General features: G+C 49.4%; 15 protein-coding genes and 3 long non-coding RNA genes across 34 annotated transcripts; 9 read left to right on the top strand and 9 right to left on the bottom strand.

The window, feature by feature from the left end:
• Positions 1-2,601: 2,601 nt before the first annotated feature.
• LOC117001882 lies at positions 2,602-10,803 on the top strand. Its single transcript, XR_004419177.1, has 2 exons — positions 2,602-7,294; positions 9,243-10,803. It is a non-coding gene; the product is annotated as an uncharacterized LOC117001882 (long non-coding RNA).
• A 572-nt stretch (positions 10,804-11,375) lies between these two features.
• Positions 11,376-179,489, top strand: NEO1 (neogenin 1). Of its 7 annotated transcripts, none has more exons than XM_033070546.1 (29): positions 11,376-11,682; positions 65,114-65,431; positions 80,477-80,752; positions 85,928-86,081; positions 93,419-93,555; positions 117,744-117,898; positions 118,657-118,777; positions 136,353-136,572; positions 140,872-141,026; positions 141,510-141,658; positions 142,550-142,688; positions 146,235-146,284; positions 146,710-146,854; positions 148,604-148,714; positions 151,603-151,797; positions 152,368-152,463; positions 153,489-153,712; positions 156,820-156,958; positions 160,545-160,652; positions 164,020-164,214; positions 164,823-164,855; positions 168,405-168,473; positions 169,104-169,251; positions 170,742-170,980; positions 171,485-171,577; positions 173,459-173,617; positions 174,551-174,778; positions 175,287-175,423; positions 176,877-179,489. In XM_033070546.1, exons 1-29 carry the CDS (start codon positions 11,568-11,570, stop codon positions 176,958-176,960), a joined length of 4,392 nt encoding a protein of 1,463 aa, XP_032926437.1. In that variant the 5' UTR covers positions 11,376-11,567; the 3' UTR covers positions 176,961-179,489. The 7 variants fall into 7 exon arrangements, with proteins under 7 accessions (XP_032926437.1, XP_032926439.1, XP_032926438.1 ...); XM_033070548.1 differs by having other exon boundaries at positions 153,537-153,712; XM_033070549.1 differs by having other exon boundaries at positions 11,377-11,682; positions 136,413-136,572.
• Positions 179,490-190,548: 11,059 nt separating this feature from the next.
• On the bottom strand, positions 190,549-284,276 carry HCN4 (hyperpolarization activated cyclic nucleotide gated potassium channel 4). Its single transcript, XM_033070729.2, has 8 exons — positions 282,828-284,276; positions 254,454-254,877; positions 225,168-225,329; positions 217,311-217,529; positions 206,138-206,284; positions 204,778-205,018; positions 202,941-203,105; positions 190,549-193,122 (listed from the first exon to the last, which is right to left on the bottom strand). The coding sequence occupies exons 1-8, from the start codon at positions 283,529-283,531 to the stop codon at positions 191,516-191,518; spliced, it is 3,669 nt and encodes a 1,222-aa protein (XP_032926620.1). The 5' UTR covers positions 283,532-284,276; the 3' UTR covers positions 190,549-191,515.
• A 41,686-nt stretch (positions 284,277-325,962) lies between these two features.
• On the top strand, positions 325,963-343,229 carry REC114 (REC114 meiotic recombination protein). Its single transcript, XM_033070758.2, has 7 exons — positions 325,963-326,223; positions 326,562-326,699; positions 327,172-327,261; positions 336,962-337,045; positions 339,829-339,999; positions 340,651-340,719; positions 342,848-343,229. Exons 1-7 carry the CDS (start codon positions 325,963-325,965, stop codon positions 343,007-343,009), a joined length of 975 nt encoding a protein of 324 aa, XP_032926649.1. The 3' UTR covers positions 343,010-343,229.
• Positions 343,075-366,875, bottom strand: NPTN (neuroplastin). Of its 2 annotated transcripts, none has more exons than XM_033070931.1 (8): positions 366,311-366,875; positions 362,100-362,268; positions 358,768-358,862; positions 353,516-353,649; positions 352,595-352,868; positions 344,829-344,838; positions 344,447-344,520; positions 343,075-344,125 (listed from the first exon to the last, which is right to left on the bottom strand). In XM_033070931.1, exons 1-7 carry the CDS (start codon positions 366,858-366,860, stop codon positions 344,460-344,462), a joined length of 1,293 nt encoding a protein of 430 aa, XP_032926822.1. In that variant the 5' UTR covers positions 366,861-366,875; the 3' UTR covers positions 343,075-344,125; positions 344,447-344,459. The 2 variants fall into 2 exon arrangements, with proteins under 2 accessions (XP_032926822.1, XP_032926821.1); XM_033070930.1 differs by having other exon boundaries at positions 344,829-344,850.
• Positions 366,876-385,469: 18,594 nt separating this feature from the next.
• LOC117002061 lies at positions 385,470-387,474 on the top strand. The gene is made up of 3 exons (XR_004419206.1): positions 385,470-385,646; positions 385,769-385,918; positions 386,290-387,474. It is a non-coding gene; the product is annotated as an uncharacterized LOC117002061 (long non-coding RNA).
• Positions 387,475-399,366: 11,892 nt separating this feature from the next.
• CD276 (CD276 molecule) lies at positions 399,367-411,230 on the top strand. Of its 5 annotated transcripts, none has more exons than XM_033071128.2 (8): positions 399,367-399,438; positions 403,568-403,696; positions 405,014-405,364; positions 405,961-406,257; positions 408,043-408,183; positions 408,919-408,960; positions 409,405-409,440; positions 410,451-411,230. In XM_033071128.2, the coding sequence occupies exons 2-8, from the start codon at positions 403,657-403,659 to the stop codon at positions 410,471-410,473; spliced, it is 930 nt and encodes a 309-aa protein (XP_032927019.1). In that variant the 5' UTR covers positions 399,367-399,438; positions 403,568-403,656; the 3' UTR covers positions 410,474-411,230. The 5 variants fall into 5 exon arrangements, 4 of the variants coding, with proteins under 4 accessions (XP_032927019.1, XP_032927017.1, XP_032927018.1 ...); XM_033071125.2 differs by lacking the exon at positions 399,367-399,438 and adding an exon at positions 399,774-400,021; XM_033071126.2 differs by lacking the exons at positions 399,367-399,438; positions 408,919-408,960 and adding an exon at positions 399,772-400,021.
• Positions 411,231-413,108: 1,878 nt separating this feature from the next.
• Positions 413,109-420,990, bottom strand: INSYN1 (inhibitory synaptic factor 1). 3 transcript variants are annotated; one of them, XM_033071025.1, is made up of 4 exons: positions 420,932-420,990; positions 419,422-419,580; positions 418,734-419,239; positions 413,109-413,887 (listed from the first exon to the last, which is right to left on the bottom strand). In XM_033071025.1, the coding sequence occupies exons 3-4, from the start codon at positions 418,920-418,922 to the stop codon at positions 413,252-413,254; spliced, it is 825 nt and encodes a 274-aa protein (XP_032926916.1). In that variant the 5' UTR covers positions 418,923-419,239; positions 419,422-419,580; positions 420,932-420,990; the 3' UTR covers positions 413,109-413,251. The 3 variants fall into 3 exon arrangements, with proteins under 3 accessions (XP_032926916.1, XP_032926918.1, XP_032926919.1); XM_033071028.2 differs by lacking the exons at positions 413,109-413,887; positions 420,932-420,990 and adding an exon at positions 420,093-420,763 and having other exon boundaries at positions 418,919-419,239; XM_033071027.1 differs by lacking the exons at positions 419,422-419,580; positions 420,932-420,990 and having other exon boundaries at positions 418,734-419,414.
• Positions 420,991-424,262: 3,272 nt separating this feature from the next.
• PML (PML nuclear body scaffold) lies at positions 424,263-429,881 on the bottom strand. Of its 2 annotated transcripts, XM_033070999.2 has the most exons (7): positions 429,638-429,877; positions 428,478-429,036; positions 426,967-427,544; positions 426,405-426,442; positions 426,068-426,133; positions 425,799-425,991; positions 424,263-424,841 (listed from the first exon to the last, which is right to left on the bottom strand). In XM_033070999.2, exons 1-7 carry the CDS (start codon positions 429,675-429,677, stop codon positions 424,750-424,752), a joined length of 1,566 nt encoding a protein of 521 aa, XP_032926890.1. In that variant the 5' UTR covers positions 429,678-429,877; the 3' UTR covers positions 424,263-424,749. The 2 variants fall into 2 exon arrangements, with proteins under 2 accessions (XP_032926890.1, XP_032926891.1); XM_033071000.2 differs by lacking the exon at positions 425,799-425,991 and having other exon boundaries at positions 429,638-429,881.
• Positions 429,882-435,442: 5,561 nt separating this feature from the next.
• On the top strand, positions 435,443-441,347 carry ZP3 (zona pellucida glycoprotein 3). Its single transcript, XM_033070188.2, has 9 exons — positions 435,443-435,998; positions 437,161-437,279; positions 438,693-438,796; positions 439,392-439,569; positions 440,226-440,346; positions 440,437-440,528; positions 440,722-440,852; positions 440,963-441,046; positions 441,134-441,347. Exons 1-9 carry the CDS (start codon positions 435,645-435,647, stop codon positions 441,241-441,243), a joined length of 1,293 nt encoding a protein of 430 aa, XP_032926079.1. The 5' UTR covers positions 435,443-435,644; the 3' UTR covers positions 441,244-441,347.
• A 1,037-nt stretch (positions 441,348-442,384) lies between these two features.
• LOC117001736 (protein-lysine 6-oxidase-like) lies at positions 442,385-456,000 on the bottom strand. The gene is made up of 7 exons (XM_033070212.2): positions 455,600-456,000; positions 449,455-449,563; positions 448,013-448,150; positions 446,530-446,686; positions 445,252-445,347; positions 443,953-444,068; positions 442,385-442,502 (listed from the first exon to the last, which is right to left on the bottom strand). The coding sequence occupies exons 1-7, from the start codon at positions 455,997-455,999 to the stop codon at positions 442,496-442,498; spliced, it is 1,023 nt and encodes a 340-aa protein (XP_032926103.1). The 5' UTR covers position 456,000; the 3' UTR covers positions 442,385-442,495.
• An 80-nt stretch (positions 456,001-456,080) lies between these two features.
• On the bottom strand, positions 456,081-456,617 carry LOC117001989 (lysyl oxidase homolog 1-like; the record flags this gene model as incomplete). Its single annotated transcript, XM_033070759.1, has 1 exon — positions 456,081-456,617. A coding segment is annotated over exon 1 (537 nt), but the record flags the coding sequence as incomplete, so codon positions are not given.
• Positions 456,618-462,462: 5,845 nt separating this feature from the next.
• ISLR2 (immunoglobulin superfamily containing leucine rich repeat 2) lies at positions 462,463-465,441 on the top strand. The gene is made up of 2 exons (XM_033070966.2): positions 462,463-462,551; positions 463,240-465,441. Exon 2 carries the CDS (start codon positions 463,246-463,248, stop codon positions 465,358-465,360), a length of 2,115 nt encoding a protein of 704 aa, XP_032926857.1. The 5' UTR covers positions 462,463-462,551; positions 463,240-463,245; the 3' UTR covers positions 465,361-465,441.
• LOC117002130 (immunoglobulin superfamily containing leucine-rich repeat protein-like) lies at positions 462,480-475,479 on the top strand. Of its 3 annotated transcripts, none has more exons than XM_033070968.2 (2): positions 462,480-462,551; positions 473,252-475,479. In XM_033070968.2, exon 2 carries the CDS (start codon positions 473,261-473,263, stop codon positions 474,500-474,502), a length of 1,242 nt encoding a protein of 413 aa, XP_032926859.1. In that variant the 5' UTR covers positions 462,480-462,551; positions 473,252-473,260; the 3' UTR covers positions 474,503-475,479. The 3 variants fall into 3 exon arrangements, with proteins under 3 accessions (XP_032926859.1, XP_032926860.1, XP_032926858.1); XM_033070969.2 differs by lacking the exon at positions 462,480-462,551 and adding an exon at positions 472,377-472,409; XM_033070967.2 differs by lacking the exon at positions 462,480-462,551 and adding an exon at positions 472,543-472,933.
• Positions 475,480-476,633: 1,154 nt separating this feature from the next.
• Positions 476,634-495,509, bottom strand: STRA6 (signaling receptor and transporter of retinol STRA6). The gene is made up of 18 exons (XM_033070857.1): positions 495,495-495,509; positions 491,421-491,564; positions 490,096-490,174; positions 489,610-489,695; positions 489,090-489,229; positions 487,648-487,814; positions 487,147-487,269; positions 486,103-486,170; positions 485,949-486,025; positions 485,629-485,690; positions 484,559-484,739; positions 483,183-483,258; positions 482,297-482,430; positions 481,061-481,178; positions 480,046-480,147; positions 479,371-479,534; positions 478,489-478,626; positions 476,634-477,553 (listed from the first exon to the last, which is right to left on the bottom strand). Exons 2-18 carry the CDS (start codon positions 491,540-491,542, stop codon positions 477,375-477,377), a joined length of 2,016 nt encoding a protein of 671 aa, XP_032926748.1. The 5' UTR covers positions 491,543-491,564; positions 495,495-495,509; the 3' UTR covers positions 476,634-477,374.
• Positions 495,510-525,642: 30,133 nt separating this feature from the next.
• On the bottom strand, positions 525,643-527,392 carry LOC117002221. The gene is made up of 2 exons (XR_004419234.1): positions 527,106-527,392; positions 525,643-526,534 (listed from the first exon to the last, which is right to left on the bottom strand). It is a non-coding gene; the product is annotated as an uncharacterized LOC117002221 (long non-coding RNA).
• Positions 527,393-538,264: 10,872 nt separating this feature from the next.
• Positions 538,265-542,113, top strand: CCDC33 (coiled-coil domain containing 33). Its single transcript, XM_033070761.2, has 10 exons — positions 538,265-538,302; positions 538,384-538,417; positions 539,236-539,425; positions 539,984-540,072; positions 540,158-540,289; positions 540,419-540,482; positions 540,736-540,851; positions 540,965-541,048; positions 541,156-541,245; positions 541,749-542,113. Exons 1-10 carry the CDS (start codon positions 538,265-538,267, stop codon positions 541,809-541,811), a joined length of 900 nt encoding a protein of 299 aa, XP_032926652.1. The 3' UTR covers positions 541,812-542,113.
• Positions 542,114-550,879, bottom strand: LOC117002213 (cholesterol side-chain cleavage enzyme, mitochondrial). The gene is made up of 9 exons (XM_033071101.2): positions 550,798-550,879; positions 549,921-550,076; positions 548,316-548,515; positions 545,034-545,237; positions 544,797-544,957; positions 543,919-544,085; positions 543,732-543,810; positions 542,353-542,544; positions 542,114-542,245 (listed from the first exon to the last, which is right to left on the bottom strand). The coding sequence occupies exons 1-9, from the start codon at positions 550,833-550,835 to the stop codon at positions 542,123-542,125; spliced, it is 1,320 nt and encodes a 439-aa protein (XP_032926992.1). The 5' UTR covers positions 550,836-550,879; the 3' UTR covers positions 542,114-542,122.
• Between the last annotated feature and the right edge of the window lie 1,031 nt (positions 550,880-551,910).

Raw genomic sequence — 551,910 nt, forward strand, 5'->3', positions numbered from 1 at the left:
TCGGAGCTGCTTCTGCTGGACTGGCCGTGTGTCCCAGGGTTGGAGCAGTCCAGTCCCCAAAGCAAGCTCATGTTCTTGAAAAGGCCAAATGACCCCAAGTATGCTGTCCAGGAAGTATCCATCCTGGTCCATGCTCAAGGCCTGCCTTGGAACTCCTCCTAAAGCTCCTCTGAGGACCCTTGTGCTGCACCCCCTGGGAACAAGGAAGATTTCCATGACTTTTCAGCATCTCCTGCCCAGGGGTTCATGTGCTAACTCTGAGTGACATCATCACCTTGCTGCAGTTCGGGGCACCAGAGGGTCCCAAACTGCACCTGCAAACGGGGCAGATGGCATGAATGGAGCTGAGCAGTTTGGAGTTAAACAGTCTCAGTTATTAGGGAATTCATGTCCTGGCAGCCAGAACAGTAAAGACGGAGAGTTATCATTTCAAGGTGCTTGAAGCAGGATGGGGAGAGGAAAACTACACCCAGCTAAGTCTGTAAGTCAATACTAAATTACCTCTAATTGCAGCCAGGTGAAACACTCGAGTAGACAGTGCACAAGTGCTTTACAAAAAGTGGAAAGCAAAAGCTTTTTGTACAAGCATTAATCTTGATGCCTCACTGGGGTCAGCCGGGAGTGCAAGGAGAGAATTCAGCACAGTCAGCACCAGGCTGTAAAGATCTATGTCTGGCTTTGCATTTCATTCTGTTTATCTGGGCTATTAATTAGCTCCTTTCAGTTTCCCTGGGAAGATCTGTGTGTTAGGGCTCCTGAACACTCATAAAGATCCGTCATTGATTGCTTGGGCAGCTAAATTGGGTCGACTCTTCACTTCACTACTGTCCTAACTTTGCATCCTTTTCTGCTGGGGCAGGAATACTGGAGATGACTTCAATCGTCTTGGAACCTGCTTGTACACATTGCTTTCCTAATTTCATGCCTAGGTATGACATTTCCATTACAAAGGAGTTGTGTTGTTGAGCTCTGCATGTCTGGGTCTCTCAATAGCTGATCAGAGCTTCTGGTCATGTGCCTGTGCTCTTTTCCCTCAAAACAAAACATCCTCTACACAGACCCTGGGCTATCAAAGCCCCCGAAGCAGTTCAAGTGCCAAACACAACCCCAACGGCAGCCTGAGAAATGATGTCTCCCAGTGGGGTTGTTGAATATGCACAAACGTATGGTCTGTTTTCCAACGTGCCTGTCAAAGCCCTGCTGCTGTCTCCAGCAGAGAAAAATATTTGTCATAGGCCATTTCCCCCCAAACTTTACTCCTTGCAGGAAATAGAAAATATTCTTTTCCAACATATTTATTTGTGTTTGACTGTAATCACAAAGGGTTGCATTCTTCCCCTTTCTCTGGTGACCCACCAGTGTCTACTGCTGTCAGTTCTGTCATTATCTCTCACAGAGCTGTAAGCCTTTCAGCCTTTCCTCTGGTTTCAGTTGCACTCCAGGTAAAAATTCCATATAGGAGATTAGCTTTAAGGTGTGTGTGCTCCTTTCAGATTTACTGAGTGCCCTGTCCAGGTTTCCCTGGTTTTTATCATCCCCATTCTCTTGTTCAGGTACCTGGGGAAGGTGTTCTGATGTGAACAAGGCTTTCCAACACAACTGTAAATGCTGCTGATTTTCCACACCATCTCTTTTGCTGTCTGTGTTTCCATACATTGAACAAGGGATCCCTTTGGTCAGAGAGAAAATCTCCACTGGGGGAGCTGACTTAGAGCAGTGTCACTGCTCAGCCCCCAAAGTCTGTGCGTAGCTTTTTTTGGGGGTTAATTAAGTTCCTAGAAGTTCGTAAGTTGGTGTACAACTTGAATATTTGCTTATATTTGTGGTTTGGACCCTCCTGCTGCAGTGTCACCCTACTCACCCTGGGTCCAGGAACTCCAAACAGAGATTTTGTCCACGTTACAGGCTGTGTTGGCATTCTCACATTCTTGATCACAGAATCCCAGAAGTGTTTAGGTTAGAAGGGTCCTTAACGACCACCTTGTTCCACCTCCTGCCATGTGTGGGAACACCTTCCAGCAGCTGTCCAACCTGGCCTTGGACACTGCCAGGGATGGGACAGCCACAGCTGCTCTGAGTAACCCATGCCAGGGCCTCAGCACCAAACACAGCCAAGCATTCCTTCCCAATATCCCATTAAACCTACCCTTCTTCTGGTGTCAGTTTGAGGTGAAGCGCAAGACAGACCTTAGTCACTTCTAGCAGGACAGGCATCGTTCCCTTGTCACGACTGAGAATTATTGAAACCTTTTGTGTGTCAGAGCCTCCTGTAGCCAGGAACAAGACCAGGTTCTTCCTTTTCCTGCTGTGGAAATTGTTCACAGTGAAGTACCTGCTCTTGTGTCTGAGTTCCTACTGCTCCCTTCTGCTCCCTTCCCACAGCAGGAGCCTGTGCACAGCAGGCGCTTCTTTGGGAGCCTTCTGGAGACACCACACCCCAGGAACTGCTGCATTTGCCTGAAACTGGATGCAGAATTTAAAAAAAGAAAAAAAAAAGAAAAAAAAAAAAGTGAGTAAGAGACCAGGAGTGGCTTTGATTTTTTTTTTTTTTCCTGATGTCTTTGGTAATTTTTTACAGCTTTCTTTTTAAGCTGAGCATAATTCACAAACTCTGATCTTTAGGAAAAAACACACGTTAACAGTCTTGGTAGCAGTAAACATAAAAACAAATGTAAGTCACACTGTTCCTTGTGGTCCCCTGTGCTGCCTTCTCCAAAAGCAGTGGTTCCCAGAATGTCCTGGCAGTGTCAGGAGTGGTGGATACCGGGATGGCACCCCAGAAGGAGCAGCTGAGTGCTACTGATTGCCAGAGGTCAGCAGGAAATGCTGGAGTCCAGTCTGAAAACACAAACCCAACAGATCATGGACTGAGCTGCAGCATGGAAGGGTCAGAGGCAGATTGCAGCCCTTTGGGATTGGGAAAACAGACTTGTGAGACAGCTTTTCTCCCTCTGTCAAATCTCAGTTATTTGTTACCTGCCTCAGAGGGCTCATGGCTGAAAATACCATTGCTTTGCTTCATGGAATCTAAATGTCCACATGATAGAGACATAAACCTCAATTTCTTCTCAGCCCTCACCAAAGGTTTTTGGTCACAGAAGGAGAATCTTTTTGAAAAATTGATCTTTGTTGAATACCTACACTTCTGTGCTTTCAGAAATGAAGGATACTTCTGATAACAACTTCTGATAGCCTGAACATCTTTCTCTACCAATTCCCCTCTTTCAGCAATATAAGTTTGTTCCAAGCATCTGAATTCTCTCCAGTTTTTGGCAGTGATGCTTTTTAGCTGAATTCCTCTGGAAATGTGAAGACATATTGCTTGTGCACAAAATGTCCATTGCCTGTATAGCATAAGAGCATTTTCCTCCCAGATTCCCCTGCCAGCATGTGCCTTCCACTATGGGAGGAGGAGGAAATGCATTTCAACTTTTGGTCCTTCTAAGAGCATCCCTTAAAAAATGTGTATTAGTACAGAGGGAAGCAAGTGGAGCAACAACCTGGGCAACATTTACAGTTCCTGTAAATTTACATTTACAGTGTGGACATTTCTGGTCACAAGAATCAGACTTTCACCTCTTCTTGGGGCGGTGGTGTTCAAACCCCACTGATCCCTGTTGGAGTCAGCTCCCCACCTTTGGTGTCCCGCTGTCTCTCGGTGTTCAGTGCCTCTTAAGACCTTTGTGTCTCACTTGGAGACACAGAATCACATTCTGACCTCTCTGAGACACATTTCATATTTCCCAGAATCAATAACTTCCGATGCAGTTGCAGGAACACCGGGCAGTCGATCAGTTCCATCAGGTTCTGTAAGGAGGAAAAGCAGAGCAGTGCAAGGATGACATTTCTTAGGGACTGCTATCCAGGCATATTTGTTGTTTCAACTTTGGGGCTTAGACAGGGCTGCAGCCTGTAGCACACATATAATTTTGTTTTAAAGCTGCCACTCAGGTGCTGAGGGAATAGCACCAGTGTAGAGCCCTGGTGTGAGAGCAGGCCCAGCACACCTGATGTGCAAAGTGCACAGAGCTGTCAGGGAGATCCGAGGGCTCATGGCTCCATCACCCATGTCCCACATCCCATCAGAGCCCTGGTTTGTGCTCCTGGCTTTGATCACCAGTCCCCTGGGATGAGCATGGAAAGATGGGAGAACAGTGGTGTTTTTGCAGAAGTGTTGCCCTGAAGGGATGTTTGAACAACAACAACAACAAAGTGAAATTAATGTCTGTGAGAAGTGTCAGATTGGAGCTTGATGAGTCAGACTCTTCACCTGTTTGAAGGCTACCCACATTTTCCCTGCCAGAGCTCTCAGTGCAGCACCATTCCTTGGCACAAAGTGTGTTCTGTGATTTTTAAACTGTCCTCGTGTCCCTGTATTGCTCAGTCCTGCAGCAAAGAAAGAGTCAGACTGTGCTGATGGGGGTAAGAGGCTGCACTGGTAATGCTAGGAAGGAGTTTTGGCTAATTTACCCTGGTTTTAGAGAGGTTTAAGAATTGCAAGAGATTAGAATGATTTAAAAATAAAATTTATGTAGAATGGTCGAGGTGTAACTCTGCTTATAAACCGGGAGCTGCTGGGAACAGAAGCTTGTTTCTCTCCTTAGCAAACCAGGGCTGTACCCCTACTGCTGCTCTCTGGGAAGGGACTTCCCATGTTCTGCTCTGACAGCTACATCACCAAGGTCTTGTCCAGGTTTTTGCAGCGTTCCCAGGTGCTACAGCACAACCTTCCTGGCAGGAAGGTGATTTGGGATACACCATGATCACAGTGCACAGATCCTGTGGCAAAAGAAATCCCCCAGGGCTCCAGGCATCCTTCTGTGGCATGCTGCGAGCTTGGGGAATGAAAGCCCTTTGTAAATCAGGTCTTGTTCTGAAAAGTTTAATTTTACAACTGTTTGAGCTTGTCCCTTTGTAAGACTACCTGGTAAAAATGTAGAAGTCCAATATTTCCTCCGTGAAAAATCCAATATATTTATAGGAAATTCCTTTATAGCATTTGAAAGGGTGATGCAGTTTGTCTGAGCATTCCTATTGGAGGAAGCAAAGCCAAAACTATGACTTCAAAAGGCTGTCTGAGAGTGCATGAACAAGATTATTACAGCAAACAGGACTCTGTCCCTGTCTCAACCTATTGTCCAATACCTTTATTCCTTCCTGTTTCTGTGGCTCCTTGTCTCTCTCTTCGCTACATCACAGCAATGACTTGTTTTGAATTGTTGAATTAGCAGACTGAGGTAATTTTGTTCATATTTACTGTTTATCCCAAGGTTCTATTAGCACTCTGTGCCTTCAGTTTCTGCCATTGAAAGCAAAGGGACACTTCAGCCACTATGTCCAAGCAATGACTCCTGGAATCATTGTTTCTGCATACTCTGTTTTAAGCACCTAAAATCACAGTCTGGGATACAGACCAAAAGGAAGGAGTGGGAGTTGTTGGTGTTGGCACAAAAGTCAAGTCTATGTGGTCTCAAGTTTTGTGTGTGGACTTGCTCATCTAACTCTGGCTGATCTGTTTGTATCTCTCACAGATAATGTGGCTTTTTTTTCCCATTTCTAGGAGTCCCTCAACACATCTGATTCCAGCCGTATGATCCAACGCCTCAGATGACCCTTTCAGGTAACACACAGAAAGCGCCAGGCTCTGCTGCCATGGGCAGAGGTGAGCTTTGTGAGGTGTGCTGGGGTCCTCAGCAGTGATGGGCTGTGCTTTCCAGGCATCCTCTGCTGTTGGTCTTAGGTTATTTCTTCGATTTCCCAAGTCCAGAGGCAAATGACTGTTTCTGCGTGCTAAGCATCAATTCTTTTCCTTTTGTTCTTATCCTTTCTCCTCTCCACAGTTTTCCTCTCACTTTGAATTCTCTCAGACTGCTGCCATCTCAGTTTCCCTGGCACAGGAGAAAACGTGATGGTGTTTACAGAGCAGAAGCACTGGTACTCAGGAGATGTGAAAGGTGGCCCTGGTGGCTCTACCTCCAACACCTCTGCGTGGTTCTGCTTTCTGACTTCCTGTCAGGATAACTTGGACTAAAACCCTCTGCGCTTTTCCTGTGTGATCCTGCGGTGTCTGACACAACCTCAGGTAAGACCTTTAGGCACTCCCATTATATGAACGAGAACAAGATTGTTGGTGTCAGTAATTAACATTCTTGTGGGATTGTTGGAAATGCTTTGGGATAAACACCACCTGGAATCCTCGCCTGGTTTATGTGGTTTTTAAGATGCAGAGGAGACAGATCCTGTTCGCACAAGAGGGCATGGACCATCTGTCTCCTCTCTTACTGGATCTGCACAGAGTCTTTCAGTCCGAAGATGAGTTTCTGTAGCTCAGGGAGAAGTGGGACACTGGAAAAGTGAGAGCATGGACAGTGGAAAAGAAGAAAGGAGACTCAGTGGTCAGTGTGTCCCTGATAATGATCTCATCTGAGAACAATGACTAATGACAAGCACCAAAACAGGAAAATACAGTCACTGAGTATGCTGTGAGCACCTGTGGCACGGTGTCATCCCATGACAGGCTTCCAGAGATGAATGGATGACATGGATGGCAAAAATCCCGTTGACTGCAATGACATCAGGAAGTTCCTTTAATTTCTTTCCTTCTGGATGCCCAGAGACCCATATCCCACATCATTATGCATTTCCTGATCACAAATGCATTACTCTTTTCTTTTAAATTGTGGATTCGATTCCAGTAAACCCTGCATTTTGGATTCTAGGTTCTCTCCACCTACCTCAGAAAACCCTAAACAAACAAACATTGGATTTTTAAACCTCAGCAAGGGAAGCCTTTAAAAGCGTTTTACACCAACTGCCCTGCCTGTGTTTCAGACTCTGTCAACCTGGGACTCAAGGAGCTTCACCTTCCTCTCAGCCATCCCAGGGAACTCACCTCAGTGATAGGAAGTGCCTCCATTTATGACCCTCCCAGATTCCACTGAGGAGCTGGAACTGCTGTTGACCTCAGGAATGACAGAAGTATGTGCTGGGGTTAGAGGGTTTCTGGCATATGACCTGCTAACCTAGAATTTGCTCGGTAAAGTCCAGAGGATGACTTTTAACCTCAGAGCAATTTGCAAAACCACATCTGTGACCAATAAATGTGAAAAATAAATGAAAAAAACCCCCAACCTAGCCCCTATGGAAGGATGAAAGCCAGCACACCTTGCTGGGCACTGGTACTGGAATCGGGATGGAGATTGGGAATAATCGGACAGGCCATGTTGCCAGAAGCTGTCCATGAATGGAGCCGATGCCTCACACAAGGGAGGCAGCACAGCAGGTTAAACTGAAGGTATGTCACAGCTCTGAGTCTTAAACTTAACGAGCCACATCTTTATTTGTGCTGCAGCCCCTTCTTATCCCAAATTGCCTTTACCAGCTGCCAGAGGATGCCTGGTAATGGAAAATTCTCTGGATAACAATAAATTGGTGTAACGATTCAGTGTCACCTCACATCCTGCTAAGCAATAGAGAAATCACGATGAGAAAAATAGGCACGACCAGAGTGGCACTGAACAGTGCAATCCTAATTCCATAACCCTTCTTGTGGGCGACAGATAACCCAGTGCAATTTACAGCCGCTCTGAAGCGGCTCCAAGTCTCAGCAGGAGTCAGGAAAGCTCAGCGTAGCCTCGGGACTGAGGAGTCGGAAAGATCAGGGGAGTTGCTGTTCCATAACCTTGCCTCTGCACCAAAACCAGGGGGCTGGTTTGGATTGGGAAGCACTCCAAGCAAAACACAAAATTTTAATCACTGAAATGAAGGTCCTCCTCTGGATCCCTCTCTGGAGAATAGTCTGTCTGTGCTGATCGTGCACAGACTCGCAAAGAAGGGAAATTTTGGATTTAAATCTCTATGAGAGTTAAATCTTGGCTGTAAGATATATCCAAGAGAAGAAAAACACTTTTTCCACTTAAGTGGCTGAGGTAGAGCATGTAAATATATTGTCTACCACTTTTAAAGGGTGAGGAAATAATTTATACATGCGTATTACACCTTTGCACCTAACAGTGGAGGTTTTTTTAAATTCAAAAGTCTAAAAGTTTAGAAATACCAACATTAAGGTGGCCTGTGCAACTGTAATTTGTCCCTTCCATGCATTTGCATTATGATACAGTACTTAATTGAAATTAGATCACACGCTGTTCTTTCAACAGGTTTCTGGCCTCACTCATTTTACAGAATAGACTGTGCTCACTAAGTAATAATTTTATTTTCTCCTTGCTGTTCACTGTGTGGCCCATGCTTTATTTACAGCAGACTATTCAAATATTGTTCTGAAGACAGATTTATTCATTTCCTCCTGAGCTTTTCCATGGGACCCATCACTGTGGTATCCAAGTGCTTCACAAACTCTAATTCATTTTCTCAACAGGAGCAAGAACTGGTGTTGCCCTTATTTTACAGACGAGGAACTTGAGTGTACAGACAGAACAGTAAAAAATATCTTTTCATTCCAGAGATCCAATTAGGAATACTCAATGGCCTGATTTTGTCAGAAAATAGAACATGGCCAAGCATTTAATTGAGTCAGAAGTTGTATAAATTCTCAATTATTGCAGATTTAGCTCTTCACTTCTACAAGCCAGGCTTCAAAATGTCAGCCCAGGCACCTGGGCAATGCTGACTGCACAATTATTCTGTTTAGGGACTGTGCTTTGCATCCCACAGATTCCAGAGGCTAAAAATCCTTTCTGGGAGCAGCAGTCACCTGCCCCACTCAAGCACTGTGCTTGCTTGCCCTGCAGTTCCTCACGAGGTGCATAAAATACCTACCTCTGATTTTTACAGTAAATGTGGAAATTTCCCTCTATGAGGGATGTCATGGTTGGCACAACTTCCAGCACTCCAAGGGGGTGAGGTACATTCTCAGTGCATTTCAGGTACTTGCTGACTGTTTTCCAGGTGGTCTTCATTCCCCTTCCTAAATCCTCACCTTTCTGCTCTGCCCCAATTTGTGTCATTCCTGTTACTGTATCACTGTTTCTAGTGAATTCTCTCTTCCCAAAGGCCCTGTGCATCCCATACCCAGCCTTGGGGTCCTCCTCCCTTGCCCCACTCCAGCTCTTCCATCTGAGCTCTCCCTCAGCCCTTGACCAGACCATAGGCACAGCTCCCAGCCCTCTCAGGCTGCACGTCCTCCCAGCAACTTCTCCCATCCCCACTCTGTTCAAAGTCTTCTCCCAGCAGCCTGGCTTCCAGACTCTTTCTTATGAGCTTTGCTTTATCCTTCCCTCCAGGCAGACCTGTTTTTCCTTCTGGCTCCTTGTTCCCTTCCATCATCCTGGAAAACCTGTCTCTCTCCAGAACGTCTGTGCCTGCCAGCTTACCTGTTGCAGACCCAGTTCCCATCTCCACTGTGTGTTTTTCAAGGAGCTTTCTGCTGTTTCCCAAGGGGACTGGAAGGACAGGTTCACCCTTCCTACCTGCAGACATGGCATTGTCCAGAGCAGCCAGGAACTGGAGCTGCAGGTCCAGCTGTGATCCCACAGCCCTGGGCTGTGATGAGGACAGAGCTGCTGGAGTGGAAGTGCCAGGAAACCCCTGCCAAGAAGCAGCAGGACTTTCAGGAGGGTTTTCATAATGGAGTTTGAGGGAGCACCTCTGACAAAGTGACCACTCTTTTTCAGAGCAGAAAATCCTTCACAGAAGGAACAGAAGGAGAAATGTTTATACTTTAACCTAAGGTATGAACTTCAGATGCTTAAATTTCAGCACAGTGGTTAGTCTGGCCCTATTAAACGTGACTGAGGGCAGGATTTTATGATGGGAATTGCTAACCAGCTTTAATAAAAGCTACACTACCAGTCTTGCCTTTTAATCATCGCTTCCATTTTCAGGATAAATTGCAGCTGGTTGTTGGTAATCCTTGTGGCATATCAGATAGCAGCGTAACTCGGCAAGGGTAAGCTGGAGAAACCCAAACATCCTTCTGAGGAGGTAATTATTCCATTGTGAAAGTGCCCTGGGATATTTTTAGTGGCCAAACCCCCTGTTTCCTGACAGAAACATAAAATAATGAAGCAAGCTTCACAAGGAGAGACGCCTCAAACACCTGTATTAGCTCGTGCTTTGCAGTCACGTCAGCATTTAATTCGCTGTGCGCATCTCTGCAGCCCTGTACGGCAAAATCCACACCTGCGTTTGAGGCAATGCACACTCTGCCAGCGTCTGCCTCTCAGAACAGCCTCTCATAAACAAATCTGCAAATCCTGCTGGATCAAGAAGAATTTCACGGGAATATAGAGCTGCCTGCAACAAGAGGGAAACCCTTGCCACACACACCGAGGTGATCAAGGGAAACTTTCCTTAACAGGAGTCTCACAACCCGTGTAAAAACCGGGAGTTTTTTGGAATGAATTACTTAAAATTAATTCTACAACGTTTTGTAACATGTTTTGCAGGGGATGTACCCGTGTTTCACATCCTGTCGTGCCCCAGGACTCTGGTTCTCTCCTGGTTACTCCAGCCCTGGTCCCGTGTAATTTATGTCCTGAAAGAGACCATTCAATTAGTCCATATAAAATGAGCAAGGACACCGTGTGCGTTGTAAAAATATAATTTAGTAGGTAACAAGCTGAGATGGAAAAAATATTAGGGTACACTCCAGATGATTAATGAAGGAGGAATGCATATTTATAGCTTTTATTGTGTCCTTTGTAAGGAGACTGGATCCGGCAGTAGGGCTGGAATGGACTGGTAACGATGCGGCATTCCAGCGATTCGGATTTGAATAGCAAATGCTGTATAAAACTAATTACCCCCAGGAGGATGAAAATACATTGCATTTGCCTTTTCGGAGCATGTCTGGCGTTTTCTTCACGTTATTTTATCTTTGAGAAGCATGTTTACTGGGAGAGGCGACATCCCGAACTGAGCAGCAGAGTTGCTCCCCAAGAAAACAAGTTTCCACAAGTTATTTTTCTATATTTAGTTGGATTTCGGGTTCCCAGCACCACGGCAGAGCAGGGCTCCTCTTCCCACACCCTCCGGCTCGCCACATAGCGGGGATACCCGGATTGGTGCCGAACTGTTTGCTTTTCCACGTTTTTACGCCTGGAAAACGCGCAGCTCCCGCACCCACGCTGGGCTAGTCCTGCAGAGTGGAAACCATGGATTTATCGCGTTAAAACCCACCAACTTTCCGCACCGAACGCCCGACGGGCGCGGGGGGAGGGGGGAGCAGCGCAGCGCTCGTGAGGGGAGGGCGGCGGCCCCGCCCCCTTGCGCGCTCGCGCAGGCGCGGTGCCGCGCGGGGGGGCGGGCGCGCGCACACCTGGCGCGGGGGTCGGGCGCGGGAGGGGAGGGGCGCGCGCATGCGCGGGGCGGGGGCGGGCGGGAGGCGGCGCGCGCCCCGCGGGGTCCGTGTGAGGGAGGGACGGAGGCAGCGAGCGGCGGAGCCCGGCCCGCGATGGAGTGAGGGAGGGAGCGCGGCCGCTCCGCCCGCCCGCCCGCCGCTCTCCCTCCGCGCAGCCCACCCGGTAGGGAAGGAAGGCAGGAGGAGCCCCCCGGGGGAGGGGCTGGCGCTGGGTGCAGCCCGGCTGCCGGGCGCGGGGAGTGGAGCGATGGCGGCGCGGAGAGCCCGGCGGCTCCTCGGCTCCCTGTGCATCGCCCTTCTCTTCTCGCAGCCCCCACCGTCCGGCGCCGCGGCGCGGAGCGGCTCCCGGAGCCTCCTGACGGGTAAGAAGGCGGCGAGAGCTCGGGGGCGCGGAGGGGTCCCGGGGGCGGCGGGGCCGGGGCCGCCCCGGCAGAACGAGCGGTGCCGAGGGGCTGAGCCCGCTCCGCTCCCCCCGTGCGGGCACCGGCAGCGGCCACTGCGAGCCTCGGGCAGGGGCGGCGGTGCCTCCCCACGAACAAGGGACACCTGGAGCCTGGTCTGTGGGGGACTGAACGCTTCACCCACCTGTGCTCCCGGCTCGCTGGCACCCGGGAGGGGAGCCTGGCACACCTGAGGGGATCGGGCTTGCAGCTCACTCTTGAGGGGAGCCGGGCACGGGCGGGCTCTGCCCCGGCTCGGGAGCGGTGCTGGAAGCGGCACGGACTCGGTACCGTCAACCTGTGGAGAGAGAGGAACTTGCCTGGGAACTGCCGCAGTAGCCCAGAAATGAGCGGTCTGGCAGCGGTTCAGCCGCGGTAGTTCTCACACCTTTTACCATTGTTGTCTTTAATGGTCTATGATTGAATCCTGGTTCTTTATAGGCTACGGAAAACGTAATCTCACCCAGGTGAGGCAGGAGAAGGCTCTCTCAAAAGCCCTTGCATGAGACTATTAATACCACAGAAACCTCTTTAGTTTTTCAGCGATGTTATCTGTTCGTTATGCCAAATACTGGCTTTAAAAGTAACTTCTTTATTTCCTCCTTGCCATTAATAAGCTAGTAGGAAGCTTGAAAGGGAATCTGGTCTTGAATGCTGAGTGCTGGGATTAAAAAAAAAAATCCCCTGTAGGTTGATTGAATCCTGATATTTTAAGAGAGGCTCTGTGCAAGTGGAATATGGAGAAAACTGCTCGTCAAATGAGTGTTTTTTAGCAACCTGTTAGCAATTTGGGAAAGTGAGAATTCTGACACTAAATTGTGTAATTGTTCGGTTTCAAATCCCATTCAGCAGGATCTTCCACGGTGGTTCTCATCTTGGACACCACTGATGGAACCATGTGTACTGACTCCTGTTGACAGGGAGTATTTTTATTTATCCTCTTACACAAGCTTTGTAGATTCCAGGTCTGAAGCAGATTTTTTTTTCTTTTGAAAAATATTGCAGTTTGACTCAAAAATCTGCAGAACATGTGTAACAGATAAGTTATTTTTGATGTGTAAAATCTTGCCACGTGATGATTCTTTTCTGATATTCCTGCTCTCCTGACAGCTCAGTGGTCTTATGGTGGTGTTAGTAGCTTTTTGCTAGTTTAAAAGAATCCTTTAGGGTTTGAGAAAATTAAATTAGTAGATGAAGTTCTGTCTGTTGGAGCCAAATATGTGAATTAAGTCTGCAGAGGGGGAGTGATGTGCTGAAGTGATATAGAATAAAACCTTCACTGCAGCTGTTTATCAGAACAGGAATTTAGGAGTAGTATTGTGGAAATCTTGGAAGTTCTGGTGAACTCCTCCTCTCCCTGTTGTAGAAGTGCCTTTATGCTGTGTCCATGGATGCTGTCCTGTGGGATCCCTGAGGAGGGCCAGGAGCTGGGCTTTCCCTCTGAGGGTGTTTGTACCAGTTACTCAGAGGAAAGGGAGACTGGCTCTTAGGTTTTTGTCTCAATAAAGAGCAGATGCGTCATGTGTAGTGGATAAACTTCATTTTAATTCATACTATTTCCTGTCTAATTGCTACTAGTTTTTCTTAAATATGGGATGTTCCAGACACTTTTATATGAGCAGGTGCTCATAGGAGAGGGAGTTGGGTGCAGATGTTCCATGGCATGGAAGTTCTCCCCTTGGAATTTAGATGTGAGGGGGGTAGTGCTGTCTTCTGTTCCATGCTCTGGGTGAAGCTTGATCTCTTCAGGTTGCTGGGAAGAGCCTCCTTAGGCTGATGCTGAGGGCTGGAGAGGCTGAGGAACACCAGGTTTGCAGGTCCAGCTGGAGCTTTAGCTGTGGGACTCGCAGCTCTTATTGTCAAGGCTGAAGTGCTGCTTTCTGTGTCCAGGTCAGGGGGTTTTAATGCAACAAAAACCCCATGCTGGCATTTTGGTGTGGGTGAAAGTGCCATAAATGAGCAGAAGTTGCAGATTTGGAAGCCCATATTCTTTGTATGGAGTCGTGTGTTGGAGGGACATTTGATCCTATTTATAAATAGCTCATCATGGCTCTCTGAAGAAGAAAAGAGAGTAGCTGAATTATTTTCAGAAAAAGCTGTAAAACTTCATTTATTGGTGTATCTGCAAACATTAATGTGTTTTCCAGTCTAGGTGGTTGCTCTGCAGATAAGGTGAGATGAGCTGCTGATTTTAGAATTGGGACAACATTTCACTTAGTTGAGGGAATAAAACAAATCAGGAAAAAGCATCAAATTAAGTTAAATCCTGCCTCCTATAACTGTAACTGAGTTGAGCATAAAAACTTGGATCTATACAGTTTGTGTTATTAGAAATAAAAATGAAGCTGGTGTCACTTAATTTTTAATAGGAAAGCTGTGATAGTCTGTATACACCATTAAGATTGCAAATGAGATTATTGGAGAGCAGGAAATTTGTTCTGTCTCTCCCTGGTATTCTTGAAGTCCTTGGAGTCTATATGTATTTTGTTTTTAGAGGACAAACTGCTGGTTTGGGAAGTCCCAATGGAGCAGAGTTGGGTGGGCCTGGGGCTTGCAGGAGGAGCCCAGAACTGAAGGGGTCTGTGAGCAGCAAGTTGGGAACTGCATTCAGGTGCTGCTGCCAGGGATGCTCCTCCAGGGAGTGATGGGAGGTATGGAAAACTAAGGATGGCAGCACAGATCAGCTGGGGACCCTAGAAACAGCAGGTCATCATTTGTTTCTGTTTTGTGTGTGCTGCTTGATTATTTCTAACTATATCCCAAGTTAAAAATAGAGGAGAAATATTCAGGTCTCGGTTACATCCCGAGTCAGTTGAGCACCAGTGTCTCTGCCTGGTGTTCCTGTTCCATGTTCCAGGTTGCATTTGGCTTTTGCAGTGCATGTTTATTAGTCATCTAAGAAAATTACTTGACTGGCTTATGCAGCTTTCCTAATAAACTAACACTTCAGTTACCAAGTTGTTAGGTGTGTACACACCTGTGCCTAATGTTCATCACAGTGAAAAGCAGCAAACAAAAAGTGTCATAAAAAAAAAGCTTGGCTTGGTTACCTTGTGCTAACTTATCGGTGTAAGTAAGGAAGTTACATATGGTAGATATTTCCTTATACAAATAAGAGTATTTGGTTGTTCCTGATTATAGAATGCCCTTGTGATTTACATGATGTTAACCTTCAGCCAGAGATTGTCAGAGAAGTCTGAAGACTCTGTAGGCACCTAAGTGGGGTTTGTTGCATGGCAAGAAGAAGAGTGATAATAAATGAGTGAGGAAATAAAGTGGGAGTTTGAGAAAACTACACAAGGAGCAATGCAATATTCTGCTTGAGTTTTGCTTTCAAGCTATAAAAGCATTTAACTTAGGCAGCATCAACCTGAGCATCAGGGGGCATTTGAAAGTGAATTTTATTATCATCACCAGTTTCATGGAGATAATGTGCTGTGTAAAATCTATACTAATGCTTGTAGCCAGCTTTTCTAAACATGTAGTGGTTTTATAGATGCAGGATGTTTAAAGTTTGACTGTGCATGTGGAGGTATAACTGGAGTTGTTGCTAGTAACTAATTAGTGCTGGTGTCCCATAAGGAATCAGCACCGAGGTTGCAGTGTCACTTGGTGGAAGGGAAGCTCCACTTGTGCTTAGCTGGTTTGTAGGGGTCTGCTGCAACTTCCATGCTGGCTCCAGAAGGATTTTTTTACCTTCCTCTGAGGGTTGTGGACTAGGTGCTCAGCCCCTGAGGGCTCCAAAGTCTCAGTGCAGCTTTTGGGAATGGCCGTGGAGGCACAAGGCTGTTGTTTGCTTCTCCAGTGTGCTGGGCTCAGAGGGGTGAGCTGCCTCAAACTCTGGGGTACTGCTTGGATTGTCCTGCTGGAATACACCTCTGTGCCACCAATATTGAAACATAATGCCCGAGGCTATTGATTTTTTAAAAAGGTAGAATAGTTCTTAATAGGGAAAATGCCTCAGCGCAGTAGAAACAGTCATATTTTACTGATTGGGTGCTATTGATTTAATCCTCCAGTGAAATTGCCAAGATGAAAGTGGTAATCCTGATTAATTCCATATAAATAGATAAGCCTGATTTGTGTGTGTACAGTTGCAGGGTTCAGTAGAAAATCTGAAAACCTGCTTTATATGGTCTATTAGGTGCTTTAATTTCCAGGGTTTTTATCATTTAGTATTCATGCAGAGGAGTGTCTTAATTTTACAAAATAAGCAGACTATCAATTTATGAGAAATCCTTTTTGCATCAGTTATTTTTTTCTCTCATTAAAGCTGCCCTTACCAAAGGCAGTGAAGGAATTAGAATGTTCTGCTGCTAAACTTTCTTGGGATCTTGGGTAATTCCCTGGAGTGTGTAACAACCACAAGCTGTTTGGTTAGTGCAAAAAGAGAAGAGGTTTAATTTTAATAAAAAGTAATAAATTACTCTAAATGATTTTTTTTTTTTACATGATCCCTAAACTTACCGCTCCAGTTGTTGCTTCTAAATGTTTTGGGACTGGGTGTATTAGTAGGAAAAAAAATTACAGTTAAATCTCTAAAGGTACTGTTCAGACAGGACTGCCCCCCTTTGGAGCTCACTGGGGTCCAAATACACAAACTTAGGGGGTTTTTTTATGCCATCACTGATTCTCATTGCCAGTCTCTGAACTTTCCTGGTTTGCTGTTATGATATGACCAGGACTGAGTGTGGCATTTTTGGGAAGGAATGTACTGGTCATTCAGTCATGTAACAATGTTTTATTTTCCTATTCCTCTGACATTCTAGTCTTCATAGTTTTCCAGTGAGAAATCTCATTTTAAGTTGATTTAGAAACAGTGAATTGTACAATAGAGAGAGCTTTTCCCCCTCTCAAAATGTGTTGTTCTGCATATGTTAGCTATGAATTTTCTTCACTGTGGAGCTGTTTGTGCAGCTGGCTTGGTGCTGGTTACCACTGAAGAAATTCAGATGTTCTGCTTAGCCTGAATTTCTTCATTTGTACATTTTACTCTATTGATCTTCTTTTCCATAGTGCATTGCAGAGGTTTTGGCTCATATGACAGACTGTTGTTGATGGTGTGGATTTTGATTATTCAGTTCTTTTGGGTCTCATCAAAGCATGGCAGCTTGGTGATAATTTTGGGTATCCTGTAGTCATACAGTTTTGTCTGGAGATCTTTTGAAAGTGGAAAAGATGTTTTGTGATTAAATGACCCACTAATTCGTCTGTTTGCTCAAAGAATTTGTGCATTACTCTCTTTTCTAGTTAGATCAGATTTTAGTTGTTACATATATGGGTATGAATCTTACTGTGGTTTTATTATGTTTTGTTTCACTATTACCTTAAAACCCCATGTTTTTGTACTTCTGTCTGCTGATCCCTTAAAATTTCACTTTGTCTCTCCTAGTAGGCACCTATGTACTTGATATCCTTTGGAGTTTCAGTGCTTCATCAGTATAGCTCTGTTGGCCTTTGCCATCTGCTTATTTTTTTTTCAGCTTTCTATTTGGCTTAGAAGTTTGGGTAACTTATGAGGGGTTTTAATTCTAGCTCATATATTTGGAGTCCAAATACATTTTACCTTTGTTTTTGTCTGATGCCTGTCTTGGATGTCTTGAAGCTGTCAGGCTTTGTGACACTGGGTCAGAGCATGTGTCAGTAGCCAGCACAGTTGTCTGCTGTTATTATTACGATGTTTTGATGAATTTATCTTGTTTGATGTGTTTTTAACTCTTGTGCCATATGTCCAGTGTTGCTGCTGACCTCGGGGTGAGCAGCACAGAGCTCTCTGTGTGTTGGGCATGCAGCAGCCTGAGGGCTGTACCAGTGTAGGCTTAGCTGCTGTTTTTGCCTATTAACATATTTAAGTTAGACTTGACATTGTACTTATCTACAGCTTCCATTTATTTCATGTTCTGCATGGAGTTTCCAGCCATTTAACGAGTGCTTTTCTGGGGAACTTTTACTTTATTTATTGTGTTCCTTACGATGATATTTTGAGCCATGGTAAATCTCAATTTTCTTCATGTTTATATGACACCATGAATAGATACATCTTTCTATATTTTAGATTGTGTGTTTATAACAAAGCACTGCTCCCTACATTGTCTGGGAAGTAAAAGCTCCAGCTCTGATTGTGTTGGTCCCCTTTCTTCCTTTCATCTTCCTTTTGGCAGAGCCACCTTTGTGTTACTGCCATCACTAACAGATTTGAGCACTTGGAGGCAGCTTCCAGGTTTTTTTTTTCATACTCTAGTTCTCAGTGTAGTTGTCCCACAGTTTGCTTCCACTTGGGCTGAGATTGAGTCAAGCTCTGTATAAGTTTCATCTTTCTTGGCTTTCCTCTGTAGTTAATGAGCCTGGAACAGCTCCTCTGTGCTTCGTGCATTGAAACCTTATAATGTAACTGTAGTGAGGAAGGGAAAGCCACAAATAGAGGTGTTTAGATATTCCTTCTAAAAGTAGAACAGGCTGCCAAAAGTAATGTAACTCATTAGACCTGTCATGACTTTTAAAATTGAGAAGTGGAGTCTAACTTACCTTCAAAATTTTGAGAGGTCACATTGCTTTAAAAAAATAATCAAAGAATCACAGAATCATTTAGGTTGGAAAAGCCCTCCAAGATCGAGTCCAGTCATTTCCCCAGCAATGCCCAGTCCACCACTAAACCATGTCCCCATGTGCCACACGCACATGTCTTTTAAATAACTGAGTATCTGCTTGAAATTGTGGCTCTTGTAGTGTTGTGCATAGCAGTGAGGAAAGCTGGGTGTTAACAAGAAGATGAAATATTTCCAAAAATGATTTATAAAGCCAAATGTTCCTGTTTGAAAACAGGCAAGGAAGGAAGTATAAAAAACTGGAAATAAAGGAAAACTGCATCCAGAAACATTTTTTGCTGTGGTAGGACACCTCAGCAGTTTGTGTTACACTCTGTGCTGTTGGCGTTGGAAGTTTTAGTGGTGGGCTGTCAGTGCTCACCTTGCAGAAAATCCAGGTATTTTGTTACAGATTTTTGAATCTTCCATTAGAAATGTGCTTGGGCAGATAGGAAACACAGCCGAGATGAAGTTGCAGCCAAATGTTAATCCTATTTTGGTGTTTAGTTTGTGTTTCAAGCTGGCAGTGCCACTGCAGTGGGGGGGTACTGTGCCCTTCCATTGGCTTTCCTAAGTGTTTGTGGAGGATGGAGAGAATTGGATGAGATCCCTGCTCTTCTGCCTGCATCAGAACTCGTGCTGGCAGAAGGGAGAGGGTGACACGGGCACAGGGAATGCTGCCACCGGCAAACCAGGCTGCTTTTCTGGTGGGGGGAGGGCTTGGCATAGCGTGGTAGTATGAAAAGCACTGTAAGCAAAATAACTGTGTGTCTCATGTCACCATTTCAGTCTTTAGTATGATGTATTACAGCATATAAATTCCAGATGTATAGACTGAAACTTTATTGAAAAAGTCTGCACTATTTATTAGCAAATTCATTGAAAAACAAATGTTTCATAAAGGTTCATTTTCAGATTGGTAATGAATTCTCAGTTTGTCTTTCATTACTTAATTGCTTTTGTTTGTAACTTTTTTACCCACACTGAAATTTCACTTGTTTGTCTCATTCTGAAGTGGGAATAAAGCTACAGGTTTCATCTTAAAATACTTAGCCTTGAGGGGAAAAAAAAATTCCAAACTGCCCAACAGGTTGTGGTTTCAGAAAAGGATGGAGGCCTGACAGCTCTGAATACATTCACTTGCAGAAGTCCAGGGGGAACCTTGGTTAATGGTGCTTGTCTTGTGTAATGTATCATTTTTAACTGTACTGTGACTTTTTGGGGTCTGGACTTCCACAATCATCCCTGTATCAATAATGAAATCCTGTAAGGACAGCACTTCATGGAAACTTGGTTGGGAAGCCTAAGAAAAACTTAGATGTCATAGGGTGTGAGAATATGGTGGTGAAGGGACATGGGAAGCACCTTGACAGCCAAACTAGCCCCCAGCCAGAGTGAGGAGAATGCCAGCCAACTGAATGGCTCAGGATAAAATGAACATTGATATGGAGTGCTGTGGCTGTGCGTGTCCTGGAAGCTGGGGTTGCTTGGGGAGCATAGCTCAGGGGGTGGAAAAGTGCTCCCTGCCTTTGCTGTGTTCTTTCTTAGTGGTTCTGCAGAGCAGTTAAGGGACAAGGAGTTTTGAAATGTCTTGGTTTCCCTTTCTGTCTGAAGGAGGTGTTGGTAATGCACAGGTAGTAATCATGGGGCTGATAGAGCCACCTCTGCCAACCTGGGTAAGGGTGCAGTGCACCATGCCTTGTGTGTGGTGAGGGGACAGACAGCCTCAGGTATTCCAGCTGAAGTCACAGCAGTCTGTTCTTACTCATTTGCAACAGCAAATTACTACATTTTATGGGACACTATTTTCTTTAGCATTAAGAGCCCTTAGAGAGTGCACCACAAATTTTGGGTGGGACAGCCCTGAATCATATTCCCAAGTTACTTCCTTTTCTGGAATCTGACAAGGCTTGTCTTCTGTTTGAAGTGTAAAATAGCTGATTTATCCAAATCTTCACATGTTCTTGTTTGCTCTTACCTACTTCAGGTCTTTAGAGCCTTAATTTTAGGTTCTGTAGTTCTTTTGTTGCTATGGATTCTTTTTACTTATCTTCTTATTTGAAGTTATGGTGGGTTTTGAAAAATACCTGGATAGTATGAGATAAGAAATGGTTGAGATACCTGCAATGATTTAGTAACCAGCTTGTGTTGTGGTGTTCTGTAACTTTTTGGAGATGTGGATGAAAGAACCCACACAAACCATAGCTGCAGAAAATGGAGTGTCCTCTTGGCACAACTGGCAAACCTTGGCAGTTCCATTGAGTGTAAATTCGTGTTCTTCCCCTTTCAGTGTGTTGTCTGTGAGTGCAGATGTCTAGGGTTTCTTGTAGGTGATGTAAATATTGTAGCTCTACTCTAAACTGAGGGGCCAGAATCTGCAAGTCAACACCACAGCATGTGAATGGAGGTTTTTGTATTTCACATCTGAGACTTTTGGAGGGGAGAATTGACTTCTGAATGTGGAAAGAGGAGAACCAGGCATCAGTTGGACCCAAAGCAGGATCTGATACATTCCACATTCTAGGTAATGCTAGTTAAAGGCTTTTCCTGGTTCAGCTCAATTGGAATCTCGTGTGCTCATGGCAACAACATTAACAGCCTCAAATGTCAAGTGTTGATTTTCTCAAGTAATGTTCTCCAGTTGTTTTCTTTGCTGTTGTTGCCAGTTTTTCATGTCACTGAGGAAATCAGTGTAAATGGAAAAAGCCAGCATTCACAGGAGCTGGAAATACATCTGTGCTAGATCTGATCTCCGTGTGCCATTTGGTTTGTGCTGTTTTTTATTCACTCTGGAACTTCCTGTGGAGGCACCACTGCTCAGGGCCCTGCAGCAGAGCCTGAGCCTGTGCTTTGGGGTTTTATCTTTGCTTTCATGTTTATCCTGGGTGGATTTTATGACTTCAGCATTTTCAAACATGCCCTTTACTGATTTATTAAAATAAGGACCTGTAAGAAGAAGATTTTTGCCTTTACCTTTTTGTTATGTGATGTTAAAGAAACATTTTCTCCAAGTTTAGTCTATTCAAGGCATTCTTGTTTCTGCAGAAGGCTTTGAAAGGTTATCAAGTGCTTGTTTCTGTTATTGCAGATTAATATATGGAGCATATTGATTGCTTAAACCTAATTTAGCTCCTGTCACATGAGCGACTTTATCATTCTTAACTTGTGTGCTGAGTGGCTCTTGGTTATTGTCCATGAGCACAATGAGTGGAGGTGATGGTGCTCATTTAAAACAAAGTAATAACTGGCCTTTGTAGGTTGTGCCTTGCTGCTACTGGTGGTACTGAGAGCCTTGTGGAATCATTACCAAGTGCAATGCTGGATTCACTGCCCCTCTTGGCTGTGATTCCCTTGGGATGCAAAACTGGATTGAATTAGTAAACTGAATGTCAAATTACAATACGTTCAGTGAGGTAGCTATGTTACTGGCATCTAAGTTCTTGTAATTTTTGCAGTCTTTCAGTGTAGTAAGTGGATGGCAGGTTGAGTTGATGTTTTATATCAGTAACCCAAAGACTGAACGTTTATTTGGGTGACTCTTGTCATACAACAAAACCTAGAAGTGGTTTTAAGTTGTGAAGTTTTAAGTACCTGTCAGGTGCTGGTGGGATGGGGCAAGTCTGTTTCCTCCTAGCCAGGGAACTGTCCTGGATGTTACTGCTGATTTTCTTAAAAATTTCTTGTAAGTGCTTTCAGAAACAGGACTTCATCTTCTTTCAGGGCTTCCAGAGGTGCTGTGTGGGTAAGGAGCCATTACCCATCCTCTGCAGAGTAGCAGGGGTATTTCTGTTTTCAGGAAGCTGTTGCAGCTTTTTAGGCAGAGCTTTGGAATTCTGTGAACAAGAACACCATTTATTTTATCACCTGGAAATTCCTCTTTAGGCAGTTTTCCTAGAGATTGATAGGCAGGTGTTAGATGCTGACCAAACTGGGTGTCACTGTAAAAGCAGAGCCACATTTAATTCATTCTTCAGCCTTTAATGATAATAAGTTACATTTGTGCAGACTTACAGCAGTTGGAATCAGTAACATCCATGCTCCTGCTGTAATTGCTTCTATACCGTTCCAAGGCTGTAACACAGCCTTCAGTGGTGGCTGTGCAGATGTAATTTCATTTTGAGGTGCCATTTCCTAAATGCTTTTGGAATAAAAATATGTGATACTTGTTTCCAAGCCTTCTGATCTGCATGTGAAGTGAAAGATGGATTGAGGAATGTAACTGGAATGGTCTCTGCAGGTGTGTTAGTGCTCGTTGTGAATGAGGCAGGGTAATTAAAGAGTGATCCTGAATAGATCAGTAGGCAAAAACCAACTTTTAACCCCCCCAAAGCCTTTAGTTTATGTAACTGCCCTGCTTTTTTGTATACCAACGAGCACACACGTGACTCAAAACCTGATTAAGATGGTGTAAATATTTGGCAAAAACAGCTCATAAACGCTATCTTTGCACAGGCTTTTGATGCAGGAAAGGAGCAGCTGGACAAATTTGCATTTACAAATCATTTACCTTAGGAGAAAGCTCAAGTTCAGTGCCTTATCACAAAGGCATTGCACGTTAATTATTTATCGTGCGCTTTGATGCCGGGGTTCTTGCTTTAATAAACCATTCAGGGGGAGGTGGCTGCTGCTCCTTTTAGCTCAGCTCCTCCCTCCCCTACCCTCTGGGTAAACCCTGCAGTGCCTTTCCTCAGACTTTGCCTTCCAAGTTATTGCTAAGTTGGATTTCACAACTTTTTTTTGTTGAAATTAGAAACGTTTCTGTGATGCATATTTAATTGCTCTGGCTCTGTCATCCCCATGTCTAACTTTGTAATCTCTATAAAGATAGAGCTGGACCTGATTTAATTTCCCTCTTTAACATATGTTTTTCTGCTTTCAAACTTCGTTTTATAGAACATGATCAATAAAAATGTTTAGTATGGAAGTCTGATTAGAACTGTCTGTCCCATCTGTGCTTGGCTTTAAAGTAGAGATTTGGTGGTCTCAACACAGAAAGCGTAAACTGCTCTGGTCAATAGGACAGTCACTTGAAGCTTGTAAATTCTTAAGAAACTTGGGGATAATCTGGAGGTAGTTTTAAGCATGACTGTAGCACAATGTAAGATCTTTCTGAAGTTGCTTCATGATTTTTGGAGAACAAAAATAAAGATTTTTTTTTTAGACTGTACTTCTGGAATGTGGACATTTTGTGTCACAAGCTACACTTAAATGGCAATTAGGAAACTCTAAGTCTTGTAGTTAAAATCTGTGTTGTAGTTTTAATCAGAAATTCTCTGTATAGATCTGTTTTCTGGTGGCTTTTGTTTTCAACCCTGGAAAAATCCTGTATTTCCCTTTGCATCTCCCAGCCCACAGTGTCCTTGGAAAGGTGTATGAGATGGGTAATTTACACAGAGTCACGGAATTGTTTTGGTTGGAAAAGTCCTGTGCCATTGTGGACTCCAGCCGTTCCCCCAGCATTGTCAAGGCCACCACAGACCCGTGTCCCCAAGTGCCACATCCACACAGCTTTTAAATCCCTCTGGGGATGGGGACCCCACCTCTGCAGGGCTGGACAGCCCTGAAGTGAAGGAATTTTCTCTAATATCCAACATAAACCTCCCCTGGGGCAACTGGGGGCTGTTTCCTGGGGTCTCTGGGGACACTGCTTTGCCCTCCTGTCAGGGTGCTCTCGAGGGCAATAAGGTGCCCTCTGAGCCTCCTGTTCTCCAGGTTTTGTGTCTGACTGTCCATCCACAGGGCTCTGTGAGGATGTTGGAGCTCTAGGGCTCCTGAGAACTGCGATGAGGAGGGGACAGTACTCTCCCTCCACCCCAGAATTGTTATGGATCACATGTATGCTCCTCCTAGCTGTCAGCAATTAGCTTTTCAAGTAAACACTGAAAAGATTTTTAAAGATGTGAAAGAGTATAATTAAGGAGAACGTTATTGCCTTAATGTGGCCTGAAAGCCACAATGGGATTGAATAATTTTATTTAAATGTATTTTCTTGGCAAGGCAGGTGAATGTGAAATCCAAACCTGAGTGCTGTAGTGAGGGCCTCCTCCTTCAGGACCGTTTTCTTTGTTAGCCTTGTGCGTGGAGCCTTTCTCAAGTGTTCCCCATTGTAGAAAAATGTTTTTCCTTTTTAATTTTTTTAAAAGTACTTTAACCCTTGACCACTCTGTATGAAGTTGAATAGAAGACTAGAGTAGCTGCCTGTGCCCGGGTTGGAAATAGGAAGAGATGTTTTGCTTTCTAATTTTGCTTGTTCTCGTGGATGTCTTCCTTTAGTGTAAGTGGCAGAGTAGAGTCTGCACTCCTTAATGAACACTCCAAACGCTGGCTGCATCCCGCAAGAATGTGAAAATACCGGCGAATTTGTAGAGGTCTTAATTTGTCAGAGCTCAACCCCCACCATTAGCGGCTGTAATTGAGGGGCATTCCCGGTACTGTGACCGCCCCCCCCAAAGCCGTCGGTGCCTTTCGTGGGCTGGGGATGTTCGCGAGCCTTTCTCTTCCCGAGGGCCGCTTTAATCCTCCCGGGGATATTTTCATTGCCTGACAGAGCAGAGGAATGTCTGAGGCCGCCGCAGGGGGCTGGGGAGAGGCTCGGCCGTCAGCGGAGCGGGCTCCAGCCGTGCTGGGCTCGGCCCCTGCCCTGGGGAGCACGGCCCGAGCCTGGCACAGTGTCCTTGGCAGGAGGAGGAGGAACAGCCCCGGCCCGGCGGGGAGATGAGGATGGCTTTGTGCAGCCTGCTTTGCCTTCTGGAACGCTGAGCACAAAGGAGCACGATTACAGCCTTTACCTGCTGCCTCTCTTGCCCTGCCCGCCCATACCACGCTGGTGGGAGCAACAAACCCACAAGTTTTCAGTCTGGTAAATTCTAGAAAGGCTGAGAACTCAAACTACTGTTTCCAGCGTGGCTGTCAAAGACAAAGCTTTTCCCAATCCATTGTGGCAGCTTTTCTACGTGGTTATTGTTCTTCATGCACCCTTGCACTGGAAACGTTTGCAAGGGAAAAGCTGTTTCGTAGATCTATGCAGCGAAATAAATCCTGATTCTTACATGTTGGGGGAAAAAACTGTACACTATGAGAGCCAAGTGGGTTTTGTTACCCCAAAGTCAAATGTAGAAAAGCCTTGAGGATGTAAATATATTCAAATTACATTTTAGTCAACACAGTTGATTTTACACAGCTCCTTGATGTAGGCTTTGCTTGAAGAGTGTTCTGAATCTCGCTGTTAGCTGTTAATGATGCCAATATCAAGTCAATTTTTTCTGAGTAGCTAATCAATATACAGAATTATTTTTTTATGTGCCAACAATTGATTTTAACACTACTTTTCTGTCTATACCTTTCCTGGGTTCTCAGGACATTATTATGAGAAACAAAAATGCCTTTTACATGGGTATTAGTTTTGTGGCATGGTACAGATCTGACAAAGGATTTAAACTTACTACATGTATAGTCATTGCAAGGATTTTTCACGTGGGCTAGGCAATCTAGATTATAATATATTAAAACAGGTTTGTGGGAATATGGCACAGCAAACTACCTCGTGTCTTGAAAGCTCCACAGAAAACTCTGTAATTATGTTCACTAACTTAGAAGAAAGCAACCTGTGAATTTGACTCAACAGCTTCTGACATCTGTACCTGACAGAAAAATATCTAAGTCCCTGTTTTGGTACATTTGCTAGCTTTTGTTACCCATCCTAAAATCTCCATGGCATCGAAACTTTAAGGTCCTTCTTTAAAAGGCATCAGGTAGAGATAGAGGCTACTGTGAATACACATTTGTGCTGCTTAATTTAGAATAAACCCTAACATTAGCTCGAAGACTGGAATCAAACCAGTTTAAAAACCACTTGTGAGCTCACCTGGTGGGGTGCAACCTGTCTCCAGTGGCTGTTCTTGGGGTTGCCATGCTGTTCATTTATCAGAAAACTGGAAATGAAAATGTCAGTATTTTTGTAACCGTTCTCATATGGAAGGAAATCGACTTGGCTTGTTACTCTGACAAGTGGATTTTATTGTAATGTGTTGGTGCACTGTTGTTTTTTGTGCATTATACCATTCTTATGCATATAGTCTGGTCACATAATAGTTTATTCATCACTAAAATTGTTCTGGAAAGTGCGGAGCTACCAGCAATTGTCACTTCCCTGAGTCTTTCTGAATGGCTTGAAATCACTCTGAACTCTTGAACTGTCTTTTCTTGTTCCTCGGAATATTAACTTTATCACTTGAGAAACGAGCACAGTTTGTGTGCAGAGAATACTCAATATTTCATCCTTTCAATCCCCCAATTTTACTTTGCATGGAAATCAAAATACAAAATTCCAAAAGCTGAGTATTCCCACGTGACCACGGGGTGTAAGGTGACCTCCTTGGCTCTGGTCCCAGTCCAGGAATGTATCGTTTCTTTGAGCTAGACTTTGAAACAGGTATTACTTTACAATTTAATTGGCTGCATACATCTCGAAAAGGATATAAACCAGTGGGTTTTTCCACTATGGAGACATAAAGGCTTGTTTCACAGGAGAGGAGGCATAAACAAGCTGGTACAAGGAGCCCTGTATGAGCTGAGCTATACTGTATACTTCAGGGGGAAAAATAGTCGGATTTTTTTTTTTTTTTGCCTTGTGGGTTTTGGCAGTGTAAAACAAAACAGTCAGTGTTCTCTTATAAAACTGAAGAATTCTTTTATATCTTGAAAACATATTTAAAGACCCCCCCATGTCTTTGTGGATCGCTGCAGATGTTGTTCAGCCTTAATTTTGCTGGAGGTTCTTCCTCAGTGTGGGTCACTGCTGTGTTTGGTGTGTGCTGGTGACAACTTCAGAGCTAGGGCAGCAACCAGTTGCTTTGAAACCAAAGGCCACTGCCAATTAGAGACAAGAAAAAAGAGAAATTCAGAACATTTTAAGCAGTAAAACCTTTGTTTTGGAGGTTTTTCCCTTTTCTCTTTTTTTAATAACTGAAAGTGATCTAATTAGTGTCTGTAGCTGGATCTGAAAGGCTTGTGCTGACCTATATTCAGACCCCTTTCATCAGCTGCTGTGTGGGTAAGATCTCAGTAGCAGTTATTTAGCAGTAAGGAGCCAGACGTTGCAGGAAGGGTGGATAAGCCTCTTAGTTCTTTGAATCTTGTTTTGCTAGTTGTTTGTTCATTCTTGACTTCAATATTTGTGGCTTATCTGCAATTTTAATCCGACTTTGCTGTTTTGACCCTTCCTTCTTTTGTAATCTGTGGCTTTTAATGTCTAAAAGGTCCTAAATATTTGATCAAAATAAGACCTAGTTCTCCTTCTGAAGGAATAAATCACTTTAAAAGTGGCAGAAAGAGAAACCATATGCAGGGAAAATGTAGTTTGAGGGGAAAGACAGACCGTGCAAGCAGACCCAATCAATTACTGAGGCTTGGCACTAATGTTCCCTCCGCTCCCCACTCAGCCACTTGCAGGCTTCTGGTGTAACTTCGGGAGTTTCCATTAATCTGTTTAACGCTGAGAGCTCTGGGCACAGAGCTTGGGCCAGGCTTTTTCTGTACATCTCATTTTGTCCTGCCTGCTGCCATCCTGGGTGCCCCAGTGTGAGCTCCAGGTGCACTCGGTGTACTTGTTCCTGTGGCAGCTGCACCATTTGTTCGGGGTTATTTGGAGCAGAGAACAGAGATCTGTCTCTGTTAGTGCCTCTGTGGTACAGAATTCCAGGTCGGATGTGGAGATAACGTGTGTCCTTCCTAAGGCTGATTTAGCAGAGTCTTCCTACTCTCCACGTTTCACCAAAGAGAATTTGTTAAAATTGGTGGTGAAACCACCACATCTGGGTTATTCAGACAATCTTTGTCCTCTGAACTCCTAAGGGTTGCAGCACTTAACATCTTAAAAGCTCCTTAACAAAGGTGATAAGCAGCCTTCATCCTTGGGCTGAGTTAATCAAACTGATAAATGCCCAGAGGAGAGGGCAGGTTCGGGTAACATCCATGGCAAAACTGATCCCAGTTATCTGCTGGAAGAAAGGCTTTAAGTCATGAGGCTTTTCACTTGTGGATTTGGTTGCCGAGAACAAGTTGGAAAAAAATTATTAGAAATTATCAGTGTTCTCCCATTTTACAAAATGTAATTTTCAAGCAATTCCTTACCCATTAGCTCCTGGAAATTTTGTTTAATCTTATCTGAATATTTACTGGGCAAGTAGTTAAAATATTATTTAAACAGAGGCTATCATTTATAGCTGATTTTTTTTTTAAGTAAAAACTAAATGTTTAAAGTTGAGCCTGCTTTAAAGTCAACATTTGTATTAATGCATAACTAAATATTCTGGCAGTACAAGCCTGACATTTAAAAGAAATTCGTATGAGTAGGAGGGGGAAGTCACTGGATAAGCACTGGCAGTTGTGCTTAAGTAGTAGCTGGATTCTGACAGACATCAGGCTTTATGCTACTGTGGGGAAAGTTCAGTGGATACTTCATTCAACCTTAAAATATTCATCAGGAACAGAAAAATCGGGGCAACTGTGTTTTCTGCTCCAGTCTGGGAGTGAAGAGGAGTGTGTGGGAAGTGGAGATCAGAGCACCTCGTGATCAAAGCTCTGCAGCTCCCAACCAGAGAGGCTTTTGTTCAACATCTCACATCTACACAACACTGCAAAACTGGGAGTCAGGAGCCTTTAATGTGTGCTGTTTAAAAAGAGTCAAACAACACCCAAACACCTTCTCCCTGTGTTTACAGCATTCCTGTTAATTCTCCAGAAGAGCAGCTTGACATTGGTATTAAGTAATTTTATGTCATAAATATTTCTTTTGAATGTAATAATGTGTGGAAAGTAGTACAGATGAGCTTTAAGCGGTCTGATAAAATATCAGACATAAAATATCTTTCTCACCCCAAAGATTAAAGTTTGATGCTGTGATTATGGGTTATCATCTTGAAAATTATCAGCCTTGAGGGGGAAGAGCTTTCTGATAATAAAGTGGTGATTTTTAGAACAATCAGAGGATGGAATGACCAAATAAAACTTTTCTTGTTTTTTTCAGAGTAACAGGATTAACAGATCAATCCAAATAGATCAATTCTTTAGTCTGACTAAGCACTGAAAGGCCACCACCTGTGAAATCCCCACTTTGAAGTCCCGTGATTCTGTTGTTTTACTTTCAGGTGTAGCACTTCTGTGGAAAAAAGTCTGATGGAATTTTAGTAAGTAACTGATACACTATGCAATAAGATCAGTTGCAGGTGAAATTGTGTTATGTACAAACAAAACAAAAAGAGTCTGTTACATGTGCAGACTCGTGGCTGTTTTGGACTTGAAGATGGGGGAAAAACAGGGGTTTGGGCCATCGGGTTAAATGTGTCATGAAAGAAATGCCTTCTCCCCAAACTGACTGTGGTGATATACTCCACACTACCTTTCTCATTTCAGACTTGTTCTCCAGCCTGCTTTTCCATTTGTGATCTGACAGACAAATCAAAAAAAGCCTGAAACATTGGCCATACCTGACCAGTTCATTCTTTTTCTCCTCCTTGGCAAGAGGTTTGGCCAAAAGAAAAACCCATTGTTAGGTAGCCAGGAATGGGTCTGTGTGTGCTGTAGTAATGTGCTTTTAGTATTCTTGCCTCTCTACAAGAATTGTTGGTGTTGGAACTGCAAGGACTGAATCAGCTTCCTGAGGGGAAGCAATTGTAAAATATCCAGGAAGTTGTTGGGAAATGCAAACCTCTGCTCCTGTCTGCTTGCTCTGGAGTGCTCAGCTCTCAGTAGCACCAGCATGCACACCACACAGAAAACTTTGTTGTAGCATGGGTGTCAGAAATGTGGCATCAGGCACTGTTAAGCCCAGGCCCTTACAAAGGTTCGGAACCGCTCTGAGAACGGCTCCTGGCAGATCTCTGCAACCTGCAGGACTCTGCACTGCTGAGAAAAAGGAATCTCATTGTCATTATTTTTCTTGTTGGTCCAGTTTTGGTTTTGAACACCAACTTGTCAACTTCACTGTGCTTCTGTTTGGGAAAAACAGGCAAACCAGAAAAAACAGGCAAAGAAAGTACTGGGAGAGGCAGGTGTGAGAAGGGGCAGAAGTTATCGCTGCTGTGTGTGACATCTGCTCTGTCAGAATCCCCTGGTTCTCCTTACCTGAGCTTCACCTCATCTGGAAACAGCCTTACAGTATTGTGCTTTCTTCTCTAACATTTTTTATCGGTGGCAGAATGACATAAAGTGATTTTTGTTGGTTTTTTTCGCCTCCCTGCCTTGTCTCACCTCCCAGCCAGCCCTGGTTGGGCTGCAGCTGGGTGGGAGTTCCTGTGCTGCTGTCCCTGTGAGCTTTGTCCTCACTACATTACATAGATTTTAAAAGGGGAGATTCCTTTCATATGATTAAACACCTTTTTTTTTTTTTTAACTGATGTCTGTTAGGATAAAGAATGTCTTAAGCGATGAAATGTGTTCTTTGGCTGCTGTAAAGGGCATGAGTTCTTTTTTTGTGTTATTAAGGTAAATCAGATCTGTCAGTATGTAAGTACATAGTCCCAGGATAGAGTAGCAACTGCTGCAAAAGTGTTCAATCAGTCTATCCTTCTGCCTTAAGATCATGTAGACAAGGAATAACTTCTTTGTATTTGAGTGTGAGCATTTTCAAATTTGAGCAAGTTTGAGTTCAGATTTTTCCTAAGTCTTGATAACATATAAAATTGTCTCTTGAGGTTGAGAAAATTCGTGAGGAGAACTGAAAGGCTTGAGAAGTTCTCAGGGTTGAAAGAAAAGCATTAACATGAACTTTAAGGTGTATTTCGTGGCAGTGCCTGCACCATTTGACAGGTGAAAGTTAATTTGTCTGAGCTGTCAAAGGTCATTTCTGACTTGCTGTCCCTCAGGATTTCCCTCAGGAAATGAGGAGATAGACTCCATATCAGCACTGACCACCTCAAAGTACAGATTTCAGTGTTCCTGTTGCCTTGGCCTCTGTAACATAACTCTGTAAGAAGGGAGGGAAGTAATTAATTCTACAAACCATGGAATGAATACTTCTTGAACATTTATAATTAACATTGAAGTATTCTGTGGATATTTTCATGGTCTAAAAAGTGACTTTGTGACCATTTTCATCTTGAGAGCAGCATATCCTTCCTTGATTTGATTCAGTTTTTATTCATTTATGGGACCTCTTTGAAATGATCTTTGTAAAATATGCTCAAGATTTGCAAATAGACTTGGAGTTTCTGCAAGTAGGGACAGTGTGTGCTCATATATAACATAAAGGTACATAAGGATGTATATAATTGTTGTACATATATAAAAATGAGCCTTTTTAAACTTAAAATCAGCAGCAATATTGATACAAATATGGCTGTTTGGTGGACAGAAGGATTTTGGATTTGTCGTTTCCATCTCTGACATGCAGACCATTTTAACTGCTTGGCTAAATTACAGTTTGAACGTGGATTTTTTGGGCTCTTTTTTTAGCCTTGGCCTCTCAGTGGGTATGGACATTTTTAACAGCTTGTAGAATGAGTTAGCAAGTCTCAGTGTTGTTCTGTGCAGTCTCCCAGTAGCTGTCCTTGCCTGCTGGAACTGGACTAATTGGGGTCTGATTAAACTGATTTATTTCTGAAGAGAACAGAAGTCTAAGTACATCACTAATGAACTCTAAAAGGTCACTTAATTTGTTTCTTTTCCTTCCTTCTGTGCATTTTCCTGTATAAACTGGAAACTGCAGGACTTGCAGTATTTTTGGGCAGCAGCAAATGCAGTGATAGCCACACTTTTAAAGCTTTCAGGCACAGTGCAATGTAAGTGGTGCTTAAGCTTGAATGTGCAGGGTTGATCTCATCCTCCCTGCCCCTCTCAAAGGTTAGGAAATTATTTGATAAAAGAAAAGAATTTTGACAGTATTTTATTCTAGAATTAATAATGTAAGAAGTGGTGCTAGAGTTTGATCCAATATTTATATATTTCTCCTATTTAAGAGTTAGAACAGTCTCATGAGAACAGGCTAAAATCCACATTTTTAGTAATCTCTTAAAGCAGAAAGATTTGTAGAGTCCTCGAGAAAAGTTTTGTAAAGAATTCAGTAGTGAGAGTTGTGCATATTCCTGTTCTGTCTGGTTCTTGGTCTTTGCTGTAAATATTTTTTTCTGCTGCTTGAGAATTTTGCTGTTGTTCCTGCAATGTAATTCTCAGGGGAGGTAATTGGGGCATTGCAGACCAGGTGAAACTTTTGGCTGAGAGCTCTTGTACTCACCAAAACCCACCAGCTCGATCTTTGTCATGTCACTCATCGATGTCTCTTACTGAACCTTCTCCTTGAGGGCAGTCAGTGCTTTTAATGTTGTATTGCTGGGGTGTTGGTACCACTGTCAGCTGAAAGTGAGGAAGTTCTAATGTATCTAATGTATGGATTCATCTTTGCATGGATCTGATTTTTGGTCAAGGGTTGGCTTCTGTGGGAATCCTTACCCAGTCCCCAAACTGGGAGGTAAGGACTCACAATTGTAACATGCCGAGTATTTTCCACTCAGTTTTCTGACACTTTGCTCATAAAATTATTGCAAAGTATTGCTCACCTACATTCCAGGCTGGAGCTTCTCCTGTTAATGAATGCAGACCTGAAACCTGCTGGAAGAGGAGTCAGCTCTGCTGTTGGGACATGAGCTCTCCTAAGCCATCTGAGAGCCATGAGCACAGAGACATGGGACAGTGTTCTTCCCATGCTTTGATCCACAGTTTCCTTTGGATTACCCAAGATCTGGGGAGTTGCTGTCTCTTGGAATTGCACTTGTGATGTGCTGAGCCTTGTAGAATCCACTCTGACACATATCTGTGGATTTGGGATGGAAAAGCAAATCCCATATGCAGAAGAACCCATCAGTTGGCTGAGAGAGCCTGGTTAGTGCTGGCCAGGGCATTGCTTGGGCCCTGGGGAAGCTGCTGAGTGCCAGCAGGGACTCCCTGGGATGTGCCCTGTGGCAGTGCTGTATTTTCCAGGGCTGTTAGACCATGCTGGCTCTGGTGTCCTTGTGTGACTTGGAGCCTGGCTGTGTTACAGCCAGCACTGCCAATGCTGGTCCAGCACTGAGGAAATGGGCAGCAAACTTTGTCAGGACTATTTTTGGTAATTCTGAAGTAGAGAATGTCTGAGCATAAATAGACTTCCCCATGCCCTAATGAAAGCACTGGGCTTTAATTTGACTTAGTGTGCTTTCTGGTTATGCTAAATTACTTTTATGTGGCCCTTGTGGTTATGTATTGAATTTTTATTTATTTTTTTTTTCAACAAACTGGCTCCTCTGACTGTGTGAACCAATGCTGGAGCAGAATTTGCTGGTAAAGCCTCAGTAGGTGTAAGCACAAGAAAGAAGACTTTGATTTGTTCAATTGTAAGTCTTGTAAATGTTGACTGAATGTAGTTTGGGGCAGGGGTAAGGCTTTTGAATGAAGAGGCAAATTTCAGCCTAAAGGGAAATCTTAAATGCAGGCTCTAGTTGTGTTTAAACAAAACCTCCAATGGTATGTGGGTAGGTCTCCTTACTGTGCAGGATTTATTTTGAATTACCACTGGGCTGAAGTTTGCTGTGTGTTGGGTTCCCAACAGTGCCAGTGTTGGGACTGCTGATTATGAAAGTTTCTGTGAGGATGAAGTAAGCTTTAGTTGGTTTCCAAAATTTTTACCCAAAATGGCTTCAGTTTTCCACCTGTCTCTGTGTAAGAGTTTAACTTGCTGTTTTCCTCCAAGCTTTGTGCCCCTTTGGAAGCCCCCTTCATGTTTGTAGTGGTTTGTGTTTGAAAGTATTGGAGATTCTCCTTAGGCTCTTGTCCTTTTTTTGTCTCCATGTCAGAATGGTGCAAACGATGTCCTTCTCAAAGAGCAGCACTTCAGGGACAGTGTCAGGTGGGCAGGGAGCCCTTTCCCTGGAAAGGTGGTTTTGTAAAACCTCAAGCAACTGCTGTTGCTCCTCTGAGCTGTAAAAAGGCAAATGGATTCAATTTCTTCAAACTGTTTATTTATAGCATAATTCACTGAAATGTCCTGAAGTTTTAAACAGTCTTTCCTGGGATTCTCCATGAAATAGTGGCTTGCCTTTGGATCATATATGAATTGTGCCTCTCCTTATGTGCTATTCTTAATCATGAACACCATCAATTATTTGTTTTTGAACATCTTTAGCAATTCTCTGCCCTTCTGGTGTCTGAGTTCACCTGAGGTTAATTGAGAAGAACTGGTCCAGTCTTTATTCTTGCCAGGTGTGTGATGCACAGAGAGGTCCGAGCTTGCACCTTGCTCTGGTAGCTGCTGTAAAGGGGAAGCAAACCTTGCAGTGGAGCTGGAGGTTGAGTGAAGGGGTGGAAACACATCTGAAAGGACAGCCAGAGCTATGGGGTCTGTCACTTCATGGCTCTAGGAGCACAATGGAAATGTGTTTATTTCAGTGGGAACTCAGTGGTTAAGTTAATGCTTTGCTGCCTGGCCCTAAGTACCAAAACTGTCTTTATCTGGATTTGTCTCACTCTCCGTGAGAAGTCTGCTATTATCTAAGAAAATAAAAACAGTATGAACACCTGCCTTGAAGTTTGAAAAAAGAACCTTTATGTATTGCTTGTAGCAGTTGCACAGATCATGGCTGGAGTGCAGCATCTCACATTGCTTGAGACTAGCATTTTCCCCAACATCAATAGGTGCACAATGATGTCAAGCAGTTGGATTTAGTCATGCAAAAATTGAGGACTTTACCAGCTGAAGAACTTCCTGTCAAAATGGGGTGTCAGATGTGCAAACTCAATAAAAGTACTGCAGATTCAGTGCTTTTCTTGTGTCTCAGGGTGGAAATTTGTATTGTTCCAGTTCCACTGATAACCATTGACCTCAGAAGAAATCGGGTCGTGTCATTCAGCAGCAGTGGCCTCGTTAAGATGCGCTCTGAACAAAACAGCTGAAATCCAGGATTATCCGGGAGAGGGGTTGATTTAAGAAAAATGGCCTTGTGAAGGAATTAATTTAGGCTCCAGCTGATTGAATGTTTGCAATTTAGTTCATTGTTTGATACTTAGAATTGTTAAAATAATTTTTTAATCATCTGCCGATTTGCAAATGAGTTGTTTCACCTTGAAGCCTTTTGCAGATTTAATAACTCCAGTAGTTGTGCAGTGACAGCAGTGTAAACGTACAGAGAGAGGATGGGATAAGTGTCCAGATGCTGCCGTGGCTGTCCATGGTCTCTCCAGTGAGTGGCAACTCCATGTGATGGATATTCTGTAACTGGTCAGTGCCTTGGTGGTGGGGATGATCCCTGTGTGGAGGGTGTCACTGCTTCATCCCTGCTGTCTGGGGATGACTGGTCACAATGCCTGAGCCCATGGAATAGCACGGCTGCTGCCTTTGTTCATTGCTTCCCATTGGGTGCATTAGGATTCTGAAATCCCTAAGGCTTGAAAAGAACTTGTGATTAAGACTTTAGATAAGTTAGAGGCCAGTTTAAAAAGATATTTGCTGCTATTTCAATTTATTGAGTTGCTACAATAAAAATGCTTATTTCATAAGAATTTTTTTGTAAGGAAGAAAAACCCAATCCTGATATTCAGAAGTTTTACATTAAGGTCATAAATAATCTCGTCCTTTTTTAAGTCCTGTGTGTGCACATTCAGCAGGGGTAAAAGCTGGTGTCACAGCAGAAGGGATTTTGGTTAATCTAGTTTTTTCCTATGCTTTTGCTCTATGGAGCTGTATTAATTATTGACAAGACTGGCCTAATCCAAAGTCACTGCAGGCAGAAGCATTAATTTACCCTGTAGCCTGCTGTGAGCAGGGAAAAATGAAAATGGAGTCTTTCTATAAGTGAGTACCATATTCTTGAAGGCAGAAGCATGGCTTGATGTGGTGTTGGGTATAGGCCTGGGCTGGACTGGTGTGTCCATAGCCAAACTCAGCTTCTCTGGCAGAGAAGAACTTTCATGTTCACTGCAGAGCCAGCCATGGCAGCTACTGCTGCTGTGCTGGACGGGTGGGGAAGTTCAGAGAATCTTCTGCAGAAAGGGGGTTAAATATTGATTATTGGCAATTGTAGTAGCAACCAAGCTTTCAGCCATCAGCAGTCAAAGTCAAGGTAATATGATGTTTTGAGTCTTGGCATACCAGAGAGATGTTTAATTATGTTTGGAAGGTTGCTTTGCCTTGGGTTTTTTTTCTGTCGGGCTGTGCTATGTTCCAGAATCCCAGTGGCTTTAAAACACTTAATTTGCATCACTGAATCAGTTATCTTCTCGCTGACTTTTTAATTTGCTTCCTCCCCCCATCTTGTAGATTTGCTGCTAATCTGCCCTTCATTTTTGCACTCATCCCTTCAGTGTAGGATGCACATCAACTGATCAGTCATTTCAGTTACCTTTGTAAGAGCTACTACAGTACTGTCACCTACGGTTTTGGATTAACAGCAGGATATTTCTGTTTATATATGAATTTCAGAGAGTTCCATTGTTTCCTGTAAAGTATTTCTTAACATCTAATCCCCATCTGGAAAAAAAAAAAAAAAAAAAAAGGCTTTTTGTAGAGGCTGTCAATAAAGCATGGTGTATATTCTTTATTAGATCTTACAAAGGGATTTGGGCAAATTAGGGGAAACTGATTTGGTCTTAGTGATATTTCAATTATTTAAGTTCTTTGAAAAATTAGATTTGTAATGTGGAACTGGTGGGTGCCTGAGGGAAGTGAGCTGTTTGCAGGTGCCTGAGTAGGTTTTTAGATCCTTAGAGGACAAATAACTTGCTGGTGTGAGAGCTGTGGTGCTCAGGAGATGTTGCTGGTTGCACAGGGAGAGCTATGGGGAGAAATTGCTCTGGGCTGAAGAGGTGATGGGGGAAAATAAATGCTAAGTTTGTGCCAGGAAGTGTAAAGAGGAGGTGAATGGGTGTTGGAGCTGCTGCCTCCTGTTACAGTGTGGGTATGTGCTGCTCCACATATGTGATGCCCCTCTTGACCATGGACTCTGAATCTCAGTCTTCATCCCATTTCCACCCCCCTTCTAACAGCTGTTATGAAAGATCCTGTGCATGAAAGATCCAGCTCCTGCTTACTGGAGGTGGGAATGGGGTCTTCCAGCTGTGATTTTGGGCAGTGTGTAACTCTGGTGTTTGGAAGCCCCCCACACCACCCAGCCCCCTGGAGTGATGTTGCTGCCTCACAGAATGGTATCCTATGGTCTCTTTGCCTGTCTTTAACTTCTTGGTGTCCTGGGGGACTTCATAAAGATCACTTCCTTCAGCAAAGCTGCTGACATGGAGCAAAAGCCATCAATAAATTATTCATATGCTGTTCATTCTCTGTGTTTAGGAATTAATGCAGCTTCACTTCCATGGCTGAAGTTGAGTGAAATTGTTGCATGCTAAGTTACTGTGTTTTCATTTTGGGTGAATTGCTTTGCCTTTGGGAGCTGTGGTTTTGAGCCAAAGTTGCATAAAACCTCCCACCATAATGCTAAATACTGCTTGTAGGTTGTTTTTAGGAGGATTCATGGCGTTTACTTCAAGGAGGGCTTGGGCACTCGCTCATGTGAAGTGAAGTTGTGTACTGTTTGTAAGACAATCTGTGATACTTTGTGAAGCAGTAGCTTCAAACTAGATGATTCTGAAGTCCTAAGATGTGGCTTTTGTTAAAGAACGAAACAAAACCCACAAGCCACACACCTCAATGTCTCCAAATCCCTCAGGCCTGTGGTGACAATTGCTTCTATCACATTTGTCACGTTATTTTTCAGGAACGTGTTTTCTTTGTAATTTGAAGGAAGTGTGAAATTACGTTCTTTATCTCATTTTAGCAATTATCCAAGAGGCAAAGACATAGATATGTATATAACATGTATATAACAATCCTGTAATACTCTCACTCTTCACTTGTCTCTGGTTCTTTTTAAGTCTTGGATTGTGCTTCTGTACTTGTGGGAAATAATCACTTTTCTTTAGACTGCAGATTTAAAGAAAATGTTCAATTTTCTTCCGTAGGCACTTTATTTCGGGCACTGAAATGCCGGGAAGAATGCACTGTGGAGATAGATGGGGAATTTATGTCAAATTTCAAAAGATGTAACGATCTTTGAAAGCATCTTGCCATTTGCAAGGGCAGGAAGTGAGCAGTGCTATTGGCCTTGCTTATGGGAAGGAGTAACAAGCATTAGTGTTTCCTACCTGGTTACTAGAGGAGCACTTTGCAACAGCTCAGTCATTTCAAAACCACTTTTATTTTTCAGTGTTAGCACAACTTGTTATTGTAGTTTGCAGTGAATTATACAAAAGAAAAGAGAGTCGATGTTTAATTTCTGTGATGGCCCTAAAAGGGTTTCTGTGATTTGACAGCATTCAGTCCTGTTACTTTCTCTGGCGATGTTTTGCCTTGGGCAAAACATGTAATTCACTGTATCTTTTAAACCAATTTCCTTCTCTTGTCAGGCTGAGGCTGGAGAAGAGCCTGAGGTAGACCTGGAGTGGGATGAGCCACTTGGTGAAACCAATAGCCCTGTTAAGGAGGAGTTACAGAGAGCCACATCCCACAGTGGGGATGCAGCTTCTGGAACTTGCTGCCATGGGAGGCCCAGAGCAGGCGGGCAGAGGGGCTGGGGGTGGTGGGGAATGGCAGCAAAAGTGTGGGCAGTGATTCACCCCGGCAGTTTGTGTGTCAGCTCTAGGTTCTGGAGGAGTGCAAGGGGAACAACAATGGTCAGACTCTGGTGTTTTCACTTGCAAAGAAATAATAGAAAAAAGCTGCTACTGTATTGCTGGAACTGAACTGTAGGTCTCGCCCCGTGTGGTGTTACATGTGTTTTCTTAATCAAAGTTGAGACAACTCTAGGAAATGCATCCTGTTTAAACAAAAACTAGGATTCCAGCTGGTTCTCATGCATTTCCCTGCATCCTTTTGTGACACTGCTCCTACACCTCTCCATTCTGGAGTCATGTGTTTTACGAATTGCAGAGCTGTTGTGCCCTGGTGTGTAGGTTCTCTGCTGCAATTACAGTAATTTCACAATTATAAACCGCACCTGATTATTAACCGCATGTTACAATCCAGAGTGTGATAAAAGGTATCTATTCTATCACCATCTGTTCAGGGTGGGGGCAGTGATCCTTATCTCAACGGGAGATATTCTGCTAATGGGCATCCATTGAAACCAGGCAGGGCATTGTTCTTTATCTTTTCACAACCCATCCTTCCTCCAGCCAGTCATTTTCTGCTAATGGCCCATTGAGTCCCACTGTGGGACTGATAAAATTACTGCATCCCATTGGGAGTTGCTCCAGCCAGGGGGAAGAGCCCAACATTTCTTACCAAGATAAAAACAGAAGTTTTGGGACACTAAGGGAGCCCCTTTCTCCACTGGACTCCAGAGGAAAACCGGATTTCTCCACATCACCACTGGAGCTTCGGAGGGAAACTGCACCTTGTACAGGAGCACTGCTCCAACTGAGCCACATCTGTCACTGCAGGAGGATGCAGCCACCATGGAATGGGACTGCTGCCAACACCCTGCCTGACGGGGTGTCAGGTTGTACTCTGACTTTGTTTCTTTGGAGTTTGTTTCTTTGTAGTACTGTATTTCTATTTTAATTTCCCTAGAAAAGAACTGTTATTCCAAATTCCCATATCTTTGCCTGAAAGCCCCTTGATTTCAAAATTATAATACAGTAATTTCACGAATACAAGCCGCAGTAATTAGACAAAAATTTTGGTGGAAACCTGGAAGTGCGGCTAATATTTGGGTGCGGCTAATCTATGAACAAAAATGTGATATCTGCCCTTACCTAGTATCATACCAGTCCCGAGCCGAAACAGTTTGAAATCCATGGTTTCCCATTGTTCTGACGATGAACCAATCAGAGAACAGCTTATTGCCTGCCTGTGGATGGCGGCGTTACTGAGGGGCGGGGGTTGTTATCGGGGTGAGTTACCTCGGCGAGTTACCTCGGCAGTTCGATAAAAGTGTGATATTTCTCTGTACTTTTTAAAGTGTTTTCAGTCTTGTGCGGCTACGGGGCTGGCTGGGCTCGCAGGGAGAGGGCTGGGGGAGCTGCTCAGCCCGCAGGGAGAGGGGTAGAACGGCCACTCGGCTCGCAGGGAGAGGGCTACACCGGCCGCTCGCCCCTCGGGCCGCGAGGGCTAAAACGGCCACTCCTGTGCCAGCACGGAGATGTGGCTCCGCTCGGAGCTCAACTGCCTGCCCGCGCGGCTGAGCGGCTGTTTAAAGGCAACGCAGATCCATTGGGAATGCTCACAAAATGACCACACTATTGTTCCTGTCTTTTTCGGCTTGTAAATAAAGGGTGTGTCTTTTTTCACTTGGAAACAATGTTTCCGAGGTCGGCAGTAAACCAGTAAGCCCCGGCGATCCCGCGATTGTGTTACTAAATGACGACTTTGTGAAAGTTTGCAGCGAACTAAAGTGCGGCTAATATTCCGGGTGCGGCTTATCTATTGACAAAGACATCAATGTTGCCAACACACCGGATATGCGGCTTATACTCCGTGCGGCTTGTATTCGTGAATTTACTGTAATTTGGAGGGAGGGGGTTTACATTCTCCATTTCAAAGAGAGGCTCCTGCCTTTCTCAGCAGACACCTGTCCTCCAAACTAAAACAGCAACTTTTTGTTCTTTGTCCATATACAATCCGCACCTGATTATAAGCCGCACTTCGGACCAAAATTTTAGTCAAAATGGTGCGGCTTATAATCGTGAAATTACTGTAATGCTTTCTCCTTTTTTAGTGCACTGCTGTGCTGGATCACTCACAAACAGGAGTGGCACTCCCTCTTCTTCCTGACTAGAACTGGGAACTGTTGATAAGCTCCCAGCTTTAGAGTCTGTTTGCATTCAGTACCTGTTAACCAGCAGTTATCAGATTTGTGTATGATTGCTTCCAAAAAACTTCAAACCAGTGTGCCTTTTTAGGATGCAGCATGTTCTGTGATGGCAAATACAACCCTGAGAATTTCTCCAGTCTCAGTGATGGGGAGCTTTCCACACTTGTTGGTCATCCAGTCAAGTGGTCAGTTATGTGTGTTAAAACCAGGACTACTCTAATTAAGATTTATGGACAAAGAATTGAAATACATTGTAACATTTTATGGCATCATTCTGTGCAATTAGCTACTGCTTTTGAGTTACATTCAAATTCCTCAACCTAAAAATGAGGTTTGCTGGAGGGGCTTTCTGCATCACTGACTTTTGTAGGTATTTGTTATGTTGACTTCTCAGTTTGTAAGTTTGGGCCTCTGTTGAGGGAGTTGAAACTGAATATAGATTTCTAATAATCTTTTACTCAGAATTCATATATAATGTTGACTTTTTGTGGTGATGTGACTGTGGAGAGGGTTATGGCTCACACATTTCCATTTGAACTGGCAGCACTGGACTATGTGTCACTTGGGGACATGGTTTAGTGCTGGGTTAGACTCAGTCTTAACTGTCTTGTACAGCCTAAATGATTCTATGAATTTGATTGCTCAGGATTTGAGGTTTTTTGAGCAGTGGCAGATTGATGCCTATATTCTCCAAGTTAACATAAGAGGAGAAATGTGAAAGGTAGGCCATGGCTTTCATTGCATATTTTGAAACCTGTGTTTGTCTTAAGCACAAAGGTGTTATTTTGTGCCCCTTTCAAGGTGTTGAGTCTCTCACTGCCAAGTGCACCAGAGAACTCCCATGTCTGAGGAATGAGGCATTGGTACCAGGGGTTCTAAGGTTGCAGCTGAAGCTGGTGGGAGGGCTAGCATCATCCTGGGATCATCCCTGACACCAGCAGATCCCACACTGCCTTTGGCCGAAGCGCCTGTCAGGTTTTCCTGGGAGAGGGGCATGGAGATGGGCATTAGGAAGGTCTGGAATGGAGCTGTTCAGACCTGGAGCAGTGCTTAGTGCATAGGAGCAGGAGATAACATTTCCAGTGGTTGGTACTAATAACAGGGTGGATTTGAAAAGGAGCTTCTACGTCTAGACCAGGACGAAAAGAAACTTGTTTTTTTTTTCTCCGTGCACAGACACTTTACAGAGCTCAGAGTGATGGGAGGTGCAGAATCACTTGTGAACACCCAGCTGTAAATCAGGGGAGCTCAGTGTGTGCCCTCCTACAGGGGAGAAAGTGTGAGTCAGTTCTGAATTGGTTTTCTGGCAGAATTACCCACTGTGTGACCTCACTGAAGGACCACCACTTCCATGGTGGAGCAGTCTCTTTGTCAGGAAAACCAAGGTTCTTATTCTGAATTACAGGATAGATTTGCAGCTGAGGCCTGGGCTGTGTTAGACATGGTGCAATTTCATTGCATGAACGCATCACATCCCTGCCAAAGAGTTAAATAAGGGAAGAATAGGCCTTGGGAATGTCATTGAAGTTGTACAGGAGGGTTTAGCAGAGACTAAGCCCCCAAATCTTTCCTTTTTATGTTTAGAAAAATGCTGTTGTTTTTGTATAAACATCTGGCTGTTTTGTGTTGGCTGGTGCAGCCTCATAGATGCGGTGTCTGCTGCTTTTATTTAAATTTCCCCTGAAGACGCAAATTAAAATGAAAACCCCACAGGCTTCCAACCGTTTCTGCTGCAGTTGCTGTGGAATTCTGCTCTTGAAAAGCTCTCTCTTAGTCTTTGGTGAATTCTTTTCCTGCAGGGACAAAAGAACAGGCAAGTCTGAAATGCATGAGAAGTAGCTGGAGCAACTGCAGGAGCAGACCTGTGGGACTGAGAGTGTTCCATAGCAAACAGTCCCATAGTGGGAAGTGGGAAGGAATTAACTCACTTAGGGGACAAACTGGAGTGACTCAAAGGAGAGTTTGGGGTTAGTCTGGGGAGCCCTAATGCAAGCTCATCTTCGAGGGACTCGTTTAGCTGCATTTAGAGAGGAGATTTGCTCCTGGGAAGGGCAAGCCTGGCCTTGGAAAGAGCTGGGAATGTGAACTGCAGCAATGTCTTTCTAGCTGACACCAGATTAACTTGTCAACAGGAGCATTACAGAGCCCACTGTATTTTACAAAATTCTCAAGCTTCGAGAATATCTGTTTCCTGGATGTGGAGGATTATTGCTGTTTGTATTGGTGATGCCCATCTTTGCAGATGGCTTGTTTAAGAGCACTTGTTGGATTGATTTTAATTTTTGTTAAAATTGGTTAAATAATAGCTTCAGCTTTTTCAGTGAGACTCTTTTAAAGGCAAACTGTCATCCTGGGAAAATGAGCAGCTCACAGTAGTCTTCAGTTTGCACCCGGGAGTTGAGAAATTATTTTCCTTTGAGTGTGTAGTGGTGTTGTTAATCCACATCTGGCAGTTCCCTTCTGTATAGAGTTAAAATCCCATCACTGTTCTGTGGAGGATGGAAGCAAAGTATCCAAAACACCATTATTGAAACTCCTGCCATGGAAAGCTTGCTGCTGCTATCTCCTGATCTGTTATGTTCTTTCATTTTTTGAAATTGCACAGCTTAACCCCATTTTTAAAAATACTATTTGAATTATATAAACCTGTTAAACTTGCTAGATATCATTATAAATGTAATTTCAAATGGAAAATGCTCTAAGCTTTATCTTTTTTTTAAGAGTATCTTCTTATTTCAGTTTTATTCTGTCTTTCTCTTTTTTTTTAAATAGAAACCCAACAAACCAAATCGTTTGGTTTGGAATGAACCTGATGAAAGAGGGACAGATAAATCCACCACATAAAGCAGGTGAAGGGGAAAGTCTGATAAAGCAAACATGAGCATTTTAGGTTGGTATCTGCAGGAAGGTGACTATCAACAAGGAGTGCAAGTGCTGCCTCTCTGCAACCTCTTCTTTCTGCTCACACCTTGGGGAGAGGAGATTGTTGTCCAGCATTCGAAAGGGAGGATTGATTATTTTAAAGTGCTTAAAGCAGTCGCCTTTCGTAGCAGTAATTGGGATTTAGCTGAGTTTCCATCCAGTCTTACTGGCCCTGTGACATCCTGAGCAACTCAGCCAGGAAGGGTAGGGGAGGGGAAAAGTTGACCTTGATTTCATACACTAGATTTTGCCCTCAGCACCTTTGCTGTCCAGATCCATTCTCTTCCATGTTGTGGACCTGATTTTGTTTCTTTTGTGGTGCTGCAGTACTGCTCTCAACTGTGTCAGTTTTCAGCTGGAGCACTCTAAGTTTGCTAGAACATGTGGTCTGGGACTTCCTTCAAAATTTTTCAAAATTCTGAGTAAGTCTGGTTTTAATTTTGACTACTGGCTTCAGGTTGAGAGAGACAGGAATTCAGTCAAGTATTTAATTACTTTGTCCTCTTTTGAGACTGTCATGTCTCTCCTTGTTCTCTCAGTGTTGCCTTTCTCAAAATAAGATTACTTCTGGGAGACCTGCATGGCAAGAGGCCATGAGAGCCGCTGCCTGGAGATAGTTGGGTTTGTCAGCTGGAGTGTCTTGGGAAACACCTATCTATAACCCCCATTCCTGTATGTTTTTCAGCTTACAAGCTTCCCAAAACCAATAAAACACCGTCAATCTGTGAAGGCTCAATGTACAGAAATTGCAGGTGGCCTTGTGTCTGTAACAGGGAGTTGCTGTGTTTGAGCCCTGCAGCTGGGGTGGGGGAAGCAGTTTCCAGAATCCTTTTCCCCCAGGAGAGTTTTGCAGAAGGATGAGCATTGAGCATTCCTCACAGAGGGCACGGCCCATTGTGTTGTTGTTTTGTATTGTGGCTTGCAAAGTGCTCCGAGGAAGAGAAGAGCCAGAGCTTCCTGATGATCACGGCATCGAGCCCCTGGATGGCTCAGGTCTCAAAAGAGTCCTGTCTTTGCTATGGTATCATTTCTGTAGGAGGCCAGGCTGTTCCTGACCCGGGGCAGGCTGTGCTCACACACCACCAGCACAGGAGAGGGCTGCACAGGCAGTGCCAGCCGTGCATCTCTGCAGGAATGCCATGGAGAAGCTCCTCCCCGACCAGAATCCTCTTGCAGACACGACAGTGGGAGCTTGGTATTATTCCTCACAAGACAATTCCTAGGGTAGATTTCCTTTTCCTCCTTGCAGTTGCTAGAGCTGCATTTGTCATTCACTTGGGAGCTTTGGGCATCTTTGGGGAAAACCCAGCGTTTTTCTCCTAATGTTGCTGTGAGACACATTGGAATTGCTTTACATTGCTTAAAATAAGGAGCATAGGAAGTCTGCAGACTTGTGCTTTATTTTGGGTATGCTCTCCTGATCCTGGTGGAGTATCCCAAACCTCAGAGGAGTTAGATTTGTTTATTTTGAAGGGAATTTGCTCTCAGAATGTCTTCTGCTGTTGTTGTGCTTTGTGCAGACACAAAGAGGGATGGTGGTGGTGATCTGTGTTACAACTGCAGGGAGAAACTCCCCCCAGCCCTGTGCTTCCTGTGGGAAGGGATGCTGTGAGGAACTGCAGGCAGGGCAGAGTGTGTAATAACAGGAGAGCACATCAGCCTTTCCCAAGGATCTTCTGGAAATCACCTTCAGACGCAGCCGTGGATGTGAGGCTGGGGCTGCTCCAGTTTGAGCAGGAGGTGGAGACCGGGGGGATTGGATTTCCCTTAAAAGCTGCCAGGATTTCACTGAGTGGAGGTGTGGAGACTGAAAAGATGAAGGGATTCATTTTTCTTGCATTTTGTTGCTTTTCCTACTAAAGAGTTTTTTTGGGCAACCTTCCCAAAGGCTGTTAGTGTTAATAAAGTGGCCCTTGCTTTTTATCCCAGTTTGGAGAATTTCACTTTTTTGCTCTTAATGTTCTGTAAGAGAAACACTCTGTCTGTGCTCAGTCAGGGGATACCACCTTCCCTGCCTGCCATTATGAAATCATTAAATGTTCATATTTTATAGGTGACAGGCTAGAAAGGAATCTCCATGCTAGACAGTTCTAATAGTATGGAATCATCTCAGCTTAATTGAACTAGAAATATTTTTTCTTATTCTGGTATAGAACTTCTGAAACTTTACCTCGCTTCTCCTGCATAATTTATTGTTCATAATCGTAGGTAACCTTATGAAACAGTAAGGTTTTTTTGTAAGAGAATGGATTTGCTCCCATTTGATTTCCAAGGAGCTGCTTACACAATAACAATGTTCAATAAAACAATTCTGCATGAGTGTGAACTCATTATGCATCTGCTTTACGTGGGTTTATCCTAAAGGTTTATTCAAGTGTGTTTTATTATAGTTACTTCTTGTGCTGATGACTTCTGGTTTTTAATGTACTCACAGCATTGCAAGCTGATCTGTAGCTGTTTGGTGAGCTAAACTGTGCATGTTTTCTAATAGTGTTTTCAAAAAACTTAATTTTTATTATTTTTTGGTAAATAACGTGTGTGTGTGGTTTGTTTTATCATCCTCCTGGACTATAGCTTCTGTTATTATGCCTTTCTTCCAGTTGTAATGAATGAGTCACTTCTGTTTATAAGGATTTGGTTGTTTACTCTGACAAACCCTTGATAGGAGGCACTCGACAAGATCTCAGTAAATCAATTTGTTCAGGATCTATAAGCATCTCATTAGCATTTATTTGCAATGTTCATTGTAAGCTCAGCTGCAGCTGTTGAACACCCTGAATCTCCCAAAGATTTCCAGGATTGTAAGCATATGTTTTGAGATTGTGCTTTAAGTGGAGGAATTTTGTGGGCTTTTTTTCCCCTCTTTTCATTGCTGCTGCTAACAAAGATCTTTTTGAATGGAACTGCAGGCTCTGTGTCTATAATCTTTCCCATTTCTGACTGCTGAAAGCTTCATTGGAAAAAACATTATTGCTGGAGTGGCATGACTGAGAGACCATTCTTCTGCCCGTCTTGCTTTTCATTTCCCCATTGGCGGCAGGACAAGGCTCACGTTTTCGCTATAGTTTCTGCAATAATGGTTAAAAGGAACAGCAAGGCTTTTACCTTGCCCAAATGCTGTGTGGAACCAAGTGATGTCATTGTTTGGGCCGTGCAGCCGGGATTGCTGGGGCACCGGTGGCCGGCACCGCTTTGCTTCAGCTGGGCCCGTGTGCTGGCAACACAAAAGGAGGCCAGGGCTACCTGCAGCTCCTCACCATTGATTTCCTATACAAATTTCATAATGGGCTCTTGTAAAGGAGTGCAATAGAAAACCAGGCAGATCCCAGCAGCTCAAAGAGAACTAACAGCCCAAGTTCTCTTGCAAGATTTTTGTAAGGGGAAGTTATTCTCAGTTTTGTTTTCATTTCAGAAACGAGGCTGCAGGGAATGAGAAAATCAAGTGAAAAAACAAGCTTTTTAAGAGAGTGAGTGGGTAATTGAAATAGTGCCCAGCCCAGCTTGGAGCCAGTGCTGTGCCCAGGGCACTTAGAGATCACACTGATGTCTGTTAAAGCTTCCCTGTAACTTCTGGCAGTGCCAGTCCTGGGAAGGAATGTATGTGTGAAATGGTTCTGTTTTTTGCCACAGCAAATGGCAGTGCCTTACTAGCAAAGCAAAAGTGAGGATTTCACACTTATCCATAATGTTTAAATTCCCCTGACTCCCCACCATTCGTACCTCCACTTGACTGAGATAACCTGAGTTTATTTTCGTTTTCAGGCTGGGGAGCTGGGGTAGGCTGCCTGCTGCTCAGGGGGCAGGCTTCAAAAATCACCTTTGTTTCTGCAAGTGGGGATCACATTCTTTCACTGTAATCAGCACCCAATCTGCTGACGTTCTCTTACAAGTAGTCTGCACTCCAGCAAGCTGTTTAAATATTATTTTCTAAGTTCCTTTCCTTGTATGGCATTGGAAATACCATGGCTCATTCCAGATGCCTGCTTGTAGATTCCTGGTGCTCCATGTATCTTGCTAGGCTCGACCTCATTTGATCAATAGTTCAGTGAAAATTGATAGTGTGTTTTCAGCTTGCCTCAATAATAGATCAGTGATTTGGGGAGACTCAAAATACCACCTATACAAAATACTTCTCATGGAGAAAAATAGTATTTATGGCTATACCATTTATGCTGGAAAAGCAGTCTAATAGGAAGCTTGAGGCAGAATTGCAGGGCAGAATGCTGAATTCAAATGTACAGCTTTGGAGTGAAGAGGAAAATTTTTTTTACCTAGATTGTGTCAGTATTCCTTCTCTTGCAGTATGACACCAAAAATAGCAGAGTTTGGAATGGGCACAGAACTCCAAGTTTGTACTTCAGAAGATTGAACCAAGGTAGTGAAGACAAAGGGCAGGTGTCCATTTCTTGAACATGAAGAAATGAAGACCAAAAGGCCTGCCCTGAACCTCCAGGAATGGCCACAGGGGAGCCATTCCTGTCCCAGAGTGGTGCTCCCATTCACCTGAAGCACCAGAGGAGTTTTCCAAAGCCCTTCCCAAACCTGGAGCACTGTTCCCTGTTGCTCCGGTTCACTGGCCCCAATCCTTTCTCTTTGGGTCTCAGCAGGCAGAGGCTACAACCTCCTCCCATCTGGGAGCCTGCCTGGATTCCTGCCTGACCTCACATCCCCAGGCAGTCCTGCTTGGCTACCTGGCCTTAGCCAAGGGCTTTTCCATCCTGGAGGTTGCAGTAGTAACCTAACACGATCTTCCAGACTTGGGGAATAGCACACCTTCATAAACTCTATGGCCTCTTCTGCATTGCTGCTTTATTCCAGAAGTGTCTTTGTGTATTAAATTACCACTTTTTCAAGTCTCATTGTTAATTGTGAAATTTGTAGATTTGTCCCACCACCACCCACAAGTAACAGAAGGGTGGCCAAATCCAGCCATGGCATTCAGTGGTGGAGGTAAGCCTAGGAATTGTTCTCTCCTGACACAAAAAGCTAATGACAAGCATGTGGCTAAAAATGCAGCTTGAATTTAATTTAAATTTAAGCTTCAAAATAGTGTAGTTTAGTAGGATACTCTAACTGTAGTTTGAAATAATCTCCTTTTTTAAAGCCCCTTTGTCTTCCTTTAGTAGCTCCACCTGTCCTCTTCTCAAGGTTACTTGTGTAAGCGAGGGGGAGGAGCTGGCTAGTAGAGGAAATTTGGAGTGAATGAAATAGAGGGGTTTTTGTGTGGTGACTGAAAGTGAGGTTCTGAGGCAGTTCTTAACAGTCCTTGGTGAGCTGCAGTTTTAACCTTGAATTCTATAGTGGGGGAAGAGCTCCCATTTCCCATCTGATCACTTAATGAAGACTCAATTAGATTTTTGGCACAGCATTTAGAGAATGATCTATGAGTTGCATGCAAAATTAATGACATTTAATTTAATCGATGAGATATCAAAGACACCTTAGTCTAATAGTAAGTTTTCACCATGATTTTTTTCCCCTGTGAACTAAAAGCAAGTTCTGCAAACTTAATAATCTGCTCTAGCAGTGTTCTCAACTTGCTGCTTGGATGTGAGCGTGACATCTGCTGGGCTTTGGTTTGGTGGGGTGGTTTGCAGTCACCAGCCCTTCAGATAGTTTGGTTTGGTGCAGAAAGAACTTGGGACAGCTCATTGTGCCTTGTGCTTGTGAGATCTTGCTTTTCTCACTCACGTGTCCCAGACTGAGCCCTCATTACAGTGGCCTTATTCTCTGTTTTTTGCATTGTGTGGTCCTGCAGTGTAGCCCCAGATTTTCAGTATCTCTAGATAATTATTGTTCTCAGATCTCTGATTAAATATCCTCTGGTAAAAATAACTCACCTAGATTCCCAGTTTGAAGAGGTGGCATTGTTGTCCAGAATTACCTTTGTATCTTTTAACATTTAAGTGGGGAGATGAGCCCTGGCAAAGGTGCCAGAAGTGGGGCTGTGTGCTGAGAAGCCCTTGGCCAGCTCAGCTCCTACCTCCCTCAGGCTCAAGGGGAGCATTCAGACTGCTGGAGCAGGAAAATTAATTTGGATGCTGAAGTGGAACTAATGCCATTATTGGTTGAGTCTCAAATGATCTTGTCTACGCTGTATCAAAGCCCATGGGTTTATCAGCTGCCCCGTTGATAGGTCTAGCTTAATTTTTGCTTTAGAACTCAGCAGGTACATCCATTTGCACAGCTCTGCTGATGTGCATGCTTTTATATGTAGGTATATGAAAATAAATCAGTATATAACTCAGTGTAAGATGTTTAAGTGCTTGGATTTGGCTGTCTGCATCGTGTGCAGCTGGGGAGATGCAGGTGACCCAGCTCTGGGTGCCCACATTTGATACTATTATATAACAGCTCATTTCATAAGATTCCTGACACACTTCAGCTCATGCCTTGCTGAGCTCTGGCCCATCTGCCTGCCCTAGTTGTGGTTCCTTTTTTTTTTTTTTGTTATTGGCACAGACTCCAGTGACAAACATTTAACAGTCTCCTCATCCTCAGCCAAAGCAGGGCTGAAGCCCTGCATGCATTGCTGTGGCTGGGGAGGAGATGCAACTAGAACTGAAACTGCTGAACAGAAAAGTGGAGTAATTTTACCCTCCTTCTCCTACTTCATGTTTACAAAGATAAAAACAACTTCTATATATGCAAGTCATGTATTTGAAAACTTTGGGAGACAAAGTAATTACACTTTAATATTGGCTGTGAGAAATCTGTGCTGCAGAGAAACCCTAATCAAATAAAGGCAAAGCATCTTGCTTTGCTTAATATTCTGTGATTTATATTCCCTCTGATGTGCAAGCAAGGTAATAGTGCAGCAAAGCAAGGAGGACCTCAGTAGTGCCTGGTATCAAGACAAAGCCAGAAAATCCAAGAAAACCAATGTTTTATACCAACCTAACAGGTTTTGAATTAAAAAAAAAAATGAACACGGTCAGGTTTTGTTTGTATTTGCAGAATGTGCTGCTCAAGTGCACCACCTCACAGATGCTGCTGCTTGTGACCAGTTCCTGACCTGTTTTACCCCCTCCTCTCATAATCCCATCTGTAGCATGGATGTTCCTGTTATGGAGCCGAGACAATGATTTTACATGCTCTTGTCTGGGACTTTTTCATGGTTGACGGTGACACGAGTGCTTGGTTTCCTGGCAAGCTGCATTTCACCCTTCTTACAGCTGAAAGGAGCTGGTTCAATAGCTTTATTTTCTGCTTGTAGCTTTTAAAGCAAATAAAAAAGCAAGAAAAATTAGACATGAAAACCCCACCGCATATTATATGACAGTTTTTCTCTTGGAATTCTTTTGTTTAGAAAGTAAATTACTCTGCTGGAAGATAGAGCTTCCCCTTTGTGATAGTCATCATGTGCTGTGAATTACTTGAAATAAAGCTTTTTTATCCCCTTAAACATAGCTTGGAAGTGCTAATAGCAGACTTAAGGGACAGCAATCTAATTATCTGATTATGCTGTGATTTTAGGTAGGTTTAGGATGGGAGAGTTTCTCAGGAGAAGGCTGTACAGGCTATTTACATAAATCATCAGAACGGACAGGGAAAACGAGACCAAAGGAATTTTTAGGTCTCTGATGGTGTCTGGTGGTGGTCAGTGGTGACTCTGTGGAGGCTCTGCCCTGCAGCTCCCAGTGTTTGTGGCTGTCTCTGAAAGGTGCTGCTTGAGGACTGGGACAAATTACAGCAGACTTCTGACAGAACCTGGGAAAAGCTGTGCCGTTACATCTTCTGGAGCTGTGTAAACCCTTTGTATTTTAATGCAGTCCTAATGATGTGCAGTATTTAAAATAGAAAGCTTGTTGTGACAGGTGCTGACTTGGATGCAGATGGGAAGATTGTGCCCAAAACATTACATTGACAATGCCAGGGACCTTAAGTGGAGGAAAAAGGCTACCCTGGCAGTATGGGGAAGGTTAGAGTTAACGGGAATGAACCAAAGACAGCAGTGTAAGGTGTTGAGGTCCGTGTTCTGTGCTGCTAGCGATGACTCTGCTCACCTGGTGCAGTCACTTCAGAAGTTGCAGCAGCTCTCCCCAGATGTGCAGCTGAGGAGTGAGATCAGCCTGTGGTTTGGAGCTGCGCCAGAGTCCGGAGCTGAAGTGATGTTTGGGGATGCTGAGGGACACTACAGCAGTGAGCAGTTCCAAGTCAAGCTTCAGCCATGGCTTTGTGTGTCTCTTGATCACTGGACTCATGTGCTGGGCTCTGGGAGCCAGAACAGCCCAGGTTGCCTGGCTGGTGGTACAAACAAACCCATCATTGCAGTTGCAGCCAGCTCCACACCAGGCACTTCATGTAGCTTTTACTGCTGGATTCCTCAAAGCAATCTTTCCTAATGTTGCCATTATTGTGACTTTGGGACTTTTAATTTGTAGCTGCTTAACTCAAACTCAGAGTTACGATATGTCAGGAAGGAAATAAGGAAAAGCCAGTTTGGGGATGTATCCCTCACCATGCTTTGCTACTTTGGATGCTCACACACTTCTTGCTTGCTCTTTTCTGTTGTTGGGAAATTTTCTGACTTGGCTGACCAGATCCCTAAGCAACCTGATCTAACTAGACCTGCTTGGGACAGCTGGTTGGATTAAATGAGCTCCAGAAGACTCTTCCATGCAAAGAATTGCATTCAGATGATGTTTTATGACGTATTATCATCCAGAATTTTTGGTTTGGGCAGTGAGTTACCAGGTACTTTGCATCTGCTGTGCAAGCAGGTCAAAGAGTTTTTTATTTGCCGTGAAGGTAAATGTTTCTCTGGTGAAAACACTTGGATTTGATTGCAGTGTATGAAATGAAAGAACTAATGAGTAGTAGATGCTTTGTGTGCTGTCTTTCCCTAAAAGCCCTTGTTCAGTAGCTCACATGTAGGCTCTGCCTACCCAGGTGAGCCTTTACATCTTCCAACCAGGGAGAGCTGAGCCAAGGCTGGGAGCAGCACGGTGTGCCCAGGCCTCGGGAGCCATCTGCCACCCGTCTGGGACCCGGGCATTTGGCACTGCTGCCAACAGGTACTGCTCTGTTTCTGTGGAGTTGTTACTTCCTTCTGGAGTTCTGTTGCCATAATTAGCCAAATTAATATTTCATCAGGTCTGTCTGTTTGTTTAACAGTTTAGGAGTGAAGTGGTGTGAATGGAGTGCTGTTCTCCGATGCGATGCGCAGAGTGCAGGTCTGGGGCTTGTTTTGATGTTATTATTTCACCTGAAAAATTCTGCTTTGTGTTAAACAGAGCAAAACCTTGCAGAGGAACCTTTCAAATACCCACCCAGATAGCTGTCAGTCTGTGCCAATCCATAGCACAGCCAGGATTAGCTAGAGCAGAGGCTGAGGGAAGCAGCATATCCAGAGCTGTGCACCCAGTAATACCCATATCTATATGATAATTCAGTTAATGCATGCAGTAATTGTATTTCCACTCTTACATAAGTTCTTTTGAAACGCACTTTCCCACTTTGGAATAATCTGTGTTATATAAATGAACAGAGAAATCTGTTTTTCCCCTTCACATGTATAAAACATTTGCCAAGCTAATACTTGCAAATGTTTTTGCTAATATATTTGCAAAGCTACAGTTGAGCTTTTTCTTTCATTCTGACAAAAGCTGCGCCAGTCAAAGCTCCAGTGGTGCCTGGGAATCTGGGAGGTGAAGGCAGTAAACAGGGGAGATGAAAGGTGCTGCTTGTCTTCACACACTGCCACAGGAAGTGTTTTCATTAATGTGCTTTCAGGAGAGACAAGAATCTGTGGAAAGCTTTTAAAACTGCTCTTTCACTTAATTTTACTGTACTTTCAACTGACATCAAATGGGGCAGGGATGCTGGTTCCACATGCTCCAGTTACAGCCCAGGGTTGTGTTACCCATCCAAGTCAGACATGCAGTGCTTTGGGATGGTGTGGGAATGGCAGTGATACCCTGGGGCTTCCCCTTGCCCCTTTCCCTGCCAGAGAGGGGGAGATAACTGTGTACCACCCACTCCTCTTGGGCAAAAGGAGACACTGAGAATCAGGACTTAAATTGAGGCATTTGGCTCTTTTTCTTGTAGCTTTTCTTGGCTTATGAGGCTTATGAGCACTCACAGCTCGTAGGAATCTGTTAGAGAAAAATGTCAGCCGGGTAAAATAACACGGCTGCAAAGTTACAGTAAAGGATTAGTGCAATTAGATTTTTTTTATAGATCTGTTTAGAATACAAATACGCTGTTAATAGGCTGCAGTTGCCTTCCCAAAGTGTAGCTGCTTGATTTCTTATACAGCAAATAATAAAAATCCAGTAATTTTCTCTACTCCACACACATTCACTATACTTGAAATAATTAAGTTGCGGTAAATAAGACTTGGGGATATTTTGGATTTTATTCCAGATACTTTTTGTGCATTTCATGATGAAGGGTCGAGAAGATTTGTGGACACTCCCTCAGGGAGGGAGTGCTGGGCCAGGCAGAGCCTGGGGCATTGGTGAATGGGAGCAGCCAAAGCGTGTAAAAGGTATTAAACATTTCAGGATCAATATGCAGAATTCACAGCTGAGAGGATGAAAAAAAGCCAAACAAACCATGGTTTGTTGTGGAGGTGGCATAAATGGAGAACTTTATCCACTGCTCAGGGTAAAGAATGTGTAACTTGAAGGAGCTGTTGACTCCATAAGGCATGTTCAAGCTCCTGCCTAAACTGCTTTCCTGGTCCTGGTGGGCTCAGGTCTGAAATGTCATTTCTTTGCATTTTTTTTCTAATTTGCACCCTTAAATGGTGCTCATTTGAATACTGGAGCTGATCTGGATATCAGATTTAAATATTATATACATTTTTACCAGTTCTGCATTTGCCAAGTCTTCCTGAAATCTGATGCAGTAACATACTGGTTTTTGTAAGCCCATATTATTTCCTTTATATGAGTCATTGATTGATGATCCCACTAAGATGTTTGGCTGATATTTATGATGGGTGTTGTTATTATTAAAGGGTCCTGATGCTGTTCTATGATCACCTGACCAGAGTGGGCATCTCTGAGGGCTTTAGCTGTGCACTCTACAGCTTTTAGTTTGGGCTTTGCAGACACAGACACTAACCCTAATGCTTAGTGGAAACCCAAGAAAGCTGGGCATACTACTGGTTCTCTCTTGTTTCCTCAGCTTCCCCAGGGTATTACCTTGGTACTGGTGTGACTAAAATCTACCCTAGTTTTCCATGTCATTGAGGACACCTTCTGCATCCCTTTTTTCCTGTGACTGGTAATGTGTTCTGTCATCCCACTCTAACCCTTTCTGCTAAAAAAGTCTTAATTTGAGGCTTTCTAGTTGGCCAGCTCACTTTTACAGGAGGGTTACGAGTTAAATTCGTGAGGGGCAGGTTTTATTGCACCTGATTTGTCCCTGGGTTAAACCACAACAGCACCTAATGAACTCTGCAAATAACATTGAATTTTATGGGATAGAAAACTGGTGTAAATGTGTTCTTAAACTAAGATTCTTGGTAGCATTGTAGGATGTCTGTAGTAGAGTGTATGTGCATCATTTCCACCTTTCTGCTGTTCCTGTTTTCTCACTACTGCCCTGAAAGATCAATAAAACCCTCATTAACACATTGCTAAGGTTACTAGATTTTTATATATTGTGGATCAGTGGTGTGATTGGGCAGTGCTTGGTAGGAAACCAGAGAAGGGAAGGGGCTGCAGAGTTAGTTGTGCTGAGTGTACAGAATTTACTGATTATCCTGATCTTTCTGCACTAGTCCCTTAAATTAGGGACCCCCGAATCAAATGCTGAACTTGCATTTGTTTTCCCTCTCCCCTTCTCCCTTCCTTCTCTCCCTGAAGGCAGCTCTGAGGTGCTGGCAGAGGTTACTGGTTGTGCTTTCCCTCAGGAGCTGTTGAGCTGAGGAACAAGCCCTGGTGTCCCTGGGCTGTGAGAGGGAGGTGCTGGGGCTGACTCTGGGGAGCTTTGCTGTGTTGGTTGTGACCTTGGGTGCTCTCCAGCATCTGCTGTCGGCTGCTGTCACAGGATGCTGAGTTAAAGGGATTCCCTTTGCTCTGATCCAGTGCTGCTGTTCTGTTTCCAGGCCCTCTCAGATATTCCTTGTTTGATCTGGCATTAAAGGTATTTGTTAAGAATTTTTTCCTCTTTCATGAAGTGTGGCAAAGGTATGTCTTTAGAAAGACACTGGAAATGATGTTCAGCAACTTTCCATCTGATGCTTCCTTGCATATTTTTTTCATGTTCATCCTTTTCATTTTATGCTTCTTATAGAAACCAATTTTTTTTTCTTTTCCTCCCAGCATTTCTTCCTGTGTGGCTCTTTTGGCCATTGCTATGATTGGAGCCCCCCTGACTTGGTAACAGCATTTCCCTGTGCCCTTTACACTTGTGAGCATCCCTTAGCATCTCTGGTCTGCCTGGAGCCCTGGATTGAAGAGGTGGCCTGGGGGAGGGACAGCATTCACTCAGTGCAAAGCTTGTCTCACTTAAAGAGCATCTTAAACTGAATTAGTTCTGTTGGGTGCCCCATAACCTCATTGGCATGTGAGAAGTGGTAAAACTGCTTTCCCCTTGATGCACAGTTCTTGGATGCTGCAGCTTGTTTACACTTGGGAAATATTTAAGTAATTGGTTTCAGCAAATAATTCCCTTGTGATGTATGGGTACTTTTTTCTGTATTTTATATTCTAAACCATTTTTGAAATACCAGTCTGGCAAAAAACCCACCCTGTCTGAAGCAAGGAATCTGCTCCCTGATTGTCTGGGCTTGGTTTGCAAACCAGCAGGGCATCTCCATAGGGAGCTCAGCATCTTGTCTGGCCTTGGGAGGGTTTGGGAACCGGTTCTGTGGCTCTGAGCAGGCTGGTTTGAGTGGAGCCCAGACAGGGGGAGTAGGGCAGGATGAGCAACCTCCTTGCATTGTGTGCAGTGTGTATTTTGAGCCTTGAAAGTGGGTTTGCTGTTTGTCCTTAAGCCTTGGAAAGCCACTTTCTTTCACATCTCTCTGAGGAGGTAAATTAGGCATCTGAGTGCTCAGAAGACTGGAACTCTGGGAGAGGAAATCCATTATTCTAGGAAAAAATGGAAATTCCTCTTCACCTACTGTAACAACTGTAGCATCAGGAGCCAACATCTGGGAGCTATTTCTGGGGAAAAGTCAAAGTACTGTTGTTCACTGGGAGGAACAGAAATGCATTTTCTTCCTTTTGTAGGTGTCTTTACAGTGCCCTCTAGTAAACTTGTGGAGAAATGCTGGAGGGATCTTTCTCAGGCCAGGTGGAGAAAATAATGAAAACAGTCCCTGAAAGAATTAAAAATTAAATAAATAATGGAGCTCTGGTCCCCTGGGACTAAAGTGCTTTTTGAAGGAAGCTCTGCTGATATTAAAAACTGGTAGTTGCTTGAAATGAGAGAAATGCCTTTAGTATTCCACAAAAAAGGGAAAAGATGGATAAAATCCTTTAAGCTCTCCCTCTGAAATGGTTGCAAGAAGGAATTTTGCAGTTAGGACCTTCAGAGAGGTTCCCTCATTGGCTTTATTCAAATACATGGTGTTTGATAGTCTGACTTGTGTTTCCTTTGATTTGTAAAAACAAAATGGCCTTGAAAGAATGTTTCCTTGCCCAGGGTGAGAAAGGACCTCACCTTGTGATTTGTGGGGCTCAGCTGCTGTTTGCAAATTCTGTAAAACCCAAGGATATTGTAAAACGACCTGAAAGAAATCCATGTTTTTGGACTTGGTGCTTGTAAAGGATTTTTTTTCCTGGCACACCAGGAGGAACAAGATGTGCACCGGAAGTTGTTTTTGAAGCACAGCTGGTAGGCAGCTTTTTATTTCCCTTTTTTTTTTTTTGAGTGTGGATTTAAGGCAAGTGAATGAATTCTTGTGTGTAGGAAGCAGTTTAAGAATATGGACTGGACATGAGGAACACCTCCTTGGTGGGGTTTTTTTGGGACAAGGTGTAGAAGGGTACCACGAGAAGTGGTTCCAGTGAGCCCTGCTTTAGGGGAAGAGGAGTTGGTGCCATCTTTTCTCCTGCAGTTTTCCAAGCTGAACAGAACTGCATCCTGACAGTAAAGGGACAGAGAGCTTGTGACTTGGTGTCACAGTGCTTGGGAGCAGCTGCTGAAGGGAGCCATGGCACAGCACCTGGGACAATTCACTGTAAATAATAAAATCACTTCCACGTGTTCCAAATCCAGGTAAAAATGTCTAACTCTCTCAAGGCTGTGGAACTGAACACCAGATGAGTGCATCTCCACAGACATCTGATCTTGGAGATTACAATCTGTGTTTGGATGTGGCTGCTGATCATTATCGTGTTTTTCTTGCCATTATTTAATAATATATGAGGCAATGGTATCGCTTACAGACAGAATGGTTGGAGTAGATGCAGAGATGCTTCCTTGCAGTGATTAACTGCAGACACACCACACTATTTGGGGACTTCTGAATTCTATTCCTGCACACTTTTTTAATGAGCTAATTTTTTAAAATATAATTTTGTGCTTGAGGTCCATCAAGAAGGTCAGTTAAGATTAAACCAACAATAATTTGTTATTTAACAAATGAAAGGTAACTGGAAATATAAACAGAGCTCTAAAGGCACTGTTGCAAAATGTGGCTTACTCTGTCTGGTTCTTTGTTTATTGGCTGTGCTGTCTGGATACTCCCAAGTTACTAAGGCCAATATTACCCATATTACCTCTTTGTCTGTTACAGTAATGCTATTGTTATGGTGACTGTCTTGGTTTTTGTGTTCTTGTTGGTACATGATGTCAAAAACCTTCTCAGCTCAGTAACAGCATAGAATCTGGGAATGGTTTGGGTTGGAGAGGACCTGAAGGATTATCCACTTTGCTGGCCATGGGAAGTGCACCCTCCACTGTTCCAGGGTGCTCCAAGCCCTATTCCAACCCCTGCCAGGGGCGGGGCAGCCACTGATGCTCTGGGCAGCCTGAGCCAGGGCCTCACCACCCTCACAGGGAGGAGTTTCTTCTACCTGAAAGGATCTCTCTCCCTTGGGGATTTCAGAACAGCCCCTTTCCTTGTGGGTTGGTGGAGTTTGAGGCACCACAGCATTCCTCAAGCACCATTCCTAGCCCACAATTCCCAACCATACTGGGGTGAGGAGGAGTTACTCTTTCTGATGGATATCTTTGTTTCAGTGTATTAAATCATCAGAGGAGGAAATCTGCTTGAGCTGAAGAAGAAAGGAATCTACTAAGTCTGGGAAAGTCTGGATTTATACAAGGCATTACTTATCTTATAATGTTCCACCACTTGCTCTGCCAGGTTCTGCTGCCAGCTGCCGCTGGAGTTATGGAAGTACCAGCAGGATTTATACTGTACTCTGCAGTCAGGGCTAGCTCTTACACTCCCTCTTTTTTTTCTTGATGCTTAAGTGCAATTTAATTTTTGTCTGGTATAATTTGTGGATTGCAGAGTCTTTGTGAAGCAGGAGCCTGAAGTGGCATTTGGAGAGCACGGTTTAGAAATGTGACCTTGGTTTTTGAGTGTGGTGAACTTGCCAAGCACTGTGTGTTTGGTTGGGCTTGGGAACTGCTTTATGAAAGTAAAATCAAAAGATGTTTGGCTGGTGTATATTGCTGTTGTAGTTTAATTTGATCAGGTGGTCTGTAATCTCTATTGCCTATAGGAGAAAAATGTAATATTAAGCAGAAAATACATCTTTGTCTAAGCATTGGTGCATTGTGGTATCATAGATAAATTCTGCTTCTTGGAGAATGCAGAATGCTTTTGATATTGTCAAGGAAAATAAATTACCAAGCTGGTAATATATACATTTATTTAGAGATTACCACATGCAGCAATTTGCCCACATAGATAACGTGCTCCTCAGCCATGAATATGTGAACAAAACCACAGAACAAGTTCCCTGTGAGCTCCTGCTGGCAGCCTGCAGGGAATGGTATGGGGAACATCTTCACTTAAACTGCATCTGGCTGATTCTGGAGGCAGCTTTTTGTAATGATGTGGGTTAGGAAGGGCAAAACACTGTCTTTAGGATTATAGAGGCCATTGGGAGCGTTAATTAAATTCTGGGGAAAAGCCTTTTAAAAGTGCAATCCTGCAGCCAGAGAGCTTGGAGCTTTTATTGACTCGCAGCACATGAGAAGGGGCTGCCTAACAGTTCCTGCCAAGCTGATCAGGCTTTGTCAGATGCTTCTGTTTTACATGTCAAGCTTGAAGGGTGTCATAGCCATACTCCTAAATTGCCTTGGAGTCAGAAGGACAGGTATTGCCCCCAGTGCCATGTTGTTCTTCAGCTCTGAACAGTGAGTGATCTTCCCTCATCAAAGCCCAGTCTGACTCCTTCCAAACCAAAGCCTCATCTCAAGTCAGCTAATTGTGATGGAATATGTGTTTGGCTGCCTTAATTTATCATGTTTGGAAAAAGGAGTTCTGAAACCTATGCTGCACATTTTCCTTTTGGATGATTGTTGCATTTGGTCCTCGTAAAATGTGATGTGGTTTCTTTCCAAAGTGAATTACAGTGTTGGAGCCCTGTGCTTGGGCTGCAGGTGCTGCTCATCCTCAGGAGAACATCCCAGCTGAACAGTTCTGGTGGCAGCCCTGAATCCAAGGCAGGTCTGTGGCACTGCTGGGGAAATCTCGAGAGACATTGTCGTGCACCAGTTTGAGGTGATTTATGTGGAGTCAGTGGGACTGAGATGAGAGTGGTTTTGTCTGGAGTTATTTTCCTAAGTGCTGTGATTTCTGATGAGCTCGTGGCAGGTGGTTGTTAAAGGATGCATTTCAGTGATTTAAGGTGGATATTTGAGTGCTTGTGTCTTCCAGAAATTAACTGGATAACGAAGGAAAGCTTCTTCCCACTTGTGCAACTGCTTGGCATTTACTGTTCCACACATTGCTGTGTCTTATAAAGATGTACCTCTGCACAGAAAATGGTGCAGGACAGGCTGGAAGCACTTTGTGGTTAAATACTATCAGATCACTTTGAGGTGATGGGTTTTGTGTTGGCTGAAACACAAAACTGATGGTTAATTATGAGAATTTGGGGATAGAGGAGCTACAAGGAGGACTAGAATGCCCCAGAGTATTTTTAATAGTAGGGGATAGGAATGTATGGAAGTAGTGAATTTGGCATCAGTTCCTGGACAAATTGGGTGAGGTGAACATGCTTATGTTTCCCAAACTTAGAATCCTGGAATGATGTGGGTTGGAAGGCACCTTAAAGCTCATCCAGCCCCACCCCTTGCCATGGACAGGGACACCTTCCACTATCCTAGGGTGCTCCAAGTCCCAGTGTCCAACCCAGCCTTGGACACTTCCAGGGATCCAGGAGCAGCCACAGCTGCTCTGGGCAACCTGTGCCAGGGCCTGCCACCCTCACAGGGAACAATTCCTTCCCAATATTTAATCTAAACCTGCCCTTTTCCACTTTTTAGATATTCCCTGTGTCTTGCCCCTCCATTCCTTGTCCCCAATCCCTCTCCAGCTCTCCTGGAGCCCCTTTAGGCACTGGCAGGGACTCTGAGGTCTCCCTGGAGCCTTCTCTTCTCCAGGTGAGCACCCCCAGCTCTCCCAGCCTGGCTCCAGAGCAGAGGGGCTCCAGCCCTTGGAGCATCTGTGGCCTCCTCTGGACTCTCTCCAGCAGCTCCATGTCCTGATGTTGATGCTGGAAGCTCTTTTGTGGGGATTTTGCACTCAGGTGTTCTAAGTAAACTTGTGTTTGCTGTCTTTCAGTCCCAGAGTGGTTGATGGTATAAACTGTATTTGTTACATTTTCATACTTAAGGAAGAGCAAGGACAAAGATAGAGTTCAAATTTGGCAAACTGTTTCTTGGAAGATGGAAAAATTTTGGAGGACCGAAGTGTAAATTAATACAGTTAGGCAGGAATAATCAGCTAGTCTAACATTAAATTGAAAGTAGCAAGCCTTGCAACAGCTTCCAAGAACAGCATCTGGGGCTTATGGTAGTGATGCAGTCAGCAGTGCCATGATGCTGAGCTAAACCCGACTGCCTGTGCACAGGGATGGGCACAGGTGTGCTAAACCCGACTGCCTGTGCACAGGGATGGGCACAGGAGTGCTAAACCCGACTGTCTGTGCACAGGGATGGGCACAGGAGTGTTAAACCCGACTGCCTGTGCACAGGGATGGGCACAGGAGTGCTAAACCCGACTGCCTGTGCACAGGGATGGGCACAGGAGTGTTAAACCCGACTGCCTGTGCACAGGGATGGGCACAGGAGTGTTAAACCCGACTGCCTGTGCACAGGGATGTTAAACCCGACTGCCTGTGCACAGGGATGGGCACAGGAGTGCTAAACCCGACTGTCTGTGCACAGGGATGGGCACAGGAGTGTTAAACCCGACTATCTGTGCGCTGGCAGGGCTGAGGAAGGGAGTTGTGGAGCGTCCATGTCTGTGGCTCCCTGACATCTTCTCTGTGCCAGGGCATTCTGCTGTACTTTGGCCCATCTGGCTCCCTGCCACTCATCTCCAGAGCAGATCTGGAGAGAAATAAACTCCAGCATGGTGGGAATGAGTGAGATGTGTCTGTTCCTGTTTCTGAGCGGGGAGACAGCTTTAGCATGAGCTCCTTGGCCAGTGTTAGCAGAAATGGAGGCAGGGTGCACATGCCTGTGTGTGTTAGTGTGTGCAAAGGGATGGACTCCCTGCACCAAATACACACCCATTGTACCCAAAATAAGATGCTGTCCTTGAGCTGAGTAATCAGTAGGTTGATGGAGTGGGAGAAATGTGGCTCATTGGTAGAAATAGAAGTTTATTAAGGTGTACAAACCATTTTTGTGCAGTGTGGTTCTCCATAGTGCCCCAAACTCCAACTGCAGATCCTCTAAAAAACTGGTGTCCATTCTGGTTTAACTTCCTTCAAGCTGGAATGGAGTTATTTACCAATCCTTCACGTTTTGTCCCCACTGCATTCAGTGCAGGAGCACAGGGATATCCTGGGACAAAGCAGCTAGTGCTGTATCTTCCCAGGGCTCTTGGCAGGAGCTTGGCACCTCTGAAGCCTGGTTGAGAATCTGCTTCCCATTCCTCCTCAAGGTTTATGGTCCCTGTTGAGCTGCTCTCAGGTCTTGGTGTGACCTCCCTTGACATTCTCTGCTCTGCTCTATTTCCTTGGACCCCTTTGTTGCTTCCAGAGCAAGAATGATCTTACTCTATGGATGGATTGGATCTGCTCCAATCTGCACTGGGGACTGGTAGGGTAAACAAAAATATGCCATTCCCCTTTTAAAGGTTTTCTGGGTTTTATTTGAAAAGCCAGAGTGAAGCAAAACTCAAACCAGTGGTTGTGTTCTCATGGGGATCTGGATTTATACTAGAAAAACTTAGAGAAGCCTGTAATTGAGGTGGGGCAGAAATGCTTCCCTTGGAAAGCTCAGGGACTGTGCAGCTCAGTCTTTAATAAGAACTTCAGATTTCTGTGGCACTGGAAGAGATTATAGAGGTAAAAAGGTCAAAGGTTTTCCTGCTGCTCATGGCTCTTGTTTCTGCTCTGCCTTTTGCTGCATGAGAGCTGGCACTCGGGGTTTCAGAGGCGCAGGGAACATCCTGTACCTCACAGGGAGCATGTGAGAACATCCACACATAGGTGCCCTTGTACAAACCAGAGTAATGTAAGTAGCTCCTAAGAATTTTTCAAGTTTTATTGATTTTTTTTGTTCTGTATATTTGGTTTGGGTTGGGTTTCTTTTGGGATGTCTCTTATCCTAAGGATTTGGATCCCAACCTAACAGGTCTCCAGCCTGACACTGTCACTGGGGAAATGTCAGTCTTTCTAAAATGTTTTGCATTATTTCCTTTTTGAATTTTTGAAGGTAAGAGAGCGCTTGAGCGCTGTCAGCTGCTAAGGCAGTCGTTTATCTGTTGTTTCTTTCACACCACTCCTGCCTTATCTCCAAGTTGCTGTGAATTGTGAGTAGCAGACAATGGGCTCCGTGCAGGAAGGCTGGAGTCCCTCTGCGGGGAAGCTGGAGGCTCTTTGGAGACCAGGGACTCTCTGTGTAGTTCAAAGATAGAGGAAATCGTATCAATTTGTTAATTAAGGTCATTTTAGAAGGTAAATCCGATTTTAAAAACCCCACAAACAACCAAGCAATGGGAGAAGCTGCAATGCTTCCAGGACAGCCTTTGTTTGCAAGTAAAGGTCGTCTTCAGAGTTTGTGTTTTTTCCTCAAACCCCAGAACTATTCTGTGGCGTAATTAAACAAATCTCTCAATTAAATGAATATTTGTCTTCCAGGTGGTCTTAAAATATGTCACATTTTTTTATTGACCATGAGATGATGGTCAGTGGTGAGAGATGAAATGGTTTTGAGATGAGCAGTTTGTTATTGTCATATGAGTGTAATTTCTAAGGTAGGCTTCGAAAACCGAGGTGCCCTTTTTGCTGAACCCAGTGTCATGCTGATTGGAAAACTGTTCTTCTCTGGAAGAATTTGTCTTCTGTTTCCTACAGATGATTAAATTAAGACAAGTCAAAGTGATATTAACACACAATCATTCTGCTTGACCAAATACACCAGAAAGACAGTAATTAAAATTCACTTCTTAATGCAAACTAGATGTTAATTACAGAATTCTTTGGGGAATACTTAAAGTGGAAAAGTAATCATGTTTATTCTGGGATAGAATGGAAGTAAAAAAAAAACCACTGTAAAACGTTTGCAAGATGTTTTAAGCTCAGAATGGGAGACTTTCTCCTGAGGGCCGAATTGTTCTTGATGGTTCCCAGTCTTGGTTCCACAGACCAAAGGACAGCACTGCTGGGAGGGCACCCATGCCAGAGAGGCTGAGAACAGAGCAGGGAAATACATTTTAGGGTTTAAAATCTCAGAATTTGACGGTCCATGATGTGAATAATCAAAGCAGAAAACACTGTCATCCAGACCAGGTGTTTGAATCTGTTCAGGGGGAGGATGCGAGCAGTGATAGCGCTTGTCCTCATTAACTTCAAGGAGGGTGTGTTTCACATTAAAAACTATGCAAAACTAACCCAAAAATTCTGTGATCTTTTACAGAATCGCTTGTGAGAACCTTCACTCCGTTCTACTTCCTGGTGGAGCCCCTGGACGTGCTGTCGGTGCGCGGAGCGTCCGTGATCATGAACTGCTCGGCTCACTGCGAGAGCCCGCCCAGGATCGAGTGGAAGAAGGACGGAACTTTCCTCAACTTGGTGTCGGATGACCGCCGCCAGCTGCTGCCAGATGGATCTTTATTAATTAACAGTGTGGTGCATTCCAAGCATAATAAACCCGATGAAGGATATTATCAGTGTGTGGCAACTGTGGACAGCCTGGGGACCATCGTGAGCAGGACAGCAAAGCTCACTGTGGCAGGTAAGGCTCTGGGTGTGTGGGTGTGGCTGGGAACGTGCTGATGGAAGGGAATGCTCTTCTCAAGGAACAGAGCTGGTTCCATCAGCTGTCAGGGAAACTGGGAGTGTGGCTCTCATTTTACTGGCTGGGAGTTGGCATGTGTTCTGCTCCTCTAAGCAGCTTAATGTGGGGTATTTCTCAGGGAAAGCTGGAGATCAGGAAAGCTGCAATGAATGGATTAAGACAAGTGTCAGGTGTCTGAAATCACAATGGAGATTTACCACGGCTTAGAAGGGGGAAGAAAACAGGATTTTACTTTCTTTATGCATAAATAACCTTAAAATAACTTTCTGTGCTTGCATGTGGAGAATTACCTGCTCTGCCTGAAACATTGGGGGTGCTCCTAACAGCATCTCTTCAGGACTGGGAGATGGGTAGAGGATGGAGTGCTGGGGAGTTGGATTTTTCTGTTTCTTGAGTATCAGGTGTGAACCAGGAAGTTTGAAAAGTAACAACTGAACAAATGTGTACAATTTTCCATTAAAAAGCCCAAGTCATAACCTTGGCTTTGGTGTTTTGGGTACCTTTTAGACTTGATAGGTGATAGCTTTATTTTGGGGGGTAGGAAGCAGTGAGGGAATGAAGCTTGAAGGTAAAAAAAAGATGATGTCTGGGAAAAACGATCTGTCTCTTGCTTATTTCTCAGGGATTGGTATTGTCAGCTTGTGTCTTGTTAACAGTAAAGCAGGAAGAGACTTGTAATTACTGAGTGAGGGTGAGACTTCAAAAACCAACCAAAAGTAAAAAACAAGGTAAACTAAGGCACTGTAACTAGAAAAAAAGCCTATGAAGCTATTTTCCTTTGTTTCCCTAATGATGTTTGCCAGCCTTTTTCAAACAGTTGTTTTTGCTTTGCTTAATAAATGTCTCGGGGTAATGAATTCTTTCTGACTGGTGCTCCTGCATCTCCCAGAGCTGCTGCTCCCATCGTTTGTATTCAGATGTTGTTCCCATTAACTTGGCTTGTAGCATTGTTGTGAAACATCAGCAGTGTCAGAAATAGAAAAATTGGGGTTTAATACCTTAAAAGAGTGACTTTGAGAATCTCTTAATGAGGAATAGATTTCCAAGCTTCTCAGCAATGAGGACAATAAAGGCAGTTCTCCCACACTTCTCTGGAGCAATTACCACCTCCTTGCATTGCTGCTGTCGGGATTAATTCTGCTGCTTTCCACATGAGAGCCTTCAGCCTCCTGCCTCTGCCATCAGCCTGCTCTATATGATCATTAGGTGAGGTTAATGGGGTTAAAAATGAAGGTAAGCCAAAATGTCTGCTGAATTTCCACTTCCATTTTCTCCTATCTGGGTGGAAGATACTATTTCAGTTGATATTTTCTAAATTGATGGAACCTTTAAGAGCCTTTTAGTACTTGAAAAAGAACCCAAGTATTTAGAAAAAAACAAAACCCAAGAGCCTACTTAAAAAGAAAACCAAAAAATCCAAAAAAACCACAACAAACAATAATGCAGTTCTGGTGAGGTTTTTTTTCCTAACAGTCTTAGCTAGAAAACAGAACAAATACAGTCTGACCCAAGACAATAAGGACCTTCCCCACACAACCAGTTGCCCCTTTGGCACACATTGGCCTGACAGCTGGGTGTTAAGATTATTGATTGATTCCATGCAATAAAAATGGTACTTTTATTGCCCAGAACTAGAGGAAATACTGGTGACACATGTTGTGCATTGCCTTTTGCCATGCTGTGCCTTGGAAAACTGCCCCTCTGGCTGCACTGCTGCAGAGGCTTTGGCAGGTGTGGATGTGTGAAAACCTATTTACCACCCCAGTCAAGTGCCAAGAGCTGGGTAAGACCCTGCTGGGTTTAATCCCCTTGTAGGGGGAAAGGCACATTGGTTGCTGAAGGCTTTGGAATAAGAGGTGGAATATTCAAATTCTGGTTTAGCCTACTGCTTTGCTTTTCTCATTTGAATCCCTTAGTTTTAACAGTGGTTTTTAATATTCCTTCCCACTCTTTGTTTTAATTGGCATCTTTCAGGCTGTGGTGAGTGTGGGCATTGTTAGCATAGTAAGGGCTCCCCTTGGCCTCAAAATTCCAGTGGGAGGGAGCTAATTCCCCTCTTAATTGAGCAGTGGGGTTCCTCTACTGTGTGTGTGTGGTGCCATGCACCTGATTGCTAAAAGGGAACATGATGAAGTGTAGGTTACATGTTTTAACAGCTTCTTACTCATTAAATAACTCCTGAAAATGACAAGTTCTGGTTAGTCATGGAGGCCAGGGCAAGGAAATCCAGTAAAAACATGTTGTGTGCCATCATGTGGATACAGGGCTGGAATTTTGAGTCTTGCAGCTGCACAGCTGGTGGATGATGCTAAGTGATCTACCTGCAGGAAGGTGGCCCAATTTGGATAAGTGTCTCAAGTTGCTTAAAGGACATTCTGTGGAGAGATCTAAAATTGTTGGGTTTTGGAGTCTGAAGCTCTTTGGTTGCCATAGGTGATGGGGTTTGTTCAGTGAACCACTGTATGAAAAACTCAACCCAGAACATGTGCTCTGAGTGCCTGGGCCTGGAGTGTGGGTCAGGGATTGAAGGAATTGCATTAGAGACAGACTGGCTGGGGTTTGCATCAATTTGTGTGTTTGACCCAGCTCTGAACGTGCTGTGGCAGGGGAGCAGTGGCAGCTTTGCTGTGCACTTGGCAAGGTGCTTTTAAAGGACCTTTTCTGTGATGAATGGAGAAGACTTTGCTCTTTGGGTTTTTGGAGGTGTGAAGATCAAGAGGTTCTGTGGTAACTGAAACTCTGAAAGATCTTTGCTGCCTTTAGATTTTAAAAAGTCAAAGGATATGATAAAATATTCCATTGTGAAGAACACTTGAATTAGTCTCTAACTTGAAATTGTATGCTGCTGCACCTTGGTAGTGAAGTGTAGTAGTAAATCCTTGATTTTTAGGAACTCCAAACAACAATAAATGTTAATTTTCTTTAATGAACAGCAGTTTGGGGATATGAGTATCACTTTCCCATTCTGTGTGAGCCTCAACAGTTTGGTTCCTTCAAACAAATGAAGTTTAAGTTTGTCATGACCAGTTTCTAAGGGCAGTGGAGGGAGAAGGTGGTCATCCAAGTCCATGTAATGTGTAGGATTTTCCCGTTGTTATGATGGATTTGAAGTAGGGAAAGTCAAAGGAACTGCCTAATTTATGTAAAGCCACAACACTTTAATCAGTGCCTTGGTACAGTATGTTTTTTAATTGGCTTTTGAAATGCAAATCTGTCTTTGATACTTAAGTGCCAGTTAGATCTTAAGAAGGGTAGAGGGTTTAAAAAAGCTGCTGTAAAACATGGATTAAAAATAGATTTACAGAGTTTTGGAGATCTGTGTCTGTAATTAATCTTGGAAAAATAAATATGTATGTATTTTCATAAAAAGTATAATGGCATGAGCTGAAAATATTCCCAGGATGATCTTTCCCCAGTCACTGGTTACTATGGCTTGGTTAAAGCTTTTATTAAGAGAACAGATACATGAGGATCTAGAAGTTGGGATGTGTGGTGGGGCACTGAGTTTGATCGTGCAGATTTATTTGCTCTGTAAATCTCACTAAATTATTTGTTTCACCTCTTGTCATCTTCTTTCCCCAAGTGAATCCAGCTGTTGTTCTTCCTCTTCTTCCACTTACCCTTGCATTTGATAATTCTTGGCTTTGAGCTTTGTTTCATTTGCTTGGCTGTGATGAGGCAGGTGTGGCACTGCCTTAGTACAAACTTCAGGTGTGTCTGAGTTTCATTAATTTAATAGCACTTGCTGATAACTTCTGACTTGTTTTTTCTCACCTCAACTAATGACCTCCTTGAATTATTATTTCTCATTTAAATATCCACAGAAATTTTATTTTCAAGCCTTCATTTTGTAATTATTTTTAGAAAAAGTGGAGACAAATCACTTCTGTTAAGAAATGCTCCTGCCATGTAATGTCAAACTCTAAAATGGTTCAGAAACCAAGAAGATTGGTATGTACTCAGGAAAAGTGTAGTATCTCCTTTGGAACCATTGAGCACATTGCAGGGGCAGCACAGCCCAGGAGGAGAATATTCCTGAAAAGTGACTCTGGAAATGACATGATGAAGCTTCACGTGTTTTGTGTTGAAACTTTGGGTGACTTCCTGCTTAACACTTACAGCTGAGGATGCTGGAGTGGACTGAGGCCCATCGTGTCCATACCTGGAACAAGGATTTGGAGTTTAATTTCAGGCACTCTGTTCCTGAGCATGGTGTTCTCTGCTCTGCTAACCTGGGTAAATCCCCTTTTCCTGCTGGTTCATCCAGTTTATCCGTGCTCCTCCGGGCTGTTGTGCTGGGGCACAGAGCTTGGGGCAGGTCATGGACAAAATGATCTCAGAAGTGCACTGGGAGCTGCTGTAGCTGTTCTGTGTGTGGGGTCGGGTGTTCCCAGGTCAGTGTGACCATGGTGGGGGAGGAGGGGCCTGCCCTCACTTGGGGCTCACTGCTGAGAGTTCCTCCAGACATCAGATATAGGGAACAGCCTTTGCTTGGGAAATTGCTGAAGGTTTTAGCTGACCACATTGCCTTTCCAAGATTTATTTGCATCTTGTGTGTCAAGCTTGAGGCTTCCAAACTGATGATTGAGAGAGTTTTCCCTGGAATTGCAGGAGGCCTGGATGGATGGGCTATGGCAGTTCCTGAGGCTCAGAGGAGTTAACTGAGCTCTGAGCCAGGAGTTTCCAGGGTTTAATCCTGCTTCTGATGCAGCTCATGACACCAGCTCCAGATCTCCATGCTTTGCCTTTTCTCCATGGGCTAATAAAGAATTTTTATACTGCAAATTTAAAGTATTACTTTTTATAATGCACCAAGGTGCTGCAAATGAGGAGGACAGGTAGAGATAAGGAATTGTGAATCCATTACAGACTCTGGATGATATGCAGTAGGTGAAGTCGTGGCCAAGAAATGATTATCCAGGCCATTCCCTGAGCACAGTCTGTGGGAGGGAGCAGGACCTGGAGGGATGTGGGCTTGCAGTTCAAGGCAGACCTCTGCAAAGCCCAGCAGCAGAAGTGTGCTGTGTTTCCTTCTGGAGTGCTTAGCTATTGAATATCAATCACTTTCTGTACACAGTTGTATACAATTTCTGTTTAAATAATGGTGAGTAGATAAGGATTTTTTTCAAGCATTAAATTGAGCTGAAATTTTATCTTTGCTTTTTGTTATAACCACAAGGAGCTGCACGGAAGTAGGCAGATTGATTGATCCTGTTTGCTCATGTCCTCTGAGAAGTTTGGCAAGCTTTAAAGGTTACAGCTGAGCAGTGTATTTCTCACTAGACTCTATGTGCCATCTCAAAGGGTGAGAGAAAAGCTTAGGACAAACTGTCCCAGCTCTGCAAAGATGGGGTTAAATTAGAAATAACAGCACATTTTTACCCAGGATTGCACGTTTCCTTTAACAGCAAGGAGAAAAAAGTAATTTTAATCAGATCTTTGTGAATAAAAAACATTCTGTGTCTTGGAAGTAGAAAAAACCTCACAGCAGAGATGCTTCAGAGGAGAGTACTTAAGAGCACTTAGCCAGTAAGTGACATGGGGGATAAATTTTCCTTGCAGAAATATATTTTTCTATGAAAAAAGCATCTGTGTTTTTCATAAATTGACTTAGATCAAAATGCATTTCTTCATGACAGGTAAATGGCAAAGGTGGTTTTAACACAACTGCAGTTTGTACAGGTTCTGTCAACAGTTACTGAAAGTGTGAGAGTTTAGACACTTAAGACAATAAATGTTGTGTGTTATTTGTCATGCTCAGTTCTTGCTGTCCACATTTGTCCAGCTAAAGTAGCAAAGAAAATCTGTGTGAGCCTTTGAACTGGTATTCAGTTCTTGGAGTGAAGGCAAAGGTCCAGTTTCAAAACTATTATAAATTTTTAGTCTCAGATTGGGATTTAATACTAGATCCTCTTGCCATGTCCAGGGCAGAGAAGGACAGGACTTGCCTGCAACTGGATTACCATGAGAATCGTGGGGAAAGCCCCCAGCAGGGAATGTGACCTGCTTGTTCTGAATCTCTTCATTGACATCTAATGACCAAGTCAGAGCCCAGGTGAAGAGACTCTTAATTTGCTTCCTTAAAACTAGGTCCTGTTGAAAAATGCAGGTTTTGTTAAGCTTTTGTAGTTCAAATTTGTTTCACCTTATATCACACCAAATTCAGCAGCTCATTTTGACTAATACTATCCTTGTCCCGAATTCTGTGGGTCAGTGAGCCAGTTAAAGCTTATTTGTGCTTGCTGGAGGGTGACAAATGCTCTGCTGAAGCTGGAGTACAGGGGGCACAGGGAGATGTGTGGCACTTGTGCCTGAGCTTCCTGCTTTAGTAATGATGTAATAGCACTGCTCAGAAAAAACCTCGTGTTTTCTAGACTGAAATTCAAGTCCCATGCAATGCAAGTCTTGTAACTGGCAAAGGGAATATCCTTTGTGCATTTAGTTCATGGGTGAAGTCATGTTCATGTACTTCAGAATAATATAAACTTATGTAAATCATAAGAAATTGCAGCATACCTTTCCATCTTGACCTTTGTCTTTGAAAATATGATAATCTGTGGAGAAACAGGAATTCTGTGGAAGGGAACTGGGGGCCAAATCTCTGAAATCTCTCATGTTTGGCTGGGGATCTGGATGGTGAGACAAGGACAAGGTGATACCATACTGAGGGTGCATCAACACCCCTAAACAAGACACTTGGCTGAACTTTGGTTAGATTGGATTCTCATTTGTTAATATTTTGGCTCAGATCAGATTTTTCCCTCTCTCTGCTCTGCATGTCAGCACCAGCAATCCCTGTATAATTCTGTTTGACAAGTTTGCATAGAGCTTGCTTGGAATCCTGAGCTGTCAGCTGAGTGATGGTTACATCTGCAACCTGTGTTCCTCACCTCCTGCCTGCACCACTGTGCAATCAGCAAGAGATTTCAGCTTTATTAGTGTACAGTGAAGGCTCTGTGTGCTGACATTGTTCAGGTTTCTGATTGACTGAATATTGCTTTTTGAAAACGGTGAGAACCTGTGCTATTGCCCCAAGTGACAGGTGACACAAAAGCAGTGAGGGTAAGAAGTATCAAGCACAAGATCAATGTTTTATTTTTCTGTAACAGGAATTTAAGATGAAGTTTAATGACCCTGAAAAGGAAATGAAATTGAGAAAAATTATTTTGAATAAGGAAAAACAAGTTTATGACATTTGCTAGGGCTGATTTCAGTGAGGCTAGTTCTCAGTAACATTCTTAAAAGCAGAGGGTGTCTCATCATTTGCATAAATACACTGGAAATAAGGATGTTAAATTTTTTTTCAAAACTCTCCACGCCATATTAATTTGCCTATAGAAACCTCTGTTTTACAGGAACATGGGAAAATGTCTCTAGATAATTTATATGTTTCTGTCAAGATGTTGCCCTTCCTTCTGTAACAGCTTCTGAAGTCAACCCTGGCTTAAATGCACTGACAATCTGTTATTAAAAAGAGAATAAAAATAAACAAAGAAAGGCTCTATTGTGGAGAGACCTCTAAAAATCTGTTCCTGATAGTCTGAGGTTCATGGCCAGCAGCTGCTGGAGGAGTCAGTGGAGTGCTGATGCCACCTGAGCTGTGCTTGTTTTAGATAATTTGCAGTTACACGGCTTTTAGTGTTATCCTGCCACACACCCTTGTTGTCTCCAGACATCTCTTTGAGCTGCATGTTTGTGTCTTTAAAAGTTCTTTGTGCTTTGTGTTTGCTGTTTTGTCAGCCTTCAAGCACCTTGTTTTTTGGGCTTTCTTTGCTTTTCACGCATCCTGAGGAGTTCACAGTGAAATTGTTGGTTATTTCCTGTCTCTAAATGCCTGTTGTCAGGTACCAGCTGTCTTTGTCACTGTCTATAGACTTGCCTGCAAAAGTTTTTCAGATCTTTCCTTTCTTCCAGTTTTTTGATAAATTTATCCTGACAGTCCTCTCTGTGCATTAATCTTCTTTGAATAGCCTGTTCACATGAGCTTCCGTAATTGATAACCTCGCCTGGAACTAAAATTATTTAACCTGTCAAGCTCTTTTCTTTCACCACAACCCACAGATATTATTCTTCTTTTGTTATGGCTCTCGATTTTGTTTTAGAAAGAGTAATTGTGAGCCTGTAGGGTTCTTATTTTTAGGCAGTCTATTGATGAAGACCTGAAGTTCCTTAAATGATGAGGCAATCTGTGTGCCTTATATTTAGGGCTTCTCTTGAAATCCCACAGGGGTTTCATTGGTCTGTCTTGCTATTAGAATGATCTTCAAAAGCAGCAAATAAATGACTCCATGGTTTGCATGCCCTCAATTCATTTTTTCAGGCATTAGAATCTTGTTTTAGCTGTTTCTTGGTGTTTGTGGACATCAAATTCATTATGGCTGCTGCAGCTTTTCCTGCTACTGCTGGAGCTTTTATGTTGTTTGGCCCTTGAACTGCCAGTCCTGTCTCCAATTTCCATGATACTATTTCCCCTCCTCCATCAGCAGCTCTATTTTTTGTTTCTCTGTGCCATTCCTTGCAGTACTTCCTGAGCCTGACCACATGCTATGGACTGACACCCCTACCTCACTCCCACTGCATTTCCTGTAGTTGTGGTTGTCACTAGTGATCTCTGTGTTTTTGAAGATCTTCATTAAGTCATTTTGTTGCTCCCATTTCATTCCTGAAATAATATATTGATCTCTTGATATGACCTAACTAGAATTTGTGTTTGCTTGTTTTGCCAGGTAGAACATCAGGTTATGCTGATGTGTTTTCCTTGTCCAAACACCCTCTAAAATTGTTGGATGTGTAGTAGATATAAGGGAGAAATTGTTCCCTGTGAAGGTGGTCAGGCCTTCACACAGGTTGCCTGGGGAAGCTGTGGCTGCCCCTGGTTCCCTGGAAGTGTCCATGTCCAAGTTAGACAGTGTTTGTGCAATATTTTGTTATTTCTCATGATGGTTTTTTGTGTATCTTCCCTATGTCATCAGATAATTGAGCGTGAAACAGGTGTTCAGAACAGCTCTGAGGTGCCACCAGGTCACTCTGTGTCACTGTATGTGGCAGTACCTGTGTCTGTGTGTTACTGATGTGTCCAGTGACATTTTCCTCTCTCCCTTCACTCTGGTCAAGGGACACTGTATTTAATCAGGATGTACCAGGCTGTGTTTAACCAAGTCAGGATTCTGGTTATGCACTGACATTTCTCATTTGTATATTGTATTCCATATACTTCCCACTTCTGTTTAGCCAGCAAGGACATTTGGTTGGTTTTCCTCTCTCCATGTTACAGTCCTTGTAAAAATCCTTTTCCCTCCCCTGAGAATCTGTCTCCTGCCTGGATTTTTGGTTTCATTCTCTCCTGTCTGGTTTGCCTAAAGCAGAGGGGGAGAATGATGTGCTGCCTGGTGTTTGGAATCATCTGACCTTATCCTAATTCAGGTGATGCTGGACTTGTGTTCTGCAGGAGTGTTTGTAATTACAAAGTCTGCTCCATGTGCCAGTGAGTTCCAAGAAATATGTCTCATTAGCAGGAGTGTATTTTAAGCCATTTCACACCTCTGCCACTCCAACAAATGATGCTGAATAATGCTGGAGAGAAGGAGCTGTGATAATTTAATGAAGTGTCCACAGATGGCTGGACTTATTAATTTTTTAGCAGGGTTGGGGTGAGGAGCTGATGCACTAACAAAGTAGGCAGCATCTTTGTGGTCTGCTGTGTCACTGAAGGGTAGCAGATGTTGGAGCTGTCCTAACAATAGGGGGATCATGTTCCCATTCTCCAGTACCTCCTTGTGGTGCTGAAATCACCACACTTCCCAAGAGGCTATTTTGGGGGAAGGAGTCATAGTTATGGATTTGTCATGAGTTCAAATTCGATCAGGCAGACAGCAGTGGGGGAATAATTAGATGGCTAAAACTTGTGAGCAGTTTGTGGGATCATTCAGAGACTGCTTGGATGAATTTCAGATTGAGAGTGGAAGCTGTAGCCTGGAATGTTTGGAGCTGGTGCTGCTGGAGTTAGAGTTGGATAGGTTAGGAGAAACTTGAATAAAAGTTAACTCTGGGCAGCAAAGGCTTTTCACAGATGGTATCCAGGAGGGAACAGGATGGAAAACCTGCCAGCTGCTCCTGTGCTCTACTTTTTCCATATTTCAGGAGAAATGGCGGGGGGAAATGGGAAACATTTGCTGTGCACATCGAGATGTCACAAGAAGGCATGAAACCAGCTTTGGGAAAATGTTAATTGCACAAATGTGATGTGTGTGTTTACAGCAGTTTAATGCTTGTACAAAGTGTTATCTTAGATTCCAGTCAGAGCAGTGCCAACAGAGGGGACACATGGCAGGAAAACACTCGCAGAGGCTTGTGACCACTTGTACAGCCCTGCCACAGGCGGGAGAAGGGGATTCCTCCACAGCTTTCTCTCCCTTAGAGATGAGGAGATTATTCTCTTTCCTTGCTTTCCTTTTGTGGTGTTGATTTGGTGAGATGGGTCCCAGAGGGCTGGAGGACTCTGTGGGGATTAAATGCACGTGTGGCAATGGCAGCCACGTTAAACAGAGCAGTGTTTGCAGCGTTGCTGACAGGCTGCAGAGCACAGGCAGATGTGACTCTGCAGTTACCACACTCAGGTGAGAGAGTTGTTTAGTAATGGTTTATAATGAAAGGTTTTTTTCCTTTCAGTCTCCTTGGAAATGATTGGCACTGGCTGCAGTTGCAGGGAGGCTGCTGAACTAGATTGGGATCTGGCTCAGGGCAGTGAAATCCCTGATTCTGCAGACTCCAGGAGATGAAATACTGGCTCCATTGAGGGCAGGAGACTACAGCCAGAATTTTAACCATCTGTGTTTTCCAGGATCATGGGAATTACTGCTTTTCTAGGCACATCTTTTTCAGAAATGGAGACAATGGGCTACAAATCTCAATAATGCTGAGGCTGGGAATGCTGATTGGATGCACCACATTTGCATTAATGGATTGTTCATTCACATTTCTACCATTGCTCTGGGCTTGGATGAGGGGAAGGGAGAGACAAAGGGGAAGGAGAAAAGAGGGACAGAGTTGACTTCCCCACCTTCTCTGCCATTTGCATTGTCCTAGCAGAAATGAGGGGTTTGGGATGCATCTAATCCCTGTTATATGCATGTGAGTGCACTGTTGCTTATGTGTTCTCCTGCCTGTGTTTAGAGAACATTCCAAATGGAAAATCATCCTTCCTAAATTGAGTTTATTAACCTGCATTCTTGCTAGGTCAGTAGTATTTTCCTTTGGTGTCCTAAAATCGATACTTAATGTATGTGCACTGCCACAGAATGATTAATGTGTGTACAAACTTGAAAAAATTGTCTTCAATGTCAGAAGCCCAAAGTGTCATTTATCATGACATTCATTTACCAAAAGATGGACTGATGTCTTCAGCTGATTGCCCTGCAACACATGGGTGAGGAATGGGGGCTGCTTCCTCAATGAGGAATGTTTCTTCCATCCCTGGAAGTGTCCCAGGCCAGGCTGGATGGGGTTTGGAGCATCCTGGGATAGTGGAAGGTACCCCTGCACATGGCAGGGGATGGCATTGGAGGGATTTTAAGGTCCCTTCCAACCCAAACCATCCTGGGATCCTACTCATTGTTAGAACTTCTTGCTCAGCTTTCTTGGTTGAAGTTGTTTGGGAAATACAAACAACTGAGAAAAAAGTATCAACTTTTTAAAAAGTTAACTTTAAAAAATATTTTGAAAGTGTTTGTAGTTTAACTAGACTGAATTGGCTTACCTGGTAATGCCATTAAAAATTATTATAGAAAGTTCAGGAAATGCTGGCTTAGAAGTTGATAATTGGTGTTTTGAAGAGAGCAGCTCTGTAATGGAAGGGCTCTGGGCTGGGAGATGAAAGGGTATTTTCTAGTGGCTCTCTGCTGCAGGAGGTGTGCCAGCACTCTGGGACCTTCTCCTGGATTTATAAACAGATCTCCAAATTAATAGTAATTAAGGCCTAGATTTGGAGTGCTTTTTATAATGCATAGTGATTGTTTTGTGGTTGTTTGTTGGCTAAAGCAAAGGGTCCTCCTCCACAATAGAGGCTTTTAAGCAGTGCAAATTGCCAATAATTGTAGAATAAGAGAAAATTACTCTTTAGGACAAAATTATAGGCTAGGTTAAAATGTATATTTTAAAATGACACAGGACTATGACGAAATACAGGTTTTAGTGGCATTCAAGATGACTTGGAAAATGAACTGTAATTTCATTTCTAGTGAGTAATGAAACCATCTTGAATAAAGCTTATTTAACCTCAGTGGAACACCTGGAAACAACAGAAGGCACAAGGTCTTTCTTGTCTAGGAAATGAGCAGTACTTGTAAGGGATTAAAATTAAAGCATATTTGAGCTGTATGTGAGAAATTGCAGGGCTTTAGTCCTCCAGAAATATTCTTTCTTGTGCTTGAAGTGGCCACGGTGGGGCTGGCTGGGAGCAAAGAGATGGCAACAGGTGAGGTGGAAACAGAGTCATGGGGTCACCTGGCTAAAGGAGACCCAGGATTCTCTCCAAGGCTGGGCAAAGATCTGGCTCTTAATAAATGAGAATATTGAGAGAGATAAGAATCAGAGGTAATCATGAACATTTAATGGGTTCTGTCAAGAAGGAGATGTTCAGAAAGGACAGATACCTCAGAGACTGGAGTTGAAAGGCTCAGGGTTAACAGCCTCATCAGCTGTAAAAACAACCTGCTTACTCACTGTATCAGTGAGTGTGGAAATGAGGAGACCTTGTTACCCTTGCTGTGGCCTCCATGGTCTCCCAGGGAGAATTAAATAATGCTCCAGACTGACTAATGATGGCACTTCTGAGCACAGCATGCAAAGTCAAGAAGATGCAGAGATACCTGGGGATTGTGCTGGGACAGAGGGATGGGTGATTCAGGAGAGGAAAAGGTTGCTTGGGTTCTAGGATTGATTGTGCAGAGCCACTGAGATGGTTCCATCTTTTGGGAAGATCTTTTCAGTACACAGAGAAGCAGTTTTGTCATATTTCTGTGGATGTTTGTGATCCTAAATTACTGTAGGTACTGGGGTTTGTCTTTCTGCCAGGAGTGCTTTGTGGGAGAGCAGGAGACATTTGGGGGTCAGCTGGGGCAAGGGAGGTTCTGACTCGGTTTGAAGAGGGAATTCTGCTCCATGAGGTAGAAGAGGTTGCCCAAGAGTTGTGCAGTCTCCACCCTTGGGGATTTTTGAGGTCTGCCTGGACAAATCCTTAAGGTAACCAGCTCTGACCTTGTAGCTGATTCTGCTCTGTCTGGTCCCTTCCTTCCACAATTATCCTACCATTCTGCATCTTTAAAGGTGAATAGGGTGTTAGGGGAACGAGGCAGAGAAACTAAAGATGGTAGCTTCATTAACCAGAAGGAAAGTTGAAAGAAAGAAGTTAGATTTTTTTGTTCCTGTGAATACCTTGGAGGGACTGATGGATAAATATCAAAGATGCAAAACAATACCAAAACAAGGTATTATTTATTAACAAGTCAAGATCAAAGGACTGAAAGTTGGTTAGAAGTGGAACTGGGAGGGGAAACTAGAAATGGAAAGCTTCTCAGAGGAATGAAGTTATGGAAGGAATCCCCAGGTGGGACTCTGAGAGGGAAGAAAATAAGTTACAGTTGGGGATGAACTGTACATGGTTATGGAAGGAACTTGAGAGGACAGAAGTGTTATGAATATGTTAGCAACTTCCTCTGTTAGGATTGTCTGGCTGTCCTGCAGGATTGGTCCTTCTACTGATACATTCTCAGTGCAGTTGGGATAGGTATTAGTGAGATTTGTGAAAATAGGGGGTTGAACTGTGACAGATTTGATCTGTCTGTGCAGAATACTTTGGATGGGGTGACTGTGGCTGGCTGCCCATCCAGCTGTGCCCTCGCTCTGCTCCTCAGCAGGATGGAGAGGAAATAAGACTAAAGTTACTGAGTCAGGGTGAGATCACTCCCAGTTACTGTAATGGCAGGACAACCTTGACTTGTGGAATATTAATTTAATTTCTTGACAACTGAAGTAATTTGAGTGGTAAGAAAACAGAACCAAACTAAAGCACTTTCCCTGCCTGTTCCCCATTTTCCAGGTTCAACTCCCTGCCTTCGTTCCCAATTCTTCAGCCTTATGCTCTACCCTGGTCTCCCCAGGGTGGCACCCATAGCTACCCTTCCTCCTCTCCCTCCTCCTCCTCTGACCTGCCCACTCCAGGACTGTGCCTCACATTTCCATCACTGCTGTCCTGTGGTTTTCCCTATCTTGGATGTACTTCATGGGTGTGCCCCCAGCTTCACTGGCTGCCTCAGCTGTGGTTCCATGGAACCAGCTCCAACTGTGTCCCCAGCCTCTTCTGACAACTCTCCCAAGGGTTGGGCCTCCCCAGCACAACTGTGAAACCATTAAGTGGTCTCTGGGTGTTTCTGGAGAGCATTTTTATGGAAAAGGAGACATGGGCTGTGCAGTGCTGCTGGGTCAGCTCTGTGATATACCCTAGAGAAATTCTGGTCTTGGCCACACCTAGAATGCTCATATGCAAACACTTATCTCAATAATATTTATCTCAATATTTACCTTGTGGCACTGTACAGAGGCTTTTGTAGCTGGAGGTGGTAAGTGAAGGTGTTGTGTGGGCTGCATTGTAGAAGCTGTGACTGCCCTATCCCTGGAAGTGTCCAAGGCTGGACATGGCTTGGAGCACTCTGGGATAGGGGAAAGTGTCCCTGTCCATGGCAGAGGGTGGGACTGGATGAGCTTTAAGGTCACTTCCAACCCAAACCATTCCAGGATTCTGTTATTATTGTGTTTGTTTATTCCATCCATGTTTAGCATTGTCCTGTCAGCTGTTAAGGTTTTTAAAGAGTTGGAGAGCAGCTTAACCTTTCAAAAACTACATTCTTGAGTCTCGACTTGGACTTCCAAGCTTTGGCGTCACGGTCAGACCATCTCACCTTTGTTGTCCTTTTGTTTTTCTTGCAGGCCTACCCAGGTTCACGAGCCAGCCGGAGCCCACGTCTGTGTCCCGCGGCGGCAGCGCCGTGCTGGGCTGCGAGGTGACGGCGGAGCTGGCACCGCTGCTGCGCTGGGAGCGCGACCGCCAGGCGCTGGCCCCGGACCGGCGCGTGCTGCAGCTGCCCGGCGGGGCCCTGCTGCTCAGCAACGCCTCGGACGCGGACGCGGGGCTCTATCGCTGCGCCCTGGACAGCGGGGGCACCCCCAAGTACAGCGACGAGGCTGAGCTCAAAGTGCTGCCAGGTACCCACTGCTGCTGTCTGGGATAGCGTGGGGGAAAAAGTGTTAGACATGAGAAAAAAAAGTCTTAATTTTTAGCAAAATTTGGGTTGCTTTATTTTCTATAGACAGCAAAGCAGTGCTGGGGAGGCATGAGGGGTCACTGCCCACTCCACGCTCCATCCAATCTTGGTTTGCAGCTTCTTCTTATAGTGTGGTCTCTCGTGGTAATCAATAATTTTTGTTTTCTTGCTGTCATAATTTTGCCAGGCAAGCAGTGGTGGCTGAAACAAACATCTGTGTAAAGTGTCTGGGAGTCAGTCCCATAGATACCATCTGGTCTTGGTAGATAAAACTGGCAGAAATTGGGAAGTTCTGGTCTTTATAGATAGGCAGTCATTGATAAAACAAAGGCGGGAAATCTGATTTTGCAAAATCTATCGGACTATTGGAAAGTCTGATTTTACAAACTGGTAGTAGATACAAATTATTTAGAAACATAATATTCATAACAGGGGGATTTAAAACAGAATGATTTAATCACATTATTACTCCATCAAGTGTCACTTCAGACCTCAGTATTCTGGTTTATACAAACCTCAATACTTTTATGATTAACACAAATGTTTTATCAGTTATCACAAAAATGTTTCTAAAACCATGGGAATTGTATAGAACAGATTCAGGGGGTGGAAAGAAAGGTTGGGTCTGGTAGGCCTGGGAAAGGGAACCAGGCCCTGGGAGCGAATGTTGAGCTTTGTCTTTATTAGATCATGTGATACTGCACCTGTGTAACCATCATATGATAAATAATATGACTGTTAAATGCAATAATTGTTTGCTAAACTGAATATATTATTGTTTAATCATAATAAGAATAATGAGAAGCGATGTCATCGTAACAAGAGAATCATGAGGAAGAGTATTTTGGGAACCTGATGAAAATCCCAAGAATCCATGCTTGGATAAGATCCATGTATATAATAGAACAATATGGATTTAATAATTTTTATATAGTTACACAATGAAAAGGGTATAAACACATGTCCCTCTGGAATCCATGTGGGAGTCAGATTTGGGTTTGTATCCCTGATTCCCAGAGCTCTGCAATAAAATCACCTGCATACAATCATCCTGAGATTGTGTTTCTATGCTAACATCTGTACTGAGCTGATCCTGGGGCTCTGGGGCCTGAGCTCCTCAGGAGGCTGGAGACACTCACAGGCTGCCTTCCCATATCTAACGGTTCAGCTTTTAAGGCATTTTGTGGATAGATTTCTTTTAAAAAAACCCCAGTAATATACTTCCATTGTGACATGATACACAGAGGGAATTCACTGTTTCTGTGAGTATAAAAGTTTGGGGATTTCTAACTTTCTTGGGCTGACTTTCATGTTTCAAATGCTTTAGAACCTTTGCAAAGAAATTGGTCCTTAGTCCGTAGCTCTTGGGATTCTTAAGCTGATACGCTCTTAATTGTCCCAGTATTCTGGAAATTCTGACTGTCTAAGCAATGGGACCTTTTGGGAAGTCTCCAACCTCCAGAGGGGATGACATTTTATTTTGGAAGGCTCAGCTTTGCCTGTTGTGCTGAAATGTTGAAATTTTTGTTAGAACAGAAGTCCAGTGCTGATGTAAACTGTTGGCACAGTCAGTGTGTTCTGTTCCCAGTGACACCACCAGCTGTTCTAATATAAAGGTTTGAAAAATGACCAAAAATAGGACAGGAATGTGGGTCATGCTTTCCCAAACTAGGGAAAGACGGGCTGTGTTTCATATGAGGTTCCTTAATTGTTCCCAGCGCTGTCTCTTCAGGATTAGTCTCCATGTTGGAATTCTCATTCAGTTGTTACTCTTTGAGAGCTGCTGGAGGGAGTTGCTGAGTTTCCACCTCAGGAAGCTGACAGGCTTAGGCTGGGCAATGTCCTGGTTGGCCTGACCTGGTGTGAGCAGCAGGTGGACTTGAGGCAGGTGGGGGCACCTTCAGGGGTCCCTTTCAAGGAATAGTTCTGTTGTGACTATGGCCATTCTCTACTTAAAATACTAAATTGTTTTGTAAAATACCCCAATTTTTACAATTACAGCTCTCTTTTGGAATTGGGATGTTGGAATTAATAATTTTTTCAATGACTGTTCATTCAGTTTCATTCAGTTCTTTAGCCTTTCCAAAGTCTTGTCTTTTCTCCAACTAAAGATACAGGGTTTGAAGCAAAGCACTTTTGGAAAAGATGCTTGATTGAATTTCTATAGTTTGGATTGCCTTCATGTTTATGCAACCCTTCAAATGCTGAGGATTTTGCTGGTTGTTTTGGAAACTGAAGATTTCTTGAAAACTTCCATATTACACTGATCTTTTGAATTCTTTTTGGCTCCAGCTGTAGTTTCCTTGCTTTTGTAATGTATTGCTGAAAGTGATGAAACAGACTGTGTTAGGGAATTCAAATGATTCTGTTTCTTTGCTCCATTATGAATCTAAAAGTATCGATAGTGAGGTTTGGTGAAATCTCTCCCAGCAGGCTTTTTATAGAAAGTGGGATTAAGCTGTTGAAGGGAAAACTCCCTTAGTCTTGGGTGGCCCTGTGATTGATTGTTTGGCCTGAGAAGTATTTGAAAGAAAGATTTGAATTGATCTCTTCTTTATTCAGTTTATTCCCCTTTTAAATGGTTATCTGATGTGTGGCTGACAGTGAACCCATCACTGCTTCCCGGGCTTTGAAACACACCCAGCACACTCCTGCATCCCAGAGATTCGCATCTGCAGACACTGTTCTGCTGCTTAAATGTTCTGCTTCGTCTGAGACCAGGCTGCCACTGAGCAGGAAGATGCATTTCTGAGCTCTACCACTTCATAGTGGCTGCTTTCAAACATAGAGCTGCAAGGCAAAAGTGTCACTTAATTTTGGGATCCAGTTTCTCTGTGAGCTGAGCTCCTTTCTGGGAGCTCAGAACAGTTGGAGTCGTGTCTCCAGGGAATCATCCCAGCTCCCCTGTGTGAGGATGGCTGCCTGGAGGTGTTGTATCCCTGCTTTGCAGCCTGGCTGGCTCCACGTGCTGCTCCAGGTCCCTGTCATTTCGTTATTCCCCAAGCACAGCAGGGCAGGCAGAGCAGTTCCTGCCAGGAGCGTGGGCAGAGCCACAGGGATGAGGCTGGCTGATCCAGGACTGCTCAGAGCTTGGCTGCCTCTGCCTGCACCAACTCCCACATGGGATTTCCACCTGTTCTACTTCCCCCAAGTGTCCTGGCACCTCCTTATGTTGTGCCTTGGAGCTTGTGTGTGCCCTGAGCTCGGTGCTGTGAACACTTGGTATTATTTTTAGTGTTTTGAGCTGAAGAACACCAAAACAACAACTTCTGAAATCCCTGCGAGTATCACCGTGGGCCCAAGTGAGAGAGCAGCCAAATATGAGTGTAATGAGACCTAGAATGTGCTTCATTGAGGGAGCAGAGTAGAGTAGGTGCAGAATACTGTCCCCATTTTAGGTGACCAGAAATAGTTTGAGGCCTTGTCCAGTTGTGGAGCTTTGCTGCTCTAACACCTCCAAGCACCCCTCAGAATGCTGGCAATGTAGGAATTAGTGCAGGGTGAGCAGAAGTTACTCAACCCAAACTGCAGCTACTCTATAGAGCTCATTTCCTCTGGATACAGTGGCAGGCACAGACAGGGTACACACTATAGTAGGGACTGAATAAACATGCACTTGGCTTGTGATTCTTCTTAAGGGTGGGAAGACAAAGGAGCAAACACCCCTCTCTCTCCAGCTTAATCCAATGTAAAAGTACTTCAGAGGATTCCCTGTTGGTGGGGCATTTTTGTTTTGTGTTACTTCAATATGCACATTCCTTGGTTGTTGTATTTTACTTGGGGTCAGTCACTTCTGCAATAATTTAATTTTCCAGCATGTAAAAGCAGTTCCTCAGGCAGCTACCTGATGAAGCCCAAGGCTTGCTGGACAAACTAAAACCTGTTCCTTTCTTTCCTAAATCTCTGCAACCTGGTGGAAGTTCCAGTTTCAGGGCTGTAGCTTTGAGTGAAATAATTTCCCAGGGAGTTGGAAGAGTGAGAATCCCAAAAGTGGGGAATCACTTTGCATGTCTGGAGGAAGATGGTAACAAGGCTGGGAGAGGCTCTGGCAGAGGTTGTGGGTGAGGTGGGGATGGAATCCTCTGGAAGGGCAGGAAGGAAATTACAGTAATTTCGCGATTATAAGCCGCACCATTTTGACTAAAATTTTGGTCCGAACCCAAAGTGCGGCTTATAATCAGGTGTGGCTTATATATGGACAAAGAACAAAAAGTTGCTGGTTTTGGAGGACAGGTGTCTGCTGAGAAAGGCAGGAACTTCTCTTTGAAATGGAGAATTTAAACCCCTTCCCTCCAAATTATTGTAATTTTGAAATCAAGGGGCTTTCAGGCAAAGATATGGGAATTAGGGATAACAGTTCTTTACTAGGGAAATTAAAATAGAAATACAATACTACAAAGGAACAAACCCCAAACCCTGACAAAGTCAGAGTACAGCCTGACACTCCGTCAGGCAGGGTGTTGGTAGCAGTCCCATTAAATGGTGGCTGCATCCTCCTGCAGTGACAGATGTGGCTCAGTTGGAGCAGTGCTCCTGTACAAGGTGCAGTTTCCCTCGAGAGGTCCAGTGGTGATGTGGAGAAATCCGGTTTTCCTCTGGAGTCCAGTGGAGAAAGGGGCTCCCTTAGTGTCCCAAAACCTCTGTTTTTATCTTGGTAAGAAATGTTGGGCTCTTCCCCCTGGCTGGAGCAACTCCCAATGGGATGCAGTAATTTTATCAGTCCCACAGTGGGACTCAATGGCCATGAGCAAAAAATGACTGGCTGGAGGAAGGATGGGTTGTGAAAAGATAAAGAACAATGCCCTGCCTGGTTTCAATGGATGGCCCATTAGCAGAATATCTCCGTTGAGATAAGGATCACTGCCCCCACCCTGAACAGATGGTGATAGAACAGATACCTTTTATCACACTCTGGATTGTAACCCAAGACAGTTGCTGACACTCGGAAGTGCCGTTTATAATCAGGTGCGGCTTATAATCGTGAAATTACTTAGAGGTCTAATTTGTGATTTTCTTTGGCTGTTTGGGTTGTGGTTCAGGGGGGTTTTGATGGTTTTTAACGTGACCATCTTCTGATTTTGCCTCTGGTGCCAGCTGTGTCCTGTTGTGTTTGCAGAAGCAGAGGAGCCACAGAGCCTGGCACTGCTGAGAGCGCCCCAGTCCCTCACCCGGCTGCCGGGGCAGAGCGCGCTGTTCCCCTGTGTCGCTGCAGGATCCCCACCTCCCCAAATCAGGTGGACAAAGAATGATGAAGAGCTTCCCACAGATGGGTGAGTATAATGGCTGACAGCCCTGTCTTTGTGTAATGGCAGGAATCCAGCTGGAGTCAGGATTTGGGATCGGTGCACACCTTCCTTTGGGATTGAAACCTGGAGGGCAGAGGCTGATCCCAAATGCTGGGGAGCTCCAAGGCTCGGTGTTGGGATAAGGGAGGTAGTTCAGGAGGCTTTGGAACAGTTTCAGGGCGTTTTTTTGCAACCAATTTGAAGCCAAGAAATCTTGTCTGAAGCAGGGAGGTTATTAAGAATAGATAACTTTTAGACTGACAGTAGTAGAAGCAGCAATGGAGGGAGTAAGGATACTGCAGGAAAAGGAGGATGACGTGGGGTATTTGGAGTGCAAAGCCCTACACTCATTCTTTCTACAGTGGAAATGTCCTCTCTGTGTTAGAGTGTCCCACAGGAATTGAAGAGTAAGTGTTTAAAGCAAAATGACACATTTTCTCATTGAAATAAAATATTAAAGTAGTAGGCATGATGGCAAAAAATCAGTGAGCTTTCCAAGATGTTTCAAGTGAAAACTTCATACATTCATTGCTGACATAGTCAGAATAATGTGGTAGAAAATCAGTATAAAAAAAGCAGAACAAATCTTATCAAGGCCATTTTTGTCCATATAATGAACGCACTTCCTAGAACCAGGATTGCAAACAGATATTTGAATGTTTTCCATGTCCCTCGAAGTCAGCAGTGAGATTAATGGGGAGCCAAGTTAATCATGGGACAAGGAGAGGTAAATTCTGGTGTGGCTGACATAGAAAGCAGCCAGAACAATGCTCAAGTCTCTGCAGCACCAGGGATATAATATATCTCTTTTTTGGCAACTCTTAAATTAAAAGAATCCAGGGGCTGGTAATTTGAACTGTCTTTGATGGGAGACTGCTGTGGGAAATGACAAACAGCCCCTGAGAGATGGTGCTGTGTCAGTGTGAAGGCACATGATTTAAATTCTGGGGGTTTTACAAATGTAAGAACTCATTCCCCTATGAAAGCTGGTACAGACTCATTAGAGCAGCACAATCACATGGGGTGAAATGGCAGAATAAATGTGCCTGGTAAGATCTGAATTTGTTTCTCTTGTACGTAAGGTGATGTCATGTCATGTCTTTAGGAAGTTTTGCTGCCCTGTCCTTCTCTAGGTTGTGACAAATTCAGGGCACAGGGAGGTTAATGCTCTCCTTTTATGTTCTTGATTTTTGAGACATATAGCCCAGTTTTTCCCACCACTGAATACAGTGCTGTTAATTCCCTTTGGAATTCTCTTCCCTCATTCCCTGAGGTTGCCATGATAACTTCTTAGGGCTTCACAGGTATTTTCTTTTTCTCATAATTCAGAGTGAGTTCTGGAGGCTGGAGCATATCATTAGTAAATATACTTGATCTCCAAATGTACACAATTTGAACCAAGTCTAACTTGATTTTTCAGAATGTTTAGCATTAGTCTTTAGTATTTTGGCCCTTTGTTACAGGAACAGGTTCCAGTTGATGTTTTTTTTCTTGCAACACTTGGCTCTTCTTTTCTTAAAGTGAAACGTGTGCTCATTGTAGGCTTGAGTTTTAAGGTAGGTAAAGGTAGAAATTTGATCTTTTTCCCCTCTGTGGGGTAAACTTTTTTCATTGTTCCTTCAAGTGATCAAACTGAGCAAAGCTCCTAAGTCTGCTGCTTGTGACTGTGGCTGAAAAGGGCAGAGATTCAAAGAGCAGAGAACAGAAGCCTCTTAAACTCCATTTACACTCCAGCTATTGTGTTATTGGTGTGAATAGAATAAATGGAAAATCTCCAGAAATTAAGATTCTTTGTTGGAGAAAAGCCTGCAGTTACTGTTGCTAAATAGCTACCTTAGCTTGTTATGCATGGTCTGTTAATGTAATTACAAATTAAATCACATTTAATTTGTATTAAAATCCCCTTTTGATATAACTGTACGACTTTCTTAGTGCAGCTTTTCTGTATCCCAAGAAGAAACTGATTGTTTTCATCTGGGCAGATTTTCTGCCTGGGAAAAGCTCTGAAATCCCAGGTTTGTTTATGCACATCCCCACCTCAAACATTAACATACGTATGTGTAGGTATAGCCATATATAATGGGATTTTTCTGTATGTGTCTGGGCTTAGGAAACAAAACTCAGCATGGACAGATTATTCCCAATTCTGGCCCCCTGTTAGAGGGTTTTATACAAAACCTTATTTTTACTTTTGTCATGACTGTGGTAATTAATTAATGCAAAATAGAATGTTTGCCTTTCAAGTTGTATTCCTAAGAAGAATATGGATAGGAACCTGTATTTATAGGAAAATAGATTAACTTTAAGGATAGGGAGTGGTGGGGTTTTGGTATTAAATATTTTTATAAGATCTGGAGAACAGGGAAGGCGATTAAATTTGATGGATTATTTGTTGAAGACTGCAATAAGATTTATGTTAATGGATAAATATGAGTAAACTTGAGTGATGGCAGCCTTGGCAGTTGTTCAGACAGCCTGTAATGCAATATATTGTGAAATTAGTCGTTGTGTTAAAATATTTTCCAAATTAATTACAGTGTGAGAGAGGGAAGCTTTGGGTGTTGGTTGAGAAACGAAAGTTAACTCAATGCTCCAAGTTTCCATTGGAACAAAGCTCTTAGAACTCCAAGGAATCCTTCTGACTCACTAACTTGAAGATTTTTAAAGAAATCTGATGGAGAGACTGCTGACTTCTTGGTTCTCCGTAAAGAATGCCACTAAAGACTAAAGCTTTCCCTTGAATTGGTTCACTGGTCCAGCTTGTAATCTTCAAATTTTATAGTATTCCCAAAACTCCACTGTCTGTAAAAAAGGGAAAAGACTAAGCCCTGCTCTAGATTGAGATGTGGCTTCAATCTGGAGCTCCAGAATCCAAAGGAAGGTTCCAGCCTTGTGTGTGATCCATGGTGGAAAATGGATACTTGGTTGGTCTTTACCGTTGGCACGTGGACAGACATCATCCATGGGCTCAGCACTGGGAATATCCTTCTGCTTTTCCAGCTGTATTGGCTCCATGGACTGAGTCAGTAGTATCTCTACCAGGAATGTGGAGAATGCTCAGGGAAATAGAAGGAAGCAGGGAAGGCACTGAAGTATGAAGTTATTGGAATAAATCTTAGACCCTTTATGGAAAACTTCCTGAAGTGAAATCTGTAATGTCACCATTGGTTGGTACAAAAGGTTAGAATGGAGGTGTTATATTCAGGCTGAGTAGCTCTTCAGGTTTGAGCCAACTTGGAACCTTTCTTATCTAGTGAATATTTTTATTTCAGTCTCTAGTCTGGCTGAGGAATCTGTTGTGAGAAGGTTCTGTTCTTCAGCAAGCACAGGAATCACTTTGTGCTTTTGACAATTCCTAACTTGGAAAGGGAAGTTCCAGGTGGATTTGTCCCCAGAGCTTGGGACACAGGCACAGAGAAATATCTGGAAGATGATCTGCTCTGAAAACTTTGCAGTGTGTAGATCAGTATGTGCTCCAGCAGCATATATTGTGTATCTTCATTTATATTGGGACATTTCTGGAAGAGAGGGAACAAATGCACGTACCACAGGTTCTGAAAAAAATGCAGTAGATGAGATGGTTCATCTGAAACTAAACCACAGAAAGGACTTGAGCAATAATGTTTTAATGTCTGTAAAGTCCAGCAAACTCTACTGGAGTTTGCACTGTTCATTTTAGCAAAATTTCATGTAATTGAAAGACTCCTGCAGAAACATGATTGTACAGGTAATACTTTCCTGCAGTGAGGGGCTGACAGCTGAGGGCATTTGTGCCATGTTCATATCTGCTCTGCTGTCTGTGCTCTCATGAATCTGTGATTGTAAGATCACATCCCTAATGCAGGGTTTTCCTTAGTGCTCCCTGTGAATGTGTGATATTGCCATTAGTGCACATCTCTGTTTGCAGGGTTCTGAGTGATTGGTACCAAGTGAATTACTTGCCCAGCTCAGGAAAGGTTAAGCATAGCAGAGTAATTATGGAGATTTTTCTGTAGTAGATCCCACAAAATAATCTAATTTGCTGTCTAATTTTATCTGCTGTACTTACTGAGACAGCAAATAGATTATAAGATGTTTGGGGAATAGTAATTTAAAAGAGGGAAAAAAAGCCCAAACCTCAGGGTATAACTGACAGTTTGACTACAGTAAATTAATAAAGGCTCACTATATTTTGTGCTAATGAAACAAAGAGCCTGTGAGTGAGGCATCCAGAGTAGCTCAGTAATTGTATGTTCCAGGGTTGCAAGTGAAGGCTGTATGGAATGCATACAAAAGGCTGGAATTTGATTTTCCTCGTCCCTGACATATGAGTGATCAATCTTTGTTGTTTTTAATGACACTTCAAATTATGTTATCACTTTTATATTAAGCTGATTCTTTGTCTCCAGTGTCTGAAATCTGATTTCTTCACTCTTTTGTGAAAATGCTTCATTGTCCTTACAGAATTAAGATGTTATGCTTTATTACAAAAGCAGCTTTCCTTTAAGTGCAGGATTTCTCCACAGCTGATTCATACAGAGGGAATCACCAAGGAGTCTGGCAGATTGTTTTCTTCCATTAAACTTCCACTGAGTCACCTATTAGGAAATTGAACTCAACCCTTGGTTTTCTGGAGGAAAATAATCAAAGGGAATATAAACATGGCATATGTTGAGATGGCTGAACAGGAGAATTCCCATAAATATTCCAATGCTACAAGTAGTTTGTGAGATCCCCTAGGACAAACTCAAGTGACAAAGAGGAATAGTTTTTAATAGTTTTAGTAACATCTTAACTGCCATCCTAACTTCCAGAGGCTAGCAGTGGGAAAGGAGCATCCTAAGGCACATGTTGCTTTTAGAGGGTAACAATGGAAAAGGCATTAATGTCCTTAAAATGCCACGGACATGCTGATGGCCTCTGATCATTCCTGCAGGATGTGACAGTTGCAGTTCTGGGGCACAGCTCCTTCCCTGCTCCATGCCCTGCTGTCTCTGGCAGATCCAGCTCCCTGCTTTCATTCCAGCCCTCAGCACATTCTCTGCTGCAAGAACAAAAAGTCAAAGCAGCTCTTTTGCATAATAAAAGAGGGCAGAAAAATTCATGGGTGGACATGTCAAGGTCCAGGCTTGTCTCACTCTGTGTTTTTCTTTAGGCCTGGTTTTACAGCTGGTCTGATGTGCCATTCCCATGCAAGCCTGGGACATTTTTCCCAGCATTTGGGAAGCTCTTAATATGATTTTTCAAACTCATATCTTCACTCAAATTCCCTGCACTTCTTCCAAGCCAACCTTTCTGTACTCCTGGTGTTTCTAGTGGGAACAGTATGGCTTTTCTTACAGAACACCTAGATAGGGACATCTCTCTGGATGCTTTTAACATTTAATGCCAGTTATGGTTTTGTTTGCTCTGCTTTTAAATATATTAACCAGAAATTTGATCAGCAGTTACAGTAGAATAATAAATCAATATTTGTCTGATAAATAATAGTGTGAGATGAGGCAAAAGTCTGTGTCCCAACAATTTACCTGTCCCAAGCAGGTCAGGATTGTTTCTACTGTTGTAATTCTAGGAAAATTTCAAATGGAGGAAGCACAGAGGTTAATTTTTGGGCATTCCATTGTCCATTTCAAATAGAAAGCAAAAAGTGCAATGGTTGTAATGTTCATATATTGACAGAATTCAGTCCCTTCCTGCCCACAAACTATGGTTTGAGATGCCAGGCAGGAAGCCACCAGGTTCCTTTCCTTTCCCCAGACTCTTCCTTTTCCAGCTGCAAGTAAGAATGGCTCTGGGTCAGCATCCAGACACAACTTGTTGTCCTGGCTTAAGGTTCTTGGCATCTTCCTGGAAAGTGTATTTGGTATTTCATGTGGAAACTTGGAGTGTTGAAGGAACTTGCTGAAGTTGTGTACAAATTTGTATCAGGTAAAGGGGCAGTGGTGACTGCAGTGGGAGGAGGATGTGGCTGGAATCTGAGGGTGCTGCACTGAGCATGAAGAAGTGCCACGTTTATCTGCCCCATTTAGCAGCAAAAGCAGATAGATTGTAAGGGCTGGATTAGAAACCCTTCCCCACCCTTTGCAAGTGAGAGGGGAAAGTTCTGTACAGACCCTTTGTCACCTAATGAATCTGTATTTTGAATTTCTTTTAACCTGTGTCTTATTCTGAAGTATTTAATCTCTCAGAGATGGCTTACCTTTTCACAGAAATTGAATTCCTGTACATTGTATAATGTGCACTGCTGTCCTTGTGTTGTAAAGGCATAGTCTCTCCTGTTGTACTTCCCTCAGCTTTCCAAGCAGTCCTTCCAACTGGGTCTGCAAAATGCCTTTTTTAAAAATTATGTGATTAGTATGCCTCATTTTCTTCTGTTCTGACTGCTCTTGACTAAATATCTTGGATCACATTTAATAAAGAACAAGTGAAGCTGCAAGTGCAAAAAGATGAACTGCTCTTGTGGAATTGATAGGGTTGAACATAATTTTCAGTGTGGTATGTGATGATGTAATTATAACTCCTCTGTGTCCCACACTGTGGTGATGTCCATGGAATGACCCTGTTCTGTGTGTGCAGGTCTGGGATATGGCTGAGCCATGTCCATGAGTGACCCTGTTCTGTGTGTGCAGGTCTGGGATGTGACTGAACCATGTCCATGAGTGACCCTGTTGTGTCTGTGCAGGTCTGGGATGTGACTGAGCCATGTCCATGAGTGACCCTGTTGTGTCTGTGCAGGTCTGGCTGAACCATGTCCATGAGTGACCCTGTTGTGTCTGTGCAGGTCTGGGATGTGACTGAGCCATGTCCATGAGTGACCCTGTTGTGTCTGTGCAGGTCTGGGATATGGCTGAGCCGTGTCCATGAGTGACCCTGTTGTGTCTGTGCAGGTCTGGGATGTGACTGAGCCATGTCCATGAGTGACCCTGTTGTGTCTGTGCAGGTCTGGCTGAGCCATGTCCATGAGTGACCCTGTTGTGTCTGTGCAGGTCTGGGATGTGACTGAGCCATGTCCATGAGTGACCCTGTTGTGTCTGTGCAGGTCTGGCTGAGCCATGTCCATGAGTGACCCTGTTCTGTGTGTGCAGGTCTGGGATGTGACTGAACCATGTCCATGAGTGACCCTGTTGTGTCTGTGCAGGTCTGGGATGTGACTGAGCCATGTCCATGAGTGACCCTGTTGTGTCTGTGCAGGTCTGGCTGAGCCATGTCCACGAGTGACCCTGTTGTGTCTGTGCAGGTCTGGGATGTGACTGAGCCATGTCCATGAGTGACCCTGTTGTGTCTGTGCAGGTCTGGGATATGGCTGAGCCGTGTCCATGAGTGACCCTGTTGTGTCTGTGCAGGTCTGGCCGGTTCCAGCTGCTGGCTGGGGGAACCCTGGAGATCCGGGACGTGGCCGAGGCCGATGCTGGGACCTTCACCTGCATCGCCGAGAGCGGCAACGACACCCTGGAGGCCCAGGCAGAGCTGGCAGTCCAAGGTGAGTCACAGATTTTAATTTTCACAGAGAACACTTCTCCAGATGATTAAATACCAAGTTTATTCTATGATCAGTTCTGTGCCTTGTTAAAAACCGAGCCCTCTCCAGTACTGTTATAAATATTGTTGCTCTGATTTATTATTCAAAAAGCTTGTAATTCCCTAAATAGCCAAATGAGCAGTGTGCTTCTATAATACAACCTGAGGATGCTTAAAAGCTGCACTGTCTGCTGCTATAGTATTAAATGTGGTGGATGTCATACACTTGAAGAAGGGCCAAGGCCACAGTGTGGCTGACCCCGTCTGAAAGGCAGCTTGTAGTACTGCAGCCTGGTTTTCTTTGGAAAGGACATCTCTAATGTATTTTTCATAATCCTTAAATATGTTGTTGGTTTCAATGAGCTTGCAAGAAGATAAAACCAGAGATATTTGGTAATATGCTGGTTTATTGTGTGTGTAACTGTTTTGCTTACTCTTGCAAGCTATTTTTACTAGAAAAAGCACTGAAATATTGATAATGTAGCTTTAAAAGCATCTTACTATACATAAAAAAGTAAATGAAACAGACTGAGTAAGGAAAGAAAATAGGCTTGGTAAGGAGTGGTGAAAAATTCAGGTAAAATTTTGCCTTTCTTGCCTTTCTTACATTCCATGAGGAAATGTCTTTTTTTACTGGTTGGACCCTAGTAGGGGTTTCCAGTTCTTTCTCTGGAGTTTCATGGGATATGCAAGGTCCTTACAAGAACTTAACTGACCTGGTTTACTGTGGACTGTGGTGCTACAGAGTTGGTCTAAAAAGTAATTCTGAGGGGAGAAATTTATTCATGGAACATCCATAAATGAAGGGTTTTCTGTAGACAAAAGGAAGGGTTTTCTGGCCAAAAGGAAGCACTCAGACTCAGTCTGGTCATGCAGAAAATCCCATGTTTTTCTTACCTTATATCTTAGCCAAAAGAATACAGATTTGGTGCTCTAGCTTTGGAAATACCTCCCAGCTTGAGGCTTCAGAACACTTTATGGTGGCTTCAAACAGCTCACTGTGTTTAATTCAGTTCCAACCTCTCTGTTTTACAGAATTGGCTTTGTGTTTTATGGGCAGTGACAACAATTAATAACATTAATGATATGATGCAATTAAGCAGGTCATGGATAGAGCTGCGAGAAGCCTTAGTGCAGGACAGGACATCCAGCCAGGTCACCTGGGGATGAAAGTGGAGACAACTCTTTTGCTCCTTATCTGGACCATTGTAAAGGATTTCTTCATTTGAGTGTGAAGATGTAGGCTGTGTTCTTGCCAGATCTTCCATGCTAATTTTGTTATATACTGGGCACTGGAAAGAAAATCCTTTATGCTCAAATATGAAAGTGTATTAAAGACACTATTCTATGCATTTCAGATAGTGACATTTCTGATTTTACTTCTTAGTTCTAATCTTAATTCTACTTTTCTTGAGAGGTCACTGTAGGGAGTAATTGTATTTCTGCATTACTGTAGTTTGGTGGAGGGTTGAATAGCTTGAATAACTGTTACCTGATCCCTGGATCATTTTCTTCTAGATTAAAGAAATTGTCATCTCTCCCTATCTAATAACAGCATGATTTTGCTTAATTTAAGTTCTTTTTGCCGTTCTTGGAAATTAGTCTGTCAGCGTTTCAGACAAGAAATCCATTTTTTGGGTACTAACTCCCTTCTGTATTTTTCTGCAGCTCTCCTTGAAGCCCTCGTTTTTTCAAAGAGGTTTCACCCTGTACTGGGGGCTGTGCTCAGGCAACCAATCTTTTTCCTTCTAAAAACATTTCCCCATGGCAGTTTAGACATGGAATTCTGTGCCAAGGGGGTGATGCCGTTGCTTGGCAGTGTTAGGGCAGTGAAACTGGAGAGGTGTTCCTGTGGCTGTCTCTTGGCTGGGACTTCCTGACAGTGCCAGATATGGGCTGACTGAAATGTGCAGGCAGATTCAGCCTACTTTATTCACTTGTAAGTTTGACTTGTGCATGGACTCAAAGGAATGCTCTTAGAGGTCACTTTGCTCCATGACCAACTTGTCTGTGTCCTCTGACAAGGATACAAAACCCTGCAAGCAGATGAATGTCTCTGGTGCAGTGCTGGCCACTGGAATACTCCTTTTGTGGCAGTGGGGATGAAATTCCTGACCATCCCAGGGGGAAGGGACCTCAGGTGTCTCACTGAGGCTGTGCTCAACTGGCAGGAAAATAGCTGAGTTTTACTGTGGGTTTGTGTAAGGTACAAGGGAGGTGGTTGGGGAAAGCTTATTCCAACTTATATGGGGCTGTACAGCCACCAGTCCTAGGAGTTCTGGGGTGTTTTCTGTTACTGTGGTACCATTTTCAGTTGGGTTAAGCAGCACCTTCAGTGCAGTTACTCAGATCCTGTTGGTGACACTTAAGGATATCACCAATTTCACATACCTGGAAGTAGTCAAACCCTTGTGTCATAAATAAAAAGTGCTAGAGGAGCCTTCTATTGCCCTAATGTTGGGTTTAAAAAGTGATTTCTACACAAATTTCTATCCTCAGTCTCTTCATCTGCATTATGTATCTAGGATGTATAGTCAAGAAGCTTCCTTAACTTTATAAGGAAATTTTGGCTGTCCGATTCCTGGAAGTGTTCAAGGCCAGGTTGGACGGGGCTTGGAGCAACCTGGGCTGGTGGGAGGTGTCCCTGTCCATGGCAGGGGGGTGTCAGGGGGGTGTCCCTCCCAACCCAAACCATTCAGTGATTATATGTATCTGCAAACAGGAGATTTCATGGACCCAGTAGTCACACGCTGAACCTTTGCCTGGTGCATCTGGGAAGTGCTTTAGTGTGGAAGAGAGCAGGGAATGTCCCAGGGGAAGCCTGTGTGGCTGAGAGAGTCCCAGCCCCTAAAGCTGGACACTGCTGAGTCTTGTCCACAATTGATGTAGGGCTAAACACTGAATGGATAAAATGTGTGTGCACCTTTGTACCCAGAATATCACAGAATATGGAGCAGGGACCTCCTCAGTTTTCCCTGTGTGTAAAAGCTGGTGTCACCACAGTCCAGGCCAGGTAAGGGCAGAGCACTTCCCATGGTGGAGGGAAGAATTTGGTGCCTGAAAAGTCACCTCTCTCTTGGCTGTAGTGACAGTGCTCTCCCCCCACTGTGGGTGCTGCTCCCAGTTTGTTTGCAACACCTGTAATAAATTGAGAGCACTGGAAAAATTTGTTTTGCTCTCCCCAGCCATGAAAGAATCTGTAGCATTTCCCTCAGATAAGAGTGGGAAGTGATGACAGCAGAGATGGGGAAACAGGTAGTTACAGTATTTAATCTGCTCAGCTTGGAAGAGCCAGAGTGGCAGTTCAATACTGGAAGGTCATGAGTTCAGCCTTCATCTGGGCAATATATCAAAGTTATGGCTGTGCCCAGTGCCCTGGGAGATTGTGCAGGGGCTGGGACTGAGTGAGGTCACCACAGGGGCTTCCTGTGGCCTGCCTTGGTGCTGGGGTGGGGACCAGCAGCCTGGGGGGACTTTCTCTTGCTGTTGAAATATTTACTGCAGTTAATAATGAACCAAAGTCATAAACAAAAAATTCCATTGTCATTCTCCAATAAAATTGACATGGCAGGCTCTCAAATAAATCCCTGTATTTGTGGGAGAAGAGTGAGAATTACTCTTTGCTGATGTTTGTTATTACCTTTCAGAGAGTTTTTGGAATAGCAGAAAGTCAACTTCTGAGTTTTCTAGGACAGCTTTCAGTGTCTGATAGTGTATCTTGAGTATTATGCATTAAATGTCTCACTGTGAGAATGTAACTAAAGTTAAAAAGACAACAAGAGATACTTCTTTTGGGGTATCTGTAATGATAAATCAGAGATTGCATGTGGCAATGGACTCTTCATGGCCTCGTTCATACTGCCAGAGCAAATTGTATGGAAAAATCCAAATGCAGAAGTGTTTTGATGGAATTGTCTGCTTTGTGCTTTAGAAGGAAGTGCTGGAAATATTTTCAGTAGAATTCACAAGTGACAAAGCCTTATTCTGGCAGAAAAGAAATATTTTGGAGTGGTGGTCCTGCAGTGTCAGGGAACAGTGATTTCTGTGTTCTGGGAGAGTTGGCAGGATTACCTTGCCTTGATTTTCCTGTTGCTTTGCTCTTGTTGGAATGGGGTCTTAAAAACTGGCTTAAAAACTAGTTGTGATTATATATCTATTAACATACGAATTGTTATTAAAATAAAATGAGAATGTGCCAGGACGTGAGGCAGGTCAAGACTTTGTTTAAAACAAAACCAGGACAGCTGCAGAAGGAAGAGCCTGAATGTGAAGAGCCTTGGGCTTGTTGTGCACTGTTCTCTGGGGCAGCTGCTTTGATAAAAGCTGATGCCATCCTGCCCCAGAAATTGTAGCTGTTTGCAAAGCACATTAAGTCCTGCAGCAGCAGAGTAATATGTCTGGGTAACTCTTATTTTTGCATTAAGCTTTCATTATTATTGGAAACAATTCCAGGGAAGAAATTTGAACCTCACTGAAAATTGCTCAGACCTTTCTCATACGTTCTAGATGATCTTCATCGATTTCCCTCTCTAATTAAGCTCATTGCTGTATTTGATAATGGGCTGCTCCTCAATTAGAGATTCAGGAGATGCTGCATGAACCTGAGCCTGTCAAAAACTCACATGGGGGACAAACTATTGTCCTTTTTGAGGGTCTCAGTATGTGTTGTTTGGGGAAGCTCTTGGAAGTAAAAACACCACCTTGGCTTCATAGGAGTTATTTCTTGCCCTGAAACTATAATGAGTAATTGTGACCTTTTTTCTGCAACCATGCAGACAAGGGCAGTGAGTCCAGGAGTCTGGTGTGGGGAAGGTGGATGAGCTGAACTCCCTGGAATTTGGGTCTCTACCACTGCACTTCACTGCTTGTCTGAAAAGGCTTTCTGACAGTCCCCACTGTTGCTCCTTAGTGAAGTTTAATGTGAATGAAGTTCACAGTTTACTTGTTAATTCAACTGATTTTTGCCTCTCACATTTGTATTCAAGACAAGTGTTGCTGGTGGAAAAGTTATGAACAGATATTCTGGTACATGGGAGAGGAAGGACAGTGGAGAGTTGTTCTAAGGCTCCATCACTTGTTCAGATTGTACCTCAACACCAGAAAAGCCCATCTTCAGGAGAGGTGTAATTTTTAATACTAAAGGTAAACTTCCCCAAAATGTTCTTTGCATCATGCAAAAGTCCCACTCTTGTGTTCAGGACTGTGATATGGTTTCTGTACCATGGGGCTTGGACTCAGTGCTTTTCCTGCTTAGTGTCTAAATCTTGTTCTGTAGCTGGACTGCTGTAAGTTTGTGGGTTTTTTGGTCTGTCTTGATGTTTTCCTAACACCAGGAAGAGCATTTGTCCAGCCCTTGACACGTGGAAGAGAGCTTGGCATGGTTATCAATGAGAACACCAACATTTGTTTTCTTCAGCTCTATTTCCAAAAGTCACTAATGAGCTTTGCTGGAATTTAAAGGAGGATTCTCTGGTAGCAGTACAGATGTTTAACATTCCCTGGTGGTGTCAGAGAGCAGTGTTGGGGGAGAAGCTCAGGGGAACCCTGCCAGGCCAGGATCTCTGCCTTGCTGCCATGTTCTGGGTGAGCAGGGACTCGACAGCTCAGGGCTGGGAAGGTTTTCCAACCTTTGCTGGGCTTGAGGCTGAGCAGGGGCAGCTGCTGTGGGTGCCTTGTGCTGTGTGTGTGGTCAGTGGGATCCCTGTGGCCAGGAGAAGGCTGGGATGATCCTGGTAATGAGGACTGGAGGGATGATGTGCAGCCCCTCTGTATGGACCATCCCCAGGACCACAGGGTGTGCAGGCCCCAGATAATCCTGCTGCAAGGGAGGCTTTTCTTCTAGAGAGTCTCTTTTCCAAAGACCTGACAACATTTTATCGTGCGGTTCTTGTAATGGAACATCTGGAATTCCCTGGACAGTCTCATTATATCTGGAAAAGTTGTCTTTGTGTTACAGAGATGTTGCAGAACTTTCACATGGATTTTTGTGGTGCTGAAAAAACAGTTAAAAACAGTCCCCAAATGGACAGGGGTTAATGAGGACAGGGATGAGATCCTTTGGGATGGGTGTCCCTAATGGAATGGTGGAAATGGGAGGAAAGATCCAGAACTGCACATGTCAGGAAGATGAGATACATGTGGAATGAAAAAAAAAAAAAGCTTTGTGATATATATAAAACCCATTAAGAAAGACAAAACCAAATGATCAGTAACCCACAGAATTCGCACAAATATTTTTTTTCCTTGTAAATGTTCTTGAGGAATCCTTGGGGATAATGAAAATGTTACTAAATTAAGCAGCAGTGTCTTAAATATCTACAATGTCGAAACTGATATTGAACTGAGGGAATTGTAAAGGCTGGTTTCTATTTCAGCCAGAATTTCTAATAAATGAGGATCATATTAACAGGGTTTTGAACCAGCTGCTGCTTTAGGGACAGAAATCCTTTTTCCCCAAAATCACTTTTAAAACAGTAAGCTGAGGCTGTGCCTCAGACAGGCACTTACAGGAATTTTTTTTCTCCCAAGGTTCATATTTAGGGGTGGGGTTTTTGTTGGTCTCCAAAGTAAAAGTGTGCCTTCTAGTTTGGAACAGACTTTGCCTAGTGCAGGATTTACTCTTTTTGTAGTGTGTTTTTCATACAATGCTGTAGGAAAGGTAAGCCTTGCTGGCTTACAGTCCCAAGTGTTCTTGGATGCTTTTAAGGATTCAAGGATGCAGTAGATGTATGTACTAGAGATAAACCATAGGGGTTTTAATACTGCTTTTATTCCCCATCAAAAGGAGATGACAGAATTTCAATTGCAAACTAAAAGCTGAAAGGTTCAGTAGTAATTTTTTAAGTTGCACATGCCAGAGACTTCCAGGAAATGTGAATGTGTGAACTAAGCAACTCATTAAAATGCCTTTTGCCTCCAAGTGAGATTCTCTCCTTATAGGAGTTGTGCCCTAAATGGCGAGTACTTCTCTGTGCATCAGGGTCATCCTTCCACTTTAATTGGTTGAATCAAGCTTCAAGTTTAATTTTTGATTTTATGGTATTTATTTTTTTTTTCCATTTCAGCAGAAACTTTTGCAGTGTTCACACCACCAAATTTCATAATGAAAACTGAGGGTCATGTTAAAGTGGAAATGCTGAGAAACACCACACATCCATCAATCTTGAGAGAGAGCCCATACCATAAAGTGAACATAGACTTTGTTTCAAGTTAAATTTTTATGATGGTAAAGCTGACTCTCATCCAGCAGATAATTGATTTCTCTAATGGGAGCCAGATTATCGCCATTACTGGATGTCTCATTATCCATACTCTGGTCCTTGGCAGGGAGGTTTCTCCCAAAGTTGCAGAGATGAAACAATCCAGTAATTTGTGGGAAGGAGGAGGGCTTTTATCTGTGGTGGCTGATTCCCTACGCAGTCTTGCAGTTAATTAGTTTGTCTTCGTGAGAAGAATAATTTAAAGGAAAACCACAGTGGAGTTTGGGTTCCTGGAGTAAACAGGGTTTGGTTATGATGCCAGTGGAAGTTAAACACTTTGTGTTCTGGAGGAGATGGGAAGCCTTGGAGGCAGGTGTGAGCTGCCTAATAAAGGTTCTGTGCTCCTCGAGGTGCTCTCTCCAGAAGGGTGCTGGGGGCTGGCCTGGAGGGAAATGGGAACAGGATCCAAGATACTCACAAAAGGAAACCAGGCTCAAAGTGGGCTGGTTAATGGTTAATAAAGGGAAAGTTATTTTTATACTGAATATTTTTCTAACCAGTCTCGAATTCTGGCAGCTCTGTTGTTTGTTTTCAAGTGCTGACTCAAAGGTTGCGTCTATGATCTTTCCTTTTCACATCCTTAGGAGCTGAAATGTAACCTCAGTATAACATGAAACAAAGCACTTTGCAGGTGAGGACACAAACTGCTGTACTGTGGTACCTCAAAGCACCCTGTGCTCTGGAAGTGCCACTCCCCAGGTTGTGTGTCTCTCACATCAGATGGTTTTAGCTTTGGTAAAACACTTGGTTTTGTGAAGACAATTTGAATAAAAGGGAGTTTGTTCTCATCCTGAGTTACAACACTTGGAAGGCCCCCTGGAACCTCCCCATCACTGATAGCTTAATACACAGAATGTAGGATTGCTCAGGATTTCTCTTTGTGTTGCCTGCAGTGGGTGTAGTCATGCAAGTTGCAAAACCTTCCCAAAAGTGCTGGATCAGCAAGCACAAGGAGCAGTTTCCTTAGGCAGGACAATGTATTTTTTCCATAGCAATGTGGCAGAGTGGAATGGGACTTGCAGGAGATGCAACAGTTTGCCTTTGGAAATAATTCTGCTTGTGTTCTGTAGCTCAGTGAGCTTTGTAGTGTTTTGGAGCTTCAACCTCAAATTACTGCTCTTTGTTTATCCTGATGGAGTAATGTTCATGAAAGACCCTTGGAACCAGCATGGTCATGGAACAGATCCTGCTGGAAACTGCAGTAAGGCACAAGAGAAATGAGGAGGTGAGTCAGAGAAGAGCAATGGGTTCATCTGCCTGGGCTTGTGCAAAGCATGAGACCCTGTCCTGGGTGGTCCCAGTCTCTGGAGAGTCATGAATTTGGTGGATGTGCCACTGGATGGGTGAGGAATTGTGGCCACCAGCTTTCCTGTGAGGATGGGAGGCTCTGGCACAGGGTGCCCAGGGAAGCTGTGGCTGCCCTGTCCAAGGCAGGCTGCACAGAGCTCTGAGGGGTTGGAACTAGCCCCTTCCCCAACACCCCATGGCTCTGGGACAGGGATGGATTGTGCACAGGGAAGAATCAAAGAGGCTGAAGCAGAACTTAAGATGCGTCACTTTTCTGTACTGAAATTCTCCTTTGAGTTGAGTTTGTAACGGCTCACGGCTCTGAGAGCTGAGTCAGGCTGCAGAACAAACATTTCACTAAATTCTAATGATTTACTATAAGCTGCCACGCTTTGGGGAGAATCTTTAAAATATAATTTTGCCTTTCCTTTCCCCTTTGGGCAAATAATTTTTCTTCAGCTTTTCCAGTATATGTATAATTAATAACTTTGTTTACTGACAATGTCAACACCAGCACAGCTCTGATTTATAGTCTTTATCTTTTGCCTGTTTCCTGTAGCACATCCTAAGATGCCAGATAGAGATGAAACTGTATTTTAGGAAGGTGCTTCCAGTGGGAAGATCGTAGAAAAATAAAGAGTTTGTGATCACTATCCTGTTATGTTCTGTTGGCTGCAGAAGAAACCATAAGGCTCAAATCATTGTGCTTCAAATAATCAGCTGAAACTTTGCTTTACTCTCTGGGAATTTGTGTGGAATGGGAAAGGAAAAGAACCACGGGAGGCTTTGTGGGGCTGGGGAGGAGTTCAGTTCCATAAGCTCAGATTTCTGGGGCTGGAGCAGCTGTAGGCTCTGTCCTTGGCTGTGCTTTTGCTCCCAGTCACACACTCAATCTGCACGGTGCATGCTTCTTGCTCTGCTAATTTGCTTAAACGATCATTAGTGTGATTAACCATTAGAGGAGTGATTTCAGAGCTCCTGATCTCCCTGCTGCTGTTGTGGATTGCAGCTGCAATGGTCCAGGCAGACACGTGGAAGATTGTGAGCAGGAGAAGCAAGGGTTTGTTAACTCGTGTAAAGTTCCCCTGGGTGTGAGCAAGTGCTGGAGCACAAGGAAAAAAGCATTTATGGAGCCTCCAAAGGGTTTCCATGGACTGCTACTGCTGTTACCAGAGCTCTGCATCACCACATCAACCACAGAAATGTTAAATCAGGACTTTGAATACTTGGTGAAGGATTGTGGATGCAAATATTACTCTGGCTCTCTTGGAAAACTGGAACTTGACTTCTTTGGTTTCACATGGGATTGTAATTGTTGATGGTTGTTTTCCAAGGAAAAAAGCAACTTCTTTGAAGTGCAGGGAAAACGTTATGGATTAAAGGGAATTACTTGAATTTTGGATGTGGCACTTGGGGCTGTGGTTTAGTGATGGATCTGGCAGTGCTGGGTTAATGGTGGGACTCGATGATCTTGGAGGTCATTTCCAACGTAAAGGATTCTTTGGTTCTCCTGGAACAACTTAGATGGGTAAAGCATAATTTGGAAGAGCATCTTTCCCTTGTAGGGATCCATTGCTGTATCGCCTTGTAGAAAATACTGTTCTAAGATAGTCTTTCAGAATTACTGACCAATGTTTTTATCAGGAGGCTCCTTTGCCTCTGTTAAAGTGGTCACTGTTAAATTTACTAATTTGAAATCTGAGGACTGGATACTCTTAGAACTTCCTAATCTATTAACTGTTACTAATTTGTAGTTTAAAGGCATGAATGATCTGCAGTCTGTTTCTTTTTGAGAGAAAAATTCTTTTCTAGAACATCACTGACTTGAAATATTAAAAGCTTACTTGGATTTGAGGTGTGCACTTGATCCATAATACTTGTCTCAATTTCTTTACCTTAAGGAACCCAAATTACTGGATTTTATTTAAGAAAAAAGAATGTTACTGGGGTCTCTGCTTTCATGAATTCCCATTCTGAATTCCTGCTATCACTGGCCATATGTGCTAGACCAGATTTCAACATAAGAGATTGTAAAGGCAAATTTGTATCTATGCAGTGTGGGAAGAAACAGCCCCAGATTCTACCTTCAGTAATTCTGGAAAGCCTAAAGATTAATTAGAGGGGTTTTATGCAGTTAAATGGCACAGTTTACAAAGATTACTCCAAGTTAATTTTCTATCTTTCTGTACCTCAGTGTGGTGAGAATCCATTTGAAGATTAAAAAAGTGTAGAAGGGAAATGAGGATGTCTCTTGGTCGAGTGCCCCCAGAGCTGGTGCTCCAGGCAGGGCACTGCAGCTGCAGGGACAGGGAATCCTGCAGGGTCCTGTGTTCTGACAGTGTCCACAGGCAGATGGCTGAGGAGATTGAATAAAGGGTGAGCACAGTTGTTATTTCCCCTGAGTGATGTCTTGTTCTGCAGGCAGATTGGGATTTCCTCAGTGGTTTCTCCATTATTTATCAATCCCATATAGATTTCTATTATTCCATTTTCCTCTCCCACTCCAACATCTTGTATCCCCCTCATCCCATGGCTCTGAGAAGAACAGCACCTTTTTCTTTATTTTGTACCAATCTGTTAAATGTATTTGTTTTTTCACAGCTTTCATGACAAGGGCTGAGCCAGTCCTCCCTTATTCCTGAGCTATGCCAGGCATGTTTATCTGGGCCTTTATTGAGACCTTTGAGTTGTTTCTTTTCAGGCTGCAGAGTCTTGTTTGCTTGTTCCTTACACGGAAGCTATTACTGAAGTGGGTTGTAATTAAGGTTATTTTTGGGATTTGTAAATTAGAAGGGACTTTGATGTGAAGATGGGCCTGCATTCACTGAGCTGGAAAGGAATTGGAATTGATGTGTGAAGCCAGCCTGCAGAATTTGTGTCATTACAAGACAAAAAAAACATGGAAAAACCGTAACTCTCTATATTTTCTTTTGAACTTGATCAGGAAATAGCTATCTTTTCTAGTGCCAGGATGTACCTGGATCTGGCAGCAGCTGTTGGTGAACATGAGAGGGGCTCAGTTGATCCTATAAATTATTTTTACTGTTCCCAGCTCTAGTTTGTCTTTTCTCCAAATGATCTGGGGAAATCTGTGTTTAGTGAACAAACAGCTTAATATTTGAAATGATCTTAAAATATGTCCTTCTTGGCCTTTGGAGATCCTCAGTCTGCAGCACACAAATGACAACCCCCCTGTGAGGGCTGCACTGGGAAATGTTCAAAGATAAGGGATGTCAAGGCTTGCTGTCTTTACTTTGTCACATCCTCTTTCCCCTTCTTATGGGATGGAGTTAGGAAATTCTTAAGGTGTGTTCTCCTGCTGTTTCTCCCCAGGATCTCACTGCCTTGTGCACTGCACAAACTTCACTGTGCTACTTCATTGAGAAAATAATCAATATTTGATATTTTTCCTTATTCAGGGGATAGTCCCATGGTTTATTTATAATGCTTGGTTCAAATCCATATTTATTCCTGTTTTGGTATTCAGCTGCATGGCACTTGAATCATTCATAGCTACTAATGAATGTATTTTTGCTCTCTGCTGAAATGAAGTGGCATTGAATCCATTTAAAAAATTGACTGGGACACAGAAAAATTAAGAGGAAATGTATCCAACCGTTTTAGTGCCCATCTTGAAACACTTCAGCATTGATTTTTCAGAATATACATCCCATAATCTGTCCCTTCAGAACTGTGACTGCCCTGGAGAAGGGGCTGACGGGCCACAGTCGCCTCTCAAATACTGGATCTGCTCCATAAACTTCCACCCAATCCCACAAAGAGGTGAGGGCCAGGGAAGGACCTGGGATTCCCGGACCATTCATTCCCTCTTCATGGTGCCTTTGCAAACCTGCAATCCCTCTCTGCTTCCCAGGCATCTCCCTGTCATCTTAGACAAAGTCAACAGCTTAATTATTATTATTTTTTAATCTTCACGTATCAAAATACAGTAATTTCACAATTATAAACCACAATTATTTGCCTAAAATTTTGGTCCGAACCCGAAGTGCGGCTTATGATCAGGTGTGGCTTATATATGGACAAAGAACGAAAAGTTACTGTTTTAGTTTGGAGGACAGGTGTCTGCTGAGAAAGGCAGGAACTTCTCTTTGAAATGGAGAATTTAAACCCCCTCCCCCCAAATTATTATAATTTTGAAATCAAGGAGCTTTCAGGCAAATATATGGGAATTAGGAATAGCAGTTCTTTTCTAGGGAAATTAAAATAGAAATACAGCACTACAAAGAAACAAACTCCAAACCCTGACACAGTCAGAGTACAACCTGACACCCCGTCAGGCAGGGTGTTGGCAGCAGTCCCATTCCATGGTGGCTGCATCCTCCTGCAGTGACAGATGTGGCTCAGCTGGAGCAGTGCTCCTGTACAAGGTGCAGTTTCCCTCCGGAGCTCCAGTGGTGATGTGGAGAAATCCGGTTTTCCTCTGGAGTCCAGTGGAGAAAGGGGCTCCCTTAGTGTCCCAAAACCTCTGTTTTTATCTTTGTAAGAAATGTTGGGCTCTTCCCCCTGGCTGGAGCAACTCCCAATGGGATGCAGTAATTTTATCAGTCCCACAGTGGGACTCAATGGCCATGAGCAGAAAATGACTGGCTGGAGGAAGGATGGGTTGTGAAAAGATAAAGAACAATGCCCTGCCTGGTTTCAGTGGATGGCCCATTAGCAGAATATCTCCCACAGAGATAAGGATCACTGCCCCCACCCTCAACAGATGGTGATAGAATAGATACCTTTTATCACACTCTGTATTGTAACGTGCAGCTTATAATCAGGTGCAGCTTTTGTATGGACAGAGAATGAAAAGTTGCTGGCACCCGGAAGTGCGGCTTATACTCAGTGCAGCTTATAATCGTGAAATTACTGTACTTGAACAATTGTAAACTTAGGATTTGAGGTTTTGAAAGACTCAAGGAATAAAATAACAGTGTACTATATTCCCAATTTGTCCAGTAATAAAGTGCTTCTTACCAAGGTGTTTGGTCATTCCAGGTGGAGGGAGGACTTGGCCCTATATCCACAGTGTATATCCATATATATCCAGAATAAACATCCCTAAATCCTGAAATAACATTTATTGTTCACAGTGATTGCAGCAGTGCTGCAGATCCTTCCACTAAATAGTCCCAGGGTAGATGGAGGATCCCTGTTGGGGTTTTGTTTGGAGGGAGCAGGAGGGATCTAAAAAGACACAAGAGGCAGTGTGGTGGGAACTGGGATTGAGGGGTTTGCCTGGAAATAGCTGGAAATGGGAAACAAGGCCCCAAAGGCTCTGGGTCTCACTGTTCTCAAGGTTGACTGAGGCCTCTTCTCCAGCTCAGCTTTGTGTGGAAAATGAGGGCTCTGGAATTCAATAAAAATTTCATTGCCTTTGGCGCTGCTGTAAGAAGTTTAAATTTTGATGAGTGTTCTTGTTATTCTGATGTTTCCATGGTACTTGGAGTAGATTCAGGGTCACACAGGCGAGATTTCTCTTAGAAGGGCTGGGGAAGGAGAGCTTAGTAAAACAGAGAAATAATGAATGTAACAGTTTTACATTATTGATGTCTAGATTAAGGTTTTTACTTCTAAAGATCACCCGAGAAGTTGCTTGGAAGGCTTGTGTTGAATGATAATCAGTAATACCCTCTGATAAGCATTGAGTGAGCTCTACTTTAATTTATTACAGTTGGTAAGGTTTTCCATGTCATCTGGTTATCTAATTTTTGTATAGAAATCTTGTGTCATCTGTTCTTTGTCTGAGTTCCTCCTTAACTGAGGAGTTTACCCAAAGAGCAGCAGGTTAATCCCAGCCCGTGCCTCCAGAGGTTTTTGTCCTTCCACAGAGGGTGGGCTCAGTCTGAACAAGAAGGAACTAAATCTTTGGTGTCTTTGGTCGTGGAGGAGTTTTACTGAGAGCACTGGAGGGGAGGTGACAAGTGCAGGAGCTATTGAGGCCAAAACCCTCCCATAGAAGGATACAGCTTCTGTATATTTGTACATCTTCATTCCACAGGTGGTGGTTTGAGTTTTCACTTGTGTGTTGTGGACAAAACACCACAATCCAGGTTAGTGCAGGACAGACACTCCCTGGGGGGGCCAAATACTCTTGAGGTAGATTCACAGAACCGTTGGGATTAGAGGGGACCTCTGGAGACCATGCAGTCCATTCAGGATTATCCAGGTGGGTTTGGGATGTCTCCAGGCAGGGACACTCCACACCCGCTTGGGCAGCTGTTCCAGGGTTCTGCCACCCTCATGGATAGCAGCTCTTCCTCACACTGAGTGGAATTTGGGATTTAATTTTTATGGCCATTACTTCTCATCCTGTTGCTGAATACCACTGAAAAGTGTTATGGAAGCAGCTTTTCAGTGATCTTGGACAAAGGTCAGTGTTTCATCCCTGCAGGGAATAGCTGAGGGAGCTCTGGCACATCTTCCCCTGAGCTCAGAGTGGGTGGGGATTCCATCATGCAGCCAGGATCCATGGCAATGCTGTGTGTTGGAGCAGCACCCACCTGGTGTCCATCATCCTGAGACACACAGGAATTCCTTCTGCTGTTCCTACACCTCTGTGGGAGCTCAGGTGTGCCTGTCCCCCAGGAACAGCCCTTCCATGGCAATACAGAGGGGCTGGTTTGTGTTTGTATGGACACAGAGGTTGTCCAGCCCCAGCTTCCCTCACTCCTCTGTTCTGGTGGAGCTCAGCACCATCGTGTCACTGAGGGTCCATCCCTGCCCAAGCCTCATCAGCCTCTGCACAAGCATCAGTGCTTCCATCCCCACACCAGAGATAATGGCATTGTAGTCATGGAAAACATGGAGAATCCAGACTCAAACCCAAAATGTATTGGGGTATTAGGGCTGTAAACTGATGGCCATTCCAAGGTGGTGACATGTATCACCACCACCAGCATTTAGTTGAGTAGAGGGGGATCTGTGTAATAGAAATTAACCAAAAATAAAATAGTTTGAAGAAGGTTACAAAAAACACAAAGCAAAGGCACGGCCAAAGAGGCTAAACAAATACTGGGCATGTGGTGTTTGTGTTCACAGTGAGCATCCAACACCAGTGAAAAGTTACCCTGCAAGGAGAAATATCCCCTTCCATCCAAACCTCCCCAGAGATCTCCTAAGGACAAGGGAAAGGAATTATTATTCTCTTGTTTATTTGCAAGTAAATTAATACAAAACTTTCAGTCATTTGCTAATAACATACAAATTTCTCATAGTTTTTTCCAAGCCTGTCAGAGCTGGGACATCTGCCAGAGACAGCACAGGGTCAGCACATGATGGAGTGTGAGGAGAAAGGGGTGAGAAGATGGCCTGAAGCAGAAAAGTGGATTCCTGCTGTCTGTGTTCTCTGCAAAATTGGAGGCTTTTGTCTCAAATTGTATTTTATCTTTTCAAAGAGGGAGCTGGAGGGAGGCTGTACCTGAACTTGCAGTGCTGGTAAAATCTATTTCAGAGCAAACCCCTGAAGTGAACAGTGAGGAATCATCAGGACCAGATGGTCTTCACTCCATATTTCTTGAGGAACTGAAGTGTGAAATCCTGAGTTCCCAAGAGTGCTGTGTAACCTAACACCTAAATCAGCAGACTGAAAAAAAATCAGGCTAAGGAGTTTTGGTCAGTGTGATGTGAGGGTTTTAGAAGCCTTTTGGAGATAGTCTGGGGAATTGTGGGTGAGTTAATCTGATGCCTGTACCTGTTAAAACAAAACAAACAAAAAAACCCCAGTGTTGATAATGGTTAAATCCATCCATGTGTATTTTGTGTGGAAAAAGCCACACTTTGCTATAGAGAACCTTTTGTAGGATGTTGCTGCCCTTCCTTCCCCAGAACCCTTCTGACAATGTCATTCACCAAGAGCCTCGAACACCGGTGCTGGGAGTCAGAGTGGATTCCCTCCTGTGGGAAAAAGGGAATCAGTTCATTATTTAATAGCAAATTAGAGGGGGAATACAGTGTTGTTTTTATCAGTGGAACTGAGTCTGCAGTGCTCAGTGTGGAAAAGGAGGGTTGGAGTGTTCTGAGTTCATTGGGGTTGTGGAAACAAATGGTGCTGGGAAAGTGCCTTGGGAACATCTTGTGATGTAAGGAACAGCCAGGTGATTAAATGACAGTGAAGTTCCATGCAGTGCACATGGATTACACAGGGAAATGCAGCTCTGCCAGTTTCTATAATATAGCCGTGGTCTCTGACCTGGGGCTTGGCATGGCCGTGAAATATCGAAGTTGGAAGATGTAGGTCTTTGGAAAATGCAAGATCTTAAAAACCAAATGAAATGGTAGGGATTTCTAGGAAAGGAATAGGCAGAAAAATCATTAGGGGACTGTCTAAACCTGTGCTGATCCTGGATGTCAAATGGGGCAAGCAGTTCTTGTTCCCTCCTCTCAAACACAGCAAAGCTCTTGGGTGTAGTAAAGCCAGAGCAGGTGTAGGATGTATTGGGGATCATGGAGTGGTTTGGGTGGGAAGGGACCTTAAATCTCATCAGTTCCACACCCTGCCCTAGACAGGGACACCTTCCACTGTTCCAGGATGCTCAGGTCTGTGTCCAAGCCAGTTCTGTTCTGTAAATCATGAGTGCTTTGTGGGGACAAGAGAGGAAAGGAATGCTCGTTTCTCTTCATTGGCAAGAACCAAGAGACATCCTGTGGCTCACTGACTCCAAAACACAAAAAACTTGGTAAATTTTCTCTGGTGGCATCTCATGGAGCTCATCCCTTTGAGCTTTAGGGCTGCTGAAGGCTCTCCTGGAGCCAGAAAGCAGCTTTTTTTAAAGGCAAAATGTGACCAGGAACAGAAAACACAAAGATATCTCCCCTTTCTCAAGAAATCCCTCAGCCAAGGATTGCTCAGTGCTGGGAGAATATCCAGAGATATTTTGCTTTTGTTCTGTTCCCTCCTGGACACCTGGCCTTGCCTACTGAGTGGCACTGTGCCCCCTTTGAGCATTGATGTCCCTGGGCATGTCCTGCTCATGAAGAGCCTCTGAGCATGGATTTAGGGGTGAGGCAGAGCAGACACCACAGCTGCAGCATGAGCAGGGCAGTCAGGAGGAACATCGTTCACATGGGATTCGTGCACACAGGGTTAAGGGGAGTGGGGGATGCTGGGCCAGCCTTGCCAGAGGTTTCTTGCTGATATGCAGTTGGTGTGTGAATGGGGCTGCAAGTGAAAATCCCAGAAAGAAAAACCCTGCTCACTTTCAGGATGCTCCGGGAGCTCTCTGTGTGTGTGTGCACCCGGAGAACTTCCCAGGCAATTTTATTTGTGGGTCTGTGTCCGTGAGCTCTGCCTGCCTGCAATACAGATCTGTGCCTGGCTGGAGCCCACAGCTTCTCACAGGAGCCTTGCTGGAGGTGGGGCTGCTGCACACAGAGAGCTCCTTCATGGCTGTGTGCAGGGGCTGTTTGATTTTACTGCAGCTCATGCTGGGAAGGAATCCCATTTCCATCCCAACATGCAAGAGCGAGCAATTAATTGGGGTGTTATCCTAGGACAGGACAGGGATGGAGATGTTAGTTCTATGTCATTCCTCCTGCACAGGAATGATACATAAATATAGATGTAGATATACACACTAATTTCCTTTCTGCAGCACTGAGCATTTCTTTGTTAAGCTTCTATTTGAGGTGTCCAGTTTCCTGGCTGCATAATCCTGCCTTTGCTCAAATAACCAATTCCAGCTCTTCCATTTTTCTTTTGGAGCCAATTTTCTGAGTCATTGATCATTTGCATTACTCTCTTTTAAATCAGAGTTCATGTTTTTCTTCAAATGTGGGGCTCCAGTATCACAGTGAGGGGGTTGAGGTATGTTGGGTGGAGGGGAGGGGATGGAGCTACTGCCAGACTCCACATGGGCAGTTCTTCCATCCCAGTATGATACTGGGATTCATGTCCAGTTTGTGAGAAAATCCTTATTTCTCAGACCTTTTTCTGTCAATTTTAGTGCTATTACTTCCTATTCCATAAATCTACAATATATTATTTCTCCCTAAAAATGTTGAATTACAGCATGAGTTTTTTACTCTCTCTGATCAATATAATTTTACTTTATATTTGTTCTGTTCTATTCATGCTTACCTGGTTTCTTGGTTGTTGTCCTAGCATTGAATATTGGGTTTTAGTTTCTGCCTCTGGAATGTTTATTTGGGGTCTGGTCTCTGAAGCGTGGATCATATTTAGCAATTTCTGAATGAAAGCTTTTCACTGTAAATCTAAAATACTTATTTTAATTCAGCCCTGCCCTTCTACCACTGGAATCAGCTTTCCATGGAGCTGGGGTTTGGCATTTGCCAAGGAAACTGTAAAGCTCTGAAGAGTCCAAAGGAGCAAAACATGGGCCATCAATGCTCATTTGGGGCTGTTCCAGCTGCTGAGCAGATGTTAACGAGGCCATTGGAGAACGCAAAGCAGCTCCCCTCCTCTGCTTTGGCTGTTGAAGAAGTGGGAAGAGTTCCCACCAGTCGGGATGCCACGGGCACCACTTCTCCCTAGGGACATTGGCTTTAATTTTCTAAAATAGATTTAAAACATAAGCATTTACTGCATTAGAGAATGTCACTGCCACTGAAACTGTTCATAAACTGCAACTCCAGTTTTGCTGCAAAAAAATTTGCTGTAGTAGTTTACATTCTTATAACCTTTTTGCTCCTTGGTGTGCTGGTTTTTGTACATTAATTTGGCACTTCTTTGCATTTTTCTAGAGGAACCCTTTTTGTCAGCTTGTGTTTGCTTCGCACATTCTGTAGCTGCATATTAAGTGTATTTTAAGGACATCACAACCATGCTCAGGGGTTTGGTAGAATTTGTCTTGCCTACAACATAGTTTCAGAGTTTAAATTAACTATTTTTTTCCTTAGCATTATCCATATACTTCTGCTGTTTTTTAAAGAAGAATGTTATGACTCCCCATCTTAATTTAAAGTGTAAATTTTTTTTTTCCAGAGTACGTTTGAAGAAAATCAGCTAATTTGTACAACAATCTTGCAGAATTAAAAGATAATAAAAAAATTCTGCTGTCAGACATCAAGCATTTTTTCTGTGTTTTTGGGGAGGGACAGGAGGGGATGGATTAACTAGGTGATGGTCATTTATTTTGATCCTTCTTAGAAACAACATTGCAGTTGTGAAAATTGCATTTAAATTTGTAATGATTCTAATAGGATTTGGAGCATATCCTAATGGAATAGGTTGTTATCCCTGGAGGAGGAAATAAAATCCCTGTGGACCATTTCAGGCTGATATGAAATGGGCTTTATGGTAAAATGTCCATGTTAAATACTGCTGGTAATCCAGATTTGTAACTGAAATGTAAGCTGGGGATTGTGCCTCCGGCATCCCTCAGAAATGGGTTCTAAATGGAACTGGCCAGGAATGCTGGAGTCAGGATTGTTTGAGATAAACTATGAAAATGTGGCTACTCTGCTTAGCTTGTATTTGTGCTCTCTGGGCTATGGGGAAGCTTCTGTAATGAACAGATGCTTTTGTAAGGGATGGCTGGGCATGCACTCCATGTCTGCTTGGTCATGGACAGAAGTGTGGGAGGAAAGGGATGAGGAGCATGGCAGGAACTGGGATTTCATTGGCTGACCTTGGAAAACACACTGCTAATTTCTGGGGATCAAGGGCATGTGGAGGTGGTTGAGGAAGCAGCAGCGAAAATTCAGTGTTGTCCTGGACATTTCCAGTTTGGAAATTCAGCCCTCTGACTACCTTAGGCTGTTACTGAATTTCCAAGGCTCCTCCAGGAGTAGTCCTGGAAGTGCCCAAAGCTGGGTTGGATGGGGCTTGGAGCACTGTGGTCTGATGGAAGGTATTCCTGCCCGTGGCAGGGGTGGCAGTGGATGGGCTTTGAGGTCCCTTCCAACCCAAACCAGTCATGGATTCTGTGACTCGAGAGTATTTGGAAGCACTGGTTAGTCCTGTTCATTGTGGGTTTGTCCCAAAATGCAGTGCTTGGACCAACAGCTGATTATTAATGCTTTTTAGGAAGAGAATAAATCTTCTAAAATGTTCTTTAAAACCTGGATGTCTTTGTGTCCAAAGGAGACTATTGCTGTGCTCTTCCTGTACAGTAGAGCTACAGACCACTGGAATTCATTTCCATTTCCTTCTGATCACCTGTACATGTGGAATGGGATCCACGTCCAGCATCTGTTCTTGTTTCCACATCACCTTGGGTGCAATTCCTGCTGCATGGGTGGAGTTCCTCAGCTCTTCCCATCCTTCTAGAGCTATTGGCTTAGAAAAGCATCTTGTTTTTCAAATATTTCACCTTTATTGGGATGTAGCTTAGATGTTTGAATCAACTGTCGGTGTAGGTTGGATTCGGTTTTTTTCTTAATCTTTTGATCACGGTTGTGAACAAAATATTTTCTTCAGTCTCCAAAGAGGTGGCAGGGCTCCCTGGGTGGTGTGAAATTCTGTTGAAGAATTTTCCTTTTCAGGAGTTGTTCTGTGCTGACACGAAGAGGGGGCTGAAGTGCCAAGTTGTCTTTGAAGTTTAATTGTGTGTTTGGCAACAGAGCACGCAATCTTCCCTTACAAATCTGGTTTTCTGTGGTAATTGACTTGTTTGCTCGCTGGTTATCAATTGAACTTCTCTACCATAAACATCTGTACTTGCATTGTGTTAATGCTAAATACGGATATAGTTAAACCCAAAGAGTGTTTGAAAAACATTTATTAATTCATTAACTGGGAGGTAATTGATAAAGTGAGCACTCCTCATGTTATTATCCCTTTGTGAGCAGCTTGGCATTTGCTCCATGAGCCAGAAAAGCAAAGTCACTTTGAAAAAATAGCTATTCAAATTCTTAATCTCCTGAATCAAAAGTAGTTGAGAGTAGGTAGGATATTATCTACTTCAACTTCCATTTTTGTGTCAAAAAAATCCTGACTCTTATGATTCAAAATCAATGCCTCTTTTTGGACGATGTCCCAAAATGGAGCAATCTCAGTTGCCAAATATATTTGAGTTCTTTCCAAATGTCTTCATTAAGAGTTAAACGTTAGTGGAGAATGCAGAGTCAGAACTTTCCTGTGGTACAGTTTGGGCATTCAGCTCTTCCTTGTGAGGATGGGCAGGCCCTGGCACAGGGTGCCCAGAGCAGCTGTGGCTGCCCCTGCATCCCTGGCAGTATCCAGGATCAGGTTGGATGGGGCTTGGAGCACCCTGGGATAGTGGAAGGTGTCCCTGCCCATGGCAGGGGTGGGATTAAATGATCTTCAAGGAACTGTCCAACCCAAACCAGGATTTTATTTTGAGTTTTTCACATAAGCTTTTGTGTTTTTGACAGTGAGTGTTACTGGCTTGTGTCTCTGTGTTCTTCTGGCAAAATTAATATGTGGTGAAGGAATTAAAACTCACCTGTAATGAATGTTTTGGAAATGGAAGCATTGTACATTCATGGAAAAACAACTTTTCCTGTTCCTGTATTCCCTTTTCTCAACTGTGCAAGCACTGCAGGAATCGATCAGTGCGTGTGAATATAGCTGGAGACAGAGATGGAAAGGAAATGAGAACATAAACTATTGATCAGGCAGGCTGAACAAAATGAGTCATTAGTTAAAAAGGGCTAACGATGAGCGGGCAATGATTGTCCCAGGCTGGCAGGGGATGATGCATGTGGGGAGGGCAGAGCCAGAGTGATGGATTGGGTGAGGGATTTGCTGCAGTGCTGCCATGGTATTTATGCCATTTTTCAAGGCGCTGCTGAGACACGGCTGAAATTGCATGTAAATGATTGAAACTCCACAGGCTCTGGAGATGGATTCAGGCTGGAGCACATCTAGGGGGTTGTGAGGAATTGTCACAGCAGAGCAAAGCAAACATGACTTGTTGAGCTGCCCAAAATAAGGCTGGGATAGGGGAAGGGAGGGAGCAGTAGCACAGCTTGTAATAAATAACAGTGCTGAGGATAAATACCAGGGAGAAATAAAAATAATTTTCATAGAGAATAAATTACAGCAATTTGGTGGCAAATAAATTCAGAAGAGAGTTTTCAAATGTCAGAGTTGTGTATGGTGGTAGCAGCCATCAGAGTAAGCACAGAAATATCTGAACCTTTTCAGGGAGGAATTTATGGTGTGTTTGGTAAATTTTTGGGAAGTTGGTATGAAAGGGATGTCTGAATTCCCAGGCAGCCGGGCTCTGCCCCATCCAGCTTTTTGCTCCTGTGTGAGAATTTGAGCAGTGAATGGACAGCTTTGTGTAGGTTTGCACCCTTACCTGAGAGTTAAACCACCTTCTTACTCTAAAGTATTTCCATTTATTAATGTTCTCTTTATTCATTTATAATCCAAAACATGAGGGGGGGCTGGGGGAGCTGCTGGCCTCTAGCTGTTTTTAGAAGTATTAAATCCAGCTCCAACCCTTTGGGATCACTGCAGAGGAAGGAGTAAAACATGACCTAGGATTCCTTATCCACAGCACCAAATAAACCCTGTTGAGAGACCAAGTGTGTAAATTGTTTGTCTAAACCTCATGGCCCTTCCATATTGACTTTCTTTGCTAAATATTAAAGGGCAAAAGGCTGCTTTGGGCTTTCCTGGAACTCCAACAATACAAGCTGCCAACACAAGTATGAGAATTGCCCTGTGCTGGGAGTGCAGTAAACACAGCTAAATGGATGGATTTTCTCTAAAGAGGATACTCAAGGAATAAGTGCCTGCAGGGCTCGGTGCTCCTGAGCCAGATGAGTGCAGAGGCCCTGGATGCAGCTGGAGGCTTCATGGAGGCTCCTGTGGGAGAAACTGTGACATGTCTGTGCACTAGTCACTTGGGGCTGGTGTCCCCAAAAAAATCTGTATCTCAGAGTTTGTGTGATTTTAAATACATTTGATTGAATTAATCTCACTCTGAGGATTTAAGGATATTTAAAAGGCAACCAAGACCCAGAGTAACACCTTTGGTGTATGTTGTAAGTGAAGGACTTCTGTTCTTCATAGAATTTATGTTCAGAACTTCTGCTCTGCTGTGTTATAAACACACAGCTCTCCTCCTGTATATCCATGAAATGTCATCACTGTGGTACAGAGGCACCTGGCTGCTCCTGCACATCCTGGTTCCTTGGCTTCCACAGGCCAGGGAAGAAACTCCGGGGCTCAGTGCAGCACCCTCTGTTTGACAACCTCAATTCCTTCACAGGAACATGAGGCCATGGTGCCCTGGGAAAGTTTCATCTCAGTTTTGTGTCCATTCATTTTTAAAAGTACTTTTTGATATAATTGTAGCTTTTGTTTTCTTATTGATTTGAACTCCAAGGTTTAACTTTGCAGTTTATACATCTCAGTTCCATTTCTTCTTTCATGTAGTTTGAGGGAGACCTTAGAGATCATGTAATTCCCAACCCTCTGCCATGGGCAGTGAGTGACACTTTCCACTTGACCAGGCTGCTCCAAGGCCCAAATGTGATTCTGGAAGAACTCCCAGCTTGTGTCATGTCTGTCAAACCTGAGCTGCAAATTCCTGCTGTCTTTGCTGCCACTCATGCCCAAGTCCTCAGTCCATCTCTTGGTGTCGAGCTGAGTGTGTGTGGAACTGTTGGGTCTCTTTCTCTGGTGTAACATCTTCTTGTCTTTCTTGCTTTCCCCCTGAAGTTCCCCCCACGTTCCTGAAGCGCCCTGCGAACATCTACGCCCACGAGTCCATGGACATCGTGTTCGAGTGCGAGGTGACGGGGAAACCAACGCCGACCGTCAAGTGGGTCAAAAATGGGGACATGGTGATCCCCAGTGACTACTTCAAAATTGTGGTGAGTGCATTGTCCATCCTGCAGTTTTAAGGCTGTTGACCTGTCAGTTCTCCTGCACATGGAGATTGATGGAAATTCGGTTCTTCTATGGAACCTGCTTCCTGCTTTTGTGCTATTGATGTTTGGGGCCTGGAGGAGAAATGGTTTCTTGTATCCCTTTAATGTGCTTGTGTTGTAAGAGATGATGCCTTTATAGCTTGGACTCTCCAGGAGAGTCAGGCACACAGGGTGGCAAAATGCACTGTCAAAGTATGAGCTCACCACGACCACTGACTGCGTGTGCTGCAGTCTGTGCTCCATAAAAATTCCAATTTCGAGCAGGAGCTGAAATAAAAATGTGAGCTGTGGATGGTGAATTTGGCACAAGGGTGCTTCTACAGGGAGATTTTAGGTGCAAGGAAAGGCATTTTTGAGACACAGTTGAGAAATGAATGGCTGTGTAATTGGGTGTACCTGGGTTGTGGGGCTGTGAGATTCAGTCAAAGCCCAAAATACCACCAGAACAACTGGGGAAACATTAGGATTTGCCAGTGCTATGTGATGCTAGAAAATGGTAGCCATTAATGAGAGCTTCTGCTGCTTTTGGTGCCCTAGAACATGAGGATTCAGTGCAAGGGAGGTGAGATCTTGGAACACCAAACACACTTTTCCCAGATACTGTCTGAAGTTTCTCTTGCCACAGTAATGTGCCCTGATGACACCATTGTTTTGGCAATTGCAACCATTTCTAAGTGTTGTTTTCTCCTTTTGCTCCTCAGAAAGAACATAACCTGCAAGTTTTGGGACTGGTGAAGTCTGATGAAGGATTCTATCAGTGCATTGCAGAAAACGATGTTGGAAATGCACAAGCTGGAGCCCAGCTGATAATACTTGACCTTGGTAAGATAAACTGTGACAGCAGAGAGCAAAAATGGGGAGGGACCATTCCAAGGGACCTTTCCACATGGTGGGTTCTGTCAATAACTCAGCTAGAGCAGGGTGATTTATTAAAAGTCAAGTGAGTGATCCAGTGTTGTTTTCTGTACACTTAGTGAGGAGAATTGAAGGAATTCTACAGGATCCATCCTGTATTTTGAATAATATTTGGTGCAATAATAAAACATGGTCAGAAATGTTGCATCCTGAGGTTTACAAGCAATAGCAGAATAGCCAAAATGAAGAGAGTCACTAAAATTACAAACCTGGAAAAGAAGCACTTCTGGAGCACATCCCAAATCACATATTTTATAGCAAAGTCATTCCAGTGTCAGAAGCTTTTTTCTGCTATTAGTGTAAAAAAATAGTGAACTTTGTCATTCTTGCAAACTGCAGCTGCACATCTGGTGGGTTACAGCTGCAGCTTAAGGTAAATATTTGTCCCTGTGCTCCAGTTAGTGAAACTCCTGCCAGTGCTCCCCATACAGTGTGCTGCATGGCTGGAGTGGCAAAGCAGAACAATTGGTGTTAGGTTTAAAGACCCCAAAAAAGAGGTGCTGCAAATATCATTGCTAAGGCATCAGCTTGTTTTGCTCTTTCAGGTTACACAGTTCTGAAAAATAATTTCTAAGAGCCCAAGGAAGAAAACCACGAGTACAGAGAATAACGGGAGATAAGTCAGACAAGAAAATACTAAAACTATGTCAAGGGGGAGTTGTGTTGTCTTTTTGGAGGGGGATTGTTTTAAATTCCAATTACTTTATTATTTGGATTGAGAAGATTTAGGAAAAACAGTCTTAACCATGGCTGGAGGTTTGATGGAACTTCACACCTTGAACAGGTGTGAATCTGCTGTCCCTGGGTTTGGTGCCCAGTGTGCAGAGAGTAAACTGATGAATGAGCCATAAAGAAAGATTTCCCATTTATTTTCCAATTGTTTTATGAGTAGCTGTGCAATTACTGCTTCCTCTGAATTCCTCTTTGGATCTGGGTGTGTTTCACTGCTGGCTGAAGAGCCACAGGTACTCCTCAATATGATTTGGGGAATGCAGGGTGCTCTCTCTTTTGGTCTTTAAAGCCATGGAGCTGTGGGATTCCAGCCAGAGTGGGATTCCAGCCTCGGAACAGTGTCAGGAGTCTGCATCCAGCACTACCCTGCTGTCATCAGATTGCCAGAAAAATGATTAAAAGTCATTTACTTTCTGCTCTGTGCATTAATCACCTGAGTGGTTTGCAGCCCCTTCCAGTGGAAGCATTATTCCATATTCTCCACATTTGAAACCCCTGAATAATGAATGGCCTTGGCTTTGGAAGCCCTTCCCAAGCCTATGCTTGCACCCAGCTGCCAGCAGTAGTTTCTAAATGGCTCTCACTGTTGTTATTGGAGTTCCTGTGGTCTCACTCCTCTTTCTTTCCCTCCACTGCTGTTTGTCCAGTGGTTTCTCCTTCCTGCTCCACTCCAGCACCTCGTCCTGCTGTTCTGAAGGACTTTGCCTCATAATGTCCTTTCTCTTTTGCATGCTGCCAGAGGATTTGGGCTGCAGTGCTGGAGTCTCATTGTGGGTGTAGAGACACACCCCAAGGCCATGTCCCTGGAGCTCTGGGGCCATTGAGATGCTGTTCTCCAGCAGTGGGACACCCCCATGGAACACATCTAAGGGGACATGGAACTGTGCTGTGCAGGGGGGTGTGACAAGGAGTGTCATGAGGAATGAGTGTGATATGTAAAAACTGACAATTCAGAGGTGGAGGTAATTGGGGTTTAAAATATCTTCTCTCAATCCATGACCAGTGAAGAAGGAAACTGTTCTGGGAAAGAGGAGAAGGTATCACATGCAGTAGTGGCAGCTGGCTTGGTATGAAAATTTAAAACCCTAATTTGAGCAAAAACTACTCTGAACACTTCAATCATTAATTCAGAAATTATTTTTTTAATTATTTCATAGCTGCTGATGAGAAATGCCAACTTTGCCAATTTGAAAAGTAACTTCAGTGAGAAAAATGTTGATTGTGTTCATCAAAGTTCTTCCCAGTTAGCAGTGCTTCCCTTCCCGTGCTGTTCTGTTTTCTCCTTCCTGCTGGAATTGGCAAACATCTGGCTATTTACAAACCATTTCTCATTAGCCCTTTTTGCTTATCAAATCAATCTTGAATGAGCTAAATGCAAATGAGAAAGTGGAAGCCCTGGGGAGTTTCTCAGGGAAACCATGTGAGTTCTCTCATCCAAATGAAGTCCCACATCTGTGTTTTGTGCTCCTGGAAGACAGTGTGGGTTTGAAATGCAGTGGGGGAAAACATTTATCTGCTACAAGGGGATGTTGACTGTGTTTGGACAGATTTCTGATTTGGAGAGAGCAGGAATTTGGTGATTCACTTCTGCACAGTGTGGGCACAGCCACACAATAACCTATATAAAGTCCATCTGTGACTCTTTATCTCCTACAATGAGCTTGATAAACTCATTGATCAGACACAATGTTCTAGGCTGGGCTTTTTTGTGTTTGGTGTGAGTTGTGGGTAGCTTTTAGTACATAGGAAAGTTATTTGTGGAAAATGTTAAAGCCCAGAACTGAAAGGCTTCTTGAGTGGCTTTTCCTTTAAATTTTGGTAATTCTGTTAATAAATTTAGAAAAGTTTGCACCCAGAATGGGATTGACCATACAGAATCCACAACTCTTGTTTTTTCAGGAGTGTATGGAAGAATCATGGTATTGAGAGCAGAGACTTTTAGGACAAGTGTTTGTAATTGAGAGGGTTGGAAGAACAGAAGAGGGAAGAAGATTTGGGTCAGTGATCTCAGTTAAATCCCCCTTGTCCCCTGTGCTGAACACCAGGTGTAGAATTCTGCAAGGGACTTGAAAAGCCTCTCATGTGCTTTCCAACCACGTTGGGATTTGAAGCTGTGTCCCTGTTTATCAGATACTGCCCCTGGACACTCAGTGCCTTTCAGAATTCCACTGGAGTGGCTCTGCTGCCTGCTCTGCCTTTTAGGAAGAATTTGGGAACTCCCTAAAAGAAGGAAGTTCCTCAATGACCTCATTGCCCTGCACTTGGACTTCTCAGGCTCGATGTTTCTGTCTTTGCCTCCTTGATAAAGAGATGAGTGGTTTGATGTCCTGCAGATGCCCCCATGGAGTATTCCTACCTATCCCACAATCTCCATCATGCCTTGGGAATGCTTTTCTCAGGAACCTCAAATCTCTCCTCCTCCTTTTTTACACAAATCCAGCTTGCTTTACTTCCAGTCCTCATTGCTCAACCCCTGAGTGTCCCAACTGTGGAGCAGATACACTTCATTAGAGCAGAGCCATTCCTTGTCATCACTGCTACAGCATTTTTGTGTGTGGGGAGTGAGACCCTCGGGGTAATGGAGATATTTGGGGTTTCTTGGTGCTGTAACCTGGCCCTGTCCAGGGGATCTGGCCCGGCTCACGCTGCCATGTGGGGACTGGGAAAAGAACAGGTGGCAACAAGTAGGAGGAGGGAGGCAGATGGTTCCCTGTCACCCTGTGTGAAAGGCATTGACAAGTACTCAGGCACCGTGGAAAAACAGGAGCGATGCCTGAACACTGTGGAAAGCAGGGCCCTGGACTGTAAACAAATATGCCATGTTATGGGAGAACAATTTCAAACTGTCCTTTCAGATGCACTGTGTCACTTCCACAGCTGAAGGGAGTGCTTTGTGGGGCTCTTGTACTTTTGTGCCACAAAATTGGATTTTTTTCACTCTATTGTGGATTGCACAGGAGTGAGATCTTGGAGTGAATGAGTTGGATATGGTGCTGTAGGAACCATTCCAGGATTATTTGTAGTGGAACTATCAGTTTCTTTAAACTCTTTTTTTTCATGAAAAAGGTCCCTGTCCAAGCAAGGGTATCCTGCATGTGATAATTATTCCCAGCATGGGTAGCAAGGAGGAGGAATTAGAAATCTATGTGTAGTTGTAGAGCTGTGAGGCTTTGGGATCACAGAGACATCTGGAGATGGCTCCAAGGGATGGGTGCAGGTTCTTCAGGAAGGAGAGGAGGGAACTGGGTCACCCTCTAGGGCTGACTTCAGTGTTTGATCCCTTTGGAGAGGGTGGTGAGCCAGCCAGGAGTGCTGGCACAGGCATCAGTGGATGGAAGGACAGCAGGGCCCTGTGTGGAGACTGGATCCTGCAGGACAGGAGGAGAGGGAGCTTTGGAGCTTTTTAACACAGCCCTGGTACTCATGTGGGGGTGCTGGGGTGGCAGCTCTGGGTGCGACAGCCAGGACTGGCTCTGGAGTTTCTAGAGCAGGCTGGAATTCATTGCCTGTGTCTGGCTGGCGAGTGGAGCTGGGAATTCCAGCCTTCATCTTCCAGACAGGAGGTTTTGGCTTGTTTGGGATATTTTTGGTAGGTTTCCATAGGGGATTGTGTTAATGGACAAGAGGCAAACCATTTGATCCTGAAGGACCAAAGCACAGGAAGGGTCTACTCTACAAGGCAGGGGTTGAATGTGTGTGTCCAGGAGACTAGGAGAGATAAAGAAGGAGCTGCCAGCTGGGCTCCAACACAAAGTGAAAGCCCAGGCAGTCTGGAATCACAGGCAGAAAATTGCCTGGAAGTGTAGGATGTAGGAAAGACAAAGCTCAGCTGGAGCTGGAATCTTTTCAAGGAAGGTTATGGAGCAAATCCCCCTGGAGGCCACGTTCTGGGTACATGAAAGGGATGATGATTGGGAAAATCAGCATGGGTTTGCCAACAGCAAACTGTGCCAAACTGTTCATGTGGCCGTCTGAGGTGGAATGGTGTGCCTGTGGTTGGGAGGAGAAAAGTGGATTTTGTTTGCTTTGCCTTTAGCCAAACCTTTGGTGCTGTCTCTCAGGGTATCCCTGAAGCTAAAGTGGGGAAATCCAGACTGGATAATGGCATGTGTGGAGAGCCATGGAAATTGGGAGCATGTGATGTACTGGGTGTGCTGGGTTTGATTCATCCTGAACCCTCTGTTGCTGCTCAGGCAGAGATGGGGACACAGGGTGGGTGGTGGTGACAGAGAAAAGCTGTGAGCAAAGGAATTTCTGGTGACAGGAAGCAGTTTCACAGGGAGGGAGCTGCAGCCCAGCAGGCTGCCCAGGGAGGTCTGGAAATCTCTGCTCTTGGGAGACACTCAGGGCACACCTGGCCAAGCCCTGAGCTGCCTGGTTGAAGGTGACTCTGCTCAAGGGGGAGTTCAGGTCAGCTCCCAGAGCTCCAGACCTGTTCTGTGATCCTGACACACTGTGAGGCAGGGCTGGGGGTGCACCCTTTTGGTGTTGGTGCTTTACATGGAATGTCCAGTCTGACATGGGATGTATTTCCTGCTGATCCCCTCTGGAGAAACAAAAGTGCTGATGTTGGATTAAAGTCTGACTCCACTGGATGATCTCAGTTCCTCTTCTGAGTTGCATTCTGTGGATCCTAATTCAGAGGGAGTTTTACAGACATCATTTATTGCCCTAAATTTGTGCTTTTTAAAAGCAGTTGAATTCTGTCAGGCCCATTGCTGCATAAGCACTTCCATTTTGTGTTGGTACCTCTCTGCCAGGGTTTGGCCCTGGGCTGTGTGCAGTCTTGGAGCACTGAAAGGGGCTGGGTGGGCTGCAGGCTTCTCTGACCCACAGAAAGATGGAGAACATCAGGAATCTGATCCAAGTTTCCCAAAGCCAGCACATTTCAGTTAAGACTGTGCTGAAAATCTGTCATTTGTGCACTTCAGATGGTACTGGACTGTTTGAAGTCACTTCAGGCTGACTTGAAGATTCCCATTCCTTACACAGAGGCCATTTCAGCTCCCCTGACCTGACTGAAAAGGTTCCCAGCTATAGGTGGATTTTAAAGGCAATGTCAAAAACCTTACTTCAGTCAGGATAGATTAACTACTCTGTGTTTTCCATAACTAGCAGCTTCATTATGCTGTTGTAGGAGGCAAATAGAAGTTCTTGTTGACAATTTTTGGCTCCTACTGAAAGAAATGCAAAAGTTGGCACTAACAGGGCAACTGTGCTCTGCTTTGAAAAACTCAGTTACACATTTTTGTGTTTACCATCTGTAAAAAATCCCATAAATAGGACCTTGCCTGGTTCAAGCCCTGAGGCAGACTTCTCTCATGTCACCTCAGGACCTATTTTGGATGATTTTATAGATATCAAATATACCTTCTCAGGCTCTCTCACTCATGGAGGTGATGCTTTAGAGTATTTTTTAGTTACATATTTTGTGAATGAAAGCATTCTCAGTCCGTGTAATTCTGTGGAGTTCTTGGAGGCTGCAGAAATACTTGAAAAATCTGCAGGGTGTTGTGAATCAAATGCCAGAGCAAGGCAAAAATATATTGTTCTTATTCAAAGAACAATAAAGGAGGACTCTGGGTGTTCCTCTGCAGGGTCTCCTGTTTCTTCTCTCAAACAGAAATGTTCTCATGTTCTTTCTGTCTTGTCTTAATGAAGGAAAATGGGAAGAGGTCCCTGTGGTTTCCAGGAGTGGCTTTCAGGAGTCTCATCATCCACTAGGATGAAAATTGAGCAGGGAGGCAACAAAGCCTTGCAGACAAAAATTCATGTTTCCTGTCAAGAGGAAAAAGTACTCCAAGGAATGAGCTCTGGATTTTGGGGGAGTGGGAGATGGTGATGGACCTGGGAGTGGAACTGGATGTTCAAGGTCCCTTCCAGCACAAAGCAGTCCATGGTTCTGGGAGAGCAGGTCTGTGCTGAGGGCACCTGGCTCTGCTACACTGGAAACCTGGGGAGATGGGGAAGAACCTCTGGTCTGGTGGAACGGGAAGATCTGAAAGTTGGAGAATGGAAAATGCAGTGGGATGAGCATCATCAGAGCCAGGAGTAGCAGGGGAGCTTCCTCCCTGCTCTTGCCTGTTTTATATCCACATGTCCCTGAGGGTTTCCACTCCCAGGATTAAAGTTTGTCCCCAAAACGCTTTAACAGCAGCAGTGTCAGATTCTGAGCTGCACGTGGTGCACGTTGAAGAGCTACTGGCAGTGCTGGGGCTCCACAGAGATGAACATTCCTGAAGTCCCTGCCTCCATCCTGGCCCTCCGGCACCCGCCCCGCGTCAGATGGATGGTGCAGGAACAGCTTGGAAGCCTCATTTGGAGAGTTGTGCTTCAGGAACATAAATAGCATCTGAAATCACAAACTGACTTCAAACAGTCATAGCCAAAGCCAAACTCAGAGAATGTTTTGTACCGGTTGTGTACACTCCAGTGCTAATTTTCTGTAAACACAGCAGTGTGTGCTCCTCTTTAGTGCTGGAAGAGTGGGGGTTTTGGGTTTAATTTTGATTTTAATTTACATTACTTAGCTATTATTCCTCAGGGAAAGGAGCATTTGTGTTTCTCATGGCTGCATGTCTGTTCAAAATGGCCTGGGAGCTGTTTGAATTCAGTCAGTTCCATTTCTCGACTCAATTCCCGTTTAATAAATGATCTTTATTTATTCCCTTTTTATGGGCCCTGCTTATATATAGTCTTATTGAGAAGCAGAACTGATTAAACCACCCTAGATCCCAAACTTCTTGAACATTTAACTTGATGAAACGGGAGCTAAGCATTCTCAGTAGCCTGTTCATGTTTAAAGCTGGCACAGGCTTTGAATAAATTGCTCTAATTTAGATTAAATTAGGAATAGATTAATGTTTGCCAGCATGCCATGAATTGCAGAGAGGCAGAACAGCATTTATATTGTGTTTATTAGTTTTCATTTCTTGTTTTATGACTGTATTTACAGTTGGCTTGGCAAAGAAGTGGGAATCTCCTGATGGAATTAGTACGGGGTTGGGTGCTGTGACTGAAGTCTGGGCCCACAAATAAAGGGTTGTGGGGATGTTGATTGTGCAGCTGTGCTTGGACACACTGGCACCTTGAATTTTGGTTTTCACCAGGGGAGTTGAGGGCAAGAAGGTACTTGAAGAAATTCCATGTCAGGTTGGAAAAGGAGTTACATAAAGAATATTCAGTGGAGGTAGAGCAAGGGCCCATAGGAGCAAAAAGCTTCAGTGTTTTATGAGAAACACATGACACGTGTTAATAAAAGTTTGCTGTCCTCCACCTGTATTATTCCATATTTATTGTCCCCCTGCAGAAGTGCAGTCAGGTAGGATGCATATAGAAGGTTCTGAGTCCCATTTTCTCTCTTCTAGCTAATCCTGAGTTCCTGAGGGAGTTTCTCAGTCACATGAAAGTCACTTGGCCGTCAGAAAGGCTGATTATTAACACCAAATACACCTCCCTCAACAGCACTGAAATCCACCCATTCCAGTTATGTTTATCCTCATATTTTGCATATTCCTGGCAGCTTGGCTGGATGATGTCATGTCAGGAGTGCTTTTTCCTGAGAACAAAGTGGTGCCGCTGCGGACACGAGCCCAGCTCCAGCTGTGGAGTGGTGGCTGATGGCTCCTCTGCCTGGCTCTGCCTCCTGCTTGGAGGGGAAAATACAAATAATCAGGGGCAAGAGCAGCAGGGGCAACTACAGTGGATCACAAGGGATGTTGTTTTTAGTGGCTTTGCTTTTTCCATCCCTGGATGAGTGGAAGGGCAGGATTAACTGTAGCTTGATATCCATCATAAGCTACCAAAGGCATTTCCTCTGCCTTTATTCCTCATATCCATTGCTGTGAAGATTGACAGAAACACCCTTAATTTGTAACTGATCCCAGGCTCGTGTTGGAAAGGAAAAGATCAGATTTTGTCAGTCTCACACCAGCAGGGAGAACAAACATGTGGGGTTGGTCTTAATTGGTTGCTTATATTTCAGAGTTGCTAAATTATACAGGAACAGCAGAGACTACTGAATGCCATTTGGAGAGAAGGGACAGGATTGGTTTTCACTTGGGCTGAGTGGGTAACAGCACTCATGCTGATGAAGATCTGGAACTGGGAGAAGCCCCTGGTACTTACTGACAGGATAAACCTGCATGGTTGTCATGGGCTCATGGGGTTTATTCTCTAAGGAAATGCTGTAAATCTAACCCAGAAATGTAATTTTTCATAATGGGTATTCAGTATTTGAAACCAGCTGTAAAATGTCACTGTTCTCACTGGGATAGAACAACCTGGAGAGGGGGTTTCTAGTTTTCCTGGTTGTTTCTCCTCTCCTATCATCTCTCTTCTCCCCAAAAAGAAACTCATAATTGTGGATCCAGAGTCTTTAAAGGACACATGGATTCTGTGTGGCTTTCTTGGTGACACATCAGCACTGAAGTGTTGAAGGAAAAGAAAGAGAGAGGAAAGTCATACCTGGATCCAGGTCACAGCTGACTGGGGATGGACATTCCACCTTGGCCCTTCTTCAGTACCAATTTACATTTATAAACTGCTTTAAAAACTTGGGTTTTGGGCATTTTTAAGAGGTCAGTGACCACAACAGATTCACATTTAAATGTTGCATCTTTTGCTATAAACCCCATCATGTGCTTCTGGGGAATAACCTTCAATTCTTGTGTGCTGGGAAGTGTACACCAAATTCCCAAGCCTCCATGCTGGGAAAAGCAGTTGAATTTTAAAAATACTCACGGGGTTCACTTTTTCTGTTAGTATTAGAAATATGAGGAAACAAGTCAACATTACAGGTTTAAAAATAGAAAGAAAAAAAGTCTTAGTTAAGAGCTTGTAAGATTCCCAAATATCTTGACATTCCTCTAGTTCTATAAAAATGGGTGGGTGTGAGGTGGGCAGCAAGGAGCATGTACATATGGCCTTTAGCAGAGAAATCCAGTAAAAATTAGTAAAATATCCAGTACCACATCTAATAGTGCTGGTCTCTAGGTGGTTATAGAGTAAAAGAGGAAAGGGGGGTTTGAGGGAACTTCTCTTAAAAAATATTAATTGTGTAGATATAAACCTAAATGGAAGGAAAATAGTGTGATAGATATGTGTATAAACAAGTAGTTAAATAAGCCATTAATAATGAGTTTAAATAAGTTTTATTTTTTGACAACAAGCAGCTTGTTGAGCCTCATCTGCTGCAGCTCTAGTTTGGCAGAGTTGGTGCTGCTGAGTTGTTCCAAGTGTCAGCAGCTCCCAAACAGAAGGAAAAGATGTCCCACTTCCAAGGTATAGTTTTTGGAGAAAAGCAGCCATGGAGGGTAACAGTGAGCTACAGCCTTGTACCCCTGCAGGTGTCACAGACAGGGGCAGGGATGTCTTGTCCAGAGGCACTTGGAAGAGCATGGGAATCACTTAAACACTGCAGATTAAAGTCAGGGGTTATCAGTGGTCTGTGAGCAGCAGCCTTGAACAGCAGCAGGGTTTGTGTTTGCTGGGCTCCTTTATTTCAGCTCAGGCTGTTACTGTGGTGTTCCTTTGAAAACATGTCCTGAAATAGTGGAGGCATGGTCATGGAATGCCAGGGTGGTTTGGGCTGGAGGGACCTTAAAGTCCATCCCATCCCACCCCTGCCATGGCAGGGACACCTTCCACTGTCCCAGGCTGCTCCAAACCCCATCCAGCCTGGCCTTGGGCACTGCCAGGGATGTGCTGGTCCTGCTCTGCCAGCACAGCAGCAATTCCTGCACTGCCTGCCTGCAGGATTATTGAGGATTATTGCAGCATTCCCAGAGCTCCCAACACTGACCCTCTTCCCTTGGGAGTGCCAGCTGAGCATCCCTGTGGATTCCACAAGGGAGAGGTGGGAAGGAGAGTTGTTGACAGGGCCTGGGGGAACTTCAGAGCATCCGGAATTCTTTGGATGTGCCAGTGGCTGTACAGAGCTGAGCCCTTAGCACAGCACATGGGGTTTTATTTGTCACTGCTGCTCAAAGGCTGTGCTTGAACAGAACTCAGCTATCTGGGAATGAAGTCACAGTTCTGCTACCATTACTAAAGTCAGATTGCAGAACATTCTTTCAGTCTCTGCTGCTCTCAGGAGATTTTTTTAATTCTTCAGAGGGGTTCATTTGGTAATTATTTACAGCAAGAAGAGACCCTAGCCAGGGTTCTTTGGGGGCACTTTCCAGGCAGTTTTCCTGCCTTGGGTTCTATATGTAGTTTTGTTTTGGGTTTTGGATTCTTCTTCTTAAGAGTAGTTCGTAAAAAATATTTAATTCTTTAAATAATTGAATATTCACTGCTAAATTTGAAGGTCATACCCATCACTTTGCAATATGTGTTATGGTTTGAATTTCTTCCCAATGACAAAATGTGTTTCAAAGCTGTTTTAAACTCCCTGGGGACAGGTGAGGTGTGTATGGCTTATTTCCCTTTTTTTAATAACCTGAGTCTTGTGACTGAAATCCCTGCAGGGCTTTTTTCCTTTCCCTCCTCCCCTGGAGCCCTGGGATGTGGTTGGAACCAGGGGGTTCCTGCTCCATTTCCCGGGAATGCGTCAGCAGGGCCGTCACACCTTTGTAAAGGTTGTTTTATGAGACAGGAAAAAATCAAATTGTTTCCTCTACACCAAAGCATTTCATGGTGAAATGGGAATGGGAGGAGGGCTCGTTATCAGGAGGGGATTTATGACTTCCTTTAAAACACAGGCTCCCAGTCAGAATGTGCTTATCACTATATTTATATATCCCAGTTTATTGAGCATCCAGCAGTGTCTGTTCACAGTGCCAAACAGAACCAAATACCTAGAAATCAGAATCCCTGAGTGCCAGGTAAACACTTGCTTGTTCTGGTATTTTGGGGAGTTTTTTGCAACACTGTGCATTGAGTGAAGAGTAAATAACAGCTCTTGCTCCCAGCAGTGATGTAAATTAATCTAAGGCAATTAAAAATTAAAAATAAGACATTTCTCCTGCTCCAGGCTAAACATGTCACCATAGAGGAATAAATAAGGAAGCATCTCCATTTCATTTATGAGGAAAAATGAGAGATATTGGTGGGGCAGGGTCTGTTCCTCAGGGTGGGGATTGAATGTAGGTTTTTAAGTGTGTGTAGGACAACATTTATTCCTAGAGTTGTCCTCCAACCTCTCCCTTTAATAAGATGATCCAGGGAAGTGCTTGTGTGGGATCAGCCCCTGGGCCCTTTTGCTCCATGTTTCCCATGGTTCCTGCAGGTGCAATTCCCAAAGAGATGCCCTGGCCAGTGGCTCTGTGTCCAGCTGTGCTTCCCTTGAGGTGTTGGTCTTTCTGATGCATTTCCAAAATCACAAATTCCATACATTTCCAAATTTACAGAACTGATTAGAGTCCACAAAATTCTGCAGTTTAAATTAGCTCATGAAGAATAATTAAGTCTACAAAATCCTAGATTGGAGGGCATTTTATATTAAGCAAATGTGGATCTGTGTCTTATACCAGGGGAATAGGAGTGATGGTGGCTGTCTTTGGAAAGCCAGGAGATTCAGGACATTTCTGTTCATTCTATAAAGCAGAAATTACTTGCTATCCTTTTCTTTCCACAAGTGTTCAGCCTCTATTCCAGCTTTGCACAAAAGCATCAATTTCTGGAGGGAGTCCCAGAGATTTCTTTACATTAGTTTTTCCAAGGAAGAAGTTAATTCCATTATTACAGCTGATCTGGTGAGACCAACTTCAGCTCTTTGGCTGTTTGTCTGAGAGAAATTCTTAGGGCCAGGTAATGTGGCTTTGAGTGTGGTATCACTCAGGGAACAGCTGGCAATAACAAGGTGATCCCTTCTGCTGGAAATTTATGTTTTAAGCATTTGAACAAGGACAATTCGATACAAGTAAAAACATGGGCAAAAAATAAAGCAAGCAGAATTTTGAAAGGTGGTGTGTACTGTGAACTTACTAATTTTGTTATTTCATGCTTATTTTGCACTGCAGCCAGATGCTGCTGTTGTTTTTAAATACAATGAGCATCATGAAATCAGTGGGATTTGACTCTGACTCTTGGCAGCATCACAGCAGCTTAATCCTGAACTGAGCTGAATCCTTCCAATGGGACACCATGAACCAAAGTTCAAATTTAGGAGAACAGTGCATTAAGTAAAATTTTGAAAGTCTTTATTACCTTTTGGGAACACATGAAATAGATTTATGGGAGAAATATTATTTATTCAGTACACAGTTTTACATGAATGCCTGAAGTAAATGTTAAGCATTTGGTACCTCTGAGGTGTTCTTTTCTTAGGGAATACAGTTAAAGTGTTAGAGGTGTTGAAATCTGAATGTCCTAGGTAATTGTTTTTTCCAAAATGTTTGTTGGCAAAATAGTTGTTTGCTGTTTTTAGTTGTGGCAGATGTTTGTTGCTGAAATCATGTTTCAGGTCTCTAAAATCTACCCTGAAGTCCTTCCAAGGAGGACTTTCTCTTCTCCTCCTCTGTGTATTAACTGGTGCCCTGTTCCTTGTTGTCCCCATGAATGAGAAGGTCCTTGTGCAGGATCTCCCTCTCCATGGGTCCATGGGCACAGCTGATCTTCCCAACCCATTCCTGCTCCTCACCCCTGGCTGCACCTCAGGGAGTCTTGGATCTCCATGTCTGTGGGCTGGCCCTGGGCTGGGAGATGCACTCAGGTCCCTGCTGGGTGTTTGGGGTGAGAGCTGCTCCAGAGCTCCATGGGATGCAGGCACTGGGCCCAGGAACACCTGGATCACTCTCTGGTGCCTCTTCTTCCAAAATCCCCAGCGCTCTCCTCGGGTGGGTGCTGTAATGAGGACTTGCAAACACTTGGATATGGCCAAAGCTTAAATATGACCTTTAACCAGTTCTTCAGGTGTTTGTGGATCTGAATTCCTGCATTTCCACAGTCCTTCAGAGGCAGCTGGTGGCAGTGCCAGATGGGTACCCAAAGGGTTGGAATTTTGTTCAGATAAGCCTGGAGCAGATAACCTTCCTATTCCCCTCTCCCCCTTTGTGTTGGATCACATGCTATCACTGGTATGTTGTTGCCAAACAGGAGGAAGCCTGGATATACCAGTAACCTCTGGAGGGGGAAAGGCAGGAAAAGGGAAATCTGAACCGGAGGGGCTGGACAATGTGGAAAGTATTTTCAATGATTTCATAACAACCAGAGCATTTCAGTGAGTGGTTTTCAGGTGTGGCTGAGTTGTTTGGAAAAGATCTCCTGGGCCCCCTGGGTGGTGGCCCTGGAGCAGCTCTCCAGCATCCTCTGTCTCTTTGTTGTCCCACAGTTTTCCTACAGGATGAAAAGATGGGATCACACCAGTGCACCCACCCCATGGACACTTCAGCTCTTGGATGTCACCAGCCCAGTGCTTGGGCAATTAAAACCTTCTTGCTGATTGATTTGAGTCCAAATCCTTGTGGGTATTTGCACACCCTGCAGAGTATTTTGATAAAATAGTTGCAATATTTGATGCATGCTCAGAAGGACCCCTGGAAAGGGCAGCTTGATAGAAGAAGGGGCTTGAGGATTAAGAGCTGGAATGTCCTCCCAGTCTGGATGCCTGGGATTCCTATGGAGCTGCCTTGGCTGGCACTGTTGGTGTCACACCTGAGCAGCCCAAACACAGATTCCTGTGACTTGGAATGCTGTAGGATGTAGGGAAAACAATAACAATTATTTCCATGGGGAAAATAAGTTCTAGAGCAAAGTTTTAAAATTGTGTTTCTCATGTTGCAGGGAATTGCCACCTGCCCTGCAGTGGCTGGGATGCAGGAGTGGAACTCTGCTGCCTGGAGTTGTTCAGGAGTTCCAGCATCTCTCTGGTCCTGGTTACTCCACAGTAGGACATAAATTATAGTACCAAGTACAAGTCATTTGCTGAATGTGCTTTTAAAAAATGAGATTCATGGGAAGCTGTGTAGGAATAATTGCAGAGAAAATCCAGATTTGGAGTTACTGTTTAAGAAGTGATGAAGGAGATGTTAGAAAGGAGAGACTTGAGTTGCTTCTTCCATAGTGCTGAAAGATGGAGGTGACAAAGCCATTCCCTGACTGGTGTTAGAGCTAATTTGGGTGTAATTGCTCATTATCACAGCTCTGACTGCAGAGCTCTGCTCACCTGACTGGGGGTGAAGCCTCTGGAACAGCACTTTGAGGCATTTGTAGGAAATACAGGGAAAAAAGGAAGGAAATCCCTTAATCTTTGGGGAGCATCCCCCAGCTCCTGGCAGTCCCAAGAATGTTGAAGTGCAGTGTTGGGGGAGTTCTGGGGCCTGGCCCTGCTCACCTCACTTGGAGGGTTTCAGGTCCTTGCTGCTCTCTCTGGGTCACAGCTGATTTTTCAGGCATCATTTGTTGTCTGACTGTTCTGTAATGCTGTGGGGAGGAACATTCCTGGTCTGAACCTTGCACAAGGACAGAACTGGGTGTCTGTTCTCTGGGAAGTCCTGGCAGCTCTCCCAGACCCATCAGCTCTGTGTACACATCACTTCATAAAAGATGGATCCATTTCATCATATAGGAAGAAAAACACATGAGTGTGTGGGAATAAGGTTTAGGTTAAGCAGATGAATTTTAAAAATACTGCACTTTAACTCAACTGAATGAATTTTAATGATGGGTAAGGGATGGATTTTGCATAAAACCGTGTATTTTGAGGCAGATCACCTGACAGTATTGCCAAGACAGGTAAGAGAAACCCAGGTATGAGTGTTTGGAATTTGAAGTGAATTGGAAATCAAGCAGGACAGTGGGAAAAGTGCTGAAATCAATGGGCACCATGGAGAGTTGTGCAGTTCCATCCCTTGTTCCTTAGTGGGAACACTGCAGAAGTTTGTCAGCTGCAGTGAGAAGGTCTCCAGTCCAAGGGAGCTGGAGACAAGGGCTGGGATTTAAACACAGGGAAAGCCTGGTGTGATACTGGATCAGCACTGGAATGTCATTCAGGAGCAGGGAGATGGTTTGGGAAGATTCCTGTCCCCATTCAGGGCTCTTCTGAGTGACCTGCAACAGCAAGGGACTCTGTGGGAGAGTGGTGCCTGGCTGAGGCCAGAAGAGTTAAAAGTGGTGCATTCCTGCAAGAAATCCAATTATGAGACATAAAAAAGGGAGAGTTAGATAAAAATAGATTTTGCAATGAATGTGAAATTAATGGTGTCATGTATTGACCAGGAGGGGCTGCTGGAGAGCACTTAATTGGGATCTTTAGCTATTAGAGTGTGGAAGAGATAATTAAGGAGATACCCTGGAGTACGTGTCTCTCTGTGATTTGTATTTGGAATGCCAGAATGTTCCTGGCTCTAGGAATCTATGTCCCAGTCCTGCCCATGGACTGGTGTTACACTGTACAAATCTGGTAAAAACCCATGGCTGGTTTTTGAGTCTCTGTCAGAACCTGCCCAAGAAACAGAACAGGAAAAATGAGAGTTCTGCCACTTGAGGACCTCCCAAGCTGATGCTTGGGTTGACAAGGGGCTTTGACAATTTCAAATCAGATTGTTGATGAAAGACTCTTCAGTATTTTTCCCTGAAGGTCTGGTCATTCACACATTTTCTCCTTTAGTCAGTTTTTTTGGGATGTTTTCTCATTGTGTATCAGAACACAAATCCACATGTTTTGGTGGAGATGCTGCAGCTCAACAACAGCTCTTCTAGTCCTGAATTTCTTTCTGGGGAAAAGCAGAGCAATTTTAGTTAGTTTCCATGATTAATTAAAAAAGAAATGTATTTGGCAGCATGGATTCCCACGTGGAAAATGTCATCAGGTGGCTTAAGCTTGGTAAATAGTTAAGAATCCAGAAAAAATCGTGTATCCTGGGTTTTGGAGGTTTGTTACTAATTGTGCTGCTTGGAACACTCGGTGGTAACTGGGGTCCAGCTGCTCAGAATCTCACTGTTACATTTACTGGCTGGATTGCTTTAATTGGATTTGGAGAGTGGCTCTTCCTATGGTTCAGCTTGTGCTGTTAAATCACCAACCTTTTAATACAATAATCCCTGGATTTATCCTGCCTTGAAGTAGCAACACAGGAAGACATGACTGAGGGTAAAAGTTTGGAGAGTGTATAATCCAGAGCAACACTTGTTTGTGATTGTTAGAGTCTCTGTAAAATGATGAAATGAGTGTTGTGGGACAGAGGAAGAGCACTGATGGCAGGAAAACAGTGGGGAAAAAGGCTGTAATTCCAGTGCCATGGGCAGTAGCAGAACCCAACCAGGTCAGGAAGCAGCTTTGTATGAAATGACTGCAGGGTTTGACCGGATGAATTAGCACTGAAAGGAATTTTGTCATTTTGTTATAATTGAAAATCATTTAAATGAATTGTGCATGTTAATGAGCTACAGTAGAAAGTGGTGTCTGAGTGTGTATTTGAGTAATTAACAGAGGTTGGGGTTTAACTGTCACACGTGTGGCATTACATGTGGTCACAAAGCAGTGACACTCTGGTTTGCTGCTGGAATCCTCTCCTGAGGTTTATTTTACCCCCAGTTCCACCCTTCCCTCCCCTGCCACTTCCATTACAGTGGAGATTTGGTCTGCTTGCCTGACAGTGCCGTGTCCTGTACTCGCCATTAGTGGTCAGTAGTTAACCTCTGCCTGCATGTCAGCCTTCAGTTTAATGGCCTTTTTTGTGTGTTCATTTTCTTCTGTTTCCCATCGTGGTTTTGTTTATTTCTTTTACGTTTTTTTTTTCTGTTCTCTTTTTTTTTAAACCGTGGTGATGTTTGCCCTTCATATTCCCCAATGTTTGCACATGCCAAGATGTTGCCATCCCAACATTACCTCCCACTTCACTGACCAGTGCCACTAATGACCATCTAGCACCAGCGACAGCGGGACCCCTGCCCTCTGCCCCGCGGGACGTCGTGGCCACCCTCGTGTCCACTCGCTTCATCCGGCTCACGTGGCGCCCGCCCGCCTCGGACCCGCAGGGAGACAACCTCACCTACTCCATCTTCTACACCAAGGAGGGCATCAACAGGTAAACACACAGAGCAGGGGCTCTCCTGGGCTGTGCTGGCACAGTGTGAGGTGGAGGGGTTGTGTTCCCCTCCTCCCTCCGCCCCAGGAGCTTCACAGGCAGTGCTTGAGCATGGTTGGATTGACTGCAAACTCTTCCAAGAGTTGCTGCCTGCCTTTAGCAGCCTGTTGGGGACAGAGCAGCAGAACTGTCACAGCTCCTCAAGAGGCAGAGGAACATCCCCTGGAAGCCATGCTGTGGAAGCAAGAGGCACATCAGGCTTCAAACCCCTGCAAATCCCTTCTCAGTGCAGGGACAGCTGTGTGATGGGTGCTGGTTAAACACCATGGGCAGTGCCAAACGCTAATTCCCTCCTAGGAGTTGCTGTAAACAGAAATCTGGTGAATGCCTCACAATCATCACTTTGCCATGTTATCCCAATGGATGATATCAGTCTACCCCTGCTCCTACCCACTGCTTGGAATTACAATTTCAAATTATGATAAATTAGAGGAAGTTGAAATGAACATTTGTTTGGGAACAATACTTAATTAATTGCAGATTAGCTTATCAGATTTATTACTCAAGGGAAAATTATCTGTCACCTTACTGATGAGAGTCTGAGATGCAAAGTCATTTGAAACAGAAAACACTCTAGAGGGGAATGCCTGCTCTTCCTTAATCCTGTGGATAGACATCTTGTGCAGGCTTGTGGCAATTAATTGAGGCAATTAGTAAAATTTTATTTGCCTCACAAATGTTATTTTTCTGTTACTCCCTTAAATTTGGTAATATCCAAGGTGTTCCAGGCCAGGCTGGATGTGGCTTGGAGCACCCTGGGATAGTGGGAAGTGTGCAGGAACACCCAAATCCCTCTGAGGGTCCAAGGTTCTGACTGCTTCAGCCCCTGCTGGCTCAGCTTCCTTCAGTTTTCACCTGTTCAGGGAGGGGAGATCCAGGACATGGCAGTGCCTCCTCACCTCTGCCCCTTGGACTTATTTGAGAGGGAATTCTGCCCCTCTGCCCCATTCAGGTGAGACCCCCATCTGCAGAGCTGGCCCCTCCCTGGGGCCCAGCACAGAGAGGACATGGAGCTGCTGGAGAGTCCAGAGGAGGCCATGGAGATGCTCTGAGAGTGGAGCCCCTCTGCTCTGGAGCCAGCCTGGGAGAGCTGGGGATGCTCACCTGGACAGGAGAAGGCTCCAGGGAGAGCTCAGAGCCCCTGCCAGTGCTAAAGGGGCTCCAGGAAAGCTGGAGAGGGACTGGGGATAAGGCATGGAGGGGCAGGACAAGGGGGAATGACCTCCCACTGCCAGAGGGCAGGGATAGATGGGATATTGAGGAGAAATTGTTCCCTGGGAGGGAGGGCAGGCCCTGACAGCTGTGGTTGCCCAGAGCAGCTGTGGCTGCCCCTGGATCCCTGGATGTGTCCGAGGCCAGGCTGGACAGGGCTTGGAGCACCCTGGGCTAGTGGAAGGTGACCCTGCCCATGGTAGGGGGTGTCCCTGGATCACTTTTCATTTCTGTTCCAATCCATTCTGTGATTCCAAGAGGAGCATTTCAAAGGGAAGAAGTAGCAATGGAAGGGACGTTCCTGCTTCAGGGGCTGCTCAGTGTCACCAGCCCTGACTTGTCCCGCCTTGGCCTGGTGACATCAGAGAGGCTCCCCTGGAGGCATCGAGATGGGAATGAAGGGGTGTCCCAGGGCTTTCCTGTCACACCCCCTGGATGCCTGGGGGAACCTGATCATGTGGGTGTTACTGTCTCACACAGCTACAAGGTTATTCCATCCCCGTGTCAGGTATTTATTTACTTCACACTCAAGACAGTTCCCTTGGAAAAGGTGTGAAAATTCAAAAGTACTACAGGGAGGTTTAAATCCGGGGAACTTTAGACAAGCATTCAGGAGGAAGAACACTAGACTTCAAGATTTGGACAAAAATAAAAGAAATAATGGCACATTGCTGGTCTGAGGTGGTATATCACACATGTGGGATGTTCAAACTGCTGAATTCACAGTTCACTGTGGTGTGCTTCAGACGCAGCAAATGGAGTTTAATTGTGTGTAATCACACTGAGAATGCCTCTGGAGCTCCCTGCCAGGCCCCACAGCTGGCATGGCTGGCACACACAATATCCACTCCCTAACAGCTCCCCAGAGGTGCTTTTTTAGATACAAGTGCAGCTTTAACCTTGGCATTTCCAGCCAAACTCCTGAGGTTGCACTGGAGGCTCTTCCCTTGGGTGCTTGAGAGTTCCTGTGAACCTTAACTGGAGTTTCTGAAGCTCCCTAATTGGGGATTAGAGTGGAATCATGGAATAGTCATAACAATCTGCAGGGTAATGCAGTTATTCCTGGGGGCCATCTGTTTGATGCCTGTTAGCCCAAACTGATCACATTGGAAAGGTGCTCCAGGCTCCCCAGGAACAGCCATAAAGGAAGAATTCACACAGCACTTCATTAGATTAATCTCTCCTATTTTTACCACACTGTTGTGAAGTCATATTCCTGGTTATTACTGAAAATTTGCAATACTGTGACATGTCTATTTATTTTTGGTAAATGTTGTCTTTCCAGTATTTTTTTTAATTATTTTTCTAATTGTAAATAATAACCTTGGTTTCCTGATTGCCATTTTTTCCCAGATCAAATCAGGGAGTGCACTTCTACTTGAGGCAGAAAATGCTATATTTTGCATGTTAATGGGAGCTGGATATTATCCCACAGCTGTGAATCCATTGGGCTCTCAGATCCCATCCTTGTAGCTACAGCATCTCTTAAAGGAAACTGCACTTGGAAATGTATTTTCAAGAAAGTATTGTGCTCGAAGTGGAAAAATAGCAATGAAAATTAATAAAAAGCTGGAATAAATGAAGCTGTTTATGCAGTGCCATTTTAGCTGAGTTTATGAAGGGGAACATTCTAGAAAATCGTGTGTAAATAGGTATTTAGTTACAGAGAGTGCATTGTTCCCCTCTCTATAAATACAGTTTAATAGTGCAGAAACCAACAGAGATTTCAGAATGTTTTCAGCCAAGTTCTGCTAAATCAACCACACCGGTGGGTGTAAAGAGAAATAAATTTAAAATGGGGATTTGGGGATTGCATTTCCCTGACAGAAATTGAAGTAGAGTGGCTGGAAGGGAGGAAGGGGAGGCTGGGATGGTTCTGGAGTTCCTGTACAGAACTGCAATACAGGTGTCAGTGGGGTTGAGAGCAGCCTATCCCTGCCCATCCCTGTCCCAGGGGGAGTCTGGCAGCCCAGAGAGGCAGGATGTTGTCAGAGAAGGCACAGTCCCCTGCATTTACTCAGTGGGAAGTTTCTGATTGCTCCTTTTGGAGTTTTTGGCATTGCCAGGGAGCAGAGAGCTCCTTCCCAGGGAAGGATGGACGGCATTACCCAGACACTGCTCCGAGCAAGCTCAGGGGCAAGGCAGTGCCTTGAAACAAAGGCTGCCCTTAGTTTAATGATTGATCTCCTAATCTTCCCCTCAATCCCTGATAAGAGCAGATGGAGTTTCCTGGATGGTGTTTGGCAGAGCCCTTGTTCCGCAGAGGGAGCGTCTGTTCCGGTGCTGGGGGTTCGCCGGAGGTCACTGAGCAGAGCAATGCCCCTTCCAGTGCCCCCATACAGGACTTGTGTGCTCCCAGCTGGGTTAGGGCTTCCAGCTTGCACCCTACTGGCCTGACAGAGATGCCCCTTCTCATGCCATGGGGGTGGGCTCTGGTAGCCTGGATCTGTCTCCAGGAGTTGCTGGAGGTCGGAATTTTCACTCGGGTCCAACAGAAGCCACTTCACCTCCACTCTGTGCGGAAGCAGTGTCCTGGCTGTTCTGAACAATTCCAAACACCAGCAAGGAGCCCAGGCAAGGCTGAAGGTAGAATAACATGTTAAAACAGCTCCTTTGAAAAATCCCCAAAAAGCAGCTCCACAATATTAACAGGAATGCCCTAAATCTTGCCAGACTGTGTGTGCTGCTAAAATAGTTTGTGTGCTGGCTCCTGAGCTGTAGGATAAACTGTCACTGTGAATTATCACTTGCTGTCACGGGAATAACAAAGAAACCACTCTGAGTTTGTGGGTGTCAAGTGTAATTCATTCTGTTCCTTCAGTCCCTTGGGTTTTGTGCAAAGGGAAGTTGCAAAATTGGGAGCAGTTTGTCAGCAGCACTTCTGGCACACGGCTGTGGTGTTGTGCGGGGAGCACAGTGCAAGTCCCGTATCATTTACACACTGGGTATGTTCAGATGGGACAGGAGCAGCTACTCCTCGTTTACTAATCAGTGGTGGTGTGTGCCCAACCCTTTTGTTTCCCAAAGGGAACGTGTGGAAAACACGAGTCGTCCTGGAGAGACGCAGGTGATGATCCAGAACCTGATGCCAGAGACAGTTTATGTGTTCCGGGTTGTAGCCCAGAACAGGCACGGCCCTGGCGAGAGCTCGGCACCGCTCAAGGTGGCAACACAGCCCGAGGGTGAGCCGGGGTGTTCTGGGAGTTTTCCTCACTTTGGGATTGGTACTGACTTCATTTTTTATTCCCCCCATTCACAACCTTTCCCAGAATCTGATGCTTTTTAAAAGTTGTACTTGTGGACCACAGTTTCCAAAGATTTTTCAGGTCGGTGGGATTGTGGTTGTTATTGTCACCATTAAGAACTGATGGGACATTCTTTGCTACATTCTCTGAACTGTTATAACAGGAATACTTTTAAATGGTCATTAACTGAAAAAGAGAAACTTTAGGCAAATGCCAAGTCACTTGTTAGGATCATTCTAGACAAAAGGGATCCAGGGACCAGGATCTCCTTTGGAAATTTGGTCCCGCTTTTCCACCCTGCAGTGGATCCATGAGGAATGTCACAATGGGAAAAATCCCCCCTTTTCCTGGGGGGCTGGCCAGGGTTGGGCACACCAGCCCCTCTGTTAGGGACTAACAAATTCCCTCCTTGTGTTGCAGTCCAGCTGCCTGGGCCCGCTCCCAACATCCGCGCCTTCTCCAGCTCCCCCACCTCCATCACTGTCACCTGGGAGACGCCGCTCTCGGGCAACGGGGACATCCAGAACTACAAACTCTACTACATGGAGAAGGGGCAGCACACAGAGCAGGTACACTCAGCTCAACTCAAACTGCCCTGACACCTGCAAACACCTTGGGAAGGGTCTGCTTTTCTGATAGACTGAATCTTTTAGCCTCAGACTGGGAAATACTTAAAATCAGAATTCCAACATGAAATGTTTGTGTCTGGGCTGGGAATGAAACCCATTTTATTGGTGATGCCCTGTTTTGGTATTTGTTAACATCAAGTAGTTTTTGGTGAATGACATCGTATCATGAGAGGAGAAGGCAGAGAGCAGCTGTGTCGTTGCTGAGCTGTTCTGGTGCAGGTGATATTAAATATGCTTGCACAGAGCTGTGGGCTGGGTTTTAGCAGTTCAGGCTGAATACTGATTTTGGCATGATCCCTAATCCAAACTTTCTATAGTTCTTGGACCCAGTTTTGATATTGCTGAGCATCCAATTAATTAAATTTTCTTAGCATGCCACTGAAGCATTCAGTGTGTTCTGTAGAAGTGTGGGCTGCCACCTGAGAATGAGGATTAATCCCAGTCCTCACAGCCACATTCCCATCTGATTGCATATCAGTATCATTCCAGCTGTAGAAAGCAAAGGGAAGAATATTTTCCTTAGCTTTTAAATATTTTTACATCAGTTTTTAAATTGGGCTGTTGCCTTTTGTACTTCTGCATCCCACTAGTTCAATTATAGTGATACATATTATGATGGTTTTGAGAGTTTCCAGTTCTCTTTTCATGCCCAGGACCAGTCTCCATGTTAGGATTTAAATAAGACAGGGAGAATTTTCTCCTGGAAACTCAGAGCTGGCATCCTCCTGCTGGCTGTGCCTGAAGCTGACACACAGGTTGTGCAGGAACTCTGTGGTGTGGCTGGCACTGCAGAGCTGACCTGAGTTTGCCCTGGGGTGTCATTGGGGACAGGACGTGGACGTGGGGGGCCTGTCCCACACGGTCACCGGGCTGAAGAAGTTCACTGAGTACAGCTTCCGCGTGGTCGCCTACAACAAACACGGCCCCGGTGTCTCCACACACGACGTCGTGGTCCGGACCCTGTCAGACGGTAAAGCTGCTCCACTTCTTTGGATTTTGGGGTTTTTCCAGGAATTACCTGGCAATTTCCGACAAGTGAATCTTTAACTAGACTTTTATGGGGTTTGTGCATTGTTGCATGCGGCTGTTCACGGTTAAAATCCCCCCGGAGGTCTTCCAGAATTGGGTGAAGGAAAATTGCTACACCTGCAGAAGGATCTGGGATTGTAATTCCAGAACAATGGTGTCCTTCATTCCAGCATCAGCCATTTATTTCATGCATTATTGGGCCTACATCGAGCATGGACAGAAAAAATATACACTGAAGGCACCAACTCCAAATTATTTTCTAGGCTCTCTCACATATGAGCAAACTCTTGGTTTTGGAGTGGTTTTGTTTTAATTGTGTTCCCATGTTTGCACTCCAGCACAGATACTGTTAAATCCATCTCACAGAGTGGTGAGAGCAGGATGTGAAGTCAGTATTTTTTATAAGGCAGACAGAGGTGATGTGAGCACACAGAGATACATGAGCGACTGCAGAGTGATCAGAGTTAGTGGTAACTTTTATTTGTTAGACAGAAGTTTCTATAGAAGAACATTCAGAGGGAAAGGGAGCAGAGCCTGGAATCCTCTCCCCAGGAGTGACCAGGAGCAGAGGGGAATATTGTCCCAAACTCTCTCTAACTCCAGCTTTGTTTCTGGGGCACTTCTTGACTTTGCAGTGATTTCTGTGTATTTGCTAATTCAGTTCCTCTTCCATGAGACCCTGTCAGCATCTTCTTGAACCCACACCAGCTTTATCCACAACATCAAGTGGGTAAAGGTTCCACAGATTAATTTTCTCTGAAAAATCTCTCCTTTCTGTCTCTTCTGCCCCTGCTCTGTGTTGGGGTCACTTGTTGCCTGGGGCTGTGCTCCTGAAAGAGGGACTATCGTGTGTCCACTGATTATTTCTCTGTCCCACTCCTCATTCTGTGGACCTTTACCATGGTTTCCTTGGTTAATCCATTTTCCAGATTCCAAAGACACAGGAATGTTACCCATTTCTCCTGTGGAAGCTGATTCAATCTTTAGTGCCCTTTTCTGAATTTTTCTCCAGGTTCCTTTTCTCCTTTGTTTTAGAAACTGAGGTAGAGCAGACTAAAACAGTATCAAAGGTGTGAGGCATTACTTGCATTTGAGGAGCTTTTTGTGTTTTTCTGAGCACCAAAAGGAATCATCCCAAAGTCTTTGTGCAGTTCTTTACCACCGGATCACACCCTGGGTTCTCCCCTGTTCATTTACTCCTGTATCTTCCTGCTCTGGCCTTTCTTTCAACCAGCTCCTTACTCCAGCAAGCACTTCCCTCCCATGCCCTCATTGCTTTAAATTGCAGGGATTTCCCTTGAAGGAGGGAGAAATCCCAATTCTGCTTTTATTCTAGCTTCTGCTCTCTCAGTTTCATGCTTTATTGTTACTTTGGTTGATTTGGTGGAAGTTTCTGACCCAGCAGGTGGAGTTTGGTCTCATTTTAATGCTGGCACCACTTTGCCACCTCTGGTACAAGATAAACTGGTAATGGTTACAGTCTTGAAGCTGTTTCATTCCCCAGTTCCTTGAGAATTCCTGGATGGATAACACATGGCCCTGGCAAGAGGCTGCTGTTGCTGTGTTTGACTCTTCCATAAGCTTTTACACTGACACTTCAGTTGGAGAGACCATGGGAATCCTTTGGAAGGGTGTCAAGGAAACCTCTCCTTTCCCTTCCCCTCAGTACCAATGCAAAGAGAGACTTGTGTGCCCTTATCTTTGGCTTTTTCTGCCCTAGCTGAAAGTTTGCTCACTGATTTCTCTGAAGGGCTGGCAGCTCCTTTGTTGTTTGAAAAAGAATTTATTATTAATTACAATGTTATTTTGAAGTTTTCCTGTAGTTCTTTCTTCTCCAACTTCAGTTTTCACACTTAACCTATAGGTACATACTTTCTAAAGCTCTCTGAAGGATGTAATCTTGCTTTTTTCAGTCTCCTAACCCTGGGAAGCTCTCAAATCTTTCCAAAATGATGCACATTTTCCTCCTGTGTTTTCCTGTTGTGGTGTCCAGGAGCAATCTCCGTGTTCCTTGCAGGGATTTCTCCCTAAGCTTCCTTTAGCCCTGATTTAACAAAGCATCTGCATTTTTATGTAGCTATTTGCTCCTAATCTGTTACAGTGCCTTGTTGCAGGGATAACTCTGCAGGTATTACCATTTGAACCCAGGTTTATGTGCTTCTCCTGAGGATTGCTTCTCCTATCCTGGAATTCATGATCAGGGATTACAGCTGGGAGTGGAATCTGAGCCTCACAGTGTGATTGAGGCCCTTCCCTCACAGTCTCACATGCTGAGCCATCAGCATGTCCTGGTGCTCCTGCCCAGCTGCTCTCCATGTGCTGTCCCACTCCAGGAGATGCCTTTCCATAGCAAATCCCTGTTCTTCCCTGTGAGGGTGGGGAGGCCCTGGCACAGGGTGCCCACAGAAGCTGTGGTGGCTCCTGGATTCCTGGAATTGTCCCAGGCCAGGCTGGACAGGGCTTGGAGCACCCTGGGATAGTGGAAAGTGTCCCTTCCGTGGCAGGAGTGGCACTGGAGGAGCAAAGAAAGCTTGGCTTTGTATCCTCTCCTCTCCACTGTGCTGCTTCTCAGACCCACAGCTCTTCATCCTCAGGTGTGCTGATTTCAGGTTCAGCTGGGTTGCCAAGGGAAGGGAAGGCTAATCCTGCCCCTCTCCATTTCTGCCATGGGGTGGTGGGGAAGGGGGGTTTGTTTCACCCTATCTCAGTGAGCCTTTCCAAATTCCTTCCACTTCATGCCCTCAGAGGGGTTCTCTGGGATGTTACTGTGGCTGGACTGTTATTTGGAAAATGAATTCTGCAGGCTGGAGCAGTCCTCATCCCTTTATCCCTGTGCTCCTTGCCCATCACTGTGCTTCAGTGGATTCTCCCCTTCCTGCCAGGGAAGCCTCAGCTCTGCCAGGGGCCAACCTTTGCAGTGGTACCACATCAATTTCCTGCTTCCAGGGTTTTTCTTCCTCTCCCTTTTTGCCTGGATTTCACTGCCATGAGCAGCAAGTAAAGAACAAGCAAAGGCTGAGAGTTCAAAGGCAGCCCCAGCATCTGAGATGCTCTTCACCTCCTCACTATCACAAGGCCCTGGGGTCTCAGAGGTTTCCTGTTACAGAAAATCAGGATAACAAAATCCAGGCCAGAAATATGTATGTGGGTTTCCTTAATCAAGCAGTGTGTTCATTAAAGATTTGCCTTGGGAAAGACCTGGATGGGATTCATTCTGTGAGAGTTTGAGAAGTGTTTTTAAATATAAAACATTTTATTTAGATAGGTAGGAAAATAAATACCTGAATAAAAAGTTTTTTATTCATGATGAAAATATAGAACCCTCGTCAGCCATTGACTGTGTCAGAGAGTACCTGTGGGAGGATTGGTAGTGCTGCCTTAAATCAGAATGGTTTGTACTTCCATAGCAAATGAGAGCAGAGAGTAGTTGGGAGTGGAAATGCAATATTTGAAAGTTTTGGGGTTGTAATTCCTTTAATGTTTCCAGTTCCCAGTGCTCCACCACAGAATCTAACGCTGGAGGTACGGAATTCCAAGGTAAGATTGGAGGATTTCTTGCTGGCAGTGGGTAAAAAAAGGCTGGGAGGTCTTAGATGGGCCACATTTTGGAGCTGCTTTGGGCCTTTTTCCTTCCATGCAGCTTTTGAACTCTATAGAGAATATATGGATGTGGAGCTTGGAAGAACTGCAGTCCAGCTGTGGGCTGGCTGTGGTGGGATGCAGTGACAGTGCTAATGATGAAAGGGATTTAATGAGGCCCTGAAGGATCAGAGCTGGGATCCCTGGTCACTATTGTTTGCAGTGTGGGCACACACAGACACACTTCTGGAGTGCCTTGGGTACTTGAGAAGAGAAAGTGGAATATTTGACCATTGGGCCATTGGAATTGTGCATAGGGATGTTTTTTTAAAGCTTTCCTAAAGACTTTTTTTCCAAATACCTTCTTGTGCTGCCTTCCCCAGAGCATCCTGCTGCAGTGGCAGCCCCCTCCTGCTGGGACCCACAGTGGGCAAATCACCGGGTACAAAATCCGCTACCGGAAAGTTTCCCGCAAGAGCGATGTCACCGAGAGCGTAGGGGGCACCCAGCTCTCCCAGCTCATCGAAGGTGAGCAGGACCTGTCCTCCCTGGGGTGCCTGGCTGTGTTTGGGGAGCACAGGGACAGGATTCTGTGGGGTTCCTGTCCTCCCCAGGGATGCCTGGGTGTGTTTGGGGAGCTCAGGGACAGGATTCTGTGGGGTTCCTGTCCTCCCCAGGGATGCCTGGCTGTTTTCAGGGAGCTCAGGGACAGGATTCTGTGGGGGTCCTGTTCTCCCCAGGGATGCCTGGGTGTGTTCAGGGAGCTCAGGGACAGGATTCTGTGGAGTTTCTGCTTGGAAGACAAACAGAAGCAGCTCCCAAAGGAGCTCTGGGGTCGTGTGGGCTGCAGGTGGTGGCTGGAGCTTGTGACCTGATTCCTAGCCCTGATGGATTTGCTAAGTGGATTGGATGATTCCTTATAAAATGTTTATAAAAGGGCTGGAGAAGGTGACCCTGGGCTCATTGTGTTCCCACATGCCAGAGATGGAAGTGTGGAGGAGGAGGGCAGTGGAGGAGGGGCTGGGCAGGGTTGACATAGGCACCTGGACCTAACTCCAAGCCCTTGGAATGGCTGACCTCAGGCATCCCTGGAATATCCCACCTCATATCCATGGAATATTCTAGAGGGAATGCTTTTCCTCCTTTTGTACACTTAAAAATCCAGTCTAGTCCATCACTTAGTGTCAGTCACATGTTGCTGCCTGAGTTACAGCTCTGTTCAGCAGGAACAAGCAGTGCATGAGAACAGGAGCAACACTACATGGTGTTTCTCTTTAAAATCTCTGTATACGAATGCTTGGTCAAAAGAGAAGAAACTGGGAAATTCTAGATGAGTTTCTAGCAAGATACTCTGATTTTTTTGTCAAAAACTCTAGCTGTGACTTCGTAAGTCTCATTTTTCTCAGAGAATTGAGTTATTCCTGTAATTCCAGTATGGTTTTGGCAGCAACAAAACCTGCTGGAGAGGCTCCATATATCAAATTTTGAGTGCCTTTTCACAGTGCTCTGTTTTTTTAGTACAGACTCTTACATTCATTATACAACTGTATAAATTTGCTCACCTGCTGCCTCTGCCACCCCAGATTTGGTAATGGTGGGGGTGTTTCTGTTCTTAAAACTAATTAATTAACCTAATTAACAGCCCTAAGTTAAAACATGACTGCAAAGAGGCCCTCACAGTCCTTTTTAGTGCTGACACTCTGGGGGAAGCAGGGGTGGATGGCTGGGTTATCCATGGTTCCTGGGATTTAATCAGGATCTGTAGGAATTGCTGGGCTGATGATATGTGGGAGTTGCTGGGCTGATGGATCTCTGGGAGTTGCTGGGCTGATGGATCTGTGGGAATTGCTGGGCTGATGGATCTCTGGGAGTTGCTGGGCTGATGATATGTGGGAGTAGCTGGGCTGATGGGTCTGTGAGGATTGCTGGGCTGATGGATCTGTGGGGATTGCTGGGCTGATGGATCTCTGGGAGTTGCTGGGCTGATGGATCTGTGGGAATTGCTGGGCTGATGAATCTGTGGGAATTGCTGGGCTGATGGATCTCTGGGAGTTGCTGGGCTGATGGATCTCTGGGAGTTGCTGGGCTGATGAATCTGTGGGGATTGCTGGGCTGATGGATCTGTGGGGATTGCTGGGCTGATGGATCTGTGGGGATTGCTGGGCTGATGGATCTGTGGGAGTTGCTGGGCTGATGGATCTGTGGGGATTGCTGGGCTGATGGATCTCTGGGAGTTGCTGGGCTGATGATCTGTGGGCATTGCCCCGTGTCCCGCAGGCCTGGAGCGCGGTACCGAGTACAGCTTCCGCGTGGCTGCCATGACCATCAATGGCACCGGCCCCGCCACTGACTGGGTGTCAGCTGAGACCTTCGAGAGCGACCTGGATGGTGAGAGACCCTGGGATTGGGACAGCAAAACGTGGGAATTCATTCATTTTATTTCACTGACATCTGGCTGCCTCTTTGAAAGGCAAACCTCTGTGTTTTCACTTCTGTTCTAGGTGTACAATGGGGTTTATTTAGGATTGACATCAGTTTCTATTTAAACAGAAAATTCTTGCCAAGTTAATAAAGTGGCTTGAAATGAAGCTCTGCTTCTACACTTCCTAGTGCTCTGTGTTGGCATCAAGTGCTTTCTGCTAAGGAATATTCATTTGTAGTGACAATGAGATGTCACAGTCGGAAAGAAATAATGGAAAATGTTCTCAGCCACAGCTCTTCACAGTCTTAGCCACATGTTGGTGCTGTGTTTTCTTTGACCCACAGAAATTCTGCTGTGGCTGCTAAATACACAATTATGTTGAAATTGTGGGTATTAAAATAATTACATTTAAAATTCCAATGATGGCAGAAAGGTTCCTGAGCTTGTTGGAGCTTAAATGGGATATTCCAAAGCTCTTTGATTGTGCTGTAAAGGATTCTCAACAGTGGGTCTGTTCCACCAAGTCCATGGATTTCAGGGATGTGGATACTGGAAATTCCTTGGTCTGTGTGTCTGTCAACCCTTAGTGAATGTGACGCACCCTTGGAGCTGTCAGGTCCCCAAAGTGGGGCAGAACTCTGTAAATGAGCACCTCAGAGAGCTATGGAAGTGTCCCTGAACTGGAGTTAACAGCACTTTGCCAAAGGACAGCACCAGGATTAAATTTAAGTTTAAACAGGGCAGAAGGAGGAAGAAAAAAAATAACTTTTTCCTTCTCTGTTGGCTTTGTCATTTAAATTTTTTCACCTCTGCATGTTGCAGGAAATCTGACTTTCTACATATTCTTTCCATTGAATAAAGTAATAAAAATGTACATTTAAGACAACATAGCATGATATTCATATAGCTCTTGAATACACCTGTGAGATCTGTGTGTGCACACTGCATTTCTTGGGTTTCTTCCTTTAGAAAGCTCATGTGGATAATTTTAACACCATGCAAATGCATTTACAGCTCATCTTGCTTTTCTTAGGTTCAGCAGACATATGAGGCATCATTTCTTTTTATTCCACAGCTGCTTTTTGAGTTTAAATAGAAAATAATTCCCAGGAGAGTCCCATGGGTGTAAAGGGGAGCAGAAGTGTTAAAATTCCACGTTGGAGTCAGAGCAGGTTCCCCCTGAGTGCAGAGCAGGAGGTGTTGAACAGTTGTACAGAGTTTGTCCCCAGTGCAGTGGAAATGTCACCTCTCCTGCTGCACTTGGAGCTTTGCTGTGTTTAGTAGTTGGGAACTGGAATTGCTGAGCTGTGTCAGCAGCAGCCCAAGAGCTCCCCGGGCTGGGGGCCAGGGCTGTGCTGTGATCCAAATAATCCTGTTGTGGTGCTTTATTAAATGTTTGTAGAGAAATGCAGCGTGTTTCATTAAAATGAAATCCCTGCAGGAAGCACAAGTCCTTGATTCCTTTTGGAGTGGGGAGCTCAGTCTGCTATTGCAGGGAATTATCCCTAATCCTCCAGCACCCAACAAAAGGATTTATTTCATTTTTGAGAAGTGAACCCAAAGTTAGGGACACTCCAGGGACAGTTGGGAGATTGCTTTTAGGTTCCAGTCAACAGTGGGGAAAAACCTCTTAGGAGAAATATTAGGGGCTTACAGTGGCACATTGTGGAAGTGTTCTGGTGTTAGGGATCCACATTCCGTGTCTCAGTGGGATGGGGTCAGACTTGTGTTGCTTTTGGGGGAAGGGTTTGAACATTTGATGTTGACTGTGTGTTTTCTGAACTTTTAGTATGGCTGTGTAGTTTCTACATACGTTGTATAAATTATGGGAATCCAAGTGAGGAGAGCCCTTTGTAGTGCAGTTCTTAAAGCTGTGGAATATCCTGTTTAATGCTACAACCAGCTCAGGAACCTTTCTTTCATCACCAGACTTTTCCATGTCATTACTGCAATACCCACAAGTCTGTAATATGATGGAATTGTAAGTAGATGGATTTGTGGAGGGGAAGGATGGGATATAACCGGTGCGTATTTGGAAAACTGGATGACAACATGGGCAACGTGGATCTGCCTAAGCAGATCTGATACTGTTAGCATAGAACCACATAATCTCAGGATGATTATATGCAGGGGTTTTTATTTAAGAACTCTGTGAGTAAGGGCTACAAACCCAAATCTGACTCCCACATGGATTCCAGAGGGACATGTTTTTATACCCTTTTCATTATGTAACTCTATAACAATTATTAAACCCATATTGTTCTCTTGTATACATTGATCTTATCCAAGCATGGATTCTTGTGATTTTCATCAGGTCCCCAAAATCCCCTTTCTCATGATTCTTGTTACGGTGACATCACTTCTCATGAGTCTTATTATCATTAAACAATCATATATTCAGTTTACCAAACAATTATTGCATTTAACAATCATATTATTTATCATATGATGATTACACAGGTGCAGTTTCACATGATATAATAAAGACAAAGCTCAACATTCGCTCCAAGGGCCTGGTTCTCTTTCCCTACCAGACCCAACCTTTCCACCCCCTGAATCTATTGTATACAATTCCCATGATTTTGGAAACATCTTTAACCCTATGCTATCAGTACAAAAACCATCCCAACCCCCTGAGCTTCAGCACAACCATCCTGCCTTTTAAAGGGAAGATCTTTTGGAATGTAATGGTAATACTCTGCTCTTGGAACTCTTTGCTCTCTCCTGCACACCAAAGTTTCATTGTACTCATTCCAACACTCAGAAATGCTCTGTTTGACCTTCCTGCCTCGTGGTCTCCATATCATTGCCTTGAATTGAGAGAAGGCCTTGCACTGCTTCCCTTTTCCTGCAGAGAGCCGTGTGCCCGAGGTGCCCAGCTCGCTGCACGTGCGGCCGCTGGTCACCAGCATCGTGGTGAGCTGGACCCCGCCGGAGAACCAGGACGTGGTGGTCAGGGGCTACGCCATCGGCTACGGCATCGGCAGCCCCCACGCCCAGACCATCAAGGTGGACTACAAACAGAGATACTACACCATTGAGAACCTGGGTGAGTGCAGGGAACGTGATCTGTGCCCCAGCCCAGCCTCCCTCAGGACTCCTTAAATAATTTCCATCTGAGCAGCAGCCCGAGTTCACTGTGCTCCATGCGGAGCTGCAGGTAATAGAAGGGACTGAAATGTCACCAGGATTCACTGGTGGCTCCTTTAGAAGGAAAATAAAGATTCACCGCTCCACAGAACTCTCTGTGGGAGGTAAATAGTCTGAAAGTGAGAGAAATAGCAATATTGGGAATTCCATCAAATCACAGGGTTGAGTGATTTTGGTTTTGTTCTTCTAGTTAGTTTTTCTCGCTTCTGGTTTGGCTGTGCTTAAATTTGCTGCAACCATGGATTGGAGCTGTGGTGTCCCTGCCCAGGCAGGGGGTGGAATGACATGGGCTTTAAGGTCCCTTCCAGCCCAAGCCAGTCTGAGTTTCTGTGGCCATGAACAAGATCTGTGTGGAGACTTCTCAGTTCAAATCACATATTCCAGTTCAAAATTGAAATACTGAACAAAGAAGGTATGGAGAAGCAGAAACCAGGATTCAGTGGTTGTGTTGATTTCTTTTCCCATTTAGATCCCAGCTCCCACTACGTGATAACCCTGAAAGCCTTCAACAATGTGGGGGAAGGGATCCCCCTGTATGAGAGCGCTGTGACCCGGCCCCACTCCGGTGAGTCCTGGGAGTGCTCAGAGCCCTGAGCAGCTGGGATGGGATGGGATGGGCTGGGTGATGGAAGAGTCCTGGCAGTCAGTTCATTCTGTGCTCTCTGTCCCTGTCACTGCTTGGCCTCGCACGTTCCCAATAAACCACCTAAATTGAGCTCATTTGTAAATTCCAAACTCACCCAGCAACTACTAATGGATGTTCTTACTCCAAACATTCCCCTTAGCTGAGCACAACCCATGTGGGTGCAGTTCTGAAGGCCCTGAGCTGGGAGTTTATGGTCTTTTTCACTGAGATTTTGAACATGATGCCTGTGCTTGCTTTATGTCCCTCTGTTGTCGCTCACACTAAACAAAATCTTGGCAATTTTTATTTTGGGCTTGTAATGCATAAAGAAAAGGTTAAAGCAGAGAAGTGTGCAGCAGGTGGGCTGTTGCCATGGCTCTCTGGGGTCCCTCCCAGCCTGCTGACACCACCCAGGAATTTGGTGGAGGTGCAACACATGGGGTTAGTCCTGATGAGCTGGAATGCTTGGAGATTATCCAGAGGATACTGGAATTGCAGTTGCACAGTTACTGCAAGTCAGTCTCTCACTTGAAACCTTCCTTTGAAAGTGCCTTTCAGGAGGTCCTCATGTGTTTGGGAAGTGGCATTTGTTCATCCAGAGCTCCAGCTCTGTGTCCTCATTTTCTGGGAGAGGACCCAGTGGACACTCCAGGCAAATGAAGTTACAGTGACGGACTGTTTGGGGTTCCCAGGCCATGGCTGAGTGCCCTGGGCACTAATTAGGGCTATGCCAGCAGGGATTTGTTGTCTTGTTGTCTGGAGGAGGGAGAACAATGCAAGAGTGATGTTGCTACCCAGTCTGATGTCACCTATTAACTCTGGCTTTTCTCTCTTTCTCTCCATTCCTCACCTTCCATCTCATTGCACTTCCCTGCATCCCCTCTTTTTTGTTTTGGTTGACATTAAAATGCCACCTCCTCCTTTTTTAATTCTAAACCACGGCCTTTTCCCCATGGATTGCGCAGACACTTCCGAGGTTGATTTGTTTGTTATTAATGCTCCATACACTCCAGTGCCAGATCCGTCTCCCATGATGCCCCCGGTGGGAGTTCAGGCTTCCATCCTGAGCCATGACACCATCAGGATCACTTGGGCAGACAACTCCCTGCCCAAGAACCAGAAGATCACGGACGCGCGGTTCTACACCGTCCGCTGGAAAACCAACATCCCTGCCAACACCAAGTACAAGGTACTGAGTCCCACAGGAGCTTCCCAGCCCAGAGGGCAAGGCATAGCTCTGGGAAGGCTGCTGGGCTCCTTGGAGGGGCCCTGTGGGATGGGCCCTGTGTCTCCTGTGGGATGGAGCTGGAGCTGGGCTGTTCTGGGAGTGAATGGAAATTTCCAGAGCTGCTCTGTTCTGTGGACACAGTGATAGTTTGAACTTCCCCCTGCCCGATCCCTAGGAGCGGGAGGTGTGGGCTCCCCTCTGGAGAATCACTGAAGAACTGCAAGCAGTGTGGGACTGGGGCCCCTCACTGAGCCATGCAGGGAAAACACATTTACCCCATGGTTCAAAGTTTCCTTTTAGAACCTTTTCAGTTCGTGCAGAACTCATAGTGAACCTTTCCTTTGGGAGCTGAGTGGCTTCAAAATGTGCAACAAGAACTTTATGGTATCCTTGCATTCCTCCAGTTTCATGTGTTTTGATTTGGAGACTGGATTTGGGGTTTGGTTTGGTGGTTGGTTGGATTTTTTTTAATTAATTTTCAGAGTTACCTGGAGGGCTCAAAGCTGCTGACTGCAAATTTCACATTTGTTATGAGACTCAGAGGAACTGGTAGTTAAAATACCCAGCCAGTGGAGCTCCCTTTATGCTCCTGCAGAGCCAGTTTGTTATAATCCAGATATTTTCTGTATTGAAATGATGTAAATATGTGTGTATTCCTTCTCTAAAAGCAAGTTTCTTCTGAGCCACATTCCTGGGTCATGTGCAGAGGATGTCTCAGGAGTGGTTTAAATAAAGCTGCAGATTCATTAGCTAACTGCTTAAAAGAATGAAATAAAATAGAAAATGGAATAAAATGGTAAATTTACTATTCCTGCTGTTCCGGTGCTGGTGGTCAGTGGGCAACAAGTTGTGCTGTGATCAAAGCCAACACCAAATGATGGAATATAGTTTAAAATTACTCAAAACTGTAGAAAGGATTTGCCTGAAGGAAAGAAGTTGGAGGTATTTGCTCCAGTCACATGTAACCCATGGTGTCTGGAGAACCCACGTCCAGCTTTTCTTCCCTTGTTTCTGTTGGAAATCATCTCCTGAGCTGGTCAGTGCTTTTTGGAGGTCAGACCCTTGCAGGGAGTGCTGGGTTTCAGTCAGGCTGTGCTGAGTTCACTGTAGAGAGTGCAGTGCTTGTCCTGGCCCCTCTGCAGCTCCTGCTCGCTGCATCCAGAGGCTTTGAAATGTCCCCATTCTTGGGGACAGAAATCCTGCATCACCTCTGCAGGATCCAGAGCTGATCTGCTCAGCTCAGTGGGGTTTCATTCTCCCTCTCATCCCTAGATTGGGTGTTGAGACCATTCACTGACATTTTCTGCCTCTACCCCGTTCCTGCCCTGTCACAAACTCCTGAGGAAGAGGCTGTGTGCTCTAAGGAGCTTTGTTTTCCTCAGTTTGTGCACAATTGTGCCAGTCTGAGCCTGGAAACCCAGGAACAGATGGGATGAAGCTCCTGTGCTTTGGACTGTGTCTCTGCACTAACATGGAGCAGTTTTCCAAAGCCCCCTTGTTGGTGTGTGGGGTTGTCCTGCAGCTACCCTGGGATCCATCAGGGATCATTGGATCTTTTAGGACTGCATAAAAGAGAAACAAATTGTTCAGGATAATATTTATGGAGTTTATTTCTAGCAGGTGCACATGGTTTGGTACTGTGGGATAGGCTAGGATCTTAAAAATAATAAAGTGCTGTTAAATTGTGGAGTCTGACACTCCAGGGGGGCTCGAGTGTGTCATTCACACTCAGTGTGGGATGCACAGGGAAACTAAAAGATACCAAGATTCAAGGCCAGAGATGGAAACCAGAACTTCCACCTGTAAAAGCAGCCCAGCTGCCACAATAATCAAATATTGGAATGCTTAAATAGTGCTGGGAATTCCAGCATCCCAGAGAGGAAGAACTTTTTGGGGTACGGCAGCTGGTAATGCCAGATGGGAGGGAAAGATTCCTGCTTTGGACTTGTCATTCTATCCCTCCCAGTGAGTCCTGCATTCCCTGCCTTCCCCAGGGAGCTGTGCCCATTCCAGCTGTGCCACAGCCCCTCAGACACAGTCCCACCCATTCCAAACTGCACTGAGTGTGTACCAAGGAGAGGCTTAAAGCCAATGGAGGATTTAATTTTAATTCATTTTATGAGTCTTTGTTGTCTGGCCACAGACAGCAAAGCCCTGGGCACAAATCACTGTCATCCCTTGTATCACCATTTCCTGAACTTCCATCCCTTGTAAGAAAAAAGAAATGAAGGTATTGGAGATCTCAGGGTTTCTTTGTTACTGCTGGGGCCTTCAGAAAAGGTGCCTTTACCTTGACAATAAATCACCTGCACTCGGGGGTTTCTGGAGGCAGTGGCTGCTCCAGTTGTTGTGTGGCCTTGTCAGATCCTGAAACAACTCTCTAATTCTGTGTTTACACCACTGCAGGTCAAGGTGAGGAATATACACATCTGTAAATACAGCTTTCCTCCTTTTCCATGGGCCTCCAGTACACTGTGTTGGTGCTGAAGCCATTTATAACAAACACCAGATCTTTATTAATGCTGAATTACAAATTCCACTATGATCCATGGATAGTTTCCTTGTGTGATCCTAAATAACCATTTTTTCTGGAAAGAATCTACATCTAAGTAAAGTTTCATTCTCTTCAAGTCTCACAAGTGTATCTTTAGTTGATTGTTTATTACATTTAAGGTTGTAGTGGAAATTCCAGTAGGAATCTGGGAGGCAGCTCCAGCTTCCAAGCAGGACTGTTCCTTGCTGTGCTTTTTGTTTTCCCCAGCCAGAGGAGTTAATGAAATGCTGTAAATGAGCCCCCAGGTAAACAGAGGTTTAACTACTGCATAACAAGTGGGCCCTGGATCTTGTATTCTCTTTTTTCATTTCTAAATGACTGCTGTTAAGTGCTCCTGCTGATTGCAGAATTTCTAGTGGAGGATAAACGTTGATATTTGATTAATGAATTTGCACGACAGAGAAGAGCCAGCCCCGAATTAATGAGTGTGGTTATGGAAATGCTGGGAACACGTGGGCTGGGGGAGTCTGAGAGCTGTGGCTTTGGGAAGTGCTGACCCTGCTTTCCCTTTCAGACTGCAAATGCCACCACTCTGAGCTATCTGGTGACAGGGCTGAAGGCAAACACCCTCTATGAGTTCTCGGTGATGGTGACCAAGGGCAGGAGATCCAGCACCTGGAGCATGACAGCACACGGGACAACCTTTGAATACGGTACTCCTGGGCTCTGGAAAGGCTGGCATGTTCCTAAGGAAACCTCCACCTGAAATGGTTCTGCTAATTAACACTTGCTGGGAGGGTTCTGAATAGTTAAATCAGAAATTCTGATTAAAAAACAACAACATACTTCAAAATTGCAAGGGATGATTGCAGGAGAATTTACATCAAATAACACAGAAGTCATGAATAATGTACCACAGTTCATGGGTAGGAGGGAAGAAAGTCTCACAAAAACCACATTAACAGCAAATACAAAGAAAACACTTCAGCAAATGGTAATTAAAATTTGCTAAAAATGTGATAATTGTTACAGAGTGAAAAGGTACATGAGGCAGATGAAGACCAAAAAAAAAAATCACTGTAGGCATTAAGATATCCAAATGAGCCCTAAATCCGTGTTCAGTGCAGAACAGAGGAGGGTTTGTAGCTACCAGGAAAAACTCAGGCCCAGGGAGTGACTGTGAGGGCCAGGCCCTCTCCCCGACCTGCCCTTCATTAGCTCTTCTTAGCCTGCAGTGTTAAATGAACTTTGGGCAATTAAATTTTCTGCTTATGATGCTTAGGGTTCTCTTTAGATGGACTGTGGAGGACAAGAAACCCATCCAAATGAGCCCAGAGTTCTCCTTCTAAATTAAAACACAGCCAGAAAATCAAACATGCAAAGAATTAGTGAGATTTTCCAGATACTCTATCACAGAAATTCTGTAATTTCTGCTTAAGAAAAAGCAATCCCAGGGTAAAATCAAAACCTCAGTGAGCTTCAGTTGCTTTTGAAAACATTGTTGTGGTTTTGGGTGGGAATTCCATTATGTGGGGCCAGCTCTGGGCTGGGGCTTCTTTCCCATCCCACTATTCCCAGCCTACATGAAACACTCCATTTGGTATATTCTGCTGACACATGTTCAATCCTCAGCTATAACTCTGCTCTGAGTGCAGGGACTGTAAAAGCTGCACAAATAAAGCTTTCTAAAAGAGAATTTGACACAAAGCCCTTGAGCAAGGGTTCAGTGCAGGAGGGCACAGTGGATTTACAGTAGTTTCACGAATACAAGCCGCACGGATTATAAGCCACACTTCCAGTGCCTCGACAATGTTGCTGTCTTTGTCAATAGATAAGCCGCACCCCGAATATTAGCCGCACTTTCGTTCGTCGCGAGAATCCGTGCGCAGCTTTCACAAATTGGCCAATTAGTAACAGGATCGCGGCATAGCGGGCTTTACTGGCTCGGGGCGGGGCCAGGAAGGCTCGGCCCGCTCATGGTTGCCGACGGGGCCGGGTGGCCCAGCTCAGCGCCACGGCTCGGCGGGGCTGGCCGGGTGGTGCTGCCGCCGCCGCCGCCGGGCTCGCTGGCCCCCCTCTCCCGTCAGCACCGCCCCGCTGCCGCGTTCGCTCGCCCGGCTGGCAGGGCTGCCGCCGCCGGGCTCGCCGCCCGCCCCGCTGCCGCTTTCGCTCGCCCCGCTGCCGCTTTCGCTCGCCCTGCGCCGCGCCTCGCGAGCGCCGCGCCCGCCCCGCCCCGCGGCGCTTTCGCGGCGAGCGGCGGCGCTTTCGCTCGCCGAGCGGCGCTTTCGCGAGCGGCGCTTTCGCGAGCGCCGCTTTCGCTCGCCCCGCCGGCAGGGCTGCCGCCGCCGCCACCAGGCTCGCCGGCCGCCCCCTCCCGTCTGCACCGCCGCCGCGTTTCCTCGCCCTGGCCGGCACTGCAGGCCCCCGCACCGCCGGGCTCCCCCACGCTGCTGGCCCCGATTCTGCTGGGCTTCCCCCGCTGCCAGGCAGCCCCACCCGCCGGCCTTCCTGCTTCTGCCATGCTCCCCTGCACTGCTAGCCCCAGTTCTCCCGGGCTCCCCCGCCATGCTGGCTCAGGCTCTGCCGCCCTCCCTGCCCCGCCCTGCTGGCTCAGGCTCTGCCGCCCGCCCCCACACTGCTGGCCCCGCCTCTGCCAGGCTTTCCCACCTCTGCCGGGGCCGGCCGGGCTCCAGCTTGGCTTGGGGCTGCCGCGGGCTCTCACTTCCGTGTTGGCAGCTTTTAGAATTTTGTTAATAGATTAGCCGCCCCGGAATATTAGCCGCACTTCCGGGTTTCCACCAAAATTTTGGTCAAATTGGTGCGGCTTGTATTCGTGAAATTACTGTAAATAGGAAGGGTCAGGTTGAAGTGTTTTTAAGGAATATTTGCAAATATGACCAAAAAGCTGGGGAATTAAGGAGAAAATTTAAAATAGAATTTTTTTTTTTAAGGCTAAAAATATTTTCTCATAACAGATCTCGTGATTTATAATACTGGCCAAATTCCTGAGTGAGTGGCTCATTATTTTGGGATAGTCCTGAAAGTTGTGTAGGATTTGCTCCTAAAAGGAAAATAGGGAATTCTGGGCTCTTTGTTATCTGTGTATTCCTGATCTCCTGTGGACTACTTCTGATTTTCTATTTTTGTTTCCTCTGAATCCTGTTTTTACATATTTGGGGTGGTAGTTAGAATAACTTCTGGGCTTTGGCTGTCCCTGGTTTCCAGCTCTTCATCACAGGGATAATTGGTGGCCATCCCAGAGGATTTATGGATGGATTTCTAATAGGTCACATAGCTAAAGCTCTGGAAATGCAGAAAGTTCAGTGGTGCTGTGGTTGTATTAAATACCCAAGGTAGATTTGCTCCGGGTTGCCCCCTCAGGAGCCTCCTGGCTTTCAGGATGTGGCACTGCAGGGATGGTCAGTGCCCTCTGGAGGCTGCAGTTCACAGCAAGGATTTCAGTTTTCTGCTGGAACAATTTGTGCTCTTCCCTGAATTTTTGTCAGGACAGGCTAATGAGAGAAGGAAAAGTCTTCCCTCCTTTCTTTCCCTTTGCTTCCAACCTGGAAAAAGGTTGGCCAGTTGTGTTCAGCAAATACTTCTGCATTTGAAACATCTCTGAGCTGTAGATGCCTTCCAAATGACAAATCATTCTTCAGGAGGTCAAACCATTACAGGTTTGCCCAGAGATTGTTCCCCAGAGCAGCTGTGGCTGCCCCATCCCTGGCAGTGTCCAAGGCCAGGTTGGACCAGGCTTGGAGCACCCTGGGACAGTGGAAAGTGTCCCTGCCCATGGCACAGGGTGACACTGGATGGGCTTTAAGGTCCATTCCCACCCAAACCATTCCAGGCTGGTATAATTCTAAGTTGCTGGTGGATTTACTTTGCTGATTGGGATTTAAGTGGCACTTCTGGGTCTGAGTCCCACCATAAACCTGGAAAGAGGGAGATATTTCAGATGCCTGCCTATATAGAGTGTATCTTTCACAAGTTTGAGGGATTTTTCTGATAACTGAAGAAATTCAGGTGAGAAGTCACTGGTCCCAGTTTTCAGTTTTTTGAGGATGCTCAGTCATGGATCACATCTGGTGCCAGAAGTGCTCTGGAAAAGGGGAGCTCCACTTGGGATGGAGGCACTGACACTGGATGGCATTGGCCAGTGAGGGGGTAAATCAGTGAGATGCTACACGAGGGGGGATTTATAAAATAGAGAATAAGCCAAATATAATTGTATTCCACATCAAATGAAGATCCAGGGCCCTGAGCAGCCATTGCTGACACTCTGGGTTTGTGTTTCAGCACCAACCTCTCCCCCCAAGGACGTGACCGTGGTGAGCAAGGAGGGCAAGCCCCGCACCATCATCGTGAACTGGCAGCCGCCCTCGGAGGCCAACGGCAAAATCACAGGTGGGGTTCAGGGGCTGCCATGTCTGCTTGGCCAGTCTCTGCACTAGCTCAGATTCATTGTTTACTTCTGTACCTCATCAAAAGATACTCAGATATAAACTTAACTGCAGTGAGAAATGGAAGTGGAATCAGAAATCCAGTTTAAATATTTCCAAAACCTTTGCTCGTGCTGCTCTAATAGATGGTCTCCAGCAATTACCCCTAGTGCCTCTGGCCCATCAGAGGTTTATTTAGGAGAAGCCATCCCAGTGCTCTTTGTCATCTTTGTGGCATTTTTGTGTCACAGAACAGACTTCAGAGCAGTTTCTTGTTCTCCTGACAGAACCATTAGGTGTAAACTGTTACTTGCCTTAAAATGCATCACTGCCACATAGGATAAACCACTTTTCAGAAAGTAATAAGTACTGATTCCCTTCTGTAATTCCCATTCAGATTCCCATTTGGAAGAGCTTTCTGAAATAATCCACTTCAATTTTAATTTGTTTAAAGCTGAAATCAGATTTTAATGGCATGTTGTTTGCAGTGTCTAGTTTTGGGTCCGAGCTCAGAGTTAGCTGTGGTGCAGAATCAAACCAGGGACACCACCTGATTGGGCTGGAGCAGAGGTTCTGGACAGAGACTAAAACTGATTCAATGCCTGGAAGAAGGGAGCAAAATGTTTCCTTTCCATGGGAAAGGAGGATTGACTGGAGACATAGGAGCCTTTGGTGGAGGGATTTGGCTGCCAGTGAGGGGTACAAATGTCTCACACTGGGGCACACCCGAGGGAGGGGAGACAACTACAGAGAGCAGCATTTACTGTACAGGGCTGGCAAAATTATCCCATTGTCCAGCTTCAAAATCCCCTGGCAGTGAAGGAAACCGGTGAAACTAACTGTTCAGTATTTATCAGCTTTTGCACAAGCAGCAGTTAACAGCTTAAAAATGAACTAAAATGGTGATTCAGGGCTAAGCCTGAGTGCAGCAGGCACCAGCTCTCCTTTCCCAGAGCCCATCTCCAGCTCCCCTTTCCCAGAGCCCATCTCCAGCTCTCCTTTCCCAGAGCCCATTCAGTTTTTGGGATGTGGGGCCCGAGTGCCCTCTGGTGGGAACAGCCCCATTAGCCAAGGACCCGGCACTAATTAATTACAGTAATTTCACGATTTTAAGCCGCAGCATTTTGACTAAAATTTTGGTCCGAACCTGGAAGTGTGGCTTATAATCAGGTGTGGCTTATATATTGTCCTAGTTTGGAGGACAGGTGTCTGCTGAGAAAGGCAGGAGCCTCTCTTTGAAATGGAGAATGTAAACCCCCTCCCTCCAAATTATTATAATTTTGAAATCAAGGGGCTCTCAGGCAAAGATATGGGAATTAGGAATAACAGTTCTTTACTAGGGAAATTAAAATAGAAATACAGTACTACAAAGGAACAAACCCCAAACCCTGACAGAGTACAACCTGACACCCTGTCAGGCAGGGTGTTGGCAGCAGTCCCATTCCATGGTGGCTGCATCCTCCTGCAGTGACAGATGTAGCTCAGTTGGAGCAGTGCTCCTGTACAAGGTGCAGTTTCCCTCCAGGGGTCCAGTGGTGATGTGGAGAAATCCGGTTTTTCTCTGGAATCCAGTGAAGAAAGGGGCTCCCTTAGTGTCTCAAAACCTCTGTTTTTATCTTGGTAAGAAATGTTGGGCTCTTCCCCCTGGCTGGAGCAACTCCCAATGGGATGCAGTAATTTTATCAGTCCCACAGTGGGACTCAATGGCCATTAGCAGAAAATGACTGGCTGGAGGAAGGATGGGGTGTGAAAAGATAAAGAACAATGCCCTGCCTGGTTTCAATGGATGGCCCATTAGCAGAATATCTCCCACAGAGATAAGGATCACTGCCCCCACCCTCATGAGATGGTGATAGAACAGATACCTTTTATCACTCTCTGTATTGTAACCCCAGACATATATGGGCAAAGAACAAAAAGGTGCTGACACCCGGAAGTGCAGCTTATAATTGTGAAATTACTGCTCATTAACTCACTCTATGCTGTCAGTGATGCCAGAATTCTCAGTGCTGATGTCACTCCATGGCCTCCCATCCATGGAATGCTTGTCTTTTCAGCTCCACTCTCCCTATTTGGGGATGGGTTGAGAATGCTGAGCTGTGCCAGTCTGGGTCCCACATGCTCGGGCATCGTTAGACCTGCTGACTAATTAGGACATTCAGTACTTGTGCCTCCAGACTGTTCAAATGCTTTTAGCATCACTTCAATATATATAGATATGTTACAGATACAGAGATCTATAGATACAGATATATATAACAGATATATAGTTATATAAAAATTTGTATTTCCATGTATGTGACATATAAAATAAATACTTGAAGTTAGATATAGATATAAATAATGATACAAATATATAGATAATATATGAAAATATATAATGTATATTGTGTTATATACAATATATATTAAATACAGGTTCAAGTATTTATTTATATGTGTATATAAATATATAGAGGTTCAAGTATTTGTGTTATGCTGATCTTGTATAAAATGTTATAAAGCTTTTGCTGCATAATGATTGGTGATTTTACTGTATTTTAATATATTAACATATTTTAACATATACTCTTCCCATACCTTTTTTTTCTGGGATGTGCAGGGCTTCTCTCCAGATTCTTGTTGCCTTTGTTAATACACTAAAAAATAATGAAATAATTATAAACACAAATTGTGTCACTGTGTGTGAGAATGTTTTGTCATTTTAATGTAATTTAAGTAATATAATATTAATTCTTTGAGGATGTTTTGATAATGGCAGCTTTATTTTACTTTATCTGGTCTATAAATAGGTAAAAGGACGGAAAAGGCAAAATAGAAATAATCTTGATATTTTAAATGTCTTTTTTTCCTTACCATCTATTTTGAACAGTTCAGAGGGAAGATGGGAGGGCTGGCTGATATTTGAGCATGGTTTTAGTGTTTGCCAAAGTCAGAGCACACTTGGGAAGCCCCTGATGGTTTCCCTGGCAAACAGAACATTTCCTGTGGGCTGCTGTGGCTCCCTGTCCCTTTGTGGACAGAATTGTCTCTCTGCTGTGGCTCCCTGTCCCTTTGTGGATGGAATTGTCTCTCTGGTGTGGCTCCCTGTCCCTTTGTAGATGGAATTGTCTCTCTGGTGTGGCTCCCTGTCCCTTTGTAGATGGAATTGTCTCTCTGGTGTGGCTCCCTGTCCCTTTGTGGATGGAATTGTCTCTCTGGTGTGGCTCCCTGTCCCTTTGTGGATGGAATTGTCTCTCTGCTGTGGCTCCCTGTCCCTTTGTGGGTGGAATTGTCTCTCTGCTGTGGCTCCCTGTCCCTTCATGGATGGAATTGTCTCTTTCCCTGCCCAGGGTACATCATCTACTACAGCACGGACGTCAACGCCGAGATCCACGACTGGGTCATCGAGCCTGTGGTGGGTAACAGGCTCACACACCAGATCCAGGAGCTCACCCTGGACACTCCCTACTTCTTCAAGATCCAGGCCCGCAACTCCAAGGGCATGGGGCCCTTGTCTGAGGCCGTGCAGTTCCGCACCCCCAAAGGTACCCTGGCCCTGCAGCCCCTGGGGGGTGAGGAGCATGGGCTGTACTCCTGGGAAAGGCAGCACTGGGGCTGTAGAGTGATGTTTTCCATGGGTTTGGGCTTGCACAGAGCTCAGCTGTTGGGTTCATAGGCTGTTCCACAGTGCCTGGGGGGCCTTTGGGCTGTTCTGTTGTTCCAAACCCAGGGCTGCTGCAGTGAAATTTGGGTGCTGTGTGTCACATCTGCTCCTGGGAACAGGATGGTGCAGTGGGAACTCGTGGGATGCAACAGGCCTCTAATTCAGGAACTGATAGTGATGGGCAAGTAGTAAAGAGTAAAATGTGAGAGAGCTTGGGAAAAATAAAATGATGAGTTTATTGTCACTGAATCCTAGCACAGAATTGGGCTGGGAGGGACCTTACAGCCCATCCATGGGCAGGGACACCTCCATCAGCCCAGGTTGCTCCAAGCCTGGTTCAGGCTGGCCTTGGACACTTCTCCACATGAGTTTTAGTGTTGAGAATCAAGATCTGTACCCTGTGCTGTGGTAAACTTGAAATTCTGTCTCACTCCTTCATGCCTTGTGACGTGTCTCTTGTTTTTTCCTCCCTGTGCTTGCCCCACTAAGCTGAGTCCTCAGATAAAATGCCCAATGACCAAGGTAAATGAACAGCCACATCTCTCTTCTCTCCATCCCTCACTGTTCTGCTTTGCTGTCCATGTGCTGTGACATTTTTTAAGTGAAACAGGATCCTGCTGCTCCAGCTGGGAACGGGCGAGTTCCTGCTGTGCTGACAGGGGAGAGCTGGAAGTCCTGGATGGGAGGAATGTAAAGGGATCTCTGTAGAGGTGTCCCTGAAGGGCTGTGGGGGTTGTGCCAGTGCTGAATCCTTCTGGGAGAATGGCTTTGGAGCCAGTGGTGCCTCATCCAGCCACTGCCCACATACGAAGGGGTGGAAGATCAAAGGGATTCTGGTTAGCACAAGTGCTGCCTGTGAAGATTCATTCCATAATAAAGGCAGGGAAGCACTGGAAAGCTCTGTGCAGGAGAGATTCTGCCTGTCAGCTCATTTGGAGCCCAGACTCTCCTGAGGAGCCCAGCACTGGCTCCTAAAAGCTTTAAGGTTTTAAAATGTTTGCTTGAAAAATGGGAGCTTTGAGCTTCCTACATTGAATTAGAAGGTGGATGTCCCAGGGCACTTCTTGCTTTCTTCCAAATAACCTACAAGTCACATAAAAAGGAGGAGAATTAGTCTGAAGGGATGAGTTTAAAAGACCATTGGCAAACAGCTTAGACATGCAATTAAAGAGATCCTGAAGGGGCTCTGAGGGAGCTGCTCCTCACTTGGCTCCTCAGCTCGGTACTTGGAGTAATTTATTAAATGTGCTTTTACTCTGTACTGGGTAATGCTGGTAGCAGGGGCAAGCAGGAGTAAATGGATCCCCATCCTTGTGTCCTGGAGGTGGGGCTGAGGTTTGGGCTGTCTGGGGAGCAGGTGCTGCAGTGTCATTGTCCTGCTCTTCTGAAGCAGGAGGGAAGCAGGGAAGGTTACAGCATTTTAGGTGAAAGTTGCTGTTTTCTGTTTCCCCCTGTTCCAGCCCCATTTCAGCCAGTGTTACATCCTAAAGTAACATGTTCAATTCAGGAACATGTTACATCCTAATGTCATGATCAGTTTTTATCACATCCTATTATTTATAAATAATCAAAGTCAAGAGTTTTGTTTGAGAATTCCAATAAGGACTCTGGGACAGCTGAAATCATGGCTGTAGCTGAGATGTGGGGAAGGGGAAGGCAGAGGAAGTGCAGGAGAGGAGCTGAGGAGCTGCCCTGTGACAGCATCACTGAACTGCCAGTTTGGGACCTGCAGGAAAGAGCCAGCAAGTTACTCAGGCTGGGAGCAAAACCAAAGGGGATTCTCTGCCCTTAATGGTTCTGTCCTTTCCTCTCCTTGTCTACTTTAATGTTTTCCTTCTGAACTCAGCACACAGTTCTGTTTCCTCACACCCTTCTGAAGCACAGAGCTTGGTCAGAACTCAGGCAGGGCCTGTTGCTCTCAGGCTTCAGGTAGTTGCACTGACCTCATCCTAAAGCAAAGATTAAGGTCTCTGATCAAGTAAACCCATCCTGAAGTCACCAACAGTTAAAATGTTCTGTGTGGATATATTGTAACATGGATATTCACAGGCTGAATGAAAAATAATTCCAGCAAATGCTGTCTTAAACTCTTCCTTAAATTAGGTTGCACTGTGTAAGAGATGGGGCTCCCTGGAATTTATTTGAAGGTTTAAATTGTTGATCTGTGGGTTTAGAAGGGAATTGGATCCTGAGAAGCACCTTGGTTGGATACCTCAATTTCATCCTAAATTCATCAGAGAGGACATGGGTTCCATGAGGGTCATGGTTCATTGTCTCTCTCTTACTTACCCCTGATTTGATGTCCCTTGCTGACCTCAGGGCAGTTATCCCCTTCTCTTTCATGGTGTTATTCAGGACACTGGGCTGCACTTGGCCAAGCACAGACCCTTGCAGAACTGACTGGAAGCATTCCTCATGAATAATTGTCATTCTTATCAGTTAATTTGTTAATAGGCTCCACATGTTTTTTTATGGTGCTATTTTAACAAAGCATTGCACAGCACTCTTTCAGATTTTCCTGGAAGCCTAAATGCAGTATATTTTATATATCTCTCATTATATATCTGCATAGTTACTGTTACCAGCCACGTTTATGGGCTGACATTCAGCTTTTTGAAGATACCTGATTTCCATAAACCAGAAGGATGGATGTAAAGTGTGTGCCATCTCCTCTCCCTCCCCTCTTCCATCATCTCACCTGTGTTAGGGCTCCAGCTGCTACACTAGAAGTGCTCAGGGTATCTGACTGCCCTCCCAAAGTATTACTGGTTCTTCACATTCCCCCCTCTCCCACAGCTTCTCTACCTGGAACAGCTCCTCAGCACCAGGCTCAGGGATTCTGAGAGTCCATCTGGGGGGTTCCCACCTTCCCAGGACTGGTTAGGTGGCCAGACAGACACAAATATATTACACAAAAACTGAGTAAGATGCTGTTCCAGTCTGTCTCTGCTGCTACAGGATTATTGATCCCCAAAAAGGGAGCCCTGGTGCTGTGTCCCCTCCATCCTGGCAGGCCCCTGGGTCCTTTCCATGTCCCATTTGTCCTGCAGTGCTTCCTTTCCATCACTGCAGGCTCCAGCTCCTCTCTGCACACACAGAACATTCTCCTTATTCCCCTCCCCAGGTTTGGTCACTGTTCCTGCCCCTGCCCATGCCTGGTTTTGCCATTGTCTTTATTTCAGGGACCACTTCAGAGGCTCTCACTTGAGGTTCAGTTTCCATTTGTTACACATCCTTTAACACTTAATACTTGGATGAAGGGAATTTTTAACAGAAAAAATCCTTCTCCTGACTGTGAAACTGCCATACTGCCTGACTTTTTGGAGGGCTTTCTTTTTTTTTTTTTTTTTTTTGGTAGAACAGTATGAAAATGTGGAAAATATTCTGGATTCCTGTAACTGGAGGAATATTTTTCTTTGCACCACTGCTGAATAGTTTCCCCTACTCCAGTGTTTTTGTCATTAATTTTGCATTAATGCATTTTAATGGAAACACAGAGAGGAAGAACCACATTTGGATGTAACTAATTTATTGTTTCCTCAGGTTTCATCAAAACCATTTTTGTGGTGCTTTGTTGTCACTTGTGGTGTGCAGGAGAGAACAGGGAGGAGCTGAAAGCAAGTTTTTATGAATAGGCAGGGCCTCAATACTACATTTACTGTGCTTGGGATCCTCCACCCATTTCCAGTCTCCTCAGCTGCTGGAATTGGGTGTTAGGAGAAGACACCTGGATAATTCCTGTTTCAGGGTGATGAACTCTCAGTACAGGTGTGGCAAAACCATTTGCCTCAACATGTACCTATGCCTTCTGCAAATGGGCTTTATTTTAATTTTTAAAGTGAAATTAGGGGAGGCTCCTGAGCTAAATTAGGAAAATAATAACTGGGAAGCTATTAAAGAGCTGCTTTGGAGAAGTGACTCTTTGGAGAAGCAGATGCTCTGGCAAAGCCAAATTCTGTTGTAGGGACAGAAAAGGAGGGAAAAAGCTGCTCTTGAGGGCTAAGGGAGGTTCTGAAGAGATGCTGAATTGTGTCTGTGTGTGTAAAATTCCACTGTGTCCAACCTTTGCAGCCTCGGGATCTGCCGGGAAGGGGAGTCGCCCCATGGACTTGGGCCCAGACTACAAACCCCCATTGGGAGGTGAGTGTGGGGCAAAGCTTCTCCATGGCCAGTTCCAGTTTGGGGTCACCCAGAGAATACTCCAACTGCAGTTCCAGAGGTGTCCCTGCTGCTGCTGAGCTTCCATGGCATTTCCATAACCAGAGCTGTTCCCAGTGTGGTGTGAAATGGCTGCCAGAGTGGGAAATCTATTCTGTAGGAACAGATGAGGAAGGAAAACCCTCCTCTGCTGCTTCTCCTGGTCAGTGTGTTGGGATTTCCTGTCCTCAGGGAATGCTCCCTGCAAAAGGAGGTTTCCTTTGGAGCCAAGTGACCCCTGGAGGCTTCTGATCCGATTCCAGTGCTTGGTGGCTCCAAGGGGAGCCTGTGGTGCTGCAGGTTTAGCAGGATCCCTGCTAGAGTGTGGAGGTTTTTGTGATAATTGAGTAGGATGCACTTAAATTTTGATAGACTTAGTAGGGAATGGATCTGTAAATCAACTTCCAGATGAACAGTTGTACAGAAACAGTTGACAGATGCCAAATAACAAACATTTCTCATGAGGTCCCATCCCCTCCTGCTGATCTGCAGGATTCCAGGTGTCTTTGGTGGGCACTGCTTGCTTTTCCTGTGTAATAAATGAGCCTTTTCTCCTCTCCCCAACCCTCCCAGGCAGTAACAGTCCCCATGGCAGCCCCACGTCCCCTCTGGACAGCAACATGGTGCTGGTGATCATCGTGTCCCTGGGCGTCATCACCATTGTCATCGTCGTCATCGTGGCTGTCTTCTGCACCCGCCGCACCACGTCCCACCAGAAAAAGTAATGGGGCTGGGGGCCTGGGCCTTGCCTGGCTCAGTGAATCCTATCATTTACTTCTTCATGATGCTTTAGAGTTTATTCCTTCTAAGTCCTGAAGCCTGTAGGTGCTGCTGCTGGTCTGGTTTTCCTGTCGGTGTCCCAGAGTTCCAAACCATCAGTTCACACACAAATCGGGGCAGTGCTTCCAGGTGTGCCTGCACTTGTCCCACCCCCCCGAGGAGTAACTGTCATTTACAAGTTTCCAGACTGGAGCCAATGCATGTGTTGGGAACTGGGAGAGGTCAAGAGCTCAGGCAGCTCCTCATTCTTACATGGGTGGACTCAGTGCATGGGCTGTGCTGGACATTATCTAGTTTTTAGTAGGATCACTGGAGTGGAATCTGAATGTGGTGCTGGATTCTTTAGAAAAGTGCTCCAAAATCTCAGTGTTTGTATCTGAATTCTTCCCTCAGAGCATCTGCATTAATGCTGCAGCAGTGATGCTCCCATTTATGGGCTCCTGCAGGTCTCACTGCGTATTCTTTGAAAGACCAGAGCTGTATTTGAAGTTTGAAAAGATGCTGTTATGTAAAACAGATTTTTAAGGAAGTGATGAAAAGTCAGGCTTGGATAGCCTGCAGTTGCTCTGCTGCAGCAGGACCACCCTGCAGAACTGCCAGAGGGAGCAGGGAAGGAGGAGCTGGCCCTGCCACACCTGACAGCTGGGGCTGTGTTTGGGAGAGGGCAGCAGGGCCAGTGCCAGGAGATGTGTTTTATTTTCAGGGTAGAAATAATCCTGTGAATTTTCAATTTCTGAGTGCCCTCAGCCAGGGAATAACCTGATCCCTGTCACTCATCAGCTCCAGTGGGAGCAGGATTTGGGAGTCACCCCTGCCACAGGCTCTGTCAGTGACATTTACCAATGTCTGAGCCATTCCCAGGAACTCTGCTCCCAAAGGGACCCCTCCTCCAGCTTTGCCATGGCCCAGAGTGAGGAGTCAGTGTGGAGGGAGTGCTGAAACCTACATTTTGCTTTCCCAAAATTCTGCCATCTCCAGTCTCTGCTTCACTGTGGTTTGCTGCTGCTGCTCAGCACAATGGGAACCTCCCTAGTGGGATGTGTCCAGCTTGAGTGGGGCTGGAAGGAACGTTCCTGTCATTAATCCTCTGTTCCCATCCTCTTGGGATAACTGCACTTCCTTCTCCAGCTGCTGCTGCAGCTTGGTAAGCCCAGGATATAGGCACAGCATTGGAATTTCTGCAAACTTAATTCTTGTTAAGTAGGGCTGGGCTGCAGAGCCAGGGCTACACATGCGGTAATTGGAGACAAATTCCATGGCACTGGAGTTCAGGATGTGCTTTGAGGTGTCAGTGGGGTTTGTGTGCAAAATTCAAAGCTCCTTGCCCGGTAGGAAACTTGTGTCCAGCTGGATGCAAGACCTGAGGGAAATCCCAGGGAGAAGTTTCCTTTTCCAGCAATTGAAGAACATCTCCTTTGCTTTCCTTCCCAGGAAACGAGCCGCCTGCAAATCCGTGAATGGCTCCCACAAGTACAAGGGCAACTCCAAAGATGTCAAACCTCCAGACCTTTGGATCCATCATGAGAGGCTGGAGCTCAAACCCATTGATAAATCCCCAGATCCTAATCCCATCATGACAGACACCCCGATCCCTCGCAACTCCCAGGACATCACCCCGGTGGACAATTCCATGGACAGCAATATCCACCAGAGGCGGAATTCCTACAGAGGTGAGAGCCACGAGGAGTGAAATACATCTTACTGTGGCTGGTGAAATCACTTCATTGAGAGATGATTAAGTTACTCTTTCTTTTCTTATTTTCCAAGTGGGTTTGTTCCTGGTTTCTAAGACTCTGAAAAGGGTGGATCATGTGTTTTAGTGAGGAAATGGAGCATCCAAGAGTTTTATCATTACTTTCTCTTGGTAAATACTGATTAGTAATGGGAAGATCATCTCACTTCATTTTAAACCACTGAAGTTGTTTCTGACCTTTCAGCCCAGAGCTGAACCACTGCCAGAAGTTTGCACTGGGGCCTGGAGAGTTTCTCCAGTTCCCAAAAGTCCTCACCCTCACTGTCTTCTTCCCACCTTCCAGCAAAGGGGGAAAGGGCTGTTTTTATCACTGGTGACTCCAGGACTTGCCTGGGAACAGGAGTAAAGGCAGGAGTGTTGGAATGCTGCCATGGTTCCAGGAGCCTAGCTGCAGAGGAATAACGTCTGTGTCTCCCCTCAGGACACGAGTCAGAGGACAGCATGTCCACCCTGGCGGGAAGGAGGGGCATGAGGCCCAAGATGATGATGCCTTTTGATTCTCAGCCACCTCAGCGTAAGTGAACACCCCCATTCCTGCTGGAGCCACGCCCTGCTCCCAGGAAATCCCATCCTGGGCAGCAGGAACAGCTCAGGGGAGGCTCCTGAGCCCCTCCTGGTGTGGGCAGAGTTGAGGCCATGTTAGAAGGGACTGGAGTGGCTGTACTGGGGGGAAGGCAGGAGCATGTCCAGATCTGTCTGTCTGTTCCAGTCTGGGGTGCTCCAGATCTGTGGGCCTGGCTGCTTCTTGTAGTCATTCCCTTGGAACTCTGCCAGTGTCCAGCTGTTCCATAGGAGCTGGAGAGAGCTGGAATCTCTGTCAGGTTCCCCATTGTTGGTTTTCCCTTCCCAGCCCAAGCAGTCACCTTTGTCTCTGCAGTTACTGCTCTCAGAGCTTCTCTAACTTTACTCTGAGCTCCTTGATACCTCTTTGCCCTGGGATCCTTCTCTGATACCAAAAGTACCATTATTATTAAATATTTTAGGAATTATACAATATATCTAGAGTTTTCAAATTACTCCAAGATGGAAAGGGACTTGGCTAAACCTCTGAACAAGCCAGACTGAAACCATGTGTGAGGACACCAGTGAGAAACTCAGGAGTTACTATGCAGGGGCAGAACTGGGAGGTAAAATCACAGCAAGCTCACCCAGGCTGAGCTTTAGACTGCCCTGAGCTCTGTGATCATGTTCACCTGTAGCCAGCTGACTGCTGCCACAACCCCTCTGTTTTATGGAATTATTTCAGAGTAGTCCATTACATTTCCTCTTTCTTTTTGCTTTAATTAAAAAGTGAACTGAGGACTTGGTGTTCTTGATCTCTACCCACTTTTTCAAGTGTGCTGATGACCTGGTTGCTCAGTTTGTGAATTTTTTTATTCTACAACCTTTTTCCAAGAGTAGCATCTGGTTTCATGGTTTTACAGTTTTACACTAAGTAGGCTGATCTCCTTGTTGTCTCCCAGCTCTCCATGTGTGAGGAGGGAGCAGAGGATGCAGTTTTACACTGAATTCAGTAGGAGCTAGTCTGTGTCAAACATGGGTGTGTGACAGGTGCCTATCCCCATGCCAGGCTCTGGACAAGCCTGGCTGCTTCCCCCCATCACCTCCTGCCTTGTTTGGGGGGCACAGACCAGGCCCAGGCTCTGCTGATGACTCAGGCTGGAGCTTGGCTTTGAGACTTGGACTCTCCATCCTCTTTGTGAAGGCTCCAAGGCCCTCCAGCTGCAGGCTCTGCTTTATGGGAGTGGAAACATGGATGTGGGGTCTGCAGGTGCCCTTCTGGGCAGGAGTTCATGGGGAGCTCACCCTGGCACATAAGGCCCTTTCTCAGTGAGCCCCATTCCATGTGTCCAGCACCATTCCATGTGTCCAGCTCTGAGCCTGCACAACCTTCCATGGCTTTCTTCACACACTGGAGCACTCAGATGGTTTATTAATTACATCCTAAGTACTGAATTATGCTAATTTACTGTGCCATTTTAGTCTAATTTGCAGTAATGGTGTGTACCTAGTGACTTCCTTTTTTGCCTCCTAGAATACAGAAATTCTGGAAGGATATTGGGAAGCAAAGTGTGGTCTATTATTTAACACCCCACATTTCCTCTTTATCACTATACTGTATATGGATAACAGATCTGTATTCTCTTTATTCTTCTGAACTTTTCCTTAGAATCAAGCAGTGCATTAAGTGCTGGTGGCACAGTTTTTGGAGCTGTAATTGGGTGATTTCTTTGTCCTAAGAATCTTTGAGGTGTGATAGCACAGGGGTTTAAGCTGGGTTGTGAATCTGCCGAGGCTCTGGCTCCCTGCTGGAGAAGGGAGCAGGGAGGAGAGTCCCCAGCCTGTCCTGTGTGTGTGTGTGTTAAGTGTTTCTCTGTCTTGTGTTCATCCACAGCTGTGATTAGTGCTCATCCCATCCATTCCCTCGACCCCCCTCACCACCATTTCCACTCCGGCAGCCTCGCCTCTCCAACCCGCAGCTTCCTGCACCACCAGCTCAGCCCGTGGCCCCTGGGCTCTGCCATGTCCCATTCGGACAGGGCCGACTCCACAGGTGAGAGAATAACCCTCAGGGAGGTGTTGCTTTGTGGAACAGTGAGGGAAACACCTGGAAATCGGAGCCTGAAGCTGGGTCAGTCTCCTCTGTGGGGTTCCATGAGGCATGGGTTAATCCTGGATGGGCTGGGTTTTTGATCCTTGACATCCTGGTGGTGTCCTTGGAAAAGGGGTTTCATGTTTTATGCACAATTCCAAACTGGGATTCCTCCTGCTAAAGCCTCCAGCCCTGGAGTCTGAAAATCAGATTAACTCTGAGCTGCTTCATGGGATAACTTTTCCCCTAATTAATACAATTTGAAACCAACAGGGAAGGAAAGTCCAGGTTTAGTTACTGAGAATGGGGGCATACAAAGAATGGGGGTGATTTCCATGCAGCACTTTCAGGCTTGATCAGAATCATTTGCATAAAGAGCACTAAAGTCTCCAGTGCTCTGAAAAATTCCAGAGCAATGGTATTGCTAAATGTGCACATGGGTAATGTACTGGGATAAAGCAAACTCTGAGCTTCTAAGGTCAACATTTGAAGATGTCACAGCCAAAAGTGTTGTTTCCTTATGAAAACAGTTCCTGAGGCTGCAACATCCATTCCAGCTGAAACCATTCCATGAGTCTCAGTACATGGATTCAAGTGTGGCTCCTCTGTGACCACCCCAGTGCTGTGTGTTTGTAGAGTTCCTAGTTAAAAATGCCAATACTTTGGTACTTTGGGGTAAAAGGAGGCTGCAGATTGGCGTTCTGTGCTGTTTGTCCGAGGGAGCTGTTTCAGTGCCAAGCTGTTGATGTGCTGTTGCTGGAGAGGTGCACTCACTCAGCTCTCAGCTCATTAAGTTCCCATTCAGCCACAGACAGTGCCCTGGGAGGAGCTGCTGTGGCCCTGGAGCCCGTTCCCGTGAGGAATAACCCCGCTGGGGGTGTGTGTGTGTTGCAGAGTCCGTCCGGAACACGCCCAGCACGGACACGATGCCGGCGGCCTCGGCCGTGCCCAGCGCGGAGCTGCCGGAGCCCGAGGGGCCGTTCCTGCCCGCGGAGGAGGAGCCCCAGGGCCCCCCCACAGCCCACGTGCGCCCCTCGCACCCCCTCAAGAGCTTCGCCGTGCCCTCTGCTGGGGGCCCCTTCGACCCTGCCCTGCCCAGCACCCCCCTGCTGACACAGCAAGGTGAGCCAGGAAGCAGCCAGAGCATGGGGATTTAGGGAGGAAAGGGAGGGCAGAGGCTGGGGTGAGTTTTGTTGGTGTCATTTTCTGTTCATAGATCAGACAGTTTAAATCCAACACTCCATAATTGAAGTGTTCCTTTTCTCCTGATAGAATTCCTTTTCCTTCATGGAATCCTCCTAGACTGGTTTGGGTTGGACAGAAGCTTTAAAGCCCATCCATTCCCAGCCCCTGCCATGGGCAAGGGCACCTTCCACACTCCCAGGATGTACAAGCTCTGTCCAGCCTGGCCCTGGGCACTGCCAGGGATGCAGAAGCAGCCACAGCTCCTCTGGGCACCCTGTGCCAGGGCCTGCCCACTCTCACAGATGGGAATTCATTCCCAATATCCCATCTCTCCCTGGCACTGGAAGCCATTCCCCCCCATCCTTACTCTGCTCCTTCCAGGAGCTTCCTGAGCAGGCAGCAGACACAGTGACCCGAGCCTGACCGTGTCCCAAACCCTTTGCAGCTCCCAGCCACCCCCTCCATGCGGTGAAGACGGCGTCCATCGGCACCTTGGGCAGGACTCGGCCGCCCATGCCCGTGGTGGTGCCCAGCGCCCCCGAGGTGCAGGAAACCACGCGGATGCTGGAGGACTCGGAGAGCGTAGGTACCCCCTGCCCAGGGCTGGCAGGGCTCCCCCCCAGGGCTCTGCAGAGATCCTGCACCAGCACCTGCTCACCACAGCTCCACTGCCCTGCTTAGAAAATGGGGGGGAAGCACCTTCTGCAGGGAGAGTCCTGCTGAATCCTGCAGCTGCAGCTTCCCCAGCCAGTGCCATTCCCCAGCTGCTGCAGAGCATTCCCAGTGTCACTGCACATGGAGCATATTACTTCAGTGTCAGTGTGTTCCAAGCCATCATCCCAAATATGTTTGTAAATTTTCACGGGAAAGTTTCCTGACTTTTGAGAAGGGTGCAGCCAACTGTTGGGCTGCTTTGGAAGCAGCTTTTAAGGAATGTTTTGGGAGTGAAGCACTGGAAGAGCTGTTTTCCTTTCAAATTGCAAGCCAAGGAGTTGCTCCTATGGCCATTGTCTCACCTGTTAATATACAAATATTCCCTGTGCATCACTGCTACCAGAAATGCTCATTTGGAATCTATTTTTCTTTTTTTCCTTATTGTCCTTTTGTCACATGTTTTTTACTCTCCTGATTTTATTTCTGTATGAGCTGGTCTGGAAACTTTATCTTGGTGCCCTTTTATGCTTCTGCTTTATTAATTTTGTTTGGTCAGTACCAAATGCATACTTCTCAACTAATCTGTAATATTTGAATAGAGCCATTAATACTTTTTTTTCATTAATTTATTAGTGCAAGGTAGTCAGCACAAAAGACCAAGTTAAATTACAGGTTCAACTATGAGTCCTTAAAATGTAAATTACAAGTTAAAATATCGGGTTTAGTGATTTGAATTAATTCTGGGTTTTTAGGAGAACCTGTAGGAATGAGTTTAAAGAATGAGTTTCCTTCCAGCTGCTGCTCTTTATCCCAGTCAGGAGTTGGCAGATGCTGTATTGGGCACAGGACAGGGATGACTTTGCTGTACAATGCAGATGTTTGCTAAACTGGAAGTTCTTTGCTGTTGAAATGAAGGAGCTTTGTGTGCAAGAACCAGGTCAGGGCTGGAAACTGCTCAGAACTGGGAAGGACTTGGTCAGGAAGGCTTTGGAGGTGAGCCCCAGGCCGTGGTGTCTGTCCACAGTAGTGGCAGAAATGAGACAAATGAAGGGGTTTAGCAACTATCCTGATCCCAAAACAGCTTTGTTGAAGTGATTCTCTTTTTTCCTGTAAAGCTGGGAAGATCCTTCTCAACTTCCTGTTTGGTTCAAAGGCAGGGATTGAGACAGGAAGACAGGGCTTGAGCAGTGCAGCTCTGAACCACAACTGTCCCAAGAGCTGCACTTGGCCAGGAGGGATCTTTCACGTTATTAATTGGTGTAGCGGTCGATAAATCCACTCGTGCTCATTGCTGAGGCGGGGTCAGGACCTGCAGCAGGGAGTGCCACTCCTGCTCCCTGCTCTGCCCCAGCTCTGTGAGTGACCCTTTCCCTGCTTGCAGAGCTACGAGCCGGACGAGCTGACCAAAGAAATGGCCCACCTGGAAGGACTCATGAAGGACCTCAATGCCATCACCACGGCGTGACCGCCCCGACGCGACTCCAAACCGCCGCCATCTCGGACTCAGCCTTGGAACACAAGGAATTGTACAGAGGAAAAACTAAAGGAAAAAAAAAGAATGAGGAAAAAAAAATAAATAAAGCCAGAAAGAGGGACAGCACATGAGAGCAATGGAGGGAGGAGGAGAGGAACCAGCTGGAGGTGACCCGAGTGCCACCCCTTGTCCTGCAGGGGATTCCAGCAGCGCCTGGCAGGATGGGCCACACCAGCCAGGCTGGGATCCAGCAGGACAAAGCAAAGCAAAGTGGACTCACCATTAGTTTTTTTCCAGTCAGGTTTTGTCTCAGTGGTGTGATTGCCCTGCCTTTTCAGTGTTGGACATTGGCATTTATGTACAATTTTATTTGTGTTTTTATTTTATCTTTTTTTATAAAAAGGAAAAAAATATTGTAATAAAAAAAAAAAAAGGGAGAAACTGTTGTTTTCCACAGCGTAGGCTGAGGTTTGACTGCTTGTTCTATTGTGTATGAAAATTCATTGCCAGTGTGGGTTGTTCTGTTTTGGTTTTTATTCTGCGTATAATTACGTCCCCTTCTGGCAGTTAATCCATGGCCTTTTGGGATGCTGCACTGCTCTTTGTAAGCTTTTTTTATTATTTTTATATTATAATTATTAAAAGCCTGACTTTCTCCTCTCATCACTGTGAGATTCCCGGTCTGTTTGAATTGAGGTGTAATTGGAGAGCCTTGTTTGTCGCTTTTTGTGCAGTTTCAGTATTTTGAGTGGGGGGAGAAGTAGCTGGGGAAGGGGAGGGGATCCTGGGGAGGGTTCATTCCTGTTGTTTTCCTGTCTTTTTCCAGTGACTGGGAATACTGAAGAACAAGAAAACATGTTCAGCTGTACTGTGTGTCTGGTCACTGAGCGCAGGGAGAGTTTCCTTTAGGAGCATTCAGAGAATTCTTCCTGGGAATTGGGGTTCCCCTGTCTAGGTGACCCTACAGGAAGCTTGTTTTGGCAGCTGGTTTTTTGTTGTTGGTTTAAAGATGGATCAGTAGCCTTGGAAATGCAAAGTGAGAGCTCAGCAAGGCTGCAGGGCTGGGGTTGAACCCCCTGGGCTCAGAGAACTTCAGGATCTTCCCATTCCCAACACCCCAGATCCTGCCTGGAGAGCAGTGAGTGGCCACAGGGTCCTGCAGCAGCGGCCCTGTCCCAGCCCATGCCAACAGGAATCCTGCTCAGAGGGATTCCTCAGACACAAAACAAGGCCAAAATGTTGGGTTTTTTTACACTTTGGAAACCATGTTAAAATAAATGCAGTATTGGTGACCCAGGTGCTGTTCACAGACCTGTCTGGAAAGGGAGGAGAGGGAACAGGGAGCTCCAGGGAGGGAAGGGAACAGGGATGTTCCTGCTCTCTTTGTGTGCTTCCCTGGCTCTGTCCTCTGCATTAAAGGAAAAAGGCTGCAGTTCAGTAAAATGCAAAAGAAAAAAGAAAGATAAATCCCAACCAGCTGCCAATGAATTCCTGTGCAATTCCACTTCTAGGATAAAAGGAATCCCAAACTTCCTGATGGTTTGGGGGGCAGAGATTTGAGAAACTCAGCCCCCTCTGTGCCTCTACCAGGCCTTTTGCCACTGAAATGGCAAAAAGAACTTTGCTTCCTTTGCTTCCCATTATCCCCTGAACTGAAGCTGAAGCTCCCTGACCTGTCATGAGAGAAGGGAGACCCACAGAATCCCTGGGGAGAGCAGGGATTAAGGGTGGGGTCACTTCCTTTCTTTTCCTGGACTCTGTTGTCATTTCTGGGCCATTTCCTGAATTTATTTATTATTGAGGGAGGGGAGGGAAGTGAATAAATTGTAGCGCCACGGGCCACCTGGATAATTAATGTTTGGACTTTTCATCAGTACAATTCAGGGCAAAATAAGCTACTGAACATGTATTGAAAGAAGAAAATCCACCCCCTGGCCTGGAAGGAGGGTGTGGACCTGTTCCTTTGCCTATTTTTTACCTATACCCAAAGAAATGCATCCTACACACACAGTATTCCCAGCTGGGGGCCTTTGTGAATATTCCTTATGTAGAACACCATGAATGTTAATATTGTCATTGAATTTGGGGAGGGGGAATATTTTTAATGATAAAACAACTGTTCAAAGTTGGTTTTTTAAGGTTAAACTGAAAAAAAAAAAAGAAAAAACTTATTCAATTCAGTGTACAATCTGTATTGCACTTTTTCACATTTTAATGCTACGTTTTCTTACATATCCTGTGATTTTAACTTTGGAACATTGTGTATCCTTGTAGTGTCATAGTCCAGCTGTGCAGTGACAGCTTCCCTCAGACATTTGGGGAAAAGGAACAAACCAAACCTGTACATTGTTTTATGATTCTCATGTAGAAGAATTTCAAGGACTGATGTAGATGTCGACCTTTCTGTACAATTTTTTTGCTTTTCTGTAGTATTTGCTGTATCCTCTATGGCTTTTTTTAATAACTTCATGTTTATTATTTTGTATTGGGCATCCAATACACTTTTTTTAATCCAATCAACTCCTGGGCTGCTTGGAGAATTTGTTTAATTATTTTTAGTCAGTACAGTGACCAGGTTTGGGGTCTTACTTGCCCTTATTTTTCTTGCTGTGGGTTGTGTTCTCCAAAGAAAGAACTGTTCTCCCTCCCTCAGGCTTTGTGCTGGCACTGAACTTGGAGCATTTTCCTGTCTCCCTATTTCAAAGCTCCACAGTAAAAATAACACCTTTTAATGAGCAAGCAGAGAAGGAAGGGGTTCAAACCGGTGGAAGTACAAATAACAGCCTTAATAAACTGGTAAATAATGGAAAAAATAATACCATAACCACGGGATATTGCACTTTCTGTATCTGGATTGTGAAGTGCAGTAATTGATCTCCTTGTGCTGATTGCAGCCTCTCCCAGCCCAGGGCCAGCACTGCCTGTGTCCCCTCTCTGTCCCTCAGCTCCTTCTGGGCTCACACATCCCGGGGGAAGGGACCCTGGAATTCTCCCGGAGGGACGGCCCTGGAGCAGGGCAGGGGCAGCTCAGCCGTGTCACAGCTGGGGGGTGGGGGGGGAATCCAGGAGCCAAAACTGGGGAACATTTCCTATGGAAAGCGCAGGAGAGCAACTGAACCCCACCAGGACTCACCTGAGCCTGGGGGCACTGCCCGGAGCTGAGCTTTTCCAACCCTGGCCAGTCTGGGATTCACTGGGTTGGGAAAAGAGCTCTCAGAGCATCAAGTCCAACCTGTGCTCAAACCCCACCCTGTTCCCAGCCCACAGCACTGAGTACCCTGTTCAGGAATTCCCTGGACACCTCCAGGGATGGGGACTCCAAACATCCCTGGCCAGCTCCTTCCCATGCCTGACCCCAGAAGAAATTCCTCCCAATGTCCAACCTGACCCTTCCTGACACAGGTGGGGCCGTTCCCCTTGTCCTGTCCTTGTCCCCTGGGAGTAGAGCCATGCCCGTTTGTCCCCTGCTGTCAGCGCAGAGCCAGAAGGTCCCTCCCAGGCTGAGCCCCCAGCCCCAGGCTCTGCAGAGCCCCTTGGCTGTGTCTCAGTGCCCGGGGCTGTGCCAGGGCCAGCCCTGCAGGGCCGGGTGACATCGCAGCCCGGGGACAGCAGATGGCAGCGCTGCCTCGCCGCTGAGAAGCTGCGGCGCTCGCACGGCCCGGGCTGAGCTCCTGCAATGAGGGACCCACATCACTTCTGCTGCTTCGGAGGGGCAGCTCAGCTGTAAATCCCAGTTTTTCCAAGGAAGCTTTGGCTTCCGACCCAGAACCGAGGGTTGCCTCAAACACCTGCAATAAATTTGGGCAACACTTGCAGGCTTTTGCCCGGTGAGAGCAGCCACCCATCTCCACATGAACTGAGACTGGCTTTGATCCAAAACCCTTTTCATCTCAGTAGAAGCGTTTCTGCAGCAGCTCAGGGCGATTCAACTCAACAGCTTTCATCAAAAACACTGAACCATGGCAGCTTTTGTAGGATCCCAGAATGGTTTGGATGGAAGGGACTTTAAAGCCCATCTCATTCCAATCCCACCCCTGCAATGGGCAGGGACACTTTCCACTATCCCAGGGTGCTCTCCAAGCCCCATCCAACCTGGTCTTGGACATTTCCAGGGATCCAGGGGCAGCCACAGCTGCTCTGGGCAACCTGGGCCAGGGCCTCCCCTCCTCCTTTCCTTACAGAGAAAGAAGAATTCCTTTCCAGTATCCCATCTGACCCTGCCTTCTGGCAGTGGGAAGCCATTTCCTGTGTCCTGCCCCTCCATCCCTTGTCCCAAGTCCCTCTCCAGCTCTCCTGGAGCCCCTTCAGGCACTGGCAGGGGTTCTGAGGTCTCCCTGGAGCCTTCCCTTCTCCAGGTGAGCACCCCCAGCTCTCCCAGCCTGTTTTTGTGAGATCAGGCTCCCTCAACCCCACAGAGGCTTCCAGCAGGTTACACATCTGCCCCGTGTGACTCTTGAAAGCAGCACTGTGGCTCTCGAGAACCTTCCAGACACAATCAAATCCCTGCCCCTGGAGCAGCTTTGCCAGCTCTGCAGTGTGGTGGCACCCTGGAAATCCAGGGACAGACACAGGAAACACACAGGACTGACAGGGCACAGCAAAGGGAAAGGGAAAGTCTTGGCAGCCACTGGAACATGAGCATAAAGGTGGAAGAGTGAGAACATCCCCACACCCAGCCTGCACACCTGCCTGGGGAAAGGACAGGGAAAGCCAGAATGCCACAGAGTGCCAGGGACAAACTAAAACCCAGCAAGGATTCAGCCCACTCTGGGGACTCTCCCTTTGCTGTGAAGGAGCATTCTGAGCAGCACTTTCCCCTCCATGGGCAGAGTTGGAGGCAGCTGCATGAGGACAGCAACCTGTTCCCTGTCCTTTAGTAACCCATAATCAACTTTTCCCAGCTATTTCCCAGCCTTCTTCCAGCACACACTGCCTTTCCCTCTCCAGAGGCTCCCACAGGGCTGTAACTTTGGGCAAACAATGATCTTCCCTGGTAGTATCTTAGGAGGAAATCCTGTTCCCCAAGAAGAGTCTTGGGACATCCCACCCCAGGGAGCTGCCAAGGGTGCTCTGCCCCCAATGGATTTGGCACAGTGGCAGTGTCACCACTGCCCTTTCTTAGCACCAGTGTCACCAGTGCCACCCATGGGGACACGAGGTGGTGCTGCTCCTGTAGCTGCAAATCCAGGGACACCAAGCCCTGGATACAACAGCCTGCACCCCAGGGATGTTCTCCAGCTGCTGGGAGAACTGAACAGCTGGAGATGCAGCAATGAAATCATCACTCATTAACCCAAAGCAGGACTCACCCTCGGTGGGCTGCAGGCAAGGGAAGGCTGGGATGGCACAGGCTCCTCTTCTGGACCTTGGCTGAGCCCCTTTCTCCCTCCTGTCACTTCAGGCTGGCTGTGACTCCACCTCCTCAAGATGAAGAGACCGCTTCTCTCCTGGCTGCAAACCTGAGCAGAACAGAAGGAGAACCCCAAGCAGGGCCTCAAAGGCGGAGCTGCAGCTCCAGGGGCAGGGGCAGGTCAGTCTGACCTGGCTCCATCCCCTCCAGGCCCTTTCCCAGTGAGCAGAGGGGTCTGCTGACCCCAGGTGCCACCTGCAGGACACGGAGACCGGCCTGGGGACTCCCGGCAGGCCCGGGGGCTGCGGGACACTGGGCTGGGCTCAGACACGGCGTGGGGACCCCGGGCAGGGTTTTCCCAGTGGAAGCCCCGGGTGGCTGCGTTCCCATCCCGCCTGCCCGGATCCCGGCATCCTTTTGAGCCAGGAAAACACCGGAGCCCATCGCTCCCCGTCTCCATGGTGACAGCATCTCCTCCTTGCCTCCCACCCTGCCGGGGATGCCGGGGCTCCGCTCCCTCCCTCCCGCACGGGGCTTTCCCCGCTCCGGCTGCCGTGACAAACAGCGCTGAGGCACCGCCAGGGAGCAGCTGCCAGGGGAACAGTGCCAGGGGCTCTCCAAACTCCCGGTGCCATCCCAAGCCTCTCCCAGCACCCCCAGCCTCGAGGGCTGTCCCTGGGTGGGGGTGTCCCCGTCCCAAGGAGCAGCGGGACCATATCTTGCCCTCCCCAGCCCCCCTCTCCCTTTCCCCCTCCCTGGCTGTTCCTGCGGATTTCTTCACCTTTTCCTGCGGGGCAGAGTCCTCACAGCATCCCCGTAGCGAGGCCAGGCTGCAGGAACAGGGCCTTCCATGGCTGCATTCCCTCCTGCACCCCTGCATCCCGACAGCAATTCCTGCCCTCCCTTGCCCAGCTCTGGGCATCAGCACAGATCAGTGGAGTCGTTTTCCCACCTGGAGAAAAAGGGAGAAAAGCTGTGCTGGTGCAGGCAATGCTGGAAGGGTGGGGAAACCAAAAAGGCACCCCCGACATGGGGCTGGGGGGAAGAAATACTGCCCAGTCCTGGCCCCAAACATACATAGGAGACCCTAGAAACAGGGCACACAGCCTAATTCCCAGATCCAGAACCTTCCACTCCAACCACGTTCCCCAGAGTGCCTTCAGATAAAAGCAGGAGGGGCCAGGGGGACAGAGCTCAGCCCTTCCTCACAGCTTCCCCGACCATCCAAGAATTAGAAGCACCAGCAGCACCCCCAAAAGGTGGGGCTCAGGTGATGAGTTGCCCCCCAACTCCTACCCAGGCAGGCACAGGAGAACCTGCTGGTCCTTCCTGCTGCAAGGAACTGGACTGGGAGAAGCCAAACTAGAACCTGCTTGTGCCCCACGTTCCCCAGGCGTCTCCCATTACCTCCATCCCAGGTGTTTCCCAACTCCAGCCCCAGGCCAGGGCCCTCCCCAGCTGCAGGGCATTCCCTGAGTCCCAGCCCAGCTGCTCGAGCCTGGGGGCTCTCTCTGGCCCCGCAGCTTTGCTTTTCCTGGAAAGGGGGCAGGAAGCAGTGGGGTGTTAATGGGATGGGAACTGGAGTGGGAACAGCCCTTCCCAGCCAAGGCTGCTTTCAGAACTGCTGGGATCTAATAAAACCCATCAAACAAAGAACAGCATCATGATAAATCAGAAATGGATGCTGGCTCCCCACGGTGCTGTGACTTACGGGCTCCCAGAGGATATTCCAGAGTGCCTGAGGCTGGTGTCTGCCTGGTTTTGGACCACTTGAACCAAACCCTGTGATTTAGGAGACCACTTTGCTGGAGGCAGGGAGGAAAAAAAGGTGGGAGTTGTGCTATGAGTACCTCCAAGTGTCCCTGCTCCTTCCCGGGGTACCCGCAGCTCCTGTTGGATCTGCGGGTTGGAATTTTCATGGCAGCGCTGATTAAAGCCACACCTAAGGCATCCTTGAGGAGCTGAGTGTGACTGTCCCCAGTCCCACGGACTCCCCAGGAGCACCGGGACACGAAACGAGAGCTGTCCTGACGCTCCAGTCTCTGTCACAAGAGGGCTGTGAGGCAGACGGAAAAGTGAATAATCCCTCGGGACTCGTTCGTGCCCGGCAGTGCAGCCGTGGGCAGATGTGTTCAGTCAGCAGTGTGCTCTCAGCCCCGTGCCCCTCCTTCCCGAGGGCTCTGTGCTCCAGGGAATCCATCAGGGGATGGATTCCGCTGGGGGGAAAGCAGGAGCAGCACCGAAACCACGTCCTCCATGGTTCCCCCAGAGTGAGAAGTCCCCCAGCCGGCCGGGCCCTGTTTGCTCCAGCAGCCCGGGATGTGCTGCTCCCCCAGCTCCCTCCTCCCGTTCCCGGGATGCAGAGGCAGCGGGAGGCTGGGGGGCCTTGCGGAGGGGCTGAAGGGACGCAGGATCCGGCCGGAGCTGAGCGCACCCTGCGGGGCTGAGCTGGCCCCGGGCCCCGGGCCGGGCTGGAGGGGACACCGAGCAGAGCAGAGCGGCTGTGTGAGAGCACCGAGCGGAGGGAAGAGGGGAGGATGACCCTGAGGAGATCTCTAATTTGCAGCACAGCCGGAGAGCGGCTCCCGGGGAGAGGAAGGCGTTCGGACGTGCGGCACCGGGAGCTGTGAACCCCTTCGTGCCCGGTCCGCTCCGCTCTCCCGGTGCCGTCCCGGGACAGCCCCGGGCCAGGAGGGCAGGGCACAGGATGGGCAGGGCACAGGATGGGCGGGAGCTGCTGTGTCTCCTCACCGAGACAAAGGAGAGTCTCCCTCTCCGGAGAGGCTCCCGGCGAGGTCAGTTCCAAGCGGGAGCCTGGAGAGGGAGCAGCGCCCACCGGGAATTGGGGTGGGCTGGGAGGCTGCGGGGCTGCTGGAAGGGCAGCAATCGGCTCTCCTGCCTCTGCAAACGGCAGAACCAAGTCAGGGCTTTGTTCCCTTAATTTGCCTTAATGGCACCACCTTCAGCTCCATTAAAATCAGAGCCTAAAGCCAGAGCGGGGCTTAGGCAAAGGGCACCGGAATTAATGAGGCAGAACGACGAATCCAATGTACATAAACCCGTGCTAAAATTCAGCCTCTTTTCATCGAGAGGAGAGAGCAGGCAGGGAGGGGGTGGGTTCGGAGACTCCTGCCCATGCAGGGAGCAGTGCCCAGGCACTCCTGGGCAGGGAATGGGGACAGGGCTGGACAGGGCTGGGCACCCCGGGCACTGCGCTCCCCGAGGGCTGCACGGAGCGCACACTGCCCTTGCACAGGGAGCACACCAGGAGCTCCAGCACCTCCAGGGAGGTCTGGAAGGGTGCTCAGCTCCGACCCGGGGACTTTGGGCTGTCCTAGCTTCTCCCCTGGGCTCCTCCTTGCCAGAAAAGCAGCGTCCGGCCAAGGCTGCACCTCTGCCTGGAGCTGATAGTGTCACTCACAACGTGCCTGAGCAGCTTCATTTCATTTCTGCAGGTTTCTGAGTGTAGATTTGGGCTGAGAAACTGGGTCAGAGGCAAACACGAAACCTGGGACCACAATGGGAGCATTTCTCCGTGTGGGGCAAGGGACAAACATGACCAAGGAACTGCAGAGATGATGAAAAGCTGCTGCAGAATCACCTCTAAGCCCTGTAGGCAAACCCGAACCGCAGCTTGCCCCGCCCTGCTTCTCCTCTCCACTGCAGAGGGGATTTACCGAGCCCACGTCTGGGTCAGCAGGGTGAGAGATCCCCCCTCATCCCACACACAGCTCACCCCATGGCCTGCAAGGGGCAGAGTGCGAGCACAGGGAGGCTCTGGCTCAGACTGCTTCTAGCAAAGAGGGGCGGCTCGTTTGTGCAGCCCAGCCCCTGGGCTCATCCCTGCAGCTCCTGGGCTCATCCCTGCAGCCCCTGGGCTCATCCCTGCAGCCCCTGGGCTCATCCCTGCAGCCCCTGGGCTCATCCCTGCAGCCCCTCGGTTCATCCCTGCAGCTCCTGGGCTCATCCCTGCAGCTCCTGGGCTCATCCCTGCAGCTCCTGGGTTCATCCCTGCAGCCCCTGGGTTCATCCCTGCAGCTCCTGGACTCATCCCTGCAGCTCCTGGGTTCATCCCTGCAGCCCCTGGGCTCTGGTACAGGGGTCAGTTCTGGCTCCTGGGGCACTTCCATGGGCTGGCCTCTGCCCTCCCCTCTCCTGGGACTCCCACGGTGCTGATGTCCCAGCTCACCCCTCTGGGGCTTGGAGATGTGGCTGCAGTGCTGGGCAGAGGAATTATTCCCAAGGAAAGGGTCCTGCCTCACCAGGTGCCAGCTCTGTCTCCAGCTCCCTTCCCTATTAGAAGCAGAACTCCTGGTCAGCCTTTGTTCCAAGTGTGATCCCAGCACGCCCAACCCTGGCCAGTTCCTGTCCCTCCCTCAGCTCAGGAGCTGGTCCCACCTTGCCCCCCGGGCTGTTCCTGCTCTGTGTCAGTGTCCCAGGTGGGGACACGGCTGCTGGCAGGGCAGGGCTGGCTGGGAGAGGATGTGCCCTCACTGCCTCTCCAGTCTCACACTGGTCTGGGGCCCTCAGTCCCTGCAGAGCAGCCCCAGTGAGTGCCCCACTCCAGCTCTGGCAGCAGAGGATTCCCAAGGCGTTGGAAAAGTCCCCTGCCACCACTCAGGGGTGTGAGCAGTGAGATGTCACCTCTGCCCCAGGGTGTGGGAGGCTTGGAGGCGCTCCCTCATTTGCTTTTTTACATGCTGTGGTTTGGCCATGGCTGAGAGCATTGCTTTGTGCCCTTCTCCCACTTCCCAAAGGGATCCTCTTCCACAGAGTAACAGGGATGCAGAGTGTGGCTCATGGCTTGCAGCTCCTGTGCCACTGTCACAGCAGTGCCTTGGGTGGCAGGGCTGAGCTCAGCCCTGAGGCTGGGGTGTGAAAGCTGTCTGGTATTCCTTATTTTAGGTAAAATACACACTTTAATGTATTGACTGCTTTAAGGGATCATTCCCAACTTACTGATGGCTCCCTCAGCAGGGAGGAAAAAGATGCAACTACCTTTTCTTTCTGGGTATTCCCAGCAGTACCTTGCAGGGTCCCATGCCCAGTGCTGGGAGATCCCTGGAACTGCAGAGGAGATGAACTGGGACTCAGGACATGCAGAACCCAGCCCCAGCGTGGGGCTTCCTGGGGACAGGGTGTCCCTGATGGTGGCTGTGACTGGGGAACAGCACTGAGGGTCCTGCCAGGCTGCTGCTCCATCACAGAGCTCAGGAAGGCTGCAGAGAGCAGGAAAAAGCTTTCCCCAAGATCTGAGCCCCAGTCTGCTTCTCCCCGTGGCCCTGGCACCACTTTCCTTCCTGTCCAGGGCTGGCTGGTGCAGGCACCAGACAATCCCAGTACCCTGGGAAAGTTCTGCTGGGAATTGCTGGGTTCTGCTGCCTCCAACACCCCAAAATCTCCCACAGGGTGCAAGAACCATGAGTGTGGGAGCTGCTGCTTCTCCCAAAGCCAGACACTGCTCTTCTCAAGGGGGTGGGCAGCCAGGCCAGGCTCCCAAGACAAGGCTGAAATTCCTATGAATTCCAGCCCTGCCCAAACTGGAAAGGCCACCAGAGCTGCTGCTCCTGCCTTTCCCCCACACTGGGGGAGGGATCCTGAGGCTCTGTGGGGCAGACAGTGGTGATGAGGGGGCAAACCCATCCTGGCTGAGGGGCAGTGACCTGGCTCTGGTGTCTGGGGATGTTTTCCCTCACTGCCAGATCATCCCTGTGCACTCTGAAATCCTTGCAGTGAGGAAAGGAGGCACCACTATGTGCTAAACCAGCCAGGCCTTCCAAGTGTGCTTTGAGAGCTCAAAACTTGGATTTTGTTCCAGTCCAACCTTGCAAGTTTACAAATCTTCCATGAAATCTTAATTTTAAAAGAAGTGTTGGTTTGGACAGGACTAACAACCCATTCCCTCTGTAATAGGAATGGCATGGAAAATAGCCTGGCCTAAAAACCCACCCCAGAAGGAAACCAAACATTTTAGTGCCTGAATTCCCTCATGGAAACTCCAGGACAAGGTGACCCACCAGGAGTCACTTCCCAGGTGGGTTTGGACACAGACTCTGAGAGGGCCTTGCAGGAGTGAATGGGAGCTCAGAGCTGAGGCCAGTTTTACCTCCCCAAAAGCCTCTAGCTCCTGGCCTCAGCATCTTCCTCCAGCTGCCTTCCTCCTCCCTGTGGGGCTCCTGGGTCAGTCCCTGTCCCACTGCCAGGGGCTGTGTCCTGTGCAGGGCTCCTTCTCCAGGGATCCCACAGGCAGCCACAGCTTCAATGTCTGCATGGAAGTGAAGGATTTTCATGCACACATCTGCAAAACAACTGCCAGATTTCTCCCTTGGCCTGGTGAAACTTCAGGTGTGGGTGGAAGTTTTCAACTTTTCCTGCCAGTGGCTGAATACAGAGAACGTGTGAGGTGGTGAACACTCTGCCAAAGCTCCAAAGGCAACAGGAAAACAGAGACAGGACAAGGCAAAGGGCTGAAATGGGGTTTTCCTTCTTTAAAGCTTGTCTTGAGTTGCCTGGAGTTCACCATGTGAAGCAAACAGCACATCAGAGGGGTGGGTTTTTCATGTTTTTATTTACTAAGGTTTTTATTGTGTGTTTTATATTGCAAACCCCACCCCGAGAACTCTTCCCCTCCCTTCCCCCCAAAAGAAACAAACAAAAATCAATAATAATAATAGTAATAATAATAATAATAATAATAATAGTAATAAATATAGTTCCATCTACAGAGACAAGCCTAGTGTTGACTGGGGTCCAGTCAGAATAACTCAATGTTGGCTACTGCAGTGCTGACAGCTGGAAACCCAAAGAAGATCCCCGAGGGAAGCAAAGCCAGGATTTGGGGCCAGTGCAGCAGCCATGGGACAGGAAGCCAGGAGGGCTGGAGGCCTTTCCCCCCTGCCCAGCCCCACACGGAGCCCACGAGCTCTCCAGGTGCTCGGCCAGGGGCCCTCTGGCACATAAGGGAAAGGTTTGCTAAAAACCCAAAAAACTCAAAAGGATATTGTGAGTCTTCCTTCTGCCTCTGAAAACAAGAGAGGGTCTGCGAGTCTGCTTCAATTCCTGTTTCAAGATGAACCTGTACATATTTGGAAAAGCAGGATCTAGAGGTTATAATTGTCACCTGCCAATCAGCCCTGCAGGAGGGTCAGAACTGACATGTATTTTAAAACTAGGATATACATATATATATATATAAATATGTGTGTGTGTGTGTGCTGACACATGTGCATAAATAGACTACAGATGTGTGTGAATACCCTACAGATAGAAAAGCAGGTGTGTAGATATAGATACATCTATAAAATCTATACAAACACACACACACACACGCTCACCCTCCCACCACGCTCACACAGGCAGAGCTGTGTGGAGCCAGTAGAAAAAGCATTTCCAGAGTTCCCCTGACCCTTTAAGGAAGACCAAAGCTGATCACATCTGAATTCGGAGCCACCAAAGCAGGGTGAAGCAGGAGTGCCCAGGAATGCAACAATCAAGGTGCAGGCACGTGGCAGAGAGTTCTACAGACAACTCGGTATAAAAACAAGTGTCAGCCAGGGTTGGGGGCAGGGCAGAGAGGCTGGGGATGGGGGTGGTGAAGTTTTTGGCACTGCTGCATGGAGTCCTGTGTCCCCTTGAGCGCTGGGGCCTGGAGAGCTGGGGACAGAGGGAGGCTGGATGTGTCTCTAATGAATGTTAGAAAAGTTGAGCACCTGACTCAGTGAGGTGGCCACATACACCCCTTGGCCTAAGAAAATCCCAAACAGAGAGAGACGAAGGACCAAGTGACAAAAAAGGAGACGTTTGCCCTAGAGGTAAAGGCTGTGGCTTCTCACTGCTGCTGGCCCTGTTCTGTCCCTGCCCCACTGTGAGTGCCCCCAGTCAGGGAGCCCAAAGGCCAGCTCCAGGTGCCCCAGGTGTGCCCAGTGACGCTGCAGGGTGTCAGGGGAAGCCCACCAGGTGCAGGCTCTTATTGCTGGTGAAATCAAAGGATTTCGGTTCCCCCAGCAGGGGACAAGCACAGACCATGGCTGGCCAAATTTCTGGGCTGATCTGGTTTTAATGGTAAAAACAGAGTTGAAAATCTTGGCTGGGTACCAGAATTGTCCTGGTGCATCACACTGCCCTGGGCTAAGAAGGAGGAGGGCTGGGGACTGCACCCCACTGCTCAGTCCTTTCTAGTTCTCAGAGCAGTCACCCACGGGCACTGACACTGAAGTGACAGAGGGGATGTTAAAGTGCTGCGTCTTCCTTCATCCCTCCTGTGCTTTGCACACACCACAGAGATGCTGAAGCTTGGGGCCTTATGCTTGGTGTGCTGGCAGAGCCAGGGCTTCTCCTACTGCCCACATGCCAAAGTACAGAGGGATCATCCCTGCCCTCCCAGTGCCTTACCAGGGATTGCTCCTTGTTCCCACTGGAGCATCACTCCCACTGGAGTAAGAAAGGCACAATCTGCAGTGAGGCCTGTCCATCTCCTGGTCACCTTCATCTTCCTCAACTGGAGTCCAACCCAAACCTCAGCCCTTGGGAAATCCCTCGAGGGGTCTACAAGAGTGAACTGGCCCCTTCCTGGTTCCTCTGCGACCTGCTGAGCACAGGAGGTGACCTGGCAGGAGGGAGGGAAGGAGGGAGGGAGGGAGGGAGGGAAGGAGGGAGGGAGGGACACTTGTGGTGTGCGCTGGGCCACTCACAGCCCCAGCCCCAGGGTCACAGCTGGGGCAAAGCTGAGGCCAACCAGGGCTGCTCTACAAACACCAGCACCAGGCCTGACCCCACGGCGCCTTCTATGGCCCACATCAACCTCGGATCTTTGTCTCAACAGGAAAACCTTTTTGGGTGGCTTCTATGGCTGCTCATTCACATGTTCCAGCTCAGGCACACGCCCCGGCTGTGCGTTACCTCGTTGGATTAAATTTGCTCGTATCGTGTTTTTTCCTGTGTATTAAAATATTCTATAAAATCAAGTGACCAAAAATCTATAGCTCTAAGAATACCTGGTTATCTTCTTTTTTTTTTCCCATTGTTTTTCATGTGTTTTTTCTTTGTTTCTAAGCACACTTAAACCTAAACGAAAGAAATGGAAGGGAAAAAAAAAAAAGCAGGAGTGGAGCGGGGGGAAGGAAAGGAAAAAAATTGCTCAGTGAACTCATCGGGAACTGAAGGGCAGAGCTGGCACGAGCAGCTCCTGCAGGAGTCCTCACAAATTGGAGGGCAGTTTGGACCTGACGGGCTCCAGATCCCCCGTGAGCACTATGGACTCTTTCCGCCCGCCCGCAGCCAGGGCAGCGGCGCCGGCCCCGAACACCAGCGGGTGTGGCAGAGAACCTGAGGACATCTGGCGTGGCAGAGTCACCCGCCCGGGGATGGAGCTACAGGGCCTCCCCAGGAGTCCGCTCCCGGCGCCAGGGAAAGGGGAGAAGCTGGAAACAGATTCTCTGGAGGAATGAGGAGAGCTGTGGTGGCCCAGAGTCTGAGCCAGCTCCTGGGGCAGAGAGGGCTGGGACGCAGAAATCAGCTTGATGTCCTGGTTGAGGCGCCCCGGCGGCACCGTGGCGCGCCCCGGCAGCGGCTGGGCCGGAGGGCTGGCGGGCTGCGGCAGCAGCAGCGAGCCGTGCGAGCCCGAGGCTCCCGCGGGGCCACACTGGAAAGTTCTGGTGGCCACCGGGCTCTGACTGGGAGGACTAAGGCCAGAAGGGGTGTAACAGGGAGAGGCGATGCCGGGCTGCTGGAGCGGGGATGCGGAGGCGAAGGGAGGCCGCTCTTGGTGGAGCTGGGCTATCGTTCCAGTCAGAGATCCTAAAGCACTTGGATGTGTTTGGCACAGGCCTGCGGACGGCCCGCCCGGGGCCTGCGCCAGCTGGCTTAGGCTGGAGGATGGAGAGTTGGAAGAAGGAGGGGGCTGGAAGTGGTTCATTCCCCCGAGGGTCCCACTGCCCGAGAGCTGCTGCGACTGTCCCCCATGCAGTGGTCTCGTGGTGGGCTGGAACTGGTTCAGGAGGCTGGGGGGGGAGTTTGATGACAGCTGGGTGAGGGATGTCGATGGGGAGCTGGCTGTGGCTTGCTGGAAGTGCCCAAATCCACTGCTGGAGAGGGATGGCTGCTGCTGCTGCTGCTGCTGCTGCTGCTGCTGCTGTTGCTGCTGCTGTGGTTGCTGCTGTTGTTGCTGCTGCTGCTGCTGCTGCAGGGGCTGAGCTGCCCCTAAGGGTGACCCAGAGGTTGCATTCTGGAACTGGCTCAGCCCCACCGAGGAGGTGCTGCTCAGCCCCGGCTGCTCGGAGCCGCCCGGAGGGGATCCCACCTGGAACTGGCCCAGGCCGGCGGCGGCTGAGAAGCCAGCGAGCTGCTGGATGTGGAAGGACGAGGACGAGGGCGTCTCTGCGCCCGGCGTGTGCAGCTGGGATGGGGTGCTGGACGGGGAGCCCACGGCAGAGGGCCCGGCGGACGGGATGAGCGACTGGAATCTCTTCAGCTGCCTGGGGGTCTGGTTGGGCTGCTGGCCCAGGGAGCCCAGCACGGACACGGGCGGGCGGAAGATGGCCGTGGGCAGGCGCGGGTGGTGGGTCAGGGCGATGGCCACCGACGTGGTGGCGGCGGCGGCCTGCAGCGGGGCCTGGATCAGCGGCGTCCAGATGACCGGCGTGGGCGTGGAGGCGGCGGCGGCAGCGGCCTGCACGTTGTGGGCACAGTGAGCCATCTCCCGGTCGTGCTGCACGATCTGCTGGATGATCTCGTTCTCCTGGTAGTTGAACACCCCCGAGTTGAGGTCGTGCTGCACTTTGTGCAGCAGGATGGAGTTCTTCTTGCCTGTGGAGGAAGGGAGGAGAGAAAGGGTCACTGTGGGGCTTCCTCAGCCCTTCCTGCCCCACTTGCCTGAATGCCTCCCCTTGCTGCCCCTCAGGGGATCTGTGCACAGCCTCTGCCCCAGTAGCAAGAAGGCAAACATCCCATCTCCTGCTTCTGTGGAACAGACAGCCCCAGGTCCCACAGAACTGTGTCCAATGGGATATGCATCCTTAAGCAGGAGTAACTCTTCTGGTAAATGTGGCAGCAAAAAGCTGATGGATTTGGAAGATTCCCATTTTGCACCTGAGCATCCATTAGAAAAAGAGAATAAAAACTCAAAAATACAAATCCAGTGAAGTCTTCAGCCACTCCCCTTGAGCTTCACCTTTTCCTCACCTGTCTCAGGTGCCTTGGTCACTTTGGAATTAGGGGTTCACTTGAAAGGAAATTTCTCTGTGAGTCAAGACTTGATGATCTTGGAGTCTTTTCCAACCTGAATGGTTCTGTGGTTCTATTCTATGACTTCATGAGCTGGAAAAGCTCAGCTGGGCCAGGTAGCACCCTCAGGCATCCTGCAGCTCCCATCTGAACCTGGCTGTGCCCTTGCAGCCCCAGCTTTAGGGAAAGTTCCAGCTGGATCCCCAGCCTGCAGCCAGAAGTTAAGTCAGCTCTTTGCCCTTGCAATGGGCTGGAAAATGCGGCTGAATGATTTGTCCAGACTGGGAGTGCACCTGGCACTGGAGGATGCACTCCTGGGCTGAGGGACAGAGCCAGCCAGGGTAGGGCAGGGCCTGGCACCAGAGGAATTTCTTTTTGATCCCACTCAGTCAGCTCTCAGATCTTTATGATCTGAGGCACATCTAGATGACATCCAGATGGTTGCTTGGTTTTTTTTAGTGCATGATGTAGCTTTTAAGTGTGCAGCATATAAAAGAGTAAAAGTTTAAGGACATGCCTCTTACTCCAGGCAAATGGAAAATCAAACATCTGGCAGGAGAGAGCTGGAATGCCACTGAAGAGAGAAGGTGGCACCCTGGTCTCCTAAAAAGCCATTCTGAAACTGCAGAGTCTTGGATATAACTCACTGAGTTCCAAATTTACCACCAGAAAAAGGTAAAACAATTCTTGCACCAATGAAAAAAAACCTGCAAAATCAGAGGGAGATCCCAGTCACTCCCACTGTGATGCTGGGAAGGGAAAATGTGCTTAGCTCTTGCTGCAAAGCATGGAAAGTACAGAAAACACCCCCTTGAAAAACATCAGTGAGTAAGTACAGCACGTTCAGAATAGAGGTGATTTCACAGCAGCTGAGGAGGGAGCTCAGGGACAAAGGAAGCTGTTCCCAAGCAGGAGGAACCAGCAGAAACAGATTTGAGCCAAGCCCATAAAAAAGGAAGGAGCAATCTGACTGTAATTGCAGATACTGCAAGAACACGCTGAAGGCTTTTCCTTCTCTCCCCTTTTTCAAATCAAGCCTTTGTCACCCCACAAAGGACAGGGGCTGGTTCCAAGAGCTTTGTGGGTAAAGCTGCAGTGGGCTGGGCTGCACTGAAATGCTGCCAGAGTTCTGACCCTGGATGTGCACCTGGGACATGGCTGCTGTGGGGAATGGGATGGTGGGATGGGCTGCTCAATGCTCTGCTGCTGAGCCTACTGCCAATCACTGCCTGAAAAAAAAAAAGGCAGAAAGGCTTTTGTTTCTCACTCAGAGCAAGATCCTAGCCCAGAAAGGACATGATCCTGAGGGCAAGCAGTTTGGAGCTGCTGAAGTCATTCCAGGGGCTGGAAGTGCATGTGTAGGAATTCTCTAATGGCTGATCATTGTATGCTGGACTGCAATAGCTCTGGTGTCCCTAAAGAGACAGATACCAGTCCTTCCCATGGCCAGGCCCAGCAGAGCTTGTGCAAGAACATGTGCATGGAGCTGTCACACAGACCCATGGGAAAAGAGCTGAGGTGTATCCTTGAACCTCTGCTCTTACTGGGAATTGATCCTGGTGTCCTGCCTGGACTTGGCAGGAGGGGATTAATCTCCATGACTTGACAGAGGCTGGGATGCTACAAAGATCTGTGGCCCTGCTTAAGTCCGAGTAACTTCAGGCTCTGAGAACTCCTCAAGCTGCAGAATGTTGTACACACGACACTCCACAGGCTCGGGGCTGGATGGCTGACACTCAAAAAAATTGGGCTGATCATTGATCAATGATCATTTTACCCCTGATGAAATCATTCTCCCTTTCTTGTTCCTGCCCAGGCTTAAGGCTGTGTGTAGTGTCAGTGTGTTGCAGTGGTGCTGTGCTTTCTGCAGTGAGTAATTCTCTGTCCCGGTTTGCCGTGCCCTGTTACGTAAGTCACACCGTTCTGTTCCTGCCTGCCTTTGAAACTGGCTTTCAGTGACCACTGGAGCTTAAAATTAGATTTCCACAAGTATTTGCACTTGTAAAACACCACCACTTAAATGCTCATTGAAAGTAAGTCCAGTACAAGTGGTGAATGTTGTCAAACCTAGGGCCACAGATGTGCTTGGGAACAGTGAGGGTGATGCTTTTCCACTGCTCCATCCTAGAAATGCCTACCACCAGCTCCTCCCCACCCACAGCAAGGTCACTGGTGAGAGCTGAAAGCCTCCTAGGAGCCAGAGGAAGTTCTTGTGTTTATTTTCCTCAGGAATTTTTTGCCACGTGGTTTGAAATGCATATAGTTTGAAAGCCACTTGCATATGTTTTGATACAAGGATCCCATTTAAGTCAGGATTAAAGATGCTTTGAGCTTCCTCCAGGCATTGCAGATGTTAAAAAACCAAAGAAAAGTCAAGACCACACAATTCCAGCCTCTAAATATAATTTGTGATATTATTGCCATATGAGAGTGTCTGTTCAATTTACTATGGTGGTAGAAATTTTAAAAGCTTTGTCTATAAATAAGCCACAAAAATATCTGTGCCCAAACTTCTGGCCTGGCAGCTCATGACCACACTTGTGCAGCTGAGATGCTGTTTGGTTTGCAGCCCTGCTTGTCTAGTCCTGACTAATCCCCTGGGCTGTGCTGCCTCCAGGCAGGGCTGGCCTGGGCCAGGTGAGCCAGGGAGGAGAGCAGCTGGGAGCAGTGCCAAGCTCTGCCACAGACTCCCTGCCTGTCCTTGTGCTGCCTTTGCTCCCAGCCTCAGTTCCCTTCTGCAGGGATGAGGGACAATGATGCTCACAGAGGGGAGCTGGGATGTTTCAGGGCTGCTCCCTTGGGAACCTTGGGAATAGAGGACACTGAATGCAAATAACTCCAGCAATTAGTGCTCAGCACCAGATTTACACTTTAACCAAATAAAGCCCCAGGTTTGTTCAATGGACAGGTGAGTAACCCCCAGAGATCTGCGCAGGTGAGAGGAGCAGGATGATCTGGCCATCAGGAGACAAATACAGATAGAGATACAGAAACAGATCTGATTTGAGGCTTGAACTTTTTTCAAATTCCCAGCCCAGGCACAGGTGGGGTTTCTTATCCAAGTCCTGAGAGGGAACACAGGTGCTCCTGTGTGGTGTACTCTCTCATCACCTGAATAACCACAAGTGGAACTGTCTGTGAGGAATCAAAGTTCAAGTGCCACTTGTGCACTTCTCTGCCTGGAAACCCTCTCCCTTCAACACCACAGCAGGGGGATCTGGGTTTGCTCAGCAGAGAGAAAAAGGCACTCAGAGTGTGCCTGTCTCTCCTGAGGTGGCTGTCTGAGGTGGGTCAGGTGAATCACACCTGGAAGTGCTCCCTAGCACAGGGTGGGAGCTTGGACCTCAGCAGGAACTGAGTATCTGAATTTCCTTTTCTTTGGAAGCCAAGGCCCAGACTCAGAGTATTTTGTGTTTAGCCTAAGGAAAGGGCTCAGTAACTCACCAGCTATGGGGGAGTGTAAATTACTTCAGCTTAATGAAGGGGAGCTGGCAGCCCTGCTCACCTGAAGTGCCATTTCTCCTGTGACTCCAGAGGAAAACAGCCCCAGACACCCCAGGAGAAGGAGCAGTGGGGGGTGCTGAGGAGATCTCAGGAGCCCCCTCCCTGACCTTGCTCTTTGTTGTCCACAAAGCTCTTTGCTGTCTGCATCAAGATAAAACACCTGCCCAGGTGACATTTTACCATTCCAGCATCCTTATAAATAATTTTCAACCCTGTTTTTAATCACACGAAGAAGGAGCTGCTCACCAGTGACACCTCTCCTCCTGGGGGCCTCTCTCTGCCTTGAAGGCACTCCAGGAGCTGTCTGCAGCCAGCCCACACTTCAGAGCAGCAGCTGACAGTGCCAGCGTGCCCAGAGTGTCCCAGAGCGTGTCCTGTCACAGCTGTCAGCTCCAGCAGGGCTCTGGGGAGGGCGTGCAGGGACCTTGGCACTGGTGCCGCTCGAGGAGAAGGCACCTCTTGGCTTCAGTCTGCAGTGATGAGTGAGAGCCAGGAGCCCTGAGGGTGTCCCAGCCTGGGGAATGCCACAGCTCCTCACCCTTCCGTGGAGAGTCACAGCCTACCCAGCTCTAGATATTCCATTTTTTTCATTCTGCAAAGCTCTGTGTGAAGAGTGGGAGGGAAGGGCTTCATGTATCTGGCTGTGCTGAGACTCATCAGATCACATTATTCAGTGTGTGTTGGACCTGCAGCAGTGGGCTGTGCTCTGGCTGTGCACAGACATACCATGTATTTTGGGGGATAATTCAGTTTATGGAAGAGGGGAAGCAGTCAGAGGCAGGCCTGAGCTGGACAGGGAGGAAGGCTTCCACTAGGGGAGAGAGGGAATTATCCATTTCAAAGGCACCCCCAGCAAGAGAGGATCCAGCAAGGGAGAAAGGGAAGGACAGGATGCAGAGAGCTGCCCTGGCAGCTGTCAGAGCTCACACATCCACGGATTTACACCACCAAGCTCTTGGGGAAGTCACTCTGAGTTTCCAGAGCAGGGCTGGGAAGTGTTCCGAGGATGCTCTTAGAGCTGATCCAGCTGCCTTTGCTGATTAATTCCGAGCAGAAACCTTCCCACAACAGAGAATGCAGCTCACTGGGGGTTCACCTGCATTTTTCCAAGAGGGAAAGAGCCCATACTCTGAGGGTTCAAAATCATTTTGAATTCCCTGTTCCAGTTCATTTCCCTATGCACACTCCAGCTCTTCCCTGAAGCAGCTCCTCACAAGTGGGAAATCCTGGGGCAGGGCAGCATCCCTGGCCAAGCCAGGGTCTGTGCCTGAACTGCCCCTCTGGGGCTGAATTCCCACAGGAGACAGCTCAGGACACCAGGAACCCCTGGCAAGGGAGGCACAGCCCCAGGGCAGAGCTGGGATGTGCTGCCAGGATCCAAACCCAGCCTTTGATGGCAGGAATAATCAGTGAAGACCTGAGAGAAGCACCCGAGTGGTGGGAGCAGCCACGCTGACAGCAGGCCAGGGCAGAAGGCAGCCTAATAAAATTAGATTATTTCAAATACATGCAAATTCAGAAAGCAATTTAATGACCTGAATTCTTAAAGTGCAGCCAATGGGCTTAGAGAGAACTGAAAGGAGAAAGGAACAGAAAGTCACAGCTAATTTCCCCTGTGTCTGGGCAGAATTTTAACAACAGAAAGCTAATTTTGATTGTTTGATAGAAGAATTATTGTTGAGTGCTGATTCCTTTTATGAAATCACATGAGCCTTTCTCCCTGTTCTTTTGTGTGCTATCTACAGTTGAAGAAAATCTGACTTTGCAGTTCTTAATTAGGGGAGCAACATCTGTTTGCTTCGTTTCCATAATTTTACATACCCCACTCCACTTCAAAGCACCAGGAGCTTTGCTCTGAACATCTTCAAGGCTCTAAATATCTTCCTTTTCCCCTATATTTAGCCCATTGTTGCAGTGAGGCAAAGAGGGAGTTTTCAGAGCCCAGAAGGTGTTCTAAAGGAGGGAGGGGAGTTGGGGCTAGGGGGGCTGCAGAGGTTCCTCTGCTCTGGGGTGTCTCGGTGAGTTTGTGTGGAGCCTTCAGCAGTGATTTTGGGTGGATTATTTATCTCAGAACCTCATTCTGCCCAGCACTTTAATTTCTGTGGGATAAACATCCCAGAAGGACAAACTCAGCATCCCTGATTGGACTGCAGGGGACCAGAAGCCCTTTTGTCTTCTCCTGATGAAGCTTCCCCAGAGCTGAGCAGGAACACAGGACTGACTCCCCTGGGTCACCGAGCATGGCTGGCGGCAGAACCTCATCTCAGGGGGTTCCCCAGAGCCAAACTCATCAGCTGCATCCCCCTCCCTCCTTCTGGCCAGGGCTGCAGCAAGGAATCCAGAGCAGGAAAAGGGGCTGGGAACTGTCTCCTCAACCCCATGAGGAGGAGGAATAATTTCAGTACCCATCTTGGCCCAAAGTCAGTCCCACTCCTCGTCCCACTGCTGGTCTGGTGCAGGACCTCTGTCAGCCCTGCCAGGGAATGTCTGTCCCAGCAGGACTCTGCTCTGGGCCTCTTCCCATCTGGGACTGGTGGTAAACAGCATTTTATCCAGAAGGAGCCCCCAGGGCTTATATTGGCATGTGGAAACACCATGTAAATGAGACAATTCATTAGAATGGGGAAGTTGATTACTTTTTCAGTTTGCCAACCGGTTACAATTTTGAAAAATGGTTTTGAAAAATTCCTCTCCCCTTCCATGTCTGGAAGAACGTTTTCAGTAATCCTCTGCAGTGTTCTGGAGGAGAAATTTGATATTTTCTTGGCAAAACAGAAGAGAAAAATGTGACCTAATGAAACATTTAATAGAGGCAAGCTGGGCTCAGGAAAACAGTGAAGTGTAATGTGATTTCAAAGGGAAAATTGAGTGTTCTGGTTTAAAAAACAACAAAAAAATATTTCCAAGATTTTTACTGGTATTACTACATCAGCTTGACACAAATCTAAGGAGCTTTGATCAAACCATTTCCAGTAAATTTGAGGCACATTTGGAAAGCCTCTGGTCTGTGTTCAGCTGTGCCAGGGAAACCAGGGGCTGTGGAGCTCCCTGAGTGCAGCTGGGAGCTCGGGCTGGGAGACATGCAGGGTGGTTTATCCCATGCTTCTGCTGGGAATGAGCCCAGAGAGCTCCCCCAGAGCCACAGGCAGTGACAGAGCATTGGAAGAGTGGGATGGGGCGTGGTGGTGCCACAGAGCAGTGGCTGCTGTGCAGTTTTGGGAAGCTGCTCCTGGTTCCTGGCCCTTCCCCTCCCCTCGGTTTTATCTCGGGACAGCAGCTCTGAGCTCAGCGTGTGTCCCCAGCTACAGCCTGACCTTGCAGTGCTGCAGGAGCTGCACACGGACCATGCTGGGATTTGTCCCTTCAGCTGCTCAAAGGGCAGCATTGCAAAGCTGCAGTCCCTCTGTGGCTCTGGAATGCTGCAGTCTGAATCCGTCCGGAATTTCGGAGCTGGCCACCTCCTCCCTCACCTTCCAGCTGTAGTCAGGCAGCTCCTCTGTGCACAGGCAGTCTGTGCACACACTCTGAGTGTGTTTAAGGAGCTCTTTGGGAGCTCATTTTCTGTGATTATAGCAGATCCGGGTGGGAATGACTCCGTGTGTGTGTGTGTTCAGTGACCTCCTGTGCCAGTCACTGCCAAACCCCGTTTAAAGGTGACCCTGGTGAAAGCCCCTCTCCTCCCCTCCCCTCTCCTCTCCTCCCCTCTGCCCACCCACTGCTTCCAAACTGCTCAGCTCTGCCATGGGAGTGCCTCATCCCACCTCCATCAACCAATCCTGCTCCTGCTGCTGCATGGGCTGAGCCCCTGCCTGCTCGTTCTGCTACCCACAAAGCTTAGACCACGCTCTCCAAACCCCCCAGTGGGCAGAAATCCCATAAACATCTCTCCATGGGCTGAGATTTTCCACCCTGCTCCCTCGATGCACAGGGGGAATATTGGATGGATGTTATCCTGGCACCAGAACAGTGACAGGGCTCTCTGAATCATCTCCTGCACTCACTGTGGCATGGGCACACACATTGTCACCCTGGGCTTCCCAGGAACATTGTCACCTGGGCAGAAGGGAGCCAGTGAATGCACCACTAGCTTGGAAAGAGGCTTCCATTTGCTTCCTCCTTATGCACAGATCCTGAGCTGGATGGGACAGGAACAAAAATGGTCCTGCTTCTGTTCATCCCTGCTCTTCAAGAACTGCTGTTCCTCAGCTTCAGTCCTCCAGAATGATTCCTGCACTTCCAGAGTCTCAGCAGAATGCAGTAACCTTGAATTCTTTCAGAAGTCACACACTGGTACAGAACTACTGCACTGCTCCTTCTGGATGGTGCACATTCCAGAGGAAGGGAAGAAATGCCTTATTTATAAAGTTAGGGAATTCCATGGGATCTGCCAGCTCCAGCAGGGTGCCCAGAGCTCCCTGGACTCTGTGGGGCATTTAGAGCCATGGAGAGCTTGCCACCACAAAGGGCCATCAAGGAGCCATTTCACAATAGTTCAGATGTAGAATTAATGAGCAGGCAGCTCTCGAGGGTGAGTGCCAGGGAAACCAGGGCACAGCAGGACTTTCAGTGGCATGGGCACCAACACTGTCTCAGGCCAGCAGCACAGCAGAAGGAAGGGGGGGCAGTGGCAGAGCCCTGCAGCAAAGGGCCTGTTGTTCCACTTGCTCTGTGTCACCTTCTGACCTTATGCTGACATTTGCAGCTGCCTGTGGAAAGGCAGTTCTCTGGGGAGAGAAACACGTGAGGTACTTTGTGCTGGGTCAGAATTTTCCATGGATTTGTTACGTGTGCAGGGACACAGAGCACAGGACAGGAAGCACAGGATGCTCTGCCCACCTGATCCCACAATCTCAGAGAGCACCGGGCTGGAAAGCTGAGCAACACTGAGCACCCAGCCCTGCAGAACTATAGATAAAGCCAAGCTGCTCATCCCTGCACTGATTTTGTATTTTCTCATTGAAATAACCCAAGTGTTGGGCCTACTGCCACTTCCACCAGGGCCTCATTAGCCTGGGCTTTGCCAACCATGTCTTCATCTCAGAGCCTTTTCTTCAGAGGTCACACACAGGGGTGATTTGCAGCAGGTAATGAGATGCACAGAATCCAATGTTCCTGGCAGGAGAAGCTGCAGAGGCACTGCACCCCTTGCTGGGATGCCAGCTTAGTCCCTACCCCCTCTCCTCATACCCGCCTGGCCCTCTGCATTTTGCTCAGAGCTCTACTGAGCTTTCCATGAGGAAAGCAGTGGGAATGCAAGGGATGGATAAGTGAAGGGATGGATAAGTGAAGGGATGGATAAGGAGCTGAAGGAGTTAGACTGGGACTCCAAAATGCTCCTCAGCTCTGCAGCCTTCTTGCATGACCTTGCATAAGTTACTTCATCTCTCTCTGTTTAACACCTCTGCCTGTGACCAAGGAGTGTTATCCTGGTCTTTAGCTGGGGAAGAGACACCCGGACAAGGATGTTTGCAGCACAGGCTGTGTCTCCCACAGGACAGGGAACATCCTGGGATGGGTCACTGTGAGCTGTAACAACCACTGAATCCCAGAATATTTGGGTTGGAATGGACCTTAAAGGTGATCTAGTCCAGACTATCCCAGCTCACTCCAAGCCTTAGTGTCCAGCCTGGCTTTGGACACTGCCAGGGATCTGCCACGGCTGCTCTGGGCACCCTGTGCCTGGGCCTCACCACCCTCACAGGGAAGGATTTCTCCCTAATATCCAACCTAAACTTACCTCCAGCAGTTTTAGATTGGGGTCCTTGAGGGAGCTGAAGTTGAACAAGGAGGGGTAGGCTGGGATCTCCTTCACTTCCCAACTCCAGCACAGAACTGAGCACCGAGCCTGGACTGCCAAGGCAGCAGGTGAGGAAGGAAACTCTCCCCCTTGTACTCACCAATCCTGTCCAGCCTGTCCAGAGCCACGGTCTCGAAGGCTCTCCTCATCATGGGGTACTCCTCCAGCACCTCGTTGAAATTGTCCACGGACAGGGAGTAGAGGCGGCAGTAGGTGTCAGCGCGCACGCTGGCCGTGCGCCGGCCACGGGTCAGCAGGCAGATCTCTGCAGGCAGAGAGAGGCTGAGACATGGCATGGACCCAGCAGCAGCAGCCCTGCAACCCTCCCTGCACAGCCTCCCTCCCTGCACTGCCCTCCCTGCACTGCCCTCCCACAGAAAACGCAGCCAGAGTTATCATTCTGTGTGCACCAACATTTCAAAGTACCGGGGGCTCACTTGGGGCAGCTGCCGCACACAGCTGCCCCTCAGGGGTTCTGCTGGTCCAGTCAGCCAGACAAGGTTTGTTCTGGGGGATTATCAAAGGGCAGCATTGTGTGTTCACACTGGAGGAGCTGTGTTTCTCCAGCTCCTTGTGGGCACTGGGAGCAGAAGGTCAAAACGTGCTCTCATTGAAGCCAATTCTCTCTAGGTTTGTAGAAGCTCTGTGCTGATCTGTGCCTTTGGTGCCTGGCTGTAATTTTGATCCCTGTACCTGGAACATTGTCTTTCCACAGTTTTCTAAGATTTCATGTCTATGCCACAAGCATAGGAAAAGCACATCAGTGGCACCTTTCAGTTCTGGGTGTATTTACACTGCTGTCATGCACTCCTCAGTGCTCAGCTGGTTACAGAATACAAATACAGAATACTCCTTGAACACTCAACAGAGAGCTCCCAAATTCTGATTTTCCACTGCTTACACAGTCTGGGCAGCAGGGACAGGCACTTCAGGACAGATGGTGCGAGCTGCAGAATGACAGCACTCTGCTCCCTCCATGTGTTGGGTGCCAATCCTCCTGCACCATTCCTTGGATTCATGCTGAGCCCACCCAAAGCCCTGCTACAGCAGCATCACAAGGTTATGAGTGTGCTTTCCCAAGCAAAGGATGCTTAGGAGATGCTGCCATGTGTGTGAGGAGTTGTGATGGAATGTAACAGGCAAGTTCAACCCCATCTGTCAGCCAGGATATCCTGACTCCAACCCTCCAAATACCAGGCTGCAAAATCCTTGTACCCAAGCAAGGTGCAGACAGGTTGTTTCACATGAACCAGGAGTAACAGGAGTGTGGGAAATGCATAATAGGAATTTTTTAGAGGAAAGGCCTCCCAGAAGGGAAAGCAAGGCAGGTTTTGCTCTGTCTCCCCTCAGCAGCACATCAAAGGTGGTGCAGTCAGAGCTCGTCCTGCAACCTGCCCCTTCTGGGGCTGAGCTCTGCATGGGCTCTGACAGGAGAAGGGGCTTTGTGTTTCTCGTGAGAGCAATGCCCTAAATCCTTCCCAGCCTCCTGCTGGTCCCACTGCTCCAGAGCACTGCTGCTCATAAATTTTGCCTGCCTGCCAACCCCCAGGACACTTTGCTGAGCTGCAGGCAGGGCAGATGAGGGACTGCTTTTCCCTCCATGTTTATCCAGCCCCTCATGCAATAGATGCTGGAGAGCAGGAACAGGAATGTGTCTGCAGAAGTGGGAACAGGCCACTTTTTACTTTAGCTTCTCAGCTTCACCCATCTATCAGAAAGAAATGAAGCTGCAAGAACCAAGTTTCCCTGCTGTGTTTTGCTGTTTTTTATGACCTAAGTTCTGCAGTGCCCACCAGTGACCTCCTCCTGCACCACCTCCTCTCTGGGAAGATGCCCAGAGATGGAGGAGGAGGCACTGAGGGTCAGTCCCACGAGGATGCAGGAATGCCTGAGCACAGCAGGGGCGTGGCTGCGGGAGGGTGAGTGACAGCACACACCTCCGAAGTAGGAGCCGTCGGCCAGCTTGGTCTCCTTGTTGCCCTTGGTGAGCACGCTGACCACGCCGTGCTGGATGAAGTACATCTTCTTGCCGATGGTGCCCTCCCGGATGATGTAGTCCCCGGGCTGGAACACCTCGAACTTCAGCTTGGTCAGCATGGACGTGACAAAGTTGGGGTCTGCGTTGGCAAACAGGGGCATGGAGGCCACCAGCTTGCGGCAGTTGAAGTTGATGATTTCCTGACCAGGTGTAAAGGAGAGGGAGGGAGAGGAGAGAATACACATGTGGTTAGTCACCACCGAATGACCTGTGAAGATCCTCCACCTGAGCTGAGCATTTAAAGTGGGATAAACTGGCTGTGCCTTGGTCTGGCTGCCCTGCTGCAGGCTGGATGGGCTCTGGATGCTCAGAGCATGGAGCAGGGCTGGAGCCAGCACCAGGCTCCCTGCCTTCACCTCTCTGCCTCCCCTGAGCAGGGACAGCACTCAAGCCTCCAAATACAGGCAGCATTCCTGTTTCTGTAGGAAACCTTGGGCTGTGAGGGAGCACAGCAGCGGTGAAATGCTGTCTGACAAAGCCCGGGGCTCTTCCCTGGGCAGGTGTCATAACTCACCTTGGCAGCCCCTCGTTCTCTGTGCCCTTGCTTGTCAATGAGCTGTTAAACAGCACAAATGTGCCCAGGAGGAGAATGATCCCGGGCAGATGGGGATAGTGTCAGAAGAGGAGGGAGAGGTGCTCACCAGGCACGGGGCAGAGGCTGAATCACCAACTCCAGCTGAAGAAAGGCCAGTTCACCTGCTCAGCTGTCACCACAGCCGAGCTGTGCCTCCCCCAGGGCTCCGTGTCACTCACAGGGGTGACAGCTCAGGAGCTGCTCTGTGCCCTGGCAGGTCCCACTCACGACGTGGTGCTGAGCCCATCACCCCAGCACAGCACTCCATAGGAACTGGGATAACTGGAGCAGGAAGAGAGAGAGAGCTGGGGAAGCTCTGCCTCCCCCCATGCAGGTTTTTCAGAGGGGTGCTCTTTGAGACTTGAGTAAAACTAATTTTAAATTCTGGCTGGCACTTGCTCATCTCGTCTCTCTCCCATGGAGGACATTTCTGGGGGAAGGCAGGCCCCTTCTGGAGCTGGTGTGTGACATACTGGTGACATAGCAGGGACAACCTGCATTGCCAGGCTTCAGCTGGGGCTTCTTGAAGCCTCTTTCTTCCTGTGACTCCCCCCTTACAGCTGGATGAGGCCAGCACTCCATGCTGAGTTATACCCCAATACATGAGATGGGAGCTTCCTGAGCTCCTGCCCCAGGAGCTCCAGAGGTGCTGGGAATGTGCCCTGCCTGTTCCCTGCCCCCTTACCTCGCGCAGGGGCTCGCTCAGCTCTCCCAGGATGCTCTCCTCATCAAACATCTTGCCCTGGTAGCGGTGCTCGTAGTAGTCGTGGATGCGCTGCCGCATGTCCGCGGGCAGCTTGTGGAAGGACATGTACTGCTCCACCTGTTTGTACTGAGCAGGGAACACGAGGGGCAGTTACCAGGCATGCCACAAACCACAGACAGGGCTGCTCCCTTACCTCGAGCAGGGCAGTCTGGAGCAGAAGGGAGGGCTTGTCCGATCCATGGGGAGTTTGCAGACTACCCTGCTGTGTTCCCCAAATGGCTGCCCCAAGTTTTAACTTTTAAACTCTTCCTCAGCCAGGTGCCCTGGTGAGACATCTGCTCATTCTCTGAGTGCTGAGCAGCCTGTGCTCCCCTCCACAGAGCCCCAGCTGGGAGCAGGGGTGAGGAAGGAGTGCCTGACCAGAGTGTCCTCCCAGCAAACAGTGCTGAGTGAGGACTGTGCAGGGTGGGGGCAGGAGAGTCCAAGTGTCCCCAGGGAAGGTTCTTCCATAGCACATGGCAGGACAGTGGACAGCTGGGCCCCACAGCTGTCCCACAAGTGCAGCCCCAAGGCCTGTACCAGGGGAAGCACAGAACCTGCTTTGGGTGTGCACTCACAGCCAACAGAGGGGCACAGCCAGGATCAACATCCCACTTATCTGGCTGAAGCTGCAGTAGCCAGCCTGCTGCTTCTCCTCTCTGTGTTCCTGCCTGCCCTGCCACGATGCAACCTTTGCTTTCCTGTTACTTTCTTCCCCTTTTCCTTGTTCCTGTGCCCCATGCACTCACCCACATTTTTACCTGATGGTTCACATTTCCAGTTTGAGCAGAATACAAGGGCACACTGACTGCTGGCAGAGCAGCTTTGGGGATGAATGGTGCTTTCTGTGGGTAAAGGACACCTCCCCAAGGGCCAGGGCTGTAGCAGGGTCCTGTTGCCCTGCAGGTGCTGCAGGACAAGGTGTGTGTCTAGGGAATGGTCACTCTCCTTTCACAGGTGGCAGTACAGAACACAATCATGCACTAATTGCTGACAAAAGGACTGTGCTGCTCCTTTCCCAGCTCTATTTCCCCTCTTCTCCCTGATAAATGTGTCCCTGAATGTCCCTTTAGTGCAGCTTGAGCTGGAGAGCCTGATTAGTGAAGTTGTGCTCGATACAGCCCCAGCTCCTGCTCCAGGGACAGTCTGTGCTGGCACTACCAGCTCCATCTGCACCAGCAAAGGGCATCACTCCAAGGAGCCAAGGTGGCAGAGGGGACACTTGGGGCTTCCTGACATCCCAAAGCACAGGAACTCTCTGGAAATATCCCTGATCCCTGCTGATCAAAGCCTGACCAAAGGCAAGGGCCCTGCCCTTTGTCACCTGCGTGGCTCAGGTTCTGTAGGGACTGGCTATGGCAGGACAGGGTGTGCTGGGTGCCCAGAGGAAATGAGGGAGGGAAAGGAAGTGGAAAGCAGCAGCAGAGTGAACAACAGCAGCTCCCTTGTGGGTAACTCCCCCAAAGAGAATTTTGGAGGTTATGGTCTTCTGAGCAGAAAGTCTCAGGGTTTATGGCTCATCTAACCATAGATGTCTCCTGCCACTGGTGAGACACTGCAGCCTGAGACACCCATGGGACCTGGCAAACCAGGCACAGAATATGTGGGACTTTCACTATGAAAAGGGAAATCACTAGGCACAAGCTTCTGCTGGCTCAGGTTTATTAAATTCATCTAAAATCCACAAAGAGCTCTGCTTGCTTTAATGCTGCATTTTTGTTGAATAAATGATTAGCTTTAGTGCAGTGATTGAGCTGGAGCAGTGACCAGTGTCACCAGGTGCCTCTCCTCACCTGCTGCAGCCACCTGCCCCTGCCCCTGTCCTCTCCTCCACTGGCACTTGCTGTCCATCTTCAACTGCCCTTTGCTCCCTGGGAAAAACATCCCCACACTCCAAAAACCCACCAGCACAGGCTGGATGGGTGACTGGGACTCTGCTTATTCACCTCCGAACGTGGATTTATGGCTTTGCAACAAAGAGCAATAAATTACTGCTCTGCAGTGTTCCTGGTGCTTGTCAGAGTCCCCTGCCACCACTGTCCCCAGATAAGGCTCCCAGGGAAAACAGGACAAATTTACTTCCCCACAAATAAAGGCGCTGCTTCCGATTGCAAACGAAAATCAGGCTTATAAAAGCAAATTGTGAAAGAAGGAACCATCATTCTCTGTTGTGGTTAAGAAGAGGGAGATCTTGTCTCTCCTGCCTCTGCTGGTCCTCCCTCCTCTCACCCAGGAGGGTTTTGGGGCTCTCAGCTCTCCCCTGTGCAGAGATGGAGTCAGAATTGAAAGCATCAACCCCTTTTTTCCATGTCTGAGAAACTGAAGATTCACTGGGGTTTCCCCCCTTCCCTTGGAGCTGCTGAAGGCCCCACTCTTGCAGGGTCAGGCAGATGATGCCACACTCAGCTGGCCCTCTCTAAAGCCACTTGGTGTCCCTTTGCTGCCTCCCAGCCGTGGCCAGGCCTCCCCTGACAGCCCCTTCCCCTCCTCCCTCCTCTGCTCAGCCTCTCACTTGTCTCCCTGTCCCCAGCCTGCCCTGTGCTCAGAGCTTAGTGGCCTCTCTGAGTTCAACTAAAGACACTAATTTAGGAATTATTTAAATCTCTCTGAAGACAATCGAGCCCATTTAAATCCCAGCTCATTTTCTTAAGTCTGTTTTTCCTCAAATAGCCCTTGAAGGAGGTATTAATATATCAAAAGGAAACCATTTAGCTGAGTATTTTTGCTTCAGTAGCTGGCCACTTTCCCTCCTCTCTCACCACTTCCCTGTCCTTCTACCAAAGCTCTGATCCCTCACAACCCAAAGCAAACTAAATATTTTTAACTGCTTCCATGCCCTCAATATCCATCAGGAATCCTCGTCTCTCTGGCAGGGATAAACAGCTGAACAGGCTCATATTCCCACTCTCAGGATCTATTCCATCCTACATCTTACTCCACATGGTCATTCTCACAGAGTCACAGGACTACAGGGAAGAACAAAATTTCTGTCACAAAAATCTAGGTGCTACCTCCATTCTGCAAGAGCTTTATGTGATGTCCTGGTTGTGAGCCTTTCCAAAGGCTGGATTAATTGATTCCTGAACTATGGCCCACGCTCATTTTGCCACCAGAAAATGAGTTTTAAAAGTCACCTCCTGGAAAACATGGAACACTTTTTCCCTAACTGCACAGTACCTTGAGGAATTATGTTACCCAGAGTCAGGCTCCCGATCTCTTGCTGTGGTACAGACCATTCCTGGAGCTTTTCTCACACTTTCTGTCCAACCTTCCTTGCACAGGGGATGGCCATGAGTTGCCTCCCCTTGCATCAGCTCCTGTTCAGGCAGGGATTTTGGACAATCCCATTCCTGGGCTGGGAGGTGGCACTGCACTGATCAATAATGACCCTGATTAAACCCTTGTTTGCCCCCAACCACCTCTACTGCTCAGGGCTCTGAGGAAAGCAGATCCAGGAGCTGTGGGAAAAATCCCTCTGCATGAAATGTCATGAGTGCTGAGGCCTAAGGTCTAATCTTGTGCAATGTGGACAAACCTGCACATCACAGCTATGGAAACAGGCTGTTTTCCCTGAATGGCCTCTGAAGGGAGTGCCTGGCTGGGCTGGAGAGGCCATATCCTGCCTTAAGGCACTAGCCCAGCACAGGACACTTTTGGCCATGATCAATCCATTTTTAGAAATATCACAGGACATTGTGGAGATGTCAGGTCACTAGATCCACACATCTGGAATGAGACAGAGAAAGAGCCCAGCAGTACTCTCCACAGAAGAGAGGTGAAATGTGACCCCAAAGGCTGGAGATGGGGACAGGGGAGCAGGGAGTGTGTGCAGGGAGGGACCAGCACTGCTGGGAGCAGCGGGACAGGAGGCTCTGGGACAGGCTCTGTGCTGCAGCACCAGCTCCTTATTTATTTATTTACAGTAATTTCACGATTATAAGCCGCACATCTGGGTGTCGACAACTGTCTTGGGTTACAATACAGGGTGTGATAAAAGGTATCTGTTCTATCACCATCTCTTGAGGGTGGGGGCAGTGATCCTTATCTCAACGGCAGATATTCTGCTAATGGGCCATCCATTGAAACCAGGCAGGGCATTGTTCTTTATCTTTTCACACCCCATCCTTCCTCCAGCCAGTCATTTTCTGCTCATGGCCATTGAGTCCCACTGTGGGACTGATAAAATTACTGCATCCCATTGGGAGTTGCTCCAGCCAGGGGGAAGAGCCCAACATTTCTTACCAAGATAAAAACAGAGGTTTTGGGACACTAAGGGAGCCCCTTTCTCCACTGGACTCCAGAGGAAAACCGGATTTCTCCACATCACCACTGGAGCTCCGGAGGGAAACTGCACCTTGTACAGGAGCACTGCTCCAACTGAGCCACATCTGTCACTGCAGGAGGATGCAGCCACCATGGAATGGGACTGCTGCCAACACCCTGCCTGATGGGGTGTCAGGTTGTACTCTGACTTTGTCAGGGTTTGGGGTTTGTTTCTTTGTAGTACTGTATTTCTATTTTAATTTCCCTAGTAAAGAACTGTTATTCCTAATTCCCATATCTTTGCCTGAAAGCCCCTTGATTTCAAAATTATAATAATTTGGAGGGAGGGGGTTTACATTCTCCATTTCAAAGAGAGGCTCCTGCCTTTCTCAGCAGACACCTGTCCTCCAAACTAAAACAGCAACTTTTTGTTCTTTGTCCATATATAAGCCGCACCTGATTACAAGCCGCACTTCGGGTTCAGACCAAAATTTTTGTTAAAATGGTGCGGCTTATAATCATGAAATTACTGTACTTATTTGCTCATTTATTTATTTACAGCACGAGTGCCAACATGAATTCCCAGACTGATAATGAAGTTTGAAAGCCCTCCCTGGGATGGGAAGAGCTGCTGAGGCAGGGATGTTCCCTTGCCATGACAATGCAGGCAGTCCCAGCTCATGGCAGGTTTCACTGTGGTGGTCACAGGGCAGAACGACTTGTCTGCCTTCCAGGCCCAGGATGGAGATGTCAGATCTGAGCTGTAATCCCACTGTTTCTGACATGTTTTACAGCTTCAGAATGGGCCTTCTCTCAGGAGTGGGTAAACCAAGTTTAAGTCCACCAATGACATATTCTCCTGCAAGAGCAGGAACTACACGACCCCAGTCTGGTTAAGGGAGTTTGCACCACCAGGCATTCTGAAAAGAATCCATCAGGTTTTCATTAAGAAACACTTCTGTTTTATAACCAACCCAGGATTCTTTCAGCGAAAAGATTAAATAAACCTAAAACCTAAAACAACAGACACAATTTGGAGTTACTAGCTGAGATGAACACCCCATTACCTGTTTCTTATACTCTTTTGACTCTGCAAAACAGCCAGAACCCCCTGATTGCAGAAAAGCAAAGCTGCCCAGGGGTAGTGCTGGGACCCCAGGCCCAGGGCACACCAGAGGCCCTGACACAATCACTGAAGGCCATCATTTATCAGCCTTGTTATCAACCCTGGGTGTTTTGATTGACAGCAATGTGGGACACAACAGTGCTCAGGCCATCTCTCCAGAGGGAATGAAAACTCAGGGCTGGCATGACAGGATAAAGCCAGGCTCTCCAAACTTTTTCCAATTAGGAAATTTGATTACATTTTGCATTTGATTAAGTGCTGCAAGCATCTTTAATTTCTGGAGTGCTGCACTCCCTGCCCTCTCCTTCACACACATTACCCAAGGAGTGAGTAAGCTCTGCAGCTTCCCTGACCTCCACCATTGGTGCTGGCTCAGGAGGAGACTTCTCCAGAATGCCTGTGAGCTCCAGGAATGTGGGGATGACCCCTGAGAACGTACTGGTGACCAATCCTCTCAGCAATGTAACTTCCAATCCTGCCCAGACTGGTAAAGGATGTGAAGTTCCTCCCCTGCCAGCTGTGTGGGAGGACAGCAGTGGGAATTGTGGCAGTGTGTGCCCACTGCAGGCTCCCAGAGCAGCTGCCAGAGTCACTGCAGTGTGTCTGTGTCCCTGGCTGAGCCAGCCCTGCAGCCCCAGCAATCCCCACAGCTCCAGCACAGGTCAATTAGCTGATCAGCACGGGCACAGTGCCAGGCTGGTGGGATTATCCAGGAGCCCAGGTGGGATCTGTGCCCCCAGTTCCCTGCACAAGTTCATGGGGAGGCAGCTCAGAGCAGCCCAAACCCACAGAGGGCAGTGAGGGCTCCTCTACCCCGTGCTGGGTCTGCTCCAGGTGCCTGGGGGAGGAGGAGAAGGACTCCAGCTCCTGCCCACTGCCAAACAGATCTGGGATTCCCACTGCTAGGGGCTGGATCTGCATCTGGGTACTCAGCAACACCTGAAAGGTTTTCCTCAAGTCAATTTATCTAAATATTCTGAGGTTAATGAGACCCTGGAGCTCTGCAGCGCCCTGGAGCTGTGAGTTCCAGAGTTTCCTCATTGCCCATAAAAAAGCCCAAATCACCCTTAAACTTGTTGCCAATAAAACTCTACTACTGGTCTCCAAGAAGGAGCAAGGACTGCCTGAGCCCCAGGGCACGTCCCCAGCTCTCAGAGCAGGGGGCAGGGCAAGGGCACTGTCTAGATTTCCCTCCAACAAATACTAGTCCAACATCCCCAAGAGGGGCAGAACATTCCAGTTGTTTTATTTCAGCCTTTCCTATGACTACACTTTCCCTGGTTTCTCTTTGCTGAATTCAGGGTGCTGACAGAAGGGCTGAAATGTTAAAGCTGCACAACGAAGTGCTTGGATAGGCAGAGCACGGGATAAACTGTGGGCAGCAAAGCTGTGCAGGAGTGTGAGGAGCTGGGGGGTGATGTCAGTGCTCTGCAGGGTTTCTGGAGTGATTCTCTCCTCAGCATTACCTGCTTGTCCCCCTGCAATCATGCTGCAGCACGTGCTGCTCCAGGATAACGACAAGGGAAAGTGCAAGTCCCTACCCAGAGTCAAGAGGTATTTTAAGAACAAGAGGCACTGGATGGACTGCTCAGGGAGAAGGAGGAACGAGGAAGGAGTGTGGAGAGCAGATCCCGAGGGGAGATGAGGCTCTGGAAGGAGAGATTAGGGCTTTACTGGGCACTGCAGTGCTGACAGTAGCAATCCCTGCCTCTCACCACTCCCTGCTCTGGGCGTACCTGGGAGGCTGAGCCTCTGCAGGCTGAGCCTCTGTAGGCTGAGCCTCCTTGCATCGCTGGGTTGGAGAGTGAGCCCTGAGCATCCCTGCCCTGCTCCAAGGAGGTGCAGTGAGCAGCACCATCACCCTCCCCAGCCCTCAAGGTTACAGAGCGCTGGAGAGGAGGAGAGGGTGTGCGTGGTGAGTTGACAGAAATACTAATCCAGCTGAGCTGCAGGATTAGGGAAAGAAATTCATAGGAGAACCTGCAAAAAGCGTGAAAATAACTGGCATGTTTGGCTAGTCTATTCCTCTCCTGGGCAGGGAAGAATCTCACTCTGATGTGAGCCACAGTTGCACAAGCTGGGGGGTAATTCTGCAGTCAGTGATGAAGTTAAGGCTTGAGCTGATCCATGCACAGCTGCAGAGGGTCTTGTACCCCTGCTCCTGTCCTTGAGCCCCTCCACCAGCACCAGCTCTGGCACTCACTGGGCTCAAAAATAAACTCCTGCAAAGTTTTTCATTAGAAAACTAATGTGGGAGAAGAAATGAGCTCAGTGAAGGTCTGGGAAGGCAGAAGGACATGCCCAGCTGAGCACAGTGGCAGGGAGCTCCAGGTGAGAAGGGGCATGTTCTTGGTCAGAGCTGCCCCAGGTACAACACCACACTGCACAACAGCACTTTGGGAAATGTGTCTGTCACAATCCCTCAGGGTGGACCTGTGGTGGTGGTGCCTCACATGCAGGGAACAGATGCCAGTCTTGGGTGCAAGGATACTGTGGAATCAACTCCAGACTGAGGTTAAGAGAGAAGATCAGCTCCTGATCCTGCCACTGACTCTCTGTGACCATGGGAAACTCTGATGGGACAGACATCACTTCTCACTTTGCCTCTGGGGCTGGAGGTCAAGCAGTCCCTTCAGAGAGCCCCATCCAAAGAGCTGTTCCCATTGGAAGGGAGATCAGGGCTGGCTCTGCACCATGGCTGTGCCCCCTCCACGTGCTGGGAGTGCTCTGTGCCACAGAGCCCTGGTACACAGCATTCCCTCTGAATTCTCCATGGTTCCTGCCTCCCCATGCATCCCACCCAGCTTCCCTGCCTTGCACAACAGCAGAGCATGAAGTGAGAGGCTCTGGGAGGAGATTTTGACAGGACAGGGATTGAATGTCCCATGTTCAGAGAATCCAAGGCAGAGTGAGACAAGCTTGGCTTTTATTCCTCTCTTCCAAAGCCCTGCTTGTTCAAGGAAAGAACCAGTGGGTCTGGACAATCTGAAACCTCCCCAGAAAGCTGCTCCTGAACCTTGTCCTGAGGGTCCAACACAGCAGAGCATCCCAGGGCAGTTCCAGCCAGAACCTTCTCTCCTGTTTGAGTTTGTGTCCCTTTCCTTGGCCACTCCCAGCCCAGCTCCTGAGGCCCCTGCGGGCTGAGCTATGCTGAGGGACAGGCAGAGCCCTCGGGGTGCTCAACAAAGGTCTCTCAATTGCTGCTGGCTTCTACCAATCAACCTCCAAACTTGTTGAGATTCTCTCTTAATCTGCTTCACCAGACACTTTGTCCCAGGAGGACTGAACTAAATTGAGTTGCAGGGCTGCAAATCACGCAGCAGCTTCATTTTAATCATGGCTATTCAAGTGCTAAGGAATGCAGAAAGTAAATACATATTTGTTTTTAGGCCATCACTTGTCCCATTTGCAAGAGGAAAACGAACTTGCTCAATCCCTGAGGCTTTGATCCTCCAAGGATAACAGGAAATGAACCTGCCATAGGAAACACAGGCTTGGTTCAATCCTGCTGCCTCTGTCAGAGCTCTTCTCCCGGGTCTGTTAACCCTCTCACTCACATCCCCACGTTCTAACAAGGCTTTAACACTTCCCACTGTGCCTGCCACCCCCTCTCAGTCCCTGCTGGCTCCCTGGGCACTGATTTCCCTGAGCACTGAAGGGAATGCATCTGCCAGGGTCAAGCCATGCCCTTGTGTGAGCGCAGGCTCAAGCCAGAGCGCGGGTGCCCAGTGCTGCAGGTGCAGTCTTGGCTGCGCCAGGCTGGCCAGGTGGTTGGGTTTGCAGATCACTCCTGGCTCCTATGCTACTTCAAACACATTTGCATGCCGAGATTTGATCAGCCTGCATTCCCAGTGCTGCAGTGTCCTTCTCTTTGGCGTGCCCTGCTCTCCGTCAGAATCAGCCCAGCTCAGCTGTAACACAGAGCTAAAACTCTGCATGCATCCCAGGCCTCCACGCTCTTCTCCTGGGCATTCCCCCTCCTTTAGCTCTAGCTGTGGTTTGGGATCTTCCCTATGCTCCAAGCATGAGTCAGCCTCTGGTCTTCTTTGCTCTCCCTCTCTGCCCTGCTCTCCTCCCATTGTAATCCCTGTATCTCAAACCTGTTCCAAGGTCATCCCACTTCCTCCCTGAACTTAAAATTCACCTGATCAGTGCCTGCTGGTTACAGTTTCCCCACCTGAATCACAGCTCCCTTCTCACCTAAACTACACCTGGCAGGGTCAGAATAGGAACAATTCCTCTTCTGAATCTCCAGATCAAATGTACCCATAAGACCCTGGCCATAAAACCTCCCCAGCCCCACCAACTGAGGGCAGGTGCTTTTTTTGGGTGCCTTGCCCAGCTCACAAATTCAGTGGCAACCTGATCAGATGTGACATTTCTGTCTGTGCCCTCCATTCTGCAATCCAACAACGGTGCCATTAATTCCACAGCTACCTGGGGAACCTGCTCTGAGCTCCCAAGCCTTGATCTAGGCTTTGGGGGTTGTTCTGCAGCTTCACTCAGGAGCACTGGAGGGAATAATCTGAATACTTTTAAAGAGAGCACTTGCTAAACAAAAGCTGCACATTCTGGAACATTCACTTGGGGTTTGAAACAAGATGTAGGAAAGGAAGAAGTGACTTACAGTTTTAGGTACCGGTGACATTAGTAACATTGCTGTACAAAGACAGGCAGAGACAACAACAATCATCTCCTTGCCCTGCTGTTAACTTATCCTGCTGCTGTTTCTTCCTGAGGGGTGTTGGAGTGGATGCATGGGGATGAATGGCCAAGGAACAGCACCCATGGCCTTGCACACTGACAGTCCTGGCTCCCTCCACACAGCATGGAAATCTCTGGAGAGCACAGAGACCACCCCAGGCTCCCTCTGGACAGCACAGTGTCTGGGGTTACAATACAGGGTGTGATAAAAGGTATCTATTCTATCACCATCTGTTGAGGGTGGGGGCAGTGATCCTTATCTCCCATGGAGATATTCTGCTAATGGGCCATCCATTGAAACCAGGCAGGGCATTGTTCTTTATCTTTTCACAACCCATCCTTCCTCCAGCCAGTCATTTTCTGCTCATGGCCATTGAGTCCCACTGTGGGACTGATAAAATTACTTGCATCCCATTGGAAGTTGCTCCAGCCAGGGGGAAGAGCCCAACATTTCTTACCAAGATAAAAACAGAGGTTTTGGGACACTAAGGGAGCCCCTTTCTCCACTGGACTCCAGAGGAAAACCGGATTTCTCCACATCACCACTGGAGCTCCAGAGGGAAACTGCACCTTGTACAGGAGCACTGCTCCAACTGAGCCACATCTGTCACTGCAGGAGGATGCAGCCACCATGGAATGGGACTGCTGCCAACACCCTGCCTGATGGGGTGTCAGGTTGTACTCTGACTTTGTCAGGGTTTGGAGTTTGTTTCTTTGTAGTGCTGTATTTCTATTTTAATTTCCCTAGTAAAGAACTGTTATTCCTAATTCCCATATCTTTGCCTGAAAGCCCCTTGATTTCAAAATTATAATAATTTGGAGGGAGGGGGTTTACATTCTCCATTTCAAAGAGAAGCTCCTGCCTTTCTCAGCAGACACCTGTCCTCCAAACTAGGACACACAGAGACCACCCCAGCCTTCCTCCACACAGCATGGAAATCTCTGGAGAGCACAGAGAGCACCCCAGGCTCCCTGCAGACAGCACAGAGAGCGCCCCAGCCCCAGCAGGGCTGTCCTTACCTTCTCCTGGTACTGGCGGCGCGAGGAGTCCAGGGACTGGATGAGGGCGGTGGCGTGGCCGATGAACATGGCGTAGCAGGTGGCCCCCACGATCATGCTGAGCATGGTGAGCCACACGTCTGACATCCCCACCGGCGCCTGCTGCCCGTAGCCGATGCACAGCATGTGGCTCATGGCCTTGAACAGAGCGTACGAGTACTGCTTCCCCCACGAGTCGTTCTGCAGGGACACACAGGACACAGCTTCAGCATGGGCACGTGGCATTCCAGACAGGGATATGGGGCAGGAAAACACCCCTGGCACTGCACCCCAAAATCCCTTTTGGAGGCACCTCGAGATGTTACACAAGAAATTTAATTCTTTGGTGGTTTGGAGGGCTATGGAGTCTCAACCCCTAAACCCCTCAGAGCCCCCATAACTCCTGTATCCCTCACAGAGCCCCTACACCTCAATGCCTTCAGAGCCCTCACCACCCCCCAAGTCCAGCTCACTCCATTTGGAAAAATAAGCCCAGATTCCATGATCTGAGATCACCATTTTGGCCCTTGTTTTTAGAGACTCCATGTTCTTTTTGCAGCAGGGAAGGCAGCCAGTCTGCCCCGCTGGTAACCTGGGATAAACCAAAATGATGCACTGGGAGGTTTTCACAAAGCCCCACGTGTGGGAGAGGGAACTAAAGCAAATAATTTCCTCCTCTGGGAAATGGACTTCAACTGAGAACTGTAACAGAAAGCCTGAGCAAGGCTGCCAGCAGTGCGATCTGAGAGTGGGGAAAATCACTGCCCAGCAATTTAGGAAATGGTCAGGGTCTCTGGTCATTACCAGGAGAGATGAGAAGGGCAGAAAATGAAGTTGATAATGTCTGGACAGCAAGTTCTCAGTGCAAAATTGGGCTTTTTCAGAGAGCTGAGGAATTACAAATGGTCTCATTTGAGAGCAGCAACATCCTGCCAGGAGAGGTGTGCTGAGACACCTTGTGCTCTCCACTGCAGCTCAGGCAGGCAGCACCTCAGCAGTGACATCATGGCACAGGGAGAAAAACTGGCACAAGTTTCCTGGTGGTTCTGAATAGCCTGAGCTCATGGAACAGCTCGAGGTGCATTTGCCATCCTGTGGGTATTATCTGCCAGCAAGTTCTTGCTGTGAAACCTTGACAAGTTACTGCTCTGCCATCACACATGGCTCTCACAAGGATGTGAAAATGCCTCTGCTGAGTGACAGTCAGCAGCACTGGGCATTCCTCAGCTGCTCCCTGCTCCTGGGAAGGGGCCAAGGTTATGGATGGCACTCTGCAGACACATATGGCACCTTGGAAGGTCACTGCACAATCCTGCTGGAGGCTTCTCAATAAACAAATTCTCCTGTGACCTCCATCCAGAGCACTAGTGGCCAGCAGTGCTGGGAGCTCTGGAGTTCACTGGGCACCTCCTGGAGGTATCTCAGCACAGCCAGGTGGGTGGCTGATGACCTCTCTGCAAGCTCTCAGTGCCACTGATGCCCATGGAAACTTTTCACTGATCTTACAGGGAGCAAACAGTGACAAAGCTGTGGCACAGGGCTGGAACCTTTGCCAAGGGCTGCTGCTTGGTTAGGAGATAAGCACATGGACAAAGCCAGCTGATAGCATTACCTGGCCAGATTCAGTTTCATTATGAAACACAGGCCTGAGTCCCACTGCAACGAGAAGGGCAAAGCCACACAAGTGACAGCAGAGCCTCCATGGGAGCAGTGGCACAGCCACAGCCCAGGAGAGTCTGCTCCTGCTCCCTGCCAGTGCCAGCCTGCCAACAGAGCAGGAACCTGGGAAAAACCACCCTGGAGCCAAGAGAGAGGGGCAGGAGACAGAGTGGCCATTGGTGACTGCTGCTGGTTGTGCCCTTGGCTCATGTGTGAGGAGACACAGCCCAAAGGAGCAGAGGACAGGGCAGGACAGGGGCCTTGTCCCCTGGCCAGGGCACAGAAAGGGTTCAGGCACGGGAGCTGCCAGAGGTGTGAGGCCAAAGGAGTGACCCCTCCTGCTCCTTTGCCTCCAGACCTGAGCTGTGGTTCTGAGGCCTGGCCAAACAAGTGGTGGGTACATTTTCCATCCCCAGGTTTTGTGGCATTTTTCAGACCCACTTCTGCTCCTGTCACACAGCTCCCACAGGCATCCTGCACTTCCAGGAGCCCCCTTCCCTCAGCCCTGCAGTCCTGGCAGTCTGAAGTCATGGCCCTGCACTCAGGGCATGGCAGCTGCTGTGACTTCCCTGGCTTTAGCCCATCTATTGTCCCTCATCCTGAGACTGCAGAAGGGAGCTGTCACACTTGGCCACACTTTGCTAAAAACGCTGCATCCCTGCAAAGGTGGGCAGCACATTCCCAGCAGTACTGGGGCACAGGGAGCAGTGCAGCTGTCCTGTCCCATCCCTTGCTGAATTAATTCCTTCCTCATTCCTCACTGGGGTTGCAGGAATGCTGCTGACCTCTGAATGCAGTCTGGCAGTGGTTTAACAGGGCAGCACATCTCCACCACAGACCTGAGAGCAGGGACAAAGGAAGCTGAGCTGAAATTCCAAAGGGAATCTGGGCAGACAGAGCAGTAACAGCTGAGCTGGAAAACTGGCTGCCAGGCTCTTTAGTGGCTGTGAACATCTGGGTACCAGGCAGGCTCGAGGTTTAAAAGCCATTCTTCCAGCAACTTGCTGCTCAGGAGTGCTGTTTACAAAGAAGCTTGCCAGTGTTTTGTAGGAATTAGTCATCCAAAACTGTAACATCCAATATGCTGAGCTCCTGCAGCCTGCACAAACACTGCTGGCTCCCTGGGAATTGCACAGCTCCGAGTCCCAGCCCAATTCCCAGCAGCAGCAGGGCTCCTGTGAGGACAGGCTGCGGGTGCCAGACGAGGAGACAGCTGAGGGGCGAGAGCTGCAGGAAAACACAGAGCTTTCCAAACAAACCCTGAGCACCCAGCTCTGCTGGGAGAGCACGTCAAGGACTGCTCAGAGAGAGGCACTTCTGTGAAGGGGAAGCCTTTCAGAGCAATTACCTTTAGGATACCAAGTGTGGAGAGCACTGGATGCTCTGTGATGATTCTTCACTTACAGGTCTCAGTACCCCTTTAGTTTTCAGGTGTTTTGTTTTCCACAGGATGAACAGACAGGTCAAGCCCACAGTACTTCAGGCCAGACTAGAAGAGGTTCCAAATGCAGTGTGGACACGGGTTTATCAGCACCAGGTGCCTCACACTGCCACAGCTCATTCCTGTAAGAGCCATACCCTATCTAATACCCAAGTACACCAGTCCCCAGGGAAGCAGGGCTGCACCACTCCACAGATACTGGAGTGGCTAAAATGGCCCATTAGAGGAGGGAAATGAGGCCTTAAACTGCAGAGGGAAAATGACTCCTCATTAAGCAAATCCCAAAGCAAGCAAAAGCGGAGCTACAGATCTGTGCCTGTTCACAGTCAAGAGGGGGTTATCTCAGAGGCACGAAGAGACTTTGCAAAAAGGAGTGAAAAGACTTTGAAGCAGTTTCTCAGACTGGTTTGTTTTTAACATCCACACTGGCAGTGCTGGAAGGGCTTCTCTGGCATTAGAGTCTGGCCTGCTCAGATCCACCTTTGAATATTTGGACACACTTCCCTGGAACACTTCAAAGGCACTGCTGGGTTCTGTAGTACCTTACAGAAGCACCTGAAGGCAAACTGCGGTGTCTGACAGGGTATTTTGGTTCTGATGTACATGGAAGTGTGTCTGGTTGAATCCTCACTGGAGACAAGGAGGGAGATGAGTAAAGACACAGAGAAGTACTAAAGTTCTTGGGATAAGGGTGTAGTCCTGGCTTACACCTGGCTTAATCCTGATTTAGTGAACTCAGGAGCTGTCTCTGACCATCCCTGCCCACCCCTGGAACTGCTGGGCTGGGAAAACACACCTCCAGATCCAGTTTAAAGGATGGGAATAGCAGAGGAACACATGGAAATGACAGGTCAAACTTCACCTCAGACAGAACTTGTCTGTTCTGGGCTTGTTTCCAAGGGAAGCTGGAAACATGGCCCTCACCTGACAGCAGGGATCTTCTCAGGGCTCTGAGTGTCCCTGTCCCAGTTGCCCCAGGCAGCCTTTCCTGGGAGCCCTCTGAAACACCCTGTGCTCCTGGAGTTGCAGACCTGGGCACCCCCACCTTGCCTGTGCTCACAGTACCTGTACCCAGCCCTGTGCATGCAGTGCTTTTGCCTTTTTTCCAGCCCTGCTGCTGTGCCCATCTCATGCTGCTCCCAGCTGGCCTCCCTGGACAGCCCCCAGAGGTGCCTGTCATCCTGCCTTCCCTGCAAAGGCCAGTATTCCCAGTTATGGTTTTGGCCCCAGCTGGGGAGGGCACTCCCTGTGCCTGTCACTGTCAGCTCCAGGTTCCCACCCCACTGGAGCAGCCCTGCTCCTGACAGACTTCACAGAACATGGAATCTCCCACAGATTCCTGTACCTGCTGAGGGAGGGCAGGAGGGATGTGCCAGCCCAGAGGCTCAGGGGGAGCTGGGAATCACAGCAGATCCATGCAGGATTGCTCTCTTCCACACACTGCAGCCATTCCCTTTTCATCAGCAGCCCTCAGCGAGGTGCTGTGAGCAGGGAGGGCAGAGCTCCACGGGAATGTGCTCCCCTTGTTCTGCTGGAGGGGAGGCTGATCAGAGTTTGCTGTAGCTGCACTGGCCTGGGGATCTCTGCCCTCCCTGCAGGTTCATGGGTTCAGCACAGCACCCAGGGGAGGAGGCCACGTGTTCCCAGTGCTTCCAGGGCTCAGCAGAGCTGGGATCCCTGGGAGAGGCTCTGGGGGAGCAGCACACACTCTGCAGCTGACTACCAGTGTTTCCAGTTTTTAATAAAAGTGCACTGCAGGAAAGCTAATGCTGAAGCCCCTGGGATTGGGGCTCAGCAATTAAAACTGCAAACATCCTGCCCTGCCGTTTCAGGAGGCAGCCAGATACCCACTGCTTCCACGGCTGCTGGAGATGGAACATGAGGCATGTGGAAAACACCGAGATGAACCAGACTCAGGGATTTATCGAGGCCTTGAGATTGATTTTGGCAACACCAGGCCCTTCACAAATCCCCTGGATGAGGATCAAACCTTTAGGAAGCAGATGGGAGGTGATGAATCTTCCTTCCCTGCAAGCATGGCAATCAGGGCTGGTTTTATGGAGTGCTAAGTGGTGGGAAACCCCAGAGCAGAGGAAGAGCAGAACCAGCACACTCACAAACAAAGCCTCCAAAGCGTCTGGACCTCACTTCCAGCTCCCTATGGCTGCAGCAGCTCCAGAAGATTCCCTTTTTCCCACATTTCTGGCTGCAGTGTGTGATCAGGGCAGCCATGCACCAAGGATATTTATTTATCTCCTCAGAGCTCTGACCAGGCAGGTACAGAATGTTCCAAAATCCTGGCTCCCTGGCCTCTCCCCTCCTAGCCATGTGCATCACACAGAGCCATGCTGGAACCTTCCATCCACATCCTGGCACCAAAGCCTGAGAAGAGCCCAGAGCTCCATTTTCCTATCTCCTCACTCTTTGGCCTCTCTCAATTCTCCCCTCCAGACCAGATGTAAATTGTTTCACTGATACTGCCATCCACATCCACCACTGGTCCCAGTGACACACCTGGAAATCTTCTCAGATTAAAGGACATTATTGAGAGAAAAAAACCTATCTAGTTCCCCAAGAACTACTGCACTTTTGTTAAATATTCTATCCCCAGGCTATTTTGGGGCTAGCATATTCCTGTACAGCTTCTGGAGTGGAAACCCCCTGAACTATAGGTGGGACATCTCTCTCCAGGTCTTCATCCCACCATCCTAGGACTCCATTTTCAGAGATAATGGGGGTTTAAAAAAAAAAAAAAGGTGATTTAGCTGCAGGGAAGAAGCAGGAAAAAAATCCTCCAAGGCAAGTTTAATTCCCAGCTTCAGAGGCTCTCAAGGCTGGGAAGACAAGGCTGCAGCATGAGGAAAGCTCTGCTCTGGATGGGAGCTCCCACCCCTGCCCTCCTGGAGCCTGCTGAGCCTTCCTGCCTCTGGAATGCATCCTGCCCTCTCTCCCCAGCCTTGCTGCTAAGATTTGCCTTGGCTAAATCTTTTCTTCCTCTGTCCCATGTCCTCCCACTTTTGCAGAACCTTCCCACTGGCAGCTTCAACCCCAGCAGCTTCAACCTCTTCCTGAGGGATGGATGGGGAGAGCCAGGAGCTGCTGCTGCCATCAGCAGCCACATGTTGGGGTGAGGGAATCGTGGTCCAAATGTGCTGCTCTGAAGCCATGCTGCAAGGGCACCATGGCCAAGGCACCCCCGGGATGGGGAGAGGCCACCTGCACCTCTGAGCTCCCTGGCACCAGGAGCTGAGCAGCACAATGGGGCCCCAATCTCTGACTGCTCCTGCCACAAAAATAATAAAAATGCAGCACAGGGAAGCCCAGGCATGGGTTGTTGCTCTGCTGAAGATAAGCAGAGGGTTCCAGGCTCCAGAACTGGAAGTCTGGCACCTTGCAGCAGCACAGGCACGGGCAGCCTGTGCCCAGAGCCCTGCAGGTGGGAGGCAGGGCAGGCTGGCACATCTTTAATACATTCTACATTTGTTCTGTTCTGCCCCAGTGCCTGATTGTTTCCTTTATTCAAGAAGAAATTGGCTGGGGGAATCTGGAGGTTAAGAACTGCAAAAAGAGGCAATTTTTTAAGCTTTGTCAGTTTTTGCTGCTTAATCAACTGGACATTGTCCCTTTGAATAAAAGCTCCTGAATTCTCAGCAAGATGGTTGAAAGGTACCATGAATTCTCTCTGCCTTTACCATATGGTGTCAAACTCCCTCCCAGAACAGCAGGGCACAGCTTAGGATGGCACTGGGCAGTCTGGCTCCTCATCCCGTGACCGTGGCTCACCCCGGGGCGGGTGGGTGGTCACAGGGGGCATGGGGCAAAGGGACCAGCAATGGGATATATGGATCAGCCCCAGCCCTGTCTCTGGGACTCCATATACTCAGATTTCAGCGGGCAGCAGTTTCCATGCCTGCTCCTTGCTGCTCGGTGCCAGGAGAGGGAGCCTGGCTCCTGCCTTCTGCGGCTGTGCCGGGGCCGGTCCTGCTCCGAGCCCCGGGACTGTGTCCTTGCAGGACCTGCCTCTAAACCCTGTGTCCCTGCAGGACCTGCCTCCCTGTCCTGGGACTGTGTCCCTGCAGGATCTGCCTCCTTGTCCCGGGACTGTGTCCCTGCAGGACCTGCGTCCAAACCCCGGCACTCTGTCCCTGCAGGACCTGCCTCCAAACCCTGGATCTGTGTCCCTGCAGGATCTGCCTCTAAACCCCGGGACTGTGTCCCTGCAGGACCTGCCTCCAAACCCCGGGACTGTGTCCCTGCAGGACTTGCCTCGGTGCCCACAGCTCTGAAAGCAGTGGCACCGCCCGGGGGATGTAAGGAGAATCGGGACGCTGGGGGATGAGGCCACCTGCACCTCTGAGCTCCCTGGCACGAGGAGCTGAGCATCCTCTGGGCCCTGAGCAGCACAGGGGGATGTAAGGAAGGGGAAGCTGGGGTATGCCTGTGGGTGCTGCAGAGCTGTCTCCCAGGGGCTGGGTTTAGGGCTGAGAGGTGGCAGGGGGAACACGGCACCTGGGATGCTCCAGAGGAGAGACTCCGCCCACATCTCTGAGCTGGTTGTTTATAATTCTTTATTATGAGCTCATCAAGGGGATGAAAAATACAACAGCTGGTGAGAGCTCTGCTCATCGGCCTCACTCTTTGGAAGGAGGCAGTGGGAAGAGTGCAAACAGGGGGAAAAGATAACACAGGGAAGAAAGGAGGAAACAGAAGCAGGTGCAGGTGTTCTGCTCGGCACTCACCACCATGCGGTTGAGGGACACCCAGCAGTCGTCGGGGAAGTCCTGGAGCATGGGCACCAGGAACTGCAGGCAGCCATCCCAGTGGCACAGCAGCAGCATCATCCCGATGAGGTTGACGATCCTCACCACGGCGCTGGCCAGGTCGTAGGTCATGTGGAAGATCTGCGGGCACACAGAGCAGGTTAGATGGCAGCTCCCCCAAACAACCCCCAGTGCAATTACACACAGTGCAGAACCTTGCTGAAGGGACAGAGGAGCTGCACCAGCTCATGTCAGGTGCAGTGTGCAAGCAGAACCAGCTGAAAAACAGCTTAAAAAACAAAATACAAAATCATCAACATCATCAGTCACCCCTCTTGCCCGGCGACTTTGCCTTCTAATTTACAATTAAAGTCTCTGTAACTCCATCTATAAAATAAGCTGTTTGTAAATATTTTTGGACCATCAGCCACTCCTCAGGAATCTACTCTTATCATTCCATCTTTTAGCTGCAATGCCCTTCTTTGATTCCTGTTCCTACGTGTTCCACAGTGACCCGTGGTGGCAGTGCCTTTGTACTGGATGTCAGCTGCAGTCTCTGCATGCATCAAATGCAGCAAGGAACGGCCTCCAACTCAGCAGAGGCTTCTGGAAGAGGATCTGATTCATCTCTTTCCTTGTGTTCCTTGTATTCTGCTGCTACACCCCTGCTCAGGTGGGCAAGGAAAAGAGAACCATGGCAGAGAGGGCTGGTTCTCCTCCTCTGTCAGTTCTTCACATGGAAAATAAAGCTGCAAACACAACTTTCTTACAGCCTAGAAGTGACACAGCCCCTGATCCAGGGCAGTTCAAGTGCCTCAGTTGGGCATCACCTTCCAAGGGACATGAGTGTCAGGGAGGTTTGTGACACAGGGGACAGGCTGTGTGATGTGTGACCCAATCCATCCACCTCCTGGCTGCTCCAGCAGGGATAATCCTGCTCCTCCCACCACCATGGCTGTGTGCCTACCACCTCTGCCCACACCACAGACTGGCCTCTCACCCCACAGGAAGGCAGCTCAACTGCTAAAGCAGCTTTTGTTACCAGGCAAAGGCATCACATTTTTCCAGCTGGAATTGCTGCTGTCAGAGCTGGCTGTCCAGCTGGAATGGCTGTTTCCACACCAGCCATCCCCACCTCAGGGTCACACAGCATTGCCCACAGCAATGCCCACAGCAATGCCCATGTGCCCAACCCTTGCCAGGAGAGAGCATAAAGAATGCTGGAATCCAGAAGGATGAATGATTTGGATAACTGCTGCTAACTCCATTATTTCCCTGCATCCAGGCTGGTGCCCACACTGCTAGTGTGAGAAAGGCCATTCGAGTGATCTTTCAGGGCTGAAAAGAAGAATATCTCCAAAATCCAGCATGAAAGGCTGTTCTAGGAAATCCAGCTCTCACTGCTGACTCAATAGGTCAGTATGAAAGCTGAGCACATAATTCATACAGAATAATTCCTCCTGGTTTCCTCTTTTTTCCTCCTCCTGCAGAAATGATCATTCTCATTTAGATAACCCAGAGCGAATCCATCCTGTTGGAATGAGAGCCTGGGGCTGTGCTTTTAATGAAGCTGGAGCAGCAGTTTGCAGAAGGATCTTTCGAGCCACCAGGGTTTTTCTGTGCTAATGACTTTTCCTCTCACACCTCCGGGTGTTTTTCAAAGAGCTCCAGCCCTGCTGTAAACCAGGGAGCTCCAGCCAGGGGCAGGGAGAAGCCCTGTCAGATTAAGGAGGTGCCTTCCTGCCTTTGATAGATGAAAAGCAGACAGCAAAGAGCCCGAGGGTATGGATAGGTATGGATCAGGGACCAGGTGATGGATATGGAGCTACTGAGAGGAGGTTGGGATCTGTCCAAGTCAGGGTAGGGCAGAGAGACAGAGGGAGGGGGTGGATTCAGCTCCTGCTCTGCACCTTGGGACCTGGACTGTAACACCAGAGCCACTGGATGGGAACAGACCCCTGAGGGTGACACACCTGGGCTGTGGCACCTGAGAAGGAGCTGCACCACGGCTCAAGGATTCCCAGGAGTAATTGTGATTATGGACTGCAAATGTCTGAGCTGCAGCTGAGACAACTCCAGTTCCAAATGTCGCAGGAGTTCCCAGCTCCTACCCAGTCCTTGGAATACATTTGCATTCCCAAGCAAGAGAAAACCAGGAAGCACTCCTGGTGCAGCACACAGGAATAACTGTGCAGGGCTGGGAACAAACACTTTCCACTGAGAAGCTCCTCCTGCAAAGAGGGAATTCTGATCCAGTATTGGATCAGCTGCAGTGCCCTCCAGCACTTCCTTGGCTCACCAGGGAGAGGAAGACCAGGAACATTCCAGAAGAGCTGGTCCATCACGAGCACAGGAACGTGAGTGGTAACTGCAACTTCTCTGGTTTCCATCAGGAGCACTCGGGACTTTGTGTCCTGTTGTAACATAACCCAGGCTGGGTCCCAGAGCATCACAGCTCATTCCACCCCAGCACTGCCTCTGCTTCCTGTCTTCCTGCTGCTTGCACTGGGAAAAAGGTAGCCAGGAGAAGAGCTGAGCATGGATTCACATTTAAAGGATTTTCTTGGATTAAAAAAAATCTTTTCTTGTCTGTTTTCTGACAGACCAAAACAAACTCTGCTTTCAGCATCCTTGCTACAAAATCAGTACTGTCCTTCCAGCCAAAGGACACCTTGCAATTCTTGTGGAAAGGACAGTTTGGGAAAGTGGGAGGACCAAAACTTCCCTCAAAAAGTCATTTCTGGTTATGTAAGAGCTCCATCTTGGAAACTCCACTTATACAGAACATGCTATCGGGATCCTATCAGAAGAAATCTGAAATCCTGTCAGCCCCAATAACTGTGCAGCCCTCCTCCATCCTGGACTGCAGCAACATTCCTCCAACCCCAGCACCTGAGCTGCAGGGAATCAAGGGCACCTTGGACAAGTGGGGCCTGGCTCTGGCAGTGGCTCCAATCAAGGCTGTGTGTTTAATTAGGTGTGCTGGTCTGTGCTGGTACAAGGCTCAGGCACTGTCCAAACCACGGCCACCACCATCCCTCTGCTCCAGGACAGCCACCACCATCCCTCTGCTCCAGACTGACCACCACCATCCCTCTGCTCCAGACTGACCACCACCATCCCTCTGCTCCAGGACAGCCACCACCATCCCTCTGCTCCAGGACAGCCACCACCATCCCTCTGCTCCAGCTGGGGCCACCACAATCCCTCTGCTCCAGGACAGCCACCACCATCCCTCTGCTCCAGCTGGGGCCACCACAATCCCTCTGCTCTGGCAGGCTGGTGCCCTGGGGCTGCCCTGTCCATAGGGACATCCTGGGGCAGAGCTGGGCAGGGCAGCAGCTGCTCCAGGCACATCCTGCTGGGCACAGCCCTCGGCACAGCCCCTGTCCCTGGCTGTGCTGGCACACCTGGGCTGGGATCTGACTGCACATCTGGGCTGGTTTTTCACACTCTGGAGGTGCTGTGTCTGGAACCAAGGGGCTTTGGGGGCCCTGCTGTAGGGGCAGCCCAATGATCCTGGCTGAGGCAGGGCAAGCTAACAGCATCTGAGTGCTGACTCTGGCAGGACTCACTGCTATCCATGGTGCTCCTGAACAGATTCTGCTCCACAGGAAAGCACTGAAACTGCTTGTTGCCCTTCACTACTGCACTGCCAACATGGCAGGAATTCTGTAACTCCACATCCTGGCTGGTCCCGAGCCAGTGCTGGTGTCTGTGCCCACAGCATGGTTAATATACAACTGTGATAAATCCCCTGGGGATAATCAAGGAGCTGTGACACTGCTCCAGCTTAATAGAAAGCAAAGAACTTACTCTTCATTTATGGCTTAAAAAACCCACAGACTTGAGAAGGAAATACAAATCTCAAAAGAGAATCAAAATAGTCTCATATGCTGTTGTGAGTGCTCCAGGGTCAGAGTTAAGGTTGTTCTGTGTGAGGAAAAACGTGTTTACTTACATTTAAGAAGAGTATTTGTGGGCTGTGGGGAAGAAAGTTGACATGTCTTTCAGTCTGCCTTTCTCTCCTTGGCTTTTGAAGATAAGAGAGGTAAAGATCCGTTTTCCTCACAGAGGCATTAGTTGCCTTTTCAAACCTCAGTGTTAATCTCCCGATAGACTGGGGATAGGTGGCTGCTGCAAAGAGCTTTTCTGAGCTGAAATCCAGTTTAGCCAGATTACTGAGGGTGGCTGTGCTGAGGCCCTGCAGCAGCAGCTGCTGTGGCTCTGGATCACCCAAACCCACTCATCCTGTTTAGTCTTGAGACCAGCCTGGACAACAAGCTCATTCCAGCCAATGTGCAAACTGAAGGCAGCTCACTGAAAAAACAGTGCTTTGGGTGATTTGGGAAAAAGTGCCAGTTCTCATGGCAAATGTCACCTTCTCCACACCCAGGGTGAGCCCTGAATGACTAAACACACATAAAGGAAGGATTTGGGAGCCCTGATGTGCAGACCCTGAGAGGCTGCAGCGAGGGAGAGACAAAGAACACAGAACTGGTACAGTGGGCTTCCCCAAGAGGACAAATCTGCCTGGGCACACACAGAGCACTGAGGTACAGGAGCCCTGAACATGGTCAGGACACACAGAGCACCCTGAGCAAGCCAGGGCACACAGAGCCAGCCCTGAGCACAGCCAGGGCACACAGAGCACCCTGAGCACAGCCAGGGCACACAGAGCCAGCCCTGAACACAGCCAGGGCACACAGAGCCAGCCCATAGCACACCCAGGGCACACAGAGCCAGCCCGGAGCACACCCAGGCACACAGAGCACCCTGAGCACACCCAGGGCACACAGAGCCAGCCCTGAGCACAGCCAGGGCACACAGAGCACCCTGAGCACAGCCAGGGCACACAGAGCCAGCCCTGAGCACACCCAGGGCATACAGAACAGCCCTGAGCAAGCCAGGGCACACAGAGCACCCTGAGCACAGCCAGGGCACACAGAGCCAGCCCTGAGCACACCCAGGCACACAGAGCACCCTGAGCACACCCAGGGCACACAGAGCCAGCCCTGAGCACACCCAGGCACACAGAGCACCCTGAGCACACCCAGGCACACAGAGCCAGCCCTGAGCACACCCAGGGACACAGAGCACCCTGAGCACACCCAGGCACACAGAACAGCCCTGAGCACACCCAGGCACACAGAACACCCTGAGCACACCCAGGGACACAGAGCCAGCCCTGAGCACACCCAGGGCACACAGAGCACCCTGAGCACAGCCAGGGCACACAGAACAGCCCTGAGCACACCCAGGGCACACAGAGCACCCTGAGCACACCCAGGGACACAGAGCCAGCCCTGAGCACAGCCAGGGCACACAGAAAATCCTTGAGCCACCCTGAGCATGCACAGCAATCAGGGCTGGCAGGGAAAGGGCAGCTCCCCCAGGAATTCCACCTGTGGAGTGAGCCCATCCTGCTGGCACACATGCTGTTTCAGCAAGGGAAATCAACTTCTCAGCTGCTCTTTTCCCTCTCCTGATGCTGCTGTGGGAAATGCATCTTCCCCCACTCCTTCCTCCTACCTCACCTTCCCCAGCTTCCTATTTATTCTCCCAGTGATGTCACGCTTAAACTGTGTCAAAATATAATCTAATTTGACTCCAAGAGGTTTCTTGTCCTGAACAACTCCTCAGGTTCTGGTCTTTAGGAAGAATGGACAGATTTTTACACATTTTTTATTTTGGAAGAGTGGACAAAATGCTATTCTAGCCACTAAATTATACAAAGATAGACACTCCAAATTTCCAAGGCAACTGTTGCTGCAAACAGGCTGAGCTGGGGAAGAGGAAGAATCGTGTAAAGGAACACAGTTGGGTTTACTGACACCTTGGGAAGGAGCAGTGCTGGGCCAGGCAGCTCGGGGCTGTGCTGAGCACAGCGTGCCTGGCAGGAGGAGGGAGCTGCGGTGCAGATTGTGGGGCCAGGGCTCGGAGCAGCAGGCAGCAGATGGGCTGGAGCCGGGATGGGCTGTGCAGCACAGCTACATCTTGAGAGGAATGTTGGGTTTGTCTTTACAAACAAGCTGAGGGGCTGCTGGTAGATAAAATCAGCACTGAGAGAGAAAAGAAACAATGGGAAGGATTGCACTGATTGATGAATGGGAAAGGATATTTGCCTTTACAAACAAACTGTAGGTTTGCTGATAAATGAAACTGGGGACTGGAAGATGAAAGAGACAATGGGGGAAAAACTATGAATTCTATAATAATTAAAAATGAAAAGGGAGGGTTGTACATTAGAGGGGAATCTCAGCTATCAGGAGTTCTGGGAAGTCTGTGCCTCTCAAGTACCTCAGCCATGGGGAAAGAGAGAGGGAAATGTGGGAAATTAGGATAAAAATTTGAGAGATCCCAGGTGAATGCCCCATGGCCTCTCCCTTTTTTTGAATAAAGTCTGTCTGTCTCCTCTGTCTGCTTTTTGCACATAAACCTCTGAAGTTTGTGGATTAATTTTCCTGACAATCTGCAGGCTGTGTGCACGGGCTGGGGCTGCACACCCACCTGCGTTCTGCTGTGCCAGCACCCACAGCCACAGCCAGGAGATCAAGTTTTAGATGAAGGCAAGAGTTTGGGGTTGATTCTCTTTTTCTGCTTGCTTTGCACCGAATGACATAAGCAATGTCAGCAGAGTTGCTGATGCTGCCTTGAGTCAGGGCTGTGATTCACCCGGGCCGTGTGCCTGCAGCAGCCACTCGGAGGGGAGCACTCCCAGGCCCAGGTGTTAGCAGAGATAGCCAAGCACATTTTACACTCGAAATACAATAATCCTTTGTGCTGCCGTGGCAGTTTTCCTCTGCAGGTCTCGGGGGGCTGTGCTGACATTCATCTGCTGTGTTCCCTATCTCCACGGAACGCCTGAGCTCCGCTATTCCGGAGGGGCCAGCAGGGCACAGAACAGGGAAAAAGCCTCTTGCACTGGTAGCTGAGGACAAAGTTTTCAGCCAAACCTCAGTCTGGCAGCTCTGATCTCATGGATTATCAGTGAGCCATGCCCAAGGAGGTGCCTCAGTGTGTGTGTGCAGGCAGGGCAGCACAGCCAGCACTCCTGCCACAGCTTGGGGCTGGAAAGCTCTGTAAGGTCACCATGCAAGCCTCCACCTCCTCCTCAGATGATTTAATTCTTCCCAGGCAGTTTGCTCCTGGCCACTGGAAGTTCTTCCCCAGGAGCTCAGGGAACAGAGAACAGCCTGTGGAAAAGGGAAGGGGGGGTGGAAATGGCATTTTCTTGCCTTCCCCCTCCGAGACTCATGTCTACTGGAAAATATTTACAGCAGAGAAAGGTGAAATAGCAGGACTAATTAGCACTGAGAAGGCTGGCATAGCTGGCAGATGTTTATAGATATATATAAACCCCAAAGATCCTGCCACCACCGTGTGTTTTGCCTCTTGCACTCTCGGAGTTGAGGTTGTCATGACAGCAGCCCCCCTTCCTCTCCCCATGCCACCATTCCCAGCCTAGACTTTAATCTTCATCATTTTAAGAACTTTTGTCACCACGGCAACGTGACACAGACTTTTTAAAAATATTTTCTAGCACAACTCAAACAACTGTCTTTCCTGCACGGTTCCCTTTAAACTCCCAGGAGAAAACATTTGGGGTCGGGTTGTGGCACCAGGGAAGGAGTGTGAGACTGCCCTGGGTGTGAGACAGCAGCAGCAGAAGGACAGTGCCATTGTCACCTCCAGGAACAGCAACACAAGGGCTGGGGCCAGGGCTTTTTCCAGAAGCTCTGTTACTTTTTGGAAAACTCTCTTTTGCTTTTCCATGGGGTTTCTGTTCCCACACGCCTCCAGTTCAGGTTTTCCACAGGATCTCTCGGTACAGTGAGCTGCCTTTGGAAAAGGGAAGGTAAACAAGCCCCCAGAGCTGTAAATAGGTTGGGTGTCTCATTCTCAAGGGGAATTAGATACCTTACCTGCTGAGGCTGGCTCTAATCTCTCAGGGCTCTTATCTGCATCTTTGGGAATTGTAGTCCTTCTGAGAGGCTTGAAATAAATCACTGTTGGAAATAGGTCACGGGCTTTTTTGGATGTTCAAGAATGACCATAGTCATCAGACAAAAGGTCTGCCTTGCTCAGGAGCTATACATAGATGTGCCCAGGGAAAGGAATATTTGGGATGCTGAGGGGAAAGGAGGCTTAAATCCCTGAGAAAGGGACAAGACATACAAGAGGTTGCAAACTGGACCCTGCAGGCCTGAAATGGTTCCAGAAGGGGCACGGAGAGGTGCAGGGTGGTCCCAGGTCCGTGCTGGCTCAGGGCAGGATTCCCCCTGGAACAGCAGCAGGGGGAGGTGATGGATGCCTGATCTGGGTCTGCAGGTGATGCTGCAGCCTCTGCCAGGAGGGCTCATTAGGGATCTGAGCAAAACCTGCCTGGTTAAGTGGGAAAACAGCCACGAATGCACTGAGCTGCCAGGCCTGGAGTCAGTGCAGGCAGCTGGCTTGGAGCAGCACCGAGCAAACACTGCTGGCAGCACTGCTCAGGCTGTGCCAGCACCCAGGTCACTGTCACCACTGCCCCCTGCTCAGGCTGTGCCAGCACCCAGGGCAGTGCCACCCCTGCCCCTGCTCAGGCTGTGCCAGCGCCCAGACCAATGCCATCCCTGCCCCTGCTCAGGCTGTGCCAGCACCCAGGGCAGTGCCACCCCTGTGCCTGCTCAGGCTGTGCCAGCACCCAGGCCAGTGCCACCCCTGTGCCTGCTCAGGCTGTGCCAGCACCCAGGCCAGTGCCACCCCTGTGCCTGCTCAGGCTGTGCCAGCACCCAGGCCAGTGCCACCCCTGTGCCTGCTCAGGCTGTGCCAGCACCCAGGCCAGTGCCACCCCTGTGCCTGCTCAGGCTGTGCCAGCACCCAGGCCAGTGCCACCCCTGTGCCTGCTCAGGCTGTGCCAGCACCCAGGGCAGTGCCAGCCCTGTGCCTGCTCAGGCTGTGCCAGCACCCAGGGCAGTGCCAGCCCTGCCCCTGGACCTGTTTCCAGTGAGGACACAATGAAGCTGTGCTAAGGAAGGGGATCCCAACCCTTTTCCTCCCATCTCCCAAAGCTGGGCTGTGCCATGGCTCTTTGGAAGCTGTTTGCCTTCCACAAAGTGACAGCTTCAGCACAGTCTGAAGGTCCCTGATCAGGCAGCAGAAGTTAAAGACCAGTAAATTAAATCACTTATTGTTTTAGAGCTGTTGTCTTGGATGCTCATCTGATGCTCCCTCTGCAGCATTTGAGAGCGGATTCAATGAATGTCTGGTGTGCCACAGGTGCCTCCCTGTCCCCATCCCAGAGCCTGACCTGGGAACCAGGGCCTGCCAGCTCTGTTTGTATCCAGAAACACACCACCAGGACACGGCAGAAACACAATCACAACAAGAGAACAGACTCTTAAATGAGAAAGAGAATTGTCTTCTCAAAATTCCAACTGCCTGTAGAGCAGTCTCTTGTTCCCAATTTCACAAAGAAATCAGCAGTGACCTTTGTTTTCTTATTCCTTTCGGTCCCACCTGAATTTTTTTGTTTAAAATTCAGAACAGATTTTTTAAAATCCAAGCTTCATCCCTAGAGATCCATACAATTAACAGCTGAGATTGAATATGAACTCATTAGGTCCCACCCTGGAACTGCAAACTTGCTGAAGAACCAAAGAACTCCTGCAGTTTGCTCTTGATCAATTAACATTATTTCTTTAATGCTACCTGCATTTCAATCAAGGCAGCAGAGCACACACTTGTTCTCCCTCTGCTAACCCAATTTGGATTTTTGTAGGAGCACAGGGGAAGAAGAGAGCCAAAAATACACTCCCCAAAAGGAGCACATGCCTGTTTGTCTGTGAAAGGTTCTCTCTGCTGGGCAGGTCAGGGGCAGAGCGGGCAGGTGAGGTCCTGGCACAGCCCTCAGCTTTACATTTGATTATTTTCTGTCCCAAAGCAGGACTTGTCTTGCTCCAGCCTGGCCCAGCCTGCCAGGATGCTCCGTGCTCTGCAGGGACGCTGAGCGCTCTCACCTAACTCAATCCTGGGCTCTAATTCCATTACAGCCACGGCAACCAGGCACAACTTCCAGCCTGGACTCTGGGATGCTGTCAGGGCTGCAACATCCAGGGAGGAAGCTCCTGGCAGGCCTGGAGCCGGGAATGTTTCCTGTGGCACAGGGCACAGATCACAGGAGCTGTCACAGGGGCTGCAGAGGGATCCACTCTGGGCACTCTTTGTTTTTCCTGCATTTCAGAGAGGGCAGAAAGAAGGACTGGGGCACTTCCACCCCAGGCACAGAATCCTTGGCTGCAGCCCTGGAGGGATTGGGAAGAGCTGTGCCAGGCTGTGGGCACGGGGAGCACAAACTCCAATGGTTTTGTCACTGCTGGGTTTTGTCAAAATTCCTCTGACAGAGACCAGTGTGAAAACACCCAGCAAGGATTGAATCATCTCTGGGGGACCTCAGCAATGACAGCTTCCCTGCCCAGACTGACATAAATATGTTTTAATGCAGTGTCACATGTCACAGGACGAGTGACAGGGACACAAATGTCCTCCCACTCTGCTGAGGCAACAACAGCGTGTAACCTTTTCCTGCTGTACCTGAGAGGGGACAAATCCCACAGGAACAGCACTGGGAAAGTGAATCCTGAGAAGCTGCACCTCCCATAACCTTGGGATGCACATCTGAGGCTGCTCCAATCCCAGCAGGAGAGCTGAGAGAGAAGTGCTGGGTGAATTCTTTATTTCCTTGAAGAATCTAGGGCAGGGAAAACTGTTTTTTAACTAAGAAGCAGGCCTAGATGATATTTATGAAAGTATGAGGGATTAATAACTGCTGTAGTTGTATATAGATTTCATAGATTATATAAAAATGTACTCAGGCAGAACAAAGACATTGAAGAGCAGTATTTAAACTCTACCAAAAATATTCCAACCCCTCCATTAATTTATGCTGGGCAGGAAAAGAGTCCCCAAAGGTTGCCATTTTAATTAGAAATCCAACAGGAAATGCTGCCTGATGACAGCTATCAGGGCAAGAATCCCAGGAGCCACAGCCAGGGAAGAGGAGCAGATCTGCACAGCTCTGAGGGGTGTAACACACCAAGATCCCAGCAATACAGAAACAGCAAAAACAGCAGCAGGGCAGGGGGGCTGTAGGCTCAGGTCATAATCAGGGGTTATAAACCACCCTGTACCTGCAGCCCTGCCTCAGAGACATGACTGGGAGAGGATATGGATCCCTCCAAATTCCCTGGATTCCTGTCCTTGAGCTCATCTTCCAACTCAGCCACTCTGTTCCTGTAGCAAACCTACAGCTCCATCCAAACCTACAGCATCATCCCAAACCTACAGCATCATCCCAAACCTACAGCTCCATCCCAAACCTACAGCTCCATCCCAAACCTACAGCTCCATCCAACCTACAGGTCCATCCCAAACCTACAGCTCCACCCAACCTACAGCTCCACCCAACCTACAGCTCCACCCAACCTACAGCTCCATCCCAAACCTACAGCATCATCCCAAATCTACAGCATCATCCCAAACCTACAGCATCATCCCTAACCTACAGCATCATCCCTAACCTACAGCTCCACCCAAACCTACAGCTCCACCCAAACCTACAGCTCCACCCAAACCTACAGCTCCATCCCAAACCTACAGCATCATCCCAAACCTACAGCTCCATCTAAACCTACAGCTCCATCCCAAACCTACAGCTCCATCCCAAACCTACAGCATTATCCCAAACCTACAGCTCCATCCCAAACCTACAGCTCCATCCCAAACCTACAGCCCCCACCCCAAAAGTCAAAGCTGCAAGAAGTGCTTTGAAAAGGCCACACCCTCCTATAGGCAGTTTTTCATAATTTTCCCCCCAAAGAAATCAGAATTCCCTAGCACATCTGTGTGTGCTGGAACAGACCCAGTCACCACCAGAGCATGGCAACATGTTCCCACAAATGGTAATGAAGTCCTAATCAATCCTCTTCTGGCTGCACCACGTGAGCAGAAGGCATTTTATTGGTGTTTCTGTCCAAAAGCACACTGTGGGATAGAATTATTGAACAAAGCTTTTTGCTTCCACCCAGTTTTTGCTGTTTTCCTTCTGAAATGCCTTTTCTGCTGCATCTCTGGAGTTTTCCTTTTAATCCTGCTGGAAATGGGGTCCTGATTCACTCCTCTCCTGGCCTAACCTCCCTCACACAGTGCATCTGTGGAATAATTTCTTTTGTCTACCTGACAGACCTAATAGCTCCCAGGAGCCCCCAAAATGGAGCCCTTGGAAGGGGTTCCCTGTGGAAGGAGCTCCCAGAACTCCCAAAGCTGAGCCCTTGGAAGGGGCTCCCTGTGGAAGGAGCTCCCATGGCTCAATAGCTGCTGTCTCAAGGAGCATTTCCTGGACTGTTTTTGGAATTTGCTGTCTTTTCAATTTCATTGGCTGCCCCTATCTTTGCTGAATACAGCAGGAAAAATTAATATAGAACTCATCTTTTTCTAGCTGACATTACTTTACAGAGGTTTGTTGTGGTTTTTTTTTTCTTTTCAACTCTTCCCTTTAAAGGAAAGAATGCCAAGCTTTTCCTTTCTTCCAGGTTGTTCTCATCAGATTTCTCTGAATTAATTTTATTCTCTGGTGTAGAAGTAGCCCAAGTAACTAAAATTGGAGTATTTTTAGACTCAGGTAAACCACAATGGCCATTTATATTACTTTTAGTGCCTGTCTCCACCCTGTGCTCTCTCAATCCCTGTTCTCTTTTCATCCTCTCCAGCAGAGGAGCAGAAGGGAAGAAGTTATAGAGAGGCAGCTCCTGTAGAGAAGCTCCACTACAAAACACAAATGGAGCTGCTTTGTCTACTCGTGTTTACTCTGCTTGGTTCTTGTTCAGTTTAAAGGAGACTCAGTCCTGTGGGAATTCAAAACCTGCTCACTGCACCTGTCCTGCCTTGCCCTCTACAGTCTGAATCATCCTCCAGCTTCAACCTGATTTAATGACACCTCATTGCTGTGAACCCCCAGGCCAGCAGCAGGAAAATTTGCCCCCATCAGAAAACAGTGAAGGTAGCAGTACTGAGAAATGAGCAGGGGGAAGGAAATCCTCAAGGATGGCAGCACTGATCATTTCTTACAGCCCCCAGCAGTTGCCACAGCCCAGCCTCCCCCCTCAGCACCTCTGGGTGTTCATTCAGACATTCCAGGGGGTGAGGCTGCTCCAGCTCTGGGCCCTGCAGAGCCACCCTGGCTGTGCCTGCAGGGGCTCCAGGCTGTGACAGCACTGCTGCAGCTGCCCTGGACCACAGGAAAGGGCTCCACTGAGCCCTGGGGGTGTGGGGCACACCGGGTACCAGCCCTGGCACTGGCTCACAGCAGCAGCAGTGGGTTTGGGAGGGCTCAGGATGTCAGGGAATCACTCCTGGCTGCAGCACTGGCTCACAGCAGCAGCAATGGGTTTGGGAGGGCTCAGGGTTTCAAGGAATCACTCCTGGCTGCAGCACTGGCTCACAGCAGCAGCAGCAGTGGATTTGGGAGGGCTCAAGGAATCACTCCTGGCTGCAGCACTGGCTCACAGCAGCAGCAGTGAGTTTGGGAGGGCTCAGGGTCTCAGGGAATCACTCCTGGCTGTTGGTCAGCCTCAGTGCTGACCTCCCCAGATCTGTGAATGAGAGCTGTGCTGAAGAAAGCACTCAGCTCATTCATCATAGAAGTGCAGGTGTCCTGCCCATGGCAGGGGGGTTGGAACTGGATGATCTTCAAGGTGTTCTGTGATTCCCTAATTCCATGAAAGCTGTGGGCTGCTCCATGTCTGCCTTTGTACTGACACAGTGCAGATCCCACACAAGCTGGGACTCCAGCAGAGTTGCAGACCCACTGCAGGAATGGAGGAAGGCTGACACTGCCTTTTCTCCCACATAAACGTCCTACTGAAGTATCAAACTGCAGCAGGGCTGGATCTGTGCCCTTGAGAGCAAGCCCTGCTGGAAGAGGGACGGAGAAGGCAGCAGTGCAGTGCTCCAGTGCTCTGCATTTCTCATAATTGATGTCTTTTCCAAGAGCACTTCCAACCCAAGGTGAACAATAATTCAGTGTCAGATGGTTATGAATGAAACCAGATCCTGACCCTGGAAAGCTCTGGCAGAGCAAGAACTGGGATCAGCTGCACCCTGTGGGATCAGGCAAGGGACCCAGCAGGGTATGAGGGACACCTCCTAGGCAACATTAAAGAGTGCTTTGGGAAAGCTTTGGCACAATGATTTCCTGTTTCAAATAACACCACAAAGTTCTTTCTTTGTACTTAAGGTGCTCTCCCCTGCACAAACAGAACTGGGATTAAGCTGCACATGAGGAGTTCTGCCACAGTAACACAGAGTGAGCAAGTTGGGCTGTTCCAAAAGCCACAACTTCAGGGTTTCTCAGCAGCCTGTGAAGGCTCTGAACATGAAAAAACAAGGGTTAAACTGAGCATGGGATGAGGCAAATGCAGGGAGCTAAACTTGACCTCTTCAGATTTCCAAGCCTGGATGGGAGACCCCAGGTGTGAGCCTGCCCTGATAGTTCAGGGCTCAGAACCCTGAGATCCCAGGTGTGTGTCCCATACCCTTGAAATCTGTCAGAATGTAAGAGTTTGCCTCCTTCCACTAAACCTGGATTCACAGCACCCTCATACTGCAGAGTTTAGTGTCCATGGGAGGTGAGACCTGGCAATTCAGTCAAGTTTCTCTTCATGACCACTGAGGAACTGGCAACTTCCCCCAGGGAATTGGCTCAGATGCACACGGATGTGGGCACTCCCAAGGGCAGTAAACAAAATAATCTGAGGGATGAAATTGCACAGCCCCCACTGGGAAGACTGAAAATGGATTCAGGAACAGATGTCTGATATCTCAGTTTTGTTTGGATCTCCCTAATCCACCAGGAGCCTCAAGCTCTGGGAGAACTGGAGTGGTGTTCAAAGGTTTAATGAGTGATTGGTGTTTGAAGCAGAGCTTTGTAACTCCCTAGCACAGAGACAAGAGATGATCTGAACATCAGGATTTCATTATGGATTCCAGCTGTGCTCCAGATCCATGGAGGATATAATGGACTTCTGACAAGACAAAGAACTTGGTGATTGTCACTTCTTCAGATCTGCTGGATGGTGAAAGGGAGGTGAGGAGGGAAGTGTTGAGGAACATGACAGATGAATTGAAGGGGCTGGAGCAGAAGGTATTAGGATGCAATCAGAGAACACCCTGAACTGAACCTCAAGGGAAAAAACTGACTGGAAGGGTCTTTCCTCCATCCCTGGCAGTGCCCAAAGCCAGGGCTAGACAGGGCTTAGAGCAACCTGGATGGTGGAAGGTGTCCCTGCCCAAGGCAGGAGGTGGAACGAGAGGAGCTGACCTTCTGACCCAAACCAGTCTGGAATTCCAGGATTCCATGACAAGCAGCATCACCTTGCTAAAGAAAAGGCAGAAATATAGAAATAAAGAAATATTTAGGGCTGATGGGGAGCTCAGGAGGCTCCTGTGGGCAGCTATGGCTGCACCTGGATCTGCCCAAGCCAAGCACATCCTGGCTGTGACTCAGCAAGGTGACCTGGCAAGCCTGGCAAAGTCACCAAGGGAAGGCCAGCAGTGATGGGCAGGGCTGGGCCAGGCCAGCACACAGCTGAGGGTGGCCAGTCTGTGCTGTCCCCTGCTGAGGGGTCAGCCCCACACCCCCCAGGGCAGGATGTCCTGCTCTCAGCAGTGACCAGGAAGCAGCAGCGCATCTCCTGGCCATCCTGGGAAGCTGTGGCCATGTCCCTGCTGTGGGAGCTGAGCCCGGCACAGCTGGTCCCAGTGCTGGCAGCAGGAAACAAGGCAGGGCACAGCTTTGCTGCCCTGCTCCCAGGAGGCTCCAAGGACTTGGACACTGTTGCCCTTGGAGGGTGACCTCGCAGGCAGCCACCTGGGCTGCCACTTTCCCAGGTTTCCACCAAGAGTCAGACACTACCCACTCTCATGGGGCTGTGCTGGGCTCTTCCCAGCCTGTGTCTGGATCCGTGTCCTGTCACTTCTCTGATGCCAGTGCTGGCATCTGAAGCTGGCAGCTGCCTCCCATCCATCAGCACATCCCCTGCTCCGTGCCAACTGTCAATTAAGCTGGCACAGGGGCGCAGCCTTCCCACCTTCCTGGCTCCACAGAGCCTCAGGCAAGGGGCTGGGTGTTGGCTGGGAGGCACAGCGAGCTCTGCACCAGCTGCAAACCAGAGATGATGGCAGCAGGAAGAAGCCCCTGTGAGATATGCTGATGTCCAGCCCTCCTGCTGAGGAAATGCCTTGCCTGGGATAAAATATTCTCCAGCCCCTTGAGCTTGGGCTTTCCACTTCAATCACTGTGGAAACAGCCTCGCCCTGCAGAACAGGTTCTCCCCACTTCCCGAACAGCAGAGGGAGTTCTGGGGTGGTATTCAACAGCTCATGTCTCCCCCAGGAAGGAGGGAGCATGAGGGAGCACAGGCAGGCAAATTTTGTTCTCCAAATGACCAGAAAAATTGCTGGCTAATCAAAACAGGCACTGCTTCACTGATTGTAGCACCAGCTCCTCTCCCTTCCCAATCCCCATTAGCTGATCAGGGTCAACTGCTGGGCTCTGCAGCTCTTCCCCTCTGCCTGGAGAGCCTCCAGAGGTGGGAAGGGAAGGCTAGAGGAGCAGCACATCCTAGAGAACCGTTCCTCAGGCAGGGAATCTGCAGAGCCCTCCAGCACCATCACCCTTGGGAGCTGCCCCACTCTCCCCGAGCCCTGGGTGTGCTGGGACCCACATGCAGGAGGATGCAGCAGGTCCTGGCTGTGCAGGGGGTGTCACCTGCTCAGGTGTTTAAGGTCTGTGCTCTGTGATGTCACTGACACCCAAAGGGACAGAGATCAGCCCAGTTTTCTGCAGTGCTGGATGTTATAAATACAGTAATTTCACGATTATAAGCCACACCTGATTATAAGGCACATATCCGGGTGTCAGCAACTGTCTTGGGTTACAATACAGAGTGTGATAAAAGGTATCTCTTCTATCACCATCCGTTGAGGGTGGGGGCAGTGATCCTTATTTCCATGGGAGATATTCTGCTAATGGGCCATCCATTGAAACCAGGCAGGGCATTGTTTTTTATCTTTTCACAACCCATCCTTCCTCCAGCCAGTCATTTTCTGCTAATGGCCATTGAGTCCCACTGTGGGACTGATAAAATTACTGCATCCCATTGGAAGTTGCTCCAGCCAGGGGGAAGAGCCCAACATTTCTTACCAAGATAAAAACAGAGGTTTTGGGACACTAAGGGAGCCCCTTTCTCCACTGGACTCCAGAGGAAAACCGGATTTCTCCACATCACCACTGGAGCTCCGGAGGGAAATTGCACCTTGTACAGGAGCACTGCTCCAACTGAGCCACATCTGTCACTGCAGGAGGATGCAGCCACCATGGAATGGGACTGCTGCCAACACCCTGCCTGACAGGGTGTCAGGTTGTACCCTGACTTTGTCAGGGTTTGGAGTTTGTTTCTTTGCAGTACTGTATTTCTACTTTAATTTCCCTAGTAAAGAACTGTTATTCCTAATTCCCATATTTTTGCCTGAAAGCCCCTTGATTTCAAAATTATAATAATTTGGAGGGAGGGGATTTACATTCTCCATCTCAAAGAGAAGTTCCTGCCTTTCTCAGCAGACACCTGTCCTCCAAACTAAAACAGCAACTTTTCATTCTTTGTCCATATATAAGCCACACCTGATTATAAGCCGCACTTTGGGTTTGGACCAAAATTTTGGTCAAAATGGTGCGGCTTATAATCATGAAATTACTGTACATATTATGATATTGGCTTTTCGCCGATATTAAGGAGGATACTAAATGTGTGGTGTTGAAATGGTTTTTAGGATATAGTTTTCTTTAGGAGTAACATAAGCTAATAAAGTGTCTTTGTAGCAAGTGAACTACTTGCTTGGCTGGATAACAGTTAGTAAAAACACTTGTTACTGATATATCAGTTACTAGCACTGACTGTCTGTAAACATTCAAGACCACAGCCCAAATTAAGACTGATAAGAAAAATAAATTAAAACCACAGCCATGAAACACACATGCTCTAAAAAGGCGGACTCCAGGAGTGGCCATGTGAAACAGTTTCTAGAATATGGAAAATAGTTTAGAGCAAAGTTTGAAAATGTATGACAGGTCTATGAATATGCAACAGGCTGATGAATTTAAGGGGTGTCTCCAAAACAGCAGCTCGGCTAAATGCAAAGCACCTGCCATTATAACCTTTTGCTTTATTGTTTGCCTCTTACTATCTTTCACTAAACCTTTTAAAATCCACCAGGAAAGTGAACCTCATTTTTCACCCTCCAAGAGCAGCAGGGATCCCTCTGGCCTCGCTGTGCAGCTGCACAGGGCTGGGAGGAGGGTCCAGCGAGCTCCCACATCCCAGCAGCAGATGGGAACTGCTGCCAGCAGCTGCAGATCCCCAGCCAGCACTCTGTGCAGCACGGCCAGGCTGGAGGCTGCAGATAAGGGGAGAGTGCTCTGAGATAAGGCTCCTTCCAAAGGTAGGGGCTCCTGGAGGAGTTTGCTGCATGCTGTGGCTCGGGGAGAGGAGGAGGAGAGGCTAAAGGCCAGAGGAACATGTTCCAGCCTGGCTGCAGCACTCACTGCCTGCATTCCCAGCACACACAGCCAGCCAGGATGGAACTGAAGGGTTTTTTCCATCTTCCCAAAGTGGGCTGTGTTCTTCCTTCCCTGCCAGCTGCTCAAATGACCTTGAAGAGGAAAAGGAGAGGGGCAAAAATCCGTGTATGAGAAGAATCATCATAGTGTGATTGTATCTCATATCCAGCAATGTCACTGCCATGGGACACAAGAGGAGATCCAGGGAGGATCCCCCAAATTCCCTGGAGTGTAGCTGTGCTCTTCCCACCACATTGTGGGGTGGACTGCTGGATGGACAGCCCAAAAAATGTGACAAATATTGCTGGTTGGAATGTCTGACAAAAGCACCTAAAGATCAAACAATCCCATGCCAGGACAGACTGGGGGATGCCACAGGCCTTCCCCAGCTCTCCCTCCTCCTGTCTCCTTTCCCTTTATCCTGCTGCCCTCCCCTCCTGCATCTCTGTCCCATTCCATCTCTTCCCCCCAGAACTGGACTGGGGCTGCCTTATGCTCAACAGAAAACACTGACTTGTATTTCAGGTCTGGAGGGAAGAGAGCTAAAGTAGAAGCTCTTACCTGTCCTTCCTACAAGCCTGAGGTGACTTATCTGTGAAGAGTGATGTCTGTGACTGCTGGCATGGAACAGAGCTGGGGAGGGAGCTCAGAGTGCAGAGGGACAAGGCTCACCCCCATTCCTGCTGAGGGGGAACATTGGAGAAGGAACAACCACCCTGGAGCATGGATTTTTCACTTGAATAATGAATTTTTTCTCCTCTACCTATGTATGCAAAGGACAGCCCTCATCATCCTTCTTGTGCAGGTAAGAGTAGATGAGAATGGACAGGGAAGGTGCTGGCTCTGCTTTGCACCTCCCTTGGATACTGCAGCACAGGGCAGGGACACGGGGAGATGCAGGGCGAGGGAAGTGCTGGGCTCAGGTGACACCCAGAGTTCAGCAGTGCGTTCATTTACTCCAAGCCAGCAGAGGAACATCCCCTCCAGCTGGGCAGAGGGCCTGACAGAAGCCTCTGGACTTTGGCTGCCCCAAGTTTGTGTAATTAACTGCACAATTCCAGCCTAATTCCCTGCAGCCTCAGCAAGAGGCACACAGTTGGGATAAAGTGTGATTAGTGGCTGTTTGGGTGATGCACACTGGAGAGGAGGCTAATCAGCCCTATTCCAGGGACAGCCTCTCCAAACTGGGCTGCACTGAGCAAATCAAGAGGAATTAACACCCAACACTTTGCTGGGTGAAAAAAATATATAAACGAAGAAAAAACAAACACAGCTGCTGTGTCTTAACTGCTCCCCACCCTCTCCAGGGACTTGAGGAAAAGCAGGCCTGTCAGCTACTTTAAGGGACATTATCCTCCCAGTTTCTCTCCAGTGCTTACAAGGAAGCAGTGCTGCTAGTTTGAGTGCTTATCAGTGCCAGCACAGACAGAGACTCTCCCAAAGTTGACCCTCTGGAGCTCCTCTATGCTGGAGCAGAGCTCAGGTGATCCTAGGGCAGGACAGACTCCAGCTACTCCCTGCTTCCAGGTTCTGCTGTCTTCAGCCATCTTCAACTTCTGACTCATCCCTTACCTCTAGGTCTCCCCTCAGAGCAGCCTCCTTCTGCTCCAAGTTCATTTACACACACAGAGACCCTGGTTATTTCTTGATGACCCATCCTGGCTGGATCCAAACGTTAGAAACACTCTCCCCACATTTCTGCCTCTCTCCAAAGCCAGAGGAACTGGACACCCAGAGAAAGCACAATCCCATCCTCACTCTGCTCGTGTCCCTTCATGACCCCAAGCCCACTGGATATATCCCAGACTGGTGAGCCTGAGATAAAGATGGGAATGTCCCATCCTGGCTCTGGGCTCTGTGTCTAGCAAGGAGAGCAAACAGCGTCCCCCAGCCCTGGGGACACCCTGCAGAGAGGTGTGGGTGTCACAGCTCAGTGGGATGGCTCAGGGTGCCTGGTGGCTCCTCAGGGGGTGATGAACTGCAGCTGATACCTGTGAGGTGACTGCATTATTGCTTTCATTGCTGTGGCTCAGCCCGAGCCCAGACAGGAGCCACGAGAATTCTGGTGCTTCTGTTTTCAGATCACATCTCTCACTTTCTCTTTCCAGCTGTCACCAAAGGCAGAATGTTCCCCCTGACGAGGCCTTCCCTGATTCCTGGCTTCTCCCTCATAAATACTGGATGAGCACATGGCAAAGATACCATCACCAGCAGCTCCGTGGGGACAGGACTTTGCCTGTGTCACTGACACTCTCCTTGTGTGCTGCCACCCACGCTGGGAGTGCCAGGGTGTGGACAGGGGGCATATTCTTGAACAGCAGGGCAATTACCTGCTCTCTTCTATTTTATGGCACAGGACAAGTATTACCCAGCTCCCAGCTCTGGCAGGACTTCTGGCTTGGGAAGGGGACACAAGGGAGGAACAGGTACCAAAATACTCCTGACCATGTGGGAGCAGAGAGGGTGAGGCACTGGCATAACAGAGAACAGGGGCCATGAACTCCTTGGAATGCAAAGCTGGGGAAAGACCAGCACCATTAGAATCCTTCCTGGGTGAAATGGTGCTTGAATGAAATTAATGAAAAAGTGCTTGTATTGAAGTTCTAAATGCACTTCCAAGTCCTTTACCAAAAAGGAAAAATTTTCCATGCGTTACAAAGAGATTTCAGAAATATTTTCCATTCTAATGTGACTCTGGGAATGTGGAAATTGCCTCACTCTTTCTCTAGCCCTTGGAGTATTCCTGCTTAAGCAAAAGTGGGAGAGGGAGGAGTTACAGCAGAAAATTAAGCTTAAAAATATGCCTCCTTATGAGAGAAGCAATAATAAAATGTCATCTCTTAGCCCTGAAAAAGTTACCACATTGATTTCTGCTTCATAAAAATGAGGTTAAGTTGAATGCATTAAACTGGCAAACTGGATAATTGCCTGTCCTGAAACTGTCTTCCAAACAGCTCTTTTCACAGCAGGGCTCAGAAAATAACTTCATCAATGAGGCTGCTGCCCATTAAACCCTCACACACCTCTCTGGGTCGGGCTCTTGTCCTTCCCAAGAAAGATTTCTCCTTCCTTCACCTCAGACTGCTGGTGAAAGCAAAGCTGTTTTCTTCCATTGCCATATTTCTGGCAAGGAGAAAAGTGGGTCAAAACCAAACCTGTCCTCTGAGGGGATTTGGGGCCTGTGGAAGGGCAGCCCTTCCCTTTCAGTGTGAGGGCAGGAGGAGAGCAGAGCCTTCTGCAGGGCTGGCACTGCCCTGTGCCCCTTCCCTCTGCTCACAGCACAGGAGATGTGGGGAGAGGAACTGACTTCAGTCTCTCCTGGCAGAAACCAACTCCACACTGCCTTGCTTCTCAAAATCCCCTTCCCATTGAGAGGAATGTTGGGTTTGTCTTTACAAACAAGCTGTGGGGCTGCTGGTAGATAAAACCAGCACTGAGAGAGAAAAGAAACAATGGGATTGATTCCACTGATTGATGAATGGAAAAAAGATATTTGCCTTCAAAAACAAACTATGAATTCCACAATAATTAAAAATGAAAAGAGAGGGTTGTACATTAGAGGGGAATCTCAGGTACCAGGAGTTCTGGGAAGTCTGTGCCTCTCAAGTACCTCAGCCATGGGGAAAGAGAGAGGGAAATGTGGGAAATTAGGATAAAAAGGGAGGCTGCATCCTCCAAAAATGTGAGAAACCCCAGGGGAATGCCCCATGGCCTCTCCCTTTATTTGAATAAAGTAAAAGGACTCCTCTGCCTCCTTTTTGGACATAAACCTCTGGTGCTTGTGTATTAATTTTCCTGACATCCTCCACCAGCCAACTTGATTTTTGTCCACAGTGTTATTTGGGCCAAGCTCCTGCCTCATCCACACAACTTACAGATCTGGCACGCTCCCTCCAGCCCTGCCTTGCTGAACACAACAAGTGAGGCAGGGAAATGCTGTTCTCTCTGGCTGTCTCATTAAAGTTTCCCACTTGATATGAATGCAATCAATAGTGCCTTCCTGGAAGAGGCTTTGAAGAGGAGCCATTAATTTGCACCCACTTTCCAGGGCTAATGTGCCTTAGACAAACTGGCCTCCAAGTCTGGGCTGAGGCTGGCAGAACATGACTCTAAGGGACAAAGCCAGACTTGGCACTGGATCAGGAGCCCAAGTGGTAACAGGGCTGTGGAAGGTTCAAAAGCTGCCTCAGCTGTCCCCAGTACTGTCTGTGTGCATCACAAATGATGTGCTGGCAGCAGGCTGTGTGGGCTGGGGAACACATACACACCCTGGGGTGCTCAGTTCCAGCTGCAGGGAGGGTGCAGCCCTTCCAGAGGCCTTCACAGGGCTCTTTCTATGGAACACAGCCCTACTGAGTGGTAAATCTGTGCTCCCACACATTTCAGGGAATGGACACTTCCCTTGCTGCTTCCTGAGCTCCCAGCATTTGGATGTCATTTAGAAGCTCCCTTAAACCTTGCCATTGGAGTACAGGGTTGTCAAGACCCCTGTCCCTGTCACAAACACAGCTGCTCTGTCCTGCTCTGGGCTCCTCAGGACAAGAGGGACACGGTGCTCTGGAGGCTTTAGAGGTGAGGAAGGGGCTGGATCATCTCCCTGCCAAGGAGAGGCTGAGGGGGCTGGGGCTGTTCAGCCTTGAAAGGAGCCCCAGCTGAGAGGGGCCCTCAGCCCTGGGTGTCCCTGTGTGCAGGGAGGGGCAGAGCAGGGCCCAGCTCTGCTCCAGGGCCCAGCAGTGGCACCAGAGGAATGGGCAGGGACTGAGCCCAGCAATTGCCCCTGCACAGGAGGCAAAATTTCTGCCCTGGGCAGTGCCCAGCCCTGAACAGAGACCAGAGAGGGGCTGGAGTCTCCTCCCTGGGGGTATTCCCTGTGCCTGGGTGGTGCCTTCCAGGCTGGCCCACCCTGTAACTCTGGGGTAGGTGACAACTCCTCAGCTGTCCCCTGTGTGCCAGCCCTGGGGCAGGCTGGCCCTGGGCTCCTGCAGGGCAGCAGCTGGAACAAACCCCATCAGTAAAGCTCCATCAAACCTTGGGAAGTGACAGTGGCAGGAGAGGTCCTGGTGCCAGGCTGCAGCACATCTCCTGTGAGGAGCTTCTGTCATTGTAACACAGCAGCCAGAATGAAGCCTCCAAACACAATGGCCCGAGGCAAATGCCAGGCAGCTGGCACCACTTGGGCACTGAGCTGAGGCAGCTGCTGCTGGCACAGCACAGGGGATGTGAGCTCCCTGAGAGACAGCAAACCTGCAGAGGCCAGGGCCCAGCTCTCCCAGGAATCAGGGATCACCAGGAGGGCACCTCTGGCTTTAGGACACCTTCACAACCCCAGCCCAGCAGGAAAGTCCAGACTGAGGGAGCCTGTGACCCCAAGACAGAGCCTGGGCACCGGCAGCATCCTGTCATTCCACTCATCCTGTCATCCCTTAGCAGTGGGGACATCACTGCAGAAGGGAGGGTTTGGTCCCACTGCTGCTGCCTGGGGCAGGGGCAGTGCCCAGCTGGTTCTGTGGTGGGAACACAGCAGGACAAAACCATGCCCCAGACAGCAAATGGCTTTCACTGCCCACAGACTGGCTGTGAGCTCCTGTCCTACAGACACCTCTGTGCCCTAACCCCAACCCCCAAACCACATATTCCTACAGACAGACACCTCTGTCCCCTAATCCTGAGCCCCAAACCAGGCACAGACACCTCTGTGCCCTAATCCCAAACCTGGTATTCCCACAGACAAGAAGCTCTGTGCCCTAATCCCAAACCCCAAACCTGGTATTCCCTGCTCACACCCTGCTGTTGACACAAGACACATTAAGCATTGCCAGAAGGTGACTGTAGAAAAATTAAAAGCTTTTTCCTTTTCATGGCAACCTCCATGGCTGCACAGCTATTCAAATATTTGCCTGGCTCCTTATAATTCATTAGAAGCCATTTTTGATGATATTCTCTTTGAAACTGTATTCCCAGTGCCCAGGTGGGGAGCTGAATTTGCATTAGAGCAGTAAAACTTCCTGCCAAGGACCAGCTCCTTCAAACAAACTTTTCTGGATGTCTTTCTCCTGGCACAGGGCAGGGGATGGATCACTGGGGATGCCCATGGGCAGGAGAGGGAAAATTCAATGTACAGGGATAAAGAACACACATCTCCTCGTGTTGTCTGCTCTCCCTCCACAAGGATGCTGTGCTGCACAAGTGACAACAGTTCCATGTGAAAAACCATGGTAAAATCTTGAAAAACCTCTGACTAATATTCCAACAAGAGGGTTCTGCCATTTGTTTTGGGGCAGCCAGGATTTTCTCTGAGAGGAAAAGATGTCTCAAATTTGGCATCACTTTGTGCAGTGAGAATGAAAATTCCTCTATCTTGCATTATGGTTTTAATAAGCTCCTGCAAGCACATTAAACACCAGTGCTTAATAACGCCTCAGAAATGAGGTAATGCAAATTTAGGAAGAAGCTCAGCCCCTCATCCCCCCTCCTGGCCACACTGCCAGTTTTGTTGAGTCTGATTTTACCCAAGGGTGGCCAGAGGTTTTAATGAGTTATTCTCATGGGCCTGCCTTGCTGTTTAATGGGACAGAATTGCAAATCCTACCCATAAAGGATCTGTTCAGCCCCTTGGAACTGCCTGTGCTGCCTGGGAACAGTCACTCCCCTCCTCTCCCAGGATCCACTTCTGGATTTGGCCTAACATTCCATTCCCCAGGCCACTAACCACCTTATTTTAATTGAATTTAGGAAAGGCTGCAGATAGGTCAGAAGAAATGAAGGGAATTAGCAAATCAAAAGGACAATCAGCTGGGAGTCATATCCTTATAGCCTCTGGAAGCTCTTTCCTGGTCCTTCCACCCCAGCCCTTCAGCTTTGGGTCCATTGTCTGAATAGCTGAAGCTTCTGAAAAGTGACATCATCTTTCAGATGGTCTGATCTGTGCCCTGCTGTTACTGGGAAGTTGTTACTGGGACCTGAGAGGATGCATTCCCTCCCTCCTACAGCTTCTCTGTACTATGGGAACTCAAGGGAAGAAAAGGACAGCACTCAGGCGAGTTTGCAAGGTTCCAATAAAATAGCCTGAAAATCACTAAATTGTCCTTTGCTTCAGGTTTCAGCTACAAACACCAAAAGATATATTTTTCTTCCTGAAAAAACTCACTTATGATAGTATTATCATTGTGATATATATCAAACCCAGACAGTTCCTTTCCTTCCCATCATAATCCCTCCCACAGAGTCTGCAATCAAAACATTTTGGTTATCTCAGCCTATGTGCTATTTGGAAACCAATTTATAGGAGCAGGATTGTGCTGTTGTTCCAATGCATGCTCATGAGTCAGAATAGTTTGATGTTAAATACAGGTTAGTGCACCCCAGCACCAGCCATGGGGTAGATGCTGTGCTACAACAGGGAACTCAGCAAACTGAGGGGGTTTGGACTCCCAGTCTGACCTGGATGGTTCATCCTGACTGAATCCATGGCTTCCATGGTGTTTCTACCATTTTTCTTTTTGCTGGGAGACCTTTGGCATGAGGTCTGTACGATGTTCATGTTTAGATCTCCTTTCCCTGGATACTCTCTCAGCCCAGCAGTGGGGAGGCCCAACTCCCTAACCCTGGGACAGTGGGACAGTGGGACATTGGGACAGTGGGACAGTGGGACAACTGACCCTGGGACAATGCAGGTCCAGGCAGCACTGACCAAGCTGGGTACCCTGAAGACAGGCTGAGATAACAGGAGTTTCTCTGGGGGAGGACAAGGCCTGGCTGCAGCAGCCCTGTTTGCTCTGACCCTCCTGGACCTGTGCTCCTGGCCCAGGGAACTCCCAGACACTGGGGCTAGAGACACAGATTTGAGGCAAGCCAGGCCCCAGCCAGTGTGAGTGCAGCTGCCTACATTGCAATCAAGCTCCCAACTGCAGGGGAGACACGGCAGACACTTCAAAAAGACTCTATTTATATTCTGCCCTTCTGGTAAATTCATTCGTGGGACCACTCATGCAAAATGCATCATGCAAATGAAACTGCTACATTTGGAATTAAGCTTATTTTTGTACTCCAGTGAACATGAGTGCATTAGATTGTTTTTCTTGCCTTTTGCTTTCCTTTTCTCTTCAGGTTGTTTGCCCAGCTGTATCCCCAGAGCACCTCTCTGGGATCTGGGAGGATGGCAGAGGCTGTGCAGGCACTTGCAGCCCCAGCTCCGGAGCCCACAGACTCCTGAGCAGTGCTGATGTGGAACTAATGAGTGCCTGGCTGCTTTACAGCACTGCAGCCCTCGAGAAGGCTGCTCCCTGCTCACTGCAGGCTCGGTGATAAATTCATGCAGAGCATGGACAATTGCAGGGGAACGAAGGGAGAGGCTGCTGGCAGCTGAGGAGGTGCCCCCTCATTGTGAGGAGGGCACTGTGTGTGCTGGGGCCCTGCCTCCATGTGCACTGAGGGGATGCTCTGCCTACACAGTGTCACACTGATCCCTCTCTGATCCCTTTCTGTCCATACACCAGGCTAACTGTGCCCTGCACACACTCCCCCAGTGCACACACTCCTCTCCAGAGGCCCAGTGCACCCTGCTCACATTGCAGCTGATCTGGTCATGCCAGCTGATGAGGCATGGAGTGGAATGGGGAGGACCACAGAGACGAGACCTGCAGCACCTCCTCTCCCAAATGCTCCTCCTTCTTTAGGTATCCACATTTACCCAGATTAAGTCTGGTCCTGGCACTCCCAGAGCAGCACTGCTGGGTGCAGGCAGGAAAGATGAATGTGGCCTTTCAGACAGGGATCATCTGTAGGCATTTCAGAGGAAGAGAGCTGCCAGTGTGGCTGCAGGGAGCACAACTCCCACGCAGGGATGAAGCAGCACTCCCCTTCCCTGTCTCCCCGCTGCTTTGTGGCAGCCACTGCACCAATGACACAGGATCACCCCTTCCCTCTGCCTCCCTCTCCACTGTGGAAGGTGGAGGAGCTCCCAGTGTCAAACTCTTGAGGAACTGCAGCTTGGACCAGGCCCTGTTTGACACAGCCAGTGGTGTTTGCTGTTTGGGCTCTGCAGTGCACAGCAGAGTCTGCATTGCAGTCCCAAACTGCAACCAGCACCATCCCTGCCCTGCCCTGGCAGCACTGCCTCATCCTGGGGAGCCTGTGCTCCAGAGGGCACCCAGCACCCAGGACAGCATCCCAGGAATCCCTGTATGAGACACAAACACAAGGGCTGCTCGGTCAAACGATGAGAAGTGAGAGAGGGAGAAACGCTGAGCTGCTTCTGTCTGATCATTTTAAAAACAAATTCAGGACAATCAGCAGCAAATATATTTCAGTGCTCTTCAAGAACCTCCTGGAAGGGAAGTCAAGGAGCAAAGGGAAACAAGCACTGCTGTGGGTGCCTGTGAGTCTGGGATTAGAGGAGAGGGAAGCAAAGGAACCATGGGACAGGCCAACACACCTGGAGATTTCAGTGCTCTGCTCAGTCCCTGGCTCACTGAGTCACCTCAGAAGGACACTTCTGCTTTATTCATCTCCACCTCTCTGTGCACTCACAAAGCAGTGAATCCTGAGGGCTGTGGCTGCCTCTGCCCAGCACCTGTCCAGCACCTTGCTCAATGTCATCCCAGACCTTAGCAGCGCTCTGCTCTGCTCCACGTGAAGCCCTCACAAATGATAACACCACAAGGATGAAGCCTGGGATTTCTGAAGCATGCCCCAGTGCTCTCCCTGTGAGTGTGGGCTGCTTGGAGGAGGGAAGGGCTCAGCTCTGTCATGAATTAGTGTTGTGACAGCTCGCTGCAATCGAGCCATGACTTGCATGGCTGCTTCCCCTTCACGTTCCCAGGAGCAGGCTCTGCATCAGATCATGCTCTGCAGCAGGCTCTGCTCCAAAGCACAGCACAAAGTATGGGGACGAAGATGAAATTGCCCTGACCAGCTTTCCTTGTCCTGAAAATATGCTCCTGTCATGTGGAGAGAGATGCAGGGAGCTTTCTCTCTGCTTTGGAGAGCACGGAGACAGGAAAAAAAATAACTGATTTTCAAGCTACTAGCAAGGTTGTAGCTTCACCCACATTTATTCCTGACAACTCACCCTGCATCCTGGAATTCCCCTGGGGAGCAGCACAGGGTCCCAGGCTCATGGGGATCTTGCTTTTCACCAGACCTTTGTCTGCAGATTGCTCCTCCTTCCTTTTTCCCTTAGCATAGAGCCAGAGAATATAGAAAGCGAGAGGGTTCTAACACATGCCCATGCTTATCTCTTTATTCAAGAGATAAGCACAGAGAAGCAGCAGATGGCAAACAGATGCCACAGGTTCTGCAAATCAGCTGCTTCCAGCCCTTTCCTTGGAGCTGTTCCTAGACCTTTGGGGGCTCTGAGAGGGCAAGCCCTCGCTGTCTGGCTGATTGCTCTGTTCACCAGCTACACAATCCCTGCAAGGGCCTCACCTGCCAGCTCACACAGCATCTCCATAGATTGTGTGGATGCTGACCCCAGAGCCCATAGCACCATCCCAACAACCTGCAGAATTCCCTGCTCCAACAAAGCACTAGGCCCTGACACAACAGGCAGGAAGGGGCATTCAAGGCAAGCACTAGTGAGAGAGCAGAGCTGTCAGGCAGAGCTGTCTCACCTCCTCCCACTGGTGGATGTAGCGGATGAGGCGGGAGAGGCGCAGCAGCCGCAGCAGGCTCAGGATCTTGGTGAAGCGCACGATGCGCAGCGCCCGCGCCGTCTTGTACACCTCGGAGTCGATGCGTGTCTCCACGATCAGGAAGATGTAGTCCACGGGGATGGAGGAGATAAAATCCACCACAAACCAGCTCTTCAGGTACTTCATCTTGATCCTCTGCGGGTCCAGGATGATCTCGGTGTTGTCCTCCACCACGATGCCTGTCCGGAAGTTGAGGACGAGGTCGATGAGGAAGAACGTGTCCGAAACCACGTTGAAGACAATCCACGGGGTGGTGTTTTCATCCTTGAAGAAAGTGATGCCCACAGGGATGATGATCAGGTTCCCTACCATCAGCAGCAGCATGGTCAGATCCCAGTAAAACCTGGACAGCAAGATAGACACATGTGAGATGAGCCAAGAGCAGGAGGTCGGGGAGCCTGGGTCAGCTGCACTGATGAACTCATCCAACTCTGCTGTCAGTCATCCCCTGGGCTCTGCTGCTGCCTGAACACGCACACTGCACGAGCTGCTAATTGACTCATTAATATCAGAGGAAAACTCCTGCTCTGCCTTGGAGGGCTCACAGAGGAGCTGAGCCAGGGCTGGGCATGCCCACTTGAACACTTTCCTGGGACCTGGGAGCTGCCCGGGGACACACTGAAAAGCTTGTGGTTACTACAGGGACTGCTGGGTAAGGGGAGAACGAGGATTTGGGAGGCCTCAGAATCTGTGTGTCAATAAAGCCATTTGGGGTTAAACCATCAGGCTTTGCTCCTGCTGTCTGATCCTTCTTTAGAAGCAGCCAGCACTGACAGCTTTGGGATCAGGATGGAACTGGAGCCTGTGCTCTCATCTCCAGCCTTCAGTTCAGATTCCTGCCGAGCCTGGAGTTTAGCCCACACTCTACAGACTCCCTTGTTATACAGAAACAATCAATAAAGCTTGGAGTCACGTGCCTGGAAATACCCATTCCATTTCTAAGGACAGTAACACCAACATTGAACTGTTCCATGAAGCACAGTGTCCAGGAAACTTATCTTCATTCCAGTGGCAGCTCAGTGTTATCCAGTGGTCCTTAACCATAACACTCAGTTTTGTATGAAGGCACTCACAGTCTGAATAGAGCTCCTAATTTATCTGTCTGTGATTTTTCACAGATTTTCCACAGGTGTACAATCAGACAATGTGGTCACAGCTCCCTGAGAATGAGGGCTAAACCCCTTCCCAGTGTCAGAGCTTGCTGAGGAGCCCCTCATTGCCCAGCACCCTGGTGCTTCAGTCCCCTCCTCACCTGTCACATGTAGATGCTGATGCACTGTGGGCTCACACTGCCAAGATTCCACCAGCCCCACATTGTGCACTATGGGTCAACTACTCTAATATTGTTAGTTATTAATACAATAATCACCACTTTGTCACAGGAGATGAGCAAATCACCTCAACAGCAGTGAGAGCATCAGTGTGGCCCTGGATTGACACTGATTTATCAGAGGGAAGTGTTGGGCTGCTGAAGGACATGCACATGTTGCTCCTCTGTCCAACCCTTTACAGCCAAAATCCCTGAAATGTTTCAGGAGAGCTGGGCTTGCTTTAAAGGCCCTCAAGCTCTACCTTGGTTACTGGCTGTTTGGCTGCAACCTGGACCAGGCTGAGCTGCTGCAGATCAGGATTTGCAAAGCAAGACAACTACATGGTTTGTTAAACTCTCAGCAGAAAAACCAAAAGGGCAGAATATGCCTTAAAAGCCTTCTCTGTCTAGAGCCTCTCTCCCTTGTAAGAACACTTTAAAGCACCTAAAAGCATCTTTAAGATTCCAGCCCTTGTCCATGTACAGACAGGGTCAGCAGCCAGAAGCACCCCAGCAATTCTCACAATCATTCAGCAGAGGCTGATGGGAAGTGATTTTAGAATAAGCAAAGTTATTCACTAATGAGCTTTCTAAAAATGACCTCAGCTGTCCTGGCTCTCAAGGTGCCGTGAGGGAAGGTGCCAGGAATCCTCCCCTCAGTCTGCAGGTACAGGGCTGCTGGCAGCACTCAGCAGTGGGATTTGTCCATCTGCCTCCAAGAGCAAGGCTGTGGCACCCAGCAATATGCATTAATATAAACCCATGTTGTGAGCTTCCTTAATAAGGGCCTGAGATGATGCTGCAGCTTTCCCAGGCAATTAATCTGGATAATCGCACAATAGCAGGAAGTCTGGAAGCACTGTGTGCATTATTACCGAAAATAAATAACCTCCCAGCCATCTTTCATTTGCCTTAGGGAATACACAAGGAGAAAATGAGTTTTCCCAAGTTTCAGATTAATGGCATGAGCCTGGCATGGCCAGGTTTGCAGTGCTGGAAAGGTAAGTGCCTTTCTTCTGAGATCTTTGCATTTTTGTGCTCCTTTTTTAGGTTTGCCGGTGATTTCTACACTTGGTGTAACTGGGGACCCAGCTAGCAGTGGCAGGATGGCTCCCAGTTCAAGGAAGATGTTTTGCACACACATAAGGCCAGTGAAATGCTTTCCCCTGACTGCAGCACTCCCGGCTAGCCTGGCCTCTCCCTGTCCAGGGTGGTCAGCTGTCCTGCATCCTGACTTTCAGCAATTCCCAGAGCTGCCCCAGAGAAGCAGGGTGTGCAGTGTGGGACTGACTGTTAAGTGCTAAACCTCACTGCCACGTGTTCCTTGCAGCACAGCTCTCCTCAGGGCTGCACTGCTGACTCCAGAATATTGTCATGGCCCCTCAGCTCTGACCTTTAAAGCCATCACTAAAAACCACAGAAGGGAAACTTCTGTATCCAGTGTTCCCTCAATAAAGGTGTCAGGGAGAAGAGAACCTTGGGGCTCTATAAAGGAAGCAGAAAAACCTGGAGCACACCAAGAACTCGGCCTGCACACCAACTCCAACACCTACCTTTCCATCACTGCCCGGGAGTTAAAATTCCCCTGCTGAGATCTGCAGAGCTCCTGCACATTTTCATTTCACCCACATAGGAAGCAGGATCTGCTCAGGGTGGCATCAGTGCATTTGGACTTAATTAGACTCTCCAGGCCCACAACACCTCAGAGGTCTGATACCATCCAAGTGTCATTTTGCATTTGCTCCGAGGAACATCTTTTCCCTCCCTGTAAATTACTGGCCACAATGACTAACGGTGCATGTGATGTATGTAAGGGCAAGCACCAGCTATTAATAACCCATGTTTTCTGGATTTCTGTTGTTCCTTTCACCCAGGGATTCCACGGAGCTGACAGTGATGAAATTGGCTGTGTTGCACCCAGGAGAGGCAGAGTTATTATCCCTGCCTTGCACACAGAGAAGCCACACGGCAAAGGGAAGAGCGTGGGATTTGTCCACGGAAGGCTGAGGCTAAGCAAGGGTTAGGACCTGAATCTGATTTTTGAGTCTAACCAGATCTGAAGCCATTCGTATGGCTTGCAAAAGAGCCTAAGAGAGATGCATCTCTGGGATGTCTCTCTCTAATATCCTGCCTTCTTCTCACTTCTCTTCCTGTTTCCAAAAGCGTACATAAAAAATTAATAAATATGAATGTAATGTTTTATTACAGTTGACTCAGTGCAACTGAACAGCTCAGAGCACAGGGAACAGGCAACACTATATAAACCAGATGTCTTGTTCAAACACCCTTGGTTTTTAAACTCCATCCTGCTCTCTGCACACTCGTTGGATCTGAAAATTACATTTTAACATGCACCACTACCTCGGATCTCTTCATTCCCAATATATTATTTAAACAGAACGTATCTGAGAATTATTGTGGCACAGACACTTCAGGAATATGTGCTCCCCTAAGCACTGCTGTGTCACCCAGCTGATGTGACAGCCTGTACATTCTGTGGTATTGGTTTGTGGGTTTGGAATGCTGGACACCTTTCTGCTCTGCCTAGAGCACACTGAGACAGCAGGCCAGGAATATTGCTTTTGGAAGTAATTTTTTACAATAAAATGAAATTGCCTTTTTCAAGACCATTCCATGGTGCAGTGTGGGAAATTCTAGAGCATGAGCTCAGGAAGTGAGGAACTGGAAGAGAAAGGAGTGAATCCCAGAGATGAGAGGGTCACAACAGCACTGAAATCCTGCACATTTGTGGCTTCTGAGCTTCTGTTCTGGCTCTGTAGTGCTTGCACAGTCCAGAGAAAATGGATTTAAGTGGCCTCACCTCTAAATTAACAAAGCTTTTTGGATTTTTCAGCTCCTGCTGAAGGGCAGCCAGCTCTGGGCTGAAGTGAGGCACTGCCTCAAAGTGAAGCACAAATAACAATGCACCTGCCTGGCATTGCCAGGAGCCCAGAGATTGTCCCCAGCAGTGGAACTGAGCTCCCACCCCGTGACCAGCCCTGCTGACCTCCCAAGAACAGCTCTTCAGTGAGCACAGCTTGTTCAGCCCGAGTCCAACAGCCAAACCCAGCTGCTGTCCCAAGGCTCGGTGCTGACTCCAGAAATAGAGTGCCACCTACTGAGTCCCACACGGAATCTCCATCCCCTGCCTGGTGAGCAGGAACTGCTCAATTCCTTCGGAGCTGAAGGAAACCTGTGCTTCTCTCCGGAGTGGCAGCTGCCTTTCCTGGCTCTAGACTGCACACTGGACCAGGTGGTCTGGCAGGAAAGAGGTCGTGCTGTAATTCCCAGGAGTGCTGTGGGGCTGGAAACATAGATCACCTTCTGGAAACAGCATTAGGGGAGATCAGGGTGGCTGGAGCCACAGGGGGAACAAAGTTTACTTCAGAAACAACCATTCACAGAGATAGCAGAAAACAGAGAGAGCAAGAGAAAAAAAAAGCAGGAGGAGATCCTTCCCTGCCTCTGGAAGCATTACTTCTCCCAGATAGGAGCAGGCTTTTCTACTGGAGAGTTACAGACTTTGCTCTGTCCCAGAGATAACAGGAGGAACACGGGGATTCACTGCTCCTAAACACACTAAAGGACATTTAACCAGCTCTGAGTCCAGCAATCTCCTTGTGGGAAGAATTCATTTCTTTATAGGGAGTTTGCTCAAAGACCTGTGCACTTGGAAACCTCTTTGCCATGAATGTTCACCAGAAAAAAGAGTCAAACGAGTTACAAAAATATTCTGAGTGCTGTGTAATGAGAAAGGACCCAGCTAAAGGAAAAGACAAACAGTTTTAATTCCTTCTGACCGATCTATGCAAATACTCTGCCATCCTGACTAAAGCCCCGGGGAGCGCTGCTAATTAGCCATGCCTTCTGACAGCACAGGAGAGCCTGCTGGCTCCCAGCCTCCTCCAGAATTCCCTGCATGCCTGCATCTCCTGCATGCCTGCAGTTTCTGCATATTCTGCATGCTGCATAGCCTGCATGTCTGCATATCCTGCATGCATGCATCTCCCGCATCTCCCGCATGCCTGCATTTCCTGCATTTCCTGCATGCCTGCATATACTGCGTCTTCTGCATCTCCTGCATGCCTACATTTCCCGCATTTCCTGCATGTCCTGCATTCCATGCATCTCCCGCATGCCTGCATCCCCTGCATGCCTGCATCCCCTGCATGCCTGCCTCTCCTGCCTCTCCTGCATGCCTGCCTCTCCTGCATCCCCTGCGTGCCTGCCTCTCCTGCATGCCTGCATCTCCTGCATCTCCTGCAGCCCCGCTGGCTCCTGGCTGCTCCTGGGCTCAGGGACACCAAACCCAGCGGCTCTGCCAGTCATGGAATCCCCAGAGCTGGCTGGGAAAGGGCTGCACCCACAGCACCTCCCCCAGGGATGCTCCAGCACCTCCTCCAGTGGCAGCAGGAGCTGGCAGCCAACACTCCTTGCCTGGGTCCGGTGGGGTGGGACAGGATTGCACACAGAATTCAGGGCCCTGCCAGGAGCACAGGGCCTGTGAGAAGGATGGGCTGGAACGCTGACACAAGCAGGTGAGGCCCAGCAGCACTTTGCATCTGGATCCTTAAAGCTCCTGTGCTGTCCCTGACAGAATTCCCATCGAATTCAGCTGGCAGTTTTACCCGAGGCAAGATATTCTCAAGGTCTGCACTTAGCCTTTGACTTAGATTATCTTCAATCTACATAATTGCTCACCTAATCTCCTCCGAGCAGTGCCCAATTCCAAATCATGTTTCAAGTTTAGAACATATGCTCATATTATTACCTTAAAATATAATTACATGGATTTTGGTAAGTGGAAAATCAAGGAAGCTATTGCTTATGTAATACTTGGAGATGGCATTTGCAGTCCAAGCAAGGAAGTATTTTCATTGCTTCTCTATCATTAATTTTTAAATCTAACACTACATTATTAAACAATAATCAACACCCTACATTTTTCAAAGTAATGTCCAAACATTAATTAAATCCCAGCAGATATAATTAGGAAGGTATTATCATCCTATATTACAGATAGACTATGAGATACTAAAGATTAAAGAAACTTATTCAGGGGTAGAAGTAACATCCAGCAAATGTGGTTGTCTAGACTCTGGAGAGGTTTCCAGCCATGTTATAATCTATAATTTGATCAGTAGCAGCAAAAGGGAATTTTCTTCTCCTTTCTACTGTAAAAAATATAAATATACGCATTACTTAGAGGTATTTTTATTCCAGCAGTAATAGCTGACAATTTGCAAACACCACGTTTGAGGCACTGATGGATTTAAGCAATTATAAGCGGGTACATTGTGAATGCTGCCCTTTATTTAACCCACAAAACACAGGGCACTCTATCAATCTGAGGTAGCTGAGCTGCTGCCTCTCTGCTCTGCACCCACTGCTGCCAGGCTTCCTGGAGAGATGAGACCTGGGTGACATCCAGGGGACCAGGGCAGGCTGCAGAGGTGGCTCCGTGCGAGCCTCAGGAAACTCAAGAAGGCCAAGTGCTGGTGCTGCACCTGGGTCAGGGCAAGCCCTGGGATCAGTCCAGGCTGGGAATGAACAGATTGAGAACAGCCCTAGGAAAAAGGGACCCGGGGGGGCTGGGGGGTGAGAGCTGGAAATGACCCAGCCCTGAATCCCCCCCTGCCCTGGGCTGATCCCCGGTGTGGGCAGCAGGGCAGGGGACAATTCTGCCCCTTTGCCCAACTCAGGTGAGATCACACCTGCAAAGCTGCCCCAGCCCTGGGGCCCGGCACAGGGAGCACCTGGAGAGAGCCCAGAGGTCACAGAGATGCTCCAAGGGCTGGAGCCCCTCTGCTCTGGAGCCAGGTTGGGAGAGCTGGGGGTGTTCACCTGGAGAAGAGAAGGCTCCAGGGAGAGCTCAGAGTCCCTGCCAGTGCCTAAAGGGGCTCCAGGAGAGCTGGAGAGGGACTTGGGAGAAGTGATGGAGGGACAGGACACAGGGAATGGCTTTAAACTGCCAGAGAACAGGGATAGATGGGATATTGGGAAGGAATTCCTCCCTGTGAGGATGGGGGTCCCTGGCAGGTGTGGCTGCTCTTGGATCCCTGGAAGTGCCCAAGGCCAGGTTGGGCACTGGGGATTGGAGTACCCTGAGCTAATGGAAGGTGTCCCTGCCAGCAGGGGGTGAAACTGGATGACCTTTAAGGTCTCTTCCAACCTAAGCTGTTCTACTGATCCATGTGACAGCGAATTTTTCCAGAGAAGTTGGAAGAACTGAGGGCCTGGAAAGCAGAGCTGATGTCAAAGGCAATCCACCAAGCAGTGGATTTGCCTGAATGAGGCAACAGCTCAGTGCTCAGTGCCTTTTTCATCAAATATTCCCTCAGGAGAGATGGCAACACCTTCCCCTTGTGAGGGCTCTGCAGGGAGGGAGAACAAACCACATGTGGGACACTCAGCACTGCCCAGGGGAGCTGCCAGAGGGGCCCCTAGAAGGTGCTGGTGACTGTCCTGCCCAGAAACTCCAGTCACTGAGACAGACACTTCCCTGGCCTCCATCTCAGTTTGAAAGAGGCTTTATGAATCAGCCAAGACAGAAAGTCCTGACCTTCTGTGACTTGACTGGAACACCTTTGTTGTGTTTGCTGCTTTCCTGCCTCAGGAAAACCCCGCACTTTGCTTTATCTTTGTGCTCAAGTGAGCCACTCGTGAACCACTCCCACACAAAGTGCTGTTCAAGCATGTGGAAAAGCCAATGGAAGGGGTGCTGCCACCCTTGCTCAGAAGATGTTCACTTCCAGCCAGGTGGGAAGTGAGGATTGAAATGTCATGGCCAGGGCAGCACATTCCAACTGCGAGAGGGATCCCCCAGTGAGAGGGTGAGTGAGCTCACCTCCTATGGCTCTGTTTCAAGGATTGAGCAAATCATGTTTGCAGAAAGGCTCCTGGAGGCTGGAGTGCTCCTGCCTGCCTTGCATCTGTTCTGGGATGATGAGGGTCCATCCAATCTGTGAGGTCCTAACCCTGACCTAACCCTGCAAGGGGCTCCACGGGACCTGGATCTGCATTTCCTGGGGATTTATGTTCAATCTGAGGAACACCTGCTCCCTGTCCTGGCTCTGCAGGCAAATCGGACCACCCAGAACCAAGATGCTCCTGCACTTTCAATCCCAGTCACGTTGAACCACACCCATGGCACAAGGCTCAGGACAGTCCCAGTGGATTCGGCCCCACGGAGTCAATGCCCACTGCCCTCAGCTCCTGCTGCCTTCCTGCCTGCAGATGCCACCCTAACAAATTAAAGCCTATCTTAAATCTATACTTAGAACCCAATCTTCCCAGAAAGGTAAAAATAAACAAGATTTCATTTCTCTCACAGAACCAGAGATAGCCACAAGAGACTCGGTTTGTTCCGGTTCTAAATTTGGAGCACGGAGGCCAATAGAGCACACATCCCATTTCTGACTAAAGCAGCATTATTAATACTTCCTCACTTGCTTGGACACAGCTATTAATATCTCATGGAGAATTCCCCTGCAACAAGCTGCAGAAGCAGTGAAATTTTTATGGTATACTCCTAGGAAAGCTTATCCCCTCTCTGTCTGAAGGCCCAAAGGAGCAGCATTTACACACTGAACCCAGACAATTTATTGTCGTTCTCACAGCACCACCGAAGTGAGCATGGATATAAATTGTCCAGCAGTGTGAATTCACTGCAGCTGGAGACACCATGTGAGGACAGAATGGTGCAGGTTCACTGGGAACTTTACAGGATTCCTTAGGAAGGAAAACAGGGAACATGTGTGGAGGACTCCTGTCCCCTGGAAGATCAGACCATTTGGGGTGACTGCTGAGAGAAGGTTCCCTCCTCACCCACACCATTGCCCAAGGCAGGTTTCACTCTGTGGCTGGCTCACCAAACCCCAGCAGAAGGAACCTCCCACCCCACAACCTCCCTGGGTAGAGAATGCAGCACCACATTCTGTTTGCAGCACTGAGCCAAAGCTGCATGGATAGCACAAAGCAGAGTTAACCTCTCTTCGTGCCCCACCCTGTTTGTGCTGCACTCACAAACATCTGTGGATTCCCCTCTCCCTGCCCACCTGCAGCTGAATCCCGAGGGTCTCCAAGGTGTTGGATGTGTATTGATTGCAGAGTTCCCAGAATACATTATGCATGAGCTGCCATCCTCAGGGCCTGGCAATTCCACATTGTTTGATCTCCTGAAATCTCCTGCTTGTATGAATATGGAAGAGTTCCTCTTTGTTTGCTGCCCATTGATCCAGACATTGACCCTTCTCCTGTGTGCATTTATCTCTGATGATTTAATAATGAAAAAGACCAATAAAGTGAGGAAGGGAAGGAAGCCCCTTCAGGGGGACCTATTGCCATGGAAACATGCCATATGTTGCTGTTGTAGAGAAGGGATGGATCAATAAGGGCTGCAGCCTCCAAGCCATCAGGAACATGTTGTGGAATGTGAAGGATTAAAGCCTAAAGACATGCATAAGTTGTGACATGATGAAGTTCAGGCCCTGGCCCACATCCACCACCCATGAGTCAACCCCCAGTGCTCGGCAGGCAGGAGGGAGGAGCTGCACCAGGGAGCTCTGAGCTGTCTGGACTGGGGAAAGGCTTGGTTTGTACACAGGGGTGGGAAGGAAAATTATTATCTGTAGATGCTGTAGGTATATATCTTATGCATGATAGATATCTATCATATCTATCATATAATCACAGAATCAGAATGGTGTGGGTTGAAGGGTCCTTAAAGCCCATGCAGTGCCCTCCCTGCCATGGGCAGGGACACCTTCCACTATCCCAGGATCCTTCAAGCTGGCCTTGGACACTGTCAGGGATCCAGGGGCAGCCACAACTGCTCTGGGCACTCTGTACCAGGGCCTGCCCACCCTCACAGGGAGGAATTCCTTCCCAATATCCCATCTATCCCTGCCCTCTGGCAGTGGGAAGCTACTCCCCCTTGTCCTGTCCCTCCAGGCCCTTGTCCAAAGTGTCTCTCCATCTCTCAGCTCCTTCAGGCACTGCAAGGCCACACTGAGGTCACCCCAAAGCTTCTCCTGTCCAGATGAAGGATCCCAGCTCTCCCAGCCTTTCCTCCCAGCAGAGCTGCTCCATCCCTCTGCTCATCCTGCTGCCTCCTCTGCAGGTGGGGTCTCACCTGAGAGGGCAGAGGGGCACAATCTCCCCCTGCCCTGCTGCCCATGCCCAGGGCAGGGGGGTTTGGGGATGTCTCAGTTCAGAGCTGCTCCAAGAGCGGCACAGGACACACAAAACCAACACCAGGAACCTTCCTCACTCACCTCCTTGGGAAGTCACAGGCATGACAGGCTGGGTTCTAAACTGTTTTGTGTTGATGTGTCTCTCTTGACATAATATGGGTTTATGTGAGCTGAGGATGTCACTCTCACCACTAGGAAGCCAAATTTACTAAAATTAAACACCAAAATAAGGCAGAGAAATGACATGAGTCACACAACTAGGTAAGAATCACAGTTTGGGGAGTGGGGGGTGTGGAGAGGACACTGCAGTGATTTCTGTCAACTGTTGGTTTGCCTTGCACTGACATATTTATGCCCTCATACTCTGCAGTTGTCCCCAAGGATGTGACAAACCCTGCTAAGTCACCTGGAGCTGAGAACCAGACTTCCCACCACCCAAGATGCTAAAAATGTTCCTCCTGGGCATTGCTGTGCCCCAGCTCCTGAGGGCTGGGACTCAGTTCCAGGGCCCCCAAAGGAAAGGAGGGTCCCTTAATGATTTCCCACTGGCAGAAGGCAGGGATAGATGGGATATTGGGAAGGAATTGTTCCCTGGGAGGGTGGGCAGGCCCTGGCACAGGGTGCCCAGAGCAGCTGTGGCTGCCCCTGGATCCCTGGAAGTGTCCAAGGCCAGGCTGGACAGGGTTAGAGCAGCCTGGGATGATGGCAGGGGGTGGAATGGGATGGGCTTTAAGGACCCTTCAACCCAAACCATTCTGGGATTCTGTGATCATTCCAACACCCAGCCTGTCCTCAAGACTCCAGAACCCAGGTTTGGGTACCTGGCATAACCTTTGAGGCCTGCAGCACCAGGACAACCATCCCCACAGCTAACTCCCCAGGTACAACATCTCTGTGTGTGCCCAGCCACCCCACAAGCCCAAAAAGCACCAGGAATGCTCCCTGTGCCTGAGGATGGATCAAACCCTGCTGCTCAGCTGCATGATTTACTCCACCTCTGCTCCCAGGCACACGTGCCCTCTCAGCTTTTTTCCAGCTTCCACAGTTCTCAGGATTTATGTCTGAGACAGGCAACAGCATCTGCCAGAGCTCAGCACTGAGCACACACTCCTGCTGTGTGAGCCCTGCCTATGCCAGATGGGGCAGGGAGAAAAGTCAGACCTCAGTCCTGGGTAGTGGCAGCACAGCAATGCTCACAGCTGCCAGAAAGAGGTGACAGAAAACAGTTTGGGGTTTTCCAATGGTCTGCTGCAATGATCACATTTAAAGCTGCCTCCAATTTTCTCCAAACTTCCCAAAGCACATGTTCAGCAAGGATGGGGAAAGCCAGAGTGACAGAAGGTGTTGGCTGCATGTGGCTGTCACCCCTGGCAAGGACAGCTCAGCACAGCCCTGAGGGTTACACAGCACAGGTGAAGAACTCCTGGAGGGGTCACTCCTGGTCAAATCCCTGCTTTTCCTTTGGGGTTAAACACACCCTGGCTAGCAGGGATGGCCAGGTTTGTAGTGTGGATTTTCTGCACCCAGTGAATATGCAGTGCCAAAGGAGCCATGTTTAAGGAGCATGGATTGGGATGGATGGATGGAGCACATTCTATGCTGTGTTCTGGACCTTCAGCTCCTTGTGACCCACATTACTTTCTTGGAATCCTCACTGGTTTACAGCCTTGCTTTAGCCTGCTGGGAAAGGCCTGTGCTGACACCACTGTTCAGACAAGGCTCACACCCTGTGATGCCAGAGCCTCTTTCCATGGGGAAGGAGTGGGGTGGAAGGAGTAAGGCACCTGAAAAGCCACTGCCTGTGTGTACTTCAGCTTCCAAAGCACAGAATGCTTCTCCTGCCCAGCTCTCCTGCTGCTCACATCAGACTCTTGTTTGTAATGAGTTATTCAGGTTGCAATGGAGCACAATGAATCCTCAAAAAGACTAATGCTGCTGGGATCTTGGGGCTATTCAGGTAGCCCAGACCCCAGACAAGAGATGAATCACCTTCTAAAAATGCAGCAGTTAAGAAAAAAATAAAAGTCCAATTGCTTCTGATTATTTTCAGTCTCAGAAGAAACATACTGTACTGAGGCTGTGCTTACCTAAGGCATCCACATGAATCCACTATCCCTCCCCCTGGAAAGGCTGCTGAATTAATTACTGCCTGTACTGAAATGCTGAGGAGCTCCCCAGAGACTGGCTCCCTTTTGACCTTAAAGCTTTTTAGGGCAGGTGGCTGAGTCTCCCCAGCAGCATCTGCCAGCTGGGGAAACTGAGGCACAGAGGGGCAGAGGCCTCACTCCCTCCTCAGAACAGAGGAGAGAGCAGAAATTCTGACATCCAAGCCATCAGCTCTGAGCTTCAGATCCTCCAAAGCTGTTATAAATACATATTATGGTGTTGGCTTTTTGCAAATATTGAAGTAAATACTATATGTGTAACATAGACTAATAAAGTATCTTTGTAATAAGTAAACTACTTACTTAATTAAATAACACCCAATAAAAACACCTGGCTACTAATATAACACCAACTATCTGTAAAAATTAAAAATCACAGCCCAAATTAAAACTAATAAAAAAATAAATTAAAACCACAACCAAAAAACACATGTACTCTAAAAAAAAACCAAACTCAAAAAATAGCCATGTAAAACAATTCCTAAAATATGAAAAATAATTTATATAAAAGTCTAAAAACACATAATAAGTCTATAAATATGCAACAAACTAATAAATTTTAAAAGTGTCTCCATAACAACAAATGTGCTCTTGGCTAAATGCCAAGCACCCAGCCATTATAACCTTTTGCTTTATTATTTGTCTCTTATTGTCTTTTATTAAACCTTTTAAAATCTACTAAAAAAATTAACCTTGTTTTTCACAAAAGCCCCTTCCAGTTCCTGAGGAACTGTTACTGTCCCTCCAAATGTTCCTGTGCTGGGCTGACTGAACTGAGGAAAGCCAGCAGGAGCTGAGGGGCAGCAGGGCTGAGGGAAAAGGACTTGGTGCACACTCTGAGACAGCAGAATGAAAAACTCAGCCAGTGCACAATGAAATACATTCTCCCCAGAAAGGACAGTGTCACACACCTGCCCACAGAGGATGTTTGCATCACAATTAGTTGCAATATATAGAATTCAGGACATTTAGGGCCTTTCCCCTCCTGTCAGACTGGAAATTGGGCTTTTCACTGCCTGTGTGGCATCAATGTGCACGGGAGATGTGCTGGGGATCCAGGCAGGGCCACTCAGCTCCTCCCTGCCCTCTGCCAACACCTGGCATGCTGCTCCATCTCTCCTGCTCTTTCCAGGACATGCTGCAAATTTTCTGATTTGTGTGGTGTGGATTCCCAGGGCATTCTGCTTTATCAAAAGTTGCAGGGTCTGTGACCCACTGAGTCCTCTGCAGCCATTTGTTCCCATCAAGAAATCCTCCAGAGCAAGCTGGAGCTGCAGCCTGTTCTCTCCTCAGCATCCCAAATCCCCATGAGGATATGGGGGCTCTGTAACCTCACTGTGACTCTGCTGTGCAGTGCTGCTCCTCCAACACACACAGTGCCAGGGACAGGCAGACAAACAGTGATGGGCACCATGAAAAATGGCCAGATCAATCTTTTTCCACTATGGGCTGGACCTGCCCTGCTCTATTTAAGTCAATGGAACAAAGCCATTGAGCCCTGGGGGAGCAAGTGCCAGCCCTAAATCATTTTTTTGATTAATTGTTCTTGGGAAGGAAGAATTCATTAAGCATTCCACTCAGCAATTAGAAATAAATATATTTTTAGAATGAACAACCTGCCAGAAACAAGTTGTTTCAGAAATATATTCAGCTTGATGCATTTTCCATCAATACAGAAGGAGGATGCTCCAGCCTGCCAGAGGGACAGGCTGGGAAAGGGACACTGCAGGGACAGGCAGGACAGGGCTGTCACTGAGCAGCTCCTTGTGATGTCTCAGGTTCAGTCTGTGTGAGCAACCTGAAAGGAAATAAAGGAGTTTTTCTCTGTATTTCTATTCCAGCCATAAGCTGGGAATACATCTCCCTGCTGTTTCACATGAATATGACAAAGCTGCTCCTACACACAGATATGAGAGCCATAAAACCCAATAAATAAAAACACCCCCCTCCTATTTCCACTTTGGCTCAGACAAGCTGCAAGGGCAATGTGGAATAACAAGCTCTCTAAGGAGTTTGGGACACATAACTGCCACTGCCTTTAAGAAGTGAGACACTGACACAGTAAGTGGTTACCCCAGGGACAGCAGGACAGGAGCCTGCTCCAAGGCAGGGACAGCCAAACCCATCTCTGGCCACTGAAGATACAGATGCCACTAAATGAGGGGTAAGGGTGTATTTTCAATTTTAAATCCACACTTCAAGACAGGAACTCAGCACAGGCTCTGTTCATGCCTGAGCCCAGAGAACCACATGGAACTGTGAGATGGGCACAGAAAAATCTACTTCTGGTCCTGAGTGTGGAAAAGGAAACCCTAAAAGAACCTAAACATGTTCTGGGATCTGAAAGTCACAGCCACAAAAGACTATTCCAGGCTTTTAAGTTTTGTGCCTTAAAAGAAAAGACAAGTCTTCTCCTTTGGTTGTGGTGCCTAGAGGCAAGTCTGTTCCCTGCCCTGTTTTGGGAATGCAGCATGGCAGCAGTGTCTCAATGAATTCCAGCTTTTCCAAGAAGAACACACTCTCAAAGGGCCCTCTTCCCCAAAACATCCTCGTAGTTTTTCCTTCTGCACACACAGGACCCAATTTCAAGGCCACTGCAGCATGCACTGGCTCAGCCTTTGATTTCAGCAGGGATGTGCTGGGATATCACATAAATTGGCTGGGAACTCGTGTACTTCCATCACCATGACATGATTTCTATGGTTTTCTTCCTTTTAGTTAATCCAGTCCTTCTGCTTAAGCTCACAGTAAGGCAGGAGCCAGGGTTTTGCTCTTGTTTTTTCATGCCAGGAGAAATGTCTGTGCTGTGCCTCAGCCCAGATGGGAGCTCTGGCACTGGGAGATTGTGGGAGAGGAGGAGGAAGATGGGTCAGTGGTGAGGGCACCTGGGGAAAGCTCTCAAGTCACTGCAGTGACTCCAGTGGGGAAGCAGCAGAGGGTCTTTGGAGGCCAGGGAAAGCAGGAAGCAGATCAGCTCTGCTCTCAAGTGTATCCAAACCCAGATTAGCTCATCAGATATTCAGATAGTAAATCTGGGATCTCCTTCAGGAACGGCATCCTTGAATCAGAAATAGCTGTTTTGTGAGCACAGAGCAGAAAAGTCAGGGCTCTGAACCACTTCCACCATAGCAAGGGAGCCCCAGGCTGCCTGAATCCTGCCTGGAAGAGCCACTGCACAAACACCAGGCTGGGATGGAATCTGGGATCAGTGACAGCAGTGCAGCACCAGCACAGGCCCTGGATGTAATTCAGGGTTCCTGTACAGGACACATGGCCTGAGGTGCCTCCAAGGAGGGAAACTCATTCCCAGAGCCATTCCACCTGGGAATTTGGCTCCATGTGTCTGCTAATGAACCTCATTCACAGGAATGATGATCAACCCTCCTGCAAGAATGTGGATGTGCAGGAATGATCTCTCCCTCTGCAGCCAGGCTGAGCTGAGGGAAATGCAGCACAACCACTGCAGCTCCAGGGCAGGGGCTGAGCAAAGCTCGAGTATCTGAGCTGCACTGCCCTTACTCAAAGTGTCACCTGCCTGCCTGCAAAGGTCACGAGCTGCTCTGCCCAAGCCATGGGGTTTTATCAGCTGGGCAGTTTATATTACAACAAACTCCTTTATAGGAACACCCTTCCTTCCTCTTCCTGCACCAGCCAAGGCCATACTTTACCTTGGAAAAGCAAATTTTCCAAGAGCTTGTGAAGAATTCTCCACCCTCGTCTTGGCCCAGCTGTAGGAAAGCCATGCTCCTCTCTGAGCCATACCACCAGAGGAATAGCCAACCCTATTCTTGGGGTTGCAGATCCTAGGACCCCAGATTGGGGTACCCACAAGATTCCACTGACCTGTCCTAACTTCAGAGAGGTGCCCTTTCCCCAGAAAAATCTTGGGCATGAGGGTGTGGAGAGAAAGCAAGGCTGGAAGCTTTGGCCAGACTGAGGAAATGGGAGGGACTCGTGGGCCAGGCTAAGGAAATGGGAGGGTTTAACTCCTGGCACCTTGTTGAGCCCTGTCACAGCCTCTCTGCACCTCTTATCTGGGAGACTGGGCAGAAATGCTGCTGGTCTGCCATTCCTGAGAGAGTGTGTGATGATTGCACTGGACAAAGTGGTGGAGAACACCTCAGCCCTGTGAGAGCAATACCCCAGAACAGCTGCCAAATCCCAGAGGGATTTCATCCCTGACTCCATCCAGCAGTGCCTCCTCAGCCATGCTCATGGATCCCATTGTCTCCCATCCCCACAGACACACCAGCACCTCTGGCATTTCCTCTTCACCTGCAAAGAGGGTTGTGCTGATGGGAGATCTGAGCTTTAGAGAAATGACTATGCTTTTTGTCCTGCTTTTACATCTCAGCTATGGAAAACACAGGGCTGGAAACACTTCTGAGGGGGCTTAGGGTGGGAGGAAGAGCAAAAAAGAGGTGGTGGTGGTCTGGATGTGGGAATGCCCATGCTGTGGTAGCAGGCAGAGGGATCTCTGTGCAGGTGTCTGAGGGGCTCAGCTCTGGCTCACACTGCTCCCAGCCCCAGCATTCCCAAGGCACTTTATTATCAGCTGCACCCCCGATGTTGTGCATTAATTTCCACAGCAGACTCATCCACACACACACACAACACACCCACCCACATGCAGCAATGGCTAGACAGACACAAAGCATGCAGCAGCCAATTATTTGGGGTGGGAACAGCTTGCATGAGCTCATGATGAAGCTTAGCCTTAATTCTGCTGAGCTGGAGAGGCTGGAGCTGTGCTCTGCTCTCCTGACTGACTGCAGAGCGCCAGAGCAGGGCAGATGATGTCAAGGCAAATCTTTTTTTGTCTGCAGTGCAGATTTGGCTGTGTGAATTTACTTGCAAATGAGGCTTCCAGATCCCCTGTTGGAAAGCAGGAGTCCTAGGCCATACCCACAGCTGCCACTGTTAGCCCAAATTCCTGCTGGTGCTGCAAAAGGGGTTACCTTGGTTGGGAAGGCTTGGGCCCAACTTCCCACCAGGATCTGCAGGCAAGAGAAGCCAGTGGGATTGACAGGAGAGGATGGGAGAGAAGTGCCTGTGCTGCAGACACAGCAGAGGAACCCATCACAATGGGAACAAAGGAGGGGAGACACCAATAGTGCAGCTTTCCCTGTGGTTTCACAAACTGAGCCCCCAAAACTGTCCAGAAGCACTCAGGGTTTAGCCAGCAGCCACGGACACATCTGGAGTTTGTCTGAAGCACATCTGAGAGCCAAGTTTTTGTTCTATCCCCAGCTGTGGGAGAGGCCTGGATGTTCCAGCCACAGCAAATACAGGGAATTGCCCTGACCAAGGCTGGCATGGAGCACACTCGTGTTTGCTCTAAGAGCAAGGGTCACAACACATCACCCAAAAGATCCAAGGGCACCCAGCCTAAGGGGTGTTTTCCACAGCAGGGACAGACACCTTGCAGCTCCTGTGCCAGACCTGGTATTTGGGAGTGTTTACTGAAGTCAAGAGTCACACATTGCCAAAGAAAGGGTAGCACACCCTGCAGTACATGTGACTGGTGAGGGAAAGATGGAACATTTTCTTCCTAGAGCATCTCTAAACCCCATGCAGGGGCTGCACAATTCTGATTTATGGACATAAAAGGTAAAATCCATCTTGTCTGCCTCTCCATGCAGGCTTTTTTCCTATCTTTTCCCAGCCTAGTTCTAAATCTGCCAGACAATAGAGCACCATACATGGAACTGCAGAGTATTTGTAACCTCTTATCAACACAAAGGAACCAATGACTCAGAAATCTCCTATCAGTACATGGATCCACTGCTTTTTGGGGTCCTAATAAAAGATGCACAATTTGTGAGACCAAACCTACAGCACTACACAGGAAAGGAGAATCCCAAAAAAATCCTCATGAAACTTCCTGGTAGAGACCAACCCCACCCTTGCTGGTATCACCTCTGGTATCTATTCTTATATTAAAATATTATAGAGTCCCCCAACATCTCCCATCAGCAACACCATCACCCCTTTTTTTAAAGCTGGAGACATCAAGGCATGGAGAATTGAGCTCAGGATGGCTCACAGGTCCAACCTGTATGCCTGACATCCCTTCCAGCTTGTCCTTCCGTCTGCCAGGCTCTGCTTGTCATTCCAAGTGCATCCACAGCTAAATGAGCACGATACGAGTGCTTTGTATGGGCATCAAGGAGAACAGACCATCATCTGCAGTCTAGACTGGTCCCTCCTCCTGCCCTCCCCACAATTCACAGGGAAATAGGGATGGAAAAACATATTCCTCTTGTTATTAATAGAAGTGTAACTTGTGCATGCATTAGTACTTTGAAGTGAAGGGGGAAAGGTCAAGCATCAAGAATTTGTGCTTAATGAAAGTGGGTTTGCTATTGTTAAAAAAGCTGCACGGAGCCAGGCATCATTATCTTTTCTCTTATCTCCTGGGCTGTCGGGAGAGCTGGTCCAGGACATGGCAGGAGTGAGGGGGGCACTGCTCCTGCTGCTCTGCAGAGCCGGGATGTCCCTGTGCTGCCGCTCTGCACCTGGACACAGAGGGGCACAGGGGGAGCCTCCCCTGCCCTCAGTGCCCCCGAGAGGCAGAACTGCCCTGCTGAGAGATGTCAGTGCTGAGCTAAGTGAGCCCCTTGCCCCGACAGCACTGGCAAGGGAAGGATTTGTGGAGTGGAGTCCCCCAGTCTCTGGAATGCAGCTGTTATCTCCTCCCAGGCGCTGATAACTGCCAGACCCGGCTTTCCCACACCCGGCACATCAAACGCATCTCCCCGTGTCTTCCAGGGTTTTCCATGCCCTCCCCGTGCTCAGGTGGGATGGGGATCACACTGTAACAGTGCCCAGGTTCTGACCTGGAGCAGGAGAAGTGACTCCCAGCAGAGTTGCTGTGCTCCCAGTCCCACTGGAGCTCCCTGCACAGCTCCTGATTGCCTGGCACTCACAAGCACCCTGAGCACAGCTGTGACAAGGAAAAACAAGGAGTTAGAGCTCCTGCACTGGAGTCAGCTGGCAACCTGCAGCTCCCCTCCTGCCTCTGAGCTCGGGAACAATGGATGCACACACACAGACAACCTCTCCATCCAAAGAGGCTGCGAGTTAAATCCTTAATTAGCACATTTGGACGAGTCACCACAAAAGAGATTAGCTCTCGTTCATGGCTGGGGAAGCTGCTGTGCCCCTGGAAACGATGAAGTGGTGGGCCCTCAAGCTGACCTTGGAATTCCCCCTTGGATGCTCATCTGCTTTGCTCTCACGGCACTGTCTTCCCCTGCTGCCTGCAGCATGTCCTCAGGAGATAAGAGCCTGGTTTTCCTCCAGCCTGGTGCTAACACCAGGCATGGGGTGACCACATTTGGTACTGCATGCAATGAATAATTCCAGTTTGGAAAGGGACTTCCCAGCTAGCAAAGCGTTCAGCATGGAACAACGGAAGGGAAAAGGACTCTCTAAGAGCACCTTGCTAGCTCAGGACACATCTGCTTCCTCTGCTGTGTTTCTGGAGTCCTGAGTGCTGTGTCTGCTGACAGACCCAGGGCAGGAGCTGTCAGCACTGCAGAGCTGCATGGAGCCAAGCTGCATCCTGCTCTGCCCTGTGCCTCACCAAGCCCCAGCCCACTTGAGGGCACCTGAGCACTCCTCACTGCTTCCCCTGGACAGCAGCTTGCCTTTTGAACGTGCAGTGCTGCTCAGTCAGAGCCCTTGTGCTGCCCTGCAGGCTCAGGAGTGATAGGTTTACAGCCAAGGAGTGCTCAGCTCCGTGGGGATGAGCTCTGCAGTGCTGCTGGGGGGAGAGGTCACCCAAACGTTTCAGAATGGAACTTAAATCAACCCTGCTCACCATAATGACTCTGACTCTTCTGCAAGGGAAGTGAGGAAATCTCCTGAATCTCCAGACATTCAAAAGGCAATGATGTCACCTGCTGGGGGCTGCCTGGCTCGAAGGATGGCTGTGGACACTGCACCTGCATGCAGAGCCACAAGGAAACAGGTGGGACACACAGCTGTGAAGGAGGAGGACAGCACCTGGATCCTTCCTCATGGAAACGAGCCTGAGCTTCATTACACACCCAGCAATGGATACAAGAGATCTGTCAGAGCTGCTGACGTCAATTCTTCCTCCTGGCCTCGAGTTCTGGGAATGGTCCCATCCCTCTTCACAGCCTGGCCTGTGCTCAGCCACAGAGCTCGTGGCACAAACACTTTGGGGGCAAATCTCAAGTAGCCACTTCCCTGCACCTGACCTTTCCCTCACACTCAGCAGTGGAAATGGGCTTTTTGAAGTTCTCAAAAGGAGCTGGCACCTTGCTTTTTGAGTGACATTCATCTGTAGGTAAATTGATTTAATAGCTTGTTAGAGTGCCAATTAGAACCAACAATAACTCAATTGACCTATAACTGCCTTGGCACCAACACAGCTTTCAAAAATAAGAGAAGGGAGGAAATCTCTGCTCTGGCAGAGATGAGAGCTCAGATAGTTGGTTTTGAGAGCAAACTGAGGGATTCATGGGCTTGCTAATGAGATGCTCATAACACATCAGAAACAAAGACAAATTTCAATGGTTTCAAGCTAAAATGACACTATGCTATCTCCAGACAAAGATCACTCTTTTATCTGTACAATAAATGGATTTCAGTGCAGCAGCAGTGACTAGAGCAGAAAAAACCTCACTCCACAGAAAGCACCAGCACAGTTACCTAACCAGAATAACACTGGATTGAAACCCCAAGTTTACCTCCCTAAAATAGTGCTGCAAAGTCCTACACTGACTCTGTGGGTTTTACCCTCAGAAATCACATTTTTCCTTCAAATAAAATCTGTTTCATTCTCCTCCAGCAGAGATGGTACTTCCAGATGAATTCATCATGTTAAACGCTTAGGTCTGAGGATTGAGATCTTTCAAGTTTAAAAAACAGAAAATGGGTAGCTTTTGTCTAAACATTGGCAGTGTCCAAGGAGAAGGATAATGTGGAAGGGTTCTCAATTACTGGAAAAATTATCCATTCTTAAGTCAGGAAGGGGATGGAGAAAACTGAGATTGTTGGAAGAGTCAGAAGGACAATAGCAACTAAGGATATGTAGGAGGAGAAGGAACTGATTCAGAGAGACCCACCCAGAGAAAAAGATGAAGGATAAGGATAGAGACTGGAACTGGACTGAGTGAATGCCAACCCAACACACTGGAACGTGGCAAGGGCTGTGAGGGGGAGAGGCGTTACTGAAAACAAGGTGCAAATCAGTGATCAGATAAAAAAGAAGCTGGATGTTGATATCTAGGACTGGCTGGACATGACACCTGCCACAAGGAGCCTCGAAAATGGAGATGGCACTGATGGGATGAGAAACAAACTTCAAGTGAGAGGTGGGGAAGACAACAGGTTGCTGAAGAAGGAGAAAACAAGCAGGGAGTTTGTAACAGGCAGTGTGTTTCCTTTGGAGTCTGGACTAGCCCTGAAATGTGGTGCAGCATCTCTGCTACAGCCACTGCTTCATTCAGAGCAGAGGGCAGTACAGCACAGCCTTGAACAGCTCCACACCTGCTAATGAACCCAGAGATATTATTGTGCCAAGGGGAGAGACTGAGTTGTTTTTAAAACCCTAACAACTGTACAAAACACTGCATTAAAAATCAGACTGCAAAGTCAAGAGCTCGGGGTAGGAAACAGCAGACAGGAGGTTTGGCTGGTTTATGTTACAATCATGATATGGATCAAACCAGTGCTTCCCAGAGAATTCCTGCCTCCTCCAAGGAGGGAGGGAGGGCTTGAGGCAGGCATGTACAGGAGGAGATTTTCTGTAGGAGCCCATTTCTTGCCCAGCCTGGCAGGTTTGCAGTGGAGATGAGAAGGAAGTGCAGGTGGGGTGTGATGGCCAGGGCAGGTGAGCAGAGCCTCTGAGCCTCCCCCTCTGCCAGAAAGCTCCTGCAGAAGTGTCAGGCAAGGAGCCCAGTGCCAAACTGTAACTGCAATAATACTCTGAGATAATGATGGGAGAGAACACGATGTCATTGTTTACAGCAGTGATTATTTTTTGCTATAACAACAGACAAACCAACAAGCAGCAGAGGCTTGGGAAGAGGTGGGAGGGATGGGCCCATTTCCCAGTCTGGCTGCTCACAGAGCCAGCCTAAGAAATGGTCCAAAGCAGAATGTGCCCCGTCCTCTCAAGGCACCCATGGCTCCTCAGACAGGTCCTCATTTGCCCTCCTGAGTGCCAGGGATGGCCCATTCCCTGCAGAGCCACCAGGGCAGGGCTCTGACCAGGGGGATGCTGTGTGAGGCCTCCTGCCCTGCACAGCTGGGCCTCAGTTCCACCACAGCCAGGTCAGGGATGGTTTTACCTCAATCCCCACCAGTCTGTGCCACCTCACTATAACCTGGGGATGATATTTCCAATTTCCTTGCTGTCAGGAAGTGAATTGAACATTTATTGCTAGCATAGTGAATAGTTTGTAAACCCATTAGAAAACGAACCTTTTTTTTTTTTCACATCATGATCTGAATAAGATGCAATAAATAAGATATGTTATCTTACAAGAAGAGATGGAGAAAACATTAAATTGTTTTTCCCAATGGAGCCATCCCTGAGTGTACTGAGGGAGGAGCTTCTGTGAGAGATAATGTCTTCATCTGTTGGCAGAGATTGGTATGAAGGGCCTGGCTCAAGTTTATGCAAAAATCTCAACCACAGCTCTTTGTTAAATCTCAGTGTTTGCTTTTCTATTTATTTATGCTATTTTATCTCATTTTCTCCATGTGAACATACTGTAATATTAGTCCTAAAATATTTTACCATGGTGACCCACTGAGGTGTTGCCTTTACTGAGGCCTTCCTGTTTTCCAGCTCAGGCATGCAAACATGTTTCCTACAAAAAGCTACATAGATTGTCTGATGTGGGATTATTTATCCTCTGCCTCCTGGCAAGTGAGCTGGGGCACCAAGCCTGACTTGCCTATGGACATGGGAAGTACAGATGCAGGAGTTTCACTCCCTTAGGTCGTGGTCACAAAGCCATGGTTCTTCTGCAGCCTGACTGAAAGTCCACTGAAGACAACAGAGCCCCAGTCCATGCATTCAGCACAATTTGGATTATCCTCCACATGATTCCTGTTGGGATTCCTTCCTTCTGCCCTGGGAATTGGCCAGGAAGTTCTCTGCAGCAAAGGCAGTGGTATCTGTCTGAAATCTCCATGAGCAGTGTCCCCCTGCTACCCCAGGGACACAGCATTACCACACAGAGGAGAAGAGACAAACCTGGGAGCTGCCCCCTCCAAACCCAGCCTGCTGGCACTCCCTGCTGGATTCCAGTGCCAGGCACAGGTCCTGCAACCAAAGCCACTGCTCCCTGCCCTTTCCCTATTCCCTGAGCCAGAATTCCCATGTGCTGCACATCCTGCTCCAGGCACTTGGAGCAAAGGGCGAGTCACGGACTCAGCGTTTGGGCACGGGCAGGAATGGAGGGAGGGCAGCACAAAGAGCAGCACTTTGGGCAGGAGATGGAGAAAAGGTCATTATTGCCTGAGAGCAGGGAGCAACCCCCAGCCAAAGTCAGTCAGCACTGCTGGACTCTCCACAAATTGTTTACCCTTCTCAAGCACGGGGAAAAGCTTCCCAGTGAGAACAGTGTGAACAGCCAGAGCAGCGCTTGGAGAGGCACTGGAAATCAGGTCTGCTCAGGAGAGTGGGAAAGGTAAACACACATCCCTCCCATTTCTGCTCCATCCCACAGTGTGACTGGGTTCAGTTCTTAGAACTAAAATTAGCAAATCCCACTGATTCCCCCTGAGAAGGGAGGCTGAGGGACACTGCAGCACGAAGGGAAGCAGTGATTTTGTTCTCTCCCCTCATACCTCACACCTGAGCACCTGGTTTTGCTGCCACAGAAACCTCCCCAAGGTCCCAGCAGCCAGGGAACGCTGGCAGAGGAAGCAAATGATAGAAAGGATCTGTTTGCACACAAGTGTTACAAGTAATGGAGACCAGTGAGAAGAAGAATTCTAAAATCTGTAGCTGGGTCTGCTATCGAGCGGAATGTTTGCCATTGTTTTCAAAGAGACAGCAGCTTCTCTTCACTGTGAGGAAGTTAATAGATTACTGGGCAGTGAATAATGTGCAGTTCTATTTACATCCACTGCTGGGACTATTTTGGGCCCTGAGATAGTGTATCTGTTCTCAGGTCTTTCTAAAAGCAGCATGCTACACTTTTTTTTGCAAGCAATTCTGGGCAGCATCTACAACCCATATGCTTCAGTCAGCTACAAACTAGACAGATCATTGTTTGTCAGGAATTTTTTTATTAAACCAATTGTAGTGAATCAATGCTTCCTCTAAGCAGTAAAATACAATTCTGTCTACCCAGTGGAAGAGCTTTCAAAGTCACAGATAAATCTTGATCTAGGAAATACAATGTGGCTCTGCACTGATGTGCAATCAACCACAGATGCAAATGAACTCCAGCTGCCAGCACACACATCTGCACCTCAGAATGGGAGCCAGGATTCCTAATTTCATTAGAAATTGCTAAGACACCTTTTAAGTGCTTCTAGAAGCAGCCCACTGCATTAGTCAGGAGTACTCAGGGGCACTGAGCTTGATTTTTATAAAGGTCATTTGATGTCTTTTCCCCTCACAATGGACTAAAAGCAGAGATCAACAGAGCCTGAATCTATATTAATTTGTTTTACTCTTGGAGGGTCATAGATTTGCCACTGGAATTAGCCCTATTAGATGCTAAAATGATAATTTAATGAGACAATGATGAAAGCCTCTGTTCTATTCTAAATCAGGAACTCCTCTGGAAGCAGAGCGCGAAGGAGCAGCGACTCCGTGGAGTCGGGGACTCGCACCAATGTCATTTCACAGCAGTGCACGGGCCTGGAGCGTTCCATGCAAACTTCCCAGCTCCAGCTGCTCGGAGCCGGCAGTCACGAGGGCTGGAGCCCCACCAGAGCCAGCCTGGAGATGCACCTCGCTCACACAGGGGAGGCAGCTTCCTCCACAGGCACAGCAAGCAAGATCCGGCTCTAAACCCTCCTGCACTTGAAACTTGAGCAGCCAACGCTGCTGCACAGCCTTGGTGCCAGCCAAGGGCAGGATCATGGAGCCTCCAAGATGCCGAGGCTCCGGGATGCGCACCCGGCTGGAACACGGAGCAGTCGGGAACGCGCTGCGTAATTCCCCGAGCACACAACACCCTCCTTCGGGGCACACATACAGCTCTAGCAAATATTTTGGTAAGATCTGCTCTTTGGTGCAATCTGCTGCATTCCAGAGGTCAAAAAACTCCCTATTGACGGGAGTTGTTTCCAAGAGAGATGCTTTAGCAGAGGGAAGACCAGAAGATGGGAGGGCTCCCACTCTTCCCCCTCAAGGCAGCCATTGTCCATAGGTCACTTTCCATGGAAGCCCAGCACATTCTCTGAGCAGCACTCCTATCCCAACAGATCTGCTGCAGGTGACCTAGAAACAGGGGTGAACAAAGCCTCCCTGGAAATATCCCCCCTGAGCAGGCAGTGGTGCATCCAGCTCCTCCTGCTCGGCACATGGCCCCAGACACTGTCCCCATTGCCCCAGCCCAGGGGGACAGCAGGGACACAGCCCATGCTGCTGGGCTGGGCTGCTACACCAGGAAACCAGCCCACCTGGAATGTGTCCCAAGCCCAGGCAGCTCCCTGTGCCTTCCCTGCACAGATTGCCAGCTCTGTCAGGGCTGTTATTAACACCAGGAGTCACCCACAGAGCCCTGCATGCACAAACAGCTCCGTGCCAGCAGCTCTGTGGCATCATCTGGCTCGGGGAGCCAGGGCTTGCCAGCAGACTCGAATCATTCCTTTGGGCAAGGCTAGGAGTGGCCCCATAGCCAAGTGCTCAGGAGTGAAAAGTTACCTCATCATCTTATGGAATAAGCAGTGGCTCCGTAGGAACCTTAAAATCCCAAGCTCTTGAGAGCATCTCACCTTGGGCAAGGTGGTTCCCTCTGCTCCTGCTGCTGAAGTTTGCCAGGCTGGGTCTCTGCTGAAAACAGGCACAGATATGGAAGGGAATAAACCCACTACAGAGGCAGAAGGATATGAAGCTGAACTCTGCTTCTGCCTAACTCCAGACACAACAGAGAGACTAAAACCCCAAATTTCCTGAGGGTGCAACACGCAGAGCACGCCTTGCTAGAATAACCCAAGAAAACACAGCAGTTAAACTCCACACTCGTGGCAAATACTGCAAAAATAACCAAGAGTATGAAACTGGTTTTGATCTTTGAAAGCTGCTCATTCTCACATTTCAGTGTTTGGGAGCTATTACTTGGTCAGTCTCACTGGGAGGCAATTTTCCCCTGGTTCCAGTGTGGGATTGGGTAAGGCTTGCAAGGACTCTGCATCATGCTGTAGCTGCTGGAAACCCTCCTAAGCTCAGTCAGCTGTGTGCTTGGGACACTTGAATGCACTGAATTTAAATGACAGTGCAGTCTTCCAACTCACAGAGCCTTCTAATAACATTTGTTAATCCAAGCAAATATCAAGGAATCTGGTCAGTGCCAGTGCTGAATCCACTAAACATGTGGGCTGCTTGTTAAATCCCTAATAGGTGGTGTCAAGAGGTTTCTGTCATTCCTGCCTTTGGGAGGCCAAATCCACCCCAAAACTCCTTCTGCAATTATCTCACTAACTGTATTTTTGGGAATCATGCACAGGTCCACAAATTCAACAAAATCACGTAGTGTGACAAAGGTATATTTGAATAATACTCTTCTCCTGTGTGCTTTTAAATGTGAGACGTAAGCCCGTTGTAATTAAAGTTGAAGCAATAAACCTTAGCCATTGATTGCACTCAGTAATTAATTATTGATTACAGTGCTTTACATACATATTGCAGAGGACAGTTCACCTGTGCAGCAGACGATACTTTGCTCAGAAATACCCAAACACAGCCCCTCTGCCATGCAGGACTTCACAAAAACCAGCTCTAGGGTTTCCAGTTCATTTCCTTATTAACCTCCACAGAAATGTTGCTGTGGAGTGAGAGCAAGTTATTACTTCGGCTAAGTCAGTGTTAACTGCTCCCAATCCAAACTAGTTTTGCCAATGAGGATGTACAGATGCAAAAGAGGCTCTTTCTCTGTTGAGAACCTTGTTAATGAACCTGCACATCCCAATTCCTGACAGCCAGGCTGCACTTCAGACCCAACACAGCAGCAACACTAGCAACATCCCTGGCTAACTCTTGGGAATGAGCAGGGAGAGGAGTTGGAGGTGTGAAAATGGGAAGCATCAGTCAGGCAGAGCATCCATGGAGATGCAGGACTAGTTAAGATCAGACACCATGCTTTTAGTTTAGAGTTGTGCATCAGGTGGGAACAGTTTTACCCCATTTACAATGAACTTAAAGAGAGCCTTTCCATTATAAACAGCCAAAGACAACTGGTTTAAAAACAATTCAAAATTATCAGTAGTGTGGGGACACTAAAATTAAGGTGGAATGTAAATGAAACCCGCAGCTTGTTTGAGTGGAGCAGATCTTGGCTGTGTCCCCTGGCTAGGAAATGACCCAGGAAAGTTCTGCTGGGGTGGGTGCCCCGTGCAGGAGGTGCCGTGGGAAGGGGCAGGCCAGCTAGTTTGGAGTGGGACTGGAAAGGAGGGGATGTACCTGAAGTCGCTGTAGGGATGGATGATCCAGAACCCGGCAGACTTAACTCTTTCCTGCTCCCTCTCCACGGCCTTCTGGCTGCCAAACATCCTCAAGGAGAATTTGTTGACCCCCGGTTGGAGCATGGCCCCGAACTGCCTCTGCATGAAACCGGCCTGGCCAAGCCTCTGCTCCTCATCGGGGGTGATCTGGTCGCACCCTGCACCTGCCTCCACTTTGATGGAGGTGGAGGAGCAGGCCCGGGGGGGCGGCTGCTGGGGCTCCGGAGGGGAGGCGGGCGCTGGGGGCACGGGCAGCCCCTGCTCCAGCTCCCCGCTGCCGGGGGGGCTCTTCTCCTCGCCGGGAGAGGCCGGCTCCCCCTCGCCGCCGATCAGCCGCTTCTCCTCGGCCGCGTCGTGGAGGTGCCGGCTGGTGAGCGAGGACAGGCTCCCTTTGAAGCGGCGGCAGTCCCCGTTGGTGCTGGTCTTGGCGCCCTTGCCGCCGGCCTCCGTCTCCAGCAGGCCGGGGTCCCCCCCTCGGCCGGGGTCCCCCCCGAAGGCCCGGGTGCTCCCAGCAGAGGGCGAAGGCAGCGGCTTGAGCCTGATGCTTTTCCTGCGGGTGTCCTTGTCGCTGTCATCCTCCTCGTCCATGATCGACGCCTTGGGTCCGATCTGCTGGGGCAGGCTGTAGAGCCTCTTGCGCATGGAGGGGGGCAGCTTGTCCATGGCCGCTGCTGCTGCTGCTGCTGCTCGGGGACAGGGAGAGACCCCCCCGCTCTGGGCAGCGAGGGGAACCGGCACTGCCCCCAGGCCCCTGCCCCGGCTCACGGGGCACAGGGGAGCACAGACTGCCGTGGCATCTCCTTACCAGGCTGTGGCATCCACAGGCTCTGCATCAAAACACAGGCTCTGCATCCAGAAGGGAAGGGAAGGAGGGAAAAAAAAATTAGGGAAGGCACAAAAAGCTCCCCCTTCTCCGTTGTCCCGATTTGGCTACTTGCTGCTCGTCTCCCCTTGGTGCGTGTTACTGCAATCCCTGTCTGCTCAGATGCTGAGCACTGGGAAAGAAGTCTAGAGAGCCACACACTTCTGGCTGGAAGGCGAGGGAGGGCGGCAGCGGCGGCAGCAGCCGCCTTGCCATGTTGGCTTCGAGATGCAAATGTGCCGTGGATCCCGGCGGGCAGACATCATCCGGAAAGCGAAGCTCAAGCCTCAAACTCCTCAACCTGCCGGCCAATAACACAATGAACTGCAACCTGCAGCGGCCACTGTTTGCTTACATCACTGTCATCACTTATTCCTCATGCAGCCCCTGCTCCTGGGAATATTCATGAAGCGATCCCATTCTATTGGGTTGCCATAGGAGCGACTACAGCGCACAGGCTCTGCCTACCTGAGACAGCACCCGGGCTTCTTAAAGGGACAACGCCCGGAACCGCGGCGCTGAACAGCGGGCACCGCGCCCCGGGCGCTGCGGGCACCGGGCAGAGCCGGGCAGCGCCGGGCCCCGCCTCAGCTCAGCCTCAGCAGCATCGTCAACATGACAAAGTAAATCAATAGCAGCGAGAATATTCCTTTTTTCTCATGGATGCGGGCGTTCCCTGCTCCGCCCGGAGGTGTGGCTGCTGGGGGCAGGTTTGCTTGTGAAGGCACCGGGGGTTTTGTGGGAAGGGGAGAACACAAATCTGAAGGAAAAGCAGCGGTTCACCTTGAAAATCTCACTTGCATGCAAAGCAGGGGCTCGGGAGTGCCCGTGTTCCCCAGCAGAAGTTTGCCTGCAGGTTTGGAAGGACCCTTTATCCCCGGCTATCGGTACCGCTGCCCTCCTGCGGGCTTGGATCTGGAGAAATCATTGAAAAGCGAATAAAGAGAAGGCAGCCGCATGTGGGAGGGCTGCGGAAGGCTGGGCTGGCAGGGAGGGGTGGCAGGGAGGGCTGGGGGCTGTCCCCGCGGCGGGGGAACCCCGCTTCCCCCGGGGCTCCCGAGCCAGCTCTGCCCGCCCCGGCTGCGAGCCCGACACCCCTCCCTGCAACAGAGGCCAAAGCAGTGCGGGAAAACGGCTGCCTTGGGTATTTTCCTCATTTCTTTTGATATCTGAGAGGCTTTTTCTGGAGAAAAAGAGGGAAAGAGGTAGTAATCAGCCCCGCCTGTGCTTCTGTGGGAATGGCTGCTTGTTCTGTTTTAAAAGCTCCTAGACTGATAAAGTGGTTCTAATCGTTCCTAGTGCCAAGCCTTTGAAAGCAGTGAAGTGAAATTAAGAATCTGTTCGGCCACATGAGACATGCTGGTGTATATTTTTGCAGAGATTCAGCATCTGAGGTTTTCTAGAATGCTTGTTGTTTCAGACATTGCAAATCCTACCTGCCAGGAGAAGGAAACCACGTGAACTGCACAGGCAGGGAGGCTGAGCACAGCAAGGAATGCCCACGGCAGCCAGGGAGGAAATCCCCACCTCACTCCGAGCAAATATTCCCCTCTTCCCTCGCAGGAGCCACTGGCCAGAGGGACTGTGCCATGTAGAGCAGCAGGACGTTCCTGCAGCTCCGCGGCAAGGAAATGCTGCTCAGCAGTGACTTCACCGAGCACACACACAGCACATGCTTCCTCATCTTTGTTTGCCTCTCCTTGCCCCTTGCTCTCTCCTTAATCCTTTCTCCCATGTGTTCTACCTGCTCTTCTTCTCCTCCCACCTCCTGGCACAGCCAGACTGCCTGTGACTCATTCCCAATACTCTACAGTGCAAATATCATTTAATATTATTATTTTCATCACAATTTCTAATAAGAACGAGCTTTTCTGGGGAAATAAATCTCTTTTTTTCCATTGCTCCTGTAGATTAGATAATGTGAACTAAGCCAGGGAGAGCACTAAAGGTCTTTTCTCTGTTTTTCTTCCCTCCTCCAGGCACTGGGGATGCTGAGGTGTAAGCACTTCTGTGCCTCAGCTGCAATCAACTGCCTTCCAAAAGGATGTTTTGATTAATGAGGTGCACAACATCTGAAACTGATGCAGCTTCTTGAGCGTAGTCCCTCGTGTTCCCAGGGAATGACAGAGCAGGAAAGGACGAGCTCAAGGAACCAGGCTGTTTGTCCTCTCTCAGCTTGAGGTGCTCTGGGAAAAGGCACTGCCATTCCCTGGCCTGCCTGCCACTGTGGTGCCTCATTTGGTGACAGGATCAGCTTCTGAGAACAGCACAGGGGACCCAGCAGCAGAGCTCTGCTCCATCCCTTGTGCAGCAGGATGGAAATGCTGGGGAGCAGAGGCTGAGCTGGGCTGTGGGCACACACTTCACCATTCCAGAGGCAGGGATATCAATCATCCTGTGCTGGGAGCCTGGCACTGCCCATACCCCCCTGGCCAGTCCATACATCATACATGGATTCCTCACCTACACACCACAGCCACCTTTCCATCTCTCTGTAATAAAGATGAATCTAAGGAAGCTCTGTGAGCCTGTGGAATCATCCCAAGTGCTAAATCCAGAGGATCTCTGTCTCCAAGGGTGGGTTCCTAACCACTTCTAAAAACTCCAGCAGTTCCAGGTAACCAAACTCAGAGGAATTTCTCAAGTCTTTAAAATGCAGTGACAATTTTGTGTTGAGAGAACTTCAAAGTAATGGTATTTTACTTGAGAACCTTCCAAGAACTAAGTGTAGGGGATGGGAATTATCCTTGTCTAATGGTATGAAACAACTATCAGAGATGGAATTTATTGCCAGCATTGTGGCAGTGCTTTCTATGGCAGCAAATGCACCTTTAGAGGCAGATTTTTAGAATATTTCACTTGCTGCACAGTACGTTCAAAGGGGGGATGGAGAAGTCACTTGTCAGGAATAGGCAGAACTGGTTTTGAGGAAATTATCTCCTTTTTAACAATATTTGTTAATACTGCTCCAAGGTACTTGGCATATATACAAAGGGAATGGATTCAGTGGGGAGAATGCAGGTGAAGCAGCCAATGATTCGTTTGTTTCTCAAGGAATTTTGCCAGCTCATATTTCTATATTTTCTGTATACGTCTATGTATTTTATATATATTTCTATATTTTATATATATTATATATATTTATATCTTTATATATATTTTTATATTTATGTATATTTATATATATACATATGGTATTTTGAATAAAAATCCAGTGCTACACTGCAAATGTGAAAAATCCCATTCCAAATGAGCTCAGGACTACAGAATAGACTGAGAGCCATAAGAACAGCTATCCCGTGGCTCAGGGTACAGAAACAGCAGTGCAAGGCCCACCTTTGCTTGGGTGAGAGGTCCCATCATCACCCTTGACTCTGGATTCTCAGGTAAAAAAGGAGTCACTAAATATGTGGCAGGGCTTGGAAGAACAGGAGCAAGTTCTCTCAAAGCTGCCTATTGTTCCCAGCAAGCAGCAGGTAACTCATAATTGGCATTTGAAACTCATGAAATATTCAACACTACAAACCAGGGAAATTCTACCTTGGAGTTTTGGTGGGAGAGGCTGCACTGCTGCCTCTGCATCTTCTGTCATAGCTCGGAGATAATGAAGAAATAATCGTGATAAATACACAAATCCTCGCTGGCCCTTGGCCCTATCCATTACCCAGGTGTGCTGTCACACTGCACTCATTGAAATTCAGCCTGGGCTTTCCTCCTGCTCTCTGTGTCCCTCAGAGGAGCTGCAGAGTGGGGACTGGAACATATGCCAGACCAAAATAAGGCCCAGAGAGCACCAGGCTGGATAAAGGAACCAGCTGAGCAATGGGAAGGGAGATCTGTGCCTGGATGCTGGGGGACAGACAGGGGGGATCCCCCAGAGCTGCTGTCAGCATGGAAGGAAGAGTTGCTGTGGGTTTTGAGGCAGAATGGTTCAAAGTCCATCAGTGGGAGCCCAGACACTGAGCAGATCCCAGCGACGGCAGATTGCAGAGCCTGGCACGGGATACCCAGCAGGATGGAAAAACTGCTACCAGGAAGTGCTTGGAAAGCAATATTAACTCCAGCTTCCAGGGGTAAATAAATCCACAGCAAGCCCACTCTCTTCATCCTCATAACCAAGATCAAAATGTGAGTGCTTGTCCGGGGTGTGAGGGGGCTGCTGGGAATGTGCTGACAAGCAGCAGCTTTGCAAAAAGGAAATGTTAGCCAAAAATTCAACCACGTTGGTGGTTATGGAAAGAATTCCCAGACTCTGCAGCAAATAACTCCCTGAGTTTTCCAGGATGTTCTGCAAAACCTGGTAATCTTCTCTGGAGCAAGCTGCTAGGAACTGAGGGATGAGCATGAGCATCTTACCAGCTGATCTTTCATATTCCCCTTGGAGAACAGGAACCTTCCTAGAAATAGGGAAACAGAGAGAGGTAACCATGGATGGAGCTGTAAGGAAGAGAAATGACAGAGCTCAGAGGAGCTGCTGAGATTAGAGCAGCTGCATGATTTAGTCACAATTAGCTCACAAAGTTCCTGTCTCAACTCTACCAATGAATTCTCCAATATTCACTGAGAAATGCTCATATTGAGCTTGTGTCTTGGACTTCAACAAAATTTGCCTTTCAAATACATATTCCATCAAATTTCCATTTAAAAACTGAGCACTAGCTCATTTTTCTCCCCTGATCAGGGGTTATTCAGGAGAGGGTTCAGACAGCATGGAGAGGTTTGCTCCAACTGGATCAGCTCAATGCTTATCAAATGAGTCCTTCTCCAAATAGTGCCTTTCAGCAGCATTTAATGAGCTGCAGCCTCCCAGACAATAATGGATCCCTCCCTGGAGCCTGTCCTGCTGATGTATCTCCTGTCTACAGCCACTGTGCCATTCTGGATGGCCAGGAGTGCTGGATGGGATGGCAGATGTGCTCCCACAACAGTCATGGCAGCCTCCAGCTTTGGCAAGTCCAGATCTGCTCCTGGTGAGCTGCATTCTGTCTGGGCTCACTTTAAACCTCTCTTTTTCTCAGAGGAAGTTAATCAAACTCAACATCACATTTCCAACCCAAAGTTTTATAGCTTTACAGTCCCCCCTGTCAGGCACTTGTACAGCTCTGATTTAGGAACTCATAATCCTCAGGGATGTACTTTAGCATTACCTCCCTCCCTCCATTTACTGAAGACAGGCAGAAGACTGAAAATTTTGAAATAGGAGACTAATTAGAAACAAGATGCTCTGCAAGCAAGATGGCCATAAAAGAAATTGCTTGTGAGTGGAGTATCCCATGTCCAATGTGCAGGATTCAACACAGACCTTCTCTCCATAATTCACAGCACATGGATTCTCCAGTGTCTGCTCATTTACTGATGCTGGTGCCATGAGCAGCAGCTTTCAGCTGAAGATTCTCAGAGATCCCTTCCAACCTAAATCACCCTCTAATTCCATAATGCTGTGACTCAGGAGGAATTCTCTCCTTACTCCAGCCACCTACTTCCATAAATTTGTAGGAAAATACTCACTTTTAGACAAAATCCCTCTATCAAATTTATTTTAAATTATCAAACAGGTTGAAATATTAGTGGGAGGGAACTGACACAGTGATGGATACTGGGCATGACTCTGCAAGGTTCACTTATTCAGGAAGGCAGCAAGAAGTCAGGATTTGGGAGAACAACCTCAAGGTATTTCCATTCTGACTCAACATCCCTGGACTTGTGAAAACAGCCAAACTGCAAACCCAAGCTTGGCCAGCATGTCTGAAGTAGAAGAGCTCCAAGAAGATGCCTGTTGATCATTGCCTCTCACAGACACCCCATCATGGTGCCCACAGAGGGATTTCCATGAGTTATCCCATGCAGAAACCCTGGCCATGGTGCCCAGAGAAGGATTTTCAGGAGTTATCCCATGCTGACACCCCATCATGGTGCCCACAAAGGGATTTTCAGGAGTTATCCTTCCCACTCCCTAACTTCAGCAGAGCAGAGCTTCGCTGCCATGAAAACAAGCCAAGGGACACACAGAATTTCTTTCTGTCTACATTTTGTTCTTACTGGAACAAGCACAGCCTCTACAAAGAAGCAAACAGGTTAGGCCAGCCTGAGCCCTCCAGACATGCCCATTATCCTGCAGGGAAAGGAGGATTTGTGCCACCACCATGTGTGTGGTGCAGCAGCAGTGTCAGCATTGCCCAGAGCCTCAGGAGCCAGGAGACAAGGAGAGAAAAGGGGAAATGCTTCACTTGATAAGGCTGCAAATAATTCTGAGATTAAAATAAAGGCCTGTTCTGTCTGGCTTTGCTGTAGAACCCTGCCTGTAGCCCACTCAACACCAGAAAGGTCTCATGGTTATCCCAAATCCAAGGTTATTCCCTGCAGTTTGCTCCTGCTTGTGTCTACACATGCACATTTGTGCTTGTGCTGATCAAGCCTTCAATTCTGGATCAAAAATGTCCAGTCTGGGGCTCTGTGTATCACTTGCTGCTGTTGTTCAATTACAGGTGGTACAGAAATTCCTGCTGATGTCAAAAGCCAGCAGAGAACAGAATATGGCAGCAGAAGAAACAAGCTCATTTCCAGATGCCAGCTCAGAGCTGCTTCCTTTTTGCTTCTTTAGGGTCAGAGAAAGCTTTGGTGAGACGAGTTGAGCAGGGAAAAGACAGAGGAAGGGGGATCCAAAGCAGAAGAGGAGGGAAGAGCTCCATGAGAACATGGGAAGTGGGCAGGGTCACTGCCTGCACTGCATGATGAAGTTGTGCTGCAATGCCACCATTAAGGACAAGCTGAACTTCCATTATAAGCTGCTTTGTGGTCATTCTTCATCTCAGCTATCTAAGCTGACATTCTGAACACCTTATCTTTATCAAAAAGGGAATTTCCTGCTTTTGAAAGATAAAGCAAAACTGTCTGGCTTTGTAAACAAGAAGGTTTTATGTGAAGAAAAGGAAAAAAAAGAGAGAAAATTTGGTTTCCCTTCTTTTTATATGGTAGTTTAGGAGGCAATGGATTAATTAAGTGGTTAATAGTAAAATGAGATTTGGACTTCTTAATAAAAGAAAGTGCTGGTGCTGTTCACTTAGCAAAGACAAAATGCTCAGCAAAGCCAGGAGGGGGGAGGCAGATGGCTCATTCCATGTTTCCTTACCTGTGCCTGTCACTCCCTGGATGCCCCTTGCCTTGTGCTAATTAATTCTGTCCTGCAGGCACCACCCTGGCTCTCAGGCCAAGGACAAACCAAGATTTCCTCCTCCCCAGTGCCATCCTGGTTAAACAATGCCAGATTCTGGGATGCTCCTGGAGCTGAGCAGATGGAAGCAGAGTCCCCAGCCCTGCCCACCTGCCTGCTCCCAGAGCCCACCCACGGACCGATTTTCACAGCCTGTGTTTCCATTTGTTTTCAACACTCTGCTGACCTTTGTGTGAGGGTTTAAACAAAGCTCTGCAGACCCCTGAGGCTGTTGCCTTGATAATATCAGTTCATCAGTGCAGTAAATTTGCCTGGGTGGAGGGTAGGCTTGGGTGTGTTGTTGTGAGGGGAGGGATCCCTCACCTGGCTCCTCTGTGGATGCACTGAAGCTTCTTTAGTGAAATCAGTGAGGAAGTGCAGCTGTCACTGCTCAGTGCTAAGTGCAGGGGCAGGGCAGCACCCAGCAGTTCAGATGCTGCTTCCCAGGCTGCCTTCAGGCAAGGCCATGTCCCATGGGGATTGCAGAGACATTCCTGAGGGCAGGACAGAAGCCAGGCCTGCCCCATTTCCCCCCAACAATCAGCTGACAGAATCATATTCCCTCCTGTGCTCTCCCTACTGCCTGATGGTGTCTTAAATCTTCTGTTCAATGGAGCAGCTTCACTGAGATGCTTCCTGTGTGACACCAGGCAAACAGGGAAGGGGATTTGCTTCCCCAGCTGCAATTTAGCAGAATGGAAATGCTTCTGTTTTTTGGAGTTTTTTAGCAAAAAAGCTTGAATCTTTCTGGCAGAGTTGTGGATGATGTGACAGCACGTGCAGCCCCACATGTGGCTGACCTGTGGTGGTGTTATAAATGAGAAACATTTTATACAGACAGAGCTGGGGAAACGTGAGAGGTCACTGCCTACTCCACATTCCATCAAACCTTGGTTTGCAGCTTCTTCTTATAGCATGGGCCCTCGTTGTAATTAATAATTTTTGGTTTTTTGCTGTCACAATTTTGCCAGGCAAGCAGTGGTGGCTGAAATAAACATCTGTGTGAAGTGTCTGGGAGTCAGTCCCATAGATACCATCTGGTCTTGGTAGATAAAACTGGCAGAAATTGGCAAGTTCTGGTCTTCATAGAGAGGCAGTCATTGATAAAAAGCAAAGGTAGGAAATCTGATTGTGCAAAATCTATTGGACTACTGGAAAGTCTGATTTTACAAACTGGTAGTAGATACAAATTATTTAGAAACATAATATTCATAACAGGGGGATTTAAAACAGAATGATTTAATCACATTTTTTCTCTATTAAGTGTCTATGCTTCACTTTAGACCTCAGTATTCTGGTTTATACCAACCCCAATACTTTTATGATTGACAGGAATCTTTTATCAATTATCACAGTGGGATGATGGGGAGAAGCAATTTGTGGTTACCTGATTTTGGCAGCATTTCCCTCATGGCTCAGCTGCTCCCTGCTTGGCACACAGGCTGGCCATGGTCCCTGGAGAGGTTCAGTGTCCCACTCTGGCTGGTCCAGCACCCACACATTGCACTCCCACCCTTCTCTGGAGCTGGGTAAATGGCAGCTCCCCAGGCTAGCTGTGTTCCCACAGAATTGGATTTGCAGGCTTCATTTATCAGGATGAGGTGACAGGATTTCTTTGGAAGTGTGGTGATGGGAACACCTCGTTCATGAATAATGGGGGGAAAACTCACAATTGTGTTGTCGCTTCTATCAATTCAAACTTCTCAGGAGGGCAAAGGGTTCAGAGCAGGTGTTTGCCCTTTCAGTACTAGAGAATGCTTAACATTCCTTAACATCCCACGAGGGTGGGATGGACAGAGAATGATCCTGCCCTTCCCCTTGGCTGGAAGGGTCTCCAGGTGCAGAAGACCCTCCCAAAGGTGATTAAATTCTACCCAGGACTTGTGGGAGCAGGTGTTTGCACCAAATTCAGTATGAAGATCCTGCTCAGCAGAAAAGAACTGGAAGACAGACTTTTAACAGAAAAGATCCTGGGAGTGTAATCTTTTCTGGTTAAGCAAAAGGAAGTGTAAGTAATTATTTGATAATCATCTGTAAGTACCCACATGGAGAGGTGGAGACCTGAACACGGAAGACTCCTCACACCAGCAGATGGAGTTGCAGAAGAGATGCTGCTTGGAAGCTCCAAGCCTCCAGGCCAGAAGTAGGTTAATAATTTTTCATGTTGAGGGCAACTAACCTCTAGATTGACATGATGAAGTTCTCGTAGATTCTCTGTCACAGGAAATTTTAAGGAGAAGATTAGATTTTTTTCATAAAAGGTCTGCCTTAGCTCAATCCCAGATACTAGATTTGAATCTGCAATCAATTTGGGTTTGTCCCAGCTCATGCCACAAAGGAAGCCAGAGTAAATGTTAATAATGTTCCTTTCTATATTAAATCTTGGAAAATAGAAAGACAAATGAGCAGGAATAGTGACTAGAATGCTCACACCCTTTTTTCTGAGTCACTTGTGAATATGCTCTACTGCTTTACATCCAGCACAAATCCTCAGGGAGCTCCTCTGGCCCTATTGTGGGGCTCCATCACTTACTTTTACCATCCCTTTCTTTTGTTTACCCAGGTTAGGACCTTCCCTTGCCCTCTCTGTCTGCTTAGTTTCCTCAAAAATGGATGTGCCAAAGCCTTATGAAAATTCCAATGGACAGTATAAATCAGTTCTCGTTATCCCATTTATTGATGACTTCAAAGATGTCCAAGAGCTTGGTAAACTCTCAGAACTCCTTTTCACCCCTCCCAAGTGGACCAAAGTAGATCCTTTTTCTCCAAGGAGGTTTGTGGTGCCCAGAAATCAGGATTCTGGATTTGGTTACAGTGATTTATTTGACCACTCTTTGGGTCTGCTTCAGAGGAAGACTCCCAATGAATTCTTGGGGATTGTGTCTTTGATTCTTGCAAGTATCTTGCTGGGAGCATGGCAGTGTGACCAGATGGTGAATCCAAACTGAAACCCACAAACAGTAAATTCTGTTGGTGCAAAATGTTTGTTTTCCTGGAGAAACTGAAAGCAAAATAATGAGATTTCCCAGCTTGGGTGATTATATTGCATGGATTTCCAAGTGCAGACAAGTCAGCTTCAGCCTTCATGTTTTATTAATGCCTCGTAGCTCAGTAAAATGAGTAATAAACTGGCACTTTGGAGAACTGATGGAGCCATTCCCAAGGCTGGATGACAAGTAACCATTCATTTACTGAGTTCCCTCCAGCAGTTTTGCAGGATACATACAAAGAAAATCAAGGAGCCACTGAAATACAGTAATTTCACCATTATAAGCCGCACCATTTTGATTAAAATTTTGATCCAAACGCGGAAGTGCGGCTTGTAATCAGGTGCAGCTTATATATGGACAAAGAACGAAAAGTTGCTGTTTTAGTTTGGAGGACAGGTGTCTGCTGAGAAAGGCAGGAGCTTCTCTTTGAAATGGAGAATGTAAACCCCCTCCCTCCAAATTATTATAATTTTGAAATCAAGGGGCTTTCAGGCAAAGATATGGGAATTAGGAATAACAGCTCTTTACTAGGGAAATTAAAATAGAAATACAGTACTACAAAGAACAAACCCCAAACCCTGACACAGTCAGAGTACAACCTGACATCCTGTCAGGCAGGGTGTTGGCAGCAGTCCCATTAAATGGTGGCTGCATCCTCCTGCAGTGACAGATGTGGCTCAGTTGGAGCAGTGCTCCTGTACAAGGTGCAGTTTCCCTCCGGAGCTCCAGTGGTGATGTGGAGAAATCCGGTTTTCCTCTGGAGTCCAGTGGAGAAAGGGGCTCCCTTAGTGTCCCAAAACCTCTGTTTTTATCTTGGTAAGAAATGTTGGGCTCTTCCCCCTGGCTGGAGCAACTCCCAATGGGATGCAGTAATTTTATCAGTCCCACAGTGGGACTCAATGGCCATTAGCAGAAAATGACTGGCTGGAGGAAGGATGGGTTGTGAAAAGATAAAGAACAATGCCCTGCCTGGTTTCAATGGATGGCCCATTAGCAGAATATCTCCCACTGAGATAAGGATCACTGCCCCCACCCTCAACAGATGGTGATAGAACAGATACCTTTTATCACACTCTGTATTGTAACCCCAGACAGTTGCCAACACCTGGAAGTGCAGCTTATAATCGTGAAATTACTGTGCACCAAAGGTGCTGCTTAGAGTAGGTGCACAGATTCAATTCAGCACCTGGTGTCTGGTTTCTGTGTAGGGAAAATGAGGCAGAATGCTTAACTTGGCCAGATTACCACAATGAAACCAAGGTTGGATTCAAGATTAAAAACCTGCAACAGTCTTGCTGCCACTTTGAAATAATTCTTCACCATTCTGTTGCAGAAATCCCAATTAATTTGAGGGATTTTCCTCATAAATCCATTCTTTTCTTCTAATTCTTCTTTATAGAGGGACCAAGGAGAGAGGATCTGAAATAGGAGAAAACAGACAAAAGTGCTTTTAGATCTGTGCTTTCCTCCAGTGAGAACAGGAAATTCACAGATATTATCACTCCCATGTGTACTCCTGGGACAATTTTCCTCTCAACTAAAAATTAAACCAGGGAAACCATATGCCCTGCTTAAATTTTCTAAGCAAGGCTCATTTGTAGCATGTCAAGCTGCCAGCCTTTGTGACTGTTCACTGAAGCAAGTTTTATTGCTACAGGAGGTGAAATAAAGAAGATGCTCACTAGAGAGAATCTAAAAGATTTCACCAAGGCCTCTCAGCAAAGCAGTGGTAGGAACTAAAATGCAGGATTTCCTAATTTCCTTGTGCCATCATCAGCCCACTGGAACAAGCTATTCCTCTCCACTTGTGCTTGTTCAATGCTGCCTCTTAAAAGCAGAATCCAGCTGTTGCCACTGAGCTGAAAGCAGCTTTTGTGCAGCATTTCCCTAAATGCATTCCAAGGCAGGTTTGTTTGCACTAAACCTGATGAGCCAGCTGCCACAACCGCTGCCACTGTGTCACTTCAATCCCCAGCTGGCAGCAGTGTCCTCAGTAGGTGTCCCTGGCCAGAAAGGAAAGCCCAGGATGCAGTTTCATGACTTGACAGCCTCACATATTTTTCTGTGGTGGGTAAGGAAAGGGATACCAGACAAGAGCTGGCACTGCATTTTTCAGACAATCTCCTGCACCTTCCATTCCCGTGCTGCAGATTCCATGCACTGGTCAGTAATGATTAGAAACTGGAATTTTTCATAAGGCAAACTGAGCAAGTGGGATTAACAAAAAAAAAAATAAAACAACTACAACAACAACCAAAAAGACAAGGTTTGTAGTCAGCAAAGGAGAAGGCCCTGCTGCTCCAAGGTTGTTCTGCATTTCTGATCAATAACAATGAATCCTTCAGGCAGAGTCAGCCAAGTGCCTCCAGCAGGTCTCTGCCCCAATCACCTGTGTGCCCCATGAGCCTGAGGTAAGGAACTGGGGATCCTCCCAGCCTGGGGAGCCTCTGGAGAACTGAAACTCACTGCAGTGGGAATCATTGTGTTGGGAGACAGTCCTTATCTGCCTGCCCTTGGCAGAGGTCAGTCTGGAAATGCTGGAGGTGAGTGTGTGCTTCCCAGAAGGAATGGCAGCACATGCATGCCATGGATTTATGCTTGCAATTCAATAACTCTGCCTGCTTGAATCCTACCCTAATTGTAGTGTGCCTCACTGATGATTTAGAGCATTTGATTTACTGATCTGATTTTACTCTTCCTGCAATTTCACCTCTTTGAGCAGATCTTGCCAGCAGGTTTTCATTACCAAATAGGTGGGTTTTTAAAATAGCACAATTGCAAGTCATAATCATAAATATCAATCTTCATAACTCATCTGAGCACTCCATGTTCTTGTAATGTCGTGTGTCAGGATTCTGCTGCAGAGATAAAGCCCCATCCCAAACAGCTGCCAGCCTCTCACTCCTTTATTGATTCTGCCCTAGTTGCTGTAATTGAGTTTTTATACTTACCTTGCTCTTCAGTGTATAAATGCCCATCAGAGACAGGAAAAGAGACAGCCCAGGGAGTTCCACGGCTCAGCTCCTCTCAGCAGAAGAGGGTGCTGTGCAACTCTTATTAAAATGGATACTTCAGCAACTGAGGCAGTTCAGCAGAGGATTGCCTGTCCAGGTATCAAACCATGTTACACGTCAGCATATGACTAGGAAAAAGTTTATATCCCTTTTTTTTGGGATGGAGAAGAGAGTAATCTGCAATTTTCCAGCACTGACTCATCTGTTCTGAGTTGCCTGTGTTAAAGCAAGCCTTAAAGGGAACTTTTTGTTTAGTTTATAACCCAGCACACGCCACTGTTCTGAAGTGTTTGCCTGTTTAAAATCCAGATTGACCTTTCATTTCGTTTGGACTGAGCTCTATTTATAGGTGTGTTTGCAGGTGTGAGTTTAAGGACTGTGTCCTCAGCTGCCAGGCAGCCAAGGAGCCTCTCTGCCATTGCCACTTTCACTGCAAGGGAACAGTGAGGTTCCCATCCCAGCAGGAAAGGCAGGAAGGGGCAAGGACTTTTCTCTAAAAGTTTCAAGAATGCAGCACAACGATTGCTCTACACTTAATAAACACAATGCATACAGATATATACTGCACTGAACTATCCCAGCTTGGAACTGGGAACCACTTCTGGGGCTGTGCAGCAGCAATGAGGTGTGAATGTGTGAGCTGGCTGGGAAGAAACAGAACATTTCTGGCCTTTTTGTGCTTCAACCACTAGAGAGAAGGTTCTCCAGGGTGAATAGGGAGCATGAGAGAACACCTGCATGCAGAGTTACAGGTGGAAGTTCTGACAGCAATAGCCCAGCCTGTGTACCACTGGGACAAGCTAATTCTTTATTTTTTCTAGCCAAGACACCACCCAAGGAGCAGAATATTCACTATTAAGGGTTGCACTCTGCCAAAATGTACCTAAAATGAAGGACACTGCATTCATGGACCTTGGGGTCTGTGATAATTATCCTGTAGGTATTTTTGCATCATTAGGAGAGATATCTCTCTAAACCATGAAAATTGGCTCTGTGTTTTCAGCTTTTCAGATTTTCCTGATGTTTTAGAAAATACAGGGTGAAACTACAGCTGAAACTACAGCTGTACCAGCTGGCAGATGCTGAAAGTGGTCTTCACTCTCCAGTTCTGCTCTCCCTTCCCTTTTCTTTGCACTCATGAAACTTTCACAAACATTTCTATTTCCTAATCCAGAAAACATAAGAGGTTTGTTTTTTTGTTTTGGTTTTTTTTTTCTTCCTTAGTTGCCTGACAGATTAGAAGACTCCCTGAGTTTTTAAAGCCCTTGCTAAGAGCCAGAGGCAGTATTTCAGCAGCAGTCACCTTTGGCTCATTGTGACACACAGAGGAGCAAGGTGAGGTACGGACACCAAGAAGGGACTCCTTGCCAGGAAAGCTGTTGGGATGTTTTGAGAAAGAAGGGCTGGAAGCCCTGCAGAACACTGTGTCCTGGGCTCTGCCTGGGCAGTATCAGATGGTACCTTCAGGGGAGGCTCAGGACTCTGGTTTCAGCTGTACACATAACTGGTGGGAAAAAGCATTTTTTTCCGGGAGATTCACCTTCATCTCATCACAGGAGAAAGGACAAAGCAGTGAAGACACAATGAAGGAAGATCCCAAACAGAAACAATGGATGCAGAGTGTATTTTCCAACCCACATTCTGTGCAGGGTCTGTGGAGATTGTTCTGCAAAACCTCTGGAAAAGGATGTGCCAAGCTGGCTCTTACAGGGAAGTGTTGCCTGAGCCTGGAGGTTATGACTGGATGTTTGCATCCAGCAGCCCTGTCAAAACCTTGCCACTGGCACAGGGGTGAATTCCTGGTAGAATTCCTGGCATTTCACACCCCAAGGAGCTTGTTCTGCTCAGTGTTTTAGAGCACATGCACAGTAGGCACAGGGGAACAAAGGCAGGTGGAGTTGCTCAGCTACTCGATAAAGTCCATTCAAATCACCTTCTGCTTTGTTCCTTCACAAAAGTAACTTTTTCCACTGAAGTCATTTTCCCCACAGGTTGGATCAGCAGCTCTGCTGAAACCCAAGCCAGCACTTTTCTCGAGGGTGATAACCAGCTAAGGTTCCACTCTCCATATTGCCTGACCCAGTTAAGGCACAGGCAGGGCCTGCAGAGCTGCAGAAACTGAAGGGGGCAGGCAGGGGAGCACAGCCTCCCTTCCTGGGGAGCAAGGTGCATTTGCTTGCACACTTCAGCTGCAAACTTCCTTAAGTGGACTGCTGCAATCAAGGAACACATTATCTCCATTAGGGTAATGTGGCTCAGACAAAAATCCTGTTAGAAGTTCTCACTAAGAAGCCAGTTTGGAATGGACAGGTGGAACACTCTGATCTGACCTCAGCTTGATTTACAAATTTGTTTTAGACTCTTTTTCAGGTTAACTAAAGGAAATGCTTGGTAGGATTTAAAGATAGAAAATAACAAAGGAAATTAAGATCTGACATGGCTTTGAGAAAACAAAATGTGGAGTAGGAATCTGTCCCTACACTTCATTAGTTGCCCATGTTTTAAAGCTAAAAGTTGCTCATAGTTAGTACAAAAGGTTATGTCATCTGTCTCCAGCTTCCTTAGGGGGAAACTCTTCCAAAACATACCTGGCTTGATGCTTAGAAAGTTCTTCTCTAACTTTTCAGCCTAAATTTACTTGTGGTGCACTCACAGCCATGTACTCCTGTCCCACTGTGTGTTTTACACACAGAACCATGGAATGGTTTGGATTGGGAGGGACCTTAAAGCCACCCCTTGTCATGGGCAGGGACACCTTCCACTAACCCAGGTTCCTCCAAGCCCCATCCAACCTGGCCTCAGGCACTTCCAGGGATCCAGGGGCAGCCACAGCTCCCTGTCACTGATGTTCAACAGCACCAGTCTTAGTCTGCCCCCTGAGGACACCACAGGTCACTTGGACACTGAGCCACTGAGCACAGCTCCTTGGCTGTGACCATCCAGCCAATTCCTTACCTATGAATTCCATGTCTCTCCAGTTCAGGGACTGGGACCATGCAGGACAGTGTCTAGTGCTTTGCACAAGTCCAGGCAGATGATTCAGTTGTCCTTCCCTCACCCCTCAACACTCTAATCCTGTCACAGGTCACCAAATTTGTCAGGCAGGATTTGTCCCTAGTGAAGCCATGCTGGCACCAATCACCTCCTTATTTTGCATCTGCCATAGCACAGATCTGCTCCATCTCACTAAGTCCTGAGGTGAGACTGCCTGGCCTGGAGCTCCTCAGACATTCCTCATTTCCCTGTTTAAAAATATATGTATTACATGACTGAAATTCCCTTGCTGCCAGCCTTGTCTTTAGCAGATTGAGTGGGATTTAGTCCTGCTGCAATCCTAATAACTTAGTGAGGAGTTATCACTCTGCTCTGCTTTTGTTTGTTCTGTTGTGATGAGCTTCATCAGAGTGATTGAGAGAATCTAAACCCAGCTAAGCTCAGCCCCTGCTGTTTAGGTACTGCATAAAAAAGTCTCAAAGCTGCTGTTTGAGAGGGCTGATGTTCTAGATGAAGGGTCAGGGAGCTAAGAGAGGCCAAGGGTGGGAAGGTGCTTCAGTCATGCTCACACAGTCACTCAGTGGTGAAGGCAGGCACAGGGCAGGGTGTCCTGAGCACCAAGCCAGGTCAGTGCACCCGTGCTGAGTCTCTGCTGTGACACTCTGGGACCTCAATTAATGTTCCATTTCCACAGCTTCCCCCTGTCAGTGCCTTTGGAACAGATCACACCTAAACCAGCTCCAGTCTGAACAGATCAGTTCACACAGTGCAGCGTGGAACGTGTGTGGCTGCATTTGAGAACAACTCTGCTGTCCCTGCAGGGCTGCAGGGTGCAAGTGCTGCTGCTCAGGTTGCCAGGGACAGCTCAGAGCATGCACTCAGACAGGGGCTGCTCCCCAGGCCTGTGGGTCTGGGCTGGGAGGGCAAAGGTTGATGCAGAAAATAGCAACCAGAGTTCCTGTCTTGTGTTCTCAGCTCTGGCTGTGACTCATCACCTGAATTCTGTTTGAACTGCTGAGCCTCAGGGGGCTCTCACCAGCACTTCTCTCCATCCTGATAAATAAGCCCACCATCCTTCTTGAGTGTCCTGAATTTAAGGCAAATAGCTTCCCCATATCCTATGTACTATGCTGACCCTGGGCAACACCTGGGGCCTTAGGAGAAACCGGTGCTAAGTTTTCACTAAAATACAAAAAGGGAAGAGAAAGCAAAGCATTCTGTGGGAGAATCTGCAGTGGCACTGCATTTAGGAAGATGGAAATACTAAAATTTCTTCTTTGCCACTGTGGTGAAATTGTATCTATAATGTGGTGCTCTGTCATGGGCTGCTTATTGACAGTTTGTAGTTGGTTCAGAAAAAATGACACAAGTGATGAGGGAGCTGAAAGGACTGACTTGTGAAGAAAGATTAACTAACACAATTAAATATGTACAGCTTGGCTCAGCAATGACTGGGGGTCCTGAAAACCACCTGCCAATAGCTGAAGGGTTTGAATACAAGAAGGGCAATCCAGTTTGTTACAAAGTGCTGTCATGAGAAGGGAAAGGCAATGGAGTAAAAGCAGCAAGGATAAAGCCCAGCAGTCTCCTGCCAGTGATGTACTGGTGCTACATAAACTGTGCAACTGAGAAGAGAGACTTGTGGAAATAGAAGTCCAGAGCAAAATGCTGAAACATCTCTGATATCCAGAGCTGGAACACTGGAAGGGAAAATACTCTGAAGCCAGTGTAGAAGTGACTTCAGCTCCTGAAGCTCCTGGACAAGTGTTTTGAGTCCTGAGTTGCAGAGGCTCCAAGAGAAAGGAGCAGAGCCTGGGCAGTGTCACAGTGAAGGTGCTGCCATCAGCACAGGCCTGTGAGCCTGTCCCTGAATGAAACAGGAGCAGAGTCAAAACAGAGAGGTAATTTCTCTGAAAGTGCAGCTTTCAGCCTCACCCCTCAGTTTTCTTTTGCACATGTATTTTCAGTCTCACTTGCTAATTGCCTGGTATCCCACAAAGCTCTCACAAAACCAGGGACTAATCAGAGACCCAAGCACAGGAGTGTGTGTGTGAAGCACAGCAACTCCTGTTAAGCTCCTGCAGGCAGCCTTCCTAACTCTGCTAGAAAGCACAATGTTGTCCTAATGCAGGAGAGAATTTCACCTTTTATCTGTAAAATAGGGAGCATTACAATCCCTAACTTCCTCACAATATTTTGAACTTGATAATCCATTTGCAAAAAACCCCAGAACTCTCTGGATGAAAGAGCAAAGGGCTGATGCTTGTCTAGGTTTCCTGGACATTACCAGCTCTGCAGACTGATTGTCTGCATTATGTTATGGACAAAGGGTAAATAAAAAACCTCACCTTTCTACAAATTATCCCACTGTCATTAACTGATACCTCCCAAACCAAGAACAATCAGCCCAGTTATTCCTAAATCCAGCTATTTATTCTTAGGTAGTAAAGCTCTATAACCCAGTCATCCTGTACAACCTGTAGACACCTCAAAAAGAACAACAGCCCAAGGGTCAGGGACAACTTCTTCCCCAGAATCTCCTCAGACAGTCCTTTCCAGCAGATCTGATTTGCAAGCTGCTGGAAGATCAGCTCAGAGTATCTTTGGAAACTACAAAGTATTGAGTGCACACCTTGGAGAAAAAGCAACACAGATAAGATCAGGATATCACTTTCAGCTAAAACGTTGGGATTGTGCTTGAAAGAAATCAAATGCTTTCAAATTACCAAGCTTATCTCTCTGCCTTGTGTTTTTCCTGTGCCTTGAAGACATCTGTGCTCAAAGCTTCTCCCTTTCTCTGGACAATGGGGGCTGCAAAGGAGCCTTTTCAGTGTGTCAGGTCAATAGTCCAAAGACTGAGAAGGATTTGTGCTATAGATAGTAACAGCATCAAAGAGGCCATTCCATCTTCGGCACCAGTAATCCCCATTTTAAAAATTCCATTATCTGACTGGCTCTTCATTTGCTTGTCACTTAATCCTTGTTGTTGTGGTAACTCAGGAACGAGTGCTGGGAGCTTAACAGAGACAATGATGGAATTGCCTGTCCCTGGATTATAGTCAGGGTGGTTATGGGCAAGACAGAAAGAAAACAGGGACTATGGAGAGTTCAAAGATGATAACTGAGCCAGGAATACAGTCTGGGAAGGTGCTGCTGCAATTCTGAAATCCTTATCAGACTTTCTTGGGACTGACCTTTTTTTCTGATTTCCATGAATCATTCAAGATCAAATCCCTGACTCTATTTTTTGGAAAACCATTCAGTGTAAGTCATAAATAGTGAACAGGTCTGTTCTCTGGATCAGAGATTGCTGCATTTCTACAGAAATCAATGTCTGCTCCTGGGATGATGGAAAATGGGTTCTTTTATTAACCAGAACAGCAATTGTTAATATTTATATCCTCTTCTAGGAAATTAGATGTCTTGGGAGAACAAAAAGATGCAGCACCTCTCTGCTCCTGGGCTGCCAGCTGTAGTTCAGTTGAAACTGGTACAAAACTCAATGTACTGACCTCCACAGGAGTGTCTGGCTTCTTTTGGAGGACATGGGCTGGAACTGAGGCAGCTGCCTTCTCTCTGATCACTCAGTTGAAGGCAGAAGGGGGACTCACTTCCCATCAAAACCAAAAAGGAAGTCCAATAGGTTTGTAAACTCGTCATGGCTTAGCTGGGGAAGAATCCCTTGCTTTCAAGGACACTACTCAGTAACCAAAAATGAGTCAGAAAGAAGAGGCTGAAAATCAGAGTGATCATCCCTCTGATCTGGAAGAGTCCATCAGGTATAAGAAAGTCCATGCTGCCAAGTGCATCTATATCCCAACCACAACCTCTCCTCACCAGAGCCCTCAGCAGCCCAGGAAAAACAGGTTTCTGCAAGACTGGGGAGAGGTTATCACAAAGCTCTCTTCCCAAGAACCTGCAAAACAAGGAGCACAAAGAACAGTAACGTTCTAAACATTGCCAGATCGTCTTTAACTCTCAGCAATCTGATGCAAAGTCTGTTTTAAAGCAGTTTTTATAGAGACAATGCCTCAGGCAGCCCCAAGGCACAGGACCCATGACTAAACAGTACCAAATTAACAAACGTGGCTTTCTCCCTTAACAAGCAACCTCTGTAGAGCTTCTCCTGTGTGGGACTGAAAGGGCTCAGCACTTTTCTGAAGCATCCAATTGAAATATGGACTTTTTGGGAACAGCCTCATATTTACCCTTGAACTGGAGCAAAGTATCCTGTGGAGGAGAAGCCAAGCTGCCATGTCTGAAAGGCCAGCTCAGGAGCTGTCCATGGAAGAGCCTGTAATATATGAAGATGCTAAAAGTGGTTAGGAAATCAGACAGCTATTGGGCTGCCTCGAAATTAAACAGTTAGGAATTAAGGAAGAAAATATATCCCCTCATCAAGCTGCTGTATGCATGAAGGAGGGTAAGAAAAAGATGTTTCCTTTAGAAAAGGCACCCAATCTTTGGTCAGTAAATCAGATGTGCTGGGGATGGATGTAAATTCTCCAGTGCTGCTTAATGAATGGCAGCTGGCACACATCAAGGGCTGAAGAGATGGGAGAGCTGGAATCTCCTGCCTGGCGCTGAGGGAGGGGGCAGCACCATCCTTCACCGCCTCCACTGTCACCTCATCGCAGCAAAGGTGTGACATCTCTTTCTGGTGCAGTGTTCACACACCAAGCAGCCTCCACGAGAGTGATTTATTACTGTGTGCTCTTCATTTATTCAGTGCTGTGAATTTGCAGGAAACAGCAGTTAAAGAAATGGGAAGATAAAGGTGGATTTCAAATTGCCTTGGTGTGACACTTCAGCAAACAAGAGAACTGCTTTGCCTTTAATTGCTTGTGAGGGTCAGGCTGTGACTGGCTTTAGGAGATTCATGTCATTGGAATGAAGGGAACAGCAGCCCAGGACTCCCAGTGCCAGCAGGCTACAGGAGGAGACAGAAAGGGAGCACTCATCTTTAAATGACAGATCTGTCTTCAAGCTGTGGAGCCGGGATCCTCAGTCCTGCCCCCAGTCCTGCCCTGAGCTCTGCTGTTTCCATGTTTGTTCCTGACTCCTCTGACTTTCCTGGACCTGGCACAGTCACCAGCCCTGTCCTGCTTTCCCAGCTGAGGTGCTGTGGGGCTGTGTCCCTTTGGGGAGGATGCTGCCTGGGCTCCCTGAGCTGCTGAGCTGCCTTTCCCTGTGGAACAGCGCTGCTCTTCCTGCTCCTTCAGCAATCCCAGCTCTGTGAGGGCAAGGGCTGTGCCTGAGAGGGATGGAATGGAAGAAGCAATTCTTCCATGATCACCTTCTCATTTGTAGTTCTCTCCTCTTGCATACATTCATCATGGAATTTGCTGTAACAAAATGAAATTATGGTCTCAGGACTAACTAGGGTGGGGGATACGCTAAGGAATCTTTCATGCATTTGGGACTGTGTTCAGAAAAAGCCACAGGAGAACAGCAACCAGAGCCTCAAGAACAAAGCCAGCTCACACTGCCCCACCTGCAGAGAGCCAGAACCAATGTCCTGCACCTGATGACTGCACTGAGAGCATTAAATGATTTCAGGTCTGCTCCCAGGCTAAAACTGCCTTGCCTATTAAGAACTGAATGAGCCATGGAAAGCAAACTTTCTCCCTTTTTAGAGCAGTGTGTGCAAGGATAGGACAAGGTTTTCTGTTTGAATCATTTGATAAATATGCAAAAGTCTGGAATTCTTCAGGGCTGTTAAATATTTATCATTGTGAAAACCATACATTTTCAGTGGGAGTGTCATTGAAAAGAAGGCACAAGCTTTTAGGCAGGTGAGTAACCTGAAGGATTCATGCCTCAGTTTCTCAGATTAAGCTTTTCACAACATAAGCACAAACTACTTCCAATGGGATGTGCCCCTGCCTAAAGATATTAAAGCATGAGTGGATGCACTGAAGTTTGCTTCCATTCCATAGATGAATTTGCCTTCATGTCCTATTCAATTTATAGTAATGAAATTATAAAATCTCAGTACAACAGAATGAAGAAAATGCTGCTCACACTGCAGAGCTCACAGCAAATTGTACTCATGTCTCAGTCAAGCATGTGAATTGCAATGATGCTCGTTTCCCAGCAGTGTGCCTCCTAGGGAACTTAATAGACTTCTTCTTGCCCTTCTTCAGGAAGAGGATTTTAATATCCCAAACTTGCAAATAGGGTTATATGCAATTCCATGACTCCCCTAAGGTTACACCATCTCAGTTTCCAATCCAAGCACTAAGCCAAATAAATTTCAAGTGTAGTTCCCACACTGGGGAAGATGTCCAGAAACAAACCTGCCTTAAAGCCAGGGCAGATCTATCTGTGAGGATGATTTGTCACACACTCAGGAGCCCTTTGCTTGCCTTGCTCTTAAGTTTATCCACAGAAAATTGTCAGGAAAATTAATTCACAAACACCAGAGGTTTATGTCCAAAAAGGAGACAGAGGAGTCCTTTTTGCTTTGTTTGAACAAAGGGAGAGGCCATGGGGCATTCACCTGGGACATCTCAAATTTTTGGAGCCTCCTTTTTATCCTAATTTCCCACATTTCCCTCTCTCTTTCCCCATGGCTGAGGTGCTTGAGAGGCACAGACTTCCCAGAACTCCTGATACCTGAGATTCCCCTCTAATGTACAACCCTCCCTTTTCATTTTTAATTCTCATGGAATTTAAGGTTTCCCACCATTGTTTCTTTCATCTTCCAATACTCAGTTTCATTTATCAGCAAACTACAGTTTGTTTGTAAAGGCAAATATCTTTTTTCCATTTGTCAATCAGTGGAATCCTTCCCATTGTTTCTTTTCTCTGTCAGTGCTGGTTTTATCCACCAGCAGCCCCTCAGCTTGTTTGTAAAGACAAACCCAACATTCCTCTCAAAATGAAGGTCAGGATCACTGAACTCTGGGCACTTCCAGCTTCTAGAACTGTTGGATGGACAACAGAGCCTGGATCAAACTTCAGCTGTTCAAAACATGGAGTCCCCTAGAGCAGGACTGCCTGGAGCTCTGGAGCAGGGATTACACCGATGGGATTGTGGCCCTTGGGGCACTCAGCTCATCAGGGCAGTCAGAAATAAATTACAGTAATTTCACCATTATAAGCTGCACCATTTTGACTAAAATTTTGGTCCAAACCCAAAGTGCAGCTTATAATCAGGTGTGGCTTATATATGGACAAAGAACGAAAAGTTGCTGCTTTAGTTTGGAGGACAGGTGTCTGCTGAGAAAGGCAGGAGCCTCTCTTTGAAATGGAGAATGTAAACCCCCTCCCTCCAAATTATTATAATTTTGAAATCAAGGGGCTTTCAGGCAAAGATATGGGAATTAGGAATAACAGTTCTTTACTAGGGAAATTAAAATAGAAATACAGTACTACAAAGAAACAAACTCCAAACCCTGACAAAGTCAGAGTACAACCTGACACCCCGTCAGGCAGGGTGTTGGTAGCAGTCCCATTAAATGGTGGCTGCATCCTCCTGCAGTGACAGATGTGATTCAGTTGGAGCAGTGCTCCTGTACAAGGTGCAGTTTCCCTCCGGAGGTCCAGTGGTGATGTGGAGAAATCCGGTTTTCCTCTGGAGTCCAGTGGAGAAAGGGGCTCCCTTAGTGTCCCAAAACCTCTGTTTTTATCTTGGTAAGAAATGTTGGGCTCTTCCCCCTGGCTGGAGCAGCTCCCAATGGGATGCAGTAATTTTATCAGTCCCACAGTGGGACTCAATGGCCATGAGCAGAAAATGACTGGCTGGAGGAAGGATGGGTTGTGAAAAGATAAAGAACAATGCCCTGCCTGGTTTCAGTGGATGGCCATTAGCAGAATATCTCCCATGGAGATAAGGATCACTGCCCCCACCCTCAAGAGATGGTGATAGAACAGATACCTTTTATCACACTCTGGATGTAACGTGCGGCTTATAGTCAGGTGTGGTTTATGTATGGACAAAGAATGAAAAGTTGCTGACACCTGGAAGTGCGGCTTATAATTGGTGCGGCTATTAATGGTGAAATTACTTTTCCCGGCAGTTCATTAACTCTGAGCATCCCTGCTCCTCAGCAGGGGCTGTGCCTGCCTGCTGCCAGTGGCAGCACTTTACAGCAGAGGGACTCCAAAGCTGAGCTTGTGTCACATCCCGCAGGAATGTGCCGAGGTCGGAACTGGGGCAGGGACTGACACGGAAAGAGCCTTTCGAGCTCACTCACCCAACGCCCATTAAACAGCACACGACACGCACGGCTGTCCCAGGGCTTTCTGCCTGCATTGTTACAGGTTCTGAGAGGTAGATGGATGGATGAGAGAATAAATGGGACAGTGGGAATGCTTCAAAAATAGCATCCCTCCCACTAATAGATCCCTGCTCTGTACCTGAAGGCCTGTTTGCTGAGCCTTTCTTCCTCTTGTTGTTGCTACTACACAGAGCTCTGAAAATAGATCAGTAAACAGCTCTGGGGAAAAGGTATCATTGATGATGTCTTGGATGGAGGCACCCTGTTGATAATCAGACTAGGAAAAAGAGGCATTTTCTACACCATATATTTTCATTTTTTTCCCCCCACAAAAAAAAGTGACATTTTTGAGGTTCTTTTGGGTTTGTCTGAGGTATATTAGCCATAAAGTATGTGAGACAGCACCACTCAGCCTTGACAAGGTTTTGTATACCTCCCTGGCCTGAATCTGATATACATTTCCTTTGCTCCTTTACTAGCAAATACTGATTTCTCTAACTTGGTCTTTGAGCTCAAGCTGAACTTAGTATTGCTGGTCCAATGTTTTATCTTGGCAAAACCAAGATGGGGATATGGAAGCAGAACTCTCAGAGTCTCAAGTGTGATGTTCATTAAACAGCAAACACATGAAAGACACAAAACCTTTTAAATAATGTCTGCCTAACAATTCACTCCATGTTTTTCCACATCTACAGATATTATCTTTCACCACCAACCCCCAAAATAATAACATGAATCTGTGATGTTTGCCTTGTACTCTCAACTTGGAAGATGTTGCACTCAAGAAGGATCAAATACTTTGAAAATCAAGAGAAAGAAAAAAATGGGATGTAACTATGCTGTCAGAGGAACTGGATTTAAACTGCCATAGCCAACAAGCTCAGCCAGAGAGGCAAACTTAAAATAAAACTTTAAATAAAACTTAGTCCATCAGATTTCTCCAAGTACCCTGTTGCTTCCATGGGAGAAATGATCCAGGCATCCTCTCCAAATGGCACAGACAACTGGAATTCCTTGTACCACCACAGCATGTGGATCAATGAACTCTTCAAAATCTGATTTAATAGAAGATATTTTGGAGTATCTGCACTGCTGACAGTGGGGTGGGCTCCTGGCTGTTTGCTCAGTGAGCCTGAGAGCAGAGCTAAGCCCATGATGAGAGCTCAGCTCAGCATGCTTTGGAAAAGGAGCTGCACACAAATGGCTCTCACCATTGCAGAGAGCAGGAAAAGAACCCCATCCAATTCCAGATTCCACAGTGACATTAATATAGCAAAAGCAATGATTAATTAAGCTGTAAAGCTTCCACCTCCAGACCTCAGAGGCAGAAGGAATGATATAACCAATTAATATACAAAAGCAGAAATAAATAGAACAGGCAGCTGCCTGGAATACCATTAAATTCTAAATTAGGCACAACACTGAAAATAACATTTAATTTTATGAACTTTTTATTTGGAAAAAATCTTACTTGATCAGTAAGATCTATCCAAGTAAATGGATGATTCTAGGATTTCACAGTAACAACAACAGAAATAATAACATAATTTAGTTGATTTATGCATTTACAGGGTTTAAATAGTGGCTACTGAATAATCAGTGACCTGTAGGTTATCTCCAGCACTTATGCATATGAAATATTAAGAAGTACTTGAAATTCAAAACCCCCCCAGCCTAATTCTTGACTATTGGAGGACAGAAAACTTTCTGAACTAGTTCTTTCCAATGGCTCTATGCACTGAGATTTTTTACATGTATTAACAGTTAATAATTCTTAATTATTAATGTTAGTATCATTCTTCTAATAACCATGAGACTTCTATTAGCATCCAGTATCTTAATGAATATTCTCCTAAGGTGCCTAATGCTCCCAGAAAGCTGCAGCAGGGACTCAGGGTGCTGATCAACAAATTCCCAGACCTACCACAAACCTGAAACTTCTTATGGAAAGAAAATGTACAGGATCACTTGATCCTTCACAGAATCCTCTTTATGTTCTAGTAAGAAGGTGTCCAATCTGTGCATGAGATGGCAGAAATAATAAAATTGGTTTTCCTACTTGAGACCTGTGCTCTGTCAAACACCTATGACCATGATAAGCTGCTTCCAAGGGAATGATATGGAGATCCCAAGGGAATAAAGCAGTCAGTCAAAAGGGTCCTGCAGTGACACAATTCTGCTGTAGGACCTGTGCTTCTGTCCCTGTGCTTCTGTCCCTGCTTCTCCCTAAGCCTAACCCATGGCACCCCTGGCTGTCCCTGCCTTCCCCAAGGACACTCTGCTCCCTCCACCTCAATGGCCCTGCCAGGACAGGAAGAAGAGGAAAAAAGCCTTTGTGAGTCATGGCCAGAGCTTTCCAACAGTTGCTACAGGAGCATTTCAGAACTTCACAGAGAGGTAACAATTACTCTCCCTGGTTTTTAATAGCTGCAAATCTTTCCACTGCCTGCAGTGAGCTGAATGCAGCAACAGCAAGGTGAGTGCTGCCGAGGGGAGCTGTGTCAGTGCAGCATTAAACCTCAGGGAATTCAGTGGGAATGCTGCATCCATTACCTTGCACCAAAAGTAATTTCAAGATTATAAGCCGCACCATTTTGACCAAAATTTTGGTCCAAACCCGAAGTGCAGCTTATAATCAGGTGCGGCTTATATATGGACAAAGAACAAAAAGTTGTTGTTTTAGTTTGGAGGACAGGTGTCTGCTGAGAAAGGCAGGAGCCTCTCTTTGAAATGGAGAATGTAAACCCCCTCCCTCCAAATTATTATAATTTTGAAATCAAGGGGCTTTCAGGCAAAGATATGGGAATTAGGAATAACAGTTCTTTTCTAGGGAAATTAAAATAGAAATACAGTACTACAAAGAAACAAACTCCAAACCCTGACACAGTCAGAGTACAACCTGACACCCGTCAGGCAGGGTGTTGGTAGCAGTCCCATTCAATGGTGGCTGCATCCTCCTGCAGTGACAGATGTGGCTCAGTTGGAGCAGTGCTCCTGTACAAGGTGCAGTTTCCCTCTGGAGGTCCAGTGGTGATGTGGAGAAATCCGGTTTTCCTCTGGAGTCCAGTGGAGAAAGGGGCTCCCTTAGTGTCCCAAAACCTCTGTTTTTATCTTGGTAAGAAATGTTGGGCTCTTCCCCCTGGCTGGAGCAACTCCCAATGGGATGCAGTAATTTTATCAGTCCCACAGTGGGACTCAATGGCCATGAGCAGAAAATGACTGGCTGGAGGAAGGATGGGTTGTGAAAAGATAAAGAACAATGCCCTGCCTGGTTTCAATGGATGGCCCATTAGCAGAATATCTCCCATGGAGAGAAGGATCACTGCCCCCAGCCTCAACAGATGGTGATAGAACAGATACCTTTTATCACACTCTGTATTGTAACATGCAGCTTATAGTCAGGTGTGGTTTATGTATGGACAAAGAATGAAAAATTGCTGGCACCTGGAAGTGCGGCTTATACTCAGTGCGGCTTATAACTGTGAAATTACTGTACCTTTTGGAGCACCATGAGTAACAGCTGGCACTGGTTCTGAGTGCTCTCAGCAGGGGGAAAGCATGTGCAGGTCAGCTGGAGGCAGCTCCACCTCCCAGATTTGGTGTCAAAGGTCAGGATGTTGTGCACCTCACACCAAGGCAGGAGGAGCCCAGACCTGTCAAGGTCCTGGGCTCCTTTCCAGAGGGTAACAGTGATGAAATGCCGTGCTCATGAGTGATTTGTTTGACCAGCCCCGGGTGCCTGCAGTCAGATCTAAGTCATTGACTCATCTCTCTCCACAGTCAATGCAGACAAAGCTCCACTGCTACTCAGAGACCGAGGAGACTCAAGGATAGTCTGCAGAGTTAAAATTTTCCTTGAATAAATAAGTCTTCAGGTTGTTTTTACTACGAAATGCACAAGTTTGCAGATGCTTCTCAGCAGCTTTTAATTACTAACACCCTGAGCTGGTTTAATGCAGCCTTGGGGTGGGTGTTCAGAACACAATGGGAGTGTGTTTGACATCTCTGTAATGGTTTTTCTCTGGGAATGGATCTGCCATTCACAAGGAAATCCTATTCAATAACCTTCTTGTGTCAGCACAGTCAGAATTAATCACGTCCTCCATTACACAGGGGAGAAGTTTCCATATCCCACAGGAATATGCTGCAGCCTGGGTAGAAATCCTCCCCCTGAGTTACTGATTGTTTTGACAAGCAGGGTCAAAGTGTGCCCCACAATTACCCTGGGTTCTGAGCAGCTGCATTGCTGCTGAGTTGAGTTGTGTATATATATTTATAAATGAGCAGTTCTGTACTTCAGCAGCAATGAAGTGCCTCACAGTCCTTGTTTTCTGGATCTGACTGCACATCTGGAGCACACACAGTAGTTCAACAAAAAGCCTGAGACCTAACAGGAGCATTCTGCTGACTTCACCTTGCTAGAGCTGCACTGAAGGATTACAGAAGGAAACTCCTTCAGTCATTTCCAGTTGCTGGATAATACACTGGTCTGACAGCCTTCCCAACATAAAGTTAACTGGAAATCATTTTAAACTCAATGAATGCATGTTTTCAGAGGCAGGGTATGGACTACTCAGATTCTGACAGTGTTTCAAAGCAAGGAAAGGCTGTTGCAAATTGACTGAGTGAAATCAAAGTACCCCCTTGCCCACAGCTGAATAAAAACCAGCACTGCAAACTTTGTACAAGTGATACATGAGCCCAACATCTGTAGGTGTTTCTGCCTTCCTGGGAATGCACACAGATTCCCTTTGGCAAAGCTTCACCATTGGCTTCTTGTAGAACTAGAATATGGGGCAGAAATTACACTTCTCCATTCTCAAAACACAACAAGAACAAACAGGAAATCAGATTTCCAAGCAAATGTGTCATGGTAGAGTTGTTGTCAAAGTTGATTTGGGAAAAATGGACCAAAATTCCCTGGATCCAGCATTTAACACTGGTAAGAAAGCAAACAGAAATGTCCACCTGCACCCACAGAGAAACACACAGAGGAAGTAATTCAGATTATCTTCCTGAGGATCCACAGATAGCAAAGCTTTGCCAATTCCTCGTGGGAATGAAATAAAGATTAGCAAAGTGCTAAATAAGGATTTCTCTGTCAGCACAATAATTTAATACAGCAATGTTCTAAATCAAAGATATAGAAAGAAAATACAGAAATACCTGAAGATTAGGGGATTGTACCCTGACAGTGGCCTTGAAAAGAACTGCCTGTGTGAGGTCATGAAGTTTCTGTGATCATGGACTACAAGTAGCTGGGGAGTGAGGAAGAAGTGTGAAGATCTGGGGAAAAGATGTCTTTTAAGAAAAAAAAAAAAAAAAAAACCCCTCTGTAAAATGTTAGCCAAAACTTCATCCTTCCATGTACAGCTCAGGCTCCAGCAGTGTGCTCCAGGCCACAGGCACTTGGGTGTGCACACTGTAACTGGTGACTGCCAGGCTGAGCTCTGCCCACACAGCTCCAAGGTGTCCTTCACTGTTCTCCCCTCTTTGAGCTCAAGAATTTACTTGTTCAGGCTGCTCAGCTCTGGCTGCTGAAAGCCAGGCCTGTACTAGTTAAACCTGTGTGCTTGCTTTCCTGCTTGGAAAAGCAAACTGGCTCTTGCCAAGCCCCTGTTCCCAGTGCTGCTAACAATCAGTGGCTTGCATGGCTCCAGACACATTCCTGCCTCGTGTGCCATGCTTTTGGCTAACAATATGTCAATTCAAGTTACAACTGCTCCCAGGAAAGAGCCTAAAAATAGCGGCCTTCCAGGTGGCTCAGCAGACGGATCATTTGCCATACATGGCAGAACAAGTTAGCCTTTTCAGACTGTGCTTTTAGAGTAAAAATACCCCAGTACAGTATGGCAGGAGTCAGTGCTAGCCTCAGAGAGGGCCTCACTCTGCAAGCAAACACTGGGGCCCTTCTCCTTCCTGCCATCTCCTCCAGTAACCTCCAGTGGTTTGGCAGCTGGGTACTGAAGACAATTTGTGTTGCTCTGCCATGGTTTCAACCTCCCCTCAGCTCACTGCTCTGAGGCTGTTAGGTTTTCTAGCACCTGCCTTCCCTTCTGAGAGTGCCAGCTGAGCATGGGCTGGGTGAGACAACAGCAATGTCCACCACACCCCCCCAATATTCCTCACAACATAGACAATGATTCCACCACCTTTCTCCAGCAGCCAGCAGGAACAATCACGCCTACCCAACCCTAATTCAAAGCAGCTTTGAGACACTGAAGTTGTTTTTCTTGAATTTTTGTTAGACTTACAGAAATTTCACGATTATAAGCCGCACCATTTTGACTAAAATTTTGGTCTGAACCTGGAAGTGCGGCTTGTAATCAGGTGCGGCTTATATATGGACAGAGAACAAAAAGTTGCTGTTTTAGTTTGGAGATTCTCTGCTGAGAAAGGCAGGAACTTCTCTTAGAAATGGAGAATGTAAACCCCTCCTTCCAAATTATTATAATTTTGAAATCAAGGGGCTTTCAGGCAAAGATATGGGAATTAGGAATACCAGTTCTTTTCTAGGGAAATTAAAATAGAAATACAGTACTACAAAGAAACAAACCCCGAACCCTGACACAGTTAGAGTACAACCTGACACCCCATCAGGCAGGGTGTTGGCAGCAGTCCCATTCCAAGGTGGCTGCATCCTCCTGCAGTGACAGATGTGGCTCAGTTGGAGCAGTGCTCCTGTACAAGGTGCAGTTTCCTCCGGAGGTCCAGTGGTGATATGAAGAAATCCGGTTTTCCTCTGGAGTCCAGTGGAGAAAGGGGCTCCCTTAGTGTCCCAAAACCTCTGTTTTTATCTTGGTAAGAAATGTTGGGCTCTTCCCCCTGGCTGGAGCAACTCCCAATGGGATGCAGTAATTTTATCAGTCCCACAGTGGGACTCAATGGCCATGAGCAGAAAATGACTGGCTGGAGGAAGGATGGGTTGTGAAAAGATAAAGAACAATGCCCTGCCTGGTTTCAGTGGATGGCCCATTAGCAGAATATCTCCCACATAGACAAGGATCACTGCCCCCACCCTCAACAGATGGTGATAGAACAGATACCTTTTATCACACTCTGTATTGTAACCCAAGACAGTTGCCAACACCCAGAGTTGTGGCTTATAATCGTGAAATTACTGTACATCTTTCTGCTTCAAGCCCAGCAGCTGCCACTTGCAGGAAACCCTGCAGGAAGAGCTGTCCCTGGCCACAGCAATACCTGACAGAGAAACTGCTCCATCCATCCTATTCTCCAGGGCTTCCCTGGATTCATGACTTCATTCAAGAACTTCAGCATCATCTTCAAATCAGGCTGCACATTCCCAACAGTCCTGAATCCTCAGGAACCTGCATCCTGAACTGCACTCTTCCTTAGTGCAGTCCTTTTTTCCTGCAGCTCTGAACTCTGGTGTATGAATAAACACTGACCAACAACAGCATCTTAGTACAGAGAGAAGATTCCAACTAAACTGCTTTTCTGAGAGCATCCACAAAATATCTCAAAACAATTGTAAAAATAAATTGTGCCCTGTCACTGTGCACAAGGAAGAAGAAAAATGAATATTGAACAGTCACAGATCCAACCACACATAGCTCCTGTCTGTCTCCCAGCCAAATTTATAATTACTTTTGCTACTTTATCAAGTTTTGAGCAATGCACTTCAATGGAGGAAGGTAACAAGAACAATTCTGAAGTTAACATGGGTGTAATGAAATTTGTAAACTCTCATATAAGAAAAGTCATCAGCTGGAAACTGAGCACCCTGACTTGTTCCCTTTAACCAGCAATGACTTGCCAGTGTCTTCTGGATCTTTGCAGCTTCAGGGAGTGGTTTGAAGTGCTTAAGCAGAGGAGCATTTTGTCTTCTCTCTATTTAACTCCCTTTCTGGGCATTTCTTTCTGGAATGTTCTTCTCACTCTTGCAATGAAATATCCATACACTTCAATAACAGTAAGTATCATGACCAGTATGGCACATGACCCAGATTAAATTTTAAAGCTATAACATCTTCTGAGTTCTTCAGTTCTCAGTGTCACATCACTAACAGATATTCTCACCTCTGTTGTAAAAAAAGTTGCATTTCTAGCCCTTGGAGTCACAAACTGGAGTTTGGAAAATGCTCTGACCTTCTGATTCTGAAGGTAATTTTCACAAATTTACAACCATTTTATGACAAAATTCTGGCCTCAAAACATGTGACAGAGTGACCCTGGCTGGCTGTCCCCTAGCAAATTTCAGGTAGCTGAGGATTTACTCAGTTTTATCTGCTTTCATTCTGCCAACAGGGAGCAATTTGGAAATCCTTCTTCACAGAAATAATAACTAAGTTCAGAACTGAGTATTTGAAAATTGAGTGGCACTTCATGGTATACATTAAATACTGATGAATGGGGCTTGAGCTTAAGCGATTTGGCAAATCTAGAAAAGGTCACTGAGCAATTAAGTAACCCCCAGAAGTTGTTTCAGGACACGTGTTCTTGCTTCTGGAAGGCTCATTATGAAAGCAGGTAGGAGACAGAGGATAAAGGTGTGCACGCTGCTGGAATGGATAATGTGTGTGCTCCGTGCAAAATTCACTTCCCCAGCTGCTGGATATGATATGCTGAGAGTTCCTTTGAGTTTGAGTTGTCTGGATATTTTTAAAGAATGAATAAAGGAATTTTATTCATTCCTTTTATTCATCCCTTTCAAAAGTATGAATAAAATAGCTTCCCACTTCCCCAACTGTAGTATTAATAAAGATGGTGCCTGATTTGATTTCCTGCATATTATATATGGCTAATACAACATATATTTCTGTATGGTTTCTATCACTCAAAGAAACAACTAGAAAAATGTGATTTTGAGTAAGAAAAGGTTCATGAAGCAGGTGAACAGACATAGAGGTGCAGAAGAGTAAAGATTGTTTAGAGTCCAGCCTCCAACATGAGCCAGTGGGCACATCCCTGATGCACCTCACAGGGTCTCCTGAGTCCTGTTTCCTCTGAGAAAGAGGGAGACCACCACAGCCACGTGGTGTGCCAGGATGCATTCTGCCAGCCCTGCCTTTACCTCCCCATTTCTTATTTATATTCACCCCAAAGCTGCACTAAGATTGTCTTGGGTTACAATACAGAGTGTGATAAAAGGTATCTGTTCTATCACCATCTGTTCAGGGTGGGGGCAGTGATCCTTATCTCCATGGGAGATATTCTGCTAATGGGCCATCCATTGAAACCAGGCAGGGCATTGTTCTTTATCTTTTCACAACCCATCCTTCCTCCAGCCAGTCATTTTCTGCTAATGGCCATTGAGTCCCACTGTGGGACTGATAAAATTACTGCATCCCATTGGGAGTTGCTCCAGCCAGGGGGAAGAGCCCAACATTTCTTACCAAGATAAAAACAGAGGTTTTGTGACACTAAGGGAGCCCCTTTCTCCACTGGACTCCAGAGGAAAACTGGATTTCTCCACATCACCACTGGAGCTCCAGAGGGAAACTGCACCTTGTACAGGAGCACTGCTCCAACTGAGCCACATCTGTCACTGCAGGAGGATGCAGCCACCATTTAATGGGACTGCTGCCAACACCCTGCCTGACAGGGTGTCAGGTTGTACTCTGACTTTGTCAGGGTTTGGAGTTTGTTCCTTTGTAGTGCTGTATTTCTATTTTAATTTCCCTAGTAAAGAACTGGTATTCCTAATTCCCATATCTTTGCCTGAGAGCCCCTTGATTTAAAAATTATAATAATTTGGAGGGAGGGAGTTTACATTCTCCATTTCAAAGAGAAGCTCCTGCCTTTCTCAGCAGACACCTGTCCTCCAAACTAGGACAAAGACTTTCCTGTCAGCCAAGCTTGTTCTCTGTAGCACCAGGAAGTACCTGGGAAACCTCTGAAAAATCCGCCACCTTCCTGGATACCCTGAGGGGGCAGTGGGCATTCTTGGGAATCTTCTGCAGGAAAATCCTATGAAAACACTTCCCTGCTATGCTGTCAAACCTCCAGCAACCTTTAGCTCCATGGCTCTCTGGTTCCAATCATCTCCACCTGTAATGGCCCATCACAGTTTTCTCCCCTTGCATTTCTCCAGTTACTTTTCAGATCCACGTAAATGTTTGGCATCCACAGCACCCAATGGCAAAGAGACCCGGAGATGGATTGTTTGTTTGTGTACAGTCAGGTGTGTGCTCTGTATTTTTATGCCTTTTTCTTTAAAAAGAATAAAACCTGTTAAAATATTGAATACATTTTTCTTTGTTTTTCCAGAAATTCTCAGATTAATGCAGCCTACTTTACTTTATAAAACTTTAAGAAACCTTGCACAACTTACATGTACTGGAGGAGAACAGATATGGATTGCTTTAAATGGAATGAAAAGCCCAGAGAGATTTAAAAGCTCATTGTTTCTTAATGAGAACAGTGCTTAACTTCACTTGCAAACATGAGTCTGCTGTGCACTGTCCAGTGATACCTTTAAAACTCTGCAAGTGCCTCTGTTACTATCTCAAGTCCTGGGCCACTGTGGCATAATGGCTTTCATTCCACTGGTGAGATGTCTGCAAAAGAAGACAGAACTCATCCTGATAAAAGCAGGGTCATCTCACTCAGCACCTTCCTCGTGGCACTGAAGTGTCCTTGAGACACTCTGGACTTTCACGGCAGAAGCACAAATCCTGGACACAACTTCCAGGCTGGTTTCCAGAAAAACAGGCAATTCCAGCAAACTGCTTTCTGGTTTGAAGGGAATTGACTGCAGGAGCTGGGTGATAACTTCTACAGGGAGCATGAAATCCCTGGTGAAGGATATGCAGGGATCACACCAAAGTCATCTCTAGGGGGAAGAAATGCCCAATGGTAGGAAGTTGAGGTGATCTGCAGATTCTCTGCAGCAGTGGCTGTCAATCCCAGAGTCACACCACACAGCACAGGAGACAGACTCTGAGGCACTGGGAATGGTAGCACAATAAATATAAAACCATTCCCTCTCAGTCCTTTACCCTCAAGTTAAAATATTCTCCATCAGCCTCTTAAAGCACTAACAATTATTTCACATTAGCACTGCTGGGATTTTTACATTTTTTACATCTATATCTTTATAATTAATGCAGTGAAGCCATGAAAATGCTTTTTTGGAAAGCAGCTGTGTTTTGAAGACATTGTTTTGCAGCATGTGAGGAGAAAAAGCAGCTTGAGAATGATCTCCAACCTTCCACTGTGACCCCAAGCCTCATTTCTGTTCAAGCAGCACTCTCAGAACTTACATTTTTCTTGATTAATATGAGAGCTTATGTCAAATGGCATCTGAGTTTTCCACTGACATCAGGCTGCTGTTAAACATTAGCAAATACTCTATCTCTGAAAAGATAGGAAAACAAAATCTCTTCCATCACAAATGACATTCCAGCTATCACACTTGATATTTTGCTGAGAATAACAACTAAGATTGGATTTATTTGCATCCCTGTCCATCCAGGTTTTGTGTAACAACAAATAAGACTGAGTGAGGCTCTCACTCTTCCTTCTATCAAACAATATCAGAAGAAATCAGCTGAAAACTGGCAAAATGATGCTGGATGATCAGAATCATGCCCAGGCTCTGCACAGACGGACAACAGACGTTTCTCAGATTTCACTGCAGAAAATAAATGAGACTGAACTGAGCAGCTGCCTTCTGTATCCAAATTACCAAAACATGGAGCACAGAGAAGATAGTCCATGTTTATGAAATGGTGGCATTGACTCTATAAAACTACAGGAAAACAAAGCCAGCTCATGACCAAGAGGTATAAAAGCAGGCTCAGATGAAAATGGGTTATAAAACTGTCTCCTGAAGACATGCCCACAGTTTAATCATGCTTGCCCATTTGGCAAATGTCCCCTGTGAAGCCAGGGACAATGGAGAGTGGGAGGATGGGATACCTGTATTTGCACTTGTCCCATTTCCACAGATGAGTTTGTTATCATGTACAGGAAGAGAGCACCCAGAAACTGGGAAATGCCCTGTGCCTGGTGCTGACTGACAGAGGGTGTTGCCATGGCACATCCCCTTTCCTTGGGTGTCTGTGAGTCAGTCAAACACTGCAGGGCTGTTCAGTGCAGTCACCAGTGAGGCTCCATCAGCGTGGGCTGCAGGGAACCTGACCCACAGTGCTGAAAAATGATCAACCTCCCTTGTTTTAATTAACATGAACAGACCACTGTGCATTCAGCACAGCATCCTTTTTCCACTGCAATCCAATACCAAGGCAGGAGCCAGTGAGTGATGGAGAAAAACCAGGCCTTTATTTGTGTTTTAGCCTACAAAAGCAAACAAGCAAAATCCATGCTTTGGATCAATTCTGTTCTCCTCCACATCCCCACTGTGTCACCTGTGGTGAGACAGGAACATCTCCAGTGTCCAGTGTTACAGGATTTGGGGAAGCTGCACAGAGGTGGGATCCCATTCCCTGGCTCAGAGGCTCCTGGCAGACAACACAACTTCCATACAAGTTACTGCTCCTGCTGCAGGAGATTAAGCCCCCATTTGGTGAGTGGTAAATAGGAGTAACTACATTAACCTTAAGCTGAAGGAGAACATTTTGTTATATAAGCACATCCCTGCTCCTGTAATGCTATTCATATTAATACAAAACACAGGGGAGATTAAGCAAGTAAATTAAATTTATTAGCATTCTGCTGCTTGCTTCCTAACCAGTGTGGGATTCAGGGGACTAAAGGCTCCTTCTCATGTGGCACAGATCCCAGGCTGGGTGGCAGAGGGACAGCTGAACGTGGCAAGGTGGGTCTCAGTGTCACACTTTGCAGTGGAAGGCACAGCAACTGCTCAGGTGTGTGGCACAATCTTGTGTCACTAATATTAGACATTTTTTTCTCTATTTTAAAAGGCTGTATATTAGGAACAGGAGCTGAAATATAATATTCTATTTCATTTTATTCTATTCAGGCACAAAGAGGCACAGATGTATTACACTAGCTAGACATATTTAGAGTCCTCTCTTCACCTGCTCCACTAAATCCTTGGTTGAACACATGATAATCCAGTAGTCTAGAAAGAGAATTCAGAATTAGGGTGGTGAGGAGGGAATATCCTTCTTTGAGAATGCACACAAGTTCAAGACATTTTCTTCCTCTTTATGCACACATAACTCTCCCTGACATCAGCTCTGGGACTGAGGCTTAGAGAAAGAATCAAAGATGTATTTTCTTCTACAAGCTCACTGCAGAATTGCCAAAATCAGTAAAATGCAACCTGAAGGGGAAAAAATTTCGATTTTTCTTTAAAAAATAAACAAACATTGACAGAGTTGTCCAAGGCAGAATTCCCATTATTGCTGTGTTTATATAGCAGTATGTAAAAGTTTATTTTAGGAAATGTTCAGAGTTAATCAGTGCAAGAGTTAAAAGCAGAGATAATTCCAGCTCCTCTTCATACCCAAGATTATCAGGAATTCAGTTTACAACAATCCCCCTAGTTCAGACTCTCCTCCTGCTAGGGTCACTCTTTACCCAGTGGTTAAGAAACAGAGTTGATTGGGATGGGAGGTCTTGGCAATGCCTTGGACTATTTCTCCTACAATCCTCATCAAATAAGGGGCACACAACAAATTGCTTATCTCTGATCTGCAATTCTCCCCTCCACCCAGCTGTAAATTTGAATTAATTAATAAATGCCCTTATCTTTTCAAGGTCATGGAAAATGAAAAGCACTCAGCAAAATGGATGCACTGACAGTGAAGGGTGTTTGTGGGTGGGGTTTTTATGTAAATGCAAAATCTGTGAGGCAGCAGCTCCTTTAACAGTGCCCCAAGTGCTAAAGTTAGACAATTTAAAAGAAAATAAAGGCAATGCAAATAAATTATGTTTTGAACAAATGTGACCTTCTCTGGAAAAAGTGCAAGGCTTTATGCAGCAGTCTCAAATCACACAAGGAGGTCAAAGACCCCATGAAATCAGAGCTGCACGCTGGCCTTGGTGTGTCCCTGCTGCCTGAGGGACAGAGCACAACTCTGCTTTGTGTCCCCAGCACCTGCTCAGCACAGGCTGGCCCAGGGCTGGGCAGAGCCTGCACACAGAGCTCAGGAGATAAAGCTTTTGGGGATCTCTGTGCACCAAGCTGTTCCCAGCTGCTGGCTCTGCTGGAAACACTCCAGCACATCCCATAAGCTACAGGGCTGTGATAACCACGACACACAGACCCACAGGGCTGCTCTGTCTGCCCCAGAACAAGTGTGACCTGCAGGGAGCTTCCACAGCTGCCCTTTACAGCTCAAGCACCTCCACTAATTCTGTCATTTTGGGAACAAGATCACAGAAGCACAGAATGGTTTGGGTTGGAAGGGAACTTAAAGATCATCTAGTGAAGGTGTCACTGAGGAATGTGCTATTTGACAAGTTAGGAATGCCACCCTTTAGATAAACAGAAACAAGGTGTGAACTTAGGGGATCAATCTTTGGAGACACACAACAGCTGAGTAACTTCTGAAAATAGAAAGGATAACTGAAGACACTCAGTGCTACAAGGGTGGATTCTCAATCCTAATCTTGATATGGCCACTGGAAAGAGATCTGTGAAGTGTAACTCAAAATTAGTTGGGGTGCTCAGCACACCACAGACTCAAGCTGCTGGAGAGTCCAGAGGAGGCCATGGAGATGCTCTGAGAGTGGAGCCCCTCTGCTCTGGAGCCAGCCTGGGAGAGCTGGGGGTGCTCACCTGGACAGGAGAAGGCTCCAGGGAGAGCTCAGAGCTCCTGCCAGTGCTAAAGGAGGCTTATCAAGAAGAGAGGGACTTTTTATACAGCCAGGACAAGGGGCAATGGTTTTAAACTGCCAGAGGCAGGGTTAGATGGGATAGCAGGAATTAATTTTTCCCTGTGAGGGTGGGCAGGCCCTGGCACAGGGTGCCCAGAGCAGCTGTGGCTGCCCCTGGATCCCTGGTAGTGTCCAAGGCCAGGCTGGACAGAGCTTGGAGCACCCTGGGATAGTGGAAGGTGTCCCTGCCCATGGCAGGGGTGACACTGGATGGGCTCTAAGGACCCTTCCAACCCAAACTATTCCAGGATCCTGTGGGACTTTGGTGCCAAACACAAATCATCAGACTTTACTTCTACCTTACACTTACAGTACATGACATCAGAAACACATTGATTTCATCTCAGATTTTCACTTGAAAATGTAAAGCTTATTGCAAAGGGGTAGATTTTGTCAAGGAAAAAAGTGGAACAGCATAAAAGTGCTGAGTAAAATTCAGTAGCTGCAGTTCCCACAGGGGGTGTGTGAACACCTGACACTCCTCAGCACAGCACAGGCCATGGCACCACAGCCCTCAGCAATACTGGGGCCTTGCTTCAAATCTCTAAGAATTCTCAGAATTCACCTGCCCCAGGCTGATTCATGGTGCCAGAACTGGATGAGGTATTCTGGGAGAGCAGGGTGCAGGACTGCTGAGCACTAATGCAAGGTGCTGAGATTTCATCAGCACTGGGAGAGCTGGGCAGGGAGGCTGCAGAGTGCAGACCCCACTCCAAGGAAAGCAGGAACAACCAGGTGAAACGTTAATTAATGGAATGAACCTCGGGAAATACCACAACTGCTAACAAAGCAACTAAAGCACAAGGCAGCACTATTTATTACAGAAACCAAAGCAATAAATCAAATATTCTGAACAGAACATTTTCAGCAGCCTTTGATTTGTGCCACTGTGAGGAATCCCATTCATGCCTTGAACACAGCTGGGTAGAAGCAGATGGGAAGTGGTCAGTAACACAAGGAAACCTCCAGAATTGCTAAAAAACACCTTTTGTTGCTTATTTTGATCCATTTAATGCATCTGGCACCCTTGATGTTGTTAATACATTATCTGTCCCATTTGTGTGAGTTCCACACTTGTAACAGATCCGTGCTCACACCTGACAGTAAAGTCACAGGGATGTGATTTTATTGTTGCTGTAATCACCACTGTTATTATAAAAAATCAATAATGTAGATTGTTCAGCAAAATAGCCAGTACCAGAATGGACTGTTGTACACCTAACAATTATCAGCACATTATCAAATCCATATGGTGTAAGAAGAGATCCGTGTCCCTGCACAGAGAGCTCTGCTTTTGGCAGTTTTTCTAACTTATTAACAGGAGTAGATACTTCTGCAGGGAGAAAATGAACTTGTACCACTGCAGCCTGTGAAGTCTTGGGCAATTCTGAAGTACACAGCAGTGACAAACCCTTGGCATCTAGATGGGATTTGCCATCTCATCTCTGATGAAACACATTTTAACCTGTCAGTCTCCTGACAGCTTTTACTTGTCTCTTTCTTCTACATTTTATTCTGTAATTTTTAAAAACTGGCAGCTTCTGTAGCCTTTTACAAAAAAAAAAAAAAAAAACAAACCAGCAACAAAAAAACCACATTTTAACCATTTTCTTCTATCTACTTTCTGAATGCAGAGCTAATCATGCAATTCCCCAAGGAAATTAGAATCTGCAAAAGCTTGTGTATCAGTCTCAACACAGTGCTCATTGACTTATATATATAATCTATGTAAAATCACACATTCATATCCAAAAAGTAGAAGCAAACTAGTGAAGGCTAACAAAGCAAAAATCTATGAGGAGATTGAAGCATCTGATGCACATGGTTTCCATCTGCCTCTCTCAAACTCACACTTTGAAATTTTTGCTTTAGTAAAGTATTACACTTTTGTTTGTGACTCTTGGAAAATATAAACTGTTTACCACAGAAAATAAATGCTGCAAACAGTTTCCAGCTGAAATAAGGGAAAATATTTTACCTATATGTACTCTCTGACAAAAATATTCAACTTCTTCTACAGATTCCAAGGAAGTCCCAAGTCTACTAACAAATTCTGAATGTTTGACAGGCACAATTTGAGAAAGCCTTGTGGGGAAGCAGTGATTAGAGAAGGCAACTGGCAGCTGGGAAGCCCACGCTGTATTCCCTGTTTCATTACTGATGTCTCTGGATGACCTTGTCAAGTCATTTAATGCTGTTCTGCCTGCCTTTCCCTATCTGCAAAATGCTTAGATAAACACCTCCCTTTTGGAAACACTGTAAAATTGTTTATTTTGGAAATAGTTCCTTGGATGCTAAACTGGCTCTCGGGCGCAACATCGGATGGAAAACACAAGGGCCACAGGACATAAACGTCAATCTAATATCTCCTAATTAAACCATCTAGATTAAACCATCACAGTTTAATAGGTTAACCTCATCCCTGAGGGTTTTATTTCAGATGAGACAGTAGTTATTTTAACTTTATTTATATTAGCCAACACAACATCATTAATGCAAAGCATACCAGTAAAGAAAAGCAGAAAAAAATTGCACAAACTTATTTTTTTCTGCTTAATTTGACTATTTAATGAAGTTTCATCTTGGTCAGGTGTATTGCATTGCATTGGGCAGTGCACAGAACTGGGATTAAAGGTACTGGGATGATTTAACTCAGGTAATAGACATCCACAATCCCATTTGGGGCAGTCCTGAATGGTACCTGGCTGCTCTGGCCCCCTCAACAACCTCAACCAGGAGGAGAGTGCAATTCTGATTTATTAATCCAGCTGTTTGCTCACGCTGGCTAAAACCATCAAACACACTGAAAACAGCTTTTCCGACAGACCCCAATTCCTGCACCACAGAATTCCCTGTTGCTAATCTAGAAGTGAACGCTGCCAAGAACTGGAAAGGGAATTGGGGGTGTAGGACAGAGTGTAGGGACTTGCCGCGTTGCACCTGAGGAGGGATGCATGTACACCTTGGCCGTGTTCCAGGGCAGGTCACAGGGGCAGCGCCAGACAGCGAGAGCTTCCCAGCGCCATGCTCCTCCCTGCTCCGACCGCGCTCCCTCACACGCCACAAAATGGCGGCCACAGCGTCCGCGCTCCTCGGACGGGGCCGAAGGGCAGACCCGCCACATCGCACCGGCCGGGGGCTGCTTGGGAAAGGAGAGGCTGTAGCCATGTAGCCACGCTGCCCTCAGAGCGGGAGAGGAAGAAGAGGACAGAGAGGAGAGAGCCCAGAGCTGTGCGCGACGCCGCTGAGGAGAAAAATGCGACAACACCCCGGCAGCCACAGCAGGTGCGGCGCGAGCCCCCGCGCGCCTCGCGCTGATTGGCGAACAATTCCCGCCATTCGCCTTCTCTGGCTTCCTATTGGCTCCTACTTCCTCAGCGCCTTCAGAGCCCTCAGCAACCTCAGTGCCCTCAGCCCTCTCAGAGCCCTTAGAGCCGCCGCCTCTCAGTGCCCTCAGTGCCCTCAGCCCTCTCAGAGCCGCTGCCTCTCAGCCCCCTCGGCGTCCTCAGAGCCCTCAGCGCCCTCAGCGCCCTCAGCGCCACCGCCTCTCAGCCCCCTCAGAGCCCTCAGCAACCTCAGAGCCCTCAGCATCGCCGCCCCCTCAGCCCCTTCAGCCCCCTCAGCCTGGGATGGCTTCGGCGGCGGGCAGCGCTAGCGACACCTCCTTCCTCGGCAGCGCCACAGTGTGGCCCTTGAAGCGCTACGGTCGCTTCCTCCCCCCGAAGGACGGTGACGATCAGGGGCCAAGCTCCTCTTGGAAGGTGCCGGGGCGCGGGGAGGGTGGCGGGGCGGTGTGGGGTCAGTGACTCTGCTCTGAGGCAAACACGGACAAATGAGGCCTTTCAGGTGTCTTTGTGCGAGTCCCGAGCTAAAGCAGGAATCGGGAGAGATTTTGCTTCATGAATTATTAATGACAACGCATCAGAGTGTTAGCGGCCCATTTTTTTTTATTCTTTCGTTCAGCAGTAACCTGTGGTATCAAAATCTAGAGATCAAGGTGGAATAATCCAGAGGGTTGTTCTGAGTAGTTAAATCTGTATATGGAGGTATAATTAGTGGAAAAATCACTTAATGTGTCTCCAGTCTGTGGGAGTGGAGGGCAGGTTGCATTAGTGAGATGTGGATTACACACCTGGCTTCTAACAGCGACGTTTGAGACTTTTATTTGGCACTGGAAATGGGAATTGTCGATTCTGTGCTTGCAGGGCCAGATTTTCTTTTGTCTTTTTAAAGGTGTTTGAATCAAATGAAGAATCAGGCCCTCTTGTCCTTACCATTGTGGAGTCTGGCCATTTCTTTATTTCCCAAGAGCGAACAGTGCTGGTAAGTTTGTCATGTGTAAAGAACATTTCTCCTTCATGTTACCATCAGTATTAACTTAGTTTCTTATCTTAGCTTCATCGCCTCTCCCACTGAGTAGGAACTGTCAATTTTGTTTTGCTCATTGTAATTCTCATGTGCTGTTTTCCCTTCACATTTATCAAAATAATACTAAATGCATTATTTCCTGCTGAGGATCAACATTTCTTCTGCACTTCAAAAAATCTACATTGAGAGGTAATGATAAGTGTTGCTGATGTTGAAAGCTACTTGGGTTTATTTTTAATGATTCTTCTGACTAAGAAAACAGAAAAATACACTCTTTAGAAATAGGTAAAACTGTAATTTGTTATATGGTCCTGCTGACTGCTTGCCAATGACCTGCTAGTGTTTTGGTTTATCAAAGGGTTTGTATTTTCTATGTTGGATTATGAGATTTAACATACAACATAAGATCCTTGGAGACAAAATTCAAACTTGTGTCACTGGTTTTTGTGTAGCCTGCACTTGCTTAAGTACAATGAGCTACTAAACTAAAGATTTCACCATGACACCAAAAGGAAAATTCTGTCTAGGAGGAGTGGGTTTGATGCTTGTGACACAGAAGACCTTGCTGGAAGGTGGAATTAAGTGTGTTCAGTGTACATCACCAGCACTCAGTGGTGATAACGAGTAGGAACTGGCTGATAAATATGTTAGAAAGGTATTTAATATGTTAGAAAGGTATTACAAACCACTGGAAGATGCTGCAGCATAAAGATAACAAAGCTTTTTAAATAAAATGTGTAAGAGACTGTGTTGCAGCTTTAAATATGTATAAGCTTATAAATTAGTTTTTACTGTGTGTCTTAAAGGGTCTTAAGCTTACAGAAATTTAAGTATGGGGAGAACCACAGATGCCCTTGAATTTTTTGGCCTGTGTGTCAGGAGCATTGAGTAGTTAATGCATGGGCTAACAGAGAGCTGCTACTGTGGATGGCCCTCAGCTCATTTAGTGAGGATAAGGTAAAAAGGGACAGTGGAAAGTATTTTAGCAGTTGTGGTGAATAAGAAAAAGGAAAGAAGTTTTTAAAATGTGGATGGAAGTGACACTTGGTGCCATCCCTTAGCACATTGTGCTTGGAATGACTCAGTGCAGGATGTTCCTGTTCCCGGTGGCTGTACCTGTTAGTGCCCAGTAACTGACATTACTCTAAAAATCCTTGAAATACCCATATAAAAGCTAAAAGCAACTTCTAGTAATTAACTGAAGTGCAAAAAAAGCAAAACCCAAAGCTGCAGCCCTTGAAAGACTTGTCTGGCAAAGGCTGAATCTGGCAAGTAACAGGGCAGATAAAAGTGTGCTGTGGGAAGGGATGAGGGATCAGAAAAGCTTCTAAGAGCTTGGCTGAGAAAAGCACTTTCTTGCAGCTCTTGTGTTTAGTGGCTGGTGAAGCTTTCAGGCAGCTGCTTTGCATGAAATGCCAGATGAGGAGTTCCTGGCATCTGTCAGGACTGTCCCAGCTTCTAAGAGACACTGAGATACTGTGGGAGCTACAGGAGAGGTGGAGCAGACATGCTTGGTCAATGTGACCAAAGTACAATACTGAGAGTTCAAAAGGGGAAAAAAAAGTTGTTTTGGTTTTTTCCAAACATTTATTTTGGCAATGCTTCTATACCAACCTTAAAGTTGGCACACTAACATTTAAAAGTTGCTGAAGAAAAGTGACAAAAAGTTGGTCTTGCAGCATGCTGATTGCTTTGGGTGCAGCTCTTTGAGCAGGTGTGTATTGGGGCTGGTGGCACAGGGCTGTTCTGTGTGTGCAGGACTGAACTGCTGGGAGAGGCACTGTGCATACTGGGACTGTGTGTGTTTCTGAGATTGGACCAGCTGCAGTCCTAAAACCCCACCAAATAGCCAATGTGCTCATTTTGAATGAATCCCAGCACGGTTTGGGCTGGGAGGGACCTTACAGCTCATCCAGTGCCACCCCCTGCCATGGGCAGGGACACTTCCACTATGCCAGGGTGCTCAGAGCTCCATCCAGCCTGTTCTAGAGCACTTCCAGGGATGGGGCATTTTGCAAACTCCTTCCTGAGCTGCCATGTAACAACAAACCAACCTGCAGAGCTGTTCAGGCTGTATTTTTGCTGCAGAACTAATCAGAAATGGTTAATCTCAGTCCTTCTATCTCCCTCCAGTTGCAGCTGTCAGTGCTGTCACAAACCTGTCACAATATTTAAGCAGGCTTTGCACGACTAAGTACAGAGTGTTCTTGGAGCCTGTCACACTCCCGATCCACTCACTGGGGGTCCATTATCCTGGACGTTCTGTCAGAGGGGATAATGCACAACTTCTGCTCCAGAGGGAGTGCATCAACTTTGATGGAATGCTGCAGCTTTGGCATGATTGTACCTGTGCTCTCATTTCCTCCTGCTGGCCTGGGCTGTGTCCTTTGGAATGCCAAGGTGTATTCCCACACCTGTGTGCTGCCTTGCTTGCATTGAGAGTCCCTCTGATGTTCTCACAGGACTGTTTTGTGCTGTGTTGCACCCTTTAAGTTGTTGATGTCTTGTCTTTTGATCTGTCTCCTAATCCCTGCTTTTCAGCCCTTTTGATGTGCTCCAGGCTCCTGGGTTTGAGGGAACTGGATAACAATTATTGTAGCTTTGTATCTCTGCACAGGAACAGACAGGGTGAGGCACAAGATCTGGGTCACAGGGACACATTTCCTTCTCAACGTGCAGAACCTGTATTTTTGTAAAATTTCCATTGATGAATAATGAAAGGATTTCTTTCTGATTCTCACTTATGAACAACATTTGCTCAAAACTGAAAGAGCTGTGAAGAAGAATTTCTGTTTGGTGATGGCTGGATTAATACCCACAGTAGGAACAGTATTCAAGTGTTTCTGATTGCTGTCAAAATATTCTCTCTGTGATGGGCCTACTTACGTAGTCTCTTAGTCCTTTTAATTTTATTTAAGTAGGAAAGTTAAGAAACCTTTTCCTTAGAGCCCACTGGCTCTTTTATAATCTGTTTCTAAGAACAATATTTATAAAATAGCAATAAAATACTCACAGATCCTAACAACTGTTGTTGTTAATAAATGCAGAAACAACTGTTTTCCTTTCGAAATACTATTCCTTGTGTAATGGAATGAAGAGGAGGGAAATGGGACTTGAGAGCATGGAACATAAAAATCCCTGATACATAATGCAAATTCAAAGGTGTTTTGATTTGTTGTGTTTTATTCTTTTTAAAACCAAATTCTTCATTTGGAATTAAATTACATAATGTATTTTTAGGACTGGTGTTTGCTGCAGTGTTGCCTAACAGACTGCATATTGGATGGTAGAAAAACCTCATTCTTGTATACTGTAGTCAGTGGAATTTTACAGGAATATCTCAACAGCATCTCTGGTAATTTCTGGCTATGCTGAAGATACCTCATGTTCCATTTACCACAACTCTTATTTCCTTTCCCCTCTGTATCAACACATCATGCAAATTATATTTTGGTGTTTTATTCAGTGCAATTATTTCTGGTGATAGAATTCATAATATCCTACAAATTAAACAAATTGAAATTGTGGAGAGGACTTACTTAATAGGATAAAATTAATCTGGAGTAATTGATTTGTGACCTGATCTCTTGAAGTGTAGACTAAATGTCCTCAGTGCCCTTCTGGTCCCCTCATGACTTCCAATAAGCTACCAGTGCTTAGGGTACAATAGATTCTAACTCATTAATTAGGCAAGCATTCAGCAGGCATTCTCATGTTCCTGATGCTCTCTTTGCAGTGCCTGAAACTCAGGCACCAGATTTTGCAGATGAGATTCACAGCAGTGCCCTGGGCAGAGATGGTCCCTCTGCAATGAATGAGGGCTCCTGGCAGGAACCTGGGCAGTGAGCAGCTTGCTAATGCTGCTTTTTGGTGGAGCTCTGCAAAGCCACAGAAGAAACAAATAATTCTTCTATTACATTTTGTTGGTTTATTTAGTACCACAATCACAGTTCAAAAATCTCAGTTTCAGTTTCTTTATTTCAACATGTGCTGTTAAAGTGGTTGTTTTGGATGAGCTGAAATTATCCTTCTGCTTCAGCTTTCCCTTTTCTGCTTCATGTCAAGGCCTTTTGCTCTTGTCTTTTGCCCCAATTCTTCTAAACCCAGCTCTTAGAATTTTTTTTCTTTTTGAGATTCATGATGTCTGTTAATGAAGTGTATTTACCTTACAGTTTCGTGTGTGGTATCAGTCTGGGGAAGCACATATTTTATATTTGGAATGAAAGAATCCATTACTGGGTCACCCTGAAGAGCTTTAGCCAGCTCATCCCTGAGCATCCAGTTCCCCTGGACAGATGTCACTGGGAAAAAAGCCCAGAACAATTCAGGTTGTCCCACTGAAGTATCAAAGCTGTGCTGAGGTAAGGATTTACCTTTACTGTCAGTGGGCTGTGCCCATCTGAAACCCCGTGTCTGCACTTTGGGAAAGCCATTCTCTGGCTGGAGTCCCTCAGGCTCTGTGTCTGTATTTTCTCCCTCCTTCAGCTTCCCTGCCTGTGTACACACAGAGCACTCTCCTTAATGAGTTCAGCCCTCTTGTGTTCTCTGCCACGATCAAACAGGCTTAGGAGCAAGATTTGAGGCTCTGAGAGATTGAGGGTAAAAAAATGATAATGCAGAGCTTAACATCCTTTTGTTCCTTACTCCTGTCTGTCCCCCTCGATTGGTGGGGTTGGAAATGTTTGCAGGGACAGCTTTGTGCTTCCCTCACTCTCTGCATTGTCTTGTTTGGGGGTTTTGGGTTTTTTATTTTTGTTTGGTTTTGGTTTTTGGTTCATGTTGGCTCTTCTAATTCTGACTCAATTTTCAAGACAGATAATACTGCACATCATACTGATGTATTTGGCCTTACTTAGATACAGGAAATACATTAAAAAAATTCTACTTCCAGGTGTGTTACAAGGTAGTAACGAAGACTGGAGTGAAATTATGTTAGAAGTTTAATTTTCACATTTATTCTACAGTCATTAATAAAGAATTTTTATTTTTTAAATAGCAAACTGCTTATTCTAGGAAGAAGGTGTAAAATGGCAGCTCACATTCTCTTTTGGGAAGGCAAGGAGTTAAAAATTGCTATTTTTCACATTTATGCAAGCATTTGATTTAGAATCTATGTCATGTTTCAAGCATGTGCATCCTTTTTATTATAATAACCTATAATAACAAAATCCTTATTAAAGTGATCATTCATCACCACTTACCTGTAAACAACTTCTCTGATTTTCTGAAAACATCTCAGTTTTGCCCATTCTTTAACATCCTGTAAAATTCTTGAACATCATTCACAAGCTTTTCCTGCCTGCCTGCTCACACATCTTTATTTTTCCTGTCTCCTGAGAGAATGGTTAATAACTGTCCTGGTTTAGAGGCCAGGTACTGCCAGGAAAAAAAGGCAGGAGCTTTTCCTAAAATGGAGAGTGAAAATCCCCTCCCTCCCAGTTTACTATAATTTAGAAATTAAGGGGCTCTCAGGCAAAGGTATAGATTTATGAATAGCAGTTCTTTACTGATATATCTACAAGACAAACATGAACAACATCAGCTATGAAAAAATCAGCGACAAAACAGAACAGAACTCAGTTCCAGTCCCTTTTCCAGTCACGGACACTCTTCTCCGCACGGTCCCGTTCGGGTCCCAGCTCTCAGCGCTGTTCTCAGAAGCGGAGGCTGTGGCAGGGCCGGGCTGCAGGGAAGATCCGACCACAGAGAAAAAACCTCTCCCCTCGGCGTTCCGACCGGCGGGAGAGTGTCCCCCCGGAAGGAGGAAAAAAAAAAAAAGAACAAAACCATCCACCCCGACCCCTCAACGCCCCCCCAGCGATTGAGCCACCCCCCCCCACCCCTCCCTTTTGTCTTGGGCAATTAAAAGCTAAGGGAGCCGCCCCGGCCAGTTCCTTAGCATGATAATGGGAAACATTTCTCCACCCCCACCACAGTCCTTGCAACTCCACTATCTCGGTTCTGTTTTGATCAGACCCACACTGTGAGGACACCTGGAAATAACATTACCACTGCTCTGGTGCCAAATCGGGCACGTCCAAGAATAAGCAAGGTGTTATGCAGTAGAAATGTTAAATTGTAATAATACCCACAATATCACAGGTCAAAAATGTGGGTGTTTGAGCTTAACACAGCACACGTCAAACCTCGATGGTGAATAATGACCATCCGCAGCGTGGGGAGCAGCCAGGGCTGGAGCTCTGGCAGGGGGACACAGGTGGGCAGTGCCCTCTCTGCCTGGGAGGAGTGGCTCGTTACTGGAGCCATCCCTGGAGGGTTGGTGAGCATTGCAGGAGCTGGCAGGGTGCTCAGAGCAGCACAGCATCCTGCCCTTCCCACAAAAGCACTTTCCCAATTCCCTCCTTCAGCCCCTGAGGCTCCCTGAGTGACGTTTGCCCCCCACTTGTGTGCTGGTACCTCACCTTGGGAAAGGCAAGGGTTAAGGAACTCTCAGGTGCCTCCCTGGAAACTTGGAGTTTTCCAGGGAATTGTGTCCCATGGTGCTTCCCAGCCTGGGGCAAAATGAGGCAAACAAGATGTTGTCTGAGGCCTGTAGGTCTTCTCTTCTCCCAGCCAGCACCACCCTGGCAGCTGTGCAGTGAAACTCCTTTCCTGCAAATGCACGTTCCCAGCTGAGTCCTTGCTCCATAAGATGATACAATGCATACATTCCTTCCAGCTGTGAACTTGGAGAACAGGCTGGTGTATTTGCATTTCATGGGCCTGTTGGAAGAGGCAGCCCAGGCTGGAGAATGTCTGTAGCATTCTGGAGTTTAGTTTGTCTTTTTTAATACTGGTTGTGATTTAAGGGCAGACTAGATCATGTTTCTGATCAAGGAAAAAAAGCTTTTCCTCCTAAGCTATTGTTTACACATAGCTTTGTTTGGAAACATCTGGCTTGTGCATGAGTGAATCCAAACTAACTGATGCAAGGCAGCATAGCTGAACTGCTACACAAATAACATTTCTTAGATACAGAGTCATTTTCTGTTCAGATAGGCTGCAGTCTAACAAAACAGATAATCTATTCCTGTGTTGTTTAGCACCACAGGGTTTCTAAATGCTACAATAAAAAATATACATAAATCAGACTCAATACCTTCCAGCACAGCTCACAGCCCTCATTACCCAGCAGGTTTCTGAATGCTGAAATGTGAAGTCAGAACAGAAGTATTTACCAGTCAGTGCTGGACTGGCTGTGAGGCTGGATCAGCATTTCTGGCTCCTGCCTCATGGCAGCTGTGGTCACATCTTGCCTGCTTCCAAAACACTTGGGAAACATCTTGCTTTGTTTTCTCCTTCAGCTTAATTCCACTTCGTCCATTTCAGTCACAGATGTAGAAAGAGTTTTGCTTTACCCCACCTTTGTTACAGTTGTGAGAACAGCAGGAGTATGTGCCTGACTGAACATTGATGGCCAGATTTTTTTATAAAGTGCCTCCGTTTCTCTCTTCACATGGTGAACATTGGGGCTGTTGTGCCCGTGCCCCATTGTGTGCTGCATTTTGGGGATATTCTGATTAATCTTACACTGCCATCTGGCTTTGCCCCTGCCTAGCTGAGTAAAGCAGCCACGGACGCTGCCTGCTCAAGGGAACAGGGAGCAGCTGCTCTTCCCCGCTCCGGCAGCGTGGTGGCAGCACCAATCCAGAGGGAACGCTGCTTTTCGTGTCATCGCCCGTGCCCAGAGCATGTCCAGAGTCAATTCATCACCTGTGGAAAGGCACGATGGGCTGCAGTCTGAAAACACTGCCTGCCCCACACCCTGCTCGTGGGTGTTGGCACAGATCTCCCTGGCGTGGAGCGTGCCTCGAGGGACACGTTTTGTGTTCTTCCCTCTTGCTGCTCTGATTTCATTCACCTGGCTCCATGTGCACTGTGCAGCCCTGGAGTGACCCAGGCTGGATGGGGGGGCTTGGAGCAGCCTGGGACAGTGGAAGGTGGCCCTGCCCATGGCCACGGGGTGGCACTCGATGGGCTTTAAGGACCCTCCCAACCTAAACCAGGCTGTGATTCTGTGAATACAGGGGCAATGATTTTAAACATAGTTAAATTTCAGTTAAGTTGAATTTTGGGGTTGGAATTGGATAATGAGGAGTACATAAATAAAAATTCCAAGTGCTTTTTTTTTTCCACAGGACATATAAAAGAACCTAAGAAACATCAATAAACTAGTTTGTAGGAAAGTTAAACAGTGACTGCCTTTTATAATTTATTTGAAAACAGTTATTATTTTAAGGAGACATTTGTTCAACCTTCATCTCCAGTGAAAGGAAAAACACTGTAAAAGCAGACTGAATATGGAAATAGCTATATTTAAATAAACAGTTGGTGTGTATCCAAAACAGAAACTACTTGAAATGAACAGGACAAGCACAAGTGGCCACAAATTAAAGTGGCCTAGTGAAGGAATGGTTTGGATTTGCTTCACTGACAGCATTTTGGGGCTTGGTTCAACCTCTCCCAAGTGATCTCACCAAGTGATCTCTCCCTGTTATTTTGACCTTTAGGCCTTTCCGGCTTAGCACATCCTGCCTTAGGGCACTCTGAGTGTGTTCATTACAGAGAGACACTACCACAGACTGGCCCTCTTACCTGCTGTCAGCACCTGTTTTTACAGCACACAGGGAAATTCTCTTCTCCCTCTGACCCCAGATCTTTTGGGAATGGTGCTTCCCTGCTGGCTGACATTCTGGAGTCTGTCACAGCACATGTCTGCCATCCAGTCTGCCTTTGCTTCAACTCTTCACAGCTTTTGAGATTCCTCTGTAAAGTGCAGCTAAAAATCTACATGCAGCTGCTGCATGAGACTGTAAAGCAGTGCCAGCACAGTAAAGGAGCAGAGTCACTGAGGTGATTTCCTGTTCCAGAATACAATGGCAGATGGTTTTCCAGCCTGCACCCACCTAAGGTGGATGACTGTGGCAAACACCACTGGCCCTTCAGGATGGACGTGCTTGAAAGCAGCCTGGGCTCAAACCCTTGGTCACTGAAAGTATTGTGAGTTTGGATAAAACAGGTGCCTGATTTCATCCCTTCCCTAACACTGATTCATTGTTTGGGTTTTTCCCCTGGCCTTTGGTAAGTAAATGGCTCAGAGCTCCTTCCTTGGGAGGCACAGTCCATTGCCTTGCAGTTGTTTTTCACATTCCTGGGGTGTTTTTACAGGAGGCCGAGCAGTCTGTCGAGTTTGAAAAGACTGACAGTGATGCAGCTGGAGCATAGAGACATCTTTATCCAATTAACAAAGCTGCTGCTCAGTTCCCCGAGTGCCACCTGGAGCCAAGGCCTCTCGGGCCTTGGATAAACGGGGCTGTGCCATTCCCCGGCTTCGCCTGCCCTCTGCTGCCCTCCCGGGCAACTTCAGCACTCAAAGCTCCCGTGGCAGCTGCTTTATTCTGGTTTTCAGGGCCTTTCATAGCATGCACAAATATAAATGGGGAGAGAGATGGAAATTAGAACATACATACCTTCTTGTTCCTGGAGTTAATCCCTGGAGTGGTAAAACTTCCACAGTGGCAGCTGTTTGACAGCTACAAAAGCTGCACAGCTGTGGTGACTGATCTTCATTTGGGCTTTAATTACATCACAGAACTTCAACATGTGCTCCTAGGTGCTGCTGTTTGCTGTACCACTGCTTTGTGCTTTATTTCAGGAAGGCTTTTCCCTGATTGATTCCCACAAGTGGCTGAAGATAGTGAGGAGAGCAGACTGCCTGCTGCTCCGGGCACAGGCCAAGGTGAGCTGAGCTGCTTGGAACATTGATAATATGTAACACAGATAGGGAGAAAATCTCAATTTTGGCTAGGCTAAGCTAGAAGGTGTAAATTACCTATGTAAACTAGAGCTTTCTTTTTATTCTAAACAAGAATGGATTGAATAAGCTTGATATCTTTTGTAACTGCTAATACTCTGTTTTTAGACTGCTCTCTGAGAGTTAGCTGCTAAAACAGCCAGGCTGGTTTTATTTCACAATCTATCTGCCATGGCTAACAAAAAGATGAAGCAAATCTCTTCTAAGATACCTCTGAGTCAGACTGCTCTTCAGCAAACAAACTCTCTAAGCAGCAATTACTGAGCCATTTTGTGGCTCCTGGCACAGCAGCAGCAGGCTGCTGGTTAAGGTATTTGGTACTCAAGGAAACAAAATGGACATGGGTTCCTGGTCTCCCACTCAGCTCTCTGATGAAAAGTGGTTGGTTTGCCTTTCAATAGTCAAACAACACTTTCTTCTTACAATTTATGTAAAAATCTTAGGGTTTTTTGTTTTTAGACGAACTCTGATGAACTCTGGAGTGTTTTAAATTCATGGGTTATGCCTAAAACCAAAACACTTCTGCACTCTGCTTTCTATCAGCTTGTTAGAAAACCCAGAAAACCTGAAGACAGCTGGAGCAGGAATTAGTTCTGATGAACCAGCAGGTTGTTCCTTCCCAGCTACCAGAGTCAGTCCCCCAGTGCAGCATTAGGGGATTCTGTGGCTCCTCACCAGCAAGACAAAACCAACATCACACTCACTGTGAGGCTCGAGCAGAGCTCTGAGGGGCAGTTCAGGAAAGGAGGAATATTAACAGTCTGAAATTAATTTGGTACATCTCAATGTTTACTTACTAGAAATTCACACAACTTCAACTGGATTTAATGGCAGTGCAGAGCTTCTGTATTTTATATCCTAAAAGTGGGTGCAGCTGCTGTGCTCATCTTTATGATAAATTTCTGGTTTATCTTGTACTCATTGTTTTTTTAAGTCATTAATACTGCACTTACAGTGCAACTTATCGCTTCAAATATGGCTTCAGTAGGGCACTGTGGGTTCTTAGCCAGCAGAATGAGTTTCAAACCTAGGAATAGGAGCAAGGTGAATGTTCTTAATCATTTTACAATAAACAATTCCCCTTCATAATGTTTTTCTTGAGCTCAGCCCCCCCACCCCAGCATGGAAAAAGTGCAAATTTATCATTCCATGACCTCAGAGTTCTTCAGTACTTCAGCTCTTGTGTAGTTCAGGTGTGACTGCCCAGTCCTCAGTTTATGCTATAAACCTTGACATATCACAGCTCTCTTTCCACAAAGAAACAATGTTTAATTTTCAAAGTCCACTGTTGTTTATGAACTGCAAACTAAAGAATTTAACAGTCCTTGTGAGAAACCTGAGGGAGTCCAAGTATCTCTGCCTCAAAATTGATTTGAGGATCTAAACAAGCAAGTGCTCTTTGAAAGTGTCTTAAAGCAACTCCACCCAAGTTCCTTTACTGTCACTGAAATCAGAACTCACCTGTCTGGCATCCAACAGCTCAGTCCCTGGGTCTGTGAGGCTGCTCCAGTTCCTTAATTAATGAGGGCAAATCCAACTGGGCACTGTCAAATGAGTGCTACACTTCACATTAGCTTGACATTTTTCCCTTTAGAAAGTACTGAGACAGGCTTTTGTGCTTACCCTGCCCTAAAAATCTAAAAATGTGATTCAAACATCTTCAAGTAGCAGGCATGTAAACACAGGGGCTGTCAGGAGGAGCTGGCTCATCTCTGAGACAGGAACTTGAAAGTGAGAGGTGTCCTTGCACTCGTGTTCCAGCAGCACTGAAAATGGGTCTGACATTGGAACCTCAGAAGACCTAAATAAGCCAGGCTGGGCCAAGGAGATTTTGCTGCTTTTCTAGTATTTTAAGTTTTTTTAATTGGTGATTTCAAGATCAAATAGAAAGTTCCATTAATTCACTCTCTGAACATGGAATATGCACCTACCTTAGGTCAGCTGAAGGTGCTTAGGCCAAGCTTATCACATACCATAGATTGCCATCCCCATTTCAGGGCAGTTTGCTGAATGAACCTGGGACACTTATTAAAAATATCTATTATGGTACAGCCCCACAGCCTGCTCTGGGGGGATCAGAGCTATCTGGGAGTTTTCAATAATTATTAGTACAGTTTCACTCTTTGAAGTAATGCATTTGAATTTCCTGCACTGCTGTTCAACGTCCTGGCTTCTGTTCAAGGAACATTTAGGTGAGAGCCAAACTGAATGTGTTGGTGCTGGCCAGGTAGGGTTGACTTTGATGCATCAGGAACGTAACTGGAACATGCCACTCCCAGACTTCCTAGTCCAGATGCAGAGTTAGCTTCTGCTTACTGCTGTGTCATTTTTGTCACAAATAACTGTGCAGAGCTGGCACACCCTTACAGGACATTGCCTGCAGCAACAATAAAGCTTTATTTTCCTGCTACATGGAAAACTGAGTCCTGGCAAGGCTTGTCCTCTTGGCTAAACCTTCAATTAGTGACAGGTGGCCCTGCATCACTTACCCTTTTCTTGCATATTTTCATCTGATTTTCAAAACAGCAATCACAGTCTTCTGGTTAAGCTGCTGGGGAAAATTAAAATACAGCAGGGAAAACCTGTTTGTTTTTAATTGGTGCAGTGATCCGCAAATCTATCGCCTTCTTCCCAATTCCAGCAAACAGGGATTTAATGCAAGCAGTGTGAGGGGATTCAGTGATTTGATTTGCCTGTGTTGTGAGCAGAACGAGTGCCGTATGTTCCGCGTGCAGTTCGGAGGGAGCTCCAAGGAGCAGATGCAGGAGCACTGCTGCAGCTGCGTGCACAAACTCAGCGCCTACGTCCCGGTGCAGGGGGCTGATGAACACAGCCAGGGCCTCAGCCAGGACACCCAGGCCATGGACACTGAGCACGCAGTAAGTGAGCACACACACACCCAAAAACAAGCACCTCTGGCTGGGAGAGCCGGACATGACAAGTTCCTCACAGCTGTGAGACTGTGTGCATGGAACAGGAGTTGGGAAATGAGTTCTGGAGGGTAAAAAAGGGTCAGAGCCACAGAGTAACCCTGGTCCTGGCTGCTTTCTGTGTTTACCTGCTCCAACTGCCTATTTACAATTTGAGCCTAACCAATCTCAGGAGGCAGAGAATGTTTCCCCTCTCCCAAGATAAAGTCCTGAGGTAACTGGAAAAGGCAGAGACAGAAAATGTTTCCCAGAGTGATTATTCCAAAATTTCTGCTCGCTTGGCTATTTAGATGCATGGAAAAGCAGCAGTGTGCTCTTGTGAGCATCCATATACAGCATTCCTTGAAGTTACTTCTTAGGAATAGTTTGTAACTACAATTTAGCCATGAACTAATGGGCCTGTAGTTAAACTGTCATGTTTCATTTTTAAAGAGTGGAGCAGATGTGCATGCAGGTTCCATAAAAAGATGCCTTTTTACTGCAGAAGGTAGCTGAGCACATTCCCTTCCCGTCAGTGCTAAAAATGGAACTGCTTCCCCCCCTGCACATACCCACACTCTGCTTGGTAACAAGCCCTTATTTGCATTTGGTATTTTCTAGCCAGATGAGCCTCTCCCAGACTCCTGCACAAGCCTTGGAGAAAGAAGATCTGTAGCACAGCTCGCACAGGTAAAAAACAAACATCTCCAGTTTAAAGTCTGTAACTGAGTCTGAGGATGAGCTATCTCAGATTCCATTTTCCATCTGGGAAATGCCTTCCCTGAACATCAGGATGCCATCATCTATACCAGCAAAACACTGGATCTGTGTAATGATCCACAGCCAGGGAATAAGCAGCAAAACAAGGTGTTTGGTGGTGTAATCACCCCATTTGAACAGGAACAAATGACACACTGAGAGCAAAGAAATACCCAGAGGCAACATCCAAATGAATGGCTCTGGCATTGCTTTGACTCTGCAGAAATACTTGTGCAGATCAGAGCTGAAGCCTGAAAACATCAATCTGGAATCACAGAATACCTCATCTAACCCTGCCCTCTGGCACTAGGAACCCATTCCCCCTTGTCCTGGCATTCCAGGCCCTTGTCCCAAGTCCCTCTCCAGCTCTCTGGGAGCCCCTTTAGGCTCTGAGGTTTCTCTGGACCCTTCTCAACACTGACCCACAGCAAAGGATCCCCATATCCATGGACAACTTCACTGAGCCAGGTCTGGCTAAACACCTGCAAGTCAACCATTGCTCATTTACTGGGAATTCAGGCCAGGGCAGAAGCAATGAGCAGAAAGCTCTGTTCTTCTCTGCTTTTGTGCAGTTGCTTCTGTGTGTTTTCCTCACCCTTCTTTTGTTGTCACTGGGTGAGCACAGAATCCCAGTCTGGGTTGGACTGGAAGGGACCTCAAAGGTCACCTCATTGCCAGTGCCACAATGCCCAGAGTTCTCCACCACAATGGGAAAAAGCTGGGAGAGGAGATTAAACAGGGATGAAAAGGATGTTTTAATATAAAAGCCCCATACTTTACTTCTAAAAGACTTGTGGCTAAATGAAAAGCTTGGAAGTGCACACTTGGTTATCCCAACACAATCCATGTTAGCAGCATGTGCAGCTCATGAAGACTGTACACTGATTATAGAATGGATACCCACCAGGATGCCACAGTACCCAGGAAATCAGCATTTCCAGAGTAAATTTCCAACAGAAATACAGTAATTTCGTGATTATAAGCCACACCATTTTGACTAAAATTTTGGTCCGAACCCGAAGTGGGGCTTATATATGGACAAAGAATGAAAAGTTGCTGTTTTAGTTTGGAGGACAGGTGTCTGCTGAGAAAGGCAGGAGCTTCTCTTTGAAATGGAGAATGTAAATCCCTCCCTCCAAATTATGGTAATTTTGAAATCAAGGGGCTTTCAGGCAAAGATATGGGAATTAGGAATAACAGTTCTTTTCTAGGGAAATTAAAATAGAAATACAGTACTACAAAGAAACAAACTCCAAACCTGACAAAGTCAGAGTACAGCCTGACACCCCATCAGGCAGGGTGTTGGCAGCAGTCCCATTCCATGGTGGCTGCATCCTCCTGCAGTGACAGATGTGGCTCAGTTGGAGCAGTGCTCCTGTACAAGGTGCAGTTTCCCTCCGGAGCTCCAGTGGTGATGTGGAGAAATCCGGTTTTCCTCTGGAGTCCAGTGGAGAAAGGGGCTCCCTTAGTGTCCCAAAACCTCTGTTTTTATCTTGGTAAGAAATGTTGGGCTCTTCCCCCTGGCTGGAGCAACTCCCAATGGGATGCAGTAATTTTATCAGTCCCACAGTGGGACTCAATGGCCATGAGCAGAAAATGACTGGCTGGAGGAAGGATGGGTTGTGAAAAGATAAAGAACAATGCCCTGCCTGGTTTCAGTGGATGGCCCATTAGCAGAATATCTCCCACAGAGATAAGGATCACTGCCCCCACCCTCACCAGATGGTGATAGAACAGATACCTTTATCACACTCTGTATTGTAAGGTGCGGCTTATAGTCAGGTGCAGCTTATGTATGGACAAAGAACGAAAAAGTTGCTGACACCGGGAGATGCGGCTTATAATCCTGAAATTACTGTAACTGCAGGGGCATTTGACATTGCATAAAAGCTACCCTGGAATCACACCTGGCCATCAGAGAAAAGCTCACATACAGAAATCACAGCTGATAGCGTTCCAAGAGCAGCAAACCCAGGCAGCTCCATGTTTCTCCAGCATGCAGGAGGGCTGGGGTGTGGCAGTGTCTGATCAGGGCCACCTTCCCACCTTCCATTGGCAGTGGGCGCTGCGGCAGCGGCCAGAGCTGCCCCCCGCGCTCTGGCAGCCGGCGTGGAGCGCCCGGGAGCTGGGGCTCTTCATCCGCCTCTGCCTCATGGACCAGCACTTCCCAGCCTTCGTGGAGGACGTGGAGAGGGAACTGCACAGACTCGCAGAAGAATGAGGCACGGCTGCACCCCGTGGGCTGCACACAGCTCCGGTGATTAAAGTTGAAAAATGAGGCCTACAGCGGTTTTTGTCGGTGTTTTATTTTTAAAAACAGGTGAATCCACTTTTTATACATCATTGCACTTCAACAAATACACAGAACACGAGTTCATGCAGCTACAGTTACGCACATCATGAGAACCCTGGTAGGTCTATTTCTACAATCTTAAAATCATGAGAAATTACAGTGTCAAACTAAAGAGAATAACTAGTTGCATAGAATATCACCATGCTGTAACATTTCATCATTTAAACAAAAAAAAAAAAAATTATAAAAGTTTGCCTGAATTGAATGTACAAGAATATGTCGAACACATCAGTGCAAAAGGATTTGAGAATTTACATGAGTTAACAAAAAAAAAAAAATCACTTAAAAAGCAATAATATATATATATTTATAAACTGAAGGTTTGTTTTTGTTTCCAACTGCATCCCACCACCACCAGCAGCCCCTGGCACCACCCAGCCCTGACGCCCAACAGGACACCCCGTGCTCCTTGGTTAAAGCCCTTAAGGAAACCCCAATGTCCCTGCTGCGAGCGCCAGCCTGGCATCGCTCCCTCTTTCCAGCCATACAGTAAGGAATGAGTATCAGCAGCTTCAAAATTAACCACAACGACTTCTGGTTTCCCCTCCCCCAAATATAAATATATACTGTATATATCTTTAAGTTTTGCTGTACTTTACAAAAGAAGTCTCACTAGATGGCAGCGGTGCGGTTTGAGCGGTGCCGAATTTAACAGCTACAGGAAGTAAAAAACAGCGCATGCGTGAACCCGCCTGGCTACTGCTCGTGTAAAGAGAGGAAAGGAGGAAAAAAAAGCAACATTCACAGCACATCAAGCCCAAAAGAGTTTACACCTTCTACACGGAAGCATTATTAAAATTCATCTGGCTAGGTCATCCTTGCAGGAGAGGCTAAATAAGGCATGCGTTAGACAGTCATATTGTTGCTCACTTGGAAAGGAAAGAAAAAAAAGAAATCAGACAGAACTGGAGTTCTAGAACCAAGAGTTCCAACCCTTAAATTTAGCAGGTCATATTGCCATCAGTCTCTCAGAAACTTAAAGCTCTAAAAAAGAAATGAGAAAGAGGTGCTAGTCAATGGTGAACAGTGTGAGCCGCCGCAGCCTGCAATCCCCGCGCTCCCACCGGGGCACGGGCTCCCGACTGCCCCAGCTCCGCCTTTTAGCAGGGAATGAGGAGGGCTCGGCAGCTTTGTCTAGATTTTAGCAGGCAGGTCCTTAAACCCCCTGCCTGTTCGAGGAAATCAAGGTGTGTTCCCCCCCGCGCTCCCTGAGGCGCAGCGGGAATGTTTTGCTGCTGCGCCCCCAGCACTCCGGGCAGGAGGGCTGGGCCTGCCCGCTCCCGGCCGGGCGCAGGCAATACTTACATGATGAGCATTTTTAATTTGTGTTTCTCTGACGTAAGTTTTTGTCTTTGTGATTGTTTGTAGAATTGGTTTTCCTGCAGAAAGGGATGAGAGAGAAATGCACCAAAATCAGAAAAATGGACATTGTTTGTACTTCACCGAACAGCGTTTCAGTCTTCCTCCCTTTAACTGGCTGAAGACAGCGCAGTTTTACACTTTGCATTTTAGCACAATATTTGTTTTGTAGCGAGATGTTGCTTTTCTTTCCTCCAGTGCTAAGAAACGCACCAGACGGCCCAACACCATCTGTAATGTCACATGCAATATCAATCCTGTGATTTATCACCTCCCACAACTCTCCAGATTAACCCAAAGAGTATTTTTTTCCTGAAAACACACTTACATTGGCCCAGCTGGTTCATCATCTGCAGCAAGCATCCCGATGCACCCAGGGAGAGACAAGGGAAGGAAAGAAAAAGAGAGTCAGTGTTTGCAGGGGGCCACAGCGCGAGCAGCAAACTGATCTATCTACAGCATCAAAGGCCATTCCAGTCGGGAGTGCAAGGATCATGGAGTTACTGCTCTGGATTGGGGTTTAATGGCAGGTATGTTGCTTCAATGGGTTTAGTTAACACTTGGAATGCTGGTCATGAAGGACTGCAACTGTAGCGGACAGATTGGTGCAACATGGTCAAGACTCATCTTGTCCCCAAGTTCCAGTGGTTCAATCTCATAAAAAATAGATGAAGAGACAAACCAACGGTTCAGTTGTAAAATCCTGCTGGATGTTTGCTTGCATTGACTTTTTTTTAGTATTTCTTTTTAATATTTAAGCCATTTTTCCACTGCTGATGGGTAACTCCTGGTATATACCCCAGAGGGTACACACCCCCATACTCATTTTCCCCCATGGATGAAACAACCTCTACATTCCCCATTTTTCTCAATGTTTAATTAGAAGGGACCAGGTTAGGAGGAGGCTGAAGGGGAACACTCAATTCCAGCCCCAGCCATGGTCCTTGGGCAGCAGCATCCAATGTCACCAGGAGGAGTCAGGGTGCTGGGACACCTCTGGACACACTTCAGCTGCAGAGGACAGACAGCACCGTCCTGCCCATGGCCCTTGGCAAAACTCATTTAAGAACTGGAGGGGGAGGGGGGTGGAGGAAATCTGCCAATGAGGAATGTTTCATATGAACTCTCAAAACCAATTGGGCTTTTTTTTTGAATTCTCAAACACTTTTCTCCCACGCTGTAGTACAGAAGACAGATATGCATTTACACAACAGTACAAGAGTCAATCCAGGAACCTAATGCTCCCACAGACGGATTTTGGGAGGACCAATTCCGGCCCTGCTGGTTTTGGCACTTGACGGTTGCCGTTCCCACCTCGTGCCAGAGGGATTTTTCAGGGAAGTCTTTGAGAAACTCTCAGCAGGATTCCACAAGGGTGCTTAGTGCACATGAAGCAGTTATGGAAATTACAGTCTTACAGTGTAGGCATCCGCATGAGCACACGCCAGGAGTAATGTCAGGGACAGGGGACATTACTCCACCTGGGCCTTCGAGGCAACGGAGAGGCAAAGCCACCGCTAGCACAGACAGTGACCAGAACAAAAAAATACTTCAAAAATAAAGAACTAACCACAAACCAAGAGCTTTACAGCCAAAGTAACAGACTAGCGACACACCGGTGTCCACGGAATTCCAGTACCAGCAACAGTAACTACTGGACACCGTACAGAGAACTGGGACTAGGAAGGACAGCCAGACATCAATGTGCTGTTGTATATACAGTGAGATATACAGAGACACATCAGGTACTCAAACACAAAGCACAGCAGAGGAATCTACAGCTTCCTTCCACAAACATCTTTGGGAATCGAGGATCCGAGAGCAGCCGAGCTCTGTGCTCCGGGCGGGACGAGCCTGGGAGGAGCAGCGAGCCCTGGCCCCAATGCCAGCGCTGCCTCTGACACCCAACTCGGCTCCAACAAGCACCATCAACAGCTTTGGGAGTTTGTTTGGCTGGACTTCAGCAATATCAAACTGCACCGTGGACACTCGCTACAAAATAACCACTTTCCCTTCTCTGCTCAAGGATTTAAATGCTCCTTTGAGATCAGCAAGTTTGTGTTGTCAAAAAAAAAAAAAAAAAAGAAAAAAAAAGAAGCTTCGCATTTATAAAGGCTGCCGTAGGTGATTCCTCACGAAGATCCCACAAAAAAGCCTACTGGAACACTTAAAGCTAGAGGGTGGATCCCCACCACTCCTCCCTGTCCCACCTCTAACCTAAACCACAGGTAAAAAGACCGAGGGAAATTCCTGCTCAGTCGTTAAGTGCTGGAAAAGCATCCCCAGTACAGTACAGACACAGACCGAACCCTCAGCGAAACCAGGGGCAACAGAACAACAGAAAAACCAGTACAAAATCAGACTAAAGAAAAGATTCAAAACAGCAAACTGAAATCCAAATTAGTTGTGAACGTGAATGAGGAAGTTTTCAAGAGTGTTAACGTTATGACTTGTGCGTTGTATAGACTGAAGCGGAGGTTAAACAAACTCCAAAGCATGCAGAGCTCTCACTTACCACCATTTTTAAGGGTATGATGCAATTGAAGGGGGGAAAAAAAAAAAGAAGTCATAGTAACCGACAAGATCAATATAACCCGAAGCTTTAATGCCACAGCCCTGCTCTAGAACAGTCAGTAGCACCTACAGCATGGGGATGTCCCCAAACACTGCCAGGAGCAGCCACTGAGTATGCTGAGCCCCTGGATCTCTGCTGGGACTGGCATCTGCAGGCTCCAAAACCCCCCTGAACAGAGCACAGGAAAAACCCCACAGCAGGCCTGTCCTGCAGGGATGGAATCACCTGCTTCATGGGGTCCCAAAACCATACATTTCTCAACCAAAATGGGATACCTGCTGCTTGTCTTTAACACATATAATCAATCCCTGCAGGCAAAAACATGGGGAATTAAAATTGGAAGATGATGACAAGTAGATCTCTCTTAGCTCCTCCACTTGTATGTTAATGTGTTTTGTGCTGTTGGTCCCCCCCCCCCACTTTCAGCCTTAATTTACAAGGCATTTTACATGTCACTCACTTTCTTTCACTGCCTTTGGAAAGCTACAGGGTTTATTTTAGTATCAAATTAATCCTGGGTAGCATCTTGTGACTGATGGAAGTTAAAAATGAAACACTAGCGGGTTCTTCCAGCACTAACATTCCAATTTTTGCTTCTGAAGGGATTCTACATCTCAGCTCACGCTTTAAAACCGGCAAAGAATCAATCCTAGACTGGCTTGGGTTGGAAAGCCCCTCCAGTGCCACCCCCTGCCATGGGCAGGGCCACCTTCCACTATTCCAGGGTGCTCCAAGCCTCAGTGTTCAACCTGGCCTTGGGCACTTCCAGGGATCCACGGGCAGCTCAATGCTCTGGAGGAGCAGCCAGAGCTCAGGGTCCTGTGTTATGATCCATTCCCATCAGGATATAACAACACTGCTGGGAACAGCTGATGGCCTCACTGTGTACCTGCCTCACAATCTGCTCACCCTGACGAATTTTAAGTGTGGGAGAGAAAGATGTGCATAAAAAGGAAAAAAAAAACCACCAAAATCACTGGTTACAAAAGGCAAATGGTTCAGTTAGACAGTTTGTTTCTTTCAATTACTTACAGTAATAGCAGGAACAGGGAAAGTGAAGAAAAAAGCAAAAGAGGGTTAGAAAGAATGTGGGGATTTGGATGGAGCTTCTGCAGAGCCAGGAGAAGAAACACATTTATGGGAAGTCTTTGGATTAGGCTGAGGAAGGAGAGGGGAAAAAGGAAAAGGGACATGTTATAACCCAGTCGCCTCACAGCTTCAGACTTGAGATCGTGACTATGGATTTACAAGTAAAAACCGCTCCCATTCCTATGGGGAATGGAGCCAAGGGGTTTTTACTTTCTACTTACCCCAGAAAACACCCTTTAACCCAGGGGCTGTGCTGATTTTAGGCTATTTGATCCAACAACAACAGAAAGCCCACTCCCTCTAGAACCTGTGCTATGCTACACTCAGGTGGTGCTGGCTGATCGCTCCTTCTATGGAAACCAAGCAGCTCCAGCTGAACCCCAGAGGAACAAAAGCCATTCCCTTCTCTCCTTGTCCAGGGGAGCACCCTGGCATTCCCTGCTGGCACCACCTCCCACTGGGCATGCAGCCACATGCCAGGGCATGCCAGGCTCATGCAGCTCTCACCCCCAAAGCCACGGAAGCTGCACGTGGCCAGGGAGCCCCTGGCTGCTCCCTGGGAACGGGGAGCGAGCTGGATGCTGCCTTACCAGGTGTAAGGCAAGTCAGAACTCACGTTCTGAAAGGATGCAGGAATTCAGGCGCCATCTGACCTCCCTTCCTCCTTCCAGCACGGGATTTGGATGTACTGGGAGAAGCCTCAGCCACAGGCTCCACAGCAAACCCTGTGCCGGGCACCCCCTGATGCCACCGTTTTGGTGGAAACATTTCACGGGTGCAACGTTCCTTTTCCTGCTTCCAGCAGCAGGAAGAAGAATCAACTCCCATATCAGAGTTCTGAGAAGGAGGAAACATCAGCAAAGGAGCTCCCGAGCAGCCCTGGCCCGAGGCACACCAAGCAGCTCACCGGACACACAAAGCGAGGTCCATGCAAAATCCAGCCCTGCAGTCAGGAAATGCCAAAGTTAAAGGAGTGTCCCTGCTCTTCTGGCATGGCAGTGCTTCCAACAGAGGGGACATCTTTACAATGGGAAATGTTTTGGGAACACAGAACTGCTCCAAGTGTACCTATGAGTCCACCACCCTCCCCAGCCTCCCAGGGATGGAGCTGGGCATGGGCACGCTGAGCCAGGGCATTTGAAGCCTGCAGAACATGGAGATCACAGGGAAAGGGAATTCATTCAATTGTTTCTTTGGGCTGGCCAGGCAGAGTTCTCAAGTGCTGGGGAAAAAGTTCCAGACTGAGGATCTTCCCTGCCAGAGAATGCTTCTGCCCCACCAGTCACATCCCCCAGGACTAACTGGGCACTTGTGCTCAGCACCAGACTGGTCTCACCCGAGGACCTGGCCCAGCACACCCCAGACTATCATTTGTGTAGGTTTAACTGAGCCAGCCACAAAGTATCACCTGGGCACTGAGAGATCATCGTGGGCACCTGCAGCTCCCAGCAGGATCCAAAAGCAGCAGCTTATCCTGCAGTGCCCCAGTCAGGAGCCAAGGTGTGCTCCAGCAGCTCATTAACAGCTCCTGTCTTTGATTTTCCTGAATACAGGAAGTGGCCACATTTAGCAGCACTGGTTTTCTCCAAATTTTAAAAACAATCCTTAGAAATGGTTTTTAAGTCACATTTCCAGTTACCTGTGCACTCCTCTCAGCAGGCCAGACGGTGGCCAGCACATCAGAGGATTCCTGAGGGACAGTGGCAGACACCCTGGGGCGGATGTGTGGCACCTGCAGAGGGAGGACACCACAGGTCCATCACCTGCAGCCCAACCCTTGGGATGGTTACAGGGATCTGCAGCCAGAGTCATCCCCCAGCAGAAGGACTTGCTGAGCCAAAGGTAATGATCCCTGGGCACAGATCCACAGGGGCCATCCAGCCTCACCCCTGCTGTGGGACCAGGGCTGACACACATCACAGAAACCTGGGCACTCTGGAAGGGCATTCCAGAGTTACTCCTGGGAAGGACAGGGTGATGGTGGTGATGATGAAGCAATCTCAGTGCCTAAATTTGGAGAGGTCCAAGGAGAACGTTCCCACCCTAGCAGGAAGGGCAGCAACAGCTCAATGGTTGTTGCAGCACCATCTCATGTGGAGCTCTGCCATGAGCACAATCCTGAAGCTGAGCACGTCCCACTGACACCAGGATTAGAAAAGCCAGCGGAGACATCCTGGCTGGTGCCAGATGCTGTGGATAACACAGAGTGCTGTGGTGTTTGGCCTCAGCCTGCTGGCTCAGCCACAGCTCCCTGACGTTCCTTCCCCTGCTCACTGCAGCAGCAGAGGCGGAGGTGTGATTTTGGAAGAGGGAGCTGAAATTCCAAATGCTGAGCATGCCACTGCATTCCAGCATTAACTTTGGCATTTCATAACCATGTCTTGAAAATAATAAAATTCAGGATAACCCAAGTGAAACATCCACACGTGGCAATCAGGAGGCTGCTGATGATTTCCCACGTGTGCATTTGTGCCCCGCTCCCGGGGCGTTCCCCACCACGACAGCACAGAAAGCTTCGATGCCAGTACAGAAAATGCACAACTATCCAAGGAATGTGTGACTCAAGGCCACGTGATGCCCATTGTGTCTGTCAGCCAGGCAAACCTCATCCACAGGTACAGACTGTCATACTCAGCATGGATTTTTCCTCCAGGAAAGGGGACAGGGAGAACATCTGACCCCCATGGAGGTGCATCATGTCACTCTCCAGGGCTCTGCCTTCAATACAGCGGCCTCAGTGAGCATGGAGTAACCTCAGCTCCTTGGCTCATCATCCTGGACAGCTCCACGGGGATGATGAGCCTGGGTCCCTCAGGTACCTGACAAGTGGCCAGACCAGCCAGGAAAACTCCAGCCTTGGAAAAGAGGCAGTGAACTCTTCACCTCCAATGTGAGCCCCCCTGCACCACCACGGGGGCTGTGCTGTGATCTGCTCATGCCAAAGCCAATTCCTGCTGGATTCGATCCATTTGGGGCAGCTTGCAGGGAATATCAAATTCCCAGGACCTTGTTTTGGTCCTTGAGAAACTTCATCCAATGAAAATTCTGAATGTGGGAAACTGTAATCACTGACATGGAAGTGAGGACGTGCAAGGGCAAATGGAAATGGGTTCCGAGTTTTCCGGGCTGGTGAGGTCCCTGAGGCCACGCTGAGGGCAGGAAAAGCGCCGGAGCCACCGGAAGCTGTTAGTGATGCACAGAACATGCACTACGGTTCAACTGGGGGGCTCCATGGCCAGAGCAGCCCCCACACATGCTCTGTAAGCAGTTAGTAAGTGCTACTCAAGGCTTACAACCAAAGCTGCTTTCCTCTAGCGATGCACTACTTCAGCTTGCTCTGATCCAAGCCTCCGCCCTTCTCCTGTTATTCCATTTGTTGTGTTCCATGAGCTCCTCTCCTCACTGTGGATCCCATGTGAGGCCCACAGAGGTGGATTTGCCCACCCCACACACAGATCACTGTCTCACACCTCTCTTTTCATGCCCTGTGAGGCCCCAGGCCCCCCTGCAGCCCCACAGCCACACCCTGGGAAGCAGCTCTCACTGGGAAAGGCTTGGCCAGCCCAGGAAGGTGCTTGGATCCATCATGTTCCTATAGCACCATGACATTCCTGCTGCTTCTCCCAAGGAGTCCATGCAGAGGTTTTCTCTCTACACACTGGAGTAAGCTGCTAGCAGCACATTAAAGGCTGTTTCTCAGCATGGATCTTGCAAATACTCAGCCTCGCACTGCCGCTTTCCCCAGCTGTGCACAGGGAAAGATGTGCAGGAGAAGCTCATAGATAAAAGTTACTACTAGTTGTATGTACCAAACAGATTAATTAATGTATTATTGCTACCATCAAACCTAATAATAAGCCCTATTTTTATAAAATCTAATCAGTGGCTACAATTAGATACAGGTTCCAGATCATTCCTTAACTACAGATTCAGCTACACAGCAGAATAAGAGCCCTCCCCCCATCTCTAAACCCTGAGCACATTTTAGTTTTGAAGCACCTTTGCAGCCCAAACTCCTTGAAGTGCAATGAGTGTCACATTCCCTCGGAGCCCCAGCCCAGTGTCCGACCCTGAGGCCACGAGGAGGAGGGAATGCCCCCACTGGTGAGGGTGCTGCCAGCTCTGCCCCTGTGCTGCCCCACGCTCCTCGGGGTGGATGGGCAGCGTTTCTCAGGAAAGAGATGGGAGCTCTCCATCCCTCATGCAACAAAGTTTCGAAGAGATTCGTAACCCCCTCCCACCCCACGGTGAAATCCAGCCCTGGGCCTTGCACCCTCTGGGCTCAAAGTCTGGAGAGGGAAGAGAGGAGAAAGCCAGGAGTGGGACAGACTGGGCTGCTGGTCCTTCCTGCACAAGGCCCCTCTGTTCTGCAGCAGGACAGGTGCCGGCGCTGGCCGCGCTCCGTCACAGGCGGCGCTGGGCGCACTTACCGTCGGGAACTTCGTCCGGCCGCTTCCGCTTCTCGTAGATGACGATGATGACCACCAGGATCACAATCTCAGCCAGGATGCCCAGGAAGGGCCACAGCGGGGCCAGGTGGCTGCGCACGCGCAGGATGGTGGTGACCGACACGGAGCCCACCTGGTTGGTGGCGTTGCACTGGTACTCGCCGGGGTCCTCGTTGATCTGCAGGTTTGTGATGCTCAGCTCGGTGTAGTTCTCTTTGTTGGAAATGAAGAACCTGCCCGAGGAGTTGTTGATGTCCTGGCAAAGGGACAGGGGTGGGAAACAGCAACAGATTTAAGTTTGAACAGGAGATTTGAGGGAGGAGGCCAGGGCTGGTGTTTGTCTCTCCAAACACCACAAAGGGAACCCTGCACTCTGGGGCTTGATCACTGCTGGCACTCAGCCACTCCTTAAAACCTCCAGCTCACATTCAGCAGGGAACACCCATCCCATCCTGTTATTTGCTTCGTGTTTTGGCTCCATCCATCCAATTCTGCCTGCCTGGCAGGTCATGCAGCAACAGGAAACAGCTGGGCTGGAAGGGTTAGAAATTCCCAGCTCTCTGCTATTCCCACTGCTGGTCACATTTTCCTGCTCACTACATCACTGGCTGCACGGAACAAACAGATCACCCAAGCTCTAATGGGGATAACTGCCACCTCCTCATACTAAGTCTTGTGAGCTCAACCAGTAAAACTTGAAGGAATTTATAACCCAGTGTGGTTTTAAATCATGTTTCATAACTCAGATCTTGCAATTTGTAGCAAATTCCAGAAAATGGCTTTCAGAGTAAGTCCTTAACTTTGCCCAGCAATGCAGTGAGCAACTTTTTTCACATACCAACAATATAAATATCAATTTTATATCCACCCATCCATCCTCACTGCTGCCAAAAATATCCTTACCTCAAACACCCCATTGACTTTCTTGCGCCAGACCCACTCGGGGTGGGGGAAGCCCACAGACTTGCAGTACAGCAGGGCCTCCTGGCCCTCGTTTTTGTTCTCACTCCTCTTGTGCCCAGTGATGTCAGGAGTGGCTACAAGGTAACGGAGCAGCTTGTGAGTACAAACAGGCTTCTTTCACTCATCTGGACACAAATCCCTCCAACTCCCTGGACAGTGTGTGCTTCCCACACCCAGGGGATGTTGTGGAAGAACTGTTTGTGCATCCCCAGGAACAGGCCTAAATCCTGTGCTCCTGTCTGTGTGTGTCCCCCAGAGCAGCCCTAAACCCTGTGCTCCTGTCTGTGTGTGTCCCCCAGAGCAGCCCTAAACCCTGTGCTCCTGTCTGTGTCCCTGGGAGCAGTAAGGGAACAACCTCCTGTCTGTCTGTGTCTCTCAGAGCAGCCCTAAACCCTGTGCTCCTGTCTGTGTGTGTCCCTTAGAGCACCCTAAACCCTGTGCTCCTGTCTGTGTCCCTGGGAACAGTGAGGGAACAACCCTGTGCTCCTGTCTGTGTCCCTGGGAGCAGCCCTAACCCTTTGCCCCTGTCTGTGTCCCTGGGAGCAGCCCTAACCCTGTGCTCCTGTCTGTGTGTATCCCTAGGAGCAGCCCTAACCCTGTGCTCCTGTCCCTCAGAGCAGCCCTAACCCTGTGCTCCTGTCTGTGTCTCTCAGAGCAGCCCTAACCCTGTGCTCCTGTCTGTCTGTGTCTCTCAGAGCAGCCCTAAACCCTCCACTAAAGCCTCCCCAGCTCAGGCTGTCTCAGGGCAGTGCCTGGGCTGACCCCTGGCCCAGCAGATGGCCCTGGCTGCAGGGCCCACCTTTAAAGCTGCAGCTCCTAATTACAGCACACGTGGCTCGCTGTGTGATGGCAGCTCTGAGCTGTTAATCCATCCAAGGCCAGCCTGGCTGCTCCAGGAAACTGGAATTTCCTACAGGAGACTTCCCTGCTCCACCAGCAAGTTCCCTGCATGTGGATACAGAGAGTGAGCAATTCCAGCTGTGAGCTGAGATAATGAAGGGGATTTCACAGCTCTGCTCTAAAGGAACAAAACCTCTCCTGCCACCAGACAGCTGCTGAGGCTGCTCTTCCCAAAATTACAGCTCAAATCTTTGGGAAAATGCCTGGCAAGCTGATGTGCTTCCTGCTGTCCTGTGTCAAAGGGGTTTTGATGCAGGCAGCATCCCGTGCCTCAGGTTCTTTCTGGACAGTAACAACATTATCCAAGTGACAATCTGAACCACAGGAAACCCACGGCTGTAGGAAAACCTGGGCTTCAGCTCCTGCTGGTGTGTGTGTTCACCTGGACAGGCACACCAGGAGAGGCCTGAGGCATTCTCCAAGTGCCCATGGAAATTACAACAGCAATTCCAACACAGCCCTGGGCTTTGCAGAAGTCCTGACCAAAGGAGGAAGCTCAGCCAGATGCCAACTCATTAATTCCAAGATGATGCCAAGCACAGCCATGATAGGTAAGAACAGGCCAAGAACAAACCCAAGGGGTTTATTTAAGAAAACCCAAAATGCATCTTTCCACATCAGACATAAAAATACTCTGAGAGCCATAAAACCTGACCCAAATGAAGGCACCAGATCCAAACAATCCCCTGGTCTTGTATTAAAAGGAGCTGCCAGAAGCTGAAGGAAGCTGAGAAGAACATTCCCCAGCTGCCAGGTGATCCCACACTCCCTGTGCCTGCAAGGGGCAGAACACCTGGAGCAAATGGACTTTCTGAGCTTCAGGTAGGAAATAAATCAGCTCTGGGCCTGGCTGTGCTGTGCTACTCCAGGATCCCAGGCACTGCAGAGCACCTGCTACGTCCTTCCAACCCCCTGTTCCCAGCCTTGGAGAGGAAAATTACATTGATTCCAAATAATGAGGGCTTCAGAGGGCAGTTTCATCTTGGGACACACTGAAAGAGAGGAGAGAGAGGAGAGAGGAGAGAGGAGAGAGGAGAGAGGAGAGAGGAGAGAGGGGAGAGAGGAGAGAGGAGAGAGGAGAGAGGAGAGAGGACTTTCTGGGACACCTCCACTCCTAGTGCAGGGTGACACAATGACATTGCTGGAAGGAGAGGCCAGATCCCAGGGTGATCCCAGCAGAGCAGCAGTGCCCAGAATACCTCTGCTCCTCCCTGGCTCTGCTGGGACAGGGCTATTCCTGGAGCAGCCAGGGAGCTCTGTGCAGTGCTGGTGTTTCAGGGCTCTGCGCTGCCACCCAGACACAAATCCTGCATTTTCTCTCCCAAACAGTCTCCTGCTGTCCCCATATCCCTGCAGTCTCAGCTTTAGCAGGTTTTTCTGGGAAGCTTTTCATGGCAGGATTGTTCCTTGCACTGTTCTGCTCCAGGGCCAGCAAAAGCCCAGGGTGAGGCAGGTTTTGTTGGGAAGGATTTGGATTTCAGCTCTCAGGCAGCAGAGTCCCCTCTCTGCTCAGACCTGCTCCCTCACTGCTCCATCACTGGCACCAGGAGAATGCTCCTGGCAAAGGGAGGTTTGAATTCCTGCAAGTGAAGCAGGAAAAATCTTGAAGGTGGGCTGGAAACACCTCATGAAGAGCAAAAGGAAACAGGGCTAATTTAAATTAACTATTACTAAGAAAAAGGCAAAATAAATAGACATTTAGGCATGCTTGACATGAGAGGAATTCTAAGCAGCATCATTTTGATAGTTTTAAACCAAACCACAGGAGAAAGGGGGTTTGTGGCAGGGTGACCATGGGGCTCCAGTGCTCCCATCTCCCAACAGGCACAGAACTTGGTGTGCAGCAGCTTTCTGAAGGGCTTGGGGAAACACAGCCAGGGAAATTCAGGAGGCATTCAGCCCTTCCAAGCTCTTTACTGTCACTACTGAAAAGAAGAGGGAAATTTAAATGTGTAACACCTTCAAACCATGGCCCAGTTACCTTCAAGCTTCCCATTAAGAGACAAAATTAAAGCAAGGGCAAAGCACCTAAAAATACTCCTGCACTGAAAACTGGGATGTCTGAGGGGTGACCTGAACAAGGGCTTTGGAAGGTTTCTTTTTCTGGTTATGACTCCAATCCCTGTCTCCCTCTGGAGCTTGAAGATACAGAAGGCACCAGGAGAAGGGGGAATGTGAAAGGATTCTCATGGCTCACTCTAAGATGCAGCTGGGCTCCAAGAGTGTGCAGTTTAATTAATTTCTGGTATACAGGAGCAGAGGTTTCCTGAGACAGACAGGAATCAAGGATGAGGCTCCTGGAACAGGAAGGTGCAAAGGGAGCTGGAAGAACCCCTGATGAGGGAAGGGCAGAAAGGTCTCTCAGGAAGGGAAATTAAGAAGATCCTTCCAGCACCTGTTTCCTCTCCCCTTCTCCCAAGATCCCAGTAAGAGCAGCAGCACTGCAGAGTTCTCCAGGGCTGCATTTCATTCTTTGGGCTTTTTCTCATCCTCAGGCCTCCAGAGCTCCACATCAGCACTGCAGGGACTCCCCCGGGTGGAAACTCAGTAACCAAAAATCCCCATGCAGGGAGGAGGAGGGGGTGCCCTGGCCAGGCCAGGCAGCTGCAGCACCACTGCCCCAAAATCACCCCCTGCCACCCCAGCCTGTTCCAGAGCCAAGAAAAGGGGACACAAAGAATCCCTAAATGCAGCATCTGCTCAGCCTCTGGTTTGCAGCAGCTCAGAGCTGCACCCACACAGCAGCACCCCAGAGCTCTGGGGATCTGAGCAGGAGCAAAGCCTCCCCTAGAACTTTAGCTGCCTGAGGGAAGCCAGCCTTGGAATGAATTCCAAGAAAGGCACCAGACACTGCCACCAAACCCCCAGTTTAATGGATTCCCAACTGCTCTTACACCACTGCCCTATGGGTTTTTTTGCAAAGTCAATCCCAGAATGGTTTGGGTGAAGGGACCTCAAGTCCATCCAGTGCCACCCCTGCCATGTGCAGGGACACTTCCCACTATCCCAGGCTGCTCCAGGGTCCATTCCAGGGACACTGGAGGGACTCAGGAGGCAGCAGCACACGAAGGGAGGTGGCCCTGCATGCCCTGGGCTGCCTCTGCCACAGGCTCTGGGGAAGCTGTTGACAAGCTGTCAGAAAATCCCTATTTTTGGAGCAGGAGCATTCAGCACCTTCCTTTCCCTGTGCATCAGCAGTGAGAGCTGCACCATAATTACAATCAGCAATGAAATCTGTGTGTAATTGCTGGAGCACCAACATGACCCATGTAGGTAAATACTAAATTGCACATCAGTGTCACTGTCCCTCACATTTGCTTTAAGTGAAATCTCAATTTATTATCCCCAGTTTCTCAGAACAGCAGCTGAGGAGTATTAAGGTGTAAATTACCTGTGGGAAGTGAGTAGGATTAGTTCTCCTTGCACTTCAATCACAGATATTGGCTTTTCTTCACCCAGAGTGAACTCCCTGCCAAGCTCTCCTGAGCTTGGCAGAGCAGCAGCCAAGCCCTGAGGCAAACACTCCCAGAGGGCCTTGCAGAGCATCAGAGGTGGCAGAGGTCTTGCTGCACTACCAAAGTTACATGTCCCCTCTCTAGGAGTGATTTGTCATCTAAAGCATCCAAAGGAGGCAGCAGGAACTTTCCATTTTAATTAGGATAACATTAGGAGACTTAGCAATTTGAGCAAAAGAGCAGAATGGAAGAAAAAATCCCCAAGAAAAGGAAAAGAAGGAAAATGAAACAAACTACTCCAGATGTGTACCCTGAACAGCCAGCTAAGCTCCTCAGAAGCACAGGATGTTGAAATTCCATCTCCCACAGACTGAGGGATCCTCCCACCTGGACCCCAGGGCCTGCCCATGCACCTCAAATTCCCAAACTCAGCCCTCCCTGCACCCTGGGAATTCACCAATGTTACCTGACAGCAGCACTGCTCTGTTCTTTACCTACAGCAACACTCATGCCAAACCTTGCCCATTGTGCAGCTTTTACCCTGAATTTCAAACTCCCAGAGATGCCAGGAGGAGTTTTAGTGTCCACAAATGCCAGAGCTGTGTTCCCACCTCTGTGAGCTCTTTCCCTGAATGTACCAGGCTTTCCCTTGGAATCAGAGTTAGCTATGATAATAAATCATTATTCATGATTATTAACCCAGGCCTAGCTCTGCATGATAAGCAGGCCTTCTCTCTTTTGTGGGGGAGCTGCTGGAGGCAGGGAGTGCCATTCCCAGAGCCAGGGAAGGGGACAGTGGGACAGGGGGACAGTGGGACAGGACAGTTCCAGCAGTACCTCTCACTTCGATGGTGGCATTGGCGACCGGAGAGCCGGAGAACACGAACACACACAGGTACTCCCCCGACTCCTCTGCTCGGGCCTTCAGGATCCTGCAGCACAAAGGACACAGCAGAGCTGCCTCACACCCAAACCTTCACTGCAGCACCCCCAATTAACACCTGTTAATTGCACACTGCACCGCTGGTGTAAGAGGGGCAGGCCCAGCCCCTCCAGCACACACTGAGGCACAGCTTCCTCGCCCAAAAGGCTCCTTGGATTCCTTTTTTATTGATTTTATTTTAATCAAGCAGAAAGCCCTGCAGAAGTGTTGGGAAGGATAAAAATTCTGCAGGAAAATCTCCGTGTAACAGAAAGATCTTTGGATGCAGAATCTGAAGAAGGAATAGAAATGATAGCAAGTTTTGATACAGAGGAAAAGAATTGCAGAGTCAGTCTTGCTGGGTAGCTGAGAAGGCAAAGAGCAAGTGAGTTGGAAGGGGCTTTTATGACTCTGAGCAAAGGATAAATCCACCTCAAACTAAAGATGTTTTTACCAAGCAAAAGGATTCTTACAGACAAACAAAAGTGCCATGTTGCAAGGAGAGAAAATATTTCAGAATTCTCCACTGCAAGAAAACTGAAAAACAACTTGTAGCTTAAACTGTAACACACCAACCTTTAGTGACTGGACAATAGTAACATGAACATGGCAATGTTAGCAGTTGTGATTGGCTATAGGTAATGGTAAAGGGGTTGATTGGTTGTTATGCATTAAGATGATCTACAATGAAAAGTACATCCTGCGTTGGAACCAGAACTAGAGGGAACCTTCAGGTGAACCCACAGCTGAGGCTGTCAGGCTGTGGGCTGGGCTCTGTCACCCACGACCCGTGAATTTCTGCATCATTTAAATACAAAACAGCATTTTAAAGAGCCCGTCTGGAGTTCCACATCCCTCATTTCAGCTCTTACACAGAACACAAACCCTGCAATAAAATTATTTTATTACACGTGGAAACTGCTCAGACACATGGAAAAAGCTGCTCACTTCACTCTGAGTGCTGACAGCACTTACCCAAATCTTCATGAAGTTATAAAGTTATTTAATTTCAGATAAGCAACTCTCCAATGGCAGAACAGTTCAATAACCACACTTTGACCACTGCTGGTTTTAACCCACTCCAGGCAATGCTCCAAAGTGAGGAAAGGAAGGACAAGGTGGAATTGTTTGAGTGTTCCCAGGCTGCAGTGGCCAGGGTGACACTGGGGTCCAGTTACCATCAATCATTCAGGAGCTGCAAACTGACACAGCTCAAGGTTTTACAGCAGGCAGGAGCTCTCTCCAGCCAGGAGCAGCCACCTAAGGCTGGATGAAGGGTTAGGACAGGTTCATTCCACTGCCAGTGATGGAAGAGGCTGGATTTTTAAGGGAAGCAGTTTAACCTCTATATTCTGGAGCCTTCTGGATGATAAAAGAACTCCAAGCACCAAAAACATCTTACAACAAAACAAAGGGGCTGAAAAAACAAGAACCCAAAGTTTAAGGGAAATAAACAGAATACAAAAGATGAATCAATATAAAATATAAATAAATGGGGGAGTAAATATTCCTTGTTAACTACAGCTATGCTGAAATTCCTGGATTTAAAATGCAACCAAAGAACAGCTAAGGAGCAGATCCTACACAAAACCAAACAGCAGAGAGAGCCTGAACTCCAGCATCAGCAAAGCAGCCTAGGAGTGGTGAGGAGTTCAGATCTACTCTGCAAATGGAAACCTGGGACCTCTCCAGCTGTCCCTGGGATTGCTGGGATTCCCTGGGGACAAGGGGCACTGTTGTTGCCTCCCACTTCACTCCCTCCTTCCCCAGCAGTAAAAACTGAAGCCAAGCCTTAATCTTCCTTTGGAAGGAAGAATCCAGCCTGGTTTGGAACAGATGCCAAAGGAGTCAGCCTGAGCATGGCCCTTCCTGGGCACTCATGTGCAATTCCCAGTAACCCTGAGCAGTAATGTGCAATTCCCAGTAACCCTGGGCACTCATGTGCAATTCCCAGTAACCCTGAGCACCACTCCCAGCAGGGAATTGCTCACTAAGGAAGCAGAGCCCCCAAAGCTCAGGCCCAGTGCTGAACACTGCACTGAGGAAGCGACAGGAGGGAATTATAGCAGGAAATGAGACCCAGTTTTAATTGCCAAATTAACCAGGTAATTCAAAGTGAGCTAAAGGGGAAAATGAAAGGAAAAGCTTGGACAAATCATTATCAGGATCAAACCCAACTTCCAGAATGCTGTGGATGAGAGGCTGCATTGCCCAGGCCACAAAAACCTGGAACATTCCCTAATCCTGTAAAGTAGGGAGGAAAGGGCCACTCTAGAGACAGAAAATAGTTGGGACCAAGTTGCCAGCAGGGGTTAAAACATCCCTAAAGTGCTCTTCAGTTTGGCTCAATGTGGAACTGGAAGTTGCATTTGGCTGTCCATCAAGGAAGAAAATGGATGGAATGAAAAAACAGTGTAAGAAAATCAGAGGGAACAGACTCTGAGGGGATCCCACCAACTCCAGCCAAGGTTGGGATCATCCCACAGCAGTGGGGTGACCAAACCCCCAGCAGCACCTCAGGAACACCATCCCTCCCCTCCCCAGGGCAGGCCTGGCCCAGCTCACTTCCCATTTCTCATCCCAGCTGGGATTTGGGGCGAGATGGGCAGTGAGAGGAATGTTGGGTTTGTCTTTACAAACAAGTTGTGGGGCTGCTGGTAGATAAAACCAGCACTGAGAGAGAAAAGAAACAATGGGATTTATGATTGATGAATGGGAAAAGATATTTGCCTTTACAAACAAACTGTAGGTTTGCTGATAAATGAAATTGGATATTGGAAGATGAATGAAGCAATGGGGAAAAACTATGAATTCTGTAAGAATTAAAAATGAAAAGAGGGGGTTGTACATTAGAGGGGAATTTCAGGTACCAGGAGTTCTGGGAAGTCTGTGCCTCTCAAGTACCTCAGCCATGGGGAAAGAGAGAGGAAAATGTGGCTGGGAAATGAGGATGAACATTTGAGATACCGAGGGGAATGCCCCATGGCCTCTCCCTTTATTTGAATAAAATAAAAGGACTCCTCTGTCTCCTTTTTGGACATAAACCTCTGGTGTTTGTGGATTAATTTTCCTGACAGCAGGATAAACCCCACACACTCCAAAGAAAAGAAAACCACTCTGCATGTCCGGGTGAACCCTAGAGAAAAGCTCTGGAGTTGAACCCGAATTTAGAGTTTTACTGGAGTCACCCCCTCACTGTGCAACACCAGCCACACCCTTCTCCCCCGGACTCTCCCAGGCCACCCACCTGTACTCCGTGGTGTTGGAGAGTTTCCTGGTGCCCGGGATCTCCTCGCCGTTCTTCACCCAGTAGCTGGCGGCCAGGGGGCTGGGGCTGCTGGTGAGGTTACACTGCAGCGTGACGGCCACGCCGGCCACGTGCAGCACCACGTCCTCGCTGGCGTTGATCCGCGGCTCTGCAAGGCAGGGACAGCCCTCAGCAGCCACACCCCTGTCCCTGGGGACAGCGCCCGCTACTCTACACGGCACAGGGGAGCGGGAGGGGAGGGCACCACACGGGGAATGGCACTGCGGGACACACCGAGAAAGCACGGAGCGAACACAACAGCGCAGTGCTGGGTAACGCCTCGGGCTCCGCTCCGGGCTGCACAAACAGAATGTTTAATGGTTTATTGGAACTCCCACACCACAGACATCCAGCTAACAACACATCGCGTTTCCCACAGCACAAAGGGCAAACAAAGTCCTGAGGCTACACACGAGGTCTCAGTTGCTCCTCCAGAAGCTTCTTGCTGGCTGGCACTTCATTCTTCTCCTTGAGGTTTCAAACAAACCCTTTTTTATAGGAACAGTGCTTAAATTTAGGCTGCTCAGTGATATTCTGGATTTGCCCCTGCCCAAAGGCTGCTGTGTCCTTAAGTGCACCCAAGAGATTCCAAATGGCACAATTTCCCTGGAGATTGGAATTGGGGAAGGCAGGAGGCTGAGACAGAACAATGAAATGTAAGGATACACAGCAGGGTAAAATCAGAGCTGCAACTGTTTTGTGTCTAAAGTAACCTCAAGCACAAACATTTACAAAGAACAAAAATAGCCGCAGTGCGTGAGCAGAGCCCGGCAGTTCTGCACTCTGCTGGCTGCTTTGGGGCTGTTCCACTCCACAGCCTCACCTGGCAACACCAAATTCACAATTTTTAGGGCAAAGCTTTCCCTAAAATCAATGAGGGCGCTGTCCTGCTGTCTGAGAGCCACACTGGCTTCAGCTCCTGCAGGTGCTGCTGCTTTCCAGCACACACACACAGAGCTGACTGATTTGCAGCACAGCCACAGAAGATGCTTCCCAAACTTGGCCTTTCTGCTGCAGGGCCTGAAGCACTCTGTGAGAAACCACCTCACACAGGATGGCAGAGTTGAAAAATTACACAATTTTTGCTGTTAAGTCTTAAAAAAACCCTGTTTTTTAGTGTGAGCTTTGCCTGCAGGCCACCCCAGAGCATCTGTGTGTAAATGCTGCTGTGTGCCCTGCCTGGGATGAATTCCTGACTCAGGAGCAGGGAATTCCAGAGGTGCAGCTCCAGCTGATCCAACACCTCCCTGATTTCTGCAAGTCATCCAAGGAGTTTGGATTCTGGAAACTCTGCTGTGCCTCATGGTAACAGTTTGGGATATAAATTTATGTTCCATGGAGTCTTTGGAATGCAGGTCACAAAACACAGTGAGAGAAATAAAAATACCAATTGTGTCAGAACCATCCCAGCTTTCCTCACAGGGAAGGAAAGAACATCCCTGTATCCCTTGGCACATCCTTAAATTATTGCCCAGAGAGAAAAAATATGCATCCACTGATAACCTGGAGCATTCCAGTCCTGGATATCCTTTTTGAAAACCCTCCTTCCCCCAGCTTTTACTGCAGAAACACTGCAGTTGCTGTTTGTATTATCACGTTTTTCACTCTGTTTCTGCCTCATTTCTCCCACACTGGGAATTTTCTCCTTTCAAGGATTGTTTGGGCCCAAAATTGTTGTGCTATTCCTGTATCATGCACCATTCCTGGCCTGCCCCGTGTGCTTTTCCACCCCCAAAGAGCTCATCTGCATTCCCACAAAAACACTGACAGAGCTCTGGGAATATTTTTGGAGTGTGTCTGAAATAGTCACTCAGTGGCTGACCTGCAACCTTTTCAGTTTTAGTTTAGCAAAACTGAAGGCAGCTGCAAGTCTCATTTCCAGCTTCACCTGCATTTATGTTAATTTGATTAGGCTATTAAAAAAGCAAATTGATAGATTGGTCTCTCATTTAATTCCAGGAGACAAACTGCAGTTGGAACACTGGGACAGCAGCAGTCAAAGGAGGATGCTCACCTAGAAAATCACTTTTTACACATCAGTGCCCATTTTATGTAAGCTCAGCTCTTACAGTTAAAACCCAAGCAAAGCAACTAAAAAAAACCCCAGTAAGTGAAATTCTGGTTCCAAATTGGGAATGAGGTGGAAGGCAGATGGTGGTTCCTGGGTGCCAGATTTTCCAAAGCAAGTTGATCTCTGCAGAGGCCAGGATGGAGCCTGTGCTCTGTGGAACACAGCAGGGCAGCAGCCACCACCATCAGCTGGAAATTCCAACTCCACTGAGCCAGACAATTCCTATTTCCAAGACAAACTGTTCAGGCACATAATGGAACAGCTGAGGTTATCCAGGCAGGCTCAGGGAAGAGTCTCCACTTCCAGGGACACCTTGGAAACCTTGTCCCCGTTTTCCTTCACCTCCAGCAGGGTCAGGCAGGTGTCGATGTCCACGTGGGCAGGAGCAGCTCAGCTCTCCCAGCACACACAGGGAAAGCATCCAGGGCTTTGATCCACATCTCCCCAGCACAGCAGAGCCCCAGAGCAGCGTTATCCCTGCACAAGGCACTGGGCAGGAAACGGCGTTAATGGCAGGGGGGAGAGGCTGAGCTTCAGTCCCTGGAGCAGCTCAGTGCCACGGGCCTGAGGGAGGAAAATCCCCTTTCCATAGGGACACATCTTCCCAGCAGCTGGTCACAAAGCCTGGCTCTGCACACAGCAGGATTTTGTCCCCCAGAGTAGCTCTGGAGCCCCTGCAGAGCTGGCAGGGCACGGGGCTCTCTCCAGCACACAGCACTCCCTAGCAGACACATTTCTAGGTTTGTCCCAGGGCAGGATCATTCCCAGGATGGCAGAGCTGCTGCTGCAGGCCATGCAAGCATTCCAGTCCTTTGGGAGTCCAAAGGACACGGGAAAGGAGTGAGGGGAGCTGAGGCTGAGCAGTTCCAGCTCAGAGACCCAAACACTGCAGTCACTCCACACCACTGGGGTCACCATCCATTTTAACACGTGCACCAATGCTGTTTCCATTTCCAGAGGGAAGCTCTCTGATCCAGCAGTGCAGCACCAGGCTTTGGGGACAGCTTTGGGGGGGATTTTTCAAGGTGCCCAAATAAATAATCAAGATACAAATACAGAGTTGATATTTTGTACCCAGTAGGGCATCAAAGGGTTATTTGTGCACAGAGCACAGGAGCAAGGCCACACTTTTGCTCTGCTCTTCTTTCAGCTGAGGACACTGAGAAACCACTCAAAACAAGTTCTCCTGTATCTGCACACTGCAGATTTAATTCCCTCTACCTGTAACTCAGCAGCCATTTCCTTAAGCCAATGCAAGTTTTACATCTGGCCCAAAATTCTTCTCTACTGAATCTGACCACATGAACTCCCAAATCCACCTGGAGTGAAAAGCACAGTGAGGGCAGGAAAGCCTTGTCACAACCAAGAACAAAAAGCAACTCTGGGCCAAGCACAGCCTCTGCTCTCAGAGCTTTGCTGCTGCCAGGAGTTGCACCCTGGATGGAATCACTGAGCTCAAGTCTGAGTTCAGCACTGGGGAGGCCATCCCCCCTCCTACCAAAGGCTGGATTAGGAATGGCTGCATCTCCTCAGTGCTGCTGCATCAGAGAAATCCTTAGGAACATGCTGCTGGCCAGGAAGGAAAAGAAACACCACAACTTCATGGAAAAATCCAAACACGAAAGGTCACGTGGAACTGAAAGGGAAGGATTTATCCAGAAGCAGATATGTAACCAAAACCAGGTGAGGAGGCATTCCCAGAAATTCCAAGAGCACAGAAGAAATCAAAATAAAACGGTTAGAGCTGGGAAGAACATGGAAATCAAAGAGAAAGGCACTCGTGGAGAAGCCAGGGAGGCTGCAAACCTCCTACAAAACTAAAGGGAGGAGGGAACAAACACAAATCCAAGAGCGGGCTCGTTTCACACGGAAGCTCTAACACACATCCCGAGGTTTTCCCGAGTGCTTTGGTCCTAAGGAGAAGAGACACGGGTGGCACACGGGATCAGCACTACAGGCGAGGAGCAGCCCGAGGGGCGGGTCGGGGAGGACAGCACAGGGTGGCAGAGGGTGGGACATAGGGCGGGGTCACCAGACTGCCTCTAGACACTACAGTGCCACTACTGGGGGCCAGACTCACTCTGCAGGACGCTTATAGTAGCCTGGGCTCGAATCCACGTAATGGAAGGATTTTGCCTCAAGTCATTCCTTCTGGGATCGTTGCTGGCCCTGCACTCGTAAGTCCCAGAGTCTTCCAAGGTAAGGCGGGTTACTCTCAGCACACTCACCCCATTGGCCCCGTAGGCAGTGTTAATGGTGACACGGCGCTTCCGAGCGCCATCCCACAGCTGTTTGAAAGCCTCAGCCCGGTTGACTTCAGCATACCACCACTGGATCTCTGGAGTGGGGTTCCCAACCACATCACAGTACAGTTCAAAGGCGTCCCCCGTGAGCTTAGTTTCTGACATGGGCGACTTGACAAACCCGGCTGCAGGGAGGGGCAGCAGAAACGCAGTGACAGAGCGGCAGAAAACAACAGAGCTCACACACAACAAAGCAGCGGGGCAGAAAACACAGTTAGAGACATGGCATCGGCAGTGACACAACTTGGGGACACCCACAGCACCGGCATTGACACGGCTTGGGGACACCCACAGCACCGGCACTGACACGGCTTTGGGGACACCCATGGCACTGGCAGTGACACAGCCTAGGGACCCCCACGGTATCAGCAGTGACCCGGCTTGGGGACACCCATGGCACTGGCAGTGACACGGCTTGGGGACACCCAAAGTATCCGTAGTGAAACGGCTTGGGGACACCCACGGAATCGGCAGTGACATGGCATGGGGACACCCCTGGAATCAGCAGTGACACAGCTTGGGGACACCCAGGGCACTGGCAGTGACACCCATGGAATCAGCAGTGACACAGCTTGGGGACACCCAGGGCACTGGCAGTGACACCCATGGAATCAGCAGTGACACAGCTTGGGGACACCCAGGGCACTGGCAGTGACACCCATGGAATCAGCAGTGACACGGCTTGGGGACACCCAGGGCACTGGCAGTGACACAGCTTGGGGACACCCATGGAATCAGCAGTGACACGGCTTGGGGACACCCAGGGCACTGGCAGTGACACGAGGGATCCCTCGGTGAGGGTGGGCAGGTGCAGTGCCAGGGAAAGGAGGAGCAGCAGGAATACCGGGAATTCCCTGCCCTGCAGCCCCAGCCCTGCACCCTGTTCTGTGTGCCCTGGGTGTCCCCAGGCCTTTCTCAGCACGGGAAGCTCAGGAGGTGCCAGGGTTAAGTGCTCCTGCTCTCTGAGGAAGTTTCTTTACCTGACCCATCCACAGAGGCACAAGAGGTAAAATCCCAAACCTGTGCCAGCTGGGAGCTCTGCTCTGACCTCCTCTCCCATCCATTTAGGACTTCCAGGACAGGGAATTCCCCAAGACACAAGTGACCTATTTTCCTGGAGTAGCTGACCACCCCAGCCCCGGGAAGGAGGGAATTTCAGTGGAATGAACACTCACAGCCAGAAGGTTGTTTTGTTAGGAACCCACAAAGGAAGCTCAGCAGTTCCCCCCACTGTGGAGAGCTGCTGGGCTCACAGCTGTGCTCATCCTTCTTCTGGATATCCTAAATCCTGCCATACTTACCCGCCTCAGAGCCCTGCTGGGAGCACACTCACACTAAATTGTCCTTCAATCCTATTTCCAAAGATATTTAGGAGAATAGCAGTGCCTCAACACCAGGCCCTTCCCCCAGGCCCCTCCTGAAACTGCAGGATTAGGACACAGCTGGCCAGACAGATTATGCAGCAAAACCCGTCCTGGTGCTGTGCTGGGGCAGGGGATCTCAGCAGCATGGGGAGAGACAGTGTCACACCAGGAAAACTCTGTCATCCCTCTCCCAGGACAGTGCCATCCCTGTCCTGGTATTCTGGGCTTTTTTTAGGATGAGAGACAAATCAGTGAGGTTTAGAAATGGAAATGTGGACTTGGAGCACCCATTAAACAGCATTTAATGCCCTGTCCCTCACTTGGCCACAGAAAACAAAGAGCTGCACAATGATATAGGAAGATGGCACTAGGGATGCATCCTAAAGGATGCTTTGGGCAGGAAAACCCCTCCAGGTGTCCCCAAAACACACCAAGTGTCCCTTGCTGGCACAGTCCTGCTGAAGAGCAGCTGGAGAGGAGCTGCAAGGAACGGCTGCAGGAACACTCGAAATTTTTAACAATTACCCTAAAATTCCTTCATTTATGAACTCATGGGATCAGGAACTCCCCAGCCTGGTACCCAGACATGGAGGGGCTCAGCACCAAGAAACCCCCAGCAAATCCTGCAGGGTTGCAGGGGCAGGAAATCCCAGCTAGAGCAGCCAGAGTGGCCACAGCCCCCAGTGACCAATGACCAGTCCCCTAACGACCACAGCCACAGACCCTAATAATGAACAGCCACAATCCCAATGAATGACCAGCACTCCCTGACCCCAGTGAATGACCATCACCCCCTGACCCCAATGAATGACCAGCACTGACCCCAATGAATGACCAGCACTGACCCCAATGAATGACCTGCACTCCCCTGACCCCAATGAATGACCAGCATTGACCCCAATGAATGACCAGCACTCCCAGACCCCAATGAATGACCAGCACCCCCTGACCCAATGAATGGCCAGCACTCCCTGGGATGATAAACAGCCTCCACGTAAAAATTAACAAATATTTAAATTACCAAGGGCAGCTATTTTGCATTTTCAGGCTGTCACAAAAAGCAGCAGTGAGTGAGGTGATGTTGCCACAGGGCCACTGCCAGCACTGAGCAGGAATTATTAAAAAACACCCAAAAAAAGGGGAAAAAAGGTGAATTATTCCAGAGGAGCAGCACAGGGGAGCTGGGAAGGGAAGTGCTGCTGCCTTTGGGCCCAGCCAGTGAATTCCATGGCTGTCCCAGCACGCAGTGGGTGACACTGGGCAGACCCCACTCAGGCAGGAAACGTCAGAGCCCAGCCTTGCTTTTCTTGGGCTTGTCCTGCACAGCTCAGTCAGCTCAGCTCCTGCTCCAGAGACAGCAGCACCCAGCAAAACACCCAAAAACGGAGACACAGCCACAAGCCCAGGGCTGGCTTGGTTTAACCCCAAAGATTTGGGACTGTGCTTGGTTTAATCCCAAAGATTTAGGAGTGTGCTCAGTTTAACCCTAAAGACTGGGGACTGTGCTCTGTTTAACCACAAAGGGTTGGGACTGTGCTCTGTTTAACCCCAAAGGGTTGGGAATGTGCTCTGTTTAACCCCAAAGGGTTGGGAATGTGCTCTGTTTAACCCCAAAGGTTTGGGACTGTGCTCTGTTTAACCCCACAGATTCAGGACTATGCTCAGTTTAACCCCAAAGATTTGGGACTAATCTGAAATCCCTTCTGGAAGTGGTTTATTTATTCAAGATTTGATCTCATCCCCCAATTGTGTGGATGGAGTTGAAGAGAGATTAATGCCCTAAAACCAGGGAAATGTTTCAGTCTGCACACAGAATTCCACTGGAGTTCCAGGGGATCCTCTCAATTCCAAACTCTGTGTTAAAATTTGTGCTGGGGAAACAAAATTAAATCCCCACTGAGAAAAAAACAGGATTTTCAGAGCTCAGAAATTCTTGTAAAATCTGCCAGGGTAAGAATACACAAGGCAGTGCCTGACAGTTGTCCTGAATTGCAGAAATCATTGTGCCATTGATTAAAATATCCTTTTGGAACACAAATTTCATCATGGTTTAAGCAAGGCAAAAGAATTAAGGAGAGTGGCCCTGGAGGAGCAGAGCAGAGAGAACTTGCATCTCCCCAGGTTAAGCCTGATGTAAAAAAGGGGTTTAAAAAAAAAAAGCGCTTTGCCTTAAAACCCAAGTTGAGGAAAGATGTTAAGGCAGGCTCAATGACAGCAAAAATCAGATTTAACACACACAAAGAATGGACAAAATGAGGGGGAAACAAAGGATTTCCAAGGAAGTTTTCAATCCCAACCAACACAACTGTAACCAAGGAATCCCCAAAAAGCAGGCTGAGGCTGCTGCTCACATGAATCCCACGTAAATCAAAGCACAAAGCACAGTTCAAAGCTCAGAACTGAGAGCTTAAAAGGTTAAAGAGCAAAAATAAACCTGATTTTCACTCTGGACCCACAATAAATTAAGTGTAACTGGTGTAGGACTGAATGATTTTGAGCTTGGTTGTCTTTACAGCAAAAACCCATCTGGAAAACCTCTCAGCACATCAAAAATTTGTATTTCACTGCTGTCAGGCCCTTAGGAAAGATCTTGAGCAGATTTTATCATTTTATATATTTCTACTTCACTGCATAATATCCAAATTATGCAGCCTAGTTTTCTTAAATTCTTCAAATAAACAAACAACAATGCAGATGGAAAAGGCAAGGCCCCACCAAGAACTGCTCAGCTTTGCTGTGCCCTCCTCACCTGAGCTGATTTTTGCTTTATTCCATTGACAATTTGATGGGAATATCCCAGAAAACGCCAGGAGCTGCCCCCCTCAGCCAGGCTGTGTTAATGAGGTGCCTTGGCTAATTAACACCTTTTTCTTCTCTTGGTTAAGCAACAAGAGTTCTGAGGGTGGGGAAATCTCACTGTCAGGGTGTTGCATTTTTACTCCTTTTGGACTGGAAAAAGCACCCTGATTAACATTTTGTTCCTTGCCAATGCTCACATCCACTGAAAATCTTGGAAATCAGTTAAATACACAAAAAGTGACAGCTGGAAGAGGTGAAACACCTCAATTCCAGGAAGGCACCCATCTTCCACAAGATCGATGCTTTCCATTCTGCTATCACCAGGAAGCACAAAATTAGAAAATTGGCGTTAATCCCATTAATTTTTGCCAGCTGCAGAACAGCTTTAAGCCAGGCCTGAGGTGAGCCCAGAGCAATCCCTGGATTTAATTCCTGCCATCTCATCCTGCAGCTTCCCAGAGCTGGGAGAGAGGCGAACACAGCCCGGAGAGAGAATCATCTAAAATGCATGAGCTGTGCCAGGGTTGGAGGCTCATTCCACAGGCAGGGAAACCTGAGGATTGCTCCTTCCCAGGCCACAGGAGGGATTAAACATTCCCTGGATCCAGCCCAGCATCCCTCATTTCCCTGCACATCCCAAAGCCTCGGCGTGCAGCTTTAGGGGCAAATTAATTCCGTGTCTATTGCGGGAAACTCGGAGCGCCCCGAGGGGAATGGTTTGGGTGAGGCCATCCAGGGAATGTGCCCAAGGGACAGACACAGGGATCACAGGGATTTATCCTGGGGATAAATCAGGGAATTTAGGCTGGAAAGGATTCCTGAATGGGGCCAAGACACAGGGATCAGTTCCTGGACATAAATCAGGGAATTTAGGCTGGAAAGGATTCCTGAATAGGGCCAGGACAGGGATCAGTTCCTGGGAAAAGTCAGGGAATTTAGGCTGGAAAGGATTCCTGAATAGGGAAGGACACAGGTATCGGTTCCTGGGCATAAATCAGGGAATTTAGGCTGGAAAGGATTCCTGAATAGGGCCAGGACAGGGATCAGTTCCTGGGCATAAACCAGGGAATTTAGGCTAGAAAGGATTCCTGGGCATAAATCAGGAATTTAAGCTGGAAAGGATTCCTGAATGGGGCAAAGACACAGGGATCAGTTCCTGGGCATAAATCAGGAATTTAGGCTGGAAAGATTTCCTGAATGGGGCAAAGACACAGGGATCAGTTCCTGGGCATAAATCAGGAATTTAGGCTGGAAATGATTCCTGAATAGGGCCAGGACAGGGATCAGTTCCTAGGCATAAATCAGGAATTCAGGTTGGAAACAATTCCTGAAGGCCCTCTGGCCCCACAAACCCCTCAGATCAGCCTGAAACCTGCCCACAAATCCAAGATTTCCTTGCAGTAAATAAAGGAAATCAACTTTTGAAACACAGCTGGTATTTTAAGGCTGCTTTTCTGGCACAAAACCTGATCTCAGCAGCCCCAGTTCTCTGAGGAAGCACATCCAAGCAGAGCCATGCTTCCCCCAGTTCCAGGGAACTCTTTTCCCCTAAATCCCCTCCTGGCTGCAGGGACTGTAGGTGACAATCCTCCTGCTGCCACCACCTGGAGGGTGCAGGTGAAAACTGATCTCCCACAGGAAAGAACAACCAGGACAGGGTTTATAAACTGTGCCTCCAAAACCAGCTGCAGTCCCTTCCCAAGAGCAGGAGTGGAGTTTTTCCCCAGTTTTCAGCCAGGAAGAACAAAGCTGTGGCAGCTCCCTGGTTCCACAGAGCAGCACAGCCCAAGGAGGGAGCTGTGACAGACCCCTGGCACAGCTGGAATGTCACTGTGGCACGTGCCTGTCCCCGCGGGAGCTCTGAGTCCCTGTCACAGCTCCTGCTCCAATTTACAGCTCCCTCCCTCTCCAGCTCTGCTGTTGGAGCCCATCTGCTCCCAGGCCTTTAGTGTGAACTAGAAAATTCCAGGGCTCTGCACCTTGGGAATTTAAAGGGATAGAGTTTATGGGTCTTTTTGGGACATCCTGGGCACAGAATCATTTTTATATCGCTGCAGACCTGATATAAAAACATTCATTTCTGCAGGAAGCATGGAAAATCTCTTATTTACCTAAAATACTTGGATCAGCACTCTGGAATAAATAATAGATGGACAAAGATGGAGCAGAGCCAGCTCTGACCAACTGTGAACCCAGATCCACAGCAAGGCCAGTGCCTTAAAAAACCACTTTTTTTTTTTCCTCATATTTCAAGGGGAATATTAAGGAATATCAGTGTAGAAGTGCTGGAGGAGCTCCACAGGAGACACCAATTTTATTTCCTGGGTGGCACTTCCCTCACAGCTGTAAAAAAGCCAAACTTCCTGGGGCAATTCCACAATTTACATAACCCCCCTGCAACTATGGATGGCAAAGGCATCCTAGGGAAATGCCATCTTGTTCCTCCCTGAATTACATCCCTTGTAATCCCATGGAAAATGCAGCTTTGTGCTGTCAGGAAGCTGGGCTGAATCCCTCCCAAGGAGATTTCCTTCCACAGGGATTTTATCCCTCCTCTCCCAGAGGTTTTCCCCAGGATTAAACCCACCTCATGCTCAGCAAAGGAAGGAATTGTTCTCTGCTCTCCCCATTCCTGCTCCTCCCCAGCACATCCCACCCAGCCAGCAGTCACTGCTTTAATCCCATTTTTAAGGGAATGCAGGAATATTAGTGCTGCAGCTAAGGAATATACAAGAATCCCTCTGAAGCAGAAAGAGCCAGAGCAGGGAGGCTCCTGGAAACTGCCAAAAAAAATCCATGTTAACAACTGAAAAGCCATTCCCTGGAAAGCAGTGGGAAGGGATTCAGCTGCAGCACAGGAAGCAGAGTCTGAGCAGGCAGCAATTTCAATTTCTCTGCTGTCCCCACGTCGCAGATCTCAAAAAATTTTAAAGACCATTAAATTTCTCTTTTAAATACACTAAAAACACCTCAAAGGTTGGTAATAAAAATGATCTTGTGTCAGATTAGCTCTTTAAAATCCTCAGCCTGGTTCTCTAATGGTGCAGTGCAAGGATTTTAAATAACCAAAGGTTTTCAGCGCTCCCCAGTTCTCCCCTGACCTTTCCTGATCCAACAAATGTGTGTTTGACGGGAGACTGATTCCATTTCTCTCCAGCAAAGCTGCTTTTCCCCCCTTTTATTCATTCTGCAGGAGCAGGAACTGCTCCATCTCCTCATGAGGCAGGGAAAGGACATTTCCATCCAGCGACTTTTCAAAAGAAATGCCCTTTGCTGAATCGTGGGTTATGTAACAGAGGCTGAGGAGAAGCCGTTTTTATTATTACAAAATAATTCCTCTGTGAGCACAGGGAATGGCAGCAGCACAGGGGATAACATGTTTCCAGCACGGTTCAGAGCCTAAATCAGAGTTTAAACAGCCTGATGTGTAAAAACCTGGCCCTGCTGCAGGAAATGGGGTTAGAGATGCTTTAATTATTCCAAGTTGAGGCTCTCCAGAGTGGGAGAGAATTCCTGCCACATCCAGAGGGACATGGCTCCAGCAGCTCAGTGCATCCCAGCAGCAGGAGAATCACTGAATTCCAGGCAAGCAGGAAGGAAATGGATTAAAAAGCAGCAGAGATGCAACACTTTGTGAAGCAGATCTCCTCTGCTGAGCTCCTGGTTAAAAATTGCATTTTTAGGGTTATTTGGCTTTTCCCATTTTTCCCCAAAGCCCCAGGAGCTGGGATGTGGAAGCTGAGGTGCCAGCAGAGCTCCTCCCTCCCTGGGGAGGTTTGATCTCCATGGCCTACTGACACTGCTGAGATTATGGGGCCAGAAATAACCTGTGCATGGCAGCTCCTCCCTGCAGCATCCAACACCCCATTTCTGAACTGGAATTCCACTCCAGCACAGATTAGTGCATCCTAATTCCAGGCAGGAATCACCCCCTGTGCTGGGCACCCATCCTACCCACACCTCACCCAATTCCTGTGCTGAAGGGTAAAAACAAAGAATCCCCAAAATGCCAGTTTGTGGCTGTTGTTGAGCTTGGGGGGCTCCCAGCTAAAGGAGAGCCCCACAGTGTTCCCCAGAGCAGCATCCCTGCTCCCAGAGCTTTCCCAGCAAAAGCAAAATCCAATTAAAGGCCAAGCACATTTGGACTCTTGAAAGAGGCAGCAGAAAATAAATAAATAAATAGATAAATAAATAGATAAATAAATAAAACCACTGAGAGAAGCTTCCTTTGCTCAGTGTCAATTAAAAAATTCATTTCACCACCACGGTACCAACAATAATTGTGTTTAATCAAACTGCAGGGATTTTGTGGTGTTGGAGAGGAACAGAAACAGCAACCTAAACAAAATCTCATTTGAGCCATGTCCCCTAGCCCAAGGTAAAGGGTTCCACTTCTGTTTTCCATCCAATGTTCTGTTTTACACCCAGAGTTAAAAGCTGTCCCCTCACAGGGTGACAGAGAGCCCCTCATGCTCTCCAACCAGAGGTCATGCTCAATAGTGCAGCAATTTTACAGCAGCTTTAAAAGATTCTTCCTAAAATACCTGAACAGAGCCCAGCAAAAGCACTGGAGAATTTATCCCAGAGATAAACTGACCCAACTGGGACAGGAATGTCACAACAGGGCAAAGGTGGAAGGATTTTCTCAGGAATTTCCCCCGCTGGGGCTTTTCCTGAGCCAAAGGTGGTTTTTCCACTGCCATCCAAGCAAATTCAGGTTTCCACAAACATCCAAAAATCCTGATTTAGCAGCTCCCCATCTCTGAGAGGCTTTGTTTCACCTGGCAAAAGGACAACAGGGTTGTGTCTGGAAAATCCTTTGGGAATTATAAACCCATTTTGTCAGGCCCCAAAGCAGGAGAGCCCCAGGGCAGTGCCCCTCCTGTGCTTTTGGCTCCATTTTCCCAATAATTCCCTTCCTCCAGACCAAACCCCACGGTTTTTTTTATTTTTTAGCTTTTTTAAAAATTTCTTTTCATTCCATATGGCCCAAGATTGGGGTCACCAAATCACTAAGTATAGGAGCTTTGAGACCCCAAACACACAGCTCAGAGCCTGGGGGTGAGAACAGAAGCTGCTGCTGAGCAGTTCAGACCTGCAGCAAAGTGCTGAAAACGCTGTCAGATAAAAATGCAACAAATTAAGGCTGCAAGGAGACCATTAATACAATATCCCAGCCTCCTAGCGGGTTTAGCACCCTCATAACTGGAGAGAAATGGGAACTGTCCTGGCTCTGTTCTGGTTTTGGAAGCAAAGAGCCAAAATTACAGCGGGGAGAAAAAGATCTAATCACAAATATCCTGTTAAAAGGAATGAAAATATTGAATTACCCTCGAGTAGAAAAGCTCTCACAGAACCCAGAGGTTACAGACAGGTAGCCCAGCATCACTCCCAACCCTCCTGCATAAAGAACTGGCAGAAATGGGATAAAACAGAAATATTTCCAAAAAAGCAAAAGTCAGGGGTGACACTGGAAGGGCAAATGCAGAGGTGACCGTGATCCCACACCATTACAGGATGGGTGCCAGATAAAATAACTGAGTTTCTAGGCTGGGGGGGAACAAATGCACCAAATATTCTGTTCCTGACAGCAAAGTGAAGCCCAAAGAGTGGCACCCTCACTGTATTTCTCACTCAGTGCAGCCTCAGAATTCCAAGGCTCCAAGCCCTTTCCTCCACCCTGGAATTTCTGTATTTCTGCCTGGGACACGCTGGGATTTTAGCTTTATAAAGATATTTTTTACCTTTATTTGACTTTAAATAAACCCCCCTCCTTTCTGAGGGGATGGATCACACATCAAAAAAGAACAGAATTGCTTTTTTTGTTTTTGCTTCCAGAGCAGGCCCAGCTTCCCAACTCCCATAAAAACAAGGAAGAGCCCATCAGGAGACTCCCAAAGTGCAGGTGGGCTCTGAGCCACAACCCCAAGATGTCTGGGTGCTCTGGGATTTGGGAAACACTTCCCAAAGATTTGTTTCCCAACCTCCTGCAGCGTTCAGCTCCCAGTTTCTGCGGCCAGCAGTGAGAGAGAAGGGAGCTGCAGGGCTCAAATCAAATCCAAATGAGCTCTCCAAAAATGAACTTCCAGTTTATTCCCTGGAATCCTGAAGTGGAAACCCAGCTGCCTGCTCAGTGCAAACTGCACATCTCCAGCTGAAACTACAGAAACATTCCTTACTCTGTTCAATCCAGCAGGCTGGCTTCATAAATATTTACATCTGTTTGTTTTCTCCCTGGCATTTATTCCTGGCTGGCTTGGATGCTCCAAGGGTGGAGCCAGGCTGGGAGAGCTGGGGGTGTTCACCTGGAGAGGTGAAAGCTCCAGGGAAACCTCAGTGCCTGAAGGGGCTCCAGGAGAGCTGGACAGGGACTGGGGACAAGGAAATGAGGGATAGGACAAGGGGGAATGGCTAAAAGGTGAAAAAGGGCAGGTTTAATTAAGTATTGGGAACAAGTTCTCCCCTGTGAGGGTGGTGAGGCCATGGGATGGAATTCCCAGAGAAGCTGTGGCTGCCCCTGGATCCCTGAAAGTGTCCCAGGCCAGCGGGATGGGCCTGGAGCAGCCTGGGATAATGCAAGGTGTCCCTGCCCATGGATGAGTTTTAAGGCCCATCCCAACCCAAACCATCCTGAGATCCTATGAAAATGGGAATCAGCTTCTTGCAAGCATTAAATTCCCTGGGACAGGCTGCTTTAGGTGATCTCTCTGTACATCAGGAAAGCTCAGCCACAAGTGACCCACCAAAGGATAACAAACAGGGATTTGCTGCTGCTTGAAGACAGACAGAGGACCAGACCAAAAATAAGCTGCAAAAGTGCATTTTAGGGATTTTCTAATCCTTTGACCCGCATGGATTTCACCAGGCTGACTGAACTCTGATTCAGAGCTGCTTTTAAACCGCTCCAGCACCATTTCATTCACTCCAAGCAGTCAGAAACGACAGCAATTAAAACACTTCCCCATTTGCAACCTGAACCTGAGGCAGGCTCTGCTGAAGCACCACAAAGCTTTCCCAACAAACCATGGGAAAAAATAACCCCCGGAGTGCTCAGCCAAGCTGGTGCATGCTCAGGTTTAAAAATGCTCTGAGCATCTGTTTTTTGCAAACTCCTGCTGTCCGCCCTCACAGAATTATTCCAGGCTGCCTCTCGTCTGCTGGGAGCTCTCTGCACTGCCAAAAGCCTTCCCAGGCTCTTCCCTGGCCACTTCAACCCATTTTCTCAGCATTTCCAAGATGCTCTGTGTCAGTTTTCCTGAGCTCCTGGAATTCCATGCCTTCACAGCCACTTTTCCAGCTGAAGTTTGGGGCTGAGTGCATTTTTTCCAGGCTGTGATATTCTCCCTCCTCTTGTTCTCCCATTCTATTAATGCACCAGTTACAGAATGCTTCATTTTAGGTTTCCAAACCAGTGGAAAAACCCCAAGATCCCTCAGAGGGCCCCCAAAACGTGAGGTGCTACACCTTAGTTTCATCCAGTCACTGCTGTGGGTTTTAAAACATGGAATGCAAAACTATAGGAATTAGAGAAATTTTTTTTTTTATTATTCAAACCATTTTCATCTATTTTTCCCCTAGAAAAATGTTTCAAAAACAAATGTTTATCCTGGAGTGAAAATAAATTGCCATGAAAACAAAATCACATATAATTATCATTATTTGAATGATTGCATATTGGATTTGATAGAGCTTTAGTAATTCCTGAGTTATGTTTTAAGAGCCAAGCTCCTTCCTCCAGCTTTACAGAAGTCAGGATTCCTATTCTGGAATTAACTGGGGAAAAAGTGGCTGTGTTTATTCCCAAATCCTCCTGTTCTGAGGGACTGAGCACACAAAGCCCATCCTCAAACACACAAAGGGTCAGCCTGGAATCCCACACCAGTCAGCCCAGTTCCAGCCTCCAGAAAGAATTCTGCTGGGAAATTTTTAAAAACGGAAAAGGGCTTGGGGTAAGGCAGACCCAAGCTGTGTTGCCCCTCCTGTTTTAATCAAAACCAAACTTTGGAGAAGTGTGGCCACAGAACTGTCCTGATTTCAGTAAAGCTTTAACACTGCCCTAGAGAAAAATACCCCCAAAAATCAAATCCCAGTATTGGAGCCAGGTGCAGCACCTGTGTGAGTTCCAGGAGCTGCAATAATGACAGAAACCATGAAATCAAATCGATGATGGGCTGCACTGGGAAGATAAAACAGGACTTGGGACAGCAGCAGCAGTAGGGGAGATCCCGCCTGGATCGCAGCTCCCAGCACGGGAGTTGGAGGAGGAGGAGGAGGGAGAGAAGCACTGGTGGGGAGGAGAACAGAACTTTGAACATTCTCCTCACTGCTCAGCCCACACTCAGGCTCCAAAAATGCTCTGAGAAACCATTGCTCACGTTTATCTGGGCACCATTAGAAGGCACAGCAGAGCTCAGGCACTGCAGAATGGATGAGGCTCAGCAGTCAAAAACAAGGAGAAAAGCCAAGTTTTTCACTGGCTGCCTCCAGAAGAAATTCATTTTCAGAATTCAGGATTAACTTAGCTAATTTTCCTGATTTTATGGTCACTTTTACACTGGTTTCTGCCAACAGAAAATCCATATTCAGGTTTTAGCCAACCAGTTCCTTCTTCATCCATGCAGAGAATGAATTGAACAAGCACCACCTGAATTAATTTGGTTTTATTTTCCCTCATGTCCAGCTCAGAACAACCCAAGCAATTTTAGTGTGAAGAATTCTCTGCACTGTAGGGCAGAACTTGCCAGCTTGTTCCCACTCCAACTCTTGTGTTGGTGTGCTAAAAAACACTGCAGATTTCACAGGGGCAGCCCAAGCAGCAACTTTAGACAATAAAATAACCTCTAAATCCCACCACTCTGGGGTGGAATTATCACTGCACTGAAGCCTTTGGTTTTCCAGCTGCTTGTTTTGAAATAAAGATACTTCAAAGGTGAAACAGCAATGGAAAAGTCATGTTTGCCTCCCCTCCACGAGGAGCTGCTGTCTGCTTTGAAGTGATTTTCCAATAGCTGCCCTTAGAAAGTGCAGGTTAAACACAGTTCTTCCTGACTGGCTTTCTCCAGCTCTTCCTCCCCATCTCTCCCCCAATTCCACTGGAACTCTGCTCTGGACATAAGCCATGAGCAGAAACTGATCATTTTCCCAGCAGAATATTCAGGAAAAGTTCAATCCCTGACACATTTCACTGAGATCTTAAGGTGTTTATGCAAGAGCTTTCAAAATAACCCACCCAAGTGTCAAAAACCTCCTTCCAGTTTTAGCAAGCTTAAATCCACAGGTGAGCCTGACTCCAAATATTCTGGATTGCATCAAATCTGGAAAAATTACTGGGAATTTAGCAGTGATCACCTGTCAGAGGTGGAGAAAAAAAGCTGCTTCCCACAGCCACTTGGGATGGGAAAGTTCCAGTGGGGATTTTCTGCTCCGGGTTAGGGTGACCTGCAGTTCCAACAGGTACGTGGCCATTCCTCCAGCACCCTGAGCTCAGCAGCACTTGGACTATCACCTTTCATCACTGATGGCTCCACATCAATAAAAGATAACAAGTTCCTGCCCTTTGGGATCCTCCCCTGCCCCTTCAAAGCACACACCCGTGGGTGAGAAGCCCTTTTCAAATGAGTTCTGAAGGAACATCCACAATCCAGGAAATGGCTGAACCTGTTCTCCACACCAAAGAGGAATTGTTCTGTTTCAGGAAGGGCCATTATTTGCTGAAAAAAGCCCAGTTCCTTTACATTACAATTGGGGCACCAATAAATCTTACTCAGAAAGATCTCAACCTTTCACTTGGCTTGGGGTGCTCCACCCCTTCCCCAGCAGATTTTCACCCACCTGTGTGAGCTCCCACAGCACTACAGAAACTCAATCTCCCCCACCACTCAATTAAAAATAAAAATTAATGAGCTTTCAGGACACACCAGGGGGCTGCAATCTCCCCTTATGCCAAGACCACTTTGGTCAGCTTCAAGCCCAGCATGGAAGTCACAACAAAACCCCCTTCTAGCTCTCCCCAAAATTCACTTCATGGCTGACCTCCAGATTCCTGACTGCTGCAAACGCCAAATGTTTGCACTGTCCCGCAGCCATTGGGGATTGTCATCCCAGTTGCTGGCACTTGACACCTTCCCTGCTCCATTTAACTCCTTCCCGGAGAGGTGCCCCCCTCCCTCCGCCCCAGTCCAAGGCTGGAATTTCTCTGGGAGCCCAGAACCACATTTAACCCACAACTCAGCCCATCCAGCACCTTCCCGGGAGCCCAGGGAAGAGAGATCCCTAATTCCCACACAGCTCCAGCAGGGTTTTCCCAGACTCCACAAAGAAGTGCCTGTCTCACGCTGCAGAGAGCCTCCAGTTTTCGTTCATAGTGTGGATGTCAAACTCTGGTTAACAGAAACACGAAGCTCACTGCTGGTTTCACGCTGCAAAATCTGCACGTGCTCAGGGAATAATTTTCACCTGAGATCTTCAGGACAGTATTTTTCCCATCTGGATCTCACCTATCATTGTGAAACACCCTGAGAGCCTCAATGCTGGCCTGGTGGAAGGTGTCCCTGCCCATGGCAGGGGGTGGAACAGGACAGGCTGTAAGGTCCCTTCCAACCCAAACCAGGCTGGGATTCCACAATCCTGGGATTTCAGGATTCCCGTGGAGCCAAGGACCTCATGCTGCAAGGCAAAATTCACCTCAACAGCTGGAAAACTCTAGGACTGAATATTATCTGCAGAGCAGATAGGAAGGAGGACGAAATGATGAAACTAGCGTGGAATTGGTGTATTAGCAAGGCAGCCCTCCTTCCTAGGCAGATTTTCAGAGCAGAGCCCCCCGAAAGCCGAGCTGCCCGTCCTTCCCGGCCCGAGCAGCCCTGACCGTGATGCTGCACAAGGAGCACCTCCCGCTCCAGGGGCACACAGCCCTGCCCGGCCTGCCAGGAGCACACAGGCATTTTCCTCGGCGCTGCAGGATTTCCTAGGAGCAGGAGGCTCGGCTGGAGCAGCCTCTTGGCCCCGGCTCCGCTCTGCCACTAATTGTCATGCACTTGGCTGCGAACTCGCCGGGGAGGAGGCAGCCGCGCTGGATTTAGCTCACGCTATCCTACAAGGAACGGAGAAGGCTTGGGGTGTGGTGGGTTGGTTGTTTATTTTTTTTTTTTTTTTTTTTTTTTTTAATTCCTTCTTTTACGCTCCTATCAGAAGGACCTCTCCAGTTGCTAAGGAACTACGGGCTTTATTGCATTATAAATGATTTAAGGCGGCCCGGCAGATGCAGGTTCAGTAGGCGGGAGGAGATGAGGAGATGTTCCGTTTTACCGGCGGCACGAGGCGCCTCAGGAGAAGCCGGGGGGCCGAGCCTGTCTCCCCCCTCCCTTTCTCCTCCTTCCCCCCCTTCCCCTGAGGGGACCCAAATCACGAGGGATTCCCCCCAAACCCAGGGTCGCCCCCCACCCGCGGGGCTGCCCACAGCGCACCCGCCGCCATAGCAACGCGCCCCCCCCGCTCCCCCCGCCGCCGCCCTCCCTCACCGTTCTGCGCCGCGGCGGGTCCCGGCAGCAGCGCGGCCGTCGCCAGCAGCAGCGAGAAGGCGGCGGGGAGCGGCCCGGAGCGCGGCATCTTCCTGAGGCAGGGGCAGGAGGAAGAGGAGGAGGAGGAAGGTGAGGAGGGTGAGGCGGCGGCGGCTCCGTCCGTCCTTCTCCGCCGACCTCCTACCGCAGCGCAGCGCCCGCTCTCGCGAGATCCGCCGGGGGCGGGGGGCGACGCCGCCGGGGAGGGGACGGGCGAGGAGGGGGGGCGGTGTCAGGGCTCGTCTCACCCGCCCCTCGCCGCCATGTTGGCCCCGTTCGGCCCGTACACCTCAGTTCCTGGGACGTTCCCGTCCTTGCCGAGCTCCCGAGCTGGCGGCGGGACAGGGACGTCCAGGCGGCGGGGAACTGCCCCCTGCCCTTTCTGCCGTGCCTCAGGGGCGCTGTGGCGGAGGCCGCCTGAGGCAGCCTTTCCTCGGGCGCAATGGCGGAGCCCGCCCGAGGGAAGCGTCCCTTCAGGGTCTCGATGGCGGAGCCCGCTTAAGGGAACTGTCCCTTCACGTGCACCATGGCGGAGCCCAATTGAGGCAGCTTCCCATCAGGGGCGCTGAGGGTACCCCTGGTGCAATCCCTCTTCAGGGATCTGAGGGACACCGTGGCAGAGCCAATGGAATCTGTCTCCTGAGGGGCACTGAGGCTGCCGTGGTGGAGCCCCTCCTCAGCGATTTGTCACCTCAGACACCCCATGGTGGAGCTCTGAGGGATCCATCCCCATAAGGGCATTGAGGTGTGATGGCAAAACCCCTCGTGAGGATGTCTTCCCCGTAGGGCAGCATGGTGGAGCCCCTGCTCAGGCACGCCATGGCAGAACCTGCTTGGGGAATCCATCTCTTTAGGGGCACTGAGGGCACAGTGGCAGAGCGCTGCCTGAGAGATCCATCCCTGCAGCTGCCATGTTGAAGCCTGGCTGAGGCATCCTCCCCTCAGGGCCACTGAGGGCAAGATGGCGGAGCCCTCCTGAGGGAACCGTACCCTCAGGGCCACTGAGGGCAAAATGGCAGAGCCGTACCCTCGGGGCACTGAGGGCAAAATGGCGGAGCCCTCCTGAGGGAACCGTACCCTCAGGGCCACTGAGGGCAAAATGGCAGAGCCGTACCCTCAGGGGCACTGAGGGCAAAATGGCGGAGCCCTCCTGAGGGAACTGTAGCTTCAGGGGCAGCGAGGGCAAAGTGGCGGAGCCCTCCTGAGGGAACTGTACCCTCAGGGGCACTGAGGGCAAAATGGCAGAGCCCTCCTGAGGGATCAATCCCTGCAAGTGCCATGGCAGATCCCACCTGAGACATCCTCCCTCAGGGACAAAGAGAGTGCCATGGTAGGGCGTGCCTGAGGGATCCATCCTCTCAGGGACAATGAGGGCACCATGGTGGAACCTGCCTGAGGCAACCTCTCCACAGGGCCGCCATGGCAGAGCCCCTCTGGCTGGGGTGTGAGAAGCACCACACTCCTCCTCACTTCTGTTCTTCATGGGCTTGAAACATGGTAAATACAGGGCAAGAGCTGGCACTTGGCTCTGTTCATACTCACTTTAGGAGTTTCTGTGCTGTTCTGCAGAATGTGTCAGAGGAACCCAGTTCCACCCCAAATTGTTCGGCTTAAGGTCCATGCACCCACAAAATACCAATACCATTTTAAACACCGTTCTATCCATCACTTCTATACTTCCAAACAAAGGATTTTCAAGGGCCATGTCATTTTTGCACAAGTAGGAAACCGAGGCCACATGAAGCAAAGGTGTTTGCTCCATGCTAGCAGCGGAGCTGTAGGCAAAGAGCACAAAAACTCGCTCCTGGATGACTGGACAAGCCAGGCATGCTGGAAATCAGCTCTTGGTGAGCTTTGGGTGGCTTTTCTCTATTTTCCTGTCATAAATCACGGACACCAGGTCAGATTTGCAGCTTGCTTTTGCTTTGTTCTGTGCCTGTGAGCCCAGCTGATGGTAGGGCGATATGAGGCTTGTAGGAGATCATAAGACAGACCAGCAGAGACAGAGACTGGGAGAGAAAACAGCAGAAAATACTCCAGATCAGATTTTCAGCTTTCTGCAGAGCCCTGTGTCACCAGTATGCCCAGAGTGGGGTGGGAAATAATGGGTGGTGACATCCCAAACTGCCCTGGTTTCTTGACTTTGTCTCCCTCCTCCTTCACCCTGCCCAGGTAGTTCTCAGCTGATCATCAGCAAACTGCACGTCCTTTTATTGCTGCTGTGACTCACTGAAAGCAAGGATCAGGCACACCTTTTCCATGAAAACCCTGCTGAAATCCCTGCCTATGTGCTTCAGGACCTGGATGAGGACGGCAGGGGTGAGGCCACGCGTGAGGAGCTGCAGATTTTGGCCCTGTGCTGGTGCTCCACGTCATCCTGGCTGCCCCTGGCTCCCCAGGGATGCCAGGTTGATGTGCCTCAGAGATTCCACTGCGCTGGAGAATTTCCATGGTGCATTTCCATGACTCACTGGTGGTGCCAGCTGATTCATCTGTGTGACACTACTCTGCTTTTTCTCACTGTGGTGTGGAAACATCCTCTTTTTTTTTTCCCCCACGTGGAACAATCCTGACAGCAGCCCCTGCAAACCAAACTAAAAGGAGAACAGAGATCCAGAAATCCCAGTTTCACAGGGTGCTGCCCCTCGTGCTGCTCTTTCTTGTTCACGCTGTTTTCCCAAGATTTTGCTGTCACTCTGCTCCTTGCAGACACCCACTCGCTATTAGGCCTTACCTCCAGTGCCTGTTTTCCAAGTTTGGAAGGAGTGAGCGCTGGGAGCAGGCTCTGGATCTGCTCAGTAATCCTTGCTCTGTAACCATGGCAGCTCAGGGTGACTCACGCTGCCAGAGGCCCGCACCCAACTTAGCAGGAGGAATTTTTTCCCCGCTCTGTCACCAGCTGGGTTTTGCCGGAGTTTCTCTCCACAATTGCATAACTCAGCTGTCACTCGTGTTCCTCTGGTTCTGCCTCGGGGACACTGCCCGGCTCTCACCTGGAGCTTCCCTGGAAGGTAAGGGAGGCACAAGAAACCAGAGAAGAAAGTCCCCATGGCCAGGAGATGTCCTCATGGGTCTGATCCTGAGTCTTTTGGAATACAGAGTTCCTACAAATCCCTGAAATTTATAACAAAGTATTCAGGTATCCAGCCATGTAAACTGTGGCCAAACCCCCCCCCCCTTTTTGTTTTTTTTTTTTTTGTTCCGTAGATGAGGGAATCCTCTTGCAGCTGGAGTTCTGCAGGAAAAGGGGATTTGCCAGCCCTAGATCCACCACGGTTGCTTGGCAGTCAGGAAAACCTGGTATTCCAGCAGATGGAGTCTGAGCAGGGTGATGTGTTTGGCTGATGTGGGGATGGTGATTCCTGTCTTCAGGAATGCCAGGGAAAACCCAGGTATGTCCAAGTTTTCCAATCCCTGCATTTTCCCTTCAATCAAGAGCAATATTTTCACCTGGGGAAGGGGGAAGGTGTCTCAATTTTGATTATTCTCTGCTTATTTCTTCTGAATGAGGAAGACAGACAATCTTGGAAGCCAGACAAGAAAAGAGGAAGCAAAAAAACCCTGTAATCCGCAGAAAATTCAGAAGAGTTTCAGTTCTCAGACAGCAGCAAAGAGGCATCATCCTTATTTTGTGGGGGAATTTTGAGCTTGTCTTCTTGCAACTGTGAGTTCTTGAGAGATCCCTGTTATTTTGATGTGTTTAGTGATGTGCTTTGGCACCTGAAAGCTTTCACAGAGTGGGTTGGGGTGGAAAGGATTTCAAGGACCATCCAGTGCCACCCCCTGCCGTGAGCAGGGACCCTTCCACTGTCCCAGGTTGCTCCAAGCCCGGTTCAGCCTGGCCTGGGATACTTCAGGGATCCAGGGGCAGCCACAGCTGCTCTGGGAATTCCATGCCAGAGCCTCCCCACCCTCACAGGGAAGAATTTCTTTGCTTTGCCTCGCTCAGACTCACCTTCTTTTGAATGTGTTCTGGGCCAGGGCGGGGCAGAGCTCGAAACAGAGTCCTGAGAACACAAAACTCCTCTTTTTCAGCTACTCTCAGGCTGAGAAATCCTGGATAACATCAGATAATACTCCCAGGGCCGCTTGCCAGGAAAACAGCGATCCCAAAAGGTAACTCCGACCTGATTAATGGGTATTCATCTCCCCAAAGGCACAATGGCAGCTGGAGAACGACATTAACCTCCTCAGATAACATCGGGGTGAGGCACCACAGAGGCTCCGTGCCTCATTCACACCCTGCTGCACAGGTGACCCCTGCAGTTTTCATCCTAAACAGCTTGGAAAAAATTGAACTGAACAAAACCCCCGTGCTCTGAGAAACGAGAGAAGGAAGAGCTTGTAAAATCACACAGTGACATGCTCTGAGGGAAAAGAGTCAAAGGCAAACCTGCTAAAAAAAAAAAAAAAAAGGGGGATCTCAGGGTAGTCATAAAAAAAAGAATTTCCATGTCATTTTTTCCTCAGCAGAAAGCTGAGTTGTCACTTCCCAATCCCATGGGGAATGGCAGCTGGGTTATTGGCAGGCAGCTCCCTTCCTCCCCGTGCTCACCGCTGCTCCCGGCTGTGGTCACACTGGAGTCACTCCGTGGTTTCCTCTCGGAGCAGAAATGGCTTTCCATGCAAAACAAACGCCTTGACACGAAGGGCGATTTGGGGCAGGGTGGTTTGGAATGCAAACACGGAGTCCGGGGGGAATCTCAGCAGGGCTGAGATCAGCTGTGTTATGACAGAAAGCTGAAGTTTGCCTGACCTTGTTTTCTGCGGGGAAGGAGCAAGAGGGACACAAATCAAACTGCTTTCCCCCCGCCCTCCTCTCTGATCCAGCCCAAAATTATTTATCTCCATTGCAAATTCTTCATCCAGCTCAGCCACACTCTAAGGTTTTTCTCCACCCAATTTTTTTGGGAATGGGGGTCCAATAACTCAGCCATTCCCTGACCTCATTACCCTGAGGGAAGGGATAACTTTTGTTGGGAGCAGCTCCATCCAGCCACAGGCAGGGTGCGTGGGCACAGCTTCTCTACGCCCCAGCTTGCTCCTGGTGCCAGTGAGGGTCTCCAGGAAGGCACGGAGGAAAACTTGGAACATGCGGAGGAATTTTCAGGATGTGGCTGATCCGGCAGGAGCAGACGGCAGGTGGCACCCCTGGATTGTCACAGGGCTGGGCACTGCCTGCAGCTGGGCTCCGTCTTCCTCTCCTTCCTCCCTGAGGAGAAGAGCAGGGATTTGGGCTCTTGTGGTGGCTGCAGGGACAGCCCCGTGTCCTGGCGTGTTCCCCGCGGGACACTCGGGCTGTTCTGTGCCATTTCAGTGGCCTGAGCTCTGGCTTTGGACACGGGGTGTCCCCGTGGGGCAGCAAGGAGGGCTCTTCTCCCACAGGGGTGGGAAGGAAAGGGAACAATGCCGTGGCTGGCAGGGAAGGAGAACAGCCAGGAGTCCCCACATCCTGCACAAGACAGGCTGAAAATACCAATCCATAGCTCAGGATCAACACCACCGAGGGCACCTAGGGCTGGACAGAGCCAGAAGAACCCCGGGCAGATCCAGGGATACAAACCAGCCCTGAGCTCAAACTGGGAAATCAGTCTAGGCCAGGATTCAGATCCCTGGTGCACAGAGGTGCAGGGACAGCTGGGGCTAAACTAGAGACCAACAGGGCTCAGACCTCATTTGAGACCAACCCTGGGCTGAGCTTAAAAGGATTCTCAAGCCTGTGTGTGGGAATGCCACCCCAGGTGGGGCTGCCCAGGACTTCAGTGCCCCAGGACTTGTCACTCAGCACCGTTTGCCCAAGAGGCAGAAGAGCTGGGCCATCCCTGTTGGTTACATCCAGGGACAGCTCAAGGAGCTGTTTTCCCTCAGGGATGTATTTGGCCATGCCAGCCTGCGTATCTGGGACTTGGTTTGTTCAGCCTGGAGAAGGGGAAGCTGAGGGGACACCTCTCTGTGCTCTGCCACACCCTCCTGAGGGGCAGTGGAGGGGCAGGAACCCGGCTCTTCCCTCTCCTGACTGGGGACAGGCCCCAGGGAATGGCTGGAGCTGTGTTAGGGAGGCTCAGGCAGATCAGGGAAAGGTTCTTCCCCACAGGGTGCTGGGCACTGCCCAGGCTCCCCAGGGAATGGGACAGCCCCAGGGCTGCCAAGGACAGGGTGGGACTGCTGGGGTGTCTATAAAGGGCCGGGGCTTGGACTGATGATCCCAATGGGCCCCTTTCTTCCAGCCTTTTCTGTGATTCCTTGATTCTCTCGTGGCTCACAGCTCTGGTCCCACATGGGGTCACTTTGGGGGTGCCCAGGGCTGGTTTAGGGGTTGGGGACAGGTCCCTGCCCCAGCCATGGATGAGAGCTGTGCCATCATGGCCATCACTTAGCACCAGGATTCCCTCCTGGCTCCTGTCCCTTGTCCCACACAGTGTCTGTCCCTAAGGGCTCACTGTGGGGTGCTCAGGGCTGGTTTGGGGACTGGGGACAGGTCCCTGTCCCAGCCATCGATGGCAGCTGTGCTATCATGGCCATCCTGGAGCGCAAGCGCGGCCAGAGCCGCCCCGGGGCGCAGGCAGCCAGGCAGAAAGGCCGATAATCCATCTGCCTAAACAGCAGTGATTAGCATGAAATGAAGACAATGATCTGCGATCAGTGTGGCGGTGACACAGGGGACAGCCAGGAGGTCACTGTCGAGCTGGCAGCACGGGGACCGTGCTATACTGCTCCTCACATCTCTTGTGGGGGTGTTTATTTCCCCCAGCCCCTGCAGCTCATCCTCCAGCAACTAAATCCAAATGAAAGCTATCAGTTGGCCTTGGAAATGATAAATATAATTTTCCTAGTCCTGCGTGCTGCAGGTTGCATTAACCAGGGGTGGTTCTGACCCTAATGGCTCTTCTGATCAGCGTTCTCTGCTGCCCTGGGGCACATTCACTTCAGCCAGCGATGCAATAAAAGTGATTTAATGAAACCCGTGGGAGTGTGACACCTAAAACAAACCCCAGTGATGAGAAAGAACTGGGCCCAGCCAGGGGGACACTGATAGATTTTAGTGACCTTGAGCAGCTTTACCTGGACCCCTCCCCACCCACCCTGTGCTGCTGCTCCATGTAAGCCCAGCCCCAGGGAGCTGCTCTTGGTCTGAGCTGGAATGTGCTGGATCTGGCCTAGTTTGGGCTTCCAGACTAGCAAAGAGCCATTTTCATCCTGTTGGGATCTGGAAGGACTCAGATGGGGTGCAAAATGTCCCAGGATTGAGGTATGATACACAACCCAGGTGTGATACAAAACCTTCTCCCACTGCCTGGGGGTTACCAAAACCCCAGAGTCATCTAGGGCAGCCCAAAATCATTGGTAAAACCCCCAAAAGTGGAGTCAGGGCTGGGGCTGTTCTGTTCAGTGCCACATCTTGGGGTGTCCTGTGCAGGGCCAGCAGTTGGGATTTCCTGATCCTTCCAGCTCAGGACATTCCACAGTTCTGTGCCCCACTGAGGCCTGGAAATGGGCAAAATCAGGAGAATTGGGGATTTTAGGCTCTGTGTGTATTGGGGACTATATTTGGCTTTCAGAGTGAGGAAATTACAATGGACAGGATTGGGAGGAGCTGGATGCACACGATGAAAGAAAAGCAATTTATGAAAAGATTTATTTTTTTTTTAATCAACAGGAGAAAATGAACAAGAGTGAGTGACCAGACTGGGCTGAATATCCCAACTATTTCACCTCCTAAAGCTCAGAGGAGTGACAGGAGGGGAGGTTTAATTGATGGCAGACATTAAAGCTGGTACTGAATTCTCCAGCCTGGACAGGAGAGACTTTTATAGCTGGGAACACAGGAGCATTGTGAAAGATGACTGTGATTCTTTGGGCATTTCTGGGTTAGATTGCAGCAAAATTGCAGCAAAAAAAAAAAGCAATTTTGCTTTAATCAACTCTCTAACAAAGCCCCAACATAGTGAAGAGCAGAAGGCATCAGAAGATAGGAAATTGTCAGCCTTGCTGGAGCTGAAAGATAAGATTGTACTCCCTCCAGCTACACTAAGAGAAGATAAATTATCCACGGGGGCGATTCAGAGAGAAAATAATGGACAATTAAAGTTGTTTGAATTGCATTTTTAGGGAAGCACAAGCACAGGAATGAAACAACCTCAGTGGAAAGGCTGAAACTTCCTTCCCATGTGCTTCTAGAAAGCAGAACTAGGGGGGAAAAATAATAAATTTCGTGGAAAAAAATGATAAATTGGGCAGGGCAACCCTAAAGAAGAGTAAAGGATTGTCTCTGTAAGGGGCCCTGGAGGGAGATGCTGGGCCTGGAGCTGTGTGCAGGGGAAGAGAAGCAGCTCTGAGCTTGCCAGGAGTGAGAGGCAAGGCTGGGAAAGGCTGGAGAGTGGCAGCAGGGCTGGAAATCCCTGCAGCTCCCTGCAGCAGCTTGGCCTCTCCAAAGTCAGGGGTGGGTGTGGAGCAGGGCTGGGCTGTGACCCTCTGTCACCACCCTGGGGTGCTCCCTGACATCACAGGAGTGGCTTCCAAACTTTAGGAAATCCCCACTGGTGCTCAGGGAAAGCAGGTGGGTGCAGAGGTTACTTCAGGCTTTGCTGACATCTGCCCTTCTCTGGGCTCTGCTTGAGCAAACAAGCACGGTGTAAAGGTTAAAAAAGGCTCTGGGATTCCATGGATAACTGTCCTGCATGTCCCTGATTCCTGAGGGGACCTATGACCCATCCCCAGGCAGGTCCCTGCTCTAGGAGCAGCCAGCTGATGGTGAGTGGGAATCTCCTGAGAGCTGGGAGTATTGCCTGGAAAGGCTGACCTGGAACAGAGACTAGGCAGAGTAAAAGGGATAAAATAGGAATTCATTGAAAGGATACAGCTCAGGCAGTGCAAAAGCCTGGCTGGAGCTATACCCAAATCAAATCTAAGATGGATCCTGGTCATGAGCTTTTAAGTTTTGGTTCATGTTGGGGTGAATTATCCAAGCACAGCCCCAGGCTATGAAGTCTCAGCCCCTGGTTTGCCCCTTTCCCTCACCATTGTTTCTGCTTTTTGGGTACCAGTTGTCCTTGATTCTCTAGCTAGGAAGGAATTGTTTTGTCTAACTACCCTGTGAAGAGAACTTACTAACCCCTAATATGAAGTTTCAGAGTTGCACACTAAGCAGCAGAGATTCTGAAAAATATAAAAGCTAAACCCCAAGGCATCAGGAGAAGCTGGAGCCTCCTGTGCCACCAGATCCCCTCCGGAGCTGCTGGCTGCTCTGAGCATCCCACCAGCCACCTGCCGAGGGGCACCTCCGACAGAGGGCGTGGGCAGGGCTGGCAGGGGCAGCGCTGGGAGGTGGCACCTTGGGCACTGTGCCCTTGCCGCGTCGCCTCGGGACAGCTGCGCTGAGGAGCTGAGAGCAGCAGCCACAGATGAGCTCCTGCAGTTGCCACATTCCCCCTTCCGTGCTGGCAGCTGCCTCGGAGGAAGGGGGAATGAGGAGGAGGACGAGGATGGTGGTGCTGAGGTGGAGGAGCCGCTTTGGGAAGGGCTTTTCTTGGAAAAAAAGCTCCGTGCTGTACACCACAGGGTGGGCTCCAAAAATATGTGAGCCTGGAAATGGCGTGCTCACAGTCAGGTGCTCCATGAGCAGCAGCGTGGGGGTTATTCCATCTCCAGCTTCCTTCCCATTGCATCAGCCCTTTCCCACTGCTGGAGCAACTGGGAAACCCGTGCCACAGGTGGTGGCTGGTGTCAGGAAAATTGATCCACAAACACCAGAGGTTTATGTCCAAAAAGGAGACAGAGGAGTCCTTTTGCTTTATTCAAATAAAGGGAGAGGCCATGGGGCATTCACCTGGGGTATCTCAAATTTTTATCCTCATTGTCCACATTTCTCTCTCTCTTTCCCCATGGCTGAGGTACTTGAGAGGCACAGACTTCCCAGAACTCCTGATGCCTGAGATTCCACTCTAATGTACAACCCTCCCTTTTCATTTTTAATCCTTATGGAATTTAAGGTTTCCCACCATTGTTTCTTTTATCTTCCAATATTCAGTTTCATTTATCAGCAAACCTGCAGTTTGTTTGTAAAGGCAAATATATTTTTTCCATTCATCAGTGGAATCCATCCCATTGTTTCTTTTCTCTCTCAGTGCTGGTTTTATCTGCCTGTGTGTCCATGTGTCTGTGTGTCCGTGTGTCCGTGTGTCCATATATCCACGTGTCCGTGTATCCATGTGTCTGAGTCTGTGTGTTCCTATTGTGATATATGTTGTAAAGAAATTCGTGTTAATTTATTATTTATGTGAGATAAATCATGTTGGTATAAATAAAGAAGTTAATAAAGAAACTTTAGAACATTAGCCTCAGCGAGGAGGAAGGATTGCCTCACGGAATTCCGACGCTGCAACTACTGACAAAGCCGGGATTGGCAAGTTAATAGAACCGGCTCGGAGGTGGCTCCTTACGAGACAGTCCAGGAAACACCCAACGATGAGCTCTCTATAAGTATCGTCCATCAAGATAACCAGGGTCTTCAGGAAAACTACGTCTCAATGCCTTGTTCCCTAAACCAAAATCGGCACTCATCAAAATTCATCGCTGCCCAGAAATGGTTTTGTCCAGCCCAACGCAGAGAAAGGAGCTACATGAATATGCGAAACTGCCAAGGGAAAAGAGGGCCACTGCCCCAGGCTAAAAAAACTGTATAAAACCAGGACTGACCGAGACACGTGTGTGAACACAGGGGGATCCGAAGCGATAGAGTTCGGATCAGTGTGTGTGTTCACCCAGCACTGACCCCAGGCTCGGCGCTGTCCTTTTGGATTGTGGCTATCGAGGACCGCGTTTCGGTTGGGAAACAAAAATTGTTTCTTTAATCATTCTTAATTTGGTTGGTTCGTTTATTACCTGTAACAGTATGTTCATATATTTGTGTGTCTGTGTGTCCATGTGCCCCTGTGTCCAGGTGTGTGTGTCTGTGTGTCTGTGTGTCCATGTGCAGCAGGATGTGCCTCTGGAATCACTCACTCAGAGCTCTGCCAGGCCCTGTGTGCCCCTGGTGGCACCTCCCGTGCAGGAGCTGATTTCCCCTGTACTTTGGCATGCACCATGGATGGCAGGGACACCTCCCACTGTGCCAGGGTGCTCCCAGCCCCATCCAGCATGGCCTTGGCACTGCCAGGGAAGCCACAGCTGCTCTGGGCACTCCTGCTCTAAGGTTTGGCCACCTTCAGGTCACTCAGGAGGGTGAATCCTTCAGGTCTGGATAAAGCCTGTGCAGCTTCTTGGTGTTTGTGTGCCCTCAGGCAGGGAGCAGCCCTTTGCTCCTTGCCTTGTACCAGGTGGCACCTGATGGTCTCAGCAGGGCTTGTCCCTCACTGGTGACAGCTCTTTTGAAGTTCCACGGGGTGTCACCACTCCCCTGGGGACATAGTGACCCCCTTGGGCACTGTCCTGCCTGGCTGCCCCTGGGCTCTGCTGCTGCTCTGCTGCTGCTGCTCTGCTGCTGCTCTGCTGCTGCTCTGCTGCTGCTCTGCTGCTCCCAAAGCAGTTTGTTTGTTGTAGCAATGTGTGCTTTGTAGTTTATTGAAGAAAGGACCTTAAGGAAAGGTTTCAGAGATAACAACTCTTTTTTCCCCATACCCTGTCAGGATGAAAGCCACGCTGGAAGCGATCTTGCAGAGGTGCTGCTGGGCAAAAGAAAAGCCTGGTGACTTTTCTCTGATAAGAAAATACCTGGCTGATATTTACAGATAGCAGGGCTGCTCTGAGCTGAATTAATTTCCTGGGAGATCAAAATGCTGCACATGCTTTGGGACTGAAGCAGGAACCTCTAGCTCCTGCCTGCTGTTCTGGGAATTTCTCTGGCCTCAGGTTTGCCAGGTACAATCCTCCTGCTGCCTTCCGAGGGGGGACACTCTGAAGGTGGCTCTGGGACAGAGCATAGAGGAGTGATGCCTTTCAGGGACAAGGTTTTATATTTCTTAAATTTGGAGGGGGGTGGGGGAAATCCACTTTTTTGCCTTCTCCCTGCTGTCCTTGCTGGATGTGGGGTGCTGGTGAATCCCAGCCCAGACGTGCTGGTGGCAGCAAAGCTGGAGGGGAGGATGTAGGAAGGAAGCAGGAGGAGAGGAGAAGGAAAAAGGCCTCATTTTCCATGCCTGGGGGAGGGGAAGGGCTTTCCAAGGGCCTGGAGTACAGCTGGCTCCTCATCCCTTCGTGCCTTACAGGCAGCTGGAATAGAGGAGCTTTTCATCCTGCAGGCTGTGGAAAAAGCTCTGTGAACAGGGCACAGTCCTCTGGCTGCCCCTGAGGCATGGAATGCCATGGTGTGGTTTGGGGTGTTGGTACCAGACACACATCCCCAGAGCCCAGGCTGGGATAAAACCCCGCTGGGAATGACTGATCCCACCCAGGAGCTTGCTGGAGCTGAGAGCTGGGGAGGCACCTGGGGCAAGGGCTGCTCCCAGCACTGCTGCAAATTTAAAGTTTTTAAATTTTAATTAAATTAATTTAAAAAGAAAACCACCTCTGGGCCGGAGAGGCTGCGTGGGGCTGGCAGGAGCTGCCCTTGGCACGTGGCTTGGGAAGGCTCTCCCAAGACTTTTTTGGCCCTGTGTGAGGGGTGACCCTGAGCTCACCCTCCCTCACTACCCCTTGCAGGCCCCTCAGGGCAATTTTTGGGTAAAATTAATTAAAGGTGGTTGCACTGTCCCTGTTCCCACTTCACTTTGTGCATTTTCCCAGTTCTTCCCTCACACCAGAGCTCTCCAGTGGGAATCTGGGGAGCTGACCCCAATAAATTGTTAATATCTCAATTAATTCAATGGAATTAGTTCATCTGTATTGTTGGAGCATCCCAGACTTCTGGCACTTCTGGCTTTTGCCATCCTGGGTCCTATCCAGATTTGGGGATGGATAAAACCTTCATGGATTCAGGGAAAACCATTTTCTGGAGCTGGGGTGACCTGAGGCACAGCTGTAGGCACTGAGCCCTCACTCCAGGCACCTCCTGGAAGTGGGGATGTGCTGGATTGGGTTTATCCAGAGGCAGCCTCAGCAAAAAGAGACCAGATTGGGGCTGTGGGGTTGTTTTCTCCTGGCATCAGCTCCCTGCTTTACCCCACAGCTCAAAAGCCTCCAAAGCCCCTTCCTGCTGCTCCTCATCTTTTGGGTTTGGCACTGGGATGTTCCTGGTGCTCCTAGGAGGAGCCAGAGCTGGTTTATGGAGTTTCCCATGTGTCCAAGGTGGGAGTGTACAAATCCAGCTCCCAAAGGGCTCCAGAGGGATGATTGTGATGGAACAGGTCACGTTCCCCATCCCTGGCAGTGCCCCAGGCCAGGCTGGATGGGGCTTGGAGCACCCTGGGATTGTGGAAGGTGTCTCTGCCCATGGCACTGGATGGGCTTTAAGGTCCTTCCCAACCCAAACCATCCTGGGATTCCATGATTTTGGCAGGTTTGGGCCTTGTACTGGATCAGTCCTGAGCATGCTGGCTGCTGGATGCCCTGTGCTGGTAGGAAATTTGGGAATGAGCCTCCTGGGCACCACACCTTTGATTCCCACATCCTCAACTGCTGGAAAGGGGAGCTGTGCAGCATTTCCATGGTGATAATGGCCAGGAGAAGCAGCCCTGATTCCCAGAGCTGACCCTGGACCCCTCCTTGGGAGGCTCTGGATGTCTCCCCTCCCTGCTCCTGATTGAATCCTGGCTGAGCACAGAATGAACCTTGCAAATTGCAGCCACTTGCTTCGCCTTTCTGTGGCGTTTTGGATCGTTATTATGCACGTTTCTTCTCCCCATATACCTGGGCTCCTGCAGGGTTTGAGGAAGGAAAAGAAGCCAAAAAGAATCATTTGGGATGGAAACATCCCCAGCTGAAATTCCCCCCAGAAGCCCTTTCATTGTTAATTACAAGCAGACCCACAAGCAGCACGGATTTTAATTCTGCATGTGTTTTGGTGTTAAAACCCCACCTTTGTTTCCAAGCTTCGTTGGTTTTTTGGTTGGTTTTTTAAAATTATTTTTTGTATTTCTGTTTAACACTCAGAAAGCTCCAGACACTCAGATTTCCCTTTGTGCCTTCAAACACCACCAGGAGCAGAGCAGCACTTGTGGTTGAGAGATCAAAGCTGTGATGCTGCCTTTATCAGCTAGAATGGTGGGAGAAGAGACAAAGCCAGGATGCTGAGATGCTGGGAAGCACTGCCCTGGACAGTGCTGGTAGTAGATGTCTTTTTGGGGCGATTTTTATCTTTTTCTTGGATTCCACCTGTGGTTTTGGGTGCTGAGGTTTGAGAGGTTTGTTGTTGAGGTTTGGAGTTGTGCCACTGTGTGTGGGCAGTGGGTGAGGGAGGGAATTCTGCCCTGCTCAGGTGAGACTCCACCTGCAGAGCTGCTTCCAACAGCAGCAGGATGTGGAGCTGCTGGAAAGAATCCTGAGGAGGCCCCAGAGCTGCTCTGAGGGCTGGAGCCCCTCTGCTCTGGAGCCAGGCTGGGAGAGCTGGGAGTGCTCACCTGGAGAAGAGAAGGCTCCAGGGAATCCTCAGAGCTCCTTCCAGTGCCCGAAGGGGCTCCAGGAAAGCTGGAGAGGGACTGGGGACAAGGAATTGAGGGATAGGACACAGGGAATGGCTTCCCTCTGCCAGAGGTCAGGGATAGATGGGATACTGGGAAGGAATTCCTGGCTGGGAGGCTGGTGAGGGGCTGGGATGGAATTTCCAGAGAAGCTGTGGCTGCCTCTGGATCCCTGCAAGTATCCAAGGCCAGGCTGGACACTGGGGCTGGGAGCACCCTGGATAGTGGAAGGTATCTCTGCCCATGGCAGGGGCTGGGATTAGACAATCCTGAAGGTCCCTTCCAAGAAATCCTCTTGATTTTCAGGGCATATCTGGGAATGGAGCACAGGGCTCCTCATTTAGTCCCTAGTGGGTTGGCCTCACCCTGTCCTGTCCTTGCTACTGTCACCATGAGTGCCCAGGTCACAGCATGCAGCCTTTCAGCAGCTCCCTCACTGCAAAATCCTCCCTTGCCTGCCAGGGGGAAAAAAATAACAGGGATGGGTTTAAATATAGCACGTCTGGGGTTATTTTAACTCGCCTTTTAATTTTCAGCTCTCCAGCTTTGGGTGTTGCAGCTTTCCTCTGTAATTAAAAGGGTGAGGAGCTTCCTTTGCTGTGCAGCAAAAAAAGGCCCAAAGCACCCTCGTGGGTGTCTCCTTCCAGTGCCACAGCTCCCAAACTTTTGGGGTTTCCCCCGTGTCCCCAGCAGTGCTTTCTGCCCAGCACGGTGTGGGGCTGCCGCTGGACAGCTGGTGTGGGGAAATCATTAACCAGGATTTTTGTGGGAAGCAGCCTGGGCTCCACCTCACAAATCCCAGCTGCCTTTTCTCCTCCCCAGAGGAGAGGGCTCAGCCTTCCTGCCTGGTTCTGTGCACCTCATCCTGAACCTGAGGTCTCCAAAATCCCTGGTTCTGTGCACCCCAAGCCCCTGGGGCTGCACGTCCCAGCTCTGAGGGCTTCACCTGGCTCCCTGTGCCCCATTTCCCCAGCCCTGTGCACCCAAACATTCCCTGCCTCTGGGTACACCAGTCCTCTGGATTGCTGTGTCCTGGTCCCCAGGCTCTGTCACCCCAACACCCTCCAGCCTGCTGTACTCTGCTCCCCTGGCTCCCTGCACCCCAATGCCCTGGGTCAGGGTGCACCCCAATGCACTCTGAATCCCAATCCCTCAGCTCTGTGCTACCCAATCCCTGCACCCCAGCCCTCAGGATTCAGACACCCCCAATTCCTCTGGCTGAGTGCTCCCCAATCCCCCAACCCTGTGCACCCCAATCCCCCCAGTCAGTGCCTCCCAGTCCCAGATCCCCCAGGCTCCCCAATCCTCCAGGCTCCTAAATCCCCCAGGCTCCCCAGTCCCCCAGGCTCCCAAATCCCCCAGGCTCCCCAATCCCCCAGGCTCCCCAATCCTCCAGGCTCCCCAATCCCCCAGGCTCCCCAATCCTCCAGGCTCCCCAATCCCCCAGGCTCCCCAATCCTCCAGGCTCCGCAATCCTCCGGGCTCCCCAGCCCCCTGGCTCAGTGCTCCCCAAAGCCCTGGTCACTCCAATCCCCGGCCCACTGCTCTACAACCTCCCTGCTCTGTGCTCCCCAATGCCCAGCTCCAGACTCCTTGTTCCCCATTCCCAGGCTCCCCAAATCCCCATGCTCCTCAAATCCCCATTCCTGGTCTCCCTAATCCCCATTCCCCATCTACCCAGTCCCCATTCCCGGTCTCCCCAATCCCCTCGCTCCCCACTCCCGGTCTCCCCAATCCCCTCGCTCCCCTCTCCTGTCTCCCCAGTGCCCATTCCCGGTCTCCCCAGTCCCCCAACCCTGTGCCCCCCAATCCCCCCAGTCAGTACCCAATCCCAGTCCCAAATCCCCCAGGCTCCCCAATCCTCCAGGCTCCCCAACCCCCTGGCTCTGTGCTCCCCAATGCCCAGCTCCAGACTCCTTGTTCCCCATTCCCAGGCTCCCCAAATCCCCATGCTCCCCAAATCCCCATTCCTGGTCTCCCTAATCCCCATTCCCAGTCTCCCTAGTCCCCTATTCCCGATCTCCCCAATTCCCTCGCTCCCCAGTCCCCTCTCTCGCCTCTCCCGTGTCCCCAGTGCCTATGCCCGGTGTCCCCAGTCCCCTCGCTTCCCTCTCCCGTCTCCCCAGTGCCCATTCCCGGTGTCCCCAGTCCCCTCTCTCCCCTCTCCCGTGTCCCCAGTGCCTATGCCCGGTGTCCCCAGTCCCCTCTCTCCCCTCTCCCGTGTCCCCAGTGCCTATGCCCGGTGTCCCCAGTCCCCTCTCTCCCCTCTCCCGTGTCCCCAGTGCCCATGCCCGGTGTCCCCAGTCCCCTCTCTCCCCTCTCCCGTGTCCCCAGTGCCCATGCCCGGTGTCCCCAGTCCCCTCTCTCCCCTCTCCCGTGTCCCCAGTGCCCATGCCCGGTGTCCCCAGTCCCCTCTCTCCCCTCTCCCGTGTCCCCAGTGCCCATGCCCGGTGTCCCCAGTCCCCTCTCTCCCCTCTCCCGTGTCCCCAGTGCCCATGCCCGGTGTCCCCAGTCCCCTCTCTCCCCTCTCCCTGCTCCAGGCTCCTCCCGCGCCGTTCCCGGCAGGAAGCGGCCTCAGCCAATCGAGCCGGGGCCGCCGCCCGCTGCCCGCGCTGCCTCCGCCGCCGGCCCGGTGAGTGCCGGGCCCCGGGGGCGGCCCGGGGGGCTCGGGGGGCGCGGGGTCGGGCCGGGAGCGGGGCGCTCTCGCTGTTCCCCCGTGGCCGGAGCCGCCCCGCTGCCGCCGCCCCTCCCGCGGGCCGCGGCTGGAGCCGGGCGGGGTTCCGGGACGGACGGAGGGAGAAAGGGAGGGAGGGAGGAATGGAATGAATGGGGGTCCCCGGGCCGGGGCGGGCGGGGCTGGGGGCTCGGGGAGCCCCGCGGGGTTTGGGGGGGCTGCCCCGGTGTTCCGGTCCCGTGCGGGGCGGTCCCGGGGCGCGGGCGGGGGCCCCGCGGCCGGGCTGGGTGCAGGGGAAGTGGCACCCCGGGATGCTGGGGAATCCCATTGGAACCGCCCCGCGCGTGGGACATGATCCCGAGGGGAAGGGCTGGTTCCGCTTTTCCCCGCGCCGAGACAAGGGAGAACCCACCCACCCTTCCTCCGGGCCATTGGTGCATCCTGAATCCCAATCCCTTCCTCCCGGCAAGGATGACCACGAATCCTTGTCCCTTCCTCCCGCCAAGAATCACCCCGAATTCTTGTCCCTTCCTTCTGTCAGGTACTGCACCCCAAATCCTCGTCCCTTCCTCTTTCCCAGTACTGCACCCCAAATCCTCGTCCCTTCCTCTTTCCCAGTATTGCGCCCCAAATCTGCGTCTCTTCCTCTTTCTCAGTATTACATCCCAAATCTTCGTCCCTTCTTCTTCCTAGTATTGCACCCCAAATCCTCGTCTCTTCCTCTTTCCCAGTATTACACCCCAAATCCTCGTCCCTTCCTTCTTCCCAGTATTGCATCACAAATCCTCATCCCTTCCTCTTTCCCAGTACTGCACCCCAAATCCTCATCCTTTCTTCCTGCCAGGTGTCACCCTGAATCCTCGTCCCTTCCTAACCCCAAACACCATACCCCAAATCTCTGATGGGATTTCTGGGCCATGTCCCATCTTTCCACACCCCCATCCCCACAGATTCCCAAGTGAGGGATTGCTGCTGCACTCCCAGAAGTTGAGTGAGAACTAAAAATAGTCCTGAGCAGAGCCGGACTCTTGGCTCGAGGAGAGGGGCAGAGGCGGGGCTGACCCAGGCACCCCAAAAACTGGGATTGAGCTGCACTGGGAGGCAAGGACTTCTCCCTGAATCTGGAGGTGTTTCCTTGACACCTCAGGGTGATAAATTGGCAGTGGATAATTTGGGGATTGTAAAACAATAGGAAAGGGTGACGTATGGTTCCCAGGGGATTTAGTTATTCCTCGGGTTTCTGGAAGGTTCAGCCATCCCTGGCACGGGGGCGTCCTCCTTCCAAGGGACGTTTTTGGGGGATTCCTTATATCCCAGCTTGAGCTCAGGTCTTTTGTCCTTGGACCCCACCCCATGCCTGGGGAAACTGAGTCACGGCACAGTGACACTCCTACCTGCAGCAGGATGGTTGGGGACATGGCTGTCCCCTTCCTGTGACACCCCTGAGCTGGCCTGGCAGGAACTGAGGGTCACCAAACCTGGAAAAGAGGATTTGTTTAACATGCCCAGGGAAAGGGAAAGATTCCAAGGGGGATGAGTCAGGGTTTCCCTCTGTGATACCCCATTGCCCTTTCCCATCTTTCTCCTTCCCAGTGGCCTGGGACGTGTCCAGTAGGGAAAAGTTGGGGACAGGGGTAGAGAAAAAACCTGGATAATTCGTTTTGCCTCATGCTTGGGAGGGAAGAAGAGGGGAAGCTCTCCTAGGGCTCTTGGTGTAGAAATGGGCCTCAGTTTCCCCCATTCCCTGTGCCTCAGCTTCCCCCATTCCCTGTGCCTCAGCTTCCCCCATTCCCTGTGCCTCAAGTTCCCCCATTCCCTGTGCCTCAGCTTCCCCCATTCCCTGTGCCTCAGTTTTCCCCATTCCCTGTGCCTCAGTTTCCCCCATTCCCTGTGCCTCAGTTTCCCCCATTCCCTGTGCCTCAGTTTTCCCCTTGTGCCTCAGTTTCCCTCTTGTGCCTCAGTTTGCCTCATTGTGCCTCAGTTTCCCCCATTCCCTGTGCCTCAGTTTCCTCTTGTGCCTGTTTCCCTCTATACTTCAGTTTCCCCCATTCTCACAAGTTTTCCGTTGTGCCTCAGTTTCCCCTTTGTACCTGTTTCCCCCATTCCTTGTGCCTCAGTTTCCCCATTCCCTGTGCCTCAATTTCCTCTTGTGCTTCAGTTTCCCTCTGTACTTCCATTTCCCCCATACCTCAGTTTCCCCTTGTACCTGTTTTCCCCATTTCCTGTACCCCAATTTCCCCCTTGTGCCTCAGTTTCCCTCTTGTGCCTCAGTTCACCCCATTGTGCCTCAGTTTTCCCCATTCCCTGTTCTTCAATTTCCCCCATTCCGTGCCTCAATTTCCCCCATTCCCTGTTCCTCAGTTTCCCCCATTCCCTGTGCCTCAGTTTCCCCCTTGTGCCTCAGTTTCCCCAATTCACTGTGCCTCATTTTCCCCCATTACCTGTGTCTCAGTTCCCCCCATTCCCTGTGCCTCAGTTTCCCCTTTCCTGTGCCTCAGTTTCCCCTTGTGCCTCAGTTCCCCTCCTTACTTCAGTTTCCCCCATACCTCAGTTGCCCAGTTGTGCCTCAGCTTCCCCCATTCCCTGTGCCTCAGTTCCCCCCATTCCCTGTGCCTCAGTTCCCCCCATTCCCTGTGCCTCAGTTTCCCCACTCCCTGTGCCTCAATTTCCTCTTGTGCTTCTGTTTCCCTCTGTACTTCCATTTCCCCCATGCCTCAGTTTCCCCTTGTAACTGTTTCCCCCATTTCCTGTACCCGTTTCCCCTTCTAGCTCAATTCCCCCCATTTCCTGTGCCTCAGTTTCCCCCTTGTGCCTCAGTTCCCTCCTTGTGCCTCAGTTTCCCTCTTGTGCCTCAATTTCCCCTATTCAGTCTCAGTTTCCCCATTTCCTGTGCCTCAGTTCCCTCCTTGTGCCTCAGTTTCCCCAATTCCTTATGCCTCAGTTTCCCCCTCGTGCCTCAGTTTCCCCCTTTGGCGCTGCTATTTTCCCAATTAAAGGGGATTTAGGGAATGAGGCCGCAGCCATTCCTGCTGCACCCCAGGAACGCGGTGCCGTGACCCCACAGATGTGGCAGTGCCAGTGCCAGGGGACAGGGAGGGGACACAGTGGGACCCTGGGATGTGCTGGGACAGGGAGGGGACACAGAGGGACCCTGGGGTGTGCTGGGAAAGGGAGGGGACACAGAGGGACCCTGGGGTGTGCTGGGAAAGGGAGGGAACAGGGAGGGGACAGAGCGGGACCCTGGGATGGGCTGGGATAGGGAGGGGACGCAACGGGACCCTGGATGTGCTGGGATAGAGAGGGGACAGGGAGGGGACAGAGCGGGACCCTGGGATGTGCTGGGACAGGGAGGGGACACAGCGGGACCCTAGGATGGGCTGGGACAGGGAGGGGACACAGAGGGGACAGAGCGAGACTCTGGGATGGGCTAGGATAGGGAGGGGACACAGAGGGGACAGAGCGGGACCCTGGGATGGGCTAGGATAGGGAGGGGACCCTGGGATGTGCTGGGACAGGGAGGGGACACGCACTGGTGCCGCTGCCCGGAGCTCATTGCAGCTGCGAGAGGAGCGCGGGTCACGCGGATCCTCGGGAATCCAGCGCCGCCGCCAGCGGGGCCGGGCACTTTGCCCTCACCTTCCCCGCATCCAGCTCCGCTTTCATTCCCCCTTTTCCGGGACAGTCCCATCCCGGAGATTTCCCTGCCGTGAGCAGGGATGGTTCTCGCTCCCCTGGAGCCGCTGCCGGAGCCGGGAATCCGCCACCCTCTCCCTTTGAGCTGCTCCTTTGGGTTTGGACCTAAATGCCGGACCCGGGGAGCGAGCACGGGGGTGGAACGGGACAAGCTGGGAAAGATAGAAACAAAAGGGAAGGGAAGAGGCTCACGTGGCTTCCCCAGGGCCCGTCGGGTCGGGCCGGGAATGCAGCGATCCCTTGGCCCGTGCCAGGCTGGAGCTGAACCCCAACCCCTTCCCGTGGTTTCTGACGGGCTGGGTGCTCCCTGGGAATGGCTGGCGTGGTTCCCTTCCCTCGCTCTGTGTCCCTCCTTCCCCGCACCATCCCAGCGTTTCCTTGTGTTTTCTCCCAGCTCGGGGTTCCAGGGAGGAGCCTTCCCACCAGGGTTCCCGGGGCCGTGCCCGCTCCCGCTTCCTCATCCCGACTTTTCCGGTGCCGAGGATGCTCTTCCCGCTGCTCATCGGGGCGCTGGGCCTGGCAAGTGAGTGGGGCTGGGGGGCTGGAGATGTCCCCGGTGCCACAGAGCTGTGCCCCGAGGTAGCAGCTGCCGCCAGGTGTTTCCCTGGATTCCTGCTCCGTGCGGTGACAGCCTCTGGTGGCGCCTCCTGGCAGGGGACACCTTCCCGGTGCTCCAGCTGAGTGGCAGAGACACGAGAGGGCTCAATCCTGACTGATTCCACTTCCCAGGAGAGCTGTTGGCAGTGCTGCTGCAGTTCCAGGCTGGCTCTTGGCATTCATTTTTATCTGGAGATGCTCAGGATATGCCCGGAGCCAGGCTGGCTGCCCAGTGCCCTTTTCCTACCTGTCTGCCCGTCTGCAGCCCCTGGCAGGGCTCCTTCCTGCACTCCTCATCCTCACAGCACGGGATCTTCCCGAAAATTCCCTGCCCTGTATCCCCATGCAGGAGGTATTTGCCATGGGAAGGGGCTTGAATCATGCCGTGGCACTGGGATGGGGCTGGAGTCATTCCATGGTTCTGGGATGGTTTGGAATGATTCCATAGCACTGGGATGGGGCTGGAATCGTGCCATAGCACTGCCATAAGATGGAATCATGCCATGGCACTGGGATTGGACTGGAATCTTGCCATGGCACTGGGATGTAGCTGAAGCCTTTCCCAGCACTGGGATGAGTTGAAATAATGCCATAGCACTGTGATGGGGCTGGAATCGTGCCATAGCACTGCGATAAGATAGAATCATGCCATGGCACTGGGATGTGATGGAATTGTGCCATGGCACTGGGATGAGTTGGAATCATTCCATGGCACTGGGATGAGTTGGAATCGTGCCATAGCACTGGGATGAGTTGGAATCATGCCATGGCACTGGGATGAGTTGGAATCATGCCATGGCACTGGGATGAGTTGGAATCATGCCATGGTGCTGGGATGAGTTGGAATCGTGCCATGGTGCTGGGATGAGTTGGAATCGTGCTGTGCCACCCTGGTTGGCACCGTGCTGGAGCACTGGTGCCACCTAGCGCCTGCCAGCCTGGCCAGTGCTGGCTCCTCCCGGGACCGTGTCCCCACCGCTGCCACTCACTGTCCTGTCTCCTTGGGGACAAGCCAGGCTCTGTCCTGGTGCAGGTTTGGGTGCCCATGGCAGGTCTGGCAGGTGCTCCCAGTTCAGTGCTGGATGTGGGACCATGTCCCCCTTCCAGCAGGATGGCATGGCTGGGGACAGTCCTGAGATGCCACCTGCCTACCATGGGCATCCCTCGATTTTCTTGGATGCTCTCCAGAAAATTTAGGAGGTACCTGAAGGTGTCACAGTGCATCCCTCATGCACTCCCGCAGGTGCCATGGAGATCCAGGTGCCAGAGGAACCCGTGGTGGCCCTGTTTGGCCACGATGCCACCCTGCACTGCTCCTTCTCACCCGAGGCCAACTTCAGCGTGGCCGAGCTGAGCCTCATCTGGCAGCTGACGGACACCAAGAGCCTGGTGCACGGCTTCTCCGGGGGCCGCGACCGGCTGCAGGACCAGGGCCGCGGCTACGCCAACCGCACCTCACTGTTCTACGACCAGCTGGCCCAGGGCAACGTGTCCCTGCTGCTGCGGCGCGTGGAGATCTCGGACGAGGGCAGCTTCACCTGCTTCGTGCGCGTGCGCGACTACGACAGCGCCGCCGTCATGCTGCAGGTGGCAGGTGAGCTCCCCGAGGAGGAGGGGTCTGCAGCTGTGCCAGGGTTCCTCCTGAGCCTGGGGACCAGTGGTTTCACCTCCCCAAAATATTCCCAGGGGAGCAGAGCGTGGTCTGTGCCCCGCCGCAAGGGAGAGACTCCCAGCTGAGGGGCTGCCTCAACCAGCGGTGACATCGAGCTGAGGATGGGTTTATCGATGCTAGGGGTTGCAGTGAGAGTTGAGGATGGGTTTGTCAGTGCTGGGAGTGCAGTGAGAGCTGAGGATGGGTTTATCAATGCTGGATTTGCAGTGAGAGCTGAGGATGGGTTTATCAGTGCTGGGAGTGCAGTGAGAGCTGAGGGTGGGTTTATCAATGCTAAGACTTGCAGTGCCCCTGAGCTGAGGATGGGTTTATCAGTGCTGGGGCTTGCAGTGCCCCTGAGCTGAGGATGGATTTATCAGTGCTGGGGTTTGCAGTGAGAGCTGAGGATGGGTTCATCAGTGCTGGGGCTTGCAGTGCCCCTGAGCTGAGGTTGGGTTTATCAGCCAGAAGAGCCCCTCCTGAGGCTCACCCAGCTCCCCATCCCAATCCTCACACCAGTCCCCCCTTGTCCCCCTCAGCTCCCTACTCCAAGCCCAGCGTGCACCTGGAGCCCAGCAAGGACCTGAAGCCGGGTGACGTGGCCGTGGTGACGTGCCACGCGTCCCATGGCTATCCGCAGGCCAGCGTGCTGTGGCAGGACAGCCGGGGTGCCAACCTGACCTCCAACGTCACCACGTCACAGGTGGCCAACGAGGAGGGGCTCTTCGAGGTGCACAGCGTCCTGCACGTGCTGGTGGAGCCCAGTGTCACCTACTCGTGCCTGGTGCTCAACGCCGTGCTGCAGCAGCACGGCCACGCCTCTGTCACCATCACGGGTGAGTGCCCAGGGAGGGGACTGTGGGGGCACTGCCACCCAAAGCCGCCCTGGGGTTGCTGTCCCATATCCCTGCTGCCCCATGGACCCCCAGGGGTGTCCTGCTGTCACCTCACCCCAGTGCCTGTCCCCCAGCACAGGGCAGGGCAGGTGTCTTCACATCCTGTGGCTATGCATGGGCTGCTCCAAATTCCAAGATCTCCATCCTGTTCTTCAGGAATCCATCAACACTTTCAGCCTTTGCCACTTCCCCCCTCCTCTCACTGTCCTCCCAAAGCTCATCAGAACCCACCCCAGGGGCATTAATTAGTCTTTAATGACCCTTGGTGCAGCATTGCTGAGTTGGGAAGGTGCATCCTGGGTGCATCCTTGGAGGGAAGCTTGGGTGGGTTCTGCTGGTTGGGGACGAAGGGTGGCTTTGGGCTGGGCTCTGTCAGCATTGGGGTGACATTGTGCAGGGACTGTGTTTGAAGATTTTATTTGAAGGATTACAGGGAATAATTGGATTCCTATTGGAATCTGGTGGTCCCTACCAGGCTTTTCCAGGACCTGAAGGCAGCTGAGAAGAAAGGTGGAGAAAGGCTGCTTAAAAAATCTTGGAATGACAGGACACAGGGAATGGCTTCCCACTGCTAGAGGGCAGGGGTGGATGGGATATTGGGAAGGAATTCCTGGCTGAGAGCGTGGGGAAAGGCTGGGCTGGAATTCCCAGAGAAGCTGTGGCTGCCCCTGGATCCCTGGCAGTGTCCCAGGCCAGGCTGGGTGAGGCTTGGAGCACCCTAGGACAGCAGGAGGTGTCCCTGCCATGGCAGGGGTGGCACGGGGTGACCTTTAGGTCCTGCATGGTGACATTCCCCTCCCATGGCAGCTCCTGGGGGCTGGCTCATGATCCATCTGGATGTGGGGTCACCCTCAGAGTTGGATTGTCCTGGATGTGAGGTCACCTTGCATGTTGGATCGCCCTCAATGTTTGATCATCCTGGATGTGAGGTCACCCTGGATGTAGGATCGCCCTCAATGTTGGATCATCCTGGGTTTTGAGGCATCCTGGGTGTTGGATCACCCTGAATGTGGGGTCATCCTGGATGTAGGGTCATCCTGGATGTGGGGTCACTCTGGATGTGGGGTCATCCTGGATGTGGGATCACTCTGGATGTGGGGTCATCCTGGATGTGGAATCAGTCACCCTGGATGCTGGATCACCCTGGGTCACCCTGGATGCGGGGTCACCTCGGATGCGAGGTCAACCCTGGATATTGAACCATCTTGGGTGTGGGGGCACCCTGAATGTGGGGTCACTCTGAATATTCAACCATCCTGGAGATTGGGTCACCCCAGATGTGGGCTTACCCTGGATGTGGGGTCATGCTGGGTCACTCTGAATGTGGGGTCACTCTGGATATTGAACCATCTTGGATATGGGGTCACCCTGGATGTGGGGTCACCCTGGATATTGAACCATCCTGCAGATTGGGTCACCCCAGATGTGGGCTTACCCTGGATGTGGGGTCATGCTGGGTCACCCTGAATGTGGGGTCAACCTGGATATTGAACCATCCTGGTTGTGGGGTCACCCTGGATGTGGGGTCACCCTGGATGCAGGATCACTCTGAATGTGGGGTCACTCTGAATATTGAACCATCCTGGATATTGGGTCACCCTGGATGTGGGGTCACCCTGGATGTGGGGTGCCCCTGGATATTGCCCCATCCTGGCTGTGGGGTCACCCCAGCTCCCAGCCCAGCCCAGCTGCTGATCCAGGCGTTTTTCCCTCCCTCCCCGCAAGGCCAGCCCCTGGCATTCCCGGCGGTGGCCCTGTGGGTGACAGTGGCCCTGGCTGTGTGTGTGGTGGTGCTGCTCGGCGTCCTGGCCTTCGTGTGCCACCAGAAAATCCGCGAGAGCTGCCGCGAGGATGAGGAGCGCACAGGTAAATCCAGGGAAGGGCTGGCAAGGGCATGGGTGTGGCAGTGACACTGCTGAGGGGGAGTGGCACTGTGACACCTGTCCCTCTTTTCCTGCTCCTGGTTCCTGCAGCTGGGACCTCTCCAGCCCCTCTGGCAGGGCTCGAGGCTCCTTTCCCGTGTCCTGCTCCCATTTGGGCTGCATTTCACATTTTTACGAGGTGGTGTTTGCACCAGAGGGGGACTTATTCCCAAAAAACTTCCCAGAAGGGCTGTGGGAGTGGCTCTGCCACCCTTGGAAATGACCCCTTTTCCCTTTTTTCCCTGGGTTTTGCTCCCAGTGTCCCACTGCTGGCTGCACACCCTCAGGAATGACCTTTTTTCCATGGGTTTTGCTCAGCCAGGAGCCCCTTCCCGCCAGCCTGGGAAACAGGCACAGCGATTTTTCCTGCTGGGAATGGCAGCAGTGGGTGGGAAGCTCCTGGGATCCTGGTGGGTGCTGCAGGGAGGGAAGGGCTGAGGGGGCACCCCAAGATTTGGGGGACTCATGGATCCAACTCCAGGTGGCAGCTGTGCTAAAAAACATGGATGTCCCTCAGAGCTGTGGCTTTTCCTGCTGGGATTTTTGGGAATGTGCTGCCCTGGCTGAGGGGACACCCCCGTGGAAAGCCCAGGGTCATGGGGAAGCTCCAAGGGGCACCCACAGAATCCCAGGAGTGGGGTTTGGTGGGGGTTTCCCACCTCTGGATCTTGTTTTCCAGGGCCAGAGGAGCGGGATGAGGAGGGGGAGGAGCCCAAGACAGGTGGGTGCCCAATCCTGGTTTGGGGTGGTGCTCTGACTGCTCAGCCCCTTCAGTATTCCCAATTTTTCTGACACCCCTGACCTGGCAGATCCCAGATAAACATCCCCATTCCTAAATAAAACTGCCCATTCCTTAATAAAATCTCCCAGTTCCCGAATAGAACCTCCCAATTCCTCAATAAAATGACAGAATTCCATGATAAAACCTTCCAATGCCTTAATTTTCCAGCATCCAGCAGGTCCATGATGTTCCTAGGGATTCCCTTTATCTACTGAACATGTTCCACCCTTAGAATTTGACAGAGGGATTGGAAATTGGTGTCTCTCTTGGGGTTTATTCCCTCAAAAAAGGGATCTTGGAGGATCATCCCCTTTGGGAAGGGAATGGAATTGACCCTCATGAAGGGGATGGGATTGACCATGGGATATTTTTCCCTTTCCCCAGCTCTGCAGCTGCTGGAAAACGTGGAGAGCAGAGAGGGTGAGTGGATGTTTCTGGCAAATCGTGGATAATTCCCAGATCCTCGGGATGTTTTCTCCCTAAAATCTGTGTGGGAAACATTAATGGGGTTTTGGGGGGGATTTCCCCCTCCCTATTTTCATTTTCCCCCGGATTTTCCATGAGCATTTCCCAGATTATAGATTCCCAGCTCCTGTTTCCAGCCTGGCTGGGGCTGTGCTGGCTTCTCCCAGCATCCAGTGGCTCCTGCACCCCTCACCCCTCCTTTTCCCTGGGACTGGAAAAAGCCTCCTGACACCCAACCCTGGAAGGAATTTGGGATTTTTTTGGTATTTCCATGGATTTGCTGGAATGACAGGAATTGCTGCCATTCCAGGGAGCCCACAGAACTCCCAGCAGCATCCTGGTGCTGAATTCCAGCTGCAATTCCATGGGAATTGACGCCTCAGCTCTTGTTGGTGCCTTTCCACGTTCTCCCAACCTCCTGCCTCCAGTCCCCCTCCCATCCCAGCCTGGAAAAGAATCCAGAGTTTTCCAAGCCTGCTCAATCCTGGCTCCTTCCCATCCCCCAATCCTAATTTATTCCCTCCCTCACCATCGGATTGGAGCTTGGCCTCTGCTGCTGAAGAGTCCCTGCTGATTTTAGTATTGGGAATTGCCACTTCCTAACTTTTGTTGTTGGGAATTAACCCTTCCCAATTACTTTATGTCCTCAGGAATTACCCCTCTTTCCCTCACTTCCCACCCTGTGGCTTCCCATTCCCGGTGCAAATCCCACTTCTCCAGCCACCTCCCACTTTTCCAGCAGAAACAAGGCTGGAACAACATCTGGAATTTCCAGCCAGGAGTGGAGATGAAGGATAAAACCACACCTGGGAGCGATTCCCAGGGTCTGGAGCAGCCTGGGGAGGGGGGAGCCCGTTTTTTGATTAATTTGTTAATTCATTACTGATTTATTAATCCCGACCTTGGAGCTCCTTTTTGCTGTGCCTGGCAGTCACAGTGTCTTTCCTCTCAATTCTCTCACCCAGGTCGGGAGCAGGAGATCGATTGATGGCAGTGGGGCCCCCCAGAGCCCCAGCCCCGCCCGGATGTCCCCGAGTGGGGACAGCCCCGGGGTGCCTGGCAGGGAGGACCCAGAGCTGCTGCCCCCTTCATCCCATTCCTGTTCCCTGCCTCCCTTCCTGGCCTGGCCCTTCCCAGGGAAATGTGGGGTGAGGATCTGTCCCTGTGTCTCCATGGCCCTCTGTGTATCCCCGTGTCCATCCTGGGGTGGGCATTCCCCCATTCCCTGCTCCAGGTGCTACCCAGGGTGCCTTTCCCTGCCTCCCCAAGCCTGGAGCCTGGGGAGTGCCAGTCAGAGGGCTGGGATCTCCTGCTGGATCCCAGCTGGGATCCTGGGCCGTGTGGGGTTGCTCCTTCTCCCACCCTGTGTGTCCCTGCACACTCCTTCTGGCCTTAAACGCTGGGTCCTGTGGGCTTTGTCCCACCGGGAACGATCCCGGGGCATTTCTGGGAGGGGCGGGGCAAGGGGGCACCCGCTGGCCGGGTGCTGTGGGGACAGCTCTGGGGACATCCCCAGCTCGTTGTTCCCGTGGGGCTTGGGGCTCTGTCCCTGGGCCAGTCCTGGAGTCCCCCCAGCGCTGTCAGGGACACAGGTACACCCCTGGTGCTGCTGGAACGTCCCTGTCCCCCTGCTGCTCCCGCTCTGGCGTGGGGGAAGTCCCCAAGGGCTCCTTGGGTCGAGTCATTCTTTAAAATCCGGGGTCTGGAGGGTTTCTTGTGCCTTGACAAATAAATTTGGGACTGTGTCGGTCGATCCTTCCCAGCTCTGTGTGTTCTCTGGGGTTTGGGCAGGAATGGTGTAAGGGTTGGGATTCCTGGAGGAAAAGTTTTTCGTGCCTGTTGCCAGCATCTGACACCAGGAGCAAACCTGGGCACGAGCAGGAAAACCCTGCAGGGATGCCCAAGCTGGCTCCTCAATTCCATCCCGCTGCTGAGATGGGGTGGGAATTCCCAGGGGATCCTCCCTGGGGCCCTTCCTGAATCCCCTGGGAGGGATGAGTTTTGGTTCTCCTTCCCTGAGCTCTGCATCCTGATGGGAGAACATTCAAAAATCCAACCCAGAAGTGTGCTGGCCTCTGGCTGGGATCGAGGAGGATGGTGGATCCATCCCAGGATTTAATCTCAGGACAGAGGGAAGAGCAGCTCTGTCCTTCCTGAGGTGCTGGGATGGAGCTGGGATATCCTTCCTGACCAGAAGGGGATTGGTTCTCCTCTCATCCCGGACATCCCTGGGCTGGTGCCTCCAGCTCCCCCAAATCTGCTTTTCCAGAGGCCTCTGCTCCCAGCAGCACCAGCTTGTGGTCCTGGCCCAGATCCCAACCCTGGGAGAAGGAGATTTATGGATCATGGGATCAATCCTGCTTTTCCAGGTGACGGCCAATGTTCTCCCACAATGTTCTGGGTGGCACTGGGGACAGGCCTTGGGGACACCAGCAAGGAGCTCTGAGTGTCCTTACAGCCAATCCCTTACAGCCAATCCCTTACAGCCAATCCCTTACAGCCAATCCCTTACAGCCACACCCTCACAGCCAATCCCTTACAGCCACACCCTCACAGCCAATCCCTTACAGCCAATCCCTCACAGCCACACCCTCACAGCCACACCCTCACACCCAAACCCTACAGCCAAACCCTACAGTCATGCCCTTATGGATCCTGCACAATTTTGGGGGAAAACTCCTTTTTCCTGCTTGGATTGTTGTTGGATACAGCAGAAGTCTGCACAACCCACAGTCCTGGCTCTGGGATGACACCTAGAAAATCATGGGAATGCAGCTCTTCTGACCTGGATTGAAAATCAGGAGCCAATGTGGTGTTTTTGGCTCGGAAAAACCTTGGAAAATCCTTGTGCCAGGAATGCTCTGGGATGGAAATGTGTCTCTGCAGGATGAGGCGCCAGCGGGAAGGACACGGGAACATTGTCACAGGTGTAGCTGCTGCTCTGACCCCTTTGGATACCTTGGAAAAACTGGGAAAAAATGCCCAGGGGGAATTTGGAGCTCTAGATTCCTTCGTTTTCCACAGCTGAACCCAACTTATTTTCCTGAAAAATCAGTGTTTGGAGGTGGAAAAGTGGGATTCGGAAGCTCAGGAGAAGTGGGATTTTCCAGTGTTTTCAGGTGGGTGAATGACTCAAGGTCAGGGATATTTCCAGCAGAAAAGTTGGGATTTGTGGGGGAAGGAGTTTCCAAGCTCCTCATTCCTGGGGTTTTTTTGTGATCCCCTCACTGTCCCTCTTGCAGCTGGGGGTGACATTCCAGTGATATCCTGGTGACATCCCAGGGATATCCTGGAGCCATCCCGATGCATTCCAACTTCCCTTAACCAGAAAAGTCCCATCCTGTTGATTTTTCCTAAACCAAACAGGGATAACACATTCTGGGAAAGGGAAATTCCCCCTCCTCGATCTTGCCATCCCCTCCAGCATTCCCTCATCCCAATCGTGTGCCATTCCCACCCTCTGGAAACGCTGGGCGACCCCTCCTGTCACATCCTTATCATGGTTGGGATTTCTCTGTGACAGATGATATATTGAGATCCTTCTATCCATTTAAAAAAAGCATTTAAAATTCCCTGAGGCTGGAAAACCATCAGGATATCGGGATATTTGTTGCCACCTTCTCACTCGGCGTTTATGAGGAGTACGGATTTATTGAAATATATATTTATATTTATATTTGTATTTATATTTATATATAGATCTTTTCCAACCCCTTTCCCAGGGATTTTCCCCTCCCCCAAACCCTTCCCAAACCCGGATCCAGGCTCAGTTTTTGTTGGGAATTCTCTGCCTGGCCGGGACGTACGGCAGCAACGTCTGCGTGCTCTTATCGGCCACGGTCTGGGTGCTGCTGTTCCTCATGGCCCTGCGGATCGGGATCGTGCCTGGATTCCTCAGGAGCTGTTCCCGAGGCCCTTTCCTGGCAGGATCATCAGGAATGACAGTGCTGGCATCGTCATCACCATCGTCATCGCAGCACAGGGCGTGGTAGAGCACCTTATCGCTGAAGCGGACGCGCTCCCGCGTCCCCGCCGGCCGCTGCGCCGGGATTTTGGGAACGGTGGTGCTCCCAAAACATTCCTCACTGGAGGAATCTGGGGTCCCCCCGCCCCCACGGGGACCGTTGGCCACGGGGACCCCCCCGTTCATCAGCTGGGCCGGCGGCGGCCGTGGAGGCTCCGGGCAATCGCCGGGGTCCGAGGGCGTGGAGGCGTCCAGGAAGGAGCAGAATTCCCAGCTGTCCGAGAGGACGTCGGAGGCAGCGAAGTCCAGAGGCCCAAGCTCAAGGCTGGCGCCGCCCCGGTCACTGCTGGACGTGCTGCTGGCTGTGGCCGGAGTCCAAGCGTCCGGCTCCAGGTCCAGCGCGAAGTCCGATGTCAGGCGGTCAATCTGGGACACGACCTGCAGAGATGGGGACAGACACAGGGGTGGATGGAGGGATGATGGATGGATGGATGGATGATGGATGGATGGATGATGGATGGATGGATGGATGATGGATGGATGGATGGATGGATGGATGATGGATGGATGGATGGATGGATGGATGGATGGATGGATGGATGATGGAAGATGGATGGATGGATGATGGATGGATGGATGGATGATGGATGGATGATGGATGGATGGATGATGGATGGATGGATGGATGATGGATGGATGATGGATGGATGGATGGATGATGGATGGATGGATGGATGATGGATAGATGATGGATGATGGATGGATGGATGGATGGATGATGGATGGATGGATGGATGGATGATGGATGGATGATGGATGATGGATGATGGATGGATGGATGATGGATGGATGATGGATGATGGATGGATGGATGATGGATGGATGGATGATGGATGGATGATGGATGGATGGATGGATGATGGATGGATGATGGATGATGATGGATGATTGATGGATGATGGATGGATGGATGGATGATGGATGATGTATGATAGATGGATGGATGGATGGATGGATGGATGGATGGATGATGGATGGATGATGATGGATGATGGATGGATGGATGATGGATGGATGGATGATGGATGGATGATGGATGGATGGATGGATGGATGATGGATGATGGATGGATGGATGATGGATGAAGGATGGATAATGGATGATGGATGAATGCAGGGATGGATGAACCCAATTCCTCCCCTTGGATTTCTGCGTTTTTTTCCCACCCCAAAACTTCCAGGGAAAGTGGGATCCTTCCATCCCCGAAGCTTTGGCTTTGAAGCTTGCTGCGAATATTCCCACGGAAGCATGGAAATCAGGAAAACTCCTTTTCCCCCTTCCAGATCCCTTTTCCCTTTATTTTGTCCTTCTTTTTGGGAAATAATGGGCTAAATTTGAGAAAGAGAGTAATAAAAGGATTGTCTGACCTCTTCATTTTTGGGACAAGGGAAAATTGGGGAAGAAAGTTGGGAGTCTTTGGGAACACCCCATTACCAAATGGTTCTGCCAGAATGTTCCCACCAGGAATTTCAGTGCTGGGACAGCGCCAGCGTGTCCCTGTCACCTGAGGTCGCTTCCCAGCCTCACTGAGGAGACCAGGATTGAGTAGGGACAGCAGGAAATGCATCCCAATCACAGCCTCAACCTGGAATTGGTGCCCCTCAGGGTTCTCCTTATCCCAATCCTGTTCCCACCCCAATCCCAACCCCATCCTGGGACTGCTGTCAGTCAGGTCTGTCCCCATCACAATTCCAGCCCCATCCCAATCCTGGCCCCATGCCAGGACTGGTGTCAGTCACAGCTGTCCCCATCCTAATCCCAATCCCGGCCCCCTCCTGGGATTAGTGTCACTTGTGGCTGTCCCCATCCCGGCATTAGTGTCACTCTGGGCTATTTTTAGGATCATTCCCTATTTTAAGCCGAGGGTTAAATCCCTCACTGACACTCGGCTCCCGCGGGGGATTTACACGAAGAGAAGGATTTGGGCTTTGCTCCTCCCCCCTTTTCCTTCCTCACTGAGGCTGGCAGAGCTTTTCCAGCTTGGAGGGGGAAAAATCCCTGGGAATATCCCCAGGGATTAATCCCAAACCTCATAATGTGTTTATAGGGGCAAAAATCCTCTCAGTTCCCTGGGAATATCCCCTGGGATTAATCCCAAACCAACTTCCCTGCTTGTAGGTGGCCAATTCCCAGGAATCTGGGAAGGATTCATCCCCCAACAAGCAGGGAAGGAGGTTTGGGATGAGGGAACTGGGGAGAATTGTCCCCTCTCAGCACATGAGGATGTTTGGAATGCCTCCCTGGGAATATTCCCAGAGAACTGGGGAATTTGTCCTCCAGGGAACTGTGGGGGATTTTCCCCCCTATAAGCAGAGGAGAAAGTTTGGGATGAATCCCTGGGGTTATTTCCGGGGAACTGGAGGGATTTTTCCCCCTCCAAGCAGGGGATGAGGTTTGGGATGAGTCCCTGGTGCCAGTCAGGAGGTTCCCAATAAAATCCTGGCTGGAATGTTCCTGCCCAGCTCAGGCAGATGTGGGACATCTGGAGCCCCATCCTTGTTTTTATGGGATTTGGGGGATTTTGGCTGCAGACCAGGCCCAAGGTCCCTGCTGGGTTTGGGGCTGGTGGTTCCAGATCCTGGATTTTGGGCTGGGATCGGAGGGGTAGGATCTGATGGGATCCAAGGGATGGGTTCCAATGGGATCCAAGGGGTGGGATCCAATGGGATCAAAATATGGGATTTGATGGGATCCAAGGATCAGGTCTGACAGGATCAAAGGGATGAATCTGATGGGATACAATGGGATCAAAGGATGGGATCCAAAGGTTGGGATCTAATGGGATCAAAGGGATGGAATCCAATGGGATCTAAAGGTTGGGACCTGATGGGATCACAGGGATGAGATCCAATGGGATCACAGGGATGAGATCCAATGGGATCCAAAGGTTGGGACTTGATGGGATTACAAGGATGGGATCCAATGGGATCCAAGGGCTGGGATCTAATGGGATCCAGGGGCTGGGATATCAGGATCAAAAGGGTGGGATCTGATGGGATCACAGGGATGAGATCCAATGGGATCCAAGGGCTGGGGTATCGGGATCAAAGGGTGGGATCTGACAGGATCCAAGGGTGGGAACTGGCAGCCCCTCCATCCCCACAGGGGTTTGGAAGAGGATTGGGAAGTGCATCCAAGCCTGGGATGGGGAGATCCAGGCCTGCCACTGTTTTGGGGGTCCCCTCCCCACATTCCAGAGGTGTGGAATGGTTTTCCCAATCCCAAACCCAACACCTCGTCCTGCCAGGGATTTTGGGGTGTGCCCCATAATCCCTTGGCTGCCAGTCTCACCCCAAGCACCTCTGGCTGGGAATTTTGGGATCCAAAGCTTGTCCATGGAATACCAGACTGGTTTGGGTTGGAATTCTTAGATCCCTTCCCATTCCCACAGGCAGGGACCCTTCCCACTATCCCAGGTTGCTCCAAACCCCAAAGTTCAACCTGGCCTGGGACAGTCCCAGGGATGGATTTTCCATCTGATTTTCCAGGCTGGATCTGACCTGGATCTGTTCGGGACCTAAAATTCCCCAGCCCTATTCCCAAATCATCCCCAAGGCCTTTCCTGGCATCCATCCCTGGAAAAAAGAGCCAAATTCCCAAAATCCAGCTCCCCAAATCCCCCAAATCCAGCTCCCAAAATCCCATTATTCCAGCTCCAAAAATCTCCCAAAACCGCTCCCAAAATTCCCCAAAACCCAGCTCCTAAATAATTTCCAACCCTTTCCCAAAGCTGTTGTTTTTGGGGTAACAATCCCTGGACCTTCCTGAGCATTTCCAGTTAACCCCCTACTGATCCCAGCATTATTAAGGAATTTATTCTCATTTTTCCAGGGAAAAGGCTGGGAGGGAACCCCTTGGGGGATCCTATTGATCCCATTCCAGCAATTCCAGATGGGATGGGCCTTTCCTGTGGGAATTTTTTGGGGGGGGTTTGAACAGAGATTCAGGGATTTTAATCATTATTTTTCCCAGCACAGAACCTCTGGGAATAATTCTGGACATGAACAGATGGGAAGGGAGGAGGGAGACCTGGAAAACTGGAATGTCCAAGACACTTTGGTGGCCCTGAGGGGACCTGAAACCAAACCCATCCCATGAGTTCCCAGAGCCCAAATTTTGCGTGGTTTTGGGAAAAAAACAGAGCTCTGGATTTCAGAATTCTGGGTTATCCTGGTGGGACCATTGAGATTTCGGTCAGGAACCTGAATTTTGGGATGTACTGGATAAATTTTGGAATAAAAAAGGGGAAAATTTTGATCAATAGGGAGGAGAATTTGGCCCCAAAAATGGGGAAATTTGGGTCAATAAAGTGGAAAATTTGCCTCAAAATGGGGGAAATTGGGATTGCTTATTTTCCTCCTTTTTTGGGGGGAGGAAAATCCAGCTAATCCAGGTTCCTCCTGGGTCTGGAGGAAGCAAACTTTGAGGTAAAAACAATTTTGCAAACCAGGCCAATTTTTTTTGTTTTTTTTTTTTAGGGGGGGGGGGGGGGTTGGGTTTTTTTTGAAAATCCAACTTCCCTTCAGCCAGATCTCTCCTTGGGGGGAAACCCTGGCTTGAGGTGGGTTTTGCACACCATTCCAAATTTCCTCCTTTTTTTTTTTTTTTTTTTGGGAAAATCCAGCTCAGGGAGTTCCCTCCTGGGGCTGGGAATGCTGAGCTGGCTCTACTGTCCCATCCCAGCTCTGGAACTGGGAAAACTGGGACAGGCCCCTCCTTTTGGGGCCAACATTATCCCTGGGGTTTTCCTGCCTCGGGATTTTGCAAACCGAGGATTTTGCAATTCCCTCCTGATTTTTTTGGCACCTCAGCCAGATCTCTCCTGGGATCCCTCTACCACCCCAGCCCAGCCCAGGAATGGGGAAAAAACTGGGACAGGACCCTCCCAATTATCCCGGGGGTTTTTCCCTGCCTCGGGATTTTGTGAATCACGCCCAAATTTCCTCCTCTCTTTTGGAAACTCACTTCAGGATTTTTCCTACCTTTGGATTTTGCAAATCACGTCCGAATTTCCTCCTCTCTTTTGGAAACCCACCTCAGGAGTTTTCCTACCTCGGGATTTTGTAAATCACGTCCGAATTTCCTCCTCTCTATTGGAAACCCAACTCAGGGACATCCCCCACCACCGATGCTGCCGCTGCTGCCACATCCAAACCCGGAACGGGGAAAAAACTGGGACAAGCCCTTCCCTTTTGGGATCAGCGCTATGCAGGAATTCTCCTACCTCACGGAGCTCCTTGGCCACCTCCTTGAGCTCCCGCAGGATGCCCTCGAGCTGCCCGATCACCATCCTCATGCGGCCGCGGATGCGCTCCCTCTCTCCCTCAGCACTGCCGCTGCCGGTGCCGGTGCTGCCGGTGCCGCTGCCGGGCCGCTCCGTGCGCTGCGCATCCCGGCGGCTCCGCGAGTCCATCGTTCCCTACGCGCCCGGGGCGGCCGGGCCGGTGTCCATCCCGCTGCTCCCCGCCCGGCCCGGCCCGGGCAGCTCTCACCATCTTAACGCCGCCGAGGCTTCCCGGGGGGATCGGGGCGCACCATGCGGGGGGACTCGGGTGGTGGCCCTGGGGTGACACCGCCAGCAGCAGCAGCAGGAGGAGGAGGAGGAGGAGGAGAGGCTGGGATTTGCCGGGAAGCGGAATTCCAGCGGGATGGGGACGCGCGGCTCGGTGTCCCCAAGGAGGGGTGGCAGGTCCGGCGTTGGCTGCGGGTGGTCAGCGGGGGTGTCCCCTCCTGCGGGGACAGAGGGACAAAGGGCGGGAAAAATCCTTGGGAAGGGCTCTGGCCGCCCCCCGCGTGTCGCGGTGTCCGCCCCGAATTGAGGTGAGGGGAGCAGGATGTTACTGTCACCCCAGGGGGACACGCTCAGGGACAGAAGGACAGCCAGGGGGACACGGGCACAGCTCTGCACTCACCGGCGCGCTCCGGCCGCTCCCGGGCTCCGCTCCGAGCTCTTCCCTGTCCTGTTTTCCCGCGGCTCCTTCCCTCGCTTCCTCCCCCTCCTCCTCCTCCTCCTCGCAGCCGGCTCCTGCCTCCCTCAGGGCTTTTCCGCGGGGGCCGCTCTGCTCCTCTCGCTGTCGTGGGGAGGGGACACACGTTACCGGCGGGGACACGTTCCCGGCGGGGACAGCCCGGCGGGGGGGGTGGCAGCGGCCCCGGAGCCCTTCGCGCCGTCATCCCCCTCCCGGAGATCTCCGGATCCCGGCCCCGCCCCGGCCGCGGAGGGGGAGAGAACGCGCCGTGCCCCCGAGTGCCCCCCCGGGAACCGGGAACGGCGCGGGGGGAGCGGGGCGGGGCGGGGGAGCCGGTTCGGGAGTGCGCACGTGGAGGGGGGGCTCGGTAGGGCTGCGTTTCCCTCGCCGGTACCGGCATCCCCCATCCCCGGTACCGCCATCCCCCATCTCCAGTAACGCCATCCTCCACTCCCGGTACCGGCATCTCCCATCCCCGGTATTGGCATCCTCCAGGGTCGGTACCACCGTCCCCCATCCCCGGTACCGCCATCCTCCACTCCCGCTACTGGCATCATCCATCCCCGGTATCGGCATCCTGCACTACCGGTACCGGTATCCCCCACTCCCGGTACCGGTATCTCCCAGCCCCGGTCCTCGCGCCCTCCGGGGCTCCGGGGATGGAGTCTGTCAGCATCCGCAGCTTCCAGCCCCGGTCTCTGAATCCCCCATCCCCAGTTCCTGAATCCTCCATCCCCGGTTCCCGAATCCTCCATTCCCGCCTCTCCTCCAATTCTCCATCCTCGCTTCCCGAATCCTCCATTCCCAGGTTCCCGAATTCTCCATTCCCGGTTCCTGAATCCTCCATCCCCGCCGCTCTCATCCTCCATCCTTGCTCCCGCATTCTCCATTCCCGAATTCTCCAGCCCGTATTCCTGAATCCTCCAGCCCCGCCGCTCTCCATCCTCTATCCTTGCTCCCGCATCCTCCATCCTCAGTTCCCGCATCCATCCCGCTCCCCACATCCCCTCCGTCTGTCCCCGTCGCTCTCACCGTCCATCCCCAGAGCCTTCACTCCCTATCCCCGCATCCTCCAGCCCCGAATTCTCCATTCCCGGAGCCTCCGTTCCCGATTCCCGCTCCCTGTATCCTCCAATCCCCGTTCCTCCATCCCCTATTCCTGAATCCTCAATCCCCGGAGCCTCCATTCCCGATTCCCGCTCCCTGCATCCTCCATCCCTGCCGCTCTTTTCCTCCCTCCCCGGATCCCGAATCCTGCATCCCCTATTCCCTCATCCCCTCTCCCCGGGACCCCCGGGACGCACCCGCGTCCTCGCGCTCCGGGCGGGCGGAGCCTCCCCCGGTGCCCCCATTCCCGGTCCCGCACCCCCGGGACGCACGGGAGCCCTCCCGGTGCCACCATTCCCGGCCCGCCCCGTGCCCCTTTCCCTCTCCCTTGTCCTCCCGGACGCACCGGCGGCGCTGCGGGCTCAGGGCCGGGCTCTCCCCGGGCTCCGGGCGGGCGGAGCGGGCCCCGGGCAGGGCCATGAGCGGCGGAGGGCCCGGCCCGGCCCCGCTCCGGCCGCAGCCTCCCCGCGCTGCCGCCCGGCCCCCGCCGGCGCTGCTGTGTCACCGGAGGGGCCGGGCCTGCGCCGGGAAACGGGAATTAAAGGCACCGGGAGCCGGGAATGGAGCGGGGATGGAGCTGGGATGGAGAGGGAATGGAGCGGGGATGGAGAGGGAATGGAGAGGGAATGGAGAGGGAATGGAGAGGGAATGGAGAGGGGATGGAGGAGGGATGGAATGGTGATGGAGCGGAGATGGAGGGGGGATGGAGCCGAGGATGGAGTGGAGATGGAGCTGGGATGGAGAGGGGAATGAAGAGGGAATGGAGAGGGAATGGAGAGGGAATGGAGAAGGGATGGAGAGGGAATGGAGAGGGAATGGAGAGGGAATGGAGAGGGAATGGAGAGGGGATGGAGGAGGGATGGAATGGTGATGGAGCGGAGATGGAGGGGGGATGGAGCCGAGGATGGAGCGGAGATGGAGCTGGGATGGAGAGGGGAATGAAGAGGGAATGGAGAGGGAATGGAGAGGGAATGGAGAAGGGATGGAGCAGGAATAGGATCATGGGAAACTGAGGCACTCCCTTAGGATGAGTCTCCCTTTTCCTGCTCTTTCTCTGTCCTCCAAAGAAGCTCCCCCTGCCTCCTCTCCAGGGGGATTTGGGGATAATTTTTGTGGGATCTAGGAAAAATCCAACTGGAATCAGGGAGAGCTATCCCAGGAAAGGGAAACATCTGTGGATCCATGGAGGATGGATGGATGTCTGATGGATGTCTGATGGATGGATGGATGGATGGATGGATGGATGGATGGATGATGGATGGATGATGGATGGATGGATGGATGATGGATGGATGGATGATGGATGGATGGATGGATGGATGGATGGATGGATGGATGGATGGATGAAGGATGGATGATGGATGGATGATGGATGGATGGATGGATGGATGATGGATGGATGGATGGATGGATGATGGATGGATGATGGATGGATGATGGATGGATGATGGATGGATGGATGGATGATGGATGGATGGATGATGGATGGATGGATGGATGGATGGATGGATGGATGGATGGATGATGGATGGATGATGGATGGATGGATGATGGATGGATGGATCAATGGATGGATCCATGGATTGATGGATGGATCCATGGATGGCACAGATCCATTTCCATCACCAGACTGGATTTATCCCTTTATTTTCCCATCCCATTTTTCCCTCTCTCCCACTCCCATCCCTTTTCCCAGCGTTAGTTCAGGAATTCATTGATGGGAGTGGGAATTATTGATCACATCCCATTGAGATCATCAATATCATCCCAGCAGAGCCCTTTATGGCCCTAAAAACACCTGGAGAGGTTCCTGCTCTTCCTGGAAAATGAGATTTTCCTGGCACAGAAGGGAAATTTGGGGCAGTGGGATTTTTGGGAATTTTCAGACCCCTTTTCCCAGGATTTGGTGGTTTTGGGAGCTGTTCTGCCCCCCTGGCAGCACCAGCCCCGTTTTTTTGGGATGGATGAACTTTGCTGTAGGATTGGGGCAGGGAAAAGCTGATCCTGATCCCACAGCCCAGCAAGTCCAGGAAAAAGATCCTGGATCCTTTGGGATCACTGCTGGGGCGGGAATAACGTCCTGGATCCTTTGGGATCACTGCTGGGGCAGGAAAAACATCCTGGATCCTTTGGGATCACTGCTGGGGCAGGAAAAACATCCTGGATCCCTTGGGATTTCTCCCCCTCCCCCCCTTCTCCCTCCTTTCCGTCCCCTCTTTCTCCCCTCTCCTCTCCCCCTGTCCTCCCACACCAGGCACGGTAGAGCCACCACCTGGGGGTGACAAGGGACGTTTGGGGGACACCTGGGTGGGTGTGTGACAAATGTCGGGTGACAGTGTCAGTGCCACCAATGTCAGCGTGACACTGCCAGTGTGACATCAGTGTGACAGCGTCAGTGTGACAGTGTCAGTGTGACAAATGTCAGTGTGACAAATGTCAGTGTGGCAGTGCCAGTGTGACAAATGTCAGTGTCACCAATATCAGTGTCACCAATGCCAGTGTGACAGTGCCAGTGTGACAGTGTCAGTGTGACAGCGTCATTGCCACCAATGTCAGTGTCCTCAGTGTCGCACGTGTGTGTCACAGGGGCAGTGTCACCATTTCAGTGTGACATATGTCAGGGTGACAAATGTCAGTGTCACCAGTGTCACGTGTCAGTGTCACAGGGTCAGTGTCACCATTTCAGTGTGACATATGTCAGGGTGACAAATGTCAGTGTCACCAGTGTCACGTGTCAGTGTCACAGTGTCAGTGTCCTCAGTGTCACAGTATCACTGCATCAGTGTCACAGTGTGTCAGGGTCACAGTGTCAGTGTCCTCGGTGTCAGTGTCAGTGTCACACATGTCAGTGTCCCCAGTGTCACAGTGTCACCACGTCAGTGTCACAGTGCCATGTCCCCAGTGTCACCGCGTCAGTGTCACAGTGTCGGTGTCACAGTGTGTCAGTGTCACAGGGTCAGTGTCACGCGTGCCATGTCCCCAGAGCAGCGCCAGCCCGCTGTGCAAAGGGGACACCTGGTGGTGGCACTGCCTTCTCACAGCCAGCCCCGCTCGGTGACACCGTCCACGCCCCGCGACTGCCACCGGGGGCCACCTCCATGGGACACCCAGTGCCATCACCTCCTGATTTATCCTGGGAAAAGGGGTTGGGATCAGGATTTTGGGGCTCTGTGTCCCCACATTCCCCGGAAAATGTCACTTTTGGGGACACTCTTGAGGCCGAGGAATTCCAGAATTCCCACCTCCAACGGGGAATCCCAAGGGCCAGGATGGGGACAAGACCAGGTGTCACCCCCGGGCTGGTGTCCTCACATCCCCAAAATCCTGGAAATCCTGGAGAAGGGATTCCAGTCCTGGGCTGGATGGGAACAAGGAATGGGAATTTAATCCATGGAAAAAATTCCACAACTTTTTCCTGGGAAATGGAAATTCCATTTCCCCTTTTCCCGGCAGCCCCATATATGTGAGAATGTGGCTGGAGAGGCTCTTCCGCTCAGGGAATGTGGGAATTTTATCCCTGGGATCTCTCCTTGCCCTCAGGGATTTCTTCCATCCCTAAAACCCAGGAGCAGAGACCGGGGACAGGTTTTACCCCGTAATTCCCGGTTTTCCGTGTCCTTGGGATGGATTGGGAACAGCAGGGTGGAAAAAACTGATGGAGGGAGTGGTGGCAGGGCTGCAATTTTATCCCAGACCAGCTTTATTGGGGGGAGACATAAAAAACCCGGGATTTTAATGCCTTGTTACACTGCAAAACCAACCCTGATCCCAATCCCAGTCCCAATCCCAGTCCCAATCCCAATCCCAATCCCAATCCCCACCCTAAGGAATTCCCTGTTCCAGGTGCTGATGGGGGATCCCAGAGGGAGTCCCACCCTTGGAACCATCTCCCCACATATGGGGGGGTCTGGAATGGGATCTGCCAGCACAGATCCCAAATCCCATCCCAAATTTTATTTTGGGATCAACCTGGATGGGATTTGAGAGAACACCAAGGCCTCGAAGGGGAGATCTGAGCAGATCCAGCGAGATTTGGGGCTGCTCCGGAAGAACAGAAGCTGAGCCCAAGAATAAATTTAGGACTGGCCAAGAAGATAAAAGTGGGAAGAAGCAGAAATCTGGGAAGGGGAATTCCAGGATGAGGTCGGATGATTCCCTGGGGCATCAGCACGGAGGTGGCTCCGGTGTCACTGTCACCATCATGGTGTCCTCGTCGCTGTCGTCCGAGCTGCAGATGACGATGATGCTGCCAACCTCTGCAAGGGAAATCCCAAAATTCCAGATCCCACAGGATCAGCACTCCTGAGTTTCACACCAGGAACCAAGCAGAACTTGGGGGCAGCCCCTGGAATGGTGGCAACTCCCTGGATCCTGAATTGCATGGGTCCTTCATCCCATGGACCCCTCATCCCACGTATCCCTCATCCCATGGATCCCTTCATCCCATGGATCCCTCATCCCATGGATCCCTTCATCCCATGGATCCCTCATCCCATGGATCCTGAATTCCATGGATCCTGAATTCCATGGATCTCTCATCCCATGGATTCTTCACTCCATGGATCCTGAATTCCATGGATCCTGAATTCCATGGATTCCTCATCCCATGGATCTTGAATTCCATGGATCCTGAATTCCATGGATCTTGAATTCCATGGATCCCTCATCCCATGGATCCTGATTTTCATGGATCTTGAATTCCATGGATCTTGAATTCCATGGATTCCTCATCCCATGGATCCTAAATTCCACGGATCTCTCATCCCATGGATCCCTCATTCCATGGATCTTGAATTCCATGGATCTTGAATTCCATGGATCCCTCATCCCATGGATCTCTCATCCCATACATCCTCCACTCCATGGATCCTGAATTCCATGGATCCCTCATCCCATGGATCCCTTCATCCCATGGGTCCTTCATCCCATGGGTCCCTCATCCCATGGATCCTGAATTCCATGGATCCTGAATTCCATGGATTTCTCATCCCATGGATTCTTCACTCCATGGATCCTTCACTCCACGGATTCCTTATCCCATGAAGCCCTCGCCCCATGGATCCCTCACCCCGCGGATCCCTCACCCCATAGATCTGGATCATCCTCATCCATGGCCATGATTCCCGTTGAATGGAGGTGCAGCAAGGCCAGGAAAGATCCCATGGGATGGGGAAAAATGGGATAATGAGGATGGTGACATTCCCGGTCCCCACCTGCGTCACCGCTGCGGACGCAGTTGTGCTGCGACGTGGAGGGGCCGGGCTCCGTCTGGAATTCCCAGCGGGATTTGGGACGACTGGGGCCTGCCTCATGCTCACATTCCAGCTTCAGGATTTTGGGAGACACCTGGTTGCCCCTGTCCATGCAGGAAAACGGCCGCTTCTTCCAGGAGGAGGGCGGGAGAGGCTGGGAAAGCGGGATTGGGATTGGGGTGGGAACACCCGGATCCCATCAGATCCCACCTGGTTGGGATGGGCCTCACCTGGTCCACGTGGATCTCCTTGAGGCTGGAGACGTTCTGGATTTTGGGATGGATTGGATTCTCTTCCTGCAGGAAGAGCGTGGAGTTAGGATGGACTTGGATCCCAGAGGGGGCCGGGGGAAACTGAGGCACGGAGGATTTGGGATGGGTCTGGGAGCTGCTCCCTTGGTCACGGAATTCCCGGTGGAAAACGAGAGGATGGAGCAGTGGGATGGGGAAGGACCGTGCCTGGTGTGATGTGGGGATTCGTGGGTGAGGAAAAACCGGGAAGAGAGGGATGGGGAGGGAAAGGAGAGGGCCAGGTTTGGGATGGGGCAGGAGCACCCTGATGTCTCACCAGATTGTCCTCCTGGGTCACCTCGACCGCGGGGATATCTGTGCCGGGGATGGAGAAAACCGGGATGAGATCCCGAGCCGCAGGCCCCGGAGCTGGGAAAACCCCGCCCAGCTGCCCCAGTCCCCTCCCCTCTGCACTGGGATGGCCCTGGGGGTTTGGGAAGCTCCGGGAAGCCGGGAATGAGCATTCCCAGAGCCTGCGGGATCGGGGGGACACTCGACAGGGGCTCCACAGAAACAACGGAGCAAATCCCGGCTCGGAGGGGTTGAGGAGCCGGAGGAGGAAGAAGAGGAGGAGAAGAAGGGGAAGAGCAGGAAAAAGAAAAGGAAGAAAAAGAAGAAGGAGGAGAAGAAGAGGAAGAAGGGGAAGAAGAAAAAGAAGGAGGAGGAGGATGGCAATACAAGGTCCGGATGCCCCACCATCCCAAGTGTCCAAGCCCAGCTGGGACATTGCTCAGCCCCTGCTGCTCCAGCGCTGCCCCTCTCACGGGGTGCTCCTTCCCATCCCATCCCATCCCATCCCATCCCATCCCATCCCATCCCATCCCATCCCAGCCCCTCACCCGGCCGCCCCGTGACTCGCTCCACCAGCGCCCGCAGCCGCGCCCGGCACTCGGCGAAGTCCGGGGGTTCGCGCAGCTCGGGGGGCTCGGGCGGCCGCAGCTGCTGCAGCTGCAGCAACGCGCCCTTGACGAAGGGCTGCATGTCCATCAGCTCCTGCTCGCCGCCGTAGCGCCCCAGCCTCTCCACCAGCCTCTCGGCAGCCTCCAGCCGCAGCAGGGCCCCCTCGGCGCCGCGCAGCTCCTCCGTCAGCGCGCTCCGGTCGCGCTCCGGCCGCGCCTCCAGCAGCGCCCGCAGCTCCTCCGCCTCCCTCCGCACCAGCTGCTCCAGGCGCTCGGCGCTGGCGCGGACGCACTCCCGCAGCCGCTCCCGCTGCTCCTCCCGCCGGGCGGCCTCGCTCCGCAGCCGCGCCAGAGCCGCCTCGAAGGCGCCGTGGAGCCGCCGCAGGTCCCGGCGCAGGGAGCGCAGCTCGTCCTGGCGCCGGCGGCTCTCGGCGCGGAGGTCGCGGAAAGGAGAGTGGCCGGTGTCCAGCAGCGCGCACGGACAGCACAGAGCCCGCTCGCAGCGAGGGCAGTAGATGCTGCCAGGGAGGGGACACATGGTGGGCGTCAGGGCCGGGTGGTATCGGAGCCACGCGGGGCTGGGTCCTCCCGGAGCTGCTCCAGGGGGACCGGGATTGGCTCCAGGAGGGGTGGGATGGACAGCGGTCAGGGATGGACAGCGGTCAGGGATGGACAGTGGCCAGTGATGGACAGGGGTCAGGGATGGACAGTGGTCAGGGATGGACAGGGATGGACAGTGGTCAGTGATGGACAGGGGTCAGGGATGGACAGGGATGGACAGGGATGGACAGTGGTCAGTGATGGACAGGGGTCAGTGATGGACAGTGGTCAGTGATGGACAGGGGTCAGTGATGGACAGGGGTCAGTGATGGACAGGGGTCAGGGATGGACAGGGATGGACAGTGCCCAGCCCCTTCTGGAGCCTTTTCCCACAATCCCACCTGGAGCTCGCCTGGCACAGCCCCCCCTGCCCTGGCACTGCTGGGGGCTCTCTGAGGTCGCTGCCATCGCTCCCCAAAAACAGGGAACAAAATCCCTGGGCACAGCTTTAGGGACAGGGGACTTGGGGATGCGGCAGATTTGGGGACAGGATGTGATTTGGGGATGGGGCAGATTTGGGGATAGGGTGGGATTTGGGGATAGGAGGAGATTTTGGGGACAGGATAAGGCTTGAGGACATGACAAGATTTGGGGACAGGATGAGATTTGTGGATGGGGCAGGTTTGGGAGAGGACTGAGATTTGGACACAGGATGAGATTTGGGAGATTTGTGAGTGGGTTGATGCTTGGGGACAAGACCTCATGCTGAGGCTTTGGCCTCATCCCTCTCCTGCCCATTCCAGGCTGGAGCATCATCCCCAAATCCCTTGGAGCAGGGCAGGATTTGGTGACAGGGCGGGGTTTGGTGACAGGGCGGGGTTTGGGGCGAGGAGGAGGTTCGTGAGCCTCACCTGCACACGCGGCTCTCCTCGGGGTGGCTCTCGCTGGAGCAGAAGAGGCTGCAGGAGGTTTTGGTGTCCTCCAGGAACTGCCGCGCCGAGCCCGCCCGCAGCTCCTCCACCTTCCTGACCCTGTGCGCCTTCTTCTTGTGCCACCACTGGTGCTCCTCGAAGCACTTGGCGCAGAAGAACTCCTCGCAGTCCGAGCACCACACCAGCGCCGCCTCGCCCTTGCAGCGGCTGCAGCCGGGCCCGCCGGAGCTCCGGATCTGCCTCCAGACCTGCAGGCGGCTCCGCAGGTTGGCGAACAGCAGGTTGTCCATGGCGGGCGCGCCCGCGGCCGCCTGGCACAGCGGGCACTGCTTGGTGTCGCTCAGGCAGCCGGGGCACAGCGTGTGCAGGCAGCTCAGCAGCCGCGGCTGCGCCGAGTCCTGCCCGCAGCCCTCGCACCGCAGGAACTGGAAATCTTCATCCTCATCCTCCTCCTCCTGCTGCACCTCCGGCGGGGGGGTGCCCGCGGCGGGGCGCGGCTCCGCGGGGGCCTCGGTTCCTTCCTCGGTTCTGTCTCCATCTGCGGAGGTGCGGAGGGAAATTCTCCCGTGGGGTGGAAGTTGTGCCTCGGGGCCATCAATGCCGCTCAGGGTTCTGCTCCCCTCGTGGGATCCTCGCGAGTTCCTCCCTGCCCTCCCCGAGCTCTTTTTCCTCCCCGGAATTCGGGATTCCCCAACAGCCGGCGCGGACGAGGAAACGAAAGCAAAACGATTTTGGTGCCGCCTCCGCCCTTTCCTGCCCCGACAGCGGGAAAAGCGAGGATACCCTGGCAGGGACCCCAAAACCTCCCTGGCAGCGACCCCAAAACCTCCCAGGCACCGACCCCAAAACCTCCCCGGCAGCGCTGTCCCCAGCACCAGACCCGCACCCAAAGGTGTCCCCAAAGGTGTCCCCCTCGCCAATCCTCACCCCCCGGGCCTGCCCCAGCTCGGCAGCGCGGACAGACACACCTTCCCCGCCCGAAAATAAATATCTGGGGAGCCAAAAAACGCCCGGAACGACCTTTGCCACCCCACAGGGATTTCGCACCCTAAGAATTCACCCGCAGCCTCTCCCCAAGCAGGAAACGCCCGCGGGTCCCTCCGGGGGGCTCTGGCTCTGTCCCCGTGTCCCCCCGGTACCTGGCGGGGGCGGCGGGGGCTCGGCGGGGCTCTCGGGCATGGGGGCGGCGGCTCCCGGCGGCCTGGAACGGGAGCGGTACCGGAGGAGGAGGCGGGGAAGGGGCGGGAACGGCGTGGGGAGGGACGGAGGGAGGGAGGAAAAGGAGGGGACAGGGAGAAAGGGAAGGGAGTGAGACTGGGAGCTGTGGGGAGGTGCCGGGGGAATCCGGGGCTGCGGGGACCGGGACGGGCATGGGGATGTGGGATCAGGATGGGGATGTGGGACCGGGATAGGGATGTGCGACCGGGACGGGGATGGTGGGACCGGGACGGGGATGGTGGGACCAGGATGGGGATGTGGGACCGGGACGGGGATGGTGGGACCGGGATGGGGATGCGGGACCAGGATGGGGATGTGGGATCAGGATGGGGATGGTGGGACCGGGACGGGGATGGTGGGGCCGGGATGGGGATGTGGGACCGGGATGGGGATGTGGGACCGGGATGGGGATGCGGGACTGAGATGGGGATGGTGGGGCCGGGATGGGGATGCAGGAATGGGGAAATCCTGGGACCGGGGTTAGGAATTCTGGCCCCGGGAAGTGCTGCCGGTACCGTGGGGCCGGGTCCCCCAGCTGTCCCGGGACCGGTCCGGGCTGTCCCCATTGTCCCCGCCAGCCCCGCCCCATCCCGGGGGGACATTCCTGGCCCCATTCCCTCCCTCTCGCGACACGGAGGCCGCGGCGGCGCGAGAATTTTGGGGACAAAAACCCTTTTCCCATCCCCCTTTTGGGGCTGGGGTCCCCCGGATCCCAAATCCTCGCATTCCCGGCGTTTTCTCGGGAGTGGGATCCGCTCACCGGGCCGGGATTCGGGATCGGATCCGCTCCTGCGCCGTCACATGACAAAGCCACCAGGAAGCGCCGCCGCTCCTCCTTCCTGTCCCCATCCCCGCTCTGGCGACAACGCCACCTCGGCGAGTGTCGCGGATGTCGCCAGAGCGGAGCCGGGACCGCGGGAAGATCTCGGAGCTCGGATCCCGCCGGGAATTGTCACCGCGGTGTCCCCGGGGGTGGCAGTGACGGAGGTGGCCTCGGCCGGGAGCTTCCCTTGGGACACGGGAGGGGATTTGGGGACAGGACGGGGTTTGGGAACAGGATGAGATTCGGGGATGGGTCAAGCGTTGGGGACGCGATGAGGTTTGGGGACAGGGATTTGGGGACAGGAGGAGATCTGGGGGCGGGATAAAATTTGGGGACAGAATCGGATTTGGGACAGTAGGACGTTTGGAGATGGGACAGGATCTGGGGATGAGGATGGGATTTGGGGACAGGATGGGGTTTGGGGATGGGACAAGATTTGGGGTCGGGGATGAAGCCTAAGATTTGGGGACACAAGATTTGGGGTCAGGAGGAGATTTGGGGACACGATGGGATCTGGGAACAAGATAAAATTTGGGGACAGGATCAGATTTGGGACAGGAGGAAGTTTGAAGAGAGGACAGAATTTGGGGACGAGGATGGGATTTGGGGACAGGACAAGAGCTGGGGTCAGGATGAAACTTAAGATTTGGGGACACAAGATTTGGGGTCAGGAGGAGATTTGGGAATGGGATGAGGTTTGGAGACAGGAGATTTGGGGACACGATGGGATCTGGGGACAGGATCAGATTTGGGATAGGAGGTTTTGAGACAGGACAGGATTTGGGGACAAGGATGGGATTTGGGGAGAGAATGAGGTTTGGGACAAGATTTGGGGTCAGGGATGAAATTTGGACACATGGTGAGATTTGGGGACGGGATGAAACCTAAGGGTGGGACAAGGATTGGGAACAGGATGAGATTTGGGGACAAAATGAGATTTGGGGACAGGGATGGGATTTGGGACTAGGGATTTGGGGATGGGATGAGGTTTGGGACAAGGTTTGGGGTCAGGGATGAAATCTGGAGACATGATGAGATTTAGGGACAGGATTAGATTTGGGGACAAAAAAGATTTGGGGATGAGATGACATTTGGGGGTAGGATGGGATTTGGGGCCAGGAGGAGGTTTGGGGACATGATGGGATTTGGGGTCAGGAAAAGAATTGGGGATGGAATGAAACCTGAGTGGGATGAGGATTGGGAGCAGGGATGAGATTTGGGGACAGGGATGGGATTTGGGGACAGGAGGAGATTTAGGGACAGGTTTGGATTTGGGAATGGGGATGGGATTTGGGGACAGGACAAGATTTGGGGATGGGATGGGACGGGGTTTGGGACCAGGGATTTGGGGCCAGAATGAGATCTGGGACAAGAATTGGGGGCAGGGGAGAGATTTGGGGACAGGGATGAGATTTAGGGACAAGATAAGGTTTGGGAGTGGGATGAAACTTGGGGACAAGATGGGATTTGGGGACAGGAGGAGATTCAGGGACAGGGATGGGATTTGGGGACAGGACAAGCTTTGGGGACAGGATGAGGCTTAGGGACAGGAGATTTGGGGACAGGATTTGGAATTTGGGAACAGAATGGGATTTAGGGCCAGGATTTTTGATTTGGGGACAGGATTTGGGATCATCCCAGGCCGAATTTTCCGTGCTGCTCCTGCCACTTCCAGGGGAAAATTGGGGTTTGGGGCTGGAGCAGCTGCTCCTGGTGGAAATTAATGAAGCAATCAAAATGCTAAATAAACAATTATTAATGAATTAACTGGCTAATCAGTGTATTTATTTATTTATTTATCTATTTATTCACGGGAGAATTTTGGTGCTGCTTCCCGGGAAAATTCCAATTGGAAAAGAAAAAGCGAGGAATTATTAAAAAAAAAAAAATCCTTTAAAATATTTAAAATATTTTACCACTCCTCAGCCCAGGTGACCCCAAACCCTTCTGTGGTGTCCCTTAAGTGTCCCCAACCCAGTCCAGCTGCATTCCCATGAGGAAAATCCCGGGAAAAGGAGGGAATTTGGGACTCTGGATCAGGCTGGAACTGCTTCCTGATTTTTCCTGGCTTTGGAACTCTCTGATCCTGGGAATTCCACATCCACAGCAATCCTAGGAAACCCTCTAGAATCAGATATTCCCCCTCCAGCTGCAATTTTTTTCCCTGGAAAACCTCTGGGAAGAGGGAAAAGCTCTCCCCAGACTCCCATTTTTTTTTTTCATGAAGTTGCTGGAAAATCCAGGAACGGGGGCAGATCTGAGAAATAACTTTTTCTGTGAAAAAATCCAGCTTGGGATGAGAGAGAGGAGGGAATTCCAGCCCCAGGATTCTGTTCCTTGCTCCAAGGATTGTTTGGAATTGTTGGATCCCACCAGGATAAACAATCCTTGGAATTCCTGTGCTTGAAATTCCTTCCCCTGCTCCCAAAAGTGGCTCCAAAATTCCCCTTTCCTGCTTTTTTTTTTTCTTTTTTTTATTCCCCCCCCCCCCCCCCCCCCATGGAATTTCACCTTTTCCCACTCCCATCCCCAAATCTCAAGATTTTTTGGAGCTGGGAAAGGTTTTAGGGAATTCTGGAGTAAAAATTCCAGGGTTTTTCATGGATTCATGGAAAAGGGACCCCTGGGAAGGGCCAGGATTCTCTCCCCTTGAATTTGGAATTCCTGGCTGTGGAATATTGGAAATTCCACAGACTGGGCTGGAAATCCCAGGATAAACTCACCTGGAATTCCTGGGAATGAGATGCCAAGGAGGATTTGGGATTTGGGTTGATCCAAATCCTTCAAATTTGGGAAAGGATTCCTGAATACTTTCCCAGGCCCCAAATCCTCATGGATTCCTTCCCCATCCAGGTTTTTTGGGGTCATCCCTTGTTTCTTCTGGGATCCAGAGGGATTTTGAACTTAGAAACTTGGGGAGAGTCCAAATCCCAACCCCAGAGCCGGGAATGAGGGAAAACCTCGGGAAAATCCATTCCCAAAAGAAATCTGGGGTGAGGAAAAACTCCTGAAGTTCTCAGAGCTCCCATCCCAGCAACTCCCAGAATTTCCTGGATTAAAACTTGGTTTTTAAGGAAAATGGGATGGGAATAAAACAAAGCAGCAATACAAAAAAACCCCCTGGATTTGGTGCTTTCCCAACTCCCTGGGAATTCCCTGGCGCTGCTATTCCCAAAAAATTCTGCTCCCACTTTTTCCCGGGAGAGCAGAAATCCCCTTTTCCCTACGGAAACCACCTCCTCCTCTCCCATTCCCAGAAATTTTCCCTCTGGAATTCACCCCCTTCTCCCGTGGGATCCATCCCGAGGGGTTTTTCCTGAAATCCCGAAGGAATTCCGGAGTTTCCTGGGATGGGGAGAAGCCTTGGATCCAAGGATTATCCCCCCCACCCCCTCCTCGGCCGAGGAATTCCCGATATCTCCCTGACGCAGGAGCTCAGCCTCTGGAATTCCAGGAATTTCCACTCGGCCAGCGCCGTTTCCAAGGTATTTTAAACACAGAGAAAAAAAAAATAAATAAAAAATGGAATTCAGGGATTTTGGGATGAGCGGAAACCCCCTGGAAGCGGCGGAGGGGCTGAGGCTGATCCATAAAATTTTTTGGGAATGCTGAGTCAGTGCCAGCTTCGAACCTTCAGGAACTCCTTTGGGATCGACTCCCCCAAAGTTTCCCTTTCCTTTGGTTACCCACAACTTTTCAGCTGGAAAAAAAATCCCAATTCCGGGGGGGTTTCCCCAGGTTTTCCAGGGACACCCCAAAAAGCGGGATTTGGGGATTTGGGAAAAATGGAGCCAATGGAAAACTGGGGGTGGGGCGGGAGTGAGGAGAGACAGAAATTCCATTTAAAAAAACAGGATTGGGATAACAAAGGTCATTAAATAACCCCACAAAATGAGAAAAACTGGGAATGAGCCTGGAAAATTCATGGGATTAATTCCTAAGGGGTTTTTCCTGTGTTCCCCAACCCATTTTTCCTTGGGTTCAACACAATGGGAAGAGCCGGGAGGGAGAAAAATGATGGGCTGTAATTTGGGGGGGAGTCTCGGTCATTCCCGATCATCCAAACCCAAATCCCACATTTTTGGGGATAGCTCGTGGGGAAACAAGGCCCCGGGTGTGCCGGGATTATCCCTGGAATTCGGAAAAACGAAGGAATTTTGGCTCTGACCTCGTTCCCAGGGCTGGAATTTTGGGGTCTCCGGCATTCCCGGTGATCCAAACCCAAATCCCTGTGGTTTTTTTTGGGATAGAACGTGGTTCTTTCCCTCCCCCTCCCAAAATCCTCATCCAAACTCTGCTTTTCCCCGGGATCCCGAATTCCAGGGATTATCCCGGCACGCACGGAGCGCTGTTTCCCCTCCACTCTATCCCCCAACAAAAAGAGATTTGGGTTTGGATCATCGGGAATGACAGAGACTCCGCCGCCGTGGCTGTCACCCCCAAATTCCAGCCAAAATTCCTTTTTTTTGGGGGTAGGACAAGGGGAAAACAGCGCTCCGGAGGTGCCGGGGTTATCCCTGGAAGTCGGGATCCAGCGGGAAAAGTGGAGTTTGGGATGGGGATTTGGGGAGGGGAAGCCACGTTCTATCCCAAAAAAACCCAACAAAAAAACAACCTCGATGGAATTTTGGCTCTGACCTCGTTCCCAGGGCTGGAATTCGGGAGTGTCTCCGTCATTCCCCATGATCCAACCCCCTCTGGATGCGCAAATCCCATTTTTTGGGTGCTGGAACGTGAGTTCTTCCCACCCCCTCCCCCTTCCCAAAAATCCTCATGCAAGGGGCAAACAGCGCTCCGGGGGTGCCGGGGTTATCCCTGGAATTCGGGATCCGGGGGAAAGCGGAGCCTTGGATCGCTCCTTATCAGCGCGGAGCCCAAACAATTCCCTCCACCCGCGGCTCCGCGGCTCCGGGCGGGACAAACAAATCCCAAAAAGCCGCCGGGAATGCTCATCCCGACCCCGCGCACCCCGGAAATGACGGGGGCGAGCTCAGGGGCGCCCTTGGAATTCCAGGGGTGGCGAGAGGGTGGGTGGGAGAGGCACGATATAAACTCGGGATGAAGCTCCGAGCTTCCCACGCTGGGAATCGCAGGGATTTTCCGGGATGCGCTCCCAAATCCGCCTCCTCCTGGCGCTGCTCTGCGCGGCCCCGGCGGCTTCGGTGCCTCCTCGCTGGGAGCCGGCGAGGAGCGATCCCAGCCCCTGGCTGTGGGGGGATGATCCCCATTCCAGACCCCATTCCCGACCCCATTCCCGGTCCCACGATCCCGTGGAGGTGCAGTGCCAGGAGGCGCAGCTGGTGGTGATCGTGCACCGGGATTTGTTCGGGAACGGGCGCATGGTCAGCGCTGCCGAGCTCAGCCTGGGCCCCGCCGCCTGCAAACATTCCCGCCTGGATCCATCCCTAAACACCGTCACCTTCAGCGCTGGCCTGCACGAGTGTGGCAGCACGGTCCAGGTGAGTCCTGCCTCTGATTCAGGCATTCCCATCGCGATTCCCACCGGGAGCGGCTCCCGGGGGCGCGCGGGTTCCCGGTTTCAAGGAGAGTCCCCTCCCGATCCCCGGATTCCGCCCTGGAGAGGCTCCAGGAGATCCCGAGGTGTCGGGGGAGACCCAGGTGAGTTCTGGCTCGATCCCGGGATTCCGCTCCTATCCCGGAATTCCCACCTGGAGCGGCTCCCGGGGCCGCGCGTGTCCCAGATTTAAGACAGTTCCAGGTGAGCCCTTGTCCCTATACCGGAATTCCCACCTGGAGCAGCTTCCGGGGATGTGTATCCCAGGTTTTGAAGGAGATCCAGGTGAGTCCCACCCCTATCCCGGGATTCCCACCGGGGTTCCCACCGGAATTCCCACCTGGAGCGGCTCCCGGGTCCCTGCAAATCCCAGATTTAAGGGAGATTAGGATGGGTCCCGTTCTGATCCCGGGACTCCCACCGGGATTCCCCCAGGAGCAGCTCCCGGGGCCACGCCTATTCCCGGTTTTACGGGGGTCCATGGGCTGGATCCAGGATTATTCCAGGGGAAGGAGGAGCCGGGATTTCCTGGAACGGAGCGATTTCCCCCACAGCTCTTTCCCCAATCCAAACCGGACCGTTTTTCCCGCAGCTTTTCCCATTCCTCTGGGAAAAGCCCTTTTCCCTTGGGTTTAATTCAGCTCCCTGAAAACTGAGATTTTTCATCCCTTTTCCATCCCCTTTTTCCATCACCATTTCCATCCCCTTTTCCATTCCCTTTCTACCCTTTTCCATCCCTTTTCCAACTTCTTTTCCCACTTCTCCCACCCTTTTCTCATTCCCTTTTCCATCCCTTTTCCCTCATTTCCATGGATAGATTCTCCCACCATTCCCAGTCAGCCCAGTGGTGGTGCTGACACAAGGGGTGCCCTCTCCCATGGAATTTCCCATTTTTCTTCCCAGCTCACCCTAAATTTCCTGATTACTTTGAATTCCTGCTCACCCCGATGCTATCCCTGGACTGGGAACACCCTTTCCCACAGAATTCCCGATTTTCATACCCAGATCACCCTAAATTCCCTGACTACTTTGAATTCCCGCTCACCCTGATGGTCTCCCTGGACTGGGACCCCCCTTTCCCATGGAATTCCCGGTTTCCATTCCAGATCACCCCAGATTCCCTGATTTACCGGACGCTCCTGAGCTACGACCCCAGCCCCGGCAGCAACCCGGCCATCGTGCGCAGCAACCCGGCCGTGATTCCCATCGAGTGCCACTACCCAAGGTTTTCCTGGATCCCATCCCACGTTCCCAGCATTCCCAGGATTCCCATTCCCATCCTGGGATCCCCATTCCCAGTGTCCCCATTCCCGTCCTGGTGTCCCAATTCCATCCCCAGTGACCCCAGGATCCCACGCCACATTCCTGGGATTCCCAGATCCCATCTGCATTCCTGGCATTCCCAGTATTCCCATTCCCATCCTGGGATCCCATCCCATCCCATCCCATATTCCTGGGATTCCCAGATCCCATCTGCATTCCTGGCATTCCCAGTATTCCCATTCCCATCCTGGGATTCCCAGATCCCATCTGCATTCCTGGCATTCCCAGGATTCCCGTTCCCATCTGGGGATCCCACATTCCTGGGATTTCCATTCCTATCCAGTGTCCCCATCCCCATCTCAGCATCCCAGTCCCATTCCTGATCCTGATTCCCTTTCCCAGGAAGGTTAACGTCACCAGTGGTGTCCCATTCCCAGTGTCCCATTCCAATTCCCAGTATCTCCATTCCCAGTGTCCCATTCCCATTCCCAGTGTCCCATTCTCATTCCCAGTGTCTCATTCCCTTTTCCAGGTGGGATAACATCACCAGTGGCTACACAGTCCCATTCCCAGTGTCCCCATTCCCAGTGTCCCCATTCCCAGTGTCCCCATTCCCAGTGTTCCATTCCCATTCCTATTCCCATTCCCATTCCCAGTGCCCCATTCCCTTTTCCAGGTGGGATAACATCACCAGTGGCTCCCCATTCCCATCCTGGTGTCCCCATTCCCAGTGTCCCATTCCCATTCCAGTGTCTCATTCCCAGTGTTCCATTCCCAGTGTCCCATTCCCATCCCAGTGTCCCATTCTCTTTTCCAGGCGAGATTACATCAGCAGTGACTCCCCATTCCTATTCCCAGTATCCCATTCCCATCCCAATCTCCCATTGCCAGTGCCCCATCCCCAGTGTCCCATTCCCATTCCCAGTGTCCCATTCTCATTCCCAGTGTCTCATTCCCTTTTCCAGGTGGGATAACATCACCAGTGGCTACACAGTCCCATTCCCAGTGTCCCCATTCCCAGTGTTCCATTCCCATTCCCAGTGTCCCATTCCCTTTTCCAGATGGGTTAACATCACCAGTGGCTCCCCATTCCCTTTTCCAGTGTCACATTCCCATTCCCATTCCCAGTGTCCCATTCCCATTCCCAGTGTTCCATTCCCATTCCCAGTGTCCCATTCCCAGTTTCCCCATTCCTATACCCATGTCCCATTCCCAGTGTCCCTTTCCCATGTCCCATTCCCATGTCCCATTCCCATGTCCCATTTCTATTCCCATTCCCAGGGTCCCATTCCCAGTGTCCCTGTCCCATTCCCAGTGTCCCATTCCCATATCCCATTCCCAGTATCCCATTCCCATGTCCCATTCCCTTTTCCAGGCGGGATAATGTCACCAGTGGCTCCATCCGTCCCACCTGGTCTCCCTTCAACTCCGCTCTGGCATCCGAGGAGAAGCTCCTGTTCTCCCTGCGCCTCATGAACGGTGCGGGATCGGGATTTCCCGTCCCTTCCCATGCTCTTTTCCATCCTTTTCCTTCCCCTTTCCCACCCCATTTTCCCCCTTTCCCCTTTTCAGGGTCGCTTTGGGGATGACCCCGTTGTATTTTCCAGAGCTCTGAGCAGGCCTTCCTGGAATTCCCCGCCTTTTCCCATTTCCCCCTTTCCCCCATTTCTAAATCCCCTTTCCCATTCCTTTTCCCTCCCAAAACCCCTTTTGGGATCACTTTGGGGATGATCCTATTGGATTTTCCAGGGGATTTGAACTCTGACATAGCCTTGGGATTCTCACTTTTCTCCGTTTCCCTCCTTTCCCCCCATTTCTCAATCTCCTTTTCCCCCTTTTCCATCCCTTTTCCCTCCTTTTTCCCTCTTTTGAGATCACTTTGGGGATGGTCCCGCTGGGTTTTCCAGAGGACTGGAGCTCTGAGCGGGATTTCTCAGGATTCCTCCTTTCTCATCCCTTTTCCCTTTCCTGGATCACTTTGGGGTTGATCCCATTGGATTTTCCAGAGACTTGGATCCAAGTGGGATTTCTTGGGCTTCCCCTTTTCCCATCCCATTTCCCGTTGGGTTTCCAGAGGACTGGAGCTCCGAGCGGGATTTCTCGGGGTTCCGGCTGGGGGACGTGCTGAACATCCAGGCCGAGGTGAGCTCCCACAGCCACGTCCCGCTCCGGCTCTTCGTGGATTCCTGCGTGGCCACCCTGGGCCCTGGCGCCGGCAACGAGCCCCACTACGCCATCATCGACTTCAACGGGTGCGCTGGGGACGGCTGGGGACGTTTGGGGACAGTTTGGGGACATTTGGGGACAGTTTGGGGACACTTATGGGTCAGGGTGAAGATGGCACCTCGTCCTGCCCAGTTACAACATCATTGACTTCAACGGGTGCGCTGGGGATGTCTGGGGATATCTGGGGACATCTGGGGATGTTTGGGGACAGTTTGGGAACAGTTTGGGGACACTTGGAGACAGTTTGGGGACACTTGGGGGTCAGAGTGAAGACGGCACTTCGTCCTCCCCCATTACAACATCATTGACTTCAGTAGGTGCGCTGGGGACAGTTTGGGGACAGTTTGGGGACATTTGGGGACATTTGGGGACAGTTTGGGGTCTGTGACACAGCCAGGGTGTGGTGACACCTCACTGTGCCATCAATGACTGCAATGAGTGAGTCTGGTGACATCTGGGGACATCTGGGGTCACTTTGGGGTTTGGGACCCAGTGGTGACACCTCATCCTTCCCCATTGCTCCATCATGGACTTCAGTGGGTGAGTTGGGGACATTTGGGGACATTTGAGGATCTGAGGCCCACCCAGGAAGGGCTGAGCCCTTGTCCCTTCCCTGGGTGACCTGGGGACCCCTGGGGACACCACGGTACCAGCCAGGGGTGTGACCCCGCTGTCCCCACAGCTGCCTGGTGGACGGGCGCTCCGATGCCACCAGCTCGGCCTTTGTCACCCCCCGTCCCCGGCAGGACATGCTGCGCTTCCAGATCGACGCCTTCCGCTTCGCCGGCGACCCGCGCAGCCTGGTAATCCTCAGGGACACCCTGGGGACACCCTAATGTCCCCAGCCCCACTACTGGCCCCCCGGTGGCCCCAGCAGTGTCCCCTCCCCACAGATCTACATCACGTGTCACCTGAAGGTGACACCGGCCGAGCAGAGCCCGGACGCACTGAACAAAGCCTGCTCCTTCAGCAAGGCACGCAACACGTGAGTGACACCATGGGGACATCGCTGTCACTTTGCTGCCCTGGGTGGCACTGGGTGATGGCTGTCACCTCCCGGCCATGGGTGACACTGCGGGGACATTGCTGTCACCTCCCAGCCCCAGTGGCAACTGGTGATCGGTGTCACCTCCCTGTCCCGGGTGTCACCTGGTGATCGCTGTCACCTCCCGCCACAGCTGGGCACCCGTGGAGGGGACAAGGGACATCTGTAGCTGCTGCGAGCTGGGCAACTGCGGCAGCCCCGCGCTGGCCCGAGGCCTGCGGCCACCGGAGCCCTGGAACGGCCACCGCTACCGGCGACACGACGGTGAGGGGACAGGGGAACATGGGGACAGGGGTGACACTGGGGACAGTGGGTGCGGAGTAAACTGTCCTCACTGTCCCTCACTGTCCCCTCACTGTCCCCTGTGTCCCCAGGTGCCACCTCTGAAGCCGACGTTGTCATCGGGCCGGTGCTGCTCTCCAGTGACCTGCAGGGCCAGCGCCCCGAGAGCCACGCGGGTGAGTCCCCTGAGGTGACATTGGTGACATTGGTGACACGGGTGGCACTCCCTGCTCACCACCGTGTCCCTTCCTGTCCCTTTGCAGGTGGGGTGACACCGCTGGGCGTGGGGACAGCGCTGGCCTGTGCCGTGGCCGTTGTGGCGGTGGCCGGAGCCGCACTGGCCCTCGGCCCTCGGCGCCGGAATTCCCAATAAATCCCAGAAGGATCAATGGGATTCCCAACAAACCTCAGATCAATGGGATTCCAAATAAATCCCAGAAAGATCAATGGGATTCCCAATAAATCCTGGAAGGACAAGCAGTATCCGAGGGGTCACTCTGGAGGGGAATCCTGGGAATGGGGTGAGGAGAGTGACCAGTCCTGTTCCAGTGTCCCCATTCCCAGCATCCCAATTTCCATTCCCAATGTCCCAGTTCCTGATGTCCCCATTCCCATTCCCAATGTCCTAATCCCCATTCCTGGTGTCCCCATTCCAACTGTCCCTATTCCCATCCTGGTATCCTCATTCCCATTCCAGTGTCCCCATTCCCAGTGTTCCCATTCCCATTCCAGTGTCCCCATTCCCATTCCCAATGTCCCAATCCCCATTCCCAGTGTCCCCATTCCCATTCCCAATGTCCCAATCCCCATTCCCAGTGTCCCCATTCCCAGTGTAGCAATTCTCATTCCCGGTGTCCCCATTCCAACTGTCTCTATTCCCATCCTGGTGTCCCCATTCCCATTCCAGTGTCCCCATTCCCAATGTCCCCATTCCAGTGTCCCCATTCCCAGTGTCCCCATTCCCATTCCAGTGTCCCCATTCCCAATGTCCCCATTCCAGTGTCCCCATTCCCAGTGTCCCCATTCCCATTCCAGTGTCCCCATTCCCAATGTCCCAATTCCCATTCCCGGTGTCCCCATTCCCAGTGTCCCATTCCCAGTGTCCCATTCCCAGTGTCCCCATTCCCAGTGTCCCCATCCCAGTGTCCCCATTCCCATTCCCAGTGTCCTCATTCCCAGTGTCCCCAATCCCAGTGTCCCCATTTCCAGCCTCAAAATTCCCAAACCCCACCTTCCCAATCTCTCCAGGTTTGGAAATGGCAGGAAACCAGAAAAATTCCCTAAAAATTTTATGTGATTTCCCTCTCAAAATTCCCAGAGCTGTTTCTTCCCCTCACCCCCCTTTACTTTGGGGACATTCCCAAAAATTCCCAAGGATTTTAAGGATCACGAGGATTTTATGGAGCATTGGGGTGGTCTCTGTTTTCATTCCAGCCTTGGATTCCCTCAGGAAATGGGGGAAAACCAGGAATAAGTGGAAAAATTGGGATAAAAAAGATTTCAGAGAGTCCTTGTGGCTTCCCCGCTTTTTATTGGGGAAAGGGGGAATTTTGGGAACGTGTCGGAGCCACCTCGGGAACTTCCCGGGAAAGGGGACGGGTGACATTCCTGGGATTGGGCTGCCATCAGGATCTGCAGAGAAAAATGGGAAAATCCTGGGAAATTCCATGGAAAAGGTGGAAAAGCCCAACCCCAAATGGCCAAATTCCCAAAAATTCCATGGAAATAGTGGAAAAACCCAACCCTAAATGGCCAAATCCCAGGAAATTCCATGGAAAATGAGGGAAAAAACCCAACCCCAAATGGCCAAATCCCAGAAAATTCCATGGGAAATGAGGGAAAAAACCAACCCCAAATGGGAAAAATCCAGAAAATTCCATGGAAAATGAGGGAAAAACCCAACCCCAAATGGCCAAATCCCAGGAAATTCCATGGAAAATTTGGAAAACCCCAAATCCCGATTTCTTTTCCTGACCTTCACCAGCGAAAATGTGATGGAAAAGCCAGGGGAAAAGTGGGGAAAATGGGGAAAAAAAGCAGGAAAATGGGAAAAAAAGCAGGAAAATTTAAGAAAAAAGTGGGGAAAAAGCGAAGGGAAAAGAAGGGGAAAAAATAAAAAAGTGGGGAAAAAACTAAAAAAGTGGGGAAAAATGAGAAAAAGCTGGAATGAAGTGGGGAAAAGAGGAGAAAAAGTGGGGGAAAAATAGGACAGAGGTGGGAAAATTTGGGAAAAGAAGTGGGAAAAGAGAGGGAAAAATGGGGAAAAGAGCAGGATAAAAGTAAAAAATGGGGGGAAAATATAAAAAAAGCAGAAATTTTTTTTGGGAAAATGGGGGAAGAGCAGGAAAAATTAGGAAAAGAGCATTAGGAAAAAAGCAGGAAAAATTTAGGAAAAAATTAGGAATATTTAGGAGAAACTTAGGGGAAATTTGGGGGAAATTTAGGAAAAGTTTAGGAAAATTTTAGGAGAAAATGCAGGGAAAATTTAGGAAAAATTCAGGAAAAAATTAGGAAAATTTAGGAAAAATTTAGGAAAAATTTAGGAATATTTAGGGGAAATTTAGGAAAAAATTAGGAAAAATTTAGGAAAAGTTTGGGGAAAATTTGGGGAAAATTTGGGAAAATTTTGGGAAGAAAGAGGAAAAAAAATTAGGAAAAATTTAGGAAAAATTTAGGAAAAAATTAGGAATATTTAGGGAAAATTTAGGAATATTTAGGGGAAATTTAGGGGAAGTTTAGAAAAAAATTAGGAAAAGTTTAGGAAAAATTTAGGAGAAAAAGCAGGGAAAATTTAGGAAAAATTTAGGAAAAAATTAGGAAAAAATTAAGAATATTTAGGAAAAATTTAGGGAATATTTAGGAAAATTTAGGGAATATTTAGGGAAAATTTAGGGAATATTTAGGAAAAATTTAGGGAATATTTAGGGAAAATTTAGGGAAAATTTAGGAATAAATAAGGAATATTTAGGAAAAATTTAGCAAAAAAGCAGGAAAAAAAAGCAGGAGAAAGAGGTTGCATCCCCTTTTTGGGATTTCTTTGGGATTTCTTTGGGATTTCTTTGGGATTTTGGGAATTGCATACTGGGAAATGCGGCAGTTGGAGGCAGACACGAAGCGCCCGGTGTAGTGGATGTGGCAGCGAACGACGTTGTTGGTGAAATCCGACTCCAGCACCAAATATTTGGGATTGACCTGGACCTGGGAATGCGGAAAAATCGGGAAAAATCGGGGAAAAAATTGGGGAAAATCGGGGGAAATCGGGGGAAATCGGGATAAAATGGGGGAAATCGAGGAAAAATCGGGGGAAATCAGGGAAAGGAAAGTGGAAAATCACGGGGAAAAAGAATCCAGGGAAATCGGGTGGGAGGGGGGAATGGGGGAAAGACTGCCGGGAAATGAATGGGGAAAAGGGGAAATCATGGGGGAAATAAAAAAGACCCCACAAAGCAAACCCCCCCAAAAAAACCCCAAAAACCCCCCAAAAAACAAAAAAGGGGAAAATCAGGGGGGAAATCCCAAAACAGGGAAAAGGAAAAATCCAGGAAGGAAATGCCAAAAAGCAGAAGGGAAAATCAGGGGGGAAGTCTCAAAATTAACAGGGAAATGGGAAAATCAGAGAAAAAAATCCCAAATATCGACAGGGAAAAGGGAAAATCAGGGAAAAATATCCCAAAATTACCTGGGAAATGGGAAAATGAGGGGAAAAAATGCAAAACAAGGAAAAGAGAAGGGAGAAAAAAAATCCCAGAAAATAAACAGGGAAAGGAAAAATAAAGAGGGGAAACAAAATAATCCCAAAATTAACAGGAAAGGGCAAATTGGGGGAAAAATGCAAAACAAGGAAAAGAGAAGGGAGGAAAAAATTCCAAAAAATTAACAAGGAAAGGGAAATTAGGAGAAAAAAAATCCCAAAATTAACAAGGAAATGGAAAATCAGGTAAAAGCCCCAAAAATAAACAAGGAAAAGAGAAGGAAGAAAAAAATTCCCAAAAAGATTCCCAAAAAATCCCAAAATTCCCTGGGATATGGGAAAATCAGGGGGAAAATATCCCTAAACCAGGGAATAACAAAGCGGGAAAAAAGTCCCAAAAATAAACAGGGAAAAGGGAAGGGAGAAAAAAATCCCAAAATTGATGGGGAAAGGGAAATTCAGGGAAAAAAAAAAAATCCCCCAATTACCTGGGATTTATCAGGGAAAAAAAAAAAACCCGAAACAGGGAATAACAAAGAGGAAAAAATCCAAAAAAAAACGGAGGGAAATGAAGAAATGAAAGGGAAAAAAATCCCAAAAATCAAGCAGGAAAAGGGGAAAAAAAAGTAGGAAAAAAACAGGAAAAAAGCCCAAAATTGGTATTTTTGAGCCCAGAGTGTCCCCAGGCACCTTGAGGATGTAATTCCCGGGCGGGACATCGGTGATGTCGATCCACTGGCAGTCGATGTCGGCGTTGTAGGTGTCATAACAGCCCGGGCTGAGACCCTGGGGATGGGAAATGGGAAATGGGAAATGGGGAAATGGGAATAAATGGTGAAATGGGGAAAATGGGGAAAAAGAGGGAAAAAAATGGGGGGAAAAAGGGTTAAAAGAAGAGTTCCCTCAGTGTTGTAACAGCCCGGGCTGAGACCCTGGGGATGGGAAAATGGGAAATGGGAAATGGGAATAAATGGGAATAAATGTGAATAAAGGGGGGAAATGGGGAAATGGGAAAATGGGGGAAATGGGAATAAATTGGGAAAATGGTGGAAAAATTGGAAAATGGGAATAAATGGGGAAATGGGAATGAATGGGAATGAATGGGAATAAATGGGAATAAATGGGAATAAATGGGAATAAATGGGAATAATGGGGAAAATGGGGGGGAAATGGGGAAATGGTGGAAAAATGGGGGGGGGGAAAGAGGAAAAAATGTAGGGAAAACGGACAAAAATGGGGGAAAAAGGGATAAAAAAAGAATTTCCTCAGTGTTGTAACAGCCCAGGCTGAGACACTGGGGAATGGGGGGAAAAATGAGAATTATGGAAAGTGGGGGAAATGGGAAAAATGGGGGAAATGATAAAATGGGAATAAATGGGAAAATTGAGAAAATGGGGAAAAATGGGGGGAAAAAGAGGAAAAAAATGGCGGGAAAATGGACAAAAATGGGGGGAAAAGGGATAAAAAGGATCCTCTCGGTGTCATAACAGCCCGGGCTGAGACCCTGCAGGAAATGGGGGGAAAATGGGACAAACAGGGACAGAAAGGGACAAAAGTGACACTCAAGAGGCTCAGGGACATCGGGCTGAGGTCCTGAGGGGCCAAAAAGGAACCAAAAGGGACAAACAGGAGGGAAAAGGGACAAAAAGTGGCAGAAGTGACAAAAGGCACTGTCCCCGCGTGTCACCTGGGTGTGGGTGAAGCAGTACAGCGTCACGAACAGGGACAAAAAGTGACAAAATGGGACAGAAAGTGACCAAAAGTGACCAAAGAAGTGGCAGAAGTGACAAGGGCGGTGTCACCTGGGTGTGGGCGGTGCAAGCACAGCACCACAAATGGGGACAAAATGGGACAGAAAGTGACAAAAAGTGACAAAATGGGACCGAAAGTGACCAAAAGTGACAAAATGGGACCGAAAGTGACCGAAAGTGACCAAAGAAGTGGCAGAAGTGACAAGGGCGGTGTCACCTGGGTGTGGGCGGTGCAGGCGTAGCGCTTGAGGTGGCCGAAGTCGCAGGTGGTGTCCTCGAGGCAGAAGCTGGCCTTGTGTCCCTCGGCCACCCGGCGGCCCGAGGTGACATCCAGCAGGTCGTAGTGGCTGAACTCTGCCATGCTGTGGTAGTGCCTGGGGACACGGGGACAGGCTGGGGACACTAGGGGACACCCAGGGGACATTCAGGGGATAGCAGGCAATAGTCAGGGGACAAACAGGGAACAGTTAGGGGACAATCACGGGACACTCTGGGGTCTTTCAGGCGACACTTGGGACACTCAAGGGACACTCAGGACACTCAGGGGACACTTGGGGACATTCAGGGGACACTCTGGGGACACTCAGGGGACAGCAAGGGATAGCAGGTGACAGTCGGGGGACAAACAGATGACAGTTAGGGGACAATCATGGGACACTCTGGGGTCATTCAGGTGACACTCGGGACACTCAAGGGACACTTGGGACAGTCAGGGGACATTTGGGGACAGTCAGGGGACAGTCAGGGGACATCCAGTAGGTCATAGTGGCTAAACTCCACCATGCTGTGGTAGTGCCTGGGGACACACTTGGGACACTCGTGGGACAGTGAGGGAACACTCGGGGACACTCGGGGGATGCCCAGGGGACATTCAGGGGACAGTCAAGGAAATTCAGGGGACACTTGAGACACTCCAGGGGACATTTAGGGAATAGTGTGGACACTCAGGACACTCAGGGGACACTCGGGGGACAGTCAGGGGACACTTGGGACACTCAGGGGACAGTCAAGTGACATCCATCAGGTTGTAGTGGATGAACTCTGCCGTGCTGTGGTAGTGCCTGGGGACACACTGGGGACACTCAGGGACACTTGGGGGACAGTGAGGGAACACTTGGGGACAGTCAAGGGACATTCAGGGGACACTTAGGGGACACTCGGGGACACTTAGGGGATACTCGGGGACACTCAGGGACATTCAGGGGACAATCAGGGCACAGTTAGGGGACACTATGAGGTCCCAAAGCAATGTCACCAAACAGGGAAATGCCACTGAAAGCCTTGGAGCTGCCACCAGAATGCGGGGACAGGTTGGGGACAGCTGGGGACACTCACTGGTGGCAGCTGTGCCACTGCCACCATTGTGGTGGCTTTGGGAACAAAGAGCCCAAGGAAGGTGACACCAACCCCAATGAGACCCCAAGAAGCGACACAAAATGAGAAATCCATGGAAAACATCTGAACTGTCACCAGAGTGGGGTTGGTGGCAGGGACACAGTTGGGGACACTCACTGGTGGCAGCTGTGCCACTGCCACCAATGCAGCGCCCTTGGGGACATTAACTGTGGGAGCGTGGTGGCTTTGGGGACAAAGAGCTCAAGGAAGGTGGCACCAACCCCAACGTGATCCCAAGTGGGGAAACACCACTGCAAGCTGGCAGCAGAGGGAGGGGACAGCTGGGGACAGTTGGGGACACTCACTGGTGGCAGCTGTGCCACTGCCAGCTGTGGCGGGGCTGGCTGGGCAGGAAATCGGCCGTGCCCTGGTTCTTGACGCGCTGAGGGAAGCGCAGCAGCACCCGCACGTCGTAGTCGGTGGCCTCGGGTGTGTACGCCGTGCTGGGGACAGAGGGGACAGTGGGGATGGTGGGGATAGCAGGGACAATGGGGACAATGGGATAATGGGGATAGTGGGCATAATGGGACAGTGGGGACAATGGGGAAAGTGGGGACAGTGGGACAATAGGACAATGGGGACAGTGGGACAATGGGATTTCCCCCCCAGGAAAGGAAGAGATGGAGGAGAGGAACCATCCGGGATTTGCTTGGCTAGTCCTGGTGCTTTTCCCATTTTCCTTTCTCCTTTTTCCTTTTCCATTTTCCTTTCCCTTTCCCATTTCCCAGTTTTCTTTTTCCTCTTCCTTTTTCCTTTTTCTTTTTCCTTTTTCTTTTTCCTTTTTCTTTTTCCTTTTTCATTTTCCATTTTCTGTTTTCCTTTTCCTTTTTTCTTCCCTTATTTCCCCTTTTCCCCCTTTTTTCTTCCCCCCTTTTTCCCCTTCCCCCCTTTTTAAATCCCGTTTCCCCCCTTTCCCCCACATTCCCCTTCCCCTTTTCCTCTTTCCTTTTCCTTTCCCCTTCCCTCTCTCCCATCCCTCCCTCTCCTCTTTTCCACCTCCCCTTCCCTCTCCCCCATCACCTCTCCCTTCTCTCCTTCCACCTCCCCTCCCCCAGAAACCCTCTCCCCTCCCCTCATCCAGGCGTCCCCTCCTTCCCAAAAATCCCCATTTCCCACCTATGCCAATTCCCCCTCTGTCCCCATCTCCCCCTCTCCCCAGTCTCCCCTTCACCCCCTCCTCACCTCCTCCTCCTCCCAGTCCCTCCCTCCCCCCTCTTCTCCTCACATCCCCCCAGTCCCAAAGCATTCCCATTCCTGGGAATGCTCTCTCTCCCATTCCCAGGAATCCTCCCTCTCCACTCCCAAAAATCCCATCTCTCCCATTCCCAGGAATCCTCTCTCTCCCGTTCCCAAGAATCCCATCCCCTACTCCCAGGAATCCTCCCTCTCCCATTCATCTCATCTCTCCCACTCCCAGGAATCCCATAGTCCCCATTCCTGGGAATTCTCTCTCATATTCCCGGGAATCCCCTCTCCCATTTCCAGGAATCCCCCATCTCCCATTCCCACGAATCCCATCTCTCCCATTCCCAGGAATCCTCCTTCTCCCATTTGCAGGAATCCTCCCTCTCCCATTGCCAGGAATCCCCTCTCCCATTCATCCCATCTCTCCCACTCCCAGGAATCCTCCCTCTCTCATTCCCAGGAATCCCATCTCTTCCATTCCCAGGAATCCCCACTCCCATTCCCAGGAATCCTCCCTCTCCCGCTCCCATCCGTCCCATCTCTCGCACTCCCGGGATCTCACCTGGCCAGGCACTTCTCCTCGGCGGCGCAGCGCAGCGAGTACAGGTGAGCTCTCTGCACGTACGTGGAGGCCTGGACGTAGTTGGGATCCGGGACCAGATCCGGGAGACCTGGCAGGAAAAGCAGGATATCACCGGGGACAGGGACTGGGGACATCAGGGGTGAGATCAGGGAGACCTGCTGGGAAAACAGGGACAGGGACTGGGGACATCCGCTGGGGACACAGCTCCTGGAGGATGTAGTTGGGATCTGGGATCAGATCTGGGAGACCTGTTGGGAAAACAGGCGCAGGGATTGGGGACATCCAGAATCAGATCTGGAAGACCTGTTGGGAAAATGAGGACGTCACTGGGGACAGGGATTGGGGACATCCAGGATCAGATCTCCTGGGAAATCAGGCTCAGGGTTTGGGGACAGCCGGGATCAGATCTGGGAGGCGTGCTGGGAAAATGGGGACATCCCTGAGCACAGGGACAGCCCCTGGGGACAAGGATTCGGGACAGGGACATCCCCTGGGGGCAGGGACTGGGGACAGGGATTAGGGACAGGGGATCCAGGACCGAGCATGGGGACATTCCTGGGGGCAGGGATTAAGGACACAGCTCCGGGAGGCTTGGACACATTTGGGATCCGGGAATGACCACAGGGACATCCCTGGGGACAGGGACCGGTCAGGACCAACAGCCCAGCGGGGAAGTTCCGCGTTTCCAGCCCCGCCAGGTTTTTCCAATTTCCAGCTGGAAAATCCGCCCTTCCCTCCCCTCCTCTCCCTCCTGCCCGCGGCCCCTCTGGCACATCCCAAGCCTCCATTTCCCGCTCCGGCCGCTCCCCTGGAAGCCATTCCCAGCCCCGGCCCGGAGATGGGTCCCTGTGACACGCGGGGGCAAACGGTGACAATCCCCGCAACAGCAGGATCCTGACTCCCTGCCCCAGTCCCTGTTTTTCGCCTCAAAACGGGGGGAAAGCGGCGTTATCCCCGCCTTTATCCCTCCTTTCCTGAAATTCCAGACAGTTCCCTGCGATTGGAGAGAGCTGGGACGGACAGAGGGATGCAGGGACAGGCGGGGCTGCCCCGGTTTCCCGAATTTGTGGAGCCCAGCTGGAGCTGGAATTCCACCCCTTTCCCAAAGGCTTCGGGAAAATCAGCGCCGGGAAGGATCGGGATGGGGGGATGCTCCATGCTTTAGTTTTCCTTCTCCCTGTCCCATCCCCACCTCATTTCCATCCCCTTTCCTATCCCCATCCCACTGCCCCCATCCTCACCCCATTCCCATAAACTCATCCACATCCCTGTCCCTGTTCCCCTCCCACACCCCGAATCTTTATCCCCATCCCCATTCCCAAAATTTCCATTCCTGTTCCTATCCCAACAGTCTTCACTCCCATAATCCCCACCCTGTCCCTCTCCACATTCCCATCATCTCCATCTCCATTCCCATCATTCCCATCCCATTCGTATAATCTTTATCCCTAACCCTGTCTCCATCCCCACCCTTCTGCCTCCCTGTACCAATTCCCATCCCAATAATCTCCATTCCCATCCTTATCCCCATCCCAATTCCCATCCCTATCCCTGTTCCTATCCCAACAATCTTCATCCCCATACCTGGTCCCATTCCCATAATCTTCAACCCCATTCCCCATCCCCAAAATCCTCATTCCCATCCTCTCCCTGTCCCTCTTCCCATTCCCAACCCCATTCCCATAATCCCCATCCCCAAAATCCCCATTCCCAACCCCATTCCCACCCCTTCCCATCCCCCATGGATCCCCCCTTAACTGTGGAACCACTTCCCACCCAGTTCCCTATTTCCCTCAATTTTTCCCTGGTTTTCCCCATTTCCCATCTGTTCCCCTCGTTTTTCTCTCCTTTTCCCCACTTTTCTCCATTTTCCTCCATTCCCCCTATTTTTCCCTGTTTCCCCTATTTTTCCCCTTTTCCCCCATTTTTCCCCATCTCCCCCTGTTTTTCCCTGGTTTTAAGTTTTTCCCTATTTCCCCCCATTTTTCCTCATTTTTTCCTTTTCCCCTGTTTTTCCATTTTTCCCCATTTCCCCTCATTTTTCCTCATTTTTCCCCGTTTTTCCCATTTCCCCCATTTTCCCATTTCCCCCCATTTTCCTTGCTTTTCCCTGGAAAGGAGAACAATGCCTCGTTGTTTCTGGGCCTGCCTTCCCGGGAGGGGATCACGTCATTCCTTTGGAGCTCATTTCCTGCCCCATTCCCGCTGATGTAATTCCCAGGGGGACCCAAAAAAAAAACCCAAAAAAACCCAAAAAAAACCAGGAGAGCTCAGAAAAACTTCTCCCCCATCCCTTAAAAAAATTCCTAACAAAAAACCCAAAAAAAACAAAAAACAAAAAAAAAAAAACAACCCTTGGAAAATGACCCTGGGCCAACCAAGGGAAGGTTTTCCATCCTTTCAAAAACTTTTTCCCTCCCTGCTGTTGTTTATAAGGAATTCTTGGAAGCTCCAGAGCGAAACCTGACTCTCCGACCAACGGGGAGTTTTATGGGATTTGGATTTTCCCCTTTTACCCCGTGGTTTTCATAGGGGTCAGACCTCTGGAATTCACAGGATATCAGAATCTGGGATCTCAACCTCTGGAATTGTCCCCATCCCACCCCAAATTTCCCACCCCAAATTCCGGGGGGTTTTGCTGAGCCAGCGTTTTCCCACTTCTCAGAAATCCAGGGAAAGTCGCCCCCGAATCAGGATGATCCCAGCAGGAAAAGGTTTGGTTTGGTTTGGTTTGGTTTGGTTTGGTTTGGTTTGGTCTGGCAGCCACAGGAGCTGCCAGAGGAGATTTCTGTCTGTTCCCAAGGAAAATTGGGATAATGGCCCCTGTTTGTGCAGGTGTGCTGGGATCAACGGGAAAATCCCACAGGGAGCCAGGGAAAAGTGGGAGTGGAGGGAATGGGAATGGGGACACTCGGAGGGACTGAAGGGATTCTGGCATCCCATCCCAATCCCATTTCCAATTCCAATCCCATCAATCCCACCTCATCAATCCCATCCCAATCCCAATTCCATTCCAAATCCCACTCCTATCCCATCAAACCCATCCCAATCCCAATCCCAATCCAAATCCAATCCCATCAATTCCATCCCATTCCATCCTAATCCCAATTCCAATCCCAACCCCAATCCCAATTCCAAACCAAAACCCTCCCCATCCCAATATCAATCCCAGTTCCAATTCTAATTCCAATTCCAATTCCCATTCCCATCCTATCCCAATCCCAATTCCAAACCAAATCCCACCCAATCCCATTCCCATTCCCACCCCATCCCAGCAGAATCCCTCCTCCATCCCACAGAATCCTTGGCTTCCCAGCCTCCAGGTTCACTGCAATCCCAAATCCAACCCTGCCAAAGGGAGACTTTCCTGGGAATTCTGACATCTCCCAGCACAAAATTCCATATGGGACCCAAATTCCCAGTGCCCTGTGGAATTCCCAAATCCCAATTTCCTTCCAAATCCAACCTTGGGGGACCCAATCCATGGGATTAGAGGGGAAAAAAACCCTCCTGGAGATGGGATCCGACTTGGGATTGGGATTGGGAAACCTCTGGGGATGGGATTGCAAAGCCCCTGCAGATGGGATCAGGGTCAGGATTAGGGTGAGGTATCCCAGGAAATGGGATCTGGGTTGAGATTGGGATGAGGAACACCCGAGATGGGATCAGGGCCAGGATTGGGATGAGGAAATCCCTGAAGATTTGATTGGGTAGGGATTGGGGTGTGAAAATCCTTGGAGATTGGATCAGGCTCAGGATCAGGAACCCCTGGAGATGGGATTGGGGTTGGGATCGGGATGAGGAACACCCAGAGATGGGATCAGGGATCCAGAACCCCTGGAAATGGGATTGGGTTTGGGATAAGGATAAAGAACCCCCTGGAAATGGGATCGGGGTTGGGATAAGGATAAAGAAACCCCCTGGAAATGGGATCGGGGTTGGGATCAGGGTAAAGAAACTCCCTGGAAATGGGATTGGGTTTGGGATAAGGATAAAGAAACCCCCTGGAAATAGGATTGGGGTTGGGATCCAGGTAGGGAAAACTTTGGGGTCTGGAGCCCCCTTCCCTTCCCCACCCCCCAGGTGCGGCTCCTCTCCCTCCCACCCCTGGATCACGCCTGGAATCTTTTCCAACCCCTCTTCCCCAATTTCCTCACCCTGTCCGGACCTCCCATGCCCCCATTCCCACAGAAACCCCGATAATTCCCTGATAAAACCAGTGGGATCACATTCCTTCATTAACCCCCAGCCGGGGGCCGGGAATGCCGAACATTCCTGGCGGATCTGGCCGGGATTAGGAGGCTCCTGAGGAGCTTTGGCCGCTGAATTAATCATTAATAATTAATAATTAACAATTAACGCCAGATCCGGCGCCGGCTCCAATTAGGATCCCTGGGAGGTGACAGGGAGGTGACAACATTCCCAAAACACTCGGTGAGTGACCCGGAGGGAGGCCAGAATGCCATGGGATGAGCTTGATTCCCAGGAAATTTCTGCAGGAAAAGCGGGAAGCTGCGGGAACTGGGTGTCCCGAATTCCCTGGCGGAGCCACCACGGCTCCCGGGGATCCTGGAAGGACTCGGACGCTGCCAAAGGGGAATTTGGCCGGAATCTTGGCTGGGGAATTTGGCCGGAATCTTTGTCGGGTCACCAGCAGGGCAGCTGTCCTCGGGTGTCCCTCCGGAGCCTCGGGAATTCTGGCGTTCCCTGAACGTTTCCCTGGATCCCTCACATCCTCCAGACCCCGCACCCCATTCCCAGTTTCTCCTGACATCCCAAAAAATTCCATTCCCGAGTTTTTCTCGGAGCGTTCCCTCACTCTCCGTGTAGGGCAGGGCTGGTTTGGGCCCTTCCCACCGCCCCAAATCCTTCGGGATGGGCTTTTCCCAGAAAACTGGGATGGGATTGGACAGGGCACGGGGTCAGGCTGGGATGGGATTCCCGAGGGATGGGCTGGGAATGGCTCCTCAGGGCTCCTCACGCCCTTCTAGCTCCAGTATAGAGCAAAAACTCTTGGAAAGCTCAGCCCAAATCCGTGGGATTTCATCGGGATGGGGAAGGGATGACCCCAGAGAATGGGGGGAGCATGGGTCAGTCTGTCCGTCCTTCTGTCCATCCAGGAATGGAGCGGGATCCAGCCCTGTTCTATCCCAGTGTGAACACCCCATGGATGCCCTGGGACACGGCACAGCCCCATCCCAAAATTATGGGATTACCTGGGACAGATCCCAGGAATGACCTTGGACACAGCACAGCCCCTTCCCACAAATTTGAGATACCCTGGGACATGGCAAAACCCCTTCCCAAAATTATGGAATTACCATGGACTCAGCACAGCTCCATCCCACAAATTTGGGATGCCCTGGGACACGGCACAGCCCTATCCCAAAATTATGGGATTACCTGGGACAGATCCCAGGAATCACCTTGGATGCAGCGCAGCTCCATCCCACAAATTTGGGATGCCCCAGGGCATGGCACAGCCCCATCCCAAAATGATGGCATTACCTGGGACAGACTCCAGGAGTGACCTCAGATGCAACACAGACACATCCCAAAATTATTGAATGCCCTGGGACATGGCACAGCCCCATCCCACAAGTTTGGGATACTCTGGGACATGGCACAGCCCCATCCCAAAATGATGGGATTACCTGGGACAGACTCCAGGAATTACTTTGGACACAGCATGGCCACATTCCAAAATTATTGAATGCCCCGGGACATGGCACAGCCCCATCCCAAATTTGTGGGATTACCTGGGGCAGATCCCAGGAATCACCTTGGGTGCAGCACAGCCACATCCCACAAATTTGGGATGCCCTAGGGCACAGCAAAGCCCCATCTCAAAATGACGGGATTACCTGGGACAGACTCCAGGAATTACTTCGGACACGGCACGACCACATCCCACAAATTTGGGATACCCTGGGACATGACACAGCCTCATCCCAAAATTATGGGATGCTCTTGGACACAGTCCAGCACCCTCAGCCGGGCTCTGCTCCTCCCCTCCCCGTTCCCACCATTCCCAAAACCCACGGGGTCTCTGGGAACCCCTCTGGGTTCATCCCCACCGCGAATCCCGGGAATCCCGCCCATCCCAAGGAAACCCCAAACTCACCCCGCGCCCCAAGGCTGGGCCTGTAGACACTGCCCACGCTGAGCCGGGCTTGGCTGTCGGGCACGGCCTGTGGAATTTCGGGAATGAAGGGCTCGGGATGGGCGATCCCAAAGGATTCAGGAGCCCGGAACGGCGGCTGCCGCTCGTGGGGCTGGAATTGCGCCCCAAATCCCAGGTTTTCCATGGAGCCCATCCCGGTGTGCGGCTCGGCATCGGTGTCGTGGTACAGGCTGTGGGAGTAGCGGCGATCCAGCGGGAATCCCGCGGCTCCGTAGGGGTTCTGCTCCTCCCCGAAATCCTCGGGATGCGCTCGGGGTTGGAGCGGGTACGTCATCCCCGTCCCTGTCCCCAGATTTGTCCCCATGCCTGTCTCCATCCCTGTCCCCATGCCTGTCTCCATCCCTAGCTCCATATTTGTCCCCATCCCTGTCCTTACCCCTGCCTCCATCCCTGTCCTTATCCCTGTCCCCACCCCTGTCCCCATCGCTGTCCCCATCGCTGTCCCCACCGCGCTCCTCGACGCGGGGACACCCTCGTGGCGCTCCCCGTGCGTGGCCACCCCCGCGGCGACAAAGGGCGGCTGTCCCGCCGAGGCGAAGGCGAACGAGGACACGGCCACCCCCGAGCCCGTGGCGGTCGCCTGGCGGCCACGCGCCGCTTGTCGCCGCTGTCCCCCCGCGCTGTCGCCCAGCGGGCCGTCCCGCCAGTTGGGCGGCACCTGGCCGAAGCCGAAGGGATGTCGCGCTTGTCCCCGCACTGTCCCCGAGGCGGGGGCCTGGCGGCGGACGCTGCCGGCTGTCCCCGCTGTCCCCGCTGTCCCCGCGGTCCCCGCTAGCCACAGGCGGTTCCCCGCTGGCCGCTCCTGCCCGGCGGGCACGAACTCCGCGCCGCTGTTGAGCAGGCTGTAGAGGCGCCCGTTGTTCTCCCACTGGATCAGCTGCCGCCAGGGCTCCTGCCCGGCCGCCAGCAGCAGCAGCGCGGCCCAGAGCGCCCCGCGCCGCCACAGCCCCGCCGCCATCGCCCCGCTGTCGCTGTCACCGCGGGGGACACCGTGGGGGACACGGCTGCTGGCACCTCCCGGGGCACAGCCGCTCGGAGCGCGCCTCCGCTTCCTCCTCCTTCCTCCTTCTTTTCCTTCTCCTCCTCCTCCTTTTCCTTCTCCTCCGACTCTTTTTCCTCCTCTTTCCTTCTCCTCTTTTTCCTCCTCCTCCTCTTCCTCTTTCCTTCTCCTCCTCCTCTTCCTTCTCTTTTTCCTTCTCCTCCTCCTTCTCCTTTTCCAAACTTTCCTCCCTCCTCCTCCTCCCCTCACTCCCTCCTTTTCCTCCTCCTTTTCCTCCTCCCCCTTTTCCAAACCTTCCTCTCTCTCTCCTCCTCTCCCTCCTCCTCCTCTTCTTTTCTCCTCCTTTTTTTCCTCCTCCTCCTCTTTTTCCTTCTCCTCCTCTCCCTCCTCCCCTTTTTCCTCCTCTTTTTCCCCTCTCCTCCCTCTCTCCAAGTCTTCCTCCCTCCTCCTTCGCCCGTTCCTCCTCCTCCCCTCTCTCCTCCTCCCCCTGTCCCTCCTGCTTCTCTTCCCCTTTTTCCAAGCCTTCCTCCCTCCTCCGACCCCGCCTCCTCCTCCCCGTGTTCCCCCTTCTGCTCCTCTTCCTCCTTTCCCAAACCTTCCTCCCTGCTCCTCCTCCTCCTCCTCCTCCTCTTTTTCCAAACTTTCCTCCCTCCTCCTCCCCTCACTCCCTCATTCTCCTCCTTTTTCCTCCTCCCCCTTTTCCAAACCTTCCTCACTCTCTCTCTCCCTCCTCTCCCTCCTCCTCCTTTTCCTTCTCCTCCTTTTCCTTCTCCCCATTTTCCAAACCTCCCTCTCCCTCTCCCTCTCCTTCCGCGGGATTTTCTCCAAGGACTCACTCCCAGAGCGGACCCCGAATTTCGGGAGAAGGCCGGAAGTGCATCCAGGCGGGGAAAAAGTCCCAAAAACTTGGAATTTTCAACTTTTCCTCACTTTTTAAAAAACCCTCGGATGACTCCCGGGGTGAAATTTGGGTGGAATTCCTCGGGATTCGGAGCCGGGAAGCGCTTCCAGAGCCGATCCTGCCCTCCGGAGAAGGCGGGAATTGCATCCAGTCGGGATTTTAAAAAGTGGAATTTCCTTTTTTTCTGCTTTTTTAACTCCTGGAGGATCCCTTTTCCCCCGGAATTCTCGATTTTTCCTGGATGAGACTCTGGCAAAGCCCCTTCATTCCCTTTCCGGTGTTTCCCGAAGAAAAACTGCCCCAAATTTGGGATTTTCTCTCAGCTTTTGCCTCCTTGGGTCCATTTGGGATTTTCTCTCTGGATATTAAATCCCGAATTGTGGCGCAAACGCTCGGAATTAATGGGGAATTTGCCCGGAAACTCCTTTTTTTGGGGGGAATATTGAATAAAAAGAGGGATCCGAGGAAGGAAACCTCAAACCCAAAATCCCGAAGCTGTGGGGCCCCAAACCCCTCTGGATCCCCCAAAACTCCCGGTTTTGCCCCTCTGGGAATGGAGGAGTTGATGAGCACGGTGGGATGGAAATGCAGGGTCATCCCCGAATCCCAAACCCCAAATCTCAAACCCCAAATCCAAATTTCAGTGGGGCACAGAGGGGACAGAGGAGGTGACAATGGGGACACGTGGTGGTGGCAGTGGGGCCAGGGACAAGGGGGTGGCAGTGGGGACACGTGGAGGTGGCAGCAGGGACACGTCCCAAACCCCTAAACCCTAAATCCTAAATCCCAAATCCCAAATACAAAATTCTGGCATTCCCAAACCCCAAATCCCAAATCCCGGATCTTAAATCCTAAATCCCAAATCCCAAATACAAAATTCTGGCGTCCCCAACCCACAAATCTCAAGTCCCCAAATCCCAAATCACAAACCCCGGCTCCCAAACCCCTAACCCTAAATCCCAAATCTCAAATCCCTGATCCCAAACCCCAAATCCTGACGTTTCCAAACCCCAAATCCCGGATCCTAAATCCTAAATCCCAAGTCACAGATCCAAATCCCAAATACAAAATTCTGACATTCCCAAATCCCAAATCCGGGATCCTAAATACTAAATCCTAAATCCCAAATCCTAAATCCCAAATACCGAAATACAAATCCCAAATACAAAATTCTGGCGTCCCCAAACCCCAAATCTCAAGTCCCCAAATCCCAAACCCTAAATCCCCAAGTCCCAAATCACAAACCCCTGCTCCCAAACCCTGAACCCTAAATCCCAAATCTCAAACCCCAAATCTCAAATCCCAAACCCTGGATTCCAAATCTCAAAGCCCAAATCCCTCATCCCAAACCCCAAACCCCAAATCTCAAAGCCCTTATCCCAAACCCCAAATCTCAAATCCCTGATGCCAAACCCCAAATCCCGGCGTTCCCAAATCCCAAATCTCAAATCCCTGATGCCAAACCCCGGATCCCAAATCCCGGCTGTCACCGCCGCCAGGGGGCTCCCGCAGCCCGCGCTGGACGATCCAATCCCGGGGAAAACGCGGGAATTTTGGGATTTGGGGATTTCTCGGGACAGCGAGGCCACGGAATCCCAAAATCATGGCTGGAATTGGGAATTCCACCCCGTTCCAGAGGGTTCCGCGGCTTCGGGGGGTTCTGAGGCCAACATCTGGCTGAGGAGCCGATCCCAACATCTGGACTGGCTGCCTGATCCAGGGGGTGGGGAGGGATCTGATCCCAACATCTGGAGAGAACAAATCCCAGATCCAGGGGCTCCAGAAGCTTCTGATCCCAACATTTGTGGAGGAGAAATTCCCGGACTCAAGGGATGGAGAGGACTCCCAGGTCAACATCTGGAGGAGGATCCCAACATCTGGACTGGTTCCCAGATCCAGGGGGTGGGAAGGGATCAAATCCCAACATCTGGGCAGGACACATCCCATTGGCCAGGGGCTCCAACTGACCCCGATCCCAACATCTGGGCAGAAAAAAATTCCCAGATCCAGGAGCTCCAGAAAGATCTCATCCCAACATCTGGAGAGAACAAATCCCACATCCAAGGGCTCCAGAAAGATCTCATCCCAACATCTGGAGAGAACAAATTCCAGATCCAGTGACTCCAGAAGATCCTGACCCCACAGGATTCCCTTGGATGGATTCGGGCTGCAGGAAAAGTGGGAATAGGAATGAATCCCTGGGATATTGCCACACCTGGATATTCCAGGAATTCCTGCTGGAATCAGGGCCGGGGGGAGTCCAAATCCATGAATTTTGGAATTAATTGGAAATGATCCAAGATGGGATTTTTTTTGAGCTCCCAAATCCCAAATTTTGGGACTTCCCAGAATTCCCAATCCCAGCTCTGGATTTCCCAAATCCCAGAACAATCCAGATTTTTTCCCATTTTTCCTCAATCCCTTCTTTATTTTGATGGGAATGTCAATCAGTTTCCCACCTTTCCCCCATTCCCACTTTTCCTGGGATTTTAAATCTAGAATTACCTGGACCCCAGGAAAACGGGAATAAATTGGAAAAATCAGGATTGGTTTGGTAATTAGAGCTGAGGGGGGATCCAAATAAATCCCGGATGAGCCTGGAAAAACGTGGAAAAAAATTCCCTGAGGGAATTTATTCCAGGGATAGAATTCCCCCCTTTTTTTTTTCCCCGGAGGAATCTCCTCCCTGTAGATTTTGGAAAATTCCTGGGAAATCCAATAAAAATGGAGGTGGGAGGGAAATCAAGGATTGGGAATAAAATAATTCCCGTTTTTCCGTCACCTTCCATGGAATCCCCATGGGAAAAGCTCAATCTGGATGGGAATCCCACGAATAGAAAGGAAAATGGGAGTGAAGGATGAGCTTGGATTCCCCAAGGATGAGACTTTCCCAGATTTTCTCCCTGAATCCCAGAAGGATTTTTTGGGAAGTGCTCCCCCAGCATTTTTGAGGGATTTTTATCCACCTGAGGCTTGATGGAAATTCCTTGGATTCACCTTGGGACCTGGGAGGATCTGGGAGGAGCCAGAATTCCTTTGAATCATCTGCTGGGGTTTCTCCTCTTCCCAAAATCATTCCACGGATTTTATCCCTGGATCTGCAGTCCCATTCTTCACATAAATTCCTGTTCTGGTACCTGTGTGGATTTTTGGGATGAGAACATGGAATTCAATTCCCAGGTGGGAATTACGGAAGGAGATTCCCACTGGAAATTCCAATCTTCTTCAGCCTGATGACACCCCAGAAAAGGCAATTCCAATAAATATATACAGTCCAGGACGGCTGGAGGGTGTTCCTGCCATTCCAGGACTGGGATATTTTTGGGAATCAGGGGATTGGGGCCATGACCGAGTGAGTGTTCAGGAATTTAGAGGATTCCTGGCTGGAGAAAAAAAATCTGGGAATGTCCTGGGATGCGCCCATGGAGAGGGATAGAGACCGGGTCACACCTGGATAGATCATCCAAGATGGATTCGGGATTTGGAGTGAATCCATCCCATCATGGGATCTGTCCCCATCCATCCATGGATCCATGGATTCATAGATCCATCCATTATCCATCATCCATCCATCATCCATCCATCCATCTATCCATCATCCATCCTTCATCCATCCATCCATCATCCATCCATCATCCATCCATCCATCCATCCATGGATCCATCCATCCATCATCCATCATCCATCCTTCATCCATCCATCCATCCATCCATCCTTCATCCATCCATCCATCCATCCATCCATCCATCATCCATCCATCCATCCATCCATCCATCATCCATCCATCCATCATCCATCCATCCATCCATCCATCATCCATCCATCCATCCATCATCCATCCATCCATCCATCCATCCATCCATCCATCATCCATCCATCCATCATCCATCCATCCATCCATCCATCCATCCATCATCCATCCATCCATCCATCCATCCATCCCTCCATCCATCATCCATCCATCATCCATCATCCATCCATCATCCATCCATCATCCATCATCCATCCATCATCCATCATCCATCATCCATCCATCCATCCATCATCCATCATCCATCATCCATCATCCATCCATCCATCCATCATCCCTCCATCCATCAGGAATGGGCACTGGGGCCTGCAGGCACACCTCGGGGCAGTGCCGGTGTCTGTCGCGACTCAGCCATGTCGGTGACACCGGTAGAAGCGGCTCGACTCCCCAAATCCCCGCCGATTCCCCCCAGCCCTCCCTGTTCGCCGCGGGGCGTTGATGGAGGGATTGGAGTTGGGATCGGGATCGGGATCGGGACACCGTGGGTCGGGGTGAGCCGGGAATCGACGCCGCAGCGCAGATCGATGTTTCCTGCTCCGGGCTCTGGGCGGACACCGCCCGGGTCCAGCCGGTTCTTTTCCCTTTATCCCGGTTTCCCAGGGGAGGAGCCCTCCGGGAGCGGGGTGCGGGAGCAGCGCCCCCCGCGCCGCCGCCTCCGTCCTCCCTCCCGCCTCACGGGCCGGCATCGCGGCTGCAATTCCCGCACGGATCGGGAACGGTGGCACGGAAAGTCCGAGCCGCTCTCCCTCCAACCTCCCGGGATGCGCGGGCGGGACGGGGGAGCCGCGCCCCGACGGCATCGGGAGCACCGGGCACGGGAAAGCGGCGGGGATCGCCCGCGGGCTGAGCCGCGCTGACGGCTCCGCGTTTTTGGGGTTATTTCTGCATTTTCGGGGCGGTGCGGGAGCGGCCGAGGGCGGGCGGGCGGCGCCGGCAGGATGGGTGGGTGGTGGGCTGGGAGAAGGGGGTGGCGAGCGGGCGGAGGGGGAGGCTGGCAGAAATGCAAATCGCTGCCTCTCGCTGTGCCTCGGCAGCCCGGAGCCGCTCGCAGCTCAGCCCCGGCAGGCGCGGGGGCAGCGGGCGGGGTCCCCCCGGTCCCCCCGCCCCTCGGGCGGCTGGCAGCAGGAGGATGAGGAGCGCCGGGAAGGGCTGCGGGTGGCGGAGAGGCACCTAGGAGAGGGTGAGTGGCGGGGGACAGGGGGACAGGAGAGCGGGGAGCAGGGAGGGGATGAAGTAGGGAGAGACGGCGGAGCGAGGGAGGGAAGGGAGAGGAAAGGAAGGCGAGAGAAATAATTGGGAAAGGAGGAATGAAAGCGGAGGGTGAAGAAAAGATGGAGGTTAATTAATTGATTGTTTTGGGGGAGAAGTGGGGAAGAAAAAGCCTGATAGAGCTGGGAAAAAGAGAGTGAGAAGGGTGAGAAGAACCGGCCGGAAAGGGGAGAAGGAAAACCTGATAGAGCCAGGAAAAAGAGAGTGAGAAAGGTGGGAAAAACCGGCTGGGAAGGGGAGAAGGAAAAAGCCCGATAGGTAGAGCAGGGAAAAAGAGAAGGGTGGGAAGAACTCCCGAGAAGGGGAGGAAAGGAAAACCTGATAGAGCCGGGAAAAACAGAGTGATAAGGGTGGAAGAGCCAGTCAGGGAGAAGGAAAAGAAAACCTGATCGAGCAGGGAAAGAGAGAGTGAGAAGGGTGGGAAGAGTGCCCGAGAAGAGGAGGAAAGCGGGGGAGAGGGCGAGGAGGGGATGAGCGGGAGGCAGCGGGCAGCGGCCGGGGGGAGCTGGGCACAGACAATGGGGCGCGGCCCCTCCGCCTCCCGCGGGCGGGCGGGGCCGGGGCGCGCTGGCGCTGAGCCCCGCGCTGTCCCCTGCCAGGGGGACATGGCCCCGCTGCTGGCGCTGCTGCTGGCTGCCCTGCTGGGCTCGGGCCGGGCGTGCCCGGAGCCGTGCGCTTGCGTGGACAAGTACGCGCACCAGTTCGCCGACTGCGCCTACAAGGAGCTGCAGGCCGTGCCCGCGGGGCTGCCCTCCAACGTGACCACGCTGAGCCTGTCGGCCAACAAGATCAGCTCGCTGCCCCGCGGCGCCTTCGCCGAGGTGACCCAGGTGAGCTCGCTGTGGCTGGCGCACAACGAGATCGCCACCATCGAGCCCGGCGCGCTGGCCGTGCTGGTGCAGCTGAAGAACCTGGACATCAGCCACAACCAGATCGTGGAGTTCCCCTGGCAGGACCTGCGCAACCTCAGCGCGCTGCAGCTGCTCAAGATGAACAACAACCGCATGGCCGCGGTGCCGCTGGGCGCCTTCCGCACGCTCAAGGACCTGCGCTCGCTGCGCATCAACAACAACCGCTTCACCACTCTGGCCGAGGGCATCTTCGACTCGCTGAGCTCGCTGTCGCACCTGCAGATCTACAACAACCCCTTCGAGTGCTCCTGCGCGCTGCAGTGGCTGAAGCGCTGGATGGAGACCACGCTCATCTCCATCCCCGAGAAGGACTCCATCGCCTGCGCGCTGCCCGAGAGCCTGCGGGGCGTGCCGCTGGCCCGGCTGCCGGACCTGCGCTGCGCCGCGCCCACCGTGCAGCTCAGCTACTCGCCCAGCAGCCTGGACACGGCCGAGCTGCCGGACGGGCTCTCGCTGAGCCTGCACTGCACCGTGAGCGGCTCGCCACCGCCCGAGGTGCGCTGGAAGATCCGCACGGCCGGCCAGAGCCTGGAGCTCGGCGGGAGCGGCGCGGACAGCGCGGCCAAGGAGGAGCCGCCACCGCAGCAGCAGCGGGAGCCCGAGCGCTTCGCGGTGCTCAAGAACGGCACCCTGGTGATCCCGCGCCTCAGCAAGCGCGAGGAGGGCACCTACACCTGCGTGGCCACCAACGAGGTGGGCAGCAACCAGTCCTCGGTCAACGTGGCGGTGGCGGGCGCGCAGAAGCACCCGCTGGTGCCCGGCGGGGACCCGCTGGGCGGCAAGGGGCAGGCGGGCGGCGACAAGAAACCCGGCGCTAAGGGGGCCAAGAACAGCGTGCTGACCCCGGAGGAGAGGGGCAAAGCGCTGGGCCCCACCCGGCAGAGCCAGCCCTCCTCGGCGGCGGGGCCGGAGCCTGAGCGCCGCGGGCGCGTCCCCGCGGAGCCGCCGGTCCCGGGGAAGACGTGCGGGTCCTCGGCGGGCGGCTCCAAGTACGTGTCCAACCACGCCTTCAACCAGAGCGGCGAGCTGAAGCAGCACAGCTTCGAGCTGGGCGTCATCGCCCTGGACGTGGCCGAGCGCGACGCCCGCGTGCAGCTCACGCCCACCCAGCCCGGCGGGGGCCACCTGGGCGTGCTCTACCTGTGCCAGCAGGGCCGCCAGGGCCACGCCCTGCTGCAGTGGTCGCAGATCGAGGCCGGCGTGAACTCGTACTGGTTCCAGGGCCTGAGCCCCGGCACCAACTACTCGGTGTGCCTGAGCTCGCCGGGCGAGGAGTGCCAGGTGCAGGTGGTGTTCACCACCAAGAAGGAGATCCCGTCCCTCATCATCATCGTGGTGGTCAGCATCTTCCTGCTGCTGCTGGCCACGCTGCCGCTGCTGGGAGCCACGTGGTGCCACCTGCTCGCCAAGCTCCAGGCCAAGCCCTACAAGCTCATCATGAAAGCGCAGAACCCCGACCAGATGGAGAAGCGCATGGCCGCCGACTTCGACCCCCGCGCCTCCTACCTGGAGTCCGAGAAGAACTTCGGGCCCGCCGAGACCGGCGAGGCCGAGGACGACGAGGAGGAGGAGGAGGAGGCGGGGGATGAAGAAGGAGCGCGGTGGCGGCGCGGGAGGGAGGGGGAAGGCGCGGCGGAGCTGGAGCGGGAGGAGAGCGTGGCCGCCAGCTCCATGGCGGAGTCGCAGTCCAAGGGCGGCGCCGAGGAGTTCGAGGTGCGCTCCGAGTACAGCGACAAGCTGCCGCTGGGCGCCGAGGCCGTCACCATCTCCCCGGAGATCAACGGCAACTACCGGCAGCGGCCCCGCTGAGCCCCCCGAGCCCCCAGCCCCGCCGCTCCGCCCGGGGAAAAACAACCGGAGCCATCCCTGCCTCTCCTCCTGCTCCTGCTCCTGCTCCTGCTCCTGCTCGCCCCTCGGCCCCCGGGCACGCCCGGTGCCGCCGGGATGAGCCTCCCACCATTTCGTTTCCATTTCGGGCACATCAACGATTCCCGCTCCCCCGCCTCCCTCCGCCGCCCGCCAGCCCCGGGCTCGCTTTCCCCTCCCAGGAAAAAAACGAAAAAAACCCAAAAAACAAACCCAGAAAAAAACGCTAAAAGCAAAAAGCCCCATAGCCCAAAATTCTCTTTGCTGGCAGCTGTTCAGTCCCCGCAGCTCCTCGGTGCTCGGTGAGTCCCCTCTGCTCCCGGTTCTCTCCTGCCGAGCCTGGAGCTGTCCCTGCCGAGCCCGGAGCGGTCCCTGCTCATCCCGGAGCTGTCCCCATTCATCCACGAGCTGTCCCTGCTCATCCCGGAGCTGTCCCCATTCATCCACGAGCTGTCCCTGCTCATCCCGGAGCTGTTCCCACCGAGCCCGGAGCTCTCCCCGCTCATTCCGGTGTGTCCCGCCGCTCTCCGGTGGGTGCCCACCGCGCTCCGGCGCATTCCGATTTTCCCCGGCGGGTGCCGACATTCCCGGTCCGTGCCGCTCCCGGGCGCTTTTCCCCGCTCCCCGATGGATCCCGGGGTTCCTCGGTCCCCGCCGCTCCCGGGAGATGCTCCGCGCTCCCCGGTGGGTGCCGCCGCTCCCGGTCCCCGCCATTCCCGCGCGGTTCTCTCCATCCCCCGATGGATATTGGTGCTCTCCGGTCCCCGCCACTCCCGGGAGCTGCTCCCCGGTCCCCGTCACTGCCGTCCCCGCTGGCTCCCGGTGAGTGCCGCCATTCCCGGTCCCCGCCGCTCGCGGGCGGTTCTCTCCATTCCCCGATGGATATTGGTGCTCCCGGTCCCCGCTGGATCCCAGTGTTCCCGCTCCCGTTCCCCGTCGGCTTCCGCCGCTTTCCCCGTTCAGCACCGGGAGCTCCGGGACAGCTCCGCGTCCCCCGAGGCTCCAGGGGCTCCCCGATCCCTGATCCCCCATCCCCGATCCCCGATCCCCCATTCCGGCTCCCCCATCCCCTGATCCCCCATCCCCTCTCCTCGCTCCCCAATCCCCAACCAATCCCCAATCTCCAACTAATCCCCAATGCCCAATCCCCTCTCCCTTCTTCCCGTTCCCCTTTCCCCGATCCCCCATTCCCGTTCCCCCATTCCCTGATGCCCAATCCCCGCTCCTCCATCCCCCATCCCCTCTCCCGGTCCCGGCGGGGCCCCTCGATGTGTTTTTGGGTAGAGTAGCCTTGTAGCCAAGTGTGTGTGCCGCAGACGCGCCCGCAGCCGCCAGCCCCGGTGGCCACGGTGGCCACGGCAGCGCTCAGCCCGCTCGCCCCGGGCCAGCCCCGCTCGCCCCGGGCCAGCCCCGCTCGGCCCGGCCCCCGGGAGAGCCGCGGGCGCTCTCAGCGCGTTTCCGTGTGTGCAGAGTCAATAAAAGGATTGAAAGCGGAGCCGCTCCGTGCTTTGGGGGGGGGGGGGGGGGGAAAACCGGGATTTCTGTCCCCCGCGGCGGGGAGGGGACAGCCAGGGGGTGGCACCGTCCTAAAAATAGGAATTCATTTTCCCGGCCATAAATCGCGTCGGGAGAAATGGAATCTCCCGAATCCATTAAATCTTCCCCTATAAATTCACCCCCGGAGGAGGGAAAAATTCATTCGGATTTCCCCCGGCGCGCATCGCAGCGCGCTGGAGCAAGGAGACATCCCACGGATGTGTGTTTTTTACCGTTTTACACATAATTTTCTATCATTTTACACATCGTTCCCTGCAATCTCGGCTGTAATTTCCATCATTTTTCTATCATTTCTATGATTTGAGGTGCGCTTCCTGTCGTTTTAGAGAAAATTTTTATCATTTCAGAGATCATTTTCTGTCATTTTGTGTATAATTTTTATCATTTCAGAGATAATTTCTATCCTTTCAGATATGTTTTATCTATCATTTCTACCACCTTATCTGCGATTTTTATCATTTGTCTGTGATTTCCATCATTTTATCTTCAGTTTATTTTAGATAGAATTTATATCACTTTATCCAGAATTTATTTCATTTTAGATAGAATTTCTACCATTTTATCCAGATTTTATTTTATTTTACACAGAATCTCTACAATCTCGATATTTGTAAAAAAACCCACCCCAAACCTCGCATTTTTTGTATTTTTTTCTCCCCAAACTCCTCTCCCTTGGTGACAAAATTCCCACTGGATTTCTGCTCCCGATCCCATCCCTCCTATGATTTCAGCCCCAAAATCACCCCGTGGGAATCCAACATTTCTTCTTCTAGGGGAAAAATTGCCATTTTTAACTCCGGAGCCCAAATCCCAACAAATCCCCTCCAAAAATCAAATCCCCCCCCCCACAAAATCTCCACAAAAAACCCTTCACAATCCCCAAAAATCCCCCCAAATCCCCTAAAAGATCCCCCGAAAACCCCCACAAAATGCTCACAATATCTCCCCAAAAATCCCCAAAATCCCCCCTCAAAACTCCCCCAACATTTCCTACGAAATCCCCCCTAAAATGCCCCAAATCCCCCCAAAATCCATTCAAATTCCCCCCAAATTCCACAAAAATCCCCCCAAATCCCCCCAAAATCCCACAAATCCCCCAAAAGTCACCCAAAATTCCCCCAAATCCCCCCAGATTCCAGAAAATTTCCCCCTAAAATTCCCCAAACACCACAAAAATCCTCCCAAAATCCCCACAAGAATCTCCTCTAAATCCCCCCCAAAACCCCTAAAATCCTCCCAAAAATTTCCCCAAAAATTTCCCAAAATCCCACAATTGCCCCCAACAAATGCCCTCAAAATAACCAAAAAAATTCCCCTCAAATCCCCCCCAAATCCCAAAAATGCCCCCAAAAATTCCAGCTAAAACCTCCCCCCAAAATCCTCCCAAATCCCCCCAAAAATCCCCCAAATCCCAGGAATTTGAGGCTCCTCCAAGTTTGGACTCTCCCATCTTGTCAGGGCCTGGATATTCCCAAAATAATTGTGGATATTTCCATAAATAATTGTGGATGTTCCCATAAAAAATTATGGATAATCCCATAATTGTGGATATTCCCATAAATAACTGTAGATATTCCCATAAATAATTGTGGATATTCCCATTAATAATTGTGGATAGTCCCACAAGTAATTGTGGATATTCCCATAAAAATGGTGGATAATCCCATAGTTGTGGATATCCTCATTAATAATTCTGGGTAGTCCCATAAAAATTGTGGATAATCCCATAACTGTCAATATTCCCATTAATAATTGTGGATATTCCCCATTAGTAATTTTGGATTTTCCCGTAATAACTGTGGATATTCCCACAAATAATCGTGAGTATTCCCATAAATAATTGTGGTTATTCCAATAAATAATTGTGGAGGGGATCGACATTTTTCCTGGAAAAAATTCCTGTGGGAATGGTCAAAAATCCCGGAAGGTGAGGCTGAGGAAAATTCCTGAAAAAATCCCTGCTGGGAAAGTCAGAGGATGAGGAGGGAGCTCTTCATCCAGAATGGGATTTTCCTGGAAAAAAATTCCTTTGGGAATTTGGGGTTAAAGCATCCCAGAGGGTGAGGATGAGGATGTGGGGCTTTTCCTGGAAAAATCCCTGCTGGGAATGGTTAAAACATCTCGAAAAGTGAGGATGAGGATGGAACTCTGCATCCAGAGCAGGATTTTCCTGGAAAAAAAAATCCTTTGGGAATGGTTAAAATGCCCCGGAGGAGGATGAGGAGGATGTGGAAAATTCCTGGAAAAATTCCTGCTGGGAATGCCAGAGGGTGAGGATGGAGCTCTTCATCCAGAGCAAGGTTTTCCTGGAAAAAATTCGTTTAGGAATGGTTAAAAATCCCAGAAGGATTAGGAGTAGGAAGATGAGGATGAGGAGGAGGAGGAGGATCAGGATCAGGATTAGGATCAGGATCAGGATGCGGAAAATTCCTGGAAAAATCCCTGCTGGGAATGATTAAAACATCCTGGATGATGACGATGAAGATGAGGATGAGGAGGGAACCCTGCATCCAGAGCAGGATTTTCCTGGAAAAAATTCCTTTGGGAAGGGTTAAAAATCCTGGAAGGTGAGGAGGAGGTGAGGAGGAGGATCAGGATCAGGATCAGGATCAGGATGTAGAAAATTCCTGGAAAAATTCCTGCTGGGAATGGTTAAAATATCTTGGAGGATGAGGATGAGGATGAGGATGAGGATGAGGATGAGGATGAGGATGAGGATGAGGATGAGGATGAGGATGAGGATGAGGATGAGGATGAGGATGAGGATGGAGCTCTGAATCCAGAGTAGGATTTTCCTGGAAACAAATCCCGCTGGGAATGGTTAAAGCATCCATGAACTGCTCAGAATTCCCAAAAAATCCCATCCTGGTCCTACCAGCCTCGGCTCTGTTTTATCCTCATGACTGGAATTCTGGAATTCCCAAAGGAATCCCAAAATTCCCAAAGAAATCCCGGCATTCCCTAAGAAATTCCAGCATTCCCAAGGGAATTCTGTTATTCCCAATGTGATACCAGCTCCTCCTGGCTCCACTCTCCGGCTCTGGTTGCATTCTGGAGTGGGAATTCCCAGTTCAACCAGTTGGGAATTACCAGTTTGATCATTCAGAATTCCCAGTTTGATCAGTGGGGAATTCCCAGTTTCACCAGTTTGGAACTTCCAGTTTGCCCAGTGGAGAATTCCCAGTTTGACCAGTTTGGAATTCCCTGTTCGACCAGTGGGACATTCCCAGTTTAACCAGTTTGGAATTCCGAGTTTGATCATTCTGAATTCCCAGTTTGATCAGTTGGGAATTCCCAGTTTTCCCTGTCTGGAATTCCCAGTTTGACCAGTTTGGAATTCCCAGTTTGCCCAGTCTGGAATTCCCAGTTTGACGATTTGGAATTCCCAGTTTTACCAGTGGGGAATTCCCGGTTTGACCAGTTGGGAATTCCCAGTTTGACCAGTTCAGGAATTCCCAATTTAACCGGTTTGGAATTTCCCAGTTTGAACATTCAGAAATTCCCAGTTTGTTCCGTGGAGAATTCCCAGTTTGATCAGTTGGGGAATTCCAAGTTTGACCAGGGGAGAATTCCCAGTTCCACCAGTTGGGAATTCCCAGTTTGACCAGTCAGAATTCCCAGTTTTACCAGTCTGGAATTCCCAGTTTGGACCGTTGAAAATTCCCGGTTTGCCCAGTCTGGAATTGCCAGTTTTACCAGTTTGGAATTCCAAGTTTGACCAGTCAGGAATTCCCAGTTTGGACCGTGGAAAATTCCCAGTTTAACCAGTGGAGAATTTCCAGTTTGACCAGTTTGGAATTCCCAGTTTGACCCGTGGGAAATTCCCAGTTTGTCCAGTCAGAAATTCCCAGTTTGACCAGTTTGGAATTTCCCAGTTTGAACATTCAGGAATTCCCAGTCTGGCCCGTGGAGAATTCCCAGTTTGACCAGTCAGGAATTCCCAGTTTAAAGAGGGGATAATTCCCTGTTTTACCAGTTTGGAATTCCCAGTTTGCCCAGTTGAGAATTCCCAGTTTGACCAGTCAGAATTCCCAGTTTGACCAGTGGGAAATTCCCAGTTTTACCAGTTTGGACTTCCCAGTTTCACCACTTGGGAATTCCCAGTTTGACCAGTTGAATTCCCAGTTTGACCCAGTTGGAGAATTCCCAGTTTGCCCAGTGGAGAATTCCCAGTTTGACCAGTTTGGAATTCCCAATTTAACCAGTGGGGAATTCCCAGTTTGACCAGTCAGGAATTCCCATTCCCATTCCAACTTTGGGGTGTGGGGGGGGACGAGGTTTTTAGGATTTTAGGGGATTTTGGGGATGGAGATTTGAGATTTTGGGGGATTTTGTGGGGCAGGATTTGGGGTTGATGGAATTTTAGGGGATTTTGGGGGTGGAGATTTGAGATTTTGGGGGATTTTGTGGGGCAGGATTTGGGGTTGATGGAATTTTAGGGGATTTTGGGGATGGAGATTTGGGGTTTGGGGGATTTTGTGGGGCAGAGCTGTGGGATTTGGTTGTGCAGAAGTGTGGGGTGATGGGATTTTAGGGGATTTAGGGGCAGGGCTGGGGAGTTTTAGGGGATTTGGGGGGCAGAGATGTGGGCTGACAGCGTTTTAGGGGATTTTGGGGGGCAGAGGGGAGAGGTTTTGGGGTTTTAGGGAATTTTGTGGGGCAGAGCTGCGGGGTGATGGGATTTTAGGGGATTTTGGGGGTCAGGGCTGTGGGGATTTAGGGGATTTTAGGGGTCAGGGCTGTGGGGATTTAGGGGATTTAAGGGATTTTGGGGGTCAGGGCTGTGGGGTTTTAGGGATTTTAGGGGATTTTGGGGGTAGGGATGTGGAATGACGGGGTTTAAGGGATTTTGGAGTGCAGGGTCTTAGGGGATTTTGGGGGGTAGAGGGGAGATGTTTTAGGAAAGAGGAAGGATTTTATGGGGCAGGCATGTGGCATGAGCTGTTTTTAGGGGATTTTGGGGTGCAGACGTGTTGGCTGACGGGGTTTTGGGGGATTTTGGGGACAGAGGAACAGTATAACGGGGATTTTAGGGGATTTTGGGGGTCAGGCGTGTGGGGTGACGGGATTTTAAGGGATTTGGGGGTGCAGAAGGGCCGTGTGATGGTGTTTTATGGGATTTTGTGGGGTAAGCATGTGAGGTGATAAGTTTTTAAGGGATTTGGGGTGGAGAAGAGTGGGATGACGGCATTTCAGGGGATTTTGTGGGGCAGAGCTCTGGCATGAAGGGGTTTGACAGGATTTTGGAGTGCAGAAGAGCGGTATGACGGGGTTTTTATGGGGTTTTGTGACCGGTTTTTATGGGATTTGGCGGGGCCGCGGCCCGAACCCGGCGGGCCCGGGGGACGGGGAGGGGACGGGCGGGGGAGGAGAAGCCGAGAAGGGCGCGGGGAGCGGCGGGGCCGAGCTCGGCAGCGGCGGAGGCGACACCGGCGGTGACGGGGCGGGGGCGGAGGGGGCCGGGGAGCGGGGAAAACCGGGATAAAACCGGGATAAAAACCGAGAAAAAAAAAATCGGGGAAAAACCGGGAAAGGAGGGAGGGAGGGTGGGTCTTCATGGTTCTGGAATGCGCCCCCGGGGGGACTCTGGAGAAAGGGTGGGATGGGACAGGAGCTCCAGGAGGGGAAAAGTTCCAGGATCCCCCTCCCCAGCCCTCGGGAGATGGGGTCTGTCCCACCCCGGGCACCCCAAAATGTCACCGAGGCACCGGGGCGCCTTGGCCGCCCCTCAAATCGCGATGTGAGGCGGGTTCGTTCCGCCTCGGCATTCCCAAAAATTCGGGAAGGAGCTGTGGGGGGAGCGGGGCAATTCTCCTGCGAGGCTCAGCTCAGACAAAGGGCTCAGGCTGCCAGCTTCTGCCGGAGAGGGAATTCGCCTCTTCCCGCTGGGACACGGCCTGGAAAAGCTCCGGAGAGGGGAAAAAATCCCCCTCCCAGGAATTCCAGCAGCCTGGCTGAGGTTTATTTATTTTTCCATGACACGGGGAAAGCTGGAGCTGAGCTCTGCCCGAGAGAAATGCCAAAAATCCCCATGATTTAGGGGCAAGGCCGCTTGGGAAAGAGCTGCGGAATCCGGAACCCCCCGGCTCCCGCTGCTCATCCCAAACAACATTTCATCCCAAACCCGGAAAAGGCGTTTTCCAGAGGGGGAAGGAGAAGCTCGAGAGGGAGCTTTAGGGAGAATCCCAAACCGCCTTTCCCAGCTGGAATTGTTCCCCCTCCCGCTGTTCGGTGTGGAAAAGCGGCCGGGCTCACTCCCGGTGTCTATTCCCGGCAGGACGGAGGGATGGAGCCGCTGCTCGGTGTCCTGGCGCTGGTGACGCTGCTGTCCCCAAGCCTGGCCTGTCCCAGCCCGTGCTCCTGCTCCACCAAGAAGAACGGGCGCCTGCTGGCCGAGTGCGCCTACCGGGAGCTGCGGGACGTGCCGCGGGGGCTGTCCCCAAATGTCACCATCCTCACGCTCTCCGCCAACCGCCTGGGCCGCCTGGGCCGCTCCTCGCTGGCCGAGGTGCCCGAGCTGCAGTCGCTGTGGCTGGGCTACAACCACATCTCCTTCGTGGAGCCCGGCACCTTCGCGGCGCTGCCGCACCTCAAGAACCTGGACCTGAGCCACAACCGGCTGGCCGAGTTCCCGTGGCAGGACCTGCGCAACCTGAGCGCGCTGCAGATCCTCAAGCTGAGCAACAACCGGCTGGGAGCGCTGCCCGGGGGGGCGCTGGCCGGGCTGCGGGAGCTGCGCTCGCTCTGGCTCAATGACAACGAGCTCACCACGCTGGCCCGCGGCACGTTCGAGGCCCTGCCGGCGCTGGCGCAGCTGCAGCTCTTCCACAACCCCTTCAACTGCTCGTGCAAGCTCTTCTGGCTCAAGGAGTGGGCGCACAGCACCTCGGTGGTGCTCTCCAGGGCCGGCTCCACGCTGTGCGCAGCCCCGGCGCGGCTGCGAGGCCGCGCGGTCACCGAGCTGCCGGGCTCGCTGTGCGTGGCACCCTCGGCTCAGCTCACCTACCTGTCCAGCCCGGCCAAAGCCGGGCCTAGGGACGGCCTAACGCTGAGCCTGCACTGCAGCGTGGCCGGCAGCCCCCCGCCCGAGATCCGCTGGCAGATCCGCACTGCAGCCGGCCGCGTGGACATCCACGGACCAACGGTGGCGAGGGACGGTGGCACCAAGGCGAGCGGCCAGCAGCGCTTCCTGGCCTTCAAGAACGGCACCATGGCCATCCCCGACTTCGGCAAGGAGGACGAGGGCACCTACACGTGCGTGGCGGTCAATGACGTGGGGACACGCGACGTGTCGGTGAGCGTGGCGCTGTCCGGCTCCGAGCTGCCGGCGGAGGAGCTGCCCCGCGATGACCCCCAGGCCATCCCCGGCGGGCACAGCTGTGCCAAGGGCGACCAGCCCGATCCCTCCGCCATGGGCGAGAAGCTGCTCATCGTCTACCACGTGCCCAGGGAGGTCCGGAGCGCCGCGGGGAACCGGGAATTCCGCCTGGGAATTCTGCCCGTGGTTCTGGGGATGCTGCTCTGGTGAAAGGGCATTTCCCTTTTTTCTGTAGTTGGTTTTTTTTAGCGCCTTTGCTGAGCTTCTGGTACCCGACCCAGGGAGGGTGGCCCGGCCCCTGGCGCTCCTGGAGGAGCTCAGGGAATGTGTGGGGCAGATCCAGCCGGGATCCCAACGCGCCACACCTCGCTTTTCTCCCTGCCCAGATCCGAGCGCGGCCGCGGGAGGTGACAGTGGTGACAATCCCACCCCAGAGCCACCCGGGAGGGATCCGAGGACAAAATCCCTTCCCCGGAACAGAAAAATCGCCTGGGAGTGGGGTCCTGGGGGCCACAGAGGATTGGGAATTCCCAGGTTTTATCCCCCTGGGAGCCCCTGGAATGCTGCGGGAATTCCAACCCTAAAATCCCGTCTGGGCTGGACCCACCGGGCTGCCCCGCTTGAGCCAAAGATTCCCAAACCATTCCCGGTGGGAATGGGGGAAAGATCGGGATGTTCCCAAACCCCTCGGGCAGGATTTGGGATCGTCCATCGCCCCCGGACCGGGACACAGCCGCCGGAATTCCCGGTGGGATCTGGGCACGCCCTGCAGCCCCCTGGCCTTGTAGCGCCCTGTAGGGACAGCAGTAAATGCCTTTAATTAACGCCTTTAATTAACGCCTTTAATTAAGAAATACCTGTAATAAACACCTTTAATAAACCAGTCATTTTAATAAATACCTTTAATTAATAAACACATTGAATTAATAATTACTTGTTATAAACACCTTGAATAAACTAATTTTCTTTTTTTACTTCCTAAACCAGCCGGGCTCCGCTTGGTCTGTGCATCCCAAATCCCAAAATCCTCCAGAGCCGGCGGCTCCTGGGCTCCCCTAGATTGTCCCCAACAATCAGGGATCAGGGGACACTTCTGTCATTCCCAGTTTTCCCAAATCATTCCCAGTCCCGGAGCATCCTCACAGTTTTCCCAAAACTTTCCCAGCTCTGGAGAATCCTCCCAGCTCCCCCAAATCCTTCCCTGCTCCATGGCATCCCCTGGAATCCCCCAAATCCTTCCCAGTGTCAGAGCATCCCAAGATCCCCCAAATTTCCCTGCTTCCTCCCCAAGTCCTGGAAGGAACCCCCCGAAATCCCGGGATACCCCAAAATCCCCTCCTGGAGCAGCCCTGGAATGGAAGAGACTGAAAATCAGCTGGGAAAGAAGATCCGAAATTCCAAACGCAGCCAGATTTTAGGGAATTCCAGCTGGGATGGGAGAGATGAGGGTGTGGATTTGGGGTTTCCAAGCAAGCTGGGAACCAACGGGAAGGGGAAGAAAATCCCAAATCCCGCCCAGGGCGCTGCTGCTATCCCAGAAATCCCGTAAATTCCATGGATCTCCAGGGAGCCTTGGGTGGGACTGTGGAAATTCAGCCCCGCCTGTGGAGCAGCCACGGATTTTTGGGATTTTTAAACGGATTTTTGGGATTTTAAAGGGATTTTTGAAAGGGATTTTAGGGATTTTTAAGGGATTTTTAAAAGGGAAATTTGGGATTTGTAAGGGATTTTTAAAAGCGATATTTTAAGGTATTTTAAGGGTTTTTTTAAGGTTTTTTTTTAAAAAGGGATTTTAGGGATTTTAAAGGGATTTTTAAAGGGACTTTTAAAAGGTAATTTTGGGATTTTGAAGGGGATTTTTCATGGGATTTTAGAGATTTTAAAAGGGAATTTTTAAAGGGATTTTTAAAGGGATATCTTAAGGTATGTTAGGGATTTTAAAAGGGATTTTGAAAGGGATTTTAGGGATTTTTAAGGGGATTTTAAAAGGGGATTTTAGGGATTTTTAAAGGTTTTTTTAGAAGGGAATTTTGGGATTTTAAAGGGATTTTAAAAAGGGATTTAAGGATTTCGAAAAAGGATTTCTAAAGGGATTTTTAAAGGGATATTTTAAAGTATTTTAGGGGTGTGGGGTGGGAGGAGAATTCCCAAGGGAAGGGATCTTGGGGTGTTTGGGGTGAAAGGAGCCACCAGGAACCTGCTCATTCCAGCCCAAAATGTTGGGAATTGTGGGATTTAAGAGCAGGAGGAGGTGATCCAGCACCACCTTGTTCCCACTCCGTTGGTTTTTATCCCCAAAATTCCCCATTCCCAAAGCTGTGGTTTTGGGCCTTTCCCAAACCTTGGGATTTCCCCTAAAACCGCCCTAAAGGGGGATCACGGATTGGATCCTGACATTCCCAACTGCAGCAGATCCCCAAAATCTCTACTGGGCGAGGTCATCCCAACCATTCCCTGGAGTGGGGTCTGGGATGGTCCCAAATCCCACTGGAACTGGGAATATCCAAGGAGAATGCACGTTTGGGGTTAGGGATGAGGCATCTGTTTATTCTCCTTCCCAGGGAGGCTTTCCATGGATCCCAGCCCCGGAAAACCGCGGGATTGCCACGAATTTCAGAACGGTAGAGGACAGAGAGCAGGGGGGGATTTGATCCTTCATGAATTGGGGGAAAAAACATCCTGGGAGCAGATGCAGGGTCCAGATGGAACCGGGATAGGGAAGGGAGAAGCTGGGAATGGGAATTTTGTCCCAGGGGTAATTCCTGGTGGTTGAGAATTCCTTCAGCTGGCTGAGGATGCCCCCACGATCCTGTCCCAGTTTTTTGGGAGTTGTGCCATGTTGGAAAAGCTGCTGAGAACTGGCTCGTTTGCAGGAGTGAATCCCAAAATATTTTTGGGAATGTTTTCCTTGGCTCGGCTCCAGGCCGGGCTCAGAGGTGTCACCTCAGGACTGGTTCAGCACGGATTTCAGGATAAACCCTTGGAGAAAGTCCAGAGGATGGAAAGGGGGGTGGGAAGGGCCTGAAAATCCCACTGGGGGAGACGGGGATGGGATGGGATGGGGGGTGGGATTCCGGGGAATTCAGGGCCTGGGAATGCCCAGCTGGGCGCCGTTGGCCGCGGGATCGGCCAGCGCGGTTTTTCGGGAAGCGGTCAGCGAGGGGTTGTGCAGGAGCGTGTAGGCCACCCACCAGCGCGCCCGGATCCGCTGGATCCGTGCTTTTCCTGGAGCTGGATGCTTGGGATGCATCAGCTGGAGGCCTGGAAGGAGACAGGGAGCAGCAGGGAAAGGATTCAGGACCTGGAAAAGCTCAGGAGAGCAGGACAGGGATTGGGATGAGGTACAGAGGGATGGGTTCCTGCCTGGATATGGGAGACTGGGGGGAGGTTGAGAAAGATTTCCTGGCTGGGATGGAATTCCCAGAGAAGCTGTGGCTACCCCTGGATGAATGGAAGTGTCCAAGAAAAAGTTGGAGCGGCCTGGGACAGTGGGAGGGGTCCCTGGATGGGTTTAAGGTCCATCCCACCCCAAAGCATCCCAGGATTCCCAGATTCCAGGCCCAGCTCCATTTCCCTGGAGCCACCAAGATCCAACCACACCCCAAAGAGCCCCATCCAAACCCTGAAATGGGATGAGTCCTTGGGTGGATGGAGGATGGATGATGGATGGATGGATGATGGATGATAGATGGATGATAGATGATGGATGATGGATGATGGATGGATGGATGGATGGATGGATGGATGGATGATGGATGGATGGATGGATGGATGGATGGATGGATGATGGATGGATGATGGATGGATGGATGGATGATGGATGGATGGATGGATGGATGATGGATAATGGATGGATGGATGATGGATGATGGATGATGGATGGATGGATGATGGATGATGGATGATGGATAATGGATGGATGGATGATGGATGGATGATGGATGATGGATGGATGGATGGATGGATGGATGGATGGATGGATGGATGATGGATCGATGATGGATGGATGGATGATGAATGATGATTGGATGAATGGGTGGATGATGGATGGATGATGAAAGGATGGATGATGGATGATGGATGGATGGATGATGGATGAATGGAGGATTGGAGCCATCCCCACACCAACCAGCAATGACATCAAGGACTCCTCATCCTGTCCCTTTCCCTGGTCCCCCAGTGTCCCCAGGTCCCACCTTCCTCCAGGTGTGTGTCCCGGGGCGCTGCTGGTGGCTTGTTCCGGCCAGGCTGGAGCAGCAGGGAGCAGAAGGCTCTCAGCAGTGGGTGGCACTGGCTCACCTCCACCTTCAGGTAGTGGCAGTAGGTGTGGTACCCTGCAGGGACACCGCAGGCTCAACAGGGACAGCATTCCTCATTCCTGGAGCCCAGGGAGGGATCCTGCCCTGCTTCCCGGCTCCTGCAATCCCAGCAGGAAAAGCAGGGGCCAGCCTGAGCTCCCCTGAGCTCCCCTGAAGTCTCCTCACCTATATTCTTGGACATGAGCTAAAACCCCAAAGCTCATCCCACTTCTTTTGGGATAAAAAGTTGGACCCATCTGGCACCTCCTGCTCCGGGTGTTCCATGTCCAAGGGTTTGAAGCGATCCTCCACCCCAGCAGGAAAAACAGAGGAGGGCCTGAGGTCCCCTCCCCTTTATCCCAGGACACGAGGTAAGTGCTGGTGAAATCCCAAAGGCCATCCCACATTTTTTGGGATAAAAATACGGACCAAACAGGAAGCTGGGGAAGCCACCTGCTGCCATCGTCCCATTTCCAAACCACCCTCAATCCCAGCAGGAAAAACGGGGGAGGGCCTGAGGTCCCCTAAGGTCCCTGAGGTACCTTGAGGTCCTTTCTTCTAACCACCAGGACACGTGGTGACCACTGGTGAAGCTCAACGGTCACCACTCATTTTTTGGGAATAAAAAAAGCAGGAATCAGGAGAAACCACCTGCTACAGGTGTCCCAACCCCAATGCTTGAGGCCACCCTCCATCCCAGCAGCTCCAGGCCCCCATCCCAACTCTGCCGTGACGGCACAAGGACCCTGCCGGTGGCACGGGGATGTCTGGCTGCCCCACCTGGGTCGAAGGTCTCCACACCACGCTGCAGCAGGCTGATGTCCAGCCGGCACAGGTGGATGGCGTTGTAGAGGCCAGAGATGACCACACGCCACACTCCGGCCAGGACTCCCACCAGGACGTTGATGGGGAAGAGCAGGAAGGTGACAATGTACAGGGCGCGCCTGCAAGGACCACAAATCCATGGGATGGCCCTTCCTGGGAAAACTCCAGCTCATCCCAGCCTCTCAACCCCGTCCATGTCCGGCTGAGGTGGCCCTGTCCCACTGGGAGGAGCCACCACCCTCCCAGGCCACCAGAGAAGTGTCAGGAGCTCCTTTTGTCCTTGGACATTGAGGAATTGGCCAAAATGTGGGCTCAGGATATTGGGGTGGAGACCACTAGCTCCAGGAGAACCTCGCTGCCATGCCAGGGGACACTTGGGTCCCTCTGTCACCCAGCCTTGGGTGGTGACACTGTCGCAGTGAGGGCCAGTGGTGGTCGACCCCATCTGGCCAATCCCGAGAGATCTGGGCTCCCCCAAGCCTTGGTGGAGCAGGGCCACCCTCGCTGGTGTCACCTCACCAAAATCCAGGCCAGAACACCTGGAGGAACCTCCATGGGAGCCTGGGATTCCTGCCAAACCCAGCCTGGGGACAGTTGGGGACAGTCGGGGACGATTGCAGTGTCCTGTACCTGTTGGTGAGCTCCTTCTGCAGGGAATGCTGCTCCAGGAACTGAAACCGAGCCAGGAGATGCTGCACGAGCACGGCCACCACCAGGGTCAGCCAGAAGGGCCTGGAAGAGTGGGATGGACGCCAGGAATGTCCCAAAATACTGGGAATGTTCCAAAATATTGGGAATGTCCCAAGGCACTGCCCCAGGCAGGAACTTCCAGTGGTATTGGAAAAACCCCAAATGAAGCATCCCAAACCCATCCAGGACCATCCCTTGGGGTTTCCAGCTCTTCCTGAGGGATCTTATTCCAGAAGATCCCAAAGAGTGGGATGGACATCAGGAAAGTCCCAAAAAACCAGGAAAGTCCCAAGGCACTGCCCCAGGCAGGAACTTCCAGCTTTGTTGGAAAAATCCCAAATAGAGCATCCCAAACCTATCCTGGGCCATTCCAGCCCTTTCCAGCTCATCACATGTTCCAGATGATCCCAAAGAGCAGGATGGACACCAGGAGCATCCCAAAATACCAGAAACATCCCAAAATACCAGGAACGTCCCAAAATATCAGGAATGTCTCAAGACACCACTCTGGATAAGAACTTCCATCAGTGTTGGAAAAACCCGAAATGGAGCATTCCAAACCCATGAAGTACCATCCCTTGGGGTTTCCAGCTCACCACATGTTCTGGATGATCCCAAAGAGCATGATGGACACCCGTAATGTCCCAAAACACAGGGAACATCCCGGAACACCATCCCAGGCAGGAACCTCCAATGGTGTTGGAAAAACCCCAAATGGAGCATCCCAAACCCATCCAGGACCATCCCTTGGGGTTTCCAGCCCTTCCTGAGGGGGTCCTGTTCCTGATGGTCCCAAAGAGTGGGATGGACACCAGGAATGTCCCAAAACACTGGGAATGTCCCAAGGCACTGCCCCAGGCAGGAACTTCCAGCCATGTTGGAAAATCCCAAATGGAGCATCCCAAGCCCATCCAGGGTCCTTTTTTTGAGTTCCCAGCCCTTCCTGAGGGCTCACCACATGTTCCGGATGATCCCGAAGAGCGGGGAGCTGGTGCCAGCCTGGAGCGGGATCACCACCAGGAAGGTGAAGGCCACAGAGCAGAGGAAGAAAATGATCTGCTGGATCAGGAGACCTGGGAATGGGGACATGGAGTAGGAATCCAGCATGGGAAAATGGCTCTTCTCCCCCAAATCCCATAAAACCCAAACCCCAAAATCCCATAAGTCCTCAAAACAGCCCTGCATTCCTAAGCGATTCTCCCCACAATTCCTTGGGGTGGAATGAAGAATTTTTCTTTCTTTTTGGGGTCCCCCACCCCATTCCCAGGATGATCCAGGCTGGGATGGGGACAGGAAGATTTTCCCTCTTTTTGGGGTCCCCCACTCCATTCCCAGGATGATCCAGGCTGGGATGGGGATGAGGAGCCCCTGGAATTTGCCAAGGACCGGAGGATTCCACAGCTTTTCCCATCCAAATATTTGGGATGCAGCCAGACCCAGGGGTCATCCCATCCATTCCTCCTCTTTAAATCCCCAACCCAATTTTTCCAGTTTCCCAATCTTTTTTTTGTGAGTTTCCAAATTATATTTCCATTTTCTCCCAATTCCCAACCATCTGGTGTTCCCAAATTTTCCGTCAGATTTTGTTTGAGAAAAGGAGGAAAAAACCCTCCTGAAATGGGGTGAAAACGGGGAATTGCCTCTTAGTCCTTAGGAAAAGCGAGATCTCCCATTCCATGATCCCAAAATTCCGTTACCCAGGCATCATCTCACCCCTTCCTCCTCTTTGAATTTCCAACCCAGTATTTCCATTTTTTCCTGTTTTTTACAATTTTCCCAATTATTTTTCAGTTTTTTCCCAATTCCCAACCATCCCGTGTTCCCTAAATTGCTGCCAAATCCCGTTTGAGGAAAGAGGGATAAAAACTCTCCTGGAAATGGGGTGAAAATGAGGAATTGCTGCTTAATCCTTAGGAAAACCGGGATCTCCCATTCCATGATCCCAAAATTCCGTTATCCATACACCATCCCATCCCATTCTCAATCCAATTTTTCCAGTTTTTTACCATTTTCCTAATTATTTTTTCAGTTTTCCCCAATTCCCAAACATCTTGTGTTCCCAAAATTCCAAGCAGATCCTGTTTCAGGAAAGGGAGCTAAAAACCCTCCTGGGAACACGGCAAAAACAGAATTCCCACTTAATCCTTAGGAAAATTGAGATGTCCCATCCCATGATCCCAAAATTCCATACCCAGGCAGGCGAAGGCTGCCTGGAAGCTGGAGAAGGCGATCCAGCAGACGACGGCTTCCCGGGAAGGTCGCAGGATGTGGGCCTTGGAAAACACGTCCAGCACAGCGCCCTGGTACAGTGCCCGCAGGTTGGACCTGGGAAAATTCCAGCTTCGTCCCAGTCCGGGAATGGGGACGTCGGGAATGGGGATGGGAATGTTGGGAGTGGGGATGGGAACATCAGGAATGGGGGTGGGAACATCAGGAATGGGGGTGGGAATGTTGGAAATGGGACTGGGAATGCTGAGAAAGAGGCTTGGAATGTTGGGAATGGGGCTCGGAATGTTGGGAATGGGGATGGAAATACTGGGAATGGGGCTTGGAATGTTGGGAATGGGGCTGGAAATAGTGGGAATGGGACTGGAAATATTGGGAATAGGGCTGGGTATGTCAGGAATGGGGATGGGAATACCGGGAATGGAAATAGTGGGGGTTGGGCTGGATATGTCAGGAATGGGGATGGGTACATTGGGAATGGGGCCGGGAATACCGGGAATAGGGATGGGGAAAGCCGGAATGGGGATGGGAATACTGGGAATGGGGTTGGAATGTCGGGAAGGGGGATGGGAATAGCAAGAATGAGGATGGAAAGTTGTGAATGGGTATGGGGACATTGGGAATGGGGGTGGGAATGTTGGGAATGGGGATGGGAATGTCGGGAATGAGGCTGCGAATATTGGGAAGGAGGATGGGAAAGTTGGGAATGGGAATACCGGGAATGGGGACGGGAACATTGGGAATGGAGACAGGAATGTTGGGAATGGGCATAGGGACATCAGGAATGAGGACAGAGAAATCAGGAATGGGGCTGGGAATGTCGGGAATTCTGGGAATGGGCCTGGCCCCACCTGTGCATGCCGAGGCTCCGGAGCAGCATGGCGCAGGTGAGCAGGCAGCACAGCACCAGCGAGCAGATGTAACACACTGCGGAAAAACAGGAAACCATTCCTGGATTTGGGGAATTCCCAGGAATAACACCAAGAATGGGGTTTTAGCAGGAATTGGGCCTCGGCATTGGTACCCTGCCTCAGTTTCTGTCCTTTTGTTGGTCTCTCCTTCAGCTCCCAAGGGGGGACGGATGGGACAGAGGGAGGGAAAAGGGGAAGGGAAATCTGGGAAAATCCCTGGAGCTAGCTGGGATGTGGGCCTTGGGAAAAGGGGATCAGTGGGAAAGCAGGATGGAGGGAAAAAACTGGGATGAGAGAGGTTTGGGGATCCAGGAAAAGCCACAGAAATCTCCCGGAAGTTGGGGGGAGCCCAGGGAAAGAGGGGGTGGCCATGTTGATCCTTTACCCCTGGAATTCCCTGATCCCTGAAATTCCCTCATCCCTACTGATCCTTTATCCCAAAAATTTCCTCATCCTTGAAGTTCTCTCATCCCTGAAATTCCTTTATCCCTATTCCCTCATTCCCACTATCCTTCATCCCTGGAATTCCCTCATCCCTGGAATTCCCTGATCCCTGCTGATCCCTGATCCCTGGAATTTCCTGATCCCTGCTATTCCTTCATCTCTGGAATTCCCTCATCCCAGCTATCCCTTTATCCAAAAAATTTCCTCATCCTTGAAATTCTCTCATCCCTGCTATTCCTTTATCCCTAGAATTCCCTCATTGCTGCTATTCCCTGATTCTTTTTATTCCCTCATCCGTGAAATTCCCCCATCCCTGCTATTCCTTCATCCCTATTCCCTGATCCGTGCTATCCCCCATCCCTGTTATTCCGTCTTCCCTGCTCCTGCTTCATCCTTCATCCAAGGATTTCCACTCTCCAGGGATCCAGGGCCCATCTGTTTGCTTCCAGCAGATTTCCAAGCCTGCAGCATCTGCCGCCTTTTCCCTCCGGCTCTTCCCAATGGCTTTTCCCGGAGTCTCTTCCCGCCTTGGCACGCGCCAGCCTGGCACAGCCCCATCCCAGCCATCCGCTCCCGAAATCCCCCTGGAATCAGCCCCATCCCATCCTCCCAAAATCCCTCTGGGATCTGCCCCAATCCCATCCTCCCTAAAGTCCCCCTGGAATCCTCCCAGTCCTGTCCTTCAGGCCAGGAATCCTCCAAGAAATCCACTTGGATCTTCCCCATCCCATTCTTCCAAAAATCCCCCTGGAATCTGCTCCATCCCATCCTCTGGGTGAGGAATCTTCCTGAAATCCCCTGGAATCCTCCCAGTCCTGTTCTCTGGACCAGGAACCCTCCAGAATTCCCAAATCCCCCAGCGGGGATCCCACCTTCCAGTGACCACAGGTAGTGCCGGACGGTGCTGAGCTCCTTTTCCATGTCCCCCGGCACAGCCGGGTTGTCTGAGGGCACCAATCCGAACTGGACCAGCAGCACCACCATGTCCTTGGTCATTCCCGCCCGGACAATCTGGATCGTGGGGACAACGGCTACCAGGAGCAGCAGGGCCACCTGGGAGGACACGAGATTTTGGGATTTACAGCTGGGATTCTGTGGAATTGTGGGATTTATGGTTGGAACCCCACGGGATTGTGAGATTTATGGCACAGATCCCACAGGATTTCAGGATTTACGGCTGGGATCCTGCAGGATTTGTGGCTCAGATCCCCCGGGATTGCGGGATTTATGGCTGGGATCCCATAGGATTGAGGGATTGACGGCTGGAATCCCATGGGATTGCAGAATTTATGGCTGAGATCCCATGGGATTTTGGGAGTTATGGCTGAGATCCCACAGGACTGTGGGACTTAAGGCTGTGATCCCATGGGATTTACAGCACGGATCCCGGGGGATTGAGGAATTTATGGTTGGAATCCCATGGGATTATGGGATTTACCCCTCAGATCCCAGGGGATTGTGGGATTTATGGCTACAATCCCAGAAGATTGTGGGATTTATGGTTGGGATTACATAGGATTGTGGAATTTATGGCTGGGATCCCGTGAGATTTTAGGATTTATGGTTGGGAACCTGTGGGATTTTGGGATTTATGGCAGGGATCCCAAGGGATATATGCCTCAGGATTTTGGCATTTATGGCTTGGATTCCATGGGATTTCAGGACTAATGTTTGGGATCCTGCAGGATTTCAGGATTTACGGCACGGGTCTCTCAGGATTGTGGGATTTATGGCTGGGATCCTGTGGGATTGTAGCATTTATGGCTTGGATCCCGTGAGATTGCAGAATTTATGGAATTGATCCCATGGGATTTACGGCTGGGATTCCACATGATTTTGGGATTTACGGCTCAGATGAGCCTCAGGAGTGCGGAATTCCCAAAGGCATTTTAGTGGTGTGCTGGTGACCCCCAGGATGCTCCGGGAATGTCCCCAGAGTCACCTGGTAGACGGCGATGACGGCCACAGTGAGGGACACCACCAACTTCAGCGGGATCCGGAATCCTGGAGGGAAAAGCAGAAGAGAAGCCGGGATTTGGGGTTGTCCATGAAATTCCCACCATTCCCAGGACTCCTTTTCCATGGATTTGTAGGGTCTCCATGGGGTTCCCATCATTCTCCATTTCCATGGATTTATGGGGTCTCCATATGGTTCCCATCATTCCCCTTTTCCATGGATTTACAACCTGGAATCTTGGGAATGATCTATAAATCCCAACCCTGATCGTTCCCTGCTTCCACTGGGATTTTCCGGGTGCCCACCTTCCTCGGGAACGTAGACGTAGGAGCGCAGGTAGGAGCGGATCCGGGACCAGGGGCTCTCGTCAATCTTGGCCAAGCTGTGGGAAGTAGGAGAGGGTGACATTCCTGAATTTTGGGAATGGGATTTGCCAGGAATGGGAACTGTCATCCTTACCTCTCCTTCCGGCCCCGCTTGGACAGCACAGCCTTGAGGTACTTCTGGTAATAGGCCTTCCCAGGAATCTGGGAAAAATGGATGGATTTGGGGAAGTGGAACTTGCCTGGCCATTCCCTCATCCCGGTCATATCCCAACGGGAATTTCCCAGTCCAGGATGGGATATGGAATGTGCAATGTTAGTATGGAAAAGTGGGAATAATCCCTTCCCAAATATCCCTGGAATTCCTCCAGGGCCTGGAGGCGAATATGCAAAGAACCTGATCCCAATCCTGATCCCAATCCCAAATGCAATCCTAGGATAGTGACAGAGAATCCCCAGTGCCAGGGCCAGGAGGGGAATGCGTGGTGATCCCAATCCCGATCCTGCTCCCAGTCGTGATCCCAATCCCAAACCCAGTCCTGGTCCTGATCCCAAACCCAATCTCAATTCTGGTCCCTATCTCAACCCTGATCCTGATCATGATCTCAATCCCAGTCCTGTGGGGATTCCTGGTGCCAGTCCTGGGATATTGAAGGAGAGCCCCAGCGCTGGGACCGGGAGGGGAACGATCCTGATCCCAATCCAAATCAAGCTTTCAATCCCAATGCTGATCCCAATGCTGATCCCGATCCTGATCCCAATCACTTTCTCGATCCAAATCAGTTTCTCAATCCCAATCCTGATCTCAATCCTGATTCCCATCCTGGTCCCAGTGCCAACCCTGATCCCAATCCTGACCCTGATCCAAATCAATCTCTTAATCCCAATCCTGACCCAGATCCTTATCCTGATTCCCATTCTGGTCCTCATGTCAACCTTGATCCTGATCCAGATCCCAATCCTGATCCCAATTAGTCTCTCAGTCCTAGCCCTGATCCCGCTCACGCTCCCATTCCCTTTCTCATTCCCAATTCCTTTCCCCTTCCCCTTCCCCTTCCCCTTCCCCTTCCCCTTCCCCTTCCCCTTCCCCTTCCCCTTCCCCTTCCCCTTCCCCTTCCCCTTTCCAACCCCAATCCCGTTCCCATTCCCGCTCCCAATCCCGAATTCCCGGTGTCCGTACCTCCGGCTCCGAGCCGTCCCCATGGCGCAGGCTGTGCACGAGCAGCACCGGGTACCAGAGACTGAGCAGGGACAGGGACAGCAGGATGGGGACATCGGACAGCAGGGAGTACAGCCTGTGGATCTGGGATGGGGACAGGGGTCAGTGCCACCCTCCTGGGGACATGGGGGCACTACCACCACCCCTGGGGACACTACCATCACTCCGGGGACATGGGGACAGTGCCACTGCCCTGGGGACACAGTGTCAGTGCCTTCACTTCAGCCAGGGGACATTGCAGGGACACGTGGGAGCTGGCCAGGGAGCCACAGGCACCTGAGGGTTACCCCAGGGAGGTGACAAATGCTCAGGGCCACTCAAGGAGGTGACAAGAGAGCCACCACACCTCAGGGCAACTCAGGGAGGTGACAAGGGAGCCACAACGTCTTAGTGGCATTCTGGGAGGTGACAGCTGCTTGGGGCCACCCCAGGAAGCTTCAGTGACACCTCGGGGCCACCCACCTTGGTGGCCAGAGGACACTGGAGGCGGTGGCCCAGCTGGGCGGCGCAGTGAGCCCAGGCCAGCAGCGCGCCGGCCGCGTAGCCCAGGCGGTGCCGGGGGCTGGCGCAGGCCAGCAAGGGTGCGTAGAACACCGGGTAGTAGAGCAGTGCCAGGATCTTCCAGAACTCTGGGAAAGCGGGAAAAGGGTCAGGATCAGGCATGGCAGAGGGACCAGGACGGGAATCGGGATTGGGATTGGGATTAGGATTGGGAATGAGAGATTGACTGGGACCAGGATCAGGATCGGAATCGGGGTTGAGAGCCTGATTGGGATCAGGATCAGGATCCGGATTGGCATGCAGACCAGGATGGGAATCAGGATCGGGATTGGGATTGAGAAACTGATTAGGACCAGGATCGGGATTGGGATCGGGATTGAGAGCCTGATTGGGATCAGGGTCAGGACTGGGATCAGGGTTAGAATTGGGATCAGGGTTGGCATGGGGACCAGGATGGGAATCAGGATCAGGATCGGGATTGGGATTAGGATTGAGACACTGATTGGGATCAGGATCGGGATCGGGATTGAGAGCATGACTGTGATCAGGATCGGGATCAGGAATGGCATGGAGACCAGGATCAGGATCAGGATCAGGATCGGGATCAGGATGGGAATCAGGATCAGAATTTGGATTGGGATTGAGAGCCTGATCAGGACTGGGATCAGGAGTGCCATGCGTTCTCCTATCTTGGGTGCTGGAGATTCTCCATTGCTATCCCAGGACTGTGTTTGGGATTGGGATTGTGTTTGGGATTGGTGGTGGGTTTGGGACCGGGATTGGGTTTGGGGTTAGGTTTGGGATCGAGATTGTTTGGGATTGGTGGTGGGTTTGGGATCGGGATTATGTTTGGGATTGGTGGTGGGTTTGGCATCGGGATTGTGTTTGGGATCAGGATTGAGTCTGGGAATGGGTTTGTGTTTGGGATCAGAGTTGAGTCTGTGGTCAGGATTGTGTTTGGGATCGGGGTTGTGTTTGGGGTCGGGTCTGTGTTTAGGGTCGGGGCTGTGTTTGGGGTCGGGGCTGTGTTTGGGATCGGGTCTGTGTTTGGGGTCGGGTCTGTGTTTGGGATCAGTGTTGTGTTTGGGATCGGGACTGTGTTTGGGGTCGGGTCTGTGTTTAGGGTCGGGGCTGTGTTTGGGGTCGGGGCTGTGTTTGGGATCGGGTCTGTGTTTGGGGTCGGGTCTGTGTTTGGGGTCGGGGCTGTGTTTGGGATCAGGATTGCGTTTGGGATCAGGATTGTGTTTGGGATCAGGACTGTTTGGGGTTGGGGCTGTGTTTGGGATCGGCGATGTGTTTGGGGTCAGGGCTGCATTTGGGATCGGTATAGTTGGGATCAGTATAGGGTTTGGGGTTGGTGTAGGGTTTGGGGTCGGAAGAGCGCGCTGGGGCCGGTTCCTCACCGCGGGCTCCGGGGGTCGCCGGGGCCGCGAGGGGCAGCGGGTCCTTGTCCAGTACGAGCTGGCACAGAGCCGAGAACAGGATCCCGAACACGGCGGCGGCCAGGCCGCGGTGCCCGTCCTCTTCCAGGAAATTCCCGGGGCTGCGAGGATTCCCGGCAGGGATCAGTGGGGTCAGAAATTCCGAGATGTTTCCAGGGAGGGATCAACAGGGTTCGGGAATTCCAAGATGTTTCCAGGGAGGGATCATTGGGGTGTGGAAATTCTGAGCCTTTCCCAAGGAGGGATCAGCAGAATTTTGGGAATTCGAAGCTCATTCCAGGGAGGGATCAGTGGGTTTTGGGAATTCCGAGATGTTTCCAACTAGGGATCAGCAGGATTTTGGGAATGTTGAGCTCTTTCCAGGGAGGGATCAGTGGGATTTTGGGAATTTTGAGATGTTTCCAACTAGAGATCAGCAGGATTTTGGGAATTCTGAGCCTTTTCCAGGGAAGGAACAGCAGGATTTTGGGAATTCCATTACCTGAGCAATCCCGGGACGCCATTCCAGCAGTCCCGGTAAAGCCGGCGGCGCTTCACCAGGAAGGACAAGGCCAGGATCACGGCCAGCTGGGAAAGGGATGGGAAATCCATGGAAAAGGGTCCTGGGAATGGTGGGAACCCCATGGACACCCCATAAATCCATGGAAAAAGGGAATGATTCGAACCCCAGGGAGACCCCATAAATGCATGGAAAAAGGTTCCTGGGAGTGATGGGAACACCATGGAGACCCCATAAATCCATGGAAAAAGGTTCCTGGGAATGATTCAGGAGGAATTTTCGAGTTCTTATCCCCTAGACAACTAAATTCCCGAACTCAGGGAATTCTGGGATTGTTTAGGCAGGAAAATTCATCCAAGATGGAGCCCGGCCCGAAATCCAATCTGTGGGGAACGGAATGTGGGAAATTTATTTTGTTTTTCCCTGGAATTTTGGGGTGGGAATGGGGATTTTGGGGTGGATACTCACGGAAATGGGGGCCATGATGGTGTGGTACATCCGGGGGGAAATTGTGGGGTGGCATTCCGGGATCGAGTCGGGAAAAAGGCTGGAAAAATGGGAAAAATCTCAGGTTTTGCTGGGGTTTTAACCCTGAAAGGACCGGGAAAAATCCCAGATTTTGGTGGGGTTTTAACCCTAAAAGGGCCAAGGAAAATGATGGAAAAATGGGGAAAATCCCAGATTTGGGATTAACCCTAAAAGGGCTGGAAAAAACCCTGAGTCCCATAAAACCCCAGTGGGAATCCCTGAATCCCGTAATTTTTAGGGAAAACCCCTGAATCCCATAAATCCCCATGGAAAACCCCTAAATCCCATGATTTATAGGGAAAACCCCATCCAAGCCCTTCCCAAACACCACAGTTCCAATGGGATGAGAGCAGGGAAAGATGCCAGAGGAAAATTGGGATTTTCCAGGCATCCCAAAAATTCCTGCTGTCCCCAAATGGTGCTGGGATCGGGATTTTCCCTATGGGAATCCTCTCATCCTTGTGAAAGGGAATTTAACCAGGACACAAAATCCTAGGATTTTCAAAGGGGACAAAAACCCTGGAATAAATCTGGGAATGACGAGGCTGGCCCCAAAAATTCCAGGGCCAAAAATCCAGGAATAAATCTGGGAATGATGAGAAGAAATCTGGGAATGATGGGGCCAGCCCCAAAAATTCCAGGGCCAAAAATCCAGGAATAAATCTGGGAATGATGAGAAGAAATCTGGGAATGATGGGGCCAGCCCCAAAAATTCCAGGGCCAAAAATCCAGGAATAAATCAGGGAATGATGGGGAAAAATCTGGGAAGGAAGCGGTAAGTCCCAAAAATCCCAGGATTTTTAAAATCTGGGAATAAAACAAGGAATGATGTGGCCAGCCCCAAGAATTCCAGCCTCAAAAGATCTGGAAATAAATCTAGTAATGATGAGACTGATTCCAAAAATTCCAGGGTGAAAAATCCAGGAATAAATCTGGGAATGACTGGGCCAACCCCAAAAATTCCAGGCCCAAAAAAATCCAGGAATAAATCAGAGAAGGATGGGGACAGCCCCCAAAATTCCAGGATTTTTAAGAGGGCCAAAAATCTGGGAATAAATCATGGAATGACCAAAAATTCCAGGATTTTTAAAATCTGGGAATAAATCTGGGAATGATGGGGCCAGCCCCAAAAATTCCAGGGCCCAAAAAAATCTGGGAATAAATCAGAGAATGACCAAGAATTCCAGGATTTTCAGAGGGGTCAGAATTCCAGGGTTTGCTCCATGGGAAGGGGACACTTTGGGGACACTTTTGGGGACACTCACTCATCCTGGGGCGTGGATTCTGTGGATTCGTAGATGTACCAGTCAGATCCCAGATCCTCATCCAGGAAAATTCCCGGCTCCAGGGGGGAATCCCGAATTGCAGCGGAGCCGTTGGAGGCCATGGGCACCCCCTCCCCCTCTGGGCTGGAAAAGTGGGAAAAACGCTGGGAAAAGTGAAGGAAACACCAGGAAAAGTGAAGGAAACACCAGGAAAAGTGAAGGGAACACCAGGAAAATTATAGGAAATACCGGGAAAAGTGGGGAAAATGCCGGGAAAAGTGGGAAAAACACCCAGAAAAGAGGGGGAAACACCGGAAAAAGTGGGAAAAATGCCAGGAAAAGTGAGGAAAATGCCAGGAAAAGTGGGGAAATGCTGGGAAAAGTGGGGAAATGCTGGGAAAAGTGGAAAAAACACCGAGAAAAGTGAAGAAAACAGCAGGAAAAGTGAGGAAAATGCTGGGAAATGCGGAAAAACACCGAGAAAAGCGGGAAAAACACTGGGAAAAATGGGGGAAATACCGGGAAAAGTGGGGAAAATGCCAGGAAAGATGGGAAAATGCTGGGAAAAGTGGGGAAAACACCAGGAAAAGTGGGGAAAACACCGAGAAAAGTGGAGAAAACACCGGGAAAAGTGGGGGAAATACTGGGAAAAGTGGCAAAAATGCCGGGAAATGTGGGAAAAACCACAGGAAAAGTGAGGAAAATGCTGTGAAAAGTGGGATGGAGGTTGGAAAAGTGGGGAAAACTCTGGGAAAAGTGGGATGAGGGTTGGAAAAGTGGGGAAAACTCTGAGAAAACTGGGATGGGGGCTGGAAAAGTGAGAAAAACTCCGAGAAAAGCGGGAAAAGTACTGGGAAAAGCAGGAGAGAAGCTGGGTAAAGTGCGGAAAACCCCAGGAAAAGAGGGGGAAAGACAGGTAAAAGCACCAGGAAAAGAGGAATGGGGCTGGAAAAACGGGGGAAACGCCAGGAAAAGTGGGAGAAAGGCTGGGAAAAATGGAAAAGCACAGGGAAAAGCGGGCTGGAGGTGCCTCTGCCGGCAGGTTTGATCCCAAAATCCCGGCAGAATTCCAAGTTTTCTGAGGAGCCGGGGGAGGGACGATCCCGAGGGATGATCCCGGAGCCGCTCGCAGCCTTTGTTTGGGTTTTCCGAGGAATTTTTAGGGCTGGAAAAGCGGCGCAAAGGTCGCAAAGGCCGGGGAGGGGCGGGAGCGGCGCCGGGCAGGGAATTCCGGCACGAACCCGGAATGTCCCCAAATGTCACCTGCGGGGATTGGGGACACCCGGGACCTTGGGGACATCCCGGGATTTGGGGACATCCTGAGATCTGGGGATATCCTGGGATTTGGGGACACTCCAGGATTTGGGGACACGGCTCGGGGATGTCCCCAATGTCCCCAGAGATGATGGGGATAGTCAGGGGTGGAATTCCCTCGGGACCGGGATTGGGGTGGGATTGGGGTTGGGATTGATCCAAGGGATCCCCGCAGCTGCCACACATCAGTGGCACTGTCACCACTTGTCACCACAGCCACCAGATCCCATCCCACATCTGACCCCAGACCCCATCCCAGTTTGGGATCTCAGCAATCCCAGATCCCAAATCCCAGCAATCCCAAATCCCAGTCTGGGATCCCACAAATCCCAAACCCCATCCCAAATCCCAGTGATCCCAAATCCCAGCCATCCCAATCCCAGTTTGGGATCCCAGCAATCCCAGATCCCATCCCAAAACCCATCCCAGGTTTAGGATGTGGGAACGATGTTCGGGATTTGGGAACAGAGTTTGGGAACTGGGAATGGGGTTTGGGATTTGGGAATGGGGTTTGGGAACTGGGAATGGGGTTTGGGATTTGGGAATGGGGTTTGGGAACTGGGAATGGGGTTTGGGATTTGGGAATGGGGTTTGGGAACTGGGAATGGGGTTGGGATTTGGGAATGGGGTTTGGGATTTGGGAATGGGGTTTGGGATTTGGGAATGGGGTTTGGGATTTGGGAATGGGGTTTGGGAGTTCCCGATTTCCTGGCACAGGGAATGGTTCATTCCCGATTTTCTGGCCTCTGGAGCACCACAGGCTAACGAGAATTGTCCCTGCACATGGAATCAGATCCCGGAGCTCCTTCCTGAAAATCCTAAAAAAAATCCCAAAAATTCCCCCCCAAAAAACCCGGTGGGCGCGGCAAAATCCCAGCGGGATCCGCGTTCCCGGCCGGGCCCATCCCAGCTCCTGGATTTTCTTTGGAATCCGATCCCTCTGCTCCTCTCTGTGACCTCTCCGGGCTCCATGGAAACTCCTGCCCATCCCTCATTGCTCATTCCCCATCTGCCGGGAATCCTGGATCCCAGGAAAAATCCGGGAGTGGGATCCAGGAAGGAATTCCCAGATCCAGGAAAAAATCCGGGAGGGAATTCCCAGATCCAGGAAAAAATCTGCAAGTGGGATCCAGGAGGGAATTCCCAGCTCCAGGAAGGGATCCAGGAGGGAATTCCCAATTCTGAGAATAAATCCAGGAATGGGATCTGGAAGGGAATTCCCAGTTTCTGGAATAAATCTGGGAATGGGATCCAGGAGGGAATTCCCAGCTCCTGGGATAAATCCGGGAATGGGATCAAGAATTTCCAATTCCTGAAATAAATCTGGGAATGGGATCTGGGAGGGAATTTGCAATTCCAGGAATAAAACTGGAAATGGGATCCAGGAAGGAATTCCCAGATCCAGGAAAAAATCTGGGAATGGGATCCAGGAGGGAATTCCAAGCTCCAGGAATAAAACTGGGAATGGGAAAAGGGATCCAGAAGGGAATTCCCAATTCCTGGAATAAATCTGGGAATGGGAACCAGAATTCCCAGCTCCAGGAATAAATCCAAGAATGGGATCCAGGAGGAAATTCCCAGCTTCTGGAATAAAACTGGGAATGGGATCAAGAATTCCCAATTCCTGGAATAAAACTGGGAAGGGGATCCAGGAGGGAACTCCCAGTTCTGGAAATAAATCTGGGAAGGGGAACCAGGAGGGAGTTCCCAGACCCCAATCCCATTTTTCCGTAGAAGCAATCAAGATTTCATTCCAAGATTTTCCAGGGAATGCTGGGACCGGTGGCTTGGGATCATCTGAATTTCCTCTAATTCCTATTCCTGATCCTGGCAAATCCTACAGAAGGATTTCAGAACTGATCCCGCTCCAGCACCACCCCAAAAGACCCCAAATTCCCAGATCCAACCCCAAAATTATCCTAAAAAAATAGTTTGGGAGCGCTTGGGATTATCCGGAATTCTTTTAATTCCGTTCCCATTCCTGATCCCTGCAAATCCCAACAATGGGTTTGGGATTTGAGAAAGGGGTTTAAAAACTGGGAATGGGGTTTGGGAGCTGGGAATGGGGTTTGGGAACTGGGGATGGTATTTGGGAACTGGGAATGGGGTTTGGGATTTGAGAAAGGGGTTTAAAAACTGGGAATGGGGTTTGGGATTTGGGAAAGGAGTTTGGGATTTGGGAATGGGGTTTGGGAGTTGAGAATGGGGTTTGGGATTTGGGAATGAGGTTTTGGAGCTGGGAATGAGGTTTGGGATTTGGGAAAGGAGTTTGAGAGCTGGGAATGGGGTTTGGGATTTGTGAATCCTGGTCCAGCCCTGCCCAAACTCAGCCATCCAGCCCCAAAACGATCCCAAAAGAGCTGTGGGAATACCGGGATGAACTGAGATGGGCTCATCCCAAGGCATTGAGGAGTTCATGGGACCCTTTTTCCCAGCCCCATTCCTGATCCCAGCTCCGAATCCCTGCGGCTCCCCCATTCCCACAACCCCCAAACCTGATGCTGGGATTCTGCGTCCCCCAGGTAAGCAAAAGCCGGAGATGAAATCCCTACTGGGGGCCGGAATTTGGGATTTTTGGGATTTCCCTGATTCTGGGATTCCGGAGCCCCCAGGGGAAGGGGACGCGGGGATTTTTGGGAATTCCCGCGCCCACCGGGCAGGATTTGATCCCGAATTCCCACCCCGGAGCTCCGAGCAGAGAGAAACAAAACACCACAAAAGGGGGAGGGAAAAGAAGGAAAAATCCCAAATCCAAGTTACCTTTTCCTTCCTTCCTTCTTCCCTCCCTTCCGGCCGCGCCTCGAATTCCCTCTGGAATTCCCTCTGGAATTCGGGGGGCGAGCTCAGGAAGCTCCGGAAAGTCCTCCGGGAACTTTGGGAACTTCGGGAAAACTTTGGGAACTTTATCCCTGCCATGGCTCGGGGCCACCCGCGGGGCTTTAGGGATTTCAGCTCCTCTGGGGGGAGGAGGCGGCTCCGAGCTTTTCCCGGGATTTGGGAGCTGCTGGCATGGACTGGGAGCGGCGGGAATGGGATGGGAGCTTTTGGGATGGAGAGCAGTGGGAGCTGAGCCTGATCCTTCCCCCAAAACCCACAAATTTATTGGGATTTATTGGGAATTTAGTGAAAATATTGCTTGGGATGGAAGGGGAAGTGCAAGGGATCGGGATGCACGAAACTGAGCCTGATCCTTTCCCCAAATCCTGAAAATCCCGAGGTTTCCCTGGGATTTTTTGGGAATTTGGGGGCAAATCCCCCTGGAATGGAGGGGGAAGTGCAGGGGGAGATGAGACCGATCCTTTACCAAAATCCTACAAATGTATTGGGATTTTTCGGGAATTTGGGAGAAAACCCCCTGGGATGGAAAGGGAAGTGCAGAGGGAGCTGAGCCTGATCCTTCCCTCAAATCCCACGAATTTATTGGGATTTATTTGGGTTTATTGGGAATTTGGGGGAAAATCTCCATGGGATGGAAGGGGAGGTGCAGGGATCGGGATGCACAAAACTGAGCCTGATCCTTTCCCCAATTCATGAGGTTTTATTGGGATTTTTTGGGAATTTGGGGCCAAACCTCCCTGGAACGGAGGGGGAAATGCAAGGGTTGGGATGATCCCACAGGGATTGGGATGGGAACATCCCTAATTCCTGCTGGGATCAAACCTAGGGGGAGCTGAGCCCAGTCCTTTCCCCAAATCCCGAGGGATTTTATTGGGATTTTTTAGGAATTTGGGGCCAAATCCCCCTGGGATGAAAGGAGGCAGCACAGGGGGAGCTGAACCTGATTCTTTCCCCAAATCCCGAGGTTTTATTGGGATTTTTTTGGGGAATTTGGGGCCAAACCCAAATGGAAGGGGGAACACAGGGGTTGGGGTGATCCCACACACAGGGATTGGGATGATCCCACAGGGGCTGGGACATTCCCATAGGGATTGGGGTCCACAAAACAGCACCCAATCCTTCCCCAAATCCCCAAATCTTTATTGGGGTTTCTTGGGGACACCAAAACCTGGGATCATTCCCCAGAGGATGTGGGAAGGGGTTGGAAAAGATTTTGGGATGTGAAGATTTCAGGAGCAGCTCCAGCCTCGTCCTCCGTCCCGCTGGATGCACAAATCCAGGAGTTCAGAGGCAAAACCTCGGCAATGCGGACAAATCCCCACGTGACCCCAAATCCCGGCAAAATTCATCCGGATGGAAAATTCCACCTCGTTTTCAGCCCAAACCTCGTGACCGGAGGGATTGTTGGGATTTTGTGTCGGTTTTCCCATTTTTCCTGCGGTTGTTTTTAAAGGGAAAACGCTACTGGATGATCCCGTTGGAATTCCGAGTCCTGGGGGGGGCGTTTCTTAATCCTAAATACAAAATATTCCCGGTGAAATCCATCCTGATTCCTGCCGGGATCATTCCCAGGGTGCCAAACCTTTCCAGGTGCTCTGACATCCTGGAAAAGTTGGAATTCCAGGAGTTTGGGTGGTTTTTTCCTGGAAAAGGGTTCTAGGATTTGAGGGTGGTAAAGCAGGAATGAGAGAGGTAGGAAGAATGGAAAAACATCCCAGATTATCCAGGGACACTTTCAGGGATGGGGAATTCCAGGGAATTCCCTTGGGAGCTTCCAGGGATGGGGAATTCCTCTTTTCCCTCCCCCCAGTTTATCCCTGGTGCTGGATCCAGGGAATTCTGGCATCATCTACTTCATCCTGATCCTGATTTCCATGGAATTCTCATCCCAATTTCCATGGACTCCTCATCCCCATTCCCACCTCATCCTGATTTCCATGAATCCTCATCCCCATTTCCACGCAATCCTCATTCCAATTTCTGTGGGATCTTCATCCTGATTTCCATGGGATCATCCCAATTCCCACCTCACCCTAGTTGTGATTTCTGTGGGATCCTCATCCCAATTTCTGTGGCGTACTCATCCCAAATTCCACCTCATCCCAATTTCTGTCTCATCCCAATTCCCACCTCATCTCAAATTCCATGGAATTCTCGTCCCAAATTCCACCTTGTCCCAATTCCCACCTCATCCCAATTCCCGTGGAATCCTCATCCCAAAGGACTGGGATGTCCAATGATGCTTCCAAGGGGGTGTGGGATTTATTTGGGAATTGCATCCAAGGGATTTTGGAACTGGAGTTCCAGGGCTGGGATTTTGGGGTTGGAATTCTAGAGCAGAGATTTTGGGGTTGGGATTTTGGGGCAGGAATTTTGGGACAGGGATTTTGGGGCTGGAATCTTAGAGTTGGAATTTGGGACAGGGATTTTGGGCCTGGAAGTTTGGGGCTGGAATTTAGGGGTCAGGAATTTTGGAGCTGGGATTTTGGGGTTGGAATTCTGGGGCTGGGATTTCAGGATTGGGTTTTCGGAGAAGGATTTTAGGATCAGGATTTTGAGGCTGGAATTTTGGGGCTGGGATTTTGGCTCCATGCCTTGCAGATGCCTGGGAACCACCCTCAAAAATCCCAAAAATTCCCCACCCCAGGGTCTCCAGCGCTGTTTGATCCCAACCCGAGGATAATCCTGTTGTTTCAGGCCTGGAATGTGGGATTTTTATGGAATGTGGATCTGTCTGAGACAGGAGCCACCTGCGGGCCTGGCTCATGTTTCATCCCCAAAAAAATGTGGGAACGGGCCCTGGAGGAGGTTCTGGAATTCCCAAGAAGCTCTAGAACCCACTGAAGGTTCCAGAATTGCTGGGAATGGGATGGGACTGATGGGATAGGATGGATCAGGGATGGGCCCTGAATTCCCAGGATTTGGAGGATCCAGAATTTGGGAATCTCTCCCTGAATTCCCAGGATTTCACTGATCCAAAATTTGGAAATCTCTCTCTGAATTCCTGGGATTTGTCTGGCCTAGAATTTGGGATCCTCTCCCTGGATTCCCAGGATTTGGCTGAACCGGAATTTGGGAATTTCTCCCTGAATTCCTGGGATTTGGAGGATCCAGAATTTAGCAATCTCTCCCTGAATTCCAGATGTGGCCGATCCAGAATTTCCAGAGTCTTTTCCTGAATTCCCAGGATTTGGTTGATCCAGAATTGGGACTCTCTCCCTGAATTCCTGGGATTTGTCTGGCCTAGAATTTGGGATCCTCTCCCTGGATTCCCAGGATTTCACTGATCCAGAATTTGGGAATCTTTCCCTGAACTCCCAGGATTTGGCTGCTCAGAAATTTAGGAATCCCTGCCCAAATCCAGGCAGGGCTTGGGCTATCCACAATTTGGGAATTCTCAGTTCCAGCCTGGAGGAATTTTGGTGGCTCTGAGCTCCCAGAGCTGTGATATCCCGGGAATTCTACATTCCAGGTGCCACATCCATCAGCCCCGTGTTCCCAGCGGGAATTCCTCCCTGGCTGATGGATGGGAAAGGTCTCAGCACCAGGATAACGATTTTCCCCCTCATTTATCCGGAACCTTTGGATAATGAATTCCCAGGCACGGAGCGGCTGCTCTCACTGATCCATAATTATCGCATGGATCACTGGTCAGTCCCAGCAACAGGGAGTGGGAAAAAAAGTGGGGGGAAAAGGGGGGATAGAAAGGGAAAAAAGAGGGGGAAAGAGGGAAAATTGAGAGAAAAAGGTGGGGAAAAAGAAGGGATAAAGAGGGAAAATGAAGGGGAAAGGTGGGAAAAGGTGGGGGGAAGGAAGGAAAAAAGAGGGGGGGAAGAGGGGAAGGGGAGAGGGAAATTGAGGGGGAAAAAGAGGGAAAAGGATTAAAAAGAGGGGAAAATAAAATTAAGGGGAAAAAGAGGGGAAAAAGGTGAGGAAGAGATGGGGAAAACAAGGGAAAAGGAGGAGGAAGAGAGGGGGAAAAAGGGGGGGAAAAAGAAAGGAGGGGGAAAGTGGAGGGGAAAGAAGGAAAAGATGGGGAAAAGGAGGAGAAAAGAGGGGGGAAAGAGGGAAAAACAGAGAAATAAGAGGGGGGGAAAGATGGGGAAGAGGAAGGAAAAAAAGAGGGAAAATGGAGGGGAAAAGGAAGGAAAAAAGAGAGGAAAAATGTGGGGAAAATGTGACGAAAATAGAGGGGGAAAGGAGGGGAAAGGAGAGAAAAAAGGGGGGAAAGAGGGAAAATAGGAAAAGAATGGGGAAAAGGAAGGAAAAAAAGGTGACAAAAAAAAGGTGGGAAAAATGTGAGGAAAAAATGGGGAAAAGAGGAAAAAAGAGGGGGGAAAGGTGAGGGGAAAAGGTGGGAAAAGGAGGAAAAAAATGAGGAAAAAGAAGAAGGGTTCTCAGAGGGAATTTGTAGGATCTTGAGGAGCTGATAGGTTCATCCTAGCAGGAATTCCTGAAGCACCCCAGGAAGCCAGGGAATCCCAGGGAATGGAACTTGGGATGTTTTGATTCCAGGGTGAGGATTTGGGGTGGAAAACAAGCATTCCCAGCGGGAATTCCCGAGGAAATTTCAGCACAAAATCGGGATCCATCCCAAATTCCCAGGTGTGGATCCGGGATGGGAACAAGCCAACACAGAGCTGAAATCCATTTTTATTTCTGCCCCTAAAATGGAAGGAAAAAAAGTTGTGGGATGGAAAAGATGGAAAATCTCTGGAGATTTTTGATTCATTTGCTTGGAAAAGTGTAAATTCCCATTTTATTTTTTTTCTAGCATCACAGCCCTGGAAGGGTCACGGGAGCGAAGGGAAAGAGAAAATTGGAACAGGAGGGGGAGGGAATGGCAGAATTATGGGAAGAGAAGAATTCCAGATTCCATTATGGAACAGGTGGATTGGGAATTGGGCAGGAAAATTAATTTGGAGATTTAGAATCCTGAGGGGATTCCCGGATGGATCTCTGGGGAAATTCCAGGAGTTGGGATGGGAAGGAGGAAATGCTGGGATCGTTAATGAGCTCTGCTCCAGGGGGAAATTCCCTAAAAATTATATAATGATGAGAAAAATAAACTGAATTCATGCAGCTCAGCGTGGACTTGAGGAAAAATCCCATCTGGATCTGAGGAAAAATCCCAGCCTGGATCCAAAGAAAAATCCAGCCTGGATCCAAGAAAAAATCCCAACCTGGATCAAAGGAAAAATCCCAGCCTAGATCAAAGGGGAAATCCAGCCTGCATCCAAGGAAAATTTCAGATTGGATCCAAGGAAAAATCCTGGCTGCATCCAAGGAAAATTTCAGATTGGATCCAACGAAAAATCCTGGCTGCATCCAAGGAAAAATCCTGGCTGGCTGGGATGAATCCAGGAATAACACAGTGTTTGCTCAGCTTTTGTTTTCCTGGGAATCTCCAGAGGGGTTTTACCGTGGAAGGGAGGTTTGGGGGAATCAGGAAATTCCCAGCTGGAATAAAAGTGGGATTTGCCGGAGTTTTCCGGCCCTAGGGATGTCTGTGTTGTTGGGAATGTGATTCCTGGGAATGAGATCCACTCGTTTTTCTGGGAAGATCCAGGTCAGTCCTGGCAGTGCAGAGGATGTTTTCCAAGTATTTTTGGGATTTTCCAGTAGGATCCAGAACATCCCAGTGCTCTCTTCCCATCCCATGCCCGGCAGCTCCAAGGAATCCAAACTGGGAAAAAGCATCCACAGAAAAAGGATGGATTCAGTTTGATTTTCCATTTTTCCACGATTCAGCCAGATCTGGGAGCAGCATTTTTCCCATCCAGATGCTTTTCCTGGTTTTCTGCCTCTGGAGCCAGGCCAGGGCCTGTTCCCGGAATTACCGGGGCCGCAAATGAGATTTCCTGGCTCCAATCCAATTAACAGAGCCAGGGAAGGGAGATGGGATCCGGAGTGGGAGCAGATCCCTAGGGATGGGAGTAGATCCATAGGGATGGGATGGGGCAGATCCATAGGGACAGGATGGGGCAGATCCACAGGGATAGGATGGGCAGATCCATAGGGTTGGAGCAGATCCATAGGGATAGGAACAGATCCATAGGGATGGAAACAGATCCATAGGGATGGGAGTAGATCCATAGGGATGGAAACAGATCCTAGGGATAAGATGGAGCAGATCCATAGGGATGGGATGGGGCAGATCCATAGGGATAGGATGGAACAGATCCATAGGGATGGGAGTAGATCCATAGGGATGGGATGGGATGGGATGGGATGGGATGGGATGGGATGGGATGGGATGGGATGGGATGGGATGGGATGGGATGGGATGGGATGGGATGGAGCAGATCCATAGGGATGGGATGGAGCAAATCCATAGGGATGGAGCAGGTCCATAGTGACGGGATGGAAACAGATCCATAGGGATGGGATTGAGCAGATCCATAGGGATGGGATGGGGCAGATCCATAGGGATGGGAAGAAGCAGATCTATAGGGATGAGATGGGGCAGATCCATAGGGATGAGATGGAACAGATCCATAGGGATGGGGCAGATCAATAGGAATGGGATGGGAGCAGGATTTGCTGGGATATCCCAAGGAATTAATGGGAATTTTGCATCCCAGGCTCTGAAATTTCCTGACCTTTTTTGAGATGCCTTAGGATTTTATTCTAGGATATCCTGCACAAATCCTAGAATATCCTAACCATTTTTTGGGATCACATTCCAGGATATCCTGCACAAATCCTGGGATATCCTGACCATTCTTCAGGATCACATTCCAGGATATCCTGGCTGTTCTTTGGGATCATATTCCAGGATATCCTGCACAAATCCTGGGATATCCTGACCATTTATTGGGATGGTATTGCAGGATTTCCTGCACCAATCCTGGAATGTTCCCGCCCTTCCCCCTCCCCATCCCGATGCTGCCGGCTGTTTAAATCCGTTATTCCCGTTATTCCCGCTCTGGGCGTTTAGCGCCGGCTTGAACGGAGCCTGGGGAGCCATCAGGCAGGAAAAACATTCCCAGCCTCTCCATCTTCCTCGATTATTTTATGGAGTCTCGGGAGTGGGATAAAGCCGCCACATTCCCAACAGCCGCTCGTAAATCACCGGCAGCAGAGAGGGCTTGGAGCTGCGGCCGATCCCGGATCGCTCCTGGATTTATCCTGAATTGTTCCTGGATTTATCCCAAATAGTTCTTGGATTTATCCCAGATCACTTGTGGATTTATCCTGAATCGTTCCTGGATTTATCCCAGATTGCTCCTGGATTTATCCCAAATCACTACGGGATTTATCCCCAGTTGTTCCTGGATTTATCCCGAATCATCCCTGGATTTATCCCCAGTTGTTCCTGGATTTATCCCAGATCACTCCCAGATTTATCCGGGGCTGGGGATTCCCTCCAAAGGGTCCTGGGGTGGGACAGGGACGGGTGGCTTCTCCTGGAGCATCCCAACTGGAATTGGATCCATGGGGGGAACACTGAACCCAAAAATTCCTTGAGAATCCTGAAAGTAGCAGGAAAAACACAGCCAGGGTTGGACAGGGACCAGAGGAGCCATTCCCAAAAATCCCAGAGACATTCCTGGATATCCCAAAGCCATTCCTGGATATACCAAGGATGTGGGGCTATCATTCCCAGATATCCCAGAGACATTCTCAGATATCTCAGGGATGTGGGGTTATCATTCCCAGATATCCCAGAGCCATTCCCAAATATCCCAGAGCCATTCCCAGGTATCCCAGGGATTCAGGGCCACCTTTGCCAGGTATCCCAGGGATATGGGGTTGCCATTCCTGGATATCTACAGAATTTCTGGCTGCCATTCCCAATCCAGCCACAGCAGCTCCCAGCTGGCAGCAATTCCACCCCAGAGCTCCGCTGGGGACCAGGAAGTGTTGATGGAAAAACAAATTATTCCAGCTCGAGGCGCCGTTAATCAACCTGTGCCGTGAATAATTAATGATCCTCGTTAATGAGGTGCTCGGGGCGGCCTGGAATGGGGATGGGAGGGAGGCTCTGGGAATGCTCTGCAGGATTCAGGGATGCTCCAAATGTCCCAAATTTGGGGTCGCTGACGTGGGGACACTGGAATTGTGTTTTCTCTCTCCCTCCACAAAGAACAAGCTGGAAATTCCTGGTTTGGAAGGAGTTTTTTCTATCGGGAAAACAAAGCCTGGGCTCTGCCTGGAGCCTGCTGGAATTCCAGGAGGGAATTCTGGACCTTCTCTTGGATTTGGGGGTTTTTTTGGGGGGTTGATCCTTGGCGGTTTTTGGGATGTTCGGTTCTCCTGTTGGTGATCCTGCTGCCAGGAAAACCGGCTCGGTTTTTTTTGGAAGATGGGAACAACTATAGTGAGGACGAGGATGAGAGCTGGAAAACCTGTGAATGTGAAAGAAAACAGGGAAAAATCCACAATCAAACATCCTAACGTTAGATCTGGAGCCAGGACTGAGGGCTAGGAGATTTATCCAGGAACAATTAAAGCAGGGCCGCTTCCTAGCTGGAATTCTTCCAGCTCAGCTCTTAGGGAGCGTTCGGAGCTTGGCTGAGGTTCGGAGCAGTCTGGGATCCAGTCTGGCTTCCCTTCCCAGAGAAAAAATTCTGGGATATCTGGGATGAGAGCTCTCCGAAATTCCAAGCCTGGAGCATGGACAGCACAGAGTAGAGGAGAGCATCCTTGATTCCCGCCTGGAATGACAGCTCCCTGTGCCTGAAAATCGCTGGGAATCCCTCGGGGATGGATTGGGATCATCCCGCTCCCTCCCTGCCACTTTCTGTCACCACCAGCGAGGGAAAAAAGCGGGAAAAGCGCTGAGTCCCAGGTTTTTCCCGGCTGTTGCTGGGCAGGATCCCAGATTTCCATCCCTGGGGGGCTCCGGAGCCGTGAGCTCGTTATTCCAACGGGCGGCACGGCACGGGAGCGTCCCTGGGAGGCACAGGGGAGGGACACGGGAGGGACAAGGGAGCAGGGTCAGGACAGAGCCACCCCTAGGAGTGACACTGGGTAACACTGAGGGTTCAGGACAAAGCCACCCCTGTGGCGCCAGGACTGACACGGGAGGTGGGTCAGGACAAAGCCACCCCTGGGAATGACAATGGAGCAACACAGGAGTGACACGGGAGCGACACAGGAATGACACAGGACGGATACGAGAGTGACACGGGAGCGACACCGGCCCGTGTTGAGGACAAAGCCACCCCTGGGAGGGACACGGAGTGACAATGGGTGACACGGAGTGACACGGCCCGGGGTCAGGATGGGGCCGCCCCTCCCCGCGCGTCGGGCGCGATTTGCGGGCGCGGCTCTGAGGAGCCCGCGGGGCTGGAGCCGCGCCGGGCACGGCACGCACGGAGCGCCAGAATTCCCGGCTCGGGAAACGCTGAATTCCCGGGGTTTAACCCCTGAATTCCCGGGATTTAACCCCTGAATTCCCGGGGTTTAACCCCCCAATTCCCGGGTCTGGAAGCACTGAATTCCCGGGGTTTAACTCCTAAATTCCCAGGGTTTAACGCCTGAATTCCTGGCTTTGGAAACGCTGGATTCCCGGGGTTTAACCCCGGAATTCCTGATTTTTTAATCCCTGAATTCCCGCTTTTGCACATCTGAATTCCCCTCTTTTGAGACCCTGAATCCGCGCTTTCAAACCCCTGATTTCCCGGTTCTTAACGCCTGAATCCCCGACTTTTAACACCCGAATTCCCTGGTTTTAACCCCTAAATCCCAGCTTTTTAACGTTCGATTTCCCGCTTTTGAACCGCCGCTTTCCCTCTTTTAAAATCCCTGAATCCCAGCTTTTAAATCGCTGAATTCCCGGTTTTTGGGCCCGGATTCCCGGTGTTTAACCCCTGCCGTGCCGGCTGGCGGCCCCTCCGTGCCCAGACGCTCCGTCTCGCACCCGGCCGGGAGCCAGGGGAGCAGCCGAAGGCGGCAGCTGCCCCGAATTAATGAGCGGGAGCGATCCCGGCGGGCGCCGATCCCAATCCCGGCCACAGAAACCGGGGGATGGGGACAGGAGGAGGGGCGAGGGGAGGGGGCAGCTCAGGGGGACACTGCGGTGCCTTAGGGTTTGGGATGTGGGGTTGGATGTGGCATGTGGGGCTGGAATTGGGATGCCAGATTTGGGATGCTGGGCTGGATTTGGGATGCTGAGCTGGATTTGGGATGTTGGGGTGGATTTGGGATTCTGGGCTGGATTTGGAATGCTGGGCAAGATTCGGGACATTAGGCTGGATTTGGAACGCAGGACTGGATTCAGGATGCTGGGCTGGATTTGGGATGGTGGGCAAGATTCGGGACATTAGGCTGGATTTGGGATGCAGGGCTGGATTTGGGGTGTTGAGCTGGATTTGGGATGCAGGGATGGATATGGGATGCTTTTGGGATGCTGGATTTGGGATGCTGGGATGGATTTGGGATGTTGGGCTAGATTAGGGATGCTGGGTTGAATTTGGGACCTTGGGCTGAATTTGGGATTTTGAGCTGGATATGGGATGTAGGGATGGATATGGATGGATGGATTTGGGATGCTGGATTTGGGATGCTGGATTTGGGAAGCTTAGCTGGATTTGGGATGCTGGACTAGATTTGGAATTCTGGGCTGGAATTGGGATGTAGGGATGGATATGGATGGATGGATTTGGTATGCTATATTTGGGATGCTGGACTGGATTTGGGATACTGGGATGGGTTTGGGATGCTGGATTTGATTTAGGATGTTGGGCTGGATTTGGGATTCTGGGCTGGATTTGGGATGCTGGGCAAGATTCCGGACATTAGGCTGGATTTGGGGTGCTGGGATGGATTTGGGATACTGGGATGAATTTGGGATGCTGGGATGGATTTGGGATGCTGGATTTGATTTAGGATGTTGGGTTGGATTTGGGATTCTGGGCAAGATTCGGGACATTCAGCTGGATTTGGAATGTTGGGCTGGATTTGGGATGCTGGGATGGATTTGGGATACTGGATTTGATTTAGGATGTTGGGTTGGATTTGGGATGCTGGGCTGGGTTTGGGATGCTGGATTTGGGATGCTGGGATGGATTTGGGATGCTGGGATGGATTTGAAATGCTGGGATGGATTTGGGATGCTGGGATGGATTTGGAATGCTGGGCTGGATTTGGGATTTTGAGCTGGATTTGGGATGCTCTCATGTCCTCCCAAAGAGGATGGCACTGTGTTGACATTGCCGCATCCAGCTGGGTAGCTGGGCACAGGCGACAACTTGGGGACATCTGACCCTGGCCTGTCCCCAGGCCTCGCTCTTGGGGCCCTTCTGGGGGCCATGGGGGTATCCCCGAGACCTTGTCCCCAACTGTCCCCTCCCTGCTGGCTGTGTCACCTTTAACCAGAGACACGTTTGGGATGTGGGGACACATTTGGGACACTTTCCCTGGCTCTGGAAATAAAAGAGGGAAATATTATGATAGATAAAATAAAAAGGGGCTGATAAATGAAATAAAAGGAGGATGTGAAATAAAACAGGGGTTGATAAATAAATGAGGGGATGATAAATTTAAATAAAAGGGGATCAATCAATAAAAGGGAGTGTGATAAATGGATGAGGAGATGATAAATAAAATAAAAGGAGTTTGAAAAATTCAATAAAAGGGGATTGATAAATAAAAAAAGTGGTTGTTAAATAGAGGAGGGGTTGATAAATAAAAGATGGGTTGATAAACAAAAGAGGAGTTGATAAGTAGAAAGGGATTAATAAAAAAATTAAAAGAAGTTGATAAAATAACAAGGGTTGATAAAAGAAAAAGAGTAGATAAAATAAAGGATTGATAAATTAAACAAAAAGGGATGATAAATTAAATAAAAGGGGTTGATACATTAAATAAAAGAGGTTAATAAATGAAAGAAGAGTTGAAAGATAAAATAAAAGGGTTGATAAATTAAAGGAGGTTGATAAATTAAATAAAGGAGGTTGATAAATTAAATAAAGGAGGTTGACAGATAAAATAAAAGGGTTAGTAAATAGAAAGGGGTTGATAGATAAAATAGAAGGGGTCGATAAATTAAATAAAAGGGGTTAATAACTGAAAGAATGGTTTATAGTAAAATAAAAGCACTGATAAATCAAATAAAGGGGTTGACAGATAAAATAAAAAGGGCTGATAAAATGAACAAAGGGGTTGTAAAATAAAATAATATTTTAAAAAATAAAATAAAGCACAACAAAACAAAACAAAACAAATGTCGATGGAAGGAGCAGGGGGGTGGGAGGAGCAGCTCGTGCATTATGGAGGAGCCAGGGGACGCAATTAGCAGGGCAGGCTTTGGTCTGCAGGCCCAGGGCTCCTTTTCCAGGGAAAAGCCGCAGGAGCAGCTTCTTCTCCATGGAAAAGCAGGAAAAACATTGTCTTTTCCACAGAAAAATGGGAAAAGCAGCAACCTTCCCATGAAAAACGGGGGAAAAGCAGCTCCTTTTCCAATGAAAAGCAGGGGTGGGAAGCAGTTCTTTTTCCAGGGAAAACCAGGAAAAAGCAGCGACTTTTCCATGGAAAAGCAATGTCAGGGCCTTCTTCTCCTGGGAAAACCAGGGGAAAGAAACTCCTTTCACATGGAAAAGTGGGAAAAAGTGGGATGATGGATGGATGGATGGATGGATGGATGGATGGATGGATGGATGGATGGATGGATGGATGGATGGATAGATGGATGGATGATGGATGGATGGATGATGGATGATGGATGGATGGATAATGGATGGATGATGGATGGATGATGGATGGATGGATGATGGATGGATGGATGGATGGATGGATGGATGGATGGATGATGAATAAATGGATGTATGATGAATGGATGGATGATGGATAAATGGATGGATGGATGGATGGATAGATGGATGGATGGATGGATGGATGGATGATGGGTGGGTGGATGGATGGATGATGGATGGATGATGGGTGGATGTATGATGGATAAATGGATGGATGATGGATGGATGATGGATGGATGGATGGATGGATGGATGGATGGATGGATGGATGGATGGATGATGGATGGATGTATGATGGATAAATGGATGGATGATGGATGGATGATGGATGATGGATGGATGATGGATGGATGGAAGGAAGATGGATGGATGGATGGATGGATGGATGGATGATGAATGGTGGAAACCATGGATGAATGGATGGATGGGTCCATGGATGGATGGAGGTCTGTGGTATCACCAGCAGGATTTTTCCACGCTGGATTTTCCCAGAATCCATCTCTCTGTTCTCTCTGTGCCCTGCTGGTGCCAGGGCCACTCTCCAACTGCCGGAGCTCTCTCCATTTCCATAAATCAATTAGTGCCGGATATCTCCGGGCATTCCCACATCAATATCCCACTCCATTCCACGTTGCCACGGCAACAAGAGGGGTTTTTTTTCGGGATGCAGGACACAAGAGGGGCTTTTAGTAACCATAGTGAGGGAGCCCAGCCTGGAGGGAAGAGCTGAGTGCTCTGGGAAGAACAGGATTTTATAGAATTGCACTGTCAGGGATCCTCCCCCAAAACATTCCCATCCCAAAAGAATGTGATCCCAGAGTACAGCATAGCAATTCCAGGGAATTCCAGGGATTCCAGGGAGGGAAAGGGAGCCTGGAAAAGCTCTGGGATATTCCTGAGGGGATGGGACATGGGTGGGGACCTTCCTTTTGGGATACCCCAAGGTCCTGGAAGTGCCATGGCCACCCCTGGATATCCCAAAATTCCCCCATGCCAGGGTCTCGGGGGTTCCTGTGTCCCAAAAATCCCCCATTCCTGCTTCCAGGAGATTCCTGGACATTCCCAAATCCTGCATTCCCTTTCCCAGGACATTACCAAATCCCCCATTTCCATTCCCAGCACATTCCCAATCCCCCATTCCTGTTTCCATGGGAGTGGAGCCCCGTTCCCTCCCCCTCTCCCAAGGCCAGTGGGATTCAGCGATTCAGGGCTGACCTTGGAGCCGAGGCCCCAATTAACGTCATTAACGCCATCAGCGCCATCAGCGCGTGCTCCAACCCGTGCTGCTCAAGGCCCCGAGTGCCGGGGCTGGGATGGCCCTGTCCCCGTGTCCCCTGTCCCTGTGTCCCCCTGTCCCCAAGGCTGCCCTGTCCCTGTGTCCCTACCCTGCCCCCTGGTCCCTCTGTCCCTTTGGTGCCCCCCTGTCTGCGATGTCCCCTTGTCCATCCAGTATCTCCCTTGTCCCCCCATGGCTGTGGTGCCCTCTGTCCCTGCAGTGTCCCCATGGCTGTGGTGTCCCCATGGCTGCAGTGTCCCCATGGCTGCGGTGTCCCTTCTCCCTGCAGTGTCCTCTGTCCCTGCCATGTCCCCTGGTCCCTCTGTTCCTGTGATGTCCCTTGTCCCCAGAGCTGTGGTGTCCCCCCAGACCTGTGGTGTCCCCAAAGCTGCAGAGTCCCCTGCCCCCCCATGGCTGTGGTGTCCCTCTGTCCCTGCAGTGTCCCCTTGTCCCAAGGCTGTGGTGTCCCACTGTCCCCAGAGCTGTGGGGGAATAGAACAGACTAGATGAAATATTTTAAAAATTAAAAAATAAAAATAAAAAATAAAAATAAAAATAAAAATAAAAATAAAAATAATGAAATGCAAAATAAAACATAAAACATTAAACATAAAACACAAAACATAAAATACAAAACATAAAACACAAAACACAAATCATAAAACATAAGCAAACATAAAATATAAAAGAGAAAAGAGGAAAGATAAAGTAGGATATAACATATAAAAATAAAATATAATAAAATAATAAAATAATAAATAATAAAATAAAAAATAATAAATAATAAAGTAATAAAATAATAAAATAATAAAATAAAATCTCCCCAATCCCCCCTGAGCTATGTCTCCTCCCTCCCAGCATCCCGGCAGGATGAGGACGGAGCAGCCCCGGGCTGGAATATCAAGAGCGCTGGGAAAAGCGGGCTAAGGACTCAGGAAATGGATCTTCCTGCAGGGATAATAACTCGGGATGGGGGAAAAATCCTTATCTTTTATCTCTTATCATCCCTTGCCACCCCTTATCACCCTTTAGGATCCCCTATCATCCCTTATCATCCCTTATCACCCCTTATCACCCCTTATCATCCCTTATCATCCCTTATCTCTGTCTCTTATCGAAGCAGCTGCTCAACACAGTGGGGATGGGATGGAAAACCCACCTTGAAATATCCTGGGAAAAAATCCAGAACATTACCATTCCTGGGACCTTAAATCCAGAGTGTTCCCATCTCCTTGGACCCTAAATCCAGAGCATCCCCTTTTCCTTGGAACCTAAGTCCACAGCATTTCATTTCCTTAGATCCTTAACGCAGAGCGTTCCCATTCCTTGGACCCTAAATCCAGAGTGTCCCCATTTCCTTGGACCCTAAATCCAGAGCATCGCCATTTCTTTGGATCCTAAGTCTGCAGCATTTAATTTCCTTAGATCCTTAACCCAGAGCGTTCCCATTCCTTGGACCCTAAATCCAGAACATTCCCATTCATTGGACCCTAAATCCAGTACATTCCTGTTTCCTTGGGTCCTAGATCCAGAACATTCCCATTTCCTTGGACCCTAAATCCAGAACATTCCCATTTCCTTGTATCCTAAATCCAGTGTTCCCATTCCTTGGGCCCTAAATCCGGAGTGTTCTGATTCTCTGGGACCCTAAATCCAGAACATTCCCATTCCTTGGATCATAAATCCAGAGCGTTCCCATTCCCTGGACCCTAAATTCAGAACATTCCTATTCCTTGGAACCTAAATCCAGAGTGTTCCCATTTCCTTGTATTTTAAATCCACAACATTCCCATTCCTTGGATCCTAAATCCAGAGCATTCCCATTCATTGGATCATAAATCCAGAGTGTTCCAATTTTCTGGGACCCTAAATCCAGAATGTTCCCATTCCCTGGACTCGAAATCCAGAACGTTCCCATTCCTTGGACCCTAAATCCACAATGTTCCCAATCCCTGGATCCTAAATTCAGAGTGTTCCTATTCCCAGTGTCCCCATGGATGTCCCCACCCTACTGGTGACAGGACTTGAGGCCACCCCCAGAAGTTTTGGGGTTTTTGGGTTTAGTGGACAGCAGAGACCCCTAAAACTTCCTCCAGCCCCATTAAACCATGGGGGAGTTATTTAATTAGCCGAGCTCGTTAACGGGGGATTAATTGATCCAGATGTCCAGGGCAGCGCAGTAAAGGATCCCAAACACCCCATAATTAATGAGCCCCAAGCACCCCATAATTATGCGATCCTAATGAGGCCCTCGTTAACATTCCAACCCCTCTCCCCTATCCCTCATCAATTCCGGGATAATTAACCCCCAGAGCCTGGAACGGCCTTTGGGATCGAGGGGATAAAAAAATCCTCGTTTAGTTTGGGTTCCCAAAAATCCGCCAGAAATCCCCCCCTCCAAAAAAACCCCTTGGGATGGCCGGGAAGTAGCTGGGGGTGATGCTGGAACTGGGACAGGGATGGTTGGGACTGGGATTTGGGATTCACCCACACGGGGATTATTTGGGATTCTGCTGAGGAGAGACATTCTCGGGACGGAGCAACGATCCCACAGAATCCCACAAGGGGAAATCCCCCAAACCTTGGAGCCATATCCTGACGCTTTTCCCTGCAACTAGGACAAACCCCGCGGAATTAGGGCCGGGATTTGGTTACAAAAGCGGCTCCTTACAAAACAAACTGCTCGAGCCAACCTTTCGCCTCGCCCCTAAATCCCTGATCCCACCAAAAATGAGGAGATTTGGGGAGATTTTCTGCTCCCTCGGAGTTCCAGATGTTTGCAGATGGGGAAAACCAAAACCTTCTCATCCTTTTCCTTCCCTCAAATCCCCATCATTTTTAAAATTTTTTTTTAATCCCCAGGTTTGTTTTTTTTAATTTTTTTTATTTCCCAGGGAAAAGAGAAATTAAAGAGAAATTTCCATAGAAACGAGGAACCTGCGTCACTCCTACTGCTTTTACTGCTTTTTTTTTTATTATTTTATTTTTTTTCCATCTTCCCTGCGGCATTCCCAGCTCGGCCAAGCAGGAGTTAAGCGGAGCCTGGCTAGGCCGGGCTGGGGGAAGGGAAGGCAAGGCCGAGCGCTGATGGCAGCATAAAGAGAGGGCGTTTTTCCTTTCCATCAGCTCCTTTGATTTGTGTTTTACTCCCTTTTTTTTTTTTTTTTTTTTTTTTTTGCCATGAAAAGCTCCCACTCCCGCCTGTCATATCAATCGTTAATTGCAGGGGGGTGGCAGCAGCGGGGGCGATGTCACCGCGCCAGGGGACAAACGGGACAGCGGGGGTGGAGTGGAGCAATAAACGGGAATTTTGGGGCTATTCCTTCCTGGAGGGGGGAAAGAAACAGGAATTTTGGGTTATCCTCTCCTGGAGGGGGATAAAAATGGGAATTTTGGGTTATCCTTTCCTGGAGGGGGAAAGAAACGCGAATTTTGGAGTTATCCTGGGGGGTCTGGGATTTGCTGATCATGGAGTCTTGGAGTGCGTGGGGGGTTTGTCCCAGTTTGGGGCCAGAGAGGAGAGGGAGCCACTGGAATTGCATCCATCCCCCATTCCCTGCCCCAAATACCGGATCCGTTCCCTGCCTCAGATCCCATATCCATCCCCAATCGCTGCCCCAAATCCATCCCCCATTCCCTGCCCCAAATCCTGGATCTATCCCTCATTCCCTGCCCCAAATCATAGATCTATCATTTCCTGCCCCAAATCCTGGATCCATCTCACATTCCCTTTCCCAAATCCCACATCCATCCCATGTTCCCTGCCCCAAATCCTGGATCCATCCCCCATTCCCTGCCACAAATCCCAGATTCATCCCCCATTACCTGCCCCAAATCCTACATCCATTCCCTGCCCCAAATCCCAAATCCATCCCCAATTCCCTGCCACAAATCCTGGATCCATTCCCCATTCCCTGCCCCAAATCCTGCATTCATCCCCCATTCCCTGCCCCAAATCCTGCATCCATCCCCCATTCCCTGCCCCAAATCCCAGATCCATTCCCTGTCCCAGATCCTGCATCCATGCCCCAGCCCCAAATCCTGGATCCATCCCCCATTCCCTGCCTCAAATCCCAGATCTATCCCCCATTCCCTGCCCCAAATCCTGCATCCATTCCTCATTTCCTGCCCCAAATCCATCCCCCATTTCCTGCCTCAAATCCTGCATCCATCCCCCATTCCCTGCCCCAAATCCTGGATCCATTCCCTTCCCCAAATCCTGCATCCATCCCCCATTCCCCGCCCCAAATCCCAGATCCATTCCCTGTCCCAAACCCCACATCCAGCCCTGCCATCCCTCCCCAAAGCCCCCGGGGTGGCCTTGGGGACATTCCAGCTGCTGGGTGCTCCCCATTCCTGATTTTCATCTGATTTTTCCCAGATTTCAGCAGGGCTCAGGCAGCCTCATCTGACCTCATAATCCTGGTGGGAACAGCTCGGGGAAGGATCCCAAAGCGGCTCAGGGACAAGGCCAGCCTTGTACCCAAAGGGATGTCGGGATTTTGGGAAAAGCCACAGGGAAGGGCTTTCCCCTGCTCAGTAAGAGCTGGGTGTTAAATAACCCTGGGGAGAAGCAGCTTCCTGGGATCATCCATTTGGGATTTCTCCATCCCAAGGAGAAATTTTGCTGCTGAGAGCTGGAAAACTCACTCTGTTCTCCCCAAAATCCACCAGGTCACCCAAAATCCACCTGGTGGGAATGGGATCTTCTCCAAATCCACCTGGTGGAAATGGGAATCCCCCAAAATCACTGACCCCACCATTGTAGGGTTGAGTGTGACCCCATTGTAGGGTTGGGTGTGACTCCACAAGGAGGAGTTGATCCCTTGGGATTTCGTGATCCAAAAATCCCCATCCCACTGGGGCCCACTCTGCAGGGAACATTTTGGGGGTGGCCTAGCATCACCCCCATCCCAAATCCTGTGGTTTGGGCCTTTCTCCTGTTTTTTCCTTTTGGGAAGGAAGGAAGGAAGGAAGGAAGGAAGGAAGGAAGGAAGGAAGGAAGGAAGGAAGGAAGGAAGGAAGGAAGGAAGGAAGGAAGGAAGGAAGGAAGGAAGGAAGGAAGGAAGGAAGGAAGGAAGGAAGGAAGGAAGGAAGGAAGGAAGGAAGGAAGGAAGGAAGGAAGGAAGGAAGGAAGGAAGGAAAAGAGAGAAGAAGGAAGGGAGGGAAGGAAGCAGGAAAGGAATGAAGAAGGGAGGGAAGGAGGGAAGGAGAAAGGAAAGGAAGGAAGGAGAGAAGGAAAGAAGAGAGGAGTGAAGGAGGGAATAAAGAAGCGAAGGAGAGAAAGGAGGGAAGGAGGAAGAAGAGAGGGAAGGAGGAAGAAGAGAGGGAAGGAGGAAGGAGGGAAGGAGGGAGAGGGGCAGCGACCTTCTCCTCCCGGTGCCTCAAGTGCCGCCGCGGCATCTTCAAACCCGCCGTTACCACGGCAACCGATGCTCTGGGCCGCGCTTTTGTTCCCAAAATCTGGGGGAGGAGGGAGCGGGGTAGGGCTGGAGGCAGCGGGAAGAGCCGCATCCCCCGGGAAGCGCGGCCGGGGGCAGAGGTCCGGCCGGCCCGGAGCGCCGATCCAGCTGGTGGAGCACAGGTTGCTCCGTGCGCTGAATGCTGATGGCGCTTCCGAGCAGAATTCCCTGGATCAACACGTCCCCGGGAGGCCATCCATAAATATATCATGGAAAGGAGGCCGGCAGAATTCCAGGTGGGCCGTGAGACGCTGGATTGTCACAAAAATAATCGGCGTCGTTTTCCAAGAATTCTGGGTCTATGCCGGAGCAACCCCTTGGGTCGAGGTGGATTTGGGATTTGAGATTTCGGGAAGGAAATCCCTGCCTGCTTCCCAGTCCCAGCTCCAGCACGGGTTTGGGATGTTTTAACCTCACAGAGATTTTGTGAAGGAGACCCCTGTCTGCTTCCCCCTCACCCCAGCATGGATTTGGGATGTTTTAACATAGAGAATTTTGGAAAGAAATCCCTGTCCTGTCCTGTTCTCAATCCCTGCTCCAGCACGGGTTTGGGATGTTTTACCCGTACCGAGATTCGGGGAAGGAAATCCCTGCCTGATTCCCAATCCCTGGGATATTTCCCTGCCCTAAACTCCCGCCAGACGCGTTTCTGTGGGATTTGGAGGGATGAATACAAACACAGCCGCCGGGAACTTGTGGGATTCGCGGGTCCCCCATCCCTGGCACCGCCGGGAGCGCCAAGAATGATTAATCCCGGCCATCTGGCCTGGCCGCCATCCTCCTCCTCCTGCTGCTGCTCCTGCTTCTCCTCCTCCTGAGGATCCTCCCCCACATCCCGTGCCTCAGTTTCCCCACCTGTAGGCCGTGCTTTGTTGCTGGGGGGATGAATTCCTGGTGAGGAGGGGGAAATGTTGGGATAGGCCGGGAAGAAGCAGAGGAGGAGGAGGAGGAGGAGGAGGAGGAGGGAGCGAGGCCGCTCCGCTTCCAGAGGTTAATGGCTTTCCCTGGGCTCGGGATAATGGGATTCCAGGATCCCGCGTGTCCTTTCGCCTGTCGCTTCCCATCAGATCCACTCTTGGCTTCACCGGTCCGCTGTTTTTTTTTGGGATCACGGGGGTTTAACCCTTCCCTGGCATCAAGGAGAGCTGGAATTCCTGGCCGGGAGCTGGAGATTCCGCAGAAGCGCTGGGTGCTCTGCCCTCCTCGGGTGTTCCCATGGTGTCAAAAACAACTTTTCCACCCAAAATAAAAGGATTTGGACACGCTGGGCACAGCCCGAACCCACGTGGAGGTGGAAAGCCGCATCCCAGCCGCCCTCCCAGAACCAAGCTCCGGGAATTTCTGGGATAAATTCATTTTTGGGGTCTTTTCCTTGGGGGTTCTCCAGCAGAACCGGCTCATCCCTTGGGATTGGCCCTGCCCATGCCAAGGATCCCGGGGGATGAAGGTGGCTCCTTCCCCCTCCCCCCTCCTCCTCCTCCTCCTCCCGGTCCCTTTGTCGCGCCGCTCCAGGTGGCCGCGGGTGGCGGTGCCAAAACGTCCTCGCGCATCAGAGCACCGGTGGTGACATCGCCCACGGAGCCGCCATCTGTCCCTCCCGGCCTGAATCCTAAACCCAGGGAAAACCAGGAATGTCGCCGCCGTGCCCGTGACAGGGTGACAAATCCGAGATACGTCCCCAGGTTTGGCTTGTCCCTCCCTAAATTTGGCTGAAGCGGGGAAAAAGTAACCAGAGGCAGAATTCGGTGGATTCAGGGATTCTTTTCCCCCCATATCAGATTTCCCAACGATTCCCAGCATCCAAACCCGGTTGTACCCCTGCCAAAAATCCCTCAGGAAGCACCGGCAAATCCCCTCTGCTGAGCCAGCCCTGCTCATCCTGGGGGATTGTCCCAGTTGGAACATCCCAACCTCTCATTCCCAGCTCTGTGATCTGATCCCAAACCCGGGAGCAGAGGGAGATGGTGCTACTTTTCCAGCCTCCCCAGGAAGCTACTGCAGAAAATCCGGCTGGGGTCTCGTTCCTGGAGGAGCAGCTTTGGGATGCAGCTGCTGTCAATAAATCCCCAATGATGGGATGGAGCTGCTGTCAATAAATTCCTGATGATGGGATGGATCTGGCAGGACTGACCTTTGGGAAGCTCTCCCGAGGGCAAGGCCACTGCTGGGTACGGGATGATGTCGATCCCAATGATGGATTGAGGATTTGGGGATGGACACGCTTCCCACTGTTCTGTACGGCCTGGAATTCCGGCTGGGGATGGGGTTTGAGGGGGACAGATGGACACTGAGTGCCTTCCCAAGATCTGTGTCACCCATAAATCCCAAATGGATTTGGAGGATGGATGGATGGATGGATGGATGGATGGATGGATGATGGATGGATGGATGGATCGATCCATGGAGCCATGGATGGATGATGGATGGATGGATGGATGGATGGATAGGTGGATGGATCCATGGATTGATGAATGGATGGATGGATGGATGGATGGATGATGGATGGATCCATGGATCCATGGATGGATGATGGATGGATGGATGGATGATGGATGGATCCATGGATCCATGGATGGATGATGGATGGATGATGGATGGATGGATCCATGGATCCATGGATCCATGGATGGATGGATGGATGACTCCACGGATAGATCCATGGATGGCTCAGGGTTTCTAGCATGCAAACCCCACCTCCAGGCCCAGATTAACATCCTGGCACAGAATTCCCAAACAATCCCACAGGAAGCTGGTATCTCCACTCCAGCCTCAGTCCCGCCCCTCTGGAAGACACTGGGACAATTCCAAATCCACTGAGAACTCCATAGAAAACCGCATCCCACCTTTCCTCTGCCTCCTCAGGCAGCGAGATCCAAACCTGTGACCCCATGGGATCCCGAATCCCGTGGCTGGATGTGACAGAGACAAGGACAAGGAAAAGGACAGGGCCCTCTGGAGCTGCCACCCCCTCCCCAGCCCTCCCAGCAGGGCTGGATCCCTGTTTCATCCCCCAGGGATGCTGGAAAAAGCCACGGCTTTTCCGGGAATTTCGGCACGTGCCAGTATTCCCAGGAAACCGCGGCGGGAGGCCGGAGGGGGACTGGGGAGTGGGGCGGGGTGGGGGAAAGGCCAGGCTGCTTAACCCCGGTGACAAACATCCATCTGTCCCCATCTGTCCCAGAGAGACACTTTTCCAGGGAACCATGGCCTCGGCAAGGCCGGGATGTGCCGTCAGCCCGATCGATCTCATTTCCACATCCCCAAATCCCCTCCGCCGGCAGAATTTGGGAACGGAGCGGCTCTGGAATGAGGAGGGAAAAGGGGGATTCACGTGATGAATTATTCAGGGCTGCGGGATTAATCCCGGCGCTTCCAGCTGGCGCTAAATTATCGCTGGCGGTCATGCGGGAAAACGCCTTTGGAATTCATTTCCCTGATTATCGTGTGGATCTGAGAGCTCACAGGGGCTCTCTTTTAGGTTTGGGGTTTTTTTTAAGATTTTGTTGGTTTTCTCCCCTCTTCTTCATCCTCTCCCATTCCCCGTTCCGGCTTCCCTGTCACGGATGGGTGAGCTGGGAGCGGAGACGAGAAGCAGGGAAGCAGATCCCGATGATTTATCCGGAGCGGTGGAAATGAGGCAGAGAATTCCTGCTGAGTGGGGCCACGGCCCTGCCTGCAGCTCGGGATTTTCCTGAGGAAAGCCACGGCTTCCTGAGGAAAAATCCTGATTTTCCAAGAAATGCCACAATTTTCCAAGGAAAGTCAGGGTTTTCCAACAAAAAATTCTGATTTCCCAAGGAATGTCATGATTTTCCACGGAAAAAATCCTTATTTTCCAAGGAGGCCACCATTTCCCAAGGACAAATCCTGATTTTCCAAGAAATGCCACGATTTTCCAAGGAAAGTCAGGGTTTTCCAATAAAAAATTCTGATTTCCCAAGGAATGTCATGATTTTCCACGGAAAAAATCCTTGTTTTCCAAGGAGGCCACCATTTCCCAAGGACAAATCCTGATTTTCCAAGAAATGCCACGATTTTCCAAGGAAAGTCAGGGTTTTCCAACGAAAAATTCTGATTTCCCAAGGAATGCCATCGTTTTCCAAGGGGAAAAAAAAATCCTTATTTTCCAAGGTTGGCCACAATTTTTCGAGGAATATTACAATTTTCCTAGGAAGGTCAGGGTTTTCCAATGAAAAAAATCCCGATTTTTCCAAGGAAAGTCACAGTTTTCCAAGCAGAGTCACGATTTCCCAAAGAAAGGATTTTCCAGGAAAATTTTCCAAGGCAAAATCCTGATTTTCCAAGTCACAATTTCCCAAGGAATATCACAACTTTCCAAGGAAAGTCCCAATTTTCCAAGGAAGACCACAATTTTCTCTGGATGTGGAGATCCCGCATCCCCGTCCATCTCTGAATCTGGGGAATCCCTGGATTTCAGGAATCCCACAATCCCTGGGTCTGGGGAATCCCATAATCTCCAAATTCCCTGGATTTGCGGAATCCCACAATCCCCAAATTCCCTGGATCTGGGAAATCCCACAATCCCCAAATTCCCTGGATTTGAGGAATCCCACAATCCTCAAAATCCCTGTATTTGAGGAATCCTACAATCTCTGGATCTGGGGAATCCCATAATCTCCAAAATCCCTGGATCTGGAGAATCCCATAATCTCCAAAATCCCTGGATCTGGAGAATCCCACAATCCCCAAAATCCCTGAGTTTGAGGAACCCCACAAACCCCAAAATCCCTGGATCTGAAGAATTCCACAATCCCTGTGAGGTTTGTGAAAATCCCAGAGCCCCCACACCAGGATGAGCAAATCCCAGGAATGTTACCCCTTGAAAAGGGCACCGAGACCCCAAAATTTTCCCTTTTCCATCCTTTTTCCCCCTTTTCCCTCATCCCGCCCCTCTGGAGAACAAAAGCCTTTGATCATGTGCGGGAGACAAAGAAATCAAAGACTTCAGCAAAACGCTGCTGTTGGAGCGAATTAACGTCAGGAAAACTCCACCTTTCCCAGTTTTTTTTCCAGCTTTTTTTCCCTTTTCTTTTTTTTTTTTTTTTTTTTTTTTCCCCCAGGGAAAACTCACAGCAAAATTCCTCCTCTGCAGCTCCTCTTTTCCCCTTATCTTTATTTTTTTTACTCCAAAAATGTCGTTTTTGCCCCAAAACCGCTGAGTTTGAGCGGTGGCGAACCCTGGGGGATGAATCCTGAGAATGCCGAGCCTGGAAAACACAAACCCCGGTGGATTTGTTCACATCCCAGATTTAATCACCACCCGCGTTCTAGGCTCGGTTTTAACCCAGCCCGACCTCCCTCAGCGGCCTTAATTTGTCACCTGCGGCCTTTGGGGTGCCACCAGCCTGGCAGTGTCACCCACGTGGGGATCTGGAGACATCCAGGCCTTGGAAAAGCTGGAAAATCAGGGGAAGCTGCTGATGGAGCTTAAACAGCTTTAATTTATGGGATTGCTGCGCTAAAAACCCCGCGCGGAGCCGGGCTGGCGCCGATCGTCGCTGATTGTCACCGCGCCAGGCTGGAGCTGTCACCAAACTCCCCTCGGGCTGGCCAGAAAAAAACGGGATTGCATTCGGGGTGGGAGCGGGCTCATGATTCCCTGCTTCCAGCCCCAAAATCGGGGCTTTTATCCTCAAATCATGGAGGGGAAAGGTTTGGTTTGGGGAATCCCAGAATTAAAAGGTTTGGGGGGTTTTGGGTTTTTGTCCCCAGTAAAGGTTTGGTTTGGGGAATCCCAGAATTGGGGATTTTATCCCCAGTAAAGGTTTGGTTTGGGAATCCCAGAAATGGGGTTTTTATTCCCAAATCACAGAGAGGAAAGACTTGGTTTGGGACTCCCAGAATTGGGGTTTTGTCTCCAAAACAGGGGGGGACATGCTGGGGAAGGGTTTGGTTTAGGGAATCCCAGATTTGGGGGTTTGTCTCCAAGAAAACTTTGGTTTGGGGTATCTCAGAAGTGGGGGTTTTGTCCCAAATAAAGGTTTGGTTTGGGGAATCCCAGATTTGGGGTTTTGTCCCAAATAAAGGTTTGGTTTGGGGCATCTCAAATTTGGGGTTTTATCCCCAAGAAAGGTTTCGTTTAGGGAATCCCAGAATTGAGGATTTTGTCCCCAAGAGACGTTTGGTTTGGGGAAACCCAAAATTGGGGGTTTTTATGCCCCAGAAAGGTTTGATTTAGGGAAACCCCAGACTGGGTAGGGTGAGCAGTGACCTCAAACCCCACCCAGAGCCCCCCCTGCCATGGCCACCCACACCTCCCACCATCCCCGATTTCCATCCTTGGCCATTCCAGGATCCCATTCTCCCCGGGAATCCCACCCCACCCCCACAAACATTTTCCCCGCCCAGCCCGGGGCCGAGCGCTGATTGACAGCTGCCAATCACGGCCGTGCCGCGGTGGCAGCATTCCAGGCGCGACTGGAGCCGGGAATGTCTTTGTTAGGGAGCAGCGCGGAGCGGCTCCCGCGGGAGCGCTCAGGGCAGCGTTAATTGAATTAAGAGCCCGCGAGCCGCAGCTGAGCCCGGGCGGAGATCGCGGCCCGGCCCCGGAGGGACCGAGAGCGGCGGGGCCGGGCCGGGGAGGCACCGGAACGGCCCGGCCGGGATGGGGTAGTGAGGGGCGCCCGGAGCCGTTTCCAGCCATTCCCAACCATTCCCAGTCGTTCCCAGCCATTCCCAGCCATTCCCAGCTGTTCCCAGCTGTTCCCAGTCGTTCCCAGAGCCATTCCCAGCCATTTCCAGTCGTTCCCAGAGCAATTTCCAGTCATTCCCAGTCGTTCTCAGTCGTTCCCAGACATTTCCAGCCATTCCCAATCATTCCCAGAGCCTTTCCCAGTCATTCCCCAACCGTTCCCAGTCATTCCCAGAGTAATTTCCAGTCGTTCCCAGTCATTCCCAGCCATTCCCAGTCATTCTCAGCCATTCCCAGAGCCATTCCCAGCCATTCCCAGAACCATTCCCAGTCATTCCCACTCTTCCCAGTCATTCCCACTTCCCAGTCATTCCCAGAGCCATTTCTAACCACTCCCTGTGCCATTCCCAACCACTCCCCGTGCCATTGCCGATCATTCCCGGGGTACCTCCCGGGCCATTCCCGGTCTTTCCTAGAGCCATTCCCAAGCATTCCCGGTGCCATTCCTGATGATTCCTGGGGCGGCTCCCAGAGCTGTTCTGACCATTCCTGGGGCCATTCCTGGGGCCATTCCCACTCATTCCCGATCATTCCTGGGGGGTTCCCAGAGCCATTCCTGGAGTGGCTCCCGGACCAGGTCCCTGTCACTCCTATACAGATTCCATCCCTCCCAGAGCCATTCCTGGTCTTTCCCAGAGCCATTCCCGACCATTCCCGGAGCCATTCCTGGGGGCCATTACCAATCATTCCCAGAGCCATTCTCAGCCATTCCCAGGGCGGCTCCCGGAGCTATTCCCAACAATTCCTGGAGGCATTCCAGGTCATTCTTGGAGGCATTCCTGATCATTCCCAGGATGGTTCCCAGGGCAGGTCCCAGAGCCATCCACAGTGCCATTCCTGGCCATTTCCAGAGCCATTCCCAACCACTTCCAACCATATCCTGGCTATTTCTGGCCATTCCCAACCATTCCTGGCCATTCCCAAAGCGATTCCCAATCATTCTTGAGCCATTCTCGGAGCCATTCCCAACTGTTTCAAACCATTCCCAACCATTTCCACCCGTTCCCAACCATTCCCAACCATTCCCAACCATTCCCAACCATTCCCGACGTCTCCCAACCATTCCTGGAGGCCATTCCTGACAATTACCAGCCATTCCCAACCATTCCCAGCCATTCCCGACCATTCCCAGCCATTCCCGACCATTCCCAGCCATTCCCGACCATTCCCAGCCATTCCCGACCATTCCCAGCCATTCCTGACCATTCCCATCCTAATGAGGCTAAGCCAGGCCTAGGCACGGCTCAAAGCCCCTGCAGGGAGCCAGGAACGGGATTTCCCAGGACACTGCTCCCTGGATCCTGGTGCTGAGGTGGCCAGGATGGGCCAGCAGGGGCCAAACCCCCCAGCCCCACAGCCAGGAGTGCTCCATCCGTGGTTTATCCCATTAGGATCTCACTAATCCCGGCCTAACCGGATTAGGGCGAGTCCAGCAAGGCCGGGCCGGAGAGGGAAATGAGGGACCGGGAAATCGAGTTAGCGGCGTCTGGCTCGGCTCTGGCAGCACCCGGGGGACACGGAGGGGGCACCCGGGCTTGGGGCAACCTGGGGGGCATGGAGGGCAACCATCCTGGGGCTGGGGACCCCATCCTCACCCCGAACCCCAAAAACCTGAACCCCAAACACACAGTTCCTCCCTGTCATTCCCAGCAGCGTTTTGGGGTCTTGGATTTTGGGGGGATGGGCACATCAAGCTCAGCCCCATCCTCACCTCAGACCCCCAAAAATCCCCAAACCCCAAAATCCTCAAACCCCAAAACCCTCAAACCCCAAAAGCCCTAAAACTGCAGCACTTCCCCATCTCTCCCAGTGGCGTTTTGGGGTCCTGGATTTTGGACTTCCTCACCCTGGACCCCAAAAACTTCCTGGTGACCACCCCCAGTTCCTCCTTGTCACTGGGGTTTTGGGGACCTGGATTTTGGGGGGAAGGGCACATCAAGCTCAGCCCCATTCTCACCCTGAACCCCAAAAGCCCCAAACCCCAAAAGCCCCAAACCCACAGCTCCTTCCCATCACTGCAGTTTTGGGGACCTGGATTTTGGGGGGAAGGACCCATCAAGCTCTTTTTTTCATCAAGAAAAATAGAAATATAGAAATAAATGGAAATATGGAAATATAGAAATATGGAAATATAGAAATATAGAAATAGACACATATATAGATATAGATTATATAAATATAGATATAATAAAAATAGAAATAAAATAAAATAAATAGTAACACTTCAGATAAAAAAATTTAAAATGAAAGTGAAAATAAAAATATTTTTTAAAAAAACCAAAAATAAAAGAAAAAATATAAATATAAATAAAAATAATAGAAATAAAAATTAATATAAATAAGAATAAAGCAAAAATAAAACCCAACAGGCAGCTTTTCCCCTCCTCCTCCTCCTCCACTCCAGCCCTTTGTGCTGATAAATGGAGCCCGGGGGTGGATTCGAACGCGGCCCCGAAATCTTTAAAATCGTCTGGCTCCAAAAATAACAGCTCGTTAAAAGCAAATTTGGGTTACTGGAACAGCCCCGAGCTTCAGCCCCGCCTTCCACCTGCGGCTGGGCGAGGGGAAAAGAAATAAATAACATACAATGAAACAGTGGGTTAACGTGTAAAAGAAATGGGGAAAAAAATTAGAAGAAATTAAAAAAAAAAAAAAAGACATGGAAGAAATAAAAGAAATAACAGAAATAAAAGAAATGAAAGAAATAAAGGAAATAAAAGAAGTATAGTAAATAAAATACATAAATGAAATAAAATACATTAAAAATAAGTAAAAGAAATGGGTTAAATGAAGGAAATAAAGTAAATTAAAGAAATGAAAGAAATTGAAGAAATAAAAGGAATAAAATGAATAAAAGAAATAAAAGAAGAGAAATAGAGTAAATAAAATAAACAAAATAAAGAAATGAAAGGAATGAAAGAAGTGAAAAATAAAGTAAATAAGAGAAATATAGTAAATAATAGAAATAAAATGAATGAAAGACACAAAAGGAATAAAAGAAATAAAATAAGTAAAATTAATATAATGAATAAAAGCAAGAGGGAAGTGAAAGCAGGGCTGGGGGGTGGGGGCGAGGAGGAGGAGGTGGCCTTGGGATCCCTCCCTGGGATTCCTCCCTGGGATCCACATCTGGATCCATCCCTGGGATCCAGCCTTGGATCCATCTTTGGGATTTGGCCCGGGATCCATCCTTGGGACCCATCCTTGGGATCCCTCCCTGGGATCCATCCTTGGGATCCTTCCCTGGGATCCATCCTTGAGATCCATCCTTGGGATCCCTCCCTGGGATCCATCATTGGGATCCATCCTTGGGATCAATTCCTGGGATCCCTCCCGGGGATCCACACCTGGATCCAGCCTTGGATCCACACCTGGATCCAGACCTGGGATCCATCCTTGGGATCTGGCCCTGGATCCATCCTTGGGATCCACACCTGGATCCAGCCTTGGATCGATCCCTGGGACCATCCCTGGGATCCATCCTTGAGTTCCAGCCCCAGGATCCAGCCTTGGGATTCTCCCATATGATCCATCCCTGGACCCAGCCTTGGGCTCCACCCCTGGGATCCATCCCTGAGATCCAACCTTGGGATCTGGTCCTGGATCCATCCTTGGGCTCCATCCACGGAATCCATCCCTGGAATCCGTTTCTGGGTTTCATCCACTGGATCCATCCCTGGAATCCATGCCCTGGACCCATTCCCTGAGATCCATCCCTGAGATCCATCCCCAGGATCCATCTGTGGGATCCTCACCCAAGCAGGATGAGTGGGAAGCGGCCTTGGGGGTGATTTTTTCAAACCCCAAATGTCCCAGCAAAAATCCAGGAATATTTTCCTGGATATTTTCACTTGTCCTGGATATTTTCCAGCCCAGTTGTGCCAGCAGGATCCCAGAAATATTTTCCTGGATATTTTCTCTTTTCCAGCCCAAATGTGCCAACATGATCCCAGAAATATTTCCCATTGATATTTTCCCTTTTCCCGGATATTTCCCACCCCTGTTGTGCCAACACAATCCCAGGAATATTTTCTGTGGATACTTTCCAACACAAATGTGCCAATACAATCCCAAGAATATTTTGCGCTGATATTTTCCCTTCTCCTGGATATTTTCCAACCCAATTGTGCCAACACAAACCCAGGAATGTGTTCCTGGAATTTTTCCCTTTCTCTGGATATTTTCCAACTCAAATGTGCCAAAAAGATCCCAAGAATATTTTCCACAGGTATTTTCCCTTTTCCCAGATATTTCCCACCTCAATTGCCCCAACACAAACCCAGGAATATTTCCCTAGATATTTTCTCCTTTTCCTGGATATTTTCCAACCCAAATGTGCCAAAATGATCCCAAGAATAATTTCCACGGGTATTTTCCCTTCTCCTGGATATTTTCCAACCCAATTGTTCCATCACAAACCCAGGAGTATTTTCCTAGATATTTTTCCTTGTCCTAGATATTTTCCAACCCAAAGGTGCCAGTATGATCCCAGAAATATTTTCCCGGATATTTCCCACCCCAATTGCCCCAACACAAACCCAGGAATATTTTCCTGGATGTTTTCCCATTTCCCTCCCCTCCACCAGCCCTTTTTTCGCTGGTTTGTCTTTTTTTCCCCCCTAGAGCAGGAATTTTTTTCACTCCGCATGGGGAGTGACGCCCTGCTAATGGGGACACGACACCTTGGGGACACCCTGGGGACACCTCGGGGACCCCTGGGGGACATTCCCGGCTGATCAGAGCACTGTCACTTCTCTGCTCGCGGCTGGTCCTGATCAAACCCCGCCTCCAGCGCTGCCCGCGGCTCACGGCTTCATTAGGGGTGAAAGAAATGTCAGTAAAATGGAATAAAATGCAACAAAATGGAATAAAACTGAATAAAATGGAATAATATGAAATAAAATGGAATAAAAGGGAATAACACAGAATAAAACACGGTACAGTGCAATACAGTACAATGCAATTAAATGAAATAAAATAAAGCAAAATTAATAGAATAGAATAGAAAAGAATAGAATAGAATATTTTTAAATGAAATTAAATGGAAAATAAAATATTATATAGCATATTATATTATATATAATGTTATATATGTTATATAACATAACACAACAAAACGTAAATTTTAAAAATGGGAGAAAAAATAAAATTTAATAAATTGTAATAAAATAAAATGTAATAAAATGCAATAAAATGCAATAAAATAACATAAAGCAAAATAAAATGAAAGCATTTTTAATGGAAAATAAAATAATTTTAAATTGGAATTTTAAAAAAACCCTAAAATAACACCAAATAAAATAACATAAAATCACAAAATAACATAAACCAAAAGAAACCAAAATAACATAAAACAAAACAAAATGGAAATCGCAGCTCCACCTCCTTCCCAGACTCCGCTTTGGGATTTTCCCAATCCTTTCTCCCCCCGTTCCAAGTTTTCCTCTTCTCTCCGTGCCCATTCTCGGCCTCTGCAGGGACAGACCCGAGCCTCTCCTGATGAATAATTTACAGCAGCACTTAACGATTGAGGGGGCGGATTTTTTTTTCCTGCAGCCTCTTCAAACATTTGCTTCTCCTCCTCCTTCTCGCCTTTTTTTTCCTTTTTCTCCTGGCTCCCATCGCGTTTCTTTTCTCCCTGACCTGCCTCTGCTCTCTGCTAAGTCTGCCAGAACAAAAAAAAAAAAAAAAAAAAAAAAAGAAAAAACAAAACCAAACATCTTTTCAAATTTAAAATAATTATGTATTTTTTAAAAAACAATTTAATTTATTTTTAATTTTTCCCCCCGTCGCCAGTGTTTTGTTCTGGGCGCTGCACCCATCATAAAAACAGATCTGAAAAAAAAGAGAAAATTGAAAATAAAGAGAAAATCCAGAGAAAAATGAGAGCTCCGATGTGCGAAATACCAAAAAAAATCACCCTAAAAAGCGTCACGAGGAGTGGGGAGGGGATTTGTGGGGTCCCCCAAGGGTTGGGGAAGGGATTTGTGGGTTCACCCAAGGGATAGGGAAGGGATTTAGGGGTTCCCTGAGGGGTGGGGAAGGAATTTGTGGGTTCCCCTCCAGGGAAGGGATTTTTGGGTTCCCCGGAATGGGGAAGGAATTTGTGGGTTCACCCAAAGGGTGGGAAGGGATTTGTGGGTTCCTGAGAGTGGGGAAGGGATTTGGGGGTTCCCCAGAGGGGTTTGGATGGGATTTGGGGGTTCCCCTCTGGAGAAGGAATTTGGGGGTTCCCCATAGTGGTTGGGATGGGATTTGGGGGTTCTCCTCCGGGGAAGGGATTTGGGGGTTCCCCAGAGGGGCTGGGATGGGATTTGGAGGTTAGCTGAGTAATTGGGAAGGAATTTGGGGGTGCCCGGAATGGGGAAGGAATCTGTGGGTTCACCCAAGGGGAAGAAATTTGTGGGTTCCCTTGATGGGTTGGAAAGGATTTGTGGGTTCCCCTCCAGGGAAGGGATTTGGGGGCTCCGGCAGCGCTGGGGTGAAGCTGCTGAGAGGGGAGAGGGAAATGAGGGATGGGAGGGGTGAGGAGGAGAAAGGATGGGGCAGGGGGAGAGGGATCTGGGAGGGGAGAGGGGGATGTGAGGAGACAGGGATGTGAGGAGAGAGGGGGATATGGGGAGAGGGGGATGTGAGGAGAGAGGGTTCTGTTAAGCTTGAGGAGGAAAAAGGATGGAGCAGGGTGCGAAGGTGCTGGAAGGGGCGGCAAAATCTGCAAGGGGAGAGGGATCTGTGAGGGGAGAGGGAAATGGGGAATTTGTGAGGGGAGAGGGAAATGAGAGGTGTGAGGGGAGAGGGAAATGGGGGATGTGAGGGGAGAGGGAAATGGGGGATGTGAGGGGAGAGGGAAATGGGGGATCTGTGAGGGGAGAGGGAAATGGGAGATGTGAGGGGAGAGGGAAATGAGAGGTGTGAGGGGAAAGGGAAATGGGGGATCTGTGAGGGGAGAGGGAAATGGGAGATGTGAGGGGAGAGGAGGAGAAGGGATGGAGTATGGGGAGAAGGATCTGTGAGGGGAGAGGGAAATGGGGGATCTGTGAGGGGAGAGGGAAATGGGGGATGTGGGGGGAGAGGGAAATGGAGGATCTGTGAGGGGAGAGCAGGAGAGGGGATGGAGCACGTGGAGAGGGAGCTCTGAGGGGAGAGGGTTCTGTCAGAAGTGAAGGTGCTACGGAGCCCGGGGTGGTGCAGGGGGACAGGGAAAAGAAGAGTAGGAAAGATGAGGAGGAGGAAGGGATGGAGCAGGGGAGAGGGTTCTGTGAGGGGAGAGAGAGGGGTGAGGAGGAGGAAGGAGGGGGTACAGGGAGAGGGTTCTGTGAGAGGGATGTGAAGGATGAGGAGGCTGCCAGGAAAAAGGAGGGACCGTGGGGAGAGGGTGCTGGGAGAGGTGAAAATGCTGAGAAGGGGAGAGGGTTCTGTGAGGGGAGAGGAGAAGAAAATATGGAGCACAGGGATCTGTGAGGGGAGAGGGAACTGTGAGGGGAGAGAGGGATGTGAGGGAATGGAGAACGGGGAGAGGGAGCTGTCAGGGGAGATAGGGAAAGGAGGGATGTGAGGGGAGAAGGATGCAGAGGATGAGGGTGAAAGGAGGATGAGGATGAGGGTGAGGTTGTGGAGGATCTGAAGGGAGAGGGAGCTGCGGAGGCCGAGGCCGCTGCCGGGAGGGACGGAGCCGAGCGGGGCTCGGCCGCGCTTCCAGCCCCACCTAGCGCCCGGCAGCGCCGGGAACCGCTCATCCCGAATTCCCGGGATTGGCTCGTCTCAAAATCCCAGGAACGGCTCATCCCAAAATTCCCGGGATTGGTTCATCCCAAAATTGCTGGAATTGGCTCATCCCAAAATTCCCGGGAGCGGTTTATCCCGAATTCACGGGAATGGCTCATCCCAAAACTCCTGGAATTGCCTAATCCCGAAATTCCTGGGAGCAGCTCATCCCAAAATTCCTGGGATTGGCTCATCCCAATATTCCTGGGAGCGGTTTATCCCGAATTCCAGGGAATGGCTCATCCCAAAATTCCCAGGAACGGCTCATCCCAAAGTTCCCAGGAATGGCTCATCCCAAAATTCCGGGAAATCGCCGCTTTGGGATCGGGATGCACCTCCGGGCGTTAATTAAATGATCCCGTTAATGATCCCAAGAGGAATTTTGGGCTGATCCAAGAGCAGTGGTACCGTCCCAGGAAGAGCTCTGGATTTTTAGATGGATTTTGGGATAATCCTCTCCTTGTGGGGCTGCCCCACCTCCCTTCGGCACCGGGGGCTCGGCGGGATATTTTGAGGGGTTTTGGGGAGTTTTTGGGCTATTTTGGGGATATTTTTCCCCTAGTTTATCCCAAAACACAGGTGACGATAAGGATTTTTCCCTTTTATTCCTCTTTTTTCCTTTTATTCCTCCTTTCCTTTTATTTTCTTCCTTCTTTCCTCTTTTTTCTTTCCCTTTTTTCTTTCTTCTCTCCTTGCATATTTTCTTCTTTCCTTTTTTCCTCTTTTCTCTTTTTCTTTTTGCGCTTCTTCCCTTTATTTTTCTTCCTTCCCCTTTTTTCTTTCCTTTTCCTCCTTCCCTTTTTTTCCCTTTTTTCCTCTTCTTTACTTTCCCTTTTTCCTCCTTTCCTTTTTCCTCCTTTCATTTCCTTTTTCCTCCTTTCCTTCTTTTTCCCCCCTTTCATTTCCTTTTATTGTCTTCTTTCCTTTCCTTTTCATTCCTTTCCTTCCATTTTTTCTTCTCATTTCCTTACCTTCTCTTTTTTTGTCCTTTCTTTTCATTTTTTCTCCTTTCCTTTCACTTCTTTCTCCTTTCCTTCCATTTTTTCTCCTCTCCTTTCATTTTTTCTCCTTTTATTTATTTTTTTCCTCCTTTCCTTTCAATTTTTCTCCTTTCATTTCCTTTTTTCTCCTTTCCTTCTTTTTTTTCTCATTTCCTTACCTTCTCTTTTTTGTCCTTTCTTTTCATTTTTTCTCCTTTCCTTTCACTTCTTTCTCCTTTCCTTTCATTTTTTTCTCCTTCAATTTTTTCTCCTCTCATTTTTTCCTCCTTTAATTTCTTTTTTTTCCTCCTTTCCTTTTTTCTCCTTCCATTTTTTCCTCCTTTAATTTCTTCTTTTTTCTCTCCTTTCATTTTTCTCCTCTCCTTTCATTTTTTTTCTCCTTTATTTTTTCTTCTTCCATTTTTTCTCCTCTCATTTTTAACTCCTTTAATTTCTTTTTTTTTTTTTTCTCCTTTCATTTCCCCGACTTTCTTTGAGGAAAACGCCGCAGCAGCGACTCTCAGAGGCTCTCCCGCTCCCCGAGCCTTATCTCGGCAGCGCAGGCGGGATGGGGGAGCATTCCCAGCGAATTCCAGAGGCTCTCACATCCCAGAAATCCTCACTATCAGCTCATTCCCGACCTCTCAATTAACCCCTGATCCAATTAATGCCCACCCGGGATCGCGATAAGCGAGGTCAGCCCGGGTTCCATCAGATAAAACCCAGGGGTGAGGGCAGAAACAGCGAGGAAAATTATTTTTATTTTTTATTTTTTTATTTTTTATTTTTCCCCCGGGAATTGGGGTTCTGCCGGGATTTTAGGGATGAACCGGGGCTTTTCCCAAGTTTTTTCGCGTTTTCCTCTTTTTTTCCCCACATTTTCCTCTCATTTCTAAACCAAATTTTCTCCTCGTGTTTCCTGCATTTTCTTGCCCATTTCCCACCATTTTCCCCACATTTCCCCCATTCCCCTCCCCCAGTTCCGCCCCATTTTCCCTCCATTCCCCTCCCTCATTTTCCCACTTTTTCCCCTCATTCCTCCCCCATTTTCACCCATTCCCCCCTAATTTCTCCACATTTTTCCTACATTTTCCATCCCACTCCCGCAATTTTCTCCCCATTCCCCTCCCTCATTTCCCCCCCACTTTCTCCGTATTTCCCTCCCCATTTCCCCCTCATTCCTCCCCCAAATTTCCCCTAATTTCCCACACATTTTCTGCCCATTTTCCTCTTTAATTTCTCCCCATTTCCCCCTCATTCCCCACCCTTTTATTCCACATTTTCACCCCATTTTCCCCCATTTCTCCATCACTCTCTCCCATTTTCCCCAGTCTTTCCCATTCCTCCCCCATTTCCCCCCTCATTTCAAGCCCATTTTTCCTAGATTTCCCCCGCATTTTCCCCATCATTTCCTCCCCATTTTCCCCGGATTTTTCCCCATTCCCCCCCATTTCCATCTCATTTTCCCCACAATTTTTCCTCATTCCCCCAATTTTTCCTGGATTTTCCCCCCGTTTCCCCCCATTTTCCCTGTTTTTCCCCACATTTTTCCCCCCTCATTTCCACCCCATTTCCCCCACATTTTTCCTCATTTTCCCCAGATTTTGCCCCTCATTTTCTCCCTCATTTCTCCCCCATTTTCCCCACATTTTTCCAAATTTTTCTCCAGTTTCCCCCATTCCCCCCCAATTTATCCCCTATTCCCCTCTCATTTCAACCCTATTTGCCCCTCATTTTTCCTGGATTCCCCTCCCCCCTTTTCCCCCCCAATTTTCCCCACATTCTTCCTCACTTTTCCTGGATTTTCCCCAATTTCCCACATTTTTTCCCGGATTTCCTCCCATTTCTCCCCAGTTTTACTCCATTTCCCCCCTCATTTCTCCCTCATTCCCCCACACCCCCCCATTTTTCCTGGGTTTTCCCTGATTTTCCCCTCATTTTTTTCCCCTCATTTTTTTCCCCTCATTTTTTCCCCTCATTTTTTCTCCCCTCATTTTTCCCCCCCTCATTTTTCCCCCATTCCTCAATCACACTCGGATTTCATGGATGAGCCGGGGAAATCCAGGGATGAGTGTCGAACCTAATTCCTTAATTGTTGGGAAGATGGGATAAGCTGGGATTTACATATCTGAAGGGGAAAAAAAAGCGGATTAAAGGAGATCAGGGAGGGAAAAAAATTCCATTTTTCCTTCTTATTTTGTGTGTTTTTTGGTGTTTGGGTTTGGTTGTGGTTTTTTTTTTTTTTTTTTTTTTTTTTTTTTTTTTTTTTGTTTTTTTTTTTTTTCTTTTTTTTCTTTTTTTTCTTTTTTTTCTTTTTTTTTCTTTTTTTTCTTTTTTTTCTTTTTTTTCTTTTTTTTCTTTTTTTTCTTTTTTTTCTTTTTTTTCTTTTTTTTCTTTCCAATCACAAAAGCTGGTGAGGCCACCGGGAATTTGGGATGTCTTCATTAGTCCGTGGAGCTCGGATATTCCCGTGGGATGAGGGTTGGGATCGAGGGAGAAAATGGGAGGGGAATGAAGGGAAAATCTGGGAGGAAATGTGGGGAAAATAGCGGGGGGAAAATGGGGGGGAAATCCTGGAAAAATAGGGAGGAAATGTGGGGAAATCTGGGAAAATGGGAGGAAATCCAGGGAAAATAGGGGGGAACATGTGGGGGAAATGGTAGGGGATGTGGGGAAAATTGTGGGAAAATGGGGACGGAATCTGGGAAAAATGGGAGAAAATGTGGGAAAATAGGGGGGGAGGTGTGGGGTAAAATGGGGGGAAAATCCTGGAAAATAGGAAGGAAATGCGGGGAAAATGGGAGGAAATCCGGGGGAAATGTGGGGAAAATGAAGGGGAGGAAACGTGGGCAAAATCCTGGAAAAATAAGGGGGAAATGTGGAAAAATATGGGGAAAATGGGAGGAAATCTGGGGAAAATTGGGGGGAAATACTGGAAAAAAGAGGGGGAAATCTGGAGAAAATGTGGGGGAAATGGGAGGAAATCCAGAAAAATTAGGGGGAAAATGGGGGGTGGGAATGTGAGGAAAAATAGAGAGTAAAAAATATGGGGGAAATGGTGGGGACGGGGGGAAAATCCTGGAAGAATAAGGGGGAAATGCTGAAAAATGTGGAAAAATGGGAAGAAATGTGGGGGAAATGTGGGGAAAATGGGGGTAAAAGCAGAAAAACATTGCTTTTCCCCCTCCACCCCTAAAATATTCTCAAATCCTGGGGATTTGGGGGCATTCTGGGGCCTCGTGGTGAGGTTTTGAAGTCTAGACAGGGATTGATTCCAGCTGCTGGAATCCACCACGGAGCAATTTGTTAAAGAAATATTAGGAATAAATATTAGGAATAAAAAATAAAAAAAAAAACCCTTTGGAATGAGCACACACGGGATGAAAGGATCCGGAGGCAGGGGGAGCTTCAGAGGCTTGGCAAAGATCAGGGAGAAAAATAAATAAATGAAAATAAACATGAAAAAAGTGGAATTTCAAAGCTCCACTCGTGCATTCCCAGCTTTTCATCCCGGCCTCCCACGGGAAGCGGCGGCGCCGACAGCTCCGGGTGGGATTCGGGGATGAGAGAGAACAGAAAAACCTCAGAATTCCCAAAAAAAAACACGGGAAAAGCTTCAGAATTCCCAAAAAAAACCACGGGAAAAGCCTCAGAATTCCCAAAAAAACCACGGGAAAAGCAACCCCCAAAAGGGGTTGGGATGGGGAGGGGTTGGGGTGACCCTGGAATTTATCCGTGTGGGGTTTTTGGGATCACCTGGAATTTATCTGTGTGGAATTTGGGATCACCTGGAATTCCCCCATGTGGATTTTGGGATCCCAAGTAATTCCCCCACACGGATTTTCGGGATCACTTGGAATTTTTCCGTGTGGAATTTGGGATCTCCTGGAATTCATCCATGTGGATTTTGGGGTCCCCTGGAATTCCCTCATGTGGATTTTTGGGATCACCTGGAATTTATCCATGTGGGTTTTTGGGATCCCTAGGAATTCCCTCATGTGGTTTTTTGGGATCCCCTGGAATTCATCCATGTGGATTTTTGGGATCATTTGGAATTTCCCCATGTGGATTTTTGGGATCACCTGGAATTTTTCAGTGTGGGATTTTTGGGGTCACCTGGAATTCATCCATGTGGATTTTGGGATCCCCTGGAATTCCCTCATGTGGATTTTTGGGATCACCTGGAATTTATCCATGTGGGTTTTTGGGATCCCTAGGAATTCCCTCATGTGGTTTTTTGGGATCCCCTGGAATTCATCCATGTGGATTTTTGGGATCATTTGGAATTTCCCCATGTGGATTTTTGGGATCACCTGGAATTTTTCAGTGTGGGATTTTTGGGGTCACCTGGAATTCATCCATGTGGATTTTGGGATCCCCTGGAATTCCCTCATGTGGATTTTTGGGATCACCTGGATTTTATCTGTGTGGATTTTGGGATCCCTAGGAATTCCCTCATGTGGATTTTTGGGATCCCCTGGAATTTATCCGTGTGGGGGTTTTGGGGTCACCTGGAATTTTTCCATGTGGATTTTGGCATCCCCTTGAATTCCCTCATGTGGATTTTTGGGATCTCCTGGAATTTCCCCATGTGGATTTTTGGTATCCTTTGGGTGCCCCTGGAATTTATCCATGTGGGGGTTTTGGGATCCCTAGGAACTCCCCCATGTGGATTTTTGGGATCCCATGGAATTCCCTCAAGTGGATTTTGGGGTCCTAAGAAATTCCCCCATGTGGATTTTGGAATCCCCTGGAATTCCCCCATGCAGATTTTTGGGATCCCCTGGAATTCCCCCATGTGGATTTTGGGATCCCCTGGAATTTATCCGTGTGTGGATTTTGGGATCCCCTGGAATTCCCCCATATGGATTTTGGGATCCCTTGGATGTCTGTGGAATCTTTTTTCCCTGTGTGGATTTTGGGATCACCTGGGTGACCCTGGAATTTCCACAAGTGGGTTTCGGGATCACCTGGAACTCCCCCATGTGGATTTTGGGATCACCTGGGTGCACCTGGAGTTTTTCCATGTGGATTTTGGGATCTCCTGAAACTCCCCAGTGTGGATTTTTGATTTCACTGGGAATTCCCCCAAGTGGGTTTTAGGATCACCTGGAATATATTCATGTGGATTTTAGGCTCACCTGGTTGAACCTGGAATTTTTTCATGTGAATTTTGGCATCCCCTGGAATTCCCTCATGTGGATTTTTGGGATCATCTGGAATTTATCTGTGTGGATTTTGGGATCCCTAGGAATTCCCCCATGTGGATTTTTGGGATCCCCTGGAATTTATCCATGTGGGGGGGTTGGGATCCCCTGGAATTCCCCCATGTGGATTTTGGGATCCCCTGGATGTCCGTGGCATTTTTTCCCTGTGTGGATTTTGGGATCACCTGGGTGACCCTGGAATTCCACCAAGTGGGTTTTGGGATCACCTGGCTGCATCTGGAATTTTTCCATGTGGATTTTGAAATCCCCTGGAATTCCCTCATGTGGATTCTGGGATCTCCTGGAATTTCTCCACGTGGATTTTGGGATCCTTTGAGTGCCCTTGGAATTTTTCCATGTGGATTTTGGGCCCCCCTGGATGCTCCCGGAAATTTTTCATGTGGATTTTGGCATCCCCAGGAATCCTTTCGTATGGATTTTGGGATCCCTAGGAAATCCCCCGTGTGGATTTTGGGAACCCCTGGCATTCCGCCCCTGTGGATTTGGGGATCCCCTGTGCTTTTTGAGAATGACACGTGATTTTGGGGATTCCCCGAGCGGGATTTTGGGATGGGAGCCACTCCAGGGAGGAGTTGCCAAGGGGAGGTTCTGTTGTAGCAACAACTCCCGGGAGCCGCACGCCTCCCGAATCCCCTTTCCAGCAAAAAAAACCAAAACCAAAAACAAACGGGAAAAGCGGATTTTCCTCTTTTCCTCCCTCTGCAACCCCCAGGCACAGCCGTGAGCCCACAGCATTCCCGAGATTCCAGGGAATTATTGGCAAGGGTTTGTTTGGGACAGCGAGAGTGCGGCAATGCTCAGGGGCAGGGCTGGGATCGGGAGTGGGAGTGGGAATGGGAACGGGACACAGATGGATGGGAATGGGAACGGGAATGGGAATGGGAATGGGACAGGTTGGGAATGGGAATGGTGAATGGGAATGGTGAATGGGAATGGGAATAGGACACAGATGGATTGGGAATGGGAACGGGAATGGGAACAGGAATGGGAATGGGACGGGATGGGAATGGGAATGGGACACAGATGGATGGGAATGGGAATGAGAACGAGAATGGGAATGGGAATGGGACAGGTCAGGAATGGGAATGGGAACAGGACACAGATGGATGGGAATGGGAATGGGAATGGGACACGGATGGGAATGGGAACAGGAACGGGAATGGGAATGGGAATGGGACAGGTTGGGAATGGGAATGGGAACAGGACACAGATGGATGGGAATGGGAACGAGAATGGGAATGGGACAGGTTGGGAATGGGAATGGGACAGGTCAGGAATGGGAACGAGAATGGGAATGGGACGGAATGGGAATGGGACACAGATGGATGGGAATGAGAACGGGAATGGGAATGGAAATGGGATGGGTTGGGATAGGGACAGAATGGGAATGGGACAGGTCAGGAATGGGAACAAGAATGGGAATGGGATGGGTTGGGAATGGGAATGGGACACAGATGGATCAGGACAGGGACAGGGACAGGTTGGGAATGGGAATGGGACAAGATGGGAATGGGACACAGATGGATTGGGAATGGGACAGAGAGGGATTGGGAATGGAAATGGGACACAGATGGATCAGGACAGGGATAGGGACAGGTTGGGAATGGGAATGGGACACAGATTGGGAATGGGAATGGGACACGGATTGGGATAGGGACAGAGTGGGATTGGGAATGGGACAGGTTGGGAACGGGAATGGGAACGGGACAGAGATGGATGGGAATGGGAATGGTGAATGTAAATGGAAACAGGTACGGCAATGGGACAGCACGGGATCAGGAATGGGAATAGGAATGGGACACAGATGGATTGGGAATGGGAATGGTGAATGGGAATGGTGAATGAGAATGAGAATGGGAAGAGGAATGGGAATGGGACGGGTTGGGAATGGGACAGGGGCAGGTTGGGAATGGGAACGAATGGGATTGGGACACAGATGGATTGGGAATGGGAACGGGAATGGGAATGGGACAGGTTGGGAATGGGAACGGGAATGGGATGGGTTGAGAATGAGACAGGGACAGGTTGGGAATGGGAACAGAAATGGGAATGGGACACAGATGGATTGGGATAGGGACAGAGCGGGATTGGGAATGGGACAGGTTGGGAACGGGAATGGGACACAGATGGATCAGGACAGGGACAGGTCAGGAATGGGAACGGGAATGGGTCAGGCTGGGAATGCGACAGGGACAGTTTGGGAATGGGAATGGGAATGGGAATGGGAATGGGACAGGTCAGGAATGGGGCACAGCAGGATCGGGAATGGGAGTGGGAATGGGAATGGGACACAGAAGGACCAGGAATGGGACAGATCGGGATCAGGAATGGGAATGGAAATGGAAATGGGAATGGGACATAGCGGGATCAGAAATGGGACATACCAGAACTGGGAATGGGAGAAGTGATTGGAAAATGAGACAGGTGAGGATCGGGAATGGGACAGGTCAGGATTGAGAATGGAACACACTGGGATTGGGAATGGGACACCCTGCCCCTCATCCTGTCCCTCCCAGTGCCTCACTGTCCCCTGTGCCAGGCTGGGATGTCCCTGCCAGCCCCGGATGCCATGGACACTGTCCTGCTGGGACAGGAGCCATCCCAGAGGTACGGGAACATCCACGGAGGAAGGTTCCATTCCTCCCTGGAAAGGTTTCCCGCTCCATCCTTCCTGTTTTATCCTGGCAGCTCCCAGGAGAGCACCGGAGAGCCGCAGGAGCTGGTGAGTGAACGGGGACACCCAGGGAGGAGACAGCGATGTCCCCAGGGCCACTCTGGCAGGGACAGCCCCTGCACTCGCCTGGAGTTTATCTGGGGAACGAAGGAATTCCTGGATTTCCCCATTCCTGGCAGATGTGCAGGAAGGAGCGGAACCTCTGGCTGCCCCTGTCCCCCTTTCCCTGTCCCCGAGGTCCCCTGGGGCTGTCACCCCCCACCATGGCCATTCCCAAGGAAAATCCCGAGGCTGGGAGTGGGGGGACCCAGGATAATTGCTCAGGAATTCTTTCCCTGCCCTGGCATATCTAGTCACACACAGGCCAAAAAAATCCAGAATAATCTGTTGGGAATGTTCATCTCTCTGTTGTTGTTCACCCCACCCCTCTTCTAAACAGCTGGAAAGCCCCAAAGAGCTCAGAGTTTGGGGGTGACTCCCAGATCCAACCCCACATCCTTGGGAGAGTCCCACAAGGGCGTGGCTGGGAAAAAAGGGGGGAAAGAGGGAGAGGAGGAACTGGGAGGAGTGGAGAAGGTATGGATGGACGGATGGATGATGGATGGATGGATGGATGATGGATAATGGATGATGGATGATGGATGGATGATGGATGAATCCATGGATGATGATGGATGGATTCATGGATGGTGATGGATGGATCCATGGATGGATAAGAAGCTGGAGAAGAGGATGGATGTTACAAGAGCAGGGGACACTCAGGACACCCTCCCTGCTGTGTCTGACCCTCATCCTGAGCCAATCCCTGGGGGCCAGGGGCCCATCCCGGTGTGTCCGGCGGTGCCAGGCTCCGCTCCGTGCTGCAGGGGCTCAGCCAGTACCGCCTGGCACTGCAGAGGATGGCAGAGGACCTGCTGTCCCTGCGGCGCCGCCTCGCCAGCCTGGAGGCCGAGAACAGGCACCTGCGGCACTGCCTGGCACAGCTCCAGGAGCCAGCACTGCTCCACCACACCGACCTGGACAGCCTGAGCCGGGACCAGCTGCTCGACAGGCTCGGTGCGTGCTGGGCATGGCAGGGCTCACTGGGTACTGCCACCCTGGGTGTGGCATGTCACCGTGGGGACAAACAGGGCTCACTGGGCACTGCCACCCTGGGTGTGGCATGTCACCGTGGGGACAAACAGGGCTCACTGGGCACTGCCACCCTGGGTGTGGCATGTCACCGTGGGGACAAACAGGGCTCACTGGGCACTGCCACCCTGGCTGTGGCATGTCACCATGGGGACAGGTGGGGCACACTGGGCACTGCCACCCTGGCTGTGGCATGTCACCATGGGGACAGGTGGGGCACACTGGGCACTGCCACTCTGGATGGGTGACCAGGATGTGGCATCTCACTCTGGGGACATACTGGGCACTGCCACCCTGTGTGCGGCATGTCACCCTGGGTAGGTGACTAGGACATTGAGTGTCACCCTGGGGACATACTGTGCACTGCCACCCTGGCTGGGTGACCAGGACATGGCATGTTCTTGTAGCCACCCTGGGGACATCCAGGGCACGCTGGGCACTGCCACCCCGGGTGTGTGACCATCCCGTGGCGTGTCCTTGCAGCCACCCTGGAGCAGGAGCTGGCAGCCAGTGCGGCCGAGTCGCGGGCGCTGCGGGACCGTGTGCAGCGGCTGCAGAACGAGCTGATCCGGGTACGGCCGCGGGCACCCAGGGCACAGCAGGGACACCCCGGGGCTCGGGGCCCTGCCCAGAATTACCAGGGGATTTCTCCCGCAGAAGAACGACCGCGAGAAGGAGCTGGTGCTGCTCCAGCGGTGCCACCGCCAGCAGCAGGTGACACTGAGGAGGTGCCAGGACAGGGTGGCCAAAGCCAGGGCGCTGGGGCAGGCGCTGCGGCAGCAGGAGAAGGTGAGCGCGGGGTCGGGGTGACAAGGACGGATTTGGGGACACGGGGAGCCCCCGTGTCACCTCCACGGGGTGGCCACAGAGGCCTGGCACAGCGTTGGGGACACAGGGACAGCGGTGCCCTCTGCTCAGGTGATCGAGGCCATGGAGCGGCTGCTGCGGGAGAAACCGGGCAGGAGCACGGAGAGAGCCGCGGGTGGGTGAGGAGGGGACAGGGACACACAGGAATGTCCCCAACCCTCACTGGGATGGTCCAGGGTGGGCGTGAGACACCCACGGGTGAGTGCAGAGGGCACAGGGACACTCAGGGATGTCCCCAACCCTCCCGTGGTGACCCCTGCCAGGGGATCCCCCATTCCCGAGCCCCCCGGCACGGCAGAGGTCGGGGCTCGCTGTAGCCCTGTCCCCGAGCGGGGGGGGACACAGGACACGTCCCTCTGTCCTCCCAGGCCACCCCACAGGTGACAGCCTCGGCGGGGACGCGCTGGCAGAGCTGCTGGCCGAGAACCGGCGGCTGCGGGAGGAGCTGGCCAGACCCCCCCGGGCCGTGGCCACCGCTGCCCCGGTGAGACCGGGAGGGGACGCGGGGCTGGCACCGGGGACAGAGCCCGGAGACAGCGCCGGGCGCGGCTCCTGGGGGGGTGGAAAAGGGGGGCGATCCTAATCCCGCTCCTCCAGGCTGTCCTGGGGGACACCGAGAAGCTGTGGCTGCTGGCCAGGCTGGAGGAAGCCCAAGCCCGCGGGCGGGTGCTGGAGAGGCAGGTGGGCACCCCCCACTCCGTGCTGGGCAGGTCTGCCCCCGCTCCCCGTGTTTTGGGGTGACCCGGCGTGTTTTGGGGTGACCCGGCGTGTTTTGGGGTCTGTCGCAGCTGGAGGAGGCGGCCAGGCGATGGGGCCGGGAGAAACAGGAGCTGGGGACGCGGCTGATGGAGTGGGAGCACGGCCTCCCCCTGGCCTCGGTGAGCCCCGGGGGGGACGGGGGGTGACCCCCAGTGTCCCCAGTGACCCCCCCCCTGTCCACCTCAGAACCCTTCCCTGGCCTCGGGAGTGACCCTCAAGTGTCCCCAGTGACCCCCCAGTGTCCCCAGTGACCACCCCTTGTCCACCACAGAACCCTCCCCCTGGCCTCGGGAGTGATCCCCAGTGTCCCCAGTGCCCCCCAATGTCCCCAGTGACCCCCCTTGTCCAACCCAGAACCCTCCCCCGGATCTCGGCAGTGACCCCCAATGTTTTTCTGCCCACCCCCGAGCCCTCTCCCCGGCCTGGGGAGTGACTCCCAGTATCACCAGTGACGCCCCCGGCCTCGGTGAGCCCCTCAGTCCAACCCAGAACCCTCCTCCGGGTGTCGGGAGTGATTCCAGTGTCCCCAGTGACCCCCAGAGTCCCCACTATCCCCCTGCCCACCCCGAGAGGGGTGCTGGATTTACTCCCCCCCCAAAAATCCTTTCCCCGTGCCCCCCAGAAGCTGCCAGCCATTCCCGTGCCCCTCCGGAGGCGACCCCAGGCGCTGCCCCCCCTGCCCTGAGCCCGCAGAGACGGAGACGCGCGGGGCTGGCACAGAGGAGCTTTTCCATGGATCAGAGGCAGAGCGGATCGGAGGCGAAGCGGAACATTCGGGGGGTCGGGGAGACCCCCGGGGAGCCGAGGGGACCCTCCCCACATCCCCTCCCAACCCCCACGCTGCCCGGCCGGCCCCGCTTTATCTCCCCGCTGGCGTAAGCGCAGCCTTTGGGCCGAGGCAGGGACGCGGCCGCCAAGGCTGAGGCCCTGAGCGAGTGCCAGATGTCCCCAAAGGCCACCCCGGGATGCGGGGGTGTCACCGGGGGAGGGGGCTCCTCACTCCCCGCACTCCAGGGGCCGCAGCGTCAGCTGGATGGGTTTGTCCGGGATCAGGATGAGGTCGAACTTGGTGCCGATCTCCACGGCTCGCATGGTTTCGATCTTGAAGTTCTCCAGGATCTGGGATGGGGGAGGAGGACACAGCGGGGCCGGTGGGCTTCGGAGCGGCGAGGATGGCGTGGGGTGACCTTCGAGGCCCTTCCCGGTGCGACACCGGGGACACTCACGTGCATGAGGAAGAGCTGCATCTCCAGCTCGGCGATGCGGCGGCCCAGGCACTGGCGCGGCCCGAAGCCGAAGCCGAGCCCCTGGAAGTGTTTGGGGCCGGCGGCGAGCCAGCGCTGCGGCAGGAACTGCTCCGGCCGCGGGAACACCGCGGGGTCGCGGCCCATGGCGTACAGCCCCACCTGCACCAGCGTCTGCGGGGCACGAGGGGACGGGGCCACTGCTGCTCCCTGTGTCCCCGTGTCCCCGTGTTCCTGTGTCCCCTACATCCCTGTGTCCCCGTGTCCTTGTGTTCCCATGTCCCCATGTCCTCGTGTACCCACCTGCACCAGCGTCTGCAGGGCGCGGAGCCCTGGGGCACAAGGGGACGGGGCCACCGCTGCTCCCTGTGTCCCCATGTCCCTGTGTGCCTGTGTCCCTGTGTCCTCGTGTCCCTGTGTCTCTGTTTCCCCTATATCCCTGTGTCCCTGTGTCCTTGTGTTCCCATGTCCCCGTGTCCCCGTGTCCCTGTGTCCTTGTGTTCCCATGTCCCCACCTGCACCAGAGTTTGCGGGGCACGGAGCCGTGGGGCACAAGGGGACAGGGCCACCGCTGCTCCCCGTGTCCCTGTGTCCCTATGTGCCTGTGTCCCTGTGTCCCCATGTCCCTGGGTCCTTGTGTTCCCATGTCCCTGTGTCCCCACCTGCATCAGCGTCTGCAGGGCTCGGAGCCGTGGGGAACGGCGGGGATGGGGCCACCCCTGCTCCCCATGTCCCTGTGTTCCCATGTCCATGTGTCCCTGTGTCCTCGTGTTCTTGTGTCATCATGTCCCTGTGTCCTTGTGTCCTCGTGTCCCCACCTGCACCAGCGTCTGCGGGGCGTGGCTCCATGAGGCACAGTGGGGACAGGGTCACTGCTGCTCCCTGTGTCATTGTGTCCTTGTATGCCTGTGTCCCCATGTCTCATGTCCCCATGTCCCTGTGTCCTCATGTTCTCGTGTCATTGTGTCATCATGTCCCTGTGTCCTCGTGTCCCTGTGTCCCTGTCTCTCCATATCCTCGTGTCCTCGTGTTCCTGAGTCCTTGTGTCCCCGTGTCTTCATACCCCTTTGTTCCCATGTTCCCCTATCCTAATGTTGTCCTCGTGTCCCCATGATCCTGTGTCCCTGTGTCCCCGTGTCCCCATGTCCCTGTGTACCTGCATCTGTGTGTCCCAGTGTCCCTGTGTCCCCATATCCCCATGTCCCCATGTCTCCACATCCCCATGCCCCCGTGTCCCCACATCCCCGTGTCCCCATGTCCCTGTGTCCCCACATCCCCACATTCCTGTGTCCCCATATCTCCACATCCCTGTGTCCCCACATCCCCGTGTCCCCATGTCCCCGTGTCCCCGTGTCCCTCACCCCGGGCGGGATGCGGTAGTCCTGCAGGATGACCTCGTGCGTGATGTACCTCTGCAGGGTCACGGCCACCGGGTGCAGCCTGTGCGACACGTGCCACCCTCAGGGCGGGGCTTTGGGGACACGGGGACAGCCCGCCCGCAGCAGGGCGCTCTGGGGGGACAGCTGAGCGCCTCCTCCTCCTCCTCACCTGAGCGTCTCCTTGATGGCGGCCTTGAGCAGCCGTGTGGATTTCAGCATCCTCTCCCTGTCACCGCCCGCCTCACGTTTGGCTGCCAGGACCTCGGCCCGCAGCTGCTCCTGCACGTTCGGGGCCCGCGCCAGCTCCAGCATGGCCCACTGCAGGGTCATGGACGTCTAGGGGGACAGGGACAGGGCACGGAGCTGCCAGGACCTGCTCAGCCCTGCCAGGACCTGCTCAACTCTGTTCAGTGGTGTCAGGACCTGCTCAGCCCTGCCAGGACCTGCTTACGCCTGGCTCAGTGCTGCCAGGACCTGCTCAGAGCTGCCAGGACCTGCTCACGCCCTGTTCAGTGGTGCCAGGACCTGCTCAGTGCTGCCAGGACTTGCTCAGCCCTGCCAGGACCTGCTCACGTCCGCTCAGAGCTGCCAGGACCTGCTCAGCCCTGCCAGGACCTCCTCACGCCCGGCTCAGTGCTGCCAGGACCTGCTCAGTGCTGCCAGAACCTCCTCAGCCCTGCCAGAACCTGCTCATCCCTGCCAGGACCTGCTTACATCTACCAGGACCTGCTCGGACCTGCCCAGTTTGGTGCTGCCCCACCCACCAAACACCAGCCAGGACCTTCCCCTGTCCTACCCTGCACCAACCAGGACCTTCCCCTTCCCTGCCCCACCCACCCAGCACCAACCAGGACCTTCCCCTGTCCCACTCAGCACCAACCAGGACCTTCCTTGACCCACTCAGCACCAACCAGGATCTTCCCCTGTCCCACCCTGCACCAACCAGGACCTTCCCCTTCTCCTGCTCCACCCAGCATCAGCCAGGACCTTGTCCCCACCCACCCCGACCCCTCATCCTTGTCCCCAGGCAGGCCGTTGTCCCCGTACCGTGTCCACCCCTCCGGCCATCATCTCGGTGACGCTGGCGCGGATGTGCTCCAGGGGCAGTTTGTGGCGCAGGATGAGGTTGCCCAGGATCCCCACGTGCTCCTGGGCGCTCCTGCGCCGCAGCCGCAGCTCCTGGTACACGCTCTGGATGCACTTGTCCGCTGCGGGGACACCGTCAGCACGCGTCACCATCGCGGTGGCGGCCACACGGGGGTGACGGGGGGTGGTGGCACCGACCCTGGGCGAAGATGGCGTCCCAGGCCTGCACGTGGTCGCGCCAGGTGCGGGTGTTGAGGCGGCGCAGCAGCGCGGGCGGCAGGTACAGCATGGGCGCCGTGGTGTGGAACATGCGCGCCACGGCCTCGATGAAGCGCTGCGCCTCGGGCTGCACGAAATCCTGCAGCAGGCCCAGGCGCTGCCCGTACAGCACGTGGCACACCGCTGGGGACAGGGACACCTCACTGTCACTGTCATTGTCATTGTCATTGCCACCTTCACCAACCCCAGGCGCTGTCCGTACAGCACGTGGCACACCGCTGGGGACAGGGACACCTCACCGTCACTGTCATTGTCATTGTCATTGCCACCTTCACCAGCCCCAGGCGCTGTCCGTACAGCACGTGGCACACCGCTGGGGACAGCGAGGGACATGTCACTGTCACTGTCATTGTCACTGTCATTGTCACCTTCACCAGCCCCAGGCACTGCCCATACAGCACGTGGCACACGGCTAGGGGCAGGACATGTCACTGTCACTGGCATTGTCATTGTCATCGTCATTGTCATTGTCACCAGCCCCAGGTGCTGCCCGTACAGCACATGGCACACGGCTGGGGACGGGGACACCTCATTGTCATTGTCATTGTAACCGTGGTCATTGTCACCAGCCCCAGGCACTGCCCGTACAGCACGTGGCACACGGCTGGGGATAGGACATGTCACTGTCACTGGCATTGTCAATGTCACAGGGACCAATCCCAGGCGCTGCCCATACAGCACGTGGCACACGGCTGGGGACAGGGACACCTCACTGTCACTGTCATTGTCATTGTCACCTTCACCAGCCCCAGGCACTGCCCGTACAGCACGTGGCACAGGCTGGGGACAATCAGGGACAGGTCACTGTCACTGTCATTGTCATTGTCACCATCCCCATGGCCACAGGGACCAGCTCCAGGTGCTCCCAGTGACCTTCAGGGACCCGTGCTTGTCACTGTCCCTGTCCCCATGGCCACGGTGACCTGGCCCAAGCACTCCCAGTGACCATGAGGGACATGTCCCTGTCCCTGTCCCATCCCCATCCCTGTCCCTGTCTCCATCCCTGTCCCTGTCTCCATCCCTGTCCCTGTCCCTGTCCCATCCCCATCCCTGTCCCTGTCTCCATCCCTGTCCCTGTCCCTGTCCCTGTCCCATCCCCATCCCTGTCCCTGTCCCCATCCCTGTCCCTGTCCCCATCCCTGTCCCTGTCTCCATCCCTGTCCCTGCCCCCAAGGCCACCCCTGCCCGCTCCTGAGGGCTCAGGTTTGTCCCCAGTAAATGACAAAATGTCACGTTTGGGATTTTGGGGTTTGCTTTGGGGTCTTTGAGGTTTTTGGAGAGTTTGGGGGATTTTTTGAAATTTTGGGGTTTTATTCAGGTTTGTTTGGGGATTTTTTTGTTGTTGTTGTTGTTTGTTTTTTGGGGGGTTTTGGAATTTGTTTTAGGGTTTGGGGGTTTTTTGAGGTTTATTTTAGGGGGTTTTGGTTTTTTAGGGGGTTTAGGGGTTTGCTTTAGGGGATTGGGGGTTTTGGAGGGTTTAGGTGTTTGGTTTATGATTTGGGGGGATTTTTGGGGGGTTGTTTTAAGCTTTTTAGGTTTTTTGGTGGTTTGGGGGGTTTGGGGTTTTTTGGGGGGCTGTTTGGTTTTGGGGGTTTTATTGGGGGCTTTTTTGGGGGGGTTGAGGTTTTGGGGGGTTTTTGAGGTTTTTGGGTTTTGGGGTTTTATTGAGGTTTGGGGTTTTTATTTTGTTTGTTTTTTGGGGGATTTGGGGGGGTTTATTTTAGAGTTTTGGGGATTTATTGGAGTTTTGGGGGGATTAGGGTTTTGGGGGGTTGTTTTAGGGGTTTTGGGGTTTTTTGGGTTTGGGGGGATTGGGGTTTTTTGGGGGGGGTTGCGTGGTTTTGGGGGGTTTTATTGGTTTGTTGGGGGGAAGATTTTGGGTTTGGGGGTTTTATTGGGGATGGTTTGGTTTGTTTTTGGGGGGGTTTTGGTGTTCGTTTTAGGGCTTTGGGAGGATTTTTGAGGTTTTGGGGGTTTTGGGGGTTTGGGATTTTTGGGGGTGTTTGGGGGAGTTGGATTTGGGTTTTCTTTTGAGGTTTGGGGGTTTTGATGTTTTGGGGGTTTGGGGGTTTTCTTGGGGTTTGTTGGAGGGTTTTTTTGGGGGGATTTGGGGGTTTGTTTTGGGTTTTGGGGGTTTTTAGGTTTTGCGGTTTTATTTGGAGTTTGTGGAGTTTTTTGTTTTTTGGGGATGTGTTTTAGGGTTTTGAGGGTTTAGCAGGGTTAAGGGTTTATTTTAGGGGTTTGGAGGCTGGTTTTAAGGTTTGGGGGTTTTTTTGGAGGGTTTGTTTTAGTGTTTTGGGGAGGGTTCTTTTAGGGTATTTTAGGGTTTTTTGAAGGGTTTGTTTTAGGATTTTTGGGGGGGTTGTTCTAGGATTTTGGGTAGGGTTCTTTTAGGGTTTTGGGATTTTTTTTGGAGGGTTTGTTTTAGGGTTTTTGGGGGGGGTTGAGGTTTGTTTTAGGGTTTTGGGGACAGTTGTTTTAGTGTTTTGAGGAGGGTTCTTTTAGGGTATTTTAGGGCTTTTTTTGAAGAGTTTGTTTTAGGATTTTTGGGGGGGTTTGTTCTGAGATTTTGGGGAGGGTTTTTTTTAGGGTTTTGGAATTTTTTTTGGAGGGTTTGTTTTAGGGTTTTTTGGGGGCTTGGGGTTTGTTTTAGTGTTTTGGGGAGGGTTCTTTTAGGGTATTTTAGGGTTTTTTGGAGGGTTTGTTTTAGGATTTTGGGGGGGTTGTTCTAGGATTTTGGGGAGGGGTTTTTTTAGGGTTTGGGGTTTTTTGGGAGGATTTGTTTTAGTATATTGGGGAGGGTTCTTTTAGGGTATTTTAGGGGTTTTTTTTGGAGGGTTTGTTTTAGGATATGGGGGGGTTGTTTTCGGGTTTTTTTGGAGGGCTTGTTTTAGGGTTTTTTTGGGGGGTTGGGGTTTATTTTAGGGTTTATGGGATTTTGGGGGGGTTGTTTTAGTGTTTTGGGGAGGGTTCTTTTAGGGTTTTGGGGTTTTTTGGCGGGTTTATTTTAGGGTTTGGGGGGGTTGTTTTAGGGCTTTTTGGGGGGGTTATTTTCGGGTTTTTTAGGCTTTCAGGGTTTGGGGAGTAGGATTATTTTAGTTTTTTAGGGTTTTTTTTTCTGGTTTAGGTGTTAGGACTTTTTGGGATATTTTTTTTTTCTATTTTCGCGGTTTTTGTCGTCCACCCCCACCCCACACTCACACTCGAGCGCGAATCGGAACAGCTCCTGGCTGAAGTCCCCGCTCCAGCTGCCGCGGCCGCTCTGGCTCGCCTGTGCCCGCGCTCTCCGCACGAAATCCTCGCCCACGGCGCTGAGCGGCGGCACCAGCGCGGGGATCGCGTCCGGAGCCAGCGCCTCCCGGTTCAGCAGCAACCGCTCCGAGCGCCACGGCTCGCCCGTCCTGGGGGCACCCAACGGCGGCACGGCACCCACGGGCACCCCAAAACACCGGCACGGCACCCACGGGCACCCACGGGCACCCCAAAACACCGGCACGGCACCCACGGGCACCCACGGGCACCCCAAAACCGGCACGGCACCCACGGGCACACACGGGCACCCAACATCGGCACCGGCACCCACGGGCACCCCAAAAGGATGTGGGGTCACAGGGACGGGAGGGGTGACACGGTCACCATTCATTTAAGAAGGTGGCAGGAGCCCGGGTTTGGGGTCACCAGTGACAGGAGGGGAGACACAGCCCGGGTTTGGGGTCTGCATGGACCGGAGGGGTGACACGGACTGGCTTTGGGGTCACCAGGAACGGGAGGGGGGACATGGACCGGATTTGGGGTCCCCATTCATTTGAGGGGTGACACAGCCCGGGTTTGAGGTCCTTAATCAGTTAAAGAGCATCAACAGCCCGGGTTTGGGGTCTACAGTGACAGGAGGGGTGACACAGTCCGGGTTTGGGGTCCCCATGGACAGGAAGAGGGACAAGAGCCCAGATTTGGAGTTCCAACTCACATGAGGAGGGACAGGAGCCTGGATTTGGGGTCTCCAATCACGTGAGGGGTGATGGGAGCCTGGATTTGGGGTCTCCAGTGACAGCCCGGGTTTGGGGACCCCATTCATTTAAGGAGGTGACAGGAGCCCGGGTTTGGGGTCCCCAGTGACAGGAGGGGTGACACAGCCCGGGTTTGGGGTCCCCAATCACTTAAAGAGCATCAACAGCTCGGGTTTGGGGTCCCCTCTCACTCGAGGAACGACAAGGGTCCAGATTTGGGGTCCCCAATTACTTGAGGGGTGATGGGAGCCTGGGTTTGGGGTCCTCACTCACTTGAGCAGCACCCCGTAGGGTTTGGGATCAGGATTTGGGGTCAGGTTTGGGGTCAGGGTTTGGGGTCAGGATTTGGCTCAGGGTTTGGTGTCAGGATTTGAGATCAGGATTTGGGATCAGGATTTGGGGTCAGGATTTGGATCAGGGTTTGGGGTCAGGTTTGGGGTCAGGATTTGGCTCAGGATTTAGGATCAGGTTTGGGGTCAGGTTTGGCATCCCCACTCACTTGAGCAGCACCCCGTAGGGTTTGGGATCAGGATTTGGGGTCAGGTTTGGGGTCAGGGTTTGGGGTCAGGATTTGGCTCAGGGTTTGGTGTCAGGATTTGAGATCAGGATTTGGGATCAGGATTTGGGGTCAGGATTTGGATCAGGGTTTGGGGTCAGGTTTGGGGTCAGGATTTGGCTCAGGATTTAGGATCAGGTTTGGGATCAGGTTTGGGGTCAGGTTTAGGGTCAGGTTTAGGGTCAGGATTTGGGGTCAGGGTTTGGGGTCAGGTTTGGGGTCAGGTTTGGGATCCCCACTCACTTGAGCAGCACCCCGTAGGGTTTGTTGCGGAAGTCACGGTACGCCACCCACGGGGGCACCCGGAACCGCTCGGGCAGGGCCCCCTCGGCCTGGAACAGCGCGGCCGCGTCCCCGGGGCTGATGATGTTCACGGACTCGTACACACCCAGCTTCTCCCTGAGGGACCCAAAACCTGTCCCAGGGTGTCCTGTCCTGTCCTGTCCTGTCCTGTCCTGTCCCCTCCCGTCCCACGGGCCCTGTCCCCTCTGTCCCTCAGCCCTGTCCCCTCTGTCCCTCAGTCCTGTCCCCTCCTGTCCCGCAGCCCCTGCACCCTCTCAGGGCACATCTGTCCCCTCCCGTCCCAAGTTCCCTGTCACCTCCGAGGGCACAGCACCTGTCCCCTCCCCGCCACCCCGCGGTCGCTGTCCCCCCGCCTCTTGCCACTCCCGGTGTCCCCAAGGCGACACGGCTGGGAACACGAAGAGGGCCACAAAGAGGGGACACGGGAGGGGACAAGGGGATGGGAAGCAAGGAGGGGACAGGGGAGGGGACACGCAAGGGGAGACGGGAGGGGACACGGGGATGGGACACAGAAGCGGACTCGGGAGGGGACAGAGAGAGGGGTCATGGGAGAGGACACGAAGAGGGGGCACAGGAGGGGACACGGCTGGGTACACGGGATGGGGACACGGGAGGAGACACGGGAGGGGACACGAGTGGGGACACAGGAGGGGACACAAGAAGAGACACGGAGGGGACACGGGCTGGAGACACGAAGAGGGGACACGGAGGGGACACGGGGATGGGACACAAGGAGAGGACAGGGGAGGGGACACGGGGATGGGACACAAGGAGAGGACAGGGGAGGGGACACAAGGAGGGGACACGGCCCCCTGACCTGTAGATGGGCCCGAACTGGCGGAACTTGCGTGCCATGATGAGGTGCAGGTTGCTGAGGCCGCCCTCCTGCCAGAAGCGGTACAGGTTGAGCCAGCCCGCCCGCCACTCGCCCGGCACCTGATTGAAGGGTCGGGGAGCCGAGGGGACAGCCGAGGGGACAGCCGAGGGGACAGCCCCGCCGAGCCGGCGACATCCCCGCAGGGCTCCGGGCTTGGTGGCGGCGAGGGCGAGCATGGCTTGGTGGCCCCGAGGGACGCGGTGGCCTCGCTCTTATCCCGAGCGCACGGAGCTGCTCCCGCCCCTCCCCGGGCAGGGACAGCCCCTCCGGGACCGCCACCGGGCCAGGGGTGGCCCGCGGTGTCCCCCACCCGGCCCCTGCCCAGGTGACACGGTGGCCTTGGCAGAAAGGCGAGATGTGCCCCAAAAATTGATAAGGAGGAGCGGGTCGGGTCACCCCGGCCGGGGACAGCCTTGGGGGCTCCCAGCCAGGGTCACCCGGCGGGGGGTGGCCTTGGGGACTCGGTGCCACCGCTGGGGGTGCCGCACGTGGCCGCTCCCCGGGGGGGCAGCCCCACGTCCGTGGGCTCGGGCCCAAATCCCAAATCCTAAATCCTAAATCCCGAACGTCCCGTGCCAGCAGGGACAGGATTTTGGGGTGTCCCGAGGAGGGGACGAAGGGTGGCGGCCAGACGAGGTCCCTTGTCGCCAGGTGCGACAACTCCCGGTCAGTGATGGGGGTGGGGGACAGTGGGGACACGGGGGGACACGGGGGGACACGGGGTCCCTCTCTGGGGTGTCCCTGGTGCTGATGAGCCGGGAGTGCCGAGCGGGGCTGGCGGAGGATGCGACATCGGCGACGGGCACCGGGGGGCGCGCTGGGCCCGCCAGTGCCACCGCACCGCGACAGCGGCGGCTGTCCCCTCCCTCCTGTCCCATTGTCACTGTCCCCTCTCAGACCCAGAACCTGTCCCCTGCTGTCCCTGTCCTCTCTTGTCCCCATCCCCTCCTGTCCCCTGCCAGGGTACAGGGGCTGTCCCCTCCTGTTCCATGGTCCCATGGTCCTTGTCCCCTCCTGTCCCCTCCTGTCCCATGGTTCCTGTTCCCTCTCAGG

Source organism: Catharus ustulatus, chromosome 12 (assembly GCF_009819885.2).
Source record: "Catharus ustulatus isolate bCatUst1 chromosome 12, bCatUst1.pri.v2, whole genome shotgun sequence".
Taxonomy (NCBI): Eukaryota; Metazoa; Chordata; class Aves; order Passeriformes; family Turdidae; genus Catharus; species Catharus ustulatus.

What these genes read in the sequence shown, in the direction of transcription:
- CD276 (XM_033071125.2), top strand. Translation starts at nt 399,832, where the DNA reads ATGATCCCGAGGGGAAGGGCTGGTTCCGCTTTTCCCCGCGCCGAGACA. An exon ending in CGTCATGCTGCAGGTGGCAG is followed by an intron (nt 405,365 to 405,960) that starts GTGAGCTCCCCG and finishes TGTCCCCCTCAG; the next exon opens with CTCCCTACTCCAAGCCCAGC. An exon ending in CGCCTCTGTCACCATCACGG is followed by an intron (nt 406,258 to 408,042) that starts GTGAGTGCCCAG and finishes CCTCCCCGCAAG; the next exon opens with GCCAGCCCCTGGCATTCCCG.
- PML (XM_033070999.2), bottom strand. Translation starts at nt 429,677, where the DNA reads ATGCCCGAGAGCCCCGCCGAGCCCCCGCCGCCCCCGCCAG. An exon ending in GCGAGTCACGGGGCGGCCGG is followed by an intron (nt 426,443 to 426,966) that starts GTGAGGGGCTGG and finishes TCCCCGGCACAG; the next exon opens with ATATCCCCGCGGTCGAGGTG. An exon ending in CGTCCGCAGCGGTGACGCAG is followed by an intron (nt 424,842 to 425,798) that starts GTGGGGACCGGG and finishes TTTCCCTTGCAG; the next exon opens with AGGTTGGCAGCATCATCGTC.
- LOC117002213 (XM_033071101.2), bottom strand. Translation starts at nt 550,835, where the DNA reads ATGGCACGCAAGTTCCGCCAGTTCGGGCCCATCTACAG. An exon ending in CCCTACGGGGTGCTGCTCAA is followed by an intron (nt 548,516 to 549,920) that starts GTGAGTGGGGAT and finishes GGGTGCCCCCAG; the next exon opens with GACGGGCGAGCCGTGGCGCT. An exon ending in TGGCCGGAGGGGTGGACACG is followed by an intron (nt 544,086 to 544,796) that starts GTACGGGGACAA and finishes CTGTCCCCCTAG; the next exon opens with ACGTCCATGACCCTGCAGTG.
- NEO1 (XM_033070546.1), top strand. Translation starts at nt 11,568, where the DNA reads ATGGCGGCGCGGAGAGCCCGGCGGCTCCTCGGCTCCCTGTGCATCGCC. An exon ending in CTCCCGGAGCCTCCTGACGG is followed by an intron (nt 11,683 to 65,113) that starts GTAAGAAGGCGG and finishes GATCTTTTACAG; the next exon opens with AATCGCTTGTGAGAACCTTC. An exon ending in CTTCGAGAGCGACCTGGATG is followed by an intron (nt 148,715 to 151,602) that starts GTGAGAGACCCT and finishes CTTTTCCTGCAG; the next exon opens with AGAGCCGTGTGCCCGAGGTG.
- ZP3 (XM_033070188.2), top strand. Translation starts at nt 435,645, where the DNA reads ATGCGCTCCCAAATCCGCCTCCTCCTGGCGCTGCTCTGCGCGGCCCCG. An exon ending in GCCATCATCGACTTCAACGG is followed by an intron (nt 439,570 to 440,225) that starts GTGCGCTGGGGA and finishes CTGTCCCCACAG; the next exon opens with CTGCCTGGTGGACGGGCGCT. An exon ending in CCGGCGACCCGCGCAGCCTG is followed by an intron (nt 440,347 to 440,436) that starts GTAATCCTCAGG and finishes CCCTCCCCACAG; the next exon opens with ATCTACATCACGTGTCACCT.
- HCN4 (XM_033070729.2), bottom strand. Translation starts at nt 283,531, where the DNA reads ATGGACAAGCTGCCCCCCTCCATGCGCAAGAGGCTCTACAGCCTGCCC. An exon ending in ACATCCACCAGTGGGAGGAG is followed by an intron (nt 225,330 to 254,453) that starts GTGAGACAGCTC and finishes GTGTGCCCGCAG; the next exon opens with ATCTTCCACATGACCTACGA. An exon ending in CGACGGCTCCTACTTCGGAG is followed by an intron (nt 203,106 to 204,777) that starts GTGTGTGCTGTC and finishes CTCTGCCTGCAG; the next exon opens with AGATCTGCCTGCTGACCCGT.
- ISLR2 (XM_033070966.2), top strand. Translation starts at nt 463,246, where the DNA reads ATGGCCCCGCTGCTGGCGCTGCTGCTGGCTGCCCTGCTGGGCTCGGGC.
- INSYN1 (XM_033071025.1), bottom strand. Translation starts at nt 418,922, where the DNA reads ATGGACTCGCGGAGCCGCCGGGATGCGCAGCGCACGGAGCGGCCCGGC. An exon ending in TGGCCAAGGAGCTCCGTGAG is followed by an intron (nt 413,888 to 418,733) that starts GTAGGAGAATTC and finishes CCATCTCTGCAG; the next exon opens with GTCGTGTCCCAGATTGACCG.
- LOC117002130 (XM_033070967.2), top strand. Translation starts at nt 472,577, where the DNA reads ATGGGACAGGAGCTCCAGGAGGGGAAAAGTTCCAGGATCCCCCTCCCC. An exon ending in ATTCCAGCAGCCTGGCTGAG is followed by an intron (nt 472,934 to 473,251) that starts GTTTATTTATTT and finishes TATTCCCGGCAG; the next exon opens with GACGGAGGGATGGAGCCGCT.
- STRA6 (XM_033070857.1), bottom strand. Translation starts at nt 491,542, where the DNA reads ATGGCCTCCAACGGCTCCGCTGCAATTCGGGATTCCCCCCTGGAGCCG. An exon ending in AAGCGGGGCCGGAAGGAGAG is followed by an intron (nt 486,026 to 486,102) that starts GTAAGGATGACA and finishes TACTTCCCACAG; the next exon opens with CTTGGCCAAGATTGACGAGA. An exon ending in CGGAGCCTCGGCATGCACAG is followed by an intron (nt 482,431 to 483,182) that starts GTGGGGCCAGGC and finishes GAATTTTCCCAG; the next exon opens with GTCCAACCTGCGGGCACTGT.
- NPTN (XM_033070930.1), bottom strand. Translation starts at nt 366,860, where the DNA reads ATGGGTGTCCCCAAAGCCGTGTCAGTGCCGGTGCTGTGGGTGTCCCCA. An exon ending in TGCCACCATCGAAGTGAGAG is followed by an intron (nt 353,650 to 358,767) that starts GTACTGCTGGAA and finishes GTTACCTTGTAG; the next exon opens with CCACTCCTGACATCACTGGG. An exon ending in GCCGGACGAAGTTCCCGACG is followed by an intron (nt 344,851 to 352,594) that starts GTAAGTGCGCCC and finishes TGCTTGCTGCAG; the next exon opens with ATGATGAACCAGCTGGGCCA.
- REC114 (XM_033070758.2), top strand. Translation starts at nt 325,963, where the DNA reads ATGCTCCTCCCTGCTCCGACCGCGCTCCCTCACACGCCACAAAATGGC. An exon ending in GGCCAAGCTCCTCTTGGAAG is followed by an intron (nt 326,700 to 327,171) that starts GTGCCGGGGCGC and finishes GTCTTTTTAAAG; the next exon opens with GTGTTTGAATCAAATGAAGA. An exon ending in CTGTAGCACAGCTCGCACAG is followed by an intron (nt 340,720 to 342,847) that starts GTAAAAAACAAA and finishes TTCCATTGGCAG; the next exon opens with TGGGCGCTGCGGCAGCGGCC.
- LOC117001736 (XM_033070212.2), bottom strand. Translation starts at nt 455,999, where the DNA reads ATGGAGACAGGCATGGGGACAGGGATGGAGACAGGCATGGGGACAAAT. An exon ending in GAGGAGAAGTGCCTGGCCAG is followed by an intron (nt 448,151 to 449,454) that starts GTGAGATCCCGG and finishes CTCTGTCCCCAG; the next exon opens with CACGGCGTACACACCCGAGG. An exon ending in CCTGCACCGCCCACACCCAG is followed by an intron (nt 445,348 to 446,529) that starts GTGACACCGCCC and finishes TCCCATCCCCAG; the next exon opens with GGTCTCAGCCCGGGCTGTTA.
- CCDC33 (XM_033070761.2), top strand. Translation starts at nt 538,265, where the DNA reads ATGGACACTGTCCTGCTGGGACAGGAGCCATCCCAGAG. An exon ending in CGCTGCGGCAGCAGGAGAAG is followed by an intron (nt 540,290 to 540,418) that starts GTGAGCGCGGGG and finishes CCCTCTGCTCAG; the next exon opens with GTGATCGAGGCCATGGAGCG. An exon ending in CCGTGGCCACCGCTGCCCCG is followed by an intron (nt 540,852 to 540,964) that starts GTGAGACCGGGA and finishes CCGCTCCTCCAG; the next exon opens with GCTGTCCTGGGGGACACCGA.